Source organism: Chiloscyllium punctatum, chromosome 1 (assembly GCF_047496795.1).
Source record: "Chiloscyllium punctatum isolate Juve2018m chromosome 1, sChiPun1.3, whole genome shotgun sequence".
NCBI classification, from domain to species: domain Eukaryota; kingdom Metazoa; phylum Chordata; class Chondrichthyes; order Orectolobiformes; family Hemiscylliidae; genus Chiloscyllium; species Chiloscyllium punctatum.
In genome coordinates, this window is record NC_092739.1 from 26,718,298 (window position 1) to 27,252,972 (window position 534,675).

Here is a 534,675-nt window from a genome sequence, read left to right on the forward strand (position 1 = left end):
AGTCACCCCTCATCCTTCGCCGTTCCAATGAGAAAAGGCCGAGCACTCTCAACCTATCCTCGTACGACCTATTCTTCATTCCAGGCAACATCCTGGTAAATCTTCCCTGCACCTTCTCCAAAGCTTCCACATCTTTCCTAAAGTGAGGCGACCAGAACGGCACACAGTACTCCAACTGTGGCCTAACCAAAGTCCTGTACAGCTGCAACATCACTTCATGACTCTTGAATTCAATCCCTCTGCTAATGAATGCTAATATACCATAGGCCTTCTTACAAACTCTAGCCACCTGAGAGGCAACTTTCAAAGATCAATGAACATAGACCCCAAGATCCCTCTGCTCCTCCACCTTACTAAGAACCCTACCATTAACCCTGTATTCCGCATTCTTCTTTGTCCTTCCAAAATGAACAACCTCACACTTGACAGGGTTGAACTCAGCCCAGCTCTGCATCATATCTAAGTCCCTCTGCAGCCGACAACAGCCCTCCTCACTATCCACAACTCCACCAATCTTCGTATCATCTGCAAATTTACTGACCCACCCTTCGACTCCCTCATCTAAGTCATTAATAAAAGTTACAAACAGCAGAGGACCCAGAACTGATCCCTGCGGAACTCCACTTGTAACTGGGCTCCAGGCTGAATACTTACCATCTACCACCACTCTCTGACTTCAACCGGTTAGCCAGTTTTCTATCCAACTGGCCAAATTTCCCTCTATCCCATGTCTCCTGACTTTCCCCATAAGCCTACCATGGGGAACCTTATCAAATGCCTTACTAAAATGTATACTACATCCACTGCTCTACCCTCATCCACATGCTTGGTCACCTCCTCAAAGAATTCAATAAGACTTGTAAAGGCAAGACCTACCCCTCACAAATCCGTGCTGGCTGTCCCTAATCGAGCAGTGTCTTTCCAGATACTCATAAATCCTATCCCTCAGTATCCTTTCCATTACTTTGATAGATTAGATTACTTTACAGTGTGGAAACAGGCCCTTCGGCCCAACAAGTCCACACCGACCCGCCGAAGCGCAACCCACCCATACCCCTACATTTACCCCTTACCTAACACTACGGACAATTTAGCATGGCCAATTCACCTGACCTGCACATCTTTGGACTGTGGGAGGAAACCAGTGCACCCGGAGGAAACCCACGCAGACACAGGGAGAATGCCTACCACCGAAGTAAGACTAACTGGCCTGTAATTCCCAGGGTTATCCCTATTCCCTTTTTTGAACAGGGGCACAACATTCGCCACTCTCCAGTCCCCTGGTACCACCCCCGTTGACAGTGAAGACGAAAAGATCATTGCCAACGGTTCTGCAATTTCCTCTCTTGCTTCCCACATAATCCTAGGATATATCCCGTCAGGCCCAGGGGACTTGTCTATTCTCAAGTTGTTCAAAATGTCCAACACATCTTCCTTCCTAACAAGTATCTCTTCTAGCTTACCAATCCGTTTCACACTCTCCTCTTCAACAATACGGTCCCTCTCATTTGTAAATACTGAAGAAAAGTACTCATTCAAGACCTCTCCTATCTCTTCGGACTCAATACACAGTCTCCCACTACTGTCTTTGATCGGACCTACCCTCGTTCTTGTCATTCTCATGTTTCTCACATACGCATAAAATGCCTTGGGGTTATCCTTGATCCTATCCGCCAAAGATTTTTCATGCCCTCTCTTAGCTCTCCTAATCCCTTTCTTCAGCTCCCTTCTGGCTATCCTGTATCCCTCCAATGCTCTTTCTGAACTTTGTTTCCTCAACCTTATGTAAGCCTCCTTCTTCCTCTTTACAAGACATTCAACCTCCCTCGTCAACCAAGGTTCCCTCACATGACCATCTCTTCCCTGCCTGACAGGTACATACATATCAAGAACACGTCATATCTGTTCCTTGAAAAAGTTCCACATTTCCACGACGTCCTTCTGTGACAGCCTATGGTCCCAACTTATGCTCCTCAGATCCTGTCTTACAGCATTGTATTTACCCTTCCCCCAATTGTAAAACCTACCCCGTTGCACGCACCTATCTCTCTCCATAACCAAGGTGAAGGTCACAGAATTGTGGTCACCATCACCAAAATGTTCACCCGCTAAAAAGCCCATCACTTGTCCTGGTTCGTTACCAAGTACCAAATCCAATATGGCCTCCCCTCTGGTCGGACAATCTACATACTGAGTTAGAAAGGCTACCTGGACACACTATACAAACACCGCCCTGTCCAATCTACTTGATCTAAAGAGCTTCCAATCAATATTTGGGAAGTTCAAATCGCCCATGACTACTACCCTGTGGCTTCTACACCTTTCCAAAATCTGTTTCCCAATCTGTTTCTCCACATCTCTGCTGCTTTGGGGGGGCCTATAGTAAACACCCAACAAGGTGACTGCTCCTTTCCTATTTCTGACTTCAGCCCATACTGCCTCCAAAGGCAGATCCCCCTCGAACTGCCTTTCTGCAGCCGTTGTACCATTTCTAATTAGCAACGCCACCCCCCTTCCTTTTTTACCACCCTCCCTAATCCTACTGAAACATCTGTAACCAGGAACCTCCAACAACCATTCCTGTCCCTCTTCTATCCACGTTTCCGTGATGGCCACAATTGTCGAATCTTTCTCTCTCTCTCAACCTGCCTGATGCTCACTCTCTCCATATATGTATATGTGTACCTGCCAATCTCTCACTCTCTCTCTTTACCTGTCTGCCTCTCTCTCCCTCCACACCTAACACTTTCGCTTTCTCTACCTGTCTGCCACCCTCTCTGTTTCTCTCTCTCTCCACCCGCCTGTATCTTTCTCTTGTTCTCAATCTGCCTGCCGCGCTCTCTCTCTCCCTCCACCACACTCTCTCTACCTCCCTGCCATTCATTTTCTCTCTACCTCCCTGCCACACTCTCTCTCTTTCTCTCCCTCCCTCTATCAGTCTGACACATTCTCTCATTTTCTCAAAACATGTCTGCCACTCTCTCTTGCTTCCTTTACTTGCCTGCCTCTCTCTTCTTGACTGCCACACTCTCTCTCTCATCTGACTTCCTGCCTCTCTCTCTCTCTCTCTCTCTCTACATATATATATACTTGCCTTCTCTCCCTCTCTCTCCCTGCTTGCCTCTCTCGCTCTCTACCTGCCTTCCACTCTTCCTCTCTTTCTCGACCTGCCTATCGCTCTGTCTCTCTCTCACTCTCTACCTGCCTGCTATTCTCTCTCGCTTGTCTAACTGCCTGCCTCTATCAGCCAGCCACTCTCTCTCTGTCTCTCTCTCTCTCTCTGTCTTTCTCTCTCTATCTATCTCCTCTCTCTACATGCCTGATACACTCTATCTCTTTTTCTCTCTCTCTACCTGCCTGATACACTTTTTCTCAACCTGCTTGCCAGTCTCTCTCTCTCTCTCTCTCTCTCTCTCTCCTGTATAACTGCTTGCCATTCTATCTCCCTGTCTCTGCCTCTTTCTTTAACTGCCTTACTGCCCTCTCTCTCTCTCTCTCTCTCTCTGTCTCTGTCTCTGTTTTGTTTCTCTATCTTAGTCACTGTTCAATGTGTTGTTAGTCTATCTCTGCACTCAGTTCAGGGTATTGTTTCACCACCTGTACTCTCAGTTTAGCGTGTTGTTTCTGTATTTGTACTCTTACTTCAGTGTTGTTTCTCGAATTGTACTTTCAGTTTACTGTGCTGTTTCTCCATGTGTAAACTCTTTTCAGTGTATTGTTCCTCTCTCTCTATCCTCAGTTCAGTGTGTTGTTTCTCTATCTGTACTCTCAGTTCAATGTATTGTTTTTGTATCTGAACTCTCAGTTTAGTGTGTTTTTTCACTGCACACAGTTCAGTATGTTGGTTCTGTTTCTGTACTCTCAGTTCATTGTGCTGTTTTTCTATCTGAAAATGCACTTCACTGTGTTGTTTCTCCATTTTTACTCACACTTCAGTGTTTTGGTTCTCTATCTTAGTCTCAGTTCAATTTGTTGTTTCTTTATCTGTTCTCATACTTCAGTGTGTTGTTTCTCTATCTCTAAATCAGTTGAGTGCACTGTTTCTCTATCCGCACTCTCATTTCAGTGTGTTGTTTTTCTATCTATTCTCGCAGTTTAGTGTGTTGTTTCTCTGTCTGTACTCTCAGTTCAAAGCATTGTTTCTCTGTCTGTATTCTCAGTGCAATGTTTTGTTTCTGTACTTGCATTGCTGTGTGCTGTTTCTCCATCTGTACTCTCAGTTCAGTGTTCTGTTTCTCGATCTGTATTCGTGGTTCAATGTGTTCTTCCTCTATCATTACACACTTTCCTACCTGTACTCTTAATTCAGTGTGTTGTTCTCTCAGTTCAGTATTTTGTTTCTGTATCTGGACTAGCAGTTCAGCATGTTGCTTTTCTATCTGTGCTCTCAGTTCATGGTGTTGCTTCTGTATCTGTACTCTGGGTTTGCTGAGTTGTTTCTCTATCTCTACTCTCAGTTCAGGGTGCTGTTCCTCTATGTGTACTCACAGTTCAGTGTTTTCTTTCTATTCCTGTACTCTCAGATCAGTGTGTTGTTTCTCTATCTGTACTCTCAGCTCAGTGTGTTGCTTCATTATGTGTATTCTCAGTTGAGCGTACTGTTTCTCTATCTGGACTCGCAGATCAGTGTGTTGTTTCTCCATTTGTAATCTCAGTTCAGTGTGTTGTTTCAACATCTCTACTGTGAATTCACTGTTTTTTCTCAATCTGTTCTCACAATTCGGTGTGTTGTTTCTCTATCTGTACTTGCATTGCTGTGTGCTGTTTTTCTATCTGCACTCTCATCAGAATGTATTGTTTCTCTATCTGTACTCAATAACCTAAGTACTCAATAATTCTGTTGGCTCTCTCTGGTAATCTAACAGATCATCCCAATTTAACAATGCTGTTCCAAATGCTTCCAACAATCTCCATAAACACCCCTCAGCACAAAAGGAAAAATCAAACACAGTTTCTTACAGGATGGGAGTCAGAGAGAGACTCCCTCTCTGAGAGTACCAGCCTGGACCTGCTTTTTTGGTTCCAGCAGCTTTTTCCATATGACTGCTTAAAACCAAACCAGAGAAAAGCTGGGCTGAGAGAACTGGCCACTCCCTTTTTCATGATACAAGTTTTTTTTTGAAACTTGAAAGACCTTTTGAAGTCTGTGTCATTCATTCTCTCTTTCTTGCTCTTTTTTCACTCTTTTTTCTCGATCTTTTTTTCTCACTTTTTTCTTGCTCTTTTTTCTCGCTCTTTATTCTTGCTCTTTTCTTCTTGCTCTTTTTTTCTCACACGCTCTCTCTCTCTCTCTCTCTCTCTGTTACTCTATATCTCTGTATTCACAGTTCAGAGTGCTGGCTGCCCTGGTGTCTCTCTTATCCCAAATCTGTGTGTTATCTGTCTCTCACTATATCCAATTCTCTGTGTTGCTATTCTATCTCTGTTTATTCTCAAAATACAGTGTGTTGGCTCTCTCTGTCTCCAGGACCAGTTAATAGTGTTGTCACACACTCTGTCCCTCTCGATCCATAGTTCTGTGAATTGTTACTCTGCTTTTCTCAATTCTGAGTACACTGCCTTGTCACACTGTCTAACTAATACCAGTTCAGAGCATTATCACTCTGCCTTCCGCTGTGCCTATGTTCAGTGTGTTGTCTGCTTGTCTGTCTCTATTCCCAGTTCATTGTGTTGCCATTGTGTTTCTCTCCACTACTGGTTCATTCTGTTTTCTCTGTCTTACGCTTGTCTCAGTTTTTGATCCCCCTGTTTTTCTTATCTGTAGTTGAATGTGTTGTCTGTCTAATCTATTTATTCACAGTTTAGTGCATTGTCGCTCTGTGTCTCTCCATTCTTAATTCATTCTGTTGTGTCTCTGTCTGTCTCTATTCTGTATACAGTGTGTTGTCCCTCTGAATCCATTCCCTATTCAGTGTGTTCTCAGTGTTACCAAATCAGTGTCTTGTCACACTCTGTCTCTCTCTTGGCTGTTCAGTGTTTGTCAGTGTGATACTCTGTATTCCCTATTCAGTGTGCAGTCATAATTTGTCAATCTTCCCAGCTCAGAGTGTTGACTCTCTCTCTTTTATCCAAGTTCAGTTTGTTGATACTCGGTTCCACTCTATTCCTGGTTCAGTGTATTTGCAATCTACGTGTCTCTCTCTGTTCATGGTTCTCAGTGTTGTCATTATGCCTCTCACTATTTCTGGTTCTTTGTGTCATGTTGTTCTCAGTTCAGTGTTGATTCTCTATATGTACTCGCAATGCAGTGTGTGGTTTCTCTACCTGTACTCGCAGTTCACTCTCTGCCTGCCACTTTCTCTCTCTCTCTCTCTCTCTCTCTCTCTCCTCCTTGCCTACTCTCTCTATCTATCTCTAGATATATGTATATGTCTGCCTGCCACTCTCTGTCTCTCTGTCTCTGTCTCTCTCTCTCTCCCTGCCTGCCTCTCTCTTCCTCCCTCTCTGCCTGCCATGCTCACTCACTCTCTCTCTCTACCTGTCTGCCACTCTCTCTCTTTCTCTCTTTACCTGCCTGCATCTCTCTCTCACTATCTATCTATCTGCCACACTTTCTCTCTATCTCTAATTCTTTCTCTCTGTGTTCCTCTCTCTCTATCTGCCTGCCACACTCTCTCTCTCTACTTGCTTGCGCTCTCCTCTCTCTCCTTCCCTCTACCTATCTGCCACTCTCTCTCTCTCTCTCTAAACATGCCTACCAATCTCTCTCACTCTCTCTCTCCCTTGTTTTATTTGCCTGCTTCTCTCTCACTCACTCTCCGTACCTGACTGCCACTCACTCTCACTCTCTCTCTTTCTCTCTCATGTCTGACTGCCTGCCTTTCTCCCGCGTGCTCTCTCTGCCTGTATGCCACCTCTCTCTGTCTACCTGACTGCCACTCTCTCACTCTCTCCATACATGCCTGCCCTTTCTCTGCCTCCCTCACACTATACATGCCTACCGCTCTCGATCGCGCTCCCTGCCTGATACTCTCTCTATATATACAGAGGAACCTCAATTATCCGAATATCGGATTATCCGAAGGGAATCCCAAGGTCCCGATAGAAACATTATGTCAAAGAGCTGTTTCAACCCAGATCGCGTCTTTTGTTTACAGATACAATGATTAGAAACAAACTCAGCTCACAGAAATACTGCCAAGAACAGTCTTGGACAGTCCAGGCACTGTCTCCAAATGACTGACCTCCCACTCTCCCTCTCTTCCCCCACACTTTCCCTGCCTGACTGTCTATGTATCTCTCTCTCTCTTTCTTCCCCTCACCAACTGCCTGCCTCTCTCTCTCTCTCTCTATTTTTCTCTCTCTCGCTCTCTCTCTCTGCCTGCCCTCTCTATAAATGCCTGCCTCTCTCTCTCTCTACCTGCCTGCCATGCTGTCTCTCTATCTCTTTCTCTGTACGTGCGTACCCCTTTCTTTCTCTCTCTGACTACCTGCTTGCCACTTTCTCTCTCTCTACCTGCCTACCACACTCTCTCTTTCTACTTGCCTACTCTCTCACCTACCTGATACTCACTGTCTCTATATATGTACATGTATGCCTGCCAATCTCTCACGCTCTCATTCACTCTCTTTGCCTGCCCTGCCCTCCCCTCTCCCTCCCTCTCCACCTGCCACTCTCACTCTCTCTGTCTCTCTCTACCTGTCTGCCACTCTCTCTGTTTCTTTCTACCTGCCTGCATCTCTCTCTTTTTATCTGCCTGCCACTCTCTCCCTCTATCTGCCTGACTGCCTCTCACTTTCTCTCTCTCCCCCGCCTGCCATTGTCTCTCTCTTTCTCTCTACATGCTTGCCTCTCCCTCTGTCTCTGTCTCTCTCTCTCTCTCTCTCTTTCTCTCCTTCCCTCTCTCTCTATTTCTCTCTCTCTTTACCTGCTGGCCTCTCGCTGCTGGGCTCTCTACCTGCCTGCCACACTCTCTCGTCTAACTGCCTACCCCTCTCTCTCCCAATCTACTTCCTTTTTTTCTCTCTCCACCTGCATGCCACTCTTTATCTCTCTCTCTCTGAATCTACCTGACTCCCCCTCACTCCTCTTCTGTATCTGCCTGCACCTTACTCTCACTCTCTCTCTACCGTGTGAATGCCATCTCTCTCTCTCTTCCAGCCTTCCCTCTTTCTTTCTCCTCCCTATTTCTCTCTACCTCCCTGCCAATCTCTCTCCCTCTGTCTACCTGCCTGCCTCTCTCTGTCTCTCTACTCTGCACCCACCAGCCTGCCCCCCTCTCTCTTTCTCTATCTACATGACTGCCTCTCGCTCTCTCTCGCTCTCTCAGTCTGTCTGCCACTCTCTCTCGCTCTCTACCAGTCTGCCACTCTCTCTTTACATGCCTACCTCTCTCTCTCTACCTGCCTGCCACTCTCTCACTCTATCTCTTTCTCTCTACTTGCCTACCTCTCTCACTTTCACTTTCTTTCTCTCTGCCTGCCACTGTCTTTTCCTACCTGCCTGCCATCGCTCTCTCTCTCTCTACCTGTCTGCCACTGCCTCTCTCTCTACGTGCATACCTCTCTCTTTCTCTCTCTCTCTACCTGCCTGATACTCTCTCAATATATATGTATATGTGCCTGCCAATCTTTCCTGCTGCCCTCTCTCTCTCTCTCTCCCTAAATGCTTGCTACTCTCACTCGCTCTCTGTATGTCTGTGTCTCTACCTGCCCGCATATCTGTACTCTCAGTTCCGTGTGTTGTTTCTCTATCTCGACTCTCAGTACAGCGTATTGTTTTTGTATCTCTACTCTCAGTTTATTGTGTTGTTTCTCTATCTGTAGTCCCGGTTCAGTTTGTTGTATCTGTATCTGCACTCTCTGATCAGCGTGTTGTTTCTCTTTCTATATTCACTATTCAGTGTATTGTGTCTCGATCGGTACTGTCAGTTCAATGTGTTGTTAATCTATCTGTACTCTCATTTTCGTGTGTTGCTTGTCTACTGGACTCGCAGCTCAGTGTGTTGTTTCACTGTCTCTGCTCTCAGGTTATGTGGATTTGGGGAAGTGTCTGGTTTAGGGCGGTTATATTGACAGGGAGAAGTGTCAGGGTTTGGTGTGGTGAGATAGATAGGGCGAAGTGTCAGGGTTAGGAGAGGGTGCAGAAGTAGGGAGAAGTGTCAGGGTTAGTTTGGTCTGGGGTTTAGAAAACACTCACTTGTATATGGGCGGCACGGTGGCACAGTGGTTAGCACTGCTGCCTCACAGCTCCAGAGACACGGGCAACTCTCTGTGTGGAGTTTGCACATTCTCCCCTTGTCTGCATGGGTTTCCTCCGGGCGCTCCGGTTTCCTCCCACACTCCAAAGATGTGCAGGTCAGGTGAATTGGCCATGCTAAATTGCCCGTAGTTAGGTAGATGTAGGGGTATGGGTGGGTTGTGCTTCGGCGGGGCAGTGTGGACTTGTTGGGCCGAAGGGCCTGTTTCCACACTGTAAGTAATCTAATCTAGTTAAGTTTATACAGTTCGGGAGAAGTGTCAGTCTTAGGAGAGATTATACATATATCAGGAGAAGTGTCTGAATTATGACAGGTTCTGTAGATAGGAAGGACTGTCAGGGCTAGGACAGGTTATCTGGAAGGATAGCAGTGTCAGCACTAGGGCAGCTAACAAAGATAGGCCATTTAAATTGCCAACAACAGAAAGGCTGGGAGCTTGAACCATGGGCTTGTCAGGAAAGTTGAGTCACTGATTTAAAACTTTAAAAGCTTACCTCGAGTGTCAGCAACGGCAGCACCTTCGAGAGCAGAGGTTTCTGGGAAAGGAGGGACTTTTTCTTCCCCTCAGCTATACAAGTGAGTGTTTTCTAAACCCCAGACCAAACCATTGTAGGGCCTCCCACCTATCCATCTCTTCTAACCTGAGACACCAGGGACACATCAGACAAGCTTGAAGTGAGGGACACAATTGGTGTCCCGTCCAAGTACATCTGCAGGAAATGCACCAACTCTTACTCCTCCAAGAACACGTTAGGGAACTGGAACAGGAGCTGGATGAACTTCGGATCATTCGGGAGGCAGAGTCTGTGATAGATAAGAGATACAGGAAAGTAGTTATTCCTAAGCATGAAGAAAGCTGGGTAACTTAGAAGGGGGGAGAAAACAGTCAGTGTAGGAATCCCCTGTGGTTGTTCCCCTGAAAAACAAGTATACCATTTTGGATACTGTTGGAGGGGAAATCTTACCAGGGCATGCACTGCAGCGCAGGTCTCTGGCACAGAATCTATCCCTGTTGCACAGAAGGTAAAGGGGGAAGGGAGGACAGTGTTAGTCATTGGGGAATCAATAGTTAAAGGGTAAAATAGAAGGTTTGGTGTGTTGCCTCCCAGGTGCCAGGGTCCGTGATGTCTTGGATCATGTCTTTGGGGTGCTGAAGGGAGAGGGTGACCAGCCCCAAGACGTGGTCCACATAGATACCAATGACATAGGTAGAAAGAGGTTGTAAGGCAGAATTTCAGGGAGCTAGGGTGGAAGCTGAGAGCGAGAACAAATAGAGTTGTTATCTCTGGATTGTTACCCATCCCACGTGATAGTGAGGCAAAAGAACAGGGAGAGATATCAGCTGAACACATGGCTGCAGGGATGGTGCAGGAGGGAGGGTTTCAGGTTTACAGATAATTGGGGTTCATTCTGGGGAAGGTCGGACCTCTACAAACAGGACAGTCTCCACTTGAACCAGAGGGGTACTAATATCCGGGGTGGGAAATTTGATAGTGCTATTCGGGTAGGTTTAAAGTAGCTCAGCAAGAGAGTGGGAACCTGTGTTGTAGTTCCAGTACACAGATGGATGAGAGAAGGAGGACATGGACAGGATTTCATGGTCACAGGCATGTGCTGACAGACAGCAAGCTGGTTTGAAGTGCATCTACTTCAACGCCAGGAGTATCCGGAATAAGGTAGGTGAGCTTGCAGCATGGATAGGTACCTGGAACTTCGATGTTGTGGCCATTACTGAGACATGGATAGAGCAAGGTCAGGAATGGATGTTGCATGTTCCAGGGTTTAGATCTTTCATTAAGATCAGGGACGGTGTTAAAAAAAGGGGGAGGCATGGCTTTGTTAGTCAGGGCAGTATAACAGTGGCTGAACAAACATTTGATGAGGACTCCTCTGCTGAGGTGGTATGGGCTGAGGTTAGAAACAGGAGAGGAGATGTCACACTGCTAGGATTTTGTATAGGACTCTGCAAAGTTTCAGGAATGTGGAGGGGAGATGACTGGCAAATTGATTCTGGGCAGGAATGAAAGGAACAGGGTGGTCATTATGGAGGACTTTAACTTCCACAACATTGACTGGAAATGCTATAACTCAAGAACATCGGACGGATCAATTTTTGTCCAATGTGTGCAGGAGGATTTCCTGACACAGTATACCAAAGGGCTGACACAAGGGGAGGCCACACTGGATCTGGTGCTTGGTAATGAACCAGGCCAGGTGTTTATTTAGTGGTCGGTGAGCACTTTGGTGAGAGTGACCATAATTTGGTTACCATAATTAGCGATAGAAAGGGATAGGTACGTGCCACATAAGAATTATAGATGGGTAAGGATAATTATAATGCAATTAGGCAAGACTTAGGAGGCATAGAATGGGGCAGCAAAATGCAGAGGATGGGGACAATCGAAATGTGGAGCTGGTTTAATGAACAGATATTGCATGTGCTTGATAGGTATATCACTGTCAGGCAAGAAGTGATAAGGTAAGGGAACCATGGTTTACTGAAGACATTGTATGTCTTGTTAAGCGGAACAGGGAGGCTTATGTGACATTGAGGTGACATGGTTCAGATGAGGTGATGGAGAGTTACAGATTAGCTCGGAAATATTTAAAGAGACAGTTAAGAAGAGCAAGGAGGGGATGTGAGCAGTCTTTAGTAGGTAGAATAAAGGAGCACCCTAAAGCTTTCTATAGATATATGAGGAATAAAAGGACGATGAGGGTAGGAAATGGGCCTGTCAAAGACAGAGGTGGGAAGTTGTGTGTGGACCCTGTGGAGATGGGAGAGGTGCTAAATATTTCTCATCTGTTTTCACTCAGGAAAAGGAGAATATTGTAGAGGAGAGGACTGAGATATGAGCTATTAGACTTGAAAGGATTGAGGTTAGTAAGGAGGAGATGTTATCCGTTCTAGAAAGTGTGAAAGTAGGTAAGTCCCCTGGGCTGGATGGGATTTTTCTGAGAACTCTCTGAGAATCTAGGAAGGAGATGGCCGAACCTTTGGCCTTGATCTTTCAATTGTCATTGTCTACAGATTTAGTACCAGAGGACTGGAGTATTGCGAAAGCTGTGCCCTTGTTCAAGAAGGACAGTAGAGATGACCCAGATAATTATAGAACAGTGAGCCTTATGTCTGTTGTAGGAAAGGTTTTGGAAAGGATTATAAGAGATAGGATTTATAATCATCTAGCAAGCAACAATTTGATTGGAAATAGTGAACATGGATTCGTCAAGGACATGTCGTGTCTCACAAACCTCATTGAGTTTTTTGAGAAGTTGACCAAACATGTGGATGAAGGTAGGGCAGTTGATGTGGTGTATGTGGTCTTCAGCAAAGCCTTTGATAAGGTTCCACATGGTAGACTACTGGAGAAAATGCAGAGGCATGGGATTGAAGGTGATTTAGCAGTTTGGATTAGAAACGGGCTTTCTGTAAGAAGGTAGCGAGTCATGGTTGATGGAAAATATTCAGCCTGGAGTCTGGGTACTAGTGGTGTGCCAAAAGAATCTGTTTTGCGACCATTGCTGTTTGTCATTTTTATAAACAACTTGGATGTCAACATAAGTGGATGGGTTAGTAAGTTTGCAGATGGTATTAAAGTTGGTGGAGTGATGGACAGTGTGGAAGTATGTTGCACGTTGCAGAGGGACTTGGACAAACTGCAGAAATGGGCTGAGAGGTGGCAAATAGAGTTCAATGCAGATAAATGTGAGGTGATTTGAAAAGAATAACATGAAGGCAGAATGCAGGGTCAATGGAAAGATTATTGGCAGTGTGGATGTGTGGAGGGATCTTGGTATCCATGTACATAGGTCACTGAAAGTTGCCACCCAGGTTGATAGTGCTGTTAAGAAGGCATACAATGTGTTAGGTTTTATTGGTAGAGGGATTGAGTTCAGGAGCCCTGATGTCATGCTAGTGAGGCCTCACTTGGAATATTGTGTACAGTTCTGGTCATCCCATTAGAGGTAGGATTTGGAAGCATTGGAAAAGATACAGAGGAGATTTTCCAGGAAGTTGCCTAGTCTGGAGTGAAGATCTTATGAGGAAAGGCTAAGGGATTTGATTCTGTTCTCATTGGAGAGGAGAAGGCTAAGAGGGGATTTAATAGAGATATACAAGATGATCAGAGGATTAGATAGGGTGGACAGTGATAGCCTTTTTCCGAGGATGATGACACTTGCTTGTATGAGGGGGCATAGCGGCAAATTGAGGGGTGATAGATTTAAGACAAATGTTAGAGGCAGGTTCTTCACTCAGAGAGTTGTAAGGGTGCGGAATGCCCTGCCTACCAATGTAGTTAACTCAGACATATTAGGGGCATTTAAGCAGCCCTTGGATCAGCATATGGATGATAATGGGATAGTGTAGGGGGATGGGCTTAGATTTGTTCACTGTTCGGCGCAACATTGAGGACCAAAGGACTGTATTGCTCTGTAGGGAGATGTTGCAGCATTACGAGTGATTATACAGATTGGGAGAAGTGTCACGGTTCAGAGAAGTTAGATCCATATGGAAAGTTGTCAGGGCTGGGACAGGTTATATGGATAGATAGAAGTGTCCGAGCTAGGACAGGTTATATAGCTAGGGAAAGGTATCAGTGATGGGAGAGATCATATAGATTGGGAGAAGTGTCAGGGTTCGAAGAGGTTATGTAGATATTGACAAGTGTGAGTCTTAGGAGAGGTTATATAGGTGGATAGACATGTCAGGGCCCAGACAGGTAATATAGACAGGGACAAGTGTCAGTCTTGGGAGAGGATATATAAATGGGGAGTTATGTCAGGTTATGACAGGCTATATAGATAGGGAGAAGTATCAGGTTTAGGAGAGGTTACATAGATAGGGAGAAGTCTCTGGGTAGGACAGGTTGTATTGATAGGGACAAGTGTCAGGGCGAGGACAAGTTACATAGATAAGGAGAACTGTCAGGCCAGGAGAGGTTCTATAGATAGGGAGAAGCATCAGCGTTAGGAACATTTATGCAGATAGGAAGAGGTTTTAGTGCTGGGACAGTTTATATAGATAGGGTGAAGTGTTAGGCTTAGGAGAGTTTTCATAGATAAGGAGAAGAGTTAGGGTTAGGAGAGGTTATATCGGTAGGGCGGTGCGGTGGCTCAATGGTTAGCACTGCAACCTCACAGCACCAGGGACCCGGATTCGATTCCAGCCTGGAGTGACTATCTGTATGGAGTTTGCACATTCTCCCATGTCTGTGTGGGTTTCCTCCGGGTGCTCCAACTTCCTTCCACAGTCCAAAGAAATGCAAGTCAGGTGAATTGGCCATGTTATATTGCCCATAGTGTCAGAGGGAAATGGGTGAGTTACTCTTCAGAGGGTTGGTATGAACTTGTTGGGCCGAAGGGCCTGCTTCCTCACTGTAGGGAATCGAATCTAATCAGGTGTCAGGAATAAGAGTGATAAGGGGATATTTCAGAGTTAGGAGAGGTTATATATATCATGAGAAGTGTCAGGGCTGAGAGAGGTTAGATAGATAGGGACAAATGTTAGGACTAGCAGACATTCTATAGATAGGGGAGAGGTGTCACTGTTAGGAAAGGTTACATAGATATGGAGAGGTATCAGGGCAAGGACAGGTTATACAGACAGGGAGAAGTGTCAAGTTTAGGACAGGTTACATAGATTGTGAGAAGTGCCAGGGCAAGAAAAGATTATATAGCAGCCCTTGGATTAGGCTGAACAAGTGTCAGGCTGAAAAGAGCTTATATAGATAGGGAGAAGTGTCAAGGTTAGGACAGGTTATATAGATCAGCTGAAGTGTCAAGACTATGACAGATAATATAGATAGAGAGAAGTGTCAGGACTAGGGCAGGTTAAATGGATAAGGAGATGTGTGTGGGTTCGGACGATTGGATAGATAAGTAGAGGTGTCAGCATTAGGTGAGGCTATATAGATAGGCATAAGTGTCAGGGTTAGGACAGCTTACATATACATAAGGAGAAGTGTCAGGGCAAAGACAGGTTATAAAGATAGGGAGATGTGCCAGGGTTAGGAGAGGTTTTACAGATAGTGAGAATCATCAAGGCTAGGATGGGTTATATAGATAAGTAAAAGGCTTGGTCAGGCTATATAGTAAGGGAGAGGTATCAGGGTTAGGACAGGTTATCTCAATAGGAAAAAGTGTCAGGGTTAGGAGAGGTTATGTAGATAGGGTCAAGTGTCAGTCTCAGGAGAGGATGTATAGATATAAAGTAGTGTCAGGGTTAGGACAGGCTATATAGATAGGGAGGAATGTCAGGGCTTTGACAGGTTATATACACAGGGAGAAGACTAGGAGTGGTTATGCAGAGAGGGAGTTGTGTCAGGGTTAAGCCAGGCTATAAAGATAGGGTGAAATGTCAGGGGTAGGATAGGTTATATAGATAGAGAGAAGCGTCAGGGTTAGGAGAGGTTATATAGATAAGGAGAGATGTCAGTGTTATTAGAGTGAAAAAGATCAGGAGAAGTGTCCGTTTATGTAGATAGGGAAAAGTGTAAGGGTTAGGACAGGTTATAGGGATTGGGATAAGTGTCAGGGTTAGGACAGATTATACAGATCAGGAGACATGTCTGACTTTGGACAGATTATATAGATAGGGTATAGGAGAGGTTTTATAGGTAGGGAGAAGTGTTGGCTTCAGCATGGGTTATGTAGATACGTGAACTGTCAGGGATAGGCAAGGTTATATAGAAAAGGAGAAATGTCAGGAGGGGCTATGTAGATTGGAAGAAGTGTCAGGGATAGGACAGGTTATTTAGATAGGGAGAAGCATCCAAGTTTGGACACATTATACAGATAGGGACAAGTGTCCGGGCAAAGACAGGTGACATAGATAGGGGCAGGTGTCAGGATTAGGAGAGCTAATGTAGGTAGAAAAATGTTAGGGTTAGGTCAGGTTATATAGACAAGGAGAAGTGTCAGTTCTCAGAGAGGTTATAATAATAGGGAAATGTGTCAGGTTTAGGACAGACTATACAGATGGGCAGACGTGTCAGGGTCAAGAGAGATTATATAGGTAGCAAGAAGTCTCAGGGTTACTTGAGGTTACATCTAACTAGCTATATAACCTGCCCTAATTCTGACAATTCTCTCCATCTGTATAACCTGTTCTAGGGCTGATACCTTTACCACTACCTCCATCCACCTATTGCACTCTCAGCTACCTTCTCCCTAGCCCCACCTCCCCTCCCATTTATCTCTCCACCTCCCGCTGCTCCCAGCCTTGTTCCCGATGAAGGGCTCCTACCTGAAACATTGATTTTCCTGCTCCTCGAATTCTGCCTGACCTGCTGTGCTTTTCCAGCACCACAGTCTTGACTCTGATCTCCAGCATTTGCAGTCCTCACTTTCTCCTAGACAGGGAAAAGTGTCAGCTTGAAGACAAGTTGTGTAGATAGGGAGAAGTGTCAGGGTTCTGAGAGGTTATATCGAAAAGGAGAAGTGTCAGGGCTCAGACAGGTTATAAATGGAGTGAGCAGTCTCAGTCCGCGAAGGGGTTGTTTAAAAAAGGAGTTGTGTTAGGGTTAGGACAGGCTATATAGATAGAGACAACTGTAAGGGTTTGGAGAGGTTACATAAATAGAGAGACATATCAGGGATAGGACGGGTTTATATGGATAGGGAAAAGTGTCAGGGTTAGGACAGGTTATGCGGAGAGGGAGACATGTCTGGGTTAAGAAGGGTTATATAGAGAAGGAAAAGTGTCAGGGTTAAGAGAGATTATATAGATTGGGAGAGGTGCCAAGGATAGGACAGGTTATTTGGATAGGGACAAGTGTCAGGCCGAGGACAGGTTATATGGATAAGGAGGATTGTCAGGGTTAGGACAGCTTATATAGGTCGTGAGATGTGGCAAAGTTATGACTGATTATATAAATAGGGAGAAGTGTCAGGGCTCAAAGAGGTCAGGCCTAAAACAGGGTATATAGATAGGGAGACATGTCATGTATACAACGGGTTCTATGGATAGAAATAATTGTCAGGGCGATGACAGGTTATATAGTTAGGTAGCAGCGTTGGGTCTAGGACAATTTATAAAGATACAGAGAATTGTAAGGGCTACAACGGGTTATCTCGATAGGGAGAGGTGTCAGGGTTTGGAGAGGTTACATACATAGTGAGAAGTGTCAGGGCCAGGACAGGTTATATAGATAGGCAGAGGTGTCAGTGTTAGGAGAGATTATACAGTTAGGGTGAAGAGTTAGGGTTAGGACAGGTTATATCGATAGGAAGAAGTGTCAGGTTAGGAGATGTTATAGAGATAAGGAGAAGTGTCAGGATTTAAAAGAACTTATATAGATAGGGACAATTGTCAGGGCTAGGACAGGTTATATTGACAAGAAGTGTCAATTCTCAGAGGTTTTATAGATAGCTAAACGTGTCAGGGTTAGGACAGGCTATATAGATAGGATGACATGTCAGGGTCAGGCAAGGTTATATAATCAGAGAGAAGTGTCAAGGCAAGGAGAGGTTTTATAGACTTGGACAAGCGTCAGTGCTAGAACAGTTATATAGAAAGGGAGAATTGTCAGGGTTAGGACAGGTTATTTAGATAGTTATTCTGGATTAGTGGTGCTGGAAGAGCACAGCAGTTCAGGCAGCATCCGAGGAGCAGTAAAATCGATGTTTCGGGCAAAAGCCCTTCATCAGAAATAAAGGCAGAGAGCCTGAAGGGTGGAGAGATAAGCTAGAGGGGGGTGGGGGTGGGGAGAAAGTAGCAAGAATCTCAAGGTGTCCCTCTCCCAGAGGTTATGAAGATACGGAGAAATGTCAGAGTTTGGACAGGCTATATAGATAGGGAGAATTTTCAGGGCGAGGACATGTTTTACAGATAGGGAGAGGTGTCAGGGTTAAGAGATATTACATACATAGGGAGAAGTGTCAGGGCTAGGACAGGATGTACAGATAGGGAGAGATGTCATAGGTTAGGAGAGGTTACATAGATATGGAGAAGTGTCAGGGCAAGGACAGGTTATATAGATCGGGGGAAGAGTTAGGGTGAGGAGAGGTTATATAGATAGGGAGTGGAATCAGTGTTTTGAGAGGTTATTTGGTGGGATGTGTCCATTCCAGGATGGGTTGCATGGATAGGAAGAAGTGTCAGGGCTAGGATAGGTTATATAGATATGGAGAGGTGTCAGGTATATGGAGAGGTGTCAGGGCAAGGACAGGTTATATAAATATGGAAAAGTGCTCAGGTTACGTACATAGGGAGAAGTTCTGTGGATAGGAAAAATTGTCAGGGTTAGGACAGGTTTTATATTTGTAGGGAGAAGTGTCAGAGTTGCAACAGGTTCTGTAGATGGGAAGAATTGTCAAGACTAGGGTAGCAGTTTCAGGACCAGGACAGGTTATAAAGATACGGAGATGTGCCAGGGTTAGGAGAGGTTGCATAGATTGGGAGAAGTGTCAGTGTTAGGACAAGTTATACACATAGAAAGAAGTGTCAGGGCAAGGACAGGTTTTATGTATAGGGAGATGTGCCAGGGAGAGGTTCTATAGATTGGTAAAAGTGTCAGGCTTAGGACAGGTAATGTGGGTAGGGGAAGTGTCAGCATTAGGACAGGTTATAAAGATAGGGTCATGTGTCAGGGTTAGGAGAATATACATAGATTGGAGGAAGTGTCACTGTTAGTTGAGGTTATATAGTTAGGGACTTCTCCCTAACTATATAACCTCAACTAACAGTGACACTTCCTCCAGTCTTCAGAGAGGCTATATATACGCAGGGAGAATTGTCAGGGTTAGGACTGGTTATGTAGATAGAAGTGCCAGGGATAGTTGAGGTCATATAAATAGGACAAAGTCTCAGGGTTACGAAAGATAAAAAAGAGCGGAGAAGTGGGAGAAGGTAGGAGATAGAGTTTGGACAGGTTTTATGGACATTGAGAGGAATCAGGAGTAGAAGAGTTTATGTAGATAGGAAGAGGGGTTAGGTTTAGTACAGGTTATATAGATAGGGAGAAGTGGCAGGGGTAGGAGAGGCTATCTTGATATGGACAAGTGTCAGGCTGTTAAGAGACAGAGACAGAGAAGTGTCAGGATTAGTACAGATTACATAGATAGGGAGAGGTGTAAGGGCTAGGACAGTTTATATAGATATGGAGAGTTGTCAGGGTTATGAGAGGTGATATAGGCAGGGAGAATTGTCAGGGTTAGGACAGTCTATGCAGACAGGGTGAAGTGCCAGGGGTTGGAGAGGTTATATTGATAGGAAGAAGTGTCAGGGATAGGAGAGTTTATTAGTTAGGGAGAGGTGTCAGCATTTGAGTGGTTACATAGATTGGGAGAAATGTCAGCGTTAGGAGAGATTATATAGATAGGAAGAGGTGTCAGGTTTAGCAGAGGTTACGTAGATAAGGAGACATAACAGAGATAGGTGAGGTTATATAGATAGAGAGGACTGTCAGGGAAAAACAGGTTTTATAGATAGGGTGAAGTCTCATGTATACGAGAGGGTGAAGTGTTAGGGTTCAGACAGGTTATGTAGATAGGGAGATGTGTCAGAGTTAGGACAGGTTATGTAGATAGGAATGAAGTGGGAGATGGCACGGAGCAGGGTGACAAGAGGCACATGGACACACAAGATGGCTGCTGAGCTGTAAATTGGCCACTTGACATACAAGATGGCCACTGGACCACAATATGGAGAGAGACAGCAGATCAAACACAGATACTGCCTAGGGCCGCCAGATTGCTAGTACAATGCACTCACAACCTAGTTGATTAGTTTAAGGTGGGTGGGGAGTGAATACACGAGTAGCATATACAGCCCGTTGAGGTATCTGGGTCCAGCCAACACCTTTGATAGTAATGCTAACTGTTTGAGGCAGACTCGATACAAAGTACTCATAGCCAGGGCTGGAGTAATCTTCCTTCTCAGGAAGAACAATTAGCACTCATTACTGCAGTAAGGGACTTCCGCGCAGATGTTGAAATTGACAAGATCTGCACTGAAACTGATTATGACTGCGCTGAAATTAACAAAGGCTGCACTGGAGCTGACAATGACTGCACCGAAACCGTCAACGATTCTGCAATGTTTACAACAAACAGACTATGTTACAAAGACCATAACCTTATCACTGACCTATTATATTACAAATGTATAAAAGTATCTTGACATGTGCTCCAGCTTGAGAGAGGATTTGCAGCATGCCATTGTGCTGTTGGTGTCTCTCTCTCTCCCCGGAGCTCTGGCATTTCATTTTACAATAAACTCTGTTGTTGAACCGTAACTCTGACTCCAAGGCTGGTGATTTTCCCCTCAACAATTGGCATAGTCAACAGGATTCTTATTACTGTCGCCCTTGTCGAAGGCCATGATCGGGGAGCCGGTGTAAGAGCTGATTTGTACCTACAAACGGGAAGAGTCAGACCGGGTCAAAAACACAGTTTAAGAGGTATATTGATTGTAAAGTCTAACTTGCCACAGTACTAAGTTAAAAGGTTAAATGCATGTCTGTGGAGAATAAGTATTAACAGTTGTAAGAATTTGCTGCTCGTGCTGAAACAGCCAGAAGACAAGGTCAAAAACCCGGTCTCAAAAATCCTGTCCTTATCTGATTGTTAAGATGGGTAGCCATCTCCTTTTTTCTAATGAAAACAAACCTAACCTACTCAACCTCTCTTCATAGCTAGCACCTTCCATACCAGGCAACATCCTCATAAATCTTCTCTGCACCCTCTCCAAAATGTTCACATCCTTTTGGTAATGTGGCGCCCAGAACTGTACACAGTATTCTAAATGCGGCCGAACCAATGTCTTGTACAATTTTAACATGATCTGCCAGCTCTTATACTCAATATCCCATCCAATGAAGGTAAGCATACCATATGCCTTCTTGACCACTCTGTGCAGCAACCTTCAGGGTACAATGGACCTGCACTCCAGATCTGTCTGCTCATCAACCTTTCCCAAGTCTCTTCCATTCATTGTATAATTCGCTCTAATTCACCTCACATTTGTCTGGACTGAACTCTATCTGCCACTTTTCTGCCCAACTCTCTAGTCTATCTCCTGTATTCTTTGACAGTCCCTTATGCTTTCCGCTACTCCATAAATCTTCGTGTCAAACTTGCTGATCATACCAACAGTGTCCTCTTCCAGATCATTTATGTATATCACAAATAACACCATATGACTTTACTTTCTCTATTAGTTTACCATGGGGAACCTTATCAAATGCCTTACTAAAGTTCATGTACATGACATCAACAGCCTTTCCTTCATCTATCACCTTAGTCACTTCCTCAAAGAACTCTATTAAGTTGGTAAGGGATGATCTCCCCTGCAAAAAAATCACGTTGCCTATCACTGATAAGCCCATTCTTTTCTAAATATAAATAGATCCTATCCCTCAGCAACTTTCCGACCACTGATGTCAGGCTCACTGGTCTGTACTTACCCGAAATATCCCTACCACCCTTCTTGTACAGCAACCTTCTCGTCCTCCGGCACCTCACCTGTGTTTAAGGATGCCACAAAGATTTCTGTCAGGGCCCCAGCTATTTCTTCTCTCGCCTCCCGCAGCAACCTGGGATAGATCCCATCCAGTCCTGGGGATTTGTCCACCTCTAGCCTACCCAACATATCTTCCCTACTTATGTCAACATGATCCAGAGTAATCAAACTTTTATCTCTAATCTCAACATTCAATTTGTTCCTTTCCTCAGTGAACACTGATACTAAGTAATCATTCAGAATCTCACCCACTTTCTCAGATTCGACACACAACCTTCCTTCATTATCCTTTAGTGGACCAATCCTTTCTCTCGTTACCCACTAGCTTCTTATATGTGAATAAAATGCTTTGGGCTTCTCCTTAATTCTGCTTGCTAAAGCTATTTCATGACCCCTTTTAGCCAGCTTGATTCCTCGTTTAAGACTGGTCTTACTCTTCTGATATTCCTCCAGGGCCCATTCTGTTCTTAGCTGCCTAGACCTTATGTATCCTTCCCTTTTCCTCTTGGCTAGTCGTACGATTTATTCTGTCATCCACGGTTCACAAACCTTGCCTTTTCTATCTTTTGCCTTCAACGGGACATGTCTGTCCTGCACTATCTTTGAAAGCCTCCCACATATCAAATGTGGACTTCCCTTCAAATAGTTGTGTCCAATCCACATTTCCCAGCTCCTGCCTAATTTTGATATAATTGGCCTTGGCCCAGTTTAGTACTCTTCCCTTAGGACAACTCTCATCTTTGTCTACGAGTATTTTAAAACTTACAGAATTGTGGTTACTGTTCCAAAAGAAATCTCCCACCGCAACTTCTACCACCTGGCCTGGCTCATTCCCCAATACCAGGTCCAAAATAGCCCCTTCCCTCATCGGACTATTCACATACTGCTTTAGAAAACTCTCCTGGACGCTTCTTACAAATTCTATCCCATCCAGACCTCTGACGCCAAGTGAATCCCAGTCAATGTTGGGAAAATTAAAATCTCCCATCACCATTACCCTATTGCCTCTATATCTTTCCATAATCTGTTTATCTATTTGTTGTTCTACCTCACGCTCACTGTTGGGAGGCCTGTAATACAGCCCAAACAATGTAACTGCACCCTTCTTATTTCTCAGCTCCACCCATAGTGCCTCATGACCCAAGCCCTCCATAGTGTCCTCCTTTAGCACAGCCATGATATCATCCCTGATATCATTGCAACTCCACCCCCCCCTTTTACTTCCCTCCCTATCCTGTCTGAAGCATCTATGTCCTGGAACATTTAGTTGCCGGTAATACCCTTCTTTCAACCAAGTCTCTGTAATTGCAAAAACATCATACTCCCAGGCACCAATCCAAACCCTAAGCTCATCTGCCTTACATACTATATTCCTTGCATTAAAGTACTTCAGGCCATCAGTTCTCTTGCGGTCATCTGCTCTCTGCCAACTCTTCCCCTTATTAATGCTATCCTCATGATTCTTACAGTCTCCAGTTTCTACCTCGCTGTCTACTTGTCTTCTCTTCTGGTTCCCAGCCCCCTGCCACACTAGTTTAAAACCTCCCCAACAGCAGTAGCAAAAACTCCCCCAAGGACATTGAACTAATGTCTGGTTCAGATGTAGACTATCCATTTTGTAATAGTCCCACCTTCCCCAGAACCAGTCCCATTGTCCAACAAATCTGAACTCCCCCCCCCCCGCCCCCTCCTACACCATCCCTCAAGCCACATGTTCATCCCGCCTATTTTTTCATTTTTATGCTGGATAGCATGTGGCACTGATAGTAATCCTGAGATCACTACTTTTGGAGTCCTCCTCTTTAACTTCTCTCCTAGCTCCCTGAATTCTGCTTTCAGGACCTCATCTCGTTCTTTTATCATTGGTGCCTATATGCACCAAGACAACTGGCTGTTCACCCTCTCCTTTTAGAATGCTCAACAGCCAATCAGTGACATCCCTGACCAGAGTACCCGGGAGGCAACATACTCTCTGGAGTCCTGTTTTCGGCCACAGAACTGCCTACCTACTCCACTTACAATAGAATCCCCTATGACTATGGCCCTATGAGTCTTTTGCCCGCCCGTCTGTAGAGCAGTGCCCACCACGGTGCCCTCCCCTGGTGAGCCATCTTCTCAAATGGTATCCTCCTGTTTTTGGAAGGAGATGATTACAGGGGACACATGAACTGCCTTCCTACTCTTTTTCTGCCTTTTAGTCACCCATTCACTGTCTCCCTCAGCAATTCTAATCTGTGGTGTGACCAGTTCATTAAACGTGCTATCCACAACCTCCTCAGCATCACAGCTGGTCCACAGTGAGTCCATCCACAGCTCCAGAATCGTCATGCGGTCAAACAAGAGTTGCAGCTGGACACATTTCTTGCAAGTGTAAGAGTCAGGAATGTCAGCCACATTTCTGAGCTCCCACATCAAACAAGAGGCACATGCCACGTGCCTGAGGTCCCCTGCCATTGTAACGTTAGCTTTATATCAACTAACTACAACCAAACAATGCACTTAAATATATGAAGAAAAAGAAACAATAAAGACCTTACCTTCCAGTCTTTTTTTCTGGTTGGCGGAGGGGCGGGCTGGGGGGGGTGGATACAGGAGGGAAATACTACATGTGTAATATCACCGATTTACCCGCTGCCCAAAAATATATCCCAGCACCCTCCTGGTCACCACACCATAGGGAGGATACTGCAGGTTCCCTTATTGAGAAATACAAGGCAGATAGACAAGGGTTGACAGAGCAAGTGAAGAAAAGTGGTTGGGATCCATCCCAGATATTAGCACAACTGAAACGGAATAAAACTAAAAAGATAGGGGTAATGTTAGTGTACCAATTCGCAGGCCAAATTGAACAAGTGAGTGCATCCATGAGTAGGTGGAGAAAAGACCAGGAACAAGGTAAAGAGCTGGACGATAGAATACAAAAGTTGGAGCAGGAGTTAAAAAGGGTGCACAAAAATTCAGCCATGGATTCGCTTCCTCCTTAAGAGACCATCCTGCAGAGACCAATAGCTCCCTTTGTTGGACGAACCGTGCAAGAGTGTAACTGAGCATCTGTTACTAGAGAAGAAACAGACTTAACAGCCCAAAGTGAATTATAAACCCTTCACCCCAGTGGAAAGGCAACAAATTATGGCCTCCCTGGGCAGATTACAGCCCAGGAGTGCAAACACCAGGTTCTGGGAAGAGCTGGATGGTGTATTGGTAGGGCACCAAGTACACCTGAGAGACATACACTAGTTGGTCTGGACTGCTTGCCCAATGGACAAGTGGAGACCCGATGCCACCCCAAGACTTTAGGGAGGACAGTGAACACATGCTGTTACCCTTACAGCTGAAATAGATGTCCAGCAAGCCCCCTTCGCCAATTTTAAAAATGAAATTGAAAGGTTGCTAGGAAATGTTCCCATGAACTGGAGCAAGATCATGACCACTAAGCAATTTAAGGGAGAAGGAGCCTTTGAGTATGGGAATGATTATTTAGGTTCGATCAGGAATGCTTAGGGCAAGTGAACCCAGATCGAGGAGGGGACTGGGCATTCATCCAAGCTTTTAGAGATGGCCCACAAAGTTGTCCTGAAAATGGGAGTAATGTCCTTGGATTATGATGATTTAGTTGAGTGAGCTGGTAGGGTGCAGGAGGCAGACGCTCCTGCAATAAAGGCAAGTCCTGACCAAGCAGTCTACTGGAATAGAGGCGAGAGGAGAATAAAACTATCCTGCCACAAGCGTGGCTGACAGGGACACTTTGCTCGAGAATGTAGGCCCCAAGAACAGGGAATAGAGCAAGGAACAATGTTAAATACTGCAGCCACTGCAACAGAATAGGACACATTGAAGCAGTGTGCTGGGAAAAGTATGGGACACCCCCAAACATCACCTGGAACACCATGGAACTGTGGGGGGTCCCAAGGTCAGCAGAGGTGACAACCAGATTTCCCCATTCATGAGGGTAAGGAGAGGGGAGAATTTACGTGCTCATGGTTGTAGGAGAGGGAGGCAATGTGAAATTTTAGTAGATGCAGGAGCGGCCGTATATATTACAAACTTACCCTTACTCCACACAAATACCACTTAACTGGGGTAGGAGGGAACAAAACACCAGCTTACCTCAGCGAAACTACATACATATATATCCCATGAAATTCTATGTATGACAAAATAATGAGGGCACCATAATGGGCAATGATCTCATGAGAAAATATAATGTTCTAATCGACTGTGCAAAAGGGAAATTGATTTGGCCCAGACAGGACGGTCGAAAGACTGAGATTAGGAAACTTGCAAGTCATCTTGAAACCATTAAAGTGGCTACAGTCACCAGAAGGGACTGGAACCTCAAAAAGGGGGGGATTTGGAGCCATCTGCACCTCCATCCCCGGAGCATGGGCAGAAACAAAGTTAGATACAGGTCCAGTTAACATCGACCCCATAAGGGTTCCTGGACCGGAGCATAAACCCCATTGGCAATACCCAATAAAACCCGAAGCAGAAAAAGCATTTGTGGAGATAGTACAAGAACTAGTGACACAGGGAATCCTGAAAGAAACCACAAGTACAACTACTTCCCCAACGTGGCCAGTGGGAACTACAGGTTCACTATTGATTTTACAGGTCTAAATAAGGTCACTCCCAAATTGGACCCCATTGTAGCAAACCCCTCCACCATTTTAAATGGCTTTGCCCCCCACACAAAAGATTTTTACTGTTTTGGACATAGCCAACGGGTTCTGGTCTATCCCGTTACAGCCTGGGTTCCAGAATAAATTCAGTTTTACAGTAAAGGACAGGCAGTACACATGGACTCGCCTGCCACAAGGGTTCCACAACAGCCTCACTATTTTTCACAGGGCGATGAGTGACATTCTGAAGAGGGTACCGGAGGGTAGCACTGCCATCCAATATGTAGGTGAAATCCTAAATGCCTCTGAGTCCAGGTCAGGACAATAGGAAGCTTTATGTCTACTATAACAGGAATTGGTAACAGTAGGATTAAAAGTTAGCCCCACAAAGTCACAAAGTCTTATACCTGGGATACTTTATATCACAGGGACTCAAAGAAATGCCCACTGACTGTAAAAAAAGCAATCTAACAGATGCCACAACCTGCCACTGTCAGGGGAATCAGAAATGTCTTGGGGCTATTTGATTACAGTCTGAGATTTATATGTGAGTTTGCTAAATTGGCTGATCTGATCCAGAGATTAATTAAAGGAGGCAAACCCACCTTGGAACCTGTAACTTGGCAGCCAGAGCCAGGAGGAGGCATACAGTTAGCTTAAAACTCAACTCATATTGGCTCCTGGGCTAGGGCTGCCAGATCCCAGCAAAGATGTTCATATCCACTGTAATAATGAGGGAGGATTTTACTCCACAGTGGTCACCTAAGACCACGGTACCAGGAGAAGATCCATAGAGTACTACTCAACTACAGAAGGATCAGTAGTCACCGGGTTGACCAGGTGCATAGCAGCCTTAGACTGTGCTGCTTGGGCCGTTCGGATTAACGAGCCCATAGTAATGACAGGGAATGTCATCCTCCACATTAACACACCCTATTAGAGATGCTAAAGACAGGGAAACTGAAGGCTGTCTCCAATATGAGAAGGGCAAAGTGGGAGGCAGTTCTTTTACCCCTCAAGTCAGTCTGTGGGAATTGTTAGGGATACGGGAGCAAACTCAGGGAAACCACAGCACTGTGGGGATATAGATGGGGATGAAGACAGGGGGAGAGTAAAGGTTTCCTTCCCCCCCACCCCAGACACAGCCGAGAAGACCATGTTTGTGGACGGGTCACAAAAACATGTAGCTGTGTCGCCCGAACAGGATGGGCTGTGGTGAATGATAAGTTAGAAACCGTTATGTCCAGAAAGATTGATGGAAGCCAGTCCGCACAGGCAGCAGAACTGATAGTACTCACCAAAGCACTTGAACAAGCAAAAGGTAAAATTGTTAATATGTATATGCTTTCAGTGTAGTCCATGACAACATTGTGGCATGGGATAGAAGAGGGTTCACCAACACAGTAGGAACTCCCATCAGACATCAATTAAGAATTCAGACACTATTGCGTGCCAGTGAACAGCCAAAAGAGGCTGCATAATAAAAATAAAAGCCCATCAAAAGGAGCCAGCAAAAGAGAGTCCAAGTTGGCTGAAATTCAAAGGAAACCAGGCAGCAGACTGAGCACTTCAGAAAACCCGAGAACAAGAAGCCGAACGAGGCTGCAGTAGCCACTATTGAATGATATCCAAATTCAGCAGCTACAGGAGGACACCGTGCAGGAAGAGAGAGAAAAATGGGAACTGCAGGGGGCATTCAAAGGAGAGGATGGTGTCTGGAAGCGAGCAGACAAGGTGGTAACACCAGTGTGTATACAGAACACATTCCTTGAATTGCACCATGGGCTCTCCAATACTGGTAGAGAAGCCATGATAGCAAGTCTAGGGAGAAAGTGGTGGTGAAAGGAATGGGAAGAGGTGTGCCCAAGTACTGCCGCAGATGCATGTTTTGTGCACAATGTAACTAAGGAGACCCATAAAGGTTAGGATGGGACACCAGCCCAAACCAAGGGGACCCTGGGAACACCTTCAGATAGATTTTACAGGGCCACTACCACCTTCCCATGGGAAAACGTACTGCCTGGTCATCATAGACCAATTCATTCGGTGGGTAAAGGCATTCCCGAACAAAAGCTGCACTGTGACCACTGGAGCCGAGGTGGAGGGGGTACCCCTCCAGATTGACTCCAACCAAGGGACACATTGTACAGGCAAGGTCATGAAGACTGTTGGCCAATTACTTGGCATTAGACAAAAATTTTATATTTCCTATCACCCCCAGAGCTCAGAGATTGTAGAGAGAACAAATAGAATGCTTAAAAATACTTTAGCTAAGGCTATGCAAACCTCAGGCAGAACATGGTCTGAAGTGTTGCCAACCATATTAATGAAATTAAGAACCACCATCAAAAAGGCAAATGGGCTGACACCATATGAATTATTGACCGGGCAAGCATTGCAATTGCCAGTGACAATAATCACAGGCAGCACCAATGTGGGTCCACTAAAAGACAAATTTTGTCGGTTTGTGATAGAAGTAAGCGTCCAATTGAAAAGAATGCGGAAATCTGTAAGTGGTAAACAGAACAAAAAGGACAAGGCAGGGGAACTCTGAATCTTCCCTGAGGTCCCCAGCAGCAGGAAGTCATGTCCTGGTGTGAGCGCTGCCTGACAAACCAGCCTTTGCCCCAAAATGAAATGGGCCATATGACATGGCCTACGACCCACCCTCCCATTCTGGCACTTTCCCCTGCCACCGCAGGAACTGTAAAACCTGTGCCCACACCTCCTCCCTCACCTCTATCCAAGGCCCTAAAGGAGCCTTCCACATCCATCAAAGTTTAACCTGCACATCCACCAATATCATTTATTGTATCCGTTGCTCCCGATGTGGTCTCCTCTACATTGGGGAGACTGGGCGCCTCCGAGCAGAGCGTTTTAGGGAACATCTCCGAGACACCCGCAACCAATCAACCAAACCGCCCCGTGGCCCAACATTTCAACTCCCCCTCCCACTCTGCCGAGGACATGGAGATCCTGGGCCTCCTTCACCGCCGCTCCCTCACCACCAGACGCCTGGAGGAAGAACGCCTCATCTTCCGCCTCGGAACACTTCAACCCCAGGGCATCAATGTGGACTTCAACAGCTTCCTCATTTCCCCTTCCCCCACCTCATCCTAGTTTCAAACTTCCAGCTCAGTTACTGTCTCCTTGATTTGTCCGACCTGCCTATCTTCTTTTCCACCTATCCACTCCACCCTCTCCTCCTTGACCTATCACCTTCATCTCCTCCCCCACTCACCCATTGTACTCTATGCTACTCTCTCCCCACCCCCACCCTCCTCTAGCTTATCTCTCCATGCTTCAGGCTCACTGCCTTTATTCCTGATGAAGGGCTTTTGCCCGAAACGTCGATTTCGCTGCTCGTTGGATGCTGCCTGAACTGCTGTGCTCTTCCAGCACCACTAATCCAGTATTTGGTTTTCAGCATCTGCAGTCATTGTTTTTACCTTAATAAGTGGGGACACCTGTGCCTGCATAGATATTAAAGGAAAAAGCACATGGAAGCACTAGACCCAACTAAAATCGTTTAAAGACACCTATGACCAAACTAATGTCATTGACCATTCCCTAGGTGCAGACAAGATGGTCATCTTGGGGGGAGCACCGAAAACACAACAGAACAAACCACACAGAAGCACAACTGCACTTTCTGACGAACACACAGACTTTGACTGATAACTTTATTTAACTGCAAAAATGTATGCACCTGTATGTATATTACTGTGTTTAAGTGTTACGACTATCAGGAGCATGTCAGGATTTGAAGATAACCTCTTCTATAAAACCCAACTAAGTTTGCATGGGAACTGAACTGTCTGCTACCCACCAGTGCAATCAGTAGAATCTCTATTTGTGTGGGTGTGGACTCCTCGTGACCTATATAGACACTTCGAAAGCACTGTGTAAGGGGCAGATAGGAAAATACAAAAGGGGACGCCAGGGTAGATGTGTGCAGCTGGGCAGGATCACCAGCACGTGGGTCCGGGCCCCCCAGCCTAGGGAAGTGAAGACCCATTTAAAACCCAGTAATTACCCACTCTGCTTCACAGGGCAGGGATGAGGATGCGTTTATGCTCTGGTTCCCAAAAATGACTCATGCATCCAGACACAGTGCACTTATCAGTATTGTACAGTCACCAGGTGACAGTTAAACTGCACCTGCAGCCCAGAATATCAATTCTCCTGCTCCTCAAAGCCTCTCACAGCCTGACCTGCTGTGCTTTTCCAGCACCACACTCTCGACCTAATCTCCAGCAACTGCAGTCCTCACTTTCACCGAGAGGATCCGATTATTGCAGAAATAAGTCACCATGAGATGGGAAGTGTTCTGCTGTAGTCTGGGGAAAGGTCTCCTGGAGCTGTCTGAGACACAAAGGCCATGTTAACAGAGGTAATTATACCCTTACCTGCCTTTGTCACAGTTTGTGGATTTGTGCCAGGAGCTAGAAAGTTCTTCTGGGTGGACTTTGCTCACACCGTTGCACAGGACAAAAGGCCAAAGGGAAGGGAGATCAGGAGAAAGCAAACAGTGCTGTCATTGTTGTTGATGAATATTGGCATGTGCTCAGAATGGGCACAAAGTACCTTCAATTGTCCAAAAGACAATGTCAGATATGGTCATGGCTTTCCCAGGTGGTGGTGACTTATCTATACATGCCTCAGCAACACTCAGTGGCTTTGGAAGGTTTCCCTTGGCCATCGTCAGAATTACTGTGGCCCAAAACTTCTCTCCAAGAGACTTATTCCTCAGCTCAATTGGACACTGGGAGAGTTTTCCAGGCTGCGACACTTCAATACATGGATGTAGGTTTGCTCGCTGAGCTGAAAGGTTCATTTTCAGATGTTTCGTTACTCTACTAGGTAACATCTTCAGTGGACCTCATGCGAAGCAATACTGAAAAATCCTGCTTTCTAGTTATATGTTTTGGGTTGGTGATGTCATTTCCTGTGGTGAAGTCACTTTCTGTTCCTCTTCTCAGGGGGTGGTTGATGGAGTCTAACTCAATGTGTTTGTTGACAGATTTCCGGTTGGAATGCCATGTTTCTAGGAATTCTCATGCGTGTCTTTGCTTGGCTTGTCCTAGGATGGATGTGTTGTCCCAGTCGAAGTGGTGTCTTTCCTCGTCTGTATTAGTGAGAGAGGGTCATGTCTTTTTGTGGCTAGTTGTTGCCTAGTAGGGTAATGAAACATCTGGAAATGAACCTTTCAGCTCAGTGAGCAAACCTATATCCAAAATCTCAACCTGAGCTACAAATCTTCTCAAAACTTGTTAACTTAAATATATACATGAGATAATTAATGGTCTGCTCTGAAGAGTCAAAAAGCTAGGTTCATAACTGATCATGAGGTTCAGACTGCAAGAGTGTGATTCATACAATTACCACAGGTAGAGGGAATAATCAATTACACCCATGTGGCTTTTAGAGCTTCCTAGGAACAAAGAAGAATATGAACAAGAAATTGCAGCATGGGGTAACATGACTATACAGAAATGTGACAAGGCTGTCAGAGACAATCTCATGTTCATTTGTTTTGCCCAGAATGAAGTACCTGCACAACCAGCAGTATTGTGTGTACAAACCACATACAGATCTGGATTGAGGCTGACACCAATGACCTCCTCACTGACAGATACTCTGTTTGGGCTCAACCGTAGTGATGCAGCTCCTGACCAGGTTTTGGTCAAAATATGTAAAAAATTAAATTCCAAAGGTGTGCAACTTGGAACTTAGCAAAGAATCATGGGGAGAAGTTCAATGTTAGGGTCAGGAATGGGTTATTAAGTCACCTGTTCTGGTCAGGTGCATTGGTTTGGCACATTCAATCCTGAGCATGTTTGACATTCTTTGCTCTCACTCGTTTAGGTTCTATAAAGGTGCAGCAGATAGTTTCCTTGTGAGGATATCTCAGTAACTCTTCAACAGAATGATAGACTTTCACTGATGTCACCATTAGCTGACAAACAAAATGTGCCCGGATGTAATTCCCAGCTATTGCACTGCCGCTGCAATGCGCATATCCTGCCTCTAGAGGGGGGTGCACCATCGTTCTCTGCACTTCCGACAAGCCACCTGAAGAGGGCGAGCAGGGCAGCATCTGTAATACGGCAGGTCACTGTCGTAAGATCCCGGTGTTTTGAGGTAGTGTCGCTGAAAACTTCGGCGGCATGAGGCGGGTGAATGGAAATTTGAAATGTAGTAGGCGTTTTCGAAGTTTGTGAAGGTAAAATACATATTTAAGATACAATACAAAAACACGGCTTTCGTGCGGGACACAATAAGCGAGTTAAGTTTGGGTTTTTAAAAAATATTTCATTTTGTCCCTTGCAGCAGGGCCGAGTGCACGTGGCTGAAGGAGGAGCGCGTGCTCCGAGTAACGTTCGAGCTCTGGGCCAGGGTTCGGTGAGTGAATGGAGCCGCGCGCGGCCCGGGGACAATGGGACAGGACACGGGGACAGGGCCCGGGGACAATGGGACAGGGCCCGGGGGCACGGGGACAGGACACGGGGACAGGGCCCGGGGACACGGGGACAGGGCCCGGGGACACGGGGACAGGGCCCGGGGACAATGGGACAGGGCCCGGGGACACGGGGACAGGGGGACAGGGCCCGGGGGCACGGGGACAGGGGGACAGGGCCCGGGGGCACGGGGACAGGGCCCGGGGACACGGCCGCTGCTAAGAAGGCACATCCAGGAACCGGATTGATTTTTCTTTTTCGACCTTAATTTTTTTTAATAATCATGACATTTAGAATTGGGTGACGGTTCTCTGCAGTCCGTTCATTTCCTAGTGCCGGTGATCATCTAAAATTGCTGGAGTTATAGCAACGAGAAGAGGTCCCCGAATTAGTTTAGGGCGTGAAGGAATGGTTCAGAACCAAGGAGGCCTGAACAATTCAGGTTTAGAAGACAGGAAGAGCTTCCCGAGCAGATAGGGCAAAGCTATGAATTTAGGAATGAACGGCTGTTTGCTCCTCTCTTAAAATTCTAACGTACATTTTTAAAACTACTTATGGGTTCCAATTCTCTTGCACTGTTCTGAGAGTCGTTCCCAAAGGTTGCTCAAGTATCCCTTTCTTAGACATATGAATGGATTTGAAATTAACAGCATAGAATGTTCTAACCCCAAAACAAAAATGAACTGGAATACTCAATAGTTAGCAAGGGAAAAGTTGGAAAAAGTGCAAAGGTTCAAAGGCTTAACTCTCATGTGATTGTTTTGCCACGCTTTATGAACGATCTTGTTCATTCTGAAAGAGTGGCCAGGAAAAGAAATGAGGTTTAGACAGATAATACAAGGAGGATGCAATTTAGCTGTCACTTTAGAGCAATCAGAGGGTTTGGAAAAGTATAAACACAGTGGGTCTGAAAGGATCAGAGTTAATGTTTCAGACCTATGACTATTTGAATGTTTCTCTGAGGAAACGACTAGAGAAATTCAAAGATATTTTCGGGAGATTTAGCCTTCAGGTTGGGAAAGCATCACGTTGAACAGACTTAGAGAAAATAAATGTCGAATGGAAATAGCAATTAAGAAGGGTAGGTAGGTCAAGTATATTTTGAAGGTTACAGGCACAGTCTGAGAAAAAGGGAATCATGAACAGTGACCATGTAGGAGCCAGAACTGAATCTCTAGAAGATGTAGAAATCCAAAGCAAGATCTTGTGCTACAAGGTCAGTAAACAACAAGGGATTACATCTAATTGACAGCAGGAACAAAAAAAAATCAGTCTGTATATCTACCCATTGAATTTTGGGCAAGGTCTAAATCAAACAAAAACATAGACCAATTAAAGGAAAGAAACCTCAAAAAGTAGCTTTAATTTTAACAAAATCAAGTCCAAATGACCACCTTTGACTTGATTATGTTTTGTACAAATCAGTAGCTTGTTCCACAGACCTATTATTTCCTTGGCAAGTATTTATCTTTTGTCATTTGAGCCAGATCATGGCTTGTATAATTTCAAAGTTAAAAATCGCCCCAGATTATCGTCCAACAGGTTTAATTGGAAGCACTAGCTTTCGGAGTGCTGCTCCTTCAGGTGGTTGTGGAGTACACAATTTATAGCCAAGGTTTACAGTATCATGTAACTGAAATCATACATTGAAAAATACCTTGATTGTTTGTTTAGTCTCTTATCTGTTAGAATGGCCATGTTAGTTTCACTTCTTTCATATGTAAATCACAAAGCTTTTTTTAAAAGTTACATTTTTAGATTAACCTGAAAGAAGTGACACTAATAGATGAGAGGCTTAACAAACAAGGTATTTTTCAATGTATAATTTCAGTTACATCACACTGTAAACTTTTGCTATAAATTCTGAACTCCACAACCACCTGATGAAGGAGCAGTGTTCCAAAAGCTAGTGCTTCCAATTAAACCTGTTGGGCTATAACCCGATTTTTAACTTTTCCAACACCGGCATCTCCAAATCATGTGCAATTTCAAATTGTGATCCCGTTCTGAAAAGAAAGAAATTTGAGTGACTTAAGTCCTCTTCAAGTAATTGTTCTTTGTTAATATAGAATTTGAGTATTAGTGAAAAAAGACACATTTAAAGTTTGTCATCTGGCATACATTGGTATTTCTTGTGAATTGTGCTCTTTGCTCTTCACACTAACACACTATACTGTGAGAAGAGAATGCTGATTAATTGACAAATGGACTCTGCTTGTAGGCAGGTTTGCTAGTATTGGTCATGGTGTAATCCTAAAAAATGGGCCAGAGAATATTACTTTCTGTCTGCAAGGAACCAAGCACCTTAGAGTTTTTAGAACATGGAAGTGTACCACACCAAGTCCAAATGACAATTGTGAATTGGTTTCACTGTAATTTTTAATCACATTTGGGAAAGCAAAGTCAAATTTGCAGGATCACAGCAAATAATTGGTTAGTGTGTAAGCATGGACGGGAAAGGAACGGTCAGGTCTTTGCTTGTTGAGAATAGCTAGAATAATATGCTGTTTGACACAATCCTCCAGTTTTTGGGACAAATGCCCTACATACTTACCATTACACTAGCACTGAAATTGATATGCCACCCTATAAAATAGGCAGCACATTGTTTGGCTAGATGGCACTGCTGCTGTCGCTACTGCATAATAGCAGAGAGCAGTAGCTAGCTTAATCTGAGACACCTCACCCAGGATAAAAGTGACTGCCTTCGGGCTGTTGATGAGTTTCTGTGATACATCACAAGAAATGACATGATCACAGTCACTTTGATCCTGCAGAATGGCTTTGACACATCTTATTTCATCAGGAAGCTTACTCAGTGAATAATGGCTCGGGTCCGACTTATGAGGTTGTTGATGAATCTTCTCACAGCTGGATGTTTAGGAGTCGTGATGTGTACGTTGACCAGTGAAAGTAGGTTTGTGGTAGACAATAACTGGCTGATTTCTCAACTCCCATTAAAGAAGGAAAGGTGATTTGAAATCTCTGTCTAAGAGGTCATTTTGAATGCAGGATGGAAACCATTGGGAGGTGTAAGGCAATTCTTGCATGCAGCTGTGGATTGGGAAAATGGTGGCATAGGAGTAATGTCACAGTGTTAATAATACAGAAACCCAAACTAATGCACTGGACACATGGGATCAAATCTGACTCTTGCAGCTGGTAGAATTTAAATTCATCAATATATCTGAAATTTGAAAGCTGGTATCAGTTTTGGTGACCATGAAACCATTGATTATATAAAACATCATCTGGTTCACTAATGGGGACGGAAATCTGCCATCCTTATCCAGTCTAGCTTACAAGTGACTTCAGACCCAGAGCAATGTGGTTGAGACATAACTGCCCTCTGCAGAGACCGAGCAAGCCTGAGTTCAGGGGCAGTTAGGTAAGAACAATAAAGGTTAGTCTTGCCAGCATTGCCCACATCCTGTGAAAAACTAAAGGAAAGAATTCAAATAAATCAAACATGTCATCAACATATCAGAAAAATGCAAGGGATTGGAGATTAGGTATCGTTCATTCGAACACATGTTTTTCATGGAACCCAGCAAAGTCAGTTGAGAGAGAGTTGGGTCTAGCAGGGATCTCGTGGCAACCTGTCAATTTGGGGCATATGTGGTGTCTTTAAAACTGAACTCAACTGAGCCTGTTGATGCTGTGACCAATCCCAAGTCAGCCTACCTGTTTTAAATGATGCTTGGTAATGTCCCTCATCATCTAACCATTGAATTATCAATGATAATGTCCCTTTTAGTCAGAGTCACAAAGTGTAAAATATTGTTCTCCCTTACATTGATATATCTTACTAATTGTCCTGATGGGTACAAGTTGGAAAACTCTGATAAGTTGTATGAGAGGCACGTGTAAGATTGAGACATTCTGTGAGATAGTGAGGTGCTGGAGATCAGAGTCGAGAATGCTGGAAAGGCACAGCAGGTCAGGCACCATCCAAGGAGCAGGAGAATTGATGTTCCTGATGAAGGACTTATGCCCGAACCGTCGATTTTGCTGCTCCTCTGATGCTTCCTGACCTGCTGTGCTTTTCCAGTACCACACTCTAGATTCTGAGATGGTGAGTTTGTAATGATTTCCAGTGGATATCTGTGTGAGTGTAATTGAAACTGTGCAAGTGCATGTCTGAGTTAATATTCAGTTGATAGGGTTGAATCAGTTAATTATATAATAAATTAAGGTATGTGGGGTTTCTACAACCCATGCAGTGTGCATCTTGCTCCATCCTCCTCCATGTGCAGGATGTGTTGTTACCTGAAGTGGTTCACATTCCAGATTTTGAAGCTTCAGTAGCAGCTGCCATTGCTGTGGTGTGACCAGAGGTTTAGAGTTGTGTGATGACCCATTTCTGACTTGTGCATTCTGCAGCCTGAGGGTTTTTGAGAGGAGAAGAAATGGGTGCCTGAATAGGAGAAAGGACAGAAATTATTTGAGAATGGAACCAGATATAAGCGGTTTCACTTGTATGGATAGATAAGCAAATGGAGTTGTTCTCCTTGACGGAGAACGTGGAGAGGAGGTTTGATAGACATATTCAAAAGCATGAAGAGCCTGGAATTGTGTTCCTACTAGTGTAAGTGTCAAGAGTGAGAGGACATTGGCAAAAGAATCAATCACCATAAATTAATGGTGACATGTGGCAAAACTCTACACAGCAAGTGGTTGTGATCTGGAATGTATCACTTGAGAGTCTGCTGGTGACAGATTCAACCTTGGCTTTCAAAAGGGAATTAGATACTCATTTGAAAGGAGAGAATTTGCAGGGCTGCCAGAACGTTGCACGAGTGGAACTAACTAACCAACCATCAGCCAAATCCTCAGGGGCCTCTAACTGAGAACAATTGGGTATTGCCTTGAGTCTTGAGTTTCTCACAGATCTTCATATTATCTACAAACCTTCAGATTGTTCCCCATAACAACTGCTGTACATCTAGATGAATAGTAGAAATAATAAATTGTAATTACCCTCACCTTGTTGAGTCAGTATTGACTCGTTTCCAACTAATCTCCAAAATGAAATCCCACCTATAACATCCGACCCCCAAAGCATTTTTCAAGACAGTTTTCATTCCGTTTTCATGCTTACTGAGGCTTTGAATTGCATTAGAAACATTTTCTCTGGTTCTTCAAATTACAAAAAGTATTTGGAGTCCAGAAAATGCAATGAGCTTATCCCAACCAATACCTTTGACTTCTTCAAGCAGTGGCGGCTCAGTGGTTAGCACTACTTCCTCACAGTGCCAGGGACCCAGGTTCGATTCCGCAATCAGGCAAACTGTCTGTGGAGTTTACATGTTCTCCCCTTGTCTTGCGTGGGTTTCCACTGCGTGCTCCAGTTTCCTCCCACTGTGCAGATTAGGTGGATTGGCCATAAGAGATTGCCCCATAGTGTCCAGACATATGCAGCTTAGGTGGATTACACATGGAGGATGCAGGGTAACAGGGATAGGAGTCTGGGTGAGATGCTCTGTGGACAGTTGGTATGAACTCGATGGGCTGACTGGCCTGCTTCCACACTGTAGGGATTCTGAGTACAAATGTGAGGACTTGCTTTGATCGCAATTGCATTGTCTGAAAGGATGGTGGAAGAATATTTAACAGGTTTCGCAAGGCAATTAGTTAAGTAAAGGGGAAGAATTTACAAGGTTATTACAAAAGGTAGTGAAAATTAAGTTTTCTAATTAGATGCAAGAGCCAGCGTAACAATAAGGCAGCTCAGTGGTTAGCACTGCTGCCTCACCACAGTCCCAGGTTCGATTCCAGCCTTGGGCAACTATCTGTGTGGAGTTTGCCTGTTCTCCCAGTGTCTGCGTGGGTTTCCTCCTAGTGCTCCGGTTTCCTCCCACGGTCCAAAGATGTGCAGGTTAGAAGAATTGGCCATGCTGAATTGCCCGTAGTGTTTGGTGCATTAGTCAGAGGGAAATAGGTCTGGGTGGGTTACTCTTCGGAGGGTCAGTGTGGACTTGTTGGGCCGACGGGCCTGTTTCCACACTGTGGGGAATCTAATCTAAGTTTTCCTGATATTTAGTTCTCTGCTTAAGGGATCATATAGCATCCTTAGTGGTTCCTTCAGGTATCTTTCCAATCCTTGGGAGGTTTTCTTCAAAGTTTGGAACTACATTGGCTGCCATGTAATGTAAAGAAACAATCCAATGCGAGCTGTTAGAGATGCAGAATGTAAAGACACAGACACTGCCCCCATCACTGTCAAGACTTTCAGGTAGATATCATCTGGACTAGCTTTGATAATGTTAAAAAATCTATTTAAAGAATTTGCTGGCTGCTGTGTGAATGAAGAAGAAATGGAAACAGTCACAGGATTAGCAAGGGCCAAGAAAATTGCTTTCTGAATCCAGAAACAAGAGACATTGTTTAAGAGCAGCAGTCCATGGAGGCAGCTGAACCTAATTTTTACAGTCTTGCTAAAAGTCCAGAAGCTCTCGCGTGATGTTTGTGTACAGGAGTTGTGGAGAGGTTTAAGACAATACATGGAGGTGAGGAGTCATTGTTTTTCACATTGCATTTTCTGGAAGTAATTAAGTCATGTTTGGTTCTTGATTGGGTTGCAGCCCTGAATGTATTCTTAAAATACATCATTAAGCACATGCATTGTCTTCATCACTTTCTGTCCCGGATAATAGCCCATTTTGCAGTGTTGATTAACTGAATTTCCACACTATATGACTGACCCTATTCCTTCAATAATTGAGCAGTTAGTTTCTGATTTGAAGCTGCAACAATGTGAATCATCCACTTATCTCTTTGCAACGTGTTCATGGTGAATTGTGACTGCTCAGAGAAATGAACTGATGCTCATGCAACTATGAAAACTTAAATCTGTTTTTTCCTTTCAGAGATTTTGGTTGTGATGTCTTTTCGAGGAGGTTTTGGTAGAGGAGGACGAGGAGGTGGCTTTGGTGGAGGAAGAGGAGGGCGAGGAGGTGGAGGATTTCGCGGCGGAGGGCGAGGAGGCTACAATACAGGATATGATCAGGGACCTCCTGATAGAGTGGTTGGTAAGACGATTACAATCGCTTTAAAACACCCCCATTCTTAACCACAGGATCATTGCTATTCACATAAATATTGGAAATATTTCTGCGGCTCAATCATTAGTTTGCATCTTGTAGATTGTACTGCTGCTACTGAGTTTGGTGGTGGATGGAATGGATACTTGTGGATGTGGTACTGATTAAGCAGGCTGCTTTGTCCTGGGTGGTGTCAGTCTACTTGAGCATTGTTGGGACTGCACCTATCTAGCCAGCTGGGGAGTAGTCAATCATACTCATGACTTTAGATTGGGGAGTCAGGAGGTGAGTTACTTGGCTGCAATATTCCTAGCCCCTGACATGCTCCTGTAGTTACTTTCTGCTAAGTTCAGTTGAGTGTTTGATCAATGATAACTTCCAGGATGTTGATTGTGGGGGATTCGATGATCGTAATGTCAGTGAATGTCAAGGGGTAGTGGTTAGATTGTCTCTTATTGGCATTTGTGTGGTAAGCATGTTTGCAGACAGAAAGTTATATAAGGATTCCAATTTCTGTGATAAAGCAGAACTGAATGCTCATTGGTGAAGGAATTCAGTCGGCACGGTGGTTCAGTGGTTAGCACTGCTGCACAGCGTTAGGGACCCAGGTCAATTCCAGTCTCAGGCGACTGTCTGTGTGGAGTTTGTACATTCTCCCGTGTTTCTGTGTGGGTTTCCTCCGGGTGCTCCGGTTTCCTCCCACAGTCCAAAGATGTGCAGGTTAGGTGAATTGGTCATGCTAAATTGCTCATAGAGTTAGGTGCATTAGTTAGTCAGGGGGAATAGGTCTTCAGAGTGTTGGTGTGGAAAGGCGTGTCTCCACACTGTATGGAATCTAATCAAATCTATTTGTCAAGAATACTGACTGGTTGTGCTCAAATGTGAAATGATCTACAGCACTGCACGTGCAGACCTTACTTACTATTGCACATTGCCACCATGAGTAAGTGTGTATTTTCCATGTGTGCTGTGTACCCTTTACGCAGCTTCATACACAGTTAATGAAGTGGGGTGACGGTGTAGGTGCAATTCACCCTATTTGCTTGAAGGCACACATTGTGCATATCATGATGCTGTTGACCCACGTGAGTTGGTCGGATGCCAGCTTTGATCAACTCGTGTAGGCAGCAATTTTGCAGCTCAGTCTAATGCAAGGTAGGCCCTGTACTGGAGTTATTCAAAGCACACTCACCATGGAACTAAGACACTTTGTTGTGCTGCTGCAAAATTCATGGAACCATTGTGGTGAGTGGCTGGAACAATTTGGAGGTTTCTAGCTGATAGCAGAAAGGGAGGAAGTAACATTGCCTTGCAACGATCACCCTCCTGTCACTGTGGTACAATTTTATGAATGTGGTAGCAGTAGGAAGCCATTCAGCCTCTTGAGCTGGCTCTGTCATTTCAAACCGATCATAGCTGATCATTCACCTCAATGACACTTTACAACATTATCTCTATGTCACTTGATGTCCTTAGTATCCAGAAATCTATTGTTTTTGGTTATGGAGATTTAACAGTTTTTTGGGACACAGAATTCCAAAAAACTGTTACCCCCTGACCCCCCCCCCCAGACATTCCTATTGATCTCCATCTTAATGGTGTGCAGTTCTACGTATATCCACGTAAATGTGACATAAATTTTGATGTGTTGGTTTAATGAGATTATACATGTCTAATATTTGCTTTCTTTTAAATGTAGAATTGGGACATTTCATACATCCTTGTGAAGACGAAATTGTTTGCAAATGCACCTCTGAAGAAAATAAAGTCCCGTATTTCAATGCACCAGTCTATTTGGAAAACAAAGAACAAATTGGAAAAGTTGATGAAATATTTGGGCAGCTCAGAGATTTTGTATCCTTTCATGAGTTAGTGTTGTGAAAGAATTTTAACTAATATGTTTGCAAAGTTGATTGCAATGTAATGTTATGATGTTGCATTTGAGGGTATTGTACCAGCTAGCATTTTCTTTGAAACCAAAGGAAAGTCACTGCACAGAACAAGGCTGGCAACCCAATATTTCTGTATGAGAAGAATAAACTCGCTACCAATTTTAATCCTACTTTCCGGTGCCTGATTCAAAGCCTTGCAGGGTACAGTGCTTCAGATGCAGATCCAGATTTTGAAATAGTTGAGGATTTCCACTTCAATTACCAAACTGGGTAATGCATTCCAGGCACCCACCACCGTTTGGCAGAGCAAGTATTTCCTTGTGTCTTTTACCAATCATCTTAAATCTGTGCCCCTTGGTAACTGACTTCTCCACTGTCTGAGGGAAACCGGTCTCCCTGGCCACACTGTCCAAGCTCCTTATTTTGTGGACCTCAATTAACTTACCCTTCAGCTGCTTCTGTTCAAAGGAAAATAACCCCAGTCTATCCAATCTCTGCTCATTGCTGTAGTTTTCAAGACCTGACAATATTCTTGGAAATCTCCTCTGTGCTGTCTTGTAGCATTATCATGTCCTTCATGTCATGCAGTAGTCAGAATTATGCACAAAATTCCAGTTGTCTAACCACTGTTTTGTGTAGGTTCAGCATTATATCCCTAGTTCTGTATTCATTACCTCATCGGATGAAGGAAAGAATATCTTCTTGACCACTTATCTACTTATCTGCCAGGGACCTCCTGACCACTATTCTTATCAACCCCTCCTATTTCTTTGTATATTCCTTTACTTTATTTGCCCTCTCCAACAAATGCATCTCTTGCAATTCTCTGGATTGAATTCCATTTATCATTTTACTGCCCACTGAACCAAACCATTGCTATCTCCCAGCAGTCACTACTTCACTACAGCTACTGGCCAGTTTATACCTGGCAAATTTCCAAATCATGTGCCTCACATTTAAGTCTAAATCAATAGTACATACCATAATATGGGAACTCAAAACTGAGCCCTGTGGAACACCCCTAGAAGCCATTTTCCTTTTGCAAAAACATCTGTTGATTATTGCCCTTTGTTTCCTGTCACTAAGCCAACTTTGGATCCAATTTGTCACCTCATCATGCAAAACACATGCACACACACGCATCACCTTCGCATTCCATGGGTTTAATTTTTCTGATCAGTAGGACCTTATCAGGTGCCATCATAAAATCTGTCAAGAAGTTCTGGGCTAGGGAATGCTTTCGCATAGCCCTTCATTGCAATGTGGATAAGTACTCTACCAGGATCTGCAAATGTAGTCTCAAGATTAAGATGAACAAAACAGTTAAAAATGTTCAGTGCTTGTCAAGGAAAATCAGTAAAATTTAATGTTTTCCATAGTGAAATGTGTTAATGCAATTTGTGCACCAGAACCTGTGCTCTCTAACACTTTCATACTCTCTTAGATGTTTTGAGGTGATTTTGGGGGAGAACAGGACTTCAATCAGATGGGCTGAGGAGTGGCAAGTGGAGTTTAATTTAGATAAATGAGGTGCTGTATTTTGGAAAGGCACATCAAGTGGATCTTACATCAAATGGTAAGGTCCTGGGGCATGTTGCTGAACCTTGGAGTGCAGGTTCATAATTCCTTGAAACTGTATTCGCAGATAGGGTAGTGAAGAAGTCGTTTGGTACCCTTGCCTTTATTGGTCAGAGCATTGAGTATAGGAGTTGGGGGGTCATGTTGCGGCTGTTCAGGGCATTGGTTAGGTCACTATTGTTTGCACTTCTGGTATCCCTGCTAGAGGAAGGATTTTGTGAAACTTAAAAGGGTTCAGAAAAAATTCACAAGAATGTTGCCAGGGCTGAAGGGTTTGAGGTCTTGGAAGAGGCTGAATAGACTGGGGTTATTCTCTCTGGAGTGTCAGAGGCTGAGGGGTGACCATATAGAAATCATGAGGGACATGGATCGGGTAAATCAGCATGGTCTTCCACCCAGAGTAGGGGGAAGGGTCCAAAACTTAAGGGCATAGGTTTAAGGTGAGAGGGAAAAGATTTGAAAAGGGCATGAGGAGCAACCTTTTTGCACTGAGGGTGATGCATGCATGGAATGAGCTGCCAGAGGAGGTGGATACATGATTAGAAAGGATTTAGAGGGATATGTAGCAAATGGGGCGAGCTAAATTTTGGATGAGCTCGTCTGAAGGGTCTGTTTCCATGCTGTACATATCTCTGGGTAAGTATGCATATCCCCATTTCCTTCTGGTCAGCTTTCATTTCTCCTCTGCTGCTTTAGAAGGGTGTGTGAGTAAATGTCAGATATTCACCAATATGAGATATGAAAGGGAAAAATTATAAGGAGGTTTATTCCTGAGCTGGCTTAGACCTGATTGCTTACTCGATGTACATCTTAAGGAAGGGCATAGAGGATCTGATGAAAATTTAAATTAAAAGACGTATTGATTGCTTCAAAAAAATTGTAGCACGTTCATTTATAATTACTCACAAGTTTACAGCTTGTTGCTATTGTATATACATTGTGATATCTAATTTTCCTTAACTGACATTAATAGTACTTTTCAGTTAAATTATCAGATAACATGAAAGCTGCTTCTTTTAAGAAACTACAGAAGGTAGGTTTTCTTGTAAAGATTAACAACTAAGGAAAGTTGTAGTTACTCTCCTTTGAAAATTGAGAATTTAGGGGAGAGTAATTTGTAGATCCCATCAAAAGAATTGAGGACCTCAGTTAACAGCCTATTTCTTCAGTTGTGATTGAAATTTGTATTTGCACAAATCAGTCACAAATTCCATCTAGCAATATTGGTTTTTGGATGCTTCTGCAAATATGGGAATGTCACGTGAAAGCGATTAAGTTGTCAAATGTAAGAGTGACATTTTATTATTGGTTTGTCTTCTCCTTGAAACAGTTTCTGAGAGATGCATTTGAAATGGGCCTTTTTGTGCAGACTTTAGTTGTTTCTGTCTTTCCCTACAGTTCTACATCGATCCAGCTAAGCTACTCCCTCTTCAGCGATTCTTACCTCGGCCACCTGGTGAGAGAGGCCGAGGGAATGGAGGTCGTGGAGGAGCCCGAGGGGGGCGGGGCGGTGGATTTGGAGGACGGGGCGGTGGATTTGGAGGAAGAGGCGGTGGATTTGGAGGAAGAGGCGGTATGATGTCAACCATTCACTGAACATTTGTCGATACTGTAATTAATACTGATTGCCCTGGAAAGAGGTAGAATGTTGTACTGGGTGAAGCAGGCAGAGATTTGTGATAACCAAATGTGAAGGAAGAAAGTAGAGCCATCTTTACCTAGTGTTGATTTACTCAGTGTATCATTATAGGTATGATATGCTTAAATCCTAACCCAACCCCACCCCCGTTAGTGTCACTTTGCTCTTTTATTTTTATCTAATCTACTGTGTTGTGTTACGACACACCTCAGTGGCTATCAGTGAGGTGGGACCTGAACCTGGACCTCCTGGCTCAGAGGTAGGGAACCACAAAACCCTGAACTGTGTTCAAGGAAGCATACAATTTATGCCAGTCAGTTGTATACACTTAACTGAATTGATACATTCAGGGCCATCTGATGTGAACTGTATATCAAGGTGTTGTTTTGTAACCGAAACAAAAGTGATACCTGAATAATACTTTTCCCCCAATAATCAGTTGATACTTTATTATTGTGAGTGAGCCTTACCTTGCTTTTAATACAGTATGCTATAATGTGGATATGAAGCTGAATTTGCAATGAAAGAGAACACTGAAGAGGTTGATCACATATCATAGAGTTTCTTACTTAGGTTTTGTGATATTTTTTCTGCCTGCGATCAGCAATGGGATTTTAAATGAAGTTGATTTCAACCTATGCTTCCGTAGTCCTCAGGAAATTTCCATGACATTAGAATTGCATGAATAAAAATTACACCACAGAACAAAGCGATTTAGCCGATCATCTCCATGCTGGCTGTGAAAGAGCTATTTAGTCTAATCCCACCATTTCACATCAATTCATGTTTTTTTGTATGTGCAAGGCATATTGAGGTTGTTGCACAATTTCCATTTTCACTTACCTATAGCATTCTGATATGAACTTAATAGGCTGAATAACCATCTGTACTGTTGTAAGAAGCTGCCAATCATCATTGCTGTAAATTAGGGAGTGCCTTTTTGTGTGTTTATTGTAACATTGGTTCTGTCATTAACATGTAAATCTAAGTCTATTATTTTAATACCTGTAAGTTTAAATGGTCATTGGAAAAACATATGGATGAGAATGGAATAGTGTAGGTTGGATGGGCTTCAGATTTGTTTCACAGGTCAGCGCAACATCGAGGGCTGAAGGGCCTGTACTGTGCTGTAATGTTCTATATTCTAAATTGGCAAATTTAATATTATGGCTGTGCTACCTTGAAATGCAAATCAAGAGCCAAAGAATCAAGTGCATCATTCTGTCCTTTAGTACTTTGAAAATAGATTTTATTGGAGCTGCTTGAAGGTGCATGAACTTGCTAGAGTAATAAATAGCTTGAAAATCTGGGCTAAGTGGAATTGTAGAAACACCTTTTATAATGTGAATCCCCTGTGGCATTGATAATGATTCGTGCTGAAATTTGTAATTCAACATGGTCCTACACAGTGCTGCTCTCACTTCTGCTCATGTTCAGTCAAACAGAAGGAACTTTCGTTTGTTAAAATTGCTTGGATATTATTTTGTTTCCTGAAAAAAGGATACTGAAATTTAGTGTATTTGTACCAGTAAAATTTTATGGACTTAAATTATTAAAATAATTTGAGCTAGTGGACATGATAGTTGGAATCAAACAGCAGTTGGTGGTAGATTACATTTTTAAATTTATCCTTTCATTTTTGCTTCATATCCAGGTGGTTTCAGGGGAGGGAGAGGAGGAGGTGGTTTCAGAGGAGGCAGAGGTGGTGGAGGGCGTGGCTTCAGAGGTAAGTGAAAAGTGCTAGCAAATGTCAAAAATGTTGCTTATTAACTTCAATATCTTGTAATCTCCTTTGTCTCTCCAACACCAAATCATGACTCATTTTGGTGATGTTGGATGTTCAATTCAGATAGTACACTGAAGGATTCAAGGATCAGCACTGGAATTTGACACTGATCATACTGAACAATTAGCTTATTTGTAGGAATGTTCCTACTTTCTCATATATAGGCATATGCTGTAGCATTCTGTGCAAGTAAAACTTAAAAGAATTATGTTTAAATGTTCAGAGTCCTTTAAAACAGTTGTGATCTGTTTTAAAGTACTTCAGATGTTTGAAATCAGGATGTTATTTTTCCCATCTTAACAGTAGCAACTGATAGACAGCTGAGTCAGAAATTAATGCCCCGTTCGCATTCTTTCCATTATTAGCTCTGTGTCCTAATCTCCCTTAGGCATTTATCCAGTTTTCTTCATAAAGAAATTTATCCTCTTGCACATCATTCCTGTTGTCTATTTTAAATTTCTGAATTACTGTCAGTATTTCCCTTTGGTGTAGGAGTCAAACTGAATGGTCACTCAGTTCAGAATTCAGTGCACTTTTAGAAATTCATAGAACATTACAGCGCAGTACAGGTCCTTCGACCTGTTGTGCCGCCCTGTCATACTAATCTGAAGCCCATCCCACCTACACTATTCCATGTACGCCCATTTGCCTGTCCAATGACGACTTAAATGCACTTAAACTTGGCGAATCTACTACCGATGCAGGCAAAGCATTCCATACCCTTACGACTCTCAGTAACGAAACTATCTCTGACATCTGTCTTATACCTATCTCCCCTCACTTTAAAGTTGTGTCCCCTCGTGTTTGCCGTCCCCATACTTGGAAAAAGGCTCTCCCTGTCCACCCTATCTAACCCTGTGATTATCTTGTATGTCTCTATTAAGTCACCTCTCAACCTCCTTCTCTCTAACGAGAACAGCCTCAAGGCCCTCAGCCTTTCCTCGTAAGACATTCCTTCCATACCAGGCAACATCCTCGTAAATCTCCTCTGCACCCTTTCCAAAGCTTCCACATCCTTCTTATAATGCAGTGACCAGAACTGTGCACAATACTCCCAAGTGTGGCCGTTCCAGAGCTTTGTACAGCTGCAGCATAACCTCCTGGTTCCAGAACTCAATCCCTCTATGAATAAAGGCCAAAACACTGTATGCCTTCTTAATAACCCTGTCAATCTGGGTGGCAACTTTCAGGGATCTGTGTACATGGACACCGAGATCACTCTGTTCATCTGCACTCCCAAGAATCCTACCATTAGCCCAGTACTTTGCATTCCGATTACTCCGTCCAAAGTGTATCACCTCACACTTGTCCGCATTAAACTCCATTTGCCACCCCTCGGCCCAGCTCTGCATCCTATCTATGTCTCTCTGCAACCTACTACATCCTTTGTCACTATCCACAACTCCACCGACCTTAGTGTCGTCCGCAAATTTACTAACCCACCCTTCTAAGCCCTCATCCAGGTCATTTATAAAAATGACGAACAGCAGTGGACCCAACACTGACCCTTGCGGTATGCCGCTAGTACCTGGACACCAAGGTGAACGTGTTCCATCAAGTACAACCATCTGTTTTCTTTCAGCAAGCCAAAATTCGACCAATATTCACCTATTACTGATCCATTTATAACTTCTCAAATTATGCAGGTCTTTCAATAGCTTTATTTACCATTTGGATACAGAACTGGCTCAAAGGTACAAAACAGGGGGTGGTAATGGACGGTTGTTTTTCAGCCTGGAGGCCTGTGACCAGTGGAGTGCCACAAGGATCAGTGCTTGGTCCACTACTTTTTGCCATTTATATAAATGATTTGGATGTGAGCATAAGAGGTATAGTTAGTAAGTTTCAAACAACACCAAAATTGGAGGTGTAGTGGACAGCGAAGGTTACCTCAGATTATCACGGGATCTTGATCAGATGGGCCAATGGGCTGAGAATTGGCAGATAGAGATGAATTTGGATAAACATGAGGTGCTGCATTTTGGGAAAGCAAATCATAGCAGGACTTTAACACTTAACGATAAGGTCCTAAGAAGTGTTGCAGAACAAAGAGACCTTTGAGTTCATAGCTCCTTGAAAGTGGAATCGCAGATAGATAAGGTAGTAAAGAAGGCGTTTGGTATGCTTTCCTTTATTGGTCAGAGCATTGAGTACAGGAGTTGGGAGGCCATGTTGCAGTTGTACAGGACATTGGTTAGGCCACTTTTGGAATATTGTGTGCAATTCTGGTTTCCTTCCTATCAGAAGGATGTTGTGAAACTTAAAAGGGTTCAGAAAAGGTTTACAAGGGTGTTGCCAGGGTTGGAAGATCTGATCTATGGGGAGAGGTTGAATAGGCTGGGGCTGGTTTCCCTGGAGCGTTGGAGGCTGAGGGGTGACCTTATAGAGGTTTACAAAATAGTGAGGGGCATGGATAGGGTAAATAAACAAAAGTCTCTTCCCTGGGACTGGGGAATACAGGACTCTAGAGGGTCTAGGGTGAGAGGGGAAAGATCTAAAAGAGACCTAAGGGCAATTCTTTCACACTGAGAGTGGTACGTGTATGGAATGAGCTGGCAGAGGAAGTGGTGGAGGCTGGTACAATTGTAACATTTATGGGTATATGAATTGGAAGGGTTTGGAGGGATATGGGCTAAGTACTGGCAGGTGAGACTAGATTGAGTTGGGATATTGGGTCGGCATGGACGAGTTGGACCGAAGGGTCTGTTTCTGTGCTATATACATCTCTATGATTTTACCTATCCTTGCATTTTCAGGGGATTATATTGTGAATGTCCCACTTGCTAATCAGGTCTCATTGTTCATCTATGGCCTTCTATAGCATTCCGTTGCATGTATGCTCCAATTTCTTTGAGTTGTTACCATAGTAAATGAATTTGCACTCTTAATTGTATTTGATACGTGCCCATGTACAGTAGTCTACTAGTCTATCCATCTCTGAATCTTTTGCAGTTCTCTGCTGTTTGCCATATCTCTGACCAAATCAATTACGTATGCCCAGAGCAAAAGCAAATCTAGCACTGCTCACGTGCAACACCTCCACACCTTTGATCAGTATTTCTGATACACTTTTTATATTTTCCAGACTTTCTCCTCTTTTTATACGCCTGTGATTTTAATTTGACCTTCTGTGAGACATCTTTCTCAAATGCCAAGTGAAAATCCATTTGCTGCATTGTCTTTATTTATCCAGTCAGTTCTTGCATAGAAGTTTAAGTTACAGAATTATATTTCCCCTCACCTCTCCACCACTATCTCCTCCCCTGTCTGTTATTTTCTGGAATATATTGGTTGAATATTGGAAGTCAACCCTAAACCTATCTGCACACTCCTCTTCCCTTAATGGGTATTGTTGCAGCTGTACAATATGTTCCATTCTGTTCATAGCTTGTCATGATTTACTTTGTTACTGTTGTTTCTGATTCACATGCTATCATTTTCTCCAACAGGTGGAAGAGGAAGGTGAAATTGCAAATGTTTGAAGATTGAGCAGCAACCTCCAAGTTTATTGCTTTGTTCCTTATTTTACCAGATGTGAGCTGCATCAAGTTGGAAGTTTTTTATCTTTTTAAAAAAATGTGATCTATTGCATGCAGGATGTTTTTGTATTATTTGCATTGTAATTAATCACAGTTGTATATTTAAAATAAATGCATTTGAGGGTCCAGTGTGCCACTCAGAATTTGTTTGTACAGTGATAGAAAAATCAATATTCTGATAAATTAGTTCTGAACACATTTGCGCACAAGAATGCGAAGGATGTAAGTTGCATTGTACAAACATAATACAATGATATACTGATTATGATAGGTCCACAAAATAGTACAGCATGAGATGATGTTCCAATGTGATATTTGTTTTAAAAATAAATGTTTTTACAAAAAGGTGTGAGCATATAAATTATATCTGAAAATCAACCAAGTGCAATGATGTACTTATCAGTTGGGCTGTTTTTGTTTTTAAAATTAAATAATACGATGTGGGTATTGCTGGCGAGACCAGCATTTATTGCCCAACCCTAATTACTCTTGAGAAGGTGGTGGTGAGCTGTATTTTTGAGCTGCTGCTGCTACTGTCCATTTGGTGCAGGTAGATCCATAAAGCTGTTTTGACCCAGCGACAGTGAGGGAACACTTATTATATTTCCAAGACAGGATGGTGAGTTTTCATAAAACCTCTGTGTTTTTTCAGTCTGTGGTGGCTGACAGGATCCCCTGTAAGATTTGATGCTTTTTTTTGGGTACCTTTAAAAACAAATTTTCATCTATTCAAATCAAGATAATTCTGAACTACTTTTATGTATAGTAGCAAATTTCATGTTGGCGCATTAACTGCAGGACTGCTTTATTTGGCACCAGTTGAATCCAAAATGAAACTGAAAGAATGCTTTTTACAACTGGTGCCATTTAAGTCTGGATAGGGTTTTTTTTTAACGTATCTTATGGTATATTTGGATCCATGGTATCAAACCTGGGCACTAAACTGATTCGCAAATTTTTGAAAACTTAGGGTAGGAAAGAAGTTCTGGGAGGTGATGGACTCTGTATTGAATTTAGAATTTGCAGATCTACCTTTTTTATTATTGTTCTTGTAATTTTGGAGCTTTGCTACCATTTTTATCCTGATTTATTTTCACTCTGGTGACACATCACTCCGGAGCTGAATTTCAACTCTCCCTTCCTTCTCTAAATTCTTGTTGTGTATGCTTTTGTGAGAAAAAAACAAAGTTAAACCTAACTTGATCATTAGTTTTAACTCCTGGGTCTACCTCCTTAAAATCTCATTCCAGTTTTCAAAATCAATGTAGCCTAAATTCACATAAATTAGTAAATTATGAAAAAGACAAACAAACACATTAGTAACAAATGCATCTGCAGATGCTGACAATGGATGCCTTTTTATTTAACTGAAGAGGAAGAAATTACAATATTTGAGGATAAAGGTTTTTCTGAAGTAATGACAGGGTCTAACTAATCAAGAGTTTCTTGGGAATTCACAATAACTCCTTTTAATTGAAACCAATCAAACTGAGTTCTTTAGAAATGGACTGTTTTAATTGCAAAAAATGGATTTATTTTATGTCCCAGAAAAAAATGGTAATCAGGTTTTCTGGATTTAAAATATCTTGAGTCATTCATAAAGCATGGAAACAGACCTTGCAGTCCAACTTGTTCATGTCAACCTTGTTCCCAAACTAAAATCGGATTCACCTGGCCATATCCGTCCAAACCATTCCTCTTCACAAACTTATCCAAATGTCTTTTAAATGTTAGAACTGAACCAGCATCCTCTACCTTCACTGGCAGTTCATTTCACAGATGAAGCAGTTTAAAAACCATTTTACCCTTATCCTTTTTAAATCTTTCTCCTCTCACCATAAACATTTTCCCCCTCATTTTGAATATCTTACTTTGCAAACTCAAATGAGCTGTCAGTCAATATGGCAACTGAACCAGTCATGTGGCTTTATTTCAAAAATTGTTAATTCAGTCTCTGTCTTAAAGTGGTAAAAATTCATGCATTTTTATCAGAATTTGGTAATGGGATATTATTTTGTCATTTCAATGATTGCCAGTAAGTTAAAAATTTACACAAAAAGCATCTTCACCTTTTGAAGTGGAAAATTCAACACTGAAAAAGATTCAAGAGAATGGGAGTAGACTGCCAAATGTGATATGTTCTTTCCTGCTATTCATAGTTTTTGTTTGATCATTATCACGTGCTGTATTATTGTGGCTGGGATGGCAGTATGCTGAAGTCCATGACCCTGGATTGGAGAATTCAGTAGATAGTTGGGTAGGAAAAAGCAGATACTTCGACATATAGTCAATGTATACAATTATGCAAATATACTACTTGATATCAAAAAAGGTAGATAAATTTGTACAATATGCAGTGGACTCCTTTCTAACCCAATACTGTGATAAGGAATGAACTGTAGTAAGGAAATTAAAGTAGGAAAACATCAAGGACTAATGACTGTAATTATATTTTGAGATCAGATAATCACAAGAGTTGGCCCGAGAATAGAAATTTTGCAATGTCTAATTCTCCTGACTCCTCAGATGTGTGTGTTAGAATATTTACCTGGATGAGTGCAACTGCCAAAGATGAATTCAAGAAGTTTACTGTCATCCAGAAAACTTGTTGGTATCCCATCCACTAGTTTAAACATTCCCTGCACTGCCAGTGCACCTGGGCTCATATGCTATTGACAAGAGGCATTGCTGCAGCTCATAGCAACAATATGGGCACACAAGGCAATGAACTAGCAGTGAGAAGCATATGAAATAATATGCAGTGAGAAGCCATTAAAATATATTCCACTATAAAGAACACGCATTGATGAGGTAACATGAATGAATAAAATACCAAGGGAAAAACTGAAGGTAAAAAATGGATGACACAAAGTACTTTGACACTATTATCAGAATTTGACAAGGAGGAAAAAGAAAGGTTCAAGGAAAATATGGCAAATTTATTGAAACTACAAAATTGTCAAGGAAGAAAAGCCAAAATAGTAAAATATTGTATGAGCACATAAACAAAAGGATATGCTGGGATGGGAATAGGCCCATTAAGTGATTGCATAATTTAAAATCTAAGACGGTGAAAACGAGTTAGCTAAATACGAAATAATTTGGGACGCCATCCTGCAGCTGTATGGGTCATTGGTGAGGCCACTTTTAGAATACTGTATAATTCTTGTCATTGTTCTATAGGAAGGAGGTTGTTAATCTTGGCGGGGGGCTGAAAAGATTTACAAAGATGTTGCCAGGGTCAGAAGGTTTGAGTTATTGGTAAAGGCTGGACAGGCTGGGGCTTTTCTCCCCGGAACTTTGGAGGCTGAGGGGTGACCATTTAAAAGTTTATAAAATCATGGGGTTCACGGATAGGGTGAATAGCCAAGGTCCTTTTTCTTGCGGGTGTCCAAAATTAGAGGACATAAGTTAAAGGTGAGAGGGGGAAGATTTAAAAAGGACCAGGGGATAACTTTTTCACATAGAGAATGGTGTACATATGGTGTGAGGCAGGTCTGATTACAAAGTCATCTGGATGGGTATATGAATGCAAAGGGTTTAGAGGGATGTGGGCCGAATGCTCTCAAATGGGACTAGGTCAAACTGGAATGTCTGGTTGGCACGGACGAGTTGGACCGAAGACTATGTGATTAGAGACTAGCAAATTAGATTAGATTACATTACATTACAGTGTGGAAATAGGCCCTTCGGCCTAACAAGTCCACACTGACCCGCCGAAGCGCAACCCACCCATACCCCTACATTTACCCCTTACCTAACACTTCGGGCAATTTAGCATGGCCAATTCACCTGACGTGCACATCTTTTGGACTGTGGGAGGAAACCGGAGCACCCGGAGGAAACCCACGCAGACACGGGGAGAATGTGCAAACTCCACACAGTCAGTCGCCTGAGGCGGGAATTGAGCCCGGGTCTCCGGCGCTGTGAGGCAGCAGTGCTAACCACTGTGCCACCATGCCGCCCACTGCCACCGTGATGCCCACCAAATGTTGCATCCTTATTCAAACAAAATGTGAAGATAATTCCAGCAATGGGTGGAGGCTGGTACAATTACAACATTTAAAAGGCATCTGGATGGGTATATGAATAGAAAGGGTTTAGAGGGATATGGACCAAGTGCTTGCAAATGGGACTAGATTAGTTAGGATATCTAGTCAGCATGGACAAGTTGGACCGAAGAGTCTGTTTCCATGCTGTACATTATGACATATTAGTCAGTGATGGGGAAAACTGCGAGAAACAATAATTTGGAACAAAATTAATCATTACTTCTGGAAATGCAAGTTCATTAAGAAAATCCAGCATGAATATTTCAAGGAAAAATCAGGTTTAACAAACATTCTACAGGTTTTTGATTGGGTAAGAAAGTGTTGATGAGGACAATGCTGTTGAAGTGATGTATTTGGATTCTAAAAGAGGTTTAATGCAATGCCCTAAAACAGATTTGTCAGCAAGGTTATGCCTCATAGAATAGAAATGTGGATACAAAATTACTGCGTGACAGGAAACTAAAAGTAGTGGCTGAAATAAATATTTCCCAGTTTGTTAAAATATATATCATTGACTTCCCCAGGGGTCAGTGTTGGCACCCTTTCTCTGATATATATTAATGACATAGACCTTGATATACTGGACACAATTTTCAAATGGAGGATACAGAACGTGGACACATTATGAACAATAGGAGGATAATGTTGAACTTCAAAAGGACATAGACAATGTCGGGAGGGTAGTATACAGCAAATGGCAGAACCCTTCGAAGCAATACCATACAGAGTGATCTAGGTGTACAGGTCCACACTACCATCCATCAAAGACATCTCAGAAATGACTATCAGACTATTCTGACCTCTTGGCATCATGGTAGCCCACAAACCTAAGAACACACTGAAACTGCTAGTGACGAACCTAATGGACCCAATACCAACAACCCAGTTCAGGCAGCATCCAAGTAGCTTCAAAATCGACGTTTATTTATTCCTGATGAAGGACTTTTGCCCGAAACATCGATTTCGAAGCTACTTGGATGCTGCCTGAACTGCTGTGCTCTTCCAGCACCACTAATCCAGAATCTGGTTTCCAGCATCTGCAGTTATTGTTTTTACCCCAATACCAACAACCAGCCAATCAAATGTCATTTACAAAATACCCTGCAAAGACTGCAACAAACACTACAATGGACACACAGGCAGAAAACTAACCACCAAAAGACATGGCCAGTTATCACTAGTATCCTTACAGATGAAGAAGAACGCCACTTCGACTGGGATAACACTAAGACAAGCTAAACAGAGGCAAGCATGGGAATTCCTGGAGGCTTAGCATTCAAACTAGAACTCCATTAATAAACACATCAATTTGGACCCCATTTACCAACCTCTGAGGAAAAGAACCTGAAATTATATCAACCACCTTAATAGACCAAGACACATAATTAGAAAGTGGGACAGAACACCAATGCTTCACTGAAGGTTCACCTAGCATGGTGATGAAACATCTGAGAACAAACCTACCAGCTCAGTGAGCAAACTTACAACCTAAACCTCAACCTGAGCTACAAGTCTTCTCAAAAAGCTGCAGATCCTTGAAAGTGCCAACACAAGTGGATACGGTGATGATGAAGGCATGTGGCATGCTTGCCTTCATCAGCTAAGGCAAGTCATGTTGCAGCTGTGTAGAACTTTAGTCAGGACGCATTTGAAATATTGCATATTGTTCTGGTTAGCACACTGCTAAAAAGATGTGGAGGCTTTGGAGATGGTACAGAAAAGATTTTCCAGGATATTGCTTGATTTTAACTATGAACAGTAGCATCCGATCATTGCTATAATTAATGTTAAGACCCACTTGGACTTCTGTGTGTAGTTTTGGTGTTGTTTCCCAAAGAAGAACATCCTTGCATTAGAGGCAGTGCAGTACCAGTTCACGCGATATTCCTGGAATGAGATGATTGACCTATGAAGAGGGGTTCAGTAGATTAGGTATATATTCCCTGGATTTTAGATGAATGAGAAATCATATCATTGAAACATAAAAAAATAAGGGACTTCTCAAAACAACTGCTGAACTAAGGGTTTCCCATTTGGCAAATCTCAAACCACAAGCGCAGTTTCACTTTATGGAATCTGCCATTTAGGACTGAGATAAAGAGAAATTTATTTCGTCAACAGATTGTGAAAATTTATAATTCTCTATCCAAGAGAATACCCAATTACTGGCTACATTTAAGACAGGTTGTTGGATTTTTGGGCTTTCATGAAATTAAGGGACATAATGTTACTGCAGCAAAGTAGATTTGAGGTAGGACAGCCTTGAAAGTCAAAGGGTTTGCTCTTGTTTCAATTTCTCCTGTTTTTATGGAGGGGTAAGAGGAATAAAAATAAAAAACAGAGAAGTTCTGCTATACTTATGTTGAATACTGATTTGGCACACTTAAGAGTATTGTATACAGTACTTTTACTTTGGTGCAGATAAAGAATGTCACTTTGCTGAATTATGCCTCTCAGTAAAGGATGGTTGACTAAACCCCCAACTCCTGAAATAATTATGGTGAGATTTGTCATAAAACTATTTCGAAATTATGCAAGTTTCAATCAAGGAGACACAAAAAGAATGTTTCCACTTGCAAGGAAGGGCAAAACTAGGGGCTATGAACATAAATAGACACCCAAATATCATACAAGAAATTCTGAATAAGATTTCAATCTGGGGAGTGGTGAGATTTTGCAAGGAGATAACATAGGAAGTAGCTGAGGCAAATAGTATGATTACATTTAAGATGAAATTAGGTAATCATTTGAAGGAGAAGCAATAAGTGAGTTATGTTGATTGACTTGGATGTAAATGGATGGAAAGAGGCTTGAAATGGAGCACAAATGCCAGCATGGAGCAATTGGGCAGATTGGCCTGTATGCTATGTAATAATAGATTATTCTGTGGAAAAGCTAAGTGGCAGCTTTAGTGGCAGGAATGGACAAATGAAAGTGATTGAAATATGAGAGAAACCCAGAGTAGCCTAAATTAAGTAGGGCCAGGTGCTCTTACTTGGTTCGTAATTACTTTTATACAATTGTTTTTCACAAATAAAGCTTCTAAATGTTCTTTGTAGAATGAGCTCACAATTTCTTGAAAATGGATGTGGATAAGCAAGATGAAATGATTTCTGTGACTCTTCTGCTTTAAACTTCTTTTTCCAAAACCCGAATGAACCTTTGGAAGTTCAGCATGAAGGTACCTCAAACATGTTCCAACTCAGGACGGGTGCTGGAAGTACAATTTATTTATTGTAAGCAGAAAAGTGCACGGACCTCCATGTGACTTTAATCTCATTCAAGTAATTCTTTGCAAAGTACCAGATCAGTGGAGCTCATTGTTCGTGTAACAAGGAGTTTGAGTTCCAGATTTTAAACTCCTTTCACTGGTTGATCCAAAAAAAACTTTCAGCAGCTTTTGTGGTTTGGAGACAAACCTTTGTGCCCAATTTTACCTTTGTATAGATAAAAACAGAACCTCTGTCAGTTTATTTTTGGAATTGTTAAGTATCTCTTAACTACTGTAATGGAAGATGATTTAGAAACTCTCTTTGGGAATGCTACTTTCAATTCCACCAGAGATTCAACTGAAATGGAATCCAAATCTGTCTTCTCTCAGAGGGAGCATAACATTGTTGCAACTTATTTGATAACTGCAGGTACTTGATCGTTAAAAGCACGTATGAATAGTGTGATGGTTAAAATATTGGAATGTTATGTGTTATGATGAAAAAAAGTCTACAAATAATGTTTATGAAGGTGTAATGATGAAACTTAATTAGCCAAACTCATTTTTTTCTTCATAAAAATGGATTGTGTCATTGAATAAGAAATATTTCACAAATTTATGAAATATATGGTTCACTAACTTTTAATATTGGCAATGAGTTGAAGTTTGATAGAACTTTGATAGAATTCTGATTTCCCTTTTCCCTGTTTAGAATAATTAAGGCTTGATATCGTTGTTGGCAAACTACTGCTGCACAAGTCTTAAAATGTACTGTTTGCTTTGATGACAATGGACACATTAATGAGAAACGTAACATTGTGTTTCATTGCAGGAGTGTTAAGTCTACTCAGCAACATAATAGTGTTAATAATGTTTGTTAAGTTCAAGGAGTTCCGCACAGCTACCAATGCAATTATTGCAAACTTGGCTTTCACTGACATTGGGGTGAGTGCCATTGGTTACCCAATGTCAACTGCTTCAGACCTGCATGGCAGCTGGAAGTTTGGCTATGCGGGCTGTCAGGTCAGTAAACTGTAAATTGTTAAAATAGGACAGGAAAAATAATTTTCAATTGTATTTGTGAAATGCATTCATTATGGTAATTTCCTCACTGCAGTATTGTTTGGCAACAATATCTTCTTTATCCATTTCTAGTCCTCCACCTGCCAAGAACAAGGGCAAAACTTTCACCTTCTGTGAGTTATTAAAGAAACAATATTAGACTAAAGGGTCATTTGCCTGTGGATTTGTCTTTCCTAGGAAGTAGTGGAAGCTGTGTTATTGAATTCATACAAGGCAGATAAATCTAACAAATCAGATAAATTATGATTAACAAGGGAGCCAAAGGTTATTGTGTTATGTTTTGTCACAGATGTGCAGTATATACCTTTAAGGGACATACTTACGATGTCATCTCCATATCATGTCATATGACCTAATGGTAAAAACTGAACCTGTCCTCTTGCTGTGTAAAACACTGAGCAAAATGTGCTACAGTACATCCCAACTGCTTACTTTGACCTCAGAAACACGAATGCCTGTGATTGTAGTAGATGTTTTGCAAACACCAGGAGTTGTAATAAAATTTCATTAAATTGTTCAGTATTCTGTGACCTAAATTTCATATTTATGTTATGGCAGTTAACATAGGCATCACATCACAAGAGTTGAAGACCGTCAGTTATCTTAATATTTCACATGAAGGGTGATAGAGGGATTAGACAGGAAAATGGAGTTGAGTTGCCATTCAGATCAATCTTGTCGATTGGTGGAGCAGGCTCAAAAGACTGAATGGCCCAAGGCCTATTTTCCGATGGTTCAAATGTCCATTACAAGCCTGCTGATCTGTTCTTAACATTCATTTGGAAATTGGACAGATTATATGACAAGCAACCAATCCGATGTTACCATGCTTTATTCTCCAATTAATGTTGAACCATTGAAAATTTAATGGAATAACTGATTATAATTGTTTTCTTGTATAAAGTTAGCTGCCATAATATATTCTATCTTTTAGCTATTAAAAATATAGAAAATATATATCACCGTATTTTTAACTTTACTGAAAGCATAATTGTGTATTCACAACATTGGGTCAGATAGCCAACCATGCAGTCACATATCTGCCATTTTGTTCATTTCTGCCCCTCCCTCTTTTTGTGCCCCTGCAATGACTTAAAGCAGAGGTGTTGTGGTGCAGAAGGGGGCCACTTGGCCCATCATGCTTGCACCAACTGTCCAAATCAACATAAACCTTTGCGTCTCTATCTTTTCCCATTATACTGAAGGGTTAGCTTTGCTTTTGTTTGCTCTTATCTGCTGAGTATTCCAGCATTTTCTATTTTTATTTCATTACCAACAAGGATTTTACTTTTGCGTTTCAATTCCACTGATGTCTTATACCCAAATTTTAAAAGTTTTTACTATACAACATATGGAAATGGTTAAATGAACAAAATTGACAATGAGAAAGATGGCATTGATTCTTATCTCTGATCACTAGGCATTTCATGTAAAATGGAGTACTTAGAAGCATGTTGGAAGATTTCCTTACTTTCTATTATGAGCAGAGTGTGTTCAATTGCCTTCTAAAGTAGAGGAATAGGAAAAAAATTAAAATGGTAAAAGGTAAAATTTAACCCTTCATGTGAAATGCTGAGTTAGCTGAAGGTCTTCAACTCTTGTGATGTGATACCGATATTAGCTCCTATAACATAATTATGAGATTTAGGTCACAGAATACTGAACAATTTGGCGGCACGGTGGCTCAGTGGTTAGCACTGCTGCCTCACAGCACCTGGGTTCGATTCCCGCCTGTTTGTGTGGAGTTTGCACATTCTCCCCGTGTCTGCGTGGGTTTCTTCCGGTGCTCCCGTTTCCTCCCACAATCCAAAAGATGTGCAGGTCAGGTGAATTGGCCATGCTAAAATTGCCCACAGTGTTAGGTGCATTAGTCAGGGGTAAATATAGGGTAGGGGAATGGGTTTGGGTGGGTTTCTCTTCAGAGGGGCGGTGTGGACTTGTTGGGCTGAAGGGCCTGTTTCCACACTGTAGAAAATCTAATCTAATTCAATGAACTTTTATTACAACTCCAGGTACAAACGTACACTACAATCACAGGCATTTGTGTGTCTGAGATCAAGGTAAGCAGTTGAGATGTACTGTAGCACATTTCCCTCAGTGTGTTACACTGCAAAGAGATAGCTTTGGTAAGGTTGTTACCATTAGGTAATTTTTACCATTAAGTAAAATCACCAATTATCTTCATTGGATTGTATGTATTTCCCTATTTGTTTTAATTGGTGGTTGGTTTTTTTTTTCAGGCTTATGCAGCTTTAAATATCTTTTTTGGGATGTCAAGTATTGGGTTACTTACTGTAGTCGCTATTGACCGATACCTGATGATTAGTAAGCCTGATTTAGGTAAGACTATTGTGATAGTGAACTCCTTAATCTGAGTCAATATCCTGGAACTCCTTGCCGAACAGCACCATGAGATTGCCGACATCATGTCTAACCATCTTGTCAAGGGCAGTTAAGAATACTCAATAAGTTATTTTCATATCCAGTACTTTTTTTTGTAATAATTAAAAAGTTGCTTTTGAATGTCAATGCAAACACAGCCTGTATATTAATAATGAACCATCAGCATATAACTCTATTAGATAAAGCTCTAACCCCATAATAAAACATGCTCTACACACACATGCAAACAGACAAAAGAAACTTTAGTGTTATGGGTAGAGGGAAATGTTGTTCAATGGTCCCTATCCACAGGAATTGCTGAGATGATCCTTTTGGCTTGGGAGGGCGCATTGCTGTTATCTCTCTTCTCCAGGTGCTTTTCATTTGCTTGCAGGAGGCTCAGGCCAACTGTTTCACAACTTATAAAATTGCTTATAAAAAGCAACCACATACAGCAACTGGTGAGGGTCAATAAACTGGCTTTCTTCAAACTTTAGGTACTTTATATTGGAGCCCAAATGACATCACTTCCTTTCTACAAGTGCAAAGATTTCTGATCATACCCTTCACACCCTAACGAATCATAGTATCCCTACAGTTTGGAAACAGGCCATTCAGCCCAACAAGTCCACACTGACCATCTGAAGTGCAACCCACCTAGATCTATTCCCCTACCCTATTACTCTACACTTACCCCTGACTAATGCACCTGACCTACGCACCCCTGAACACAATGGGCTAGTTTAGCATGCATATGTTTGGATTGTGGGAGGAAACCAGAGCATCCAGAGGAAACCCACGCAGACATGAGGGGAATGTGCAAACTCCACACAGACAGTCATCTGAGGTGGGAATTGAACCCTGGTCCTTGGCGCTGTGAGGCAGCAGTGTGCCGCCCCCCAAAGCTTTTCAGCTATCTGCAATCACATAATTGTTGCAGGAAAAAAAGCCCTTGTCATTGATAAGTGAGGACCAGTTCACAGGCCAGTTGCTTTTGGCCAAATCACCCTTGGTCCACATCCCCTGGTTCCAACCCAGCTGCAATAATCTCCTAAAGCTATTTGAATATGCAACAGTGTAAACTGCTCTTACAATGAGAATTAGATAAACTGCTTTCAAAAAGTGCAGCAATCCTTCGAAGTCCTTGCTTTTAAAATGGCTTTTGCCATTTCAGTCCAGAATCAAAATTAAAAGACATGGTTTACACATTGCAGAAATGGATAATTTCATGGTCTAACTTCTTCCCTATGATCGATGTTAATCTGTTGAGCATGTTTTCTGTAAATTGTTTTGAACAGCTAAGTCACATTTCCTATTTTCAAATTGAATGAAACCTTCATTTAGGAATTTAGGAAAGTTGAAATAAAAGAAATGGCTTGTAAGATAGTTGATGCATTTAAGATATTAAAATGAAGTCTATCACTGAATGGGAATTTGTCATCCCACAACTCCAACAATTTGCTAAGGATCAATTCCCCAATGTTGCTGATGTTGCTGTTTCTTTCTCTATAGTGAAGGCCAATACAAAATACCCATTCAATTAATCTGGCCTCTTCTTATTTGCCATAATTAACCTCTAAACTCACTTTCTATAAGAATTACTCACTTTGTTAACCATTTGTTTTAGAATTCTATAGCAGCTTTTCATTTTTATTTTACTAGCTAGTTTTCTCTGACACTCTGCTTTTCCCCACTTAGTACTATTTTAGTCATCTTTTTTCATATTTTGTTCAATCTTCTCAATAGCCACCTATCTTACCACAACTGTATTACTGAATAGTCAAGTTCTGAAGAAGTGTATTTCTGGACTCAAAAATTAACTCCAGAGATACCGTCAGACCTGCTGAGTCTTTTCAGATTCTGTGGTTGCTTTCAACAATTGTCTTCTTGCCTTGATGATTCTGTTATCTGTATTCAAGCTGTTTCTTCATTCTGACTTCTGGAATTTTCGTCATCCTTTCTACTATGTTAATACCATTATTTCCTTTTGATGTTTTCAGCTCTGTCAAGAAATTCTCTAAATGGAGCAAACCTAAATATAAGTTCATATGATACCATTTCTCCAAACCAGTACAGTTGACCACAAGCGAACTGATGTAGAACATCTTCAGACTTGACTATTTCATGCACTCCTGGCAGGCCTATCATCTTGATGTGAAACACAATTCTCTGTCCTTGTTCTAAAATTCACCCAACATTCCTTTCCTTACCGACCTACATTGATTTCTAATTAAAAAGCTTTGAATTTAAAATTCTCTTCCTTGTTTTCAAATCCATCCACAGTTTCACCTATAGTCCTATAGTCTTATTCAGCCTGATAACTGAGGTATCTATATGTCTGACATATCTATCAAAAGAATTCTGGTCTCTTGAACTTGATTGACTTTAATTACTCAAGCACAGGTAGCCATGTCTTGAGCTGCCAAGGCCTTAAAGCTCAAGAATTCCCAAAGCTATTTTTTAATGTCTCCCTTTGCTCTTTTAACTGCCCCTTAAATCCTAGCTCTTACGTAAATTTCTGGTCATCTCTCCGAAGATTACTTTATGTAAGTTGGTGTCCAATTCTGCACCATAACACTCCTGGTAAGAACTTTGGATGATTTTAATACATAACTTCCTTTTAAATTATGTTTTATAATTCATTGTATTTTTCAGAATAATAAAAGTGTGGTAAATCAGAAAATCACGAACAAGTAATTTCTTCAATGCTTTTTCTTAGTGTAGTTTATTAATAGTGCATACTTTGATCCCATAATCTATGATGGGCATGCAGTCATCTAGTATTACAATGGTAGTTTCCTTTCTTCATAATTTACTTCATACAAACTTACACTCCTAACAACCGCTTCTACTGTCTTCTGAAGAAAAACATTTGCAAAAAACATATGTAATGCAACCTTTACTTCTCTTGAGTGAAAAGGTACCTAAGCCACTTTAGGCAAGGATTTCCTTTATGTACTCAGTGTCATAAAATCAAATACTTCATTAACTATGTTGACATTTTTATTACAATTAACAGTGAGAAAATGTTTAGCAGATTTGTTTTATTCAAAGTAAATGTAAATTCAAATGACTTGACTTGTAGCATAATCTTGCAATTCAGATAAACTATTGTTTATTGTTTTGTTTTGTTTTGCAGAGAGTTGAGCTATATGTAGATGTGCAGTCAGCTAAAGTGGTCCATTAATCAATAAATATCTCCAACAGGAAGAAAGATGACCAATGTTACCTATACAACTATGATCACTGTTGCCTGGGTGAATGGTCTCTTCTGGGCTCTGATGCCAATAATGGGTTGGGCGAGTTATGCCCCAGATCCAACAGGAGCTACATGTACCATCAATTGGAGGAACAATGACTCGTAAGTTTTCTTCTGTTATGTTTTCTTTACATTTGTTTCAATTACAACTTTGAATTTACAAATCAGAATTAAACTCCTTGTTAATTGTTTCACTTTTTAAAATCCTAAAATAAATTCTCAAGGTCAGAAATTGAAAATCAAGTCATAAATGCAATATGTAATGGGAAATATCACTGGGGTTTTTGATTTAAATTTTCTTTGACAATTAAAAATGAAATGATATAGTTTTCCTCATCCCATTTCCTTCCGTCTCACCTTTGATGCTCAGATATATTTCTGTTGATTACAAAAGAGAGTAAGTATGACAAATCCACACTCTTGCACTGTGAGTGCAATTGTTGAAGGAAAATCATGGACAGCAACTTCCAGATTTGTGTGTGAAGACTGTTGAGTATTTCAGAAGTTACAGTCTGATTCAGTAACAAGTAGAAGCATTGTTAACCTCACTGTTATCTCACCAAACGTGATCTATTTAGTTACTGATAAATTTTATTCTAGAATTAATTTCTATAATCAAATGAGCTGATAGCACTGCTTTTGAGTGTGCGGATAAAATGTTAAGTATGTAAAATAACATTGAATATACTGGAATAGTGAGGCCTCCACTTCCTCTGTCTGTCACCTCCTCTTATGTTGAGTGCCCTTTTTGTCACTGTAAAGCATGCATCCGCATATTCAGCATTTCTTTCTGTGTTCCTGTTCTTGATCTTCTTACCCAGATCTTCAGTTTGAACTTTCATCACAGATATGAGATCATGTTTGATATTGATTTTCAATTTCTGCATTGTCCTTAAATTTCAGAAATAGTTGAATTCAGACCTGTGGATTTATGCACCAATCTGCAGAAATGGAGTTACATAGGTAGCTTACAAAGTGAAGCTTAAACATCTACCCAAAGACGTTGCACCTTCAACTAAGCATTGAGAATTGGTCTGATTCATTGCATGTCTTTGTTTGCAGGTTGTTTGTTTCCTATACAATAACAGTCATTGCAGTTAATTTTGTGGTACCACTGTCGATCATGGTCTTCTGCTATTACAATGTATCAAAAACTGTGAAAAGGTTTATGCACCACGATGTTCTAGAAAATTTAACCTTGGATTGGTCAGATCAACTTGATGTAACAAAAGTAAGACCTTTTCTCCTTCCAAGTTAACTTACAATGTCTCTGGAGACAACAAAATGCACAGTAGTTAAAACTAATGGAGACCTAAGTCTGTTTTTTTTATCAGGATTCTTAAGCTTCCTTTGAAACTATTATAATCCCCATTCTTAAAAGTCCCATCCTCAATTCTCTATACCAACATCTCTTTCCTCCTGCCTTAGGGAAGATGTGTTAAACTTGAAAGTATTCAGAAAAGATTTACAAGGATGTTACCAGGATTGGAGGGTTTGAGCTATAGGAGGAGGATCAATAGCCTGGGGTCATTTTCCCTGAGCTTCAGAAGCTGAGGGATGGCCTTATTGACACTTATAGAATCACGAGGAGCATGGATAGGGTAAATAGGCAAGATCTTTCCTCCAGGGTGGTGGAGTCCAAAACTAGAGGGCATAGATTTCAGGTGAGAGGGGAAAGGTGAGAAGGAACCTAAGGGACAACTTTTTCATACAAGGGTGATGCATGTGTGGAATGAGCTGCCAGAGGAAGTGGTAGAGGCTGGTACAATTAAAACATTTAAAAGGCTCCTAGACTCTAAGCTATGTTTGATGTATCACAATGGGCACAAGCATAATTATTACTATGACTAAAATAAATATCATTTGTTTTTCGTTTTTATCATAGATGTCTGTTGTGATGATTGCGATGTTCCTAGTGGCTTGGTCTCCTTACTCCATTGTGTGCTTATGGTCTTCTTTTGGTGACCCAAAATTCATTCCACCTGCAATGGCAATTGTAGCTCCACTTTTTGCCAAGTCTTCCACTTTCTATAATCCTTGCATTTATGTCATTGCAAATAAGAAGTAAGTGTTTATTCCCTCAGAGAATGAGCATTTTTTTTGCAAATTTCTTTCCCAAATTATATTCATGCACATTTTTTCCTTCATTTCAGGTTTCGGAGGGCTATAATTGCAATGGTATGCTGCCAGACTCAACAGGATTTAACCATCAGTCACACTCTGCCTATGACCACCTCTCAGGCACCTTTAACAGAATTAAATTCTTTCATTTAAATTGGCTGTATTGTAATCTACTTATTATTTTAATGCATCTTTATTTCATTTTCCAACTGGAAAATGTTTTCTCAATGTTTTCATTTTTTGACTTGACTTTAAACTGTTTTCTGAATCCTGCATCTAATCAAAGATATTCCCTTGATCTAATTTCTCCCAAAAATGCTGAAGTCTTTTATCAATTGCCTCACTATGCTTTTTCAAAAGAGGAAAATTCCATCATAGCAAATCATGTTACATGACACACTCCTCCCATAACAACTGGCTTCGTAGAGCTCACATAATTATTTTCATTTACCAGTGACCAAAACTGAAAGGAACAATGTTAACCCCGCCTTCCTTTAGGCGTGGTTTGCTATTTTCACAGCATGAGTGGGAAATCAAATGTTGCTTTTCTTTCAGGTCACTAATGGAAAGAAGAGCTGAGCCTAACCAGATATTTTTACTTCATTTTTTATTGCTAAACCAGAGGAAGCAGTGAATGCTTCTCAGTATCTCTAAGATGATTTCAATATTCCCCGTTCATACTCCAAGCTTCCTGTTGACACCAGTTCACCCACAGCAATTATGTAATCATTTCAAATTCAGTCCCAGCCTTAAGTGGCTTTAATAGTCTACCAATTTTTGACTTGACTTTTGTACTACATATGATTTTGAATCCAGGTAGATAACATTCACAACAACATTGGGCTTTAGTTATCAACTACTGGCAGCTGATGGTTGAGGTAGAATGCCACCAATACTTTTGGGATGCTGAATCTAAGTGCCAGTTTACTTACTACTGATAGAAGACTACTAGAGAGTCTTAATAAGAAATGATAATGTGTTACGTAATTAAGTATCATGGCATTATGGCAATTGGTACAATGAACATTGACTAATTAGAGATAGTTACAACAATCAGGAGTTAAGTACACCTTTCCAGTCTCTGTTGGAACCCTAGCCAAAACGAAATGTTTCTCTGCAGAAAGACTGCATGATAACATCAATTGGGTGGAAAGTAATGCACCATCTCCATGAATTTCCAAAGAACCATTATCTTTTTTGAATACCTCCCCAAACTGCATCATTTTCGTGAGCATTTATATGTCCACGTATATGTCTACTTTTTCATGTACAACTGCGTTGTCTTTCCCCACCTAGGTCTCTGATTCCACAAATTTAGACAGTGGAGAATGTGATTTTTTTTCAGACTTGGAGGATTAATAAGTCTTTGGCTTTATGGTTGTTGATTTTGACTGTGTTTGGTAACAAACCACTAGTTTTCTGGTGTTCGTCTTTGAGTTCATTCCAATCAAGTCCTACTGAATTATTGTTCTGTAATGAGAAAGGGTCCCTGTGTTCACCACCTTCAGCTGTATGGACTGTTTATGTTTGTTGCTGTTTTTCTATCCCATTTGACAACTGTACCATTCTTGTTTCACCCTGTTGTCCTAGGCCAATGTGTGGCAGCCATCTTGCCTGGTGACTTTTAATATAATGAGGGGTCTGCTGCTCATCATAAAACTTACCTTTTTCTACAAATATATTTATAGTCCCAGCTGTGGGACTCAACTATGGGGTAAACCACTCTGATAGGACAAGAATGTAAGTCTTCAGTTTTCTCCCTGTTAGTTGTTCTGACAATGATAAACCACAGTGTAGTGGGATGGACCAGTAAGTTAACAAGGCTGTATTAAAGACAGCACTTTTCTTCAAAGGAGATTTGATTATCAGGACCACATGCTTAGCTTCTCCATTCAGGTATTGATATGCCAGCGAATGGATTATAGGTTAAAATCCAGAAGTGGCTGCAAACTGGCCGATAAATAACTGTAGCTAGGTTGCCATGTGTAGCAAACACCTGTGCAAGACCCTGACAACTGCATCAGTGGGCAGTTCATGACTTTATTATCCCTACCCACTGGGAAAAATAAGTAACAATATTGAGGCAAGACCACTTGTCAGACACAAGTGGTCATTTCCCAGTCATTCTTATGTTGTGTTGGGAAAAATAATGGAGGTCAGTGGCTGTTGCTGCTCTGTCCTGTGTCTAGGCAGGTTTCACAGTCAGCTATGAAGTTCTCAGCTGTCTTTGAAATCCTTGACCACATCTAAACCCTGACTGTACATGTGGTAAAGCTCAAATGTCCCTGGTAAACTTTATCCAGGATCTTATGAAGCTTAAATAAGAAATGGTTTGACAAATACCAGCAAGCTGTCTTTATTTATGAACTGCTACTGATGTTTAAAATTGGTCTTCATGGCCACTCAACTGGGCCTTTGATCTGACCAGTCTTCAATCAATCCTGATGAATGGCAACAGATTCTTGGTCCTTCTTTTGATCCTGAGCAATTTGATTGAGTTGTTTCAGGTTACTGGCTATTTGATTGCTATGGCTATTTGAATGCTTCATCACTCATTCTCGAGCTGCAGACAGTCACAGTCACAGAGAACATGTCCACAGTTTTTTTAGCTTCCCCTGCACCCATTGGGATTGATGGGTGAACCTCATAAAGCAGAGTTAGAACGTTTATATCAGCAATAGCTTTAGGTCAATAGGCTTTAGCCTTCATTCCTTCAGCTTCAGGGACACATGCTGCATTTTCAAGTTTAAAATTAACAAGATGTCCACTGACATAAATAAACTCTGTGAAAATCAAATCAGTTGGATCCTTTTATTTCCCTGCAGGAATGGCATGCAAATGTAGCATTCTTTTGTCATGAGTGAGCATTGTCTATGTCTGTGAGGTTCTACTGTTCCATAGCATTGACACTGACTCTTAGTATCTGGTATTTGACCTATTGAATATAATAATATTTTAACATTTTCAACTTCAAACTTAGTATTTAATATTGAAGCAATTCTAAATTAGAAATGTTAAGAATTATTTTCTCTAAGATGTCTAATCCTGTGTTCTATTTTGTCCAACTGTCATATTAAGTTTTTTTTTAGAAGTGATTTCTCTATCAATTTCTTCTTAATCTGATTATTTACTTGAATTACCTTAAAACTGTCTTAAATCTGTCGTAACTCAATTCTGTTTGTAACCAGCTGGCTTCAGGCTTGTATTCTTGTATGAAATGAATGCTGTTTAAATTTTGTTGTTTTAAAGTTGCTTGAAACTTCTAAACTGTATTATAACAGTACTGCATGATATACTTGCAATAAAACCTTATAATGAGATAGCAAGCAATACTGTATTGTGTTACTTTTTTCAACTTTCAAATTCTGCTAACTGCTAATGTTGTATCTCTGCACTGCTTATAGAGTGTTCTCCAATTTTATTTAAACTACCTAGGTTCTGTTTAATTTTTCCTGCTGCAGTATAGAACTTCAAACTGCAAGGGTGATTTCTAAGATCCTCCCAATGGCTGTGCAGATGCACAGGAGGAAACATTGTTTCCTACTTTCTGGGGATTTCCCACTTTCTACAGCCAAGAAGAATGTTTCCCCAATTCTTCTTGGCTAAAATGCTTGCTCTTCTCCCTTTTGAGACCTAAAACGTATTCTCTTACAAAACTTTTAAAATGATATTCTATAATTGTGGCCTTAATAAATGTTCCTCCCAAAATTAAATTCTGGCTATTCTAATCTTACAAAATATTTCAAAATATTGCCAAATTCTTTTCACTTTCTTCCTCTGTTGACTGTTCCTTCAATCTTTTCTAAATATGGTCATTTGTATCCTTAAATAAATTATACAACCTTTCTGACACAAACAGCATAATTATATTTAATTAATTAAACCAGTTTCAGAAAGACCACAAAATTAATTCAAGGCTACTAAAGACCATATTTAGAAAAACAATGAAGAAATAGTCAACAGAAGAAGGAAGTTAGAAGAATTTTAATATTTTATAAGATCAGGATAATCAGAATTTAGTTTTGACAGAATCATTGGAGAATAAATTATTTTTCTGGCCCTTGTTCCTTTCAGTAGTACCTCATGGATTGCAGAATTAATTGGTTTGCAAGTTGAATACTCACTTTTTATTCCCTTTCCATCTTTGCCTGGTTTTAGGCCATTTCAATACATTTTTATTGCTTTCCCTCAAGAGAATCTAACTTTACATCTGTAGGTGACAATTACTCCAACAGAGCCATCCTTTCCATGGTTTCAATTTTCCACATCCAGGGAAAGGGAAGTACCTGCTCTCTGTGTGTGAATCCAATTCACGATGCTGGTGACCCAAGCACTCAGTTGTAAACAGTAGCCTGTACATATGTGGAGATAGAGCATGAGTCCATACTTTTTAGTTACAAGATGATGGCAGAATAAAATGCTCCAGCAGAGCTCATCTACTCTGCCCACTTTTCTTCTTTTCTTCTTAGGGTGGCTCAGTGGTTAGTACTGTTGTTTCACAGCGCCAGGGACCCAGGTTTGATTCCAGCCTCGGGTGACTAACTGTGTGGAGTTTGCACATTCTCTCTGTCTACGTGGGTTTTCTCTGGGTGTTCTGGTTTCCTCCCACAATCCAAAAGTCTGCAGGTCAGATGAATTGGCCATGTTAAGTTGCTCACAGCGTTAGGTGCATTAGTCAGAGGGAAATGGGTCTGGGTGGATTACTCTTCGGAGGGTCAGTGTGGACTTGTTGGGCCAAATGGCCTGTTTCTACACTGTGGGGAATCTAATCTAATCTTCTATTTTTCTTCGTCCTGGTGTATTTTTTTTCTTCTTCTTCCCTTTCTTCTTTTCTTCCCTTCAACTCCTGGACTTTGACAATGACTCCTGGCCTCCAGCAACCTCCAGCAAGGAGTGACGATCCCTGGCCTCCAGTGAACAATTATTCCCAGTCTCTGGCAACAAAGCCTGGTCAGGTGCAGTGGCTTCTTGTAGCAGCCTCCTGGCCTGGACCAGCGGCATCCTGGCATGGTATGGCATCCTCCTGGCCTAGTGGTGCAGCCTCTCACAGTGGCGTCCTAGCAGCGGTGATGTGGAGCTAGGGTTTGGAGCAGACTGGAAGCTAAGTACCAGCGTGGTCTGCTGTACTGAACTCTTTTCTGTAATGCTGGGCATTTTATTTATGTAACAAATCTTTTAACCTGTTCCGAGGTACTTTTGCATCTAGGTCAGCGTGTCACTTGGCAACATATATAATTTTTCACAATATGCATTGCATATATGTGACAATAATGGCTATTCTGTTCTAGAAAGCAATGAAGGCAATGCATAATTAAGATTAACTTTCACATCATATTTAAGACTTCAACATATTTGAAGTATTTAAGAATTCAAGGAGAGAAGTATAGAAAGAGATGGCTCAGTGGTTAGCACTGCTGCCTCACAGCACCAGGGTCCCAGGTTTGATTCCAGCCTCGAGCGACTGTCTGTGTGGAGTTTGCACGTTCTCCCAGTGTCTGTGTGGGTTTCCTGCAGGTGCTCCGGTTTCCTCCACAGTCCAAAGATGTGCAGGTCAGGTGAATTGACTATGCTAAACTGCCCATAGTACTAGGTGCATTAGTCAAAGGGAAATGGGTCTGGGTGGGTTACTCTTCGGAGGGTCGGTGTGGACTGGTTGGGCTGAAGGGCCTGTTTCCACACTGTAGGGAATCTAATCTAATCAGGTAACCTTGATCAGAGGATAATATCTTAAAACTTGTGCTCGGCCCTTTAGAATGTGAAAATAGGAATCCATTTTTCATAAGGAATAGTGCAAATTTGGAACTCCTCCAAAACATTGCAGTTACATAGAACATAGAACACCACAGCGCAGTACAGGCCCTTTGGCCCTCGATGTTGCGCCGATCCAAGCCCACCTAACCTACACTAGCCCACTATCCTCCATATGCCTATCCAATGCCTGTTTAAATGCCCATAAAGAGGGAGAGTCCACCACTGCTACTGGCAGGGCATTCCATGAACTCACGACTCGCTGAGTAAAGAATCTACCCCTAACATCTGTCCTATACCTACCACCCCTTAATTTAAAGCTATGCCCCCTCGTAATAGCTGACTCCATACGTGGAAAAAGGTTCTCACTGTCAACCCTATCAAAACCCCTAAACATCTTGTACACCTCTATCAAGTCACCCCTAAACCTTCTTTTCTCCAATGAAAACAGCCCCAAGTGCCTCAGCCTTTCCTCATACGATCTTCCTACCATACCAGGCAACATCCTGGTAAACCTCCTCTGTACCCGTTCCAGTGCCTCCACATCCTTCCTATAGTATGGCGACCAAAACTGCACACAATACTCAGGATGCGGCCGCACCAGAGTCTTATACAACTGCAACATGACCTCAGGACTCTGGAACTCAATTCCTCTACCAATAAAAGCCAGTATGCCTTCTTCACCGCACTATTTACCTGGGTGGCAACTTTCAGCGATCTGTGTACATGGACACCAAGATCCCTCTGCTCATCCACACTACCAAGTATCCAACCATTAGCCCAGTACCCCATCTTTTTGTTATTCATACCAAAGTGAATCACCTCACACTTACCCACATTGAACTCCATTTGCCACCTTTCTGCCCAGCTCTGCAGCTTATCTATATCCTGCTGTAACCTGACACATCCTTCCTCACTGTCAACAACTCCACCGATTTTCGTATCATCCGCAAACTTGCTCACCCAACCTTCTAGCCCCTCCTCCAGGTCATTTATAAAAATGACAAACAGCAGTGGTCCCAAAACAGATCCTTACGGAACACCGCTAGTAACTGCACTCCAAGATGAACCTTTACCATCAACTACTACCCTTTGTCTTCTTCCAGCCAGCCAATTCCTAATCCAAACCTCCAACTCACCCTCAATGCCATACCTCCGTATTTTTTGCAGTAGCCTACCATGGGGAACCTTATCAAACACCTTACTAAAATCCATATACACCACATCTACCACTTTACCCTCGTCCACCTCCTTAGTCACCTTCTCAAAGAATTCAATAAGGTTTGTGAGGCACGACCTGCCCTTCACAAAACCATGCTGACTATCCTTGATCACATTATTCCTATCCAGATGTTCATAAATCCTATCCTTTACAATTCTCTCTAAGACTTTGCCCACAACAGAAGTGAGACTCACCGGCCTATAGTTACTAGGGTTATCCCTACTCCCCTTCTTGAACATTTGCTATCCTCCAGTCTTCTGGCACTATTCCTGTAGACAACAAGGACATAAAAATCAAGGCCAATGGATCTGCAATCTCCTCCCTTGCTTCCCAGAGAACCCTAGGATAAATGCCATCAGGCCCAGGGACTTACCTATTTTCACCCTTTCCAGAATTTCCAACACCTCTTCCCTACATACCTCAAAGCCATCCATTCTAATTAATTGTGACTCAGTATTCACATCGGCAACAATGTCCTGTTCCTGAGTGAATACTGATGAAAAGTATTCATTCAGTGTCTCCCCAATCTCTTCAGCCTCCACACGCAACTTCCCACTACTATCCTTGACTGGACCTATTCCTACCCTAGTCATTCTTTTATTCCTGACATACCTATAGAAAGCCTTTGGGTTTTCCCTCATCCTACCAACTAAGGACTTTTCGTGTCCCCTCCTTGCTGCTCTTAGCTCTCTCTTCAGATCCTTCCTGGCTACCTTATAACTCTCAATCGCCCCAATTGAACCTTTACGCCTCATCTTTACATAGGCTGCCCTCTTCCCTTTAACAAGGGATTCCAATTCCTTATTAAACCACGGCTCCCTCACACGACCCTTTCCTCCCTGTCTGACAGGTACATATTTATCAAGGACACTTAATATTGCTCCTTGAACAAGCTCCACGTATCAATTGCACCCTTGCCTTGAAGCCTATTTTTCCAATCCACGCACCCTAAGTCATGCCTCACCGCATCATAATTTCTCTGCCCCCAGCTATAACTCTTGCCCTGCAGTGCACACTTATCCCCACTGCATCACTAGAGTAAAAGTCACCGAATTGTGGTCACTGTCCCCAAAGTGCTCACCTACCTCCAATTCTAACACCTGGCCTGGTTCGTTATCCAGAACCAAATCCAGTATGGCCTCACCTCTTGTTGGCCTGTCTAAATATTGTGTCAGGAAACCCTCCTGCACACATTGGACAAACACCGACCCATCTACCGAACTCGAGCTATAGCTTTCCCAGTCAATATCAGGAAAGTTTAGGTCCCCCATAACAACCAACCTATTACTTTCACTCTTCTCCTGAATCATCCTCGCAATCCTTTCTTCTACATCTCTAGGACTATTAGGAGGCCTGTAGAAAACTCCTTAACGGGGTGACCTCATCTTTCCTATTCCTAACCTCAGCCCAAACAACCTCAGATGGCAAGTCCTTTCCACCGCTGTAATACTATCTTTGACAAGCAATGCCACACCTACTAAAACATTTAAACCCTGGAACCTACAATGCCACATCCCTACTAAAACATTTAAACCCTGGAACCTGCAACAGCCAATCCTGTCCCTGTTCTACCCATGTCTCCGTAATAGCCACTAATTTGTTCCTCAAATAAAAATGTTGAAGTGAGATTTTTACTTGTTGAAGTTATTCTAAAAGTGGGAGAAACATAAACCCAACTGCTTAGCTGAACAATTTTCTGTTTATTTATAATTTGAGACAGTAGGTCTGGTTTGGACATGGATTCATCACCATCCAATTTCAATAGCCAAGGGCTTGTCAGAGAGACAATGTGTTAAGAATACACCTTATTAGTGTGTAAAACATCCAGTAACTTGTCAGTTTCAGGATGAGAGGTCCTGATATATTGATTGTGCTGAGACAGCAATGTCCTAGCTTTGAGGCAATAGTGCTAGTAAGAGAAAGTGAGGACTGCAGATGCTGGAGATCAGAGCTGAAAATGTGTTGCTGGAAAAGCGCAGCAGGTCAGGCAGCATCAAAGGAGCAGGAGAATCGACGTTTCAGGCATAAGAGCCCTTCTTTAAAAAACAGTGCTAGTAGTTTGTGACAAGAGAAGAAGTTGTGAACTGCTACCAGTTGCTTGATAATTTATGTCATTCCTTCAATCACCTTGGAGCTCACCATCAATCTCCTTGTAGCTGCTACTTACTGACTCCACAAGCAACAGTGATTTGTGAAAGGTATGTATACTTGAAACCTGGGCAGCAGACAGTTTTATTCGCCTATTATGTGGCATATGCAAAATAATTCAAAACTACATATTTCCTGTATATAATTTCGTGGCAAATATTCTTTTAATTTTTTTAAAAAATACTCTCCATGCTGCCACTTCATATCATTAAACTCCATCAATGTTTTTGAGACAAGGAGATGGACATTTGGTACTGTCATTGCCTCAAGGCTGGCTTACTCCCAGTCCAGTTTGGTGTGTTTTGATAAGATGGCTGATAGTCCAATGATTCTGCCAATGTTGGCAGGTAGTGTTTGGAGGGCTAGACAGAGAAGATGCTTGGAGATTTGCATGCTCATCCCAGCATCTGGATTCATCTCTGCTGGTTTCCTTGATGTGTTTGGCACTTTCCCAAATAAAGCATCTTAATTTTGGCGGGTGACAAGTTAAGGACTCCCATGTTTTGCCTGTCCAGGAATGCTTTCAGGACATCCCTAAAGCACTGACATGAAACATGCATCATGAGATACTTTGTTATTGAATCTCTCCCAGCCTCCACTGTATCACATAAAGATCTTCTCCTTCATTCTACCTGCCCCTTCTACTCTTCCGTTGCATTAAAAACTTGTCTTTCTCTCAATGAGGGGTGAATCTTTGGAATTCTTTACTGCAGAAGCTGGGTCATAAAGTATATTCAAGACTGAGATATATTTGTAATTAGTAAGAGAAGCAGGGTAAGGCAGGAAAGTGGAGTTGAGAATTATCAGAACAACCATGATGACATTGAATGGTGGAGCATGGAACATTCTCTCTCAAGAAGATGACATTTGTCCTCCTCAGCATTCTGTCAGCGGCATTGTTGCTGCCACATTGGTTTTGACCAAAGCCAGGCCTTTTGGTCATCTTCCAAAACCATCTGCAGTCTCCCTCATTGAAAGTCAGCAGGCTCTCACCAGTCATGCTGTGGCCTCTGAGGTTCATTAAGTACGACCACTAGGATAGGCAGGACTCACAGATGACATTATTAGTACTAGAAATTATTTTACTCATAAATTTGTATAAATTAATTAAATAAGTAGAGATAGCTGGACAGGTGATATGCTGTAGCTATATGATGTGGTAGCAGGCTGATCTCATTGTGAATGGCAGTGACCACATCTGCAGCAAGTGTTGATTATTGAAAGAACTCCAGGTCTGGAATTTGAGCTTCAAACATTCAGGACATCCGGGATGTGGAGAGCTACCTGGACGCTTTGTTTCAGGAGGTAGTCACACTCAGTAGATTAAGTAATTCAAATTCAGTTAGTGATCAGGGACTGTAATGAGGCAGGTAGAGGGATTCTGAGTTCAGGAGTGGAGGAGCCTCAGCTCTTGTCCAACAGGTATGAGATTTTTCTCCCTGGATAGATGAGGAAAAGGACTATGGACAGGATGAGCCAGCTGACCGTAGCACCATGGTGCAGAAGGCCATTCAAGAGCGGGGAGCAAAAAGACAAGTAGTTGTCGTAGGGGATTCTATAATTAAGGGGAACAGATAGTATCCTTTGCGAGCTAGATCGGAAGTGTCGCATGATGTGTTGCCTGCCCAGTGCCAGGATGCAGGATATCTCTGACCAGCTTGAAAGGATATTGGAGTGAGAGGGAGAAGATCCAGTTGTTGTGGTCCACTTTGGGGATAACAACATAGGCAAGGCTAGGAAGGAAGTCCTGTTTGGGGATTATCAAGCAATAGGAAGGAAATTGAAGGAAAGGTCCTCAAGGGTCATAATCTCTGGATTACTGTTTGAGCCACATGCTAATTGGCATAGGGATAAGAAAATTAGGGAAGTAAACATGTGACTAAGAGATTGGTGTAGGAAAGAGAGATGGGTCATTAGCATCAGTTTTGGAAGTGGGGTTGGGGGCGTGGTGATCTATATTGATGGGATGGTCCACATCTGAACCAATCTGGAACCAGTGTTCTGGCGAAAAGGATAAATAGGGTTGTTTCTTGGACTTTAAACTTGTGAGTCGGGGGAAGGGAAAGGGAAAGTAACAGGGAGTATGGAGCCAGGTAGAATGATAAGCAGCAGGTTAGCATGTGTGCAGGGGTTAAGTTCAAGGTAGACGATGAATGAAGCAAAAACAAAGGATAACTTAGGACATATTGCTAGTGATGTTGGAAATCATGAGGATAAGGAAATTAGCATTAAGGCGCTCTACCTGAATGCTATTTGTAACAAAGTAGATGAATTAACAGCACAGATCATTGTGAATGATTATGACGTGGTAGGCATCACAGAGACATGGTTGCAGGGGGTTCAGGACTGGCAGTTAAACATCGAATGAATTACAACTTATCGAAAAGACAGGGAGGTGGGCAGAGGGTCGGGGTTGCCTTGGTAGTTAAGAATGAAAGTAAATCAATGGCATTGAATGATACAGGGTCAGATGATGTGGAGTGTGTGTGGGTGGACGTGAGGAACTACAAAGGCAAAAAAAAAACCATAATGGGAGTTATGTACAGACCTCCTAAGAGTGGTCAGGACCAGGGGAGCAAGATGTACCAGGAAATGTCATAGATAGGGCATATCAGAAAGGCAAGGTCACAGTGATCATGGGGGACTTCAATATGCAAGTGGACTGGGTGAATAATGTTGCTGGTGGATCCAAAGAAAGGGAATTCATGGAATGCTTACAGGATGGTTTTTGGAACAGCTTGTCATGGAGCCCACAAGGGAGCAGACTATTCTGGTCTTAGTGCTATGTAATGAACCAGACTTTATAAAATAACTTAAAGTATGGAAACACTTAGGAGGCAGCAATCATTATATGGTAGAGTTCAGTCTGCAGATTGAAAGAGAGAAAGCAAAATTAGATGTAATGTTGTTATAATTAAATAAAAGTAATTACACGGGCATTTGAGAGGAACTTAGATTAGATTAGATTAGATTACTTACAGTGTGGAAACAGGCCCTTCGGCCCAACAAGTCCACACCGCCCCGCCGAAGCGTAACCCACCCATACCCCTACATCTACATTTACCCCTTACCTAACACTATGGGCAATTTAGCATGGCCAATTCACCTGGCCTGCACATCTTTGGACTGTGGGAGGAAACCAGAGCACCCGGAGGAAACCCACGCAGACACGGGGAGAACGTGCAAACTCCACACAGTCACTCGCCTGAGGCGGGAATTGAACCCGGGTCTCAGGCGCTGTGAGGCAGCAGTGCTAACCACTGTGCCACCGTGCCGAACTGATGAAAATCAACTCGAAGCAGAGCCTAGCAGGGAAGACTACAAGGAACAACAATGGCAGGAGTTTCTGAATGTAACTCAGGTCACAGTACAGATGTTCATCCCAAAGAAAAGAGAGATTATCCAGGTGGGGGTGGTGGGGGGTGGAGGGAGGGGGTTGGAATTAGACAACCATGGATAACAAAAGAAATCAGGAAAACTTTCAATGATAGAGCCTATAAAGTGGCTAAGAGCACTGGGAATTCAGAAGTTTGGGAAGACTACAAAAACAAACAGGGCATAACAAAGAGAGAAATGAGGAAAGAGAGGATCAAATATGAAGGATATTTCATAGCCAGTATTACTGGAAATGATAGTAAAAGTTTTTCAATACATAAGAAACAAATGAGAGGCAAAAGTAAACATTGGGCCACTCCAAATTGATGCAGGAAGGCTACGCTGGGAGACAAGGAAATAACTAAAGAACTTAACAAGTACTTTGTGTCAGTCTTCACAGTGGAAGACAGGAGTAATATCCCAACAATTAAGGAGAGGCTAGGGGCAGAGTTAAGTTTGGTAGCCTTTACAAAAGAGAAAATGCTAGAAAAGCTAAAAGGTCTCCTGGCCCCCTGAGGAAATAGCGGAGATTAGAACATAGAACATAGAACATAGAAAAATACAGCGCAGTACAGGCCCTTTGGCCCTCGATGTTCCGCCGACCGAAGCCTACCTAACCTACACTAGCCCAATAACCTCCATATGCTTATCCAATGCCCGCTTGAATGACCATAAAGAGGGAGAGTACACCACTGATACTGGCAGGGCATTCCATGAACTCACAACCTGCTGAGTAAAGAATCTACCTCTAACATCTCTCCTATACCAACCTCCCCTTAATGTAAAGCTGTGTCCCCTAGTAACAGCTGACTCCATACGCGGAAAAAGGTTCTCACTGTCAACCCTATCTAAACCCCTAATCATCTTGTACACCTCTATCAAATCTCCCCTAAACCTTCTTTTCTCCAATGAGAAAAGTCCCAAGTGCCTCAGCCTTTCCTCATACGATCTTCCTACCATACCAGGCAACATCCTGGTAAACCTCCTCTGCACCCGTTCCAGTGCCTCCACATCCTTCCTATAGTATGGTGACTAAAACTGTACACAATACTCCAGATAAGGCCGCATCAGAGTCTTATACAACTGCAACATGACCTCAGGACTCCGGAACTCAATTCCTCTACCAATAAAGCCCAGTATGCCATATACCTTCTTCACAGCACTATTTACCTGGATTAGATTCCCTACAGTATGGAAATCGGCCCTACAGCCTAACCAGTCCATAATGACCCATTTCCCCCTGACTAATGCACCTAACACCATGGGCAATTTAGATTAGATTAGATTAGATTACTTACAGTGTGGAAACAGGCCCTTCGGCCCAACAAGTCCACACCGACCCTCCGAAGAGCAACCCACCTCGACCCATTCCCCTACATCAAAAACTACGGGCAATTTAGCATGGCCAATTCACCTAACCTGCACATTTTTGGACTGTGGGAGGAAACCAGAGCACTGAGGAAACCCACACAAACATGACGATAATGTGCAAGCCCAAGGCTGCAATCGAACCTGGGACCCTGGTGCTATGAGGCAGCAGTGCTAACCACTGAGCCACCGTGCCACACCACTGGAGTCACTGGAGTCAGGGAAAGTCTCAGATGATTGGCAAATCACTGTTGTAACTTCCTTGTTCAAGAAGGATCAAGACAAAAGATGGAAAATTATAGGCCGATTAGCCTAACCTTTGTTGTTAGTAAAAATCTAGCATCCATCCCACTCCGGCCTATCACCCAAATTAGAACAAGTCAGCATGGATTTAGTATGGGGAGGTCATGCCTGACAAACCTGTTAGAATTCTTTGAAGAGGTAACAAGTAGGTTAGACCAGGGAAATCCAGTAGATGTTATCTATCATGGTAGGCTACTGCAGAAAATACAGAGATATGGCATTGAGGTTGAGTTGGAGGTTTGGATTAGGAATTGGCTGGCTGGAAGAAGACAGAGGGTAGTAGTTGATGGCAAAGGTTCATCTTGAAGTGCCGTCACTAGCGGTGTTCCGCAAGGATCTGTTTTGGGACCATTGCTGTTTGTCATTTTTATAAATGACCTGGAGGAAGGGTTAGAAGGTTGGGTGAGCAAGTTTGTGGATGATACGAAAGTCGGAGGAGTTGTAGACAGTGAGGAAGGATATGGCAGGTTACAGCGGGATATAGAGAAGCTGCAGAGCTGGGCAGAAAGGTGGCAAATGGAGTTCAATGTAGCTAAGTGTGAGGTGATTCACTTTGGTAAGAGTAATAAAAAGATGGATTACTGGGCTAATGGTAGACTACTTGGTAGTGTGGAAGAGCAGAGGGATCTTGGTGTCCATGTACACAGATCTCTGAAAGTTGCCACCCAGGTAAATAGTGCAGTGAAGAAGGCATATGGCGTACTGGCTTTTATTGGTAGAGGAATTGAGTTCCGGAGTCCTGAGGTCATGCTGCAGTTGTATAAGACTCTGGTGCGGCCGCATCTGGAATATTGTGTGCAGTTTTGGTCACCATACTATAGGAAGGATGTGGAGGCACTGGAACGGGTGCAGAGGAAGTTTACCAGGATGTTGCCTGGTATGGTAGGAAGATCCTATGAGGAAAGGCTGAGGCACTTGGGGTTGTTTTCATTGGAGAAAAGAAGGTTTAGGGGTGACTTGATAGAGGTGTACAAGATGATTAGGGGGTTAGATAGGGTTGACAGTGAGAACCTTTTTCCACGTATGGAGTCAGCGATTACAAGGGGTCATAGCTTTAAATTAAGGGGGGGTAGATATAGGACTGATGTTAGGGGTAGGTTCTTCACTCAGCGAGTCGTAAGTTCATGGAATGCCCTGCCAGTAGCAGTAGCAGACTCTCCCTCTTTATGGGTATTTAAGCGGGCATTGGATAGGTATATGGAGGATAGTGGGTTAGTGTAGGTTAGGTGGGCTTTGATCGGCGCAACATCGAGGGCCGAAGGGCCTGTACTGCGCTGTATTCTTCTATGTTCTATGTTCTATGTTCTATCTAGACTTCCAAGAGGCCTTTGATAAGATGCCTCACGGGAGGCTGTTGAGTAAGGTGTGCAAGGTGAGCTACTGGCATGAATTGAGGATTGGCTGTCTGACAGAAAGCAGAGAGTGGAGATAAAAGGTTCTTTTTCAGAATGGCAACCGATAACAAGGGGTGTCCCGCAGGGTTCAGTGTTGGGGCCACAGCTGTTCACTTTATATATTAATGATCTGGATGAAGAAACTGGGGACATTCTGGTGAATTTTGTCAATGATATGAAGTTAGGTGGACAGGCAGTAGATTCCCTACAGTATGGAAATAGTCCCTTGGCCCAACATGTCCACACCGACCCTCGGAAGAGTAACCCACCCAGACCCATTCCCCTATATTTACCGCTAACTAATGCAGCTAACAGTATGGGCAATTTAGCATGGCTAATTCACCTGACCTGCACATCTTTGGATTGTGGGAGGAAACCGGAGTACCCAGAGGAAATCCATGCAGGCATGGGGACAATGTGCAAACTCCATATAGACAGTCACCCGAGGCTGGAATCAAACCTGGGTCCCTGGTGCTGAAAGGCAGCAGTGTTAACCACTGAGCCACTGTGCTGCCCTCAGGTCGTTCTGAGAAGGTGGGGAGGCTGCAGAAAGATTTAGACAGTTGAGGAGAGTGGTCCAGGAAATGGCTGATGAAATTTGACCTGAGCAAATGCGAGGTCTTGCACTTTGGAAAAAAGAATACAGGCATGGACTATTTTCTAGCTGAAAATGTGTTGCTGGAAAAGCGCAGCAGGTCAGGCAGCATTCAAGGAACAGGAGAATCGACGTTTCGGGCATAAGCCCTTCTTCAGGAATGAGGAAAGTGTGTCCAGCAGGCTAAGATAAAAGGTAGGGAGGAGGGACTTGGGGGAGGGACGTTGGAAATGCGTTAGGTGGAAGGAGGTCAAGGTGAGGGTGATAGGCCGGAGTGGGATGGGGGCGGAGAGGTCAGGAAGAAGATTGCAGGTTAGGAAGGCGGTGCTGAGTTCGAGGGATTTGACTGAGACAAGGTGGGGGGAGGGGAAATGAGGAAACTGGAGAAATCTGAATTCATCCCTTATGGTTAGAAGGTTCCTAGGCAGAATATGAGGCGCTCTTCCTCCAACCGTCGTGTTGCTATGGTCTGGCGATGGAGGAGTCCAAGGACCTGTATGTCCTTGGTGGAGTGGGAGGGGGAGTTGAAGTTTTGAGCTATGGGGTGATTGGGTTGGTTGGTCCAGGTGTCCCAGAGGTGTTCTCTGAAACGTTCTGCAAGTAGGCGGCCTGTCTCCCCAATATCGAGGAGGCCACATCGAGTGCAGCGGATGCAATAGATGATGTGTGTGGAGGTGCAGGTGAATTTGTGGTGGATATGGAAGTGTCCCTTGGGTCCTTGGAGGGAAGTAAGGGGGGAGGTGTGGGCGCAAGTTTTGCATTTCTTGCGGTTGCAGGGGAAGGTGCCGGGAGTGGAGGTTGGGTTGGTGGGGGTTGTGGACCTGACGAGGGAGTCACGGAGAGAGTGATCTTTTCGGAATGCTGATAGGGGAGGGAAGGGAAGTATATCCCTGGTGGTGGGGTCCGTTTGGAGGTGGCGGAAATGACGGCGGATGATATGCTGTATATGGATGTTGGTGGGGTGGTAGGTGAGGACCAGTGGGGTTCTGTCCTGGTGGCGGTTGGAGGGGCGGGGCTCAAGGGCGGAGAAGCGGGAAGTGGAAGAGATGCGGTGGAGGGCATCGTCGACCACGTCTGGGGGGAAATTGCGGTCCTTGAAGAAGGAGGCCATCATCTGGGTTGTACGGTTTTGAAACTGGTCCTCCTGGGAGCAGATGCGGCGGAGACGAAGCATAAAACCAAAGTACAAAGGGACCTGAGAGTTCTAGTCCAGGATTCTCTAAAGGTTAATTTGCAGGTTGGGTCCGTGATTAAGCAAGTGAATATAATGTTGTCACTTATCTCAAGTGGGTTGGAATATAAAAACAGCGATGTGCTTCTGAGACTTTATAGAGCTATAGTTAGGCCCCGTTTAGAAAATTGTGTCCAATTTTGGGCCCCACACTTCAGGAAGGACATACTGGCATTGGAGTATGTCCAGCAGAGATTCACATGATGATCCCTAGAATGATAGGCCTAACATACGATGAAAGGCTGAAGATCCTGGGATTGTATTCATTAGAGTTTAGAAGGTTGGAGATCTAATAGAAACTTACAATGTAGTGTATGGCTTAGAAGGGGTGGGCACTGGGAAGTTGTTTCAGTTAGGTGGGGAGACTAGGACCTGTGGGCACAACCTTAAAATTAGAGGGAGTCAATTTAGAACAGAAATGAGGAGACATTTCTTCAGTCAGAGAGTGGTGGGCCTGTGGAATACATTGCCATAGTGCACGGTGGAGGCAGCTAAATGTCTTCAAGGCAGAAATTGTTAAATTCTTGATCTTGCAAGGAATTAAGAGCTACTGGGAATATGTGGGTAAGTGGAGCTGAAATGCCCATCAGCCATGATTAAATGGCGAAGTGCACTAGATGGGCTAAACGGCCTTACTTCCACTCCTATGTCTTATAGTCTTATGGTTTTATTGTGACAAAACTGCTGATTATTGGACAGTGGCAGAGGGAAAGAAAGGTATCAGAACTTTTAAATGAATGGGGATTTAGAATTAGGTTTAGAACTGGGGTCACATTTGGATGAATTCTTCAAGGATAACAGACAGATAATAGCTGTCTAACTTGTCTCCTGCCCCCTTCTTCTTTAACACCTTTATCTTAGTGCTCTTCAGCTTTCACGTGCTCCTCATCCCCTTCCACTTGCTGTATAGCAAAAACCAAGACCTGAACCATCACAATTGTGGGATTGTGCACATCACAAAGTATGACACTCCCCTGGTGGAATGTTATATATCTCCTTCAAAATGGTCGAGGCAAAAGGAGTGTCAGCCATAAGACATCTTGTAGATGTCCTGACACAATCACAGAAAGCACTTGGAGAATGTTAGTAACATCAGAAAAATAAATCAATTTAACATCTAACCTTTAAATAGTTGATGCTCCCTTTAAATAGCACTGGTGCAACTGCTACTGAAAGTGTGTTCTGTTGTGCAAGGTTAAGCAAGGCTATTTATTGAAGCTTCAAGATTCAAAGTAGCATTGCTGGCGTTTGCTCTGCAGATTTTCAGCAGACATTTCCCCAGTACTTGCTAATGTACTTCAATATGACATTGATCGTGATTCACTCCCCAAGTGTTTGTGAATGCCAAAGGCATCCATTTGGAGCCCTAACACCTGTCATAACAAAAAGAATACCCAACCTCTCAGCCAATCTATTTCAGTAGATACAAGATGTAGGAGCAGATGTTGGCCATTCAACCGATCAAGTCTGCCTCCACATTTATTGAGATCATGGCTGATCTGATCATCTTAATTCCACTTTACTAGTTTTCCCCATAACCCTTGATTTCCTGAATGATTAAAAATCTGTCTATTTTAGTCTTGCATATACTTGATGACCCAGTCTCTACAGTGCTTAGCAGTTGTGATGATATTGTGCCGTTCAGAGAGATTTGTTCTCTCCTCTTTCTCTTGCAGAGAGGTGTTGCTGCAGTGGTAATGAAGTGTCTGTGAGTAAACAACTTGGAGCTCACTGAGCTTTGTTTTAAAATTAAACAAAGCAGCATGTGTGGGCGGAGTCAGACTCACACAGACCCAGGATTTTGGTTTTGCTTTCCTTTGGGTTTGGAGTTATCTGTTGAATCTGAAAGATCCAGGTCTCTCCCTCTGCTGCAACAATAAAAGCTAGAGTTCTCTTTCAGCTGCTGGATTGTTTCATTCAGTGTTCTGTTCTCTTCAGTTGGAAAAGAGATAGCATGTGAGAAGAAGCTGTTTTGCTGAATTTGCCTTTGCCAAGAGTTTCCTTTGGGAAACTGCTATATTGGAACAGTTGATGATTAGTAGTTAGAACATAGAACTGTACAGCACAGGAACAGGCCCTTTGGCCCACGATGGTTGGTGCCAAACATGACGCCAAGTTAAACTAATCTCTTCTGCCTGCCGTTGGTCCATGGCCCTTCTTCCTTACTTATTCACGTGCTAATGTAAAAGCCTCTTAAACACTCCTATTGTATCTGCCTCCACCATTACCCCTGGCAGCAAGTTCCAGACTCCTACCACTCTCTGTGTAAAAAATGTACACTCCATGTACACTTCGAAAGCACCAGGTATATTATTTTATTAAGTTTCTCAATAGTGTTAAAGTTATGCTAATTCTCTTTTTTTGTTTGTATTTTATCTGTTTTGTAAGAATGTGTTTTGCTTGAAATCTAGTGGTGGACAAATTGAATCAAATGTGGAATTCAGCGCCTGACACTTGCCTTTAAATAAAATAGAAAGTTAGAGCCTAGTTTTGAGAGGGATTTGAGAGGGTTTGGTCTGGTCCATAAGAGCGGTAAAGAATTCCACAGATTCAATACCCTCTGAAAGTAGACATTCCTCCTCATCACTATCTTAAATGTGTAACCCCTTGTTCTGAGGTTATGCCCTCTGGTTTTACACTCTCCACCTCCCCCCCCCCCCCACCCCCCACCCCGTCCCAAAGGAAATCAACTTAGTAATCTTGTTTATATCAGATGGTCACATCTGACTGTATTGACTTTACATACTTTGAGAAAGGCATCAAATGCAGTGTTGAGCATTTTAAATTATATTGACAATTACTGACTTATGTTTATAAATAGCTGATATTCAGTACTATTTACATTTCAGTCAGAAAACAAAGAGTGGAAGTTAAAAGATTGTTTCTCATTTCACAAGTATATTTCCCATCCACCATCTCTGGCCTTAGGATGCTAAACTGGTGCCAGGCAATGGGTAGTTTAACACCATGGACTTTTTGAAAGTGGGTGAATCTGATAAAACTCGTTTTATATAGCAATCTTTACAGAATGTTTGGAGGAACCATTTATCTCATCGGCTTGATTTTAATTTGTAAAAAAGCAATAATTGTCAGATACGACAATTTTTCTAAAATTCATCTAGTACGAGTTGGACCAAAGGGACTGTTTCCATGCTGTACATCTCTATGACTCTATATGAAACTTCAAAGATTTAACCATCATTATCAATGAAATTCTCTTCTTATTGTTAGTTTTTGTTTTATTGAAGATTAGTTGTATCCTTTGGTGTTCATTTTTTAAAAAATACACTCTCATTTTGACCTACTTGTGTATTATCTATTACATCAGAAATCCAATCCATGTTCCTACTTAATTTGTTTTGTATATATGCTCTGATATTGTTCAGTAAGCTTCACTGTGAAATGGAGGCCAAGAAGACAGATTCAAAGAGTACTTTAATCAGTTCAATCACTGACTTAGAAGTGGATCTTCCTCAGTCACGCACCATAATTAGTAGCAAGCTGCTTGGGCTAAACCATTTTCCATTTATTTCAGGGAAACGTTCATTCTACATTTGTTCTGTAGTTAGAATCGATGAATTCACAGTGACTATATTTCTTTTTTTATTTTATGTAAATTCAGAATTTAGTGATTTTCTCACAGTGTTCCACCTTAAACTATAATTCACAAATTGTTGGACAACCAGTCAAAATTTCCAGTTTAACTATCATTTAAAAACAAAATTTAAATCTGATGTGCTACTAAGTCCTAGTAACAAAAGTATAAAAAGAATCTACTATATATAACCAGCTCTTTGTTTCCCTGTTAAATAACCTCACTAAGTACATCTGACTGAAAACTAAGCTCTTCCCAGGGATACCTGAAGGTTACATGACCTATAAAGCTCAGCTAATCTCATCTAATCCTCTGTATCCAAACTGGTTCCTCCATGTTCTGAAATAGAAGCTATATAGAAATAGGGACTCTCAGCTTTATTTGTGCCTAGTTTTGTTGACTTTGAACAATGCATCTGATTGCTGTCTTTTGCTTGCTAGCCACAATTCTCACAAAAGTATCTTCCTTCTGTCCTTCTCAGTGCATGTGCATTTTCCACAGTAGAAGTGATGGCACTGCAACCAGGTAAGTCAATTAAAAATAGTCAGGTGGATATAATAATTCTACAGCTAAACAATGCTCTATGAAAAGCAAGTGAGTGTACTCAGTTTTGAATCCAGTTACTTTTTCAAACACTGCTAGAATGCACCCTCAAAAGCCATTTGTTTAAAATTCATTCGAGCAATCTCTATGCAGTTTATACTATTGATGTTGTTCAAGTGTGAGGATAAAATGTGTTTCCATTCAGCAACAGTGTTTAAGAATATAAACTATATGTTAAGATTGGCCTACATTGTAGAATTTAGTATTGAATAGCATAATGCCAAGAAGACAGAAGTACATTTTAAAATCTGAGTTGAAAAGGTACAAAGTGCATTTGACTATTTCAATCTACACTGCAGCAAGAACATTTGACTAAATGAGGAATGTGTATATCTCTCAGACCTGTAAATTATATTGGACATAATGTTTCATGAGTTAGACTATCCATACTAAAATGTTATCATTTATATTTCATATTTCTAATGTCCCATAATGCACTGTATTCAGATCCCACATTCAGATTATATATTCTGATCAAAGAATTCAGATGTTGTCATAAACCATGATGTAAAGAATCTGAAGATAAATTACAAATATGTTTATATTTAAATTTTCTATTACTTCATTTTTTAAGATAAATAATGAGGAACATTTAACATGCAGCATGATAAGACATAGGCTTAACTTCATAAAATATGTTATCCACTGAAAATGAATTTTGGAAGTATGGATGTATGCTCTAAGTGATTTTCCCATTTAGTAAAATAGGTGCAGCAAACATTATTGGGATTGCAGGCTCTGGAAGGGATATATGTTTCAGAGGTCTTGATTTGTGCTTCTCACATCACTTTTGGAATTTCAGCCTTGGTTCTACTTCCACATCCTGTTTTCCTGATGGCAACCACAGTCTCAGGGAATGTGGCGTGGAAATATGACTTCTCTCCATTTCCTGCATAGAGCTCCTTACAAACTTTCTCACCAGGATCATTTTCTGGATCTGACATAAGTTCCGTAGATCCTTCTGTTTATTGACATCAGAACTGATTGCCTCAATGATAAAATCAATAATTTAAATCTGCTCAGAACCATTTGGAGAAATAAGAGGACTGCTGGCACAGAGCATGTCTTTTTTTTCTTTAGACTTTTAAAATTTGTTGATGGGATGAGTGCATTGCTCTCCACTATTTCTTGCTTACTCCTAACCATACTTAAGAAAGTAGTGTGTAGCCCATTCTTGAACTGTTACTGTTCAAAATTCATACATAATGTGTGTTGTTAATTTTGCTTTAAGCAAATGTTGGTCAGTTCTTTCCCTACATCTGACCCCTTTACTTCTTTTCAGTATCTCTCAAATTATAAAATAATGTTTTATTTTCTTATTTGTAGAGAAATGCAGAAATGAGTGTAAGACAATGGCTAAACCTTAAGTTACACTGTGTTTTGGGCTGTTGAGCTATGTTGAGCTCCCTTTTACTCAAATCAGCAAAATTCCTAATTTATAATTCATGAGTGAAGGAGGGCTGACTTTACCCAAAAACATTCTTTCTCGTAGCAGAAGTAATATAATACAAAATCATCTGGATATTTAAATAACAGATTTGGATTATTGATTTTATCATTGAGGCGAAGACAGTTCTGATATTAATAAACAGAAAGATCCACATCAGAACTTACATCAGATCCAGAAACTGATAAATGCATAATATACTAATTTTTTAGATTAGATTCCCTACAGTGTGGAGAATCTCATCTAAAGAAGTACTATATATTATACATTTATTGGTTGCATTTATTATACTAATGTCCAGATTAAAGTTGTTTCTCTATAATAGATTATGGTGGTGTTAACTGGTCAGTTAGGTAACATGAGGGACATTCTATGAAAATAAAACTACGAAGTAAACTGAACATTTTCCTTTTTTTCAGGTCTGTATTATGTGATGACCCAGATATGTCTGAGATCCCAGTCAATATTCCAGTGGATACAGTTAAATTTCGCGTTGAAAAAACTGTTGTCCAACAACTTCCACGTGAAGCATTTTATTACCTTGTGGACTTAAGATATCTCTGGTTGACATATAATGCCATCAACACCATAGACCCTCAAAGCTTTTATAATTTAAAAGAACTCCATGAATTGCGCCTTGATGGAAACATGCTGTCTACCTTTCCTTGGGATTCACTGCAGGAAATGCCAAATCTTCGAATTCTTGACTTGCACAATAACAGACTGTCAACTATTTCTGCTAATGCGGCTCGATATCTTAGAAATATAACCAATTTAGATATATCTAGTAACAAGCTCACTACACTGCCGTCTGACTTGTTAGATATCTGGCCTGCTCACTCAAGGTATCACATGTTTGAAAAAGATCCAATGCAGAGAGTAATTCTAGGTAAGTGCTAATCATTACCTTCTGTAAAAGGCAGGAACAAAGACAATACCAACTTCTACTTGTGTTGCATTTTTTACATTGTAAGGCAACAAGTTGCTCCATAACAATATGCAAATAAGCATGAAGATTTTATAATTGATGTATGAGGTTAGAAAGCCAATGGTAGTAAATGCTTGGGTAAGAGATCAACAGGATTAAGCACAGCAAGGGTTGTGAGTGATGGACTTCTGGAAGACATGGAATACAACAATAATTAAAGTTAACTTATAATACCAGTCTTAATGAGCTGAGTAAACAGAAATTAGCAGAGGCTCAGAAAGGAGCATCTTACCTGGCCACATTCCTTGTCAGTTAAAAATGCTGTCCTATGTGGTTGATTAATGACATACTGTACATAACTTTTCTAAGCATTCTACAGCATTTCAAGGGAAAAACTATTCTGTTCTAACTTGAATTATTGAGCGATGCACAATTAGACAGCAAGAAAACCTCCAAAATCATCTTTCAATATGGGATTGGGCCTCAATTTAAAAATTCACTTTTGACAATGCTTACTCCTGTGTTGAAATATCACCTTAGTTTATAAAGTGTAATCATTTATATCTTGATGCATTGGATTGGCTGAATGCAGCAAATATTGAATTAGTGGGCAATTAAAAATCAGTTGGCCTAATTTTCCTTCTGACAAAAAATAAAAAATCGTTAAAGACATAAAGATTGAGATGGTCTCTAGGGTGAATAATATAACAGATTTACCACCTTCTGAATGAAGAGATTCCTCCTCATGTCGTTCTCAGGTGGCTTTCCTGTTGCCAGTGAATAGAATATATTTGGATTTTCAAAAAGCATGTGGTAATATGTCACACATATAATATGTAATATTACATCAACTTGAACTCAATGGATTGTGATAGAATATGAATATGGATCGAGGATTAGCAGTTGGTAACTAGTGGAGTACCACGAGGATCAATTCTTAGACCTCAGCCTTTTACAGTCTAAATTATGACATAAAGTAAGGGATTGGGTGAGTAGTACTGCATACAATTTTGCTGATAATACAAAGTTAGCTGGGAAAGTACACAGTGAAGAGAGTGCAATGTGATTGAAAAGGGACAAGCTGATATATGGGCAAGAACATGGCTGATGGAATACATTATAGCAAAGTTTGACGTTGTCATGTTTAAAAGGAATTATAAAAGACAATATTTCTGAATATTAAAAACTGGAAACTGTTTGCATTCAGAAGGACCTGGGTGTATGTAAGCCCCATGAGGTTAATTAGGAAAGGAAATAGTATGTCAACTTTTGTTATGAAGGATTGGGGTACAAGAATAAAACAAATCTTATCCAAATGTAGATAGGATGAATGAGGCCATGCCTGGAATATTGTCCACTGTTTTAGCCTCCTAATCTGAGGAAGGAGCTACGGGTCCTAGAGGGAGTGCAATAAAGCTCACAGAATGTTTACCGGGACAAGGTTTTACCCAATTGGAGAGATTGAGCACTTAATGGCAAGGTTCCTGTGGAGTGGTGCCGAAAAAAGAGACCTGAGAGTGCAGGTTCATAGTTCCTTGAAAGCAGAGTTGCAGGTGGACAAGACAGTGAAGAACGCATTTGAAACTCTAGCCTTTATTGGTCAGTGCATTGAGTAAAGGATTTCATGTTGTGGCTATATAGGACATTGGTTTGGCCACTTTTGGAATATTGTGTTCAATTTTGGTTTCCCTGCTATAGAGAAGATGTTGTGAATCTTGAAAAGGTTCAGAAAAGTTTTTTTTATTGTTCATTCTCGGGACGAGGGTATCGCTGGCTAGGTCAACATTTGTTGCTCATTCCAGATGGTAGTTAAGAGTCAACACAGTGCTGTGGTTCTGAAGTCACATGCAATCCAGACCAGGTAAGGATGTAGTTTCTTTCCCTAAAAGGCATTAGTGAACCAAGGATGTTGCCAGGTTTGGAGGGCTTGAACTGTAGGGAGAGGCTGAATAGGCTGGAGCTGTTTTCCCTGGAGCATCGGAAGCTGAGGTTTATAAAATCATGAGGGGCATAGATAGAGTAAATGGACAAGGTCTTTTCCCCAGGATAGTGAGTCCAAAATTGGAGGGTGCAGGTTTAAGGTGAGAGGAAAGATTTAAAAGGGACTTAGGGGGCACCTGTTTCACATGGTGGGTAGCGCATGTGTAAGATGAGCTGTCAGAGAAAGTGGCAGAGGTGGGTACAATTACAACATTTAAAAGGAATCTGGATGGGTACATAAATAGGATGGGTTTTGAGGGATATGGTCCAAATGCTGGTAAATGGAACTGGATTAATTTAGGATATCTGGTTGGCATGAATGAGTTGAAATGAACAGTAAGTTTGTGTCTTGTACATCTCTATGATTCTATGATTCCACAACAGGCCTACTTTCCCTGTAGATTTGAACAATTAAAGGTGATTGAACCAAAACATCTGGATTGATTAAGGAACTTGACTGGGCAATGGGGAGAAGGTGTTTCTCCTGGTTGAAGAATCTAGATGTGGAATCTCAGACATAGAATAAGGAGTCAACTATTTAGGATCAAGTTGAAGAGAAATTTCTTGTCTCAAAGCATTGCCAAATTTTAGAACTTTTACCTTAGAAAGCTGTGGATGCTTGACTTTTGAGTATATTTATGTTAGAGGTCAGTTGAGTTTTGAGTTTTAAGGCAATTTTGAGATGTGCGATGATTGGCAGAGCATGTTCAAAGGGCCTACTCTTCCATCAATGTCTTATCCTTTTATGTCTTTACATGAAATATTGAAATGAACATTTGAAGTAATTATTTTCTGAAATTTCAATGGGGTCTGTTTTGAATTTCTGCCACAATTCAGTGCAAGATGGATAGATATCCTGGAAAAGCAACATAAACAGAGACACAAAGAGTAGAACCTCATAGGGTTCGGATCCTTGTGCTGTATGGCAAGATTTGTGGCAGATTTGGACGAGGAGTACAGTGAGGCCTATCTTGATATGGACAGTATCTCACTTCACCTTTTATGCATTTGACAAGTGGTGTAGTGAGGTTCTCTCGAGGTAGTAGTATGTTGCCAGTTAAGGGAGATGGTTGCTTCATTAATTTCCAGCTTCCTTTCTCAGCAAATGTGCCAAGCAAGCTAGACAGTGAGAAAACTTTACACGGAGGTCAAAGAATTCAGTTCGCCAATGGCTCTTGAAGGATCTGTACATTATACCCAACCAAAGACAATTTCAGAGCATGATAACCAGGAACTAGTTATACATTCCCTCCATCCATGGACAGTGGCATATGTTTTTTGACAACCCATCATGGCCATCATGATGCCTTTCTGATACACTCTTGCAGAGAGACAAACAACAGGTAGAATGTCAAACAAGCATCATTTACAAAAAAAACTGCCAGGATATACAGTGCATCATCATCATCAATGCCTCAATAAGTTTGCTTTTTCTTCTCCCACCCAATACATCTTAGCATAGACCCTGGTTCTGCAGCTGGCATTGAGGGAGCTTGTTTAGCACTGAAGCCAGTTGACGCTGGAGATTTGGTCAGGCGATCCTATGGGTGCTGGTGTCTGAACAGGTCAAGCATGTTAACCTTCTTGCCAGGTGCAAATTGACACTCAGTGTGAACGTCCAACTGTTGAAGGTGCAGGTGCATAGTCACATCTGGAGTGTTCTGCGTGGAGACCTCTGAGGGGGCTGTGTGTGCTTCCTCCTCAGACCTGGTACCTGTGGGGATCACACAACTTGTTTGTTCAGCAGGATTCAAGTCCCTAGACACCATGCCTTCAATCCTGAGGACCAGAAGCTGGGCCAGTGGAGTGCAAGTCTGTATGTCTCTCTGGCAATCATCCAGGAAGAAGACTCCTCTCCTTTGCACCATCCACTTTACAAGGATCTCCAGGTCACTCGTAGAGAATCACAGGGCTATCTTGCCCTTCTCTGATGTCTTCTTCAAATATCCTTGAGTGAACAGGACAGCCTTTAGGATTCCAGAGCTTATTCTGATATAAAGCGGCCTTTTACAAATTGCAGGGATGCAAGGGAACTGGTCTTTTGGATATCTGCCGCATAGTGAGCTGTTGTTGGCACAGTATGTTGGCAAGCAAGGGCTAGAGTTGGACATGAGAGACACCATCGGAGCATGGTAGGTAGTTAATGAGGTGTGTTTGGTAAGATGCATTAAGAACGCCCACTGGGCCTCATGGCGAAATGCCATCCAAAATAAGTATGAGGAAAAGTTGCATTTGAAAGATGGTCATTTGGAGTGATTTAATGTTGGGTCCCTTCTAGAATGGTTAGCTCCGCTGCCTCTCAGTCAGATGGTTTTGAATTCAATTTATATTGCACTATGTGAGCTCAAGCTTGCTCTGAAAGAGGACTACTTCCAGAATTTAGGATGAGATGTTAAACTGAGGCTACATTAATAATAAAAAATCTCATGGCAACATATTCCTAATGTCTTGTCCAATATTTATCCCTTAACCAAAATTCCCAAACAGGTTTTTAGTCTCTTTCACAATAATAACGGCAGTAAACTCACTGTGTGCAATAGGCCAGTTAACCTGACATTAGTGGAGGGTAATTGTTGGAGGGATTCTGAGGGACAAGATCTACATACATTTGGAAAGGCAAGGACTATTAGAGATAGTCAACATGGCTTTGTGCTTAGGAAAGCATGTCCTACTGACTTGACTGAATTTTTTGAAGAAATGACAAAAAAGGTTGAGGAAGACAGAGCGGTAAGGCGTTTGACAAAGTTCTGCAGATAGTCTGGTTACCAAGTATAGATTATATTGGATCTGGGGAGAGCTAGCCATTTGGATACAAAATTGGCTTGAAGGAGGCAGAGGGTGGTGGTTGCTTTTCACACTTGGAGGCCCATGACCAGGAATGTGCCACAAGGATCGGTGCTGTGTCTACTGCTTTTCATCGTTTTTATAAATGAGCTCAATGTGATATGGTTAGTACGCCTGCTGATGACACCAAAATAGATGATGTAGTGGAGCACAAAGAAGGTTATCTCAATGAACAACAGGACCTTGACCATATGGGCCAATGGACCGAGGAGTGGCAGGTGTAAAATTAATTTTGAAAGATGCAAGGTGTTGCATTTTGGTAAGGTAAACCAGGGCAGCACTTATACACTTAGATTAGATTACTTACAGTGTGGAAACAGGCCCTTCGGCCCAACAAGTCCACACCGACCCGCCGAAGCGTAACCCACCCATACCCCTACATCTACATCTACATCTACCCCTTACCTAACAATTTAGCATGGCCAATTCACCTGACCTGCACATCTTTGGACTGTGGGAGGAAACCGGAGCACCCGGAGGAAACCCACGCAGACACGGGGAGAACGTGCAAACTCCACACAGTCAGTCGCCTGAGGCGGGAATTGAACCCGGGTCTCCGGCGCTGTGAGGCAGCAGTGCTAACCACTGTGCCACCGTGCCGCCCACTTAATGGGAAGGTCCTGAGGAGTGTTGTCAAACAAATAGTCCTGGGGTTCAGGTGCATAGTTCGTTGAAATGGAGTCACTGGTAGACAGGGTGGTAAAAAGGCATTTGGTATGCTTGTTTTCATTGGTCAATGCATTGAGTATAAGAGTTGGGAGGTCATGTTGCGGCTGTACAGGACATGGGTGAGGCTACTTTTACAAAACTGTATATAATTCTGGTTTCCTTACCATGGGAAGAATGTTGCTAAACTTGAAAGGGGACAGAAAAGATTTACAAGCATGTTGCTGGGCTTGGAGGATTTGAGCTATAGGGAGAAGCTGAATAGACTAGGGCTGTTTTCCATGGATAGGGTAATCAGACAAAATCTTTTCCCTGGGGTGGGGAGTCCAGAACTAGAGGCCATAGGTTTAGGGTAAGAGAGGAAAGATATAAAAGGGACCTAAGGGGCAACTTTTTCACACAGAGGGTAGTGCGTGTGTGGAATGAGCTGCAGAGGAAGTAGTGGAGGCTGGTACAATTGCAACCATTAAGAGGTATCTGAATGGGTATATGAATAGGAAGGGTTTAGAGGAATATGGGCCAAGTGTTGGCAAATGGAACTAGATTAGGTTGGGATATCTGGTCGGCATGGACAAGTTGGACCAAAGGGTCTGTTTCCATGCTGTACATCTCTATGACTCTATGACCTTATGGAAATTTATAAAATTATGAGAGGCATGGATAGTGCGAATAGCCAAGGCCTTTTCTCCAGGGGAGGGGAGTCCAAAATTATAAGGTGCAGGTTTAAGGTGAGAGGTAAAGATTTAAAAGGGATCTGAGGGCCAACATTTTCAGAAGCTGGTATGTGTATGGAACAAGCTGCTAGAGAAAATAGTAGAGGCAGATACAATTACAATATTTAAAAGGCATCTGAATATGTGCATGAATAGGAAGGGTTTGGAGCGATATGAGTCAAATGCTGTCAAATCGGACTAAGTCAGTTTAGGATATCTGTTTGATGCAGATGATTGAGACCAAATTACACAAGCCAATACATTTCAAACAAATTTCATTTACAGTGAAGCACTTTGGGGTTTTTGGAGTCATGAAATACCATATATAAATATGAGTTTATTATAGAATAGAATCCCTACAGTGTGGACACAGGTCCTTCAGCCCAACAAGTCCACACTGACCCCTCTGAAGAGTAACTCACCTAGACCCATTCCCCTATATTTAGCCCTGACTAATGCACCTGACCTAGACATCCCCAAACACTAAAGGCAATTTAGCATGGCCAATTCACCTAACCTGCCCATCTTTGGATTGTGGGAGGAAACCGGTGCACCCAGAGGAAACTCCACACAGTCACTTGACAGCTGGAATTGAACCCAGGTCCCTGGCGCTGTGCAACAATTGAGCCGCAATAGTATTGTTTCTTTTAAATTGGAGTTCAGTTGAATAATTATTGAAGCTAATCCTGAAGTGCTTCAGCTCTTTTCTGCTGCACCCACTACTTGCTTTTAGGCTACTTTTTTTTAATTTCAAAAATATACTTTATTCATAAAATATTTTGATCATCTGTACAATTGGTGGTGCTATTCATAGGCACACCTTGCATTTCTTTACATATAGAGATCTGAATTAATCAATTGTATATACAGATCTATACATTTACCATCCATATATTTAGCTGAGGCTTCAGCGGAGCCCACTTACTGAGTGGGCGCCCTGTTCTTCTTTGTCAAACAGATGTTACATGGTGGTCTTTCCCCACCGCACCTTGGCGGCAGCTGCCCCAAACTTCAGCGCTTCTCTCAACATGTAGTCCTGGACCTTGGAATGTGCCAGTCCGCAACACTCAGTCGGGGTCAGCTCCTTCAGTTGGAAGATCAATAGGTTTTGGACAGACCAAAGAGCATCTTTGACCGAGTTGATGATCCTCCAGGCACAGTTGATGTTCGTCTCGGTGTGCATCCCAGGGAACAGACCGTAGAGCACGGAGTCCCGCATCACAGAGCTACCCAGGACGAACCTCGACAAACCCCACTGCATTCCTCTCCAGACTTCCTTTGCATAGGCACGTTCCAGAAGGTGCGTGACAGTCTTGCCCCCTCCACAGCTGCTTCGAGGACAGTGTGTGGTGCAGCAGAAAGTCAGGGCGTGCATAAAGGATCTCACAGGCAGAGCCCTTCTCACCACCAGCCAAGCCATGTCTTGGTGCTTGTTGGAAAGTTCTGGCGATGAGGGTCTGCCTCTTTCGAAAAGCTGGGAACATGATAGCTTGGGGCATTGCACATCTCTACCCAGCCCCTGATCACCTGTGACTGATCCACTTGCAAGTTCAACTGGTGGTGACACTTTACATAAATTCCTAGTAAAAGAGATTCATTGGAGCTTCCTGTTACCTAATTTGCAAATCAGTTTGTTGAGTATTGCTAAATGGAAGTAAGAAATTGAAGGGTATGTTTTGTTTTGCACTTATCAGAACTAGGCAAAAGTTGTGAGGCATTTACAAATTTCTTTTACGGACATAAAGCAGGGTCTTGAGGTTTTTTTTGTGTATTGTGGCAGATTTTCCATTGGCCAGACAGTCCTTATTCCTGTATAGGTGGGAGTCATGCATGGGGACCCTGCAGAATCCCCATGTAGTAGATTCCAAAAGGACTAAAAGGTAAATTGAAAATTCCACTGGGCATTTCCTCTGTACCAGGGAAGTCTTTAAAAGTTTCCATAAAAATTGAAGATTTCACATAGAGTCATAGAGTCATGGAGATGTACAGCATGGAAACAAACCCTTCGGTCCAACCTGTCCATGCCGACCAGATATCCCAACCCAATGTAGTCCCACCTGCCAGCACCCGGCCCATATCCCTCCAAACCTTCCTATTCATATACCTGTCCAAATGCCTTTTAAATGTTGCAATTGTATTAGCCTCCACCACTTCCTCTGGCAGCTCATTCCATACACGTATCACCCTCTGCATGAAAAGGTTGCCTCTTAGGTCTCTTTTATATCTTTCCCATCTCACCCTAAACCTATGCCATCTAGTTCTGGACTCCCTGACCCCAGGGAAAAGACTTTGCCTATTTACCCTATCCATGCTGCTCATAATTTTGTAAAACTCTATAAGGTCACCCCTCAGCCTCCGCGCTCCAGGGAAAACAGCCCCAGCCTGTTCAGCCTCTCCCTCCAGCTCAAATCCTCCAACCTTGGCAACATCCTTGTAAACCTTTTCTGAACCCTTTCAAGTTTCACAACATCTTTCTGATAGAAAGGGGACCAGAATTGCATGCAATATTCCAACAGTGGCCTAACCAATGTCCTGTACAGCCGCAACATGAACTCCCAACTCCTGTACTCAATACTCTGACCAATAAAGGAAAGCATACCAAATACCTTCTTCACTATCCTATCTACCTGCGACTCCACTTTAAAGGAGCTATGAACTTGCATTCCAAGGTCTCTTTGTTCAGCAACACTCCCTCGGACCTTACCATTAAGTGTATAAGTCCTGCTAAGATTTGCTTTGCCGAAATGCAGCACTTCGCATTTATCTGAATTAAACTCCATCCGCCACTTCTCAACCCATTGGCCCATTTGGTCAAGATCCTGTTGTCCTCTTCGCTGTTCACCACACCTCCAATTTTGGTGTCATCTGCAAACTTACTAACTGTACCTCTTATGCTCGCATCCAAATCATTTATGTAAATGACAAAAAGTAGAGTACCCAGCACCGATCCTTGTAGCACTCCACTGGTCACAGGCCTGCAGTCTGAAAAACAACCCTCCACCACCACACTCTGTCTTCTACCTTTGAGCCAGTTCTGTATCCAAATGGGTAGTTCTCTCTGTATTCCATGAGATCTAATCTTGCCAATCAGTTTCCCATGGGGAACCTTGTTGAATGCCCTACTGAAGTCCATATAGATCACATCTACTGCTCTGCCCTCATCAATCCTCTTTGTTACTTCCTCAAAAAACTCAATCAAGTTTGTGAGACATGATTTCCCATGCCCAAAGCCATGTTGACTATCCCTAATCAGTCCTTGCCTTTCCAAATACATGTACATGTATTTGGAACTATAAAATACATAGTTGAATGCCTGAGTAATATTTAAACCAATTCCACTCTTATCTCACAGCCTGTCAACTACATTCCCTCCACCACTGGACCAATCACATGGCTAGAACCTGACCTGATACCAGCAGCCTATCAGGATCTGACACTCCCCCACCCAGAGTCGAAACCTCTGCCCTGACATTGAATCTCCACCTCACCATGGGGATCTGGCAATCCCACCCCCTAGAAGTTGACATCTCTACCTTGAAATCTAACAACTAACTCCCCCCATCCCCTTCACTGAAATGTACCTTGATACCCTATTTCCTGCTGCCTGACCCCCTCCCCAGAATTGACTTGATTCATGAGCCCTCCCACTACCACCAGCAGTGAACCCACTCCCCCAAATCCCCTGCATCCAGCCTGACCAACACCCCTGTTGCCACACCCTGCCCCACATTCCCCTCATCTCACTTGACACGGCCACCTATTCACCTCCCCAGACCAAGGATTGCCATCTTCCCCATTGAACCCATTCCCCTCCCCTCCCGATCCCACCTGAAGCCCAGTCCAAAAGTGGGGTGCGATTTACCTTCCTCTATGCTATGAAAAATCTGACAGAAATCTGTCACAAATCTGCAAATCTGCAAATCACAAATCTCAATGGAGTCCAAAGTGGAAACTGTTCAAAAAAGGATGGAACTGAGTGGCACTCTGTATGAAATTGCCACTCCTGGGAAATTAGGCCCACAGCTGTTAGCATGTGCATGATTCATTTCCAGTGCAACTTCCCAGATTATTTAATAAATGATTTCCAAAAGCAGACTGCCATCTAATGGTGGATAGACCTTTTGAATACCAAAGGCTGGTTGAGTATTATTATCAAGCTGGCTGACTCGAGTGGTCAAACAGGCACAGAGTTTGACACAGTCCTCCAATTATTGAGACTTATGGCCTACATACTGGCATCAGAAATTCATGCATCACATTCCTCATTTGTACAGTAGACAAAATGCCTACTTGGATGGATGACAACATCCTGTTGGTGGAGAAAACCATTCATGAATTTACTGTATGATAGCAGTGTGAATTCACCTGTAGTTCAAATGTTTGAGACAGTTGACTTTTCAGGGATAATTTGAGGTGGACGAACCACCACTCAGTGGCAGGAGTGCTGGATGTAGGCCTTTTTTCACATTTGAGCTTTGATCAAGTTATCCATTTTCACTCAGGATAGTTTTGATAATCCCTATTGGGTGGCACAGTGGTTAGCACTGGGTTCAATTCCCGCCTCGGGCAACTGTCTGGGTGGAGTTTGCATATTGTCCCTGTGTCTGCGTGGATTTCCTCCGGGTGGTCCGGATTCCTCCCACCGTCCAAAGATGTGCAGGTTAGGTGAATTAACCATGCTAAATTGCCCGTAGTGTTAGGTGAAGGGGTAAATGTAGGGGAATGGGTCTGGGTGGGTTGCTCTTCACAGTATGTGTGGATGGTGTTAGGGGAAAGCCTTAACATTCAGTTGTTTTAATTTCACTCCCAGTAGAGGGAGCCGCTTCCTGTTCTATCAAGGCAGCATTTGTGGGGGCTGCTTTCCAACTGAAGTTGGAAAATTGAGTGTCAGTCCCTGGGAAGTGCCATGTTGTCAAACATTCCTTACCCTCAGAAATGAAAGCCATATCATCCCTCTGTACTTAAATAAAGTATTTTATCCTTCATGGATTCAGGCCATGAATTCTACATTGTAAACACCATTGACAACTGGGTTCGTTATTTGTAACAATCATCAAAGACCCTCAGGTCAATGTGGGATTGAGAACATGGCAACTCAGGGCATTGAACACCCCTTACCTTAGGTCTGAACTTCCTCACTGTGTTGCTGCAGGTGGAAGCTTTGCTCCTTTTGAAACCTTATAGATTTTTCAGTGTAAACCAAGATCTGGCCTATTTGAGCAAAAATCACACGACACCAGGTTATAATCCACAGGTTTATTTGAAAACACTAGCTTTCGGAGTGTTGCTCCTTCATCAGGTGTCATGTGATTTTTGACCTTGTCTAACCCAGTCCAAATATACAGAAGATCTCTTCCCCCTCAGCTCTCTGTGACAAGAAGTTCCAAAGATTCTCAACCCTGTAAGAGAAGAAATTCCCCCTCAACTCAGTTTTAAGTTGTCATCTCTATTCTGAGACTATGCCCTCCGGTCCTAAACTCTCCTTGAGGGGGATATATCCTCTCAGCATTTATCCTGTCAAGCCTCTTAAGAATCCTATATGTTTCAATAGATCTTGTCTTATTCTTCTAAATTTCCCGTGAATAGAGTCCCAACCTGTTTAACCATTGCTCATAAGACAATCAATTCATACTGGGGATCAGTCTAGTGAACCTTCTCTGAACTACTGCTAATGAAATGGTATCTGTCCTTAAATAAGGGGTCCAAAACTACTCCAGATAAGTGGTCCAGATGACATCTCATCAGCGTCCTGTAAGGTTGCAGTCAGAATTCCCTACTCTTATGCTCTAAATCCCTTGGAATAAGGGCTAACATTCTTTTCACTTTCCTAATTACCTGCTGCATTTGTGTGCTTGCTCTTTGTGCTTCCTGGTCCTTTGCAACTTTCTGCAGTTTTTCTCCATTTAAATAATTTTATGTTCTTTTGTTTCCCATTCCAAATTTCACAAGGCTACGGGGAGAGTGCGGGTAATCGGAATTGAAACGCCCATCAGCCATGATTAAATGGCGGAGTGGACTCGATGTGCCAATTGGCCTTGCTTCTACTCCTATGTCTTATGGTCTTATGATCTTAAAATGAACATTTCTGTCTGCCAACTTCTTGCCCACTTACTCAATCTATCAATACCTCTCTGTAAACTGTTGACAGGGCAACCTCAATTATCTGAACGACACGGATGGGGAGTATTGGATAATTGAATGTTGGGATAACCAAATGTTCAGATAATACAATTTACCCAAGCATTGGGATCTTGACATCTTGTTCAGATATTCTGAAATTCAGATGATTCAACATTTGGAAAATCAAGGTTGCCCTTTCGCAACCTGCCTTTCCTCTCATTTCTAGTGCAATCAGAATTTGGCTTCAGTACATTCACTTCCTTCCCCCAAGTCATTATATTGTAAGCAGTTATGTTCTCAGTCAAAAGTGTGGTGCTGGAAAACACAGCAGCTCAGGCAACATCCGAGGAGCAGGAGAATCGACATTGTGGGCGTAAGCCCTTCATCAGGAATCTTCCCAGTTATGTTCCCAGCATTGATCCCTGTGGAACCCACTGGTTAAAACAAGGACTGCAGATGTTGAAAACCGGAGTCTAGATTAGAGTGGTGCTGAAAAAGCACAGCAGGTCAGGCGGCATCCGAGGAGCAGGAAAATCGATGTTTCGGGCAAAAGCCCTTCATCAGGAATAGAGCTATTCATCTATTCCTGATGAAGTGCTTTTGCCCGAAACGTCGATTTTCCTGCTCCTCAGATGCTGCCTGACCTGCTGTGCTTTTCCAGCACCACCCCTCTCCTTTCTATCCAGTCTGGTTGAGACTTCCTTAAAAAGCTCTAAGAACTAAGACAGACAAGATTTTCCTTTGTGAAGCCATACTGACTCTGCTTGATTCACTTATGATTTTTCAAATAATCTGTTTCCTTAATGATTGATTCATAGAACATTGAACATAGAACATAGAACAGTCTCTTAAATGTCCCCAATGAACTTGCTTCCACAACTGCTGCTGGCAATGCATTCCATGCTCTCACAACTCTCTGTGTAAAGAACCCGCCTCTGACATCCCCTCTATACTTTCCTCCAACCAGCTTAAAACTATGACCCCTTATGTTAGTCATTTCTGCCCTGGGAAATAGTCTCAGGCTATCAACTCTATCTATGCCTCTCATTATCTCGTATACCTCAATACTTTCCCAACAATAGTTGCCTGTATTTTGCTTCCCCGTATTTTTGAATTGGGGTGTCATTTTGCCAGTTTTCCAATCCTCTGGTACTTCTCCGGAATCCAAAGATTTTTTAGAAAGTTACAACCCATGCATCCACTATCTTTGTACTCACCTCTTTTAGGATTCTCAGATGCAAGCAAGGGGTTTCAGCTGCTTTTTACCCCACTTGTTTGTCTAATACTACATTTCCAGTGATGGTGATGGCACTTAATTCCTCCCCCATGTGCTTTAGTATTAACGGGATGTTCAAACTATCTTCCACATTAAGGACATTCAGTTCTTCGAACCTGTGCTGCTACTCAAATCGATAATGGATGACTTCTACCTCAAAGCCATTTTCCTGCATGATCAATTTTAATGGAAATCTTTCAATCTTTATCTTTAATATATTTTAAGATTGATACTCCGCAGTCTCTGGAGAAGTGAATTTCAAAGAGTCACCACGCTCAGTGAAGAAATTTATCTTCATCTCAGTCTTAATTGATCTATCGTTTAGACTGACATTTCCCCCAGTTGTAGACCCCACAAAGGGGAAGCATCCTTTTTATTACTCTGCTGAGCACTGTAAGAATTATATATGCTTCAATGTGATCACCTCTCATTCTTCCAAATTCCAAAGAATGCATGTTCCAGTCACCTTGATCGTTCCTGAGAGGTCAATACCACCATCTCAGAAATCTTTCTGGTGAACATTCCATTATTCCTCATAAAACCAGTAACCCCTTCCTTTGGTAAGGAGAGCAAAGCTTTACACAATATGCCAGGTGCAGTCTCTCTCAGCTTCTATGCAGTTGCAGAAAGGTACCTTTACTCCTGTTCTCAAATCTTCTTGCAATGCTATTTATATATGCTATTTTCCATCTTAACTGCTTTCTGCATCAGCATGTTTGCCTTCAAACATCCAGGTCCCTTTGGACATCAACATTACCCTCTTTAAGAAAAACTCTGCACGGTGCCTAACAATTTGAGCATGACTCTCGAAGTTCTGCCATTAAGTCAGTCGCAGTCTGCGTCATTATCCTATCATATTCTCTGACTGGTTTTTCTTTAAAAAATTCATGTCAACTCTATCACTATTTTTAAAGTATTCATTTATTAAATCCTGTTGAATAGATTCCCACATTTCCACGACTACTCATGTCAGGTAACAGAGTGACTAATTTCCATTTTCTCTTTTCATTCTTTCTTAACTAGGGGTTGCGTTTGCTTCTTTCTTCAATAGTGCAGTTAGATTTGTTAAAATAATATTGTTAGATGGTCTTGTACAGAGTCATTGAGATTAAATATGTGCAACAGCCAACACAACAAGTTCACTTTTTAATTGGGTAGTCTGAAATCTCTAGAAAGCTAGGGAATAAACATAGAAATTAAGAATCTTTAACTAAAGACTTTATTTTAGTTACAAGCCTTGGCTTAGGTAAATATTTTTGAAAACGTTTCATACAACAAAGATGTTACAGAGTTTCAAATACTTTCATTTTTTTTTAAAAGGTCTTAAATATTTTTCTCTTCATTAGGTTTTCAAGACAACCCATGGTTCTGTGACTGCAGGATATCAAAGTTGATTGAGCTTTGTAAGTCAGAAGAAACATCAGTTATTCTCATGGATCCTTACCTGACATGTAGTGAACCTGAAAATATTGCAGGAGTTGTCTTCCAGAGAGTTGAGCTTGAACAGTGCCTCAAACCATCAGTCATGGCTTCAGCAACCAAACTTACATCACCAGCTGGAAGTAATGTCTTGCTCCGCTGTGACTCAAAAGGATATCCAACCCCATCGCTTGTCTGGCTCAGGGGGAATGGCTTACCGGTTAACCATACAGGTAATTCATGCAACAACAACTTAGATTCATGTAGTGCCTTTATCATAATGAACTATCACATCGTGTTTAACAGCAAGCAACATTTGTCACTAAACAGTATATTAGGTCAGGTGACCCAAAGTATGTTTAAAGAGGTGGGATTTAAGGACTATCTTAAGGGGACATAGAGTGAGGTAGAGGGAGGTGGGGAATGAATTTTGTAGAGGATGTTCCAGGGCTTAAGATCTGGGCATATGAAGGCATGGCACCAATTTTGACCAATAAAAATCTGGGATGCTTAGAAGATGAGAATCAAAAAGGTACAGAGATTTTGTAGGGTTTACAACTGGAGGGGGTTACAGGGCAAGAGACAGACAGGCTCATGGAGAGAATTATAAATATGGATGAGTGCTTTAAACTGAGGCTTTGATGGATCAGGAACAATCAGCAGCAGTTAAGCATAGTGATGATAAGTAACTGGGACTGGATTCTGAGTTAGGATATTACCAGCAAAGTTTTGGAGGATCTCAGAGTTACAGAGGCTGGAAAATTGGAGGTCAGCTAGGAGAACTTTGGAATGGTCAAGTCAAAGGTAGGAAACATATGGGTGAGGGATTCAGTAGTGGATGAGTTGAGACAGTGGTCGAGACAGACGATGCTCTGTAAATGGAAGTAAACAATTGTGACGAACACATAGATATGCGTTTGGATGCTCATTTCAATGTGAAATAGGATGCTGAAGTTCTGGTTCAATGACTAGGGTGTGTGATGGAATCTGTGATGAGGACAGAAGAAAATGATATAGATCTTCATGTTAATTATTTGGAAGAAACGTCTGCTTTTCAGGGATTGCATGTTGGACAATGTGCCTGGCAAATCAGTGACAGTTAGGAAAGTGATTTTGAGATAGAATGGGAATCATCAACACACACATGGAATCAGACACAATTTCAGATCATGGCAACAGCTTGTAGATAAGGACAAAGAACAAAGAATAATACAACACAAGACAGGCCCTTCAGCCCAACAAGACTGTGTTGACACATGATGCCTTTGCTTCTACATGGTCCATATCCCTCTATTCCCTGCCTATTCATAAACCTACCACTTAAACATTGCTATTGTATCCACCTCCACTACCTCCTCTGACAGCATATTCCAGGAACATAGAGTCATAGAGTCATAGAGATGTTCAGCACGGAAACAGACCTTTGGTCCAACTCGTTCATGCCGACCACATATCCCAACCTAATTTAGTCCCCCTTGCCAGCACTTGGCCTATATCCCTCCAAACCCCTCCTATTCATATATCCATCCAGATGCCTTTTAAATGCTGCCATTATACTAGCCTCCACCGCTTCCTCTGGCAGCTCACTCCATGCATGTACCACCCTCTGCATGAAAATATTGCCCCTTATGACTCTTTTATATCTTTCCCCTCTCACCCTAAACCCATGCCCTCTAGTTCTGGACTCCCTCACCCCAGGGAAAAAACTTTGTCAATGTATCCTTTTCCATGCCCCTCATGATTTTGTAAACCCCTATAAGGTCACCCCTCAGCCTCCAACGCTCCAGGCAAAACAGCCTCAGCCTAATCAACCTCTCCTTATAGTTCAAATCCTCCAGCCCTGGCAATATCCTTGTAAATCTTTTCTGAACCCTTTCAAGTTTCACAACATCTTTCTACTAGGAAGGAGACCAGAATTGCACGCAATATTCCAACTGTGGCCTAACCAATGTCCTGTACAGCTGCAACATGACCTCCCAACTCCTGTACTCAATACTCTGACCAATAAAGGAAAGCATACCAAATGCCTTCTTCACCTGCGACTCCACTTTGAAGGAGTGATAAACCTGCACTCCAAGGTCTCTTTGTTCAGCAACACTCCCGAGGACCTTACCATTAACTGTATTAGTCCTGCTAAGATTTGCTTTCCCAAAATGCAGCACCTCACATTTATCTAAATTAAACTCCATCTGCCACTTCTCAGCCCTTTGGCCCATCTGGCCCAGATCCTGTTGTAATCTGAGATAACCTTCTTCGCTGTCCACTACACCTCCAATTTTGGTGTCATCTGCAAACTTACTAACTATACCTCTTATACTCACATCCAACTTACCACCCTCTGTGTAAAAAATGTACCTCTCACATCCACTTTAAACTTGCAGACTTTTACCTGAAATTTATGTTGTTGAGTAATTGATATTTCTATCCTGGGATAAAGATTGCTACAATCCATTCTATCCATGCCTCTCATAACTTTGTAAAACTTTATCAAGTTGCCCCTCAGCCTCTGATATTCAAGTGATAAAAAACCCAACATTCATCTGATCTCTCCTCATAGCTAATACTGTCTGAAACAAGGCAACGTCCTGATAAACCTTTTGTGTTCTTTCGCCAAAGCCTCCACATCCGTCTGGTAAGCAGAACTGCACACATTATTCCAAATGTGGCTTAACTGAAGTTCTATACAGCTATTATATGACTTGCCAATTTTGATATTCTATGCCCCTACCAATGAAGGTGGGCATGCCATATGCCTTCTTGACCAACTTGGGTTGGCACTTTCAGGGAACATCTAGATCCGTCTGTATGTGATTGCTTCTAAGTGTTCTGCCATTTACTGTATACTTCCCTCCTGCATTAGATCTTCCAAAATGCATCAGCTTGCATTTATCCAGATTAAATTTCACCTGCAATTTCTCTGCACAAGTTTCTAACCTGTCTATATCTTGCTGTATCCTTTGGCGATTCTCCTCACTTTCCCCGCTCCCCCAATCTTTGTGTTGTTGGATGTGACTTGATCTTCTGTATCAACCTGCCATGAGGGACCCTTGCTGAAGTCCACATAGACAACATCTTTTCCCACCAATCCTCTCTGTCACTTTCTCAAAGAACTCAATCAAGTTTGTGAGGCATGACCTTCCCTATACAAAACCATGCCACCCATCACTGATAAGTCCATATTTTTCCAAGTTTGAGTAAATCCTGTCCCAAAGAATGTTCCTCAATAATTCCACTGACATAAGGCTTAGCCACCTGTGATTTCTGGATTAGAACTGTTGTGCTTCTTAGCAAAGGAACAACACTGACTATTCTCCAATTCTCTAGAAGTACTCCCATATCTAAAGAGGATACAAAGATTTCATACAAAGCAATTTCCTCCTTCACCCCCCTCACTATTCTGGGATAGATCCCATCAGGTACTGGGGACTTGTCTATATTAAAATATTTCAAAACATGCATTTCAAAACATTCAGTATCACCTCCTCTATGATATCCGATATGATATTGCCATGCCCTAGAATATCAACATATCCCTCTCTTGATTCACCATCCAGCATGTCCTTCTCCTTTGTGAATACTGATGCAGATATTCTCTAAGGACTTCACCTTCTTCCTTTACATTCATGCATAAATTGCCTCCTTTGTTCTTGAATGGACCAAATAATCAGATGATCAATAGGAGTAGGTCAAGGATAGATCCTTGGTTACTCTAGAGATAGTAATGCATGACGAGACCCTTGATGTCACGAAGTATTGGAGGGGACCTGAGTGTAATTGTACAGTGTAATTGTCTCATAGATATGTACAGCATGGAAACAGACCCTTCGGTCCAATCCGTCCATGTCGACCAGATAGCCAAATCCAATCTAGTCCCACCTGCCAGCACCTGGCCCATATCCCTCTAAACACTTCCTATTCATATGCCCATCCAAGTGCCTCTTAAATGTTGCAATTGTACCAGCCTTCACCACTTCCTCTGGCATTCCATACACGTACCACCCTCTGTGTGAAAAAGTTGCCCCTTAGGTCTCTTTTTAATCTTTCCCATCTCATCCTAAACCTATGCCCTCTAGTTCTGGACTCCCTGACCCCAGGGAAAAGACTTTGCCTATTTACCCTATCCATGCCCCTCATAATTTTGTAAATCTCTATAAGGCCACCCCTCAGCCTCCGACGCTTCAGGGAAAACAGCCCCAGCCTGTTTAGCCTTTCCCTATAGCTCAAATCCTCCAACCCTGACAACATCCTTGTAAATCTTTTCTGAACCCTTGCAAGTTTCACAACATCTTTCCGATAGGAAGGAGACCAGAATTGCATGCAATATTCCAACAGTGGCCTAACCAATGTCTTGTACAGCTGCAATATGACCTCCCGACTCCTGTACTCAATACTCTGACCAATAAAGGAAAGCATACCAAATACCTTCTTCACTATCCTATCTACCTGCGACTCCACTTTCAAGGAGCTATGAACCTGCATTCCAAGGTCTCTTTGTTCAGCAACACTCCCTAGGATCTTACCATTAAGTGTATAAGTCCTGCTAAGATTTGCTTTCCCAAAATGTAGCACCTCACATTTATCTGAATTAAACTCCATCTGCCACTTCTCAACCCACTGGCCCATCTAAATTCTTCTGCTTGTCATCTTGATAGCCAGAGGTTGCTAATTTGGCAAGATTAAAACATTCAAGGATGTTGGCTAAGAAAATGAGGTTAACGATAGGGTAGAATTTTAAAGTATACATGCCAAAATAACCAACAACTTCACTTTATGAACCGCTTTAGCAGATTAATATGTTTCGCAGATTTGTACTCAGAGAACAGATGGCACTGAATGAAAGAAGAGGGACGGTTTCGAAACACTTGGCCAAAAAGGAAAGAGCTGAAAAGACTATCTTAAATATGAAGAAAGAAATGGAGAGGCAGAGGAATTTAGGTGGGAAATTCTGGAGCACAGGTTTTAGGCTGAAGGCACCATTTCCAATGGTGAGTTGAAGGAAGAAGTCAGCGGGTAGAGGTGAGGAGAGGATTATTGCACAACACATCAGATCTAAGTTTATAGAGGCAGATTGTTCTGGATTTCCATCTGTTAATGTGTCGAAGCACTGAAAGGAAGCCAGGCACTTCCAAAATTCAAAGATCACACAGAAAGTCAACCACAGATTCACACATCAATTCATGACTGATTCAAAACATTTCAGAGGATGCATTAGACTAATTCTTCTGCCTGCCCTCTTGATGCCTGGTTGTAAATATCTTAGAGAGATTAAAAGATTAAAATAAAATTAGAAACATAACAAGATTGAAGTCTAAAACTATCAGTAAAATAAAAGTAATTAATTAATGTCCTTCCTTTTGTGATGAAGTTTTATTTGGATCATGCTTGAATAAAATCATCAGCTGGTTTCTGTGTTGGCTGTAAAACGTACTTTGTGACCAGTCTTTGAAGATGCCCATATTTAACTCTCAATGATCAAAGATAGATAACAGGTAAATTTATTTCATCACAATGAGAAATAATATTACAAGCTAAGAAAGCTAGATAAGTCAGACAAACTATTTATGGTTTTACTTTTTAATATAGTTCATGTAATGTATATTGAATTAATATATCACAATAAATTTAGCCCTTATAGCTCATAGATTAATTATTGTGACTAAATAACTGTAGGTCATGTAGGAGTAGAAGTATGCTATTCCTCCCATCGAGTCTGTTCCACCATTCAATGGGATCATGGTACATCCAATAATCCTCAACTCCATTTTTTGACATTATCCCCATAACCCTTGATTCCTTTATTGATTATGAATTTGTCAATCTCCGCCTTGAATATACTTAATAACCCAACCTCTACAGCTCCAGCATCTGCGGAAACAAATTCCACGAATTCACTGCCTGCTGGGAGAGAAAATTCCTTATCTGATCTTCATTTGAATCTATAGAACCTCACTTATTAACACTTTTAAGGGACTAAAATGTTCTGAAGTGATTTGTTGGATTGTTGTCAAATGACCTTTTCAATTTGAGCCATTGAAGAAACCATTAGGAATGGTGAAATGCTTGATCAAATGCAAAAGGTTTTAAGAAGTATTTTAAAGGAGAAAAGAGAGGGGTGGGGTTGGAGAATTCTAGCATTTATCATTCAAACTATTGAAGCCATGACTTCAAAGGATGAGGTAAAGAAAATAGAAGTTGCGTAAGAGTCCAAAATGAGAATGATTTGAATGTTGGTGGAAACGTTTAACGATATCAGGTCATGTCGTTCAAAAATATTGGGTCAACACGAAATAAATTGGGGAGAATTACCATGCCATTTTAAAGCATGTAATCTAAAAGAAAATATAGCGTGTGTGCAGTTGTTCTAAGGAGTTAATGGACAATGGACAACAGCAAATTCTTTAAGCCAAAGGGAAAAAATAAAATTTGACAGGCTATAAAATTTGCTAATATCCATTTTGCACGTTCTTCTCAGATCAATTTTAAGAACCTAAGAACTAGGGGCAGGAGTACGCATCTAAGCCCTGCTCTTCCATTCAATAAGATCCTGCTGATCTTATCTGGGCCTCAATTCTATTTCCTGCCTGCTCTCCATGATCCTTCAACCCATTGCTAAAAATTGAAGTCCTCCCCAAATTTACTTAGTATTTCGGCATCCACCCTACCTAGAGTACTGAATTCCACCAATTCACAACACTTTCAGAGTTTAGCTTCCTTATTCAATTCCGTGGAGAGAGTGTGAAGGATCCTGCGGTGAGGTGGGACCATCAGTTCTGGTGGTTGGGGTTATGGCTGTCAGGTTGTGGGGGAAGTTGTATCAGGGTCCAGTGGGTGTAAGGGATCTGGGGAGGGAGGGTGCAGTTGGGGTAAATGTTTCGAGCTGCAAAGGGGGCAGGGTTAGCTTAATAGTTACCCAAGAGTTTATTAGGTTTGTAATTATCTTGCCTTTCCTGGGTTACTTTTAACTGCAACAGAACCTTGAAATTCTCTAATTTAAATTGATATTTTTTAAGTTTCCAGCCACAGGGTATTTGCCCATCAGAGCCTTCAATTCACCAGCCAATTTCATCAGAGTCAGCTCTGGCTGGTCTTGCTCTATGCTACAAAAATAAGTATCAGGTCTTTGGAGAATCTGGGCCACACTGAGAATCTGAAAGTCCACATAATGTGCTGGTTTCCAGAGAAAGATTTTAAAAATCACCGGAGTTGTTACTTTGCAGCATAGAGCTTGAAGGGTGCTGGAAAAAAAATGGTGCTGAAACTTTTTCTTTTGTCCCAAGCTAATCTGGCAAAAAATTAAAAAAATCACATCAATTGACACTGTGGGAGAGAAGTTTAGTTATCATTGTGGCCATGGAGAAAGCAGCAAAGAACAAGAGGTTCCCCAAACTTTTCCATGATTCAAAACAGAAAAAAAAAGAGACTTGAACACATTCCTTTTGAATTCTGGTGAAAAGAGAGGTAAAACGTTTCATCTGTAATTCATCAGGATTTATGCAAGAATACCAAATTTCAATTGATAACAGTAATTTATACAACAGGGAAGAAAGGTGCTGATCGAATGCAAGTTGGCAGTTCAAAATTTGGCTCATTCATGCTGTCTAGAAGCAAAATCCATTCAGAGATATGGACCTATTCTCTGCAAACTCAACCCTTGCACATTCTGTGAACCACCAGGGGAGCATAGAGAGCCTATAGGCCTGTTGCTGTCACCATGGCAATGTCTTAGCCAATCAGAACTGGTTTGTATGGACAATAGGTCCCAATGACTGGCTGAGATTCTCATTATCGGCAAAGTACAGAGTATTCAACCAACCTGCATGTATTCTATGTGACATATATCCATATACAGGAACCTGTTCTCTGCTAACAAAAGATCAAACCTTGTACATTTTCAATTACCCGGAAACTTGCAGGGGTTACAGTTCTTCATCCTTTCCTCTATGTCAATGCCTTAACTAATCAGAATCAATTTGACAATCAACCAGCAGTCTTTTCTCCTGACACATCATGTGTTGTGATCATTTGAAAGTGGTATTTCTACATTCATCTTGATTGGTGCAAGCTGAAATGCGCCGGCAACATTTTCACCAGTACTTCTGGATTTGTGAGGTAGCTAGACATTGTATCTATTGTGATACATCAATAGTTCTTCCCGAGTGCTTTCTTCTTGTGACCCAAGATCAGCTGTTTCTGGAGGCAGGACTTTCAGAGGAATGTGAGTATTTTTATTAAAGCTCACTTTACCTAGTTATGTCTTTGTGTTGGGTTTGAGGTGGTCCAGATATTGGGGGAAAGGTATTGCAGTTAGACAGAACAACAATTAATTCTGGAAAATGCTGCTCCAGGACACATATGAAATTAGGAAATATGTCAGATTAGGTTTTTGGAGTGACATATTTCATAAAATGATACTAAATAAAATTTGAACCTTACAGTATGAGAATCAAACTGTTCCACACCACTTCTTTGCCTCTTGCTAGACCTAGATGCTGTCATAACTGTAACAATATTTTGGCTTCAGGTTATCTGCAAATTATTTCAATCTGTGACACTTTGGAATTATATTTTAAATTCAGTCAGTTAAATACTAACATTCCAGCCTAAGGCAAACCTCACTATTGTTTTTTGTTTAATAATGAATGAGAATAATCCAGTTTTAGATCAGTTGCATTTAACTGAAAGTATTAAAATCCCTTGATTGAGAAGCCTCTTTAGTTTTTTTCATTGTTCTTATTATTCAGTACTAATTAATGTTCTGCTACTCTCAAATATTTTTTGTTTCAGTTGTCCAAGAATCACCAGCAGATGGAATCCGATGGTCAATAATAAGTTTGACAGGAATTTCCTATAAGGATGCTGGTGAATACAGATGTAAAGCAAAAAATCTAGCTGGAACATCGGTAGTCTCTATTACTCTCACTGTTATAGGAACCATTACGACAGCTTCTCCTCAGAGACAGAGCCTTTTGAAGAAGTCGGGTACAGAACAAAAGATTTCAACTCCAGCAAATATGCAACAGAAAATGGAAAGTTTGACAACTGATGCGCTCTTCTCTGTCTCCACCACATTATCAACTAAGGAAAAACTTCTTCCTGTTGATGAAGCCATGCCTGTGGCAGATGAAAGAAAGCTCACCAAGTTGCAAGTCGAGAAACAACCAGTCAAAATAATTCAACAAGTCAATGAGAACAAGAAAAAAAACCTACCATTAAATACAACTGCAACACCAGAAGAAAATGTTATCATTAAAAATCTGAGAGTTATCAATGAGACAGATCAGAAAGTCTCTGTCAGCTGGAAAATATCAAATTACAGAAGTGACACTGCCTTAAATGTACTCTACTCAAAGTATGGTGAGAAAGATGTCCAGAAGATCAATGTGGACCCTAGCAAAAACAAAATATCACTAGGCGGATTGATGCCAAACACAAAATATACAGCATGCATATGTCCGAAAGGGATCCAACCTAAGAAAGAGCAATGTGTCATTTTCTTGACAGAAGGAGAATCCAACACAAGTAGCCATCAAACCCTATGGATTATTATTGGTGTTCTCCTAGGATGTATTATTGGAGCTGGATTCCTTTTGGTGTTGTCTTATGAGCTAGTCAAAGTTCGTCGCAAGCGGAGAAAAACAGCAGAGCAGGAGCTACTCAAAGATTCTTATGTGAACTTTGAAACACTGTCACTCAGAACTCAGCCAGTAAGGAGAGGGAATGATTTGTGGTCACAGCGTGATTCTGAATCCCAAAGGCTACTGTTGTGGTCAAGATCGAGCATAGACTCACAAATCACCTTCAAAAGTGACAGCTCTAGGTCTGAGTATCTTTGCTGATTTGTGCAGTGCATTGACTGTCGTGTACTACAGAAGTACATTTGCCTGATATCTGCGTGTTTTTCATTGTCAGTTGACATGTGCTTGTGCAGTGATGAACACAGATTTGTATATTATTGTTTTTCAAACTGTATTCAAAACACTAATTCTTATTTCATATTGAACACTTCATAAGCTACATCTTTATAATAAAATTACTTGTGTCTGTTGTGACCATCATCTACATTGTGAGCATCAAGAATGTATGCCAGAAAGATCTACAGACAAGAACTGCCCTTCACAGTGGCATTGTAGGAAAAATTGCCTCAGATATGGCCAACAGGGATAAGTTGATGTCCTGATTTGCTAAAAAGGGACCTGGAGTCCTAAAAGTCCTAAAAGTGGAAAGGATGATAGTGTCCTTTCCTCAGGACCCACAGAGGATTCTGTGGCATCAGATATCAGATCTAAAGTTGCCACATGGGTCAGTGCAATTTCCACAGTTCAGAGGAGCATCTAGCAGTGCAGGAAGCCCCTTTGCCCACACCAAGCAACCAGTTGGTGAGGTTCACTCCTTACCATTTCAACTGAAAATGGAATAATTGTAGCACAGGTGGCAGGGTAGGAAGTTCAAGATGGGTTGTTCCAAACCTACAATTCGTTGGAGTAAGGTAAACAATTACAGCAAAATCCTGCCCCCTCACTATACACTTTGCTCCACCAAGCCCGTGGGTTGGAGGCTGGAAGATTGTAGTCTTTGTTTTAAAACTAATGGGACTTGATTTGGACTATGGGGTTGGGTTGAGTGGGGAGAGGGCATTTTGAGCTTAAAATTATGTAAATTTCTTGCGTTTATCTCAGAATCCCTGTAATGAAGCAGAAAGTCCAAATTATTATGATGTTCAAGACCACATTTACTCTCTAATGAGAGGAGCAATGAGGGAGCAATGCAATACTTGATAATGTTGGGACATGAGTGGTCTCAAAATCTTCTCCCACTAAAGCATGGATTCTCCCCTTGGAGAGGATGAACAGACAAATATTGGGCAGCCCATTGTCTTAGCTCTGTCTGCCCTTCAATAGGATGTTTCCTCCAGGAATGAGACAAAGTGAAGAATTGAGAGAGATGAACACTGCTAGTATAGCTTTTAGAGTTGGAGCAGGTTGGGGAAAGCTGGTGAGATGTCCTGAGTGAATGAATCGGCAGCACAGAGGGTGTTGGAGGGAGTGGGATGGGTGAGAGTGAGTGATACAAGAGTGAGGGTGGTAAACCACTATATTTGATGGAAAATGAATACAGTGGCAGAGTTATAGCGAGAGGTAGCAGAGAGAAGATGGTGACACTTATTGCCGTGGAGAGCAAAAGGTTTATAATCTTCTTCCTGAACTGCTGGGTAGCTCTCTGGGCTATGGAAATTGCATTAACCAACGTGGCAACTTGAGACCTGGTATCTGATGCCATGAAATCCTCTGGCAGTCCTGAGGAAAGGGGACTGTTATCCTTTCCACCAACCCATCTTTCTCGATCTACAGATCCCTGTTGGCAAATTGGGGCATCAACTTGTCCCTGTTGGCCATATCTGAAGCAATTCTTCTCACACTGCCACTGTGAAGGGTAACTCTTGTCGAGCAATGACTGACCTTGTGCACAACTGGATTTTAAATATGGTACCAGCGGCAGAAATCCTGGAACAAACTGTCAGTAGCAAGTATATCTACATGATGCACGTGATAGCACAGGAGCGGCAGCATAGCGGTGAGGTGTGTATGTAATGAAATGTGCAGCAGAGAAAATACCTGACAAACCTCACTAGAGCTGATAAGAGAATGCAATGCCCTGACATTCATATGTAACCAATATTTAGTAAAGATAAAAAGCAACATTCTTCCCAGCTGCCGGTCAAATTCCAGTGGCAGCGCTCTCCATTGCCTTTCAATCTCCTAATGCGTGAAATCCAGCTCATGAAAATAGCAGGTACAGTGAAAAGCATGACGATATTCTCTGGCTTCCTTTGTGCAAATCTAGAGAGCATTGACTGATAATGTTGAATCTAGTAGATACTATGTATCTAGTAGAGTTGTCATGGTCCCATATGGGGACTGCTCTCTCATTAGAGAGAGAGAAAGAGAGAGATAACTGGTAGTGGTTTAACCTGAGGGTCACCATGCATTAGATGAGAGGAGAGGTTGTGAAGGGAGGTCCTTCATGGTAACATCGGCTGGCATGGAATTAAACAAACACTGCAACATCACACTTCCCATGTGTGATAAGCCTGACTGGAAAGAATCTTTATTTATTATTGAGCACCAAAATAGACTACTGCTCTTGATGTACATAGGCTTGTCCCAGTTTGCGACAGTCAGTTCTGCAGATCCATCCATAGGGGACCAGCCATGCCTTGAAGTGTTTAGTTTAGGCCTCTGGGTCTGTATTGATCCAGAGGCTCTCTTAGATCACTTCAGGATGCTTCCCCATGACTTCATATAGATCATCAATACCCATTTTAAAGTTCAGTTACCAATCCAGATGGATTATCAATAACCATTCCTTCCAAAGGTTGGCACCTGGCCCTTGCATGACCATTAAGGTTAGTCGGAGTACCTATTGCCCATGTTGAACTCGGGCAACAGTGGTCCCAGTAACACATAAGGGCCCCCCAGTGCATGTGGCCAATTTAGCTTTAGTGCCTCACTGGCTTAAATGCAAGATGAGGTGACATGGTGGCTCAGTGGCTAGCACTGCTGCCTCAGCACCAAGAATCTAGATTTAATTACAGTCTTGAGTGACTGTCTGTGTAGAGTTTGCATGTTCTCCCCATATCAACATAGGTTTCTTCTGAGCACTCTGTTTTCGGCCAACAGTTTAGATGGATTGGCCATGCTAAATTACCCTGTTGTGTCTAGGGATGTATAGGCTAGGTGGATTAGCCAGGGAAATGCAGGGTTGTGGGGGTAGAGTGTGTGGCTGAGTGTGTGTGGAATGCTCTTCTGAGGGTTAATGCAGACTTGATGGGTTGAATGGCCTTTTTCAGCACTGTATGGATTCTATGAAATGTCGCACCAGACTTTCCTAATGGTTGCTCCCGACAATAAATACAGTGATACCCATGTCTACTTCCATGCCAAGGGTGTGGCTATGCCACATTGGGAAGAGTGACGTAATTTAGTTTTACCAATTCCTCATCCTCAGGCTGATTTATTTGCAATGCCCTTTCTTGAGATGGCTTTGCCCTTTGGCCTGGGCTGCAAATGTTTCGCCTGTTTCGTTAGCCTTGTCTGGGATGAACTCTATGACCACAAATACAGCATGGATGCTCTTGTTCATTGCTGTGTTGTGGAGAAGCTTCTAGATTCTGTAACATTGCAACCTCTGACTCCAATCACCCTTCCCAGGCAACAAGTGGGACCTTGATTATTATCCACTGAGGACTTGCCACAATGCTTTGGGGGTCATCCAAGGTTGAGGCTGGTACCATCTATGAACCACTGAAGCTCCCAAGTCCCTTTCTTCCCTGTTTCTTGGGAAAGGACCAGTTTTTTGGCTTGCTTCAGTCAGTCGCTTCCTTTGTGTCTCAATATTATTAATTTCACAAACTAAATGATCCCTTAACATTGCTCGAAGTGCTGACCTGTAATCACAGTATTCTACCAGTTTCCTCAGTCAAGAATTCAGTAACTGATTTCCCAGGAAATTTATTTGCCATGTTAAACCTGCAATTCTGCAATATAACAGATGGTTTGGAGTCATAGTGTGCCACTACCATTTCTATCAGTCCCTCAAAAGATTTTGAATGCTGGGCTGCTGTTTAGTTAAACACTTTATGATGCTGAAATTCAGACCCCCACAAGTGGTCAGAGAATGATTTTTTGTCAGTGGTCCATTTCTTCCTGTTTGCCTGAAAAAATGTATTGAACTCTTTCAGCATACTGGGGTGAAACCTCTACACCCACATCATGAAATTCCAGTTTCCTAAACAGTGGCATTTTTAACATTTTCCTGTCATAGTCTTACTGGTTTTGTTGAAAGACAAGGCTGTCTGAAATGTTTCTCCATTCACATTGCCAATGTAATAACTCAGGAAGCACACCTGGAAAGGTGATTCCCAAATTAGAGCTACCACTTATGGCAACAATCTGGGACAGACAGTTCTGCAGCGGAATGGGACTATTTGGCGCCACCCTTTTGGTGCCGATCATTTGGTCCTGCCATTTTGACTATAAACTGTTTTGGCACTCATTACTTTGGCGCTGAGCAGTTTTGGCGCCAATATATATAGATAACCATCGTGTGAAAATTTTGGTTTGTCTCTCTTGCTTGGAATGTTTTCAGCCATTTCTGGTATGGGCTCTACAAGAAAATAGAAAGAAAATTGTATTTCAGCTTTCCAATGTGAAGACAGATGGGCTTAAGTAACATCAAGGCAGTAGATGACTATTAACAATTGTTAAATGAGAAAGTGATTACAAAACGAGATTTGAATCTACAGCGGGTCATTACAGCTTTGACCATCAACTCTTGCTAGCTGAGAAAATTACATCGGGTCATTAGTCATCCTCTCTTCTTTAACCAAACAAGACTTTTTTTAAAATTATGAATTGGCGCCAAAACAGCTCAGCGCCAAAGTAATGAGCGCCAAAACAAGTTTAGAGCCAAAATGGTGGAGCCAAATGATCGGCGCCAAATGGGAAGCGCCAAAACATACCCGACCCATTCTGCACTACCTCCACTACCAATGCTCAGCGGTATACCACCAGGTGTACTGTAGAAATTCAACAAACCTCCTAAGAATGCACCTTCCACACTCATGACCACTTCCACCTCAAAGGACAAGAGCAGTAGATGGAAACACCACCATCTGCAAGATTTAGGGTGTAGGTTTGCTCGCTGAGCTGTAGGTTTGATATCCAGACGTTTCATTACCTGGCTAGGTAATATCATCAGGGCTTCACTTGGAGGTCGCCACTGATGATGTTACCTAGCCAGGTAATGAAACGTCTGGATATCAAACCTACAGCTCAGCGAGCAAACCTACACCCTAAACCTCAACCTGAGCTACAAACCTTCACAAACCTTGCATCTGCAAGATTCCCCCCAAACCACTGTTTTGGAAAGGTATTGCTGCTCCTTCAGTGTAATTGAAATAAAACCCTGGAATTCCCTCCCTAACAACATTGTGGGTCTACCTATAGCACATAGACTGAAGCGATTGAAGAAAGCAGCTCACCACCGCCTTAAGATCTACTAGAGTTAGACAATAAATGTTAGCCCAGTCAAAAATGCCTGCATTCCAGGAATGAATAAAAAGTAATAATTATAGTGCATACTTGTAGTAAGTGTAACAATTATTGCTGCTAGCAATGTGATCAAGCTTCTTCGGTATTGTCTGAATTGTACTCATCCAGGCAAGTAGGATGGTTTCCATCACACTCCTGTCTTGTGCCTTGTGGGTGGTGGACAAGCTTTGGACAGTCAGGGGATGAGTTACTCCCTGGAGTATTCTTCACCTCCGACCTGCTCGTATGGATACTATATTCACTATATCTACATGGCTAGTCCAGTCTAGTTTCTGGTCAATGGTAACTCCCAACATGTTGATAGTGGGAGATTCCATGATGGCAATGCCAATGAATGTCAAGGGGTTCGATTGCCTCTTCATAAAAATGATCATTGCCTAAAACATTTGCGTAGAGTGAATGTTATTTGCCACTTTTCGGCCCAAACCTGAATATTGTCCAGATCTGACTGCAGATAGACATAGATTGCTCAGTATCTGAGGTGTCATGAATGGTGCTGAACATTGTGCAATCATTAGTGACAATCTCCACTTCTGACCTTATGATGGAGGGAAGGTCATTGACAAAGCAGTTGAAGATGGTTGGGCCTCGGACACTATTCTGAGGAACTCTTGCAGAGATGTCCTGGAGCTGGGATGAATGACCTCCAATAACTATTAGAATCTTCTTTTCTGATTCCAACAACTATATTTTTTAATATATTGTGGATTACACTCCTGTTTACTCTGCTTATAATTATAGAGATTCTGAAAACAGATAATGGCCTGTTTTAAAAACCAAAAAACATCCACCTATGAATGTAATCATTAAAATCTGTAATCTTGAAAAATGGATATTCACATTACCTTCTTTAAAAATGAAGTGAACAATCCTTCAGACTGCAAACAAATATTATTTATATTTGTTAAAAACAGTTTTGATAACAGATTTATCAGATAAATGAGGTTAGAATGGGTTACTTTATTTATTATTGTGCGACGAGCTGAGTTGAACTTTTGGAGAACCATATGGACATACCAAGTGAATAGCACTTATTCTGTGCTATAACCATTCTATGATTCTATAACAATGATGTGTGAACATGTTGAGATTGTAGATGATTTACTGCAGCATTTTGTATTTGTCATTTAATCAGTAGCATCAGAAGTTAGTCATGTTGCTCACTAGATAAATGCTTATAAATTGCTTGTATCATATTATTGCATAGTTTCTCTCTGAGTAACAGGTCCATATGAATAGAGTCATAGAGTCATAGTGATGTACAGCATGGAAACAGACCCTTTGGTCCAACCCGTCCATTCCAACCAGATATCCCAACCCAATTTAGTCCCACCTGCCAGCACCCAGCCCATATCCCTCCAAACCCTTCCTATTCATATACCTATCCAAATGCCTCCACCACTTCCTCTGGCAGCTCATTCCATACACGTACCACCTTCTGCGTGATAAAGTTGCCCCTTAGGTCTCTTTTATATCTTTCCCCTCTCATCCTAAACCTATACCCTCTAGTTCTGGACTCCCCGACCCCAGGGAAAAGACTTTGCCTATTTATCCTATCCATGCCCCTCATAATTTTGTAAACCTCTATAAGGTCATCCCTCAGCCTCTGACCTATTCAACCTCTCCCTGTAGCTCAGATCCTCCAACCCTGGCAACATCCCTGTAATTCTTTTCTGAACCCTTTCAAGTTTCACAACATCTTTCCGATAGGAAGGAAGAATTGCACGCAAAATTCCAACAGTGACCTAACCAATGTCCTATACAGCCGCAACATGACCTCCCAACTCTTGTACTCAATGCTCTGACCAATAAAGGAAAGCATACCAAAAGCCTTCTTCACTATCCTATCTACCTGCAACTCCACTTTCAGCTATGAACCTGCACTCCTAGGTCTCTTTGTTCAGCAACACTCCCTAGGACCAGTGTATAAGTCCTGCTAAGATTTGCTTTCCCAAAATGCAGCACCTCGCATTTTTCTGAATCAAACTCCATCTGCCACTCCTCAGCCCATTGGCCCATCTGGTCCAGATTCTGTTGTAATCTGAGATAACCCTCTTCACTGTCCACTACACCTCCAATTTTGGTGTCAACTGCAAACTAACTGTACCTCTTATGCTCGCATCCAAATCATTTATGTAAATGACAAAAAGTAGAGGACCCAGCACCGATCCTTGTGGCACCCCACTGGTCACAGGCCTCCAGTCTGAAAAACAACCCTCCACCACCACCCTCTGCCTTCTACCTTTGAGCCAGTTCTGTATCCAAATGGCTAGTTCTCCCTGTATTCCATGAGATCTAACCTTGCTAATCAGTCTCCCATGGGGAACCTTGTCGAACGCCTTACTGAAGTCCATATAGATCACATCTACTGCTCCACCCTCATCAATCTTCTTTGTTACTTCATCAAAAAACTCAATCAAGTTTGTGAGACATGATTTCCCATGCACAAAGCCATGTTGACTTTCCCGAATCAGTCCTTGCCTTTCCAAATACATGTACATCCTGTCCCTCAGGATTCCCTCCAACAACTTGCCCACCACCGAGGTCAGGCTCACTGGTCTATAGTTTCCTGGCTTGTCCTTACCACCCTTCTTAAACAGTGGCACCATGTTTGCCAACCTCCAATCTTCCGGCACCTCACCTGTGACTATCGATGATACAAATATCTCAGCAAGAGGCCCAGCAATCACTTCTCTAGCTTCCCACAGAGTTCTCAAATAGAAAAAAGTTGGACGACAGCTATCTAGTAGTGACTCACATTGGAATAATATTTTATTCACATAGACATAGAGGTATGCAGACACACTCATACTTTTAAACTGAGTTACATAAGTTTGTGTGTATCAGAACAAAGCAAATCCACGTAAGGGATGAAGTATGATAAACAAAAGGACAACTAAATTTTGAGATGGATGATATTTCAAGGGGTGTGCCTGATGTCTCCTTGTTTTGAATGTTGGTTCAAGTTTAAAGTTACGATTATTTTTAATCGGAATTATATTCAGTCACACGTTTCAACTAGTACTCCATCTCAACTGCATCAGGGGTGTTCACAGAGTGGTCTATGAACTGTGAGTTTGTAAAGCTCATAAAACACAAGTAAAAGATTGGTTTATGAAAATATTACTGAAAATTATCAAATAAAAAGGTGGATACAGAGGTAAAACAGAGAAACAAATGATCAAAAGCAAGTGCAGATAAAATATACTTAGAAAGGTAAATCATAATGTCAATACTGTCATTGAAGATGACCTTTTCAAAATCTTAGACATGATATATCACAGAAAGGGGCCATTTGGCTTAAATGTTCATGTGACCTAAAGACACACAAACGACCTTTCCAATCCCACCTTCCTGCATATGGTCCATAGTGCTGAAGCTTACTGTACTTAAGGTACAGATTCAGGAGCTAATTCCAGACACCCCCCACCCTCTGCATAAAGAAGTTTTTCCTCATGTCTCCTCTAATCATTCTGCCACTCACCTTGAATCTGTGCCTCCTGATTTTTGGACTCTCTGGCAATGAGGAACAGGTTCTTCCTGTTCACTCTGTCTGTACCCCTCACAATTTTGCACACCTCAACCATATCATTCCCTCAGCCATCTCTGTTACAAAGAAAGCAACTTCAAGCTCTCCAATTTGTCCTTGCCGTTGCAATTCTCCAGGCCCTGGCGACATTCTACTAAATCTTCTCTGTATTCTCTCCAGAGCATTATGTCCTTCTTGTTCTGTAGTGACCAGAACTGCACATCACACTCCAGCTGTGATCTCATATGTTCATCTTATATGTTCATCATTAAATCCCTGCTTTTGTATTCTGTACATCTTCTAATGGAGGCAAGTATTCCATATGCCTTCTTTACAGCCTTATCTACTTGTAATCTATTTGTGCACTTGCACATCAAGATCTCTCACTTCATCTGCACCTTTCAGTATATTTCCATTCCCTTTGTATTCCCTTTTACTTTTTGACCTTCCTAAATGCATTATCTCACACTTATCAGAGTTGAACTCCATCTGCCACTTGCCTGCTCATTCCACCAACCCATCTATATCATTCTGGAACTTACTGATCCTCAACACTGTCTGTACCCCTCAGAGTTCTACTAAATCTTCTCTGTATTCTCTCCAGAGCATTATGTCCTTCTTGTTCTGTCTGTACCCCTCACTGTATGGCTGATTTTTGTGTAATCCGCGAACTTTCCAATCATGCTGTTCACGTTCATGTTCTGATCATTAATGTATACAACTAACAGCAGGGGTCCTAACACCTAGCCCTGTGGAACACAAATATAATGCATTTTAACAACTTTTCAAATAAACTATCAAGAAGAGAAAGTGAACAGTGATAGGATCAATACATAAGGAGCCCAACAAGGGTGGAAGCACTGCTCGATTTGGTAATAAAAATGAAGCAAAAGATGTACATTTGATAGATCAACTGTGGGAGTAGTGATCATAATATAATAACTGCAGAGATATTGGATGAAAGACAAAAATGGTATAAAGATCAAAGTAATTGACAGGCTACAACGAGAGAATCAGTTTGAAACTATAGAAGTAAAATGGAGAAAATATTGATAAATCATAGAATAGCGATGCGTGATATTTAGCGAAAATCAATAGAGTTAAGGAAAAAAATTAAATTAATTAATGACAGGTAAATTTGGACTAGAAATGCTAACTCTGTTCTTTCTACAGATGCTGCCAGACCTGCTGTGCTTCTCTAGAACTCTCTGTTTTTGTTTCAGATCTCCAGTACCCACTTTTCTTTGTGTTTATTTGGTTGGAATTTAATGATTCCTGCTGAAGACAGCTTTATAGTGGAAAAGGCAATTGAATTGCATAGGAATGGGAGAATCCAAATTCCAACAGCGGAAAATAATGGTGAAATTAAGAGGCTGGCAGGAATGCAGCAAGGCGGTAAAGCCTAAGAATGGTTCAAAGCCAATTACTGACAGGATTGTTGAGCAATCAGTTAAGAGACACTTACATGTTACTGACAGCTATCAAATGCACATTTTGAAATTATGTGCAAAGAACCAGGCTGTCTGATGCCCAGTGAAAACTGTTGAAGCAAAACATTTCTCTAAGTTAGAAAACTGTGCTCTTTGTAAAAGCTTTACACACAGGTTTGGAAGGAATTCACAGAGTGCCAGTCTAAGAGGCATAGAACAGGCTGAAGGGAATACATTGATCTTTTAAATCCAGCATTAGCAGCCAATGCAAGGCAAAAGCAGAATGCAAACTTGTTGGATATCTGAGAGGTGAAAGGGTAGCACTGAGAGAGGCGGCACCATAACCGAGAGGCAAAATAACCTCTCTCTCGATATGTAATTGAACAAGTCCCACGTGTGATTTTGCCAATTTAGCCAATCACTGTGTGACTGCCTTTCCAGCTGCTTCCCTTTTGCTTGGGAATCTCTCCGACACTTGGGTCTAAAGGTAGGACTTGTCTCGGTTACATTTCCTCCATTTTATCTGTCCTTATGTTAGAAGATGAACAATGCATTTTGGAAACAGTAGGCACAAATGTTTACCAAAAGTAACAGAGTTAAAGAAATTGATCTTAGCAAAGAAACAGTATTTGAGAAAGAAATGGGGCTAAAAACAACCAATCTTGCAGACATAATGGATGGTCACAATGATAGTGGATGCACTGGTTTTAATCCACCAGAATTCCTTCTAGAATATTCCTTTTAGTTCAGACAATACTAAGTATAAGTCTGGTTTTAAGAAAGAAGGGAGTGAACAATCAAACATCTACAGTAGGGAAAATCCTGGGATCTATTATTCGGGATGTGATAACAGGACACCTAGAAATTCATAAGTCTGGACAAAGTCAACATCAATTTTTGGAAGGGGAAATTACGCTTGACAAATCTGTTAGAGTTTGTTGAAATTGTAATCAGCACAGTAGATAAGGAGAAAACAGTGGATTTTCAAGACATATTTGATAAGAAACCACATAAAAAGTTGTTTTCATGAGAGTAGGCCTCATAGGCTTGATGAAACATGTCAGCAGAGTTTGAGGATTGGTCTGAAAGCAAGTAGTAAAAATAAGTGCATAGTTTTTAACTTGGCAAGCTGTAACTAGTCGGGTACCAAGGGATCAGAACTTGAGCCTCATAAACTAATCAGTTCATAAGCTAATGTAGGAAAGGGTCGGTTTTAAAAAAAACAAATGTGAAAGGACTTACTGTACTTTTTCAAGCAAGTTTTTGACATTCTTTGTAAGATTCAATCGGTGGGGAAAGAGGTCAGTTGCAGATGAGCTGGCATCAGGACATGCGTATCTTGTGAGATTTAGCCGGCTATAAGTAGCTGACTGGTTTCTTCAGTGGTTTTTTGATGTTAATGACAAAAGGCTGCCTATATGATTGGCTCCTTTGTACAGTTTGTGTGTGTGAGTGAAGCCTTTGGACCTCCGGAAGTTGGTTGATGCATCTTTCTACAGTTTTTAATTCCCAAGGCCTGAAGAGAACCAGATTATTTTCCCTTACAAATTGCTGTATGTTGTTGCTTTTAATGAATAAGTCAGAGGCTTTATAAGTCGTGAACCAATCACTGCGTGATCTGCAAGTAAGTGGCAGGACCTGGAAAAGAGAGTTTGAAGAACAGGAATCCTAGAAAATAAAAGGATCATCTCAGCAAACTCTGCAGATAAGAGCCATTGAAGTGTTTTCACAGTAATTTCCCATCCTCCCTCAACACCATGCTATTTTGCCTATTTGTGTCTGCCTATGTGTATATATGTGGGGACTGGGGGTGGGGGGGTGTGGGGGGAGGGGGGTTGGTGGAAGGGGAGTGCGGGATGCTATTTATAAGGAGAGAAGGAGGAAAGTGCCACTGCAATTATATGTTGTCTTGGTTTGACTGTATTTGAAGTGCTCTATTTGGTTTTGGTCTTCTTAACTGAGGAAAGATACACTTAGAAGGATTGCAATTAACCTTTATAGGATGGAAGCATTGTCCTGTGAGGAGTGATTGAGTGGAGTAGATCTATATTTTCTGGAATTCTAAAAAATGATAGGCAATTCCATTGAAATTAGGAACAAGGTTGACAGTAAAAGTTGTGCTGAAAATGTGTTGCTGGAAAAGTGCAGCAGGTCAGGCAGCATCCAAGGAGCAGGAGAATCAACGTTTTGGGCATGAGCCCTTCTTCAGGAATGAGCCCTTTTTCAGTAAAAGTTGTGAGCCTGTTAACCACATCCGGGGAGCTCAAAATAAGGCATCGATGGCTTAAGACTGAGATGAGGAGAAATCTAAAGATTCAATTGTAGATATCCAAGATAGTGACTAATAGATGTTTAAATAGTTAGGAAATCATGGGAGACTAGCATAGTGCAAGAAGTTGTGGCTGAGGTGGTAAAACAGCCATGGTCTTAGAGCTGGCACCATGTGATAATGCCTAACCCCTGCTCCTATCTGTCATTTTTCTGTGTTCTCATGGATGTGGAAGTTATAAACTTTTTACAGTCTTTGACATGGTGCCACAGGAGTGGCTCATGAGACAGCTCAGGATGTATGGAGTCAGCATCCATGTAGAAAAGAAATGCTTGAAAGATTACTGAATAGCAGTAAGTTTAGGGTATGAGACAGAAGGTTTATTGATCAGGCAGGAAGTGTGGTGCGTTGTCACTCAAAAATTAATACTGGAATGCCCCCTGTTCACCATTGGCAAAGGTGATTCAGAATCTGAAACTGGGTTGGGATATCTGGTCAGCATGGACGGTTTGGGCTGAAGGGTCTGCTTCCATGCTATACATCTCTATGACTCTATGACTCTACATGGAGGAGAATTTTGAACTGAAACATCTTTAAAATTCAATTGGATCACACTTGGAATATAATGTATCATTCTGCTCTCTGTTATAATACTAGAGGAGGCAAAAGAATATTTAGAAGGTAGGCTAAAATTGAGTTGACGAAAAGGAGGAGTTTATTCCTGGAAAGAGTAAACTTAAAGGAACCATAATCAAACCCTTTCTGCAGTGAGCCTGTGAAATTTATCATCATATGGAATATTTGAAGCAAATGGCATTGATACATTTAAGAGGACTCTTAATTCACACATTTTTAAAACTTCATTCATGGAATGAGGGCGTCACTGGTTAGCGCCAGCATTTATTGCCCATCCCTAATTGCCCAGAGGGCTGTTAAGCATCAACTGCATTGTTGTGGGTCTGGAGTCACATATAGGCTAGACCAGGTAAGATAGTTTCCTTCCCAAAAGGTAATAGTGAACCAGACAGTCTTTTTCTGACAATCGATTCATGGTCATCAATAGACTCTTAATTCCAGATTGTCTATTTAATTCACATTCCACCATTTGCCATGATGGGATTCAAACCCAGGTTCCCAGAACATTACGTGGGCCTCTGGGTTAACAGAGCAGTGATAATATCACACGGATATGAGGGAGAAAGGAATGTGTAAGGGGCAGGAAGGGAAGTGCAATTAGAGTGGGTTGGCATGGGCTTGGTTGAAGGCCTGTTTTCTGTGCTAAGTTCCACATACCTCTGCTGTAACTTAATGGTATCTCATTGGTGCTTTGCATCAGTTGAATGCTGTTATTACATTACCAGTCTCAGTCTTAAATTGATCTCATGGTTTAATTTTGAATATGCGACATATCTATGTCAAAGTTTAAAGAACCAAGGATCCTCAATCTGGAAGCAGCTTTTGGTAGTTAATCTTCACATGGACAGTGAGAATTGGAAGGATGTTTGACCGTTGGGTGTATCACATTTCCATCTTATTTTGTCCTCTTTTAACATCCATATCTGTAACACATCAAATTAGTTCAGTCATAATCAGCAAAAATAACTTTGCCTGATTTCTTTACACCACTAGCCTCAGGACAACAAGTTAGACTATACTCCTCCAAACCACTGAGGCTTAGGTCACCTAATTGAGTTCAGAACAAAGTAATCATGATTTGGAGATGCCGGTGTTGGACTGGGGTGTACAAAGTTAAAAATCACACAACACCAGGTTGTGACAATCACCTGATGAAGGAGTGTCTCTCCGAAAGCTAGTATGCTTCCAATTAAACCTGTTGGACTATAACCTGATGCTGTGTGATTTTTAACTTAGAACAAAGTAAAGTTGCTTCTGGTCTGTACAGTTCACATGTAATATGGGGTTCAAACCTTGAAAGATATTATACACTGGAAGTATGATGTATTCACATACCTTAAAAAATACTTTAAGTAAGTTGGTTATCAGATTACAAACCTTTACTGTGATGCTTGCCTATAAATCTGGCACTCAACTATGTAATACCCCATAAACATGATCAGCCTTTCCACGATGAGAACTATGAATATGCCATTTGCTCAGTCTGCACACAGTCAGAAAATTGATCCTGTGGAGTATCAGTGGCTTAATTCTGCTTTAGTAATTACAATACTTGAAGAGTTAACTGAAAATAATAGCTGTCCCATTGGATGCAATGTCAATCTAACAATTAGCTATTGTGAGTTTACAGTGTTTAAATGGGTTTTGTGTGGGAGGGGATGAGGAATTATTTACTAAAGCTCAACATTTATTGCAGCTTTCTATTAGGTTAATGATTTGATCAGAAAAGTCGACAAAAAATGTTTAAAAATCTTGGAGCAACCTATCAAGAATCATGCTTACTAATAAAATCTATTTAACAGGGTCATGTAAACAGTATGTCGAGTGTAATATAAAATATTATTTGACTTCAATCAGCTTACAAAACTTGACTTTTTTAAATAATGCATAAGCAGCAATAGTGAACTATAATTGACTCTGCCACTGTTTAGAAAAGTTGATATTTACTGTAGGTTTTGAGTGTGACAACCAAAGTATGAATACTTATATTCAACGTGCAAACTACAAACTTGTACAGACAGAGAAAATATGAGTTATGGGTCTCTGCTCTTTGGCTGACTTCTGCTTGGTATTAGTTTGCCCACATCTACATTTGAATGGAGTCTAACTCAACTGTTTAAAAAAAACAGAAAGGGGTGGGGTGAACTGAAATCTCGTGCTGCTACAGGCAGTTAGTGGAGGAGGGGAGCCTTTAGAAATGTATGCAAACAAGCACTTTGGTGAAAGTAGTACACCTCATTTAGCAAAAAAAAAGTACTGAAAAGAGCCCAGAAGCCAACACTGCATTATTGTACTTTGAGTTACTTTAATCCGTAGGTTTAATACTTGCAGGGAAATTTGTAGTGATCAAATGATCCAGATTTTTTAAACATGTCAAATGTATCACAAGGGTGTCAGGCATTTCATACTTTACTTCCAGAAAGCTACAAAACCCTGAAAGGCATTCCGAGGGAGCTGCGTTTTGTAAAAGTATAGAAGTTGATAATATGAAAAAGAGGAATTGTGAAAAAACGCTACAGACCATTTAGTCTATTTCTGGAATCTTCCCATACACTTTTGCCCGGAAGAAATGCTTAGAAAACCACTGAATTATCGTTGCAGTTATCCAGACACTATGGAGATTATGCCACAGTTACCACCTTTGATAGTACTCTTCAGTGTTGTTTTGACAAATCTTTCTGCCTCTGTGGAGTGGAGATATTTTGACGGTTACCGCCGAGCTGATGATAACCTCACATGTGTTGGTAAGTACTCTTTTAAAATTAGACATCTTAGAGCATAAATGGTAAGTCATGATTTAACATCTTATTTATCTTAAAGTTATTTTCACTATGATATGTTTGTATTTATAATTTATTATTGTTTAAATCATAAATAATGTTAGAATTTTAAAAAATTGAACATGTTGCAAGTTGAGATTCAAAGAGACATTAAATTGAACTCTTTGTCCACCAAAGAAATTGCTTAGACAATACATTATGAATTAGTTCAAATTTTCAATATTTCAAAAGCTTTCTAAAACCTTTTTTTAAGTCTTTGTTCTGCAAATTTAAAAGGAACTTTTTTGTGGAAATATGTCTTCTGTTAACGATTAATTTATGATTAATGATTAATTTATAATGAATTAATGATTAAATAGATTTAGCTTGATTACTAAGTGAACAGTCACCCCATAAAACATCCTCTGTCACCATCTCGAAAAAGGACAGGAAAGTTTTCCCTGTTGGCGTCCACGCTAGCATTTATCCAATTTAATAATCATACATTTAGTGTTCACATCCTTCAATGATCTTGTTCTGCCTGTCTCTATAATTCACTCCAACCTTGCAATCCTCCAAGATGTCTGGTTCCCCAATTCTAGTCTCTTCTACACAGCTACCAATGCTGGGATTAGATTAGGTTCCCTACAGTATGGAAAGGATGATTTCCTTTCACCCTACCGTTGATGGCTCCTGTTAATGTCTGGCCACCAATATCAAGAATTTCCTCCCTAAAGTTCTTTGCCACAGGAAAGGAACTTCAATCCATAATCTTCTTGGAGGTAAGCATGCTACCATTGAGCTAAGGTGTAGTTAACGTTATGAACCTTGACATCTCATACCATACCTACATGAAAATCCTGTCTTTAGGGTGAAGCTCTATGCCCTGTTAAGGTGATACCTTCTTTTTTCCATGCCCATATCAAAAGTTGTATCTATAACTGTGTGATCCATATGAAGACTGCATCTGAACTGATCCAGTAAAAATCTCAGTGTTAGTTTAGATGGACCTAATAACTTAAATATTTAATGCCTTGATAAATATTACAGATAGTAGAGGGGCTATTCCTCTTCCAGAAACATTTTGCCAATCAACCTAAAGTATTTCATGTAACTATCTTTATAAACAGTCTGTCATTAAATCTTGGCTGATATGCCAGAGTATAGCTTTTAGGATTTGTAAATGCACATTTGAATGCGACATCCCAGTGAGTCATTCACTCAAGAATATGTTTATCTCATCTAAGCCAGCGCTTTGCGAACTTTTGTAGAAGACTGCTACACTGAAGAGGTGTCAAACTGCTCTACCGCATGAATAGAAAGATCTCCTGGAATTCTCCCAGCATTCTGGACAACATACATCCCTTAACTAACATCACTAAAGCAGCTTATCTCATTCTTATTTCATTGTCTTTTCTTGAACCTTGCTATCTGCAGATTGGCTCTCACATATCCTGCATGAGAAAGTTGACCACACATCTGAAAGAACTTCATTGATTGCAGAGTGCTTTGGGGCGTCCTTAGGTCATGTCCGGGGTTGTATAAATGCATGTCTTTCTGCAACATCCTGTGAAAATGAATTGCAATCATGGACCAATTATACAATATAAATTGACAAATAGAAATTCTTGATCTTCCAGGAATACTGCAGCTCTTCTGATAATGCAGAAATGGGAATATTGCTTTGAAAATTCACTCTGATAGAATTGTACAGAACTGAAACAGCTCGTGCAAAATTGTTCGATGCACAATCCACTCCATCTCAATCTTTCATTCCCATATAAATAAGTGATGCTTTAATGGAGTATAAGTTGCAAATTGGCATTTTGACCAGTAAATTGCAAGTAACACAAATCCAGCTATTTGGTATAACTTAAAACATGCTCATTTTAAATAGTTGAGCTCCTTAGGCTTAACAGGAGCAATTTCTTCAATTTCTTGTATAAACTATATTTTATTCCATAATGTGTAAGCATGAAAGGTGAATGAAAGTTACCAGGTCATTTTCTTCATGGTTAAAAGTCACACAACATCAGGTTATAGTCCAACAGGTTTATTTGGAAGCACTGCTCCTTCATCAGGTGGTTGTGGAGTGTAAGATCATAATACACACGTCTCCAAATCATTTTCTTCATGATAATTCTTTTCAATGGTTGGATGATAACCTGGTGTTGTGTGATTTGTAACTTTTCAATGGTAAAAGGCACTTTCAACCTTAAATTATTAAATAGATTAGATTAGATTACTTACAGCGTGGAAACAGGCCCTTCGGCCCAACAAGTCCATACCGCCCCGCCGAAGCGCAACCCACCCATACCCCTACATTTACCCCTTACCTAACACTACGGGCAATTTAGCATGGCCAATTCACCTGACCTGCACATCTTTGGACTGTGGGAGGAAACCGGAGCACCCGGAGGAAACCCACGCAGACACTGGGAGAATGTGCAAACTCCACACAGTCAGTCGCCTGAGGCGGGAATTGAACCCAGGTCTCTGGTGCTGTGAGGCAGCAGTGCTAACCACTGTGCCACCGTGCTCTAATAGCTTTACTATTAGAATTTCTTTCATAGTTCAATACTTGCTGTACTGCTTTAAATTTATTTTCGAAATAGTAATGGCATCAGAGGGCACATAGCTCCAAAAAGGTCTAAGTCAATGTTGCAAAGACCTTTTAAAATACTTTAAATTGATCATAATTTAAATTTGTTAGGAATCCAGTGCAATACTTTGGAACCTACTCAGCATTTGTACAGTTGTGAGTGCATTTATCAAGAACTATTGTTTATCGTTACCTACCGTTGAAGGACTTATGACAAGTTTTCATGCGAGTGTACAACCATTTTGGAGGATTCTAAAATTGTTGAATTCCAATGGAAAAATCTGAAAATTACATTTAAGAGAACTAACTGGGACAGCTTAATGAATTCCAGCACAAGTTAAAATGATACACATCCTTTATAAACACAAGAGCTTATAGGGCAGTAAAGGACTGAAAAAGGGAGGGATGTGAGTCACAGGGCAAGGTTCCGTGTTATTTGCAGTAAACTGTGAGTAGTCTCATGTATTCAAACTTCAGAGTCGTTAGTTAGCAGAAATCAGTCAATGGCCCTTTCTGTACGTCATGCAGTAATTAGATTTGCAATTCAGTTAACTATATACTATGTTAAATGAAAATTGTACTATTAATGTTTATTATATTATGCACATACCTTGTAAGGTATTATTTAACCTTAACAGTTTTACAGTTTTTAATACAAAATAAATTAGCTCCCCTTTTAATTTGTTGCTTCATTTATTTTCTTTAGAGCAACATTTTCCAAACTCCGTCTTTATCCAAAATTTACTGGAACTTTCTTCTCTTGTTTTGTCCATATGCAAATTACAGCTGGTGGTAGGCTCTATTAACTGGCAACACACAAACAGGACAACACAGACACTCCAAGCAACAATTCTGCCTTCATTGCCAGGCCTTGGGAAACGTCAGCCCACAATCATGGTGTCAGACTTTGAAATGTTAGAATATTAATCACAGCACCACTCAGAGACCCTACTTTGTTATCTAGTGCTAATTCTTTGCTGATTTCAAATGCAAAATCTCCAGGGTGCACTCTAAAGATGTTATTCAGTCACCTCCAAGATTTTCAGTCTTCCATTCAAAGCAGCTTGTTAAATTGCTTTAGATTCTTTTTACTGGCATTCAACTCATTTTACAGTTAAAGCAGTTCTCTTTGAGCAGACTGTTGCTAGGATAAATTAAAGCTGAATATGCTGATTCAAATTCGTTTTCCCATCCATGTAAACTTAAAAACAAATCATTCTTGTTTTGGTTTTTCTAATTTTATATATCATTGATGAATGCTATAATTACACCTGTACCTTTAAAAGCTTGATCTTGTATAAATATTATTTATGAAGGCTTCAGTGCTGGGAATGGAACACTGTTCACTTCAGACACCTAGTGTCAACTTGACACATTCCCATGTCATATGTAATGTAGCCAGACACAGAGTACCAGCTTCTTCCTCTTTGTCCTAACCGTGTATTTCAACTCCAATCTCAGAAGAACACATTTTCTTGTACTGTTGTGGCAAATTCCCCTTTCTAGAAATCTACCTTTATGGTGTCACTGAGCAATGATGGCTAATTTGGTACAAAAGTATAAAGAAGCAGTGTAAGGCTTTATTTTCTAAACAGATTGTTAAAGTTGGAGTTCAATCAGGCTGTTGACAATGAGGAAGGAGGCCTTAAGTTAGAGAAAGATTCAATGGATTTGTCAGAAAGGCAAATTAGTGGCAGATGGAAGATAACCTTGATAAGTATGAGACAATGCAGTTTAGACGAAGTAAGAAGACAAGGGAGTAGCAGTGAATGGCAGGACACCAGGAAGCTCAGAGGAACAGAGAGATCTTGGAGTTCTTGTACACAGCTGGTGGCAGGAGAGCATCTGTAGTTAAAAAGGGATACAGGACACTTGCCTTTATCATCCAAAGCATTAATGATGAGAGCAGAGAGGTTATGTTGGAACTACACAGGACTTTGGTTTGGCCACAGCTGGAGTATTATGTGCAGTTCTGGTCCCTGCTCAATAGAAAGGATGTGATTGCAGTGGAGGGAGTGCACAGGAGTTTCATCAGCATGCCGCCTGGGATGAAACACTTTAACTATGAAAATAGCCTGGGCAAAGTCATGTTGTTTTCTTTGGAGCAAGACTTTGAGGGTTGTGGTGGGGTGGGGGGGCGGGGAGTTGGGGGTGGGGGTGTGGGGGTGGTGGTGGTGGTGTACTTGATAGAGATGTATAATATTATGAGGAACATGGACAAGGTGAAAAGGATTCTGGGTAATCAAAGATGGAGGACAAGAAAAAGTTGTGACTGTAAGAGCTATTCCTTTTTTGAGATATTTTAGGTGTTGGAGATGATTTCTTTGAGTTCTGGGAGCAGTGATTACTATTTTATATACCGGTGCATTGTTTTGGAACTTTGGGGGAACAAAGATCAAAACACAGGCATTTTAAAAAGGTGGAAGACAAAAGCAGAAACCACATGTTCAGAGAAAGAAACACTGGTGTCTGACACAGTTACTGACTTTGTTGTTTGAGATCAAGTATCGCTGGACATTGGAGCGCATCTAGGACTACTCCCGGTGTTATGAACTAGTGAAGGTAAGAATACGAGGATAATGCAGATGAATGCATGGCTGAGTAGCTGGTGCAGGGATAAGGATTGACATTTCTGGATCATTAGAATCTTTTCTGGGGTAGAAGTGACCTGCACAAGAAAGAAGGATTGCACTTAATTGGAAGGGGACTTAAGTACTGGCAGGGAGATTTACGAGAGCTGCAAAAAAAAAAAGCATAGCTTGGGGGTGGGGAGGGGGGCTTATTAGGGCTGGCTTACCCATTCCCATATGAGTCCTCCGGCCAAATGTAAAACCTTTTCTTCCTAATGGTGCTATTCTCACCCTGAGTCTTGGCCTCAGCCTGAGTTGTAAGCCTCCCTCTCTTGCAATGAGGCCAAATAAGTCTGCAATGGGCATTTTGAATCTTATTTTGTTTTATCTCATTCCGGGTTCTGACATCTGCCCATGGTGGATATTGCATGAGGCTTGAAGGGTTTAAGAGCAATGGATGCTGGGTAGTGGGTATCGAAAGGCATGAGTTGGCACTAGGTTTGCAAGGGGTATTATAAAGTGCCATTGGGTGGGTGCTGGAGCTTCGGTTGACATGGAAGGTATGAGGGATCAGGGCTGAGCTGGAGGAATGCTCAGCACAGTAGGAAGTAGTTCAATGTTCTTTTCCATTCCACCAGCATAAGTATCACCACCTTTTCTTCGATATCTCGTATTCACTCTATTTTTGCTACTGTACGCACATTCCACCAAGTTTCATGCTTTGTTATTCTCATTATCATCTGCAAAATCTTATCTCACACGCTGTATTCCACCCTAATCCCTGACACCACCAACCCAGCAAGTCCTCTATGCTGCATACTCAATTGCTGCAGACGCCACCCAATCTGTGCCAATCATAATAGCTGTGCCACTCACTTTCCTTTTCCAAACTATCTGTCCATATCTCATTCCAAGATCAAAACAACTCACAATAGGGCTTGGGGACTCATGATGGTTGGTGGGAAGCCCGTCATTTGGCTCCTCAACCCTTATGATGAAAATATCCTTACTCTGACTATCCCAGGCAAGGTCTGGAATGGTATTGGATCTTGCCCTTGACCTCCTGTGCAGGTCATCCTGCCCAATTAAACACTCTTTGAAGCATTTTGACCACTAAGACAAGATTTCTCACTTTGTGCCTGTGCTAAATGGTGCAGCAAGACAGTTGTAACATGAGCCCAGAATCATTGGCCAAATGAGCAAAGCACAAAAAGGCAAAGCAGGAATGCTGTGAGCATCGAGGTATTCTAAGAGTGAATGAGTTCTATGACAGTGAGCAAAGAGCCCAGAGATGAAGCGTGGTCCAGTCCATGCACTGTGTGTATATCTCTAAGTGTACAGTGTCCTTGCTGCAGCATTACAGTGAGAGTTGCTGGCAAAGCCTGAGGTGCAACATTGAAGTGCTAAAGCATTCTGTATGTGGACTGAAGCAGTGCCATAAGAGTTCTTACCTCTATCCAGTGCCAATGGTCTGCAAATGTGGCCTGTGCCCATGGAAATGCTGGTTTCCAATGTGGATGCCATTCACAACAAGTGAGGAGCTGAATCCACCAGCTACATGCTCTGATTTCCTCGTCAAGATTCCACAGCATCAAGTTAGATTGGCACATTTGGCTGAATATTAATGAGGTGAGTTGTGGCATTAACAAAACTTGACAAGCATTAATCCCCTTCAGTTGGTATCTCGCTGCTTCCTGGAGACAATCTTGCCAGCCTACCAATGACAGCATGCAAGATGGCAGAGACACTCCCCATGTTAATGTTGACTCGCTGGACTTCTCACCTAATTCTGCCACACCCTTTGCTGTAGCCCACATCTCTCAGATTCCTGTCACATGTTGCCTTCTATCCCAAATTTCATAGAATTGAAGGCATTGATGGCTAACATGTTTCTATACTAGGTTGAAGACAGTTGAGTGCTGATTGAGAGGATACCACTTCCACATGACTGTATACCAGTTAGGTAAAAACAATGACTGCAGATGCTGGAAACCAAATTCTGGATTAGTGGTGCTGGAAGAGCACAGCAGTTCAGGCAGCATCCAAGTAGCTTTATGTCTTTCACAATAATGTCTGATCAAGACAAGACCTGACAATGGTAAGCTGCTTGATGAAGTTGCATCATCCAAGAGCTGAGGAGTCTCACTATTCAGTTCTAATTACGGGACAATGAATTCTTACTGTTCCTGTGCTGTACTCTCAAATTTAAGATAAAGAGATGAGTGCAGAGTATAAATTCACTTCTTGCACAAGGATTGTGAAAAATTCACAGACATCCTTTCGGATTTGCAGTCAGGATTGTCAAAACTGCACTTGAAATCATTGCAAAATATTCTGGAAAGTGGGGATGAGATGTTGAGGAGAAGTTCACTATTGCTAACTGTTACATCAGACGCTATCCCTGGAACACTAAACAAAGGTGGAGAAGTTTCTGGGCTCTCGTACACAAGTAGAGTATCACTCTCATGCTTCTGGATTGTTAAAGAATTTTCTTGCAAGTGTCGAATTTCCTGTTTTCTGTGCACCTGGGTCAAGTCAACAGGCACAGCCTGTGTGTAGCTGAAGGAAAAATTGGTGTGAATCTCGCCTCTATCTCCACCCCACCCAGCAAAGCTGAAAATACAGGAATGCACATCACGTTGCAATAGTGACATGTTGTGTTTCGTCATTGTCTTCTTGCTTCACCTGAGGAGTAGTTAAAGTAATATGTTTGCTCTGATCTGGAAGAGTATCATAGGGATCCTCTGCACCAAAGTCGAAAGAATCAAGAACCACAAGATTTGCTTCCTGAAATGATGATGAAACTAAGCCTTACTGTAGCTTGTTTACAGGGAAGCGTCTCCTGGTTAGGAATCTCTGATGCAGAAACATGATTATCTTCGATCACAAGTAAGTGAGATTCATAATGCTGTCAAAGTTCTTGGAAAAGCTGAGAATGTTCATCTCAAAATGTCATCCAATCATCTTTAGATGATAACTCATGTTCCCAGAGAAGTTTGAGTTAAACTGTCATTAAATTGAATGCAATCATTTTGACGTGGTGGTTCCTCACGGTGTGAAATATTGTCAAGGAATGTCATCTACCTTGGTTAAAACACCAGGTGGGTGCTTTAAGAGACATAACTGACCAGATTCAGCAAGGATTTGTTCTGATTCTGTAAAACATGAGTAGTTTTCTTAACAACTTTACCAACATAGGTAAGTGATGTTTCAAAATTTCCTTTGAAAGGATCTGGCCTCCGATATCCTTGATCTTGTAATGGTCAAGTGTATAATGCTATGACTCATTGAATCTAAGTGAAAAATCTGCATTAAAATTCTTGACTTAAAGTTACTGATCAATAGTCCTGGTTCATATCATCGTCATCTGCTGTAGGCTCAACAATATTCACTTTTCCTAACATATATGAAAGCCTCATGTCTTCTTCTTCTTCTTCTTGTTGAAGTTGTTGATTGCTCCTTTATCCTGGAAGTGAATAATGTGACTTACTTGAAAGGGATGATTTGACATTGCAACCCTGCTAAAAATGTTCAAATCTGCCACAACGAAAGTACTGAGACATGGCTTGAACTGAGCCTTGGGTTTGTAGCAAATGATTTCCTGTATTCATTCACTGCACAGGTCCTGCCTAATGTATTGGTTCACTGGTCGGAAGGTCAGGCCTTGCTCTAACTGTAATAATTAGAAACCCTGCCTGAAAATGATCTCTTCTGCAATATTACTTATCCCTCATATAGAAAGTGATGACCTGGAGCTGTTGTTGCTTCAGTCGGAGACCTGAGGCAATTTTGTATCTGCGTCATCCAGACTCCTACAGAAGAGCACATGCTGGTCATTGAGCTTTGTTGAAGAGTGGCAGAAAGGGCAGGGACTGCTGAGCTGGCAAGGCAAGCTGCCACTTCATCCTTTGCTGTATTCCACTTGGGATATGTCTTCAACTACTTCACCTCACTTCAGTCAAACCAGTATTTGGGGAATCTTCTGAAGATCCTCTTGCTTCATGGTTCTTCAGATTCATTGGAGAAAAGTACCATCTACTTTAGACTGCTATCTCCATCATTTTCAGGTCCTATTGTGGGTTCTTCAGGTCTTCCTAAGAGCTCAGGCCAGACTTCTAGTTTACTGCAAAACAATGTTCATTGCTACAGTACATGTAAGACTTGAGCAGCATGCTCTGACTTGTATGAAGTCTAACTTCTGAGCAGAACATTAACACATGAGTTTGCAGTGACATTAGAATTTATTTCAAGGGCTCATCTATATATTCACTACACCCAATCTCAACAGAGGGGACACTTAGGAGGCTAAAATTGACCAAACAATTTCTCAGTGCTCAGTTTCATGCAATACAACAATTCTGACATTAATCAGGGTGTTGAACATTTAAATGCTTATTTTTCCCTGTATTAAGACTAAACATTAGCTACATGAATAATAATAAGGTAATAGTAAGGTAGTTGGAAGAACTTACCTCGGAATGTTCTTTAAATAAGAACTAATGGAAATAATTGACTTAAAGATGCGCAAATGGTGAGACTTTGAAGCAGCAGTGAATGTTTGACATTCCACGTTAGCACAAGAACACTTGCTGCTCTGGTTAAAACTGCTAATAAAGGCACAATTCACTACGCGTCTTTGGTAAAACCTTAAACATACATAAAGAAGTTTAATACATAATTATAATGTTTCTGCTTATTTTGTTAGCTTTACATCCAGGCAACAGACTTAATCAATGCATGTAGCAGGGAATTAGAAACGGAAGTTACACTCAAAACCACTAGGCTTGTGTTATTCCATTGTCTCATTCAAGATACCATTTATCCGATTCGGGCTCAAACTCAAAACTGTCTATTTTCCAAATCAGCATTGATCAATTCTGCTAATGTGCTGCTTCTCAAAGACTTGTTGTCTTTTTATTTAGACACAAAGGCATGAGTAGGCACATACTAAAAATATTTTCTTACAAAAACACATTTACTTCATTACAAAACTGTTGAGTGTACATCAATACAGTTGTTACATGGTTTAAATTTGGAGGATAACTATCATAGAATCCCTACAGTGTGGAAACAGGTTCTTCCTCCCCACCAGTCCACACCAACCCTCTGACAAGTAACCTTCCCAGACCCGTTCCCCCTTCACTAATGCACCTAATCTACACATCCCTGAATATTATGGGTTATTTAGTTTGGCCAATGCACCTAACTTGCACATCTTTGGATTATGAGAGGAAACCAGAACCCAGAGAAAACCCATGCAGACATGGGGAGAATGTGCAAACTCCACACAGAAGCCCGAAGCTAGAATCGAAACCAGGTCCCTGGCACTGTGAGGCAGTAGTACTAAACACTGAGCAACTGTGCCACCCCAATATCAGTTTACTGTGAAGGACTGGATAGAATAGTTACAGAATAGACAAATGAAGAAAAAACGTTACATTACTGCTACACGAGGGGACATAGCTTTTAAGGGGTGATAGATATTGGGCAGATGTCAGAGGTAGTTTCTTGACTCAGCAAGTAGTAGAGGCGTGGAACACACTGCCTGCAACAGTGGTAGACTCGCTTAGCGAGTCATTGGATAGGCACATGAATGAGAATGGAACCGTGTAGGTTAGATGGATTGGTTTCACAAGTTGGTGCAACATCGAGGGCTGAAGGGCCTGTACCGTGCTGTAATGTGCAATCATCACAGTCTCTCTCAAAAGGTTCTCCAGATCAGGCCAGTGTAGGGGTCCTCCAAGTGGTATAACTACTGGCTGTGGCCATGCTCCACACTGAGCTGTTGGTCACTGGCATCCTCACTCCAACTGCTAACATCTCTGTCAACCGCTGATCCTCCTTAAAGGCCAGGACCAGGAGTTTGAAGCCGAGAGAAGGTATAGAGGGAGCAAAAAGAAAAAGATGGAAAAGAATGGGCAGAGAACGGGTGCTCTGGTTGAAGCGTCCCACACTGCCGCCTTCTTACCAGAAAATAAAGTTTCCTTCACCTGTATTACAGAAATGGTAGATTACCAAGCTTGAACATGTGAAAGAATACCTTATAATAGAAATGAAAATAAAGAATTACTATTTTCTTTTAGTCTGCTTGATTGTTCTAGTTCCTAGAATATTTTATGTTTGTATTTATACAATGAATTTTAGTAAAAATTTAACATGTAACCTAGACAGAACCATCGTTATGAAGATGTGGGTGTCCTGTACCTTAAAAAGAGTTAAAAGTAGCAGAATTACCTGACAGCACCAAGTGTTCTGAAAAAGATATAATGTAAACTTTTGGTCCAGTACTAAGGCAGCTGGTTACATGGATATGACAAAACAGATTTGAATTAGGTCAACCAGTTTAAATTATATCACAAAAAATACCAAACTCCAATCAAGTTTGAATTTACTATACTGACAATCTTAAACATGATCTGATGCTTTGGGAGTGTAATACTGGGAAAATTGAACAGTTGGGAGGAGAACTGCCAAGCCACCAGCCTCTACAGACTGCCCAGAGAATGGCTCTCTGAAAGGTACCTTTGTTGATCAGTAACCTATGATACAGAAATCCCTGAGAAGAAGAAAAGAAGACTGAGGAAGATATAAAGAGAAGATTCAACATCTGGCTGGTTTTGAAAATTTGAATTTTTGGAAAATCTTAATCGGGGATTGTATTGGTCTAGTATTGTAGAAAGGAAAATAAAAGATAGGTTGAAGGAAGGAGTTATAAATACCTGTTAGTTAATTATTCTCTGTTATACTTTAAGAAATAAAGTTGTTAATTTTTACTTTTTAAATAGGTCTGCACAGGATAAATCTTTTCTGTATTGCTGGATTAAACTAAGCAGAAAGGTTTACCCCATGGCACCACAAATTCTAGCTGCATTTCCAATCCAATTGCACCAGATGCAATTGATTTATTGATTTAAGACAAATATGAGTAAAAGGAAATCTAAATCTGCTACAATGCTTATTAGAAGCAACCTTACTGATGAGTCACAGCAGTAAATGAATTTTACAGTTGAGCAACACATGAGAAATTTGTTTTCCATTAATTTTTTTTGGCAATGTCAACAATAAAACCACCGTAAACCTCAGAATGTGAAGAGTGACAGCAAAATGAGTCATTAATGTAAGCAGCACTAACAATTATAGTTATAGACATAGACAGCGCCTGCTTCAAGCTTGGTAGTGATTCACTGTATTTGTCTTTACAACTTTCTAGTTTTATAATTATTACTTGATCTGTCTTGTATCTATCGTATTTTTGAAGCTGAAATATGATAACAGTATGTCATCAGGCAGAAATCTATGAGTCAGATGAGGTTAAGAAATGGAGTGGAGATTTAAGGATAAGCCTAGTCCGTGTAAAACGGCTAGAGTACATCTGTTGTGTGAGGGGTCAAATCATAAACTAGAGCTATTGCCTACATTTTCAGTGAACCACGCTAAGTCCAGTATTCTGTGGAATTTAGAATGAAAGGAGAGTTCATTGAGGAATATAAAATACTAAAAGGGATCGACAAAATATGTAGTGTAGATATTTCCTCATGAGAAGCAAGCTAGAATGAGAACTCATAATTTAGGATAAGGTATGGCAGATTTAAATCAGAAGTGAGGAGAAATTACTTTTTCAAATGATTGTGAATCTGTAGAGTGTGGTGGATGCTGGGAAAAAGTGAGGACTGCAGATGCTGGAGAGTCAACATCGAAAAGTCTGGCGCTGGAAAAGCACAGCAGGTCAGGCAGCATCCACAGGACAGGAGAATCAATGTTTCAGGCACAAGCCCTTCATCAGGAATGTGGCGGATGCTGGGACATTGAGTAAATTTAAGGTGGTGATAGATTTTTCAATAATTTAAGATTTATAAAGAAGGAATAAAAAAGTGGATTTGAGGCTAAGACGGGATCAGCCCCAATCACATTGAATGGTGCAGCAGACTCTTGGGGTGAATAGTCTTCACCTGTTCCTCGTTTGTATGTTCTTGACAGATTTGCATGAATTTTGTTTGAGTGATAATTGAACAAAGCCTGCAGATCAATTGATTGTTTCATTGTAAACATCGTGAACTCAGTTCTAAGCTATAATGTTTATGAAGTAGAAAAAAAGACAGATCTTTTGCCACATAAGCTCCTTTACTGCATAGACGTGATAGGTATTTAAATACAGGTATGGTTGTATGGTGGAACAGTTGTAGTTCTTACCAGATGCGTTTTGAAATACATTTGTACAGATGTGCAATATTGGACAACTTTTTAAATGCACATCTCAGCAAGAAGGTCCAGCTATGGGAAGCATGTATTTGTAAAATTAGCCCTTATCCCTGTGTTAGATTGCCTTTACGCATTTTATATTTTATGTACTTAATAGTTCCCTTCTCCCCAAAGGAAAATATCTGTCCAAGTGCCATTCAATCAGTACGTTAAATACAATTACATTTTTCTAAATATCCTCCTTTTCTTAAGAAAAGAAAAAATTGTTTGCACTGTCATTTTCATTTACAAATGATCCAAGTTATGCAAGTTACCAAATATACATAGTCATCAGCAATGATCATGAGTAGAACTGTGTGTTACCTCTGGTATGTTCCACTTCCATCAGTCTCTGCACCCACATTGACTACACAGTCTTTAAATTGTATCAGTCTCCTAATCGCATGTATGTTTATTGTTATTAAATATTTGGCTGCTATCTGCTGATTTCCAAGGTGAGATTTTTTCTCTGGGAAGTGCTATTCCTGTGGTGAGTGTTATTGCCATGGTAACTGTTGTTATTGATTCATTTCTGTTGTTGGGGAATAGTCAACTCTGGGCCTGATGGATGATCTGTTCTCACCGGCTGCGATTACCATGAAGGATTCTCCTTCGCAACATCTCTCCTCTCCTGAGTCATAGTGACTCTCAGGTTAAACCACCACCAGTTGTCTGTCTAATGAGAGAGCAGGCCTATGATCTGCTGCCAAGAGTGTGGTGCTGGAAAAGCACAGCAGATCAGACAGCATCCGAGGAGCAGGAGAGTTGATGTTTCGGCATAAGCACTTCATCAGGAATGAGGCTTGTGGGCAAAAGGGCTGCGAGATAAATGGAGGATGGTGGGGCTGAGGGGAAGGTAGCTGAGAATGCAATAGCTGGATGAAGGTGGGGGAGAAAGTTGGAGAGGAGGGTGGAGAGGATAGATGAGAAAGACGATGGACAGGTCAAGAGGGCAGTGTCGAGTTAGAGTCTTGGGACTTGGATAAGGTGGGGGGAGGGGAAACTGGTGAAATCCACATTAATCCCGAATGGTTGCAGGGTCTCAAGGCAGAAGATGAGGTGTTCTTCCTCCAGGTATCGGGTGGTTAAGTTTTGTCGATGGAGGAGGCCCAGGACCTGCATGGAATGGAAGATGAAATTGAAGTGTTGAGCCACAGGGCGGTGGGGTTGGTTGGTGTGAGTGTCCCAGAGATTTTCTTTGAAATGATCCGCAAGTTGGCATCTAGTCTCCCCAATGTACAGGAGACCACATTGGGTGCAACGGATACAGTAAATGACATTGGTGGAAGTACAGATAACTTTCTGTTGAATGTGGAAGAATCCTTTTGGGGCCTTCAACGGAAGTGAAGGGGGGAGGTGTAGGCGCAAATTTTGTACTTCTTGCGGTGGCAGGGGAAGGTGCCAGAAGTGGATAGTGGGCTGGTGGGGGATGTGGATCTGACAAGGGAGTTGCTGAAAGAATGATCTCTCCAAAATGCTGATAGGGGTTGGAGGGAAGAGTGCTCTTCAAGGTACCTTTAACTATCACTGATCTATGAAACAGAAATCCCAAAGTAGAAGAAAAGAAGACAGAGAGAAGATTTGACAACTGGCTGTTTTGAAATTTGCAAGTGCTGTAGGAAGTAATGAAAGGATAGTCGAAAGGACACATTAGGTTATATAAAAAAAATGAGGCACACAGGTGTAGCAGAGAAAACTTAAATTACAGTTGAAGAAAATTGAGTTAGAAGATTGTGGCACAGTGGCACAGTGGTTAGCACTGCTGCCTCACAGCGCCAGAGACCAGGGTTCAATTCCTACCTCAGGCAACTGTCTGTGTGGAGTTTGCACATTCTCTCCGTGTCTGCGTGGGTTTGCTCCGGTTTCCTCCCACAGTCCAAAAATGTGTAGGTTAGGTGAATTGGCCATGCTAAATTGCCCGTAGTGTTAGGTGAAGGGGTAAACATGGGGGAATGGGTCTGGGTGGGTTGCTCTTCGGAGGGTTGGTGTGGATTTGTTAGGCCGAAGGGCCTGTTTCCTCACTGTAAGTAATTTAATCTAATAAAGAAAGGGCTAAAGAAAGAGGAAAAAGAGAGAGCGAGAAGGTTCTTAGCTGAGCAAAGAGAGAAAGAAGAGAGGGAGAGACAAAGAGAGAATTTAAACTTGAGAAGTTGCGACTTAGTCAGTAAAGTCAAGTTAACAGGATGGAGATTAAAAGAGAAGGTAGTGATGTATACAAATACGTGAAAACTCTGCCACATTTTCATGAGAAAGATGTTGAAGCTTTCTTTATTTCATTTGAAAAATTGGCTAGGCAGCTGGAGTGATCTGAGGATTTATGGGTAATGCTAGTTCAGACTAAACTGGTAGGCAGAGCTAGTGAGGTATTTGTCATCCTGTTAGATAAGGGGTCAAGAGATTATGAAGAGGTTAAACAGGCTATTTTAAGTGCTTATGAATTGGTACCAGAAGCATATAGACAGCAGTTCAGAAATATAAAGAAGAAACCTGATCAGACTTATGTTGGGTTTAAAAGAATTAAACCTAATCGTTTTGATAGATGTGTGCATGCTTTAAAAATAGGTAAGACCTTTTGAAGCTCTGAGAGATTATTCTGCTGGAGGAGTTTAAAAACTCACTTCCAGAGATGGTAAGGATTCAGGTGGAGGAACAAAAAGTTCAGGAAGTGAGAAGGTCAGCAGAATGCTGATGAATGCATGTTGATCCTCAAGACAAGCTTCTGGCTGGAATTTTGTCCTGTGAGGGATAGAAGTTGGGAGAAGGGGAGATCCTATACTATGAAACCAAGAGTACAGAGCACTGATAAGAATTTACCAGAGGATAAAAAAAGCAGCCAAGAGGGTGAAAAGGAGATGAAAGGCCTCAGGTGTTTCCACTGTGGTAAAGTGGGACACGTAAATGAAAGGCACTGTGGAAAAAGATGTGGTAAAAGAAGCTAAGCCAGTCGCATTAGTGAAGGTAGCAAAGGAGACCCCAAGAAGAGCAAGAAGCTGCAGAAGAGTGCAAGACCTAGGCAGGGGCTGGATATGGAGTTAGTACCTCATCTCTATAAAGATTTCGCCTCTGTGGGTAAAGTTTACTCAGAAATAACAGAGGGAGAAGGACAAGAAGTTACAATTTTGAGAGCTACAGGATCTAACCAGTTGTTGATAGTAAAGGATGAACGAACATGTGCTTATTCTGATATGTTACCTGAGAGTGTGGTAATTGGTGGGATAGATGGACAGAAATCTAGCGTTCCCCTATGTAAGGTCAGTTTGGAGTGCAAACTCAAAACTGGGGAAGTTACAATTGGAGTGATTGATGGAGTGTCAATTCCAGGAATTCAGTTTGTTCTTGGGAATGATTTGGCAGGATCCAAGGTGGGAGTGATACCATTTATTGTGGAGAAGCCTAAGGAAGACCAAGAAACTGCGGAGTTAAAACAGAAATATCCTGGCATTTTCCCAGACTGTGTAGTAACCAGATCCCACTATCATAAGTCACAGCACAAAGTGAAAAGTAAAGAGAAAGGTGAAAGAGTTGAGGTTCAGTTAGCGGACACCTTGTTTGACGTAATGGTGCAGGAAAAACCTGAACAGGCAGAGGGTCAGACAGTGTTTAATACAGAACGGCTAAGAGACTTGCAACAGCAAGACAAGACGATAAAAAATATACATGTGGATGCATACTCCAAAAAGGAGGCAGAGAATATTCCAGCGGGTTATTATCTGAAAGATAGAATCCTAAAATGGAAATGGAGACCACAGCAGATTAATACAGAGGAGAAATGGGCCAAAGTGCACGAGATTGTATTGCCAGTAGCATACAGATGGGAGGTGTTAAGGGTTGCACATGAACTACTTGTAGGAGGTCACCTAGGAGTATGAAAGACTCAGACTAAGATACAAAAACACTTTTATTGGCCTGGAATGCACAAGGATGTGGTTAACTTTTGCTGTATATTTCATACATGCCAAATGGTAAGCCACAGGCAGCAATAAAACCAGCACCTTTGTTGCCAATTCCCGTATTTGAAGAACCTTTCAAGTGGGTTATAATTGATTGTGTAAGTCCCCTCCTGTGAACTAAAAGTGTCCACCAGTACTTATTAATCATAATGGATGTGTTGACCAGATGTCCAGAAGCAACTTCATTCTAGAGTATCAAGGTAAAAAGGGTAATTGAGGAGTTAGTAGTTTTCTTCACGTGGTATGGACTACCCAAAGAGATTCAGTTGGACCAAGGGTCAAATTTTACTGCTAGACTGTTTTCAGAGGCTTAGGTATACAGTACTTTAAATCCAGTGCATGTCATTCTGAATCCCAGGAAGCTTTAGAAAGGTGGCATCTGACCTTGAAGGCCATGTTGTGACCATACTATTAGAATTGCCGGAATGATTGGGATAAAGGTGTCCCATTCGTATTGTTTGCCATTACAGATGCCCCAAATTAATCTACTCAGTTCATTCCCTTTGAGTTAATATTTGGGCATGAAGTGAGAGGCCCTTTGGTCCTGTCAATTTTTCTTTAATTAATTTCAAATTCTGAAATCTCACATTTCGATTTTGTATTAGAGGTGAGGGAGAGACTAAATCAAGTAAGTGAGTTAGCTAAACAGCACGTAAAGAGGGCACAGCATGGAACAAAGCAGTTGGCAGATAAAAGCTCTAAGATTCAGACGTTTTCCTCAGGGAATGACGTGTTATACTATTACCAGTGATAGGCGATCCCTTCAAAGTCAGGTTTAGTGGTTCCCTATCAAATTGAGAAAAAGTTGAATCAAGTGAATTATTTAGTAAAGATGCCAGTTAGAAAAAAAGGTATCAAGTATGCCATGCGAACATGTTGAAACTGTATTACACTGGAGAGAAAGAACTGGAGAAACAGATGTTAGTTACTGCCCCGCAGAGTGAGGAATCAAATCCAGATGATATGGATTTTGATGTGCCTCAAAATTGATTAAAAAATGAAGAAGTCCTTGAGGAGTGGGATAAGTTAGTCAGCTATCTGTCCCATGAGCATAGAACACAGTTGAAAGATTTGTTACTGCAGTGTAAGGACATATGTACGAATCAGTTGGGGAGAAGTAATGCTATTATACATGAAGTAGATGTAGGGAATACTGCTCCAAAAAAACAACAACCCTATCGGCTTAATCCTTTCAAAGCCGCACAGGTCCAGAAGTAGGTGGAGACCATGCCCGATGAGGATACCATTGAACCAAGCCAGACCAAGTGGAGTTCATCAATTGTCTTAGTTCCCAAACCGGAGAGGACTCACTGATTCTGTGTGGATTATCAAAAGGTCAAAACCATTACAAAATTGGACTCAAATCCAATCCAAGATTGGAGGACTGTATCAAAAATGTTGGACAAGCCAGTTACATCACCATGTTGAACTTACATCATGGTTATTGGTAGGCACCTTTCACAGAGATGATAAAAAAATTCTGCATTTGTTATCCCAAATGGTCTGTACCAATTTGAAGTGATGCCCTTTTGGAATGCACCCACCACATTCCAAAAACTCATGAACAGAGTTGTGGCTGGGTTAACAAACTGTGAGGTCTATTTGGATGATGTCATGATCTTTAGTAACTCCTGGAAAGATCACACAGTAAGTTGGCAGAGCTGTTTGAACAACTGCAAGAAACAAAACTGATATTAAACTTAAATAAAACTGATTTCACAAAAGCAGATGTGACATTCTTGAAGATTGATGCCACAGAACACAAAGACGAAGGCCATTGAGTAATTTCCATGACCAATCTCGAAGAAAGAGGTGTTTTGATTCTTAGGACTCTGTGAATTCTATTGGAAATTTGTTCCAAACTTCAGCAGTGTAGTGGCACCGTTAACCAATTTGCTGAAGAAGAACACAACGTTTTAGTGGACAGAACAATGCCAGGAGGCATTCGACCATTTGAAAGCAATATTAACCACCAAACCAGTTTTAGCTATGCCAAAATTTTCAAAACCTTTTAAAGTCGCCTTTGATGCTAATGACATAGGGGCTGGAACTGTGTTGTGAAAGTAAGGGGTACTGTACCTTTAAGAGAGTTGAAGGACTTAGCAAGAACACAGAACACTTGAATTTACATTGTAACATTTGGTCCAGCAGTTGCTGTACCTGGGTTGCTATGAGAGAAAAAAAAATCAAATTCAGCCAATCAGTTTAAATTATGTTCTAAGATACTAACCTCCAATCAAGTTCGAATGTAATATTTTGACAATATTAAAACCAATAAAATGATCTGATGCTTTGGGGTATAAGACCAGGAACAATTGAATAGTTGGAGGAGAATTGCCAAGTCACCAACATCTGCAGATTGCCCATAGAATAGCGCTCTTAAAGGTACCTTTATCTATCAATGACCTATGAAACAGAAATCCTTAAGAAGAAGAAAAGAAGATAGAGGAAGGTACAAAGAAGATTCAATAGCTGGCTGGTTTTGAAATTTGAATTTTTGGTAAATCTTAATAGGGGTTTTATCTGTCTAGTATTGTAGAGGGGAAGGTTTAGATAAATGAGTTATAAATAGTTGTTAGTTAATTATTAATTGTTAATTTTTACTTTTACTTTTGGGATAGTTCTTTGCCTCTCGAATTTTCACAGATTACAGCACGGGATGAATATTTTCTGTGTTGAATTTAAATTAGCAGAGGGGTTTACCCCATGCCATAACACCTGTTTCCACACTGTAGGAATTCTATGATTCTATGAAGATAGGAGTGGCCCCAAAAGCTTCTCTGGCAGATCAGGCACATCCATATTATAGAACACCTAATGGCTTGACAGAATTTCATTAACAGTGCGAATAGTGGGTCACATTGCATAATATCATGACAAATGGCACGGTGGAGCCAGTGGCTCAGTGGTTAGCACTGCTGCCTCATAGCACCAGGGACCCACGTTCGATTCCAGCCTTGGGTGACTGTCTGTGTGGAGTTTGCACATTCTCCCCGTGTCTGCGTGGGTTTCCTCCGGGTGCTCCAATTTCCTCCTGCAGGCCAGGTGAATTGGCCATGCTAAATTGCCCGTAGTGTAAGGTGCATTAGTCAGTGGTAAGTGTAGGGGAATGGGTCTGGCTGGGTTAATCTTTGGAGGGTTGGTGTGGACTTGTTGGGCTAAAGGGCCTGTTTCCACGCTGAAGGCAATCTAATCTAATCAAACCCAGATATATGTATGAATCTGACAAAGGGCTGGACTAGTCAAAGTCAATCTAAGTGATTACATCAACAATATACACATTATGATCTATAGAACCTGCCATTGCACATGACTGAAGAGCCATACTCAAGAGGAAATTGCAGTTGAATTTGTCTGGTGACATTAATTCATGGGATGATAGGTGTGATTAGATGGTCAAATATTTATTGCTCATCTCTAGTCGCCCTTGAGAAGGTGTTGGTAAACTACCTTCTTGAATCACTGCAGTCATTTGGTTGAGGTAATAGTTCCATAAACTATTAGGGATGGAGTTCTAGAAATTTAACCCAAAGACAATGAAAGATCAGTGATATATTTCCAAGTCAGAATGGTGTGTGACTTGAAAAGGAACTTGTATGTGGTGGTGTTCCCAAATATCTGCTTCCCTTGTCCTTCTGGAAGGTATTGATCATGGTTTTAGAAGGTGCTGGTTGAGGAGCTTCAGTGAATTTCTGAAGTTCCCATCATTCACTGTTCACCAGAAAAACCCATGAAAGGGCCTCTATGATTGGCCCTCGAGAACATTAGATTAGATTAGATTAGATTACTTACAGTGTGGAAACAGGCCCTTCGGCCCAACAAGTCCACACCGCCCCGCCGAAGCGTACCCACCCATACCCCTACATCTACATCTACATCTACATCTACATCTACATCTAGATCGACATCGACCCCTTACCTAACACTACGGGCAATTTAGCATGGCCAATTCACCTGACCTGCACATCTTTGGACTGTGGGAGGAAACCGGAGCACCCGGAGGAAACCCACGCAGACACGGGGAGAACGTGCAAACTCCACACAGTCAGTCGCCTGAGGCAGGAATTGAACCCGGGTCTCCGGCGCTGTGAGGCAGCAGTGCTAACCACTGTGCCACCGTGCCGCCCACGTGTTGACCAAATGGTTCTGGGACCTGTTGAATTCCAGATCTAAGTAAGTTTTCTATGTAGACTGTGAAGAAACCCTTCCCTTTTGTTACAACTGTGCAAGAGCTACATGTTGAGAGAAATAGTATCTCTATGTGCTCTTTCGACTTTGTCAGCTCACTTACAAATGTACCTCTCAAATACTTGCACAGTCACTATAACACAGTGATCCAGATGTGGTACCAGTGTCTTAATCTGTATTCGTCAAACTCATGCAGTTGAATTCATTTTCAGTGACTCCATATATGCTCAAATGGATAGCATTGTCATCCTCCGTCCAGCTCCTAGAAGTGCCTTTGTTGGTTACCATGATAAGCATGACTTTGATGGAAAGACCACTAAACCCCTACCCATTTCATGTTTCCAATACAAAGATTGCAATATTTGAATCCACAGTTGTAACAAAGAATTTCTTTTCATAACTTAATAAATTCCAACCTTTATTTAAATGTACCACTGAAATTTACCAATCAAACAAGCTCTTTCCTTAAAGTATTTCTTGAGGGGTTTGTCTATGAGTTCAGAATTACTATCTGCTGAAAGCCTATGTTCAGCATGAAAAGTCCTTAGTTGGTAGGATTAAGGAAAACCCAAAGGCTTTCTATACGTATGTCAGGAATAAAAGGATGACTAGGGTAGGTATCGGTCCAGTCAAGGATAGTAGTGGGAAGTTGTGTGTGGAGGCGGAGGAGATTGGTGAGACACTAAATCAATACTTTTCGTCAGTATTCACTCAGGAACAGGACACTGCTGCTGATGTGAATATTGAGTCACAAGTGATTAGAATGGATGGCCTTGAGGTACGTAGGGAAGAGGTCTGGGGAATACTGGAAAGGATGAAAATAGATATGTCCCCTGGGCCTGATGGCATTTATCCTAGGATCCTCTGGGAAGTGGAGATAGCGGAGCCATTGGCCTTGATTTTTATGTCATCGCTGTCTACGGGGATAGTGCCAGAAGATTGGAGGATAGCAAATGTGGTCCCCTTGTTCAAGAAGGGGAGCAGGGATAGCCCGAGTAACTATAGGCCAGTGAGTCTCACTTCTGTTGAGGGCAAAGTCTTAGAGAGAAAGTCTTAGATAGGATTTATGAACATCTGGATAGGAATAATGTAATCAAGGATAGTCAGCATGGTTTTGTGAAGGGCAGGTCGTGCCTCACAAACCTTATTGAATTCTTTGAGAAGGTGACCAAGGAAGTGGACGAGGGTAAAGCAGTAGATGTGGTGTATATGGATTTTAGCAAGGCGTTCGATAAGGTACCCCATGGCAGGCTAATGCAAAAACTACGGAGGTATGGCATTGAGGGTGCATTAGAGGTTTGGATTAGGAATTGGCTGGCTGGAAGGAGACAGAGGGTAGTAGTTGATGGTATCGGTTCATCTTGGAGCGCAGTTACTAGCGGTGTTCCACAAGGATCTGTTTTGGGACCACTGCTGTTTGTCATTTTTATAAATGACCTGGAGGAGGGGCTTGAAGGCTGGGTGAGCAAGTTTGCGGATGACACGAAAGTCGGTGGAGCTGTAGACAGCGGAGAAGGATGTGGCAGGTTACAGCGGGATATCGATAAGTTGCAGAGCTGGGCAGTAAGGTGGCAAATGGAATTCAATGTAGCTAAGTGTGAAGTCATTCACTCTGGTAGGAGTAACAAGAAGATGGATTACTGGGCTAATGGTGGGCTAATGGTAGACTACTTGGTAGTATGGATGAGCAGAGGGATCTTGGTGTCCATATACACAGATCTTTGAAAGTTGCCACCCAGGTAAATAGTGCTGTGAAGAAGGCATATGGTGTACAGGGCTTTATTGGTAGAGGAATTGAGTTCCGGAGTCCTGAGGTCATGTTGCAGTTGTATAAGACTCTGGTGCGGCCTCATCTGGAGTATTGTGTGCAGTTTTGGTCGCCATACTATAGAAAGGATGTGGAGGCATTGGAACGAATGCAGAGGAGGTTTACCAGGATGTTGCCTGGCATGGTAGGAAGATCGTATGAGGAAAGGCTGAGGCGCTTGGGGCTTTTCTCATTGGAGAAAAGAAGGTTTAGGGGAGATTTGATAGAGGTGTACAAGATGATTAGGGGTTTAGATAGGGTTGACAGTGAGAACCTTTTTCTGCATATGGAGTCAGCTGTTACTAGGGGACATAGCTTTAAATTAAGGGGTGGTAGGTATAGGACAGATGTTAGGGGTAGATTTTTTACTCAGCGGGTTGTGAGTTAATGGAATGCCCTGCCAGTAGCAGTGGTGGACTCTCCCTCTTTATGGTCATTTAAGCGGGCATTGGACAAGCATATGGAGGTTATTGGGCTAGTGTAGGTTAGGTAGGCTTCTGTCGGTGCAACATCGAGGGCCAAAGGGCCTGTACTGCGCTGTATTTTTCTATGTTCTATGTTCTATGTTCACTGGGTAATATATACATTGGGATTTATACAGTCCCAATGTCAATCTCATTGACAATTTCATGAATATGGCCCTCCTCATCTGCTCACTGTCAAAGCTTCGTGCTGATTTAGGGCATATCAAAATTATTCTATGTGATAACAGATAACCTGATCGAGTGATGACTTCCATTCATCTGTATATTGCGAAAATGCATGGAAGGGCCCAACTTTGAGCTCTGAGTACTGCTAATAGTGCAGGGGAAAGCATGTCAAAAATTTACACCATCTCATGATGCCACTGTACAGTAAACCTATGACTGGTTTTCTCCAATGACAAGACATTGCTGAAAGCCAGAGTTACGTTTTATTTACTACACAAGTGTTGAATGTGCTATATGAGTTTCAATGCTGGTATAAGCCAATTATGGTGGTCATGCTTGCCAACAACTGGTGAGCCATCTCAAAAAACACGTCCTGTGGACTATTTACAAATTGTGCTCAATCAACCCATGCTTGCAAGCTTCAGAAAAGTATATCTACATTTTGATATGAATATGCTATTGGCAATCATTTATTTGATAATCTGGATTATACTAAGAGAGTGTGCTAAAGCGATACATAGTAATATACAAGACCCTGCTTTATGCTTTTTTTTCATTGAGAAAGGGGTCATTAAGACCACTGACCTCTGCAATATTCCCGATGGTAACACTGTGACCATCTGCCTGCTTTGAGAATTAAGATTGACAGTTAACTGTCCTTGCTGTATTTTCAATTCAATGGTAACTCAACCCATCAGTGCCTTCTTCTCATGCTGTATAAATTAGTGCCCCTTTTTCAAGTCTGATTCTGATTCTGGGGTTACAGTCCTAAAGTGTACAAGACAGGATGCTTGGAATTCTTGTCTCCTTTTGTCAATGTTTAAATTCTAAACTGCCCCTCATTTTAAAAAATGGTATAACCATAGAGAGGACTTGCCTAAGTTTAGAAAACTAGAGGTAGTAGAAACAGTTTGTGTTTAGTTGTGAAATGGTGGAGGCTGGTACAGTTATAACATTTAAAAGGCATCTGGATGGGTATACGAATAAAGAGGATTTAGAGGGATATGGGCCAAATGCTGGCAAATGGGACTAAATTCATTTAAGGTATCTGGTTGGAATGGATATGTTGGACCAAAAGGTCTGTTTCCATGCTGTATATCTCTACAACTCTACGAATGACAAAGGCAAGAATTTATTTTTGGACATGGCATATAGGCTGGTAACTGTAAGCACATGATAGGATTGAATATAAAAGACAGAACAATAGAGCTTTGTCCGAAGCATACATCAATAATCATGGAGGATTTTATTCCACATATACATTGGAAAAGGTAGATGTTAGTTCTATCCTAGAAGAGGAGCTCAGAGAAAATTCTTAGAGCAACATGTTCTGGAGCTGATCAGGGTGCTGGTTATACTTGATCGGGTATTGTGGAAGAGATACCAATATGAAACATTAACTAAAGCTAAACATTTACAATCAGCTACTTTTGCTGGTCAAATATCTTTTCAAATTGTGACAATACTGTGGCTTTAAGAGGTGCATTTTGTTCTGGTTTCTTTTAAGTGAGACATGGACCAGAAGAGCCAAGCAGTCTGTGGTAACATAAGCAGTTTGTAAGGCTGTGGGTGTTTTTTTAAGTTGAAACAATAGAAACAACCTGAATAGGTGTGGCCAGGTCTCATAGGCCTAGATTTCTAGTTTTATTTTAGCTTTTAGGTTCAGTAGAAACCACTGGAGTCTTGAAGAAGTAAAAGGTATTTTTCCCCTCTCTGTTATAAGTAGAAGCTGGGCTTTCTCTTTCTACTGTGGGCATTGCATGTGAGAAAATCTGATTTCTGACTTTGCTTTTTTGCCAAGGAATGGCATATGGGATGTTACTATATTGGAACAGTTAACTAGTAATAGTTACTGTATCTATCATTCTATTAAAATTTCCAATTGAGTTAAGTTAGTCCAAGTTCTTCTTTCTTTTATTGTATTTTAACTGTAGTGTTTGAATAAATTGTGATTTGCTTAACATCGAGTCGACTTGCATCTAAAATAAGACAAGTTAGGGTTTGGGCTACCTTCCTAATATATTTTGGGGTATGGTCCGGTCCATAACAATGCATATACATTGGCTCCAGCTCACCTTCTCTGGCTCTTGAACAAACACCAGTGGAAACAATTAATATGAAATGACTTGTGTTCAAATGGGACAGTAGGTCTTTCCACAATCCTTGGTTTTAAAAACCGATCTTGTGTCATTTCATCCACAGTCAAAAATACAAGAAAATAAAAAGATCTGGTTTATGCAATAATATCAGGCTTTAAGAAAAAGCATAAGACTGTGCAAAGTTGGGTGGCAGACAAGTAGATTTAACAGAATATTCATAAAAGAAGCATCACTATAATACTGACGAAAGGATCATCAAGGAGGGAAAAGTCAGTGTATAAAAGAAAGCTAATTAGAATTAGAAAAGCAGGTATTTAATGTTTCCATAAATACATAAAGGAAAGTGACTTAGCAAAGTGTGTATTGGTCCTAATGAAAATGAGTTTGGGGAATTCAAAATGGAAAATAATGAGGATGGCAGCTGAATTTGACAGGTATTTTACATCAGGGTTCACTGTAAAGGATACATGTAACATCCTAGAAATAGATGTAAATCAGAAAATGCAAGAGATGAAGAAACACAGCAAAACTACAATCACCAGGGAAGTGATACCAAGTAAGTTGTTGGAGCTATTCCTTGGGTCCTGATGGACTTTATTCTTCGGTCTTTAAAGAAATGTCTAGTGAGATGGCTGACGCGTCAGTTCTACTTTTTCAAATTTCCCTCGATTCATGAAAACTCCATTAAATTGGAAAATAACAAATATAACTTCTTTGTTCAAACATGAAGGGAAGACAGAAAGCATGCAGAGTCAATATGTTATTCTTATCGACTTCTTTGCTTTTCCAGGGTCTACTGTTGCTCCATTTTAAAGAAGTCCCTGACTATTTCTGAAATAAATCTATTTAGTCTGTAAATTAATTGATTAATTTAATGTATAAATTTGGTCTGTACCAATGATGCTAGTTTATAACAACTAAAATGGGTTTGTATGTTTCTGATGGATTATTTAAGAAAGAAAAATGAGGGATATGAGGATGTTGATTGGGAAATTAATTTCTACCAGCAATCCAAAACATACTACAGGTGCATAATCCTTTATCCAAAATTCCAAAATCCAAAAAGCTTGAAAATTGAAAAGTTTTTCATGGAGTGCGGAGTATATTTTAGCATGCGAATAGGTGACACAACTCCATACCCACTCGAAACACATGTGATGTGGCGGCGTGGCTCAGTACTGGCAGGTGTAAATTGTGTCTCGGCACTCGTACTATTCATATGTGTGTCCGCTGTTAGGTAATTTTTTTATTTCACTGTGAAAATGTCATTTATTCTGAAATCCAAAAATTTCTGAATTCCAGAAAACAGCTGGCTCAAAGGATTTTGGGTAAAGGAATAGCAAATATTTTGATTTGTATTAGCAAATTGGCAGCTGACCTTCACCATTCCGAGCTCAGCTGAAGCTAGGTTATGATATATTGCCAGCTATTTCACCAGATCTGATCAAATCTGATTTATTTTCCATTGACATTCACAGAACTTTGGTTCAAACATTTCCTGTGACTTTCCTAGTGTCACTACCATTTTCATTTAAGTTTATGTTTAGTTAAATTAAGAACTATTGGCAATATTTCCACAGGCAATGGAAAGAAACAACTGAAAGAGTAGAAGGTCAGCTGTTGATTTGCAAGGTAGATTTTCGACTGCTGGCAACTTTCTCTCTGATATCCCTCAGCCACTATTTGAAAATGATCCTGCAAAAACATCGAATGCATAAAGTAGTCATCATCAACCAGTGCTTTGCCAACTATAGCAACAAATAAGATCAGAATACATTAATCACTTAGAAAATGAGCCAATAGCCTCCTAAGCTATTTCCAAATGCCTTCCCAATTTAAATTACTGTGAACAAAATATATTTTAATATTTTTCGTTGAATGATGATCATGAAGCTGCTAACACATATCGTGTTGTAAAGCACGATTTGTTGACAAACCATGTAAATCTCAGACAAAACAATCTATTCCTAACAATGAATAAGATGATACTGCTGTATAAGTGAGTCAGAGGAATAATAATTTATCAGAGTCACAGCAAATATCTTTCAGACATTGATGAATGTTTTTAAAATGGACTGGGAACTTGGGCTCAAACCTGTACCAACATGTCAGGGTCATACACCTGCTCCTGTCTGTGTGGTTACACATTACAGGACAAAAAATGATCTTGTCATCCAGACTGTAAGTTGCCAATGAGCTGCTTTTCATGTTGACTCTCGTAAGAACGATAATAATTCAAGTCAGGTGACAAATGATACTAGAAAATGTAATTGAATACTTGAATGCTACTTTGCTATCAGATTAAAATTTACATCTACTTCCCTCAGTTCTAAGTCAAATAACAAATGTTCCATTTAATAAAGTTCTGGGTTAAATATTTCTGTGAACAGTCATCCTACTGTTTCTGACCTTGAGACAATGGCAAAATTTTAATACCACTGCTTTTTGATTTATCTTCTTTCTGCCTAATACTTAAAGAAAGAATTGCTCATGTAACGGGGAAGTACATGATAATGGGAATTGATATTAACATTCTAGTTTTTATATGTTGTTTCCATTGCTGTAAACACTAAGATCATTTGGAAGCTGGTCTTCTCCCTATTATTACTATTGATATCTTAAACATATTTCAACAAAATGGTGAAGTTGTCAGTATTCTCAAAGCTGGCCAAATTATCCTTTGGGAAAACAAATTATTAATTTTCAATGAAATGGGTAGTGTGGAGAGATGCATTAAGTGTAGAAATCAATATCACCCATTTTATGTCATCAGAAAATCTCACTCTAAGGGACCCTTGTAAAATATTACAAGGATGAACTTTGCTTCTATTGATGAATAGGGAATAGGGGTTGAAAAATCATGACCTGCATCCATTTTCTATGCATTTCAATTACGATTATAAAGTTAAGGTATGTAGACCAACAGTTGCATTACCATTGTTTGTCTGGAGTACCACTTTTTGAGGAGGTGGGCCTCCAGAATTAAATAACCAATTAAAATTTCTCATTTAAACTTGAACAAAAATGTTGATGTAGCATTTTGAGAGAACAGTTTCCATTGCAGTCGACAAAGGAGCTGTATGTTGTAAACTGAGTAGAAAGAAGGTTGTTGGCAAAAGTCCAGGCCAGCTGTTAAATTCTTGAGAAAAATGTAACTCAGTCCAGTTCAACATTCTAATGTTATTTACGTAAATGAAGTCTACATATTCTATAAAGGCTGACTATCTCCTGCTCTGTGCAAACAGAAAATCCAGGAATATGTGAAGATTGTTAGCATCTACTGAATGGTGCACATGTTTTTCACTAGGAGGTCTTCTGGTCATCAGCAATCTGCCTCTTGGTGGAGTGGAAGCCCTTTCAGTTGAAAAAATGCTACTAATCTATGATTAATAAGTCTATTGTTGTCTTACTTGAGAGGTGTTTGAACAATTTTGAAAACCAGTGAAAAACAGATCTATCTCAAAAACTTCAATGATTATTTGAAAGGAAAATATTGCAAGTAAAAAAAGACAATATTCTCTATTACTAGTAAATATGCTAAATGTGCATTGAAATGTCATAGGTTTAATACCCTATTGTCGATTCTGGGACTTTATTATATTTATATTACACTTGCATCTCCTTAGCTAACTATTCTGTTGTCCCTGATCAGTGTCATTGCACCACTTGCTAGTAACTTTTAATTTCATTCTGTAACCAATATGTAAGAGTGGCAAAGAAGTTGTCTAAATATTGTTCCTCTCACCAGAAAGCAGATTTCTCTCCACCAAATACCTGTCTCTGCAAGCTATAAACATACATGGGAAACTCACTGTGCCAGTGTCCTTACTTCTTGTACAGAAGCTTCAGGTTCAAGGCCTCTTGGCCAACGAAGGTGTGTCATGATATGTCCAAGCAAGTTGCTTATCTATGAATCTTGCTGATACATTGGCAGATGAGTTGTAGATTCCTGATCCACTAAAACTATGGAAGCTCCAGCACAATAGCCACTCCATACTAAAAGATCCAACGCTCACGTTCCCACTGTCATTCTTGTTATCAGTCACTTTGTATTTGTGAGTAATACTTGATGACAACTAAACCTCTGAATATCAAATTTTGTTTATATTAAGCTAATATCTTAGAAACATAGAAAATAGGAGCAGGAATAAGCCATTAATCCAAGTAAGCCTGCTCCATCATTTGACATTATCATGGCTAATCCTATTTCTCACCACCATACTCCTGCTGTCTCCCCATTTCTCTTGACACCTTTAGCTTCAGGAAAACATGTTCTTAGTCTCCAAAACCTTCTGTGGTAGAAAATTCCACTGATTCACCACCCTCTGAGTGAAAAGATTTCTCCTCATCTCAGTCTTCAATAGACTACTGCATATCTTAAGGCTGTGACCACTTGTTCTGGATATCTTGTTTAGCAGAAGCATCATCCCTGTACCCAGTTATCTGGGCCTGTTAAAAATGTATATGTTTCAATAGATTAGGGAGGTGACAACCTAGTTGTATTATCACTGCACTGTTAAATTGGAGACCCAGGTAATATTCTAGGGAATGGGTTCAAATCCTGTCACAGCAGCTGGTGGAATTTGGGCACAACTTAAAACAAAATCTGGACTTCACCATCTAATGATGAACATGAATCAATTGTCAATCTGTGTCTATGTGCTTCTCTCTCACTTCACCTGAAGAAGAGGATATGCTCTGAAAGCTTGTGATTTCTCATAAACCTGCAGGACTATAACCTGGTGTTGTGTAACTTCTGACTCTGAGATATATTACATAGTTGTAGCACTAGATTAAAGGTAAAGTTTGGTTTAATTCTGCCTGCTGTCCCTGATTACACTGTTGTAGTAACAGTTAATGAAAATCTATGGAGGTCATACTTAAAAATAAATATTCATGGATTTCTGAGAAATCCTTACAAGTTTTGAGACCTCTTTTTGTTTTTCTTTTAATTGTGTTCATACTGCAGCTTTCACATAGTTGCAGAATAGCTTTCATTTCAAAGTAAAAAGATGGAGTTCAGCAATATAAATGAACGAGGCTAAAGACTGCAGGGCGGGGGGGTGAGGGTAGAGATGAGGAGAACTTCTTTTGGACAACAACTAGTTATGATCGAATATGCTTTACCTGACAGGATGGTGGAGGCAGATCCACCAAGAAAACCTTCTTGGTTTCATAATTCAAATGCTCTTCTGATGAAAGTAATCTTTCATGACATGCATATCTGATTAAAATTGATGTCTCTCTCTCTTGTTTATACCGATGAGTTTGGACAAATTGTCTAACAGTGATAGCAAATTACACTGATAGCTAGAAAGTAGCTTTACAAGTCTAGCTGAAAATGTGTGGGGAAATTTTCTGAATGCTGAGCACAAATGGTTTTAAGAAGTGGAGTCACTAAGACCGTGCAAATGTGCTATGACTAGCCTGGGAGATGGAGAGGTGCACAGATATGAGTGTAGATCTTGTGAAGAGATTAGATTAGATTAGATTACTTAGTGTGGAAACAGGCCCTTCGGCCCAACAAGTCCACACCGCCCCGCCGAAGCGTAACCCACCCATACCCCTACATCTACATTTACCCCTTACCTAACACTATGGGCAATTTAGCATGGCCAATTCACCTGGCCTGCACATCTTTGGACTGTGGGAGGAAACCGGAGCACCCGGAGGAAACCCACGCAGACACGGGGAGAACGTGCAAACTCCACACAGTCAGTCGTCTGAGGCGGGAATTGAACCCGGGTCTCAGGCACTGTGAGGCAGCAGTGCTAACCACTGTGCCACCGTGCCGCCCTAAGATCTTCCTAAGGCAATAGTAGAATTCTGTTACTGTGTACTGTTAAGATCCCCATACTGTCTGATACTTTCTGAAAGAAGAAATTTGAATTCCCGGTGGTCAACTTAATGGGATTGCGCAGTAAGATTTCATTTTTAAAGTTTTTGTTTTAACAGCAAAACCCAAACTAAAAGCAACAGAGGAATATAGGAATAAAGTTATTCAGCCTGCACTGCTATTTAGTTCATGACAACTTTGAGATAACTTGTATTCAAAACTACAAAATGATTCCTCATTTAACATGACTGCAAATCTCTCTCAATGGTCATTCTCAGTTCCTTACGTGAACACTTCATTCTCCCAGAACTAATCCAAAGTGATACTTAATTCCTTTGTTTCGTTTAGTCAGATAACTTCTACTCCTTGAACTGACTTTCACGATGCTGATTATTCTGGAGATTCCCTCAACTGTCCAGGTTTAGGTAAATCTTCCAGCTTCTTTTAAACCCCATGATCCTTGTCTCTTCAATTAGAGCCTAAGCTTTTATCCTCATTCTTACATGGTGATCTATAGAAACATTTTACGTCTCCCTCTCTATCTCAATCTACATCTCTCACAGATTCTTGAAGACCAAACCTCTCCTTGGAGTTCAGTGATATTTTTAGAAAAATCTGTTAAGACCACGAAAGGTGGAGTGAAAGAGCTCCCCCTCTTTTCTACCCTCTTGGTTGACCACAGCAAATATTTTAAATTCAGTTATATCACACTTTAATCAAAACATACTATTAGTCAAAATTAAGGAAACAAATACAACTTTTCTTGAACAAATTAAAAGGAATTTTATTGCATCCAAACTCCTGCAAGGCAAAAAGTATAATCAACAATGCAAACGCAAGTAAGTATACAGCTTAAAAAGTGCAATGGGAAGGCAAAGAGTATGCAGTTTTATAAATTCTTTGAGTCCTTAAGTTGTCACAGTTGAACCTGAGGAAGGGTCACTGAACCCGAAACATTATCTCTGATTTTTCTTCACAAATACTGCCATTTGAGCTTTTCCAGCAACTTCTGTTTTTGTTTTTGATTTACAGCATCTGCAGTTACTGAGACCATGGATGTTTAGTTGATATTCTGCATCTTCAGCATTAGTAAAATTTGTAGACTTGTTGAATTTGTTTTGTCATTATCACTAACTTTCAAAACAGAATGAGGATAGTCTTCCAGTTCTTTTAAAAATCAATTTTCTTTCCTTCATTTCCTATGGCTCTGACAAGTAACTGCTGAAATATGTTTCAGTTTTGCCTTCCTAAATCGGGCTTCATTGTTGTTCCAAACTGGATAGTTGCAGTTAACTCTTTTATGTTCAATATGTGCAACTACTTAAACAAGTTAAAATGGAAGATGGGAGTTTCTTGATGCCTGACTGTGTAAACTAGTATTTAATGCTTTTAGGTAAAATGATAATTTCAGTTCAGATGATTTTATTTATTCCATATGTTTTCTTGAACTTGCCTCAATCTATGGTCGGATGATCATTGCAGCTATTTTAGGTCCATGTTGCTTCCTTTATAAATCCATTTTAGTCCATAAAGGGTCTATATAAAACCAGACAATATAAGTTAAATTGATAATCCATATTTTGTTACTATCGTGACAAGCCTGTAACAGTTTCCAATGAATCATTCTTGTCTCAAATCCATCCCCATGGCAACGTAATGAATATCGACCTTTCATCCAGGCAGAAATGCTAATTAGCTATCCTTTAGACTCCCAAATGCTTCTATCTTGAATCTATATAGAAACATCAAGGTGTAATCATCTGGAAAATCTGACATTCCGAGCACTTTCCTGAGACTTTGGAGACTAGCAGCATTAACGCAGGTTTAGATTAGATTAGATTAGATTACTTAGTGTGGAAACAGGCCCTTCAGCCCAACAAGTCCACACCGACCCGCCGAAGCGCAACCACCCAGACCCATTCCCCCTATATTTACCTCTGCATCTAACACTACAGGCAATTTAGCATGGCCAATTCACCTAACCTGCACATTTTTGGACTGTGGGAGGAAACCGGAGCACCTGGAGGAAACCCACGCAGAATGTGCAAACTCCACACAGTCAGTTGCCTAAGGTGGGAATTGAACCCGGAGCTCTGGCGCTGTGAGGCAGCAGTGCTAACCACTGTGCCACCGTGCCGCCATGAAAGGTATTCCTTTCATGGTTTACAAATATGAACACCTTTCATCATTTTGCCAGTAAAATAAATTCCGCCCTTCTTTAATCTTTGGCATTAACTATCCGGGCTTCTTATCAGCAAAATATGTTACATGGCCCTCTTAATCTTTCCATTTTACCTAAACTTCAAGACACAGTCCTGAAACATAACAGCCTTATCAAATCTTGTAATTGAAACACCCATAAGGTACTGATCTCTGTAATAGTTCCTAAGCAGTTGGTTAGTAACTTGAGCAGAATGTATGTCTTGTGCATCGGTCTGTTTTCCTGGTCCCTTTCCAATGAAATAGAGGTTGCAAATCAGTATTATTAGTTATAGGTTTCACATCCGTAATGTAATTGCTTTGCAATATGGGACATATTTCCTTATATCCCAGTTATAGCAGTGATAGTCTACCTTAATGAATCTCTTCAGTATAGTACGTTGCAGAAGACACACCAAAGGGCCATTCCAAACAATGTGGTGAATAATGAGAAATTGTGTACCAATCCATATTCTTAGTAATCCAAAATGTTTGCTGCTAGCATTAGTAATAATTCCTAGGCACTGTTGTGCCTCTGCTCAGATTCAGATCATACACTTATGTTTTTGATTTATTTAAGCTCCACCACCATACCTCATCTTCAGCCATGGCAATGCAATATTCAAGATTGACATCGAGGGAACTAACCACCAGAAACTCGTGACCAATTCTGGGATATCAGTCCTGTTGGACTTCCACTACATGAAAGGAAGAATTTATTGGGCATCTGTGGAGAAAGGGCTGATACAACGGGCATTAATAAATGGCACAAAAAGAGAGGTAGGTGCATAAAACTGGAAGCTTGGCTCTCTGAGCTTTATTCTTGTAAACTCTAGTCAGGTACTCATATAGTCAGCCGGTGAAAGTTGAGGCAATTTCACTGAATGAAATTAAATTAAAGTATGAACTTAGACTAATGTTTATTAGACCGGTCAGAAATAATTTCAGTAAATGAAAATGATATGAAAGAAAAGGCTTGACAATGAAATGAATAATTCAGTCCATTTTCAAGATGGCACACATTGTATAAAAATCTGGAAAATTCAGCACCCAAAACAAATTCATTCCTCCAAGGAATGATTTTGTTTTGAAACTTGATACTACAGATGGAGTACTGGGCTAATGGTCGGATACTTGGTAGTGTGGAAGAGCAGAGGGATCTTGGTGTCCATGTACACAGATCTCTGAAAGTTGCCACCCAGGTAAATAGTGCAGTGAAGAAGGCATATGGCGTACTGGCTTTTATTGGTAAAGGAATTGAGTTCCGGAGTCCTGAGGTCATGCTGCAGTTGTATAAGACTCTGGTGCGGCCACATCTGGAATATTGTGTGCAGTTTTGGTCGCCATACTATAGGAAGGATGTGGAGGCACTGGAACGGGTGCAGAGGAAGTTTACCAGGATGTTGCCTGGTATGGTAGGAAGATCCTATGAGGAAAGGCTGAGGCACTTGGGGTTGTTTTCATTGGAGAAAAGAAGGTTTAGGGGTGACTTGATAGAGGTGTACAAGATGATTAGGGGGTTAGATAGGGTTGACAGTGAGAACCTTTTTCCACGTATGCAGTCAGCTATTACAAGGGGGCATAGCTTTAAATTAAGGGGGGGTAGATATAGGACTGATGTTAGGGGTAGGTTCTTCACTCAGCGAGTCGTAAGTTCATGGAATGCCTTGCCAGTAGCAGTGGTGGACTCTCCCTCTTTATGGGTATTTAAGCAGGCATTGGATAGGTATATGGAGGATAGTGGGTTAGTGTAGGTTAGATGGGCTTTGATCGGCGCAACATCGAGGGCTGAAGGGCCTGTACTGCGCTGTATTCTTCTATGTTCTATGTACTGTTTAATGTGAGTGACTACCATGCATCAATTTAGCATTTCAGAAAAGTGCAGATGTGCAGGGAGCTCACAGCATTGGGGATGTCATTTCAGTGTTGTTGCTGGCTCAGTGCACCTTGTCTACTGCCTTTGCATGGTAGATTAAACCCTTCTCATATCAAACAGCCCAGATTTGATGCAAAAAGTTTTTCAACAAGCTTTTGGCACAAGCCTCCAGAATTTAGCTCGGATTTGTTCCTTTATTTTGAATGGATTCATTTAGAACATGAGTACTGGATGAGTGTAGAAGTTTGATTATAAGTTTGACTTGTGTATTTTGAACAGGTTTTAATGAGATGATGTTTTGATATTTTCGACAATCTTATTACTGTGATGAATTTTGTTTGAGGTCTTTTATTTTACACACCTTTGGAGCATCGTTGTTTTTAAATTGACTCAAACTGCTGAATTTGATGCTTAAGGTGACATAAGCTGAAATAAAGCGTTGCAAAGAGATTAGCATGCACCGATGCACATTTGCAGAACGCAACACGTTTCACTCCCAAATAGCAAGCCTCAACTTGCTCTAGGACAGCCAAGAATAGGCTGCCAGATCTCTGCCATTCAACAGCAAAATCACATGCAGTTAACTTGTAACTGTCAGGCAATGCAACCATAGATGGGCCCTGATGCTGGGAATGAGTCTGTTATGAGCAGCTCTCACTAACAAGGTTACACAATTTATTTCAGGTTCCATAACCGATTCTGTGTCTAGGGATAGATTGTAATAATTTCACTCTTGTCTGGGGATTTGAACACACAGACGAAAGAGATGGATAAGAAATTGTGACTTTGAACCCAATTTTTACAAGAAAAAACTGACAAAGACTTTCTTGACTTTGTATTACTACAATATAGAAATGCCGCGCTCAGTGCTATTGCATTCCAAGCAGAAATATGGGAGGTCAATCTTGAGGATTTAAAAGATCTGATCCTCAGAGAGTTAAAGGATTTAGCAAGGCACTTAGAATTAGAATTTTGGTCATAAGCCAGGAATCCCAAAATTTTAAAAGTGGTTCACCCAGGTTCAGGGGGAGATTAACTTAATGGGGAAATGTCAACTAATAGAACCTAGTTACAGTAGCTGCAGCTCCTTCATTGTATTCATTGGTGAATCAGTCAGCTCCAAAAGACACTGCATTGATTAGTGACAATTAATACAGTGACCACAGCTGACTCCTCCTCAATATCCTGGCTGGAAGATTGCACAGATAAAGGCTATAAATCAATCTACGTTACCAAGTTAAATTTACTCAAGGAATATGGGCAAGTCCCCTGGATTGTCTGCATGAAGAAAACTTCCACCTTTGTAAATCTGGTTGGGTTATCCCAGTATTAAGAATGCCATTTTGACTCCAAGATACCCCGGCTACCTTGAAGGAGAACTGTTGCTGGTGTTTTTGAATCTGTAGTCTGTACTGTTTGTCCTGTTCGGGTCCGAACTCTGCTGGTTTAAAGGTGGTCCGGAGTCCGTGTGGGATGAGTTGGTTACGGAGGCAGGCACTGAGGAAGCGAATGTGGCTGTGGTAGCGAGTTTGTTTTACAACATTGTTGAAGAGCTTCAGGGCAGAGGAAATGACCTGGGAGTTGCAGTGGGAGAGGGACTCCCTGAGATTCTTGTAGAGAGAGGAGGAAAACTTCTTCAAGGCAGGCATCCTTGCAAGATGATTCGCAGTAGGGTTAAAATCAGCGAGGTAAAAACAATGACTGCAGATGCTGGAAACCAGATTCTGGATTAGTGATGCTGGAAGAGCACAGCAGTTCAGGCAGCATCCAAGTAGCTTCGAAATCGACGTTTCAGGCAAAAGCCCTTCGCTTCAGGCTCACTGCCTTTATTCCTGATGAAGGGCTTTTGCCCGAAACGTCGATTTCGAAGCTACTTGGATGCTGCCTGAACTGCTGTGCTCTTCCAGCACCACTAATCCAGAATCTGGTTTCCAGCATCTGCAGTCATTGTTTTTACCCCGGCTACCTTCCAAGGGAAGGTTAATTGCAGAGTGTACCTACATAACCTCTTGTATACAAGTGACATTTAGAGAGAGTGGAAGCCCTATACCAGAAAGTACAGTCCTGCTGGACAGTCTCATAAAGAGTGGGTTCATTCCGGCACAGGAGAGTGAAACTGTACAAGTAGATGATTAAGGATGAAAACTGCAGTCCAGGACTACAAAGTACAAGCAGTAGCACAGATCTCCATCCTCACAACAGGAAATCAAGAGGGTTCTTGGGATGCATAGATTCTACTGAAAGTTCATCCAAAACTTTAATCTGACAGATCTACAACAGAAAGAAATGAAAGTAATATGGACTGAAAAAGGACAAAGTGCTTTTGAAAAGCGACAAGCTTTTTTCACAAGCCAGCCTATTTTTGCTACTCTGAACACTAATCAAGCACTTAAAGAAACTATTGTTATAGTGGCATGGGGTCACACAGAAAGACTAATCTGGAATAAAGAGACCAATCTTGTACACTAAACAAATGTTAAAAAAAATTCTCCATTGTAGGGAAGGAAATCCATGACTTCTTATTGGTTCTCAACTACTTTGAGATAAAGGTCTGACCTAGATACAGAGGGACCACAGACAATATCAACCACAATGCATTAATCCTTGCAGATAGGTTCTGCTGGAGTTTGTTCCTTCAATCATATAACTTAAATATGACAATCGTTGCCAAGAATCAGATGTGATTGCAGCTGCTCTGTGTAGAATCTACAGAGAATCTGTTAGAATTGAAGAGATATAATTGACCAATCCTAGGGGAATGGATGTGTATGTGCAACAGGCTGTTGTTTCAGTTTAAGTTTTCCTCTTTCTTTTAATGAAATGAGAATCAATCTCATTTCATTCATCATGCACCGGAATATAATTACCACACATGATTTTCAAAAGAAGAACTGATACAGACAAAATGACTGTTTAGTGGCGATCTAGAGAGAAATTCTGCAATGTCACACCCGTAAAGAGTCAGGAAATGGAAAAAGTAACTGGAGGCTGACTACCCAAACTCCTCTCAGCAGACAGCGAACTCCCCAGAGATCTTTGTATTTTACCCTTTCAGAATATAATAAAAACAGGGTAAAAGTTAGTTGTCTCTGTGTGTTTATGGTCTGATATCCTTGTCTGGGGACTAGTAGATTAATAGGATCTTTATAGTGTGGAAGTAGGCCATTCAACCCACCAAGTCCACACTGATCATCCTAAGAGCATCCCAACTCCATCCCTGTAACTCCACTTTTCCCGTAGCTAATCCATCTATCCTACACATACCTAGAAACTATGGGCAACTTAGTATGGCCAGTCCACCTAACCTGCACATCCTTGAGCTGTGGGAGGAAATCAGGATACCAAAGGAAACCCACACAGACACAGGGTGAATGTGCAAACACCATGCAGACAGTCACCTGAGGCTGGAATTAAACCCAGGCCTGTGGCACTATGAGGTAGCAGTACTAACCACTAAGCCACTATTCCATCCAAATGAAGTTCACCTATACAATGATGACGGCCATAAACTACCATGCCGAGCAGGTAAAGGGAGAAAGACTCTCTCTCACAGAGTGCTGAACTCAATTAGCGAGTCAGTCAAAAAGGAACCAGCATCACAGAAGAAACCTTTCATTCTAAATGTTATAAAAAAAAGCCAGCCTCAGCCAAAAGGAATCAGGGCAAAGGAATATCAACCTATAATGCCAAAAATCTTGAATTGATGTTTCAACAATGTGGGGGGTGATGGATTTTCAGGGGAACGTAGCACGAACAGCCAAATTTCGTGACAAATAGCCAAATATTGAGACTGGCTCTAATGCAATGAGGGGTATGGCGGGTTCCAAGAAATCAATTGTGTTAGGCGATTCTCTAGTCCAAGGTACAGATAAACGTTTCTGTGGCCAGCACAGAAAAAGCAGAATGGTGTGTTGCTTCCCTGGTGCCAGGATCAAGGATGTCTCAGAGAGGGTGCAGAATGTTCTCACGAGGGAGAGTGGCCAGCAAGAGGTCGTTGTCCACATTGGAACCAACGATATAGGAAGGGAAAAGGTTGAGATTCTGAAGGGAGATTACAGAGAGTTAGGCAGAAATTTAAAAAGGAGGTCCTTGAGAGTAGTAATATCTGGATTACTTCCCAGTGCTACGAGCTAGTGAGGGCAGGAATAGGAGGATAGAGCAGATGAATGCATGGCTGAGGAGCTGGTGTATGGGAGAAGGATACACATTTTTGGATCATTGGAATCTCTCTTGGGGTAGAAGTGACCTGTACAAGAAGGAAGGATTGCACCTAAATTTGTAGGGGACTAATATACTGGCAGGGAGATTTGCTAGAGCTGCTCAGGAGGATTTAAACTAGTAAGGTGGGGGGGTGGGACCCAGGGTGATAGTGAGGAAAGAGATCAATCTGAGACGGGTACAGTTGAGAACAGAAGCGAGTCAACCAGTCAGGGCAGGCAGACACAAGGTACGACTAATAAATTAAGCTGCATTTATTTCAATGCAAGGGGCCTAACAGGGAAGGCAGATGAACTCAGGGCATGGTTAGGAACATGAGACTAGGATATCATAGCAATTACACAAACATGGATCAGGGATGGGCAGGACTGGCAGCTTAATGTTCCAGGATACAAATGCTACAGGAAGGATAGAAAGGGAGGCAAGAGAGGAGGGGGAGCGGCATTTTAAATAAGAGATAGCACTACAGCTGTGCTGAGGGAGGATATTCCCAGAAATACGTTATTTGGGTGGAACTGAGAAATAAGAAAGAGATGATAACCTTATTGGGATTATATTATAGACCCCCTAGTAGTCAGAGGCAAATTGAGAAACAAACTTGTAAGGAGATCTCAGCTATCTGTAAGAATAATAGGGTGGTTATGGTAGGGGATTTTAACTTTCCAAACATAGACTAGGACTGCCATAGTGTTAAGGGTTTAGATGAAGAGGAATTTGTTAAGTGTGTACAAGACAATTTTCTGATTCAGTATGTGGATGTACCTACAAGAGAAGGTGCAAAACATGACCTACTCTTGGGAAATAAGGCAGGGCAGGTGACTGAGGTGTCAGTGGGGGAGTACTTTGGGGCCAGCGACCATAATTCTATTAGATTTAAAATAGTGATGGAAAAGGATAGACCAGATCTAAAAGTTGAAGTTCTAAATTGGAGAAAGGCCAATTTTGACGGTATTAGGCAAGAACCTTTGAAAGCTGATGGAGGCAGATGTTCGCAGGTAAAGGGACGGCTGGAAAATGGGAAGCTTTCAGAATTTAGATAACAAGAATCAAGAGAAAGTATATTCCTGTCAGGGTGAAAGGAGAGGCTGGTAGGTACAGGGAATGCTGGATGACTAAAGAAATTGAGGGTTTGATTAATAAAAAGAAGGAAGCATATGTAAGGTATAGACAGGATAAGAGTGAATCCTTAGAAGAGTATAAAGGAAGTAGGAGTATACTTAAGAGGGAAATCAGAAAGGTAAAAAGGGGACATGAGATAGCTTTGGCAAATAGAATTAAGGAGAATCCAAAGAGATTTTACAAATACATTGAGGACAAAAGGGTAACTAAGGTGGGAATAGGGCGTCTCAAAGTTCAGCAAGGCGGCCTTTGTGTGGAGCTGCAGAAAATGAGAGAGATACAAAATGAGTTTTTTGCATCAGTATTTACTGTGGAAAAGGATATGGAAGATATAGACTGTAAGGAAATAGATGGTGACATCTTGCAAAATGTCCAGATTACAGAGGAGAAAATGCTGGATGTCTTGAAATGGGTAAAAGTGGATAAATCCTAGGACCTGATCAGGTGTACCCTAGAACTCTGTGGGAAGCTGGAGAAGTGATTGCTGGGCCTCTTGCTGAGATATTTGTATCATTGATAGTCACAGGTGAGGTGCCGGAAGACTGGAGGTTGGCTAACTTGGTGCCACTGTTTAAGAAGGGTGGTAAGGACAAGCCAGGGAACTATAGACCAGTGAGCCTGACGTCGCTGGTGGGCAAGTTGTTGGAGGGAATCCTGAGAGACAGGATGTACATGTATTTGGAAAGGCAAGGACAGATTAGGGATAGTCAACATGGCTTTGTGTGTGGGAAATCATGTCTCACAAACTTGATTGAGATTTTTGATGAAGTAACAAAGAGGAATGATGAGAGCAGAGCACTATATGTGATCTACATGGACTTCAGTAAGGTGTTCGACAAAGTTCCCCATTTGGATAAAGAACTGGCTCAAAGGAAGGAGACAGAGGGTGGTGGTGGAGGGTTGTTTTTCAGACTGGAGGCCTGTGACCAGTGGAGTGCCACAAGGATTGGTGCTGGGTCCTCTACTTTTTGTCATTTATATAAATGATTTGGATGTGAGAATAAGAGGTACAGTTAGTAAGTTTGCAGATGACATCAAAATTGGAGGTGTAGTGGACAGCGAAGAGGGTTACCTCAGATTACAACAGGATCTGGACCAGATGGGCCAATGGGCTGAGAATTAGCAGATGGAGGTAAACACAATGACTGTAGATGCTGGAAACCAGATTCTGGATTATTGGTGCTGGAAGAGCACAGCAGTTCAGGCAGCATCCAAGGAGCTTTGAAATCGACGTTTCGGGCAAAAGCCCTTCATCAGGAATAAAGGCAGTGAGCCTGAAGTGTGGAGAGATAAGCGAGAGGAGGGTGGGGGTGGGGAGAAAGTAGCATAGAGTACAATGGGTGAGTGGGGGAGGGGATGAAGGTGATAGGTCAGGGAGGAGAGGGTGGAGTGGATAGGTGGAAAAGGAGATAGGCAGGTAGGACAAGTCCGGATAAGTCATAGGGACATTGCTGAGCTGGAAGTTTGGAACTAGGGTGAGGTGGGGGAAGGGGAAATGAGGAAACTGTTGAAGTCCACATTGATGCCCTGGGGTTGAAGTGTTCCGAGGTGGAAGATGAGGCGAAGTCTGGTGGTGAAGGAGGCCCAGGACCTCCATGTCCTCGGCAGAGTGGCAGAGGGAGTTGAAATGTTGGGCCACGGGGCGGTTTGGTTGATTGGTGCGGGTGTCCCGGAGATGTTCCCTAAAGAGCTCTGCTAGGAGGCGCCCAGTCTCCCCAATGTAGAGGAGACCGCATCGGGAGCAACGGATACAATAAATGATATTAGTGGATGTGCAAGTAAAACTTTGATGGATGTGGAAGGCTCCTTTAGGGCCTTGGATAGAGGTGAAGGAGGAGGTGTGGGTGCAGGTTTTACAATTCCTGCGGTGGCAGGGGAAAGTGCCAGGATGGGAGGGTGAGTTGTAGGGGGGCATGGACCTGACCAGGTAGTCACGGAGGGAACGGACTTTGAGGAAGGCGGAAAGGGGTGGGGAGGGAAATATATTCCTGGTGGTGGGGTCTGTTTGGAGGTGGCGGAAATGTCGGCGGATGATTTGGTTTATGCGAAGGTTGGGAGGGTGGAAGTTGAGCACCAGGGCGTTCTGTCCTTGTTACGGTTGGAGGGGTGGGATCTGAGGGCGGAGGTGTGGGATGTGGACGAGATGCGTTGGAGGGCATCTTTAACCACGTGGGAAGGGAAATTGCGGTCTCTAAAGAAGGAGGCCATCTGGTGTGTTCCGTGGTGGAACTGGTCCTCCTGGAAGCAGATACGGCAGAGGCGGAGGAATTGGGAATATGAGATGGCATTTTTGCAAGAGGTAGCGTGGAAGGGGTGTAATCCAGGTAGCTGTGGGAGTTGGTGGGTTTGTAAAAAATGTCAGTGTCAAGTCGGTCGTCATTAATGGAGATGGAGAGGTCCAGGAAGGGGAGGGAGGTGTCAGAGATGGTCCAGGTAAATTTAAGGTCAGGGTGGAATGTGTTGGTGAAGTTGATGAATTGCTCAACCTCCTCGCGAGAGCACAAAGTGGCACCAATGCAGTCATCAATGTAGCGGAGGAAGAGGTGGGGAGTGGTGCCGGTGTAATTACGGAAGATCAACTGCTCTACGTAGCCAAAAAAGAGACAGGCATAGCTGGGGCCCAGACGTGTGCCCATGGCTACCCCTTTGGTCTGGAGGAAGTGGGAGGATTCAAAGGAGAAATTGTTAAGGGTGAGGACCAGTTCGGCCAGGCCAGGGTGGTCAGGCTTGTGGATCTTCCAAACTTCCAGCTCATCACTGTCCCCATGACTTGTCCGGACTTGTCCTACCTGCCATTTCCTTTTCCACCTATCCACTCCACCATCTCCTCCCTGACCTATCACCTTTATCCCCTCCCCCACTCACCCATTGTACTCTATGCTACTTTCTCCCCACCCCCACCCTCCTCTAGCTTATCTCTCCACACTTCAGGCTCACTGCCTTTATTCCTGATGAAGGGCTTTTGCCCGGAACATCGATTTCGAAGCTCCTTGGATGCTGCCTGAACTGCTGTGCTCTGCCAGCACCACTAATCCAGAAAGTGGCAGATGGAGTTTAATTCAGATAAATGCAAGGTGCTGCATTTTAGGAAAGCAAATCTTAGCAGGACATATACACTTAATGGTAAGGCCCTTGGTGGTGTTGCTGAACAAAGAAACCTTGGAGTGCAGGTTCATTGCTCTTTTAAAGTGGAGTCATCGGTAGATAGGATAATGAAGAAGGCATTTGGTATGCTTTCCTTTATCGGTCAGAGTATTGAATACAGGAGTTGGGAGGTCATGTTGCGGCTGAAAAGGACATTGGTTCTATAGAGGTTTAGAAAATTATGAGGGACGTGGATAATGTAAATAGGCAAAGTCTTTTCCCTGGGGTCGGGCATAGGTTTAGGGTGAGAGAGGAAAGACAAAAAAGAGACCTACGGGGCAACGTTTTCATGCAGAGTCGTACGTGTATGGAATGAGTTGCCAGAGGAAGTGGTGGAAGTTGGTACAATTGCAACATGACTCTATGAACTACCGACATTAAGGGGACTAGTGACATCCACTGTAATGGCTGTAATGTTCAACTATCTTCACAAACAACTCTGAGACTGGTATATTTTCTTCTTGTTTTTACATTTTACCTTTTTGGGTTCACTTAGAGTCATAGAGATGTACAGCACGGAAACAGACTCTTCGGTCCAATCCGTCCATTCCAACTAGATATCCCAACCCAATCTAGTCCCACCTGCCAGCACCCGGCCCATATCCCTCCAAACCCTTCCTATTTATACCCATCCAAGTGCCTCTTAAATGTTGCAATTGTACCAGCCTCCACCACTTCCTCTGGCAGCTCATTCCATATATGTACCACTCTCTGCGTGAAAAAGTTGCCCCTTAGGTTCCTTTTATATCTTTCCCCTCTCCCCCTAAACCTATGCCCTCTAGTTCTGGACTTGCCCACCCCAGGGAAAAGATTTTGTCTATTTATCCTAACCATGCTGCTCATAATTTTGTAAATCTCTATAAGGTCACCCCACAGCCTCCGATGCTCCAGGGAAAACAGCCCCAGCCTGTTCATCCTCTTCCCATGGCTCATATCCTCCAACCCTGGCAACCTCCTTGTAAATCTTTTCTGAACCCTTTCAAGTTTCACAATATATTTCCGTTAGGAAGGAGACCAGAATTGCACTCATTATTTTTGTTTCAAATCTGTGTTGCATTTACATTTCTTCTTGCAGTTCATAGTCAAGAATAGTCTTTTCCTTAATTCAATAAAACCTGTTTGACTCCTTTTAAAACACAAGTTCATTTGGGTCTGGTAGAAAGATGGACACAAGGGGAAAGGATCCTTTTTATAATTAACTTGATTGCACACAACTGAGAGGGCTGCTGAATTTCAAAAGGGAGCTAGTTCACCCCTCCTTACCTGAGAGTTGAATGGTTTGAAGGATCCAATCTGGTGACAACTGGGGGAGCCTCACCAACAGACTGCTTGTAAGAACTGGCTCTGTCATATCAATTGATATGCTTCTTACACATGAAAATACATGTGCATACAATACAATACATAGTCAGTATAGACAGCACTTTCACTTCTTTTGCTATCACATAACACAATATGACCATCCAGTGTGTTCACATATTACTGTATTTCCTCCTGGGTGGCTTACTGATGATTGCTCAGTCTGATACCTACACTGGCTAACACATCAGAATTATTTGTTGCATTTTGATGTGTGCACTCATGTGAGTGTGGCAAGATTTACAATTCTTAATACCAGATTGAATATCTGGTCTACTAGAATATGGTTATGTATAGTAGGTGACAAAACAGCTGTACATATAATAGTACAACAATAATTGTGAACCAGGTTGATGAGCAGGCTTTCATAACTCAATCTTTTTGGTCAACTTTCTGATAAGTACCACACTAATGTAGCTTCGTTTGGCAGGTTTCTTATTATGTATCCTTTTGATTTGATTTATTTTTGTTTCAAATATCTACGTTTAGTGAAAAGTTTTGTTTTGTGTGCAGTACAGACAGATCATGCTGTGCAAAGTGCATAGGAGTAATAGAACAGAGCAAGGAATACAATATCGCGGCTGCAGGGAAGGTGCACAAGGAGCAAGATCAACATTAAAGTTGAAATTTGAGAGGTCTATACAGAAGTGTAATAAAAGTGGGAAAGAAGCTATTCTTTAGCCTGTTGGTATGAGTGTTTAAGATTTTATATCTTCTGCCTGATGGAAGAGGTTAGAAGACATTATAACTAGGGTGGGAGGGGCCTTTGATTAGGTTGGCACATCCCGAGTTCTGCAAATATTTTGCCAAGGTTTAAGGATGTCAGTTACCTTCTGTTAGGGAAGCACCATGCTGTGTTGTGGGAATGATGCACTTACTACTTAAGTAGGTAACTGTCTCACATTTTCCACCTTCAGCAACATATCATAAGTAATCAAACATGTCCTCAGAATTTGATATTGCTCCCCCATTTTGTCTAAAGATTCCACTTTGTGTAGTCCACTCCACTCAACTTCAATCAAATTTCAGCTTTAATGGTTTTTGGTTTGTCATTTCCAAATTTATGCTATTTTTTCTCATACATTACCCCTCCCTCCCACTCTCCTAACATTACTGCCACCCTCACAGGTAAAAAGTCTTATGCACTTTTAAAAAAAGAATATTTTTTTGCCCATTGCATATGAATCAATGATACCTCTTTAACTGTTTCTAACTGTCTGAGAAGGTACTGAATTATACTTACAACCTGCATCTGGGCTTGGGTGAACCCAAGGCATATGTTTGTCAATTAGGTTATGTCACAGTTTATATACATTGTCAGGAGGGGTGATAAAGAAGTAAAATTGGAAGTTTTAAATTTTTTTTTAAATTGAACTGAGCTATAGAAAATAATAGAAAGAAACAGAACTAAAAAAAAGAGAAACTAATATTATGTAGATTTTTTTCTAATGAAGGTACAATAGTTAAGAGTTTGAGATTCAGATTTTGAATATACTCATGCTGTTCCTAGATGGATAACTTTAGCAGTTTACGCTATAGATAAGGTATGTGTTTTTAACTGTCTGTTGATACAGATGAAAAATGTGGGATACATTTGTTTGAATTTCTGATATATGCTCATAGTATTCAAGTCACCACACAGGGAGCTTAAATCTATTCTTATATTATTCCACAAAATTGAGAAAAATCCATTTTAAGAGGAGACTATGGGTGAATTTTTATCATCAGTGAAAGTAAGAAATGAATTCTAAGGGATCATCACTTGGTATAAAAGAGATGAATGTGTTGAAAAGTGCAAGTTGAGATTGGTCTGATCTGTTTTGTTCTTTTTTTTACTGAAGGTGATTTTATTCCCACTAGGTCTACCCTGTCCTTACAGCAAACAAGAAAGTTCAACAAAATTCGAATATAATTCCTAAAATACCATCATAGAGCAGGCCACACCAACAGGAATGCAGTCAATTGCAATTTTATAGCAAAAATCATTTTGCTGCACATATGTGATATTTAATGTAACTTCCAGATTGATGCTAATGCTGAATTAATGTCCAAGTCTCCACTGAAGGTAGTTTCCCAATGTAAAAAACAATTGGTTAATAATATATTACTTGGCTTAGACTCCAAAAAAAGATGCATTCCTTTCATACAACCTGTTTTACTTTATTTTCTAAGAAATCATCAAAGGATAATGAGCCTTTTTTTTGCATCACAGAATATTCGGGCTGTAGGGAAAGGTCTTTCGGGATTTGTTGTGGATTGGTTGCACGACACCATCATTTGGACCAATCAAAGGAAAGGAACCATTGAAATGTCAAACTTAAATGGGAAGAATTCCAAGAAACTGCTGGAAGAACTGACTTTTCCCACTGCTGTAGCAGTTGATCCAGAAAATGGGTAGGCTTCTGGTTAAACTTTTCTGTTATCCAGAATTTCCAAATATGTAATGTACAGAAAATCAGATGAAGCTCTGTTGCAGGAAGCATCATGTAGATCATTCATCCTGTTAGAAGGAAGCATTTCCAGAAAAGGTTTGAAATAAATTTAAGAGATAAGAGACACACATTTTGTGAATCTCTCCCGGTGAGACCATGAGACTATATTGGATGGGACTTTTCCCTCTCACCATTACCCGCATGCTGAATCCCTGTAGAAAATCCACTTACTCAGCATTACAGATATCCATGTCTTCACTGCCAGTGTCCTGAGTGATAATCTCCCAGGCTGAAGAGTCTCCCAGCATGTGAATGGCTGGCAGCTTCTCTGGCATGCAGGACATCTGTGTTGAGGCTTGTGTCAATCATAGAAGTCCACTGGTCAACTCTTCCGAGGCTGTATGGGTTTGTTGAGTGAGGGTGAATTTAATCGTCTCCTGCTACATCGAATGCAGAGATTACTAAATTCAGCCCCGTGAAGCTGAGATTATCTTGTATATGTTTGCATGTATGAAACCTTTGGGTAGTATACCATCTTAGCTTTGATAAGAAAAGAGGTGAAATATTATCAGATGTATGTAGGAATATGAAGTAATCAGATCAGCCATGATCTTATTGAACGGTAGAGCAGAATTGAGCTCCTCAATTCTGCTACTTTATTCTACAACCTGATGTTGTGTGATTTTTAACTATATTTTCATAAGCATATTTCAATGTTAATGCCTGAGGTTTGGTTTGAAACCAGCTGAGAGTGCTGGTGTAAAAACCTCCTCTCATTCTCTCTCTCACACAATCCGCCAATGGGAAGGAACCTAAAGGAAGTGAATTTTGGCAGTTCCATGTCAGTGATTGGCAATCTAATTTCGAAAGGATAATTAACATTAGAAATGTAAATGTTATCCAATACAACAAAAAGGAAGCATTGTCGTCCTTTTATTCCATATTACGCATGTCCTGGTTTATAACTTCATTCAGGCACTGAGAAGTTCTATTCCTTTTCTTTTTTATTCACTGCAGTTTTCTTTGGTATGACCTGCTCTTGTAGCTAATGTATTTATGTGGCTAGTCTAATTGCTGATAGGGGAGATTCACTGATGATGATGTAATTGAAGGGTGATGTTTAGTTTGTCTCTTATTGGAGATGGCCATTTCCTGACATACGTGATGTTCATGTTACTTGCCACTTGTCAGCCCAAGTCTGGATATTGTCCAGGTCTTGCTGCATTTGACTATGGACAGCTCCAGTATTTGAGAAGTTGGGAATGGTGCTGAACATTCAGTGAACATTTCATCTTCTGACCCCACGATAACATCAAGGGACTCTAGCTAAATAAGAGTCTATGGGAATCAGGGGCAAACTTCTCCACTGGCTGGAATCAGACCAGGCATGGTTGGTAGAGTTCTGCCTTCTCAGTTCCAGGCTATCTTTAAGGAATTCCTCAGGGTAGAGGCTTTGACCCAACCAATGTCAGTTGCTTCAACAATGATGTTGGTGGCACAGTGGTTACCACTGCTACCTCAGCTCCAGAGACCCAGGTTGATTCTAGCCTCGGGTCACTGTCTGTGTGGAATTTGCACATTCTCCCCATGTCTGTATGGGTTTCCTCCAGGTGCTCCGGTTTCCTCCCACATTCCAAAAATGTGCAGCTTAGGTCGATTGGCCATACTGATCATAGAGTGCAGGGTGGGTGAGTTGGCCATAGGTAATGCAGGGGTAGAGGTGGGATGCTCTTCAGATGGTCAGTGTGGACTCGATGAGCCAAATGGCATGTTTCCACATTGTAGGGATTCTATGAAACCTTCTTTCCATTCCAAAGTCAGAAGTGCAGAAGTTCACCAATGATTGCACAATATTCAGGAACATTCGCGACTCCTCAATACTGAAGTGGTACATGTTCGAATGCAGTATGACATGGACAATATCAGTCTTGGCTGACAAGTGCCACCACAGGGTGCCAGACAAAGATCACCTGCAAGAAGACAGAATCCAATAAATGACCCTTTGACATTCAATAACATCATCACCATCATGCAATTCCCCTCCTGGTAAATAAATTCACCGTAGTCCCTGAGAACCATAAGGCTGCTCACAAGGAAAATCGACTGGTTTTGGTTCATCCTGAGCGTCACGAGGCCTCAGAAGTGTGGCCTTTATGGTGACCTCAACGAGTGAGGAAATTGAACCTCACTGTTGGCATCACTGTATCATAAACTTGCAGTCCAGCCCCCTCATCTAACTGACTTCCTCTTCAGCATTATTATTGGCCAGAGTGAACCATTTGGTTACAAGAACTGGTCAGATTCTCAGGATCCTGTAGTCAGTAACTTATCTCCCGGCTCCCCAAAGCCTGTCTGCCATCTATAAGGCTTAAGTCAGGAGTGCGATGGAATATTCCCCACTTGCCTGGATGAGTTCAGCTCCAACAGCATGTAAGAGGTATTGCACGATCCAGGACCAAGCAGCCCACCTGAATGACACCACATCTACAAAAATCCACTCCCTCCACCATCAATGATCAGTAGCAGCAGTGTGTAATACTTATAAAATGCACTACAAACATTCATCAAGGCACCTTCTAAACACCATAACCACTATCATTCAGAAAGGCAGGGACAGCAGATACAGAGAATACCACCACCTTCAAGTTTCGTTCCAAGCCACTCACCATTCTAACATGAAAATATATCCTATTCCTTTAGTATTATTGAGTCAAAATCTTTGAAATCCCTGCCCAATGGCATTGTGGGTATACCTAAATCAAATAAATTGCAGTAGTTGAAGAAGGCAGCTCACCATCATTTTCTCAAGTCCAAGCAGGGTTTGGGCAATAAATCCTGGCCAGCCATAACTCTTCATAACTTATGTTCCTGCCTATCTTTGTGTCATAAGCAATTTGAATAACCATACCTTTGATTTGTATATCCAAGTCATGTGTATAAGTTATAAAGGGTTGAGGCTCCAGCACTGGTAGCACATCTTGCCAACCAGACATTACCATTCCTGAAGAAGGGCTGATGCCCGAAACGTCGATTCTCCTGTTCCTTGGATGCTGCCTGACCTGCTCCGCTTTTCCAGCAACACATTTTCAGCAGTTACCAATTTATGCCTTCTTTCTATTTCCTGTTACCTAGCTTATCTGTTATCCAAGTCAATATGTTAATCTCATGACATAGGCTTTTATTTTCCTCAATAATCCTTGATGTGACACTTTATCAAATGCCTTTTGAAAATATCAGTACAGCATACCATTCATTCCCTGTAATCCACAGTTCATGTAACTTCTTCAAACATCTTTAATAAATTGATTTATAGATGATTTTCCTTTCACAAAACCATGTTGATTCTGCCTGATTGTCTTGAATTTGTCTAAGTTGTCTATTGTAACATCTTTAACAATAGTTGCTAATGTTCTTCCTGCGACATGATGTTAAGCTAACTGGTGTATAGCTTCCTGCTTTCTGTCTCCGTCCCTTTATGAATGATGGAATTCTGTTAGCTACTTGCCTATCTGTCAGACAGGCTATTAAAGCAAAAGTACATTAGCTTCAGAAATTTTATCCTTCTTCATCTTGTCCAAATTCAGTCCTCCAAGCCTGCATCAACACATTATGCTCTTCCATACTAAACTTGCCTTCACTTACAGGATTTGTATCCCTCTATTCCCTTCCTATTCATATATTCATCCAGGTGCTTCTTGAATGCTTCTAATTGTGTCCGCTTCCACCACCTCCTCTGGAAGTGCATTCCAGGCATTCACCACTCTTTGTGTGAAAAACGTGCCTCGCATATCTCTTTTAAACTTCTGTCCCTGCACCAGCACCTTGAACCTGTGATCAATTGTGCAGAATCCACAATTCAATTCTGGAGTGAAAACCAAAACTTCTTTTGAGTTATTGCATGGATGGTCTCAGTTTATAGCCAAGCTTCATTGTATATTATTCACTGTAACTTTGTGTTCTGTATTCTTTGCCAACACCAAGTGTTTACTCTATTATATTGCATACTATATTTTCAGCTAACCTTGCATACATTCAATCCCCAGAGAAAACAACATTATTGTGATAATTGATCCAAACTATGTAATCATGTTCCAAGGTATATGTTTTGGGCTACAGAAGGCTCTGTTCCAAGTGTTCATCGTGCAACACTAGACGCTACTGGAGTTGTCACCATTTTCAAGACCATGGACAAAGTGAAGAGTTTATCTCTGGATCTTATTGACAAGCGACTCTTCTGGGTTCAAAGTGATGTTGGGAACATGTCTAGCAGCTTTGGCTCATGTGATTACAATGGCGACTCAGCTTACATCATAAAACAATCAATGCAGTAAGTGGCAATGTGAAAAGTTCTAAATCAACAAATCCTTGCATATAGTCAAATGAATTTTAGTTATGTGCATTTCACTAAATAGTTTCTTCATCATACTCTTTGATGTGAAATTATGTTGCCTGCATTTTCATTACTACATTAACTTTTTTTTTTAAGATTAGATTAGATTACTTACAATGTGGAAACAGGCCCTTCGGCTCAACAAGTCCACACCGACCCTCTGAAGAGCAACCCACCTAGACCCTTTCCCCTACATTTACCCCTTCACCTAACACTACAGGCAATTTAGCATGGCCACTTCACTTAACCTGCATGTTTTTGGACTGTGGGAGGGAACCGGAGCACCCGGAGGAAACTCACGCAGACACGGGGAAAATGTACAAACTCCACATAGACAATTGCCTGAGGCAGGAATTGAACCCGGGTCTCTAGCACTGTGAGGCAGCAGTGCGAGCCACTGTGCCACCCACTCACTTATTCAAACTGGTTCATTTAGATTAGAAAGTATGCATTGCTTACCTAATAGCATCAAACAAATCATTATTGTCAAACTACATAGATTGAAATTATTTCCTGTGAACTTGTGGCAAATTCTGAGGAAATACTGCTGTGCTAGTGTCTGCATCTGCTGTTTTAACAACAGATGTAAGGGAAAGACTCATGATATAGTTAAAATTATCCAAACATTCTGAAATTGTGACAGTTACGGTTAGTTATGACTTCTTTTACAAATGTATACACATATAGATAGATCAACATGACTATATGTACAGTTCAAATTCTTAAACTTTAGCTGTGAATCCATACACTGGCACTTTAAAATAATCTCTTGTGCTTATCGTTTACATCACATCTGTCACCTAATATTGTGTTAATCATTTGGGCTTGTCAATTCTTCTTCATTATTAATTAAGTTGATATTTTCCTTCTCTCCAATTATTTTCATGACTGACCAGCCATTTCATATAAGTGTCTCTCATAAATTCCAATTCAACTCATCACATTTCATCAGTAAAGAGATTTTGCATATCATATTCCCAGAAACAAGATGTTATTGCTACGATAGTTTATCTCTACTCTAGAATATTACATTCCTAAAATTGACATCAATCACATGATTAGTATATAAGTACCAATTTGTATCTGTTGAAAATACTGTGTGCTCATATTCCCCTTCAAAAATGTACACTCCAGTGAAACATTGAGGATTGGCTGCATTGCTGGATGTATCTTGCTTTGAATAAGTTATAAACCACGGTAGCCAATTTGTAAATAGCACAACCCTGTAAACAGCTATATGGCAATGACCAGCTCATTTGTTATACAAATATTGATTGAGGGATGACTATAATCCAGGACACCAGAGAGAACAGCTCTGTTTTGCTGCAAATATAGCATGATATTTTGATTATTTTGTATGGACCATTACAATAGTTTACAAAATGTAAAAATGTGTTGCTACCTAAGGGAGTAAGAAAGGATGTCATTTGAGTATCTGCATTGGCTTTTCAATGAACATCATGACTTAGTACCATTCCTTTGCCTTTTCATATTGCTTCTCTTCAAATAATGATCTAATAACCTCTTAAACACATCAACTGAACTTGCCTCCACCACACACCCAGGCAGTCCATTCCATCCCCAATCTACTCATTGTGTGAGAAGGATTTTTTTCATGTTATCTTTGTTATGTTCGCAAATCACTTTAAAACAGTATCACTAGTTCTTGAGCTGCATTCTTAATTTTGCATTTCTACTCCATTAAAAGTGAACCTTCGTGTTCCATTGGCTTTTTTGGCTTTACTGACCTATAATGCTCCTTTTAGTGATTTATATATCTATATCTCTAGATCCCTTTTGTTTCCTTATCCCACTTAGGTAATTATTTGCACTGATCTCTGTTTCTTTCTATCATATGTATTTTGTGACCATTGTCTATATTGCAATTCATTTGATTATTACATGGAACATAGAATTGTACAGCACAGGAACAGGCCCTTCAGTCCACAATGTTGTACCAAACATGATGCCAAATTAAATTAGTCGCTCTGCCTGTCCTTGATCCATATCCCTCCATTCCTTGCATACTCATGTGCTTATTCAACAGTGTCTTAAACACTCCTATCATATTTGTGTCCACTACCAGCCCTGGCAACGTTTTCCACACTCCTACCACTCTCTGTGTAAAAAACCTGCCCCATACATCTCCATTGATCTTTCCTGCTGTCACCTTAAATGCATGCCTCTTAGTTTTAGAGACTTTGACTCTGGGGAAAAAAGATTCTGACTCCACCCTATCTATGCATCTCATAATATCATAGACTTTGACCAAGACTCCCTTCAGCCTCCACCAGTCAGGAGAAAATAATTTGAGTTATTCTAGTCTCTCCTTATAGTTCATACCCTCTAATCCAGAGACCATCCTGGTAAACATCTTCTGCACTCTCTCCAAAGCATCCACATCCTTCCATATTGTGACAATCAGAATTGAATGCAATACATTGAGTGTGGTCTAATCAAAGTCTTATAAAGCTGCAACATATAAAGCTGACTCTTGTACTCAATTCCCTGAACAATAAAGGCAAACATTCAATGTGCTTCCTTTACCATCCTATTTACTTGCATGGTCACTTTCAGGGAGCTATAGACTTGAACCTCCAGATCCCTCTGTACATCAATGCTATACATCAATTGATTATCATTCTGTAAGTTTATGAATGTTGTCCTGTCTTTTATCTCTGTCCTCCTCTGTATCCATTGCATCCACAATTTAATTTTGTCTACAAATTTTCAAATTGCAATTGTAAAGATATTGAGTAAGATATATCGAACAACACATCACTGCTAAATATTTTCCAGTGTTGTTGACAAGTGTCTGATTAGATTCCTTCAGCCAATAAAATCACTATGCTCTATTGAGGATCAACATCCCTGATCTTCCTCAGTAGTGCCTACCTCTCCCAGTAGGGGTGCTAAGGATCCATAGATTAATGTCTAATCGTTGGGCCCTAAAGATATGGGATTGCACCCACATCATTAATAGAGAGCAAGAGGGGAGGCACCCAATGGGAAGGTGGTCAGTTAGGTATCCATCTCTTTGATCTTATGGTTTCATCATTGGCATTTGGGTTAGCCTTGTCACAACATCAAGTCACAAAAACCTGTGGAAATATCTAGCCAATTACATCAACTACATTGTCCTTTATCAACCTCTTCTGTTACTCCTTCCAAGAATTCTATAAGATCAAGATTGACCTCCCTTTATAGTCATTTATGTATTTGACTAAAAATCCCATTATTCTTCCAACCATGATATTAAAATGTAATATTTCTTAAACTCCTTTTATAAAATATAGGAATCACAGTGATTAATAATTTTTAAAGGAGACAATTGTATCTTTTGGAATAAAATGCATTTTGTGAATGAGGAGGTGTAATAATTTGATCTAGTTTATGAGAATGAATTGGCACTTTGTGACATCTCAGAAGAAAAGTAAAGCACAATATTTGTTGCTGATTAGCTGTCTTTATTTCTATCTGAACAGTCACCAGCCATTTGGAATATCCATCTTTGCTGACAATATATACTATGCAGATTGGAAAACCGGCACTATTCGTCGAGTGAACAAGTACACTGGAAAAGATATTGTGACCATCAGCCTAAAACCATCCTTTTTACCTCCAGCCGATGTCAAAATAGTGCATCCATTCCACCAACTGACAGCAGAATCAGGCTCACTGTCAGCAGGTACAAATCTTGACTAACAATTTTTCTCTAATGGATATATTTTAGTGTATTCAGAATATTCTACACCACTGCAGTTATAGTATAGATATTAATTTCTGAATAATCATCTGAACCAAGTACAACTTGGCATAGGGAAACATAGATTAATGGTTTGAGTATGTGACTGAATGAATGGGACAGGAAGAAGGTGCACAATTCATAGATCACAGGAGTCCATACTGGTGAAAAACGTTTGCTCTATTGGGCTCAAATAAAGATAGGTGGGTTTAATCTGGTGACAATTACTGAGATGTGGAAGTAGTTGTGATTTTTATGGGGAAGGGATGTAGTTTCAGGTGATGGTGGTTTGTTAAATCCTCTGAAAATGACATTAGGTCAGAATTCTGAGATCACCATACCCACTTCCTGGTTTCAACGAGTATATTTAGAGGTGAACTGCGAAGTAAAGCATTTAAGTGCTCAAATAGGCAGTTAAGTCCTACTTTAATCATTTGAACCAAACATTCTAAATTTAAAAGGAACTAGATTTACTTCCCAAGGTGTGAGGAGAATTGAGTCGCTAAAACACATATATTGTGGGGTACACTTCTGCACTGAAATTGACAGTCTGAGAACCTGTTGATCAATGAAACGGAAGAGTTCCAGCCATGGTCAGGTAAGTGGCTATTACTTACAGCATGCTTCCTCAGTCAGAGTATTCACAGATTGACAGGTTGTTAGAGCTGCCCCATGACAGTACAACAAAATGACCAATGACAGCCCCAACAAGCTTTGCAGTACATGTTTAATAGGAACAAGAGACTGTGGGAAGGGCTCAGCACTTAAAACAATAGCCGAATGTTTATTATAGTAAGATCGAATGAGCAGCATTCTTACTATCCAACAGATCCAACTATCCAACATTTCATACCAATCAGTTATTTCTTGTAAGTCTTTTTTCTAAAAAAAACAGTTGTAATATTACAAATAGGGTTCAACTAAAATTCTTCACGATAATCATAGATATAGATTCAGAAAGATGTATATTAATCACTTAAATACTCAAAAAAAGTTTTAAAACTAACAGAGAAGAGCCTCTCTATCCCTTATTAAGGACAAAAGCTATGAGGGTTAGAATGGTAAGAAATCTTAAAGAAGACTCTGTTACAGTCCTATATAAAATAGCAGATGCAGACACCATAGTTGAGAGATAAGAGGTCATAAGCAACCATGGAAAGTTCAGTTTCCCACACACTAAAATGAGCTCATTCGGATCATAGCAATAAGATTAATAATTGAATGATGTACTGGGAACCCAATCATAGTTGAACAACCCAGCACTAATTAACAAATAGTATATATGGGGAGAGAGTATGTGCCGCAATGTATACAAAATACGTATAAAAGATGTTTTACTTGAAGTTGAAATTAGAGTGCCATTGACTTTTCTTCCAATCTGTGCTGCAGATTAGGAGGGTAGTTGAACTCTTGCATCAAGGTTAGATTTGGGAGAAGTCTTTGGCCTCACCTTGTATTGTACCGGTGGAATACATGAATAAAATTGTCATGTGCCTCCAGCTCTGCTGTCTCCCAATCTTATCTCTGGAAAGATTTGCTCCAACACAGGTGATCACCAACTTATTAGAAGATGCTTCCGCAATTTTGCACTTTATCATGCACTTTATCACTGTTCCCACCCTTCACCACAGATTAGAAACATATCCACCTTGCACCTTTGACAAGGAATAACTGGAGCAACACCAAGACAAGCTGCCTATCACCCGCACCTTAACCTCCTTCCACCTATCACATTTCCAATGCCCCTCCCCCAAGTCCCTCCTCCCTACCTTTTATCTTCGCCTGCTTGGCACACTCTCCTCATTCCTGAAGAAGGGCTCATGCCCGAAACATCGATTCTCCTGCCCCTTGGATGCTGCCTGACCTGCTGCGCTTTTCCAGCAACACATTTTCAGTTCTGATCTCCAGCATCTGCAGTCCTCACTGTCTCCTAGTTTTTTCTTCATCCCCAAGCCAGAGGAAATGGACATATGAACATGCTTCACTGAGGAGAGATCCTCAACAGAAACTATAAGCAGACTATTTGTTATTGTTCAGGAGCATTAGAGGGTGAAATGTCAATGTGCTACCCCTGTGAATTGTAAAATAACATGAAGCTGCAAATATGAGAAACCATGCCAAAACTGATGAATGACAAAACAAAGCATGAATAGCATACAATGGTTCATGAATTTCATGTGCTGGATCAATGGTGCTGGAGTTGAAGTACAATTAATCTACCAGGACGCTGTTGATGTTCTCCATCATAGACATAGTTAGACTGTGGAGAGAAACCAGAGTAAACGTCGAGTGAGCTTTCCTCAGTTCTGTTTTCTCCCCATAAATGCTGCCAGACCTTCTGAGCTTTTCTAGCAATTCTGTTTTTAACCCTCTTCTTCCAGTCAGTCCTTAATTTCTTGTTTGATCTCCTTGTGACCACATCGACATAATGGCCATAAAATCAGACCTATTAACCTCTATTTGTGCCACTAATTCATTTATTACATTCTAAATGCTACATAATTTTGGTAAAGAGCCATGAATTTTGCCTTGTTCCCCCTTTGATGCTATTTGCTGCTTTTTTTTTGAATGCTTGAACACTCTGAAGCAGCATCCAAGAAAGTAGAATTGTATTCAAGTATAATGGTAGCCTGTAATAAAACACTCTGCTGGTTTCAGCAGGGAAAGCCATACCCTGAGTGAATGAAAAACACTATCAAGCCAGGAAATCAACTGTGGTTAGATGAGGAATGAGGAAAGCATGTTTTTATTACTAAGTTGTGACCGAACACTGGTCCGATTCAGTGGAATCCGTGAGATATCAAGCTCAGAAACTTCGCCTCAGAAACTTCAATTCATGGCTTACCATTTAACTATCCAGAATGTTTCACCAAAATGAGCAGTGTCAAAGGAACTGTCTTCCTCACTATCCTAACTACCTGCGACTCGACTTTCAAGGAGCTATGAACCTGCATTCCAAAGTCTTCAACTTATTATCATAGAGTCATAAAGTCATAGAGATGTACAGCATGGAAACAAGACCTTTAGGTCCAACCCGTCCATGCCGACCAGATATCCCAACCCAATCTAGTCCCACCTGCCAGTACTCGGCCTATATCCCTCCAAACCCTTCTTATTCATATACCCATCCAAATGTCTCTTTAATGTTGCAATTGTACCGGCCTCCACCACTTCCTCTGGCAGCTCATTCCATCCACATACCACCCTCTGTGTGAAAAAGTTGCCCCACTTACCCTAAACCTATGCCCTCTAGTTCTGGACAACCCCTCCCCAGGGAAAAGACTTTGCCTATTTACCCTATCCATGCCCCTCATAATTTTTTAAACCTCTATTAGGTCACCCCTCAGCCTCCGATGCTCCAGGGAAAACAGCCCCAGCCTCTTCAGCCTCTCCCTATAGCTCAAATCCTCCAGCCCTGGTGCCATCCTTGTAAATCTTTTTTGAACCCTTTCACGTTTCACAACATCCCTCCAACAGAAGGGAGGCCAGAATTGCACACAATATTCCAATGTCCTGTATAGCCACAACATGACCTCCCAACTCCTGTACTCAATACTCTGACCAATAAAGGAAAGCATACCAAACGCCTTCTTCACTATCATACCTACCTGCGACTCAACTTTCAAGGAGCTATGAACATGCACTCCAAAGTCTCTTTGTTCAGCAACACTCCCTCGGACACATTAAGTGTATAAATCCTGCTAAGATTTGCTTTCCCAAAAGGCAGCACCTCACATTTATCTGAATTAAACTCCATCTGCCACTTCTCAGCCCATTGGCCCATCTGGTCCAGATCCTGTTGTAATCTGAGGTAACCCTCTTCGCTGTCCACTACACCTCCAATTTTGGTGTCATCTGCAAACTTACTAACTGTACCTCTTATGCTCGCATCCAAATCATTTATGTAAATGACAAAAAGTAGAGGACCCAGCAACAATCCTTGTGGCACTCCACTGGTCACAGGCCTCCAGTCTGAAAAACAACCCTCCACCACCATCCTCTGTCTTCTACCTTTGAGCTAGTTCTGTATCCAAATGACTAATTCTCCTGTATTCCATGAGATCTAACCTTGCTAATCAGTCTCCCATGAGGAACCTTGTTGTACGCCTTATTGAAGTCCATATAGATCACATCTACCGCTCTGCCCTCATCAATCCTCTTTCTTACTTCCTCAAAAAACTCAATCAAGTTTGTGAGACATGTTTCCCATGCACAAAGCCATGTTGACTATCCCTAATCAGTCCTTGACTTTCCAAGTACATGTACATCCTGTCCCTCAGAATTCCCTCCAACAACCTGCCCACCACCGAGATCAGGCTCACTGGTCTATAGTTCCCTGGCTTGTTCTTACCACCTTTCTTAAACAGTGGCACCACGTTTGCCAACCTCCAATCTTCTGGCACCTCACCTGTGACTATCGATGATACAAATATCTCAGCAAGAGGCCCAGCAATAACTTCTCTAGCTTCCAACAGAGATCTAGGGTACACTTGATCAGGTCCTGGGAATTTATCCACTTTTATGTGTTTCAAGACATCCAGCACTTCCTCCTCTGTAATATGGACATTTTGCAAGATGTCATCATCTATTTCCCTACATTCTTTATCTTCCATATTCTTTTCCACACAGTAAGTACTGATGCAAAATACTCATTTAGTTATCTCCCCCATTTTCTACGGCTCCATACAAAGGCCACCTTGCTGATCTTTGAGAGGAATCTTCACACATTTCTAATTTTACTTTAAAGTCTTCAGCACTTGGAGAATTATTGAGGCAAAAAGTATACCTTTGAAATGGTGTGGGGATCAGCAGGACTTCTTTGAAGCTTCAGTAAAGTCACTTTCAATTCATTATAAAACTTGTAATTTTATAGCACTCCTCATGAGATCTTTCTGGACAATTGATTGGGAAGGTATTTCAGGAAAGTTAAACACATAATTTTTTGTCCATTTATCACAAGTCCAATGGTCTAGCTGAATGTATTATTTGCACAATCAAAAACCTAATCCTCAAATGTAGCCAGGCCCAAGCAAGATCTACACATTCTAATGTCACACTTGAGAGCAATATTTCAGAGTGCAACCATTCCATCACCAGTGGGGTGCATGTTTGACTCACATTTATGGAGTCATATTCAAAGTGCTCATTTTGAAACTTGAGGGCAGCTTGTAAAACTGCAACAGTTAATGACAATTGAGCTTAAAATAAAAATATGGATGCAAAATTTTGAAGATTACACAGGGAATGACAATTTTGTTTTCACGATCCCACAGGAAGCAGATGGCACTGAGCCAATGTAACAAAATGTGATCTGAACTGGTCCATACACACACAAGTTAACACAATAGTGAGATGGAACTGAGGATAGATCAGGTCTGTTCTAGTTTCCCAATGATCTCTCAGTCCTGTTGTACCATACAAGGTCCAGAACACAGAAAGAAACAAGAGGCAAAGTCACCATAAATGTGAACTAGGTGTGTCAGTAAATTACATAATGAAGCTTCTTAGGTTTGCATTATTGTAATGAGATAAACCTCTGTGTGTGTGTGTGTGTGTGTGTGCGTGTGATCGCAACTCTTCTTGAAAGTCAGCTTCATGTTTATAATCTGTAATGTCTGCTTCATAACTGATACTGTGATTTACTTCTTCAAATAAACTAGCTATATCATCAGTCTCTGATGAGGATTTGATTATTAGTTTATTATTATGAGCATGACAATGGCCATTTAGATGCTCCTCTATGCACAGTGGCATGACTGGCTGGACAGGAGGCCAGGGTTGGGGGTGGTGGGGGGGTGTGGTTTGGGGAGGGCGTGTGTGTGATGTTCCTGCCAATATAGCAACTAGCTATGGCCTTGATTGAGGATGGACCCAGGTACAAATGAGTGACATGGGTATGAGTGTGGAAGAAGAGGTTTACTCAGGAAAGTAATTGCATTCAAAGTAGGTAGTTAGCTGTAGGCTTTCCTGATTCTGAATCTCTTGATTCATTGCTGAGTGTCTTTAATGAGGGACCTCGACCTCCTGGAAGCACCCAAGCAAACACGAAGTATATTTGTCGTGTTCCCACCATGATGACCTGGAGGAGGGGCTTGAAGGCTGGGTGAGCAAGTTTGCGGATGACACGAAAGTCGGTGGAGTTGTGGACAGCAAAGAAGGATGTGGCAGGTTACAGCGGGATATAGATAAGTTGCAGAGCTGGGCAGTAAGGTGGCAAATGGAATTCAATGTTGCTAAGTGTGAAGTCATTCACTTTGGTAGGAGTAACAAGAAGATGGATTACTGGGCTAATGGCAGACTACTTGGTAGTGTGGATGAGCAGAGGGATCTTGGTGTCTATGTACACAGATCTTTGAAAGTTGCCACCCAGGTAAATAGTGCTGTGAAGAAGGCATATGGCGTACTGGGCTTTACTGGTAGAGGAATTGAGTTCCGGAGTCCTGAGGTCATGTTGCAGTTGTATAAGACTCTGGTGTGGCCTCATCTGGAGTATTGTGTGCAGTTTTGGTCGCCATATTATAGGAAGGATGTGGAGGCATTGGAACGAGTGCAGAGGAGGTTTACCAGGATGTTGCCTGGCATGGTAGGAAGATCGTATGAGGAAAGGCTGAGGCACTTGGGGCTTTTCTCATTGGAGAAAAAAAGGTTTAGGGGAGATTTGATAGAGGTGTACAAGATGATTAGGGGTTTAGATAGGGTTGACAGTGAGAACCTTTTTCCGCTAATGAAGTCAGCTATTACTAGGGGACACAGCTTTAAATTAAGGGGTGGTAGGTATAGGACAGATGTTAGGGGTAGATTTTTTACTCAGCGGGTTGTGAGTTCATGGAATGCCCTGCCAGTAGCAGTGGTGGACTCTCCCTCTTTATGGTCATTCAAGCGGGCATTGGACAAGCATATGGAGGTTATTGGGCTAGTGTAGGTTAGGTAGGTGCAACATCGAGGGCCGAAGGGCCTGTACTGCGCTGTATTTTTCTATGTTCTATGTTCTATGTTCTATGAGTTCTCTACCTGTTAGTGAGTTAACGCAAGTGAACTGGGCTGTCCATGAATTGTCAGGGTGGACGTGGAATAGTAGTAGTAATCTTCCTGACCCATCACCGACTCCCAGGAGCGCCAAATGCACCATAGGGTTGGATAGAGGCTTCCATCAACTGAGACAGATAGCTTGGTACAAACTTATGAAGAATGCAGGTAATCATAGGTAATCACAGTCATAGAGTCATAAAAATGTTGATTCCTTGTCTACAATGATCCAGTTATGAATGAGAATTGCTAGATCATACAGTTTGAATTTTCATGCATTTACATTAAAAGGTAGATTCCTCAAGCAGTCTGTGTCCACATTTTTTCCAGCCAGTGCGTCTTGCAGTGCTTCTTCCAGCCAATAGCACCAATGGGAAAGGCAGGTAAATAACCAACCTAGTACATCACAAATTTAAGAACTTCTGTAGCATTGTCTGAGAGTGGCAAAATTGTGCATTGGTAAATAGATTTTATAATAATTATTAAGTTTAAGATAAAGTTCTATTCCACAAACCTTAATTTGCAAACTGTAATATCATTCATAGATAGAGGAAAAACAGTTTTGAATAATTTGGAGGCTTGCAACACTTTCTGGATAAGCTACCCTGATGGGCAAGATGCACTTCTGGAAATTCATCCCTAAGATCTCAATTCCCATTACCTTGACATTATGAAAAGGAGAATTTGAAAACTGTACCTTTAACATTGTTGCTTTCCTGCTTCTGTTATCTATTTCTGCAGAAAGAGACAATGGAAACATCTGCAAAAAAGACTTGGAAGAAAATCACTGTGAGTGTAAAGATGGCTATGTTCTGAGTGATGATCAGAATTCCTGTGAAGGTAAACTTTGCACAATGAGCTGGCAATTTTCTGAAATTGAACATGATTCCTTGCAACTTTGGTATTGTGCTTGATGCAAAGATGAACTTTGGACCATTTATCTACTTTATTACTGAGACTATCTTCTTCTACCTTTGTAACCACATCTGACTCTGACCTTGCCTCAGCTCATGTGCTGCTGAAACTATCATCTATGACATAGTTACCTCCGAACTTCACTATTCCAATTCACTTTTGGCCAATCTCCTATCTTCAACCCTTCATTGACTTTTGATAATCCAAATCTCTGCTGTCTGTACCTTCTGTCACACTGTGGACAGAATCTTGTTGTAGCAGTGTGGATCTGATCTGCTAGTTAAAGACGACATGAGACAGCTCTGTCTCTGATCTTTGCCATCACTTGCACAGTGCTTGTTTATGTTTCTTTGCCTACTGGTAAGAAGTATCAAGCTCTTGCAGTTTCTGGTATTGTTACTTTAAAGGCTCTGAATGATTTACACTTACATTGCATTGCAACAACTTTGACTCCTTTTAACATAATGTACAGCAATGAATGAATTGCTTTTTTAAAACATACGCCATTGTCACTGGAGAGTTCTTGGTTCTACATAGTGTATTGTGGGCTAATGAACCTGGAAGTGCCATAGCTTGGCATTGAAGAATGAAGGACCGTGAGGCATAGCTTAGCATCAGAAGATGAAGAAAACTCTGAAATGACTTTTCAAAATGGTCCCTCATGCAGAATATGGTTCAGAAAACCTCTGAGATGTCTGAGCCAAGACTTTGTCAAAAGGCCAACCTGACTCCATGAAAGTTATGGAGCAAAAGGATATTCTTATTGCTACTATAGAGCCAATGAGGTCAGGAGTGCAAGTGCAGGCTTGCAACCTCAACCAGCTCAAACCCTTAAAGGCCTTGCTAAAAATTGAAAAGCCTGGAAATAGATTTGGGAATCAGGATGCATCCTCCATTTTTAAAAGGTTCCTAAATCATTCTGACGTGGCAGAATTCCAGGTTCCTATGTTGTCTTCATGTACAAGTATGTTAATGTTCTTTGTTGTGTATGTGTTTTATATGAAATTTGAGTAAATTATTTCATATAAAAACCATTACTGATACAAATGTAATGTTTGTATTTCTATGTTCGTACACACACATGAATGGAATGTTTGCATTTATAAGATATGCATTTGAAATAGTAGGGAGAAATTTTGCTTCAATGCTCCAAATGTTGGAAGCATATATCTGATCATTCTAACATGTCCAAATATATTTCAATCACTATTTTTTACTGGGTTATATAATTTGCTGGGAAAGGATGCGCTAAGAATATCAAAGCGGGACATCTCCCATTATATTTCCTCATTTATCTGTCTAACATGACTAAACAGACCACATTTTCATGTTAGATGCTTCTATTAGTTGTAGGGAGGTTAATTGTTTGTATGAAGATGTAAAATCTGCAGTTAGGGGAAAAATGCTTTAAATTTAGAATTTGTTCTCTGCAATGGTAACATTATTTAGAACATATCTGTCAAAAAGTATATATCTGTGTAATATATATATATAGTGTAAAATATATTTAACACATCTCGCCCACCGAAGGCACCAAAAGCCAACACAGGCATTTTTGATTTAGATCATTTTAAATATGCCTGTAATTATATTTTGCTTGGATGTTTTAAATGGTACAAATCACTTGCATGAAGCAAGATTTCAATGACAGGTCAAGATGGTTTTTCTTCACTAACTGTATTTAAGGCTGAGGTGAAACAACAGTGTGGAATGAGAGAGAGTTCAGATGATGAGGCCTACTGCCATATTATTGCCCAACCTGGGATCATACAGTACAATGATATCATTTGGCTTGTCTTCTCTATGAAAAAACTGTTCAATTACATTCATTATTTCCTTATCACCTGCTACACTGTAATACTTTTATTAGTTCCAAATACAATATGCAACTTCTCCTTCCTCTGATGTATATATCTCTGTATATTCAGATGTCAATGAATGTGCATTTTGGAACCATGGCTGCACTCTAGGCTGTGAGAACTTTCCAGGGTCTTATCGCTGCTACTGTCCAGAAGGCTTTATATTGCTGCCTGATATGAAAACCTGTCATGGTAAGGTTTCATGCAAGTATTTTCATGAAAATCTAAGAATAGTAGGGGCAGGAATATTCAATCCATTGACTCTTGTATCTCCTGTAACCTTTGAAGAATTTCAACCAATGTCATTTTCTTTAAGTGAATCTCTGCATTGTCCATGGATTCCAGAACTTCCAATGAATAAGACAGGTATTATTTACACTGCTGAGTGCCCCAACGCTGCAAGGTCTGTAACTGTTCAAGAAGGCAGCTCACATTTTCCAGAGGAATGAGGGATTAGCAAAAGCGTTGTCCTGGCCAGCAACATACACATTCTGTGACAGACTCTTTATTGACATTGAAGAACTTACTTGTATTGGAATAAAGATAAAATACTACTCATACTGGCTTCCTGAAATAAAAACAGAAAGTGCTGGAGAGTCTCAACAGGTCTGGCAGCATCTGTGGGGAGAGAAATGGAATTAACATTTCAAGTCTGTTTTGACTTCTTTGGAATTCTTCAAAACTTGCCCCTTTTCTAGTGCTTACATCCATGGCTAATTTGCCTCCCATTTTTTCCTTGGATCTGACCATCATCAATGAAGTATTTTGGACTGTTTTGTTACATTAAAGACACTTAAAAATATTGTTGGTGATTGTAGAATCATAAAGATGTAGAGCATAGCAACAGACCCTTCAGTCCAACTTGTCCTTGCCGACCGGATATCCTAAATTAATTTAGTTCTATTTGCCAGCACTTGGCCCAAATCCCTCTAAACCTTTCCTATTCATACACCCATCCAGATGCCTTTTAAATGTTGTAATTATACCAGCTTCCAACACTTCCTCTTGCATTCCATACACAGACCACTCTCTGTCTGGCAAGATTTCCCCTTAGGTCTCTTTTAAATCTTTCCTTTTTCACCCTAATCCTATGCCCTCCAGTTCTGGATTCCCCCACCTCAGAGAAAAGACCTTATCTAATTACCTTGTCGATGCTGCTTATGATTTTATAAAATGCTATAAGGTACTCCTCAGTCTCTGACACTCCAGGGAAAACAGTCCCAGCCTATTTAGCCTTTCCTTACAGCTCAAAACTCCAACCCTGACAACATCCTTGTAAATCTTTTCTGAACCCTTTCAAGTTTCACAACATCCTTGCTATAGGAGAGAGACCAGAATTGCATGCAATATTCCAGTAGTCACCTAACCAATGTCCTGGTCAGCTGCAACATGACCTCCTAACTCCTATACTCAGTGCTCTGACCAATAAATGAAAGCATGCCTTCATCACTATCTTATATAACTGACACTCCACTTCCAAGGAACTATGAACCTTCACACCAAAGTCTCTTTGTTCAGCAATACTCCCCAGGACCTTACCATAAGTGTATAAGCCTGATTTGCTATTCCGAAATACAGTACCTCACATTTACTTAAATTCAACTCCATCTGCCTATGGCTTGTAAGTGAACACATTATTAACAAGTATTAATACTTCTGGCGAAATATTATTAGTGGTGTGTATTTAAAAGATCATAAGACCATTTTAGATCATTGGATAATTCAGCCCATTGAGTCTCCTTCAGTATTTGATATGGTTGATATGTTTCTCAACGCCATTCTCATGTTTTCTCCGGTAAACCTTTGATCCGCTTACTAATCAAGAAACTACCTATCTCTGTCTTAAATGCATTCAATGACTTGGCCTCCACAGCCTTCTGTTGAAATTAGTTCTAGAGATTCATCAGACTTTGGTTGAAGAAATTACTCCTCATCTCAGTTCTGAAGAATCATCCCTTCAGTGAGATTGTGCTCTCTGGTCCTAGTCGCTCATACCATTGGAAACATCTCCACATCTACTCTATCCAGGCTCCTCAGTGATCAATAATTGATAATGAGATTCCCCCATCCTCCCAAACTGCATCAGTACAAACCCAAAGTCCTCAACAACTCCTCATATGACACGCTGTTCATTCCCAAGATCATTCTTACAAGCCTCTCCAAGACTAGAACATATTTCTGTAGATATAGAACCAACTTGGATTGTAAAGTAGGTTCAGTGGGATTTGGTGGAACTTTGTCTGCACAGCAACTTCATTTAAAAGCAGACAATAAAATGGCTTCCTGACATGTATCATGTGTTGTTCACAAGTTCAAATGCCTTTTCAAATAAGATGGCTGGTTAGGTCGATTATACATCCTGTGTTGTGGATTTCACACCTTGAGAGTTTTAGACAGCCAATTTGAAAGACCCTGTTAGTCAGTGTTTTGTAGTCAGTTTAAAAAGTAGTTTGAATTTCATAATATCCTGAGAAATGACACTTTGTACTTAGCATCTACTGCTCACCACTGAAGTCAAGTTCACTGGGTGCTAATCTATTCATTCAAAGGCAAGTGTTCAACTCCTCATATCTGTGCAGAGTAGAATAAAATCCCGACAGCATGGAAAAAGGCCCCTCGGCCCACCAAGTCCACACCAACCCTCTGAAGAGTATCCCACCCTTCCCTTCTATTCTACAGTTACCCATGACTAATGCACTAAACCTACATATCCCTGAACACTATGGGCAATCTGTAAGAATAATAGGATAGTTATCGTAGGAGATTTTAACTTTCCAAACATCGACTGGGACTGCCACAGTGTTAAAAGTTTAGATGGAGAGGAATGTCTTAAGTGCATACAAGACAATTTTCTGATTCAGTATGTGGATATACCTACTAGAGAAGGTGACAAACTTGACCTAATCTTGGAAAATAAGACAGGGCAGGTGACTGAGGTGTCGGTAGGGGAGCACTTTGGGGCCAGCGACCATAATTCTATTCGTTTTAAAATAGTGATGGAAAAGGATAGACCAGATCAAAAAGTTGAAGTTCGAAATTGGAGAAAGGTCAATTTTGACGGTATTAGGCAAGAACTTTCGAAAGCTGATTGGAGGCAGATATTCGCAGGATGACTGGACAATGGGAAGCCTTCAGAAATGGGATAACAAGAATCCAGAGAAAGCATACTCCTGACAGGGTGAAAGGAAAGGCTGGATAGGGACTGCTGGATAACTAAAGAAATTGAGGGTTTGGTTAAGAAAAAGAAGGAAGCATATGTCAGGTATAGACAGGATAGATCGAGTGAATCCTTAGAAGAGTATAAAGGAAGTAGGAGTTTACTTAAAAGGGAAATCAGGAGGACAAAAAGGGGACATGAGATAGTTTTGGCAAATACAATTAAAGAGAATCCAAAGGGTTTTACAAATATATTAAGGACAAAAGGGTAACTAGGGAGAGAATAGGGCTCCTCAAAGATCAGCAAGGTGGCCTTTGTGTGGAGCTATAGAAAATGGGGGAGATACTAAATGAATATTTTGCATCAGTATTTACTGTGGAAAAGAATATGGAAGATATAGAATGTAGGGAAATAGGTGGTGACATCTAGACTGGTGAGCCTGACCTTAGTGGTGGGCAAGTTGTTGGAGAGAATCCTGAGGGACAGGATGTACATGTATTTGGAAAGTTTGATTAGGGATAGTCAACATGACTTTGTGTGTGGAAAATCATGTCTCACAAACTTGATTGAGTTTTTTGTAGAAGTAACAAAGAGGATTGATGAGGGCAGAGCAGTTGATGTGATCTATATGGACTTCAGTAATGCGCTCAACAAGGTTCCCCATGGGAGACTGACAAGCAAGATTAGATCTCATGGAATACAGGGAGAACTAGCCATTTGGATACAGAACTGGCTCAAAGATAGAAGACAGAGAGAGGATGGTGGTGGAGGGTTGTTTTTCAGACTGCAGGCCTGTGACCAGTGGAGTGCCACAAGGATCATTGCAGGGTCCTCTACTTTTTGTCATTTACAGAAATGATTTGGATGTGAGCACATGAGGTATAGTTAGTAAGTTTGCAGATGACACAAAAATTGGAGGTGTAGTGGCCAGCGAAGAGGGTTATCTCAGATTACAACAGGATGGGCTGAGAAGTAGCAGATAGAGTTTAATTCAGATAAATGTGAGGTGCTGCACTTTGGGAAAGCAAATCTTAGCAGGATTTATACACTTAATGGTAAGGTCCTAGGGAGTGTTGCTGAACAAAGAGACCTTGGAGTGCAGGTTCATAGCTCCTTGAAAGTCAAGTCGCAGGCAGATAGGATAGTGAAGAAGGCATTTGGTATGCTTTCCTTTATTGGTCAGAGTATTGAGTACAGGAGTTGGGAGGTCATGTTGCAGCTGTACAGGACATTGGTTAGGCCACTGTTGGAATATTGCGTGCAATTCCAGTCTTCTTCCTATCGGAAAGATGTTGTGAAACTTGAAAGGTTTCAGAAAAGATTTACAAGGATGTTGCCAGTGTTGGAGGATTTGAGCTACAGGGAGAGGCTGAACAGGCTGGGGCTGTTTTCCCTGGAGCGTCGGAGGCTGAGGGGTGACCTTATAGAGGTTTACAAAATTATGAGGGACATGGATAGGATAAATAGACAAAATCTTTTCCCTGGGTTGGGGGAGTCCAGAACTAGTGGGCATAGGTTTAGGGTGAGAGGGGAGAGATATAAAAGAAACCTAAGGGGCAACTTTTTCATGTAGAGGGTGGTACATGTATGGAATGATGTGGTGGAGGCTGGTACAATTGCAACATTTAAGAGGCATTTGGATGGTTTTGGAGAGGTGGGGTGCAGATTGGGTTGGAATATTTGGTCAGCATGGACAGTTTGTTTCCATGCTGTACATCTCAATGACTCTATAATTTAGCATGGCCAATTCACCTAAATTCATATCTTTGGATTGTGAGAGGAAGCTGGAACACCCAGAGGAAACCCATGCAAATACAGGGAAACTCCACACTGACAATCACCTGCGGCAGGAATTGAACCTGGGTCCGTGGCGCAGTGAGACAGCAGTGCTAACCACTGAGTCACTGTGCTGCCCCAAATAATAATGGTCCCTTTTGCACCAGCATGGGGCTGTGTTGGTGGGAACAGTTTCTGATCTGACAATCTGCTAGTGAACAATTAGGTCACAATATAATGGGAGAGGGTGAATTTCAGCTTTGCAAAAATATTACACGTGCAAGCTGACCCACTAACTTTATGGTTTCAGAAGAAACCACTGGCCTTCCATGTTTGGTCTCAGAAATTCTACTTTTACATGAGTACATGTGGAATTTAGCTGTTTCAACCTATTGACAGTCTATACATTGAACTAATCACTAAATGATCAGCAAATTAATAAATAACAAGTCATAATTATTGTAAATATACTGCTTGAGTGCAATATATTGTTGTTTGATGTATGCAGATATGTAAGAATGACAGTAAGTTATAATGGAGAAATTGGTGAGGATATTTAACTCATTTCAAGTTATGTAAAGTAACATTATTTAAATAAAATAAATGATAAAACACAAACTGCCTTAACACATGGAAGAATCTGAGATTTGTTTAATACAGAATTGCAGTTACAGTAATAGGAGTGGGCCATGCCATGGAGTCATAGAGACATACAGCAAGGAAACAGACAATTCTTTTTTAAACATTGCTTAAACATTCTCTTTTAAACAGGTATTCACCAGCTCCTCTGGAAACTCATTCCATACATGAACAATAATGCGTAAAAAACAATTGTCCCTCATATATTTTTAAAACTTTCTCCTCTCACCTTAAAAATATGTCCTTGAGTTTCCCATTCTAAGGAAAGAAACTTACCATTTATCTATCCATACTCATTATGATTTCATAAACCTCTATAATGTCACCCCTCAAATGCCTACACTCTAGTGAAAGAAATCCCAGACTGTCCAGCCTCTCCTTGTAACTCAAATCCTCCATTCATGGAAACATCCTGATAAATCTCTTCTGAACCCTAGCCAGCTTAATAATATCCTTCCGATAACAGGGTGACCAGAACTGCACTCTCTGGAAGAGGCCTCACCAACATCCTGTACAACAACAACAAAATGTGCCAACTCTTATACTCAAAAAACTGAGCAACGGAGGCAAGCATGCTAAGCACCTACTTAACCACCCTATCTATATATGATGCAAACGTCAATGAATTTGTACCTGACCCCCAGGTCTATCTGTTCTACAACATGTACACTTGGTCTTTACTTTGCACAACTCAGGGTTGATCCATACCAAACCTTCATTGAATATTTCCTCCAAATCAATTATTACCCTTTTGAAGCAAAAATCAACAGTCTCTTTCTAGAAACAAAAACAGGCACTAAAAATGGAATAAAAATGTTCCAATGCTCTCATACTGCATGAAGAATTGCTTTGAATGTACTCAAGAATATTCAATGTCCCCAGTAGAATTGGAGGTGACCAGCAAGGAGATGGTTCCTTGCCTGTCACCCAGCATCACACAATTGTAATACATTATATTTTATAAAGACAACAATAATGATCATATGTGTTATCACTGTAGTCCTACCAGACCATAGGAGCTGCTCTCTTATTAGACAGAAGTGACTGGTGGTGATTTAACCTGAGGGCCACCAGACCTCAGGCAAGGGAAGGGGCTGAGAAGGAGAGTCCTTCATGGTAACCTCAAACCAGTGATGGGGAATTGAACCCAGGCTGTTAACATTATACTACTCTGTAAACCAACAATCCTGCCAACTGAGCTAAATCAATTCCCCGATACTAATTTATTTGCTACACTATTGTTCTTTATTCACCAATGCTAATTTATTTGCTACTTTATTGTTCTTTATTCATCAGATCCTATCCCTTGTTTGGAAAATTACACTGAATGTAGCCATGATTGCATCCAAACATCCAAAGGACCAATCTGTGTCTGTCGACCAGGATCTGTTTTAGGATCTGATGGAAAAACATGTTCAGGTACAACACGTGAAGGCAAAATGTTTTAAAAATGTTTCAATGAAGTGAAGTGGAAAAAAATCTTTGTGTTGATCAATAGGTAATAACACTGTTAAGGCCTAAAACACACAAGATTGATGTGAAATATTTCACAGTAACTTCTGCAAAATTGATCAAAATATATATTTTTATCCTTGGAACTTGCAGAGTTTGGATGAATTAAGTTCATGTGCAAGTGATGAATCAGACTACACATCAGAACGAGTTTTCTTGAAGTATTAAGTAGTAAGCTAATGAGGTGAACAAAATCAGAATGAGAAATTTATTTGTCAGAAATAGAAGAGGTGTAAACTGTGAGAATCACAGATCCACTTTGCTTAAATCACCAAGAAACACACACCAAAGCATTTATGGAGCCTCCATCATATTCCCATATCAAACCTGGGAATGCTAATAAACCAAAGTAAAGATTGTCCAATTCTTCTTTGGAAAGAATTCTGAGGGATAGGAATTGTGACTATTTGGCAAAGCATAGGGCCTCTGCTCTTTGTAGTTTTTATAAATGACAACATAGACAGGATGCAGAGCTGGACTGAGAAATGGCAGATGGAGTTCAACCTGGATAAATGCGAAGTGATGCATTTTGGAAGGTCAAACTCAAATGCTGAATATAAGATTAAAGACAGGATTCTTGGCAGTGTGGAGGAACAGAGGATCCCTCAAAGTTGCCACCCAAGTGGATAAGACTGTTAATAAAGCATATGGTGTTTTGGCTTTAATTAACAGGGGGATCGAGTTTAAGAGCCGCGAGGTTTTGCTGCAGTTCTACAAGTCCCTGGTGACACCACACTTGGAATATTGTGTCCATTTCTGGTCGCCCTACTATAGGAAAGATACAGAGGCTTTGAAAAAGGTGCAAAGAAGGTTTACCAGGATGCTACCTGAACTGGAGGGCTTGCCTTATGAAGAAAAGTTGAATAAGCTCGAACATTTCTCTCTGGAGAGAAGACCTGATCGAGGTGTACAAAATAATGAGAGGAATAGATAGAGTCATTAGCCAGAGACTTTTCCCCAGGGCAGGATTGACTGGTACGAGAAGTCATAGTTTGAAGATATAAAGGAGACATCAGAGGTAGGTTCTTTACACAGAGAATTGTGAACGCATGGAATGCATTGCCAGCTGTGGTAGTGGAAGCAGAGTCCTTGGGGACATTTAAGCGACTGCTGTACATGCACATGGATAGCAGTGAGTTGAGGGGTGTGTAGGTTAAGTTACTATATTTTACATTAGGATTAAATCTCAGCACAACATCGTGGGCTAAAGGGCCTGTTCTGTGCTGTACTTTTCGATGTTCTATGTTCTTAATCAATGAGCAATAAACAACTCCAGGCAGGTTTTTAAATGTTTTATATGGATAATTCTGGCTATTGCAAGAATGAAACCAGACCACCTGAAACCTGAATGAACAGAGCAAGCAACTTGAAAACTCTAGCCAAAAGATTGAAGGATTTGGAATTCACAGAATGAGAACTGAAAAGGTAATGTTTGTTAGAATAGGTGATTTCAATGCAAGATGGAGGAAAATAGAGAAAAGTCAAGAAAATATAGATTAAGACAAGGAAAAAGAGACAGAGAGGAAAACTTTCAGATTATATTCTAAATATTGCATTTTAAAATTCACAAAAAGTAGTGAACAGATGAAGGAATGTAACTCTATGTTTATGAGAGTTGAGTTTCCATGCCAGATAGTTGATTTGATAACAATCAACACTTATCACACCATTAAAACACTTCTGAGATTAAAGGGGCAAGACTTAACTTATAATGTAATGGTAATAGTTATAGTAATTTATTGTTACATGTATTTATGAAAATACTGTACAAAATGTGCAAGTTGCCATAAGCTGGCACAATTTTAATGAGATAAATAATTTTAAAAATGCAAAGTTAGCACAAATTTTATGTTTTGCTCCATCCACGGCTTCTTGATTTCCTAAGTGGCTATGGGATGCCACCACAGTCTGCAGCGGCCAAACCATTCCCAGACTCTGCAACACCAAGGAGAAAACATGTTGAAGCAAATTGTGCTGCCATTGAACAGACCTCTGTCAAAGCCTCATCGCTGCCGATTCTCCAACTGCTGCCACAGCCAAGAGATTGTCCCAAATGGATTCTGGGTAATCCAAGATGGAGGACAGGGAGAATTTCTGGCTGAAACAGCTACTCCTTTTTTGAGGTATTTTAGGTGTTGGTGGTGATTTCCTCAAATTTCAGGAGCAGCACTTATGTTTTATATGCTGTTGCATTGTTTTGGAACTTTGGGGGAGAAAATCTCTTTTAAACAGGAGAGGAATAGACAAAGGAAGCACATGGTGAGATCAGTGCAGGAGAGAGAGAGAAAGAGAGAGACAGAGACAGAGAGAGAGCGCGAGAGAGAGAGAGAGAGAGAGAAAAACCCACACTGCTAACTGACACAGCAATGTACCTGCGCAGTTACTGCCTTTGCTGTTTGAATTCATATATCACTGGACATCAGAGTGCATCTGGGAAAATTAACAAACATTGAAATTCCCAACTAATCTCGGAGGAGCCTTTTTGGGACAGGTCACTGCACAGAAACAGATAAGTGAATATTTTTAAGTGTGGCCTTACAAAACGTCTGCAATATCGAGTAGAGTGAGTTCTTTCTTGGTTATATGTTTTATTGAGATATGTCTCTTGATTAAACTTAAAAATATAAGCCAAAAGTAATTAAGTTAGCCTGGAGCAGTGTTTTGTAGAGGGATAAGACAGTGCTATTTTCTGGTTCTGTAGATTGGAAGAAGCAAAAATGGCCTTTAGTAGAGTGATATGCTCTTCTTGTTGGATGTAGATGTTTAGGGAGAGTATACGGGTTACTGAAGATTATATCTTCAATAAATGCTATTGGTTATGAATCCTATTAGATCAAATGGATCAGTTGGAGAGATAGTTAGAGGCAATGAGGAAATTACAGGAGCAAGGGGATATGATGGATATTAGTTATAGGAAGGGAAAAAGTTGCAGATACAGTCACATAGATGGGTTAACTCCAGGAAAGGTAAGAGAGGTAGGCAGGTCATGCACGAGTCTTCTGTGGCTATCTGTGCTGTTTTGGAAAATGTAGGCGGTGATGGATTCTAAGGGGAATGTAGCCCAAACAGCCAAATTTCTGGTATTGAGACTGACTCTAATGCAATGTATGTTGAGTTCCAAGAGATCACTTTTGTTAGGGGACTCTCTAGTCCCAGGCACAGACAGACCTTTCTGTGGCCAGCAACGAAAACTCAAAATGGTGTGTTGCCGTTCTGGTGCCAGGAACAAGAATGTCTCAGAGACGGTGCAGAATGTTCTCAAGGGGGCAAGGGACCAGCAGGAGGTCATTGTACATATTGGAACCAATGACATAGGAAGGGAAAAGGCTGAGATTTTGAATCGAGAATGTAGAGAGTTAGGCAGGAATTTTAAAAAGGAGATCCTTGAGAGTAGTAATATCGGGATTACTCCTGGTGCTGTGAGCAAGTGTGGGTAGGAATAGGAGGATAGAGCAGATGAATGCATAGCTGAGGAGCTGAAACCGGGGAGAAGGATTCGCATTTTTGGATTATTGGAATCTGTTTTGGAGTAGAAGTAACTTGTACAAGATGGATTGCACCCAGATTGGAAGGCAGATTTGCTAGAGCTATTCACGAGGATTTAAACTAGTAAGATGGGGCGTGGGACCAGGGATATAGTGAGGAAAGAGATCAATCTGAGACTGGTATAGTTGAGAAAAGAAACGAGTCAAACAGTCAGGGCAGGCAGGGACAAAGCAGAGAACAAGGTAGGACTGATAAATTAAACTGCATTAATTTCAATGCAAGAGGACTAACAAGGAAGGCAGATGAACACAGGCATAGTTAGGAGCATGGGACTGGGATATCATAGCAATTACAGAAATATGGCTCAGGGATGGACAGGGCTGGGAGCTTAATGTTCCAGGATACAAATGCTACAGGAAGGACAGAAAGGGAGGCAAGAGAGGAAGGAGAGTCGTGTTTTTGATAAGCAATAGCATTACAGCTGTACTGAAGGAGGATATTCCCGGAAATACATCCAGGGAAGTTATTTGTGTGGAACTGAGAAATAAGAAAGGGATGACCACCTTATTGGGACTGTATTACAGACCGCCTAATAGTCAGAGGGAAATTGAGAAACAAATTTGTGAGGACATCTCAGTTATCTGGAAGAATAATAGGGTGGTTATGGTAGTGATTGGAGGCAGATGTTCGCAGGTAAAGGGATGGCTGGAAAATGGGAAGCCTTCAGAAATGAGATAATAACAATCCAGAGAAAGTATATTCCTGTCAGGGTGAAGGGAAGGCTGGTAGGTATAGGGAATCTGGATGACTAAATAAATTGAGGGTTTGGTTAAGAAAAAGAAGGAAGTATATGTCCGGGACAGACAAGATAGATCGAATGGTGGGTGGCATGGTGGTTCAGTGGTTAGCACTACAGCCTCACAGCAGCAGGGTCCTGGATTCGATTCCCGCCTGTCTGTGTGGAGTTTGCACATTCTCCCTGTGTCTGCGTGGGTTTCCTCCTGGTGGTCCGGTTTCCTCCCACAATCCAAAGATGTGCAGGTCAGGTGAATTGGCCATGCTAAATTGCTCATAGTGTTAGGTGTATTAGTCACGGGTAAATATAGGGTAGGGGAATGGGTTTGGGTGGGTTTCTCTTTGGAGGGGCGGTGTGGATTTGTTGGGCCGAAGGGGCTGTTTCCACACTGTAGAGAATCGAAACTAATCTAATCTTTAGAAGAGTATTAAGTCAGTAGGTGTATACATAAGAGGGAAATCAGGAGGGCAAAAAGGGGAATGAGATAGCTTTGGCAAATAGAGCTAAGGAGAATCCAAAGGGTTTTTACAAATACATTAAAGACAAAAGGGTAACTAGGGAGAGAATAGGACCCCTTATAGGCGGTCTTTGTGTGGAGCCGCAGGAGATGGGAGAGATACTAAACAAATATTTTGTATCAGTGTTTACTGTGGAAAAGGATGTGGAAGATACTGAATGTAGGGAAATAGACATCTTAAGAAATGTCCACATTACAGAGAAGGAAGTGCTAGATGTCTTGAAATGCATAAAAGTAAATAACTCCCCAGGACCTGATCAGGTGCACTCTCAAACTCTGTGGGAAGCTAGGGAAGTGATTGCTGGGCCCCTTGCTGAGATATTTGTACCATCGATCGTCACAGGTGAGGTGCCGAAAGACTGAAGGTTGACTAACTTGGTGCTACTGTTTAAGAAGGGTGGTAAGGACAAGCCAGGGAAATATAGAGCAGTGAGTTTGACATCGGTGGTGGGCAAGTTGTTGGAGGGAATCCTGAGGGACAGGACGTACATGTATTTGGAAAGGCAAGGACGGATTAGGGATAGTCAACATGGCTTTGTGCATGGGAAATCATGTCTCACAAACTTGACTGAGATTTTTGAAGAAGTAATGAAGAGGATTCATGAGGGCAGAACAGTGGACTTGATCTGTATGGACTTCATTAAGGTGTTCGACAAGGTTCCCCATGGGAGACTGGTGAGCAAGGTTAGACCTCATGGAATACGGGAAGAACATTTGGATACAGAACTGGCTCCAAAGTAAATATAGAGGATGGTGGTGAAGGGTTGTTTTTTAGATTGGAGGTCTGTGACCAGTGGAGTGCCACAAGGATCAGAGCTGGGTCCACTACATTTATATAAATTATTTGGATGTAGGCGTAAGTGGTATAGTTAGTAAGTTTGCAGATGAAATCAAAATTGGAGGCAGCAAAGCAGTTCACCTCAAATTACGATGGGATCTTGATCAGATGGGCCAATGGGCTGAGAAGTGGCAGATGGAGTTTAATTTAGATAAATGAGGGGTGCTGTTATTTTGGGAAAGCAAATCTTAGCAGGACTTATACACTTAATGGTAAGGTCCTAAGGAGTGTTACTGAACAAAGAGACCTTGGAGTGCGAGTTCATAGCTCCTTGAAGTGGAGTTGCAGGTTGATAGCAGTAATGAAGAAGGTGTTTGGTATGCATTCCTCTATTGGTCAGAGTGTTGAGTACAGGAGTTAGGAGGCTATGTTGTGGCTGTATAGGACATGGGTTAGGCCACTTTTGAAATATTGTGTGCAATTCTGGTCTCCTTCCATTCGAAAGGATGTTGTGAAACGTGAAAGGGTTCAGAAAAGATTTACAAGGATGTTGCTTGGGTTGGAGGATTTGAGCTATAGGGAGAGGTTGAGTGGGCTGGGGCTGTTTTCCCTAGAGCATTGGAGGCTGAGGGGTGACCTTATAGAGGTTTATAAAATCATGAGGGGCGTGGATAGGATAAATAGACAAAGTCTCTTCCCTGGGGCGGGGGAGAGCAGAACTAGAGGGCATAGGTTTAGAGTAAGAGGGGACAGATATAAAAGAGACCTAAGGGGCAATGTTTTCACACAGAGGATGGTGCATTCATGGAATGAGCTGCCAGAGGAAGTTGTGGAGGCTGGTACAATTGCAACATTTAAAAGGCATCTAGCTGGGTACGTAAATAGGAAGGGTTTGGACTGATATGGGCTGGGTGCTGGCAGGTGGGACTGAATCTGGTTGGCATGGATGAGTTGAGCCGAAGGTTCCATTTCCGTGCTATACATCTCTGTGACTCTATAACTCTCAAGGGCTGAGCACATTGTCAATTTCCAAGAACTGTTTGACCAGTTCAATAAATTAACTCCTGAGGATGGAAGAATCATTCACTCTGCTGCTATTGCAGATGCCACCAAAACACCAGAAGAAAAAAATGGACCTCAATTCATCAACATTGGAACAGTTGTTCAAGACTCTGACTATGAGGAATGGATCAGATCTGCCGTTCACCTGCACCGAGGAGACTTTCTCCACCACCACAGCCGCAGAAAGAAGAAAAAATGAATTTGATTCAAAAGTTAAGTGAAGAAAAATAAAATAAAAGAAAAAGGATGCAGTCGTTCATGCAAGAGGGAATGGACAGGCCAGGAGTCCGAACACCTCTTCAAAGATGGATGATGTGTTTAATTCATGAGTACGACACAAATACTACAATCACATGCCATTTAATGAATTTCAATTGCAAGGCTTCTGTTTTCACAAAGCTACTGATACTGGAACACGTCTTGGATAGCAATAGTTGAGTTTCCATAAATAAACAGTGCATTTGTCCTCAACTTAAGGCACAGCAGTATTTGCACATAAGTAATAATGGTGAATATCATTATTATTTCCATTATTTCAGTGGAAAAGTATATGCCAATATCATCTTTAATCTTCCGCACGTTTATAATCTAGTAGATTGTTCAAAAAGGCTCTCCAAAAAACAATCTAATTTCCATTTGGTGTTGATTAGTATGTCAAATACTGACATAAATGAAGGATTCTAAATGGAATTAAATGAACCACTGGCACAATAAAGAGTTTTAGAGGAGTATCTACGGGTTTCAAACAGTAAAATTAAGTATAAAATGGAGAAATAAGAGTTTAATAAAGAAATAGGCTAAACAAATTACAATAATATTTTCCATCTAGATTATTTCTATTGAATTTGATGTTAAATGCTCTGGGAACATGAATCGTTCTTCTTAAGTCTCCCTGCAAATAGTCATATTATTGACAACCAGAGGAAACTGGGGCTGATAACATCAGTAATTTGAAGAGGGAGCTTGAAAGGCATTTGACAAAGACAAAAATAACAGGGGAATTGCAGGTAGTGAAATGTGCTTTTAAACTCTGATCATTTTCAATTCTGGTATATTTCTGTACATAAAATTAATACTTTTCAGAATCATTAAGCCACTCATTTTCAATTGAGGTAACTAATGATTTTCCGGAGTTGTGATAAATTTGTTGTAATGGCACTCCAATGTTATTAACTAACTTTATTTAGGCTTTATCATGAGAGGATTTGAGAAAAGGAGGAGTGAAGTTGTACTGAAGTTTGGTTAGACTGCACCTGGAGTAACATGCAGTTCTGCAGTTCTGGACTCCTTGTCTCACGACTGATATTACCATCGAGTAAGTGCAGCAAAGGTTCACCAGACTTATTCCTGGGACGATAGGTCTGTCCGATGATGAGAGATTCTAAAGAATATAGGCAAGCTGTGCCTATATTCTCAAGAGATTTGAAGAATGAGATGTAATCTGGTTGAAAGCTGCAAATTACTTAAAAGGATAGACAGGGTAAATGCTTCCCCCCATTGGAGAGTTTAGAACCAGGGAAAATAAGGGGCAAATCACTTAGATCTGAGGGGAGTTTTCTTTTATCAGAGGATTGAGACCCTTTGGAATTGTCTCCCACAGAGGGCTGTGGAAGTTCAGTCTTTGAGTATGTTTCAGGTAGAGAATGATAGATTTCTGATTACCAATAGCACACAGGGTTATGAGGGTGGGATGATTAAAAGTCATTGAAGTGAATGAATAGCCACGATTGTATTGAAAAGTGGAACAGACTCAATGGACTGAATGCCCTGCTTGTGTTCCTATGTTCCATTAGTCAACATGTTAAAAAATATGAAATGTTAATTGTTATAATTTGGAGATGCCGGTATTGGACAGCGATGTACAAAGTTAAAAATCACACAACATCAGGTTATAATTCAACAAGTTTATTTGGAAGCACTAGCTGTTGTGTGATTTTTAACTTAATTGTTGTAATTGTACTAAATATTTGACTAAAGGGATTTTTGGTGCAGAGTTGGTTTCTGCTGCAGGGAAAATATCTACTTGTTGGACTGCATTATTGTATCATTGTATAGGAACTCTTGAAGTATCCTTTCTACTTGTGAAAGGAAATTTTATTTCAGGTTGAAACTATTTTAATGATATGAATCTGTATTAAGCATCTGTATAAGAATCTGTATAAATCAGAAATACCTTTTCTAAAGGGCAACCAATTGACAGAACAAAAGCAGACAAGGAATTAATAGTGGGCATTGTTAAGTTATGAGTGATTCCATGACCCAACTCATTTTTTTTTCAGGTTGCACTGCACCAGATAATGGTGGCTGCAGCCAGATTTGTGTACTGCAGAATCCAGTATCCTGGAAATGTGAATGTCTGCCTGGTTATCAGCTACAACTTGATGGGCAGCACTGCATTGCTTCAGGTCAATATTAATTCCTAATGTTGAGAGTTTTAGTAAATCATGAATTCTAAATTAACATGAATGGGGAAGGACTTTGGTCAAGTACTTACAATTCAAAATGCTCTCTCAAGCACTACTTAACAGAAACTAATTGATCTGTAGAAATATAAAATTTACAAATTGGAATCCTGGCCGGCCAACTGGCAGGAGCTGGAGGCCAAAGTCTCGGCTCGCCTAGGCCGCTGGACAGGACTGCTCCGAGTGCTATCTTACAGGAGCAGAGTGCTGGTCATAAACCAGCTGGTGGCCGCCATGCTGTGGTACCGGCTGGTCACTTTGGTCCCTCCTCCTGGCTTTGTCGCTGACATCCAGAGAACGTTGGTCGACTTCTTCTGGGACAAAAAGATGCACTGGGTCGCTGTGCAGATTCTGAGCCTCCCTATTGAGGAGGGCGGTCAGTCGCTGGTGTGCGTCCGCACCCAGGTCGCGACGTTCCGCCTTCAGACCTTGCGGCGATACCTTTACGTCGAGCCTCCTCCTAGGTGGTGCGCCCTGGCGACGTATTTTTTCCGCCAGGTGCGTAACCTCAACTACGACACGCAGCTCTTGTTCGTCAACCGCGACGGTTTGGAGGTCGCCCTCAAGACGCTGCCTGTCTTTTACCAGGACCTGATCACTGTTTGGAACATGGTCGAATCGCGTCGTGCCTACCCTCCGGCTGGAGTAGCGGCTGTTGTCAGGGAGCCATTGCTCAGGAATCCGCAACTCCGTACTCGCAGGTTCGAGTTGCTGTCGGAGGGGAGGGCCATGGCGGCGAGGGTGACCAGGGTCGGGGACGTGCTGGGTGCCGGGGGCCTGGGCTGGATGCTGCCGCAGGACATAGCGAGGAGGGCAGTGGTAGACGTCCGGTACGTGGCCACCGCCATCCGACGCCTTAAAACGGCGGTGCTCGGACCCGACGTAGTGCACCAGTTGGAGGACGCTCAGGTGTGCGGTGGGATCCTGTCTGCGCTCACCCCAGCCCTGACAGAATTTTACATTGGCCCCAAGGTCCCGTACTTCCCGCGGGAGCCTGTGCCCCACAACCTGAGCCGCCTCCGGAATTTTAATTTTGTCTCATTCAAGGATGTGAAAAGAAGGGACCTGTATCAACTGCTGCTGCACACCGTCCACCTCTTCTCCCTCATCCACCGTCCGGACATGCCTTGGCGTGCCCATTTGCCACCGGGCGGTGGGGATCCCCAGTGGAGGGCTGTCTACGTGGGAGTCCTCCCCCTTTCTCTCGGGGATCTGGGGTGGAGTGTGCTGCACGCAGCGGTCCCCTGCAACCGCAGATTGCGGTGGTTCACGGACTCCCAGCCCAACTGCTTGTTCTGTGGCGCTGTGGAGTCCGTGGACCATGTATATATTGGGTGATTGGGTGTGGGCGTTTGCACTCCCTTCTTGATTTTCTTAAAAACCTTCTCCTCTGTTTCTGGCTACACTTCAGTCCCACGCTCCTGATCTTCGGGCACCCGGTACGGAGGAGGGAGGGCAGGTCCGAAGACCTCCTCGTGGATCTGCTCCTGGGCCTGGCCAAACTGGCCATCAACAGGTCCAGGCAGCGGGCCGTGGAGGGGGTCGTTAGGGCCGACTGCCTGCCCCTCTTCGGGGGTTACGTTGGGGCCAGGGTGTCCTTGGAGAAGGAGCACGCGGTGTCCACCAACACCCTGGAGTCGATCAGGGAGAGGTGGGCGCCGCAGGGAGTGGAGTGCATCATTTCTCCCTCCAACTCTATTTTGATTTAGTCCCTACCCTCCCCTTCACTGTTTTTGATCACACAGCATTGCCCTTTGATGTGAAGGGCAGTGCTTGTCACTGGCCACTTGGGTGTTTTCCTATTTTCCTGGTGGGGGAAATTGAATAAAGATTCGTGCACTTTGTGTCTTTCACTGTGTCTCACACCTGCGCGCACACACCATGGGTGCTGGGGATAAAAAAGCACTACAGCAGTTAGGCGGTAGTGTGGGGGGGTAAAAAAAAGGAAAAGAAAAGAAAGAAGAAAAAATATAAATAAAATTTACAAATTTACAATCAGAATGTGGACTTTGTTCATTAGGCGCACACAGTAAAAAACAGACTAAATAAACTTCAAATGAGGAAGAGATTTGTAAAATGATCTATTCTTTCTCTTGTCTTCTGTCAAGCTTGTCTATTACATGAGATTTGGTATCATTTCAACTGTATTTTGCTAAGCAACGAAATTACACTGTGGCCACCTAACTCTGCTCTCCCTCCACACTCCGCTCCACATCACCCTTCCCCTAGCGGGTTAAAAGTCTAAATGGTTAATTTTTCTTGCGTAACATCTTACGGTCTGCTTTTCTTTCAAAATTTCTTTCTTCTCCCTTCCCCCACTTCCAAGAAGAAAATCTACTTTCAAATCCTCTGCCCTTGCAACCTACCACTCAATCTTGAATCTTTGTTCTTCAGCGAAAACCCTTTAAGTTCTTGTCCATCTTTCCCAAAAGTTTGTGTTAACATACTTCCAGTTAGATTTGTCTCCCTGCTGTGGTGTCAAGATCACAATTTGTAACTGTTACTGTTAATGCATTGTTCTTCCTCATCTCTCTTGACCTCTGGTCCTCAGGTTTTTAAACCACAATTGTTAATAGTTTTTTTTAACCAAATGGGAACATTTATGAAAACTGCAGGCAAAACGCTGATGGTCTCTGAGCCTGGATGTTTATGCTCCCTATTATAATTTGGGCTGGAGACCTTTGCTTTACATATATTTTTTGGATCTGATAGTGGACACAGTGGCACGGTGGCTCAGTGGCTAGCACTGCTACCTCACAGCACCAGGGACCCAGGTTCGATTCTGGCCTTGGGCAACTGTCTGTGTGGAGTTTGCACATTCTCCCTGTGTCTGTGTGGGTTTTCTCCGGGTGCTGCGGTTTCCTCCCACAGTCCTAAGATGTGCCGGTCAGGTGAATTGGCCATTCTAAATTGCCCATAGTGTTAGGTGCATTAGTCAGGGGAGAAATGGGTCTGGGTGGGTTACTCTTCAGAGGGTCGGTATGGACTTATTGGGCTGAAGGGCCTGTTTCCACACTGTAGGGAATCTAATCTAAAAAACTTTCTTTTTGAACTTATACAGAAAATAATGCTAATTTGTATTCACCAGGTCCTAGACCATTTTTGTTATTTGCAAATAGCCAGGACATAAGGCGCATAAACTTTGATGGAACAGATTACCATATTGTTCTGGAAAGACAGATGGGAAGAGTCTTTGCGCTTGATTATGACCCTGTGCAAAATAAGGTAAGCAGGATTATAAACCTGTTCATAGATGGCTCCTGAATATGTACACGCATAATTAATTTTTCAATTCAAGTTTCAATCAATACCTTAATTTTTCATTAATATTCTACGCACAGAAGTTTAGAAACTTTTGTTGGCAATGATATCTTACATCATTGAGGTGACATTTACTTGTCTGCAGAGCAATTAGCCCATGTAAAATCAACGGCTGTTAAACAGATGAACCTTTTTTTAAGCAACAAATAATCAAGCTATGAAATGTCCCACAAATGGTAGGGTTTACTCAGAAATAATTTGCATTTACTGACATTATCCTTTAACAGTGAAGTTTGATCCCTTGCTTTTTGTGATATTATCCTCACCTCTATCACAAAATTGAACTATTTAATGTCGACTTAGTTGATGTCAGTGGCGGGGTGGGGGGGGCAGGGTTAATGGGGGGGGTTTGGCTGTGAAGACACTATTTGGCTTAGTACAGAGAGAAACTCTGGCATCATCTGTAGTAGGCGAGAGAGACTTATCATTCAAAGTGAAGGAGAAACAGAGATTTGAAATGAATGCAAATTAATGCAAATGAATGTGAGAGGGCAAAAATGGATCCTCTTGGCTAAGAACACAGTGAGCAAGACAAGCCTGTGACATGAGTGTGGAGGACTGGTGGTTGGGACAGGGTGGGGTAGGTGTGCTGGGCTGAGGGATGGAACAAAAGGGAAATGGAGAACTGACATCATGGGCTCAAACTCTGAAGTTATGGAATACAATATTGAATTCTAGAGGCTGTAAACCTCACCTGCACCATCTCTGACTTTTCCCTTCCCTTCCTTGATGTCTTGGCTTCAATTTCTGGGCATAGGCTGTTTCATCAATATCTGTTAAAAATCTACCAGCCCCCACAGTTACCTCGACCACATTAGCTCACACTTTGCTTCCTGCAAGGATTTCATCTCAGTCTCCCAGTTCCTCCATCTCCAACACATCAGTTCCTATGCTGCTACCTTCCACTGGGATGCCTCTGGCATATTCTCCTTTTTTCTCAACCGAGGATCCCATTTCCAACATCTCATTTCCCATTCCCTCCCCAACTCCTATCCCAACACCAGGGAGAAGCTATTCTCACTTGTAAATGAAAAAAAAAGAGATTTAAAGGTATGCACAAACAAAGCAAGGACAATATAAGAAAAAGTGTTATCACGCAGTGAGTAGTTAGGGTATGCATTGCACTGCCTAAAAATTTGCTAGCTGTAGGTTCAATTGAGGCATTCAAGAAGGCATTGGATGTTTATTTGGGTAGAAGTGATGTGCAAGAGATTGGCACGAGATAATAATGCAAACACATTGGACTTTATGGCCTCTTTCTGAGCTGTATCAGATTTTTTGAATAACAGTGAAAGTGAATACATAGTTGCAAAAATGCAGACTTTATCAAAGTCTGGCAGCATCTGTGACAGAAGAACAAAGTTAATATTTTAAGTCCAATAAGAATCTCCATTGAAATTGAAGAGGCCTGGAAAAGTGATAGATACGTGTTGAGGGAAAAGAAGGAAGGAGGAGCAATGGAACAGATAGGAACAGTGCATTGAGCAAAACGGAACAAAGAGCTAATAATAGACATAGATCAAAAGCAGGTGCATGTTAATGTCATAAAATAGGTCAGATTTGCTGAGAGAAAACCCATGCAAACAAGAGACTGGGAGTGGGGAGGGGAGTAATCAAAATGAAGTACAGAGTTCATAGTCTGAAGTTTTATAAATCTATTTTGGGTCCTGAAGGGTATAAAGTGACTCAGCAGAAAAGGGGATGCTGTTGCTCCAGTTTGCAGTGTGCCTTGTTGCATTACTATAGCAGGCCGAGCACAGAAATGCTGGCATGAGAGGAACATGGTAACATGGCAAGTGGACTCAGCAGAGTTGTTCAGCAAAACAGAATGTATTTAGTGATGCTAATGTAGAGGAGAGCACATGTTTGCTGTAGAATAGATTGAAAGAAGTACAAATAACACTCTTCTTCAAGAAGTTGTGCTTGAGGTCTTGATCAGTGAGAAGGTAAGGAAGCAACTGTTACACCATCTGTAATTGCATTGGGAGGGTGCCATGTGGGGGATGAAGAGGTGGAGCGGACCAGGATGAGAATGGTTCCTGTGGAATGCTGTCAAGGGAGGGAGGGGCAAGATGTGGTATCCCTCTGGAGACGATGGAAATGGTGAAGGATGATCTTTTGAGTGTGGTGCTGTGGAAAAGGAAGAGAGCACAGGGCTAACCCTACCATTGTTCTAGAAGGGAGGAATGGAGTGAGGTAAGAAGAGCGGGAAGTAGATCAGACACAGCTGACAACACAGAGCGGAGAGAATCCTTGAAGAAGGAAACTGAAAGACATGTTGGAATTCTCTGTGTAGAAGGTGGCAATGATAAGTTTCTCAAACACTTTGTGTTTTCATTGCAGAATTCCAGCTTTCACAGCAATTTGATGTTATGCAGATTACGTATAATAATTGAAAATTGACACCCATATGCCCTTGAAATGTTTTCTCTTCCTTGCCCTCCAACTACATCTATTTGCAGGTCTGACCTTGGCAGGTGGAGTGAAGAGAGACAGACTTTGGTGACTTTGAAGACTTGGTCAGTTGTCGCGTGGTGGCTATTAGCCTCGAGGTGAAGTCTGCAGTAAAATAGACTCCTCTACAGTCTGCAATAGACTCCTCCTCTATTCCATTGTCCGCCATGTTTTCCAGGGATCCCTTTTAATCCTGAGCCTCTCCTGTGTGCAGTGCTGGCAGCAGCCACTGTTTCCAGTAGTGATGAGAAATGGACTTTCTGTTCGGATGTCTTTTGCCAGGGGTGGATTTCTGCCCCTGGATCCTCAATCCAAGGAAAGACCTGAGACTGGCCACCTCCATACCTGATGGGCACTTAATTCCATCAGGCCTTCCCCTTGCAACTGACAGGTGTTCCCCACCAGTTTTCCACCAGATTGCTATCCTCTTCACTAAAGCAACTCAACCTCAATCCCACAGAAACATCCACCTTAATATTAATTCTCCCCTTCACTTGTGATGACAAGCATGAGAGAATGTATATAGGAGTGGTTAGAGTTACATTTGCACAATGTATCCCCAGTACTGTGTGCATGCTTGCCAACATTTTTATAGGAGTCAATGTTTAGAGGCATGCCAGTATCCCACCATGGAGTGACAGAATATCCCATGGGATCTGGAAATGCATGAGAACAAAGTAGGAGTGAATTGATGGCACCATAGTTAAATGTTTGTGTCATTGCTCACTTTGAATCAGTAGGATTAAAGGCCTCAATCCAAGGACCCCTCTGAGAGGGGTCTCCCTAACCCCCAATCTCCAGAGTAACCACTCCAGACATTAACCCCCTTCCTCTTCGCCATTGATTCCTGATCTGTTTCCCCCACATTCATCATATCCACAACTAACCTCTTTTTCTCTTCTTGATCAAGGCTTGTCTACCCCTTTCCAAATTTCAAGAATCAGTCTCAAGAACCTTACCTGCAGCATCCTGCCATTGGAATTTCTTCCCAGTCATTGGTTTAGTTGTCAATTTCCAGATAGGAAACAGAACTAAAAACTGCTAAGGAGGTCCTATCATCAATTTCAACAGGACCTCAATTACTCCAGAGTTGCCAAGCTATTTATCCATTTCCAGCCAGATCTCATTTTTCCCAGGAAAAGGCAAGGTCCTTGTCACTTTGACTTGATTTCCTTTTTTCCTCCTTAGGCACTCACTATATCAAAATCTGATGGATTTTGACGATATTGTATTCGTCATCTCTGAGCTTAACTGAACTTCAAAATCGACATTCAGTCTACCATTAACACCTGCAAACAGCTCTGGAAAGTAAACTCTTTCAATCAGTGTCTCAGCCCCATTGTCTCTTAAACCTTCATCCATATCCTCGTCACTCCCGGGTTTGATTATTTCAGATGCATTCTGCACTCTTCTCCATCCTAGTACTTAATCAGTTCACCCCATCCCAAAGTAATTTGTTTCCATGATCACTCCTCACCTCCACACACTGACATGTCATTATTGTCATTTTCTTAACCCTCTGTAAACAAATCACCATTCCACTATATTCAAACGCTTTGCTGTTTGAAATTGAATAAATTTTTCTTTCTGTTTTGATGCACAGGAGCAGGGCTGATTGCCACCATGTCCATTTACTCTGCATTCATTTTAGTTTATAGCCCCAAAAGCACGGTGGGTCAGTGGTAGGCACCGCTGTCTCACAGTACCAGAAACCCGGGTTTGATTCCAGTTACAGGTGACTATCTCTATGGAGTTTGCACATTCTCCCCATGTCTGCATGGGTTTCCTCTGTATGCTCTGGTTTTCCCCCACAATCCAAAGATGTGCAGATTGGGTGAATTGACCATCCCAAATTGCCCATAGTGTTCAGGGATGTGTAGGTGAGGTAAATTAGTCATGGGAAATGTAGGGAAATGGATCTGGGTGGGATCCTCTTCAGAGGGTTGGTGTGGACTTGTCGGGCCAAATGGCCTGTTTCCACACTGGAGGGATTCTATGATTCGAATAAAAGGCCTTTAGGATTGTTTTCAATGGTGCCAGTAATGTCAAGTATTTTTTCTGTTGTTCTAACAATATGAATGCAATACTCTTGGTACCTTGCTTTTTCAAAGGTACAGGTCATTCTGCTATAATGTGCTTTTCTTTAATGCAAATTCACTACAATGCAATTGATAAATTGGGGATACTATTTCTATAGAGTGAACTTTTAAAACAAATTTTGGTTATAACATGATTCCAGGCTCACTACTTTAAATGATACCGCGATTTTCTTATAACATAGGATTGCACGAGAATGAAACTACTGCATTACAGCAGAACTGACTGTATTCTGATGCTAGGTAAGGGCTTTTTGCCCAAAACGTCGATTTTACTGCTCCTCGGATACTGCCTGAACTGCTGTGCTCTTCCAGCACCACTGATCCAGCATTCTGAAGTAGACAATGGTACCAAATGAATAGTAAATATAATTAAAAATAGCTCGCATATGAAGTTACAGGGACACAGCCTATGAAGTCCTATCCATTGAAATGAATTTGCAGAACTTCAATGTGTCTAGGACTGAACTCCCTGTGAACATTGTACCTGATGAGAATTAGTCATAACGTATCACTGACCCTGTCAATTTGAGTTTGCATCACTACAAAGAATACTGCAAGCTCGGTCAGGAATTATTTACTCCTTTGTAAATGATATTTTTAGTCAGTTATTGTTATTTTCACGGTGGCTCTCTCATATTTCACAATGTATATTTTTCTGCATTCAGGTTCTGAGAGGTGTTGTTGGGGCAGTCAGGAGACTTTGAACGGTTCAGGCCTGTACTTGCTAGAATTTAGAAGAATGAGAGGAGATCTAGTTGAGGTTAAAGGGGATTGACAAAGCAGACAGAGAGTGGATAGTTCCCATTGTGAGGCAATACAGAATGAGAGGTTATAGTTTTAGGATAAGGGGTGGCAAATTTAAAGGAGAGATGAAGAGGAATTACTTCCGTCAAAGAATCATGAATCTATACAATTTATACCCCAGAGTACGGTGGATGCCAGGACACTGAGTAAATTTAAGAAGATCGGCAGATTTTTAATTAGCAGCATGTCAAAGGGTTGTAGGTAGCAGGTGGGAAAGTGGGGTTGGAGACCAAGACGAAAAAGTCATGATGGTATTAAATGGCAAAAACAGACGGAAGGGAGTGAATTGCTTACCCCTGCTCCTATTCCTTATATTCTTATTGGGAGCCTTACTTTGTACATAACTACGGGAGGTTTATCTCTGGAGCATCTCATTCAAAAACTGAGTGTCCAAAAGAAGTATTTATCTTCCAGCCACTATATGCAGCTTGAAACAAATGCAACTTATCTAAAAGAACTGTAGGATGCTGTGAATGGCTCATGCAAGGTATTGACTGGTGCAGGATACAATGAGCTGAACGGGCTCTTTTCATGTTGTCAAAAACTCTATAACAGTATTTCTATACAAGCATTCGATAATTTAACATATAAAAGACTGATCTGGGTTTTTTAAACATCTTTTTAATGATTTTCTGTTATTTCCTTTGTAGATTTATTTTGCTCACACAGGCCTGAAGTGGATTGAAAGAGCTAATCTGGATGGTTCTGAGCGTGAGGAACTTATTAGCAATAATCTGGATTTGCCTGAAGGACTAGCTGTTGACTGGATTAACCGTAAACTATACTGGACTGACAGAGGGTATGTCCGGCGTTAGACTGATAATTCTTGAGGTTTACCTTAATTTTAAATGCTGGATCAAAATCTGTATTTAGCTTAACATCTGTCAGTGCTCCTTAAGTTACCCATTAGCAAGTAGCTTTAAGCATCATGAAATAGGATTTGGAAATAATCAAATGGTAAACTCAGTTCAATCTAAGGTCGAGAGGTGATTGTATTCCAAAACTCAGCAATGACTGCTGCTCATTTTTCAAACATATTTACGGTAATTGGTTTTTAGAGTTAGAATCCCTGCAGTGTGGAAACAGGCCCTTCAGCCCAACAAGTCCACTCTGACCCTCCAAAGAGTAACCCACCCAGACTCATTCCCCTACCATATTACTCTACATTTACCCTGACTAATGCACCTAACCTACACATCCCTGGACACTATGGACAATTTAGCATGGCCAATTCATCTAACCTGCACATCTTTGGACTGTGGGAGGAAACCAGAGCACACGGAGCAAACCCATGCAGAAACGGGAAGAATGTCTAAACTCCACACAGATTGTCGTCCGAGGGTGGAATTGAACCTGGGTCCCTGAGGCAACAGTGGTAACCACCAAGCCACCGTGCCCTCCCGCCCAGGAGAGAAACTAAGATAGTTTATCATCTACACAAATTCAACAGGTCAACACCAACCCCCATCCAGTATCAGTTATTTTCTCTTTATGGAGTTTTTAAATCAACTTGTTTAGATAACAAATGATAACTTTGGGGTAAGTCAGACCTAAACCCAGGCCTTTTGGCTTAAAAGTCAGGGACACTACCACTGTGCCACAATGCCTATATTAACCATGCACCAATGTGGCTCACTTGCAGTGGAATAGCTCAACATGACTGTGTTGTGCTGGTGTCATATCTTTGTGTTTTACCACTTAAAGGAAGGGACTCATAGCTGCAACACGTGTCATATTTTTACACGTTTGGCCAGATCTTGCAGTCTCTGGACTTTCAGAGACCGGACAAATGATCCAAGACACACCTCAGGCTGCCACAGAACTCCCAGCACTTCTTTAGTTTATAACAGACCTTCAGTCTCTCCAGGTTCACGGTCTCACCAGTTAAATTCATGGTGAATGGCAAGAAAATTAAAATTAAATTTGGATATATGGGTAGATGTGTCTGTTCCTTCAGATTCAATGTCAAAAATTCTCAGGCCGTCTTCTATTCAACTTTAAAATCAGAGCAAAAACATCAATGCATTGCTACACTTTGATATAATGGAAGAGAGATCGCAGAAATATTGCATGTCATCCTTAATATTGTTATTTTTCTGTATTGCATGAAGATACTTGTGTGGCTTTGAATATTTCTCATTCAGCAGTCACGGAAGTCATTGAGGTTGGTGTGTGTGCCAGGAATCACTTTCCATCCGTGGGACTACAGGAAGATTCCTCAAAAGGGAGGTTTCAAATGCCAGGAGGAAAAGCATTAAGACAAAGATGACCATCCCAAGAGGGCATTCTAGATTTCTATTGCCGCTCATAGAGACAGTGAATGAACATTTGACTCATCTTGATGATTTGGTGGAGGCAAATATCTTAGATCCTCCTATATTAAGGCGGTATTGAGTTTGAATTCAATTTATTGTTGTCACATGAATTGCAATACAGTGAAAAGTGTTGTTTTGTGTGCTATATGTGTAGATCATACCTCACAAAGTACACCAGGATAGCAGAACAAAGCGAAGAAAACCACCGCAGAGAGAGAGAAATCATTACTAACATTCGAGAGGTCCATTCAAATGTCTGATAACAGCGAGGAAGAAACTGTTCTTGAATCCGTTTGTGCATATTTTTAGACTTTTATATCTTCTGCTTAATGGAAGAGAGTAGAAACACTGTGGGAGGGGTCTTTGATTATGTTGGTTGCTTTCCTGAGGCACCAGGAAATGTAGATGGAGTTGGATGGAAGGCTGGTTTGTGTGATGGACTGGGCTGTGTTCATGACTCTCTGTAGTTTCTTGCGGTCTTGGAAAGAGCAGTTGCCATGCCACACTGTGATGCATCCAGATAGGATGCAGCCTATGGTGCATCTGTAAAGATTGGGAGGAGTCTTTCTGGACAAGCTAAATGTCCTGAGCCTACTGAGTAAGTAGAGGTGTTAGAGGTACTTTCTTGACTGTCGCTGAGAGTGAACCAGGACAGATTGTTGGTGATCGTTACTCATAGGAATTTGATGCTATCAACCATCACCACATCAGCACCATTGATGCAGACAGGGGCGTGTCCTCCTCCCTGCTTCCTGATGTCAATGACAAGCTCCTTCATTTTGCTGATGTTGGTGGAGAGATTCGCCTGGATGGAGTCCCCTGCCAAGTGCTGACATCCAGTGCAGAACTGCTGGCAGGAGTATTTGCATATTTCTTGAGGTCTCAGGAATTCCCAGACACTGAAGTTTCAGGCACCTTTCATTGCAGAATTGAATATACTCAATGCATATTTACCATCATGCATAATGAACATCATTATGAACTTGAAACATTCAGAGATAAACTTCAAATCCTGGAAACAACCGTTGAAGTGATAGTTACAGGAACATAGGAACAAGAGTTGGCTATTCAGCCCCTCAAACCTGTTGCAGCATTCAATGAGATCATGGCCCAACTCCATACACCTGCCTTTGGCCCACCTCCTTTAAAAACTTTGCTTAACAAAAATCTATCTATCTCAGATTTAAAAACAAATGATCCATATTCCACAGCAGTTTGTGATGGACAGCTCTAAACCTCTAACACCTTTTGTGTGTAGAAGTACTTCCTAATATCTATCCTGAACAGTCTGTCTCCAATGTATCCTATATTTCCAGATTCCCCAACTAGTGGAAATATGTTTCTAGCCTGTCTTTTCCTCTCAATATCTTGAAGACTTTAATCAGATCACCCCTTAACCTTCTAAATTCTAGTGAAAACAGGCATCATTTGTAAAATCTCTCCTCATAACTTAATTTCTGAAGACCAGGTATAATCAGGTCAACAACTGTAAGATGTTAATAAAAAGCCATCCAAGGAAAAGGTTATGCTTAAGTCTAAGGGCGGCACGGTGGCTCAGTGGTTAGCACTGCTGCCTCATAGCACCAGGGCAGCTTCGGGCAACTGTATGTGTGGTGTTTGCACATTCTCTCTGTGTCTACGTGGCATTCCTCCGGGTGCTCCTGTTTCCTCTCACAATCCAAAGATGTGCAGGTCAGGTGAATTGGCCATGCTAAATTGCCCATAGTGTTAGGTGCATTAGTTAGGGGTAAATATAGGGGAGGGGAATGGGTCTGGGTGAGTTACTCTTCAGAGAGTTGGTGTGGGGGTTGGGCCGAAGGGCCTGTTTCCATACTGTAGGTAATCTAATCTAATCAAATCGTGTCAAAAGTTCAACAGTTAGAAATGATGAATTGGCATAAGTAGCAATTGGAATCTACAATTGAATTGCATCTGCAAGTCATGGACTCACTCATTCAAGGGCTCTTCTAATAAACAGGACCAACATGACTAGTGTCCAACACCTAACCATCACTCTGATGTCCCACTGAGATACTTCCTGACCTGAACATACTAGCACCCAATCTGGCAATCCACTGATAGTTAGCTGCCACCCCATAAACTAACTACCCTACCCAACCTCCTGTTCTACTGACTTGTCACCATGTCCAGCTGTCAGCTGTTGCCCTCCACCTACCATCCTGTATACGTGCTACCTACCTGCTTGTTCATACGTCATCCACCCTACCCACATACAAGTTCACCCTACCCACCCTACCCACTCACTCATTCAGTCACTAATGAACTGAGAAGTTGTTCAAATGTCCCAAATCTTTTCAATTAATGAAATAGCATTTATCCTAACACAACTGTCAGTGTCATAAACAGAGACCAAGGTTGTCCTCCTCACCCTCAATAACTCAAATCTACAAGGATGCAAAAGAATTTCCAACATGCTTCACAATTCTAAATAAGCTAGTATAAGGAGACTTGACCAAAAATGTGGAGCTCAGCTGTGGTATAGAAATGAAGCTGAGCAAAACTCTGAACTAAAACTCATATTACAATGCTGTGACACTTCTAAAATGTAAAATTTCTTCCTCACAGTATAATTGGTAATTTTGTTTCCAGCGAAAGCAAAATACACCCAATGCTGGAAATCTGAAATAAAAAAAGCACTAGAAATACTCAGTAGGTTAAGCAATATTTGTGGAGAGAAAAATAAAATTTAACTGTCTTATTTCTCTCTTGAGGTGCTGCCTGACCTGCTGAATATTTCTAGCATTTTCTATTGTTATTTTATTATTGTTTTCATAACAGCCACACCCAAAAGAATATAATTTACTTGAGAGTTTACAATGAAGTATCCATGTCCTGAATTTAATACAACAGTGTTATCTGCTCACACTTACTGAATTTTCAAGGGAACAAAAGATCTAAGTATGCAAAGCCAAGTTTATCCTAGCTATTACAAGTAAAGCACTGTTATAAGGATATCACAGAGAAAAACATGGATTTTATGGTAGTAACTAATCGCATTTCTCCTCTGATATTGATAGCTGTGTGTACAATTAAACATGGAGGCCCAGATGTTGGTGTCATCCTAGAATTACTTAAAAATAATGGGCAGATCTGACTTTACTCCTGGTAAACAAAAGTTCATACCGATTTGAAAACCCAAATTAACAAAGAGCTGTTCCGATTTCTTGCAACATCCCATAAACACACCCTTAGCAAAAAAATAGGTAAATTCAGACACAGTTCTTATAAGAGAGAAATGCCAGAGAGAGGGAGGATCAGCCTGGAGCTGTTTCTTTAGGTCTCCAGCTAAAACTAACCCAAACCTACAATAAACCCTGAACTTGGAGAACTGGCCACTCCCCCTTCATTTTGCATGTGCTTTCAAAAAAAAACCTGAGAGCCTTTTCTGATTGTTGACTTAGGCAGCATCTGTTAGCCATTATTAAAGTAACCCGTTCAAACATTTCAGCACCTCTGCCTTTACAAACCCTCTCAAAAAAGACCCAAGGACAGAATAAACTTGTTAAAGGAGCAGCATTTTCACAAAATACCCACTGAAACATTGATCGAAGAGATTATAAAAAGATCAATTTATTATAAGCACTTGAAGATGTCAATCAAGCAAAGTGAACCATTTTCTTCAGCTTATAAAACTGAATCTCTCACTGAGAAAGCTCTCTTCTGAGTCTGTACTCTCAGCAGTAATAGTTGGGTGAGGACATTCTTTGAGTATGCAGATAGAAGAATCCCATACCTAGCTGATTTAAAGTCTGAGATTCATCACAAATAGACTTACTTCAGTCAAGATTCCCAGATAATCATACTTATACATTATATATATATTATATATATTATATAATTGTCTTCAAAAAGTGCACACACAATAAGCTTTGAAGAGACGCCCCTAAATTCCTATGGACAGACAGCCTTGGAAAGTAAGGAAAGGCCTTTATACTGCGAGAGGGAGAATTGAATTACAGAAAATCTGCAGCCATTGGAATGTGTATTGAATAAGATGCATTGTAAAAGCCCAAGGATAAGTTAGGGATCTTTAATGAACAGTGAGATCATAGGAATACATGTGATTGTCCGTAAATCTGCCCATCATTGACTATGCAGTCACACGATTAGCCTGATCAATTAGTGACATTGTTGGTTTGTAATTATCAAAGGCAAGCAGGAAATGTATAAAAGTTTGTCTTTCCTTTGTTCAGGAAGATGCTTTTTGACCCCAGATGTAACTTCAATAAACTCTTTGATCCTGGAAGTGGACTCTGGGTGTCAAGTAATTGATTTAGTCATTTCACCCTAACAGTGGGAAAAATGGAATCACCATTTGCAGACAATATTAAATGAAGGAAAACTAATTTAGTTGCTGAACAAGTATAACTAATCAGGAATTACTAGTTATATTGCATGTTACAAGCTACCACAAAATAAGATGAAATTACCAGAAATGTGCAGTGTATTAGTATGTAATGATGTTCTGTGAGTCTTGGATTAGAGGAAGTTTGTCAGCTATTGGCCCATGTACTGTAGTTATCTACCAGATACTTATATTTGCTTCTTTATGGAAAGGATATCCTTAAATATGAGATTATTCCCTAATATGAGAAATTGTATCTGTATGACTGGAATCGAAGGATGAATATTCAAAATAGCTTTAACATAGACTCTCCTTTTTTCAGGTTATCACACATTGAGAGGAGTAAACTCGATGGCATGCACAGAGAAGTGATCATTAATGAAGGTGTCAATACACCAAGAGGAATTGTTATTCATCCATTGGCAAAGTAAGAATGTGAAAATATAAAATGGCAAAGCAGTCATTGTGATGCTGAAGCAATAGCATAGTTTGAAATTAGATTGCATCAAATGTCTTGATAAGAATATGGAATCTTAAAATATCAAATTACAGGATCTCAAAGAATCTCATTAATGTCACTTTTTGAAGATTGGTACCTCTTTTCTATATTATTCCTATATCTAAATCAGTTAGTCCAACAATACTGTGGTAAAACACACTGAAGGATAATTGAGCTCACCACACAAGTGGACAATGGAAATATAACCCTCTGTTCAATGACATTGCCAGTCTCAGATTTGACAAAAAAATTCGAAATGCTCAATCGGTATCTTTCAGTGAAATTTCAACCCATTCAAGAGGTGGCAGACAACATGCAGTAAACAGCTGGAAACAAATAAAGATAAAATCAAAGAGGTGGCGTAGTAATGAAATCAGCTAGAAAACATAAACAGGTCTAACTTCTTGTGAGAGTTATTCATCTGTAGGCAGGGCTGATCTAACAAATATCCAGATTATCCAGATGGAAATGCGAGGGGAGGGAGTATAACATTATAGTAATCATCTCAAAAATGGTGCTATCATGACTGGTATCATGCATTGGAAGAGATTTTCTGTCTTATTTGCAAGGTTTGCGAAGGTTTGTAGCTCAGGTTGAGGTTTAGGGTTTAGGGTGTAGGTTTGCTCACTGAGCTGTAGGTTTGATATCCAGACGTTTCATTACCTGGCTAGGTAACACAGTGGCGACCTCCAAGTGAAGCGAAGCTGTTGTCTCCTGCTTTCAATTTATAGCTTTCTCCTGGATGGGGTTCCTGGGGTTTGTAGTGATGTCATTTCCTGTTCGTTTTCTGAGGGGTTGATAGATGGCATTTAGATCTATGTCCTTGTTAATGGCATTGTGGTTGGAGTGTCAGGCCTCTAGGAGTTCTCTGGCATGTCTTTGCTTAGCCTATCCCAGGATAGATGTGTTGTCCCAGTCGAAATGGTGTTTTTTTTCATCCGTGTGTAGGGCTACGAGGGAGAGAGGGTCGTGTCTTTTTGTGTCTAGCTGGTGTTCATGTATCCTGGTGGCTAACTTTCTTCCTGTTTATCCTACATAGTGTTTGTGGCAGTCCTTGCATGGAACTTTGTAGATGACGTTGGTTTTGTTCATGGGTTGTACTGGGTCTTTTAAGTTTGTTAGTTTTTGCTTGAGAGCGTTAGTGGGTTTGTGTGCTACTAGGATTCTGAGGGGTCTCAGTAGTCTGGCTGTCATTTCTGAAACCTATTTGATATATGGTAAGGTGGTTCGGCTTTCTGGCTGTATTTTGTCTGCTTGTCGTGGTTTGTTCTTGAGGAATCTGCGTGCTATGTTTTTTGAGTATCCGTTCTTCTTGAATATGTCGTATAGGTGGTTCTCCTCTGTTTTTCGAAGTTCGTCTGTGCTGCAGTGTACTGCTCATTGGAATAGTGTTCTGATACAGCTTCGTTTGTGTGTGTTGGGATGGTTGCTGGTGTAGTTGAGTATTTGGTCAGTGTTTGTCGGTTTTCTGTATACGCAGGTTTGTAGTTCTCCCTTGTCCTTTCTTTCTACTGTGATGTCCAGGAATGCGAGTTTGTTGTCAGTTTCTTCCTCCTTGGTGAACTTTATGCCTGTGAGGGTGTTGTTGATGATGTTAAGTGTCTCTTCTATCTTGTTTCGTTTTGTGATGACAAAGGTGTCATCTACATAGCGAACCCAGATTTTTGGTTTGATGATTGGTAGGGCTGTTTGTTCTAGCCTTTGCATTACCGCTTCTGCTGTGAATCCTGATAGCGGAGATCCCATGGGTGTGCCGTTGGTTTGTTTGTAGATTATATTGTTGAAAGTGAAGTGGGTGGTGAGGCACAGACCCACTAGCTTCATGATGTTTTCATTGGTAATGTGATTGATGGTGGTTGGTGTGTGTGTGATGGTCTGTTCTAAAAGTGTGGTAAGTGTTTCCTTTGCTAGGTCGATGTTGATGGAGGTGAACAGTGCTGTTACGTCGAATGAGATCATTGCTTCGTCTTCCTCTATTCTGGTGTTTTTAATATTGTGTTGGCGCTAGACCCGACCCCACAATTAGGAAACAAAATTACACATCTCCTTAGAAAATTACACAATTCTGGACAATTAAACAAGGCGGAATTCCAGAAAATGAAACCCGATGGGACCAACACTCCACGATTCTACAGACTACCAAAAGTCCATAAACCAGGAGCCCCCTCAGACCCATAGTCTCACTACCTGGAACACCAACTTACAGACTGGCCAAAGAACTACACGCAAGACTGAAGTACCTAGTAGAAGAGTCACTCCACCCAGGAATTCCTAAAACTCATCAAAAACACCAAAATAGAGGAAGACGAAGCAATGATCTCATTTGATGTAACAGCACTGTTCACCTCCATCAACATCGACCTAGCAAAGGAAACACCTGCCACACTTTTAGAACAGACCATCACACACACACCAACCACCATCAATCACATTACCAATGAAAACATCATGAAGCTAGTGGATCTGTGCCTCACCACCCACTTCACTTTCAACAATATAATCTACAAACAAACCAACGGCACACCCATGGGATCTCCGCTATCAGGATTCACAGCAGAAGCGGTAATGCAAAGGCTAGAACAAACAGCCCTGCCAATCATCAAACCAAAAATCTGGGTTCGCTATGTAGATGACACCTTTGTCATCACAAACGAAACAAGATAGAAGAGACACTTAACATCATCAACAACACCCTCACAGGCATAAAGTTCACCAAGGAGGAAGAAACTGACAACAAACTCGCATTCCTGGACATCACAGTAGAAAGAAAGGACAAGGGAGAACTACAAACCTGCGTATACAGAAAACCGACAAACACTGACCAAATACTCAACTACACCAGCAACCATCCCAACACACACAAACGAAGCTGTATCAGAACACTATTCCAATGAGCAGTACACTGCAGCACAGACGAACTTCGAAAAACAGAGGAGAACCACCTATACGACATATTCAAGAAGAACGGATTCTCAAAAAACATAGCACGCAGATTCCTCAAGAACAAACCACGACAAGCAGACAAAATACAGCCAGAAAGCCGAACCACCTTACCATATATCAAATAGGTTTCAGAAATGACAGCCAGACTACTGAGACCCCTCAGTATCCTAGTAGCACACAAACCCACTAACGCTCTCAAACAAAAACTAACAAACTTAAAAGACCCAGTACAACCCATGAACAAAACCAACGTCATCTACAAAGTTCCATGCAAGGACTGCCACAAACACTATGTAGGATAAACAGGAAGAAAGTTAGCCACCAGGATACATGAACACCAGCTAGACACAAAAAGACACGACCCTCTCTCCCTCGTAGCCCTACACACGGATGAAAAAAAACACCATTTCGACTGGGACAACACATCTATCCTTGGACAGGCTAAGCAAAGACATGCCAGAGAGTTCCTAGAGGCCTGGCACTCCAACCACAACACCATAAACAAGCACATAGATCTAGATGCCATCTATCAACCCCTCAGAAAACGAACAGGAAATGACATCACTACAAACCCCAGGAACCCCATCCAGGAGAAAGCTATAAATAGAAAGCAGGAGACAACAGCTTCGCTTCACTTGGAGGTCGCCACTGTGTTACCTAGCCAGGTAATGAAACATCTGGATATCAAACCTACAGCTCAGCGAGCAAACCTACACCCTAAACCCCCTTTCTGTCTTATTGCCATGCAATTCAGGGGCATTAGTCAGATAGTCAAGAATTGCCTGAGCAGTCTGTGGGATAAGTAATCCAGAACCTTCAGCTCATGTTTTGGGGAGATGGGTTTAATTTCATCACAGGTGGTGAAATTTAAAATTCAATAAATTTGAAATAAAGAGTTGGCCTAAGGGTCAACTATTTTAAAAACTTACCTGGTTGACAAATGATCTTTACGAAATGAAATCTACTGTCCTTACCTATTTTATATGTGACTCCAGGCCCACATCAATGCGGTTGACTTCTAACTTCCCTCTGGTCAATGCTGATCGAGCCAACAACTCATCAAATTAATGAATTTGTAAAAAATTATCTGGGAGGCATTTAACTGGCTACAAAGTATGCAGTCACAATTTTCAATATGAAGAGTTATTCATCTTAATCAGGTTGTGTGGAAGTGATACCAATTGTGTTATATAGGAGTCTAATTGAAAAGCAACTTGAGCCACCCTCTTGACATGTACAGCACAGAAACCGGTTTAAGAACACAGAGTATTAGGCACGGGAGATCTTTCAATCACTTATTAGGACATAGTATGTGGTATGAGAAGTCGCTTTCTTCTTGTCTGCACGTTTGGTAGGTTCTGTTCTCTTAGAATGTGCTGCTAATTGAAGTATGAAAAGTAATAAGCACAATATTGTATGGCAGCAATATTTTATAATGTGAAACTTTTTAAAGCTAGTTTAAATAAACTAATTTTGTGTTATAATGTTTTGATAGGTTATGTGTACATGAATTAGTCATTAAAATTCAAATTATTCACTAACTGGCAGCAAATAAATAGTCCTGTTAGCTAATCTATTTGTTGATCACTGCATATAATTCACTAGAAAAAAAGACCAATAAGAACATTTGGAAGATCCACACTACTGAGGCAATAAGTCCCTTTAAATTTTTTGACCTAAATGTTTAGCACCTTGGTAATGCGGGAAGATTATGAACTCAAAGGTATTCTTGATATATAGAGTTTGTTATGCTGAAATTATGTCCGATGAGTTATTTTGTTGGGATCTAACATTTGAATATATCTGTCTTAATGGTTGGTAGGTACACTTATAACATACGAATAAAATAAAATCATAGTTTGTTGTGTGTTATTTCATTTAATAAAGGAGGCTATTCTGGACTGACTGGGGAGATGAACCTAGAATAGAAAGCTCTTCCCTGGAAGGTGATGGTCGTTTGGTGATAGTTAGCACTAATCTCATGTGGCCCAGTGGAATAGCCATAGACTACCTAACAGACAAGCTGTACTGGTGCGATATCAAACGATCTGTTATTGAGATGTCAGATATAGATGGATCCAACCGTCGGATACTTGCACTGAATGAAGTAGGTGAGGTTCCTTTTTTAACAAAACTAAGTATTTTCCCATCCACAACAAAAAGCAAACAGCTTTTAAAGAAATGACATGAATGTTCTCCCCACCCTTTAGGACGTCCTTTCGATGTGGCAGTATTTGAAGACCATGTTTGGTTTACAGACTGGAGCAAACCTTCCCTGATGAGGATGGATAAGTCAACAGGTCGTAACAGAGTGCGACTCCGAGGTGGAATGATTCAACCTTCATCTATAGCTGTAGTCCATCCAATAGCCAAACCAGGTAAATTCATTTAGCATTAATAGGTGGGATGGTGCTAAACAACACATTCGAAACAATCTTTTTGAGAAATATTTGCACCTAAAATTATCCAAGATGACACTGGCAATTTTAACCAACTCCCCCCCCGCCCCCGCACCCCGACAGGATTGGGTATAATCCAGTTTTGAACCCAGCCCACTTTTGCCCTGAGTAATACTAAATGGCTTGATAAACCAGCATTATGCCTTATCCTTTGAGTTATGTGATATGACTTAAGGAAGCGGTCCTTGGAATAATGGATATGTTCGTGGTCATCTTTCAAGATACTGCAGAGTCTGGAATAGTTCCTCTGGTTTGGAGGGTAGGTAGTATAATCCTACTATATAAAAATGGAGCTGGAGAGAAAACAAGGAATTATAGAACAGTTTGCCTGACATCAGTAGCATGGAAAGTGCTAGACTCCATTATAAAAGATTTAGAAGTAGAACACTTGGAATAAAAGAGTCAGTATGGATTTACTAAATGGAAATCATGTTTGCAAAATTTACGGGGAATTTTTAAGGATGCAGCAAATAAGAGTTAATATGCAGGAGCCAGAGAACTTGGTTTACCTGGACCTTCAGAAGACTTTTGATAAAGTTCCACTCAATAAGAGATTAGTATGCAATATTAAAGTGCATGGATTTGGGGGTAATGTACTGACATAGATAAAGTCAAAAAGTGTGGTGCTAGAAAAAGCACAGCCAGTAGGCAGCATCCGAGGAGCAGGAGAGTCGACATTTCAAGCATAAGCACTTTATCAGGAATGTAGGTGTACCCAAGGGGGCTGAAAGATAAATGGGATGAGGTGGGGCTGGGGGTGGGGGGAGGTATCTGTGAATGTGATATGTAGATGGTGTAAAGTCAGAGCAGAGGTTGGAACTGATAGGTGGGAAAGAAAGAAAGTTGGAAGGTTGAATCTGGGATAAGGTGGGGGGAGAGGAGATGAGGAAACTGGTGAAATCGACATTGATCCTGTGCAGTTGGAAGGTCCCAAGGCGGAAGATTAGGCTTTCTTCTTCCAGGCGTCAGGGGGCTAGAATTTGGAGGTGGAGGAGGCCTAGGACCTGCATCTCCTTGGCACCCCACCCAGTCTTAGCCCCCTTGGGCCCCCCATATTCCTGATGAAGACCTTATGCTCGAAACATTGACATTTGGATGCTGCCTGACCGGCTGTGATTTTCCAGCACCACACTCTTTGATTCTGATCTCCTGCATCTACAGTCCTCACTTTCTCCTCCTGACATAGATAAAGTACTATTTGGGATAGTGCAGAGATCAGAGCTTTCATTAATAAATATTAATATGAAGGAACTAACAGTAATATCCCCAAGTTTGCAGATGCCATAAAGTGAACTGTGTGGAGATGCTTCAATGTGATTTGGATAAGTTGACTGAGTGGCCAAATGCATGGCAGCTGTAGTATAATGTCGATAAATATGACATTAACTACTTTGGTAGGGAAAACAAGAAGGCAGATTATAATCTGAATGGCAATAGATTGGGAAAGGATGAGGTACAATAAGACTTGGAATTAGAACATTAGAACAATACAGCGCAGAACAGGCCCTTCGGCCCTCGATGTTGCACTGACCTGTGAACTATTCTCAGCTCGTCCCCCTCCACTATCCCAAAATCATCCAGGTGCTTATCTAAGGATTGTTTAAATCTCCCTAATGTGGCTGAATTGACTACCTTAGCAGGTAGGGCATTCCACGCCCTTAGCACTCTCTGCATAAAGAACTTGCCTCTGACATCTGTCTTAAATCTATCACCCCTCAATTTGTAGTTATGCCCTCTCATAAAAGCTGACGTCATTATCCTAGGAAAAAGACTTTCACTGTCTACCCTATCTAATCCTCTGATCATCTTGTATGTCTCTATCAAATCCCCCCTTAGCCTTCTTCTTTCCAATGAGAACAGACCCAAGTCCCTCAGCCTTTCCTCATAAGACCTTCCCTCCAGACCAGGCAACATCCTGGTAAATCTCCTCTGCACCTTTTCCAATGCTTCCACATCCTTCCAGAAATATGGCGACCAGAACTGTACACAATATTCCAAGTGTGGCTGCACTAGTGTTTTGTATAGTTGCACCATGATATTGCAGTTCTGGAACTCAATCCCTCTACCAATGAAACCTAACACATCGTATGCCTTCTTAATAGCACTACCCACCTGGGTGGCAACTTTCAGGGATCTGTGCACATGGACTCCAAGATCCTTCTGCACATCCACACTACCAAGAATCTTTCCATTGACCCAGTACTCTGCCTTCCTGTTATTCTTCCTAAAGTGCATCATCTCACATTTAGCTGCATTGAACTCCATTTGCCATCTCTCAATCCAATTCTGCAGTTTATCCAAATCCCCCTGCAACCTGTAACATTCTTCCAAACTGTCCACTACTCCACTGACTTTAGTGTTGTCTGCAAATTTGCTAATCCATCCACCTATGCCTGTGTCTAAGTCATTTATAAAAATGACAAACAGCAGTGGTCCCAAAACAGATCGTTGTGGCACACCACTAGTAATTGGACTCCAGGCTGAATATTTTCCATCAAACACCACTCGCTGCCTTCTTTCAGAAAGCCAGTTTCTAATCCAAACTGCTAAATCACCCTCAACTCCATGCCTCTGCATTTTTTCCATCAGCCTGCCATGTGGAACTTTATCAAAGGCTTTACTGATATCCTGCACACCAGTCACTGGAAGTAAAAGTGCAGGTGCAGCAGATGGTCAAGATGGCAAATAATATGCTCGACTTCAGTGTGAGAGGATTTGAGTACAGAAGCAGGGATGTCTTGCTGTAATTTTACAGGGCCTTGCTGAGACCACAACTGGAGCATTATGAGCAGTTTTGGTCTCTTTATCTGAGGAAGGGTGTTCTAGTTAGGAATCAAGATTAGAGTGGTGTTGGAAAAGCACAGCAAGTCAGGCAGGAAAATCGACGTTTCAGGCAAAAGCCCTTCATCAGGAATGAGGCAGAGAAACTCGGAGGTGGAGAGATAAATGGGAGGGTGGGGCTGTGGGGAAGGTAGCTGAGAGTGCGATGGGTGGATGGAGGCGGAGGTGAAGGTGATAGATCAGAGAAGAAGGTGGGAGCAGGAAGATTGACAGATGAGACAGGTCATGAGAACAGTGTTGAGTTGGAAGGTTAAAACTGGGGCAAGGTGAGGGGAGGGGAAATGAGGAAACTTGTGAAGTCCATATTGATGCCATTGAGTTGAAGGGCCTCTAGGCACAAGATGAGGCATTCTACCTCCAGGTGGCGGATGATTAGGAAGTGGTGGTGGAGGAGGCCCAGGACCTGCTTGTCCTCAGCAGAGTGGGAGGGGGAGTTGAAATATTCAGCCACGGGGCGTTGGGGTTGATTGGTGCAGTTGTCCCAGAGATGGTCTCTGAAGCACTCTGCGAGTAGGCGTCCAGTCTCCCCAGTATAGAAGAGACTGCATCGGGAGTAACGGATACATGTGTGGAAGTGCAAGTAAAACTTCAATGGATGTGGAAGGCTCCTTTGGAGACTTGGACAGAGGTGAAGGGGGAGGTGTGGGTGCAGGATTTGCAATTCCTGCAGGGGAAAGTGGGTTATTGGGGGGGGGGGGGGGAGAGGGGAGGGGAGCGGGGCTGTGGACCTGACCAGGTGATCACAGAGGGAAAAGCCTTTATGGAAAGTGAATAGGGGTGGGGAGGGATATATAACTCTGGTGGTGGGGTCTGTTTGTAGGTGGCAGAGATGATGTGATGTATATGAAGGTTGGTGGGGTGGAAGGTGAGGACCAGGGGGCTTCCATCCTTGTTGCGGGTAGAAGGTTGGGGTTTGAGGGCAGAGGTGCGGGACATGGATGAGCTGCGCTGGAGGGCATCATCAATCATGTAGGAGGGGAGTTAGGAGTCCAATGAAGGTGTAGGTTCTCCTCTCAGCTACTTACCATACTGACTTGAAAATATATCGCCGTTCCTTCACTTTCACTGAGTCAAATTCCTGGAATCCCCTCCCGAATAGAATGTGTTTCAATCTACACACATAGACTGCAGCAGTTCAAGAAGGCAGCTCACCACCACCTTCTCAAAGGCAACTAGGAACGGATAATAAACGCTCACCAGCTAGCAATGCTCATATCCTACAAATGAATATAAATATTCATTTATAGGATATAGCCATGATGAGAAAACTAGTTCTGTACTGCCCATATTCTAAAACTGTAACAACAAAAATTGTTGGAAATGAGAATGGAAGGGAATTCCTTGTTCTACTCTTGTTGCCATATTTAAAGGACACTAAAGGTGAAAATTCAGGGTTAATGTACGAAATCTCCATGTTTCTTGTGTTACACATCACGCTACCAATACTCATCCTGTACAGAAAATGGATTGAACATTGTATTCAGGGAAAAGTTCTGCAAATATTTTGATAATTTCTACTCAATGGTAGTGATGAGTTCGTTGTTTGGTGTTTCTTGATCATGACTATGTTTTCTTCTGCTGATTTTCTCTTGACAACTTCTCAAGTTCTCTTGCTTGACATACAAAAATGAAAGGCAGCTCAAGTGAAAAGCTACTGCAATTTATTTTCTTTTGCTAGTTATGCAGATACATTGTGAAACCTTAATCAAATCAAATTTATTGTGAACTTTAAACTAAATTATTGCTTTCAACACAGTGAATATTATTACACCATTACTGTCAATAATACTCAAAAACATAATACATTTATAAATCCAAAGCTAACAAAGTTAAAGAAAACTCTCAAATAAAAGCAAAATTCTGTGGTTGCTGGAAATCTGAAATAGAAACAGAAAATTCTGGAGGAACTCAACAGATCTGGCAGCATTTGTGGAAAGAAAAGCAGAGTTAATGTTTCAAGTCCAGTATGACTCTTCTTTGGAATTTGACAGTTTCAAGAATGAGTAATAGGATTTGAAACATTAACACTGTTTCTCTTTCCACAAATGCAGTTAAATCTGTTCAGTTTCTCCAGCACTTTCTGTTTATTTTAAAGGAAACCTAATAGTGATAATAACAAAGAACACTGCTGGTAATGTGTACCGTGCAGATGTATGCCAGGGTTTCACTTTGCTTTTTTGAAAACACCTTCCAAACCCATGATCTCTACCAGTTAGTAGAACAAGGGCAGCGACTGTTTAGGAACACAAGCTGCACATTCCCCTCCAAGTCACCCACCATCCTGATTTGGAACCACACTGCCTTTCCTTCACAGTTGCTGAGTCAGGGTCCTGGAATTCCTTTCTTCACAACAGCACTGTGTGTGTTCCAACAACTCCAAAGACTGCTGAGACTCAAGAAGGCAGCTCACCATCACCTTGACATGGTTAAGAATGGGTAGTAAATGCTGGGCAAGCAGTGATGCTCCCATCCTGTGAATGACTTAAAGAAATACAGAAAGCAATCAGATATATAAACCAGATCTAGCCAAAAATGAACAACATCGAACCCTCAACTCATTACACTTGTTTACAGATTGTCTCTGGACATGTGTAGTAGATATTTCTGTCAGCCAACTATTCATACAGCTAGTGCCCTCTAACTGGCATATGAGGCTATATGAAAAAAGGTCTCATGAACCCAACATAGCTGCTAATGAATAACATGATTTGTGAACCAGGAAGCATCAATTCAAAGATGGAATTCACTCCCAAGTAATGTATAGAATACAGAGTATTTAACAGGAGAGAATAAAATATCGTACTAACAACGAAGACAAAGTAGATATAAAGAAATTAAACAAATCTCCAAAAATAATCAAAATCTGAAGGAATTGAACTCCACAATTGTTTTGCAAGAGTTTTTGCAAAGTCCTATAAATTAGATTTTATTTGTGTCAATTCAAGAAATTTCAGAAGCAAACCAGAAAGAAAATAACAACATGCCAAGTACAGTCCTGAGCAGACTGAAGCTTTGAACATATATTGAATTGAATTGAATTTATTGTCAGTTGTACAGAGGCACAGTGAAAAGCTTTGTCTTGTGAGCAATACAGGCAGATCACATAGTTACGTAGCATAGATAAGTAATTAATAGGTAAATAGCAGCAGAAACAAAAACAAGCAAATATTAAAAGTTTATGATTTCCTTCAGTATTCTAACAGTAAGGTAGAAACAGTTTCAAACCAGCTGGTGCATGTGTTCAGGCTTCTGTACCTTCTCCTCGATGGTAGAGGTTTTGGAAAACATTGCCAGGGTGACAGAGGGCCTGGTAGATGGATTCTATAGATGGGAGGTTGGCCTTTGTGATTGTCCAGGTCTAGTTCACCACTCTCTGTAACTGTTGCTGATCTTGAATGGTACAGTTGCCATACCAGATAGTGATACATCCAGACGGAATGCTCTCAATGGCGCACCTATAAATGTTGGCAAGGTTATTCACTGTCATGCCAAATTTCCTCAGCTGCCTGAGGAAGGAGAGATGTTGATGGACCTTTGTAACCGGTGCAACCACATGAAGAGTCCAAGAAAGTTTCTTGTGGTTGACCTCCCATCTCACTCTCCACTCATTCCACCTCTGTGCTGTTAATGTGTGTGTGTGTGTGTGTGTGTGTCGGGGGTGGGGGTGGGGCATGAGTAACATCCCGCCAAAAGTCAATAATGAGTTCCTTGGTTTTGCCGGCATTGAGAGCTAGGTTCTTCTCAGTGCACCATTTTTTCAGGTCTTCCACCTCCCATCTGTGGTCTGTTTAGTTGCAATTTGAGATTCGACCGACTATGGTGGTGTCATCAGCGAACTTGTAAATGGCATTAGTCTGGTATTTGGCGATGCAATCATGGGTATGCAGTGAGTACAGTGGGGGGCTGAGTACACACCCCTGGGGGACTCCAGTGTTGAGTGTTAGTGAGGATGAAATATTGTCCCCAGTCTTCACTGATTGTGGCCTGATTGGGGTCAGGAAACTGAGGATCCAGTTGCAGAGAGTGGGGCTTAGTCTGAGATCACTAAGTTTAGTAATCAGTCTCGAGGGGATAATAGTCTTGAAGACTGAACTGTAGTCAATGAGTAGGATTCTTATGTAGCTGTTCTTGATGTCAAGATATTCTAGGGAGGAGTGAAGGGCAAGTGATATGGCATCTGACATGGATCTGTTGGTCCGATAGACAAATTGAAGTGGGTCAAGAGTAGTGGGGAGGGTGGAGTTGATTAACGCCATGACCAGCCTTTCAATGCACTTCATGACCACCAAAGTAAGGGCCACTGGATGGTAATAGTAATATGAGCGTAATAAAGCTGGCTTAGTGGACAATGCACCAAAAAGCAAGGCAATGCATAATAACGATAGTTACCAGTGCAGCACTGACGGGTAGAGGCGTCCTCTAGATAGATCAGAGATATGCCATGAGGGTTCACAGAGGTTACCATATATTGGAGGCCAATATACATTGTGTGTGTGTGTGTGTGTGTGTGTGTGTGTGTGTGTGTGTGTGTGTGTGTGAGAGATATATACTTGGTGAGTTGTGCCAACATGGAAGATGTTTGGAGCAAGCTGCGAGTTGAACACACTGTGTTCCCACCAAGAACTCACTCTGGTTTTCATGTTGCATTTTCCTGATGATGAGTTTCTGTGGAAAGTTTGATAAGATTGCAACCTGTGGTGCGTTGGACTGTTAAAAAGGCACTTAACAAGGAATAATTATCATTAATTGGGAACTCACCGTTCCCTATCGATAATCTTGCCATGTTGCTTGAGAAAAGTGCAGAAGATACAAACATGATGATCTTGATGTTGAGACAGGCCACACTGAACATCATTCAGAATTTGATCAGATTCCACCCATATATATAACAGACATTGTCACAGAAACTTTGAGGCAGATATTAGGAGTCACTCCTTTGAGATCCTAAGCTCTTTCTTCCCATTTGTCCCCATTATAGAGGTTAGTGCTTTATGGCATTCCTCTGTATTAATTCTTTCAGATCAATATACAACATGATTGCCGAGCCCAGACACAAAGCTTATTCATCATTGTCAATATTTTGTATGTGTAATTTTAATCATATTCACTTACACCCATCTCTCCCATGAGCTGAGGATTTTATTATTCTCCTGAACATGTTTTCTTCGGAGTTGGAAGACTGGCCATCCTGACAGTCTGAAGTGTGTATGCCTCTTTAAACTGAAAGGTCTCTAATCTCTTGAATTTACTTCATTAAGAATATTTTCCCTGCTGAAACTGAAAATTCTCGTCTTGATGAGTCCTGAATCATTGGACGTTGGTCGTCCCCTAACAGTGGTGATTTCCATAGTGTTGCGGGCATGACATCTTCAATCTATATCAATATTATCCTCAATCCAGATGTAAACTTTTTACTTCAACTTCATAATTGTCTTTGATGCTTTAATTCACCTTCACAGATTGCACTATTTGTGAAACCAACCTGGTTACTTCCTCAGTTCTGCTTTTTAAGGATTGCTGCTGTTGAATGGATTTTGTTCAATAATGGACTTTTGTTAATTTTAGATTGATTTGTGATTCAGCAAGGCAAATAATGTGGCCTAAAATGTTTGTTAGAGAGTTCTAGAATTTGTTTTTCTTTTAATACTAAATAAAACACCATAGTTGTGAGAGAGCGAGAGAGAGACTTTTAGTTTTGATTTTGACTTTTAGTAGGGCAGCTCTGTGAAATCATTGGAACAGGCTGGCTGTGGAAAGTAGTGTTCCTGTCACAGGAATGCTATATACAATACAAAGAATCATAGAATCTCTACAGTGTGGAAGCAGGCCATTTGGCCCATCGAATCTACACCAACCCTACGAAGAGCATCCCACCCAGACTCACCCCCTAACCTATCCCTGTAACCCTGCATTTCCTATAGTTAATCCACATAGCCTGCATATTCCTGGACTATGGCCAATCCACCTAACCTGCACATCTTTGGACTGTGGAAGAAAACCGCAACATCCAGAGGAAACCCATACTGACACAGGGAGAACATGCAAACTGCGCAGAGACAGTCACCTGAGGTTGGTTACCTGACAGGTCCCTGGTGCTGTGAGGTAGTAGTGAGCCACCATGCCACCCTAGATATATGCATATAGTGAATGAGATTATCTTGACGAAGAGTTAGTGTTAGTCCCAAACCAGAAGTATTGGAATTAAAAATGTGAAGCGGTTACTTAAAGCTGAGTTCAGGTGTATGGTTGTTCTGGGAAGAAGCTATCTGCAGTTCATCAATTTAAAAGTTGAAGTCACAATTGACTTAAATTTACTGAGGCGTTTAGTACAGGAACCCTGATGTAAATATTATACGATCGGTGTTTTGTGAACTTTAGGGTTGTGTCTTGTGTACTTTGCAAAGCTGTTTTGTTTTCAATTTATAAAGCAATGTTTTTGGACTAGTAGGGTTATACTTTTACTGTGTGTTTAAAAATCTTTGCATTTGTATTTTAAGGAGATGGTTTTGTTTATTTCTATTTTAAATTCATTTCTTTTGTAATAAACTTCTGACTTATAGGTAAAACAAAACGGTGACATTCTGTGCTTATGTTTCAGTGAGAGACCAGTTGGTTAAATCCAAACAAAAATTTAATCTATCAAGCCAGGTTTCTTTGAGACCTGACTTTGTGATAACATCAACTGGGATCTCAACAATCGTCTGTATCACAGTTACTGAGGATTCTTCCTGGCACCATTATGAAGTCAAATATTCCACTTGAATTTGCCTCTTTGAGTCAACTCACATCTAACATTATACTTGAATCTGTCACAATTATTTGTTCACCAAGCCATGTCTCACTGTCAGTTACAGATTTATCAATTGGATCAAGTGATATTTGCTATTTGTTTGCTATTGTAAAGCTTGCTTTTCTTCCTAAACTTTACTGGATCTTGCAGTTGAAGGACTGTGGACTGCCATGGAAAATATCCAGTTTAGTCACATATTCCCAAATTTTGGATAGTATAAAATAAATTTCATATACCAATAAAATTAATTGCAATGGATTCTGTTTGTTTGTTTAGATTCTGCCATCTTGTAACATGACAAGTGCTATGACTCCTGGACCATGTAGTTGTGCTGTTATCAGCTGTAGACACTGTTTTCTGAATCATGACTCTGATAATCTAAATCCGCCAGTGTCTAACTTCAAATTTGTAAGATGACCATTGACATAAATATCAGCTCACCAAAATGTAAGGTCTGGATCATCTGTCTCCCTTAGAACAGTTGACAATAGAGGAAAAGACTAAAAATGTTTCTGTTATTGACTTCTTGACATAGGTAGCGATTTGATTCCTTGCTTTTCTGAAGCTGCTTCCCTGTTCTGTGCATTTCCTAAATATTATCTTTTTTGTGTTGCAGTTAAAGCTTTTACTAGCTGGGCAGCGTCTATTCCTGTGAGGTTTATTTGTTCCACAATGCTGACAAGAAGTTTAAATGTCTAGTGTTGTCCTAATTGGAGTAATGATTGCTCACGTATGTTGTATGTTGCTTTGTACCTTAAGAATTGAATGAATTCTGTTAAAATTGATTAGGGCGGCACGGTGGCTCAGTGGTTAGCACAGCTGCCTCACAGCACCAGGGTCCCAGGTTTGATTCCAGCCTCGAGCAACTGTCTGTGTGGAGTTTGCACATTCTCCCTGTGTCTGCGTGGATTTCCTCAGGGTGCTCTGGTTTCCTCCCACAGTCCAAAGATCCAGGTTAGGTGAATTGGCCGTGCTAAACTGTCCAGAGTGCTAGGTGCATTAGTCAGAGAGAAATGGGTCTGGGTGGATTACTCTTTGGAGGGTTGGTGTGGACTAGTTGGGCCAAAGAACCTGCTTCTGCACTGTAGGGAATCTAATCTAAAAAAAATTTTTCTTCTTAGGATTGATCCATTTGCTTCTAGATCTCTACTTCACTGATCATTTGAAGAGCTTTTTGTAGAATCAAGTGGGCTTTGGTTTGTAGTAAGTCACAGTGGTAATATCATGACAAGTACTCCAGAATCTCAGGTTAACGTTCTGCATTTGAGTCCGACCAGAATTTGGTCAGTTAATCAGGTCAGTAGTTGTTAGATCAGCACTAGAAGCTAAAGTTTCCATTGAAATAAAAAGGCAGGGATTTCACAGAATCCCAGAATTGCTACAACACAGAAAGAGGCCATTCGGCCCATCATATCTGCACTGACTGTCCATTTAGTGCCATTTCCCCAAGCTTTTTCAAATAACTCTGCACTTTCTTCCTTTTCAGTTAACAGTTTAATTCTTTTAGCCTCCACCAAAATCTCAGACAGTGCATTTCAGACCTTAGCCATTCTGTGTGAAGGTGTTTCTTTTTCTCATACTCCTTTTGCTTATTCTACTTTCAATCTGTGATCTCTCATTCTCAATCCTTTCATCAGCAGGAATGATTTCTCCCTATTTGCTCTCTCTAGAGTGTGATTGATTTTGAATGCTCCTATCAAATGGCCTGTCAGCCTTCTTTCTCCACGGAAAACATCCTAACTTCATCAATCTATCTTCGTAACTGGGGTTGCTGGTCCCTGAAATCACTCCATACATCTTTTCTGCACTTTTCTCATACCTTTGTAAAAGATGTGATGCGCAGAACTCTAGATCATACTTGAATTGAGGCTGAACTGTTGTCCTATACAAGTTCACGATAACCTCCTTGCTCTTGTACCCTAAACTCATATTGATTGTTCTCTCAACATATCCTGCCAGCTTCAGTACTTATGCCAATATCCAAAGAAGTCAAGATCAGGTTCATGAATGCAGATTGAATAAACATGTTAAGCAAATCAATAATCGGACTTCTATTTTGTTAACAGGGTCCAGAAAAATGTCATCCCACAAGATAAATTTGTTACTAGCCACAACATTACAAAAGAAGAATATCTCACCCACTGAACTGAGTTCCTCTGTCACCAATGTCAATGAGGATGAGATTACTGCTGAACTCCAACCAAGATCCACTCTTGTGGCAGAGATAATGGTATCAGGTAACTGCTGCTTTTGGAACTGCAGTTGGAGTTTAACCAATACATAATGCAGACCAAACTTACTGATACTTAGGTAGTTTTGAGGCAGCAGTGCCAAAAGCAAAAATTTCAGCTTCCACACTAATTGTTATTTACAGCTATTGAAACAATATAGAAGTATTACTGATTTTCTAAACTATTCACGTGAATGTAATGGATTAAAGACATATTGAATTTATTTTATAGCCTGGAAAGTGGTTATCTGTTTTACCAGTGATGTTGGTTATGTTGTTACATGAACTATAAAGAAATGTATTTAAAATTGTAGTTAATATGAAAATGAACTCTTAAAATTTAAACACTCAAGATTCTATTTGTGCATCAAAAATGTATTGTAAACTCTGATAATTACATATTGTTACAAATGGAGTATGGAGACCACAAAGATAGGAATAGGTGAGGGGGTCATCCTTTCACAGAGTGAAAGTTTAAGTTCACTCTGCCCCACTCCACAACCACAGCATTTAGTTTGCTTTCAAAAAGGTCCAGAATGTTTGCCTATGTAGTGCAACTGAGTTCAAAATTGTGGGTTAAAGCTCCATGACTTGAGTTACATAATCTATATTGACACACAGTACAGTTCTCACAGAATGCTCACTGTCAGAGGTGACATCCTTCAGATGAAGCAATTAATCAATGCTCTCTCTGCCCAGTCAAGTCAACATAAATGAACCAGAGCACAATTCAAACAGCAGTCTTCCTTAACATCAAAGCTTCTGAGCTTCATTCGTTACTGTTTCTGGGCTCTTGTGATATGCAGTTGGTTGAAGCACATGCCCACGTACCAACATTCAATCCATTTCAAAAGAAATCAATTGGCTACAAAGAGTTTTGAGACACTGTAAAGATACAATAAGGTGCTATAAAAGTTAAGTCCCATTTTCCCATAAGCATATGCAGAAAATTTTTCAGGCCTTACATGAAGACCTTCCCTTATACCACTTGTCTTTGTCTTATAGCCATGATCTAACTTGAAACAGTCTTGTAGATCAACCATGTCTTACACGTGACATTTTAGATTCTGTTTTGAGATCCCTTCTGATTTCCTTTTTTCCTTTTGATGCTGAACTTTTCTAAAATTTCCACATAATTCAGTGACACATGCAGGGGTAAAGCCAATAGGGACTCCTGTTAATAACTCCTGTTATTTGTTTATTATTTCTGCTAATTCTGTTTGATTTTCTTGATCAAGATCAAGATGACTGTGGTTTACTGGAATGTGATCTCAATGCTCAATGTGTTGCCCCAGGAGGAATTAGTAGATGCCAGTGTTTGGAAGGATTTACTGGCAATGGCACAGTCTGCAGTGGTGAGAAGTTAATTTAAAATCTCCTTGTTTGTGTGTTTTAATTCTGAATAAAGCAGATTTCTTCTGGGCACATAGATTTTGCTTTCCCTGAAATACATGGAATAAAACTAGTTCATCAATCAAAGAGTGAATTTTCAAATGATTTCCAAACAGCAATGTCCCAGTTATGTAACTAGGTAATACGTGTGCATTCAATTTATTTTGCCAACTTAGCATCATTCTTTGGTCAATTTTGCCTGGTAATCTGCTTGCTGGCACTCAAGATTAATTATATTTTTAATGTATGATAAAGACAGATGGCACAATCAGATCTTTGCCAATGTCAAAAGCCAGGTTCAAATTATTTAATAAGTTCCTTGGCAGTCTACCGGTCAACAATTTCATCCATTCTCTTCTTACTTTGTATGCATGGCCGTTGACATTCAATGACAATTGCTGAATTCCCTACATCTTGGGGGTTGATCAGAAACTGAACTGGACTAACTTTTCACAAACTATTGCTGGAAAAGCAGGTCAGAGGCTAGGAATTCTGCAGTGAGCTCCTGACTCCTCAGAGCCTGACTACTATCTATCAGGCCCATGTCAAAAGTTAAATGGGATGTTCTTCACTTACCTGGATGCGTGTAGCTCCAAGACCATTCATGAGACTGAACACCATGCAGGTCAGAGCAGCCAACAGTTGGCATTACATCCTTATGGATGCTCGCTCCCTCCACGACTGTACAGTAGCAGCATCTACAAGATGCACTGCAGATATTCACCAAGGCTCTTTTGATAGCACCTTCCAAACTCTCGACTTCTAACATCTAAAAGGACAAGAGTATGAGATACATAGAAGCACCATGATCTGCTAATTACCCTCCAATCCACACATCATCTTCACTTGGAACTATATCACCATTTCTTCACCACTGCTCCCAGCACCATGGTATCTCTACATCTCAAGGAATGAAAGCTTTTAAGAAGGTAGCTTACCATCACCTTCTCCAGGATAATTAGGGAAAGACAATGAATGTTGGCCTATTCAGTGATGCCCCTATCCCATGAAAGAGTTTAAAAAATACATACATACATACAATACATACATAAAGTACAGAAGGTAGGACTTTGGACCTAGAGCTTTGGGCTTTGATTTTGGACTATTGAAGAGTATTTGATAAAGATGGTTTGTTGAGAATAAACAATAACTTCATTATTATTGTAATGCAATGACTAGTATTACAGAAGGCAACTAAGCTGATGCCCAGTCTTAAATGTTCAAGACTTTTTTATGTTTCAACAATTTGTTTGTAATAGTAACTCCAGTCCATGTCTCTAATACATGCTATTTTCTTGCAGATATTGACGAATGTGCCACTGGTGCTTCCCTTTGCAGCAGACACCTTGCAGATTGCATTAACATAGAGGGCAGCTACGTCTGTAAATGCCATCCTGGTTATAGTGGTGATGGACTGCTCTGTCATGGTGAGAAGTCCTGTTTGCATTTTTTGTTATGCTAATTTCCCTTAATCATCTGGACGAAAGAACTAAGTTTGTAGAAGACACAAAGATAGGTAGATAGTTGGAAGGACAGGTAGTGTTGATGAAGTGGGGAGGCTGCAGTAGGACTTGGACAGGCAAGGAGAGTGGGCAAAGATGTGGCAGTTGGAATACAATATGGGAAAGTGTGAGGTTATGTATTTTGGTCGGAAGAATTGAGGCAAAGACTACTTTCTAAAGGGAATTGAATTGAACTGAACTAATTCAATTCAGTTAATCCTGAACTGAATTAAGAGTTCAGGATTCTCTTAAAATTAACCTTCAGGTTCAGTTGGCAGTTGGGAAGGCAACTGCAATGTTACATTCATTTCCAGATGGCTAGAAAACAAAAGTAGAGATGTACTGCTGAGGCAGTATAAGGTTCTGGTCAGACAGCATTTGGAATATCATGAGCAGTTTTGGGCCTTCTATCCAAAGGAGGTGGTGCTGGCATTGGAGGGGGCTTCAGAAGAGGTTTACAAGAATGATCACAGGGATGATGGGCTTGTTGTCTGAGGAAAGGTTGAGGACTCTGGGCCGGTACTTGGTGGAGTTTAGAAGGATAAGAGGGATCTCATTGAAACTTACAGAATGCTGAAAGGCCTGCAAAGGGTGGATGTGGAGAAGATGTTCCCATTAGTAGGAGAGACTCAGACCTGAGGGCACAGTCTCAGAGTGAAGAAATGACCCTTTAAAACTGAGATGAGGAGGAATTTCTTCAGCCAGAGGGTAGCAAATCTTTGAAATGCATCATCACAGAGAGCTGTGGTGGCCAAGTCATTGAGTGTATTTAAGACAGAGGCGGGGAAGGAATGATAGGTTCTTGATTAGTAAGGGGATCAAGTGTTTTGGGTAGAAGACAGGAGAATGGGGCTGATAAACAAAACGGTCATGATTGATTCTACTCTGCCATTCAATGTGCTGAGTGACTTAATTCTGCTCCTTGTGGTCTGATGAACAGTGGTACTATTGTGATACATGACGCCAACCTCTTGACATTGTTGACTTAATGTTTATCTTCAACTTTATTGCTTGCATTTTAGAATTCTTTTCTGGTCTCTAAGATGTAAGATGTAAGACCATTGACTCTGCTCCACCATTCAATGTGATCCTGATTGATCTCAGAATCCTCAATTCCACCTTGCCTTTTCCCCCATTACCCTTAATTCCTTACTTATTCAAAATCTGTCCATTTCAGTCCTGAATATACTTAATGACACAGCCTCAACCACCTACTGATAAAGAATTCCACAGATCCCCTACCCTCTGAGAGAAGAAATGGCTCCTTATTGCTGCCTTAACTAAGTGTCCCCCTACGCTGAGATTATGTCACTCTTCCACAAGAGGAACCAATCTTTCTGCACTGATCCTATCAAATTCTCTAGTAATCGTACATTTTTCAGTAAGTTCTCCTTTCATTTGTCTGAATTCCAATGAGTACATACCCAACCTACTCAACCTTCTCAAAAGAAATTTGCCCCATACCCATAATGTGACTTCTTCAATATATGCCTCATTTGAAATAGAAAATAGATAATTATTCCCCAGGTTTCTGGTGAATTCAGCATGTGATATCTGTTATTACATTTGCAGATATTGATGAATGCAAAACTGGGATGCATAATTGTGATGAAAATGCTGTGCGCACTAGCACAGATGGCAACTACATCTGTACATGTAACAAAGGCCTTTTGGGGACAGGTTATAGCTGTAGAAGTAAGTGTACAAACTTCATTAGTTGACTGTATGAACAATGGCAGCAATGGCGCCAATGGTGGGGGTTGGTACCAGGACCAATAGTTTAGTTGCCATGTCCTCAGCTGTGTACCTACTAGCCATCTATCTACCCCTGCCTCCTCCATGATTTTAAAGATGGCTGGGGAGGTATCAGATGAATTATCCACACATGGCACTTGAATAGGCAAGTAAGAACCAACGAAGGGTCGCGTGCTGCTGTCCCTCCAATAATATGACTGGCAGGAGAGGCCTACATCTGTCACTCAGGTTTTTCAATCCTGCAGGTTGCTGTTCACTAAAAAAGGAGGCAGGTGTCTCTTTTACACTCCTCCTATGCCAATCAGACAATCCCCTTCCACAGTTTTGTATCTCCACTTTCACACTTGGTCCCCCACCCAGCCCTTTTCCAACATTTCCCACACGCTGTACTAGTGCTTGTTACCCATGGGACAGGTGAGATCTCACACTTACCTGAATGTCTGCGACCATTGACAAATGCCCTGTCCTACCGGCAGTATTGCCAATGGACACATCACATTGCTGGCGCTGTTGGCATGCAAGGCTTTCAACCATTGATTCACTAGCAGCTCAGTAGGTAGGATGGCCTCCTGGCGGTGAACAGAGATTGCACCTCATGCTGATTAAAGAGCCATTGCCCAAAAAAATGAAAACATTGCTCGCTAGCTAAGTGGAGGACGAATCAATCCCAAATCTTTATTCTTTGCAGGAGGTAAGGTGTGGCAAGGAGACTTCTCTCCCTCTGACCTCTGTATAAACCTAACAGCATAAAGTGGCAATTCTACTCTTGAACTGAAAAATATGTTGCTGGAAAAGTGCAGCAGGTCAGGCAGCATCCAAGAAGCAGGAGAATCGACGTTTCGGGCATAAGCCTTCTTAAGCGCTTTCCAGCAACACATTTTTTCAGCTCTGATCTCCAGCACCTGCAGTCCTCACTTTCTCCTAGTCGAATTCTACTCTTGATATTGGCACTAGCTAGGTGTTTGCTTGTGTGAAATTGTATGGGTCTGGAATTTCATTGCAGCTGCTCCTGCTGGACTCCTGCCACTTTGCTGGCAGTTCAGCAGAAATTCCTGTATGTACATAATTAAGACTTCCACCATACCACATGGAAGAATCAATCTCAGCAACTAAGTTATTCCATGAAATTCCTAGTAATTCTAACTTCTGAACATTTCCTTGCTACTGGAGAGGGAGATTGTAATGACATTTTATGTCTCATCAAATTCTTCAACTGTTCAAATGTAACCGTATGGATAAGTTTATTGACGTGAAGTATTTTTATTGCTGATTAAGTTGCATGCACAAAGCCCACTCCGTCAACTAGTTGGTGGGTTAGTAGATACATGGCAACTCCGTCTCACCAAGTCACATATCAACTCTATTTAAACATGTATTTACATCATGGTCTCTGGATTGAAAAAAATTAAACTTTCTAACAGAACTGTGGAAGCATCTTCAGCAAATTTAGCAGATGAATAAAATGGCACCTACAACTTCATAATGATAGCTAGGGATGGGCAATATATGTCCGTATTCCCAGACACAATGTTAAAAGACCAGAGTACCTCATTCCCTCCCCCCCATCAATCGTAAGCTCTGCAGCATGAACTATGCAAAGTATAAAATGTCTACAATTCTCTCAGGTGTGATTGGCTCAGCCTTCCCCACTGATGGCTTGATGGAAGTAACTGTCAGGAGCACTATTTTTGAAACAACCACATACAAGCAAAATAATAACGTTGTGACTTGTCCACTTTCGCATGAGGATTTCTGTCTGAATGGAGGAGTTTGTTTCCACATCCCTGAGATAACAGTGTTTGCATGCAAGTAAGTGAAGTCAACGACGTGTGTTTCACATACAAGCATTGATTACAAAATTGTCTTCTAAGTAGTCAAAAACTGAAGAAACCACTAGAAATATAATTTGCACCATCAGGCAACAGTCAGCTGCTACAACTGGACTTAATGTTAATGGTAAAGAAAAAATAACAGCTTTTACAATTTTAGGCTGTCCTGAAGTGCCTCACAACTTTTGAAGTGCAGTTATTTTCATAATGAGATTATTGGAGGCATTGAATGGCATTACCAACAGTGAAACAACCACTATCAACATCCTGGGGGTTACCATTGACCAGAAACTAAACTGGACTACCCATACTGTTTAGCAAAGCAATTCAAGGCTGGGAACTCTGAGAAGAGTAACTCACCTGCTGACTCCCCAGCACCTATCTGACCATTTTACAAGGAACAAAATAGAAATGCAAAAGAATGCTCCCCAGTTTCCTGGATGAGTACAACATTCAAGAAACTTGAGACCATCCAAGGTGAAACATACAACTTAATGGACAGTGCATCCACTACTTTCAGCATTAACTCTTTCCAGCATTAATGCTGACTTAGTAGCAATGTGCACCATCTACAAGGTTTTCACTGCAGTTGCTCACCAAGAGTCCCTCAACAACACCTCCCAAACCCAATCTAGAAGGGTAAGGGTCAATAGATACGTGGGAACAATACCACGTGCAAGTTCCCCTCCAAGCTACTCACCATTCTGACTGCATGATATCACACTGCCTTCATAGTCACTAGCTCAAAGCCCTTTCTTACAGCACTGTAAATGTGCCTATAATCCAAGAACTATAGCAGAAGACAGCTCACCAACAAATTCTCCAGGACAATTAGAGATAGGCAATAAATATTGGCCTATCCAACAATGTTCACATGACATCAATTTGTTGATGTATTTGTAAATTCTATGCCTAGTTACCATTCGCCAGATCACTAACCTGCATTATTGACTTTTCCTTTATCACTAATTTTATAAATCTCTTCTCATGTAACTGTATCAACACTATTTTGTTTAATGTCCTCTCTAGTCATTCAGATGGTATGGTCTCATTGTGGTTCAGACATTCTAACTGCATGGCTCCCTCTCTTTCCCAAGTATTAGTGCTAGTGTCCTATCAGTTAAAACCCATCTCATCCACACTATTCTCCTAATTACTCATGAATTAAAGGCACTGAACCGATCTAGCATATGAAGGGCTTTTGCCTGAACTGTCAATTCTACTGCACATCAGATGCTGCCTGACCTGCTGTGCTTTTTCAGTACCACACTCTTGACTCTGATCTCCAGCATCTGCAGTCCTCACTTTATCCTATCTACTCTATGCTAATTTTCTTGTGGCTCAGATAACAAAAGAAGTCCAGAGATTTTAACTGTTCTGGTTCTATTTTTTAATTTAACCCCCGGTTACTTCATGAGAGTTAGAACATAGAACATAGAACAATACAGCACAGAACAGGCCCTTCGGCCCACGATGTTGTGCCGAACTTCTATCCTAGATTAAGCACCCATCCATGTACCTATCCAAATGCCGCTTAAAGGTCGCCAATGAATCTGACTCTACCACTCCCACGGGCAGCGCATTCCATGCCCCCACCACTCTCTGGGTGAAGAACCCACCCCTGACATCTCCCCTATACCTTCCACCCTTCACCTTAAATTTATGTCCCCTTGTAACACTCTGTTGTACCCGGGGAAAAAGTTTCTGACTGTCTACTCTATCTATTCCTCTGATCATCTTATAAACCTCTATCAAGTCACCCCTCATCCTTCGCCGTTCCAACGAGAAAAGGCCGAGAACTCTCAACCTATCCTCGTATGACCTACTCTCCATTCCAGGCAACATCCTGGTAAATCTTCTCTGCACCCTCTCCAAAGCTTCCACATCTTTCCTAAAGTGAGGCGACCAGAACTGCACACAGTACTCCAAATGTGGCCTAACCAAAGTCCTGTACAGCTGCAACATCACCTCACGACTCTTGAATTCAATCCCTCTGCTAATGAACGATAATACTCCATAGGCCTTCTTACAAACTCTATCCACCTGAGTGGCAACCTTCAAAGATCTATGTACATAGACCCCAAGATCCCTCTGTTCCTCCACCTGACCAAGAACCCTACCATTAACCCTGTATTCCGCATTCTTATTTGTTCTTCCAAAATGGACAACTTCACACTTGGCAGGGTTGAACTCCATCTGCCACTCCTCAGCCCAGCTCTGCATCATATCTAAGTCCCTCTGCAGCCGACAACAGCCCTCCTCACTGTCCACAACTCCACCTATCTTTGTATCATCTGCAAATTTACTGACCCACCCTTCGACTCCCTCATCTAAGTCATTAATAAAAATTACAAACAGCAGAGGGCCCAGAACTGATCCCTGCGGAACTCCACTTGTAACTGGACTCCATGCTGAATATTTACCATCTACCACCACTCTCTGACTTCGACCGGTTAGCCAGTTTTCTATCCAATTGGCCAAATTTCCCTCTATCCCATGCCTCCTGAGTTATAGAGTCATGCAGCACAAACCCTTTGGTCCAACTCATCCACGCCAACCAGGTTTCCCAAACTGAACTAGTCCCATTTGCCTGCATTTGGTCCATATCCCTCTAAACCTTTCCTATTCATGTACCTGTCCAAATAGTCTTTTAAATGTTGTAACTGTACCTGCATCTACCTCTTCCTCTGTGGGAAAAAATTGCCCTTTGCGTCCCTTTTAAATCTTGACCGTCTCACCTTAAAACTACATCCTCTAGTTTTGAATTTGCCTACCCTTGGGAAAAGACCCTTGCCAATCACTTTATCTATGCCCCACATGACTTTATAAATCTCTGTAAGGTCACCCCTTAACCTCCTATGTTCCAGGGAAAAAACATCCTAGCCTCTTTTTACATCTCAAAACTTCTGGTCCCAGTAAATCCTTATAAATCTTTTCAGCATCCATTCCAATTTAATAACATTCTTCCTATAGCAGGGTGACCAGAACTGTATGTGGTACTCTAAAAGTGGCCTCACCAATGTCCTGTACAGATGCAACATGACTTCCCAAGTCCAATATTCAATGCACTGACCAATGAAGGCAAGTGTACCAATATAAACCTTTCCTAATGTTATCTATGCTGTTGTAGCCCAAGACAATTGGACCTTTCCCTTCGCACTCCTCATCCACTTGATAGCTTTTTCTATTTTTCATTGCTACATTTTTAAAAATATCGAAAAGTGCACCTTCATATTGAAACTCATAACTGCTGCTGACAGCTCCTTTGAAACGGGAGCTTCTATGATTAGCCTTTCTGCTTTGGAAGCCAGTCTGCAAACTAAAGGGGTAGCCCAGACACAATCCTGACTAGTAACAGCTTCAACAACCTCAAGCCCCCTCATTGTCAGATTCAGGAACGAGGACCATCCCTGACCTTTGACACCCTGTCCCAAAGTTTAAAAAAAATTAATCAGGCCAGTGTTTGAGAAACAGTCTGATTGTGGGTAATGCTGACTGTGAGTATTCATGTAAAAACAGTAAATACAGGCATAGCAACGGATTCCATGAAAATCAGAAGAGATGTGCAGTAGCCAAATTAGCTTGGCTGTGTTAACCTATTAGCCAAGTTCAAAATTACCCTAACTGATTCCATATTTTCTTGGTAGTTCACATGCACAATTGCAGGAAAAGCAGAGGAACCCAGTGAAAAGCAGTGAGCTAGACCATAGATTCAAGATTCAGCCCGTTCCTTCAGTGAAATTGATGAAAGTTTATTTTCTTAAAAATTCAAATGCACCAGAGGGCAGTGTTGTCACATGAAATGTATTTTGGCAGTTGGTACAGGATAATAGCACAAAGTCTCAAACTGAAATGATTAGATACAGGAAAAGGGAATGCTGGAGGTACTCAGTATGTCAGGCAGCCTGACATCCTGTGGTATGTAGGATTTGTCTAAAGTGAAGTCCTGAACTCTCTAAAAAAAGAGAGGGTAAAATAGGACATTTTTTTTATTCTGGTCATTTACACCATTCTTCCAAGGGGGTTGAGGGGGTATAGGGAGGGATAGGGATGTGAAACAAAGGGTGCAGGGCATTGTTCTGTGAATCGCCCTGCCAATATCATAGAATCCCTACAGTGTAGAAGCAATCCATTCAATCCATCAAGTCTATGCTAGCCCTCCAAAGAGCATCCCACCCAGATCCATCCCCCTCCCATATCCCTATAACCCACATTTCCTATGCCAAATCTTACCTACACATCTCTGGACACTATGGGACAATTTAGCATGGTCAATCCACCTAACCTACACATCTTTAGACTGTTGGAGGAAACTATGGCACCCAGAGGAAACCCATGCAAACATGGGGAGAATGTGCAAACTTCACATAGACATTCGCCCAAGAGTGGAATGAACAGTCCCTGGCACTGTGAGGCAGCAGTGCTATCCACTGAGCCACTGTACTGCCCATCACTCTGTTCACCTGCTAGGGAGGGCTTAAGTCAAAGGGAAGAATGCAAGCATGGGCTGGAAGTGCCTACAGTAGGATTGTGGCATGGAGAATGTCATGTCTGATTCTCCAGGCTGCATATTCAGGCTATAAAATAAAAATAATCCTTTCTCGTGGAACCCTTTTAGGGACTGTTGGTTAAGACTGCTGTGGACCTGGAAAAGCTTAACAGTTCAGGTTTTGTTCAATTTGGGGATTGGGAACTTTAAACAGACACCAGGACGTTTTGTAGCACAATCAAGAGGCCTAATTTTGTTTCAGTCAGCCACACTAGCCATTCTGCCCACTTCCAGGAAGATGATCTAACTGTTTTGAATTGGTTTTTCTAACCCTGATTTCTTTGGCAGAAGTGTGAGGTCCAGCAATTCGCATCACATTGACATTGCATGTACTATGTCCTTTACTGGGAATACAATTATAGTTTTAAAACGAAGAACTGCAGACGCTGAAGATCTGACATAAAAAGCTGGAGAAACAGCAGGTCTAGCAGAATCTGTGAAGAGGTTGGGACTGGAGGGTTATAGTGCTAAAGGGAGAGGCTGGAGTAGCTGGGACCTTTTTTCCTGGAGCATAGGAAGTCTAGAAAGACCTTACAGAGGTTTATAAAATTATGAGGTGGCATGGATAGGGTGAATAATCAAGGTTTTTTCCTTTCGTCCAAAACTAGAGGGCATAGGTTTAAGGTGAGAGGAGAAAGATTTAAAAAGGACCTAAGGGGTAACTTTTTCATGAAGAGGGTGGTGTGTGTGTGTGAATGAGCTGTTAGTGGAAGTGGAGGAGGCTGGAACAATTACAACATTTTGCTGGCAAATGGAACTAGGTCAGCATGGTCAGGTTGGAATAAAGGGTCTGCTTCATGCTATATGGCTCTATAATTCTATGGCCTGTGACCCTTCTTCAGAATGCGTTTATCTTTCTGTACAACCGAAGGGTCCGTTTCTGTGCTGTGTATCTCTATGACTCTAATTATAGTGTTGCCCTGTCATAAAATGTTTGGCCATTTTAATAGCTGTCTCAAAGGCTACGTCGGGGAGCGATGTGAGTACAGCGACTTACAATGGTGGGAACTGCATCGTGTTGAGGAAGAGAAGAGACGTAATGTGCTTATAGCTGTATGCACAGTTGTGTTAATCTGTCTGCTGTCAATGGGAGCTTGTGTTATACATTGCTACAGGTGAGTCCAACCAGATCATGTTTAATAATCCACAGCAACTGTTTTATAAAGAAATGCATTCCAGTGAATGTTTTTAAAGTAGGATTCAAAACACATCGAACAATTAATTTTAGTTTTTTTTAAGGAGTGATTTCTGATTAAATCCAACATGGTAATATGATTGTACAATAATCTGATGACAAAGCAAAAAAATTTAAGGACCTGAAATTCTTGAAGAGTTACTGTCTCGCAAGGCAGTTGTTGCCCTGATGTTTTAGAATATTGTTTGGATATATCCCATGTTCAGAACAACAGCTTGTGCTAACATAGCACTTTTAATGTAACAAAACTTCATAAGATGCTTAGCAGAATGCTTCTCAAGCAAAACTCGATGCCAAGTCTATTAGAGCAGATGACCAGAGCTTAATCAAAGGGATGGTTTTTAAGGAGCAACTTGAAGGAAGAAGCAGAAAAGGAGAGTATAGGAGTTGGGACGTCATGCTGAGGTTGTACAGGAAGTTGATGAGGCCTCTTCTGGAGTAGTGTGTGTGGTTCTGGATGTCCTGCTACAGAAAGGTTATCATTAATCTGGACAGTGCTCAGAAAAGATTTACCAGGACGTTGTCAGGAATCGAGGGTTTGAGATATAAAAATAGATTGGATAGGCTGGGACTTTTTGCACCGGAGTGTGGGAGATTAAGAAATTAGGGTCTTTTCCCTAGGGTGGGGGAGTTCAAATCTAGGGGGCATTTGTCTAATTGAGAGTAGGAAGATTTAAAGAGGACATGAGGGTTCACTTTTTTGTAGATAGCAAGTAGTTAGTGTGTGGAATGAACTGCCAGAGAAAATGGTGCATACAGGTACAGTTTCAACATTTAAAAAACAATTTGATAAGTACATGAATAGGAAAGGTTTGGAGGGATATGATCCAAGAGCAGGTAAGTGGGACTAGTTTAGTTTAAGTTGGTGTGGACTAGTTAGTCCAAAAGATCTGTTTCCATGCTGTATGACTCTATGACCGAATGAGAGAGATTTAGGAAGGGAATTCTAAAAAATAGAATCCAGGAAGCTAAAGGCTCTCCCATCAGCTTTCCCATTTATAACTGAAGTTCCTGATTCCTGGGAACGTTGCTATCAGTCTTTCCTGCACTCTTTCTTATGCCTTCTCTGCCTTCCCATAGTGTGGACATGTACTCCAGTTGAGGCTTTATAAAAGTTTCTCATAATTTGCTTTTCCACTCTATGCTTATGTTTATAAGGACAAACATTTTAAACTATTCTTAACCTACCTTATCACCCTCAACAATTTGTGCACAGATACCCCCAGGTTCACCTGCTGCTATACCTCCTTTAATGTTTTTGCCCCAGTTTGTCTCACCATTTTCTCCAATCAGAATGTATCACTTCACAATTCTCAGCATTAAATTTAATCAGCTGCATACTTTTCCATTCCACCAGTCTGTCTATGTCCTTTTGAAGTTGATTGCCATCCTCCTCAACATACAAATTGTGTGCCATTTGCAAATTTTACTATTGTGCCCTGTAGACCCAAGTCTAGGCCATTAGTGCACATTAAGAAAAGCAGAGATCATTATAGTGACCATAGGAAATTCTGTATTCCTTCCTCCAGTCTAAAAAACAATTGTTTACAACTAATGTTTCCTGTTGCTCAGCCAATTTCATACCTATGTTATTACAATCCTTTTATTACATGTGCTTCAGTTTTCTTGATAAGCCTATCAAATGACATTTTATCTCTCTGGATCCTATACACCACATAATCACATAACTCTAATCTACCTTACCTGTCAATTAATCAAGAAATTCAATCCATTTCATTAAATCTGAAAAACAAATAGATGCTGATTGCCTGTAGTTGCTGGGCTTATCCTTACACCATTTTTCAAACAAGGGAATAATATTTGCATTTCTTTAGTCCCCTTGGCACCATCCCTGTATCTAACAAGTATAAGGACATCAACAGGAATGCTCTAACATTCAATATGATTCTGGTTTGGCTTGGGCTGTCTTTGGCTTCAACAACACTTTCCCACCACTCCCCATATCCTTTGATTCCCCAAAGCCTAAAATCCTGTCTCTTCCAGTTTCAAATATATTCAACAATGGTGCATGGATGATCCTCTATGGTAGAGAATTCCAAAATCACACAACCCACATGTACCTTTATTTCAGTCCTTAAATGATAGGTTCCTTATCCCAAAACTGTGTCTCCATCTTCTAGATTCCCAATCTGGAGGAAATAATGTGTCAATATCTACTCTGTCAAGCCCTTCATAATACTAAATGTTTCAATTACATCGTCTAAATTCCAGCAAATATAAACCAAATTGACTCAACATCTCGTCATACAACTCACTTATCCGTGGGACCAAGATAAATGAACCTTTGCTGGACTGAGTCCGAAGCTAGCTGATGACTAGTTACTCCAAAACTTACACCCTTATGTCTCCCTGTATCCTCCAATGGGTCCCATCCAATCCTGATGGCAGTATCATTATCCTTTGTAACGATTCCATTTTCCAATTGTTAGCCCACCCAGTGTTTCAACTATGTTTCATCATAATTTTGGCTGCATCTTCTACCTTGATAAAGATAGTTGTGAAGTACACATGAATTATGACTTTGCATCTAGTTGCAAATGTAGGTGCAAAGTAAATAGCTCAATGTGTTGCCTATCTGTTCGTAAATGCTAAACAGAAATGCCACAACAGTTTGGACTACAGATTAGGCAATAATACAGTGGAATTTCCCTAAGTATCAGCTGCCATTGTTCTCTGGCCAGCACGGTGTCTCAGAGGGAGTAACTAGATTGTAATGAATGGTTTATTCGTATTTGTATTCACTTGTATTTGTTGACATGTTGTTCCACAGACAGAAATGGTATTGAGACTGTGCAAGTTTGAAGCTCACACAAAGTGACTAACATTGCCCAACTGCAGGACTGCTTCATAGAGTTATAAAAAAAAGCTTTGTTCCAGTGCTTCCTAGTTTCACTCTTAAATGGGCTGCAGCAAATATTAAAATTGTGACATTTCATTCTTGGTACTTTACTAGCACTGAGAAAATCATAGATGGGATATCGTGCTCTCCGTCGTAGTTCAAAGGCCCATGAATGGCCTCCATGTCTTGTTGCCAATTGAAGTGGCCATCCGTGCCCTTAAGTGGTCAGTTAGTGTGCAGTTAAGGACCTCAACCTGCTACTGTTGGTGGACGTAAGACTGCTCGCCACACAGCAACAAACAACCCCACGTGGTCATGTTTGCAGCTTTCTGGCAGCAGGTGGAGGGAGTGAGGGGGCAGACAGGGAAACTGTGAGGAATTCCCTCACTTAAATGCACTCTGCCTGAAGAAGGAACCCATCATTCAGAGGTGAGGGGCCAGCCAAGAGTAACCTCTTCCACCTAAGGCACCATATTAGATGTGAACATGGCTCACCAATGACCCTCACTCAACTGTGGCCTGGAATCAGCATTGAAGTTTGGTGTCGGATAGATGTTGTACTGTGTCCAACCAACACTCTCCTGTGACACTGTTGTTCAATACAGCTGCTGGCCTCTGCTCGTCTTGTAGCCCTTGACAGTCTGAGCTTTCACCCCTCCCCTAACCCTCCGCACCTGGTTCTCGATCCTGGGGAAAGCCCAACCCTTCCAGTTGAGTACTTGAGTGGCACTTCATGCAGCATGCTTCCCTAAAGGAGGCAACAAGGGGGTTATCATTGGCTCACCAGCCAGGAGGTGAGACCCCAGTTGCCTCCATTAAATGACACTTGCATTTTTGCAACCTGAATCCTTTCAACGTTTCTTTTAAAAACTTGATCAGATTGTCATTAATCTTAACTGGAGCTTCAATGATGTATTTAATAGGCACCAGAAACATTTGAAGAAAAGGCAATACAGTGAAGAAATGAGTGATACCAGTAGCAGCAGCATCGACAGTGTAACTGAGACATTGGAAAGCAATGAGCCACAGGTAATTTGGTAATTTCATGAAGCTAAAAATTCATATATGTACATGTTTAAACTCCCAGTAAGTGATACTAGTGAGTGATGCATCCAACAAGGAGAATAATTTGGAAACTAATTTCTGGTCTAAAAACATTAGCTTGCTCTCTCTCCACAGATGTTGCGTGACCTGCTGTGATTTCCAGTACTTTTTATTTTCTGAACAACTAACTAACTTTGTTATTCTTCATAGTAGTTCTTGTTTACTGAAAGCTAAGGATATGACTTTAAATTTAATATTAATGATAATAAATTGCCAACATATAAGAAACACTGATAATGTGAACATATTTTATAACTTTGATAGTAATTACAGAATTGAAGAAACAGGCTTCAAATAAAGTGAGCAGAAATGTTTAAATCCAACATTAGATATGTGAATACATTCCAAATGGTCAATTTTGTTTATTTTTAAATTGTTTCAGACTGGAGGCCTGTGACCAGTGATTTGCCACAAGAATTGGTGCTGGGTCCACAGCTTTTCGTCATTTATGTAAATGACTTGGATGTGAACATAGGAGGTACAGTTAGTAAGTTTGCAGATGACACCAAATCGGAGGTGTAGTGAACAGCAAAGAAGATTACTCCAGTGTAAATGCGATCTTGATCAGATGGGCCAATGCACTGAGGAGTGGCAGATGGAGTTTAATTTAGATAAATGTGAGGTGCTACATTTTGGAAAGGCAAATCAGAGCAGTGTTATATACTTATACACTTAATGGTAAGGTCTTGGGCAGTGTTGTTGAACGATGAGACCTTGGAGTGCAGGTTCATAGTTCCTTGAAAGTGGAGTCGCAGGTAGATAGGGTAGTGAAGGAGGAGTTTGGTATGCTTGCCTTTATTGGTTAGAGCATTGAGTACAGGAGCTGGGAAGTCATGTTGTGGCTGGTTAGGTTACTTTTGGAATATTATGTGCAATTCTGATCTCCATCTTATCAGGAGAATGTTGTGAAACTTGAAACAGTTCAGAAAGGATTTACAAGGATGTTGCCAGGATTGGAGAATTTGATCTATAGGGAAAGGCTGAATAGGCTGGGGCTGTTTTCCCTAGAGCATTCAAGGCTGAGGGGTGACCTTATAGATGTTTATAAAATCATGAAGGGCATGGGTAAGTAAATAGCCGAGGTATTTTCCCTGGGGTGGGAGTGTTCAAAACAGAGGGCATAGGTTTAGGGTGCAAAGAGAAAAATTTATAAGGGACCTAAGGGGCAACCTTTTCATGCAGAGGTTGGTGCATGTGTGGAATGAGCTGCCAGAGGAAGTGTTGGAGGCCAGTACAATTTAAAAGGCATCAGGATAGGTCAGTAAATAGGAAGGGTTTAAAGGGAGTTGGACCAAATGCTGGCAAATGGGACTAGATTAGGTTTGGATATCTGGTCGGCATGGATGAGTTGGACTGAAGGGTCTGTTTCCGTGCTGTACATCTCTGACTCTATGACTCTATATCCATTTAAAAGATCACGTGCTTCATGATTATAAGGAAAGGGGAAACAACATTCTGAGGCACAGTATTGGCAAAGGGCAGCAACACATTATGATCAACCTTATGGGAAATCAGAAAAGCTTTACAAATAGTTCTCCATACACAGCCTCGGGAGGCCCAGCTCGCAAATTCCATCTGCTGTTAAATCTGAACCATGAAGTGAAACTATTCCTGGTTGTAGAGCTGGGTAAACACCAGCATTTCTCCAGAACCCACATTCCACTGTCACTTACATGCTGGTTTGGCATTCGCCCCAATAATGTGCAGAAACAGTGATTCTGTCACACTTCTGGCAAAGTTATAATGGTAGAGTGGACATAACTCTGAGGAAACTCTCAAACTGCAATAGGACAAACTGGTCACTCTCTTTGGAGGAAATTGGCTGATGAAACTAATTACCATATTTATTCCTCATTTTCTTGAGCTCACTTTATCCCTAAAGAAAAGCCGATACTTTCTACTCACTAACTCTTTGTGATTAACCCTCTAGTTCACAACTGTTGTGCCTCCAGTGTATGGTTTCCCTCTCACACCGGACAATGTAGCGCCTTCAAATCCCAGTCAAGATAAAGGATAGCTACCTGATGAGCTGTGAGCATCATATTAAGCTGTGGTGAGACCATATGATAATAAAATATAGGAACAGAATTAGGTTATTTAGCCAACTGAGTCTGCTCCATCACTTGATCATTGCTGATATGTTTCTCAACCCCATGTCTTCTCCCTTCCACCCTTAATCCTATAACTAATCAAGAACCTAAAGACACTCCACAAGACCTCCACAGCTTTTTGTGGCAATAGTTTCCACAGATACACCACATTCTGGCTGAAAAAATTTCCCCTTCAGAAATTCAGTTCTGAAGGATCATTGTGTATACTTCAATGCCAGAAGTATAAGAAATAAGGTAGGTGAACTTGCAGCGTGGGTTGGTACCTGGGACTTGGATGTTGTGGCCATTACAGAGACGTGGGTAGAACAGGGACAGGAATGGCTATTGCAGGTTCCAGGGTTTAAATGTTTTAGTAGGGTCAGAGGTGGGGGTAAAAGAGGGGGAGGTGTGGCATTGCTTGTCAAGGATAGTATTACAGTGGTGGAAAGGATGATGGAGGAAGACTTGCTATCTGAGGTAGTTTGGGCTGAGGTTAGAAATAGGAAAGGTGAGGTCACCCTGTTAGGAGTTTTCTACTGGCCTCCTAATAGTCTGAGAGATGTAGAGGAAAGTATTGCAAGGATGATTCAGGAGAAGAGTGAAAGTAATAGGGTGGTTGTTATGGGGGACTTTAACTTCCCAGATATTGACTGGGAAAGCTACAGCTCAAGTTCGTTAGATGGGTCAGTGTATTGGGTATCCTTGATAAGTATGTACCAGTCAGGCAGAGAGGAAAGGGTCTTGTGAGGGAGCCGTGGTTTAATAAGGAATTGGAATCCCTTGTAAAAGGGAAGAGGGTGGCCTATGTAAAGATGAGGTGTGAAGGTTCAGTGGGGGCGATTGAGGGTTATAAGGTAGCCAGGAAGGATCTGAAGAGAGAGCTAAGAGCAGCGAGAAGGGGACATGAAAAGTCCTTGGTTGGTAGGATTAGGGAAAACCCTAAGGCTTTCTATAGGTATGTCAGGAATAAAAGGATGACTAGGGTAGGTATCGATCCAGTCAAGGATAGTAGTGGGAAGTTGTGCTTGGAGGCAGAGGAGATTGGAGAAACACTAAATCAATACTTTTCGTCAGTATTCACTCAGGAACAGGACGTTGTTTTTGATGTGAATATTGAGTCACAAGTGATTAGAATGGATGGCTTTGAGGTATGTAGGGAAGAGGTCCGGGGAATACTGGAAAGGGTGAAAATAGATAAGTCCCCTGGGCCTGATGGCATTTATCCTAGGATCCTCTGGGAAGCTAGGGAGGAGATAGCGGAGCTATTGGCCTTGATTTTTATGTCGTGGTTGTCTACAGGAATAGTGCCAGAGGACTGGAGGATAGCGAATGTGGTCCCCTTGTTCAAGAAGGGGAGTAGAGACAGCCTTAGTAACTATAGGCCAGTGAGTCTCACTTCTGTTGTGGGCAAAGTCTTAGAGAGAATTGTAAGGGATAGGATTTATGAACATCTGGATAGGAATAATGTGATCAAGGATAGTCAGCATGGTTTTGTGAAGGGCAGGTCGTGCCTGACAAACCTTAATGAGTTCTTTGAGAAGGTGACTTAGGAAGTGGACGAGGGTAAAGCAGTAGATGTGGTGTATATGGATTTTAGTAAGGCATTCGATAAGGTACCCCATGGTAGGCTACTGCAAAAATTACAGAGGTATGGCATTGAGGGTGCATTAGAGGAATTGGCTGGCTGGAAGGAGACAGAGGGTCGTAGTTGATGGTAATGGTTCATCTTGGAGCGCAGTTACTAGCGGTGTTCCACAAGGATCTGTTTTGGGACCATTGCTGTTTGTCATTTTTATAAATGACCTGGAGGAGGGGCTTGAATGCTGGGTGAGCAAGTTTGCGGATGATACGAAAGTCGGGGGAGTGTTGGACAGCAAAGAAGGATGTGGCAGGTTTCAACGGGATATAGATAAGTTGCAGAGCTGGGCAGAAAGGTGGCAAATGGAGTTCAATGTAGCTAAGTGTGAAGTCATTCACTTTGGTAGGAGTAACAAGAAGATGGATTACTGGGCTAATGGTAGGCTACTTGGTAGTGTGGATGAGCAGAGGGATCTTGGTGTCCATGACAGATCGCTGAAAGTTGCCACCCAGGTAAATAGTGCTGTGAAGAAGGCATATGGCGTACTGGGCTTTACTGGTAGAGGAATTGAGGTCCGGAGTCCTGAGGTCATGTTGCAGTTGTATAAGACTCTGGTGCGGCCTTATCTGGAGTATTGTGTACAGTTTTGGTCGCCATACTATAGGAAGGATGTGGAGGCACTGGAACGGGTGCAGAGGAGGTTTACCAGGATGTTGCCTGGCATGGTAGGAAGATCGTATGAGGAAAGGCTGAGGCACTTGGGGCTGTTCTCATTGGAGAAAAGAAGGTTTAGGGGCGATTTGATAGAGGTGTACAAGATGATTAGGGGTTTAGATAGGGTTGACAGTGAGAACTTTTTTCCGCGTATGGAGTCAGCTGTTACTAGGGGACACAGCTTTAAATTAAGGGGAGGTTGGTATAGGACAGATGTTAGGGGTAGATTCTTTACTCAGCGGGTTGTGAGTTCATGGAATGCCCTGCCCGTATCAGTGGTGGACTCTCCCTCTTTATGGTCATTCAAGCGGGCATTGGATAAGCATATGGAGGTTATTGGGCTAGTGTAGTTTAGGTAGGCTTTGGTCGGCACAACATCGAGGGCCGAAGGGCCTGTACTGTGCTGTATTTTTCTATGTTCTATGTTCTATATCACCCCTTCACTCTGAAGACTCCTTTGGGTCCTAAGCTCTCCTATTAATGAAAACATCTTCTCCAGCTCCACTCTATCCAGACTTCTCATTCGTCTGTAAGTTTCAATGAGATCTCTCCCTCAGCCTTCTAAATTCTATCAACTATGGTCCCTGAGTCCTCATCTGCTCATCATCTGGCAAGCCCTTCATTCCCAGGATCATTCTTGTAAAGTTCCTCTGGACCCCTTCCAAAGCCATCACATTCTTCCTTAGATATGGGGCCCAAAACTGTTTGTGATATTCCAAATGCAGACTGGCCAGAGTGTTATACAGCCTCAGAAAGACATCTCTGCTCTTGTACTGTGGCTTTCTTGAAATGCATTTTAACATTACATTTGTCTTCCTAAGTGCCAACTAAACCTGCATGTTAACCTTAAAGGAATCCTCAAGCAGGACTTGCAAGTCTCTTTGTACTTCAGATTTCTGAAGTCTTTCTCTGTTTATATGATAGTCTTTGCCACTATTATTCCTATCAAAGTGCATAATCTCAAGTCTCCCATATTATAATCCATCTGCCACTTCTTTGCCCACTCTCTTAGCCTGTCCAAGTCCTCTCCACTTCCTCAACACTACCTGTCCTTCCACCTATCTTTGCTTCCTCTTACACCAGTGTTAGCTGGGAAAAACATGAAGTAGTTTAATTTCCCTTTTGGGATACATCAAAAGCCATTTCACTACTCCTCAGTGAACAAGGAATGTATTAGAATGATATTTGAATGCTTCAACCAAATCAAGGTTTAGCTAACTTCTTTTTTAAACAACAATTGTTATTGTATTAGTTTTTAAACTTTCGTGGAGATCTCTTAGGAGCAGAAGCAGGCCATTCAGCCCATCGAGTCTGCTCTGCCATTCAGTGGGATCGTGACTGATCTGATAATCCTCATCTGTCTTGAAATCATATCTGTGACCCATTTTACTGGCTCTTCCATGAATTAGCCGCTGCATGTCCTATATCAATTGTTTGATTATTTTAAAAGCTTGGACTGCATTCAATCTACAAAATGGGTGACTAACATAACTGTATAATTGACAGTTTTCTTAACTAGTATTATGCAATAAAGTCCAAGACCTTTTGTTCTCATGCCAGTTATTATGGTTGTGGTTCAGATTACACAAGTATTTGATCCAGTTGCTTAGATCCTGATGTTTTTGCAACAAAACAAATGCTGTTGTATATTCTTACTCTTTCATTTATGAACTGGAAAACTGACCTTAGATTTTTTTATAATCCAAACAAGATGAGACTTGCACACGATAATGCCAATGCTTCACCAGACAAACCTCGTTCAACTGAAATGCAGCAACAATTCTTTGTTGCTTAGAATGTACGAATAAGTACATTTTAAGTACATTTAAAGAGGAAGGAGATTCTTTGGGCAATATTGCAATTGGCAAATGTTGACCTATCTCCTCAGTGGCCCAACAGTGTTTTCCTTTTTAGTTTTATTTTGCATATCTTCATTTAAAAGGATGATGACATACTGCAGTTTAAGGAGGAGAAAGTCAGTACTGCAGATGCTGGAGATTTAGTCGGGAGTGTGGTGCAGGAAAAGCACAGCAAGTCAGGCAGCATCAAAGGAACAGGAAAATTGACGCTTCGGACAAAATCCCATCATTAGGAATGAGGCTTGTGGGCCAAGGGGTTGGTGAGATAAATAGGAGGTAGATAGGGCTGGGGTAAGTAAGCTGAGAGTGCGATAGGTAGACGAAGGTAGGGGTAATGGTGATAGGTTGGAGAGGAGGATAGACCGGATAGGTGGGAAGGACAGGTTATGAGAGTGGTGCTGAGTTGGAAGATTAGAATTGGGATAAAGTGGGATGAGGGGAAATGAGGAAACTGGTGGGGAGGCGTGGGTGCAGGCACAGGTTTTCCAATTCCCACAATAGCAGGGAAAGGTGCCGGGAGGGGAGGGTAAGTTGGAACTGACAAGACAGTCGCGGAGGGAATGGTCTTTACGAAATGCAGATGGGGTGGCGAGGGAAATATATTTCTGGTGGTGGGGTCCATTTGTAGGTGGCAGAAATGGCAGAGGATGATGCGCTGTATAAGGAGATTGGTGGGGCAGAGGTGAAGCTGGGGGGTGGTGGGGTGAGGGGGGAGGTGTTCTGTCCTTGTGCTGTTGGAAGGATGGGGTTTGACGGCAGAAGTGCGGGAATGGATGAGATGTGCTCGAGGGCATTATTGGCCACATGAGAGGGGAAATGGCGGTCTTTGAAGAAGGAGGCCATCTGGTGTGTTCTGTTGTGGAACTGGTCCTCCTGGGAGAAAATCCAGCAGAGATGGAGGAATTGGGAATAAGTGATAGTGTTTTTACAGGAGGCAGGTGGGCAGACATGTAGTCCAGGTAGCTGTGGGAGTCAGTGGGTTTGTAGAAGATATCCATGTTGAGTTTCTCACCGTTGATTGAGATGGAGAAGTCCAGGAAGGGGAGGGAGGTGTCCAAGATGGTCCACGTGAACTTAAGGTCAGGTGGAATGTGTTGGTGAAGTTGATGAACTGTTCAACTTCCTTATTACAGTTAAAGTCATAGTACATCAGCCACAGATCATCTCATTTCTTCCCTCCCATATAAACAGGGAGGGAAACATTTGATTGTATTTCAAATTTGGTAGAGTGTGAAATTAATGGGAATGCTGGCTGGGGTTCCTGCTCATACACTGAACATCTGCAGTCCCAATACAGGTCAGGGCAGGGGGAAAGTTTCAGGTTGAAATTGGGATGAATTTCTGAAGTTTTTCCCAATAGAAGAGAGGATCTCCCCCACCCAACCCTAGTTGATGGTCAAGCCCAAGCTCAGCAGGCAACTCTCCAGTACCTGCAGTGTTAAACTAGTTCTTTTTTTTAAATTGAAATCTAACCCCTTCACCTGGGGTCAGATGACTGGAACCTCATGTCTTCCCTCCCAGAGTGGCAACGTCATCTCTGGTGGTGGGTCTGCCATAATTTTGGAGCTGCAGTCCTCTTATTTGGCCAGGAGCCTTAAGGAAATACCATCTTTCCTTTCATTGAGCGGTGGCTACATAGATGGCTACCTCTTGGAATTTTTCCCGGAGGTGTTCTAGCAGTCAAAACAGGGGATGGACCCAGATATTGACCCATTCTTGACCAAGGACAGATGAGTTAGGTGGTTTGGCCATGCTAAATTGCCCATAATATTCAGGATGTGCAGGCTAGTGGATTAACCAAGGGAAATTCAGGGTTATAGGGATAGGGTAGTGGTGTGTTTCTGGGTGGACACTCTTCAGTGTGGACTTCATAGGCTGAGTAGCCTGTTCCCATAATGTAAGGTTCTTTGATTCTATGAGTTCCCTTATAAGATTCAAAATAAATTACTTTATAAAATATGTGAAGGGAAACTATCATTCTGCAGATTCTGTGAATTTTGCTTGATGATGTTATCTCCACATATCTGTCTGCCCAATACACTGAAGTAAATAATTACAGACCTTCACACAGCAGTGCTGTAAGTAATGATCAATAAAGTAAGTAACACAACAGACAAAACTTTTACAGGACGTGGAGGCTGTCCCCATAAATGATTGTCCATGCACCACCATTGTATGCTGTCTTCAGGAGATTTCTTACTTTCAGAGATCATTAGTAGGTAAATAGAACATAGGGCCATACAGGCCCTTCATCTCTCAATCTTGTGCTGACCTGTGACACCAATTTGAAGCCCATCTAATCTACACTACTCCATTCTCGTCCATTTGCCTATCCAATGACCAATTAAATGCCCATAAAGTTGCACACTACTATTGCAGGCAGTGTGTTCCTTGCCCCCATTATTCTCTGAGTAAAGAAACTACCTTTGACATCTGTCCTATGTCTATCACCCTTCAATTTAAAGCTAAGTCCCCTTGTGCGAGCCATCATCATTCGAGGAAAAAGGCTTTCGCTGCCCAACCTTTGATTATCTTATATGTCTCAATTAAGTTGCCTCTCAACTTTCTTTCTCTAACGAAAACAGCCTCAAATCCCTCAGCCTTTCCTCAAAAGAGCTTCCCTCCATACCAGACAACATCCTGGTAAATCTCCTCTGAACCATTTCCAATGCTTCCACATCCTTCCTGTAATGCAGTGACCAGAACTGGATGCAATACTCCAAGTGTGGCGCACTAGTGTTTTTTACCGCTGCAGCATGACCTCATGGTTCTGAAATTCAATGCCTCTACTAATAAAAGCTAACACACCGTATGCCTTCTTAACAACCCTATCAACCTGGGGGGCAACTTTCAAAGATCTACCTACATTGACACCAAGGTCTCTCTGCGAAGAATCTTACCATTAGCCCAGTACTCTGAATTCCTGTTACCCCTTCCAAAGTGAATCACCTCACACTTTTCCACATTAAACTCCATTTGCCACCTCTCAGCCTAACTCTGCAGCTTGTCAATGTCTTTCAGTAACCTACAACATCCTTTGTCAGTATCCACAACTCTACCAACCTTATGGGCAGCACGGTGGCACAGTGGTTAGCACTGCTGCCTCACAGCGACAGAGACCCAGGTTCAATTCCCGCCTCAGGCGACTGACTGTGTGGAGTTTGCACATTCTCCCAATGTCTGCGTGGGTTTCCTCCCACAGTTCAAAAATGTGCAGGTTAGGTGAATTGGCCATGCTAAATTGCCTGTAGTGTTAGGTGAAAGGGTAAATGTAGGGGAATGGGTCTGGGTGGGTTGCGCTTCAGCGGGTCGGTGTGGACTTGTTGGGCCGAAGGGCCTGTTTCCACACTGTAAGTAATCTAATCTTAGTGTTGTCAACAAATTCACTAACCCATCCTTCTCTGCCCTCATCCAGGTCATTTATAAAAATGACAAATAGCAGTGGACCTAAACCAGATCCTTGCCGTACCCCACTAGTAACTGAACTCCGGGATGAATATTTTCCATCAACCATCACCCTGTCTTCTTTCAGCTAGCCAATTTCTGATCCAAACCTCTAAGTCACCCTCAATCCCATGCCTCTGTATGTTGTGTAATAGCTTACCATGGGGAACCTTATCAAACACCTTACTGAAATCTATATTCATTACATCAACTGCTTTACCCTCATCCACCTGTTTGGTCACCTTCTCAAAGAACTCAATAAAGGTTTGTGAGGCATTCACAAAGCTGTGTTGACTAGATGATTACAAATCCTACCTCTTCTAACCCTTTTCAACACTTTACCCACAACTGAAGTAAGGCTCACTGGGCAAAATTACCAGAGTTGTTTCTACTCCCATTCTTGAACAAGGGAACAACATTTGCTATCTACCAGTCTTCTAGCACTATTATTGTCGGCAATGACGACATAAAGATCAAAGTCAAAGGCTCTGCAATCTCGTCCCTGGCTCCCCAGAGAATCCTAGGATAAACCCCATCAGACCCAGTGGACTTATCTATTTTTACACTTTCCAGAGTTGCTAAGACCTCCTCCTTGTAAACCTCAATCTTATCTAGTATAGTAGCCTGTATCGCAGCCTCTCCGCGACAACCTTGTCTTTTTCTAATGTAAATACTGACGAAAAATATTCATTTAGCGCTTCCCGTATCTCATCTGACTCCACGCACAACTTCCCACTATTGTCCTTGATTGGGCCTAATCTTACTCTATTATGACTCTATTCATTCTTTTATTCCTGATATAGCTTTAGAAAGCCTTAGGGATTTCCTTGATCCTATTCACCAATGACTTCTCTTGTTGCCTCCTGGCCCTTCTTAACTCTCTCTTTAGGTCTTCCCTGGCTAACTTGTAACTCTCAAGCACCCCAACTGATCTATCACATCTCATTACATAAGCCTTTGTCTTCCTCTTGACCCAGGTTACATGCATTTCAGTCACTTAAGTAGCTGAAGATTAGCCAGCACAGAACATAGCAGCATTTGTTGCAGTCACTTGGCCAAACATCAAACCTTTGCCACATTGACTGTGAAATTGTAATTGTAATTAATCGAGTACACTGTAATCAACCCTCACTGGCAAAAAAGCCTGTACTTGCAAAGCATTAACTAAATGCCAACATCTTTCATTGTCCTCAGCTACAAAGCTCAAATCCCAATAAGATGATGTTCACACCCTTCAGTGAAGTGATTTGAAGAATACCCATGAATTTGTAACACATATTTCTGTCTTTTTTTTAACTGGAATAAAAAATATTGTCAGACATAATTATCTTACAACACCATGTGAATCATCACTTCCCTTTCTTCTGTACTTTCTTTCATTCGCCAGTATAATGTCAACCAGATTTTCTTCATGGAATCTGGTCAAATAAAGCAGTAACATTTTTGTGGTACCCCATTACACCATGAATTAATGTGTTGTGGCCAACAGTATGACATGACACATCATTCAGTGGGATGTAAAAGGGTTCTGCAGCACAAATTCAATTCACAATCATTGTATCTTTTAAGTGCTAGTTTATGGATTCAATATGAGGTTGATTTTTGCAAAGTACTGCAACGCATCCATTATTGGGTTACCAGATTTGCATTCAGTTAACTAAACATTGTTAAAAATAACGCAGATTGCATTTTGCATAACAAAATGGATTGGAGAAGACTGACTTTGATTTAGAGTGATAGAGTCATAGAGATGTACAGCATGGAAACAGACCCTTCGGTCCAACCCGTCCATGCCGACCAGATATCCCAACCCAATCGAGTCCCACCTGCCAGCACCCGGCCCATATCCCTTCAAACCCTTCCTATTCATATACCTATCCAAATGCCTTTTAAATGTTGCAATTGTACCAGCCTCCACCACTTTCTCTGGCAGCTCATTCCATACACATACCACCCTCTGCGTGAAAAGGTTGCCCCTTAGGTCTTTTTTTATATCTTTCCCCTCTCACCCTAAACCTATGCCCTCTAGTTCTGGACACCCCACCCCAGGGAAAAGACTTTGTCTACTTATCCTATCCATGCCCCTCATAATTTTGTAAACCTCTGATTTACAAAACCTTAGCCTCTGATGCTCCAGGGAAAACAGTCCCAGCCTGTTCAGCTTCTCCTTATAGCTCATATCCTCCAACCCTGGCAACACCCTTGTAAATCCTTTCTGAACCCTTTCAAGATTCACAACATCTTTCCGATAGGAAGGAGACCAGAATTGCACGCAATATTCCAAAAGCAGCCTAACCAATGTCCTGTGCAGCCGCAACATGACCTCCCAGCTCCTGTACTCAATGCTCTGACCAATAAAGGAAAGCATACCAAACGCCTTCTTCACTATCCTATCTACCTGCGACTCCACTTTCAAGGAGCTATGAACCTGTACGCCAAGATCTCTGTTCAGCAACACTCCCTAGGACCTTAGGGAGTGTATAAGTGTATAAGTCCTGCTAAGATTTGCTTTCCCAAAATGCAGCACCTCACATTTATCTGAATTAAACTCCATCTGCCACTTCTCAGCCCGTTGGCCCATCTGATCAAGATCCCGTTGTCATCTGAGGTAACCTTCTTCGCTATCTACCACACATCCAATTTTGGTGTCATCTGCAAACTTACTAACCATACGCCTTACGCTCGCATCCAAATCATTTATATAAACGACAAAAAGTAGAGGACCCAGCACCGATCCTTGCCCTCTGTGGTAAAGAATTCCTCAGATTTCTACCCTCTGAGAGATGAAATTCTTTCTCATCTCTTTCTTAACTGGGTGACCCCATATTCTGAGAGTATGCCTTCTGGTCCTAGACTCTCCCACAAAGGGGAAATACCTGTCTGTATTTACCCTGTCAAGCCCCTAAGAATTGTATTTGTTTCCTCTCATTTTTCTAAACTCCAATGAGTAAGCGCATCAACCTGTTCTCAATAAGAAACATGCAAACCAGGAGCAGGGGTAGGCTATTTGGTTTTTTAAGCCCACTTCACTATTCTATATGATCATGGCTGATCTTTTTTTTTCATTGCCATATGCCTGATTTCTCCGCATACCAGTTGATGCCTTCAATATATAAAACAACTAAGTCTTTATTTAACATATTCAGTGACTGGCTCCCACAGCCCTCTGTGACTGAGACTCCAAAGGTTCTCTACCCTTTGAGAGAAGAAATTTTTTGTCATCTTAGTCCTAAATTGCCTAACCCATATCTCGATACTGTGTCCCCGGTCCAAAGCCAGTCAAAACATCCTCCCTACATTTAGTCAGTCAGAATTTCATATGTTTCAATCAGATCCCCTCTCATGTCTCTAAACTCCAGAGAATACAAGTCCAGTTGAACCAATAGAGTCATAGAGCAGTGGAGATGTACAGCATGGAAACAGACCCTTCGGTCCAACTTGTGCATGCCAACCAGATATCCCAACCCAATCTAGTCCCACCTGCAGGAACCTGGCATATCCCTCCAAACCCTTCCTATTCATACACCCATCCAAATGCCTTTTAAGTGTTGCAGTTGTACTAGTCCCACCACTTCCTCTGGCAGCTCATTCCATGTGTGAAAATGTTGCCCTTAGGTCTCTTATATCTTTCCCCTCTCACTCTAAACCTATGCCCTCTAGTTCTGGACTTCCCCACCCCAGGGAAAAGGCTTTGTCTAATTATCCTATCCATGCCCCTCATGATTTCATAAACCTCTATTAGGTCACCCCTCAGCCTCCGAAGCACCAGGGAAAATAGCCCTAGCCTATTCAACCTCTCACGATAGCTCAAATCCTCCAACCCTGGTAACATCCTTGTGAATCTTTTCTGAGCCGTTTCAAGTTTCACAACATCTTTCTGATAGGAATGAGATCAGATTTGCACACAATATTCCAACAGTGTCCTACCAAATGCCTTCTTCACTACCCTATCTACCTGTGACTCCACTTTCAAGGAGCTATGAACCTGCACTCCAAGGTCTGTTTGTTCAGCAACACCCCCTCCCTAGGACCTGACCATTAACTGTATAAGTCCTGCTAAGATTTGCTTTCCCAAAATGCAGCACCTCACATTTATCTAAATTAAACGCCATCTGCCACTTCTCAGCCCATTGGCCCATCTGATCAAGATCCCGTTGTATTCTGAGGTAACCTTCTTCACTGTCCACTACACCTCCAATTTTGGCATCATCTGCAAACTTATTAACTAGACCTCTTATGCTCACATCCAAATAATTTATGTAAATAGTGAAAAGTAGTGGACCCAGCACCGATCCTTGTGGCACTCCACTGGTCACAGGCCTTTAGTCTGTAAAACAACCCTCCACCACCACCCTCTGTCTTCTACCTTTGAGCCAATCCTGTATCCTTGTATTCCATGAGATCTAACCTTGCTAACCAGTCTCCAAAGGGGAGCATTGTCAAATGCCTTACTGAAGTCCATATAGATCACATCTGCCCTCATCAATCCTCTTTGTTACTTCTTCAAAAAACTCAATCAAGTTTGTGAGACATGATTTCCCATAGAAATTCCTCATGCGACATTCCTGCCATCCCCAGTGTCTGAACCTCTGCTGCACTCTCTCTACATTAAGGATATAATTTCTTAGGCAGGGAGACCAATGTGCCAGATGCACTCTCACCAAGGCTTTGTATAACTGAAGTAAGGCATTCCTACTTCAGAACTTAAATCTTATTGCAATTATGGTCAATATATCAATTGCCAACTTAATTACTTGCTGCACCTGCCATCTAACTGGTGCACGAGGACACCCAGATCCACACTTCCCAATAAATCACCATTTCAATAATTCTCTATGTTTCACATCGAAATTTATATTTTCATATTTAGCCATGTTATACTGCATCATCTTTGTGTTTGTCCATTCTCCGAAGTTATCATGAATTCTCACTGCACCCTCCCCACAATTCACAATCCTGCCCAGTTTCGTACTAACTTGCAAATGTTGCGTTTTGTTCCCTGATCAAAGTCATGTATATATAGAACATAGAACATTGCAGCGCAGTACAGGCCCTTCGGCCCTCGATGTTGTGCGGACCTGTGGAACCAATCTGAAGCCCATCTACCCTACACTATTCCATTCTCGTCCATATGCCTAATCAATGACCATTTACATGCCCTTAAAGTTGGTGAGTCTACTAATGTTGCAGGCAGTGCATTCTATCCCCTCTACTACTCTGAGTAAATAAACTACCTCATACATCAGTCCTATATCTATCATTTCTCAATTTAAAGCTATGTCCCCTCGTGCTAGCCATCACCATCTGAGGAAAAAGGCTCTCACTGTCCAACCTATCTAACCCTCTGATTATCTTATATGTCTCAATTAAGTTACCTCTCAACCTTCTTCTTTCTAATGAAAACAGCCTCAAGTCCCTCAGCCTTCCCTCCATATCAGGTAACATCCTAGTAAATCTCCTCTGAAACCTCTCCAAAGCTTCCACATCCTTTTTATAATGTGGTGACCAGAACTGTATGCAATACTCCAAATGTGGCCCCACCAGAGTTTTGTATATCTGCAACATAATCTCATGGTTCCAAAACTCAATCCCTCTACCAGTACAAGCTAACACCAAGATCTCTCTGCTCTTCTACACTACCAAGAATCTTACCATTAGCCCAGTACTCTGCATTCCTGTTACTCCTTCCAAAGTGAATCACCTCACACTTTTTCACATTACTCCATTTGCCATCTCTCAGCTCAGCTCTGCAGCTTATAACCTATAAATCTGTAACCTATAAATCCTCATCACTGTCCACAACTCTACCGACCACAAATTTATAAAAAATGACAAATAGCAGTGAAACCTTCCGTACCCCACTAGTAACAGAACTCCAGGATGAATATTTCCCATCAACCATCACCCTCTGCTGGCCAATTTCTGATCCAAACTGTTAAATCGCCCTCAATCCCATACGTCCATATTTTGTGCAATAACCTACAGCTGGGAACCTTATCAATCGCCTTACTGAAATCCATATACACCACATCAACCACTTTACCCTCCTTCTCCTTCGTCTCCTTCTCAAAGAACTCAATAAAGTTTGTGAGGCACTACCTATGCTTCACAAAACCATGTTGACTATCCCTAATCAACTTCTGCCTTTCTCGATGATTATAAATCCTCTCTCTTATAACTCTTCCCAACACTTTACCCACAAACAAAGTAAAGCCCACAGGTCTATAATTTACAGGGTTGTCTCTACTCCCCTTCTTGAACAAGGGAACAATATTTACTATCCTCCAGTCTTCTGGCACTATTCCTGTAGATAATGATGATATAAAGATCAAAGCCAAAGGTTCTGCAATCTCTTCCCTGGCTTTCCAGAGAATCCTAGGATAAATCCCATCTAGCCCAGTAGACTTATCTATTTTTACATTTTCCAGAGTTGGTAACACTTCCTCCTTATGCACTTCAATCCCATTTATTAGTAATCTGTATCTCAGAATTCTCTTTGACTACATTGTCTTTCTCTAGTGTGAATACTGACAAAAAATATTCATTTAGCACTTCCCCTATCTCATCTGACTCCACACACAACTATGCTTGATTGGCCCTAATCTTACTTTTATTCCTGATATACCTATAGAACGCCTTAGGGTTTTTCTTGATCCTATCCGCCAATGACCTCTCATGTCCCCTCCTGGCTCTTCTTAGCTCTTTCTTTAGGTCTTTATTGGCTAACTTGTAACTCTCAAGTGGCCTAACTGAGCCATCACATCTCATCCTAACATAAGCCGCCTTCTTCCTCTTGACAAGAGATTCAATTTCCTTAGTAAATCACAGATCCTGCGCTCGACAACCTCCTCCCTACCTGACCAGTACATACTTATCAAGGACCCACAGTAGCTGGTCTTTGAATAAGATCCACATTGCAATTGTGCCCATCCCCTGCAGTTACCTTTCCCCATCCTATGCATCCTAAATCTCAATTTCCTTCGAAATAACACTCTATGGCTTTTCAAATTACCTGCTAATTTTGGATGCTAGCTCTTTGTGATTTGTGCACAAATCCCTCTGTACTGTAGCTTTCAGTAGTCTTTCTCCATTTAAGTAACATTCGACTTCTGTATTCTTCCTGCCAGAGTAAATAACCTCACATTGTCCCCCATTATATTCCAAATGCCAGGTTTTTGCCAGCTCATTTAATCTGTCTATATCACTCCATAAACTCTTTGTATCATTCTCACCAGTCGCTTTCACACTTAATTTTGTGTCATCTGCAAACTTGGCAATGGCACATTCATTTCCCTCACCTAGGCCATTAGTACATATCTTACACAGGCTACCAACAGATTAAAAAGTCTCAAAAAGGAAATAAATCTGTACAGAGAACCTGGTATTGGAAACAACAAACAGGAAATTCTGCCCTGTCGACCCAGCAAAGTCCTCCTTACTAATATCTGGGGGCTGTGGCAAAATTGGGAGAGCTATCAAAAACTAGTTGAGCAACAGCCTGATAGAGTCATACAATCAGAATTATACCTAACCGTCAATACCTCCAAAAATCACTATCACCATCCCTGAATATGTCTTTTCTCAATGGCAGGGCAGACCCAGCAGATATGGCAACACAGTGGTATACAGTTGGGTGGGAGTTGCCCTGGGAGTCCTCAGCATCAATTCTGGATGCCATGAAATCTCATGGCTTCCAGTCAAACATAGGCAAAGAAACATGTTGTTGACTACCAGATAACAGTGATACTGGTTGATTAATTGGTACTCCCCTGTATTAAATACCAGTTTAAGGAAACTCAGAGTGTCAAGGGTGCAGAATGTACTCAGAGTGGGGAATTTCAATGTCTACCACCAAGTGTGGCTTTGCAGCCTCTCTATTGACAAAGCTGACTGAGTCCTAAAGGATATAGCTGTGAGATTGGGTCTGTGACAGTTGGTGAGGAAACCAACAATAGGTAAAAATATACTTGACTTCATTCTCACCAATCTGCCTGTTGCATGTCCATGACTGTATCAATAAGAATGACCATTGCATTGTCCTTGTGGAAACTAGGTTCCATCTTCTCATTGAGAATACCTTCCATTATGTTGTGTATGACTGCCAAATGGGATGGATTTTGAACAGATCTAGCAACACAAGAATCAACATCTAAGAATTCCTGTGGACCATCCACAGCAGAATTCCACTCAAAAACACTCATGGCCCAGGATATCATTTAGCCAAGGTTCAACCCTCATTCAATGAAGAGTGCGAAGGGTACGGCAGGAGCAGCACAAGTACCTAAAAATGAGATTTCAACTTGGTGAAGCCACCAAACAGGACTACTTGCATGCCAAACAGCAGAAGAAGCAACTGACAGACAGAGCTAAGCAATCCAACAACCAATGGATCAGATCTAAGTTCTGCAGTCCTGCCACATCCAGTCATGAATGATGGTGGACAATTAAACAATTCACTGGAGGAGGCGGCTCCAGAAACATCTCCATTCTTGATGATGGAGTCCAGCACAAATGATAAAGCTGAAGCACTAGCAACAGTCTTCAGCCAGAAGTGCTGAAGTAGATGTTCTATCTTAACCTCCTCCAGTGGATTTGGAAGGTGCAGTCGAAGGAGCTTTTGTGAATTTCTGCAATGCATGTTATAAAAAGTACACAGCTGCTATTTAGTGAGCATCACAGGTAAGTAAGTCTTTAGCCAATTTGATTCACTCCACGTGATACTAAGAAATGGCTGAAACCATTACATATTGCAAAGGCAATTGGCCCTGACAACATTCTGGAAGTAGCATCAAAAGATTTGTAATTCATAACTTGCCACACTCCTATCGAAATGGAACCAGTACAGCTGCAACACTGACATCTTACCAACAATGTGGAAAATTACCCATAAGCCCTGCACACAAAAATCCAGACAAATCTAACCCTGCTAATTATCACGCCATCAATCTACTCTTAATCATAAGTAAAGCAATGGAAGGTATCAGCAACAGTGCTATCAAGCAACACCAGCTCACTGACACCAAGCTTTTGTTCCATCTGGATGACTCAGCTTCTGATCTCAGTACATTCTCATTCAATGGTTGGTAAAAGAGCTGATTTCCAGAGGTGAGAGTGACAGCCCTGGGCATCTAGGCCACATTTGACCACATGCAGCATCAAGGATCCCCAAGATTAAATAGGGACCATGGGAAAATGTTTTACTGGTTGGAGTCATACTTGTCACATAGAAAGGTAATTGTGGTTGCTGGACATCGGTCATCTCAGCTCCAGGATATCTCCACAGAAGTTCCTCAGGATAATGTCCTAAACCTAAGCATATTCAGCTGCTCTATCAATGACCTCTCTTCATCATAAGGTTAGAAGTTGAGACTGCACTGATGACTGCACAATGTTCAGCTCCATTTGTGACTCCTCAGTTACTGAGGCTGTCCAAGCCCAAATTCAGCAACATCTAGAAAATATCTAGGTTTGGACTGACAAGCAGTAAGTAACGTTCCCACAGCATAAATGTCAGAAAATGACCATCTCCAATAAGAGAGAATCCAGCAATTTTACCTTGACTTCAATGGTGTCCCATCACTGAATCCCTCTCTGAGGGTTATGATTGACCAGAAACTCAACTGGACTCACCACATTAACGTGGTGGCTACAAGAGCAGGTCAGAGGCCAGTAATACTATGTAGGTAAATCACCTCCTGACTCCCCAAAGCCTGCCCACCATGTGAAAGGCTCAAGTCAAGGTGCGATGGAATACTCCACACTTGCCTGGATGAGTGCAGCTCCATAAACACTGAAGAAGCTTGACATCATCCAAGATTAAAAAACCTACTTGACTGGCACCATATCTACAATTCTCACTCCCACCAACACTCTCACTCAGTAGCAGCAGTGTGTACTTTTTAATAAGTAATAATAATTCACAAAAGCTCCTTCGACTGCACCTTCCAAATCCACAAACACTGCCATTGAGAAAGTCAAAGGCAGCAGATACATGGTTCCTGCAAATTCCATCCATACCATTCACCATCCTGACTTGGAAATATGTTACTGTTTCTTTAGTATCACTGGATCAAAATCCGGAACTTCTTCCAAGACAATATTGTGACTGCAGCTGTACCAAACGAACAATGGTTTAAGAAAGGGCCTCAACACAATATCTTCTCAAGGGCAAGTAGGAAAACTACTAAATGCTGGCCCAGCCAGTAAAGCCTCATTTTCTGAATGAATAAAAATAAAGTACACCCTCTGCTTTGTCAGAGTAGCTGAGGTACTGATTATTTAGTGGCTTGTCCATTGTCCTGTGAGATGTGCCGAATATAATTACTCACCAGCAACACTCTGAAGGAACACTGAATCTGTGGTACATTTCAGAGTGCCTGAAAATCTGTGCATCCTGGGTGATTGAGAACCCTGCAATATCTGCAAAAGCATATGATCACTTCACTGCTTTGACAATAAGACATATAATTGAATTAAATTATTTTTATGGTTACATGTACTCAAATGAGTACAGTGAAAAGATTACAAGTCACCACTTATGCCGTCATCTTAGGTATAAGATACCTAGATACATATACTTAAGTATTTGGTCTAAAGTAGAAGAAGTAATAATAAAATATCTAACATAAGAATGAAAAGGAAAACCAAAATATAAAAGTACACAGTTTAGATTCCCCTCCACCTGGGAACCACCTCCAGTTTACACCAGAGACTCACCTCACCACAACGGCAGCTTGTCCAGGGACTCACCTGTAAACACGAGATTGTGGAGCCTCAGAAAGTTACAAATAGTACCTGCTCCAGCCTCAAAGGAGCAGACACAGAAAAATTTCCAACTGCTGACAATGACATTCACACATGCTTTGAAGTTTTAGCAGGTCGCAAAGCTATGACATTTGACACATTTTACGATTGAACACATTATTGAGGTCCAGGTAGGAGAATTGCTCCCTGAACACAGTGCACGGGTATGGCTTTCTGCTCCTTCCCCTAGCTGGTTCCTTGCTCTGTTTTCCCTTTGCTCATTCTCTCTTTCATTTCTCTTTTCTCCAAGAGGGTTGGAGTGGAGGTAGTGGTGGAGGGGGATTGGGATGTCTACACCTGCATTCATTTCCGGGAGCAAAGGATTTGTGTGGAATCCTTGAAGTCAACACATTGTCCTTCGGCATTTATCACACTGCTCCCTGCAGAAACCAGTGAGTCTAAACAATTCTGGAAGGCACGAAACATTCTGCAAATGCAGAAACAACCAGTAAAATCTAACAAGTAAACTGGAAATAGTTGGTTATCCCCTTCAAGAGCACTGCAAGATAGTGGAAGTCTGATGCTGAACATGAATATAAGGTTAAGGGATGGTGTTAGTTGGTGAGGTGAAGGCCAGAATTGCAGCATTGGCCTGAATCCATGATTATCTGCTGATTGAAATCATAACCCTCTGCATACTTCTGGCAGATATTCCATACCTCCACAAATTTTTACTCAGTGTTACATCATATGTATGTGCCTCAAACCTGGGAGGCAAAAACACACTTAAGGAGCTGCATAGAGGATTGACTGAGTCAGATCTTGTGGCCACAGTACAAACCTATCATTTCTGAAGAATTTCATCACATTGCATATAATTTGGTTTGACCATATTTAAAATCATTTTAAAGTGATTATAGATTCATTTTATTTGTAATCGAAACAAATATCATGATTTTTAATGTATCATTTTATTAACAAAAGGAAAAATGAATTTGAAAGCAGTTCAAAGAAGTTTCACAAAGCAGATTCCTAGGCTGAAGGGAAGATATTAGGTCTTAGATTCAGTGGGATTTGGGAGAATCAGAGAAGACTTTATCGAAATATAAGATTTTGAGGAGTTTCACACATAGATACTAAGAGACTGTTTCTCCTTATGGGGAATCTAGAACTAAGGGAAATAGTTAAAAACTGTAGGGTCCCCCATTAAAGATGGAGATGAGAAGGAATTTCCTCTCTCAGAGGGTCATTAATCTTTCTTACTCTTTCAGGTAAAGCTGTAGAGGCTGAGTCATTCCAATATTCATGACTAAGCGAGACAGATTTACAAGGGAATCAAAGTGGGTAGCACGGTGGCACAGTGGTTAGCACTGTTGCCTCACAGCGCCAGAGACCCGGGTTCAATTCCCGCCTCAGGCGACTGACTGTGTGGAGTTTGCACATTCTCCCCGTGTCTGCGTGGGTTTCCTCCGGGTGCTCTGGTTTCCTCCCACAGTCCAAAGATGTGCAGGTTAGGTGAATTGGCTATGCTAAATTGCCCATAGTGTTAGGTAAGGGGTAGATGTAGGGGTATGGGTGGGTTGCGCTTCGGTGGGTCGGTGTGGACTTGTTGGGCCGAAGGGCCTGTTTCCACACTGTAAGTAATCTAATCTAATCTAATCCAATTATGCAGGGCAGGAACTAAAGCAGAGTTAATCAGATCAGCCAGGATCTCATTGAATACTGGGATGGGTATGAGAGACCAAATGGTCTACTGCTCCTCTTATTACTTATGTTCTTGATACTTTGCTTCCAATATGACACAAAGATCAGTGCAGGAACATGTACAATCGATATCATTGACTTAGATATTTTACAGGAAAAGGTAAACATTTTCCAGAGGGTCATAGTGTGGTAAAATGTTCATAGTTGCAGAATTTGATAGAAAGAAAAGAAAAGCAGTATGTTATAGAGATTGCAGGATTCTGAAGTACTGTGTGCCTTGTTTTTGAATCACATAAAATTAATGTGCAGGTACAGCAAGTGGTCAGGAAGAGAAATAGAATATTGGTTTATTGGAAGGGGAATGGAAAATGCAATAAGTATGTTTTACTGCTACTCCACAGGGCCTTGTTGAGAGCATCTCGAGTTCCTTATGCACTTCTGGCCTCTTTATCTGAAACAGTTCAAATAAGTTTCAGTTGAATTATTCCTGAGATGAAGGACTTATTTTATGAAGAAAATTTGAACAGGTTCATCCTATACCTTTTAGAGATTAGAAGAATGAGTAGTTGTCATATTGAAACATATACAATCCCGAGGTGACGTGGAAGGTCGATGTTGGACAGTTGTTTCTGTATGTGTGGGAGAGAAGATTGAGAGGCACAGCTGAAAAGTAAGAGGTCTCCTTTCTAAATGGAAATGAGGAGAATTATTTTCTTTCACTGCATTGTTAAGCTATGGAATTCTCTTACCAAGGAGGCAATGGAGGCTAGATAATTGAAGTTATTCAAAGCTGAGTTGGAGCGAGTTAGAAAGGTTATGGGGAACAGTCATGAAAAAAGAGTTGAGTCCACAACCAGATCAGTCATGATCTTTCTGAATGTTGAAGCAGGTTCAAAGGTCTACTCAAGCTCCTCAACCAGGCTGATTGCAGGAAAGGCAGGACTGACGTGTGAGGAGAGGTTGACTAGGTTAGGATTGCTTGCGCTGGAATTCAGATGAGTGAGGGGAGGATCTTATGGATACTTGTAAAATTCAAACATGATTAGACAGGATAGATGCAGGGAGGATGTTCCCAATGTGGATGTGTCCAGAACCAGGGGTCACAGTCTAGGGATTCAAGGTGGACCATTTAGGACAGAGATGAGGAGACATTTCTTCAACCAAAGATTGGTGAGCCTGTAGAATTCATTACCACAGAACGTAGTTGAGGCCAAAACATTGAATGTATTCAAGAGGCGGCTAGATCACTTGGGGTGAATGAATCAAAGGTTATGGGGGAGAAAGCAGGATTAGGCTATTAAGTTAGACAATCGGCCATGGTCATGATGAATGGTAGAGCAGGTTTAAAGGGCTGAATGGTCTCCTCCTGCTTCTATTTTCTCTGTTTCTATGTTTCAACCTTATGTTAGGGTTAGGGTGAGGATTAGGGTTCCTACTTTTGAATACTAGTACATGTGTTCATCATCAATGTGTAAGCCAGGTGATATGTCACAGCATGATGATTAGTTAGTTATATTTGAAGATTGCACTTTATAATAACCTTTATTTATGATGATTTGGAGGTGCCGGTGTTGGACTGGGGTGTACAAAGTTAAAAATCTCACAACATCATGTTATAGTCCAACAGGTTTAATTGGAAGCACTAGCTTTCTGATGAAGGAGCAGCGCTGTTGGACTATAACTTGGTGTTGTGATTTTTAACTTTATTTATGATAATAATAATTTATATACAGTCCTGTGTTGATAGGTGCCATTCAGTATGACTCTAACTGTATTTAACCTTACTCTTTGACTTTAGAACATGCCTCCATTGCCTTGTGTAATGAGGTTGCTGGATGTCAGTTAAAAGAGCCACTAATATATAACCAAATGAGGCTGTCTACAACCCTGCATTGAAGCCCTTCAACTAAGTCTCAGCTCCCAGAAGAGGACAATCCAATTTACCTTGACATTCTGATCTCTCCAAGCTAATAGGCTGAGACCATTCATCTGTTTAAGAATTAACCAATTCAGCTGTCAAATCTTCATAGAAACAGTGAATAAGCTTGTTGATTGTGTTCATTTCTATCAAATTAAAACCATTAAACACCTCCTTTATAGGCTGCTTCAGTCTCTCTGATGTACCATCCTGAATTCATTAATCAATTGATAAATTAGTTTACTCATCAGTTTTGCACTTTATTGGTACAGTGTATTTATTCCTGCAAGTTACCTGTAATATTGCACTTTCTCAATGTCCCTCGACTGAAACTCTCATGTCTAATATTCAGACTATTTTTGGGAACAAAATGGGTGAACAGAATAATCCAAATAAGATATATTGCAAATAGTTGGGAATAATATAAAGCAAGATTGGTGGACTTCAGGTTATGACAGTATTTGCAAAGACTGCTACCTCAATTAAAGTTCATCAGATATTGTAACTTGGATTGGTATTTAGAGTACAATGGGTTAAGTTTCCATCCTAAATAAGTAGACTATTCACTTCTTGTAAAGTCTATTGGATTTACATTCCATTGATTTGAAGGGAATGGAAATTGTTGTGGTTTTAAATCGAGTGGGTGACCCTCACCAACAGATTACCCATATCCTTATGGAGACCAGTATGTAGCCCATTGTCAATACAAAAACACTGGATGACTTTTCGTAAGACTAACCTTTCACCTTAAAAATATACCCCTAGTCTTGAAATCCCCCTTCCTCGGGAAAAGAAAACTACAATTAATCCTATCTACACCCCTCATTATTTTATAAACTTAGCGAGTTTTAAGATGATTCATAGCTCAGGATGAGAATCTGGATGTAAGTTTGCTCTCAGAGCTGGAAGATTCATTTTCAAATGTTTCGTCAGCATACTAAGTAACATCATCAGTGAGCCTTCATTGAAGCTTCACCAGAGGCTCTCTGACGATGTTACCTAGTATGCTGATGAAACATTTGAAAATTAACCTTCCAGCTCAGTGAGCAAACTTACATCCAGATTTTATAAACTTGTCCTTAAATACTCTGTATCTTCTTTGTACTCCTAAACTGTTTGGTGTTCAGATTCTATTTCCAAGCTGAAAAAGTACATAGAATTCTTTTGTTTATGATGAAAAATGTCCTCCCAGTTTGCCGTAACTAACAAGGTCATCATCTGATATAACAATATTGGAGTTATCGTAAGTCATTGCATCTTCATCAATTCGCCTACAACAGAACCAGGTGAAGCAAATTCCAATTGCATTGAGCTTTGGAAGTCATAGATCCCCAAGCCACACGTTCCTTAAAAGCGTGTTACATTTGCCATGGTGTCTCAAATTACTTTGATTCTTTAAAAATGTTAATGTAAAAACAACAATTCTTTTTCACAGAAATCTGGCAGTACCACAGTTCAGAGCCATGTATGAGCAGCTTTTCATTTGCCCTTATCTTCATCCAAAAGAATAGAACTCGGTTTTAATGTTTTTTTGCATTGGTAACTTGACATATTCTCTGGAGATATTCAGACATCAATTATGTCTAGTTCATCATGGACTAGATGCTAAGTACAGCTCTTGAAAATGTCTTAATGTTAATGTCAGCATCAGCTTGTCTTTATTACAGCAGTGTGAAATTTTTCATTTCCTCCAGTAGCCATAAGTCTTCTCGAAATGATTGTCAATTCGGCTCCATTCTCTGCTGTGAGCTATGTCAACAAGTAAAGGGTTTCAGTGTCCAAATTCAGAAAGACCTTGATTCCATCTTATCGACAAAATAAGAAATCATCTATCTAAATTGTTGCAGCAATCTTAAATTTTCAAAGCAAAAAATATATTATCCAAATATTGTCCAGCTTATACATGTGACAAATTTCCCAGCACATGCACTTTATTTTTATATTCTAGACAGAATGGATTGGTTAAGGATGAATAAATTGGATGATCTCTGTTGCGATTCATTTCAAAGTTGCACTGTCTATACACTTGTTGTCTGCTGGTTATTCCAGTAATGAAGCTGTAACAGTCTTTCTGTAGATCTGTGCTACAACTGATGTTGCTATATATGTAAATCAGCCATTTAACAAGGCATCTTCCAAGCATAATATTTAGCTACTGGATGCCTTCCAAGTAATAAGTTGGCATGAAATAGAAGACATTAACCTTTGAATGTAACACGAAGAAAACTACCATTGTGTTCTTCGTTGCTTCTATAATTTTGTAAACATTGCTGACACATCAGTACAAGTTGTCTTACAATATTATGCATTTATTCTTCCTGCACACATACATTCTATTGAACAATCAGATGTGCAGGTCTGGAAGTAGCACAAATGGCATTATAAAGGTAGACTTTATAGTGTTTTACTCTGTAATTGAAACTTCATCCATTGGAGTTCATATCAGAATTTTGGGCACAAAGACCATAGAGGCATAAAGCTGTCTTCAGCAGCAAACCATCAAGGAGAGCTGAATTGTTCAGGAATGGAAATACTTCTCTTCCTGCTCGTACTCCTTTGCAAGCAAACCTCAGAGAGTTATTCTGTGAACAGCAGGAATATCACACAACCAATTCATATGACCAATATGATTACAAAAGGCAATTGTAATCATATAGAAACATCACATGGCTTGCTGAAGACTTTGCCTATCCTTTAAAATGGATTAAAAGATCTAATAGGTTCAATTTCAGAAGTTTGTTCTCAATTCCAGTGTTGGATGACTGGCTGTGTGGAGTTTGCACATTCTCACCACGTCTGCATGGGCTTACTCTGGGTGCTTCGGTTTCCTCCCAGACTCCAGAGGTGTGCAGGTTAGGTGGATTGGTTATGTTAAATTGTCTATACTGCTAGTGAGGTGGGTTAGCCATGGGAAATGTGGGGTTATGGGGTTAGGGTGGGGGTCTGGGTGGGATGGTCTTCAGAGGATTGGTGCAGAATCGATGGGCTGAATTGTCCCTTTCTCACTGTAAGGATTCTATGATTCCATGATTCTACCCGATTTGGTGAGGACGCTGAGCTAGTTTGGAATTTTATTTTTCAGAGGTTCGATGGGAAGTGTGGAATTTCCTTCTGAAGTTCACAGAGATTAAAAATCTACCTTGGTGTTTTAAGAGTAGCGTGCACATTCTCACTGCATTCTGCTCACCAATCACCCTTATCAATATCCCAAATGAAGCAAAAGATGAAAGTGGACAATTTGAGGATGGCCCTCTTCCTATGTGGCTGTAAGATGAACTCTATTACAATCTTTCCAATTTTCCATTCCTCTTGAGGTGGGGGGGGGGGGGGGGGAAGGGTGGTCAGGTGTGGCTGTGGGTGGTTTTCCCTGTGGCACCTTCTCATAGCTGAGTTGAATGAGTCTTTCACTGCTTTGCAAGGTGTCACTACATTGCCACCTCAGTGAGACGTTGAGGTAATATTCTTGTGATAACCAATAAAGTCATTCAGCAATCACTTCTAAATTTGAAAGTTGGGGTACAAATCTGGCAAATTCTGCATGAAAAAGGAATTTTAATTGGTATTTTAGTTACTATAATTGTACCATTAAAATTGCAGGATTTGTTTTTGATGACCTAAGGGGCAATGTTTTCACAGAGGGTGGTGCATGTATGGAATTAGCTGCCAGAGGAAGTGGTGGAGGCTGGTACAATAATAACATTTAAAAGGTATGTGGATGGGTATAGGAATAGGATGGGTTGAGAAAGATATGGGCCAAATCCCCGAAAACAAATGATGGATAAGGCACCCACTAGTCTGCCCATCCTTAGGTGTAATTAAGGCCCTTCAGTAGACAATTAATGGCTATTAAGAATCTCAATCTATCCCGACTACCATAATACAATGGACAGTGGATAATGGGGAGAATGAAATGGTGATTTATTTCACCAAAGGCCAGGGAAGAAGGGCTATATAGATTCTTCAGTGTATCCTGTGCACATTTTCCCCTTAAAGGTGTGCCTTCTTTCCCCACTTTGTGTTTTCCCAGCTCACTTTTTAAATAAGACTTAATAAAGAATCAGAAGAGCTTATGGAGTATGCTGCAACATAACTGCAACCTCAGTAGTCATATGAGTGTGTCTCTCAGAGAAGGAACTAAAGCAGCTCAAAGCAAAGAACTGCACAATGGTACTAGAACTCCAGCTTCTATTATTCACCAACTAATCCAATCACCCCCTGCCCAGGGTGCCTGATCCCTCTCTGCTCTGGGATCCATATTGTCTTCTTCCTGGGGTCTCACAGCAGCACCCACTACTGAGTTCTGTTGTTGCTGGGGCTACAAGAGCCAACTATCCATCAAATTGGTCAGAAGCTCTCAGGAATGGGGTTTTCTCAGGTAGTTAAGGACACACAGCATCATTCTTCTGAGGGATTGCCTTCCTTAAAGTGTTTGTTTTGCAACTGACCTTTTTAAACTCTAGCCTTATCCCATTTTAGAAAAATACAAATGCCTTCTTGTGGAAAATAAAGAATGAAATGAAACTTCCAGCATTGAATTTGTTAAAAAGATAAATTAACACATATTAGTACACATATTCTGAATATAAAGATATTGCAGTATAATTCTGATCACCTTACATTAGTTGTTTAGCCCTATCCACATTTTTAACTAAAACAGTTGAAAGTGCCAGTGAATATTCAATTCAAATACCTTTTAAATAATAGATAATAAAAACACAATCATTATTGGAGGAGGAAATAGAGAGCTAACCTGATATGAACATTTGAGAGAGTGGTTCTGTCAGGTATTGAGAGCTTACAGAGAGCTATTTGCTTGTTCAGCATTAGGAACATTAAATCAAATTAGGCTCTTTCTGGTCTGTTGAATAGTAAATGTGCATTATTATAGTGCTCTTTCCTGTAAGTGTGGCTTTATAGTGGCTTTGGTTCAGCTGTTCAGACTTTAGGTGGATTAACCTTTATCCCTCACTTCAAGAGAATAGGCCGTGCATGGCTTGGCTCGCTGCAAAAGCTCATATGATTACTGATTTCTCAAACACTAGTAGTTGACCCTAAGTGATGGTTTTCTTTCTTTCCCTCCTCAATCTTTGCAGATGATGTACTAAACAGGCCATTAGCTGCCCACTCAAAGGCTTTGTCTCAATCCTCCGGGTCATGCTCTGGTCTTCTTGGCACCAAGCTTTCAGTGCATTTTGTTTGATGAACCAGATTTGGATAAAATAGAAGGAAGTAAATGAGTCCTGGAGGTATTTCCACATATGGTAGCAACCATCCTGCCTGTCCTTCTACACGTCGTTAGCCAAACATTATACACTGAGTATATCTGTTTCTGTGCAAATCTTTTCACATCTGAGAGATTCCAATTTGAGACTATCTGTTGGCAGTTTACAGGCTAAGTTTTGAAATAGTTAGGTTACATAATATTGTCTTCTTCCTTCATTTTAGCAATGGGCTTGAAATCCAGATTTCTTATATAAAAAAAATGTATCAATGAGGTTATCCATTCATATATTGATAGTCTGCACACTGACCAAGACATTGCAAGCTGACATAAAAGCATCAGTATTGGTGTGCATCCTTATGTCGCGAACTTAATTGAAACCTGCAAAACTCATCTATTTCCCATTAGTACGTGAAGGAAGGCAACTCCCCTTTCCATTCTGGGGAGCAATTGAATTCAAAGGTAAACTATTGGCTCAGTTGAAGGGACTACTAGATTTAAATGACATTTTCTAATTGGGAAAATGGATCTTTAAAAATGTGGTCCCATTTGTCTACCATCAGGAGTTATCAGGAGGAAATGCGTAAATCAAGAAATTACATTTTAATGTGCAGTAACTTTTCAGTCTCACAAATCACTCCATTCTCCAGCAAAAAAAAGAGATAAAGATTATCTTATGAGTTATAGAAGTCTATTTGTATTATTTCTTTCATGAAGAAATTCATATAAATATATATTGCTGAGATGAACATTATAACCATTACAATAAGCCTGTAATCTTGTTTTATACTGAGGGGCTGATATTTCTAATCATACTTTTCCAATTTGTCTGCAAAAATCAATGAGCAGTTAAAACAACATTTTAAAACTAATATTGTGCCATTTAGAGCGCAGATGGGTTTCTGACTTTTGCTGAATTACTGTTCAGCAGGAAGGTTAAGTTAGCAATCACACAGCTGACCTCTTTCTCTACCACTGGGCCATGCGATCAAGAAAATAATAAAAAACACGCAGCCACTATGGTTTCAACTCTCACACGATGAGGTGCAGTGAGTTACAATCCTGCTGGGAGTTCAGCAAACGTCAAGCCTGGTCAAACAAAGATCGAGAAAAAAATCAACTTCAGGTCAAGCCACCACAGTAATGTTCACTCAGCACCAAAAATCCGAATAACTACTCTCAAAAAAATCCAAGTATAAATGTTATATTGTATATTAGTAATTATGATTACTATCATTAGAAAAGCAATACCAATCAATTTTATGTTGGTTTGTGTGTGGTGCTGAATGAACACTTCAAATAATTTAACTTTCTTTCTTTGAATGAAAAAAAAGTGTGCAAGGTCAAGCTAAGCTCATATCAAATGCTTGGTTCTGACCCAGTGTGATAGTGGATTAACCTTTCCTCACTTCCAATAAAATAATACAGGATGGGGCCAAACTACAAGAAAATTTTTTCTTGTTTTCTGTGACTTGTATGCTGAGGTCTTTGCCATGAGGTGCCGCTGTTTGGCTGCAGAATCCTACATTATGGTTCAAAGGCAGCATGAATTGTGTGAAATAGCTGTACAAATCATGATTCTCACAGACCACGGGTACTCATGCTCACGATTAGTCAATCCATTCCACCATTTTGTGAATATTTGGAACAGAGCTGAAGAGGTTCGGGCACAACCTGACTTGACTTGATTTATTGTTGTCACATGTACCTACATACACTGAAAAGCTTTGTTTTGCGAGCAGTACAGGTAGACCAGAGCAAACAAGGCATACAGATCACAGATTGCTTAGGCAGAGCAAGGTGCAACGGTTATAAGAAATGTGAGAATAAGACATGCTGTAGAGAGCTCACAAAGTTTCGCCCAGTCTTGGCACAATCTTGAATGAAAGCTTGCAGCAAAGGGATTGGCAAAGTAATTGTGAATGGACTTTAGAAAAATACGGGCTGAAAATATAATGGAAATTTGTAAAGCAAAGCTTGTTAGTGCTAAAAGAGTGTGGTGCTGGAAAAGCACAGCAGGTCAGGCAACATCCAAGGAGCAGGAGAATCGATGTTAAGCCCTTCATCAGGAAGGAGGCAGGCATCTTGCTGGACAGCAGTGAGCCATGCCAATCTCACACTGACACTTGCAGTTTTGGCAGCAAACTCATGGCATGTGTGGCAAGGTCTGAAAGTCTGAGGTGAGTAGTCCTTATTGAGGTCCATGGAGACACCTGTCAGCTGGGGAGAGTACTGGCTGAGTAAGACTCAGACAGCAGTATACAGTAGAGTATCAATGGGAATGAGGTCTTGCTGGAGGAAGGGTTCATCACAGGCAACAATACCCTGGCTTTAAAGTGCAGATGATCCCATTTGTTATGGTCATTCTGTATGCCAGTGGCTGGGGGTACAGGGGTAAAAGTAGATGGGTGAGGAAAGGAGGAGACGTGCAAAGCTTAGTGCATCCTATAAACTACAATATCAGATAGGGGAACTCAATGTTTGACAACTTACCCACACATAGAGGCAAAGACTGGACACATGCCCAAAACGTTTCCACTGTCACCTTCTATCATGCTAGAAATTTAAATCACACAACGTGAAAGAAAATAGCTGTAATCACACTCAGAGTGGGAGGGGGTGAGTGGCTCATTCCGTGAGGGAGATGGCTACAGGATACGATGAGGTCAGACTGTATTAAGGGCAAGATATCACACACAGGTCCACAAAGTGTATAGACACAGGCCCACACAGTGTCTAGGACACAGGCCCACACCGACCTGTAATGTCCCTAATCCCTAGCCGCCCTGATGTATTTGTTCCTTATGTGCTATACACCTTGCTCCTTATGTGCCCCACACATTGCTGACCACTTCCCTTAGTACCAACACATTGTTTGACAACTTACCCACACGTAGAGGCAAAGACTGGACACGTGCCCAAAACGTTTCCACTGTCACCTTCTATCATGCTAGAAATTTAAATCACACAACGTGAAAGAAAATAGCTGTAATCACACTCAGAGTGGGAGGGGGTAAGTGGCTCATTCCGTGAGCATTCCGTAAAACATCAGGGACAGATGCTGCCAGACCTCAAGCCATCCCCTGTGTTTATCTCAGATTTCCAGCATCCACAGTAATTTACCTTCATTCGAATGTGTATTTTATTCTACTGAAGAGAAGGTCCTTGATATTTTTGCAGCCCGGCTGACCGTGCCTCCAGACCTGGGTGGTAACCTCAGGAGCAGTCTGCCAAGGGAGGCACCTTCTCCAGGAGAAAGACACACTTCCTCCGGTCCACCTTGTCCACCAGGGCTTCCAGCTTGCTGTTGGAAAGTTGTGGCATCAGGTTTCCCCTTTTCACACATCCTTGGAAAGACTGTCTTTTGAAGAGAAGAGCTGGGAACCTTTGGAACACCACTGCTTTCCCGGGTGCACAGCAACTTTTTAAAGATGGCATGGCATCAGGGTTACTGGTGCTCCAGTGGGCATCCGATGAGTGATGAGTTTTTCCAAGAACAGCAATTACTAGAATGGGGCTAGAATTAGACAACAGGGTTGCCACAGAGGCAAGGTAGTTAATGTGCAAGTTTGGTAATAAAGAGTGTGTGGTCTTGCAGAAAGAACTCGACAAAACTGACACTTAGCCAAACAGTTTAAAAAGCCAGCCTTTTGGTTATAATAAAGTTTCTTTGTCAAGGTCACATATGGCAGACTGATCAGAAGTTTAAAATCCCATGAGATCCAAAGACAAGTGATAAGTTGGATATGAACTTGCAGGAGTGGTTTTCAGAAGCAACAGGTCATGCTCAATGGTAATTGTGTCAGGAAGTCTGTTCCCAGTGGAGTTTCGTAGGATTCACTACTGGGTCCCTCGCTTCTCGTGGTATATGTCATTGATTGAGAATCTCATGACAGAGATAGTTCATAGCTGCAGACCGCAGGAAGATATCAATGGATCAAGCAGAAAAACTGCTATCAGAACTGGGGAGGAGAAGCAAGGTGAGAGAAGTCACAATAAATGAGAAGGTACTGAAAGGTGTAGTGGAGCAGAAAGACCATGGAGTATATGTCTACACATCCCTGAAGATATCAATACAGATAGGCAAAGTGATCAAGACCAACAGAACACTTTCTTTTTTTGGTCTAGACCTAGAGAGCAAGAAAAGGGGTTTGTGTTGGAAATGTATAAAACATTAGTTAGTCACAGCCAGACTACTGCATGCAGTTCTGGTCACCACATTAAAGGAAACCTATGATGACACTAGAGAGGGTGTAGAAGAGACTTACAAGGATGTTGTCAATAATTTTAGCTGTAAAAAGAGAATTGACAGGTGAGAGATATCTTCTTTGGACTGGAGGAGACTAAGGGGAGATTCAACTGAGTATAAAATTAGTTAAGGCAATTGTCCTCAATGTCTCTATAATACGTATGATCCAAAGAGAGAGAAAGAGAAACAAATCAATTACATAGCTTGAGAGACATCATACCACTACAAGCATGGGGCAAGACCAGGAGACAGGCCTACCACAGGCAGTATTGGGATTCAACCCACACCCCATACTGCTGGCATCATTCTACAACACTGGCTTTCCAGCCCACTGAGCCAACAAACCCTTCAACATGAAATTATGACGGTTCTCAATAGAGTGAAAAGGAAGGAATTGTTTCAAAAATGAAAGGGTCAACAACTTGGGGAAATACTTCAGATAAATGGTAGAAAGATTAGAGAGTTGAGGAAAATTCCTTTTCACCAGTGGGTTGGGGACAGTCTTTTGGAATTCACTGTATAAGAGTGTGGTAGAGATGGAAACTCTCACCACTCTTGGATATGCAGTAGAGATGCCGTAGGCCAAAGTACTGTGGCTGACAAGCTCCTTTTCTCACACAATGGACTGAATTCCCTCCCCTATGCTGTAAATCTTTCTAGGTTTCCAGCTGTGGGCTACAAGAGACCATAAGCCAATAGCGTTTGTGGTGGACAGCGTTTCAAATCAAATATGGCCTGGCTGGAAGTGGCAGAAACAATCAGTTACAGCAGTATGCCCTCATGCACACAGCTTTATGAGATGGTGTCATGTTGGTCTTGATAACGTATTGAAGGTGTTCGCTTCTGTGTGGGGTTGTCTGTGCCATAATGGTCAGACTGATTCTAATCTAAATTTACAGAATCTTTCATGGATTCATGCAGATTTTAAGCAAAGTAAAATGTAATTCTGCAAGTATAAATTCACCCCACAAACTTGTGTGCGCGCTGTTGGTGGCGGGGGGTGAAGAGAGAGAGAAAAAGAGTGTCATTCTAAAAGGTGAGAGATTTAACAAACAATTCAGGTCTTTTTCAATATGTAATTTCAGTTACATCACACTGTAAACTTTTGTGATAAATTCTGTGTTTTCCAATCTTATTCTCCACAACCACCTCATGAAGGTGCAACACTCCGAAAGTGAGTGCTTCCAGATAAACCTGTTGGAGTATAACCTACTGTTGTGTGATTTTTAGACTTTCCCAACAAGTTTCATGCACATCACTCCTCAGGAAAACGAATCATGTTACTCTATGCATTCTTCTCTCGTACATCCTCAGCTGAGCATAAAGCTAATACACATTGTTGTTTCATACCAATCCTCATGATCGTTCCTCACAGGCGAAGTTCAGAAAAGATGTACAAGGGTGGAGGATTTGATCTATAGGGAGAGGCTGAGAAGGCTGGAGCATCAGAGACCAAGGGGTGACCTTACACAGGCTTATAAAATCATGAGGGGTATGGATATGGTAAATAGCCAAGGTCTTTTCCCTGTGGTGGAAGAGTCCAGAACTAGAGGGCATAGATTTAGGGTGAGATGGGAAAAATTTTAAAAGGGACCTCAGGGCAACTTTTTCATGCAGAGGGTGGGGCATGTATGGAATGAGCTGTCAGAGGAAGTATTGGAGGCCGGTACAATTACAACATTTAAAAGGCATCTGGATAGGTATATGAATAGGAAGGGTTTAGAGGGATATGGGCCCAAGTGCTGGCAAATGGGACTAGATTAGGTTAGGATATCTGGCCTGCGTGAATAACTTGGACTGAAGGTTCTGTGCTGTACATCTCTGACTCTAAGTGTCATCATTCCCTCCTCTCCACACAATCTATTTTTCTTACTCATAACTCTTCCCCGCAGGAGGAAAAGGCACAGAACTCCAGTGAAAGATAGAGAATCACTGAGGGTTAAAACAATTAGACATAGGAGCAAGAGGCTATTCATCCCATTCAGTCTGCTCCACCATTCAGTGAGATCATTTCTGTTCTGACAATTATCAACTCCACTTTCCTGCCTTTTCTCCAGAATCCTCTATTCCCTTACTGATTACAAATCTGTGTCTCTCAGCCTTGAGTATACTTGATGACCCTCTGCAGTAAAGAATTGCACATACTCAGTACCAGCTGAGAAGAAATCAGTCTTCATCTTTGTTTTAAATGTGTATGCCCCTTATTCTGAGATTATGTTCTTTGTCCTAGACCCTTACACAAGGGAAAACAGCTTTCTGTATCTGTCAAGTCCCCTAAGAATCTTTTTCAATGTATTTCAATAAGATGGTCTCTCAGTCTTCAAAACTCCAATGAGTCCAAGTCCAACTTACTTAACATCTCCTCATAAGACAGTCACTCCATACTCAAGATCAGCCTTGCGAATCTTCGATAAGGGGCCCAAAATTGTTTACGGCATTCCAACTGTGGTCTGACTGGTACCTTGTATAGTTTTAGTAAAACCATCCTATTTTTATTTTTCATTCCCTTTGAAATGAAGGTCATTTGCCTTCCCTATTACCTGCTGAACGTTTACGCTAATGCTTTGTGATTTATCTTGTTATGGATCAGACCAGACACCCCTCAATATATTTTAAGATGGTAATCTGGACCGTAACTACTACTTATTTTAAAGTAGATGTGAAGAAGTACCATGTTCCAGATGCAATACAAATAATCAAACTACTCAATATTAAGCAAAACACAATTGATTTAAACACTATAGTTAAAATTCAAACAAAAATAAGAGGAATTTAGAATAACTTACCTACTGGAAAACTTAACCAAATAATATATACAGTACCTATTAATAATCAAGTGTTCCAAGATAGTACCATCCCATAAACGCACCCCTTAGAATAAAGGCAAATTCGGACACAGATTCAAACATGCAGTTCTCTGATCCAGGAGAGAAAAAAAATCAAGAGAAAATTCAGAATAGCAGCCAGGAAATATTCACCAAAGCTTCCAAATTGTTTGAGACCCAAAGGCCTCTGCTTAAAACTAAACATAAAAATTAAAACAGAACTATACAGCCTGCTCTGAGTGTGCTGGCCACACCCAAGCTGCTTCCATTGTTCCAACTTTCAAAAAGTCCCAAAGCCTCACAAATTGTTTACTTTTCGTTACAAAAAGCTCAGCACGATTGCCTTATGACGTTTCTTTAAAAAAAGGACAAAATAACCTCCTAAAGTGACAGCTTCATGAAATGTACATTGACTTCCATATCACTCTGTGCTGTGGCTTTCTGTAGTCTTTTTCCATTTAAATAGCATTCAGCTCCTCTATTCTTCCTGCCAAAGTGCATAACCTCACATTCTTCCACATTATATTCCATCTATCAACTTTTTCTTGCTCATTTAATCAGTCTACATCCTTCTGTAGACTCTTTACATTATCCATATCACTGGCTTTCCCACTTATCTTTTGATCATCTGCAAACTTGGCTATAATACTTTCCTCTTCCAAGTCAGTATTTAATATTGTAAATAATGAAGGCCCCAGCACGGATTCCCATGACATTTCATTAGTTACAGGTTCCTTCCTGAAAATGAACCCCTTATTTCAACTCTGTCTTTTATGAATTAGTCAATTTTCTCTAATATATCACCATCAGCACCATTGGCTCTCATCATGTTAATTAGGCTTACGTGCAGTGCCTTATCATGTGCCTTCTGAAAATCAAAGTATATTGCATCCACAGCCATCCCTTTTTCTATCCTATTTGTTACCTCAAAAATTCTAATAAATTTGTCAGGCATAATTTTCCCTTCATGAAGGCATGCTAGCTTTGCTTGTGTTTCTCATACACTTATATTGTATTTCTAAATAAACTTCTTTATAATAGACATTAACATTTTCCCAATCAGATTTCTTCCCACAATCCAAAATTGTGCACAATAGGTGAATTAACCATGCTAAATTGCCCATAATGTTCAGGGATGGGGAGGTTGGGGTTAAATGTAGAGGAATGAGTTTGAGTGGGTCAGAGGGTCGGTGTGGACTTGTAGGGCTGACAGTTCTGTTTCCATGCTGTAGGGATCCTATGATTAACAGACATTAAGCTAACTAGCTTACACTTATCTTTTTATTGTCTCCTTCCCTTTTTAAATATGGGTATTAAATTAGCAGTTTTCAAATTCTCTAGGTCTTTTCCAAACTCTAAGGATTCTTGGAAGATTACTATCAGTGCATCTACTAGCTCTTTAGCTGCTTCCTTTAGTATCCTAGGATACATCCCATTAGGTCTAGAAGAGTTATTAGTCTTCCGCCCCATTAGTTTCCCTACACTATTTCTCTAGTTAATAGTTATTGAATTTATGTCCTGCACCCACCCCTCCACTTTTGCTCTTTGATTATTTCATAATTTTGGAATGCCATTAGAATATTCTACTGTGAAGACTGATGCAAATTATTATTCAATTCCTCTGCCATTCCCTAGCTCCCCCTTGTTATTTCTCCAGCCTCATTCTCTAAAAGGCTCAAGTTAACTTTGGCCTCTCTCTTCGTTTTTATATATTTAACAAAGCTCTTGCTTTTCATCTTGATATTACTTACAGGTTTACCCTCAGAGTTTATCTTCGCCCTCTTAATTTTCTCACTTTCACTTAGTTTTTAAAACTTTCCTAAACTTCGGCTTTACCACTAATCTTTGTGACATTGTATGTTTTTCTTTCAATTTGACATTTTACATAACTTCCCTGGTTATTCAGTTGGTATATCTCCTTCCTAGAATTCTTCTTTCTCATTCAGCTATATTTTTATTGTTAGCCATGAACCATTTTTTCTAAATGTTAGCAACTGTCTTTGCCACTAAATTCCTTTTTCCAGCCCACTCCACGTAGCTCTGCTCTCAATTCTTATTAAACTAAACACAGTTGCTTCAGAGCCTTGGACTTTGCTAATTTCTTGCGTTGTTTATCAAACCAGTCTCATTACATATCACCAGATCCAAAATACCCTGATCCCCAGTTGGATCCACAATATATTTTTCTGGGAAACTGTTCCAGATACACTGAATTCTTCCTCATAGTATTTTCTGCTAGTCTGACTATCTTAATCTGCATGAAGATTAAAGTTATCCGTTCTGCCTTGTTTACAAGCCCTCATTATCTTTTGATTATTCTCTATAGATAATGGAGGTGGGCTATAGTCAACTAATATCTTTGTCCCTTATTATTTCTTATCTCCACGCATATGGATACTATATCATCTAATCCAGAAAAATCACAATTCTTGCTGTCGCATTTAGTCCATCCATATTAAAAATGCTGCACTACCATTAATTTCTGCCTATCCTACTGGATAGCAGGCTAAGGAGTCCTCCCCTCCTGTTCTATGACAGACATGTCAATAGACAGACATGTAGAGGCTAGCTTGTAATTAAGGAGAGTATCAAGTAGTTACTCATTCAACTTTTCAGCACAGTCTAGCCCAGTATTGCTAGAACATTTGGAATTTGCTGTGTGCGCATGTGCACATATACAACTACACACATGCAGCTATGCGGACTGTGTATAAGAGACAGAGTCTTGGACTCGCACAGGAAGAGCCACAAAAGACAGAATCAAAATAACAGGGATTCACTGGACATCAGAGTCAGCACTCTGGCAACATGTTCTCGAGAAAGAGCACGTTTAAGATCTCCATAAGCAGCAAGACATCAAGGTGTGCAGCAATCCTAGTTCTAGTAATCTGGTTACAGCTAATGGCACCAATATTCAGAATAGAGTTGTTGTTAATGGTGGTAAATAGAATGGGAGTCCTCTGACTAGCAGGCTGGCAAGTTGATTGCTTAAACACAAAATTATGATATTCAATATCGGCTGATTCCTGGCTTTATTGCCCAGTGTATTGTTTGGCATTAAAACAAATTATTACAGTAAAATGTAGCAAAATACTAATTCAAACCGGTTTCAAAAGATTTAGAAGTTGCATTTACAGCAGTAAAATCTGAAGAAATTCCAAATATTGTTCAAATAGCTACACACCATCACCATTGGTTCTAGATGTTGAATCTTAGACTGAAGCTATTTTCTTATTCTGTACAGTTTTAACAGTAGTCAGGAGCTCTGCATGAAAGCAGAAGTCAGGCAGTCCTTCAATTTGAATTTTTTTCAGATTAGGAATCAAGACTGTGACATGACATTGTACAACAACATTCATGATCATGTAGGAACTGGTGGGGAAGGGAAGAATATGAATAGGAAAGGCTTAGAGGGATATGGGCCAAGTGCTGGCAAATGGGATTAGAATAGAAGGGGATATCTGGTTGACATCAACGGGTTGGACCGAAGGGTCTGTTTCTATGCTCTACATTGCTATGACTCCATGACTCTAACATCAGACAAGCACTCACATACAAGAGCAGCAGTTGGTTTTTAATCCCTTCACAGGAAACACACGAGTTTTTTGTCCAGACTTTCTTTCACCTCACATTATGCCCACAGTCTGGGGATGTAACTTACATGGGAATAGTTCACAGTTTAGCATTGTCTCTCTTCCTCTGAAGTCACTGTCTGAAATTCCTTGACATTCTTTCAGGTTTGACATCTCAAAATCTCTCTTGAAGGTGGGTGTAATCCACACAACCACTGAATTACATCCTCAGCCAGCTCTGCCTTACATATACTTTTTAAAAGAAATAACAAGTTGCCTTACTTTCAAAATGTCAATATGTCTCTAAGTAATTTGGGGCCATGATCCCTAGTAATGAAAAGTAAAACTTCATCATAATCTGTTACACTCTTATTTCAGGGAAAAAAAAATACATGGGGAAATTGCAAGGCAGCTTTTCTCTGTTTATATTTATGACTTAAATATTGGCCTGAGTGGAATACGCAGTATAAAACCTGCCAGTCCTGTGGCTTCTGACAATGATTGTACATTTTGGATAATGCAGAATGAAATATGATTATTTCTTATTCTAATATATTTGCAAATAACTGTGAAGTTTGAGTTTAGCAGGAATGTTTAGATATTTTAGAAATGAGAGGTAATACTAAAATGTTATCAAAATATTCAGGCATATTCAAAATAAATAATTTTAAAACCATATCACCTGTCCATTTTCAGTTTACTATGTCAATAGAATTCATTGGTTTTTCCATATTGTCTCAATGCTGGTGATGCATATTTCCCATAGGATTTTCCAATTTACGTGTACAGCCTGTGGTTCTGTAGTTCCATGCTCTGGCCAACAGATGACAGTTTAGAGCAGATTAATGAATCTGAAAATTGTGAAGTGTTGTGATTTTCAGAGACCTACAAACTAAACTGCAAGTGACTGATATGACTTTGCCTGTGGCTTTTCCTATGCAAAAGGAGACTAGAACAGTCATCCACAGGACTCGCCTGTCAATTATTTATAAACAACTTTTGTACAAATGCAAATTAAAACTGCTTTAAAACCCTAAGCTCACTTAAATTAAAAAAGGAGACCAAACAGACGTATTATATGAATATTAAATCAGAAACTGAGTTTGTAATAACCCATATCAACGAACAACCCACTTCAACAGTCAAAATGTAAGAAATTTGGTCAATTTTCACTTTTGTTCCTATTCTGTGCAATAAACATAACATATTATAATTCTGACTTGCCTTTGGTAATATTTATGTAATTTCAATAAATTAGGACAGAAAATGTATCATTGTGATTGCGAACAAGAATCAAAATAACAAAACTGCTATTCTAAATACGTAATTTGGAGCAAGTCTCATTCATCATTTATTATAGACTCAGAGGTGTACAGCACAGAAACAAACCCTTTGGTCCAACTCGTCTTTGCCGACCAGATAGCCCTAATTAATCTAGCCCTATTTGCCAACATTCGGCCCATATCCATCCAAATCCTTTCTATTCATGTACCTATTCAGATGCCTTTTAAATGTTGTTATTGTATCAACTTCCACCACTTCCTCTGGCAACTCATTCCATACATGCACCACCCTCTGCAAGAAATGGTTGCCCCTTGGGTCCTATTTAAATCTTTCTCCTTTCATATTAAACCTAAGCCCTCAAGTTTTAGATTCTTGGACCCTGTAAAGACCTTGGCTATTCATCCTATCCATGCCCCTCATGATTTTATAAACCTCAGCCTCCAATGATCTAGAGAAAATAGCCCCAATCTATTTAGCCCCTTCCTATGGCACTCATATTCTGGAATTGAAAACAGTTTGGAAATCGTTTACCTATCATGTACAACTGAGCTTATCTTAAATGCTTTACATGCTTGCTACCATTTGTTTGGTCTCCTTTTTTAATTAAGTTTTATTTTCAGAGTTCCTCAAATGACTGTGTGCGTCAGTACTTTTAAAGAATCACGATTAAAAGTTCTGTTCGATCATTTAATGAATGCGGCTAATGGTTTTCAGTGAAGAGCTGATTTCATTGGCACATAACTAAAATGAGTTTATCGCCATTTTGCAAGTGAATATTCAAAAGCAGCTGTAGTCATATTAATAGAATAGATCCCACATTTTTTTTAAATGTGAGGTTGTAAGTTATAGCCATTCTTGACACTATTTCTGATGAGTTTGTTGGAGTGACAGGTGAAAACAGAGTTATGATTATACATAATACATTGCACGATCACAATGGATGGGGATGCATTTTATATTGACTCAAAGCTTTGGGACATGAATTCCCCAATTTGAAAAATTCTGCTCAAGTTATATATCCCCACTCTCATCCTATTTATGAATTATTAGCTGGCAGACTCCACAATGATCCAATCACTAGCATTCTCAATGGTCTCCATCTCCAAAAAATCCAGTATATCAAATATTTGCTTTTGAACATCTGTGTCAGGTATGCAAGCAACACACAAAAGACATTATTCCATACTTCCAAGAATTGAGAACCTTTATGCTCTGGGAGCCACTTAAGGTCCAGTGAGTAGGAGTGACATTAATGAAACTGTTAAGATTTTGGGAAAACCTACTAGCTTCCAGACTAAGTTGGCTTGAGTCATAAAATACTAGATTTATTAGACTCAATTTTATAGCTCACCAATTTAAAATCTAGGTTATTAATTCAGCATCACCGAATTATCATGTTCGCCCAATCAAGTTCAATGACAAACTAACCATTTGCCTTTAAATATAATAAAGCCTGACCACAAAAAGTCAAGCAGTAATATATTAAATGCCAGTGACTGTAACTCTGGTCAAAGGGACAGGTACTTAAAACAAGCAAGTGATATGAATTGCAGCTAAATGATCTGGTTATACATTGCAGACTTGGTGGCATGAGGATATCATTTGGCAAAGTCAGAAGACCAGAAGTGAATTTGCTGTAAACAGAGAACAATTGAAAGAGCTGATGCAACACTGCTCTCACTGCATTAGTTCTGCCATAAGTTGTTGTGCATCTTAATTCAGAGTTGATATTCCCTCCAGCTCTCCGTCTAATTATGGAAATTTCTTGCCGTCAGCAAAGAGAGCTCTTGGCATTCTCTCACTGCAGATCAGACAAAAACATGACAGCCTGTTATTGGGCTCTGGAGTCTAATTATTAAGGAAGGCAATAGGTGTATATTTCTCCAGTATTTGGACCCACATTTGAGCAATTTTGTTCATGGAATGTAACAAACATTCTTTTTAAATAAGTTTCCTATTTCATCGCATATAACAGTTACATCTCCTGCAGAATTTGAGAAAATCTTTCAGACCAGTCAGCAAAGGATTTATTGGTACTGCAGTTCATTTGAATAACATCTAGTAAAATTGCTGTGATCTTTAACAATGAAGACACAATTCCTTTGTATTGGTAGTAAACTGCACGAGAGACATGCAGACATTTTGTGAAAAGTACAAAATATCGATTAACCAGCCTAAAAGATTGGAGCAAAGGGAAGATTTGCAATGTATAGTAGTGAAATCTTGCCATCCTTTAAGGTTTTCTTACACTGGGACTAAAATGGATTCCATACTCCGTATTGTCACCTTGTTGACCATTCACATGACTTTGCTGAGAATATGGTCTATTGGACGATGGAAGATGGGCTAGGCACTTGGCAGATTCTGGATTAGTGCTGCTCCACTCCACCCTCCTCCCTGACCTATCACCTTCATTCCCTCCCCCACTCACCAATTGTACTCTATGCTACTTTCTCCCCACCCATACCCTCCTCTAGCTTATTTTTCCACCCTTTATTCCGGATGAAGGGCTTTTGCCCGAAATGTCGATTTTACTGCTCCTTGGATGCTGCCTGAACTGCTGTGCTCTTCCAGCACCACTAATCCAGAATATGGTTTCCAGCATCTGCAGTCATTGTTTTTACCTAGGCACTTGGCAGGCCCAACTTGGAGGATGCACGATGGAAGATGAGGGTTGCTGCAGTAGTCTGGAAAACAGGACTCTAGGTATGAGGAAATCTACATAATATTTGTGACCACAACTGCCAAGTATCACTGGGGATGGCAACATCCATTACAGGATCTGGAGATTGTCCTCAGGAGGTCACCTTTCTTCTTGGTCTGATTCATGCGCCTCTGAATCTATGCTGAACTATAGCCATGCCCAGTATTTGCTAAATTGAATACAAATGGAAACTTCCCAGAATTACTGTCTTAACATTAACTGTACTTAACTGTCTTTACATTAAATGATATTAAATATTCTCTAGTGCATCTTATTACAATTCTCTTGTGTGAGGTGTGTTCGTGATTTTAAAAGAAGCTTGGCTGTAATAGATGTTTGTGGCCAAAAACTGAGCACCATTTGCTTCAGATTCTCCTTTTGATTTTATTTTTATATCTTATATATTTTTTCATGCAAACTTGCATTAAACTCAAACATTTCAACATTAAAATTATTTGACATGTTTTATGTGAAGAAATTGTCATAATTTAGTGGCTGTGCAGATGTTATCTGTGACTTTTTAAAAAAATTCATACCTCCAAAATCATCACTAGTATGAATGGCTCCACAGTAACAGCAAAAGTAGTGTTCTCTCAGTTCAAATATTTAAAACAAGTGAATATATATGGATGGAAATACAGTACATCTTCATTATCAAAGGACATATCTTTATTCATCATCCCAATAAACATTCATTAGGTTACTCTTCACAGATCACTTATATTTGACTTTTTGCCAATGATGTGTTACAGTAAATTAAAAATGACAGATATATCAATGAGATCCAAAGGGGGCTAATTCATGAAAATAAATTGCCAGATGCATCTGAAAAGTTAGATTTTTTTTGGAATCTACTACTAAATAACAATGTTCTGACAATCATGTTTACTCACATAATTTACTTTTTATACCTAATTTGTGTCCATTATATTCTTACTCCCATCTGTTCATTAGTGCAATCTGAATTTATTAAAACTAAAGTGATCATTCACTTGATTAGTGTGTAATTTCAGCTATTCAACAGGCTCAATTAGTTCACCTAATACACAACCACAGATTTCTATGAATCCAAGCAAACCAGTGGAAATATCAAACCACGGCATAAAGCTTTCAAGTACTACAGCCAAAATGTCAACAGCAACCTAATTTAATATCCAGTCCATCATAAGTGCTAATATAATTCCGTCCCCCAAAAAAGGCACAAGGATTGTGATTAACTTGAATGCATTAAATAAAAAGCAGTATTAAATCAACTTCACGCTGTGTACCACTTTGAATTGTTTCAGCCAACATGAAGCAACCACTATTAATTGTTTGCTTGAGAAAGGTGTCATGTTGAGTGGTTAGTTCCATTCAAAGCTAGCCTACAATCCTTAAAAGGGAAATACTTTGACAATCATTTTAGTGCACTTGCAGATGACACCAAAATTAGTTGTGTCGTGGACAGCAAAAAAGGTTACCTTAAAGTGCAACAGAATCTTGATCAGATGGGCCAGGGGCTGAGGAGGAGTGCAGGTGAAGTTGAGTTTAGATAAATGCGAGGTGTTGCATTTGGTAAGGCAAACTTTATACATTTAACGGGAGGGTCCTGGGGAGTGTTGCCGAACAGAGACCTCAGGGTGCAGGTGCATAGTTCCTTGAAAGTGGAGTTGCAGGAGGACAGGGTGGTGAAGGCAGCATTTGGTAAGCTTGTCTTCATTGGTCAGTTTACTGAGTATAAGAGTTGGCATATCATGTTGCAATGTACAGAACATAGGTGAGGCCACATTTAGAATACTGCATTCAATCCTGGTAACCCTGCTTTCAAGAAGATGTTGTTAAACTTGAAAGACTTCAGAAAAGATTTACGCTGCTGAATTGGAACTTGCCTTGAAGTAGTACATGCTTCCGTCCTGCTATCTTATATTTTATTTCCAAAAGGTGAAGGAAAAGTCACCATACTCTTCCCAGATCATAGGGCTGCTGTCTCACTAGACAGAGATGACTGATGGTGGTTTAACTGAAGGGTCACCATACCTCAGACAAGGGAAAAAGGTTCAGAAGGAGAATCCTTCATGGTACCCTTAGCAGGTATTGGAATTGAACTCAACCTGCATTGCTAACCAGCCAAATGTGATCAACCAACTATTATTTTCTTTCTATTGGTCAAACAAAAAAAATCTGAATCAACCAACTGACAATGGAAAATAGGAGCTGAACAGGTTTCAAATGTATCATATTAAACCTATGATGGGCTGAAGGACCACCTTCTGTACTATAACACTTGCATGTATCTGTGAAATTGTAACATTTAAATAACATGGTGACATACTGGAGCTTAAAATTGCCAAACGTTTATTATGAAATGCATTTACTAAGAACTAATACAGCTTAATCAATTGTTCTACAGGATTCTAATTCATCTGGTTGGAATAAATATTTCACAAGTAGAATATTGCATCTAGTATTTCATCAAAAAGATAAAATTGAAGCTACATTGTCACCTTTACTGTTTGGTGAATCTTTGGCTTTTGAGGTTATTTTCAGAGAACCTTCTGAGATAATATAGTGATGTTTTTGAAAGGTTGCATTTCTGCAACATGACTGCAAGCATCTGGTCTCACAGGAAAGCAATTGTTTTTAATCCCTTATGCACGTGACTGATTATTAAAAAATCCTTTCAACATCTCTGTTATAATACTTTGCAAGCTAAATATATGGATTTCATCTTTGAACAAATAATTCCAATGGTTTGCAATGTTGGAAATACACTTGTTCTGCACAGCTAAATCGATCTCAAAATTCTCTCAGAATCAAAATGCAAATTCAGGCGTGCCTCTAGGTTTCCTTTTCAAATGAAGCCCAGAAGATAAATCTCGAAATGGTCAAAGAGGGGCAATGGATGCAGTTCATTTTAACTATAATTTTTAACAGCTCTGATAATTTTAAGCTTAGTCAGTATTTTGTAATTCATACATGCCTTTACATACACCTACTTTAATTCTCACCTTAAAACGTGGAAAATACGGACCTTTGAGATATACAATAATAGATGCACTTTGCAATCTAGCACTTATCTGATACTACACCATTGGTGTATCATCTCAGTGCAAGGCAGATATAAAACAAGTTTTAGCAGGACTTAACACTTAATGGTAAGGTCCGAGGGAGTGTTGCTGAACAAAGAGACCTTGGAGTGCAGGTTCATAGCTCCTTCAAAGTGGAGTCACAAGTAGATAGGATAGTGAAGGCGGTGTTTGGTATGCTTGCTTCTATTGGTCAAAGCATTGAGTTATAATATTTGGGAGGTCATGTTGCAGCTGTACAGGACATTGGTTGGGACACTTGTGAAATCTTGTATATGATTCTGGTCTTCCTCCTATCAGAAGGGTGTTGTGAAACTTGAGCAGGTACAGACCAAATATCCCAACCCAATCTGGTCCCACCCGCCAGCATCTGGCCCACATCCCACCAAACCTTTCCTATTTATATACCTGTCCAAATGCCTTTTGGAAGTTGCAATTGTACCAGCCTCTACTGCTTCCTCTGGCACCCATTCCACACATTCATCACCCTCTGCACAAAAATGTTGCGCCTTAGGTCTCTTTTATATCTTTCCCATCTCACCCTAAACCTATGCCCTCTAGTTCTGGACTCCCCCACCCCAGGGATGAGACCTAGTTTATTTACCCTATCCATGCCACTCATGATTTTATAAACCTCTATAAGGTCACTCCTTAGCTTACAACGCTCCAGGAAAACAGCCCTAGCCTATTCAACCTCTCCCTATAGCTCAAATTCCAACCCTGGCAACATCCTTGTAAATCTTTTCTGAACCCTTTCAAGTTTCACAACATCCTTCCAATAGGACCAGAATTACATGCAATATTCCAAAAGTAGTCTAACCAATATACTGTACAGCCGTAACATGACCTCCCAACTTTTGTAAAAACAAATTAGAGGAAACCTTCAAGACCATCAATAATACCCTTACTGGCATAAAGTTAAAAATCACTCAACACCAGGTTATAGTCCAACAGGTTTAATTGGAAGCACACTAGCTTCCAATTAAACCTGTTGGACTATAACCTGGTGTTGTGTGATTTTTAACTTTGTATACCCCAGTCCAACACCAGCATCTCCAGCATAAAATTCACTAATATGGAGGAAAACAACAAACTGCCATTCCGAGATGTTGCAGTAAAGTGAACAGCCAATGGTAAAATTCAAACCAGTGTGTACAGGAAAACACCACATACGGTCGAAATACTGAACTACAGAAGCAATCATCCCAATATCTATCAACAAAGCTGCATTAGAACATTATTTCAATGAGCCAATACAGAGGAACTATGCAGAGCAGAGGAAAATCCCCTATTCAGTATATTCAAAAAGAATGGATACCCAATGAACACAGTTTGCCGATTTCTGAGGAACAAACCCAACAAAGCAGACAAAACACATCCAGAAACCCTAGCCACTCTCCCCTACATCAAAGATATCTTGGAAATGACTGTCAGACTACGCAGACCCTTGCCATCATGGTAGCCCACTAACCAACCAACACATTAAAACAGCAGCTAATGAACTTGAAAGACCCCATACATACAAGCAAAACTGATGCAGTCTACAAAATACCTTGTTAGAACTGTAACAAACACTACATTGGACAAACAGGCAGAAAACTAACCACCAGGATACATGAACATCAACTAGTCACTAGTCTCACTAGAGTCCACATACAGATGAGGAAGGACATCACTTCGACTGGGACAACACATCCATCCTAGGACAAGCCAAACAAACAGAGACACGCACAAGAATTCCTAGAAGCATGGCATTCCAACCGAAACTCTAGCAACACACACATTGACTTGGATCCCCTCTATCACTCCCTGAGAAAAAGATCAGGAAATGATATCACCAACCCAAGGAAACCCAAACATATAAATAGAAAGCAGCCACCAACACTTCATTAGGAGGCTCACTGAAGATGTTACCTACTATGGTGACGAAACGTCTGAAAACAAACCTTGCAGCTCAGGAAGCAAACTACATCCGGTATTAAGAAAGGACTCTGAAGAGTCATCTAAACTTGAAAAATTAGGTTGCTGTCTCTTCTCCATGGATGCTGTCTGACTCACTGTGATTTCCAGCATTTTTTCTTTTCAAGCATTCTCTCCATCTGCAAGTTCAACATGGCAATTAGGGCAATCGGGGTCAGCAATAAAAACGGATCTTGCTTCCAATACTCCCATCCTATAAATGAAATAAGCTAAGTAAAGTTGCATTTCCTGCCAATCACACTATATCAAAAACAGAGGTCTCAGTAAGGGTAACTGTTCAAAAGAACTACAAGAAAAATTGGAGTTCAAAATCACACAACACCAGGTTATAGTCCAACAGGTTTAATTGTAAGCACTAGCTTTCGGAGCGCCGCTCCTTCATCAGGTGGTTGTGGACGACACAACTGTAAGACACAGAATTTATAGCAAAAGTTTACAGTGAGATGTAACTGAAATTATCTTGATTGTTTGTTGAGTCTTTCACTCCTTTCATGTGTAAATCACAAAACTTTTTTTTAAAAAGTTACATTCTCAGGTTAACTCTAACAATTGGTGTCAGGCAGCCAATATGTTGAAGGTGTAAGCCCAGTGTTCCCTGTCTGTGCCATAATGTTTAGGCTGATTCTAATCTGAGTTAACAGAGTCTTACATGGATTCATGCAGTTTTTGAGCAAAGTACAAATTCACCCCACAAATGTATATGTCTATGAATGCCTGTGGGTTTTTGTGTGCGCGCACATGTGTGTGTATGTGTATCTGTCTGGGGTGGGGGATTGAGAGCGAGAGAGACAGTGTATATGTGTGTGTGTATGAGAGTGTACAGTGTCTAAGTCTGTGAGAGGGTGTATGAGGGAGTATGGCAGTGTGTGTCTCTGTAGGTGTGTGTGCGTGTGTGTACGCGCGCACGTGATAAGTGGTCTAGGTCCAGTTGAGGCTCTCCCTATGGGTATGGAACTTAGCTATCATCCTCTACTCGGCCACATTTTGCTGCTGCCTGCCCCGAAGTCCGCCTTGGAGGATGGCCTATGCTGTCAGACACCTGGAAGTACTCAGGGGTGCCCTCATAAGAACGGGGTACGATGCTCAACTCATCGACCATCAGTTCCGACATGCCACAGCAAGGAACGGTAATGACCTCCTCAGGAGACAGACATGCTGCAACTGACAGGGTACACTTCGTTGTCCAGTACTTCCCAGAAGCTGAAAAACTACACCATGTTCTTCATGACCTGCAACATATTATCAATGAGGATGAGCACCTTGTCAAGACCTTCCCCACACCTCCACTGCTTGCCTTTAAACAACTGCCAAAACTCAAACAGATCATTGTTCGTAGCAAGTTGCCCGGCTTTCAGGACAACTCTGTACAACCCTGTTATGGTAGGCGCTGCAAGACTGTCAGAGTGTGGACACGTGGGGACACCGCCCACAATGTACATGGCAGGTACTCATGTGACTCAGCCAACGTTGTCTATCTTATACGTTGCAGGTAAGGATGCCCTGAGGCATGGTACATTGGGGAAAGTGAGCTAAGGCTATGGCAACGGATGAATGGGCACAGCACAACAATCAACAGACAGGAGGGTTCCCTCCCAGTTGGGGAACACTTCAGCAGTCCGGGACATTCGACCTCAGACCTTTGGGTGACCATCCTCCAAGGCGGACTTCGGGACAGGCAGCAGCAAAAAGTAACCGAGCAGAGGATGATAGCTAAGTTCCACACCCATAGGGATGGCCTCAACCTTGGGTTCATGTCACACTACAGGTGACCACCATTGCAGTACACACACACACACACACACACACACACACACACACACACACACACACACACACACACAGGCCCTCACAGACTTGGACCACCTTACACTGACGACAGACACAGACAGACACAGACAGACACAGACAGACACTCACTTGTGGGCTGAATTTGTACTTAGAGTTACATTGTACTTTGCTCAAAAACTGTGAACGCATCCATGTAAGACTCTGTTAATTCACTATTTAGATTAGAATCAGTCTAAACATTATGGCACAGACAGGGAACACAGCAGGGCTAACACCTTCAACATATTATCTGGCTGACACCAATTGTTACAGTTAACCTGAGAATGTAACATTTTAAAAAACATTTTGTGGTTTACATATGGAAAGTAATGAAACTATCATAGTATTCTAACAGATGAAAGACTCAAAAACAATCAAGGTATTTTTCAATGTATAATCTCAGTGACATCACATTGTAAACTTTTGCTATAAATTGTCTTACAATTGTGTGCTCCACAACTACCTGATGAAGGAGTGGCGCTCTGAAAGCTAGTGCTTCCAATGAAACCTGTTGGACTATAACTTGGTGTTGTGCGATTTTAAACTTTGTACACCCCAGTCCAACAACAGCATCTCCAAATCATGAGAAATATTGGAATAAGACAATGGAAACAGATAATTTCCTTATTTGTGTGAAAATCTGATGGTATTTTGAACTGTTTGCAGAAAGTTGAAATAAACTCTAACTTGAGATTGATGTGTCAGTTTTATGACACCTCAATCACTAATCTTGTGTGGATGAAGAGGAGATTTGGGCATTTCTCACCCAAAATTCTTCAATCTTTTAAACTAGTAAATGATTTGTGTCCAGATTAAATTGTTCCTGAATAATTTAAGAAGTTTAAAGCCCACACGTGCACAGCCAGGGTATATTACCATATAATGATGATCACAGAGGAATACTTTTCAATTTTACATTCTCCAATCACAGGTAATTATGTAAGTTGTGCTATCCAAAGGGGCCACAACTAATTTAGCAAGTCCAGGGTTTGAAACAGCATTAATTTGAGGAAGTGCGACTCAATTACATAGTGGAAAAAATCTGAACTAGCCAAACAAATTTCTTAGTAAGACATGCAAGCACAGAGATGTTTTAAGTTAAGAACCTTAATTATTTTTGCAATCATTTGCTGAAATTTTAGACTTTTTAATGAATTATTTTAAAATCCCAAAGCTTTATCAAAACAACAGGTGCAATTACTTAGCTCAAACTACTTTTAATAATCTTGGTAGGATATATAATTAATCTTGAATTAAAAGAAGTAAAGCTGCCAGAAACACTTTAGAAATATTTATTATTAGGTGTTACAGCATTGTCAGTTGATAATTCACAGCAGGGTACATTACTTTGGCTCTGAATCAATTGTTTTACCAAAAAACACAGCTCAAATTTGGAAAGCTTGTATGCCTGATAAATGCCGTTGTGAAGATTTTTACTTTAAAATTATGAAAATCATCATGTCTTAGTTTGTATATTAAAGGTTAAATAATCTCTCTCAAAGCTTCACTGCCCCAGAATGTATTTACATTGAATCATTTAACCATAAGACCACAGTATCAAAAAATACAAGTAAAAATATCTGTAAAAGTATCCCAGGCTTGTTTATATAAAGATCTTCGTAAAACCCAAATTCTATAATGTTAACATAGATGGTCCCATCAGCCTTTTTTGATTAATTAAATTTCTTAAATGCTTAAATTTCTAAAACAAACTGTTTTAGATTGTTGTAGTAGTATGCAAATACCCACAGCTCTCAAATTTTATAAACTTAAAGAGTAAAGATGAAATAGCAAAGAAAGAGCAGAAACATCATTACTTAAAATTAGAATTTCTGAAATAATGGCAAAGAAATGCAAACAACTAAGTAAACAATTTAGTTTGAGTGAAACTGAATGCACTCTGGGAAGGTCCAGGAGTAATTTGGGAAAGAACCAATGTACTTGAGCAATTTTAAGTGCCTCAGAATAGAAAATAAATAGAGAAACTGAAAACCAAGAAAAAAAGCCTTGGTTCTTACATAGGCTTACTCTCAATTGACAAGTGAGTGAGGCAGATTTATTAATTTACCATATGTAATTAACAAATGCACACTGAAACCATTCCATATGATGTTAGTATTTTCATTAATACATTTGCATGAAACTCTTTGTCCTCCATTTTACATTTAAGATTAAAATAAGTTAACACCCATAGATGCAAGAATTTCAATGAACATACTAACAAGGTTGCTAATATCAAATAGTTTCATTTCAATATTCAGGAAAGAAATAAGGGAAAAATAAAATTGTAACTGATTTTTTTTCCTGCAAATGTACATCTAAAATGTGATAATGTTTTGATTTTAGTTAAATCTGCTATTTCTATTAGGAATAATAACATTATAATTCAAATAGTAGCTTTTAAAAGACCATACAAAATACAAATGCAAATGCTCTCCAACATTGCATATTCAAAAGAAAAGGGGTATTTCTAAAGGCAGAACACTTTTTTTAATGATCAGAGACACCATGGGTCAGGAAGATGCTCGTAATCTTATCAGTGCAGAATCTTTCATATTTGAATAACGTAAAAAAAATATTTTTTTTTAAAACCATTAATTTTTTTAAGCTTTTGGTTCTTCTAGCTGCCCTTGAGATTCAATACTAATTGGCATAAACCATTAAGCTCATTTTTGTACCTCAGTTGATCCATGTTTTTAAAAAAGTCAGATCACTAACCCCCGTACTGACATTTAACAACTGATACAGTCCATATATGCATCACATCACCTTTTAGCACACCTAAAGGAGTGTCTGTCTTACTATTTGAAAATTCTAAGGATGATCTCACTGAGGTGTCATGAGCTCAAATGGATTAAACCAACCTAATGAACACAGGCTGCCATTTTGAAGTACTCAATATATGTCACTGTGCCTGTGACTGATGCCCCTGAGCTGTGGCCTTAAACCATCCAGTTCTAGTTGGCCTTCAGTGCTTTCCTGGTACTGTTGCTCAAATAGGCCCCATGGAAAAACTGGCAGAAGAGGACAAAGTAGCTGAGGTACATGAGGGAGGACCAGATAATGTTGTGCATGTGTGATGGGCACTGACCCTGCTGCATCCATTCATACACCAAATAGTTAACAACGCAGCCCAGTACCATCTGGGTGATCTGTGTCATGGTGATGAACATAGCAAACTTGCGTGAGACTCTGAAGCCAGCTGCCCGCAAAGCATAATAGGAGTACATGACAGCATGCACACCATAGTTCATTGTCATAAACCACCCTCCTCCAGCCACCATGTCTTTGTACGAGTACCAAGAATAAAGCAGTACGGTAATATGGTGGTACCAGTGTAGGAAAATGAGCTTCTGCTTCCGCAATATAATGAAGAACGTATCCCCTAAAAAAACAGAAACACTTTCGTAAATAAAGCTAATTTCATTGTGTAAACCTCGTTTCTATTTGTAAGAAGTTATGCTGTGCTAATTAAAGTACATTAATAATACTTGCTTCCGGAACACGTTATTTATCTTTTAGTTTATTTAAATGGGTTAGAATTCACTATTAACCACCAAGGTTGACTGTTTCAAGCAGCTTAAGAATTGATTACTTATTATTTGTTCAGTACAACACCCAATCCTTCAAAGTCCTATTTTCGCAGAAATACAATAACTGAAGATAGTCTTTTTAATTAAAAGTACTAACATGGCATTTTAAAAACATTTTTTAAAGTAACTGCCTATTACAGTTGTTGGATAGAACAGAACTCAACTATTGCTGTCTTGCACTCATCAGGACAATTCACAACAACACCAATTTAAGGTGAAAATTACATTTTATACTGTATGACAGGAGAATGCAAGTGGACTCTAATTGGTAGAGGTGCTGCTATGGAAAATTCATCAGCCAATGATGATTAAGAGTTAACTCCCAAACTGTGTTTAAATGTTAAACCAGGTAGGTTGATTCTGATTGGTCAATGCGTTGCCCTAAGAAATGAATCAGCGAATAGCTATCACCTGTTTTACTGTTTTGAAATTATACCTCGTATCCAACATACTCCTTGATGCATTTAGTCTTTAGAAATATATTTTTTTCTTAAATATATTCAGTGACTTATCCTCCACTATCTTATGTGCTAGAGAATTCAATAGTTTTACCATTGAGTTTAAAAATTTTGCATCTCAGTCCTAAATGATGTATCTTGTATGTAAAGACCATGCATCCTTGTTTTAGACTCCCACCCAAAAAGAACATCCTCTCTGCACCAGTTTACTCAGCTCTTAAAATTATTCTTGCTTCAATGTGAATTACTCTCATTCTTCTAAACTCCACTGAATATAGGTCTAGTCAATCCGACCTCTCCTCATACAGCAAACCTGCCATCCCAGGAATCAGCTTGATGAACTCACTTTATGGCAAGCATATCTTTTCTTAGGCAAGATCAAAACTGCACATTATCTCCAGGTGTGGTTTTACCAAAACCCTGAACAGTATTTTTGCTCCTATACTTGAAGCTCCTTTCAATGAAGGAAAAGATATCATTTGTCTGGCAGTGTGATATTGACACAAGGCAAGCTTCATCACATTGGAGTCAACCCTGTCCTAGGCCAAGATATCAAGACAAGGCTAGAACTTTGCACCATCCTTAGCCAGGGGGCCAAAGCAACTGATTTATTTAGGGTGGCACAGTGGTTAACACTGCTGCCTCACAGCGCCAGAGACCCGGGTTCAATTCCCGCCTCAGGCGACTGCCTGTGTGGAGTTTGCACATTCCCCCAGTGACTGTGTGGGTTTCCTCCAGGTGCTCCGGTTTCCTCCCACAGTCCAAAGATATGCAGGTTAGGTGAATTGGCCATGCTAAATTGCCCGTAGTGTTAGGTCAAGCGGTAAACGTAGGGGGGTGAGTTGTGCTTTGGTGGGTCGGTGTGGACTTGTTGGGCCAAAGAGCCTGTTTCCACACTAAGTAATCTAATCTAATCTCAGCATCAACATGTAGTCCCCAGCACCACAGATATCAATAGATAAGCACATAGTATGCAGCAAAGGTTCTGGACACCTACAAAAACCCAGGGATAATTCTGAGGAGGGGTGTTCCAGACTTAGCTGTGTTCCAGTCTGTCTGTAACGATGGCAGCTGCGTGACAAGATGAAAAATGGCCTCAGAACAAGAGTCATGAAACATTAAACCCATCTAACCAATGCCCAGTCAAACTGAAGACGACATCATTGAAAGTGTTATCACCACAAACTATATCAAGCTCCTCACTGAAAGTGAGGCAGTATGGAGGTTGGGGGTGAGCCCTTGTTGGTTGCAAGCATGCCCCAGTGGTGAGGAGGGGAAATGCATGGGAACATAAGGGGGCAAATAAGTAAGCATGTATGACAGCGAAGGGGGTGGGGATGCAACACCTGCTAGTGTGGTGTGTAGACGTAGACAACAGCAATGGTAGCTGAAAGAAAAAGGTGGATTTACAAAAAATTCCAAAAGACAAAAATTTCAAAAAGTTTTCAGCAAAGCTTTAAAGTCTAAAGCATGCATTACCTTCACTTGTCAGAATGAACCTCTGCAAAGCTAACACAAATCCAAAAGGAAGGAAAGCTTAGGCTACTATCGTTTAGATTTCAGTGGCTGTATATGGATACAACTGGAAAGAGATTATACCCCCAACACTTACATCCAAATCATGTGTGGAGTTTACATGTTCTCCCTGTATCTGCATGGATTTCCTCTGGATGCTCTGGTTTCTTTCCACAATCCAAAGATGTGCAGGTTAGGTAAATTGACCACGCTAAATTGCCCAGTGTTGAGAGACGTGTAGGTTAGGTGCATTAGTCATGGGTACACGTGGAGTAATAGGGGAATGGGGCAGAGTGAGATACTCTTCAGAGGGTCAGTGTGGAGTGCTGGGCTGAAGGGCCTGTCTCCACATTGTAGGGATTCCATGGAATTTGTTCCTATTAGAACCTAGGTTATTTTCTCAAGCAACTCTGTGATAGCAGCTAATGGGTCTGTAGTTACCTGGGTGCATCTTAAAAAATTATTTTACTGGATGCAAATTACATTAGCATTCTACAGATGAGCCACTAAAAATAAGGACTAGGGCAACAAGTAGCAGCTTTAACAAGAGCCATTTTTAAAATTCAGTCTGCTTGGCCAGCCAATAAGCTTGAGGTTTTTACCGGTTGGCCTAAGCACCTGGCATTGATTTACTTTCACTGCGGTTAAAAGCGATGTTTCAGATTTCCTAAAGAATTATCATTCATAAAGTTTAATGAAGATTTGGACAAATGTGGGAAACAAATCAATTGTTGAATCAAAAAAGGTTTTGAGACGATTTCTAACCAGTAGAAATTTTTGTTTTTGTTTCTGACTTCTAGCATCCACAAGTCTTTGGTAACTTTGTTTAGAATGTCAGAACTTTTTTTAAGTAATGGAAATAGTCATTTCAGTTACATGAAGAATCAGAGAACTGTCAAAAACCGCAAAGTACTGTGCCTTTGGAGGATGTTAAGGACTGGTTAGGAAGGCCTCACTGCGTATGGCAGAAATATTATAGAGTACATAACCCCTGGGGTTGAGATGTGGGCTGGAGTAAAATTTGGCACCAATTCATGACCACTTAAGAGTCTCCCCCTTACATCATTGGGATTTCAACCTCAGTGAAAGTAAGTCAGTGCTAGATGCTTAGGCCACCAGTAAAACCTCTCAAGCCTCGTGGCTGGCTAAGCAGACTGAATTTTAAAAATGGGTCTTCTTGTTAAGGTTCTTTTTTTAGTAGCTCATTGCAATCTGCAGAATGCTAATCTCATCTTTTAAAAGAAAATGATAAGATACACCCAGATAACTACCAACCCATTAGCTGCTTAAGATGTTCGAGGAAATCATCCAGGTTCCAATAACAATGAATAACTTGGATTCAAGTGTCAGGGGTACAGTCTGTAGACCAGATACGATCTAAGTGTTAAGACTACACAATGTTTGCCTGCCTCAGGTTAATTTTGATTGAGATTAACTGATAAAATCAGCAGGATTCAACATTTTAACATGCTTCACAGAAAGTGGTAAATAATTTTTTTAAAAATTTGGACAACTAGCTGTAAAGATACATGGGCAATGATAGCTGGAACAAAGAGGTACACTCAGGGAACAATGGATTACAAGAAATGCACCTTTGTATAAGACTTCAGTCAGGCCTCTTGGAATATTGTGTCAGAGTTTGCTTTCCTCACATAAGGAGTGATGTCAAAGCTTTGGAAAGGTACCAGAAGGCCCACTGGGCTAATTTCCAACAGAAAGCATCAACATAGGCTTAAGGAATTGGAACTCCACATTAGAGAGAAAAAAAGTATTTTGAAGGTAATAAGTTGTGTTCTAGTTCATAGTTTATTTAATTTAGGGAGGGCCAGGGGTCATAATTTTAGATTATGCAAGTCCAAATATAAGGTAGGTGTCAGGAAATGTTTTATTTTCCCTAAGAATGGGTAACCTTTGTGCACAGTTTATCTCCTGCAGTGGGAGCTGGTTTGATGAAAGCCTTTAAGTGAAAATTGAACTTCTTACTGGGTTGGGCTAGCCATCACCTCTTAAAAGTAAAAACTTTACACTAATGATTGCTGAAATTAGTCTTAATGGGCTGAAGAGGAATCTTCCGGAATATGTGACCTCAAATTGGCCCTAAGTTTATGTCTGATTTCTTGATTTGGCAAAGATATCACATTGCTTTGCCTGAGGGGCAAGAATTGTGATACACGAGGCTTTGCAGTTGTGTTCAGACAAGTTTGACCTGGGCTCTTAGCCTGTAATTGTTTATTAGTGTGTTCACATCATAGGAGAATAAAAATATTCTGGAAGCTCAAAGATGACACAAAATCCAAGTAGTGTGAACTATGGAGGTGAATAGGGATAGGCTTCAAGAGAATCCAGCCTGGCTGGTGGAATGGGTAGACACATGGCAGATAAAATTTATCCAAATAAACTTCATGACTTTGTGCCATTCATTTCCTTAACTCATAACATTGCACACAGGATGATTATTTCAATAAAAACAGTAAAAGCTTCAAAGGAATCTGCCTCAACACACTTCCAGGAAATGCATTGCAGACCTGGACTATTCATTGCTGTAATAAAAATCTTTCTCACATCACATTTGTTTCTCCTGTTCTGTTCTCTATACTTGTCCTACGACCCTCAATGAGCTGTTCACAAACACCAAGGTACCTCCTGCCCCTACACCTCCCTATTGTACCTTACATTTTTCAGCATTGAAACTTCTCTGATACCTATCCATCCATCAGCAACATGTTTATGTCCTTTTCAAATTCTACAGGCAAGGGTCTGAGTAACAACCACGAGGGAGTTCCACAATGAACTGTCCTCCAGCCAGAAGACTATCCATTTACCATTACTGTTTTTATCACTCAGCCAATTTCACATCCACTTTCCTATTGTCCCTTTTCTATTATGCGCTTTAACTTTCCCATAAGTCTTGTGTGTGGCACTGTATTAAATGCTTTCTGGAAGCTCATATACATAACAGCAGCATTACACTTATTTAACCTTTGTCACCTCTTCAAAACACTATGTTATTTAGACACAGTGTCCATTTTAGACATCCATGCTACCTCTTCTTAACCAGCCCACCTTTTTCCATATGACTACTAATTTTATTCCACAGAATTGCATCTAGAAGCTTCCCCACCAAAGTTAAAGCACCCCATGATAAATTATGTTATGATATCTACTCATCTCTGTAATTTTGCTGCAGATTCTTTCCTCTACATCGTTCCTAATTGTCAGCAACAGACTACGCAAAGCAATACATTTTCACCCCTTTTCTTCCTTAGCTTTAGCCAATTTGATTATGTCCTTGAACACTCAATCTTTTGCAATCTCTCAATGCAGAACTTAACTGATACTGCCCCCCACCACCTCCCCATTTCTTCCTTTTCTATATTTTCCAAAACCCTGTATTTTTAAAAATATTAACCTATTTTTCGAAACAAACTGTGCAGAGATGATATTACACACCTTCTGGAGGAGATGGGACTTGAACCAGAGAGTGCCTCAGTCCCGGGATGGGGGTACTATCACTATCACAGGAGGGTCCAAAAAAAATAGAAGATCCCTGTAGCTAGGAATGTTTAACACCCAGCCTTGCCCGTTTTTGAGTCGTGACATGTTATGGCCATGATATTACATTTCACCATGGCAATATGCACATGTATTTACTATACACCAAGCATTCACATACACGCACAGTAACCATGATTTAGAATTCATTACTTACTCCGTCTTTCCGACTTAAACTTAATACTTTCTATCTGTCTCAAATCCTTTATAAATGCTGGTATTCTTCTGATTTTTCTCCTGGTTCCCACAACCCTGCTAAGGTATGTTAAAGCCCTATTAACAGGGTAAGAAAGTCTACCCAAAAGGAACCAGTCCCAGCTCTCTATAGATGTTAATCATTCAGCTTCTGCAGATACCATCTTCCCTCGAGCCAGTCCCAGTGTTCCAAGAATCAAAAGCTCACCACCCTGTACCATCTTACCAGCCACATATTCATCTCCCTTCTTCTTTATTTCTGTGCAAGTGACACAAGAGATAAATACATTTGAGGTCCTAATTGCTAATTTACTATATAAGTTTGTAAATTCCGATTCCCACCCAAGCAGTTGGTTTCATTTGGACTAAAAGCTCAAGCTGTTCATCCTCCCCAATGCAAATGCCCTGCAGCAAATGTCAGTACTACCACTGGACACTCCTGTGGTACAGTGATCGTACCCCTACACCAGGATGAAGGCACTCAGGTTCAAGTCCCATCTGCTCTAGATTGATTTGAAAAATAGGTTAATATTTTTTAAAAATACAGGGTTTTGGAAAATATACCATCCTGAAATCACATGTTTTCCACAGAAATACCCATTTGCTCTCTAATTAGTGAATCTACTATCACTATTGCTCTTCCCACCTGCTTCTTCCCCCAGCACAGCCAATTCATTTGTGCCACAAACACAGTCCTGACTGCACTCCCTTGAGGAACCAACATTCTCGCCCGCTTCAAAAACAGAAAACCAATCTGAGAGCTGTGCCCAGGACTGTCTGCTTCTCTTAGACTGCCATTCTAATTCGGTATCCAAGCCTTTGAGCTGTGGTGCAAACACCTCTTTGTATGTGCTGTCCATATAACTGTCAGCCTCATGAATATACCAGTTACTTCAACTGCCACTCAGGCTTTCAAACTTCAAATTTCTGAAGCTGTCCGGCTTGCTGCAAATTGTCATCGAGAATACCGGTAGGGTCCATGATTTCTCATTTATTACAGGCAAGATAAACAGTGTGTTGCAAGTAGAGGATTTTACTTCCGTAATATTAACTGGAGTAGCAATAGAATGAAAGGTTTGAGAAAGTGGAATTCTTATAACGCATCTCGGAGAGTTTTTGTTTAAGTCAGCATGCAGAAGGCCCTACAAGGGATGGGATGTCCTGGACTTAAACCACTTTCTTTGTTTCAATACCTCAAATTTAGTATCAGTGGAAGAGTAGTTTGTAGACAGCCATCATAATACCATTAGATTCAAAATTGTTATGGAAAAGGACAAGGATGGGCCTGAAATCAAAGATCTAAATTGGAAAAGGGCAGATTTTAATAAGATCAGATATAATTCGGCCAGAGTGAAATGGAAACACAGACTTTTAGGTAAAACTGTGTCACAGCAGAGTGGGGTTGCATTCAAGAAGTAAACAGGGAGAGTACGGGGTCAACATACTTCAGTAAGACAAAAGGTAGATCAACAAATCCTGTAAATCTCCTGTGTGGAGATCAAGGGATACATGGAATTGTACAAGGAGAGAAAGGCTGGCCAATGGCACCTCCCAAGGGCTCAAAATATCAGAAATCGCTAGGGGTACAGAATATGCAAGGGGAAACTTGCTATTCACAGATGAAATAGCAGGGTTGTTAGCAATAAATTTCAATTCCTCCCTGGACACAGGAGGTGTGCCAGAGCGCAACACAACCAATGTGGCACCATAATTCAAGAAGGTAGCAACAGATAAACCAGCAAACTACAGGCCAGTCAGTCCAAACTCACTAATGAGGAAACTATTAGAAATAATTTGAAAGGACAGAATGAATCTGCAGTTGGAGAGGCAAGGATTAACCAAGAATAGTCAGCATGGTTTTGTTAAAGGTAGGTCACATCTGACTAACTTGATTGAATTTTTTGGATAGGTAACAGGGCATTGAGATGAGGGCAGTGCATTCAATGTAGTCTACTTGGACATCTCCGCATGGGAGAAGTAACAAAAGTAAAAGCCCATGGAACCAAAGGAAATATGGCAAATTGGATACAGGATTGGCTGAGTAATAGATAGCAGAGGCCAACAGTTTTTATAACTTGAAGCCTGTGTCCAGGGAGCTCTCCACTAGGGAGCAATATTGGGGCTCTTGCTGTTTGTGGTATACATAAGCAATTTGTACTTGAGTGTAGGAGAGTGATCAGTATGTTTGCAAATGAAACCAAAAAATTGGTGGGTGATAAATAGTAATGAGGATGGCAGGTCAGGTGGGCTGATCAGTGACAAATTGAAATAAATCCAAGTGTGAGTCGACGCACTTGAGCAGGAAAAACAAGGCAAGGGAATACATAGAGTCAGAGACGTCCCGCAGTCCAAAGATGTGCAATTCAGGTGAATTGCCTACGCTAAATTGCCCATAGTGATAGGTGCACAAGTATGGAATGGGTCTAGGTGGGTTGCTCCTTGGAGGGTCGGTGTGGACTTGTTGGGCCGAAGGGCCTGTTTCCACACTGTAGGGAATCTAATCTAATCTAAACATAACCGAATTGTGGTCACCATCATTTAAGTGCTCACCCACCTCCAAATCGAACACCTAGCCAGGGACATGACTCAGTACCAAATCTAATGTAGCGCGCCCCTTGTTGGCCTGTCTACATAATGTGTCAGATAACCCTCCTGCACATAATGGACAAAAACTGACCCATCTAAAATACTTGAACTATAGTATTCCCAGTCAATATTTGAGAAGTTGAAGTCCCTCATAGCTACCCTGTCACTCTCACTCCTTATAGGGGATTACCTTTGCTATCCTATCCTCTACATCCCTGGAACTTCTTGGAGCCCAAAAGAACACAGGACCAACAGGATAACCTCTCCTTTCCTGTTTCTAATCTCAGCCCATACCACCTCAGTAGACGAGTCCTCAAACGTCCTTTCTGCAACCGTAATACTGTCCTTGACTAACAGTGCCACACCACCCCCTCTTTTACCTTTTTCTCTGTTCTTACTGAAACATCTCAATCCCAGAACCTGCAATAACCATTCTTGTTCCTGCTCTACTCATACTGGCCACAACATTGAAATTCCAGGTACCAACCCATGCTGCAAGTTTGCCCACCTTATTACAGATGCTCCTGCGTTGAAGTAAACACACTTCAAACCAACTTCTTGCTTGCCGGTTCCTTCTTACAATCTTGAAATCTTAGTTCTGACTTCACTACTCTCAACCTCCCATATACTCGAACTACAGTGCTGAATGAGTTTAAATCCACCCAAAGTGCATGAGAAAATTTCCTCACCAGAATATTGGTAGACCTCTGGTTCAGGTAAAGACCATCCGGTTTGTAGAGGTCCCACCTACCCCAGAAAGAGACCCAGTTATCCAGGAATCCAAAACCCTCCCTCCTGCACCTTCCCTGTAGCCATATGTTCAACTCCTCTCTTCCCCTATTTTTCACCTCGCGAGCACGTGGCATGGAAATAAACCAGAGACAATAACTCTTTGTTCTAGCTCTAAGATTCCACCTAGCTCCCTGAATTTCTAGCTTAAATCCTCATCTCTCTTCCTGCTTATGTCATTGGTGCCTATGTGGACCACAACTTGAGGCTGCACCCCCTCCCCCGTAAGGATCCTGAAAACACGATCCGAGACATGATGAACCCTGGCACCTGGGAGGCAACCATGCCAACTGTCAGTCTCTCTCATTCCCACAGAACCTCCTATCTGTCCCCATAACTATGGAGTCCCCAATCACTAATGCTCTGTTGTTCTTCCCCCTTCATTTCTGAGCAACAGGAACAGACTCGGTGCCAGAGACCTGTGCCCCATTGCTTACCTCTGGTAAGTCGTCCCTCCAACAGTATCCAAAACAGCATACTTGTTGTTCAGGGGAACGGCCACTGCCTGCAGGTTCCCTTTCAGTCCTCTGACGGAAACCCATCTACCTTCTTCTTTTATCCGAGGTGTGACTACCTCCCTGTAACTCTTCTCAATAACCCTCTCCATCTCCTGAATGATCCGAAGTTCATCCACTCCAGTTCCCTAACGCAGTTTTTGAGGAGCTGGAATTGGGCGCAGTTCTCACAGATGCAGTCAGCAGGGACATTACTGGTAACCTTTACATTCTGCAGGAGGAACATTCAACAGCCCTAACCGCCATTCCCACTATGGGAATCAGGCAACATTGGCTGAGTAAAACGACCATTATGGAGGAAAAATAATCCCAGACCTAGATAGAGTTCCAGGTCTGGTCAAGGGAACAATTCACAGAGAAAAATATCGGATTGATGGTAATATTATTCCCATCTCTTGTTCATTCAAGAGTGTTTGCCAGCTTCTCCCATCCTTCTGGCACTGTCTTATACCTACTTGTTGTTCTCTTCTCTCAATTCCCCCTCACGAGTTCCTTCCTCCACCAATCTTGTGCCTTTATTCTCCACCCCTTGCCCCAACTCTCACCTGCCCTCTAAGTTTGCTTTACTTGTAAGCTACATAAGATCCTCATTTCCCACGTGCAATACCAGTGCAGAGTGACTAATAAATGAGTAAATTCAGAATGATTCACAATCATTATGTTTCAATTCAAACTCTGATTTTTTTTTTGCCTGCAAACAGTAGTACAAGAATTTCCTCACTAGAAATGTTTCTGAATTGCTTATTTAAGTGTCATAAAATTACTCTGTATTATGAGAAATCGGAGTCTGATATGCGGGAGGGATCCACTTATGATGCTTCCACCTATGACCTGTCTGATGCTTACAGTCCCAAAACAAGCGCCAGAAGGGATACATAGCAATCATGAATTAGGGTGTGGGATCTTGATCTTGCATTGCATCAAGGATATTATTTTTGAAGCAATTTAAATCACTGCTTCAAAGTGCAAACTTTTATCAGCAGTTTTCTTATGCTACAGGAATTTTTTTTGGCAGTCTAATTAATAGCCTGGTGATCGAAGTATGGCAAAGCAGATATAAGTATTGAAATTTCAACATAAATTGCTTACAGCACTCAACAGGACTAGAAAATACTAGGCTGAGATAGGTTGAGCAGTCGCATTAATACAATAAATGATGTAGCAAACTTGATGTGGTATGCAATGGCTATCATCCAGAAGCAGGATTAAAATTAAATAATCAAGGAGAAAGTGAGGACTGCAGATGCTGGAGATCAGAGCTGAAAATGTGTTGCTGGAAAAGCGCAGGTCAGGCAGCACCCAGGGAGGAGAATCGACGTTTCGGGCCCTTCCTGAAGAAGGGCTCATGCCTGAAACGTCAATTCTCCTGCTCTTTGGATGCTGCCTGACCTGCTGCGCTTTTCCAGCAACACATTTTCAGCTAAAATTAAATAATGTCCATTTTGGCTGACCCATAGCAAATTCTTTTCTTCATTGTTTTAATTTTTCTATGATCAATGAAAGAGTGTCTTGAATACATAGAGACCATGGAATAATTTTAAACTTGTTCACGAGTTGGTGATAATATTTTCGTAAGGTAAGAATTTCTCTATATAAATATTCTAAAACACTTAGCAAAAGCATAAAACTGTTTTCCATACTTACCTAGCTCAGGTGCCTTGCTCAACACAAATGCATATGCCCAGAATTTGCTGATCGGTCCATTGTAGAAGCCTTGGTCACAAACAGATTGCTTCAAGCCACTGGTTGTCAGGATATACACCATATATGCTCCAGTACGGACAGCACCAATAATACTTCGAGGAAAGAAAGGACAATAAAAGGATATGGCAAAATATTACTATAATGACAATATTTACGTAAAGCAACCACATTTTTCCTCAAATTATGCAAATCACTCTTCATCAACATTACAACAGGAGAAAAATTATGCAGTTATATTTTACAGTTTTTGCATAATAAAACTGTATTTTCACTTAGGTTGGTCTTGTGCAAAATGTTTTCCACAAAATATGAAATTAAGCAAGAGGCAATAATGCACACCAATTAGCTTCCTTGAATGAAGATACTCTGAAATCTGGTACATTTGAAATTCACACACAAGATGGATTGCTCAAAAGTCAACTCATTCATGTGACCTTTATTTCAATTTTCTATTCTTGCAGGTTCTGATAATAAGGTTTTTCTACATATTTTTCTGGACATCTGAAAACATCTTTATACTTTCAAAATACAAGTCAAAACTTGCTGTTTCTGGAGTCCAAAAGCTCACTAATAATGTGATTGATCGATTCTTTAAAACTCTTGATTCTTGAAATTCTATGATGTGTTAATCTGCAGTTAATGTCCAGATTTTTGCTTTATATTTCAAAATAAAGTTCATTCATTTCATTATGAATGTCAAGCAGTAACACATGCAATCACATTTATGACTAGCATTTGAACACCAAAGGAACAAAATATCTTTGTGTTTGATGCACTTTGCTCAACAACTCAGAACAATTTGTTCAGAAAATTGCCAGCTTTATAGGTCCTGTGCTACTAAACATGCCCCATTGTTGGGTGACATCAAATACAAGTTTTCAGCCTCCTGGTTTTTACACCTGGAATGCTCCGATGTGAGAAAAATTCCGCAGACTGAAATCCAAAATAAATTTTCACGAAGGAAACTGATGCTCGCCAATCATACATGAATGGTTCTCACACTCGTTATTTATTTCTTTCCAAATGGAATAAACAAACCCAATATCTAAACCTAAAGAGTATATAATACGCATACAAAAGTATTGCGTACAATGATCATTTTAACAACCATAACGAACTACTAAATAGTTACAGATGTCAATGCATAAAAGTGTGCCAACATTGTATAGTATGATATATTTGAATATTTAAGAAGTTTCTCTTTTAAACAAGACAGTGAACTCACCTCACAACCATCACCATGACTTGGAACTGTGGGTCTACCTGGCAATCCTCATGCTGCCTCAGCACTCTGCCTCATGTACTTTTGTCATACATGACGCAGCCATAACACTCATACTATCCTGTAAAAATGGAAAGGCTGCACTCTGCTCCTGTGGCATCAATCCCCAACTTGAAACAAACCTGTATCCGACTTTTATTCAATGACTGCATGGCCTCAGCAGCAGTCGACAGTGTTGAGGGACGGCAACGAGCAGTGGAACTGGTCAGTACCTGTGGAAGTTTTATGGAGGAAGGCTGACCTTTGTGAGGCAAAGGCTTCAGAGAGAAATACAGATGAAGGATTCCTTAATCAATTTGTGAACCACCTGCTCATTGAAAGTAAATATTCTACTGTCCTATTTTAGTCTCAAGTTATTTTAATATTTGTAAAGACCTGATGCCATGGGAATAAAGAAGCCTACTTCACGATCATTGCACTCCCATGTGCTTAAATCTCACGTTACATCCTGGACCCATAGAAAGCCTCCATGAACTTTGGGTTCAAGAACTATGGTGTTGAGTGCCCAGTCTGCAGCACCACAGCTCACCACCATCCTAGAGTTACAGATTGGCATAGACTTCATTGTCAGTCAATTCATTCATGTGACCTTTATTTAACTTTAATATTCTTGCAGGTTCTAATAGTAAGGCTTTTCTAAGCATGTTTCTGGACATCTGAGAAGATTTTTTTATAGTCCCTAAATACAAGTCAAAACTTGCTGTTTCTCGAGTCGAAATGCTCAATAAAAATATGGCAAACCTCACAGATTCTTGAAATTCTATATGACGTTATATTGATCCTTCTTCAGAAGTGATTGCAGTTTGGAAAAGGTTGGCATATATTAAGATGGAATGGGATGGGATGATGGGGAGGGGTGTGGGAAAACGATAGGTGGATAAGGAACAGAGAGAAAACCAGTTGAGCAGACAAAAGAATGGTAAAACTTGGAAGAATTAATAGATACCTAATAGGGACCATTAATGGGTTGTTTGTGGTAGCAACCCATATGATGACAAGGCCTGGTGAATGGTGGTTCAGATAAAGGACATGGGAGAAGGGGCTCAGGCCCGAAAATTATTGAACTCTATACAGTCCAGAAGGTTGCAGGGCCCCCAGGCAGAAAATGACATGTTTTTCTTCCAGCTTACACTGAAGCACTGTAATAAGCCAGAGAGGAAAAACATTGGTCAGGGACCACGGTGGTGTGTTGAATGGCAAGCAACAGGAAGCTCAGGGTCATTTTAGCAGACACAACATTGGTATTCTGCAAAGCAGTCTGCACTTCATCTCCCCAATGTAGAAGAAACTTTATTGTCATCAAATACAGAAGACTCGATTGAGTGAAGTGCAAGTAATTTGTTGCTTCACCTGAATGTTGTGTCAGAGGCTGTGGATAGTGAGGTTGGGGGAGCAGGGAGAAGGTAGAGGAGTAAACACACAGGTATTGCATGGGAAGTTGCAACGGGGATGTATTTGATGTAAGAGGAGTGGACCAACGTTTCTCCGAAGGAACAGTCCCTGCAGAAGGCTGACAAGGGAGGGAGGGAATGCCACCTAGTGACAAAAATGACAAGTAATGATCCTCTGGATGTGGATGCTGGTGGAAAGATAGGTGAGGATGAGAGGGACCCTCTCGCTGTTTTGGGAGGAAAGAGATGGGGTGAGGGCTGAAGTGCAGGAGATGAGCTGGACATGGCTGAGGACCCTGTTGACCGCAGTAGTGGGGAAATCCTCAGTTGAGGTGGTGGTGAACATTCTGGAGGCACCCTTGAAGTTAGCATTATCAGAACAGATGCAATAGAGAACTGGGAGAATGGAATAGAGGTAACTGTGGGAGTCAGTGTGATTTTTTAGTGGATATCGGTGTCCAGTCTATCCCCAGAAATGGGAATAGAGATGTCAAGGAAAGAGAGGGAGGAGTCAGAAATGGACCAGGTAAAGGTGTGAGCAGGGTGGAAATTGGAAGCGAAATGGGTGGATTTTTCCAATTCGTGGGGGGGGGGGGGGGGGGGGGTGCGGAGGAGAGAAGAGGTGCGGAGGAGAGGAGAAGAGGTGGGGAGGAAGAGGGCAAGAAAAGTTCCACGTACCCCACAATGACACAGGCATAACTGCATAACCCATGCAGGTACCTACAGCCAATTCTTTGATCTGAAGAATGTGAGAGGGGTTAAAGGAGAACTTGTTCAAAGTGAGGATGAGCTTGGTCAGGCAGAGGAGAGTGGTGGAGGATGGGGATGGTTCAGGCCTTTTTTTAAAACAGGAAAAAGGAAAAAGAGTCCTGAGACCATCCTGATGAGGGATGGACATGTAAAGAAATTGCACATCAGTGGTAAAGAGGAGTCGGCTGGAGCCCACAAACTGGAAATTCTGAAAGTTATGTAAAGCAGGCAGAAAAATTGCAGATAGAATTGGGGACTGGACAAGGGGTCGAAAAAAAGAAATGAGTCGAGGTAGGAAGAGAGGTGGTCTGTGGAGCAGGATCAGGCAGAAACAATGGGTCTGCCCAGGCAGTCCTTCTTGTGAATTTTGAAGAGTAGGTAGAAGTGAGCTATATAGGGTTAGGGTTGAGGGTTCTAAGAGCTTCTACTTGTTGGAACAGGCTCAAGGGGCTGAATGGTCTACTCCTGCTCTTGCATTCAATGCATCATCTTAACCAGTTTGTTTGCTTTCATTTGTTTTGATAGCACCCTCCTGATGAAAACACAAAATCAAACTGTATCACAATAACTGGCAAAATATTAATCAATAAGTTCATATCTAGTCCCATGAGGCTTCTGCAAAAACAAAGTGAGTTTTGTATGTATAGCTAAGATAATTAAATATAAAACAGAAACACAATCCTTTCCTTTATGGAAGACTTTAGTCTAGTTGCATCTCAAATATGGTGTCCAGATTCATGGGGAAAGTGAAGCTCTCCAAACAGTCAGTCAGTCTGCACAACTGACAACTAAGAGGCATTAAACTAGGTGTCAGAGTAGGCTTTGAGTGTTAGGGAGTTATACTTTGAGATGATGATGTGTGTACATCAAGATGGGATGAGACTAGCCTGATGGACCAGTTATCCTTTCCTGATGTTTCTGGGTATCTATTAATTATCCCCAGTAGCAACAATGCTAACAGCATTGCGCAATTTTCCTATCAACATGGCTGCAGAATTTATTCTGGATCTTCTGATCCAGCCTATGAAAGAAACGTGCAGTGCAGAATCCCCCAGGGAACATAATCAAAAGTAGAGTAGGGTTATGAAGGGGACTATTTAGTTGGACATTTTAAAGTGAAGATTTGTGTGGTCATTACAGTTGGATGATTGTGGTAAAAATTAAGTGATTGGGGTATAGTCAGTTTCAGGTCAGGATACAGCATCAGCTATGGAGTTACCTGGACTTTATTCTGGGGCAAATATCCAGGTACAGTGGAACAGTCCAAAAACTCTGTTTCTTGAGCAGCCGTTCACAGAGGATCCCAGGTAGCTGATGAATTACACATCAGAGGTTTAAACTTCCAGGCAATGTCCAACTGCATCTGTGCATCAGAGATCTGCAAGGTCTCTGATGCACACAGGCATGCATCTTCAGTTGCATTTGTGATCACTGACCTTTGGACCTATATGTACCTATAACACCTCACCCCCACCCCAAAATATTATATAATGTGTTTGGTTTATAAAGGATCCATTGAAACCCAGGAGGCACGCTGCAGACATTTTGGTTGAAACCCCATTCCCCCATATTGCAAAGCAGTCACCAAGAACAATAGGAACACCTCTGCCTGCAAATCTGTGAGATGCTAAAGAGAAACAGGAACTGTATTATAAATAAAGCTTGTCCATTGCGAAGCGGATACTGAGTCAATAAACCTGACCCAAATGTCAAGCCATACTCTTATTTTTAGAGGAGTATCTCAAAAATATAGGATGAGAGAAATTGATGGTTTAAGTGATGGTCTAAACTATTTATTGCGTTGTAGTGCCTGCTAATGTAAGCAATGCAGATTCTAGCTAAAGTGTTCATAACAGCAAAATAAACTGCTTACCCCAGCAGTCTGTTTTGAGAGACACATCAGCTGGGATTCTAGAAGCAAGGTAACAGCATATTACTGTACAGTGGTATTCTTACAATATAGTATATTTACAAATATAAATTGGTGGCACTTAATAATAATACTTTGTCATATTCACATACGTAGAATTTATCACAACCAATTAGACATTGATGGCCAAGTAATCAACAAATGTATTATTTACAGCACTTGATTTTTAGGTTTGAAACATTTGGATTTGCTTGTGCATGTTTCATCTGCCACACAAGTTTTCTAAGTCATCAGATTATTTATTATTAATTTGAATTATAAGTTTGAATCCTAATACAGCATACAAATAAGTTTTTCAAAATTTTCAGGCAAAATACAAGAACAATTAACAGGAAGAAAACAGCTTTGATAAATAAACTAACATGCAAATGGGAGGTTGACAAGACATGAGAAAGCATTGTCCATTACATTCCTTCGCTCATTTTGACAAAGATAATGGTTCATTTTGAAACAGATTTATTGCGTCTCAAAAACCTGATTCAATGGAGTACAAACCACACTGATTTTTATAAAAAGTTGAACCGTGAAGGAACTCCTAGTCTGAATTCTGAAGTACATGCCAATTTGCTTCATTTCAGATCAAACTTTGTCATCTTAATAACAAACACATGTACCTAAATACCTGACAGGCAACAAATAGACATTCTGAAGGGCTAAATAATAGACACAAACAGGCACATGTGCCAGTAAAATCTATTTGTCCAGATTGGTGTATTTGTTTAAAAAAAATTAAATTAATCAAGGTAACAGCTAAATTTGAAAGAGCAAAAGATTAATGATGTTTTCATTTCCTTTAATAAAAGTGGTTCAATACAGATGGACATGGAAAATCAAAACACCAAGAATAAAAGTACAGATAATTGACTCCAATCGCAAAGACATGGATCATTTAGGAAAAGAAAATAACTAGACTACAGTTTCATTAGTTCTAAGAAAATGGAAATGATTCCATACACATCTCTGCACTTCAAAGGAATGTCAAACATAATGGTTAGGATGGAAAGTTAGGGTGTTTTTTTAAAATATACTTTCATGGGATTTATTGCTCATCTTTAACTACCTTTGAACTGAGTGGCTTGCTAGGCAATTCCAGAGGGCAACTAAGAATCAACAATATGATTGTAGATTTTGGGTCACATATCCAAAGTTTTTATATACTAATATTTTAGCTCAGTTCCAGTTACTACTAATTTGAAGCTGTGGCTTGAACCAGTGACCCCAGTACAATAGCCTGGGCCTCTGGATTACTAGTCAAGTAACATCACCACTATGCCAACATCGCCCTGGTACTCCACTAATAAGATGAATGAGAAATCATCATACAAAACATGATGCGGAGGTACTGGTGTTGGACTGGGTGGACAAGGTCAGAAATTACACAACATCAGGTTATAGTCCAACAAGTTTATTTAAAATCACAAGCTTTGAAGCACTGCTCCTTTGTCAATGAAGTGATGCCTGCATCAATATGCACATTATGTCAAAAGATTAATTGGCTGGTGACCAAATCTTCTGCCCACTTATTATTAACAAATCATTTATTGCTTTGCAACTTCTAAGCTTGCACATTGCAGAGGGCTCAACTTATACAGAGGATTATAAAATACTAAGGAAACACAATTCATAATCAATGAGATTTCAGTAGTAGTAATTGTTGGTACTTGACCAACCAAGCATACCATTTGAAAATAATATTTCAGTGGCTCATATGAAGAATTACTGGTTAAGTCTTATTTCTTGGGTCACAAGACTGAGGAAGAGAATGGAGGTTGTGGCGAGCATTAAACCTTTGACTGCTGATAGGAGTAAGATTTTGATTAATACGCTCAGTTTCATGAAGACAAAAGGAATTTGTACGTGCATGATACCTTTTCCATTAAAAAAAAGCCATTACATAGCCAATCGCTGCTGAATTCCCATTGCAACACCTTGGTCAATTATAATTCCACTGCCTGGTCTGAGAATTGAGACTGACACTTAACTATCAGAATCTCCACGGCAATGATGGCTCAAACAATCAGCATCCTCTTATTCTGCACTAAATGGCATCCATTTTTCAAGTGTGTTTCTTGTGTCCTAGTTTTAATGAGTAGAGACAAAATAATTCAACTTCTTCGATTGTTTTAAGCAAAGTTTAATTTCTGTACTACCAAACATTTTTGCATAAAAATAATAATCAAAACAAGCCATTTAGCCCAGTTTATAGTGAAGTTTATCTTTCACAAAACAGTAGTTCTAATCTAAGAGTCATGGAGATGTACACCCTGAAACAGACCATTCAGTCCAACTCGTCCAAGCCAACTAGATATCTTAAATTAATCTAGTCCCACTTGGTAGCACTTGACACATATCCTTCTAAGTGATTCCTATTCATTTACTTACCCTTTTAAATATTGTAATTGTACCCAACTCCATTTCCTCTGGCAGCTCATTCCACACACTTACCACCCTCTGCGTGGTAAAGTTGCCCCTAGGGTCCCTCTTTAATCTTATCCCTCTCACCTTAAACCTATGTCCTCTAGTTTTGGACTTCCCTCCTCTGGGGAAAAGACCTTGGCTGTTCACACTAGCCATGCCCCTCGTGATTTTATAAACCTCTATAAAAGGTCACCTCTCAGCCTCCAGTACTCCAAGGCGAACAGCCCTAGGCTATCAGCCTGTCCATATAACTCAAGCTCTCCAACTCTGGTAACATCCTTGAAATGGTTCAGAAAAGATTTACAAGTTTCACAACTTCTTTCCTATAGCAGGGAGACCAGAATTGTATGCAGTATTACTAAAGTGATTGAACCAATATCCTGCACAGTCACAACATGACCTTCAAAGTCCTATACTCAATCTAGAACGGTTAGTTCTAATGGTGGTAAAAGGGGAATTTTATTTATATTTGGATGAGAGGTGGGCATCACTGGCATGGTCAACATTTTTTCTTAGATTCCCTACAGTGTGAAAACAGGCTCTTCAGCCCAACAAGTCCACACTGACCCTCTGAAGAGCAACCGTCCCAGACCTATTCCCCTACATTTACTCCTGACCAATGCACCTAACACTACAGGCAATTTAGCATGGCCAGTTCACCTAATCTGCACATCTTTGGACTCTGGGAGGAAACCCACACAGACATGGAGAGAATGTGCAAACTCCACACAGACAGTTGCCCGAGGTGGGAATTGAACCTGGGTCCCTGGCGCTGAGGCAGCAGTGCTAACCACTGACCAACCGTGCGGCATTTCCTAATCACTGTCAATGTAGGGGTTGCTTGGAGAGTCAATGGTATTGCTGTAGGTCTAGAGTCACACATAGATCAAATCAGGTAAGGATAGCAGATTTCCTTCTCAAACAAATAGGGCATTGATGAACCAGATAGGCTTTTTTGCCAATTTTAATTTCATTGTCACCATTAATGGGACTGGTTTTCAATTCTATTGTTTATTCATTGAATATAAATTCCACCAGCATTATGGTGGGACTAAAAGGTAAGGACCACGCCTTTCTACTTTTGCTGTTTGAAAAACTTGGGACTGAAATGATAAAGAACTATTATTTTTAAAACAATGTGCTTAAAAGAGTGACTGCAGTTTTGAAAACAAGTCACAAGACTCATGGCAGGCAAAACTCACTATAAACTGAAGAAAACCCTGCAATGGTCGCTGCAAGCTGTGACTCTATAGGTTTTCAAGAAAACTAAGTTTCTGTAACTGCTCCAGAAATAACAAAGCTCAATTTCTATCCTGTTACCCTACTGAACCCATAAGAAATTGGAACACTAGGAGGCCATTCGGCTCCTCAAACCTGTTCCATTCAGTAAGATCAAAGCTGAAATAGTAACACTGGGAAAATACAAAAACAATTTGCTTTAATGTAGCACCTTAAACTAATGTTATTTCCTTATTCCAACAGAATGACAGTTTCTTACAGCTAATAGTTCACTGCGTTGACTAAATGCAGAAGAGCTTTTCTTTATTACTCATGTAGTCTTGAACCTAAACAAGGAATCACACTGTCACAAGGAGTAGTGTACAGCAGAACTATTTTTTCTGAACTTCCATTGGTATAACATACCATATAGTTTTCTTAGAAATATATTCTATAAATTGAGTTGTACATTAAAAAGAGATCTCCATAGTCAAATCAGGCCTTTAAATTGGTCAGATCACTTGAAATTGACTTTTCTTATTGTTCTTTATGATTCAGACTCCAAATATTTCAAAGGAAAAAGACTTTCAGACAATAGTTCAGAAAGCCTTTCAAATCTTAGGTATTGAAAAAAAGCTCAAAATATAAAGGGCAGAAATTTAAAAATTGTTCATACCAAGGTGGCTTTCCCACTAAGCCACAACTGGTCAATAATTGGAGGTGGGGTCAGAAAACTGAGGTTAGGCAAAAGCGAGGACTGCAGATGCTGGAAACCAGGGTTTAGATCAGAGTGGTGCTGAAAAAGCGCAGCAGGTCAGGCAGCAAAAGCCCTTCATCAGGATGCTGCCTGACCTGCTGTGCTTTTCCAGCACCACTCTGATCTAAACACAGATAACGGAGGTTCCCAAGTCAGCAATTAAAGGCCACGTCCTTCCCAGCCTTGATTATGAAGTTACCATGAGTTGTTCAGGGACAGGGTGGATACCTAGGATGGAACCCTGCTCAGACCTGAAGAGTAAAGTGGGACGCCTCCCTTTCTACATCAGAAATCCTCACAGAGCCTTGCCCCTGAGGTGTTTCTTCCTTCTTCTGGCCTCTCCATCAAAAGCTCCAGCTAACCTGGGCTGCCTCTCTATGATGAGAGGCACACCATCAACTTTTGGAGACCAGGCTGTTACCTGAATGAGGAGCAGAAGATCCAGTGCCAAGAAATTAATGATCTTCAGTGTGCTAAATGGCTGTGGGATTACTGTGATTGCAAGATGGTGGGGCAAGAAACCTGCATTTAAAAAATCATGCCCAAATCCTTAGTACCAAAAGTGGATATAGGAAATTTTCACTAACTTATCATATATCATTCATGTTGAAGGATGATAATGGAGACTTAATACAGCCACAACCAAAAGGTACTTATGAGAATGTGTATAAGGCATGAGCAGGTGCGGAAAGAGTTAAGTTTAGGGTTGCGGGACAAAGGCATGACTTCGACCAGGTAAGAACTTGCAGAAAACAATGAGGTTCTGGAGGTAGTGGTTTAATGAGGTGCAGAACATCTATTGTGTAATGCCAGATGGCTTAATCTTTACAGCTAATGCTCGCTGATTGTAATCATCACCCAATCAATATAGATGCTACCTTATTTGGATGCTGCTCCCTGTAAGTGACTATATAATTCTTTAAGAACCTACTGTTCGAGAGATGACTGAGAACCCATGTCTTTGTGTACACAGATGGTCGCGCTCTCTCTCTCTCTCTCCGGGACTTGGAATAAAAATGAAAAAAGTAGAGCCATTCTGTGTCTCTGAGCACTCGCTGCCAGTACTGCCATTAATCTTACTGCCAGTACTTAACACACAGCATACAATGATTATAACAATAAAAATGACTAGTCTATGCAATAGATAGAATCTGCAGGATCCTCCCATGTGGAAAAAGAAGTTCACTAGTAAATTTCATAAATCCACAGACCTTAGTGACCACTGCACCCCCTCCAAGGGGAGTAGAAACGAGCCAGTTATCCAAAATCTCCTTCAGTAAAATCCAACTTGAAAGCAAAATTCCGTCTGACCTTCTGATTCACTCCACAGAGAAATCTGAATCCTGGCATTGCACAATGGATGTTCTTCACTTGGTTAAACCACTACCCTTGCCTACAGCACCTCATGGTTTACTGCAAGTTCTTATCTGGTCAAAGTCGCACCAGCTGAACCTTTGTCCCGTAACCCTAAATGTAACTCTTTCCCTATCTGCTCATACCTTAACACACTTTCTCACTTAGGAAAACATCTCCAAACAAACCTGTAGTCTCAGATCACGGTCAACCACTGCTCAAGATGAGGCTGTTTTATGCTCACCTCACACACACCACACAGCCTGTATGCTTTGTTCTGACTACGAAGGAAGACTGGAGTAGGTTGTAGTCAAACAGCAGTCAAGGGAGACAAATAAACTCTTGAGGCTTCAGGCAATTGCTGTTCTTTATCTACATGGAATTTGTCACAAGTTATTGTTAACAATGTTTCAATTTGCTGCAACTATGATTGGTGCTTTTCAGTTCTGCTGCACTCTTGCATGGCAGAATGCCCTTTTATTTGATTAGATTACTTACAGTATGGAAACAGGCCCCTTGGCCCAACAAGTCCACACTGACCCTCCAAAGAGCAATTCCCCCTACACCTAACACTACGGGCAATTTAGTATGGCCAATTCACTTAACCTGCACATTTTTGGACTGTGGGAGGGAACCGGAGCACCCGGAGGAAACCCACGCAGACATGGGGAGAATGTGCAAACTCCACACAGACAGTTGTCAGAGGCGGGAATGGAACCCGGGTCTCTGGCGCTACGAAACAACAGTGCTAACCACTGTGCCACCGTACCGTCCATTGCTCAATAACGAATAGCGATGGTATTTGGATTTCTCAAATTACTCTGTTCCTTCATCCTCCACTGACTGATGCAGGAAACAGAGTAGCACTGTGGCTCAATGGTTAGCACTGCTGCCTCAAAGCACCAGGGACCCGGGTTTGATTCCCTCTCGGGCGACTGTCTGTGTGGAGTTTGCACATTCGCCCAGTGTCTGCATGGGTTTTCTCCAGGTGCTTTGGTTTCCTCCCTCAATCCAAACATGTGCGAGTCAGGTAAATTGCCTAAACTGCATTAGTCAAGGGTAAATATAGGGTAGGGGAATAGGTCTGGGTGGGTTACTCTTCAGAGGGTCAGTGTGGACTTGTTGGGCTAAAGGGTCAGTGTCCACACTGTAGGGAATCCAGTCTAATCTCGAAACATGATGTAACCAGTTCCTAGCAGTATGTTCTGTGAATCTGAGAAAATTATTTCGGTGATGAACATGTTATGTAAAATACTTGAAGGTCAGTGATTTTGAACATTAGATTTAAATATAAAAGCTATAAATATTTCATGAAATTAAACAAATGTTTGTGCACACATGCTGATGTACATATGGAGGTGCTTTAAGTGATTTCCATGCAAATGGTTTATTGCATTGTTAAATGGGACAAAATGAAAGCCTAGCTGGAATACTCTAATCGAGATGTAAAATTCCAGCTTGTACCATAACTTCTTGGGGTCATGGATCCTGAATCCATTTGATCTTTTCATAATCAAGAAGAAACAACGAATTAGTTCCTCATGTTACCATGAGAATGCTGTAGCAAAGCTCAAAATTTCTCTTCGAGTGTTACAAATATACAGCGTGGAAATAGACTTTCCGGTCATACCCATGCACGCCGACCAGGTATCCTAAATTAATCCAGTCCCATTTGCTAGCACTGGGCCAATAACCCTCTAAACCCTTCTGTACATATACCCATCCAGGTGCCTTTTGAGTGTTAAAGCCTCCACCACTTTCTCTGGCAGCTCATTCCATTCATGCAGAGGGTAGTGTATCTAAAAGTTGCCCCTCAGGTCCTTTTAAATCTTTCCCCTCCCATCCTAAACCTAGATCCTCTAGTTCTGGACTCCCCCATCCTAGGGAAAAGACTTTGTTTATTTACCCTATCAATGTATCTCATAATTTTATAAACCTCTAAGGTCACCCCTCAGTCTCTGATGCTCCAGGGAAAACAGCCGCAGCCTATTCAGCCTCTCCCTATAGCTCAAACCCTCCAATCCTGGCAACATCCTTGTTAATCTTTTCTGAACCCTTTCAAGTTTCACCACATCCTTCCTACAACAGGGAGACCAGAATTGCACACTATTCCAAAAGTGGCCTAACCAATGTCCTATACAGTCACAACAATGACTTCCCAATTCCTGTACTCAGTGCACTGACCAATAAAGAAAAGCATACCAATCACCAACTTTTTCCATCCTATCTACCTGCAACTCTACTTTCAAAGAAACTGCACTTCAGCAACATTCCCCAGGATCTTACCATAAAGTGTATACATCCTGTCCTGATTTGAGTTTTCAAAATGCATCACCTCACATTTATCTAAATTAAACTCCATCTGCCATTCTGATCAAGCTCCTGCTGTACTGAGGTAACCTTTTTCACTATCCACTACGTGTCCAATTTTGGTGTAATCTGCAAACTACTTAACTGTATCTACAGTCACATCCAAATTATTTATATAAATGACAAAAAGGAGATGGACCCAGAACTGACCCGTGTCGCATACCATTGGTCACAAACTTCCAGTCCGAAAAGCAATCCTCCACTGCCACCCTCTTTTCTACCTTCGAGCCAGTTCTGTTCTCACTGTATTCCACGTGATCTAACCTTGCTAACTAGTCTACCATGAGGAACCTCGTCAAATGTCCATACTGATCACGTCCACATAGATCATGTCCACCGCTCTGCCGTCAATCTTCTTTTGTTGCTTCTTTAAAAAACTCAATCAAGTTAGTGAGACCTGATTTCTCAAACACAAAGCCACGCTGACTATCCTGAAAATCAGTCCTTGCATCATAAACCCTATCCCTCAGGGTTCCTTCCAACAACTTGCCCACCAATGTCAGACTCCCTAGCTTTTCCTTACCATGTTTCTTAAATAGTGGCACCACATTAGCCAACCTCCAGTCTTTCAGCACGTTACCCATGACTATCGACGATACAAGTATCTCAGCAAGGGACCAGGCAATCACTTTCTTTGCTTCTCAGAGTTCTAGCGTACATTTGATCAGATCCTGGGGATTTATCCACCTTTATGCGTTTTAAGACATCCAGCACCACCACCTCTGCAATAAGGACATTTTTCAAGATGCTGCCATCGCTTGTAATGCTTTTCTTACAAAAGCAGTTTTCAAAAGTTTGCGGAGATCGTTTATCATTTATGACTATAAAGTCATGGAGTCCTACAACATGTAGGGAGGCTCTTTGACAGTCCATAAACCTAGATTAGAGTGATGCTGGAAAAGCACTGCAAGTCAAGCAGCAGTGGAGCAGGAAAATCGACGTTTCGGGCAAAAGCCCTTCATCATTCCTATGAAGGGCTTTTGCCCAAAATGTCGATTTTCCTGCTCCTCAGATGCTGCCTGACCTGCTGTACTTTTCCAGTACCACCTTAATCTAGACTCTGGTTTCTAGCACCTGCAGTCCTTGTTTTTACCTCTCTGAACAATCCATGCCGACCAAAATGTCCATCCACTCTAACCCCACTTCCCTGCACTTGGCCCATATCCTTCTAAACCTTTCCTATCCATGTATCTGCCCAAATGCCTTTTCAATGTTGTTAATGCACTCACCTCAACCACTTCCACTGGCAGATCATTCTATGTGCATACCACCTTCAGTGTAAAAAGTTGCCACTCAGGTTCATTTTACTCCTTCTCCTCTAATCCCAAACTGATGCCCTCTAGTCTCAATTCCCCAACCCTAGGAATAAGACTGAATGCATTCACCATATCCAAGCCTCTCATGACCTTATACACTTCCCTCAATCTCCTATGCTCGAAAGAATAAAGTCCTAGCTTGTCCAACGCCTTCCTATAACTCATACAGTTGAGTCCAGGAAATATCCTTGTAAATTTCTTCTGCACTCTTTCAGTTTAATACCACCCTTCCTATAGCAAGGTGACCAAAACTGAGCGCAATATTCCAAATGCAGCCAGACCAAAGTCCTGTACAACTACAACATAAAGCTTCTCAACTTCTATATTCAATGCCCTGACTGATGAAGGCCAGTGTGCCAAAAGTCTTTTTCATTGCCCTGTCTACCTGTGACTCCACATTCAGAGAACCATGCACCTGAACTGCAAGGTCCCTCCTGTTCCACCACACAAGGCCCCACCATTCACCATGAAACTCCTATCTTGATTTGACTTTCCAAAATGCAAGACTTTACACTCACTTTAAACTCCATTTGCCATTTCTTGGCCCACTTCCCCAGCTGATAAACTCCTGCTACAACTTCTGATACCACCTGTTTTGGTGTCATCTGCAAACTTTCTAATCATGTCTTGTATATTCTCATTTAAACCATTGATATAGATAACAGATAGCAATGGGCCAGCACCGACCTCTGAGGCACACCAATTAAACCAATTGTGTATCCAAAGGAGATTGTGTATAAGGTATGAGCAGGTACAGAAAGAGTTGTTTTGGATTGCATGACAAAGGCTCAGCTAGCATGACTTTGACCAGATAAGAACTTGCAGTAAACAAGGAAGTGCTGGAGGCAAAGGTAGTTGTTTAAAGAGGTAAAGAACATCCACTGTATCATGTCAGTTAACAAGATGACAGCATCTATTGTGTAATGCCAGATGGCTTAATTTTTACTGTTGATGCTCGCCGATAGTAATGGTCACCTAATCAATATAGATATTGCTGTATTCGGATGCTGTTCCCTGTAAGTGACTACATAATTCCTCAAGAATCTGTTGTTCGAGAGAAGACAAAGAAATCATGTCTCTGTGCACATGGGCAATCGTTCGCTCTCTCCAGAACCGGAAATATGATGAAGGCAAAGCCATATTGTGTCTCAGTGTTTGCTTCAACTGATATGGGGATAGGGAAACAGGACGGCAATTTGAGAGCTCCGCCTGGATTCCACATAATCTTACCTTCCAGAGCAGCCTATGTAGAACCTGATCAAAGGCCTTACTGAAATCCATATATACTATGCCTACAGCCCTGCCTTCATCAACCTTCCTAGCCACTTCAAAGAACTCTTAACAAATTTGTCACGTATGATCGCCCAAGCACAAAGCCATGCTGACTACTCCTAATCAAACACTGTTTTTCCAAATGCATGTATATCTTATCTCTCAGAATCTTCTCAAGTAACTGGCTAACTGGTGTACAGCTTTTTCTTTGCAGCCTTTCTTGAATAAGGTACAACATTCACTACCCTCTAGTCTTCCGGGACCTCGCCGGTGGCTAATGATGATGCATAAATGATGCTAAAGCCCCTGCAACTACTTCTCTAGCCTCTTGCAGTGTTCTTGGATATATCTGGTCAGAACCAGATTTATCCACCTTCACACCTTCTAATATGTCCAACACCTCCCTCTAAACTTGATATGGACTGTCCCCAAGACATGACCACTAACTTCTCCAAGTCTTCATATCTTTGTCCACTGTAAACACAGAGGAGAAATATTCACTGAGGACTTCCTGTGGTTCTAGACATACATGTCCACTTTGGTCATTGAGGGGCCCTATTCTCTCTCCAATTATTCCTTTCCCTTTAATATAAGAATCTCTTTGGAATCAGTGGGGATATATTGTGCCAGAAGTTGCTGAAGGTTGCCTTGCAGAGTGCTCCAAGTGTTGAAAATTTCCTTCAACTCAAAAGATATGGACACTTGAAATTGTTTCATTATTAATTGCCACTTCAAGCAATGAGGGGAACACAGTATCTGAGACTATGGTGATCAATGGGACCAATGAACTGTCTCTTTAATCGATTAAATCAAAAAGATCGAGAAAGAAACTGAACAACGATAAAAGAAATAGGGTGAATTTGCAACAAACTAGTAAAAGAATAGAAATGAGGAGAGAAACAGATTATATTAAGAATGAGAAAAATACCTCTAATAAAAATTTTACAATATGCAAAAATGAGATTCCATTTCCCGGAGTCAGAAAGGTTGAGTGGGACTGCAGTCCTAACTCAACAGCAGGAAGCTTAAATTTACACTCATGCAGCCCACCTAGCAATTTTTTTGGAATTCACCAGGAAATTGATAGTGCAATTCATATTTGCAAGTTTAGTAACATAAATTGACCAATAATTTGTTATTCACACCATTCCTTTTATCTATTTGTAATTTGCTAGATTTTCTTTCATTTTCCAGTAATGCATATTACACCTTTAGAGGCACTTGCAAGCAAATTCTAGATCAATAATTGGAAGTTAGTGATCAACAGACAACAGCTATTAATGTCTTAAATCTTTTCAGAAAAAAAAAGAGAGAAAACTATAAATAACTATAAAACATAACTATAAATAAGCTAGCATAATGATTGATACTTCAATGGCAAGGACCTGGGAATTTACACAATGTAGGAACAGTAGGGAGGCCATGGGAGCACTGTCCACCAAATACAACATGACATATCAAAACAGCCTTTTGCATTTATTTTCCAGAACCAGTGAACAAGGTAGCGATTCCTGTGGTTTGGGGAATGTAGTAGTATAGGCACTTTTATAAATGTAACACTGCAAAGTTTATCAAAAACATTAAAATCACTATTTTCTTCATAGAAAATTATCAAAGAAAACAGAATAATAGAACAATCAAAAGTGATTTGAAAGAATGTATACACAGAGGTGGCACAGTGGCTCAGTGGTTAGCACTGCTGCCTCTCAGCATCAGGGACCCATTCTCCCTGTGTCTGTGTGGGTTTCCTCCAGATGCTCTGGTTTCCTCCCACTGTCCAAAGATGTGCAAGTTAGGTGAATTGGCCAAGCTAAATTGCCCTTAGTGTTCAGGGCTGTGTAGGTGAGATGCATTAATCAGAGGAAAATGTAGGGTAATGCGCCTGTGTGGGAAACTCTTCGGGGGGTAGGTGTGGGTTTGTTGGGCGGTAGGCCTGTTTCCACACGGTAGGGATTCTAATTCTAAAGATTCAGTTATAAGCAATAGGAAGAGTCAGGGCAGAATAATAGCTCTTAAGTACACTTGATTGCCAACTGTACTAATCTGCCTTTTGCATCTCCCTTCCCACATTTAACTGACTTATACTGATATACTTCCTTGTCACCCTGAGTATATGCAGCTTTGCAAATACGGTCAGTGTCATACAGCATGGCAACAAACCCTTCAGCCTAACCAGTCGAGGTCAACCACCTGCCTGCACTTGGCCCACATCCCTCAAAACATTTCCTATTCATGTACTTATCCAAATGTCTTTCAAACGTTGTAACTGTACTCTGTTTCAAGATGTTGCTCCTCAAGTACTTTTTAAACTGTAGCTCCTCTCAATTTAAAAAGATGCCCCCTAATTTTCAACTCCCCACCTAGAGGGAAAAAAACCCTTGTCATCCACCTTATTTTATGCCCCTCACGATTTTATAAACCTCAAAACGATCACCCTCAACCTCTTACACTCCAGTGAAGAAATCCCAGCCTATTTTTATATCTCAAACCCTCCATTCCCAGCAACATCCCGGTAAACGTTTTCTGAACTCTTGCTAATTTTATTTCATCTTTCCTATTACAGTAGGGTGACCAGAACTGTACACAACACTTCAAAAGTGGCCTCACCTATGTCCTGTTCAACCTCAATATGATGTCCCAACTACTAGACTCAAAGTTCTGGGCAATGAAGGCAAGCGTGCTAAACACGTTAACTACCTTCTAAGGTGATGCAAACTTCAAAGAATTACGTAACGGAACCCCTAGGTCTCCACAACACAACCCAGGGCCTTACCATTAATCGTATAAGTTCTGTTTTTGTTTGTATTACAAAAATGCAACACCTCACATTTTCCAAATTAAACTCTTTATGCCAAACCTCAGCAGAATCCTTTACTGCAAAGGTGTGTCCAGGCTGAGTCATTAAGTATGTTCAAGGCCAAGATAGAAAGATTTGGGGAAATGTAGATTTTAGATTATAAGGAATCCTTTATTTTATTTAATAGTCTAGCAATGCTATCACTAGACCATCATCTCCCCTCTGTTTCAACACCACTATCTTGATACCCTCAGCTGGCATTCATCTGCACTCGTGGAGGTGGTGGCTTTCCAATACCAAACGAGTGGAATTACTTCACTTACGAGTTAGCTGATTAACATGGGGACCATCGCAGACAATCCCTGCACCCTGCTTGCAGGACACCCTCATGTACCCACTCACTGCACTGACTGTGAGCAGTCAGAGCCCTGGCTAATTCCTTCCTTCCTTCCTCTCCACTCCCTCTCAAGCCTGCAGTCACAGAGATCAATTTTAGGGCCTGTCACCACATACCACCACAAGACAGGGACCTTCCGAGTCAATAGTTGTGCATAGGAATTTCTCACTCTTTGGTTTAGACACAGATGGAATAGTTCAAGCATCTAAAGCAATATCTCCTTTGTTTTAACTGGAACTTCAACTATTGGCCTGGGGGGTTTGTTAGCATTGAAACTTAAATGGCATTTGGATGCTCTTTCAAAGCGATTATGAGGAAATAAAAATAAACTGATATACCAATGTCAAAATGGGATCTGTTATATGATATCATTTAGAGAATGAACAGCACTCTTCAATAACTGCTTCTGTTTTTGCATTCCTAATATAGAAGAATTGTATCATACGCATGTAGATCAAAATAGGAAGACTACACAGCCTACTTGGCTTCTCACCCATTAAAATAAATTGGTAAAAATTAAATAACAGGTGCATTATGTTCTGCTCCCAAAATTCCACTAAATGATAATTTATGCCAAATATAACAGTCAGTAATTACCCCTATTGGTTAATAATGATTACTGGGGATCAGCGTAAGTAGTAATTATTCATTGTGCTACGAGTTCAATATAACATCAACATGTAGCATTGAATCTTTTTAAAAGCAGTGTTTGAAAACTGCTGCAAACAAAGCAAACCACTTTGGAGATCAGGAATGGCAATCTGAATCAATAAACTCCGAAGTGTGAAAAAGCAAAGTAAATAAAAACTGAAAGGTTTTCTAAAATAATACTACTACTAGTGGCATAGTACTTAGTTTAAAATAGAAATAGTTATACATCTATTAAATAAAGTTTGATATTTTCAGAAGGTCACAAGATTTTGCTGTCACTCATCTCTTATCTAAAGTTGCAAGACAGAAGCAACATTTTTTGAGCAACTCGAAAAAGTGAAACATTTTTTCCCAGATTCTCAATAGATTCTGGAAAGGTTATATCAGACTGGAAAGTAGACAATATCTCCTATGTTCAAGGGTAGGAGGCAGAAGATCAGAAACTATAGGCCAATTTGCTTGACATCTGTTATGGGGAACATGTTAGAATCAATCATTAGTAAAGTTAGAGGTCGGCACTTAATCTTAAGGTATTTGGGAAGAAGGATGGTCTTGAGAAGGGGAAGTCATGCTTCACAAATTTATTGGAGTGCTTTGTAGGAGTAACAAGTGCTGTGGATAAAGAGCAGCCCATAAGTGGACTGTACTTGAATTTCAGAAAACATTTAACAAGATGCCATGTCAATTGTTATTGCAAAACGTGTAGGGGTTGACATATCAGTGTAGACAGAAGATTACCTGGCTAGCAGAAAACTGTTCACATAAGAGAGCCTTTTTCCGATTGGCAAGATGTGACAAGAAAAGTCCTCAGGAGTCTAACGTTGGGCCTCAGCTTTCCATGATTTATATCAATGATTTAGATGAGGGGAAAGAAAGCATGGTAAGTAAATTTGCAGAGGTAGGAAATTATGTTGCGAAGTGTACATAAGGTGGTTGCAGACTGATATAGATAGGTTGAATGAATGGGCAAAAATCTGATGTATGGCATATAATGTGAAAAAATGTGAAGCAGTAAGATTAAAAAAAAAGCAGACTTACAACAGAGAACGCTTACAAAATTCTGAGAAGCAGAATGATCTAGGTATAATAGTCACAAAAAACTAGTATGCAAGTACAGCAAAGAATCAAGAACGCCAATGGAATTATTGCAAGGCAGCGAACATAAAAGAATGTTATCCTTCAGTTATGCAGGGCATAGGAGAAAATGCAACTCCAGCACTGTGTGCCATTTTCTTATTTAGAGGATGTAAATGCATTGAAAGGACTTGAGTGGAGGATTATCAGATATCTAGAAAGAATTGGCTGTTATGGAGAAAAGGTTAGAACATAGAACAGTACAGCACAGAACAGGCTCTTCAGCCCATGATGTTGTGCCGAACAGATTCCTTTTGTTTCCATTGCAGTTTAGAAGAGCTGAGGGGCGATTTGATTGAAGTTTTGACAAGATGAATATAGATGGAGAGACAAGAATATTTCCCTTTGTAGGAGAGTATAGGGGAGCACCACTTTAAAATTAGGAGTTGACCTTTTAGGATAAAGTAGTAGCTTTTCTCTTAAGAAGTGTTGATTGTGCAACTTTGAAACCCTTGGCCTCAGAAGGCATTGGAGGTGCCTTCACCTCCTATATTCAAAATTTTGAATATTTTCTAAGGCATAGATAAATTCTTGTTAGGCAAGGGAATCAGGATTTATCAGGTTTGATGGGATGTGGAAGTTGAAGCAAACCAACCAGTCAGACATGATCTTATTGATGGCGCAACAGGCATGAAAGGTCAACTGGCCTACTTCTGCCCCTAACTTTTTATGTTCTGAAATGCACAATTAATCCTCTGGCCACGCAAGCTATACATTTTGAGACGTCTGTTTTGGGACAAAGATCACTCCAAATGTTTAAATTCTAATAATAAATAGCGAGAACGTAGCACTTATTATAGCCAAAATTTCAATAAATTTAAGAATCTCTTTCCTGCTGCATTTTCCCCATATTTGGTTTTTATTTCAGATTGCCAACATCTGCAGCATTTTTGTTCGTATTTAAGTTCACAAAGACGAGGTCCTGAACAAGAATGTTCAATATACAACGCAGAGAGCAATACCCTTGATTCAAATGCATTGAAAATTGAGGAAAAAGTAGCTCACTGCCATCTAAAGCTATTTCATAAGAAAAAGGTGAGATCACTTAAAAAGAACCATAACGATATGTCAGTTAAATTAATTGATATTGTGATAAGTAAAACTTTGGGTCTCTTCATTAATAAGGCAAGTAATCTTGTTATTTTTACAGAATACTATAAAACAAAGTATTGCAAACATCATTGCAAAATCAAAGTGGCAAAAAGTGTTTTCAACAGATGACAGTCAATACAAAATAACAAAGCAGATAACAATACCAATATATTGTTGTATACAATGAAAAGCAATTAAGACTAGAATTGGTACTGCTTTATGACAACTGGACAAATGAATTTAAAGATTATTAAAATTCTCATTCATGCATACAATATCAATAGGAAATGCCTCTCAACATCATTAAACAAGAGGAAAGAAGGTGACTCTTACCTGAAGAGTGCAAGGCTCAGTGACCACACCACCAAGGGTTTCCTCAACTCAAACTTTGCCCGCTGTTTCATCAAGTGACGACCACCAAATATAAATGCTGCGTACAGAGCTGAATACAAGAAAGACTTTTTCCTAAAAATAGCACAAACATTAGCTGTTAGTGCACTTACTTGAAACAGGTTGAAACAGCAGAGCTTAAGCATCCTTTGACTATAAATACCAATATACCCTCAAAAGATCCCTGACTTAAAACAAACTGTACATGCCTCATTACTCAACTTAGTGCAAAAAAGGCAATTACAAAGTTGCATTGTACTGAGGACAGATTGCAATCTTCACTAGCCAAAGTAAAAATTGCTGTCACCTGTGAACTTTTTTTTAAAACACGCAATATAAATGAATGATATGTCATTGTCTACATGTAAAAATGTACTGGACACTGTTAGGCTACCAATCTGTAGATACTTGATAAGCCCACATCTTCACAGAATGAAACCTTAACCCTGCCATCTTAAGGTGAGGTGGCAACTACCTTCACCTCCACACTGCACTTGCTAATTGCTCTGAAGGAAAAAGGTGGTCATGCTTCATGCAGTGAATGACAGTCAGCTTCTTAGTTTAGGAAACCCGAAATTTCATATTCCCTTCTTAGTATACTTCCCAGTCAACCCCAGTGCCTTTGATCTTCTCCAAATTCCAAACCAACTCATTTATTTGACTGTTCATCTTCAGACTTCATCCCAAATCTGAGAAATATCAAATTAATCATGCCACAGTAAAGCATTGTTTTCTTTGATACCCTTCCTTCACCTCATCAGAGGCAGGGTGACTGCTCATGACTCAACCTCGCACAATACCCCTTTCCACCCCATGTCTATTATCTCTCTCCAACCCCCCCATATGTTGCGATACCTCCTTAATAATTATTAACCCCTTGTATCCAAATATGTTGCCTCTACACAATCGATTTCCAGCTTTCCTCTCAAAGCAGTGGCCCCTGATAATCCCTCCTTGGCATACAAATGCATGCAGACCTGTTGTCACTCATTAGCAAGATTCTAATTTTGCCAGTCAGAAATTGATTAGAAAAATCAGACAACTTGCTCTTGTCATCAAGAATCTGATTATTGTCAATCTCATCCTATTTTTCCAACTTTCTGACCAGGGCTCAGATCGTTCAGGGTCTGGAAAGATCCTATTCTTGGCGCAAGTCATGCGACAAGTAACAGAGTTTGATATAAGCTCCGATTCAGAAGGACAGTTTTGAAATTTACGATACTGGAGATTTTTAGCAGGATAGTGGTACATGAATATCATGACTAGAACATAGAACATAGAACAATACAGCACAGAACAGGCCCTTCGGCCCACGATGTTGTGCCGAACTTCTATCCTAGATTAAGCACCCATCCATGTACCTATCCAAATGCCGCTTAAAGGTCGCCAATGAATCTGACTCTACCACTCCCACGGGCAGCGCATTCCATGCCCCCACCACTCTCTGGGTGAAGAACCCACCCCTGACATCTCCCCTATACCTTCCACCCTTCACCTTAAATTTATGTCCCCTTGTAACACTCTGTTGTACCCGGGGAAAAAGTTTCTGACTGTCTACTCTATCTATTCCTCTGATCATCTTATAAACCTCTATCAAGTCACCCCTCATCCTTCGCCGTTCCAACGAGAAAAGGCCGAGAACTCTCAACCTATCCTCGTATGACCTACTCTCCATTCCAGGCAACATCCTGGTAAATCTTCTCTGCACCCTCTCCAAAGCTTCCACATCTTTCCTAAAGTGAGGCGACCAGAACTGCACACAGTACTCCAAATGTGGCCTAACCAAAGTCCTGTACAGCTGCAACATCACCTCACGACTCTTGAATTCAATCCCTCTGCTAATGAACGATAATACTCCATAGGCCTTCTTACAAACTCTATCCACCTGAGTGGCAACCTTCAAAGATCTATGTACATAGACCCCAAGATCCCTCTGTTCCTCCACCTGACCAAGAACCCTACCATTAACCCTGTATTCCGCATTCTTATTTGTTCTTCCAAAATGGACAACTTCACACTTGGCAGGGTTGAACTCCATCTGCCACTCCTCAGCCCAGCTCTGCATCATATCTAAGTCCCTCTGCAGCCGACAACAGCCCTCCTCACTGTCCACAACTCCACCTATCTTTGTATCATCTGCAAATTTACTGACCCACCCTTCGACTCCCTCATCTAAGTCATTAATAAAAATTACAAACAGCAGAGGGCCCAGAACTGATCCCTGCGGAACTCCACTTGTAACTGGACTCCATGCTGAATATTTACCATCTACCACCACTCTCTGACTTCGACCGGTTAGCCAGTTTTCTATCCAATTGGCCAAATTTCCCTCTATCCCATGCCTCCTGACTTTCCGCATAAGCCTACCATGGGGAACCTTATCAAATGCCTTACTAAAATCCATGTACACTACATCCACTGCTCTACCCTCATCCACATGCTTGGTCACCTCCTCGAAGAATTCAATAAGACTTGTAAGGCAAGACCTACCCTTCACAAATCCGTGCTGGCTGTCCCTAATCAAGCAGTGCCGTTCCAGATACTCGTAAATCCTATCCCTCAGTACCCTTTCCATTACTTTGCCTACCACAGAAGTAAGACTAACTGGCCTGTAATTCCCGGGGTTATCCCTATTCCCTTTTTTGAACAGGGGCACAACATTCGCTACTCTCCAGTCCCCTGGTACCACCCCCGTTGCCAGTGAAGACGAGAAGATCATTGCCAACGGTACTGCAATTTCCTCTCTTGCTTCCCACATAATCCTAGGATATATCCCGTCAGGCCCGGGGGACTTGTCTATCCTCAAGTTGTTCAAAATGTCCAACACATCTTCCTTCCTAACAGATATCTCTTCTAGCTTATCAGTCCGTTTCACACTCTCCTCTTCAACAATACAGTCCCTCTCGTTCGTAAATACTGAAGAGAAGTACTTGTTCAAGACCTCTCCTATCTCTTCCGACTCAATACACAGTCTCCCACCACTGTCCTTGATCGGACCTACCCTCGTTCTCGTCATTCTCAGGTTTCTCACATACGCATAGAATGCCTTGGGGTTATCCTTGATCCTATCCGCCAGGGATTTTTCATGCCCTCTCTTAGCTCTCCTAATCCCTTTCTTCAGGTCCCTTCTGGCTATCCTGTATCCCTCCACTGCTCTGTCTGAACCTTGTTTCCTCAACCTTATGTAAGCCTCCTTCTTCCTCTTTACTAGACATTCAACCTCCCTCGTCAACCAAGGCTCCCTCACACGACCATTTCTTTCCTGCCTGATCGGTACATACATATCAAGGACACGTCGTATCTGCTCCTTGAAAAAGTCCCACATTTCCACCACATCCTTCCCTGACAGCCTATGCTCCCAACGTATGCTCCTCAAATCCTGTCTTACAGCATCGTAATTTCCCTTCCCCCAATTGTAAAAACTTCCTTGTTGTGTGCACCTATCCCTCTCCATAACCAAGGTGAAAGTGACAGAATTGTGGTCGCCATCACCAAAATGTTCACCCACTAACAAGCCCACCACTTGTCCCGGTTCGTTACCGAGTACCAAATCCAATATGGCCTCCCCTCTGGTTGGACAATCTACATACTGCGTTAGAAAAGCTTCCTGGACACACTGCACAAACACCGCCCCATCCAATCTACTTGATCTAAAGAGCTTCCAATCAATATTTGGGAAGTTGAAGTCGCCCATGACTACGACCCTGTGGCTTCTGCACCTTTCCAAAATCTGTTTCCCAATCTGTTTCTCCACATCTTTGCTGCTATTGGGGGGCCTATAATAAACACCCAACAAGGTGACTGCACCTTTCCTATTTCTGACTTCAGCCCATACTACCTCCAGAGGCAGATCGCCCTCAAACTTCCTTTCTGCAGCCGTTATACCATTTCTAATTAGCAATGCCACCCCCCCTCCTTTTTTACCACCCTCCCTAATCTTACTGAAACATCTGTAACCAGGAACCTCCAACAGCCATTCCTGTCCCTCATCTATCCATGTTTCCGTGATGGCTACAACATCGTAGTCCCAGGTACCGATCCATGCCTTAAGTTCACCCACCTTATTTCTGATACTCCTTGCATTGAAGTATACGCACTTGAGCCCATCTCTGTGTCCGTAAGTAGTCCCTGTCAGTGCTACCTTCTCCACAGCCTCCCTACAGTCTTGGACATCCTGACACACAGCTAGCTTACTTGCTGGACTACTAGTCGCTGTAGCTGAGCATAAATAACCTGGGGATGTATGTTCAAAGCCTCCGTGGGAAGTTGCAAAACCTAACAATCTGGCAGTATTATCCAACTATATATAGATTACATTATTTATCTGTAACTCCATTATTCAGTAGATTTTAATACAATTAGCAGGCTTTATTCAAAATCACATTGTCGTACATACACAATGATTAAACACCTTTTAAAAAAAATAGCAAAATTACTGGAGACCATTAGGTATGCTGGATCAGTCATCCTTTCAAGCGACAATTTACCTGTATTTTTTCATCCAAAGGCAAATGCCTCAGATACTCAAAGCTTAGTATCTGAGATGTAGGCAGATATACAAAAACAACGTAGCATTGAATCCCCCGGTATTTTAATTAATATAGGAATACACACAAGGAGCTGCTGTCGTCACTGGTATATGGTTTAATGTTTCAAACTTTGTGCTCCATTTATCAATAATCATAAATTTCAAACAAAAGTCGATCATAGTCAACTCAATGGAACTGATGCAGTTTCCTTGCCGATAAATTGCACATTGCACCACTTTACAAAAATTGTCGAGTTTAAGACTCTGTTTACATTGGAAACAAATTAGTACAAATTATAAAATTTTCATACTTTTCTAAAAAAGATACTTACACAACATATTAATTTAAAAGCATTATTCTAAAGGTTGTCATTGTGGTACAAGGAGTTTTATTGTTTTAAAATCTGAAAGCTACAATGTCAGGGCGAAATATTCAGAGGAACATTGCCGTAAGAACTATTTCTGAGACATTTCTATCGCACTTCCTAAAATTGACACAAACAGTCTTCGGTACATGCATACCAGGGAACAGGCCTGAAGGGTGCTAGCTAGATTATTGAAGCTGGAGTTTTAGATTGGTGCGTGTGTGTGTGTGTGTGTTTTTGTGGTGGGGTGCTACTGGAGGGGAGGTTTTAGAAACATAGAAAATAGGAGAAGGAGTACGCTATTCAGCTCTTTGAGACTGCTCCACCATTCAATATCATCACAGCTGATCATCCAACTCAATAACCTGTTTCCGCTTGCTCCCCATTTCCTTTGATCCCTTTAGCCCTAATTACTACATTATGGCTAACTCCTTTGTGAAAACATTCAATATTTTGCCATTAATCAATTTTTTCTGGGTGAAGAAATTTCCCATCTCAGCCCTATGTGGTCTACCTGTCCTTAAACGGTGACATGGAAAATCAGTTAGCTTAGTTAGCTAGATGGCTCATTTGTAAAGCAGAGCAATGCAAACAATTTCCACACTGGCTGAGGTTACCAAGAAGGACTCTCCTTCTCAAATTCTCCCTTACCTGAAGCATGGTAACCCTCTGGTTAAACCACCACTAGTTCTCTATCTGTCTCTCCACTTGAACTATGATCCTTGGTTCTGAGCTTTCCAGTCATCAGAAACATCCTTCTTGCATTTATCCTGTCTAGTCCTGCTAGGGGCTCTCTAGGTTTCTAGGAGATTCCCCACTCTTTTCTCTAGGCTCCAGTGAATATGTAGTCTTAAAAATGAATTGGGTCTTTCTTTGTACATCAGTCCAACCATGCATCAGTCTGGTAAACATTCATTGCACTCCTTGCAATACTAGACTATTTCCCTCAGAAAGGGAGGCCTAAACTGTACAAAATACTCTGGGCTTCCTCCGGGTGTTCCGGTTTCCTCCCACAATCCAAGGATGTGCAGGTTAGGTGAATTGGCCATGCTAAATTGCCCGCAGTGTTAGGTGTAGGGGAATGGGTCTGGGTGGGTTGCTATTCGCAGGGTTGGTGTGGACTTGTTGGGCTGAAGGGCATGTTTCCACACTGTAGGGAATCTAATCTAATCTAATGTGGTCTCACTCAGGCCCAGTACAATGGCAAGATATCCTTGCTGCTGTTCTCAAACCCTCATTATGAAGGTCAACATACCATGTGCTTTCTTCATCACCTGTTGCTCTTGTGTGCTTACTTTCAGTGACTGGTGTCCAACGACAGCCAGGTCTTAGTGCACCTCCCACTTTCCTAATCTAATCACCATTCAGATAATAATCTGCCTTCCTGATTTTGCTCCCAAGGTGGAAAACCTCACCTTTATCTCCATTACAATGCATTGCAATATCTGCCATGCATTGCTCAATGGGTCCGAATCACACAGAAGCAGCACTGCATCATTCCTCTCACCCAGCTTTTTGTCACCTGCAGATATTACACTTAGTTCACTTGTCTAAATCATCACTAAATATTGTGAATAGATTAGATTCCCTACAGTGTGGAAACAGGCCCTTCGGCCCAACCAGTCCATACCGACCCTCCGAAGAGTAACCCACCCAGACCCATTTCCCTCTGACTAATGGACCTATCACAAGGGACAATTTAATATGGCCAATTCACTTGATCTGCACATCTTTGGACTGTGGGAGGAAACCGAAGCACCAGGAGGAAGCCCATGCAGACACGGGGAGAAAGTGCAAACCACACAGACAGTCACCAGAGGCTGGAATTGAACCTTGGACCCTGGTGCTATGAGGCTGGGGCAAAAGCACGGAATCCTGTAGTACCCCACTAGTCACCATATAGAATCAAAGAGATGTACAACAGACCCTTTGGTCCAACCCATTCATGCTGACCAGATATTCCAACCCAATCTAGTCCCACCTGCCAGCACCCGGCTCATGCCCCTCCAAACCCTTCCTATTCATATACCCATCCAAATGCCTCTTAAATGTTGTAATTGTACCAGCCTCCACCACTTCCTCTGGCAGCTCATTCCATACACGTACCACCCCCGGTGTAAAAACATTGTCCCTAGGTCTCTTTTACATCTTTCCCCTCAAACCCTAAACCTATGCCTTCGACTTTTGGACTCCCCGACCCCAGGGAAAAGACTTTGCCTATTTACCCTATCCATGCCCCTCAATTTTGAAGGTCACCCATTAGACACTCCTGGGAAAATGGCCCCAGCCTGTTCAGCCTCTCCCTATAGCTCAAATCTTCCAACCCAGCAACATCCCTGTAAATCTTTTCTGAACCCTTTCAAGTTTCACAACATCTTTCCGATAGGAAGGAGACCAGAATTGCATGCGATATTCCAGCGGTGGAGTAACCATTGTCCTGTACAGCTGCAACATGACCTCCCAACTCCCGTACTCAATACTCTGACCAATAAAAAGAAAGCATACCAAACACCTTCTTCACTATCTTATCTACCCGTGACTCCATTTTCAAGGAGCTATGAACCTGCACTCCAAGGTCTCTTTGTTCAGCAGCACTCCCTAGGACCTTACCATTAAGTATATAAGATATGCTAAGATTTGCTTTCCCAAAATGCAGCGCCTCGCATTTATCTGAATTAAACTCCATCTGCCACTTCTCTGCCCATTGGCCCATCTGGTTAAGATTATGTTGTAATCTGAGGTAACCCTCTTCGCTGTTCACTATACCTCCAATTTTGTGTCATCTGCAAACTTACTAACTGTACCTCGTTCATCACTTGTCAGTTTCCCATCTGCCAACTAGTTCGCTGTCCATGTCAGTACACTACCACAATCTCATACACCTTTAACTTTACATCCTAAACTCTTATGTGGGACCTTACTGAAAGCCTTTTGAAAGTCCAAGAAAACCACATCTACTGGCTTCCCCCTCATTCACCTCTACTAGGTAAATTCTCAAAAACAATTCCAGTAAATTTGTAAAACTTGATTTCCCTTTAATAAAGCAATGCTCACTCTGTTTAATCTTGTCATGATTTTATAAGTGTTCTGCTTTAATATTTTTTATAATGGGGTCTAGTTCTTTACCAGACTAAGCAGCCTATAATTTTATTTTCTTGCAAGCTCCTGTTTTAATTTGAGAAATTACATTAGTTGCCCTTCAATCCATAAGAACTGTTCTAGAGTTTACAGAATTTTGGAAGATGGCCACCATCTCTAGGACCACTTCCTTAAGTACTTTAGAATTATCGAGCCCTGGGGAATTTAATCAACCTTGAATCCTACCAAGTTCCCCAATACAATTTCGCTACTTCAGTTTCTCATTCTCACTCGACCGCATGGTCCCCTACATGTTTGGGATGTTATTTGCGTCGTCCTTTGTGAAGACAGATTAAACACATAGGTTCTGTTTCCTATTCTAATTTCCCATGTTTGTGACTGTAGGGGACGTACATTTGCCTTCAAAAATCTTCTCTTCATATACCTATGGAAGCTTGTACGGTCAGAATGTATGTTTCTCCCCTAAGCATACTCTATCGTCCCCCCTTGCAATCAATCCCTTTGTCCTGCTTTGCTGAAATCTAAACCACTTCCAATCCTCAAATCTGTTTCCTTTTTGTTTGGCAAATCACCATGCCACTTCCTTGGATCTATTACTATCCTTTACTTTCCATGCTAGTCATGACCAGGCCACCTTTCCTGTTTTACTTTTGAGCCAGGTAGGAATGACAATTGTTGCTGTTCCTCCATACGCTATTTAAATGTTTTCCATTGTCTACCCACATCACCCCTTTAAGCAATGTTGCTCAATTTACCAGACTAGCTGACACCTCATTCTATTGCACCTCCCGTTAACTAAATTTAGGACCCTATTCTCAGAATTAATTATACCACTTTAATGAAGAATTCTATTAATTTATCACTTCTCAAGGAGCCTCCCACAGCCAATTTGTTGTGTCATACGAAAGAATAACTGGTCTACAAATGGCCAGTTCTGTCATTGGTTCCTTAATGTAGTGATCCACAAAACCACCTTTGCATACTCCAGGAATTCTTCTACAGCATTGTTAAATTTAGATTTTCGCCATCTATATGCAAATTAAAAGGCACACACTTGTATCTTTATCGTGAGTGTCTTCAATTTCCTGTTTAATGGCTTTCCCAATATTACCACTATATTTTGGGTGAGTTTCCGCGTATGGAGTCAGCTATTACAAGGGGGCATAGCTTTAAATTAAGGGGGGGTAGATATAGGACTGATGTTCGGGGTAGGTTCTTCACTCAGCGAGTCGTAAGATCATGGAATGCCCTGCCAGTAGCAGTAGTGGACTCTCCCTCTTTATGGGTATTTAAGCGGGCATTGGATAGGTATATGGAGGATAGTGGGTTAGTGTAGGTTAGGTGGGCTTTGATCGGCGCAACATCGAGGGCCGAAGGGCCTGTACTGCGCTGTATTGTTCTATGTTCTATGTTCTATGAGTTGATGCACATGCACACTCTCCATTACGATTTATTGCCGCTTGGTTTTTCGACGATCTACCCATACGGATTACACCTCCACCAAACTAATATTCACTGCTGTGTTGAATGTCCTTATTAACCATCAATGGTACCTCATTTCCTTTTTCTTTTTGTTAGTCCTTCCTAAAAAGTGGATATTCAGTTCCTATCCCTGGTCACCCTGCAGCCACATCTCCACATCCCAATATTGTACCTTTTTATATCATTTCTGCAATTAATTTATCCACTTTATTGCAAATTCTCATTGCACTAAAACACGTGATTGAAAGGTTCATCCTTTCATCATTTGTAATCCTGTTTGCATTATTTTACGCTGTGTCCCTGTTCGATTCCTATCCTTGAATTCTCTGCCTATCATTTTTCTTATTTCTTCTTATTCTGGCTTTTGTTTTTGCCCTTGCTTCCCTCTCTTCTGTCTCCCTGTATAGGTTACCATCCACTGCTGTTTTAGTTTAAACCCTTCTCATCCACATGAGCAGATATTCTCACCTAGGACATCAGTTCCGGGTCCTGCCCAAATGCTACCTGCGCCCCCATATTTAGCACCCCTCCATTTCTAGTTACTAATCTGGATTTATCCTCCCCAGTATAAACTGCCTAAATCCCTCAACTACCCACAGTCATCCACCTCTTCATCTCTGCCCAGACTCTTATTCTTATCCCTGATCAGATTCCCGTAAACTCTCCAACACATGTAAGCAAGAAAATCACAATACCAGTGATATAACTTCAACAAGCTGTACTTATTCTAACCAATGAATTGGTTTTGATTGTACACCTTAAAACTTAATTTAACATTCACTGCAAATATTTGCTCAGTGGGAGGTAGCCATTTACCTCAGGGATAAAGGAGTGTACAAATAAATACCATTATTAGCAGTTAATGGCTGTCAAGCCTACATGTTACAAAGTGACCTTCAACAAATCATGACCAGAAACAAAGGAAATATAGTGCTAACAATATTTCTCAGTGTCTTTCCATTCAATAGAGAGATGGAAAGATCTATATCAAAGGGCCTTTTTTTTATATACGAAAATTATTTTGTAAATTCTAGATCAATTTTATCTAACACCCTTTATAACCATAGAAAGTCCCAAAGCTGTTGAAACTTACAAAATCTAGCAGCCAGCTTTCATGTTGGGGCACAGTGGTTAGCATTGCGGCCTCACAGCACCAGGGATCCAGGTTTGACTCCAGCATGGGTGACAGTCTGTGTGGAGTTTGTGTGTTTGCCATGCTTGTGTGTTGCTGCCACATGCTCCAGTTTCCCCCCATAGGCCAATGAAGTAACAAAGATGTACAGGTTAGCTGGATTGATTATGCTAAATTGCTCCATAGTGTCCAGGGATATGCAGACAAGATGGATTAGCCATGGTAAATGCAGTCATGGGGATAGGATGGGGGCTGTGTCTGAGTGGGATGCTCGTCAGAGGATTAGTGCAGACTTGATGGGCCAAATGGCCTCTTTTCACAATGTAGGGATTCCATAACTCATTGAAACTTAGAAGAACGAGGGACAACCTTACTGTTTCTTATTGAAACTGATTCCTCAGGGGCTTGACAGGGCAGGTGTGGAGAGCTTGTGGGAGAGTCTAGAACCAGAGGCCATAATCTAAGAATAACAGGTTGCCCAGTTAAGAAACAGTTGATGAAGAATTTTCTCTCTCAGATGGTAGTGAAGCTGTGGAATTCTTTACTGCAGAGGACTGTAGAGGTTAGTTCATTAAGTATATTAAAGGCTGAGATAGATTTTTAAATCAGTAAGGGAATCAAGGGTAATGCAGAAAAGGCTGAAAAGTGGTGTTGAAGATTATCACATCAGCCATAATCTGATTGAATTGTGAGGGAATATCGCTAAGCTGAATAGCCTGCTTCTGGTTGTATAATTTAAATGATCTAATAAAACAAAATATAAACTGAAGTATTTTTATATAGATTTTCAGAACTTCATTTAGTAATCACTTAAATGTAGTACAGAATATGTGAAATGTTAAACAATTGCAATAATACTTAACACAGTTCTTCAAATTATAAATTTCTTTGTAAATTTTCCATTTGTTTCAAAAATTTGGGAATCAGATAATCACATAAGAATTTGTAAAAGGCTTGTTGATTTTGTTGGGGGTTACCTGGGATATAAATCTCTTTTTAAACTCTGCACAAAGATTGTGCCTTTACCATGGAAGAGATACACCAAGTAATCTTTCACTTGGTCTAATTTGTTCTTTAATTTCTGTAATGTGGAAAAAACAGCATAAGAATTAGGGGCAGGAATATGCCATCTGGTAAATGATGGCTCATTATCTGTGACCACCAATTATGGGAGTCCTTGTATTGCAAAAGATGTGCACAGTTTTTCTATCATCGCTAGCATGTTTGACAATTCTTTGCACATCCAACCACTTTGAATGGGCACTTACAATGAATAAGATTGAGTACTTGAAAGGATCTATGTAGTTGATGTGTAATCAATGTGCACCATTCCCGTGGATGTGGAGGAGCTGCTGGTAGTAACTTTTGCCCTAGTTGGCACCCTAAGCAGAATCCCACCAACATAGCTGACTGTATCCAAACCAGGCCACCAGACAAATTCTTGCCAACATCTTCATTTTGAAGAGCCGTGGATGAACTCAGTGGAGTTGACAGTGTATCTAGCGGTGACCTTTGCTCGGGACAATCACTCTGCTTCTAATAATAATATGCCGTCATCTACTGTGATCTGGTCACTTCAGGTCTAAAAAGGTTTGAATTTGCATTGTGACCGTGCTTTGGTTTCCCCATCACCAACCAACTGTTTCGGTTTTGCCAGGAGCAGGGAACTTTGAGCCTAAAGTCTGCTATTGTCAGCTATTACTGGAAGTGTGTCCAGAAAATTTAAAACTATTACAGACTCTTCCAGTGGTGGTACTGCTGGTACTGGATCCACCATCCAAATTTGCTCTCCCGGATGGTGTTCCAACTTGCAATTAGTATCAGAGCCTACCGTTGAATCCAGCCTGAATCGATGGGTGGCAGAGTCTTGTCCCGAGTAGGCATGGTAAGGGTTTGTGGTCAGTTATTATTACAAACCAACATCTGTAAAAACGTATTAGTGGAACTTCTTGACCCTAAATATGATGGCCAAACCTTCCTTCTCTATCTGGGTATATTTACATTCTGCATTAGCTGAAGTCCTGGATGCATATGCCATTCAGTGCTCCTCTCCATTAGGCTACGAGCTAATACTACCCCAATGCCACACAGAGAGGCATCGCAGGTCTTGCTTCGAATCAGTACACAAAACAGGACGATAACTGTTTCTTCACTTCCCTGAAAGCTGTGGCTTGGCTATGCGACTATTTACAAAGCTGACCTCATTGAGAAGTTGATGCAAAAGCTGCCAGGATGGAGGCCAGGTTATGTCAGAACTTTTCATAATTCACCAGCCCAAGGTAAGACCTAAGCTCCAGTAAAGATATGGGAGCTGTGGCACTTTTGATCACTCTCATGTTATCCTCCAATGTGTGTAACCCATTCTTGTCGGCTGTAGCCCAATTAACTCTAGGTGCTTGGAACATATATTTCTCCCTTAGGCGTACACCTGCTTGAGAGAAACACATCCAAGGGCTATGTCCAAGTTCTCTAAGTGCTCCTTATTGGTCTTCCCTGTTATTAGCAGGTCATCCAGATAAATGACAACCTAGGATAGACCTAACAAAACATTCTCCATCGTCTACTGAAAAATGGCAGAGGTTGACAATACCCCAAATGACAGTCTCATATTTGTACAAACCCTTATGGGTATGAATTGTAGAATACTTCTGCGAATCCTCTTGTGAATACAATTGCAAATATGCATGGCTCATGCCGAGCTTTGTGAAGGACAGCCCAACTGCCAGCTTTGCACATAAATCCTCTGTACAAGGGATTAGGTATTTATCCAGCTGCATAGAGTGGTTTTCCCATTGAGCTTTACAATCAGTACGACTGGTGGTGCCCATTCTGTAAACTGGAATAGTTTGCTGATTCATTCACTTTCCAGCCTTCTGATTGTTGTCTCTACTTTTACCCAAAAAGCAAATGGCACTAGGTAAGCCTTGCTGAATTGTAGAATTGCTTTTCTGGTCAACATGCAAGGTGAACTTGACTCCTCTGATAGTCCCTACACATTCCTGAGGGAATGTGTAGGGACTATCCATATATTTAATTCACTCAGGCAGCCATTTTCTAATTGAAAAATGTTCAGTCAATCTAGCTGAATCTTTCTCAACCAATTTCACCCCATCAAACACGGGCCCGAGCTTTTACTACAATCACTGGTAACTGAACCAGCTGTTCTCTTAAGAGATGGGAACCAAAGTTGACCCTTAATCTGTAAAAGGTTCCCCAGTATAGGTTCTCAGTCTACTGAGGTCTTGCGCAAACCTAAAGATTTTGTTAAAGACTGGTTTTCTGACTGAAATGACTGCACCGGTATCAACCTCTATTGGAACAGAGTGACCATTTAACCGCACATTTATTTTGTGTGGTTCTGATTTGATTGTTGCTAAGCAACTTAACTTCTCCAATCCAGATGTACGTGGACTTTCCAGAGTGTGCTTCCTCCTAGATACCGGCCTATGAGTTCTCTTACTTAATTTAGGCCTAGTATGACACTTCTGCTGTTGAGTCCTCATAGTGGCTTGCTGGCCCAGATCCCAAAGAAAATTTTAACAGTTTAGTCAAGGCTTAGCTTTGTTTTGAGGTTTTACTGCGAGTTGACAGAGTCATTCAGTTAAGGATACATGCTGAGTTTAGCTATTTAATTGTCTCTGCTCAAGTGGTGTTCTCCAAGCTCAGTCAGACTGGTGAGGGTGCCCACTTCCATCGGAATAGCGTGCAACAAGTATGTTCCACTTGCCACATTTTCCAATGATAAAGGTAGCTATCGTGCATGTTTGAAGTCCAGTTGGGCTGTTCCATAATTAATTTCACATACCTAATGATGTCTCAGCATCTCATTAAGGGTTAAACCAAAGTCACATACTTCTGCCAGTCACTGTAACCTAGTCCCGATACGGATTCCCTTGGATCTCGAATTGACAAGTAAAAATGACAATATCTCAGAATTAAAAGTGGCTTGGGGTGCAATATTCCTTAACTAAATCAGTCAATTCTTGAAAGGTTTTAGTCTCATGTCTCAGGTAAAGTTAAGCTCCTAATAACCAAAAAAGCTGCGGGTCCACAAGCTATCAGGGGAATTATGCACTGCTTTTCACCTGTCCTAATGTCATATGCCGAGAAAAAAATAATGCATTCTTTCCCCACACTGGGCCCAGTCTTTGACAGCAGGGTCAAACACAAGCATCTCAAATAATGGCATGATGCCAGAAATGCTTACCCTAATCAAAGGATTTCTTCAGGGGCATGTTTTACTCTTGTTGCCAACGGAATAACTCCAGAGAGGCTAGTATTCCATTACCACGTCATCCTTTATTTACAGGTGATAAGTCCTTAACATTGAGAGCTGGTTCTGAGGGAGCTGAACAAAATGTCAGAATGTCCATCAGTCCTCTTTATCTGTCAGTCAGATTAACAGCCTCAATCAGGGAACTCATTCTCAGGTCCACCTGGCTGACCTTATTACAAATCACTAATCAATATTATTGTCTCTAATATAGCAGAGGTGATAAATTAGACACAGTTGGCAATTTGTTCTTAATCTGTTTTAGAAGTGCCAATTTGTCATTTTGTGGCACCCAACAGTTTGTATTTCAAAAGACAGCACTTCAGGTAAAAAAATGATTGCTGATTCCTGACCTAAGCTGACACTACAGGATCCATTCACTAATGGAGGAGACATATTTTAAAAGACAGATTAAATAGAAGCACTGCCTTCCCATCTGGCAGACAAAAAAAACATTGCATTATTTGAAGTTAAAGAGATTATCCTATGCTTTGTTCAATATTCAGCCATCAGGCAACTTTAAAATAAATTGTTCATCTACTCAGGTAGGGCAGTGCTTTACCTAAACCCCACTGCGTTCCCATCAGTAGAATTCAAAAGTGGAGCAGGAAAATCCATACTTGTCCTTCCTACCCAACTGCCAATGGAGGCCTTAAGTGGCCAACCAAAGCCCACACGAAAGATTCAACTTACCACCGCTTAAGATTAATCCAGCTGCAAACGGGCTCGTCATCATTTGACATGCCAGGCAGGTCAACTTGTCCATGAAGTACCTGATTGAGGACCTGCACATGCAGCCTGGGGGAAAAGGGTGGGCAGGGGTCATCCATTGACATCCACCAACACCTCCCACCTCATCTTGGCTTCCAAAATTATCTTTTCGCATGACCCTTACTCCAGAAACTATCCACATACCCTGCCCAAAATTCACTTGTCTGTTAATTTCTGTGCAATCCTGGGTGGTTATCCCAACAGCAGCCACGGCCTATTCCATGGTGTTACAGAGCCTCTGATCGGCTGGCAGTTCTCAGGACAGAACATATGCCTTCAGGTAAAGGCCCTCGGTGGCCTGGTCAATGCCTGATTGGCATTAGATTCACTGGCCTTCCCTGGAAAAGGCAGCATTGATCTTTCTAGCTGACTAAGAAGAACACTGCTGCTTCTACAAGACACTGCTCCCTTTTTTAGATGGAGTCTGTATAGTGCATTTAACTCAAACATTTGCAACATGCAGTAAAGTCCAGTTATTCTTGATCTTAGAGTGTTTCATAAACCTATTCAGCTCTACTGGTCCTGTAAAATATAGTTAAGAGCAACAAAAGCAAAACGTGTTTGAAAAACAGTGGGCAGTCAGCATCTGTGAAAATAACTGACAAGTTCATATTTCAACTCTAACTTTAATTGAAAATGCAGCTTTCACATCAACTGAAAAGGTTCATTTGTCAGCTTTTCTCACCACTGAATTTAAACTCAGTATGTGTGATCATTACTGTTGTGATTTTAAAATTCAACTATATACCATTTGCTTTCAGTTTTAAGCAGTTCAAACTGTCAGCAAACAGGTGAAGAGAAGAAGCTAGAAACACATGTTGAAAGCCACATCAAACTATGCACATTTGTCAGAACATAAGGAACTGTATCAATAGATTAATGTAACTGATTGCCAATGTCAGAGAAGAATGTCGCAGGGTTCATCATCCATTTTGTAGACTGAACCTATGTTGGAAGCATCTTGTTCAACATTTTATCCCTGTTGCAGAGCACTCAGTTACCAATTAAGGAAGATTAATGCTCACTAAATGCCTTATTAACAGCCCAAGTGACCTCATCAATATTCAAATTCCTAATTTATCATGCGCACCAAACAAACCAGAAGTCAAGAAATCTCAATGTGGAAATCAGAACAGGTATCTGATAACTTAAGCTTACCACTGATTGTAAATAGTTTCCATATTGCTTAGCCTCAAACAAGCTCAGTGCATGATTCACGAGCACCAACCCCACACATCTTGTACATAGACAATGGATCTGACTATTACCAACCCCTCACAACCATCATGTCACCTCTGATATATTTGTAGGCTGCTTAGGAAGCACTGAGTTGCTTTGCAGGACATACCAGCAACAAACATGGAAAGAATGCTGCAAGGACAGCTTGCATACAGAGGCAGGCACCCAGCTCACAGACTGAACCATGCCAAGTCTCTCAGCTGCTCACTTGCTCACTCACTTAGCACGTACCTGAATGGTCACAGCATCGATGCTTTGCCTTACCTGGTCATGTCAATTGGCACAATCGCACAAACAAGTACCTTGCCCTGCTGGTCAGAATCTTCAGTCAATGGAACAGACATCTTGCAATATGCCACATCAATCTCACACTGCTACCACGTGCCACAGCAAGCAGCCATGTCTCAAAGTCTTAGGGAAATAGTCCTCAAAGTCAATGGAGACACCTGTCAATCAAGGAATTCTGGGACAGTAAGTCAAGAGTAACCAAACCAAAGGATCAGTCACAGTCAGTCCTCCTGTCGGGGAGTTCTTGGTCAGATGGTGCATGTTTCCTGGAAGTGGGTCACTGACAGTCCTGTGATGGCAAAGCATCCAATAAGGTGAATGCAGTCATGGAAATGTACAGCCACCAGTCAGGGGTTCGTGAATTGCTCATTCATGTTAAGTTGCTCAACACAGCGGGCTCTCTTCTTACTCATCTCGACTGTCCATAGAAACGAAGGTGAAAAAGGGGTGTGGGGTGACAAAGGCGATCACTGATTTATCAAAGTCTGGGATTGAAAGATTCAGTTGGGAGAGATAGGATATCTGTGTAGGGGGTTGACAAAACATGGGGAGGACACAGTAAAGCATGGATTAGAGAGGGATCACACTCAATGGGGATTTGTCCAGTCAAGATGGTCAGTATGTGCTCATGATGAAAAACTATGGCTACTCCAGGCTTCAATGAACAGAAATGACAGTCAATCCATCAACATGGAAGGTCAGTGGCTGATAGATGAAAATTTGATTGCCTCTACCCCTGCCACAGATCACCTGCTTCTGAAACAAACAAACAAACATACATACATTCTTTTACTTTCAAACTCAACTATTACAAATGATTTCCTAGTTAGTTTCCCCAATTTCCACCCAGCATAAACCTCAGCTCATTCAAAATTCTTATTAATAGCCAAATTTGCATCAAATCCCTTTCGGCAATCAATCTTGTGCTGGCTGATCTAAACTGGCTCCCTGTCTGCCAATGCTTCAATTTTAAAATTCATAACTCAATTTATCTCCACATAGTTGTCACTTTCTCATGCCCTTCAAAATCTCAGTATTCCTCTAATTCTCACCTCTTCTCATTCTCCCAATACTATTAGCAGCTATACTTTGAACATCCTGGTCCTGAACTCTAGAATTCCCTCCCTTAAGTTTATCACATACTTTAAAAAGTTGTTAAAAACTTCAACACTTGGGTAAGCCATTAAAGACATGGAGCCACGGTTCAGTTAGTAGTACTCTTGCTGCTGACTGAAGTTAGTGAGTTCAAGTCACAATCCAGCAAATCAGTACTAAAACCTAGATTGCCACTCTTATACAGCTTTAAGAGAATGCCGCAGTGCTGAAGGTATCTTCCTTCAGATGTTAAGCAAGGCCTAAGTGTGCAAAAAAGATCCATGGCACCATTTTGAGGACTTTGTGGTCCAGGCTAATATTTCTCTCTTAAACCAATATTTTTAAATCTAATTATCTGATCATTCCCATATTGCTATTTGAGAGACCTTTAATTTGTGCAAGCATTGTCCTGCTCGCTTCTCACCACTTCTCTCTCCCAAGATTACAACAGGATCTTGATCAGATGGGTCAATGGGCTGAGAAGGGGCAGATGGAGTTTAATTCAGATAAATGCAAGGTGCCGCATTTTGGAAAAGCAAATCTTAGCAGGGCTTATACACTTAAATGGCAAGGTCCTAGGGAGTGTTGCTGAACAAAAAGGAGACCTTGCAGTGCAGGTTCATAGCTCCTTGAAAGTGGAGTCACAGGTAGATAGGATAGTGAAGGCGGCGTTTGGTATGCTTTTCTTTATTGGAAAGAGTATTGAGTACAGGAGTTGGGAGGTCATGTTGCGGCTGTACAGGATATTGATTAGGCGACTGTTGGAATATTGCGTGCAATTCTGGTCTCCTTCCTATCGGAAAGATGTTGTGAAACTTGAAAGGGTTCAGAGAAGATCTAAAAGGATGTTGCCAGGCTTGGAGGATTTGAGTTATAGGGAGAGGCTGAACAGGCTGGGGCCGTTTTCCCTGGAGCATCGGAGGCTGAGGGGTGATGTTATAGAGGTTTACAAAACGATGAGTGGCATGGATAGGGTAAATAGACAAAGTCTTTTCCCTGGGGTGGGGGAGTCCAGAACTAGAGGGCATAGGTTTAGGGTGAGAGGGGAAAGATATAAAAAGAGACCTCAGAGACAACTTTGTCACGCAGAGGGTGGTAGGTATAAGGAATGAGGTGCCATAGGAAATGGTGGAGGCTGGTACAATTAGAACATTTAAAAGGCATTTGGATGGTGCATGAATAGGAAGGGTTTGGAGGGATAGGGACCTGTGCTGGCAAGTGGGACTAGATTGGGTTGGGATATCAGGTTGGCATGGACGGGTTGGACCGAAGGGTTTGTTTCCCTGCTGTACTCTATAACTCTATGCTGCTCACTACTTCCCTGGCCAATCTCACTACGCTACATTTCAACTCTCCCTAATGTCAGCAGACTGGGATCTTTCAAGAAAGAAACTCTTGCAGGATGGAGAGAACCTGTGAATAGCAACAACAATGAGCATTACAGATTTCTATTAACATTTTGCTAAGTAATTTTTTTCATATTCTTTGTTGTCATTCTCTATATAGAACTTCGCTTTTGTATCATTATTTACTATTCTGGTTATATGATGCAGAGTCCATTTCCATTGATGCACTTCAATTCCAATATAGCAAATCAACATACAAATATTATTGCTGTGTATTTAATTAACTTCAATTTCAATCACTTACAGTGAACTCCATTTGCATGTTGGATTAGATCCTTGACCTGACCATCAATTCCACAAGTACTTTCTATTTATAGATTTAGTTAACCTCTTCCATACTTGAAAAACTAGGCAAGACAACTAAACAAGATATATATTTAAAAAAATACATTTTTTGTCAAAATTTTGTTGACTTTTACCCATGATCAACTATTACTCTAACATAAACACAAATGAACTTTGGCAAAATGACTAAACAAAAGTGCAGCTTATTTACTGGAAGAGGGTCATTTCCATGTATTGCTCAATATGAATGTCAACTGTTGACTACATATTAACTATTTTTATGCACTCTGCCAGGCTGATAATCTACTTTTAATAGAGTGGAGGGCAGGAATCACTTTTAGATCAAATCGATGCCAGCAAATGCAGTGCCTGACCACATACCCCAATAGAAGACACTTCAAAACTTAACAACTCTTAAAAAGAAAACCGGTTCAAAATTCCAAAGGGGTCACAAAAAAGGTACATGAATTTTGGGATTGAGAAGTCCGTCTCCATGGTAATTTCTCTCAATGCTCTATGATGCTTTGATTTTTGTTGACATTATGTCGCAGCTGTAAGCCACAAATTGTTATCAAAATAAAACTATTTTTCTAATAAATCTGCTCTGAGACATTCTATATCTCTGGAAAATATTGGACTTCAACCTAGGCCTCCTGGCCCAAAGGCAGGGTACTACCACTGCACCATAAGAGGCCACTTAAAGAACTGTACATATCGGTAGCATCCACAACAAACAGGTGTGGTGTGACACATTTGCAGAGTAGGCTGTTGTGCTGATCATCATCTTGGGTCAATATCTAATTTACATCTAATTTATGCCCAAAATGAGCTAATCATATTAGCATATTTGTCCTGTACATTAACCATTCATTAGACGCCACAGAGTAGCTTACAGATCACAAAGATAGCTTTTTCTAATGTTTAGGATGTATGTCAAGGCTAAGTAGCATCCTCTACTTTTCTGCAATAGCAAAACTTACTGCATTATTTAAATTGCAATTGCATAAAATTACACAAAATCCTTAATCTTAATAAACCTCTACTTAGTGGCATCTCTGAAAACACAACACAGCAAAGTACACACTAAGCTTCATAACACAGTTAGCCTGGTTGACGTTTAAACAATAAGACACTGACAGTTCTCTGGGATTTCATTAAAGAAATTCTTATACTTACTCCAACTTTCAGAATGGAAAGACATACAAAGATTTCTCTACAATAGAAGGTAAGTGAGGGCACACTGCTGAACAACTCAATTATATTTTTCAGAATGAGAAAAAGGAGTTCGAGGAATGTCCTTAGAATTTGAAAATAGGTCTGAAATTTATCGAAGATCTAATTTTCCAAATATTTACTCTACATTTGCAAAGGACTTCTTAAAAATTAACACTGTAAATTGGAGGAAAGACATTTTGAATCATCCGCATCCATGAACACCAACTAGCACGAAACGACACGACCAGCTATCCTTAGTAGCCACACACGCAGATGACAAGCAACATGAGTTCGACTGGGACAACACTATTATCGCAGGACAAGCCAAACAGAGAACAGCCAGGGAATTCCCAGAGGCATGGCACTCATCCACAGATTCAATTAATAAGCACATCGACCTGGACCCAATATACCGACCACTGCAACGGACAGCTGGAACTGACAACCGGAAGTGGCAGAGACAAACCACTATAAATGCCGGAGGAAACGTCACAGAGGCACTTTACAGGAGGCTCCCAAGCACTGAGGATGTCACCGAGACAGGGGACAAAATGTCTGCAACACAAATTCCCAGCTCGGCAAACAGAACCACAACAATCCTAGTAGGTTTCCCCCTCCCTTGATGTCTTAATCAGACACTAAATGCCTCTGGGAGGTCCTCCCTCCCTTCATGGCTATTAATACCTGTGCTGACAGGATGCTGTTATATAGTGGGATTAATGAGCAGGAGGCAGTGAGATAAATATAATCACGTCGAAAAGAAACACAAATGTGGAGTAAGTTTAACTGCACTATTATCGCCACCCCACCCAAAACAGACAGTAGAAAGTTAAAACAAAGAAACAAAAAAAAAAGCTAATCACCTTCAATTCTTTATTTAAAACTTCTGTAGACCACATTTCCTGGTACTTTGTAAACCTGACCAATGACCTCTGGGAACTGAATTACTATGCATCTTTGTTGCATTAAGCTTAGGCCAAATCTAGCATTCAGGCCACCAAGCTAGTAAATAGGAATTGCTAGTTTATATAACAATGAAAAACAAATAGAAAAATAAACAAACAAACACACAGTCGGCACAAGCAACAGACTGAATGGCTTCATCTGTCCTGTGAAATTCTTTGGTTTTAGCATCATACCCTATTATTTTATCAAACAGGTATATTGAATTTGGTCAAGTGTGGGGTGTTGGAAAAGCACTGCAGGTCAGACAGCCCTTTGCACAAAACATTACTTAGATTACTTACATGGATTTTCCTGTTCCTCGACTGCTGCCTGACCTGCTGTACTTTTCCAGAGTCTCTATTCTAACCTCCAGGATTGGCAGTCCTCCTTATTGAATTTGGTGTCAGAAGTTGGCTTTTTTAAAATCCATAGGAGAAAGTGAGGACTGCAGATGCTGGAGTACCAGAGTTGCAAAATGTGGTGCTGGAAAAACACAGCAGGCCAGGCAGCATCCGAGGAGCAGGAGAATCGACGTTTCGGGCATAAGCCCTTCTTCCATTCCTGAAAGTAGGGCTTATGTCAGAAACGTCGATTCTCCTGCTCCTCGGCTGCCTGACGCTGCCTGGCCTGCTGTGTTTTCCCAGCACCACATTTTTCAACTCTTTAAAATCCGTGCTGACTATATTTAAATGGCCAAGTTTTCTACAGACAAGAGTTGATGTTATCCCTTAATATAACTGCAGCTACAATGTCATTTCAACCGAACAGCAAGTTTCAAGATTATTCCACACTAGTAAACTACTTATATCTACTTAGGGGAGATAAAGATCTAGTGCCGTTACCACTAGAGTCATAGAAATGTACAGCACAGAAACAGACCCTTCGGTCCAACTTGTCCATGCTAACCAGATATTCAAAACTAATCTTGTCCCATTTGCCAGCATTTGCCTCCATTTCCATCCAGAGGGACTTTAGATATTGCATTTATAGCAGCCTCTATTCACTTCCTCTGCCAGCACATTCCATACACACAGCACAATCCCTTTCAATTCTTTACCCCCTCAACCTAAACCTATGCCTTCTGGCTCTGGACTCACCCCACCCCAGGGAAAGGACTTTGTCTAATCACCCTATCCATGCCCCTAACAATTGTATAAATCTCTATAAGTCATCCCTTGGCCTCTGATGCTCCAGGGAAAAAGCAGTCCCAACCTAGTCAGCCTCTCCCTATACAGAGGAACCGCGATTATCCAAATACCAATTATCAGAAAATCTGATTATCCGAAGGTCTCAATGGAAACATTACATCAAAGGCGTGTTTCCAACAGTGGTCGCGTCTTTTATTTACAGTGATTAAACAGGTACTGTCTCCAAATTAACGACTGCCCGCCCTCTCCTTGGAGTTCTACACTGGGCTGTACCCTAAACCCCCCTTCCCCACATAATCCCATTAATATTGTCTTGTACAAGGCAAAGGAGGAATCTGTCAAAATGTTGCAGTAAAAAGGTGGGTGTGTGTGGGTGTGCGTGCGCGGGGGGGATGTGCGTGCTCGGGGGTGTGTGCGCACGGGGGGCGGGGTAGGCGTGTGCGGGGTGCATCCTGCATGCTGTTTCGAGACTTACCCCACAAAGGCAACTTCAGTAACAGCACCTTGCTATTGGCGCAGAGTCTGGCTGCGCAGGAGGGTGGGGGGGGGGGGGGGGGGGGGCAGTGTTGGACAGGGTTTGGGGCAGGGGGAGGGGTTGGGGGCAGGGAAGATGTTGTATAGGTTGGGGCGGTGAGGGGTGTTTGGGACAGGGGGAGGTATTGCACAGATTCAGGGGCGGAGGGGCGGTGTTGGATGGCGTCGGCGGCAGGGGAGGACTGTGTTGGAGGCGGGGCCTCACACGCTGAACAGGCAGCAGACTTTAAAAACTCTGAGCCCCAGAGGACAGGCATTTAATCGATTAACCGAATAATTGATTATCCAAACGAAATAGTGCCTGCCCATCACATTTGGATAATTGAGGTTCTCCTGTAGATCAAAAGCCTGGCAAGATCCTTCTAAATCTTTTCTGAACCCTTTCAAGTTTCACAACATCCTTTCTATAGGAGGGAGACCAGAATTGCACATAATATTCCAAAAGTGGCCGAACCACTCCCCTATACCGCCAGGATATTACCTCCCAACTCCTGTACTCGATGCTGTGACCAATAAAGAAAAGCATACCAAATCGCCTTCTTCATTCTATCTACCTGCAACTCCACTTTCAAAGGAGCTATGAACCTGCATTCCAGGATATCTTTGTTCAGCAACACTCCCCAGGACCTTACCATTAAGTGTATAAGTCCCGCTTTGATTTGCTTTTCCAAAATGCAACACCTCACATTTACCAAATTAAACCCCTTGGCCCATCTGATCAAGGTCCCATTATATTCCGAGGTAACCTTTGCTGTACACTACACCTTCAATTTTGGTGTCATCTGCAAACTTGCTAGCTTACGTCCCATGTTCATACCCAAATAATTTATACAAATTATGAAAAGCAGTGGACCCATCACAGATTCTTGTTGCACACCACTGGCCACATGCCTCCTGTCTGAAAAGCAACCCTCCACCACCACCCTGTCTTCTACATTCAAGACAGTTCCATATCCAAATTGTTAGTTCTCCCTGTATTTCATGAGACCTAACCTCGCTATACAGTCTACCAAGAGGAACCTTGTCGAAATGAACCTTACTGAAGTCCACATAGATCATGTCCACCATTCTGCCCTCAATCCTCTTCGTTACTTCTTCAAAAAACTCAAATCAAGTTAGTGAGACATGATTTCCGATGCACAAAGCCATGTTGACTTTCCCTAATCAGTCCTTGCCTTTCCAAATACATGTAAATCCTGTCCCTTAGGATTCCGTCCAACAAATTGCCCACCACCAACATCAGGCTCACCAGTCTATAGTTCCCTGGCCATTCCTTACTGAGATGCTAAAGGGTTAACCTAATCATACTCTGTAAATGCTACCGTTTTAAGGAATAACCTAATCACATTCCGGATTATTTCCAGAAACACATCACTTTACATTGTTTTTGGTGGCATGTGACAATGGGGGAACAGCACGGGATTGTGTTTTGTGTGCATGACTGACAGTGATGTATAGCCCTGTTTAAATGGAGGATGGATCCCTTGATCACAGACCCTGGCTTGACATGCTCCACAAGCATTGCAAAGTCTGTTAAGTGATTCTCCAAAAGCTTGTACTTGCTGAAATAAATTGTGGCTGTTCACAGAAGTTGGCATATTGCAGTTGCATCAAGCATGTAAGAATCTAAGGAGGGAACCTAACACTTAGCACTTTTCTTAAATAGACTGTTAATCCCAAGGACCCAGGTTTGTATTCTACCGTGGCAAATTGTGGAATTTGAATTAGATAATAAAACAAAGTAGATTGGAGTTTAACGATGACCATTAAACCATTGTTTATTGGCAGGAAAAATCCATCTGGTTCATGAATTCCCTTTAGAGAGAGAAATCTGCCATCTGGACCAGCCTACATGTGACTTCAAACCCATAAAAATGTAGGAATTAGGAATGGGCAATAAATGCTGTCCTAATTTGCAACACCCTCATCTTGTGAATGAATAAAAAAGAAACTAATCTACACAATCAATGAGGTTGATGTTCTAGAAATTTTGGAAAATATGATGATTGATAAGTCCCTAGGGCCAGACCAGATTTATCCTAGGCTGCTCCAGGAAGCGAGAAAGGAGATTGCTAAGCCGCTGGCGAGGATATTTCCCTCCTCACTCTCCACAGGAGGATTGGAAGGAGGCAAATGTTGTTCTACTTTTCAAGAAGGGTAATAGGGAAATCCCTGGCAATTACAGACCAGTCAGTCTTACGTCTGTGGTCAGCAAAGTTGTGGAAAGAATTCTGAGGGATAGGATTTATGACTATTTGGCGAAGAACAGCGTGATTAAAGGCAGTCAGCATGGCTTTGAGAGGGCCAGGTCATGCCTCACAAATCGTATTGAGTTCTTTGAGGTGGTGTCAAGACAGGTCGATGACAGTAGAGCAGTGGATTTGGAGTATATGGATTTCAGCAAGGCATTTGATAGGGTTCCCCATGGTAGGTTCATTCATAAAGTCAGGAAGTATGGGATACAGGGAGACTTGGCTATCTGGATTCAGAATTGGCTGGCTGACAGAAGGCAGAGAGTGGTTGTAGATGGGAAGTATTCTGCCTGGAGGACAGTGTTGAGTGGGGTACCACAGGGCTCTGTTCCTGAGCATCTGCTCTTTGTAGTTTTTATAAATGACTTGAATGAGGATGTTGAGGGTTGGGTTAGTAAATTTGCAGATGACACAAAGGTTGGAGGTGTCGTCAATAGTATAGAGGGCTACTGCAGGCTGCAGCGCGACACTGACAGGATGCAGAGCTGGGCTGAGAAATGGCAGGTGGAGTTCAATCTGGATAAATGCCAAATGATGCATTTTGGAAGGTCGAACTCGAATGCTGCATATAGGATTAAAGACAGGATTCTTGGCAGAGGGGAGGAACAGAGGGATCTGGGTGTGCAAATACGTAGATCCCTCAAAGTTGGCACCCAAGTGGATAGGGTTGTTAAGAAAGCATATGGTGTTTTGGCTTTCATTAACAGGGGTATCGGGTTTAAGAGCCACAAGGTTTTGCTGCAGCACTACAAGTCCCTGGTGAGACCACACTTGGAATATTGTGTCCAGTTCTAGTCGCCCTACTATAGGAAAGATACAGAGGCTTTGGAGAGGGTGCAAAGAAGGTTTCCCAGGATGTGCCTGGACTGGAGGGCTTGCCTTATGAAGAAAGGTTGAATAAGCTCAGACTTTTCTCTCTGGAAAGGAGACCTGATCGATGTATACAAAATAATGAGAGGAATAGCCAGAGACTTTTCCCGAGGGCAAGATTGACTGGTACGAGAAGTCATTGTTTGAAGATATTAGGAGGAAGGTATAAAGGAGACATCAGAGGTAGATTCTTTACGCAAAGAGTTGTGGAGGCACGAAATGTATTGCCAGTTGAGGTGGTGGAAACGAAGTCATTGGGGACATTTAAGTGACTGCTAGACATGCAGATGGATAGCGGTGAGTTGAGGAGTGCGTAGGTTAAGTTACTATATTTTACATTAGGATTAAGTCTCAGAACAACATTGTGGGCCTAAGGGCCTGTTCTGTGCTGTACTTTTCTATGTTCTAATCACTATTTTCTCCCCTTTCAAAAATAGCCTGATGTTTGCAATGCTTACATGTACGTCAAAAACCTTTCAATTTTAAGCAAGACCAAGACTGCATTAGAAATCTCGGTCATCATCTAAGCTGACTCTGTAGAGAAAGATTCAAGTTATCCTTCACAGCATTATTCTACCTCTGATGTTTCACACTGGAGGACTAATTTCTGAAATAACAAGGCCTCAACAATCAATGGAAAATAGTACACAAGTTATTGTATAGAATCCCAGCATTGAGGCCACACACAAGGAATTTGGGGGGGGGGGGGGGGGGGGGGGGGGGGGAGAAAGAAAAATAACAGCTCTTTAGACCTTCGGTGTTAACTAAAACACCGAAACTAAAATTTAAAGGCAGTGGTCAGGAGTTCAATGGCAACCTTTTTAAACTTGCAACTACTTTAAAGATTTCCAAATTGCAGATAGTGTAGCTTATGACTTTTAAAAAAGATAGAGTGGAATAACCGTGCAGAAGCTACACACTCCCTTCAGAAAAAGAACTGGAGATTCAGGCGGCAATTTTAACCAAGCACTACTTGGTTGTGGCCAATATTGCATCTGCCAGAGCATAAATGCAAGATACATTGCACTAGATTACCAGACCTGGTGACCATTATTGAGGATGGATCAGCTAGTAAGAAACCACATTATTAGCCTGGATGACTTAGTTTTGCTCACTGTAAACTCATTGAAATAAAACCACGAATGAAAAAAGAATAATAATGCCACAGAAAGTCAAGTCTGCCAGTGGCAGCACTATGGAATATGAATTAATTGAGATGTGTTTCTTAATGTGTTTCTTAACAGTGCGATTAACTTTCCCTATCAAATTTCTCTCATCTTTTGACTGTATTGAGACACTACTCTTCAATCATCTGGCATCTTCAGTTTGTCACCTGTGCAAGTATTATCTTTAAAAGAGACACCATGGTGACTAAGAGGTAATGCACAGGTATGCCACAGCCAATTCTCAGTTGTAAATTTACATTCCCCAGTTAGGCACCATCATCTTTCTTGCTCAGGACAGCAATGCTAATTGAGGTCCATCAAGTCACATTTACCAACCCAACCACTACTGCAGAGAACCTGGGAATTGTCCTGGATGGTTTGGTATTCAACAAAATTTTCTTCTGTACAATTCAAGTAAGACTGCTAAATACAGACCTTAGCTTCAAACATACATTGGACATGACTTGTTAAAATTATAAATCCTCAAATGTTCAATGGCTTCCTTATTGCTTAAGTGTTTATAACCACGAGATCGAAAGATACTAATTAAAAATAGGTCAGATACACAGCACCACTGAGTGATGAAAAACCACCCAAAATGATCTGCAGGGAGGAGAATACATCATTCCTTGACTGAATTTTTTTATGGCATAATCTTTCACTGTCCTATTCTTTGTGCAGTAAGAAGTTGACTTTGCACTGGATTGGCATTGAAACTGTATCTTTCAATCTCGTGCTTATAAACACTTAAGAAATACGTTGACTTTCCATTAGCAATTTTTTGGTGGGGTGGCTGCTTTTGGAGAGAGATGGGAATAGTCAGCTGGCAACTTAATATTGCTTCCCTTGATTTACAGGTTTTAAAATAACGTAATGTGGGGCTCATGATCTATGTTACAAACTACCAGTTGTTGTTGTGTATCCTTTATTTAGAAGCCACTTATTTCTGACATTCTTCTTCAAATGAATGATACCAGCCGGTCACTCCAAACTTGAAATTAACAACAGAAAATATTTCATCTTTCATTGTAGTGCATTGGCTCAGAATAAAAATGACTTAAAACATCACAAGGAATTTGTTCATTCCTCAAACCAATCACCCTTTCAACTTGTCAAAAGAACGCCATTTCTGTGCTGTAAGCACACGTTCACACTCAAGCCTAGACAGACAGTCAAAACATATTTCATGCTGGGGTATTATATAAAAACATATTATATTCAATCATGATGTCAAACAGTTACTGTCTGTGCCTATGTGTCTATAAAAATGCACTATGAAAACGTGCAGGAGGGGAAGAGAAGGCAGGGGGCACAGAGACAGGCACAAAGCTAGGTGGAGATCTGCAAACAACCTTCACATACACAAAGTTAGGATATAGTCCAACAGCGCTGCTTCATCAGATGGCTGTGGAGGATTTCTTCTGTGCAATTCAAGTAAGACAGCTAAATAAAGACTGTAGTTTCAAACACACACTGGACATGACTTGTTAAAATTATAAATCCTTAAGTGTTCAATGGCTTCCTTATTGCTTAAGTGTTTATAAGCACAAGATCGAAAGATACAGTTTTAATGCCAATCCTGTGCAAAGTCAACTTCTTACTGCACAAAGAATAGGACAGTGATGGACTAGGTCGTAAAAATTTCAATTTTAAACCAGAACTTGAAAGAAATTTCTGGGAACTGCATATGAAAGAACTGAAACTAACAGTCATTCTAAACGATAAAAGACCTAATCTAAATCGAATGTTTCCTTGCTGTATATCTCCATGACTTTATTCCAAGACATCATAATCCTGTTGCTATAAATCCTGTGTCTTATCATTCTCCTCCACAACGACCTGATGAAGAAACAGCGCTTCGAAAGCTAGTGCCTCCGAATAAACCTGCTGGGACTATAACCTGGTGTTGTGTGATTTTTAACTTGGCTAAAGTGAGTACTGCAGGTGATGAGAGTCGAGAGTGTGGTTGCTGCAAAAGCACAGCAGGTTAGGCAGCAACCAAGGAGCAGGAGTTTCATAACCTGGCTAGGTAACATCATCAATGGCAACCTTCAAGTAAAGCGAAGCTGTTGTCTCCTGCTTTCTATTTATAGGTTTGTCCTGGATGGGGTTCCTGGGGTTTGTGGTGATGTCATTTCCTGTGCGTTTTCTGAGGGGTTGATAGATGGCATCTAGATCTATATGTTTGTTTATGGCGTTGTGGAGTACCAGGCCTCTAGGAATTCTCTGGCATGTCTTTGCTTAGTCTGTCCCAGGATAGATATGTTGTCCCAGTCGAAATGGTGGTTTTTTTCCTCAGTGTGTAGGGCTACGAGGGAGAGAGGGTCGTGTCTTTTTGTGGCTAGCAGACCAAACACAGTCAGAAACCCTAACCACCTTACAATACATCAAAGAAGTTTCAGAAATGACAGCCAAACTACTAAGACCCCTCTGAATCCTAGTAGCACACAAACCCACTAACGCTCTCAAACAAAAACTAACAAACTTAAAAGACCCAGTACAACCCATGGACAAAACCAACGTCGTCTACAAAATTCCATGCAAGGGCTGCCACAAACACTACGTAGGACAAACAGGAAGAAAGTTAGCCACCAGGATACACAAACACCAGCTAGCCACAAAAAGACACAACCCTCTCTCCCTTGTAGCCCTACACACAGACAACACATCTATCCTGGGACTGGCTAAGCAAAGACATGCCAGAGAATTCCTAGAGGCCTGGCACTCCAACCACAACGCCATAAACAAGCACATAGATCTAGATATCATCTATCAACCCCTCAGAAAACAAACAGGAAATGACTTCACCACAAACCCCAGGAACCCCATCCAGTACAAACATATAAATAGAAAGCAGGAGACAACAGCTTCGCTCCACTTGGAGGTCACCACTGATGATGTTACCCAGCCAGGTAATGAAACATCTGGATATCAAACCTACAGCTCAGCGAGCAAACCTACACCCTAAACCTCAACCTGAGCTACAAACCTTTACAAACCTTGCAAAACAGATGGGAAGGAAGATGGTTAGGTAGGACAGGTCAGGAGGGCAGTGCAGAGTTGGAAGGTTGGATCTGGGCAAAGGTTGGGGGAGGGGAAAATGAAGACATTGGTGAAGTCCACATTGATGCCATGGAGTTGAAGGATCCCAAGGCGGAAAAGGAGGCCTTCTTCCTCCAGGCATCGGGCGGTTAGGGCATGGTGATGGTGGAGCCCCAGGACCTGCATCACTTTGGCAGAGTGGGAGGGGGAGTTTAAGTGTTCGGCCACTGGGCGGTAGGGTTGGTTGGTGCAGAGAAGTGCTGTGACGTGCTCTGTGAGTAGGCATCCTGTCTCCCCAATGTAGAGGAGACTGCATCTGGAGCAACAGATACAGTAAATGGATGTGTGGAGGTGCCAGTGAAATTTTGATGGATGTGGAAGGCTCCTTTGGGTGCAGGTGTTGCAATTCCTGTGGTGATAGGTGGGGGGGGGGGGCACGTGGACCTGACAAGGGGTTGCAGAGGGAATGGTCTTTACGGAAAGCAGATGGGGTGGGGAGGGAATGTAAGTGGCAGAAATAGTGGAGGATGATGCAACTTATACGGAGGCTGATGCGGTGGAAGCTGAGGAGCGGGGGTTCTGTCCTTGTTGCGGCTGGAGGGGTAACGTTCGAGGGCAGAGGTGCGGGAAGTGGATGAAATGCGCTGGAGGACATTAACCACCACATGGGAGGAGAAATTGCAGTCTTTAAAGAAGGAAGCCATCTTGTGTGTTCCGTTTATAGGTGGCGGAAATGGTGGAGGATGATTTTCCATTGTAGGTAGCAGAAATGGCCGAGGATGGACCAGTTCCACGAGAGAATCTGCTCCCAGGAGGATCAGCTCCACCGCAGAACACACCAGATGGCCTCGTTCTTTAAAGGCCACAGTTTTCCCTCCCACATGGTTGATGATGCCCTTCCCGCACCTCCGCCCTCAAACCCCACCCCTCCAACCGCAACAAGGACAGAACCCCCCCGCAGTCCTCATCTTCCACCCCACCAACCTCCATATACATCACATCATCCTCCGCCATTTCTACCACCGACAAATGGATCCCAGAAATAATTTACCTCCCCACCCATATCCACTTTCTGTAAAGACCATTCCTTCTATAACTCCGTAGTCAGGTCTACGCATCTCACCAGCCCACCTTCCCTACCACGACAGGAATTGCAAAACCTGCGCACAAACTTGACCCCACCCTGCCATCTCCACCAAAGGCCCTAAAGGAGCCTTTCACATCCAAAGCTTCATCTGCACTGCCACACATCATTTACTGTATCCGTTGCTCCAATGTGGTCTCCTCTATATTGGACAGACAGGGCGCCTACTCACAGAGCACTTCAGAGAACAACTCAAAGACACCCGCATCAACCAACCCTACTGCCCCATTCCAACCCCATGGCATCAATGTGGATTTCACCAGTTTGTTCTTTTCCCCTCTCTCCACCTTATCCCAGATCCAACCTTCCAACTCCACACCGCCCTAGTGACCTGTCCATTTTCCTTCTCACCTATCCACTCCATCTCTGACCTATCACCGTTACCCCCACCTATATATACCTATCAAACTCTCAGCTACCTTCTGCCCGGTCCCACCCACCCCCTCCCATTTATCTCACCACTCCCTCTGTTCACATCCTCATTACTGATCAAAGACTTTTGCCCGAAACGTCAATTCTCTTGCTCTTCAGATTCACCTGCTGATTTTTAACTTTGTCTACCCCCAATTCAACACCTGCACCTCCGAATCATGACTTCAGATATATTGTTGTTACTATTTGTAAATTGTAGACCTAATCCTTATCACAGCAATTGTGTTACAAACACAATGTCAAAGCGGACTGCTGCTTAATTGCTTCAGTCAATACTGTACTATACAGTGAAGGGCAGCAAGAAGGTTAAATATAAAAGGTAAACTCACAATATGGCATTAAGTTGCAAGTTTGTGCAAGAAACCAGTTTGATGGGCTGAATCGCTTTTTCTCATTCATGGTTTCTTAACAGAAAATCGAATAGAAGTCCACAAAAAAGTAACAATCTATTCTCCAATAGAGAAATAAAAGTGCATCACGTTGACAATAATACTGACATAATCACAGTACAAATGAAAGTCACAGTATGTCAAGGTCATATAACATAACTAAGACTACTGGCACAAGTACAGAAACTACATAAGTACCATATAAAACAAATATTAAACCGATACCAATGAGTTACTCTAAGATTGTAATCTGAGTCAGGATTCAGCTGACTTAGAGTCATAGGAAACAGAACCTTTGGTCCAACCCGTCCATTCCAACCAGATATCCCAACCCAAACTAGTGCATGAATGCCTTCTAAATGTTGCAATTGTATTAGCCTCTACCACTTCCTCTAGCAGCTCATTCCATACTCTTACCACCCTCTGTATGGAAAATTTGCCCCTTAGATCTCTTATATCTTTCCCCTCTCACCCTAAATCTATACGCTCTAGTTCTGGGCTCCCCTACCCCAGGGAAAAGACTTTGTCTATTTATCCTATCTACGCCCCTCAATTTTGTAAACCTCTATAAGGACACCCCTCAGCCTCTGACGGTCCAGGGAGAAAAGCCCCAGCCTATTCAAACTCTCCCTAAAGCTCAAATCCTCCAACCCTGGCAACATCCTTTTCGATCTTTTCTGAACCCTTTCATGTTTCACAACATCTTTCCGATAGGAAGAAGACCAGAATTGCATGTAATATTCCAACAGTGGCGTAACCAATGTCCTGTACAGCCGCAACATGACCTCCCAACTCGTGTACTCAATACTCTGACTAATAAGAGAAAGCATACCAAAGACTGCCTTCACTATCCTATCTACCTGCGACTACACTTTCAAGGAGCTATGAACCTGCACTCCAAGGTCTCTTTGTTCAGTAACACCCCCGCAGACCTTACCATTAAGTGTATAAGATTGGCTTTCCCAAAATGCAGCACCTCACATTTATCTAAATTAAACTACCTGCCACTCTTTAGCCCACTAGCCCATCTGATCAAGATCTGGTTTTAATTTGAGGTCACCTTCTTTGCTGTCCACTACACCTCCAATTTTGGTATTATTGGAAACTTACTAACTATACCTGGATAAATGCAAGGTGATGCATTTTGGAAGGTCAAATTTGAAAGCTGAGTACAGGATTAAGGATAAGATTCTTGGCAGTGTGGAGGAACAGAGGGATCTTGGTGTGCAGGTACATAGATCCCTTAAAATGGCCACCCAAAGTGGATAGGGTTGTTAAGAAAGCATATGGTGTTTTGGCTTTCATTAACAGGGGGATTGAGTTTAAGAGTCGTGAGATCTTGTTGCAGCTCTATAAAACTTTGGTTAGACCGCACTACATCCAGTTCTGGTCGCCCTATTATAGGAAAGATGTGGATGCTTTGGAGAGGGTTCAGAGGAGGTTTACCAAGATGCTGCCTGGACTGGAGGACTTATCTTATGAAGAGAGGTTGACTGAGCTCGGACTTTTTTCATTGGAGAAAAGGAGGAGGAGAAGGGACCTAACGGAGGTATACAAGATAGTGAGAGGCATAGATAGAGTCAATAGCCAGAGACTATTTCCCAGGGCAGAAATGACTAACACGAGGAATCATAGTTTTAAGCTGGTTGGAGGAGAGTATAGAGGGGATATCAGAGGTGGGTTCTTTACACAGAGTTGAGAGAGCATGGAATGCGTTGCCAGCACCAGTTGTGGAAGCAAGGTCATTGGGGACATTTAAGAGACTGCTGGACAATGCATATGGTCAACAGAAATTTGAGGGTGCATACATGAGGATCAGTGGTCAGCACAACATTGTGGGCTGAAGGGCATGTTCTGTGCTGTACTGTTCTATGTTCTATGTTCTATACCTCTTATGCTCACATCCAAATCATTTATATAAAATGAAGAAAAAGTAGTGGACCCGGTACCAATCCTTGTGGCACTCCACTGGTCACAGACCTCCGGTCTTAAAAACAACCCTCCACTATCACCCTCTGTCTTCTACCTTTTGAGCCAGTTCTGTATCCAAATGGCTAGTTCTCCCTGTATTCCCTGAGATCTAACCAGCCTCTCATGGGGAACCTTGTCAAACACCTTACTGAAGTCCATACAGAACATATCCACTACTCTGCCCTCATCAATCCTCATTGTTACTTCTTCAGGAAACTCAGTCAAGTTTGTGAGACATGAATTCCCATGCACAAAGCAATGCTGACTATCCCTAATCAGTCCTTGTCTTTCCATATGCATGTAAATCCTGTCCCACAGGATTCCTTCCAACAACTTGCTCACCATTGACATCAGGCTCACTGGTCTACAGTTCCCTGGCTTGTCTTTACCACCCTTCCTAAACAGTGGCACCACGTTAGCCAACCTCCAGTCTTCTGGCACCTCACCTGTGACTATCGACGATACAAATATTTCAGCAAGGGGTCCAGCAATCACTTCCCTAGTTTCCCATAGAGTTTGAGGGTACACTTGATCAGGACCTGGGGATTTATCCACTTATATGCGTTTCATGACATCCAGCACTTCCTCCTCTGTAATATGGACTTTTTTGGAGATGTCACCATCTATTTCCCTACATTCTATATTTTCCATGTCCTTTTCCACAGTAAACACTAATGCAAAATACTCGTTTAGTATCTCTCCCATCTCCTGTGGCTCCACACAAAGGCTGCCTTGCTGATCTTTGGGGGGGGGGGCCCTATTCTCTCCCGAGTTACCCTTTTGTCCTTAATGTATTTGTAAAAAAACCCTTTGGAATCCCCTTAACCCTATTTGCCAAAGTTAACTCGTGTCCCCTTTTTGTCCTCCTGATTTCCCTCTTACTGCTTTCATACTCTAAGGATTCACTCGATTTATCTGTTTATATCTGACATATGCTTCCTTCTTTTTCTGAACTAAACCCTCGCTTTCTTTAGTCATCCAGCATTCCTTACACTGACCAACCTTTCCTTTCACCCTGACAGGAATATACGGTGTCTACACTCTTGTTATCTCATTTCTGAACGCTTTCCATTTTCCAGCCGTCCCTTTTCCTGCGAACATCTGCCCCCAATCATCTTTTGAAACTTCTCACCTAATACTGTCAAAATGAGCCTTCCTCCAATTTAGAACTTCAACTTTTGGATCTGGTCTATCCTTTTCCATCACTATTTTAAAACTAATAGAATTATGGTTGTTGGCCACAAAGTGCTCGCCCCCACTGACATTTCGCTCAGCTGCACTGCCTTATGTTCCAACAGTAGGTCAAGTTTTGCACCGTCTCCAGTAGCTATATCCCCATGTTGAATCAGAAAGTTTTCTTGTGCTTGCTTAACAAATTCCTCTTCAGCTAAACCCTTAACACTATGGCAGTCCTAGTCTATGTTTGGAAAGTTAAAATCCACGACCATTACCACTCTATTATTCTTATAGATAACTAACATCTCCTTACAAATGGTCAGTCAATTTCCTGTTGACTATTAGGAGGTCTACAATACAATCTCAATAAGGTGATCATCCCTTTCGTATTTCTCAGTTCTACCCAAGTAACTTCCCTGGACGTATTTCCAAGAATATCCTCCTTCAGTACAGCTGTAATGAAAAACATCACTTAGCCTTCTCTCTTTCTGTCTTTCCTGTAGCATTTGTATCCTGGAACATTAAACTGCCAGTCCTGTCATTCCCTGAGCCACGTTTCTGCAATTGCTATGATATCCCAGTCCCATGTTCTTAACCATGCGCCAAGTTCATCTGCCTTCCCTGGTAGGCCTCTTGCATTGAAATACATGCAGTTTATCAGTCCTACCTTGTTCTCTGCTTTGTCCCTGCCTGCCTTGACTGCTTGACTCACTTCTGTTCTCAACTGTACCAATCTCAGATTGATCTCTTTCCTCATTATCTCCCTGGCTCCCACCCTCACCTTAATAGTCTAAATCCTCCTGAGCAGCTCTAGCAAATCTTCCTGGCAGTATGTCAGTCCCCTTCCAATTCAGGTGCAATTCATCCTTGTACAGGTCACTTCTACCCCACAAGAGATTGCAACAATCTAAAAATGTAAATCCTTCTCCCATACACCAGCTCCTCAGCCATCCATTCATCTGCTCTATCTTCTTATTCCTATCCTCACTCACTCGCAGCACCGGGAGTAATCCAGATAATACTACTCTCGAGGATCTCATTTTTAAATTCCTGTCTAACTCTCTCTATTCTCCCCTCAGAATCTCATCATCTTCCCTTCCTATGTCATTGGTTCGAATGTGTACAATGACCTCCTGCTAGTCCCTCTCCCCCTTGAGAATATTCTGCAACCTCTCTTGAGGCATCCTTGATCCTGACACCAGCAATGCAACACATCATTCTCCTTTCTTGCTACTGGCCACAGAAATGTCTCTCTGTACCTCGGACTAGATAGTCCCCTAACACAATTGATTGCTTGGAACCTGACGTACCCCTCATTGCATGACAACCGTCTCAATGCCAGAAACTTGGCTAGTTGTGCTGCATTCCCCTCAGAATCTATCAATCACTCCCTACATTTTCCAAAACAGCATACTTGTTTGAAATCAGAATAGCCAGAAGACTCCTGCACTAACTGCCTACCTCTCTTAGCTTTCCTGAAGTTAATCCATCTATGTGACTGTACCTGCACCTGCAACATTTCTCCTTTCCTGTAACTGCCATCCATTACATCCCCTTGCTCTTGTAAATTCCTCATTAAGTCTGTCTCTATAACAGATCCATTCGATCTTATAGGATTTGTAACCAACAGCAATTATTTCATATCTAATCCTCAGAAACACAAACTCTCCCTAAACTCCCACATCTGACAAAAAGAGCATATCACTCTACCAAAGACCATTTTTGATTCTTTCAATCTACTGACCCAGAAAATAGCACTGTCTTTTTCCTCTGCAAGGCACTGCTCCAGGCTAACAATACTTATGGCTTATATTTTTAAGTTTACTAAAGAGACTTATCTCAATAAAACATATAATCAAGAAAGAACCCACTCTATTCACTACTGCAGACTTGATGGAGGTCACACTTAAAGAAATTCACTTACCTGTTTCTGTCCTGTGACCTCTCCCAAAAGTATTCCTCCAAGATAAGCTGTGAATTTCACCGTTTGTTAATTTTCCCAGATGCACTCCGATGTCCAGCAATATATGAATTCAAACAGCAAAGACAGTAACTGCGCAGGTTCATTGATGTGTCAGTTTCTATCTCTCGCTCCTGCACTGACCTCACAATGTGCTTCCTTTGTCTGTTCCTCTCCCTTTTAAAACTGCTGTTGTTTTGACTTTTGTTTTCTCCTAGCTGAAACCTTCCAGACCTGGCAACATTCTGTAAATCTTTTCTGAATCCTTGCAAGTTTAACAACATCCTTCCTATAGGACGGATACCAGAATTGCACACAGTATTCCAAAAGTGGTGTAACCAATGTCCTATACAGCCACATGACCTCCCAACTCCTATATTCGATGCTCTCACCAATAAAGGCAATCATACCAAATGCCTTCTTCACTATCCTATCTACCTGCGACTCCACTTTCAAGGAACTCTGAATCAAGGTCTCCTGGTTAAACAGCACTCCGCAGGACCTTTCTTTTAAATGTATAAATCCTGTCCTGATTTGACTTTCCAAAATGTGAGGTACTGCATTTATCTAAATTCAACTCCATCTGCCACTCCTCGGCCCATTGTTGTAGTTTGAGGTAATCTTTGTCCACTACACCTCCAATTTTGGTGTTATCTGCAAACTTATTAACCATGCTTATGTTCACATCCAAATCATTTATATAAATGACAAAATACAGTGGACACGGGACTGATCCTTGTGGTACACCAGTAGCCACATGTCTCAAGCATGAAAAGCAACCCTCCCGTCACCACCCTTTATCTTCTACCTTTGAGATAGCTCTGTATCCAAATGGCTAGTCGTCTCTGTATTCCATGTAGTCTAACCTTGCTAACCAGATTACCATAAGGAATGTCTTACAGAAGTCCATACAGATCATGTCTACTGCTCTGTACTCATCAATCCTCTTTTGTCATTTCAAAAAACTAAATCAAGTTATTGAGATCTGATTTCCACACACAAAGCCATGTCGACTATCCCTAATCAGTCCTTCTCTTTCCAAGTACACAGGCATCCTGTCCTTCACGATAGCCTCCAACAGTTTGCCTACCACTGATCTCAGGCTCACCGATCTATAATTCCCTTTTCCTAATCAACCTTTTGGAATAGTGCCATCACATTAGCCCACCTCCAGTTTTCTGGCACCTCACCTGTGACAATTGATGATAAAAAATATCTCCGTAAAGGGCCCAGCAATCACTTCCTTTGCTTCCCACAGAGTTGCAGGGTAAAACTGATTAAATTCTGGGAATTTATCCACCTTTATGTGTTTTAAGACATTAAAGACCACATATGTGCTATGGACATTTTTCAAGATGTCACCAACTCTTTCCCCACATTCCATATCCTTCTCCACAGGAATCACTGATGCAAAATATCCATTTAGTATCTTCCTCCAACCTCCTGCAGGTTCCACACATAGATCAGCAAGGCTGCCTATGAGGGCCCTGTTTTTCTCCTAGTTACCCTTTTGTCATTAATGCACTTATAAAATCTCTTTGGATTCTCCTTAACCCTATTTGCCAAAGCTATCTTGTGTCCCTTTTGTGCCCTCCTAATTTTCCTCAAGTATATTCCTTACTGCCTTTATACTCTTGAGGATTCACTCAATCTCCACTGACACATGATTCCTTCTTTTTGTTGACTAAAAACTCAATTTCTCTAGTCATCCTGCATTTCCTACACTTACCAGCCTTGATTTTCACCCTAACAGGAACATACTGTTTCTGGAATCTCATTATCTATCACATTTTTGAGGGCTTCCCTCTTTACAGCTGTCCCTTTACCTGCGAACATCCACCCTGAATCAACGTTTGAAAGTTCTTGTCTAATATCAAAATTGGCCATCGTTCAATTTAGCAGTTTAACTTTTAGATCAGTTCTATCCTTTTCCATCACTATTTTAAAACTAAGAGAATTACGGTCGCTTGCCACAAAGTGCTCCCCCACTGACACCTATCTTGCCCTATTTCCCAAGAATAGATCAAGTCTGCACCATCTGTAGTGAATGCATCTTCTCAGTACATCCAGATACTGAATCAAAAATTGTCTCGTACACATAAATTCCTCTGCATCTAAACCCTCAACTCTATGGCAATTCCAATCTATGTTTGGAAAGTTAAAATCCCCGACCATAATCACCCTATTATTCTTACAGATAACTGAAATATTCTTACGAATTAGTTTCTCAAATTTCCCATTGACTGTTGTGGGTCTATAGTGCAATCCCAATAAAGAGATGAGATTACCTACAGCATGGAAACAAGTCCACACTGACCTTCCGATGAGTAACCCACCCAGACTCATTTCCCACTGACTAATGCATCTAACAATATGGATGGTTTAGAATGGCCAATTCACCTAACCTGCACATCTTTGGACTGTGAGAGGAAACCGGAGCACCCAGAGGAAACCCGCGCAGACACGGGAAGAACGTGCAAACTCGATGTTGGAATCGAACCGGAGTCGCTGGTGCTGAGAGGCAGCAGTGCTAACTACTGAGCCACCATGCTGCACAATGGTGATCATCCCTTTCTTATTTCTCAGTTCCATCCGAATAACGTCCCTAGATGTATTCCTAAGAAATCCTCCTTTAGTACAGCCGTAATGCTATCCCTTATCAAAAATGCCACTACCCATCCTTTGTTGCCCCCTTTCTATCCTTCCTATAGCATTTCTATGCTGGAAGATTAAGCTGCCAGTCCTGTCCATCCCTGACCCACATCTCTAAATATTATGATATCACAGTCCCATCTTCCCAATCTTGCCCGGAGTTCATCCGCCTGCCGTGAAGTAAATGCATTTTAATTTACAGTCCTACCTTGTTCTTTGCTTTGTTCCTGCAAACCTTGATTATTTAGACTTGCTCCTTGTCCCAACAGTACCAGTCTCAGAATGATCTCTTTCTTTATTGTCTCCCTGCCCTGCAATCACCTCCCACTCCACTACACCTTGCTGGTTTACATCCTCCTGAGCGGCGTGAGCAAATCTCCCTGCCAGTATATTAGTCCCCTTCCAATTCAAGTGCAATCTATCCTTGTACAAGTCACTTCTACCCCAGAAGAGATTGCAATGATCCAAGAATGTGACCCCTTCTCCCCTGCACCAGCTCCTCAGCAAGGCACTAATCTGCTTTATCCTCCTATTCCTACCCTCACTAGCTTGTAGCACCTGGAGTAATCCAGCTATTACCATGCTTGAGGACTTCTTTTTTAAATTCCTGCCTAACTCACTATATTCTCCCTTCAGAATCTTGTCCTTTTCCCTTCCTGTGTGATTAGTTCCAATGCGTACAATGACCTACTACCAATCCCTCACCCCTTTGAGAATATTCTGCTGTCTTTAAAATTTACATTATAATTACATCATGAAATATGATGAATACTACAGTTCATTTGAAAGTATTTGTTTTGTGAATAGCTTTTTTAAAATATGACTGCATAACAGCAGAGGCATTTCAGATGAATGTGTTGAATATTTATATCATGGTCTAGTTTGAGTTTTTTTAAGTATGGGAAGAATTTCATCTGAGTTGTTCATCTCTTCCATAAAGAGCAGTAGATGCTGGGTCATTGCATATATCCAATGCTGAACTAGTCAGATTTTTGCCATCTAGGTTCGTTCAGTACATTCACATCACTTGTATGACCCTTTGATCTTTTACTTATAAATTGTGTCCAATATATTCTCTCACTAGCACCTAAAAAAGCAGTATGGCTCTAAAAGCTTATGCTTTCAAATAAACCTGTTGATAACCTGGTGTCATGTGATTTTTGATTGACAGGGGAGTTGACGGTTCCAGGAGAAGGCTGAAGAGTACAGCTGAGGACTTAATCAGAGACGCCATTTCCTTAATGGAGCAGGCTCAGTGGTTTAATGGTGAATTGCTGCTTTACAATCTCATTTACTGATTTGTTTAATGATATAATGCAACGATCAAACTCTTCAAGCCTTCAGTATGGATGTTGCATCTCTAGCCAATACATTGTTGTAGTTGGTGATTTCTGTCATACTTACGATTAGTATTTATAAACAAAATTAACTTCCATCCCAAACCAAGGGATGTTGGACTGCACTGAGGGGGGAAAAAAATCTTTTTATGGAGAAGAGAGCTGTAAGGAGCCAGTGGCAAGAAAATTCAACAGATGGGTGAGAAGAGGCAGCAAAGGAACAAAAAAAGAAACACCTAAGAATAGTACATAATCTGAGACACAGGCTCCTGTAACAGATCTTCAGTCTTCCTAAACTCTCATGTCTTAACTGTCAAGTAGCTTAAAGTGTTCTAAGCTCAGTGTCAAGCATATGATCTCCAAATTTCAGAAATGGAAATACACAATCTGAGGGTGACAACTGCAAGACCTTGATTTAAAAAAAAATAATGTTGGATTTGTATTGATAACATTGCTACCTAGGAACAATACAATATTACACCAAGTAGTTTGTTACAAATATTTTAGTAATGTTTAGATTTTTGGGAACATTTAACTATTAAATCATGGTTAAGAAAGTTGCAAAATTGTACATAATTTCTATTACTGTATTCTAGTGCTTAAAATGCATTAGCTTGATACAAGATTGATCTCTTAATAGAGATTATGGGTACATATAGAAATTGTGCAGAACTTTAGTGTGCTGCTGGCTATTGAAACTTCTGGTGTAGTCAATACAACCTATGCAGTAATCACTTTTCTTTAGATTGATAGTTAGTCCAACTTCATGACAAACTAGTGAATAGCTTTTACAAAGCTCATTTAAGCTCTATTTCACTCTGTGACAAACATAGCATCATCTGTGAAAATTGTATAAATTTAAAAATTAAACAATTTTACCTTTTGCACTTGGTTGTGCAATTCGAGAGATTTCCACCTATCGTTTTTTTTTAAATGGACTAATACAGTGCAGCGTTAGATGAGAAAAGAATAATCGACCAATAAGAAAATACTACATGTACAAAAGAGTGTTGTGCCAAATACATTTGCATTTGATAGCACTACTGACTTCAAAACTGAAGTTTTTATTACCCTCATACTAGATTGCAAGGTCCTCATTGTTGAAAGATTAAATCAAACCAAGGAGAAGTTAGAGAGATCAATTCTCTGTCTTCACTGGGTAGTGCCCTATCTGATCAGGTCAGAAGCCTTTGTAGAATCTATAAAAGAAGAAACATATGGTTTATGATAATTACATCAGATAAGCTCATTTCAAGATTCTGATTTGGTTAAGGATTGACATTTATATTGCTAAGCAGAGGTAAAATCACTGATTTAACGAGTACTTGATGTAAATTATGGTTGTGGGTGCTGTCTGGACAACATGACACAGGAACAGAAAGCATGCTTGGTATGTCATCAAAAACAGAAAATTTATGTTTATGGATTCTGTGGAATCCATTTGCAGAGCTGAAAGTGTTGTGGAGTCCAATTTGAAATTCAATGCTATGGGAGTGGTGGCAAGCACAGTGAAAAAATGCCATCAGGATATTGAATTGAGTTTCAAATCAGAACTATAATTCTGAAGGGCTCAGCAGTTGGAATTGTACTAACACTGATGAAGTACAAAGAAATAAATGGAATGCTGAAGCTAAGCACAGTACTTGGGTAAATTGATTGGACAAAAAGGATTAAGTTAGCTTGTGCCAGCTTAAGTTTAATTTTAAAAGGCCATTTCAAAGAACGCTGATAAATAACAGTAGGTAAGCCTAAAAGAATGTAGAGCTTGAAACAAACTGGAACAAAGACCAGTAATTTTAAAAATCTTTCAAACTGTAGCATGACAAAGTTACTTATTTTTCCCTTGGTGTAGCACCTAATGGGAAAATTGCATATGCGCTGAACAAATGTTTTTGATATACTATTTCACTGATAGTGGGACAATAATACTGAATTCTTACAGAGGAGGACTGCAATAAGCTTCAACAAGGCATTAAAAAAAACTTGGAAAATGGCAAGTGAATTTTAACACAAATAGTAAGGAAGAAAAGGAAGGTTTATGGAGGGAAAAACAAAAATCAACCTGTCCAGACATGTTATGACACAGCTCCATGTTGGCTGGAACTTGAACCCTGCACCTTCTGTCGCAGGGGTAGTGACATTGACACTGCCACAAAAACCCCAGTAAGAAAGTCATGTATTATAAGAGGGGGAGAAAATGAATTTCAGTGGTCGAAGGGAGAGAAGGATTCTGCGAGGACAAAAAGACGACAGGTTACATAAAGTGATGGAGGCTAGAAGTTCACTGTCACTTAAAGCCAAGCATTAGAATTTCTTTATAGAAATGCAAAGTAGAGAAGTTTTAGCACATTGACACTTGGGAGTAAATGCTGGATACATTTCCAATCAGCATAATATAAAAGTGGTGAAGAAACTCTGGAGAGCATGAAAAACATTTTACAGGGATAACACCAGAATTTTGGGTAGGACTTATTTGAAAAGGATAAGTAATGCTCTCCACTGGCCAGACAGACATTACTGTAACAACTTGTACTTGTGATTTGCAGGAGCTGGTGTTGGACTGAGGTGTACAAAGTTTAAAATCACACACCAAGTTATAGTCCAACAGGTTTATGTGGAAACACTAGATTTTGGAGTGCTGATCCTACATCACAACCACCTGATGAAGGAGCAGCACTTCGAAAGCTAGTGTTGTGTGATTTTAAAAACTTGTACTTGAGTAACAACTTCAAAACCAGCTAGATAAATAAAAAAGTGTGCTTGATCCTTCCCCTCTTTAAATATTCACTACTACTGCACCAAGGCTGCAATGTGTAGCATCCACAAGGTGCGATGCAGCAAATCACCAAGACATCTTGGATAAAACCTTCCAAACCCACTGCGTTTATCCTGTAAAATAGCTTAACAGTAGACACAGAACATGTTCCGAACTTGGATTGGATAAGCATTACTGTAACGTTGCATCAATAGGTGAAAATCCAAGATGGGCCAATGGGCTGGAGTTAATTCAGATAAATGTGAGGTGCTGCATTTTGGGAAAGCAAATCTTAGCAAGACTCATACACTTAATGGTAAGGTGTTGTTGAAAAAGAGAACTTGGAGTGCAGGTTTATAGCTCCTTGAAAGTGGACTCGCAGGTGGATAGGACAGTGAAGGTGGTGTTTGATATGCTTTACTTTGTTGGTCAGAGTATTGAGTACAGGAGTTAGGAGGTCATGCTGTGGCTGTTGGACATTGGTTAGGCCACTTTTGGAATATTGCGTGCAATTCTGGTCTCCTTCCTATCAGAAGGATGTTGTGAAACTTGAAACGGTTCAGAAAAGATTTACAAGGATGTTGCCAGGATTGGAGAATTTGAGCTACTGAACGAGGCTGAACAGGCTGGGGATGTTTTCCCTGGAACGTCGAAGGCTGAGGGATGACCTTATAGAGGTTTACAAAATCATGAGGGGCATGGATAGGATAAATAGACAAAGTCTTTTCCCTGGGATGGGGGAGTCCAGAACTAGAGGGCATATGTTTAGAGTGAAAGGGGAAAGGTATAAAAGAGACCCAAGGCGCAACTTTTTCACGCAGATGGTGGTATGTGTATGGAATGAGCTGTCAAAGGAAGGTACAATTGCAATATTTAAAAGGCACCTGGATGGATATATGAATAGGAAGGTTTGGAGGGATATGGGCCAGGTGCTGGCAGGTGGGACTAGATTGGGTTGGGATATCTGGTCGGCATGGACAGGTTGGACCGAAGGGTCTGTTTCCGTGCTGTAAATCTCCATGACTCTATAACTCCTTTTTTAATATCTTTGCCACACTGACAGGAGTGATTCAGGAAGACAGTTGACCATCATATTTACCAGAGAAATTCGGAATGGGCAATAGATGTTGGGCCTAGCTAGCCTAATCTCAAGAATGAAATTTTAAAAACACGGTTGTACTTTCAACTGAATTTTTGAATAGAGGAAGTAGTCCAGAAATGATTAAGTACAGTAATTTTAATATAAGGGAGCAAAGAGAAACTAGCCTCTTAGAGATCTAAAGCAATTGGTAGATTAACTAGGAGAGATGAACATATTGCTTTTGTTTATCCAGCCAGTGGTGGAAGCAGTTCAGTAGTAAATTCAAACTGAATTTGTTTTTGAAAAAGAAAACTGATGGTATGAACAAAAAAAAAATCAGAGGAGCAAGACAAATTGGACAGCTGGCACAATTACGAACATTTGGATGGCTTCTTTCCATGCTGTCTGACTCTGGTCCCAAACCAGTAAAGGAAGCTCTAACGTATTCCAAATGCTATACTTCATGTCATTGATAATGAAAAGCCAAGATCATCCCTACGCCTCCACTTCTTGCCTTCAATCAACCGTCAAACCTTAAACAGACCATAGTTTACAGCAAACTACCTAGCCTTCCGGACATCAACCACAAAACCACACAACCCTGCCGTGGCAACCTCTGCAAGACATGTCAGATCATTGGGAACACCAACCACCACGTAGATGGCAGATAGTCATGTGTCTTGGCCAGTGTTGCCTACCTCATACGCTGCAGGCAAGTTTGCCCCAAGGCATGGTATATTCTTGCGATCATGCAGTTGCTGTGACACTAGATGAATGGACACTGTGCAATAATCGCCAGACAGAGATATTCTCTCCCAGTCATAGACATAGAGATGTACAGCATAGAAAAAGATCCTTTGGCCCAAGTCATCCATGCTGACCAGATATCCTAACCTAATCTCCTAGATTCCCATTTGTCAGCACATGGCCCATATCCCTCTAAACCCTTCCTATTCATATACCCATCCACATGCTTTTTAAATGATGTAATTGTATCAGCTTCCACCACTTCCTCTGGCAGCTCATTCTATCCACGCACCACCCTCTGTCTTAGCTCACTTTTTAAATTTTTATCCTTTCATCCTATACCTAAACCATCTAGTTCTGGACTCTCTCTCTCTCCACCTCAGGGAAACAACCTTGTCTATATATCTTATCCATGCCCCTCATGCTTTTATAAAACTCTATAAGGTTACCCCTCAGCTTCCGAAGCTCCAGGGAAAACAGCCACAGCCTATTCAGCCTTTCCCTATAACTCAAATCTGCCAACCCTGGTCAAATACTTGGAAATTTCTTCTGAACCCTGTCAAGAACCCTTTGTGAACCCTTTCACAACATCCTTCCTATAGGAGGGAGACTAGAATTGCGCACAGTATTCCAAAAGTGGCCTAACCAACATCCTGTATAGCCAGAACACAACCTCCCAACTCCTATACTCAACATTCTGACCAATAATTGGAAGCATACCAAATGCCTATCCTATCTCCCTGCTACTCTACTTTCAAGGACCTCTGAACTCTTTATTCAGCAATACTCCGAAGGACCTTACCATTAAGGTATGTAAATCATGCTCTGATTTGTGGTTTCAAAATGCTGCACCTTACATTTATCTAAATTCAACTCCATCTGCCTCTCCTTGGCACATTTGACCCGTCTGATCAAAATCCCAGAGGTAACCTTCTTTACTGTCCACTACACCTCCAATTCAGGTGCCATCTACAAACTTACTAACTTTACCTCTTATGCTCACATCCAAATTATTCATACAAATGACAAAAAGCTGGTCTCCTTCCTATTGGAAAGATGCTGTGAAACTTGGAAGGGTTCAGAAAAAATTTACAAGGATGTTGCCAGGGTTGGAGGATTTAAGCTATAGGGAGTGGCTGAACAGGCTGGGGCTGTTTTCCCTGGAGCGTGAGGGGCGTCATGAGGGGCATGAATAGGATAAATAGGCAAAGTATGTTGGGGGAGTCCAGAACTAGAGGGCATATGTTTAGGTTGAAAGGGGAAAGGCATAAAAGAGACCTAAGGGGCAACTTTTTCACGCAGTGGGTGGTACATGTATGGAACGAGCTGCCAGAGGAAGTAGTGGGGGCTAGTACAATTGCAAAATTTAAGAGGCATTTGGATAGGTATATGGATAGGAAGGGTTTTGAGGGATATGGGCCGGGTGCTGGCAGGTGGGACTAGATTGGGTTGGGATATCTGGTCGGCATAGGCAGGTTGGACCGAAGGGTCTGTTTCCATGCTGTACATCTCTAGGACTCTAGTGATGTCAGGATCACTGGCCTGTAGTTCTCTGGCTTTTCCTTACCACCTTTCTTAAACAGTAACATCACGTTAGCCAACCCTCCAGTCTTCTGGCACCTCACCTGTGACGATTGATGACACAAATATAAGGGCCCAACAATCACTTCATTAGCTTCCCACAGAGTTCCAAGGTACATCTGATCAAGTCCTGGGGATTTATCCACTTTGACTTTTAAGACATCCAGCACCCCCACCTCTGTCATATATTTGTCAAGGTGTCACCATCTATTTCCCCACATTGTATACCTTGCATGTCCTTCTCCGCAGTAAACACCAGTACAAAACACTCATTTAATACTTCGCCCCTCTTCTGCAATTCCACACACAGGCTGTCTTGCTGATCTTTGAGGGGCCCTATTCTCTCCCTGGTTATCCTTTTTCTTTAATGTATTTGTAAAATGCTTTTGGATTCTCCTTAACCATATTTACCAAAGCTATCCTTTTTGCCCTCCTGATTTCCCTCAACAATATTCCTACTGCTTTTATACTCTGAGAAGTCACACGATCTCTGCTGTCTATACCTGACACATGCTTCTTTTTTCTTGACCTCAATTTCTCTAGTCATCCAGCATTTCCTACACCTACCAGCCTTGCCTTTCACCTTTACAGGAATGTACTGTTTCTGGACTCATTATCTCACTTTTGAAGGCTTCCCATTTTCTTGCCATCCCTTTACCTGCAAACATCTGTCCCCAACTTCTGAAAGTTCTTGACTAATTTCATCAAAATTGGCCTTCTTTCAATTTAGAAGTTTAACTTTTAGATCCGGTCTATGCTTTTTCATCCTTTTAAAACCAGTAGAATTATGGTTGCTTGCCACAAAGTGCACTGACACCTCAGTCACCTGCCCTGCCTTATTTCCCAACAGTAGGTCAAGTTTGCACCATCTGTAGTGAATGCATCTTCTCGTACATCCATATACGGAATCAAAAAATTTTCTTGCACATACAAATTCCTCTCCATTTAAACCCTTAACACTATGGCAATCCCAGTCTATGTTTGGAAAGTTAAAATCCCTGACCATAATCACCCTATTATTCTTACAGATAACTGAAATTTTTTAATGAATTTGTTTCTCAATTTCCCACTAACTGTTGTGGGTCTACAGTACAATCCCAATAAAGTGATCATCCCTTTCTTATTTCTCAGTTCCACCCGAATAATCTCCCTGGATGTATTCCCAAGAATATCCTCCCTAAGTACAGCCGTAATGCTATACCTTATCAAAAATTCCCCCTCCCTCTCTCTGTTGCTCCCCTTTCTATCCTTCCTATAGGATTTCTATCTTGGAACATTAAGCTGCCAGTCCTGTCCATCTCTGAGCCATGTCTCTGTAATTGTTAGGATATCCCAGCCCCATATTCCTAACCATGCCCTGAGTTCATCTGCCTTCCGTGTTAGGCCTCTTGCATTGAAGTATATGCATTTTAATATAGCAGTCCTGCTTTGTTCCTGACTGCCTTACTTGCCCCTTTTCATGATTGTAGCAGTCTCAGAATGATGTCTTTCCTTACAATTTCCCTGGGTCCTACTCACACCCCACCTGAGTTTACATCCTCCTGAGCAGCATTAGCAAATCTCCCTGCCAGTATATTAGTCCCCTTCCAATGCAGGTGCAATCTGTCCTTCTTGTACAGGTCACTTCTACCCCAGAAGAGATTGCAATGATCCAAAAAATGTGAACCCTTCTCCCCTGCATCAGCTCCTCGGCCATGCATTCATCTGCTCGATCCTCCTATTCCTAACCATTAGCTCATGGCACGGAGAGTAATCCAACTATTAATACAGTTGAGGACCTGCTTCTTTAATTCTTGCCTAACTTACTACATTTTCCCTTCCTATGTTGTTAGTTCCAATGTGTACAACCACTCCTGCTGGTCCCTCTCCACTATGAGCACATTCTTCACCCTGTACGAGATAACCTTCATCCTGGGACCAGGGAACCAACACACCTTTCTGATTTTTCGCTGCTAGCTGCAGAAACATCAAATCTGTACCTCTAACTCGAGAGTCCCCCTTATCATAATGTACCCCTGAGTAGTTTAGAGTCAGTCTTGGTACCAAAAACTAGGCTGCTCCTGTTACATTGCTCTGATAGTCCAACACTCCCTACATTTTCCAAAACAGCATTCTTGTTTGAGATGGGGATAGCCATAGTAGACTCCTGTACTACCTGCCTACCTCTCCTACCATTCCTGGAGTTAACCCATCTACCTGACTGTATCAGTGACTTTTCTCCCTTCCTATAATTGCTATTTATCATACCCCCTAGATCCTGTAAATGCCTTATTGCTTCTAACTGCTGCTCCAACTGATCTATGCGATCTCTTAGGATTTGCAACCAAAGACATGTCCTACAGACACAATCATCAATAACATAGAAACTCTCCCTAATCTGCCACATCCTACAGGAAGAGCACGTCACTCTACTAAAGGCCACCTTCGCTCCTTCCCAATTTAAAGACCCAGAAAATAGCATCGTCTTATTGCTTTAGAAAAATATTGCTTCAGGCTAACTTAATACTTATGACTTACATTTTTAAATTAAAAAAATAAAGAGACAGAGCTCATTAAAACATAATCAAGAAAGAATCCACTCTACTTACTATTGTAGATTTTCAGCAAGGTTACATTTTATTAGATTAGATTCCCCCAAAGGCCCTTCAGCCCAACAAGTCCACACTGACCCTCTGAAGAGTAACCCAACCAGACCCATTCCCCTCCCTTACATTTACCTCTGACTAATGCAGCTAACACTCTGGGCAATTTGACATGGCCAATTCACCTGACCTGCATAACTTTGGACTGTGGGAGGAAACCAGAGCACCCAGAGGAAACCCATACAGACACAGGAAGAATATGCAAACTCCACACAGATAAGAATCAAACCAGAGTCCCTGGTGCTGTGAGGTAGCAGTGCTAACCACTGAGCCATTGTACCACCCTTAAAAAGTATGCACCTGTGCCATGAGCTCTCCCACACAGGTGCCTCCAAGGTCAGCTGCGAATTTCGCTGATTAATTTTTCCTGGATGAACTCCGATGTCCAGAAATAGCTGAACTCAAACAGCAAAGGCAGTATTTGTGCACATTCACTGCTGTGTCAGACAGCAGCATTGGTTTCTTTCTGACTATGTGGTCACCTCCTTTGGCTACCTTCCTCCTTTTTAAAGTGCCATTGTTTGGATCTTCTTTCCCTCAAAGTTCCAAAACAATGTAACAGCTTTTCAAGATTAATTGCTGCTCCTGGAATAACCTCCAACACCTAAAATACCCCAAAAAAGGACCAGTTCTCTCAGTCACAATTTTCTCCTGTTATCCATCTTGGATTACCAGAGAACAATTCACCAGTCATTCAGCTTTTGGTCTTTGGATGAGTGTCCTCCAAAGCAGCCTTCAAGATACACAACAACACACAATCGCTGAGCAGAAACTAATAGCCAAGTTCCATACCCGTGAAGCTGGCCTCAACTGTGATCTTACATTCATGTTGCGCTACTTTTGACCCCACTACACTTTTATATCAGTAAAATCTTCTGAACTGTCCCACTTTGACACCACCACCTTGTTAAAACGTTATGATTTCTCTACCATTTTGGAGGGGGAGGGGGGTGGGAGAGTAAACAGGTCTGCTGGCATCTGTGAAGAAAATCATTTAACATTTTGGGTCCGGTGATTCTTTCTCTGGCTTTTCTTCACCAGAGGCTGCCAGACCTAATGGGCATTTCCAGCAGCTCCTGTTTTTTGTTCCATGTTATTCCAGTCATTTGTTTTGTCTCTAGCACCGCGTTTTATTATTAATTTTTTTCTAATTATCTCTCTGCCTCATTCAAGTATAGGCCATTCCTTCGGTTATTATTTGGCCATTGACACTTTACTCGTACCGAGTAACACCCTTGGTCACCTGCAGAGGCCTACAGGCCATTCTTCTATAACACTCGTTTCGTTAACACGAATTCACTATAATGCAGTTGATGAACTGGGGACACTGTTTCTTAAGTGCAAAATTTTAAAGCGTGAATTGGTTATAATGTGATTCTGGCCCCATTAGTTTAAATGGTGCTGCCACTAAGCGATTTTTAAAAAGTTTTAACAAGGGATTGCACGAGAATGGAACTACCGCATTAAATCAGAACTATTATTCAACACTCCACTTCACATCATTTGTATAATCTTTTGATCTCTCTCCCCACAAGTTGTGTTGTGTGCTTCCCTTTCACTTCACCTGACGAAGGAGCTATGCTCTGAAAGCTTGTGATTTCAAATAAGCCTGTTTGACTATAAACTGGCATAGTGTGATTTCTGACTTTGTCCACCCCAGTCCAACATGAGCACCTCCACATTATACTAATAAATGATCAAGAAATTGCTTTTCAAAGTTTTACTCAAAATTAATAAACAATCCTTGATTCTGCATGGAAATGTTACAGAAGGTGCTATCAATTCTTCTTGTTTAGCTCCTGCTTTATGATAATGTATTTCAGAAGATGATTGTTTCTTTGAAGTGTTTGAGAAACATCTATTATTTTTAATTCCACTCTTCTGCCATCTCCACAGGAATCTACTAGAAGCAATGGCAACTGCAGCAAGTAGCAGTTGAGTTCATATTATCAAAAAAATCCTTGTTTAACAGTCTAACAACATTTGGTTGATAAATGAGTGCCTGTTAACCTTCATTTTAGTTTAGTGAGTTTGCTACTTCAATGACTGTGATATTGTACTGCACAATTAAGAAACTTGCAGGGCGAGTCACTACTATCAGCCTGCCTCTTCCTCCCAAACCATGTTCCTGTCCTTTTATGGAAACAGAATTTGTGCTAAATTTGTGCAGAATTTGTAGAGATTCCTTCAAAACATATGAAGTAGGAGAAAGACAAGGTGGTTTGGCCTTTCGAGCCTATTCTGCTGTTCACTTTGATTGTGCCTGATCTTCTGCCTTAACTCACTTTGCTGCACTATTCCCAACTCACTAATTTAATGATTCAAGTATCCACAGCCTACAGGGATAAAGAGCTTTAAGACTCTGCAATTTTTTGAATAAAGAAATTTCTCATCTCAACCCTTAATCTTTGAATTCTTACTTTGACACTGCATCCTTTTGTTCACTCTTATGAAAGGCATTTGAGCATCTACCATGTCAGTCCTTTAAAAATTGTATATCTTTTCAATACAATCTCTACTCATTCTTCTACATATTGTAGGCCACATCTACTCAATCTCTCCTCCCAGTTGTATGCATCTTTACTGCTGTCTAACTTTGTGACTTGGAGGCAAGAACATATCTCTCTGAATACCAATAATTCCCAGACTTGCGACTTTTTAAAAATTTTATTTTCTTTCTAATGAGTAAATCTTTACATTTTTTCCATGCTATATTACAACCACCATTTTCTTGCCAACTGATTTTCAATTTTTTATATTTCTTTCTCAAGTTGTCCTCCACTTATTTTCCTTGACTTTAGAAGCATTGTAATGATTTTTCTCAAAGATATCCAAATACTCTACTTATGCTGGGTCCTCCCTTATCTCCTCTTTCCTAATTATATGAACTTTAAAAGGCAGTTATGTTTTAAAATATCATCTTAAAATTCTGTTCAGCTCAAGACAATATCATTTGGCTGTCATGAGGGAAGAAATTCAAACCTGTTGAAATATTCATTAACATTTTTCACTCCTAATGTTCATGATGCTGTGCAGACCTCCAAAGTCCATGTATGACAAAGTCAATGCATCCGAATGTCATTTGGTATGTGCTGCCCTTTGAATGGCTTCACAGCTATACACCATAAAGGGAATATTGCGACAGCTATCTTTTCAGGTGTGTGTGTGTGTGTGTGTGTGTGTGTGTGTGTGTGTGTGTGTGTGTGTGTGTGTGTGTGTGTGTGTGTGTGTGTGAGAGAGAGTTGGCTTTCTGTTTGAAGGAGACAAAACGATGGCAACTTTGGAAATTTAAGGAACAAGGAGTTGCAAGGTGGGCCTTGCTGGTGGCAATCACATCAGGAGAGCTGGGTGAGTGGAATGGTTTTTGAAGAGCTCTTAAGTATTGGCATAATGTAACAGTGAACAGTAAAATGGCAACAATTTTGGACTTGTTCTGGTGCAACCTATTTGCCAGGAGTACTCCACGCAGTGAAAGGAGTTGTAAGACATATACCAGTTATAGTATTCAGTTAATGTGAATGTACATTTTCTTTATTTTGATGTATTAGTTGCATGTTAACTAATGCTTGCTTGGTGTAGATTTCAATTGTTTGAATAAAAGTCTTTTGAAATGTGAAATCTTGTACTTTGTTTCGTTGTCCTTTTTGGGGAATGTTTTAAAAAAAATTAGTCTCTATGGGAATCACAGTGAAAACCTACAATATATTTAGGAAATGCGCTTTGTTATCATGAATAAGTGCTGATTCTGCCAAATAATATTCTGATTTTCGAAGTGTTATCTTTCCTAATGACCGGAGAAATGGATATTTTCTATTACTGATATCAAGTTAATTGACAAATCATTCTTTGCAGCTGCAACTAATTTCTGTAGCTTACAATTTTGGTTTCCCCATTTTATGTCTTACTTTAGGAACAATGTCAATGTTTAGATTAGATTAGATTACTTACTGTGTGGAAACAGGCCCTTCGGCCCAACAAGTCCACACCAACCTGCCGAAGCGTAACCCACCCAGACCCATTCCCCTACATTTACCCCTTCACCCAACACTACGGGCAATTTAGCATGGCCAATTCGCCTAACCTGCACATTTTTTGGATTGTGGGAGGAAACCGGAGCACCTGGAGGAAACCCACGCAGACACGGGGAGAATGTGCAAACTCCACACAGTCTCCTGAGGCGGGAATTGAACCCGGGTCTCTGGCGTTGTGAGGCAACAGTGCTAACCCCTGTGCGGCAACAGTGCTAACCCCTGTGCCACCATGCCGCCCACAAAGAAATCAGAATATTATTTGGCAGAATCAGCACTTATTCATGATAACAAAGCGCATTTCCTAAATATATTGTAGGTTTTCACTGTGATTCCCATAGAGACTAATTTTTTTTAAAACATTCCCCAAAAAGGACAACGAAACAAAGTACAAGATTTCACATTTCTAAGATGATAGGCTTGGTAGTAAGAGGTATAAAAAAGTGAAACTGGGATTCTTTTCTTCGAAAGATGAAACCTAGGAACTGCTTGAAATTGAGGCCTTTGCTAGACCCAGGTGGACAATCTTTCTAGCTTATTTTGCAAATAGATGGCATAAATGTAAGGTAATCATTACAAAAGCAGCGATGGTATTCAGAATTTTGCAGAAGTTTGTTAGAACATGGACTATTTTAACTGAAAAATGTGGTGGAAAGGAATACATAATATCTTTAGAAGAGGAAGCAGCTAAATATTTTGGAGTGAAAGTGGTATAAGGAAAAGGCAGGGAAATGGTAATAAAGTACGATTCTGAAGTTGCCTCTGTGGCTAGCAGTGAGAAAGTAGAATGCTGGTTGCCTTCCTGCTGCCAGGATCATGGATGTCTCAGAGAGGGTGCAGAAATTTCTCAATGGGGAAGAGGGACCAGCAGGAGGTCATTATACTCATTGGTACCAATGACATAGGAAGGTAAAAGGACGAGATTCTGAGGGAAGAATAGAGAGCGAGTTAAGCAGGAATTTTAAAATGAGATCCTCAAGAGTAGTAATATCTGGATTACTCGTGGTGCTGCGAGTGAGTGAGGATAGGAATAAGACGACAGAGCAGATGATGGCGGAGGAGCTGGTGTATGGGAGAAGGATTTACATTTTTGGATCATTGCAATCTCTTTTGGGGTAGAAGTGACCTGTACAAGAAGGACGAATCACACCTGAATTGGAAGGGGCAAATATACTGCCAGGGAGATTTACTAGAGCTGCTCAGAAGGATTTAGACTATTAAGGTGGGGGTGGGACCCAGGGAGATAATGAGGAAAGAGATCAATCTGAGATTGGTACAGTTGAGAACAGAAGTGAGTCAAGCAGTCAAGGCTGGCAGGGACAAAGCAGAGAACAAGGTAGGACTGATAAACTGCATGTTTGCCAAGGAAGGCAGATGAACTCAGGGCATGGTTACAAACATGGGACTGAGATATCATAGCAATTGCAGAAACGTGGCTTAGGGTTGGGCAGGACTGGCAGTTTAATGTTCCAGGATATAAATGCTACAGGAAGGACAAAAAGAGAGGCGAGAGAGGAGGCAGAGTGATGTTTTTGATAAGGGATAGCATTACAGCTGTACTGAAGGAGGATATTCCCCGAAATACATCCAGGGAAGTTACTTGAGTGGAACTGAGAAATCCGAAAGGGATGATCACCTTATTGAGATTGTATTATAGACCTCCTAATAGTCAATAGGAAATTGACTGACTACTTGTAAGAATAATAGGGTGGTAATGGTCGTGGATTTTAACTTTCCAAACATAGACTAGGACTGTCATAGTGTTAAGGGTTTAGAAGAAGAGGAATTTGTTAAGCAAGCACAAGAAAATTTTCTGATTCAACATGGGGATATAGCTACTGGAGAAGGTGCAAAACTTGACCTACTGTTGGGAAATTAGGCAGGGTAAGTGACTGAAATGTCAGAGAAGGAGCACTTTGTGGCCAGCGACCAGAACTCTACTAGTTTTAAAATAGTAATGGAAAAGGATAGACCAGATCTAAAAGTTGAAGTTCTAAATTGGAGAAAGGCTCATTTTGACAGTATTAGGCAAGAAGTTTCAAAAGATGATTGGGGGCAGATGTTCGCAGGAAAAGGGATGGCTAGAAAATGAGATAACAAGAGTGTAGACACCTTATATTCCTGTCAGGGTGAAAGGAAAGGTTGGTCGTTGAATGGAATGCTGGGTGACTAAAGAAAGCGAGGGTTTAGTTCAGAAAAAGGAAGCATATGTCAGGTATAAACAGGATAAATCGAGTGAATCCTTAGAGTATGAAAGCAGTAGGAGTATACGGAAGAGGGAAATCAGGAGGGCAAAAAGGGGACATGAGATAGCTTCGGCAAATAGGGTTAAGGGGAATCCAAAGAGTTTTTACAAATACATTAAGGACAAAAGGGTAACTCGGGAGAGGACAGGGCCCCTCAAAGATCAGCAAGGCAGCCTTTGTGTGGAGCCGCAGGAGATGGGAGAGATACTAAACGAGTATTTTGCATCAGTGTTTATTGTGGAAAAGGATGTGGAAGATATAGAATGTAGGGAAATAGATGGTGACATCTCCAAAAAAGTCCATATTACAGAGGAGGAAGTGCTGGATGTCATGAAATGCATATAAGTGGATAAATTCCCAGGTCCTGATCAAGTGTACCCTCAAACTCTATGGGAAACTAGAGAAGTGATTGCTGGACCCCTTGCTGAGATATTTGTATCATCGATAGTCACAGGTGAGGTGCCAGAAGACTGGAGGTTTGCTAACGTGGTGCCACTGTTTAGGAAGGGTGGTAAGGACAAGCCAAAGAACTGTAGACCAGTGAGCCTGACATCGGTGGTGGGCAAGTTGTTGGAGGGAAGCCCGAGTGACAGGATTTACATGCATATGTAAAGGCAAGGACTGATTAGGGATAGTCAACATTGCTTTGTGCATGGGAATTCATGTCTCACAAACTTGACTGAGTTTCCTGAAGAAGTAACAATGAGGATTGATGAGGGCAGAGAGGTGGACATGTTTTATATGGACCTCAGTAAGGCATGCAACAAGGTTCCCCGTGAGAAGCTGGTCAGATCTCAGGGAATACAGGGAGTACTAGCCATTTGGATATAGAACTGGCTCAAAGGTAGAAGACAATTATGGGCGGCACGTTGGCACAGTGGTTAGCACTGCTGCCTCACAGTGCTAGAGACCCAGGTTCAATACCCGCCTCAGGCGACTGACTGTGTGGAGTTTGCACATTCTCCCTGTGTCTGCGTGGGTTTCCTCCGGGTGCTCTGGTTTCCTCCCACAGTCCAAAAATGTGCAGGTTAGGTGAATTGGCCACGCTAAATTGCCCGTAGTGTTAGAAGCAGGGGTAAATGTAGGGGAATGGGTATGGGTGGGTGCGCTTCGGCGGGTCGGTGTGGACTTGTTGGGCCGAAGGGCCTGTTTCTACACTGTAAGTAATCTAATCTAATCTAGAAGGTGGTGATGGAGGGTTGTTTTTCAAACTGGAGGCCTGTGACCAGTGGAGTGCCACAAGGATCGGCGCTGGGTCCACTACTTCTCTTCATTTATATAAATGATTCGGATGAGAGCATAAAAAGGTACAGTTAGTAAGTTTCAGATATCACCAAAATGGGAGATGTAGTGGACAGAGAAGGAGGTGACCTCAGACTAAAACGGGATCTTGATCAGATGGGCCAATGGGCTAAGGAGTGGCAGATGGAGTTTAATTTAGATAAATGTGAGGTGCTGCATTTTGGGAAAGCAAATCTTAGCAGGACTTATACACTTAATGGTAAGGTCCTAGGGAGTGTTGCTGAAGAAAGAGACCTTGGAGTGCAGGTTCATAGCTCCTTGAAAGTGCAGTTGAAGGTAGATAGGATATTGAAGGCAGTGTTTGGTATGCTTTCCTTTATTGGTCAGAGTATTGAGTACAGGAGTTGGGAGGTCATGTTGCAGCTGTACAGGACAATGGTTACTCCACCGCTGGAATATCACATGCAATTCTGGTCTCCTTCCTATCGGAAAGATGTTGTGAAACTTGAAAGGGTTCAGAAAAGATTTACAAGGATGTTGCCAGGGTTGGAGGATTTGAGCTATAGGGAGAGGTTGAATAGGCTTTTCTCCATGGCTACCTGGATGCTGCCTGAACTGCTGTGCTCTTCCAGCACCACTAATCCAGAATCTGGTTTCCAGCATCTGCAGTTATTGTTTTTACCTCTTTTTTTTCTCCATGGACTGTCAGAGGCTGAGGAGTGACTTTATAGAGGTTTACGAAATTATGAGGGGTATGGATAGGATAAATAGACAAAGTCTTTTCCCTGGGGTGGGGGAGTCCAGAACTAGAGGGCATAGGTTTAAGGTGAGTGGCAAAGATATAAAAGAGATCTAAGGAGCAACTTTTTCACGCAGAGAGTGGTATGTGTATGGAATGAGCTGCCAGAGGAAGTGGTGGAGGCTGGTACAATTGCAACATTTAAAAGGCATTTGGATAGGTATATGAATAGGAAGGTTTGAAGGGATATGGGCCGGGTGCTGGCAGGTGGGACTAGATTGGGTTGGGATATCTGGTCGGCATGGACGGGTTGGACCGAAGGGTCTGTTTCCGTGATGTACATCTCTATGACTCTATGACTCTCACTTCCCTGGAGGGGAAGACAGAGGGGTGACCTTACAGAGGTTTATAAAATCATGAGGGGCATGGATAGGGTAAAACAGACAAAGGTCTTTTCCCTGGGGTGGTGAGTCCAGAACTAGCAGGCATAGGTTTGGGGCGAGAGGGGAAAAATTTAAAAGGGACCTAAAGGGACATTTTCTTGCAGAGGTGGTGGAATGAGCTGCCAGAAGAAATGGTGAAGGTTGGTACAATTACAGCATTTAAAGGGCGTTTGGATGGGTAATATCAATAGGAAGGATTTAGAGGGATATGGGACTGGCAAACGGGACTGGATTAGGTTAGGATATCGTTCAGCATGGACTAGTTGGACTGAAGGGTCTGTTTCCCTGCTGTACATCTTTATGACTCTATGGGCTTCGTATCATTTTGGTACCTTACCAAGGTCAGTATTTTTAAACAGGAAAGAATGGAGCAGTCTACAATGGTATGCAAATCCGGCCACCAATATCAAACCACTTCTAGTCTACACACACAGTCAAGGAGTTCAGGAATAAGCTTCGTCCCTCAAACTTGTTCCACTTACACAAACCAACCTTCAAAATGGAAAACTAAGTTGCAGTCACCATCTGCACAATTACAACAGCATCACAAACAGAAGTACAAAATCAAAATACTGCAGATGTTAGAATTCTGATTAAAGCTCCAATAAAAGGCCATCAATTTGAAATGCTAGCTCTGCTTCTCTCCACTGATGCTGCCCGATTTAGTTTCTTCCATGCTTGTTTTTATATATGCCATTTAAACTGTTTTAAATGGAAGGATTATCTTGGGCAGCGGTTTGCACCTCTTTAGCATAATTATTCTGTCAATAAGTCTCTTCAGACAGCCCCATTTTTAGATACTGAGTCTGAGGAACTCCTGTAGTCACTGCTCTCAAATATTGGGCTGCTGTAATGTACAACTGACCAGGACTCTCACATTTGATGATAATATACAGCCTTTAAAAAGCTTCAATATTCTAAGACACTTCACTAAAGCACTACGAAGTAAAATTTAACAAACCTAAAATATAATAGAAAAATGACAGAGTTAAAAGAGACAGATTTTTAAGGAAGGTTCTGCCGACTGTCATTTCAACACAGTCACCACTCATGCAGTAACAGGAGTTGAATAAATACTTCATAACTGTCTTTTACAATGAAGACTGATAAAACATTCCAAAATTACTAAACAATCAATGGGCAAAAAAGGAGAGGAAATAAATCTAATAACTATCAGAGCAGAGAAAATGCTCGTCATCAGATGGATCAGTTTTTGTCCAGTACATGCAGGAGGTTTCCTGACACAGTATGGCAAAGGGCTGACAAGAGAGGAGGCCACACGGTGCTTGGTAATGAACCAGGCCAGGTGTTTGATTTTGTGGTAGGTGAGCACTTTGAAGAGAGTGACCATAATTCAGTTACGTTTAGTTTAGCGATGGAAAGGGACAGGTACATGCCACAGGACAAGAGTTATCAATGGGGCAAGGGCAATTATAATGTGATTAGGCAAGATTTAGAATGCACAGAATGGGGTAGCAAAATGCAGGGGATGGGGACAATCGAAATGTGGAGCTGGTTTAAGGAACAGATATTGTGTGCCCTCAATAGGTACGCCCCTGAGGAAAGGAAGGAAGTGATAAAGTAAGGGTACCGTGGTTTACTACAGAAATTGCATCTCTTGTTAAGTAGAAGAAGGAGGCATATGTGACAATGTGATGACATGGTTCAGATAAGGAGATGGAGAGTTACAGATTAGCCAGGAAGGATTTAAAGAGAGAGTTAAGAAGAGCAAAGAAAGGACATGAGCAGTCTTTAGCAGGTAGAATAAAGGAGAACCCTAAAGCTTTCTATGTGTATGTGAGTAATAAAAGGATGACTAGGGTAGGAATACAGCCAAAGATAGAATTGGGAAGTTGTGTGTGGACCCTGTGAAGATCAGAGAGGTGCTAAATGAATATTTCTCATCGGTTTTCACTCAGGAAAAGGAGAATAGTGTAGAGAAGCAGAATGAGATACAACATATTAGACGAGAAAGAATCGAGGTTAGTAATGAAGAGGTGATATCAATTCTCAAAGGAGTGAAAGTAGACAAATCCGCTGGGCCAGATGGGATTTGTCAGAGGATTCTCTGGGAAGCTAGGGAAGTGATGTTGGAGCCTTTGGCTTTGATCATTGAGTTGTCTTTGTCTACAGGTTTAGGACAGGAGGATTGCAAATTTTGTGCCCTTGTTCAAGAAGGGCTGTAGAAATGACCCAGGTAGTTACAGACCAATGAGCCTTACGTCTGTTGTAGGAAAAGCTTTGGAAAGGATTATGAGAGATAGGATTTATAATCATCTAGCAAGCAACAATATTAATGCAGATAGTCAACATGGTTTCGTCAAGGGCAGGTCTTGTCTCACAAACCACATTAAGTTTTTTGAGAAGGCGACCAACCATGTAGGGCAGTTGATGTGGTGTACATGGACTTCAATAAAGCGTTTGATAAGGTTTCACATGGTAGGCGGTTGAGAAAATGCAGAGGCATGGGATTGAGGGTGATTTAGCAGTTTGGATCACATACTTGCTTTGCGTAAGGCAGCAGCGAGTGGTGGTTGATGGACAATATTCAGCCTGGAGTCCAGTTACTCATGGTGTGCCACAAGGATCTGTTTTGGGATGACTGCTGTTGGTTATTTATAAAAAGGAGTTAGACACAGGCACAGATGGATGGGTTAGTAAGTTTGCAGATGACACTAAATTCGGTGGAACATTTATGGCACAGCGAAAGTGTCCTTACCTCTAAATCAGGATGCCCAGATTCAAGTACCAATTGCTCCAAAAGGTGTATAACAAAGATTTTGAACAGGTTAATTCAAAAATACAAGGAGTCCCCAATTTAAAAACATCTGGCTAACAAACGCAATCCTACACAAGAATGCAAGCTTAAAGACCCAACATATGAACATTTCCTGTAATTACGAATAGCTGTTTTGTATTACTCTGTGCTGTGCGCTGACTTACATACAGATCAACTTGTGAATGAACTCCAGAATGGGTACTGCCTGCAAAAAATATTTCAACTTACTTCTCAGTCTTGTTCCTTTAAGGTAAGTATTATATCTTAGAGCTTCTAGTGCAAGCTTCCTTTTCTACCTTGTCCAGTGGACAACTCCATGCCTAAACCCAAAAGATATTTTTCGATGACAGGGTGATCATATCGAAGGTCAAATGTACCTCAATCAAACAAATGCATTACCAGATGCTGACAGATAACAATGAGGGCAAACCCGATGTTTGAAGCATTCTTGTGTACCCTGTCCAAATGTACATTCTTCCAACTGGAAGCCCCAAGAACACCAATCTCATTGGAAGGAAGGAGGCAAGGAGGGGATTTGATAGAGACATACAAAATGATCATGGGATTAGATAGAGTTGACTGTGAGACTCTTTTTCCTCGGATGATGATGTTAGCTTGTACGAGGGGACATAGCTACAAATTGAAGGGTGTTAGATTTAAGACAGATGTCAGAGGCAAGTTCTTAACTCAAGAGTGGTAAGGACGTGGAATGCCCTGCCTGCAAATGTAGATAACTCAGCCACATTAGGGAGATTTAAACAATCCTTGGATAAGCATGTGGATGATGATGGAATAGTGTAGGGGGGTGGGCTTAGATTAGTTCACAGGTTGATGCAACAAGGGCTGAAAGGCCTGTTCTGCGCTGTATTGTTCCATGTTCTATGAAACTAATGGAGACTAAAGACTAACAGGTCCCCTGGGCAAGATAGGATGTGTCCTGTGATATTAAAAGGAAGTAGCTATATAGTCAGTGAATGCACTAGTAGTAATCCTCCAGAATCACTGGATTCTGAAAAGGTCCCAGAGGACTGGAAATCTGTCAAAATGTAACAATAGACCAAATGCTTAATGTTTGTTATTTGGAAAATGTTTGATTCTATTAGAAAGGATTAATAGCAGAGATTAATATGTCAGCAGAGTCAGCATGGCTGCATGAAGCAGAAATCATACCTGACAAATTTACTGGAATTCTTTGAAGATGTAACAAGCTAAAGTGGAAGCAGTGGATGCAATTGCGACTTTCAGATGGTGTTTGATAAGGTACCGTATATTTTTACTTAACTGCCGATAGAAAAAGAAACAGATGGATCAGGGTGGGGGGCATTTTCAGGATGGCAACTTGGGACTAGTGGAGAGCCACAGGGACAGTGCTGGTATCACAATTATCAACCATACTAACTGAGGAAAGTTAATGCACAAAGTCAGCTTTCCATTCTTGTGCAATCTTGTATTATGAGAAAATCACATAATAGCAGCACCATTTAAACTAATGGGGCTGGAATCACTTTATAACAAATACACACTTTAGAAGTTTGCACTTTAGAAACAGCGCCCCCAATTTGTCAATTGCATTATAGCGATTTTGCATTAACGAAATGTGCGTTATAACAGAACGACCCGCATGATCAAGTTTGCATAAGACAAAAAAATTGGTGGGAGGGCAAATAGTGAGGATGACAGAGTCCACAGAGGGATATAGACACGTTAAACAGGTGGGCAAACATTTGGCACATGAAATATATATGTGGGGAAAATGTGAGGTTATACATCTTGGCAGGAAGGATACAGGCGCTGAATATTATTTAAATGGTGAAAGATTGCATAAAGTTACACAGGGACTTTTGGGAGTCTTCCTGCATGAATCACAAAACAATAGCGCAACAAAAAATGAAATTGTAGTTAATGTTAGCTCCAAATGTGTGAAGTTTACAAAAAATATTTCCACAGTACTAACAGGTTTTAACAGACTTGATCATGATCAGTGACATTAGACTGCACAGTCCAGATCTCAACCGGTATATTACATCAGCCACTATGTATTACACCTTTCATGATCTTAGCAAGATTTACCAATCAGACACTGGGGCAAATGTGAACTCAGTTCACCATTTGGTTTTCCTTATCAAAGTATAAAATACACCAAGTACATTGGTCATATGGTAAAACGTAAAGTAAAAAATCCAACAGTTTAAAAGTCTTGTATATCACATACACTTCCTGTAATCTTTTGCCTTATTGCTTGCACTTTATCAACAACCACCCTATTGTTTAGTAAGCAGGGGTCTACTTTCAAGGAGCATTCAAAGTCAATGCAATAACTATGCTGCCCACCCAGTCATTACAGCAAGATCCAAAGGTGAGTTGCGGTCAACTTTTCAATTTGCTTATTGGGTAATCAAAAATTGGCTAGCTCCTGTTTTGAACCAGTTGATAAATCTGGTTAGAGAGAATGGTCCTGAATACCTTCCTCCAGGGCCCACGTAAAAATATCTTCTAGAGCCTTTTTCTGACCATCTGCATTGATCACTTCAAGGACCATTATTGATGGCGATTGAACAGCTTGTACAAGTGGACTCCAAAATTATGATCAGGATAGAACTCTGAATTACACAGTTGAGCAGTCTCATTCAATACTGGCATCCCGTTTGCAAGCCCTTCTGAAATTTCATCAGTCTGGCATAGGGTATTAATTGCATACACAAGGCTTTCCTCTAGAATTTTCAGTGGTTGACCACTTAAGTTTTCAGGCAGGGTGGCAGCAGGAAATCCCTCACCCACTACTAAGCATGGTCTGGTTCTTGTTATTGTCATAGGAAATTCACTCAGTCATGTGCAAGGCCAGTTTAATTGCTGTATGCAAACACAGTCTGTAGTCGTTCAAGAATTTAACTACTATTTGGGCCATGAACTTTGCAGGGCAGAATGTGCTTATCAGTTTCTGGTTAAGTTCACAGCACTCAAAACTATTTTGCATGTATAACAGCTAGGATGGCAACTGACACCTATGGATAGTTTTCTGAATTCAGTTTGCCACAGACTCACTTTTGTAGGGCAGCACTCATTTATCATGATTCAATTTCTCTACAATGAAAGAAAAATACCAAAACCATAATCATAAATTTTCCAGATCAGTTTACAATTTTACTCTAGTTATATACGTATATACACATACATTTGGATGCAGCTAATCTGTCAGAAATTAGTTTAAATAGATACTTCTCAGTCCATTTAGTACTGAAACAGTTAACGTGCAAGCGAGTTAAACCGTGTGGAGTCAACATGTAGGACTTTTTTATGAACGTAACTGCATGACATCTAACTGCCGGAATGAGACAAGCCTCCAGTGATGTAATCTCATGCAGATCAGCTTGGAGCAGTCACTACAGCGCTCCTGCCTTTTGATTGGCTAGTTTTCTGTCAGAAGACATCATAAGATGATCAGTATTGGTCAGTTGATCTCGGTTAAATAGGGTAACACTAGGTACTTATAGCTGAGACAAGTTATAAAATTAAAGGCTGCAAAACAAAATAATCTAGAACTCTGCTTCCATATGGCATTTCTCCCCTCTAATAAGTGACTAAATTTATTTGTATTTTAGTCAATCATTTATGTTAGTCATGCTTCACCCTGAAGAGCTTTGCCCAAAATACATACTTGAACGCTTTCGTTTAAATCTGATTTAATCTAAGTAATACCAGTCTTTTACACGCTAAGTCGACAACTACTAGTTTATCCTCAAAAATACTGCTCCAAATTATTAGAAAACATGTTCTGTCATTAATTTCATGGAGAATACTCCACATTCTTACATATACTGTAAACTACAGACAAACACATAACTATGTAGAAAACTAAAGCAATTACAATGCTCACTTCAATTGAAACAACCTGAGATTCTTTAATGTTGTTCCAAGGTGATTCAAGGAATTATAACCAGACAGAATGTAGCACCAGGTCAAAGGAAGAGATTTTAGGACAAGTTAAAAATGGTTTAGTTATAACAACATGAGGATGAAAGACTTAACAGCAATCTAGTTTGTTCAATATATTGCATCAGTTGTATGATGCTACGATCTTTTGCTATAAATTCTGTATCCTATGATTCCGCCCCACTAGCTACCAAATAAACATGTTGCATTATAACCCGGCATTGTGTGATTTTTAAACTTTGTCCACTCCAGTTCAAAGCTGGCACCTCCACATTAAGGAATTTAGTGATCAGGAAGGGGCAAAACCTTGGAGAGATTTCAAGACATGGGCAAGAATGAGACAGTAGGAATAAGAACAAATGTGAATTAATGACTAGAAAAGTATGCTTATATCCTATTCTAGTTGCGAATCTCAAAAAAACTATGGTTTGTTTTAAAGCTGCAGTTTTTATTTCTCTTTATACTTCCAAACAAAACTCCAGTAATGTTCTTGACCAATGATGAATGATTCAAAAACGAAAGCACCCTTCCACTTGAAACCAGAATCTGAGGTGTTTCTCAAGAACAAAAGATCTCCTCGAATACACTGCAACTAAAGTTTCGGGCACAACACAGCAACAACAGATTTGTAATGTACTCAATGAATGTGACAAGAGCAGGAAGACACAAGTGTAAAGTAATGGAGGTGCTGGGGTGCAAAAGGAATCAATTTGCTTACAGGAGCTAAAAACAAATCATGGTAATATTATTCCCCCTTTATTAGTGTAATCATGTTTTCGACACTAGAGCATCAGTTGTTTACAGAAAACGACTTATTGCAAGTTAACATCAAGGTACAAAGGAAACAGAAAAAAAAACTTATCAAGGTATAAACCATAAGATTGTACTTCTTCGAGTGACATTTAATTTCACCATCCTGTTTGCTTTAAATCAGAAACATTTTTTTAAAAAAACTACACCCTTGGGATTTGTATTGCAGCAAAAATAATGCTAACTCCCATAAACAAAAAAAAGCTGATCCATCATATCAGATAACAATATTTTTTAAACAGCCCCACTGCATTTTATGTTGACTTAAGTCTATGCTTCATGTCAAAATCATTCCAATTCTTCACTACACTGTTAGCACTACCTTCCTACAACTCACAAGGCCAAGTATTTACTATAAGCAGTGGTATCTGCTGGTTGAAGGTGGTTATGAAAGTATGATTTTATTTTGCTTGCAAATCAAAGTTCAGAGACAAAATATTTTTCTTAATCTAAGCACTAAATGTAGGTTTAGACGAATGATGGTTAATGTTGTGTGATGCAAAAAAATGTATTATTAATGAATGGTCATGTATTAATATTTTGATGCACTGTGATTAGTTACTAAGTAATCCACTGAAATTATTGAAAGCCATTTCATATATTATTCAGCTATATCATCCCATTTTGATTAATCATTATGATTTGTCTCCAAGTGTATATTCATAAATCAATGTACTTTCCCAAATATTTTTGTCCAAAATTAGGACAGCCCATTTTAAAAACTGTTTGAAGTAACCACATGCTGAATTTAAAGTGTGCGAAGAATAGTATTCCAGTTCTGAAACAATACGCTTCATTTTCCTCAAATGTGATTTCCTCTTTTTCTCTCCACAGATGTTACCAGACAGAACAGTCTTCTGATTTTTATTTGCTTCAGTTTTGCATGAATGATTATACAAATAAATAAACATATATTTTAAGTTCCAGCAGATGTACAACTGTACATGAAAGTGGACACAATCATGCTCATGCCCAGACATGACACTAGAATACCAGTTTTTCAAGAAAAAAAAACTCTTAACGCTTTTGACAGGCTGAAATTTTACTTCATTATAATTCCTGCCGCCTAAGCTAGTGCCATCCTTTACTCGGGACTGGGAATGAGGTTAGTTTAAAATGGATCAATCACGAAATGGCTTTCTGGGGACAAAAGAATAAAAGGGTACAAGAAATACTGAAGCAAAGCATCTCTAGCTCAAAGCAGTGTGTGGATCTATTACTCTAAATGTAATGTTCCACACACATTCGTTGGATACAAATACTAGACCAACACCTGTCAGCAAGACAAGAAAAGTCCATCTTCCCGGGAGGATGGTTAGCTATCTCAAATGATTAAGCGTCGGGGGCATGTGTTAACTACAAGGTCGCAGCTTTGATTTAGTTCTTTTACCACTGTTCATGCATACTGTAAACGGATTTGACCTACCAGCAGGTAGGGGGCGGGCGGTTAGCGCAGGACTCTCTACACGTGTTCCAATATCTGTTCAAGGATTTCCTTCAGATTTATAGCCAGACAAGAAAGGATCCCTCAGGTTTTGGGCTAAACGACTTAAAGGAAGGGACAGCCGGGGGGGGGGCTTCTTTTCGAAAAATGTTTTACACGCTCCCCACCGGAGACTCCCATTCCAAGACAAAAGACAGTCCGTAATGCCCGGTGGTTTTAACCCAGAAACAAACCTCCTGACTGTGGGCGCAAAAGGAGCAGGAATAAAGCAACGAAATAATCGCCCGAGGAGCAGGCGGTTGAATTGGGGTCGAGAGAAGTGTTTACAGGAGACTTCCCCCCACCCCCCCCCAAACCCATCCCTTCGGGGATACCAGGAGGAGGGTGGCAGCATTTAAACCAACACGTTTTCGCTTTGTTTAGAAAATATACTTCGACAGGGATATGGGGCGCGAACACAAATGTGAGGAAGGGGAAACAGTGAAGAAACGAACGTTTTTTTTCCCCTTTTCTTCCACCCCCCCGGAAGTCCTTCTGGGAAGCATCACTCACCAATTTTCTTGCATCCATTGAATAGCTTCCCTCTCATTGAACTGCCTCTCGAATTCATATTCCTGCAGCGCCAGCACTGACATACTTCCAGTGTTTGAGCTCAGTTCGCCGTTCTCTCCGGTGACTGAGGAACTTGTCCCTGTCTCTTTTGGGTTTGATTGACGGCCCGCCTGGACATTGCACGCGCGCTCCCAACGGCCGCCCCGTCTCGCCTCGCCTTCGCCCCGCCCCCGGCGCTCTCCCCGTACCGCCCGCCTCCTGGCCCCGCCCCACACCGCCTGTCACTGAAGCTCTGGCTCGGGCTCCGCGTGGTCCTAGCTGCCGCCGGACTATTCGTTTCCCCTCAGGTAAAGTCGCTTATACCCACACTGTGACGGCAGGGACTCAATCTTCGAAAGAGAGATGACTGCTGGTGGTTGTTTAACCCCGAAGGTCACAAGATTATGGACAACATTGGTTACCTCAGCCTCTGCATTGCAAACCAGCCGTCTGGCCAACTCAGTTTTAACCGACCGACTGCTGCACCAGTACCCCTATCCCTGAGCCAGCAAGTCTGGATTCAAGTCCCACCTGCTCCACCATGCAAAGTTTGAGTTATAAAGATGGGCTGGAACTTTTTTACCTGGAGCGTAGGAAGTTAAGAGGTCACCTGATAGAAGTTCATGAAATAATGAGATCTATAGATAGAGTTGATGGGTGGTTGTATTTTCCCCAAGGTGGGGAATTTCAAGATTTAAGGTGACAGGCGAGAGATTTAAAAAAGACATGAGGTAGTTTTTTTTACATAGGAGGTGTTTTGAGTGTGGAATGAACCTCCTAGTGAAATGGTGGATGTGGGTAAGACTACAACATTTAAAATACATTTGGATGCATATATGAATAGGAAAGGTTTGGAGGGATATAGGCCAGGAGTAGGAGATGGGACTAGTTTAGGATTATGTTTGGCATGGACTGGTTAGACCGAAGAGTCTGTTTCCATGCTGTATGACTCTGAGTGTGCAATAACCCCTCTGAACAGATTATCAGTAACTCCTAATCGACCACCAACAGCACACCAAATGCAAACAAAGATGGATTTCTCCTCTGGCCCCACCCCCACCAAGATTTTAATGTTCTTTTACCTAAATTACTTAAGCAAAATATTGCAGATGCTGAAACTCTGAAATAATAACTAAGTATGACACTTGAGCAGCTGGTTTTGCTTAAATGACTTTCCTTTTAAAAGTACTACCTAGTTGTTTTCTTTTCTCCACCTCACTTTTTTTCTTGAATTTAAAAATACAATGAATAGTCACAAACTTTCTGCTATGTACTTCATTTGAAGGATTGGATTTTTTTTACTCAGAGTGGACAGAACCACTGTCTTTTTTTTCTTTTCTTTCTTTTCTTTTTTTCCTTTTTACCCCCACACTACCGTCTAACTGTGGTAGTGCTTTTTTTTCCCCAGCACCCGTGTTGTGTGTGTGCAGGTGTGAGACACAGTGAAAGACACAAGGTGCACGAATCTTTATTCAAATTTCCACCATCAGGAAGAAAGGAAACACCCGAGTGGCCTGTGACAAGCGGTGTCCTTCACATCAAAGGGCAATGCTGTGTGATAGGATCGGGATTATATTTTTTTGTGCAGCTGTGGGACACAGTGAGAGACACAAGGTGCACAAATCTTTATTCAATTTCCACCACCAGGAAGATAGGAAAAACACCCGAGTGGCCAGTGACAAGAAGTAACCCCGGAAGAGGGGCAGGCAGTCGGCCCTAACGACCCCCTCCACGGCCCGCTGCCTGGACCTGTTGATGGCCAGTTTGGCCAGGCCCAGGAGCAGACCCACGAGGAGGTCTTCGGACCTGCCCTCCCTCCTCCGTACCAGGTGCCCGAAGATCAGGAGCGTGGGACTGAAGTGCAGCCAAAAGCAGAGGAGAAGGTTTTTGAGAAAATCAAAAAGGGAGTGCAAACGCCCACACCCAATATAGACATGGTCCACAGACTCCACAGCGCCACAGAACAAGCAGTTGGGCTGGGAGTCCGTGAACCACCGCAATCTGCGGTTGCAGGGGATTGGGATTATATTTGTTTTTTTGTTTATTTTTTTTCTTTCTTTTTTGTTTTATTTTCTCCCCACACTACCGCCTAACTGCGGTAGTGCATTTTTTCCCCAACACCCATGGTGTGTGTGTGCAGGTGTGAGACACAGTGAAAGACACAAAGTGCACGAATTTTTATTCAATTCCCACCACCAGGAAGATAGGAAAAACACCCGAGTGGCTAGTGACAAGCACTGCCCTTCACATCAAAGGGCAATGCTGTGTGAGCAAAACAGTGGAGGGGAGGGTAGGGACTAAATCAAAATAGAGTTGGACGGGGAAATAATACACTCCAACCCCTGCGGCGCCCACCTCTCCCTGAACAACTCCAGGGTGTTGGTGGACACCGCGTGCAAACGCCCACACCCAATATAGACATGGTCCACGGACTCCACAGCGCCACAGAACAAGCAGTTGGGCTGGGAGTCTGTGAACCACCGCAATCTGCGGTTGCAGGGGATTGGGATTATATTTTTTTTTCTTTTGAAGGAAGGAAACACTCGAGTGGCCAGTCACAACTCCAGGGTGTTGGTAGACACCGCGTGCTCCTTCTCCAAGGACACCCGGACTACACTGTTGTTTATTTTTTTTTCCCCGGTTTCCCCTGTTTATTTTTTTCTCTCTCTCTTTTTGTTTCTTTTTTAAACCCCCACACTACCGCCTAAGTGCGGTAGTGCTTATTTTTTCCCCAGCACCCATGGTGTGTGTGTGTGCAGGTGTAAAACACAGTGAAAAGACACAAAGTGCACGAATCTTTATTCAATTTCCACCACCAGGAAGATATGAAAAACACCCAAGTGGCCAGTGACAAGCATTGCCCTTCAAACCAAAAGGGCAATGCTGTGTGATCAAAACAGTGAAGGGGAGGGTAAGGACTAAATCAAAATAGAGTTGGACGGGGAAATAATACACTCCACTCCCTGCGGCGCCCACCTCTCCCTGAACAACTCCAGGGTGTTGGTGGACACAGCGTGCTCCTTCTCCAAGGACACCCGGGCTCTAACGTAACCCCGAAAGAGGGGCAGGCAGTCGGCCCTAACGACCCCCTCCATGGCCCGCTGCCTGGACCTGTTGATGGCCAGTTTGGCCAGGCCCAGGAGCAGACCCACGAGGAGGTCTTTGGACCTGCCCTCCCTCCTGCGTACCGGGTGCCCGAAGATCAGGAGCGTGGGACTGAAGTGCAGCCAGAAACAGAGGAGAAGGTTTTTAAGAAAATCAAAAAGGGAGTGCAAACGCCCACACCCAATATATACATGGTCCACGGACTCCACAGCACCACAGAACAAGCAGTTGGGCTGGGAGTCTGTGAACCACCGCAATCTGCGGTTGCAGGGGATTGGGATTATATGTTGTTTTTTCTTTTTTTTTCTTTTTTTTAAGATGGTCCAATCTCTCCAGAAGGGAAGGAAACACTCGAGTGGCCAGTCACAACTCCAGGGTGTCAGTGGACACCCGCGTGCTCCTTCTCCAAGGACACCCGGGCAACCCTCTTGTTTATATATTTTTCCCTTAACCCCCACACTACCACCTAAGTGCGGTAGTGCTTATTTTTATCCCCTGCACCCATGGTGTGTGTGTGCAGGTGTGAGACACAGTGAAAGACACAAAGTGTACGAATCTTTATTCAATTTCCACCACCAGGAAGACAGGAAAGACACCCGAGTGGCCAGTGACAAGCACTGCCCTTCAAACCACAGGGCAATGCTGTGTGAGCAAAACAGTGAAGGGGAGGGTAGGGACTAAATCAAAATAGAGTTAGAGGGAGAAATGATGCACTCCACTCCCTGCGGCGCCCACCTCTCCCTGAACGACTCCAGGGTGTTGCTGGACACCGCGTGCTCCTTCTCCAAGGACACCCGGGCTCTAACGTAACCCCGGAAGAGGGGCAGGCAGTCGGCCCTAACGACCCCCTCCACGGCCCGCTGCCTGGACCTGTTGATGGCCAGTTTGGCCAGGCCCGGGAGCAGACCCACGAGGAGGTCTTCGGACCTGCCCTCCCTCCTCCGTACCGGGTGCCCGAAGACCAGGAGCGTGGGACTGAAGTGCAGCCAGAAACAGAGGAGAAGGTTTTTGAGGAAATCAAAAAGGGAGTGCAAACGCCCACACCCAATGTATACATGGTCCACGGACTCCACAGCGCCACAGAACAAGCAGTTGGGCTGGGAGTCTGTGAACCACCGCAATCTGCGGTTGCAGGGGATTGGGATTATTTTTTTTATTTTTTTTTTCTCTTTTTTTTCTTTTATTTTCTTTTTTCTTTTCTTTTTTTTTAGTGCTTATTTTTTCCCCAGCACCCATGGTGTGTGTGTGCAGGTGTGAGACACAGTGAAAGACACAAAGTGTACGAATCTTTATTCAATTTCCACCACCAGGAAGATAGGAAAAACACCCGCGTGGCCAGTGACAAGCACTGCCCTTCAAACCACAGGGCAATGCTGTGTGATCAAAACAGTGAAGGGGAGGGTAGGGACTAAATCAAAATAGAGTTGGAGGGGGAAATGAGGCACTCCACTCCCTGCGGCGCCCACCTCTCCCTGAACGACTCCAGGGCGTCGGTGGACACCGCGTGCTCCTTCTCCAAGGACACCCGGGCTCTAACGTAACCCCGGAAGAGGGGCAGGCAGTCGGCCCTAACGACCCCCTCCACGGCCCGCTGCCTGGACCTGTTGATGGCCAGTTTGGCCAGGCCCAGGAGCAGACCCACGAGGAGGTCCTCGGACCTGCCCTCCCTCCTCTGTACCGGGTGCCCGAAGATCAGGAGCGTGGGACTGAAGTGCAGCCAGAAACAGAGGAGAAGGTTTTTGAGGAAATCAAAAAGGGAGTGCAAACGCCCACACCCAATGTATACATGGTCCACGGACTCCACAGCGCCACAGAACAAGCAGTTGGGCTGGGAGTCTGTGAACCACCGCAATCTGCGGTTGCAGGGGATTGGGATTATATTCCCCAGTGGGCTCAAGCTGTTGATCGTTTTCAAAATTGATTGAGGTTGATTGGTTCTTTTTGAGCGTGGTGGTGCTCCAGGGGATTTGGGGATTAAGCAGGGAGGTAGAGTTCAAATCAAAGATCAGCCTATTATTGAATGGAGCGGAGGCTGTGGGCCCAAAGGCCTTTTCTGCTCTTAGTATTACATTCTTATTACTTATATGATATTAGTGTTCAGATTTAAATTTAATTAGAATAATAACATTGATATTTATGATGGTTTTATATATAGTGACACAGAGCTATTTTTCCACAAGCCTGTCTGACAGCAAACAATCCTCATGAGAATGCATACTTGAAGACAAATACACATATAGAATGCCTTCCATTGTCTCAGGAAATCCCAGAAAATTTGACATTCACTTGTGTACTTTTGAAGTGTAATCATTGCTGTAAAAGTTAGAAATAATCTAGCTAACTTGTGTGCAGCAAGGTCTCACAAAAAGCATTATTTTAATCAGTTAATCATTTCTTAACATTGACTGAAGGATAAATATTGGCCAAAATATGTTCTTCAGTTCTTCCAGGAAATAATGTACTGTGATCTAGAGGCTATAGATTTAGAAAGCAGTACTGCAGCACATAGCTTGTCAACTCTGGTTGGCTCTGTCCCCGGGTGATTTGGCGACAAGACCTCTTGTCAGCAACCTCCCGAGCTACCAGTCATTGGTCACTTGGCAGACCTATCTTCACATTTCACCATCCATCCGATTAGATTAGATTACTTATAGTGTGGAAACAGGCGCTGGCGCTGTGAGGCAGCAGTGCTAACCATTGTGCCACCATGCCACCCACTTATCTAGTCAATCAGAAAGCAAGCATTAGCTGAGTCATTTCAGCAGCAATCTTAATAGTTTTATAACCAATAAAGAGGTGTGGTGAAAATAAAATGAAAACATACTTTTTAGCTTTTTTTCAAGTCTTCAAGAGGTTAAATAATTTCATGGGTGGCCAAAAAAAAGTGCAATCTGATTGCAATTGGATCAAAACAAAGCAGTTGAAAGTTATATCCCTATAAGGAGATTAAGCATTTAAATCATTGTATCCTCCCTAGTCTCAGGCTTTTATTTTAAGAAACTTTTTTAAAAATATGGATTCTTTGCCTTCACAATAGTCCCAACACCCTCTCTGCCCAATTAGTGTTGTTGGAGCTGCACTCATCTGAGCAAGTATTCCATCACACTCATGACCTGCACCTTATAGGTGGTGGACAGACTTTGTGGTACCAGGAGGTGAGGAGAATCCTGGTCTTAGACAAAGGCAATCTATTTACAAACATTTCTTATTTATTTGGCACAGCGGCTCATTGGTTAGCACTGCTGCCCCACAGCGCCAGGGACTAGGGTTCAATTCCAGTCTCAGGCAACTGTCTGTGTGAAGTTTGTACATTTTCACCGTGTCTGTGTGGGTTTCCTCCAGGTGCTCTGGTTTCCTCCCACAATCCAAAATGTGCAGGTTAGGTGAATTGGCCATGCTAAATTGCCCATAGTGTTCAGGGATGTTAGGTTAGGTACATTGGTCGGGGTTAATGTAGAATAATGTGGAATGGGTTTGGGTGGCATAATCTTCGGAGGGCCGGTGTGGACTTGTTGGACCAAAGGGCCTGTTTCCATGTTGTAGGGATTCAATGATTCCATCCACTATCCACAATTACAATCCATGAATCTGCTTTCTCTGAAGCCACTTTCTTAATGTTGGGATGTAGCCTCTTAATTCCAATAACTTTTCTCAAGTAATAATTGTTTTTAAACCTCCTCCCTTTTGCACCTAATTTGTGACTATTCTTGGGAAGCTTTTTGTGTCATCTACTTTGCCTTTCCCAAACTAAGCTAGCTTCCATAATGACTTCCATCAATTGGTCAAGCCAAAATCCACCTCCCTTTTAAGAGTTATCATCTTACTTTAACTAGCATAGACTAGCTTGGACTTCCTAGCCTATCATGGCTTTGGATTTGGCTGTATTGCTAGAATTATAGAGTCATAGAGATGTACAGCATGGAAACAGACCCTTCGGTCCAACCTGTCTATGCCGACCAGATATCCCAACCCAATCAAGTCCCACCTGCCAGCACCCAGCCCATATCCCTCCAAACCCTTCCTATTCATATACCCATCCAAATGCCTCTTAAATGTTGCAATTGTACCAGCCTCCACCACTTCCTCTGGCAGTTCATTCCATACCCATACCACCCTCTGTGTGAAAAAGTTGCCCCATAGGTCTCTTTTATACCTTTCCCCCTTACCCAAAACCTATGCCCTCTAGTTCTGGACTCCCCGGCCCCAGGGAAAAGACTTTGCCTGTTTACCCTATCCATGCCCCTCATAATTTTGTAAACTCCTCAGCCTCCGACACTCCAGGGAAAATAGCCCCAGCCTGTTCAGCCTCTCCCTATAGCTCAAATCCTCCAACCCTGAGTTGGTGGTGCATTTGGTAGGGCATTCACTTACTTTATGATCTCCCTTTCTAAAAATAAAATACTGGTGTAACTCAGTAGCTCTGGCAACATCTAGTGAAACAGTTAATGCTTCAACTTCAATATGACTTTTCTTCGGAACTCCCTAATCTATGTGCCTGTGTTTGGATACTGTCCGATTGTCTTGCCCCCTTGAATTTTAAAAATACTTGTTACTCTAACTTCACCAAGAACACAAACACATCCCTTTGTCATCTTCACCCTCTAACTCCCTGTTCTCCAGTGCACTGAATTTAAAATGCTTAAAGGATTTATAGAATCCTTTAAAAGCCTTACTCAATTCTATTATTTTCTTCAAAGCTACATCTGATTCAATATCCTGTAATGCTTTCCTGTGCATTTTCACTCCCTCATTTGTAAAAGAGCCTTCAGCCACCTCAGCCCTACTTTTGTAACTCTGTTAAAAAAATCTTAATTCTGTTAATTCACACCCTGCATTTAAAAAGCCCTGTAAAGCCTATCTTTTTAATTATCTCTTTTAGTTATTGTTCTAAACCCCTTGACTACCATTATCATTTATATGAAACACCTTGCAAAGCCTTATTATTTTAAGTGCTAAAAGTTGTTAATTTGCTTTTGAAGGTCAATTCTTGATGGTAACAATTATAATCTAAGTTACAGCATAAGTCCACTGTTATCACATCAATGACTTTTTCATTGTGCAACACTTTCCGTACTATCTTAAGTCTTGGGATACATTTTATCATAGTACAATGCTCACAAGGAGGAATCTTGCCTTTTTTGGTTAAGTGCCAATATCAGTTGCTTCAAGCTTTTCAGGAGGCTTTTTCACTGAAGTTTTGCAAGATTTCTTGCCATATCTTGTCAAGATCTATTTCCATTTTATCATGTGTAATTCCCAGAATAACCTGCCACTGAGTGTATGTCCATTGAAAGACTAGCATTCCTTGAGTTCATGCCATTTTTAAAAGGCCACTGTTCATCCAGGCAAGCATTGACAATCCAGCATTGCCCTTCACCTGTAACGTAATGCTACAGCAACCACAAAGTAATACTGCTCACAGCACATAATCAGCTGACACTCACTTGCAGATACAACCCACATTCTCTTACCCTTGTTGCTGTTTAGCCACCAGAACCCAGTTTACTCTCATTAGTTATATCCCACCTAAACACCCTCACTGTCAATGCTACAACTTCCTCCAATGCTTCTTGCTGTGCACTAGAGGAACATTGCCTAAAGGCAAGCAATTGAACAATTCAAAACAGGAGCTTTTATTTATTTACAGTTCATAAAATTGGACAGAAACAAAACAAGTCGAGGTTGCAGTTCAGCCCAGCAGTGTAGGTTAAATTCTGGCAGCAAGACAAATGATTAATCTACAGTCCATGATGGTGTGCTGCACCCAGCTCTCATCGATTGGAACCAGGTATCAATTAGTTCCTGTCTGGCTATAATGGAGAACACCCTGGCTGGGCTATAATGGAGACCACCCACCAGATTAGCCCAAGCAGCAGAACTGTGTGTTTGGCAGCTCTGTACTCTGCTCTACCATGGTCCTAGCCACACCGCATGCACCAATGTGGTGAAGTTGCTGCAGGTGTCGAGTAATCAATATATTACCTATGTCAAAGTCAGAGGGGAATAGACCTCACCAAAGTCCATGAAGGCACCAGTCAGTCAGAGGGTCCTGGCATAGTAACTCTGAAGATCCAGGGGACTGGCCACAATGAGGCATCTCGGCGAAAGTGAGTAATGCAGATGCTGGAGATTAGAGCCAAGGGTGTGGTGCTGGAAAAACACAGCCGGTCAGGAAGCATTCAAGGAGCAGGAAAATTGACATTTTGGGCAAAAGCCCTTCATCAGGAATGAGGCATCTGTTTGGGGTGTTCTCAGTCAAAGGCTCTATGTCTCTGCAATGTGGGCGTGTGGGTATGGTCAGTCTTGTAGTACGATAATGGCCAAACCATAGGGTAGGACTAATGTTATCAGGGAGATGCATAGTCATCAGTCGGGGGATCTGGGCAGGTTTCCCATTCAGAATTATCTGGTTAGGTCACTCAAAAATGTGGGCCACAATCACTCCTTTGTTTTCATCTACAGACCACATGCCAGGATCTGATGGGGTAACCACCTCTGCCAATTCTTTGGGAAGAGGACTTCTCTTCTTCGTGCAAGCATCCATGTTTTGGAATGCCAGTGCCTATCAGTGTACAGTGGCCTTTTAAATATGATGTGGGTGTCAAGGATGCCAGACTTTCAGTGGATATCCACTGAGTAGTGAGTTGGTTTGGGAATGGCACATTGTGCATTGGGCTGGAATCAGCTATCAGGGAGTCTGTAGAGGGGGTGTCAGTAGTTAATGAGGGTTTGGTAGAATATGGCAAGAAAACCCATTTAAGCTTTGTGGTGATTAGTCCTTAAAATCTTAATGCAGCTCACACATAGCCAAAAAAAAACTTAAGATTCAGCCTCTGGTACTTTGCAGAAACAGATGTGATATATTGTGAATGAATGTGAAGCAATCCACTTTATCAGAAGTAACACAATGAGATGATATAATCAAAATAGTATTATTTTGAAATGAGCTCATAAGCAGAGGGACCTTGTGGCGTATTTAAACAATGCAACTAGATAAGTTGTTTAAGAAAACGGATGACTTAGTTTTGTAAATAAGGGCAATGAAAACAAACATAAAGATCGGGTCTTGCAAATCTTTGTTTCAGTCTCAGTTGGGAGGTTGTGAACATTCTTGGGTGTCAGGCGTTAAGAAGAATTTCAAGGCCTTTGAGAAAATAGAGAGAAAGTAGGTAAAGTGAACACCCAACAACATGGTAATGGAATATAATGTAAGGAAATGTAAATTTGGAAAAGTAGTAAAATTACTTATATATATTTAACAAAACATAAAGTGCTGGAGAAACTCAGCAGACCTGGCAGTGTCTATGGAGAGAAAAACAGAATCATAAAATCCCTACAGTGTGGAATCAGGCCATTCAGCCCATCCTGACCCTCCAAAGAGCATCCCATCTAGATGCACCCCCTTACTTTATTCCTGTAACCTTGCATTTCCTATGGCTAATTCACCGAGCCTGCACATTTAGCATAGCCACTCCACCTAAACTGTGTGTCTTTGGATTGTGTTAGGAAACCCACGTTGACATGGAGAGAATGTACAAACTCCACATAGACAGGCGCCTGAGGTAGGATCAAACCCAACTGCTGTGAGGCAGCAGTGCTAGCCATTGTGCCGCCTCCATTTTGAAACAGTGACCCTGCTTTAGGTCCATTGACCAGTGATTTCATCCAGTTTTGACAAAGAGTTACTGGACTCAATGTTAACTCTGTTTATCTCTCCACAGGGACTCAAATATGTTTGAAGAAGTACAGTATTACTTATTGTGCAGGTTCTTGATGAGACCACATCTGGAGTACCACGTACAGGTGTAGTTTCCTTCATCTAAAGAAGAGCATACTAGTGTTAGAGTGAGTACAATACAGATTAGCTAGACTGATTCCTGGAATGAGCTTCCTATGACGAAGGCTAGAGAAGACTAGGTTTATCTTCCCTGCAGTCCAGAAGAGTGAATGGTAATTTCATTAAAACATGTCTCAGTGCCTCACAGCGCCTGAGACCCGGGTTCAATTCCCGCCTCAGGAGTTTGCACGTTCTCCCCGTGTCTGTGTGGGTTTCCTCCGGGTGCTCCAGATGCTCCGGGTGCTCCGGTTTCCTCCCACAGTCCAAAGATGTGCAGGCCAGGTGAATTGGCTATGCTAAATTGCCCATAGTGTTAGGTAAGGGGTAAATGTAGATGTGGGGGTATGGGTGGATTGCGCTTCGGCGGGGCGGTGTGGACTTGTTGGGCCGAAGGGCCTGTTTCCACACTGTAAGTAATCTAATCTAATCTAATCTAATCTAATCTAATCTAATGTTAAATTCCTTAAGAATTTTATAATATTTATGGTTGCAGCAAGTTTCTCTAGTCTGGGGAGTGTAGAACTAAAGGTCACAGTCTCAGAAAAAGGCTATGACCATTTAAGGTTGTGATAAGGAAAGAATTCTTCATGCAGTGTGCTGTAGATCTTTATAACTCTTATCCCAAAGAGTTGAGGATAATCAGTCATTGAGCATATTGTGGACTGAGATCAGTGAATCTTTGGAGAAAGTGAGGACTGCAGCTGCTGGAGAGTCAAAGTCAAAAGGTGGCACTGGAGAAGCACAGAAGGTCAGTCAGCATCTGAGGAGCAGGAGAGTCAACGTTTCAGGCATAAGCTCTTCATCAGTGAATCTTCGCATACGATGGGAATCGAGAGATGTGGTGATGGTGTGGGAAGCTGGAATTGATGTAGAAGATCAGCCATGATCACAATGAATTGTGGAACAGGGTTACAGATCCAAATAATCTGCTGTTTTTCTCACCACAGATGCTATTATGTACCAGTTTGATATCAGAGACCTGATATTTTGCTTTTGTGAAGAGATTGGAAAGATTAGATTTGTTCTCTAATAGTACAGATGGTCAAACGAAGACTCCATAGCAGAATTCAAAAGTACTAAGGGTTTTGATAGTGCAATTATAAAAAAAATTGTTTTATCTGGGAAGTAGAGTGCTAACAAGAGGAATAGGACTCACTGATTGCCAAGTTCTGTTGACAGAATACAAAGCTGGAGCTGACCCAGCTTCAACAGGCAGAGGATGTCTGAGGTGCTGTCTTGCTGGCTATGGCCAGCTAAAATGTTGCTGCAAAGAATGTCACCCAACTGAGAACAGCATCTGGTCCCCCAGAGTGTTCCCAAACAAAACTGTCTGATCTTGGTAGTGTCACTGCTCACAATGGCCACTGATCAGGCTGCAAATGGAGGGTGAAGATCCCTCAGTATTGCGGTTCAATTGAAGAGGGGTGAGTGTATTTGGAGGAAACTCAAGGCTCTGGCAATGCCAGCGATAGGAAGTAGTCCTTGATTGACAACTTAATTATCTCCATTGTTTCCAATGCTGGCCACATGGCATGGTGACTGGAAGATGCTGGGCTTCAATTCTGTATAAAACGTTTATATAAATGTACAAATGGATTCAAGAACAGATTCCCAACGTTATCAGACTTTTGAATGGACCTCTTTAATGTTAATGTTGATCTCTCTTTCTGTCTCTCTCTACACTTTTCTGGCAGCTGTAACATTGTACACTGCATTCTGTTCTGTTACCCTGATCTGCCTGTAAAGCACATCAGACAACAATTTTCACTGTATCCTATCACATGTGATAGGAATAAATCAAATCAAATCAAATTCACAATGCATTCCCTTGCCACATTCCCTGCCTATTTAGCTCATGGATTTAAAATGATTTGCAAAAAGCTAGACAGGAAATGAGGGGGACAAAAACAGATTTTAAAATCTAGAATTAGATTCCATAGGAACTTTTATCACACAATTGTATATGTACTTGAAGAGGGCTAATTTGCTATTATGAGGAAAAAGCTGGGGTGTTGTATTAAATTGGCCAGTTCTGTTAAAGAATTAGCACAGGTACGACAGGCAAAATGGCATGCTGTTCTTAGCTTCTAGCATGTTAATATGATAGAGCTGTGTATTTGCAGTCTCTTTATTTTGCACTTGCAGACATTGGCACATCATGAAGCTGGCAAACAGCTTATCAAGATCTCTCTATGACAAGATTCCCATGCTAAGTGCAGGATGGGGCACAGATGGATCGCATGCTGCCAGGACATAACAACAAACAAGAGGGCCAAGCAATACGTGCCTGACCTTTCCAGTGGACACAACAGCTTTTGAGACATATGGCAGCTACACTTGACTTTTCTCTTTTTTTCTACCAGGAAACTCTGCCAGCAGATGCACTGGAGTTGCCACATTCATCGCCTCACACAGAAAATAGTGTTCTCGGTCTTGGACAGATGGAGCACTTGGCAGGCATGCTGCTTCTATTACTGTTCAGTGTGAGAGAGAACTGGGAAAACTGGTATATATTTATACATGAATGTAAATCTATCTGCTTCCTGCATTATTTCATTGATTAAGGTGGTTTGACACATCAGGAGGTTAAAAACAAACTTTCTCTAGGGTTGTGCCCACTCCATTCTTCTATGGCTGTTCAACATTAATTTTCTTAACATTACTATCTTAATCACTGCTTCCATACCATGAAGAAAATTGAAATAAAAAATATACCTATTCATATTCGGTTTTGTTGTTATTGCATTCTTCAAAGTTTATCTACTCATTGGTAGTACAGAGCAACAAGTCAATGGAGATTCTATAAATGTCACTACCCATGAAAGAATGGATAGCATTCAAAATATTAACAGCTATTTGTTTGGAGTATGTGGAATTTGTCAAGGCTGTCCGTGGGGGTGGGGGTGGGAGTGGGGGTGGGGGGTGGGAGGGAGGGGAGAGCACATGGTGAGAGTACTGGATGGGCTTCATGTGCTTCTGAATTGATATCAGTCTCGAATGAAAAATTTGTTTGCATGGATTAGGAATGTGAAAAATTGTTTTATTTGATACACAAATTTGAAATGAAATGACAACAGATTTGTGTCTGAAACCAAAGTATGTGTGAGGAGAACAATAATAGTTTTGTTTGAAAATGCCAGTCTTTCCTCTCAAATGGACATAAAAGAAAGAGCAGAGAGGATTTTCAGATGTCATGGTTAACAATCATTTCTTAATCAACAATTAAAGCAGATAATCTGATCATGAATTCAATTGGACTTTGTGGAAACTTGCTAAGTACAAATTATCTATTATCAATCAAAGTAGTTAAATCACCATGCTCAGACATTTTCTTGGACATTTCCAGAGCACTTGGGATTTGAATCCCTTGATTCAGAGGTATGCCACAAGAGTCATAACCTGTGCAGGTTGATTTAGAAAATATCTGTGCAGATTGGATGCTGTACTTCCTACATTGCAATGATGCCTATACTTCAAAAGGAATTCAGTAGCTTTAAAGTGATTTTGGATAACCTGTGATAATTATAATCTGAATAAGAACACAGATCTGAGGGGTCTTGTGGCAGATACCCTACATTTGAACAAAGAGGCCCAAGTTCTAGTCTCACCTGCTCTGAATGTCTTATGATGCACCTTGGAACAGATTGTCTGTCTGTCCGTCCGTCCATCCTGGAAGAGCACAGCAGTTCAGGCAGCATCCAACCTGACTGAACGAACAAAAAATATTGAGGATACTGATCTTTCTTTAGATCATTTGCTTGTATATGTTGAAAACAAGCTGGGCGGCACGGTGGCACAGTGGTTAGCACTGCTGCCTCACAGCGCCAGAGATCCGGGTTCAATTCCCGCCTCAGGCGACTGACTGTGTGGAGTTTGCACGTTCTCCCCGTGTCTGCGTGGGTTTCCTCCGGGTGCTCCGGTTTCCTCCCACACTCCAAAGATATGCAGGCAAGGTGAATTGGCCATGCTAAATTGCCCGTAGTGTTAGGTAAGGGGTAGATGTAGATGTAGATGTAGGGGTATGGGTGGGTTACGCTTCGGCGGGGCGGTGTGGACTTGTTGGGCCGAAGGGCCTGTTTCCACACTGTAAGTAATCTAATCTAATCTAGATCTGAATATGTTAGAATATTTGGCTTTTCTTTACTCTGACATCTAGATCTTTGAATATGACATCTAGAAGTCTGCTTTATATTCTGAACCCAGGCTGGCATTGGTTTAAACATTTTACTCTTTTATTAACATTAATTTTACCATACTCTTCTGAAAGAACAGCAAACGCAAAACAGAAGGCAGGACTGCATTGAACAGTCAACAAATGTGTTTATAGGAGAAAACAGCCACAATAGGAATTAGAGAAAAGTTAGAGCCAGTGGTTACAAGTTTGTAGGATGAATAAAAGACCAAAGACATAGGGTTTGAACAGGAATTAGTTAGAGAGGTGCTTTGAAGAAAATGGAAACAATCCTTGAAGGAAGGAAGCCATGGATGAGTTTTAGGAGTAATGGAACTACGAGCAATTGTTCATAACCTCTCAAGGAGTCTGTCCAAGCATCAGAAAGACCATTATCCAAGGAAATAGTGCATCATTGCAGAACATGATTACTAGTGTTCAGGAGTTCACTTTACTGTTCCACTGCCATGCACAAGTTCTTTCAGAAATTGAAGGTTAAAACTAATGAATATTAGCTGGAAAGATGGTTTAGGAGATTTAGATTCCTGGGGCTGGCTTGACTGACTTATTTATTGTCACGTGTATTGAAGTACAATGAAAAGCTTTGTTTTCCCTGCAGTATAGGCAGATCATTGAAAGGAAGAATGTCCAGATGAAAAGGATATAGAGGCATAAAGGTTACATTGCTTATTGAAGTTAGAGAGTCCATGCATCAGTCTAGTAACTGCCAGAAAGAAGCTATTCCTGAACCTGCTGGTGGGTGTGTTGAGGCTTCTGTATTTTCTGCCTGATGAAAAAGGTTGTAGGAGATAATTTCTGGGGTGCAGCGGGTCTTTGATGGCAGCCTTTCCACGACAGTGAGCTATGTAGATGGAGTCCAGGGATGGGTTTCCTTGATGCTCTGGGCTGTGTGCACAACCTTCTGTAGCTTCGTGCGGTCCTCACAGGGCAGTTGTCACACCAGGTCATGCTACACCAGGTCGTTACACACCTGGACAGTATACATCTAGGGGAAATGATCCATGGATGGGTTGCATATGAACAGAGCTGGGACTGAGTTCTTTGTGGAGCATTTTGCTAGTCCTGTTGGGAAGCCTTTTAACTAACTTGGCAGGAATGTGGAAGCTAAGGGAGAATATTGAGGAAGAATACCAGGGTTCACCATTTAATAAATGAGGTCGGAGTAAAGGAGAAAATAATGAAGGCAAAATCAGGCTTACTATGTTTGTGAATGTATGGCATATAATAAATAAGATCCAATTAAGATACCAGTTACCATGTAATAGAGACCTTTGCACTGCTAAAGAAAAAAAAGTCTCAAAGGATTCAAGGACAGAATCAATTTCGCTATAACACAGGAACAAAAAGCACTTACATTGCTCAGTGTAGTCTACACACCACCCAAATATTGAGAAAGTGAAAATGATTTAAAGGAACAAATCCTTGGGGAACTTAGAGAGATGTCGACCAAATGAGTAGTTAAAAGTGGGGAATTTAACTATCAAATGTAGACTCTGATTAGAGCATTATAAGATTACAAACAGCATGGAAACAGTCCACACCAACCCGCCAAAGCCTAACCCACCCAGACCCATTCCCCTACATTTACCCCTTCACCTAAACACTACGGGTAATTTAGCCTGGCCAATTCACATAACCTGCATGTTTTTGGATTGTGGGAGGAAACTGGAGCACCCGGAGGAAACCCATGCAGACACTGGGAGAATGTGCAAACTCCACACTGAGAGTTGCCTGAGGCAGGAATTGAACCTGGGTCTCTAGTGCTGTGAGGCAGCAGTGCTAACCACCGTGCTGCCCGTGTGTTCCTAAATTGTATTAGGGTGAATTTCCACAGCCATTTGTGTCCAGTCTAACAAGAAAAGTGGTCACTGTATCCTAAGGTTTAAGATGATGGTAAGCAATGACAATGGTCAGTCCAGAGTTAGAAAAATCTCTTGGTAAAGAGTCAACTTCAGTGAGGCAAGACCTGAGCTGGACTGGAAGGACTGAAACAAAAGATTATTGGAGGGGAATCTGAAAATGAGCGAAGAGGTACCTTCAAAGAGGAGATGATTTGGGTACAGTTAATGCATATTATTTCAAAAGGAAAAGGTTGGACAAACATATGAAGGCACTCTGCTTCGCAAAGGAAGTAAAAATTTAAGATAAATAAGAAAAGGTGTTCTTGTGACAACTACTGGTAAAATGTAGAATTGAGAACCAAGAAAAATACAGAAGCTTCTGAGTGAAGGTGGAGAAGTAAATCAGAGAAGGAAAGAAGAATTCTTGAAAAGGTTTGCAACCAACAGAAAAAGGAATCCCAGCATCCTCCAAGGGCCTATCAATAATAACAGTGAAAGGAGGAGTAGGGATGAGAATGGGGATTTATATTTGGAGATAGGAGCATGGCATTAAGTGAATAATTTTCAACTGGCTTTATTAAGGAAAGCGGTGTTACACAAGCCCTGGTGACATGAGAAGAATTTCTCTCACTAGAAGGATTCAAAACCAATAAGACCAAAGTGTTAGATAGACTGTTGGTACTTGAATTTAGCAAGGCACAGGCATGAGATGCATCTGAGGGCATTGAAGGAAGTGAAAGTGGAAATGGAAAGGACATTGCCGCTAATCTTTGAAGTTAAAAATCGCACAACACCAAGTTTTACTCCAAGCTTTCGGATTCCTGGTATGGCAGAATCATCGGACACAGAATTTATATTAAAAGATCAAAGTATCATGTGATGTATTGAACAAACCTAGGTTCCTGTTAAGTATTTAAACACTTTAGAATGGGGTTGCAGGTTTCTATTGATTATTATGTAAATCCTAGAATTTCTTTCAAGTCACAGTCCTGAAATAACTTAAAGTTTTATAAAAGAAAGAGGTGACATCTCAGCTCTGACAATGCATTAGAGAAATGGGATTAGATTCTGTCTGTATCCCACCTTTGAGTCTGTCACATGGACTGGCTGCCCACAGATCGTCCGCTTTTTGAATGTTCAAAAAATTTTGTTCACCCCAGTCCAACACCAGCACTTCTACATCATAATCTTTGAGTCATCCCTTGACCCAGAGGAGGTGCCACAAGAGATATCACTGCCTTGTTCAACAATAGGTTGTAAGGATAAACCCAGCAATTATAGACCAGTCAGTATAACTCTGATGAAAAAGCTCCGAGAAACAGTTCTTCAGGATAGATTTACAAGTTACATTGGAAAAGGTGAGTTGATTAGAAAGATTCAGTATGGATTTCCAAAAGGAAAATTGTGTTGAATTAACTTAGTGGAGTTTTTTTTAAAAGAGGTAACAGGAAGAATTGATGAAGGTAATACTGTTGTTGTGATGTATGTGAAATTCCAGATGATGATCAATGTCTTGTACCACAACACCCTGGTGAGAAAAATTAGATCTCATGGAATAAAAAGGACAGTAAGCAATATGGATAAAAGATTGGCTGCCCAATTGAAACAGTAGCTGTTTTGGACTGGAGAAATGTTTGTAGTGGTCAAGGTTCAGCAATTGGATGCTTGATTTCAAGATCTAGAAAATTAACATATTTTGTGATGTGCAGGGAGTTTCAAATTCTGCAGATGAAACAAAACATGAGAGATTCACCACCTGCCCCCACCCCCTTCATCGTCCCTCCTTGCGTTCTTGTCCCTACACCCCTTTGACCATTTTTCAGCCTCACACCATTTCTGTTTACCTCCTTTTATATAACTGCTATTGTCTCCAATTTTATACCCTTCGTATCAGGCTTTACAAATTGTCATGCTGTTGTTGAGGCCAGAGGGAACTTCCTGTCCCAACCAATGTTCTACAAAATCCTCCATTCAATCTTGAATTGCCAATTTTGACTCTAATCATTCTCTCAGGGAACCAGTGCAATGAATCCCATTCACAGACTTGGGATTCCCACTTTCACCATGACACCACCAGCTGGTCCCTGATAAAGCCATTGACCAATGATGCTCAAGGCTCCAAGACTGACTGTGGTATACTCGTGGTCTGGGAGAAAGTGAGTACTACAGATGCTGGAGAGCCGGAGTCAAAACGTGTGGTGCTGGAAAAGCACAGTAGGTCAGGCCGCATCTGAGGAGCAGGACAACTGATATTTTGGCATAAGCCCTTCATTGATGGTGGACTACTCGATCCCACTATTGACTGGTGAGCTGCTGGCACATAATGTAGGTATGACTTTGCCATTGGCCTAGCACAGTGTTCAGCCCCTTGACTGTTCATTCTTGCAAACCATGAGAAACTGTCTGCCTCTCCCTCAGCAATACAAAGCAATGCATGCCACAGAGGCTAGCACCCTAGGACTGATTTGCCTATGTGCTGAAGAGCAATGAAAGGCAGAGGCTAACTGAATGAGCACTAAAAAAGCAAGCTAAGGTCCAAAAGCGTCATCCTATGTGGATGCTTTAGATGCATGTTTGTCCCTGTCTACAAAGTGAAACATGTTAGTCTGTCTTGACTGAGTTCCAAAGTGAAGTCCCGAAGGACTGAAGTTGAGTCTGAGGTAATTCAAAAGCAGCTATGATGATACTGTGAGACCAATAGTTTGTTGATTCGATTGAAGAGGATGGTATCCGTGCTGCATACAGGAAAATATTAGTGACAATTGAGAGTCGTGTGAAGGTCCAGAGAAATGAGTGACAAGCTACAGCCCTCCAGTAACTACTTTAAAGTTCTTGGCAGAAATTGGTATTGTCTAGCTTCTCAGAGGTGAGAGCTGCCTAGAAATACAGTGAGTTTAGCTAATAATGAGGTACAAATATATGGCAATAACACGGTCATTGCACATAAGTGAAATCTAGAACTTGCTGTTTAAACACGGTGGCTCAGTGGTTAGCACTGCTGCCTCACAGTGCCAGTGTGCAGCTTTCAGTTCTCTCAGTGCCTCTATAAAATTAGTACTTCCCTGTGAGTGGAGAGAGCAAGTTAGTTCACCTTTTATGGTGTGGAAACTTCATTGCACCACAACAAACTAAATTTTCTTTTTGACTGTCAAATTTTCATTATTGTGAAATTGATCTTTGTCACATACTGGCAAGTCCAGATACGGAGGCCAAATACCAGGAGGCACCCCTCATTTTGGTGAACAGTATGGCCCAGGGCTGCATATCACAAGTGGCAGTTCCATGGAGACAGTTATCAAAGGCATGGGCATTCTAGCTCAAAAGCAATTGCATAAGATTGGGGTAAGCTATGCCCTGGCAACTAAGCCCCGGTGATAAGCATTAGGAGATGTCATTAAGCGATGCTACAACTAACAAACACTAAGATATCACTTGGCTAGTGGTGAGAAGAACATTACCTGGTGAGATCCCGTTTGTACATTCAGTCTGTCTGTACTATCATACACTGTCCTCTGTGGCTGCAAGGGGTGTAGAAAATGTCACAGATCTCCTGCTGGAATGCTCCTTTGCAAAGTAAGTCTGGAGGAAAGATGCAGTGGTTTTTGTTGAGGTACATCTTGAGCAGCTCCATGACACAGGTCCCTTTGCTCTATGGTCTGTTTCCCAGGACGCGGATCAAGACAAACATCGACTGCTACTGGAGGACCATCAATTATTTGGTCTGCCTGAAACTTGGTTTTCCAGAGAAATTAGTTCACTCCAACCTACTGTTTCAGACTGGCACATAACAAGGTCCAAGACTACGTGCTGATGGAGGCACTAAAGCGTGGGGCAGCTGCTGCCAAGACGCAGTGGGGTAAGACCACCATCTGATGGCTTTCTGCCAAAGCTAAACAGAGGTCTGTTCGATTATCAGACTGTTCTGAGTGCCACAACTGTGTTTAAGTATAACCTTGTACAATTAAGGAATGCCTTTGGCTTTGTTTGCTGGATAGAGTTCAACTCCAATGTTTGCTTGTTTCTTCATATGCAACTGTTCAGAACTGAACTGCAATTACGACTTTTTTCATGAATAAAGTGTGTTTTTTGAAATTAAAATAAGTATAACATTGTTTCAAAATTAATGTAAATAATAAAATTTTTAAAAAGTAAGAAATGCCTTTGGCCTTTGCAACTGCAGGGAATGTCAATTCCAAGGTTTGCTTTTCTTTGATATGCAAAGTCAACTGAACTAAACTGCTGTGATGACGATGAATGTACGTAGAGTCTTTTTTATGTATAAAGTATATTTTGAAATTTAAAGAAAAAGGCACTTTTGGCCAAAGTACAATGGGAGTCTGTTCAGTTATTGGACCCTCCCGGTGCTTCAAATACAGTAGTGCCTCGACATACGAACGACCCCGTTCACTAACAAATCTGTTTACGAACAGGATTGTACATAAAACTTTGCTTCAATGTACATAAGAAATTCAAGGTACGAACGCAGGTATGAACGCAAAAAGCCCGTGTGCAACCACGTAGTTGCATTGTTCTGCTTTGCTATGCGCTTGTTGAACACAAAAGCTCTCGGGCCCCGTGTGATCTCACTCAGTTCGTCTTTGGCGCACACGCCAGTGAACAGCAGTCCAAGCATTCTTACGCTATCCGAACAATGGGAAAAATTGATTCAGTTCACGAACTTTTCGGTTCGCAAACCAGGTCCCAGAACAGATTAAGTTCGTAAGTCAAGGCACTACTGTATATGTAAATAGTATCCAGTGTAAGTAAGAAATCCCTTGGTTGGTTTGTTCTCCATCTGTGAAAACTGTACAGAATGGAGCTGTTCTGGTGCCTATGTATTTGTATAAAGAGTATTTTACGAATAAAGCATATTTTGAAATTAAAATAAATTGCTTGCATCCTTTTGTGAACTATTGAGGAGCCCCTGCTTGGGGCAGGCAGTGCTGTTTGAGGATATAGTGTCTCCCAGATCCTACCCACTGGAAGGGTACTGAGTCTTCCTACATCATGGCGGGACATTCTGGTATGAGTAAAAGGTCAGAAAGTGGCTCTTCAGTAGCCACTTTAGTGGTTAAATAGCTTCCAGGTGGATAGTCAAGCTTCCAAGTTTCCCTGTGATGGCAATGGCATTGGGAAGGCTTCGGATACCCCTGCCAATGCATGCCCCCCACAATTTTACCAGCTCTCTCTCACCTCTTGGCTTATTGCCAATAGACCAGGAAAATTCAACATGCAGTTTTTTTTCTGATTTGTGAGTTTCAAGAGTTAGCCCTCAAGGAGAGCTGAAAAGTAGATTTTAGAAATCTTTACACTGCTCTGCACTACTAGAACCAGCGTTGCTACATTTTATTTTTAATTCTCAGCAAATAATTCCTTTCGTAAAGAATGCAGCCTCACCCAATCTGAACTCACCAATAGCCCGATTGAAAAAATGTGTTCAGCCCTTTCAACAAATCACACTGCCATCACATTCTTTTCGGATAACTGAAAAACCTGAAAGGCAGGTTCCTCCTCTCCTCTCCTATCAAAATGATTCTAGCTGATCCCTGTGTGGTTTTTCCAGTTGCATATGAGGTCCAATGCTTCAGAAACACCAAACTGAAATGGGATCTGTCCTGAACATTGTGGCATTCCCTGTATTGAGTTTGGTAGTGGCGATTCATTACATTCTCATTATTATGGTTGATCAATCCAACTTTTTGCTGAATCCATCACTAAGAATGTGAGCATGAGAGGGGTGACTACCCAAGGCAGTGGAGGCCTGCAGGTCAGTCTCCCTGTAGGTGAGAAAAAAAAACATTGCTGTTTTCTGCTCCGATCCACTGTCAGTGCACAGTCTCATGGTTATCTGTCACCAGTTCAAACTAGTATTGGAAGCCAAGGTAAATCGAGGCAAGAGTGAGGCCCAGTGCTTCAGGAACTGGGCTGACTGATCCTTTTATTCCCCTTCACTGTCAGGACAGATTATCTAAAGGTGCTGGAACTATGGTTCGGAGGGACACGGGCATGTGCAAAGTCTTGGGAGGAGCGCATCGCCAAGGTGAGGCAAAACTGGCCTTGTGGGAGCACTGCTGTCATTCCATTGCAGATAAAAACCTGGTTATCAGGTGTGAGGTACTCTTAGTTGTTGTATGCGGTGCAGGTCTGGCCCATTCCCTGAGCCTACACCCAAGCCACCTTTACTTCATCTGCCCACAGGGATTCCAAGTTCTACATGAAGGTGGAAAAGACATATTCAACACCACTGTCATCTTGATGGCCACCTTTGTGTGTGCTGCATCAAGCTGTGTGTAGATCTTCGGTACACAAACACCAAGTGTCACTACATGCTGAGGTTCTACCTGTCCCTGTTGTTACGGAGGATGGGACTGGCCTCATTGCCACGGAACGCTCCAAGTAGTTGAACCATTTTGTATTACCTGTCCTTCGATGTCATGTGCTTCCCTGATCAGACTGTCATGTGCTTCCCTGATCAGACTGTCAAAGTCAACTGGTAGAATGCCTCATCACCAGAACTTTCCACCAAGCACCAAGACATTACTTGGTTGGTGGTGAGAAGGGCACTACCCGTCAGATTCTTCATGTACACTCAGTCTCTATGCTTCACCTCACATGGCAACTGCAGCAACCCTCCTATCCCCGCTTCTGGAATGTGCCTTTGCAAAGAAGTTCTGAAGAGACGTGCAGTTGTTTTTGTCAAGGTTCATTCTGAGCAACTCCGTAATGCAGAGCTCTGTTCCCAATGGGCTGTTATGTGGGACACACACTAAGTCAAACATCGACTGCACTGAAGGGCCATCAACTTGGTGAAAGATGTTCTTGGGTGCCTGAAACTTGCAGACTGGTACATTTCAAGGTCCAGGATTGCGAGCTGATGGTAAAGCTTGGCGTAGCTGTCGCCAAGGCGCAGTGACCTGTAAGGTCTTTCCACCAAAGTGTAACGAGGGTCTGTTCTGTTATCAGACCCTCTTATTGCCTCAATATCTGTAAATATGGTCTGCATGTGTAAGAAATGCTTTTGCATTTTGCAGCTGTGGGTGATGTCAAATTCCAATGTTTGCTTTTCTTGATACGCAAAGATAAAGGAAAAAGACAGATGGGTGACAGTTAGGGTACCGAAAGGGAACCGGCAGGCAGTGCAGGGATCCCCTGTGGCCATTCCCCTCAACAATAAGTATACCGTTTTGGATACTGTTGGGAGGGATGACTTACCGGGGGAAAGCAGTGGAGCACCTGCTGCTCAGAAGGGAAGGGAGAAGAGGAGCAGAGCAGTAGTCATTGGGGACTCAATAGTTAGGGGGACAGATAGGACGTTCTGTGGGGACGAGAGAGACTCGCAGTTGGTGTGTTGCCTCCTGGGTGCCAGGGTCCGTGATGTCTCTGATCGTGTTTTTGGGATCCTTCGGGGGGAGGGAGAGCAGCCCCAAGTCGTGGTCCACGTTGGCACCAACGACATAGGTCGGAAGAGAGATGGGGACTTGAGGCAGAAATTCCGGGAGCTAGGATGGAAGCTTAGAGCTAGGACAAACAGAGTTGTTTTCTTTGGTTTGCTGCCCGTGCCACGTGCTAGTGAGGTGAGGAATAGGGAGAGAGAGGAGTTGAACAAGTGGCTACAGGGATGGTGCAGGAGGGAGGGTTTTGGGTTTTTGGATAATTGGAGCTCCTTCTGGGGTAGGTGGCACCTCTACAAGCAGGATGGTCTTCATCTAAAACAGAGGGGTACCAATATCCTGGGTGGGCAATTCACTAAAGCTTTTAAGGTGGATTTAAACTAATACAGCAGGGGATTGGGAACCAAAATTGTAGGACAGGTAGAGAAGAGGATGAGAGTTGGGAGTTCCAAAATCTGACACTGGCAAGCGAGAACCTGGTTTGAAGTGTGTGTACTTCAATGCGAGGAGCATCCGAAATAAAGTGGGTGAACTGGCAGCGTGGGTTGGTACCTGGGACATCGATGTTGTGGCCATTATGGAGACATGGATAGAGCAGGGACGGGAATGGCTGTTGCAGGTTCCGGGATTCAGATGTTTCAGTAAGAACAGAAAAGATGGTAAAAGAGGGGGAGGTGTGGCTTTGTTGATCAGGGACAATATTACAGTTGTAGAAAGGATGTTTGGGGACTCGTTAACTGAGGTAGTATGGGCTGAGGTTAGAAACAGGAAAAGAGAATTCACCATGCTGGGAGTTTTCTATAGGCTTCTAAATAGTCCCAGAGATGTAGAGGAAAGGATAGCAAAGATGATTCTTGATAGGAGTGAGAGAGGCAGGATAGTTGTCACGGGGGACTTCAACTATCCAAATATTGACTGGGATCACTACAGTATGATTACTATAGATGGGTCAGTTTTTGTCCGGTGTGTGCAGGAGGGCTTCCTGAAACAGTATGTAGACAGGCCTACAAGGAGCGAAGCCACTTTAGATTTAGTACTGGGTAACGAGCCTGGCCAGGTGTTAGATTTGGAAGTAGGTGAGCACTTTGGAGACAGTGATCACAATTCTGTCAGGTTTACTTTAGTGATGGAAAGAGATGGGTGTACTCCACCGAGCAAGAGTTACAGCTGGGGGAAGGGAAATTACGATGCAATTAGGAAAGATTTAGGAAGCGTAGAATGGGGAAGGAAACTGCAGGGGATGAGCACATTAAAAATGTGGAGGTTATTCAAGGAAAAGCTCCTGTGTATCCTAGATGAGTATGTACCTGTCAGGCAGGGAGGAAGATATAGAACGCGTGAGCCGTTGTCTACTAAGGAAATGGTCAAGAAGAAGAAGAAGGCTTATGTTAGGACAAAATATGAAAACTCAGGGCGCTTGAGCGTTACAAGGAAGTCAGGATAGACCTAAAAAGAGAGCTCAGAAGAGCCAGGAGGAGACATGAGAAGTTGTTGGCGTATAGGATCAGGGTTAACCCTAAGGCTTTCCATAGGTATGTCAGGAATAAAAGAATGACGAGAGTTAAATTAGAGCCAATCAAGGATAATAGTGAGATGTTGTGTGTGGAGTCAGAGGAGATAGGGGAAGCACTAAATAAATATTTTTCGACAGTGTTCACTATAGAAAATGAAAATATTGGCGAGGAAGATACAGAGATACTTGCATCTAGACTAGAAGAGATTGAGGTTCACAAGGAACAGGTATTAGAAATACTGCAAAGTGTGAAAATAGACAAGTCCCCTGGGCCGGATGGGATCTATCCTAGGATCCTCTTGGAAGCAAGGGAAGAGATTGCTGAGCCTTTCGCATTGATCTTCAAATCATCATTGTCTACAGGAATAGTGCCTGAGGACTGGAGGATAGCAAATATGGTTTCCTTGTTCAAAAAGGGTAGTAGAGACAACCCTGGTAATCACAGACTAGTGAGTCTCACTTCAGTTGTTGGTAAAGTGTTGGAAAAGGTTATAAGAGATAGGATTTATAACCATCTAGAAAAGAATAATCTGATCAGGGACAGTCAGCACGGTTTTGTGAAGAGTAGGTCATGCCTAACGAATCTTATTGACTTTTTTGACAAAGTGACCAAACAGATAGATGAGAGTAAACTGGTTGATGTGGTGTATATGGATTTCAGCAAGGCATTCGATAAGATTCCCCACAGTAGGCTAAATGCAGAGGAATGGGATTATGGTAGACATAGCAGTTTGGCTCAGTAATTGGCTTGCTGAAAGAAAACAGAGGGTTGTAGTTGATGGAACATGTTCATCTTGGTGTCCAGTTACTAGCAGCATACTGCAAGGGTCGGTGTTGGGTCCACTGCTGTTCGTCATTTTTATAATGACCTGGATGAGGACTTAGAAGGGTGGGTTAGTAAATTTGTGGACGACACTAAGGTCGGTGGAGTTGTGGATAGTGACGAAGGATGTAGTAGGTTGCAGAGAGACATAGATAGGATGCAGAGCTGGGCTGAGAGGTGGCAAATGGAGTTTAATGTGGACAAGTGTGAGGTGATACACTTTGGACGGAGTAATCGGAATGCAAAGTACTGGGCTAATGGTAAGATTCTTGGGAGTGCAGTTGAGCAGAGAGATCTCGGTGTCCAGGTACACAGATCCCTGAAAGTTGCTACCCAGATTGACAGTACTCCACCACATCTCCTCCACTTCGTGCTCCTCCGGCCTTGAGCCCCGCCCCTCCAACCGCCACCAGGACAGAACCCCACTGGTCCTCACCTACCACCATATATAGCACATCATCCGCTGTCATTTCCGCCACCTCCAAACAGACCCCACCACCAGGGATATATTTCCCTCCCCTCCCCTATCAGCATTCCGAAAAGACCAGTCCCTCCGTGACTCCTTCGTCAGGTCCACACCCCCCACCAACCTAACCTCCACTCCCGGCACCTTCCCCTCAACCGCAAGAAATGCAAAACTTGCGCCCACACCTCCCCCCTTACTTCCCTCCAAGGCCCCAAGGGATACTTCCATATCCGCCACAAATTCACCTGCACCTCCACACACATCATTTATTGCATCCGTTGCATCCGATGTGGCCTCCTCTATATTGGGGAGACAGGCCGCCTACTTGCGAACGTTTCAGAGAACACCTCTGGGACACCCGGATCAACCAACCCAACCACCCCGTGGCTCAACACTTCAACTCTCCCTCCCACTCCTCCATTGCCAGACCATAGCAACACGACGGTTGGTGGAAGAGCGGCTCATCTTCCGCCTAGGAACCCTCCAACCACAAGGGATGAACTCAGATTTCTCCAGTTTCCTCATTTCCCCTCCCCCCACCTTGTCTCAGTCAAATCCCTCGAACTCAGCACCGCCTTCCTAACCTGCAATCTTCTTCCTGACCTCTCTGCCCCCACCCCACTCCAGCCTATCACCCTCACCTTGACCTCCTTCCACTTATTGCATTTCCAACGCCCCTCCCCAAGTCCCTCCTCCCTACCTTTTATCTTAGCCTGCTGGACACGCTTTCCTCATTCCTGAAGAAGGGCTTATGCCCGAAACGTCGATTCTCCTGTTCCTTGGATGCTGCCTGACCTGCTGCGCCTTTCTAGCAACACATTTTCAGGGTTATTAAGAAGGCATACAGTGTTTTGGCCTTTATTAATAGAGGGATTGAGTTCTTGAACCAGGAGGTTATGCTGCAGCTGTACAAAGCTCTGATACGGCCACACTTGGAGTATTGTGTACAATTCTGGTTATAAAAAGGATGTGGAAGCTTTGGAAAGGGTGCACAGGAGATTACTAGGATGTTGCCTGGTATGGAAGGAATGTCTTACAAGGAAAGGCTGAGGGCCTTGAGGCTGTTCTCATTAGAGAGAAGAAGGTTGAGAGGTGACTTAATAGAGACATACAAGATAATCAGAGGGTTAGATACGGTGGACAGGGAGAGCCTTTTTCCAAGTATGGGGACGGCAAACACAAGGGGACACAACTTTAAAGTGAGGGGAGATAGGTATAAGACAGATGTCAGAGGTAGTTTCTTTACTCAGAGAGTAGTAAGGGTATGGATTGCTTTGCCTGCAACAGTAGTAGAGTCTCCAAGTTTAAGTGCATTTAAATCGTCATTGGACAGGCTTATGGACGTACATAGAATAGTGTAGGTGGGATGGGCTTCAGATTAGTATGACAGGATGGCGCAACATCGAGGGCCGAAGGGCCTGTACTGCGCTGCAATGTTCTATGTTCTATGTTCCCAACTGCTTTAAAACCTGTGGATTTACATAAATATAATCTTTTGATGACTAAAATATAGTTTTGCAATAAAAACAATTAATCCCAGGCAGGACAGCCTTATTCCCATCCAGCTGCTCACGCCCAGTGAAAGTCCTTATTCTAGCTGCCATGGGCTTGAACTGAGTGGAAACACATGGGAGCACGACAAACAAATCTGTGCAGGCATCCAGGGAGGGTCCCTCCTTCAAAGCCACTTAGAGCCTGATCAAGGGACTCAGTTTCAGGAAGGGGCCATCACTGACACCCAGATGCTGTCTTTGTGGACAATTTCAATGACTCCCCGTATACCCCCCCCCTCCTTACTCACTTCTGGCCTGGCATCCAGTAAGCATAGACCCCAGGGAAGAGTAATCTTGCCAGTAGCTATCAGCTGTCCTGTGGCACAGCAGTTCAAGTGAGCTGCCAGCCTCAGATTGACCAACAGTTGTTGGCAGGCAAAACCTTCACCCTGGAGTCCTTGATCATGGAGATGCTTCCGCCATTGGCCTGATGGAACAAGATATGATGATCCTTCCCTAAAAGAGGAAGCCCAGGATTCTTCCTGGCTCTCCCGATAGTGACCATGACTCCAACACGCACACAAGATTCCAGCCTTCATTTGTAGGCATGATGGGGAGGTGCCAGTGTTGGACTGGGGTGGACTCTCTGAAAGACTTAACAGCAATCTAGGTTTGTTCAATATATCATTTCAGTTGCATGATGGTGTGGTCTTTTGCTATAAATACTGAGTCTTATGATCCTGCTCCACAGCTACTTGATGAAGGAGGAGCACATGAAAATCAGTACTTGTTGAACTATAACCCAGTGTTGTGTGATTTTTACATTTGTAGAGACTGTTAAGATCTTTGTCACATGATAGTAAGCTTTTGTGTTGTTGCCTCTAACTACACAATTCATACCACGACCATTCAAATAGGTGATCTTGCACAGCTTCCATTCCTAAAGGCTTTTTTAGGAGTTAGGTTTCTATGGGAAATAGACTTCTGATAAGAAACTTGCAGAACTCGAATCACTGTGTTGTTGAAATTGGAGCTGTTACCTAAAACCCTTCAAGCATCGAAGATGTACAAGATTTTCTGTTTTTTATGGCAGTTGTGCAACTTTCTTATCAGAAGCATTATATCTAATGGCAACCTAAAGCTGAATACAGATCTATCAAACCAAGAGGAGATACAGAACAGAAACAGGCCTTTTGACAATTGCTGGTGTTTATGGTTCCCATTCACCTCCTCTCACCTTTCTTCTCTTAATCCTTTCAAATTTCCTATTGGATTCTCCCATGTGTTTACCTAGTATTTCCCCTTTAAGAATTTAAGCTTTAACCCTGAATTAATTTATAAGGTAGTGAGTTCATAGAACATAGAACAATACAGCACAGAACAGGCCCTTCGGCCCACGATGTTGTGCCGAACTTCTATCCTAGATTAAGCACCCATCCATGTACCTATCTAAATGCCGCTTAAAGGTCGCCAATGAATCTGACTCTACCACTCCCACGGGCAGCGCATTCCATGCCCCCACCACTCTCTGGGTGAAGAACCCACCCCTGACATCTCCCCTATACCTTCCACCCTTCACCTTAAATTTATGTCCCCTTGTAACACTCTGTTGTACCCGGGGAAAAAGTTTCTGACTGTCTACTCTATCTATTCCTCTGATCATCTTATAAACCTCTATCAAGTCACCCCTCATCCTTCGCCGTTCCAACGAGAAAAGGCCGAGAACTCTCAACCTATCCTCGTACGACCTACTCTCCATTCCAGGCAACATCCTGGTAAATCTTCTCTGCACCCTCTCCAAAGCTTCCACATCTTTCCTAAAGTGAGGCGACCAGAACTGCACACAGTACTCCAAATGTGGCCTAACCAAAGTCCTGTACAGCTGCAACATCACCTCACGACTCTTGAATTCAATCCCTCTGCTAATGAACGATAATACTCCATAGGCCTTCTTACAAGCTCTATCCACCTGAGTGGCAACCTTCAAAGATCTATGTACATAGACCCCAAGATCCCTCTGTTCCTCCACCTGACCAAGAACCCTACCATTAACCCTGTATTCCGCATTCTTATTTGTTCTTCCAAAATGGACAACTTCACACTTGGCAGGGTTGAACTCCATCTGCCACTCCTCAGCCCAGCTCTGCATCATATCTAAGTCCCTCTGCAGCCGACAACAGCCCTCCTCACTGTCCACAACTCCAGCTATCTTTGTATCATCTGCAAATTTACTGACCCACCCTTCGACTCCCTCATCTAAGTCATTAATAAAAATTACAAACAGCAGAGGACCCAGAACTGATCCCTGCGGAACTCCACTTGTAACTGGACTCCATGCTGAATATTTACCATCTACTACCACTCTCTGACTTCGACCGGTTAGCCAGTTTTCTATCCAATTGGCCAAATTTCCCTCTATCCCATGCCTCCTGACTTTCCGCATAAGCCTACCATGGGGAACCTTATCAAATGCCTTACTAAAATCCATGTACAAGTTCATATTGCAACCAGTCTCCATAAAGGGACGATTCTGCTAAATTCCATATTGGATTTATTATGAATCTCCACTGAATAGAAGAAGGTTATTTTAGCGCTTTATCCCTGTGCAGATCTTTCAGCTTTCCAACAAACCTCGCACATCTAACTTTATCCCTATGATCCTGTAAATTAATCCCTAGGCCCTAACCCTTTCCAATGCCCCTCTCCCCAACTTCCCATGTTCTATATTATATTCTATTTCATATTTGCATCATATATAATCTTACACTTATGGCTTCTAGATTTGTTCAAACCCTACCCTCACCTTCACCCTCACTTGTGAGTATGGTTTCTCTACTATAAGACATATATTTTTTCTCGCAACCTTGATAGTATCTATACCCTACAGTACAATATTCCAGTGTGGTTTAGGTTCTGTGCAGGTTTAACAATCTCCTCTCTTAATACATTCTTACTACATGCCTCCAAAAATGAACTTGATTGCTTTGCATCTTGTTTAATAGTCTCAATGGTTAGCCTACATTGCAATTTTTAGTTATTTCTGTACCCTTATCCCTGCAATACTTTGTTGCTTTGCAAAATGTAATCTCCAAAGAATATGTGACCCCATTATCTTTCCAAAGAAAATGCACTATCTTACCGTATGAATATTCATTGCCAATTATACACACATTTGCAAGTTTATTTGTGACTTAGTACCATTAATTTCCTCCAATTTTCTGTCATCTACAAAGCTTGAAAGTGTACTTGAGATAACTGAATTCAAATTGTTCATATAAATAAAGTATAGTGGCCCTGGCACCAATCCTTGTGGAACATCCAAACTCAACTGTTGGCAATCTGCATTATTACATTGAACCCCTACTTTCTGTTTCCTGGAGCCAGTTTGTAACTCATTCTGCTCCTTAGCTATTGCTTCCATAGGCCCATGGTCTCATCTCTACTGTACTCTTGTATTCCACTTGTTTGCAGTTGCTGTTACTGTTACACAAAGTTGGCTAGGTGTGACCTTTTCTTTGAAATTCACCCTGGCTACTTTTTATTGTATTTTTGATTTATACCGGCTGAATCTGACTTTTTTTTGGCTGAACTGAAGTTGCAATGAGCCTTTTGGAGGGTTTCCAGCTGTGAAGCCTAGTGAGGTCTCTCTTAATATCTAACCAAACCCGCCTCACTCAATAACAACCCCACCTCTATGCCTTCCCATATATCCAATTCCAATCCCAACTTTCCGAGAACAACTCATCACTTGGCAGTAATCCATGGAAAGACTGGCATCCCTTGCATATCTGTGACATCTTTGAAAGGCGGCCATGCATATGGACAAGCATTTTCAAGATGGCATTGCCCTTCACCAGCAATCAGTTATGGCACAGAAGGCATGAAGCCACACAGCCCATGACTCCCATCTACCTCGACTGACACTCTCTGACACTATTACAGGCGGCACGGTGGCTCTGTGGTTAGCAGGTTGTGGTATAAATTGTGTAGTTACAGGCAACAACATGGGAGGTTACTATCATGTGACAAAGATCTTAACAGTCTCTACAAATGTAAAAATCACACAACACCAGGTTATAGTTCAACAAGTACTTATTTTCATGTGCTCCTCCTTCATCAAGTAGCTGTGGAGCAGGATCATAAGACTCAGTATTTATAGCAAAAGACCACACCATCATGCAACTGAAATGATATATTGAACAAACCTAGATTGCTGTTAAGTCTTTCAGAGAGTCCACCCCAGTCCAACACTGGCACCTCCCCATCATGCCTACAAATGAAGGCTAGAATCTTGTGTGCGTGTTGGAGTCATGGTCACTATCGGGAGAGCCAGGAAGAATCCTGGGCTTCCTCTTTTAGGGAAGGATCATCATGTCTTGTTCCATCAGGCACTTGACAGGCCCATGGTGGAAGCTTTTTCATGATCAAGGACTCCAGGGTGAAGGTTTTGCCTGCCAACAACTGCTGGTCAATCTGAGGTGAGCAGCAAGTCCAAGACTGAGATGTTGGTCAGAGAACGTGGTAGTGTGTTGAAATGGCAGGCAACTTGATTTGGAGGTAAGGGCATAGGTGTAAATTTCATAGGCTATCCCATCATCCACACTTCCTGTAGCTTGGAAGAAGGGCAACAGGAAGACACCCATTCCAAACGTGGCAGATAAGTCATCAAACTGACACCTTTCTCACCTCACAGGAGGCAGGTAATCAGGAAAATGGTAGGTTGAGGCTCTTAAACGGCCAGACATTGACCACTTAAGTGTCTTAATTTCTGCCAAGTCAAGAAGGCACACATGGACTTTCTCAACACACAGTTAATGGCAGAGGTAGCAAGAAGGAGATGTGTTTCTCTCCAGGACCAACTTGTCCAATTATTTCTTCTGCTGACTCTCTCATCGCCTCCAGGGAAGGGACTATCCTACACCTTGTTTTCAAGGTTGCGAGTCAGTCGATTTTAAAGTACTGATCTCCTTTGTCTCACCTGGCTGTGATATCATTGTTCTCACCTGATATGATTCCTCAACTTGTTCACATTGCATGTGCATGACCTTTCACATGAGATGGAATGTAGATTGGGCATAGAATTTTTTGTACATTCCTTTTAGGCACTCAAAGTATCTGGCTAATATGGTCCTTTTTCCATTTTAATATTACCTCTCACTCTTTCTCTCACTAAAATATCACAATTCTGTCTGACTCACACCCCTCATATCCTGTGCAATCTGTCTCCCTACCTCAAATTTCTCTCCTATTTTGCTGTCTGTGTAGAACTTTCATCTTCGGGGCCATTAAACAGCTGTCCATTGTACAATGTCCTTCACACTTCAATTAATCTTGAAGGCCGGGTGCATAGTGGTGGCTGGCCCCACATTCTTGCTTTACATCCACACTCAGCAAAACTTTCAGCCTCTTTCTCACAATCTGACCTAATGTGAGGCATAACCGTGTCAATAGGAAGTCAACATAGAAAATAGAACATAGAACAGTACAGCACAGAACAGGCCCTTCAGCCCACGATGTTGTGCCGACCACTGATCCTCATGTATGCACCCTCAAATTTCTGTGACCATATGTATGTCGAGGAGTCTCTTAAATGTCCCCAATGACCCTGCCTCCACAACTGCTGCTGGCAACGCATTCCATGCTCTCACAACTCTCTGTGTAAAGAACCCGCCTCTGACATCCCCTCTATACTTTCCTCCAACCAGCTTAAAACTATGACCCCTCGTGTTAGTCATTTCTGCCCTGGGAAATAGTCTCTGGCTATCGACTCTATCTATGCCTCTCATTACCTTGTATACCTCAATTAAGTCCCCTCTTCTCCTCCTTTTCCCCAATGAAAAATGTCCGAACTCAGTCAACCTCTCCTTATAAGATAAGCCCTCCAGTCCAGGCAGCATCCTAGTAAGCCTCTTTTGAACCCGCTCCAAAGCATCCACATCTTTCTTATAATAGGGCGACCAGAACTGGATGCAGTATTCCAAGTGCGGTCTAACCAAAGTTTTATAGAGCTGCAACAAGATCTCATGACTCGTAAACTCAATACCCCTGTTAATGAAAGCCAAAACACCATATGCTTTCTTAACAACCCTGTCCACCTGGGTAGCCATTTTAAGGGATCTATGTATCTGCACCCCAAGATCCCTCTGTTCCTCCACACTACCAAGAATCCTATCCTTAATCCTGTACTCAGCTTTCAAATTCAACCTTCCAAAATGCATCACCTCGCATTTATCCAGGTTGAACTCCATCTGCCACCTCTCAGCCCATCTCTGCATCCTGTCAATGTCCCGCTGTAGCCTACAACAGCCCTCTATACTGTCAACGACACCTCCAACCTTTGTGTTATCTGCAAACTTGTTGACCCATCCTTCAATCCCCTCATCCAAGTCATTAATAAAAATTACAAACAATAGAGGCCCAAGGACAGAGCCCTGTGGAACACCACTCACCACAGACTTCCAGGCAGAATATTTTCCTTCTACTACCACTCGCTGTCTTCTGTTGGCCAGCCAATTCTGTATCCAGACAGCTATGTTCCCCTGAATCCCATTCCTCCTGACCTTCTGAATGAGCTTACCATGGGGAACCTTATCAAATGCCTTGCTAAAGTCCATATACACCACATCCACAGCTCGACCCTCATCAAATTTTCTAGTCACATCCTCAAAGAACTCGATAAGGTTTGTGAGGCATGACCTGCCCCTCACAAAGCCATGTTGACTGCATTTAATAGTGGCACAGTCAGGTAGTGCAAAACAAAGAGCTCCTTTTCAGTATTTTGCAAGACCTTAAGATAAACCAAATATATTTTTTTTGGAAAAGCATGCAGAATGACATGGCATATCTGTCATAGTAAGTAGAAAATACAGCCCATGTTCCATGCCACAAAGTCCCCAAATGGTCTTCAGCTTATAGAAAAAACAAGTGCACCAATAACTGGATTTTGGTAAACCACCACTTCCTGGTATTTAATTTGTTTATCAAATGAGGTTAAAACTATGTTGCCTTTGTTTCTATTTTTCAAATGATCAGAAACTTCCACTTTTATTCCATTAATCATTGCAGGACTGTATAATGGTGGGGGAATGGGGGAGGGGAAAGTCAGGGGTGGGGAGAGCATGTGCATAGATCATATTCAAAACTCCAGTACAGAAACTACAAAAGAAAAATCAACTTGAGGAATAAAGACTACCACTCAGACATAGGGATAGATTTCACCTAAGCACAACATATTCTTTTTGTCAATGACAATTTCAGTCAATATATCTTGGGTTCGTTCCTCGGTGTCTATGAGAAGGTGAATGCCCTACCAGCACTGAAATCAGACACTGAAGTAAAACTGAGTGAGGGTTTCCTGGAGAACTACTGTTAAATATCTTTTAATGGTCCTCAATAAAACAAGAGAAAGAATATTTGGAGGAGATTTATGATTGTTATAGAGGCAGTGCCATCATGCTAGTGAAAATAGTGATCGGCAGTGAAGACTGTTTCAGATGCCCTGCGGACTTGCCCTTTTTTGTAAACTTAAACTTTTCCTTCAGACATTTAATCCTTCACACAGAGCACTGAGTGGCTGTGCGGGAACGTGATAGTTTATTATAACAAAGGAATGTTTAGCAACCACACCCTGAGGCTGCAAACAGGCCTTATGTCCAACTATAACAAATACTACCTGGCCCTAGGCATGCAGGTGTGTTCACAAGCCTCAATAAAATGCAGCAATTGTTCTTTGTTGCTGGACAAAAAGTTGGGAGGGAGAGAAAATTAAGGATCCAACAGAGAACCAGCGCTGCCTGCTGATAATTTGTTTCACCATAACTGAGGCCTTCACAGGCGCTGACTGAAAAGATTTCACAATTGTCAAATAAAATATAGATTATATATATAGAGGGTGGGGCACATTCCTCTGTGTTAAAAATTATGTAAACTTGCTTTATTCACAGCAACCTTCTTCTTTAGCAAATCCTGGGCATTGTTTCCTCTTCAATTCATTAAGTTCTGAGATGGCTGTTTGTTCTGCTGACTCTACCAAATGCAGAAAAACTGCAGAAAGGTTAAAATAGATGAGGCCTGGTGAGCTTTATGTACTCCCTCCATAAGGAAATTAAAGTAAATAAGAATAATGGAGAAAATGTACAGGAGAAATTCAGGGAATTAAAATCCAACAAATCCCAAAGCCCTGTAGGCCAACTACCTACAAAAGGTAGTTGTGGAGATAATAAAGATACTACCTACAATTTTCCAAAATTCCTTATATTCTGGAATAGTCCCAGCAGAATAGAATTCACAAATGTAACATAACTATTCAAGAAAGAAAGGACAGACAATGAATGACAGTGCAGCTCACTTTTAATAATTAAGAAAATGCAGGAATCTATTCCTAAGTGGTGTAAACCTTGAGGGTTATGGAAAGATGTGTCATGCTGTTGAAGGTTTCATGTAGTATGAATTGTTGTTCCTTTTGCAACTTGTTTTTTCTATTCTATCCTGATGAATGCAAAATAAAATGTTTCAATAGCGTGCTTCTTAATTTGAGCAATAATATGAATGAAGTTTTAACAATGCACTTACAAAACATAGTACGATTAATATGTCAACAAAAAGGAAATCTGTTTGCCAAAATTATTCAAGTTTTTTGAGGATGGAAATGGTTGAGTAGATGAAGGGAAGAAATAGATAAAGCATAGCTGAATTTTCAAAAGACATTAGTTAATATGCCATGGAAAGTTAATCCAGAAGATAAGGGTTCCTGGAGTTAGGGATGTGATATGCGCATGGGGAGAGGATTGGTTAATAGACAGAAAGCAGAAGGGAAGGGGCATTTTTAGACTGTCTGACTGTGATTAGCGGAGAGAGGAAAATGATTGGCAGCAGATAAACTATTTACAATCTATATTACTGATTTAGACGAAGAGGCTAAGAGCAATGAGAAAGTGAGGACTGCAGATGCTGGAAAAGCACAGCAAGTCAGGCAGCATCTGAGGAGCAGGAGAATCGACGTTTTGGGTAAAAGCCCTTCATCAAGAATGAAGTTGTGAGCCAAGGGGGTGGAGAGATAAATGTGAGTGAAGTGAGGGTGGGGGAAGGTAGCTGACAATGCAATAGGTAGACTAAGGTAGGGGTAATGGTGATAGGTCAGAGAGGAGGGTGGAGTGGATATGTGAGAAGGAAGATGGACAGGTGGGACAGGTCATGTGAGCAGTGCTGAATTAGAAGGTTGGATCTGGGAGAAGGAGGGGAAATGAGCAAACTAGTGAAATCCACATTAATCCCGTTTGGTTTGATGGTCCCTAGGCAGATGGTCCTCTAGACGTCGGGTGGTTAGGGTTTGGAGATGGAGGAGGCCCAGGACCTGCATGTTCTTGGCCAAGTGGGAGGGGGAGTTGAAATGTTTGGCCATGGGGTGGCAGGGTTGGTTGGTACAGGTGTCCAAGAGATCAGAAAACATCGATTCTCCTGATGCTCGGAAGCTGTCTGATCTGCTGTGCTTTTCCACACTCTCGTATCTAATTTTGCTGCTGATACAGAGGTAGGTGGGAATGAAAACTGTGAGGAGTTTATAGTAAAGCTGAAAACAGCTATTTCCACTATGAAGTGGGGGGAGGGGAACAAGACGGCAGATGGAGTAGAATATTGGGGAGAATAAAATTATTCTCTTCATCGTGAGAATAGAAAGCAGAATATTTTGGAAAGGTATGGAATTTGTAAATGCTGAAGGTGACAGAAACTTTGGTGTGTTAATACAAGGAAGACAGAAGGCTAAGATGTAGGTTCAGCAAGTAATTGGAAAGGCAAGTGACATGTTGGCCTTTTTGCAAGGGATTGAAGTACAGAAATAAAGGAGTCTTGTGAGAATCACACAGGGTTTTGGTGAGACCATACTCGGAATACAGGGCAAATATTTGCATTGAAGATGAAGGTTCATTTGTTTGATCCCTAGGACAGCTCTTTTATCCTATGATGAACAGCTGAGTAAAATGGGGCCTATCCTCTCTGGGCTTTCGAAGAATCTTTAGAAGGTGATCTACAAGATTCTAAAGGAATGTGACATTCTAGTGACTGAAACTTTGCTTTCCCAGAATCTAGAATACAGGCATGGTCTCAAGATAAATGGTAATTATTTAGGACTGAGATTAGGAGAAATCGCTTTAGGGTTATAAATCTTTGGAATTCTTTACCTCAGAGGAAAATGGATGATTCATCATTGAAAACATTTAAAGCTGGTATAAATTTCTGCTCCCTTTGGAAATCAAGAGACAAATGGACTGGGTGAAAATGTGGAGTTCAAGCTGTGGTTGTCCTGAACAGTGGAGCAAGATTGAGAAAAGGTAGAAGAATGGCTCATTCAGACATTCAGAGAGCTGGTGCAGACATGATGCACTACAAACATTCTGTGTGGTGTATTCCAACTTCTTTTCTCTTGTAAACATGCATACCTTGAATGGATAAAGAAAAAAAAATTCTCCTCTGTTGGCTTTAAGAAAATTAAAAAAAAGTTGTCAATTTGCAGATTCTTTTAAAAAGTAGGCTAGTGAGTCTTGCTGTTTCAGCAACTGAGGAAGAGCAACCCCAAGTAGAAACTTCCCAGCCACAAATTTTAGATTTTTATAAATTCCATAAAAATGAATCATCCCTAATGGGCAGCACGGTGGCACAGTGGTTAGCACCGCTGCCTCACAGCGCCAGAGACTTGGATTCAAATCCCGCCTCAGGTGACTGTCTGTGTGGAGTTTGCACATTCTCCCTGTGTCTGCGTGGGTTTCCTCCCACAATCCAAAAATGTGCAGGTTAGGTGAATTGGCCATGCTAAATTACTCGTAGTTTTAAGTGTAGGGGAATGGGTCTGGGTGAGTTGCGCTTTGGCAGGTTGGTGTGGACTTGTTGGGCTGAAGGGCCTGTTTCCAAACTGTAAGTAATCTTATGAAATACAGGTACATGATTGAGGAACTTTCAATTGTCAGCAAAATTCAGCTGTCAATGCTGAGACATGACCTCCAGTTTGCCTTTGGTGTGTTGTAGCATCTTGACTATAAAATAGCAACATTTACTGGGATTTTAAGGAGTTACAGTGGCTTTGCACATTGGCCAGAAAGTCATCTTCAACACCATTTTACAGTAATGAAGTCAATGGTTGCATTTTTAAATCCTCACGCAATGAACAGTTTGGGGTTAATACATAAAGACGTTCAGCTCCTTTAAGAGATGACTTATCTCCATGAGCTGCTGGCCAAAGAAAGGGTTCTTCAGTTCTCACAGTGCCTCTGGTGTTGGTGGCCATTACTGTGATTGTAGTGGACCTGGAGATGCACAACTCCTCAGAACTAAAGTAAGCTTGTACACCTCAGCTAGAGTCATAATTTGGTCTTGAAGGCAGGTAAACTGTCTCTATTTGTGCTAGAGTTTGCAAAAAATGATAAAAAGACTGAAGTAAAGGCTCCAAATCTGAATGTGCACAGTGTTTGTAACAAAATGGATGACTTGCCAACTCAAATAGTGATAAATACAACAGGAAGAAATAATGTGGCAGTTGACTACTTTCCCCCTTTCAACCAAAAGCTACCCTTTGCAGATTTTTTTCTGTTTTGCTCTTCCAAGTAAATACAAAAAGGGATTAAAAACTGACTGCAACCCTCATTCTTTGTGTGCTAATGAAAGAAGGCATAACGGTTGAAGAAGGTATTTTGGCCTGGATTTTCAGATGAACACTGTGAATACCCCTGTATTGTAGGTAAAAGGATGCCTTAACAAGCCTGTGAAAAGGAAACAGGAAAAAAGGATTACAGCTATTATAATACGCTTGAGAAAGTGCATTGATTCTCAGGCTTTACAACTCTAGAGGTGGCCATAAAAGCTAATGATCTAATCAAAGCATGCAAAATCCTCAATTTGCCTATCTGTTGAATTCAAGGGAGCAGATAACACTGGCCAGGTTCCTGTACTTGACAAGAACTACTGTTTATTGGATGTAAATAAATTCTAATCACAAGTAAAAAGCTGTGAACTCCCAATACATGGCTCAACTGGTTAAAATTTTAACCACTTTTAAAACGCCCACACACATACAGACAGATACAACAAATATAAAAAAAATGATTTTAATGGGCAGAGGGAACAAAACTTGGAGCCACAATTTGAAAGCACCAGTTCACTTGCTAGGACTTCCTGTTCTTCAATTCCCTTTGTCCAGGTTCCTTCATTTCTTTGCAGAAGGCACAAGCAATTGGTCAACTAGCTACAACATCTCCCAGTTACTAGTTAAAGGAAACAACTCAAAGTAACTGATGGGAGAAAATAAGTGACGTTTTTCAAGCTTCATTGTTGAGAGGGGGACACACAACCTCCCCTCCCAGCTGTCTGAAGTCCTCCCACTTTATCATTTGTAACCTCAAGCTGTTCAACTACTTAGGAACAAACCAAAGAGTTGCTGTCATGCTGATGACCTTTAGCATCCATGACGATTCACAATTGCACAAACCAATCAGTTATTCTATTTCTGGCCGAATCTCATTCTGCGCACACCCATTGCTGACAGTCTTTCAACTAACAGCTGCCTGGACTGCTTGAACAAAGTAACAGGATGAACAGCACACAGAGTTCCAGAAACTTGTTTTTAAAACAGTCCTTTTTGCATTTCAGTTCTGAATCAGATATATCAAAATGAAAATGGTGCAGCGGTCTTTACACTATTATCCGGCATTCACAAATATCACAAAATTGACTTCAACTATAGATGGAAAAGCGCAGCAGATCAGGCAGCATCCAAGGAACAGGAGAATCGACGTTTCGGGCATCAGCCCTTCTTCAGGAATGAGGAAAGTGTGTCCAGCAGGCTAAGATAAAAGGTAGGGCGGAGGGACGTTGGGAATGCAATAGGTGGAGGGAGGTCAAGGTGAGGGTGATAGGCCGGAGTGGGGTGGGGGCGGAGAGGTCAGGAAGAAGATTGCAGGTTAGGAAGGCGGTGCTGAGTTCGAGGGATTTGACTGAGACAAGTGGCCTTCAGCCGCTATTACATCTGGGAGATTGATTGTGTCTTTCCCAGTGAAGACAGATCCAAAGTACCTATTCAACTCTTCTGCCATTTCATTGTATCCCATAATAAATTCACCCGTTTCTGTCTTCAAGGGTCCAATTTTAGTCTTAACCTTTTTTTTTCTTTTTACATACCTAAAAAAGCTTTTACTATCCTCCTTTATATTTTTGGAGGGTTTGCCTTTGTACTGCATCTTTTCTCCGTGTATTGCCTTTTTAATTATCCTCTGTTGCTCTTTTAAAGTTTCCTAGTCCTCCGGCTTCCTGCTAATCTTTGCTATGTTATATTTCTTCTCTTTTATCTTTATATAGTCCTTAACATCCCTCGTCAGCCATGGCCGCCCCTGCCTCCCCTTAGGATCTTACTTCCTCTTTGGAATGAACTGATCCTACACCTTCTGCATTATATCCAGAAATACCTGCCATTGTTGGTCCACTGCCATCCCTGCTAGGGAATTGAACCATTGAACTTTGGTCAGCTCTTCCCTCATAGCTCCATAGTTCCCTTTGTTCAACTGCAATACTCACACTTCCAATTCTCCATTTTCCCTCTCAAATTGCAGATTAAAACTTATCATATTATGGTCACTACCTCCTTTACTTTGAGGTCCTTGATCAAATATGGTTTGATGCACAACACCAGATCCAGAATTGCCTTCTCCCTGGTAGGGTCCAGTATAAGCTGTTCTAAGAATCCATCTCAGAGGCACTCCATAAACTCCCTTTCTTGGGGTCCAGTACCATCCTGATTCTCCCATTCTACCTGCATGTTGAAATCCCTCATAACAACTGTAGTAATACCTTTGCAACAGGCCAATTTCAACTCCTTATTCAACTTACACTCTACATCCAGACTACTGTTTGGGGGCCTGTAGATAACTCCAATTAGGGTCTTCCTACCCTTAGAATTTCTCATCTCTATCCATACTGACTCTACATCTCCTGATTCCATATCCCCCCTCGCAAGAGACTGAATATCAACAACAGGGCCACCCCATCCCCTCTGCCCATCAGTCTGTCCTTTCAATAGCACATATAGCCTTTTATATTCATTTCCCAGGCCCTGTCCACTTGAAGCCACGTCTCAGTTATCCCCACAATATCGTACCTGCCAATTTCCAACTGAGCCTCAAGCTCGTCCACCTTATTTCTTATGCTTTGTGCATTCATATACAATATTTTTAATTTGTTACTCCCTTCACACATCCTATCAATTCCTATTTCACTTGACCATACTGTGTGATCCCTTCTTGAGTTTTTTGCTCCATTGATTCTGTTGTCTTTCTTAACTTCTCTTATTCTCACTTTCCCTTTAACTTCTTTCTTGAATTTCCAGTTTGTCCCTTCCCCCCCCCCACTACTTAGTTTAAACACACCTGGGGAGTGTTGCTGAACAAAGAGACCTTGGAGTGCAGGTTCATAGCTCCTTGAAAGTGGAGTTGCAGGTAGATAGGATAGGATAGTGAAGAAGGCGTTTGGTATGCTTTCCTTTATAGAACATAGAACATAGAACAATACAGCACAGAACAGGTCCTTCGACCCATGATATTGTGCCGAACATTTGTCCTAGCTTAAGCACCTATCCATGTACCTATCTAATTGCCGCTTAAAGGTCACCAATGATTCTGACTCTGCCGCTCCCACAGGCAGCGCATTCCATGCCCCCACCACTCTCTGGGTAAAGAAGCTACCCCTGACATCCCCCTATACTTCCACCCTTCACCTTAAATTTATGTCCCCTTATAACACTCTGTTGTACCCGGGGAAAAAGTCTCTGACTGTCTACTCTATCTATTCCCCTGATCATCTTATAAACCTCTATCAAGTCACCCCTCATCCTTTGCTGTTCCAATGAGAAAAGGCCTAGCACTCTCAACCTATCCTCGTACGACTTATTCTCCGTTCCAGGCAACATCCTGGTAAATCTCCTCTGCACCCTCTCCAAAGCTTCCACATCTTTCCTAAAATGAGGCGACTAGAACTGCTCACAGTACTCCAAATGTGGCCTTACCAAGGTCCTATACAGCTGCAACACCACCTCACGACTCTTAAATTCAATCCCTCTGCTAATGAACGCTAATACACCATAGGCCTTCTTACAAGCTCTATCCACCTGAGTGGCAACTTTCAAAGATCTATGAACATAGACACCAAGATCCCTCTGCTCCTCCACCTTACTAAGAACCCTACCGTTAACCCTGTATTCCACATTCTTATTTGTCCTTCCAAAATGGACAACCTCACACTTGACAAGGTTGAACTCCATCTGCCACTCCTCAGCCCAGCTCTGCATCATATCTAAGTCCCTTTGCAGCCGACAACAGCCCTCCTCACTATCCACAACTCCACCAATCTTCGTATCATCTGCAAATTTACTGACCCACCCTTTGACTCCTTCTTCCAAGTCATTAATAAAAGTTACAAACAGCAGAGGACCCAGAACTGATCCCTGCGGAACTCCACTTGTAACTGGGCTCCAGGCTGAATATTTACCATCTACCACCACTCTCTGACTTTGACCGGTTAGCCAGTTCTCTATCCAACTGGCCAAATTTCCCTCTATCCCATGCCTCCTGACTTTCCACATAAGCCTACCATGGGGAACCTTATCAAATGCCTTACTAAAATCCATGTACACTGCATCCACTGCTCTACCCTCATCCACATGCTTGGTCACCTCCTCAAACAATTCAATAAGACTTGTAAGGCAAGACCTACCCCTCACAAATCCATGCTGGCTGTCCCTAATCAAGCAGTGTCTTTCCAGATACTCATAAATCCTATCCCTCAGTACGCTTTCCATTACTTTTCCTAACACTAACTGGCCTGTAAGACTAACTGGCCTGTAATTCCCGGGGTTATCCCTATTCCCTTTTTTGAACAGGGGCACAACATTCGCCACTCTCCAGTCCCCTGGCACCACCCTCATTGACAGTGAAGATGAAAAGATTATTGCCAACGGTTCTGCAATTTCCTCTCTTGCTTCCCACGTAATCCTAGGATATATCCCATCAGGCCCAGGGGACTTGTCTATCCTCAAGTTTTTCAAAATGCCCAAAATGCCCCTCAGATCCTGTCTTGCAGCATCGTATTTACCCTTCCCCCAATTGTAAAACCTGCCCTGTTGCACGCATCTATCTATCTCCATAACCAAGGTGAAAGTCACAGAATTGTGGTCACCATCACCAAAATGCTCACCCACTAACATCACGTGTCCCGGTTCGTTACCAAATACTAAAACCAATATGGCCTCCTCTCTGGTCGGGCAATCTAAATACTGAGTTAGAAAAGCTTCCTGGACACACTGCACAAACACTGCACAAACACAAACACTGGACAGAGTATTGAGTACAGGAGTTGGGAGGTCATGTAAAGGACATTGGTTAGGCCACTGTTGGAATATTGCATGCAATTCTGGTCTCCTTCCTATCGGAAAGATGTTGTGAAACTTAGAAAGGTTCAGAAAAGATTTACAAGAGTGTTGCCAGGGTTGAAGGATTAGAACTATAGGGAGAGGCTGAACAGGTTGGGGCTGTTTTCCCTGGAGCGTCGGAGGCTGAGGGGTGACCTTATAGAGGTTTACAAAATTATGAGGGGCATGGATAGAGTGAATAGACAAAGTCTTTTCCCTGGGGTTGGGGAGTTCAGAACTAGAGGGCATAAGTTTAGGGTGATGGGGAAAGATATAAAATAAACCTAACGGGCAACTTTTTCACACAGAGGGTGGTACGTGTATGGAATGAGCTGCCAGAGGAAGTGGTAGAGGCTGGTACAATTGCAACATTTAAGAGGCATTTGGCTGGGTATATGAATAGGAAGGGTTTGGAGGGATATGGGCCAGGTGTCGGCAGGTGGGACTAGATTGGGTTGGGATATCTGGTTGGCATGGACGGGTTGGACCAAAGGGTCTGTTTCCATACTGTACATCTCTATGACTCTTTGGCTCTAATTAAAATAATTGCATCAGAAGCAGTGCAAAAAAGTTTTGCTTGACTGTGCCTCGGATGAGGAGAAAGTGAGGACTGCAGATGGTGGAGATCAGAGTGGAGACTGTAGTGCTGGAAAAGCACAACAGATCAGGCAGCATCCAAGGTGCAGGAGAATCAACATTTCAGGCATAAGCTGAGCAGGAAAATCAATGTTTCAGGCTTCAGAATGATGTCTCTGTTGCTTGGATGACAGTTTTATCTTATGAGGAAAGGATTGTGTTTGCATTCTTTAGAGTTAAGAAGAATGAAAGATAATTTTATGGAGTTCTTAATGGCCTTAATTGAATGGATGCTGAAAGGATAACTTCCCTTGTAGGAGAGATTAGAGCTCGGGGCCAGAGTATAAAAGGAAGTGGCTTCTGATTAAAGGCAGAAAGGAGCAGACTTTTCTTCTCTCTCTCAGAAACTGTCTAATTATTTTCCCTTAAAAATGGTGGAGGAATGTTTTTCAGGCAGAGATAGACAGATTCTTGAGTAACAAAGGAATTAAAGGTTATCTGTGATAGGCAGAAATGTGAAGTTGAAATCACAATCAGGATATCCAATCCCTCTACACCTCTATCCGCCATGACCAGGGCCTCCAAGCCCTCAGTTTCTTCCTCTCCCGATATCCCCAACAGTACCCTTCCACTGACACTCTCATTCGTTTGGCTGAACTAGTCCTCACCCTTAACAATTTCTCCTTCGAATCCTCCCACTTCCTCCAGACCAAAGGCGTAGCCATGGGCACAGCTATGCCTGTCTCTTTGTTGGTTACGTAGAACAGTCCATCATCTGTAGTTACACCGGCACCACTCCCCACCTCTTCCTCCGCTACATTGATGACTGCATCGCTGCCACCTCGTGCTCCTGCGAGGAGGTTGAGCTGTTCATCAACTTCACCAACACATTCCACCCCGACCTTAAATTCACCTGGATCATCTCTGACACCTCCCTCCCCTTCCTGGACCTCTCCATCTCCATTAATGATGACTGACTTGACACTGACATTTTTTACAAACCCACAGCTACCTGGATTACATCTCTTCCCACCCTGCCTCCTACAAAAATGCCATCCCGTATTCCCAATTCCTCCGCCTCCACCATATCTGCTTCCAGGAAGACCAGTTCCACCACAGAACACACCAGATGGCCTCCTTCTTTAGAGATCGCAAGTTCCCTTCTCACGTGGTTGAAGATGCCCTCCAACGCACCTTATCCACATCCCACACCTCTGCCCTCAAACCCCATCCCTCCAACCATAACAAGAACAGAACGCCCCTGGTCCTCACTTTTCACACTACCAACCTTTGCATTAACCACGTCATCCGCCAACATTTCCACCACCTACTACCAGGGATATAGTTCCCTCCCCACCCCTTTCCGCTTTTCGCAAAGACCGTTCCCTCTGTGACTACCTGGTCAGGTCCACGCCCCCCAACAAACTACCCTCCCGTCCTGGCACCCTCCCCGCCACTGCAGGAATTGCAAAATGTGTGCCCACATCACCTCCCTCACCACCATCCAAGGCCCCAAAGGACCCTTCCACATCCATCAAAGTTTCACCTGTACATCCACCAATATCACTTATTGTATCCGTTGCTCCCAATGCAGTCTCCTCTACATTGGGGAGACTGGACGCCACCTCGCAGAGTGCTTCATGGTACATCTTTGGGATACTGCAACAATCAACCCCACCGCCCTGTGGCCCAACACTTCAACTCCCCCTCCCACTCTGCTGAGGACATGCAGGTCCTGGCCTCCTCCACTTCCGCTCCCTACCACCTGATACCTGGAGGAAGGACGCCTCATCTTCCATCTCGGAACACTTCAACCCCAGGGCATCAATGTGGACTTCACCTGTTTCCTCATTTCCCCTTCCCCCACCTTACCTCAGTTCCAACCTTCCAGCTCAGCACTGTCCCCATGACCTGTCCTACCTGCCAATCTCCCTCCCCACCTATCCGCTCCACTCTCCCCTCTGACCTATCACCTCCATCCCCACCCCCATTCACCTAATGTACTCTTTGCTACCTTCTCCCCAGCTCCCCCCCACCCATTTATCTCTCCACCATGGAGGCTTCCTGCCTCTATTCCTGATGAAGGGCTTTTGCCCGAAACGTCGATTTTCCTTCTCCTCAGATGCTGCCTGACCTGCTGTGCATTTCCAGCACCACTTTGATCTAACTTGAGTTATAGCCTATGAGCCATATATTATTCCTCCCATTCTTCATATCTTCAAACATGTTGCAATCCCAGTAACCCCTATGATCCTTCCTTCACCTTCCTATCTTCACTTCCTTCAGGTCCTTTACATCACCATCAATATGCCTGCCTTATCTCAAGAGCTCATGGGCCCTTGAGGCACCTATGCTCTTGCTAGACTTGCATCCTTCCCAAATCAAGGTGAGAGAGACCATGACTCATCTGAAACCCACTAACTTTGAGAGTGAGCTGTCCCCTCCAATACAGTACCTTATCTCACCTTAGTGTATCTAGTTGTCTTCAACTCTGATTATTCCCTCAGCCATTGAATACATTGTTGCCAACTCCTAAATTTGAGATTTCCACAGCTTTGCCTTTGCCAGATCTCTGAGAAAGCACCTGGAGAATTGTTAAATTGCCATTGAAGTTCCTAGTTTTCCAAAGGCAAGTGGTTGTAAGACTGTGTGGGGAACAGGATGAGAGAAGGAGTGTTTTGCAGAAAGTCCGAATAACGTCAAATGGGTTTTAATGCATGAAATGAGCAGAAGCAGCTCAATGGCACAGGTTAAATATCCATTATCTGTTCGTCCAAAAACTGAAAAGACATAAAATCTGAAGATCTTTTCAGAAGGAGACCCAATTGCACATGCTGAAACATTTTGGTTCCTTGAAAATCAAACTTCATTTGGCCCACACGGACCTTGATGTGAGGATTCTTATCAGTCAAAACATAAAGTTTTGTTTTTCAAAGGGCTGAATTCTATACATCTACAGTCCATTCATCAGGAACCTTTTGGGGAAAAAAAATACTTTTATGTCCATTTTGGGTGACACAAAGTTTATTTCTAAAGGGCCCACAGACAAGAACAGACTATAGTGGACCAGAAAGCCAAAACCATCCTTTATCTGAAAACCAGTTGGTTCCAAGGTTTCCAGATAGAGGATACTGACCTGTAATAGATTTACAAATGTCAATTTTGAAAGAATTTATTGTTGGGTTTTTGTTCCCAATTCCCTCTGCTCTCTGCACAAGCATAGCCTTGATTTCAAAATTCTCTTCTTTTGTTCAGGTTCCTCTATGGCTTTGTCTGTCTTTATCTCTGGAATTGACACCAGCATACAACCATCTGTGATAACAATGTTTATATATTTTGACCTTTTCTGCATCCTTCATTTTAATCTCTCCACTCTCAGTGACCTTGCCTGTAATTATCTCTGCTCCAAGCTCTGGAATCACTTTCTAAGGTTCTATACTAACCTATCTTACCATTATTCTTAAGGATCCTCCTTAAGATTTGTCTCTTTTCTCCAGCTTTTTTGTCCTGGTATCTCTTTACATAACTCAGTGCCATATTTTATTTCACTATAAGCTTATGAAACACTTTGGACTTTTCATTTTGTTGAAGTGTATAAAAATATAATGTATCTGGAAATACAATTCTGCAAATGCAAATTCACAGACACACACACACAAATCTATAGGTTGAATTTGTATTTTCAGAATTATATTTGCAGATACATTCTATTTTGCTCAAAAAGCAGACAATCTGTGGGCAGTCAATGCAGACAGTCAATAGATATAACATTTTACAAATTTCTACTTTGGAAATAGAACCAGTCTGATTCAAGATTGGGATACAGACAGACTCTAACGTCACACTTTTAATGCATTGTCTGAGCTGAGATGTCACTTTTTTCAAAAAGCCTTAAGTTATCTTGAGAAAATAAGTTCTGGGATTTACATATAATGAATCAAAATCTGCAACCCATTCTAAAAAATTAAAGACTTAACAGCAATCTATGTCTGTTCAATATATTGTTTCAGTTGCATGACACTGTAATCTTTTGCTATAAATTCTGTGTCTTATAATCCTTCTCCACAACTACCTGATGAAGGAGCAGCGTTCCGCAAGCTAGTCCTTCCAAATAAACCTGTTGGACTATAACCTGGTGTTGTGTGATTTTTAACTGTATCTGACTTGAGACTTTAACTTTGTTTTTCTCTCCACAGATGCTGCCAGACTTGCATGCTAAGGTTGTCCAGCACTTTCTGTTTTTTATTTCATTTTCCAGCATCTACTGTGATTCTAATTTGCACTAAATTTTAAATCTTGGTTGGTCTACACTTGGAATAAGATGCACATTTTCTGTTCTCCTCATTATCAGAAGGATACTGGGAGATGCTTTTTGAACATTTACCTGCTGGGAAAACTCCATTTTGAGGCTTGAAAATTGCCGTGAGCCCTCAGCAAGAACTGAGAGAATGAGAGCCTAGTGAGTTTTGAGAATGAGAGCCTGTAACTTTGTTAGTGCTTCACAACAGCTGTTACAGCCTTGGATCTCACAACATCAAACTTTTAGTTTGCGATTCCATTTGGGGTCCACTTTAGGAAGAGTTGATTTTGGTGGCATTGGGGAAAGTACTCAATAGATTCAGCAGGATACCACAAGAACTGAGGAGATGGATATTGTTGTGATTTGAACCAGGCTGGGTGGGTGTCCTTGACTATGAGATCCTTGACTGGGGTTATTAACCTGTTCCAATCAGGGAGCTCTGGCTGAAAGATATAAACAGGAGGTTCAGAAAGTCTCCTCATTCTCCTGGCTTTGAGCTGGCTGGTCACAGGCCATGTGCAGTACACATGTAAGTAAAGGGAGACTTGGTGACAGGATACTGGTTTCTGTGCAGTCGTTTCAGATATATTTATCAGGAGTGGCTGCATAGGCTGGGGGTTGTTTCTTGAGAATACAAAAGGCTACAGAATAACTTTACTGAGCTCTTTCTGATTATCAAAGTAGACAGAGAGCAAAAAATGTGTACCTGTGTCCAGACCCAGTGGACTCAGTGGTCATAAATCTATAGCAATCACTAATAAATGCAATAGGAAATTGAGGGGAAGCATTTTTTTCAAAAACAAGTGGGAAGAATATAAAAAGCACTATTATAAGGAGTGAAGAGCATAGATACATTGAAAGACCAAACAAACACAAGGGAGAAAGAACTGCAAGTGTATGCCAACAGTGCTATAAAGAAGGGTGGAAGGAGGCTTGTGTGGAGTATAAATTTTGACATAAACCAGTTGGACTTCTTTCTATGATATAGATTCAATTTAGTTATTTTTAATTTATCACCCTGCCCACTCTCAATCACTCCCCTGCCTGCAGCTCCTTTTGAACATTCATTTCCTAACTTGTGGCTTAAAGTACTCACTTTGGTGAGCCAGGTGGACATTTGGTGGACATTTCTCAGTTACTGTTTCAGAGTATTGGATTGTTTGACTGTATTGCTCGAAGGAGGCAACACTATTTAGATTCCCTACAGTGGAGAAACAGGCCCTTCGGCCCAACAAGTCCACACCAACCCTCCAAAGAGTAACCCACCCAGACTCATTTCCCTCTGACTAATGCACCTAACACTATGGGCAATTTCACATGGCCAATTTACCTGCCCTATACATCTTTTGGACTGTGGGAGGAAACCGGAGCACCCGGAAGAAACCCACGCAGACATAGGAGAATGTGCAAATTCCACACAGACAGTTGCCCGAGACTGGAATCGAACCTGGGACCCTGGTGCTGTGAGGCAGCAGTGCTAACCACAGAGCCACCCATAAAATAGCTTGCTGATTCCTGTGTGCCCTGTGGACTTGTAGGCAGTTACCAGAATATTTACCCCACAGAATGCTTGCCAACTAATGTATTCTTTAACAAGCATAAATCAGTGAGAAAACATTAACTCACGACTTAAAGATTAATACTGTAATTATATTTAAGCCTCAAGATGACTGATGTTATTTCTCAAAAAAAACATAGTGCTAAAATATCCTGAAAATGAGTGCAAGGATTGTAAAGAGTGATTATTCCTGTTCCCCTTAGATAATGAAAGCACCATGCAAACTTTGTGGTGTCTGTAATTTTAAATAATAGTGACATACTAACCAATGGTATTCATGCTGTTGAATGATTGTTCACTTCTGAAGGGGACCCAGGTTTGTTTGAAGCTAACATAATTTAAAGCGAGTCTGCACATCTCAAAGGAAAAGTCAATTCTGCCTCCAGCAGGTACTGTAGTTCATTGTAGAAGACTGACCTACAACATTAGCTACACAGCACAGAGTGGGCACCCAGGTTTTCTGACTCAGTAATCGATGAAGGATAAGTGATGTCCTGCAGTCACAGGGAGAAAAAGAGAGCCTCCGAACAATTATTTAGAAAGTAATGATAACAGACAACTGTAGAGGTCAATGTGACCAGTCCAGCCCTAAAGAGCTAACTGCAATGACAAATCAAGTTTAATGATTTCTTACGAGTGATCTAAGTTAGTAAAATTAATTTCAAATGCTATATCTTTATAAATGAACAACAAGCCTCTCTCATTGCACAATGCATTGCATCACCTTCACACACCCACCAATATTTGCCATCAGGGATGATGCATGACTCACATTCATAGCTTCACCTCACCCTTATACATTTAAGATTGCTGCAAGTCTCACACCCAAACTCGGCAGCTTGCCCAGACTGGCAATTATTCAACAATGATAGCCACGTCACCGAAACACATTGCTGGACACCATGGCAAAGTACCACAAGCATCTGACAGGGACAGGCACACTGTATGTTTTATCCCAGCGAAGAAAAATCTTGACAAACAGTGGAGAAGCATAGAGTCATACATGAAAACAAACCCTTCAGGTCCAAACAGTCCAAGCCTAACATGTTCCTAAACTAAACTCATCTCACTTGCCTGCATTTGGCCCCTCCAAACCTTTCCTATTTATGCACCTACCCAAATGTCTTTTCAATGTTGTAGCTGTATCTGCATCCACCACTTCCTCTGGCAGTTCATTTAACACATGCACCACTTTCTGTGTAAAAAAAAAAGTTGCCCCTCATGTTCTTTTAAAAAATTGCTCCGCTCACCTTAAAAATACACTCTCTAGGTTTGAACTCTCCCACCCTAGGGAAAAGATCCTTGCTGCTCACCTTATTTATGGCCCTCAAGATTTTATAAAGCTCTATAAGGTCACCTGCAACCTCCTACATTCCAGTGAAAAAAAGTCCCAGCCTATTCAGCCCAGTGTAATGGAATATTACCCACTCGCCTGAATGGATGCAGTGCCTAAGAAGCTTGACACCATCCAAAGCTACTGATTGGCACCATTTCCATTTCCACAACTACTGATGCTCAGAAGCAACAATATGTGCCATGTACAAGATCCACTGCAGAAATCCGCAGGTCAGGCAGCATCCAAGGAGCAGGAGAATCGATGTTTCGGGCATGATTCTCCTCCTCCTTTGATGCTGCCTGACCTGCTGCGCTTTTCCAGCAACACATTTTCATCTCTGATCTCCATCATCTGCAGTCCTCACTTTCTCCACTGCAAAAATCCACCAAAGCTCCTTAGACAGCACCTTCCAAATCCAAGACCATTCCATCTAGAAGGACAAGGGTAGCAGACACATGGGAACACCATCAATGAACCACCAAGTTGCTCTATAAGCCACTCACTATCCTGACTTGGAAATGTATCACCAATATTTCACTGTCACTGGGTCAAAATCTAGAAATCTCTCTGCAATGGCATTGTGGATGTACTTACAGCACAGGGACTGCAGTGGTTCAAGAAGGCAGCTTACTGTCATCTATTTTAATTCTTCTTCCCACATCCCACAATCTCTTTTGATTTACCAGTTCTAAATAAAGTATTCATCATTCTTTTCCCAACCTCTCGTCCTCATCCCTGGCTCTCTCAAACCCCACACCTCTCTGTTTGCCATGGCTACAGTCTTTTTGCCCTTTCTGTTTCAGATAATCAAGAACTGCAACTTGGCATGGCAATGGTGGAAGTAAAAGAGTTAGAAGAGCAAGAACAGAGTGATGAGAAAGAAACACCACTAATCACTTCAGACTTGGAGCCAGCAGGTCAAACAGTGTTGCATAGATGTTTTTTTTGAGCATAAAACGAGACACATTAACAGTAGAAGAAAGTGATTTAGCTCCTCGAGCCTGCTCTACTATTCAATCAGATCAGAGAATCATAACATCCCTACAGTGCTGGAAGAGGCCTTTCATCCCATCGAGTCCTCGTCGACCCACCAAAGATCATTCCACCCAGACCCACCTTCCTACCCTATCCCTGGAACCGTGCATTTCCCATGGCCAACCAACCTAATCGACACATCCCTGGAAACTATGGGCAATTTAATATGGCCAATCCACCTAGCCTCCACATTTTTCGACATCATTGGACAAAATTGGAGCACCCAGAGGAAATCCACGCAGACACAGTGAGAGCATGCAAACTCTACATAGACTGTTGCCCAAGGCTGGAATCAAACCTGGGTCCGTAATCATGGCTGATCTGATACTCCATTTCTTTGCTTATCCCCAGTAAGTTTCCAACCTTTTGCTTATCAAGAATCTCTCTAAGTTTACCTTTAAAATATTCAAAGATTCTGTTTCTGTTGCCTTTCGATCTAACATGTTTCAATTAAGTTGGTTCCTATTCTTCTAAACTCCAGCAGATACAAGCCTAGCATTACAAACCTTCTCTGAACTGTTTCAAACACATTTACATCTTTTCATAAATTAGACTAATATTATGCATATTAAGTCAGATATAACTGAAGTATAACCTCCCTAGTTTTGTGCTCTATTCCTCTTGCAATAAGTTGTCACATTTTAATAGCTTTCCTATTTACTTGCTGTATATACACACTAACCTTTTGTGATTCCAGCAGATTACCATGCCAGCTGAAGAGTCATCAAGGAGAAATGACTGGGCAAAGTGGGTAAAAAGCTGATGTGACACAGAAGGAATAATAAGCATTACCTCAGGTTCTTAATACATCTGTCAATATTATGAGACCCATTTTAAATTAGGGCATATTCTACTGTTGGTGGCAGGATATGAGGTGTAATGTGTCATCTACAAAATGGGTACATCTTCAGACACAAATTCAGGTCAATCTGAAAAAGGCGAACTCCAGGTCAGACAATTTGTTTACAACTTTAGACTTCAACAAGTGTCTTTGGATTTAAGAGCTAATGACTTGTTCAACTTACTGTATATTCCAAGAATAAATACAACAATGTTTCAACCAGTAACATAATGATTACAAAGTTCAGGGGAGTACAAACTATCCAGAACATGTAGGAGAATTGCTTTATTCATTGGAGGTTTTCATCTAATGGGAAAATCAGAATGTATCAGCACAGTTATTTACAGAGTCCTTGACCTTGATTGTTTTATTTATGGTTACATTGTTTGCAGCTTGTCTTTTGTTGTATACGGAATCTGACCCCTGTATTCACCAGTTGAATCACTTTAAATAAAATCAGCACATTTGAAAATGGAGTTATGCTCTTCAAATATTTCTTAATTTTACTCTGCCTGGTAACACCAATGTAGTGCACTCCACTTCTTTGATTACACTGTTTGAAGGCTCACTGCTGGGTGCATAACTAATTCACGGTTCCCATTCATCCAGTGTTTCGCAATCTTTGCAGTTTTATTACCATGCTTTGCTCAGTTTTCAGAATATTATCTGTGGCCATTTATCAATATAGAGTTCAAGAATTTTAGAAATTCATACAGCAATGATGACAAGGGACCAATTCACTGCAACAGTCCAAACTTCTAGATTGACACAGTTCCACAGGGCGGAAGGCTTCATAACATCTCCTGTCAACAGGTTCCAGCATCCATGAGGTCCTATTGTGTACAGGCTGGAAGATTGCTGAAAGGCATCTTAATAGGTCATATTCTTGTTATTATGACTGCCCATTGGCCAGCAATAGATGTCCCTCAAGCTGCAGCCCATTTCCTTACTCACCATTCACATTGTTCACTTATGTTAGTGTGCCTGAGCTTAATCCTGCTTCTCCTATTTGGCATGTCTTTATCATGTTCAATATCTGCCTTAGAGGACTCAATCCCAATGTTACTAAATGCAATTCAGAGCAATGTCTGGCAGAAATGATGCTGCATGTAGTGTCTCAATCTGCTATCGTAGACATTGTTCGTACATACCAGAGAAGACCTGGAACCCAAGGTACTGTAATCAAATTAACAAAACGTTTTAAGAATTATTTTGCAATTTAGTGTAGTTAAACTAGAGCTTATCCCATTGGAAACACACACCAATGGTTCAAGTACACCAATGTATTCCCAGGAGGTTCCAAGTATGCAGTCAGAGTGTTGGATTAGATTTCCCTTCCAAACAGGTAACAAGTTCCAGTGAACGTGGGCTGTAATTAAGAGGGAAGTGAGTTGGGAACCTTTCTGCTGATCTTTCCAAATTGTCTGTCCAAAGATTTACCTCCGCACCTATTGGTATTGGACTGTGGGCCCTGAGTCTTTGACCTTCTCCATGTGAATGACATTAATTGGCAGCGATGTGGTGCCACTATGTGTTACAATAAATTTGTTTCAATTGTCCTTGGTCTACTTCTTAAAAGCACCTTATTTGAAGAGGTTTTGAGCCTTAGTGACATTAAAGATTTGAGGCTCTTGTAGGCATGGTTATAAGAAATGTTTTCTTTTTAGATGTATTTAAATATGTTTAAAGCTTTTAAACGCATGCTTCATATTTTGTCAAGTCGCTTTTTAAAAAAATGTATTCCAAGCTTCTTTTTAATGGTTTATTTTACAGTTTTGAAAACATAGCCTGGACATTGGAAACTAAATTAAGGGTATTGGCTCCCTTTAAGCAATCTTCATTTTTCATCATCAGTGAAGAGAAAGATTAGGAAAATTCACTACACATAGAGCAGCCTAAGCAATTATTGTAAGTGAACTCTGGACCTACCCACAGGCATCCATGCCTGAATAATCAGAAAGTAGTGACCTAGTAGCATTATCGCCAGATGAGTAATCCAGAAACCTAACTGATGTCCTGGGAAGCTGGGCTCAAATCCCACCATGGCAGATGATGGAATTTGAATTTAGTAAAAAAAATCGGAAATTCAGAATCTACTGTTGACCATGAAACTATTCTTGGTTGTCGGCTCACTAATGTTCTTCAGGTAAGGAAATCTGCCATCCTCACCTGGTCTGGTCTACGTGGACTCTAGATCCATACAGGGTGGTTGACTCTCAATTGCCCTCTGAAATGGCCTAACAAACCTTTCAGTTGTCTGATCACTACAAAGTCATTTCAAGGGCAATGCGTGATGGGCAATAAATGCTGAAGGGCCAGTGACACCCACATCCCACAAAAGAATGAAAACAAGTTGCATGCATACTATCCCCCTCCAACCTACCAACTCCCCCTCCCAGCAATTTGTCAGAGTGCTCATAAAGCAATAGTTGGTTTGTGTATGACTCATACAGGAGCGTTTCAGGTAAGTATATGCCATCCATTGCTAAATGGGACCTGATAACCGTGTTGGCATATGGCAACAAACTCAACACTGTCACTTACTGATATGCACCTCTCCTGTGCAGCTATCATTATTCATGTTTGAAGATCAGTCTGTTATTACATCAAACAAGTATCTGCCTTGCCCAGAGCAGTTGGTTACTGCATCCCACAGATTTGTACCCAACTCGCCTAGACAGGTCTGTTATTGTATCACACAAACTTGTACCCAACTCACCAAGGTCTGTCTGTTACCGTATCAGATTCTTCTTTTACTATATCACAGTGATACAACCCCCTTCTTATACCTCATCATTCAGTTTCTGCAACACACAAGTACTTCCCCACTTGTCCCATGTCGTTCTGCTGATATCCCTCACAGTAACAAAAGGTTTCAATGAGAAAGGAGATCTGACAACTTGCTCACTGTTTAACAGCATTGAGTCTCCCCTTGGTGCATTTTATTTTTCCTGCTGTGAGGTAGGAAGCTCTGAAATGACTGTCTAATGATTTAGGAATTGAAGCCCTTTTGCCCTGGACCTTTTATCCTTTGAGAAGGACACATGAAACCATCTCAACGTTTGTAAGGTATTGCTTAGATATGCTTCACAAGAAACAGCTACCATTGTTAGTCTTCTACACTGGGCAGCACAGTGGTTAGCACTGCTGTCTCACAGCATCAAGCAGCCAGGTCTAATTGCACCCACAGGTGACTGTCAGTGTGTGGAGCTGCACATTCTCCCCATGTCTGCATGGGGTTCCTCCGGGTGCTCCAGTTCCTTCCCAGAGTCCCAAGATATGCACATTAGGTGGATTAACCATGGCAAATATGGGGTTACAGGGATAGGATGGGGGCTGGGTTTGGGCAAGATGCTATTCAGAGGGTTGGTGCATCTCAATGGGCTGAATGGCCTCTTTCCAAACTGTAGGGATTTTATGAAAAGAATATTTGCAGGAAGAAGAGTTAGTTATAGATATTGGACCGTGAAAACACAGAATGGTTACAGCACAAAAGGCCATTCAATCCATTGTAACCACATTGACTCTGTACAACGAAAGCAAAATAATGCAGATGCTGAAACAAACACAGAAAAAGCTGGAGAGAGTTCTGAAAAAATTCATACCAGTCTCAAAATAACTCTGTTTCTCTCATCAGAGATGTCACTAGATCTGTTGCCTTACACCAGCATTCTGTGCTTGTACAACATTCCATTCTTAACATCATGATCTAGCCAAGTGGATATAGAAAGGATGCTTGTTCTTTTGGGTCAATCCAGAATTAAGATGCACTGTTTCAAAATTAGTCAATTTCAGGACAGAGATGAGGATAAATATTTTCTTTCAGAGGGTTGTGCCTTAGAGGAATATTACCTTAGAGGAGAAACACTGCAGAAAGGTAGATCACAGAGGGATTTGGAAGTCCTTGCGTATGAACTTCAAAACGCTAACCCACAAATTCAGCAGGTAATAGGGAAGACAAGTAGAATATTGAACTTTATGTCAAAGAGAATGAAGTATAAAAGTAAGGAGATTTGCTAAAGCTATACAAAGCTCTCATCAGGCCAATGCTGGAGTATTGGTTTTGGTCCCCTTATTTAAGGAAAGATATATTGGTGTTAGAGCCTGATACTGGGAATCAGGGGACTGACTTATGACAGGTTGAGTTGCTCCTGTCTGTACTAATTGGAGTTTAGAAGAATGAAAGGTGATGTAGTTGAAACATGGACGGTTCTTGGGAGATTGACAGAATATGTGCAGAAAGGTGGCTTCCCCTTCGGGGAGAATCTAGGACCAAAGAGTAAAATAGCAAAAGATGTTACACCCGTTTAATACAGAGGTGAGGAGGAATTTCTTCTCTCGGAAGGTAATGATTTTGTGGAATTTTTCTCCACAGAGAACTGTAGAGGCTGGTTACTCCTATCCAATACACCTTGATTCTCTTACTGACCTCAGACCTGAATATACAGCAAATATTTTATTAACTAGTACTTATAGGACTAGGAGTGTACCAGTTGATCAAATATTCAAGTTGAGCACGGATTCAAAGTAAAAACACACACTAAGTAATAAAGCAGTATATATATCACTGTTATATTTTATTTACAGCATAAATTTCTTAATAATAACCCAAATAGAACTTGCCGTCAGAAAGTCTCGAACCCTCTACTGATTTGTCAGTTATCGCGGAGATTGCAATAATACAATAAACTTCCAGTATTTCTGTTGATTTACCAAGAGTGCTGGTTAAAACAAAGGCTTCTGTTTATTCAAGTCTAAGATAGGCACATTTTTAATCAGTTAGAGGTGCAAGAGAAAGGGGCACGAAGGTGTGATTGAGGATGATCAGATCAGTCATAGAGTCATAGAGTCAAAGAGATGTACAGCATGGAAACAGTCCATGCCGACCAGATATCCCAACCCAATCTAGTCCCACCTGCCAGCACCCGGCCCGTATCCCTCCAAACCCTTCTTATTCGTATACCTAGCCAAATGCCTCTTAAATGTTGCAATTGTACCAGCCTCCACCACTTCTCTGGCAGCTCATTCCATACACGTACCACCTTCTGTGTGAAAATGTTGCCCCATAGGTCTATTTTATATCTTTCCCTGTCACCCTAAACCTATGCCCTCTAGTTCTGGACTCCCCAACCCCAGGGGAAAGTCTTTGTCTATTTACCCTATCCATGCCCCTCATAATTTTGTAAACCTCTATACGGTCACTCCTTAGGCTCCGACGCTCCAGGGAAAACAGCCCCAGCCTGTTCAGCCTCTCCCTATAGCTCAAATCCTCCAAACCTGGCAACATCCTTGTAAATCTTTTCTGAACCCTTCCAAGTTTCACAACATCTTTCTGATAGGAAGGAGAGCAGAATTGCATGCAATATTCCAAAACAGTTGCCTAACCAATGTCCTGCAAATCTGCAACATGACCTCCCAACTCCTGTACTCAATAGTCTGACCGATAAAGGAAGGCATGCCAAATGCTGTCTTCACTATCCTATCTACCTGTGACTCCATTTTCAAGGAGCTATGAACCTGCACTCCAAGGTCTCTTTGTTCAGCAGCACTCCCTAGGAACTTATCATTAAGTGTATAAGTCCTGCTAATATTTGCTTTCCCAAAATGTAGTACCTCGCATTTATCTGAATTAAACTCCATCTGCCACTTCTCAGCCCATTGGCCCATCTGATCAAGATCCTGTTGTAATCTGAGGTAACCCTCTTCGCTGGCCACTATACCTCCAATTTTGGTGTCATCTGCAAATTTACTAACTATATCTCTTATGCTTGCATCCAAATCATTTATGTAAATGACAAAAAGTAGAGGACCCAGCACTGATCCTTGTAGCACTCCACTGGTCACAGGCCTCCAGTCCGAAAAACAACCCTCCACCACCACCCTCTGTCTTCTACCTTTGAGCCAGTTCTGTATCCAAATGGCTACTTCTCCCTGTATTCCGTGAGATCTAACCTTGCTAATCAGTCTCCCATGGGGAACCTTGTCGACTGCCTTACTGAAGTCCATATAGATCACATCTACCACTCTGCCCTCATCAATCCTCTTTGTTACTTCCTCAAAAAACTCAATCAAGTTTGTGAGACATGATTTCCCACTCACAAAGTCATGTTGACTATCTCTAATCAATCCTTATCTTTCCAAATACATGTACATCCTGTCCCTCAGGATTCCCTGCAATAACTTGCCCACACCAACGTCTATAATTCCCTGGCTTGTCCTTACCACCCTTCTTAAACAGTGGCACCATGTTAGCCAACCTTCAGTCTTCCGGCACCTCACCTGTGACTATTGATGATACAAATATCTCAGCAAAAGGCCCAGCACTTCACTTCTCTAGCTTCCCACAGACTCCTAGGGTACACCTGATCAGGTCCTGGGGATTTATCCACCTTTACCCATTTCAAAACATTTCAAAACATCCAGCACTTCCTCCTCTGCAAGATGTCACCATCTATTTCCCTACAGCCTATATCTTCCATATCCTTTTCCACAGTAAACACTGATGCAAAACACTCGTTTAGTATCTGCCCCATCTCCTGCAGCTCCACACAAAGGCCACTTTGCTGATCTTTGAGGAGCCCTATTCTCTCCCCAGTTATGCTTTTGTCCTTAATGTATTTGTAAAAACCCTTTGGATTCTCCTTAATTCAATTTGTCAAAGCTAGCTCATGTCCCTTTTTTGCCCTCTTGATTTCCTTCTTAAGTATACTCCTACTTCCTTTATACTCTTCTAAGGATTCACTCAATCTATCCTGTCTGTACCTTACATATGCTTCCTTCTTTTTCTTAACCGAATCTTCAATTTCTTTAGTCATCCAGCATTCCCTATACCTACCAGTCTTTCCTTTCACCCTAACAGGAGTATACTTTCTCTAGATTCTTGTTATCTCATTTCTGAAGGCTTCCCATTTCCAGCTGTCCCTTTACCTGCGAACATCTGCCCCCAATCAGCTTTCAAAAGTTCTTGCCTAATACCGTCAAAATTGGCTTTTCTCCAATTTAGAACTTCAACTTTTGGGATCCAAGATGGCGGCGACCCAGCAAGTGCTCCTCCGAAGACTTGGGCAAAGTGGGTCACCCACCCCCACCACACTCACCAAATCATTTAAAATAACTGTTTAATTTAATTAGTTGCTCAGTGTTGAATTTAAACAATTTAATCTTCAGCAAAAATGACTAAAGGGAAGGGAGCCCGCAGCTCTCAGCAAGCAGGAACCCCTCCCCCACCCTCTCCAGCTGCAGCAGAGATGTCCACAGCCGCCCCGGGGGAATTACCTACGGTGGCAAGCCTCGTGGAAATCATCTCTAAACACGATATGAAGATCGACGCTTTCATTGAAGAATCCCGAAGTCGATGGGACTCACTCACAGATAAAAGATGAATCTGGACAATATATTCTGATTAAAGCCCTTTTAAATGGAGAAGAATATGGGATTTAAAATTTGTACTGCCCCCCGGCACACCCCTTTAAATTTACAACGGAAGCCTTCTCAAAATTGATGGCTCTTGGTGCCCGTCATACAATTATAGGGGGAGACTTTAATTATATTATGGATCCGGAAACAGATAGGATTCCCAAGAGTACTGCAGGAGTATCTCCCAGATCTAGACAATTGGTGGATCTGAACAAAGAATTAGGATTAGTAGATGTACGGAGATGTCTTCATCCACAGGGCAGAGATTTTTCTTTTTACTCCAAACCACATAAATGCCATACCAGAATTGATATGTTTTTTGCCCCCTTGATTTTTTAAAATTCCATATCATCCTGTAAAATAGGTAGTATAGCAACTTCCGACCATGCTGCTGTATATATGGAAACCAAGGTGAGGAATATTGGGACATCCACCTCGGCATTGACGTATGGACCCCTTCCTAATGAAAGACAGTAAATTTATAAAGTACTTTGCTCAAGAATTTAAAACTTTTTTAGAAATTAATTTAGCTATGGCTAGCAACCCATCAATGATGTGGGAGACCATCAAAGTTTACGCGTGAGGTTTGATCATCTCCTACTCAGCGACCCAGAAAAAATTAAAGGGAGAACAACAGTGTCTGCTCGAAGCTCGCTTAAAAGCAGCTGAAACTGCATACGCTGATAGACCTTCTATTATTAAATTGCAAAGGATTATGGCCCTTAGGACAGCTCTAAACACCACGCTTACCCAAACGGCTAAACGGGAAATATTTGCAAAACAAAGGTTATATGAATTTGGCGACAAACCGGGTAGATACTTAGCATTTCTCGCAAAGAAAGAAAAGGCCCCTCAAACTATCACGCCGATCAAGGAAAGTATGGGCATTTTGACTCATGATCATAAAAAGATTAATGCAATCTTTAGAAAATTTTATTCTGATTTATATAAATCGCAGGATTGTGAAGACAGGACTAGGAGGATGCAATCATTTTTTAAAAAATTTGACCTTTCCGGGCCTAACTCCGGAACAGGTATCAGTCTTAAATGCTCCTCTAACAGTCCAAGAAATACTTGACACAATCAGGCAACTTCAGAGCGGTAAGGCACCTGGTCCAGATGGTTTTCAAGCTGAATTCTATAAAGAATTTACAGAAATATTGGCTGGTCCACTTATGGACATGTATAACTATGCATATAATCAGGCTGTCTCCCGCCTTCGCTGAAAGAGGTAAATATCTCTCTTATCCTTAAAAAAGGAAAGGATCCAGAAGATTGCATGTCATACTGACCAATATTCTTGCTAAATGTAGATTTTTAAATCCTTTCTAAAAGTTAGCATTGAGACTAGAAAGGGTACTGCCATATATCATAAAGGAGGATCAGACAGGGTTTATTAAGGGTTTATTATTGGATCATCCAATAAGATTAGAAGGGTTTTGAATGCGATTCAAGCCTGCCATCAGGGAAAGATACCAGGAGTAGTAGTTTCATTAGATGCGGAAAAGGCATTTGATAGGGTTGAATGGTCATATTTGTTTTACACATTGGAAAGGTTTGGCATTGGAAAGGTGTTTACCAAATGGGTCTCAACATTGTATAGTGATCCCAAAGCAGTTGTGGTTACCAATGGATTAGGTTTGGATAGCTCAGTGTGGGTAGGGGCTGCCGTCAGGGATGTCCTCTCTCGCCATTGTTATTTACGCCAATAATTGAGCCACTAGCAGAAGCTATACGGACTGATCCTAATATAACGGCCCCGAGGATTGGTACAGGTAAACATAAAATTATCCTGTATGCAGATGATGTTCTTCTATTCCTCAGTAATCCTCTGATGTCCATACCTCGCTTAATCCAAGTTATTAATACATTTAGTGCATTCTCAGGCTATAAAATTAATTTCTCAAAATCGGAGGCTATGCCAATGGGTGGCCTTGCTATGATACGCCACTTAGTGGATGGATCCCATTTTCTCTTTTGTTGGTCCCTGGAGGGTTTCTTATATTTAGGCATTTTTATTACCCCAGTATTTGGTCAGTTATACAAGGCTAACTTTGTGCATTCACTGGAAAGGATAAGCCAGGACCTCCAGCGATGGGGAGACCTTCCAATTTCCTGGCTGGGTAGAATAGCACTAATTAAAATGAATGTCCTGCCCCATCTCCTATACCCTATGAGAATGCTTCCGGTGATGCTGCCTAGGCTGGCACTGTGTAAATTATATGGCTAGTTGGGTTCCTTTATCTGGAATCATAGACGACCCCTCATTAAGCTGAAGAAGCTACAGCTTCCACAGGTAAGGGGAGGATTGGACTTCCCAGATTTTAGGAAATATCAGTTAAGTTCCTTATTAAGTTACAAAGCTGATTGGGTCTTGTTTGATCCACAATCAATCTGGCTGGACATCGAGGCTTCTCAAGTAAAATTCAGACAAGGGGAAAATCATTACGGATTACTGTAAAAACCCTATAATACTAAATACAATTAAAGCTCGGAATATAATGCGGCAAAATGAGGGCAACTCACATAAAACATCCCCCTAGGCACCGATAGTGGGAGCATGGGGATTCCAACCGGGGCTTACAGGCGCCACTTTTAAACTCTGGAGATCTAGGGGTATCTCATGTCTAGGGGACCTATTTAAAGATGGGGTCTTGATGTCTTTTGAACAGCTGCGTCAGAAATTCGGATTACCAAATGGAGACCTCTATTGATACGTCCAAATTCGAGACTATATACAAAAGAAGACTACGTTATTAGATAGTCTTTATAAATCAGATAGAGAATGTAGAGTACTACGACCAATGGGGGTACCCTCCATCAGTACCATTTATCATGTACGACATGATGAAGTATCGGGAGATATGGACAATCTGCTTAAAACATGGGATCAGGAATTGGGACTAGAAATCTCTATAGAAACGTGGAATGACATTTGGGAAAACGCCAGAAGAATCACCATCTGTAACAGAACTCAGGCTATCCAGCTGAAGATACTTCATAGGGCCCATATAGCACCAGATCGATTGGCAAAATTTAAGGCAGGGCATCTCCAATGTGTCCCAAATGTAAAATAGAGATGGGCACTCTTGTACATTTTCTATGGACCTGTCATAAGATCCGTAGATACTGGACTAAAGTAGCAACTGCCCTGACAGAAATTTTAGGAATGGAAATTAAAGTGGACCCCGTATCTCTCCTTTTGGGCTTTTCGAACCTATCCTCCCTGGACATGCATGGGAAGAGACTATTTTCTATTCTCTCTTTCAGTGCAAGGAAAAATATTATGGTAAACTGGGTGGCTGAGGGCCCGCCTGGAATTTCAAATTGGCACAGATTAATTATGGAATGTATTCCCCTTGACTTCCTTACAAATACGGTGCACCGAAAGACCAAATTATTTTATAAAATATGGCAGCTCTTCTTGAATTATATGAATACAGATATTTTGGCTATCCTAACAAGGGCTTTTATTTAATTGAGATTACGAACCTGGCTGGTCCGGGGCCCCTTGGGAGAGGAATCCCGCACGAATACGGGTTTTGTTACATTTGATGTTAACACATTCCGAGCATGTGTCTCACTACCCAATTTCTATGTTATCCGCTGTTGTTTTTTTTTTCTCTTTCTCTTATTTGAATAATGTAAGAGACTTAAATATACACTCTGGTTAGTTGTAGGTTAGATTAGTAGTTAGTTGAGTTTTGTTTATTTTTCTCGGTATTTTTCTTTTGTTAAATTTTGGTTATTATATAATTCAAGATTTAATTGTATATCAATGTTTGTACTTGAGAGTTTTGTTTATTTTTGTAAACTTGTAAAAATGTTAAATTTCTAATAAAAATATCTATATAAAAAAGGAACTTCAACTTTTAGATCTGGTCTATCCTTTTCCATCACTATTTTAAATCTAATAGACTTATGGTCGTTGGCCCCAAAGTGCTCCCCCACTGTCACCTGCCCTGCCTTATTTCCCAAGAGTAGGTCAAGTTTTGCACCATCTCTAGTCGGTACATCCACATGTCGAATCAGAAAATTTTCTTGTACATACTTAACAATTTCCTCTCAATCTAAACCCTTAACACTATGGCAGTCCCAGTCTATATTTGGAAAGTTAAAATCCCCTACCATAACCACCCTATTATTCTTACAGATCTCCTTACAAGTTTGTTTCTCAATTTTCCTCTGACTATTAGAGGATCTGTAATACAATCCCAATAAGGTTATCATCCCTTTCTTATTTCTCCATTATCTTATTGATTGGCAAAGCAGACCCCATGGGCTGAATAGCCTGCTTCTGTTCCTACATCTAATGGTTTTATTGCAGCTTTGAAACTGGCTACCTTAGGAGGCAATAGAGGTGACGTCACTGAATATTTTAAAGGCAGAGGTGAATATATTCCTTTTAGACAAGGAAATAAAGGGTTATTGGAGCAGGTGTGAACATTGAATTTGAAATGCAAACAAATCAGCCATCATCTTACAGAATGATAGAGCAGACTAATGTGCACCAACTCTACATATTTTGACCTTAGTTGCTCTGAAGAAGCTAATGAACCCATTCTTGACATTACCTTTATCAAGTTAACCTTCAGCATTCCTCTCACGCACTCCCTCAGGGCTAAAACATGGATCCTCTTTTGCAGACAGCAAACCTCAGTTGAAGAATGTTTAAACTACTGGATTTTATTCCTGAAGCAGTCTCTGACATTGTACTGAGCCACGTTGTTACAATTGGCCTGAATTTTCTCCTTCCACAGAGGCAAATTCTCACAGAGAGATATTGTGTTTGGAATCCACATTGTAATTGAGTAACATTTGACGAAATTCCACATGGGGTACTGTTAAACTGAATGGCAGAAGTTTTAATTCTGCAATTCTGAGGAAAATCTCACCTGATATTATTCTTTATAGGAAAATGCTGCCGTGCACGTTAAAATTAAAATGATATGTTAGGTAGAATGTATTGCAGAGTTGAGATGGAGTATAAAAGCTCGAAAGCAGCATGAAAAGACAATTATGAGGAAGGATACAAATTTTGTGGTGTGAATACAAGAGCTGCGTGAAAATGGATTTCATAAAATGCTCAATGGGACAATATCACTAATCTATAATGCAACATCTGCTACTTAAACTCTAATAAAGACACTTGGTCGAAAGCTGACTTTCAGTTGAAGCTGATTTGCAATATTTCATATGGAGATTAGGCTGGGCATTATGTGTGCTGCATTTTTTACCAATTTTATTTCAGTGTTGGTACATTATAATTACATTTATGTTTATAGTAACAGGAGTCTGTCTGTTCATGAGTGTTTTGGAGTGGTAGAAAAGTGGTACACAAAGTCCCAATCGTTTACTCACTGCTTCCCTCTGATGGTTAAAGTTGAGTTACTTTGTGCTGAATCATGAGCCAAGAGTGCAGTTGTTATAGTTTTCTTAAAAAGCATCTACACAATGCCTTTTCAATGCGCAATGAGTTCCATTACATTACTTTTTTTCTTTTCTCTGTTTGTTTCTGACCCAATTTATTTCTCATTTCTGAGTTTTCTTCTTCCTCACTATCTTATTTACATTGGTTTCTTTTGTGTGACCTCCTTTCTCTTTCTCTTGCTTGTCAGCCTTTCTGTTAGTTCCTAGTTGCTGATAGAAGGCAAACTGGGATGGGGAAGAATTGGAGACTAATCACAAATAAGGGTAAATGAGTAGGAACAACCGTGAACATAAACCATCTCAAAGAGTTCTGAAACACTCGGAGCATAAACAACCTGTATGGAACTATCCAAATGAGTTACAGAGGGACTTAAAGATTACATAGAATGGGAAGGCTAGGGTGGTAATTAGCGGAACAACTCAGGTACAATAACATTAAAAATTCAATAACTAAATGGACAGACACTTGCTTTTGAAGTCCAGATTACGAATCTTAGGTACTTTGTTCCTTCATAGATATTAGAAAAAAGAATATCTTTGAGAAGACCAGAAAAGATTATGGAATTGGTGAAAAGCATGCCTATTTATATGGCAGTCAGAATACAGAAGGGCTGGGAGTCCTAAAAAGGAAGCTTGAGAATGTTGGAAGAAGCTTCTAGGCACACAGCTAATGTTTCACTTAGTTTATTATTTGTTAATGGGATGTTCATAGAATCATAGAGTAATAGAGATGTACAGCATGGAAGCAGACCCTTTGGTCCAACACATCCTTGCTGACTAGATATCCTAAATAGATCTAGACCCAATTGACAGCATTTGGTCCATGTCTCTCCAAACCCTTTCTATTCTTTTCCCTTTTAAATAGTGAAATTGTACCACTTCCTCTGTCAGTTCATTCAATACATGAACCATCCTCTGCATGAAGAAGTTGCCCTTAGGTCCCTTTTAAATATTTCCCTTCTCACCTTAAACCTGTGCTCTCTAGTTTTGGATTCCTTTACCCTGGAGAAAAGACCTTGATTATTTATCCTATCTATGCCCCTCACAATTTTATAAGCCTCTGACCCTCCAGGGGAAATAGCTACAGCCTATTTAGCCTCTCCCTATAACTCAAACCGAGATTAGAGTGGTGCTGGAAAAGCACAGCAGGTCAGGCAGCATCTGAGGAGCAGGAAAATCGATGTTTCGGGCAAAAGCCCTTCATCAGGAATAGAGGCAGGGTGCCTGCAGGGTGGAGAGATAAATGAGAGGGGGGTGGGAGTGGGGAGAAAATAGCATTGAGTACAATAGGTGAATGGGGGTGGCGATGGGGGTGATAGGTCAGAGAGGAGGATGGGGGAAGGTAGCAAAGAGTACAATGGGTGAATGGGGGTGGGGATGAAGGTGATAGGTCAGTGAGGAGGGTGGTGTGGATAGGTGGAAAGGAAGATAGGCAGGTAGGACAGGTCATGAGGGCAGTGCTGAGCTGGAAGGCTGGAGCTGGGGTGAGGTGGGGGAAGGGGAAATGAGGAAACTGGTGAAATCCACATTGATGCCCTGGGGTTGAAGTGTTCCGAGGTGGAAGATGATGCGTTCTTCCTCCAGGCGTCGGGTGGTAAGGGAGCGACGGTGAAGGAGGCCCAGGACCTTCACATCCTCGGCAGAGTGGGAGGGGGAGTTGAAATTTTGGGCCACAGTGTGGTGAGGTTGATTGGTGCTACTTTCTCCCCACTCCCACTCTCCTCTCATTTATCTCTCCACTCTGCAGGCATCCTGTCTCTCTTCCTGATGAAGGGCTTTTGCCTGAAACATCAATGTTCCTGCTCCTCGGATGCTGCCTGACCTGCTGTGCTTTTCCAGCACCTCTCTAATCTAGCTTCTGGTTTCCAGCATCTGCAGTCCTTGTTTTTACCTATAACTCAAACCTCCAACCCTGACAATGTCCTTGCAACAAGGATTCTGGGTAATCCAAGGTGGAGGATGGGACAAATTTGTAGCTGTAACAGCTGCTCCTTTTTGAGGTATTTTAGGTGTTGGAAGTGATTTCCTCAAATTCCAGGAGCAGCGATTATTGTTTTATATGCTGTTGCAATTATTTTGGAACTTCGGAGAAAAAAAAGTCAAAATAGCGGCACTTTTGAAGGGAGAAAGACAGTCAAAAGCAGTGAGCACATGGTCTGTAAGGGAGAGAGAGAAAGAAACCTACACGCTAACTGACACAGCAGTGAACCTGCGCAGTTACTGCCTTTGCTGTCTGAATTCATGTATTGTTGGACATCAGTGTGTGTCTAGGAAAACTTAACAAACAGCAAAACTCACAATTGATCTTGGAGGAACATGTTTGGGAGAGGTCACAGAACAACAGCAGATCAGTGAATAATTTTAGCTATAGCCTTGCTGTAAATCTACAATAATGCGTAGAGTAGGTTCTTTCTTGATTATATATTTTTATTGGGATCTGTCTCTTGATTAAATTTTAAAAATATAAGCGATATGTATTAAGTTAGCCTGGAGCAGTATTTGTAGAGCAATTTTTTGGGTCTGTAGATTGGAAGGAACAAAATGGCCTTTAGTAGAGTGATATGTTCTGCTTGTTAGATGTGGGAGTTTTGAGAGGGATTACTGAGGATTATATCTGCAACAAATGTTATTGGTTATGAATCCTATCAGATCAAATGGATCAGTTCGAGGCAAAGAGGAATTTATAAGATCTAAGGGTGTGTGATGGATGGCAGTTATAGGAAGGAAGATGGCTATCTCCATCTCAAACAAGTATGCTGTTTTGGAAAATGTAGGGGGTGATGGACATTCAGGGGAATGTAGCACGAACAGCCAAAATTCTGGTATCAAGGCAGGCTCTAATGTAATGAGGTATGCCGGGTTCCAATTGATCAATTGTGTTAGAGGACTCTCTAGTCAGAGGCACAGACAGACATTTCTGCAACCAGCAGCGAAAAATCAAAATAATGTGTTGCTTAACTGGTCCTTTTGAAAATGTAACAAAGAGGATTGATGAGGGCAGTGCGCTGGACGTGATCTATATGGATGTCAATAAGACATTTGACAAGGTTCCCCATGAGAGACTGGTTAGCAAGGTTAGATCTCATGGAATACAGGGAGAACTAGCCATTTGGATACAGAACTGGCTCAAAGGTAGAAGGTGATGATGGGGGGTTGTTTTTCAGACTGGAGGCCTGTGATCAGTGGTGCACCACAAGGATTGGTGCTGGGTCCACGACTGTTCGACATTTATATAAACGATTTAGATATGAACATAGATGTTAAGTTTGCAGATGACATCAAAATTGAAGAGTATTGGAAAGTGAAGAAGGTTACCTCAGATTACAACAGGATCTTGATCAGATGGGCTAAGGGGCTGAGGACTGCCAGATGGAGTTTAATTTAGGTAAATGCGAGGTGCTGCATTTTGGGAAAGGAAATCTTAGCAGGACTTAAACACTCAATGGTAAGGTCCTAGAGAGTGTTGCTGAACAAAGAGACCTTGGAGTGCAGGTTCATAGCTCCTTGAAAATGGAGTCACAGGTAGATAGGATAGTGAAGACAGCATTTGGCATGCCTTCCTTTATCGGTCAGACTATTGAGTACAGGAGTTGGGAGCTCATGTTGCAGCTGTACAGGATGTTTGTTAGGCCACATTTGGAATATTGCATGCAAATCCAGTCTCCTTCCTACTGGAAGGATATTGTGAAACTTGGAAGGGTTCAGAAAAGATTTACAAGGATGTTGCTAGGGTTAGAGGATTTGAGCCATAGGGAGAGGCTGCATAGGCTGAGGCTGTTCTTCCTGGAAATCATGAGGGGCATGGATAGGATAAATAGACAAAGTCTTTTCTCTGGGTTGGAGGAGTCCAGAACTAGAGGGCATAGGTTTAGTATGAGAGGGAAAAGATATATAAGGAATCAAAGAGGCAATGTTTCCACACAGAGGGTGCTATGCGTATGGAACAAGCTGCCAGAGGAAGTGGTGGAGGTTGGTACAATTGCAACATTTAAAAAGGCATCTGGATGGGTATATGAATAGGAAGGGTTTGGAGGGATATGGGTCAAGTGATGGCAAAAGAGACTAGATTAGGTTGGGATATCTAGTAGGCCTGAAGTTGGACTGAAGGGTCTGTTTCTCTGCTATACATCTTTATGACTCTATGGCAATGTCCTTCCTATAGCAGGGAGACCAGAATTGCACATAGTATTCCAAAAGTGGCATATTCAATGTCCTGTACAACCACAACATGACCTCTCAATTCCTATGCTCAATGCACTGGTCAATAAAGGCAACAAATGCCTTCTTCACTATCCTATCAACCCATGACTCTACTTTCAAGGAACTATGAACCTGCACTCCAAGATCTCTGTTCAGCAACACTTCATAGGACCTTACCATTAAGTGTATAATTCCTGCTCTGATTTGCCTTTCCAAAATGCCCATCTGATTAAGCTTCCGTTGTTCTCTGAGGAAGCTTTCTTCACAGTGCACTACACCTCTAATTGTGGTGTCATCTGCAAGCTTACAAACCATACCTTCTATGTTCACATCCAAATCATTTATATAAATAACAAAAAGTAGTGGATCCTCCACCAATTCTTGTGTTGCAAACCACTGGTCACAGGCCTCATGTTTGAAAAGCAACTCTCCACCACTACTCTCTGTCCTCTACCTTTTAGCCAGTTCTGTTTCCAAGTGGCTAGTTTTCCGTCTATTCCATGTGATCAAACTTTGCTAACCAGCCTACCATGAGAAACCTTGTCAAACGCTTTACTAAACTTCATATAGTAAGTCACCATTTTTTTATATACTGATAAAACCTTAAATTATCTTGGGACAGTGACTTGAAAGAAATTCTGGGATTTACATATCAATCAATCGGAACCTGCATCCCTATTCTAAATGATTAAAGACTTCTAGGTTTGTCTAATACATCGCATCAGTTGTATGACACTTTGATCTTTTACTATATATTCTGTGTCCTATGTACCTTGCCCCACTAGCTGCCTGACAAAGGAGCAGCCCTTCAAAAGCTTTTACTTCCAAAATAACCTGTTCGACTCTAACCTAGTGTTGTGTGATTTTTTTAAACCAAGTCCATATAGATCACATCCACCACTCTATCCTCATCAAACCTCTTTAAAGCTTCTTCAAAAATTAAATAAAGTTAGTGAGACACAATTTCCCACACATGAAGCCATGTTGACTATCCCTAAACTATCCTTGCATTTCAAAGTACATGTAAATCCTGTCCCTCAGGAGTTCCTTGAACAACTTGTCCACCACCAATTTCAGGCTCACTGGTCTATAGTTCCCTGGGTTTTATGGCGCATTGCAAAATGCTCAGAGGTCAGATAAGAGTCAACCATATTGTTGTGAGTAGGTTTGAGTAGGTTAGGACAGCAGTTTTCTTTCCCTAGAAGACTGTAGTGAACCAAAGGAATTTATTTTACAACAATCAACAGTGGTGCTGTTAGCCATCTCTCTCTTCAAGATATGTATTGAATTTAAATGTTACTACTTGCTGTGGTGGGATTGGAACACAGACATTATTGCCATTTCATTGGTATTAATATTTTGCCTACCAAATTCTAGAAAATGGAAGAATAGGACTATTAGAAAACTTAACATAGAGCAGAATGGGAGCTTGGGGGGTTCTATTTCATGAGTCATTGAAATCTGTTTTGGATTTTTCACAAGGGTAGGTGACTGTTGACGCAAAGATAGTGATGAACCACAAAACCAATACCTTTATATATAAGGTTAAAAAACTCAAAACACTAGGTTATAATCTAAGAGGTTTGTTTGGAAGTACTAGCATTCAGAGTATTGCTCCTTCATAGGTTGGGCAGGATCATAACATACAGAATTTATAGCAAAAGATCACAGTGTCATGCAATTAAAATGATACATTAAAGAAACCTCGATTGGTGTTATGTCTTTCATCTTTTAGAATGGGTTGCAGGTTTCAGTTCATTAATATGTAAATCACAGAACTTCTTTTAAGTCACATTCTTGAGATAAATTAAAAGAAATTCTAGTGTTTACATATTAATGAACTGAAGCCTGCAACCCATTTGAAAAGATGAAAGACTTAACAGCAATCTCGATTTAGGTGGAGGTGGGTACTGCAGATGCTGGAGATTAGAGTCAAGATTAGAGTCATCAGGAAGGGGTTTTGCCTGAAATGTTGATTTTCCTGTTCCTTGGGTGCTGCCTGACCTGCTGTATTTTTCCAGCACCACTCTAATCTTGGCAGCAATCTACATTTGTTCAATATATCATTTTAGTTGCACGACACTGTGATCTGTTGTTCCCCTTTGAAGACAATATTGGGCGTAATATAAAAGCCAACTTTCTACTCAAACACATTGGCTTCCTACCTGGGACAATATGTTAAATCAATCACAATGAACTTGGACTCTACAAACTAAAATCATAAGCCTACTAAGCATTTCAAAGTAAAACTTTGCAAGAGTAACAGAATTAACACTTAATAAATTCACACTTAATTAACACAAAATAAATTCTTGGCTTAAAACTGGTTATCATAGGACACAAGAACAGAACAGTGACAATCTCAGACTGAAGGCTACATTTACAAAGTATACAATGCACATAGTTCATGAGAAACAATGGAGGGATTAAAATAAAAACTTTGCTCCCACAGTATAGAGGGCATGTGGAACAATTACCTAGAACAACCAGGTAGTTGTCATTACTAGACTGGAGCTAGACTGATATAGTTAATAAGTGTGATGATGGGATAATAAAGACTTCTTTACAATAGGATAGCATCCAAAAGTGAGAGAGAGAGATCCTTAATGGATAAGTCATGCATGGGTTTTGAATGAAGGGCTTTTGGAATGAATAATATTCATACTCTGGATTTTTCTTAGCTTCTTAAGATGTAAGACTAAGGGACTAATAAGGAAGAAGATATGGTTTTAACCTGAAGAGTAACAAATAAAGAAGAATAGAATTGCAACATCTGGTTAAAATCAGCAGGGTTTTTGTCAAGTCCCAGTTGAAGTGAATACAGTTGGGTTTTCAATTGCTCAGAGGGCAGTTAAGGGTCAATTACATTGCTGTGGGTGTAGAGTCACACATAGATCAGACCAGGTAAGGACAGCAGATTTCTTTTCCTAATGGATATAAGAATACCAGATGGGTTTTGTTTTACAACAATCAACAATGCTTAAATGGTCACCATTGGGTTAAAGTCTTATTCCATATTTTTATTGATTTCAAACCTACCATGTGGGATTTGAACCAAGAACATTAACCTGGAGCTCTGGATTACTAGTGCAATGATATTATCACTGCAACCCTAGACTCTCTTGTTTATGTGAACTTCCATGCAGATTGTGTGATGAGGGCAAAGTGGATTCTGTCAGGATGCATAAAGCAAAATTGTATTGTCATCCCAAACAAAAAGATGGCGGCTCTGGTGTGGGAGGGAGTGTTCGGGATCCTGAACACATCAGCTCCAGGCCAGTCACATCTTTTTCTCTCTCAGTTTTCATCTTCTTCTTTCTCTTTTTTCCTTCTGACATGGTGGGGAAAGCTGAAGCGGTGCTCAGTGGGTCTTGACCTCTGGGGGTCTCTGCAACAAGGACTCCTGACTATGGTAGACCTGAAGCGTGGACTCTTGATGTAGTCATCCTCCCTGGAGTAGGGACTCCTAAAGACCTGGGACACCTTGCAAGAGCCCTGGAGCTGTATTTGAAAACCCCACATATATAGGATATGTAATTCTTTGTTATTCTTTTTCTAACTCAAAATGACACCGAATTGTGGCAATAAAACACTTTTCACAGTATCTCTCCAGATATACATTACAATAAATAAATAGCTAAATATCTAAACTAACACAACTCCTGCATGGCTTCAGCAATACCAGTTGCAACATACTCAGTGAAGACCGCAGCAATAATATCAAGCACTTCGCAGAATCACAGGCTGACAGAATTATTGTGGTGCAGAAAGATGCCTTCAACTCCTTGTGTCTGTACCAGCTCTCTGAGTATTTTGACCTATAATCAATCACCTGCCTCTACCCCTAACTCTGCACATTGCTTCTATTTCACTAATTACCTAATATCTTCTTGAAAGTCTCAGCTGAGTCGGCCTCCACTACATTTCCAGACAGGGCATTCCAGTCCTTAACTATTCACTCTGGGAAAATGCTGCTTCTCACCTCTCATTTGCTTCTTTTGCAAAGCACTTCAAACTTGTGTCACCTTGTTTTCCATCCTCTTAGAAGTGGGAACAGTTTTGTCCCAATTTACTCTATTCAGGCTCGTGGCAATCTTTTTTTTCTCCACTCTAGGGCTATCCAGCTCTCCAAATATTTTGTACCCTCTGGGTATTCCTCTATCCTGTTCTTTCTTGGTTACCGTACTCCTGCCAAATTATGTCAAAGCTCGCACAGCAGCACCGGCAAAATGTCCCACAAGGAAGCCTGTCCCATCCTATCTAGTAGGCTTCATCTTTCAAAGAGCCAGTCCCAGTGTTCCAGGAATCTAAAGGCCTCCCTCCAGCTACATATTTAACTAACTTATCCTTCTGCTTCTGAACTTACTTGCACTTGGCACTGGAAGTAATTTGGAGATTATCACATTTGAATCCTTGTTTGACAAAATTCTACATCACTCCTTACATTTGGATTGCAGGACCACATTCCACTTCCTACCTGGGTCATTAATTCCAACATGAACCTCAGCATCTGGCTGTTCTTGTTTCCCCAGAAGAATATCCTGTTTGACATTCTTTATCCAGGCATCAAGCCCATTGAAGGCTGCAGAAAGTGGCAGTCAGTTCTCCTAACAAATGAATGTCCTTTCTGTATTCACTTGCCTTCCTTGCCTCCTTTAACAGCTGGGCTACCTATGGTCGATGTGACTTCACTCTTTCTTCACTCCACAGGCTGTCACCTTACCCAGCATCTAGTTAATGGGAAGGACGTCTGGAGAGTCTTGCAAGAAGCATAATCGATGTTAGACAGCATCTTGAATGCTAGAAACAAAAACAGAAATGCCTGGGAAAGCTCAGCAGATCTGGCAGCATCTGTGCAGAGAAATCAAAGTAAATGTTTCGGGTCTGGTGACCTTTCCTCAGAACTGATGGCAGAACGTCATCAAGGTGGGCAAGCCTGGAAGAGATGCGGCAGTGGGTTAAATACTGAAAACGAAAGGTGCTGGCAAACCTGATGAGCTTTTCCAACTATTTCTGTCTTTTGTTTCCTGATTTACAACATTTGTAGTTCTTTTTTTCTTGAATGCTAGTTTTTGCTGATGGGGGAGTGATGGGACTGTGATACATTTATCAATGTGTCAAGTTGTTGGTGCAGTTAGTGGGATATGGCATTTGAAGATATATTAACAGACTCATTCAGTATCTTACCCATCTCCTGTGGTTCCAGACGTAGGCAGCCTTGCTGATCTTTAAGGGGCCCAATTCTTTTCTTAATTATCCTTTTGTCCTTAATACAATTGGCGAACCCCTTTGGATTCTCCTTAACCCTATTTGCAAAAGCTATTTCATGTCCCCTTTTTGCTCTCCTGATTTTCCTCTTTTGCATACTCCTACTGCCTTTTTACACTTCTAGGGATTAACTCGTTCCCTGCTGTCTATACCTGGTATATACTTCCTTCCTTTTCTTGACCAAAACCTTTCCTTTCACCCTAACAGGAATATACTGTCTCTGGACTCTTGTTATTTCACTTTTGAAGGCTTCCCATTTTCCAGCCATCCCTTTACTTGCGAACATCCCCACCTCCCATTAACTTTTGAAAGTTCTTGCCTAACACGGTTAAAATTGGCCTTCCTCCAATTTAGAGTTTTAACTTTTAGATCTGGTCTATTTTTTTCCATTACTATTTTAAAACTAATAGAATTATGGTTACTGGGCCCAAAATGCTCCTCCACTGACACCTAAGTCACCTGCCCTGCCTTATTTCCCAAGAGTAGGTCAAGTTTTGTACCTTCTCTGGTAGGAACATGCACAAACTGAATCAGACATCCTTCTGTGCACACATAATAAATTTCTTTCCATCCAAACCATTAACACAAGGGCAATCCCAGCCTATATTTGGAAAATGAAAATCCCCTACTGTAACCCATGCTATTACTCTCACAGATAACTGAGATCTCCTTATAAATTTGTTTTTCAATTCCCTGCTGACTTTTGGGGGAAGGATCAAATTGAAGTGATACATTAAGGACAAAAGGGCAACATAGGAGAGAATAGGCCCCTCAAAGATCAGTAAGGCAGCCTATGTGTGGAACCACAGGAAATGGAGGAGCTATTCAATGGGTATTTTGCATCAGTATTTGGAGCGGAGAAGGACATGGAAGATATAGAACATGAAGAAATAAATAGCGCCATCTTAAAAAATGTCCACATTACAGAGAAGGAGGTGCTGGATGTCTTAAAGGTGGATAAATGCCCAGGAAAGGATTGTGTGTAACCTAGAATGTCGTAGGAAGCAGGGAAGTTATTGCTGGACCCCTTGGTGAGATATTTGTATAATCGATAGTCACAGGTGAGTTGCTGGAAGCCTGGAGGTTGGCTAACGTGGTGCCACTATTTAAGAAAGATGGTAAGGACAAGTCAGGGAATTATAGACCGGTGAGCCTGACGACACTGATGGACAAGTTGTTGGAGGGAATCCTGAGGGACAGGATTTACATGTATTTGGAAAGGCAAGGACTGATTAAGGATTGTCAACATGGCTTTGTGCGTGGGAAATCATGTCTCACTAACTTGATTGAGTTTTTGAAGAAGTAACAAAGAGGATCATGAGGGCAGAGTGGTGGATGTGATCTGTATGGACTTCAGTAAGGCATTCAACAAGGTTCCTCGTGGTTGACCGACTAGCAAGGTTAGATCACATGGAATACAGGGAGAACTAGCCATATGGAGACAGAAATGGCTTGAAGGTAGGAGACAGAGAGTGGTGGTAGAGGGCTGCCTTTCAGACTGGAGGCTTGAGACCACCGATGTGCTGCAAGGTCCAGTGCTAGGTCCACTGCTTTTTGTCATTTATATAAATGATTTGGAAGTGAACATAGGAGGTATAGTTAGTAAGTTTGCAGATGACATCAAAATTCGAAGTGTAGTGGACAACGAAGAATGTTACATCACTGTACATCAGGATCTTGACCAGATGGGCCAATGGACTGCGGAGTGGCAGATGGAGTTTAGTTTAGATAAATGTGAGGTGCTGCATTTTGGAAAGGCAAATTAGGGAAGGACTTATGCACTAAATGGTAAGTCTTGGGGAGTGTTGCTGAACAAAGAGACCTTGGAGTGCAGGTTCATAGTTCCTTGAAAGTGGAGTTACAGATAGATAGGATAGTGAAGAAGGCATTTATTACGCTTTCCTTTATTGGTCAGTGCATTGAAGATAAGAGTTGGGAGGTCATGTTGCGGCTGTACAGGACATTGATTAGTCCACTTTAGGAGAATTGCATGCAATCCCTCTTTTGGGAAAGATGTTGTGAAACTTGAAAGGGTTCCGGCAATATTTACAAAGATATTACCAGGGTTGGAGGTGTTGAGCTATAGGGAGAGGCTGAAGACAGAGTGGCATGAATGAGTTGGACCAAAGGGTCTCTTTCCTGGCTATGTACCTCCGTGATTCTATGTAATGTGAAATAATAATCTTGATTTACCTTTCCTTTGCCTTAATTATGATACAGATCATCTTTCAGATATTCATTTACCTCGGCTATATGGTTCATGTTTCCGCAGAAACCTGTCATCTGATACTGGGTATCTGCCTTGTGGTGCTTACTTGTATTACCTTCAAGATATGAATGTCTCCTTTTGTTTATCAGTGACCAGACCTGAATAAAGTTGTTTGGTTTGATCGTTGTATACAACACTTCACACTGACCACAACTTCTCGAAGTTATGTTCTGCTATTTCGATTTGCCATGCAGATTCAGCTTCAGTGATTACAGTTCTGCATTATTCAGGTGCATATGGGGGAACTTTGAGTGTTCAAGGGCAATATCAACTTTGCTGCCCATTATTTAATTTCACCAATTTAAATTCCTATTGTAGTACATGGAAATGAAAACCAAAGAATTGTGCAATAATTGAATGCCTTAACATTATTCAATATACGATGTTGCTAAAGTCAAGATACCCCCCAGTGAATGTTGAGTCCACTAAGAGTTCTTAGTCTTTTCGTTTCTTCCTTAGCTTGTTCTGGCCGTTGATAAACCTGGTTATAGTTTTAACGAGTTTGCCCGTTAAATTGTTATTTCCTCAAAGCAGTCTGGGAAGATTATCTTCCTAAATCCATGTTGACTGGTGTTTAATGGAAAATTACTGTATAAGGAAGGTCTTGAGATGTGGCAAATAGAGCCACTGGACAGAATTTTCCCAGGCCCTGAATGATATTGGCTATGTCGAGAAATGTGGAAGAATGTCATGAGACTTTAAGTGATGTCTTTCTCAGTCGCAGGAGTAATAAGTTGCACTTTCTGACAAAATTTCAGAAGCCAAGATGAGATTCTGTTGAGTGACTGACGAGAGGGATTGTCAACACTATTGACAGGAAATATCACTCATTTTCATTGTAATTATTATATAATCTCTCCTCATTAATATAAGGCTTCTGTCCTCCCACCTTGCAGATAGAAGCTAGATACTACAAATTCCCAACATGAAAGTCAGAGCGGGTATTGGGTGGTTCCAGCTCAATGCTTATACCTCCAGACCTCCATCTGGCACTGAGCTTCTCAGGACACACTCCATGGGCAGCAGCCATATGCACACACATTCATAGAAACTGCCATCCGGCATGTGCCAGCCTCTCTACTCCATGAAGGTAGATCTCTGCAGAAGTTCCTCAGGGTAGTGTCCCAGGCCAAACCACCTTCAGCTGTTTCATCAATGACCTTCCCTCCATCAGAAGGTCAGAAATTGGGATGTTTGCTGATGATTGCACAATATTCAGTGCCAGTCAGTACTCCTCAGATACTGAAGCAGTTCATGTTCAAATGCAACAAGTTCTGGAAAATATCCAGGCTTGGGCTAACAAGTGGCTAGTGACATTTGCCCCACAGAAATGCCAGGCTATGACCATCACCAATAAGAGACAACCTAACCACTGCCCTTTGACATTCAATAGTGTTACCATTACTGAAATACCCCACTATCAACTATCAACATCCAGGGGGTTATTACTGAGCCACATAAACACAGCAGCTACAAAAGCAGGTCAGAGGCTAGGAATACTGAAACAAGTAGCTTATCTACTAACTCCCAAAGCCTGTCCATTATCTACAAGACACGTGTCAGGAGTGCAATGGAATATCTCCACATGCCTGGATGGGTGCAGGTCCAACAATTCTCAAGAAGCTTGACACCATCCAGGACAAAGCAGTCTGCTTGATTGGCACTGCATCTACAAATATCCATTCTCTCCTCCACTGACACTCGGTAACAGCCGCATGTACTATCTACAAGATGCACTGCAGAAATTCACGAAAGATCCTCAGACAGCACCTTCCAAACCCATGGCTACTTTCATCTAGAAGGAGAAGGGCAGCAGATAACACCACACTCTGCAAATTCCCCTTCAAGCCATTGTCCATCCTGACTTGGAAATGTATCACTGTTCCTTAATTGTTGCTGGGTTAAGATCCTGGAATTCCCTCCCTGGTGGCATTGTGGGTCAACCCACAACAGGTTGCCTGCAGCAGTTCAAAAAGGGAGCTCACCGCCACCTTTTCAAGGGCAACTAGGAACGGATAATAAATGCCGGCCAGGTAGTGATGCCCACATCAATTAATAAAAAAACTCTCCGATCTACTTACAGTGCTCTTCTGCACTTGAATGGTGCATGTTGGAGAACACTGACAACTAACATTGAAATGCTGTGTAAGGACATTTTGCTGTGACACTCAGCTTACAGATAGTACTGGGCTGTATCCCAGTGCTGCTTGATTACTGTCTTAGTGCTCCTATCTGGATGCTCACAGAGTCCCTGCCTTACTGTTTGATGCTTTACCCCATCAGCTTCAAGTTAAATGATTCCAGGAGTTATCTGTTGTCTTGCTGCTTCGTGCAGAGATTGAGGCAGGCAGCTTGTCATGCTGATCAGGAGCCATCATTCAGAGAGGGGGATGTTTTGCTGAGTGACCGAGTGTTATGTCAATCTCACACTGATTGTGCATGCTGGCAGCTTACACGTCAAACACATTAATTGTGCTTCAACCAAATGGCCTTGTCTCAATATCAAAGGAGGAGTCAGTGATGCATGGGAAGACTTGAGATATGGTGAAGAGGTAGGAATAGGACGTCACCACCATTGTGACTTTGATGGGGAGGGATTGTGCAACGTGACCATAGAATAACCAAATTATCAGGTGGTGAAGCTGAGAGTTGGAGTCAAAGTTTGATGTTGTGTGTTAGAACATCTGAGGGTTCAGGAGAGATGGGCTGTCCAGGGAGTGGTCAGTAGACAAGTACATTGGTGGGGGTTGGAGGGAGGACTGGGGAGGTGATTAAGGGTGCGGGGATATCTAATGCCCAGACCGAACCTGGTACTTATGATGCCTAGTTTGACCTGTGTTGCTTTCCATGATCTGTTGATTATTAAGTATGATCAATGAATAGAAAATGGCTGTGACCACACATGGAGTGAGCGGAGCCAATGTTGGTTTGCTGACCGAAAAAACAGCCTTCATTTCTGAGCAATGGGCAGCCCTTCAAGGGACAGTCTCTCATGCCCATGTAGAGTGTATGTTGAAATCATTTGCAGTCATATCATTGTGGATGTGAAATGCATGCAATGTCCAAGTTTGTGGGGTGCAAATGCTGGTCATAAGCAATGCTAGCCATGTCATTAACCCTTGCATATTGAACATAGGCATCTCTGTGAAATGAAAGTAATCACAGGCACTTGAGGACCACAACACACCCAGCTTATGCAAGATCTCCAAGGGTATGTAAGGGAACTGAATAGATTCCCTCTCAACCTGTACTGTAAGATTTAAGATTCCCTTATATGAATGATGTCTACTGTTGGTGATGTGAGGCTGTGAGGAGAAGAAATCCATTCTTATGTAACACATACACTATCCTCCTACCTCTTTGTTACGTGATTAGTGGTTGTATTCATCAAAATACAATCCATAGTCAAGATGAGTCATTCCATGACCTTCCTTGCTGGCATGATCCATGTCCATCTGTACGGAGAGTAAGGACTGTGTCTTGTTATTTTATGCTTGTAAGAATCTGGGGACTGAAATTAGAAATAGCTGTTTTAAAAATCAACGTTTGAAAGAGTGGCTAAAGTTTTGAAAGGAAGTAGTCTCGCACTCATTGAAGGTATCATATAAGCAACTGATTGAAAAAGCAGTGATTGCAGAATTGAAAGCAGTTTGCAGCCAAGAGGATACAAAGAACAAAGAAAATTTACAGCCCAGGAACAGGCCCTTCGGTCCTTCAAGCCTGAGCCGATCCAAATCTACAGACAATTCCTAAGCATCTGTATCCCTCTGCTCTCCACCTACTATGCATCTGTCCAGATGCATCTTAAATGAATCTACCATGCCTGCCTCTACCACCTCTGCTGGCAACGCGTTCCAGACACCCACCACCAGACCAAAAAATGTGTAGGTTAGGTGAATTGGCCATGCTAAATTGCCCCTAGTGTTAGGTGTAGGGGAATCGGTCTGGGTGGGTTGCTCATCGAAGGGTCGGTGTGGACTTGTTGGGCCGAAGGGCCTGTTTCCACACTGTAAGTAATCTAATCTAATCTAAACCACCCTCTGTCTGAAGTACTTGCCGTGTGTATCCCCCTTAAACTTTCCACCGCTCACCTTGAAACCGTGACCTCTCGTTATTGAATCCTTCACCCTGGGATAAAGCTTGTCTCTATTCACCCTGTTTATACCCTTGATGATTTTGTAAAACTCAATTAGGTCCCTCCTCAACCTCCTATTTTATAATGAAAACAAACCTAACCTACTCAACCTCTCTTCATAGCTAGCACCTTCCATACCAGGCAACATCTTCGAAACTTTCTCTTCACTCTGTGCAAAGTGTCCACATCCCTTTGGTAATGTGACGACCAGAACTGTACACAGTATTCTAAATGCGGCCGAACCAATGTCTTGTATAATTTTAACATGACTTGCCAGCTCTTATACTCAATACCCCATCCAATGAAGGCAAGTATGCCTTTTTGACCACTCTATCCACCTGTGCAACAACCTTCAGGGTACAATGGTCCTGCACTTCCAGATCTCTCTGCCCATCAACTTTTCCCAAGGCTCTTCCGTTCATTGTATAATTCGCTCTATAATTAGACTTGCCTAAATGCATCACCTCAGATTTGTCTGGATTGAAATCCATGTGCCACTTTTCTGCCCAACTCTCCAGTTTATCTATATCCTCCTGTATTTTTTGACAGTCCCTTATGCTTTCTGCTACTCCACCAATCTTTGTGTCATCTGCAAACTTGCTGATCATACCAACAGTGCCCTCTTCCAGATCATTTATGTACATTACAAACAACAGTGGCCCCAGTACTGACCCCTGTGGAACACCACTGGTCACCTTTCTCCATTTCGAGAAACTCCCTTCAACTACTACTCTCTGTCTCTTGTTGCTCAACCAGTTCTTTATCCACCTATCTAGAACACCCCGCACACCATATGACTTCACTTTCTCCATTAGTCTACCATGGGGAACCTTATCAAAAGCCTTACTAACGCCCATGTATATGACACCAACAGCCCTTCCTTCATCTATTAACTTGGTCACTTCCTCAAAGAACTCTACTAAATTAGTACGGCATGATCTCCCCCGCACAAAACCATGTTGCCTATCACTGATAAGCCCATTCTTTTCTAAATATAAATAGATCCTCTCCCTCAGTACCCTTCCACCACCGACGTCAGGTTCACTGGTCTATAGTTATCCGGAATATCCCTACTACCCTTCTTGTACAGGGGGACAACATGAGCAACCTTTCAGTCCTCTGGCCCCTCACCTGTATTTAAGGATGCCACAAAGATTCATGTCAGGGCCCCAGCTATCTACCTGCGACTCTACTTTCAAGGAGCTTTGAACCTGCATTCCAAGGTCTCTTTGTTCAGCAACACTCTCTAGGACCTTACCAGTGAATTCAGAGATGGCACGGGGTAGGGTAACACTAGGCACATGGACACACAAGATGGCCACTGAGCCATAAATGGGTCATTTGACACACAAGATGGCCGCCAGAACACAGTATGGAGAGACACAGCAGAGCAAACACAGATGCTGCCTGGGGCCACAAGGATGCCGGTATAATGCACTACAACATGGTTGATTAGTTTAAGGCAGGTGGGGGAGAGAATACACATGAGTAGTGTACACTGTCCGCCGAAGTGTCTTGGTCCAGCCAACACCTTTGATAGAAATGCTAACAATTTGATACGGACTCAGTACAGAGTGCTAATACCCAGGGATGTAGAAATTGTCCTTCTCAGGAAGAGCAACTAGCACCCATTACTACAGTAATGGACTTCCGCGCAGACGTTGAAATTGACAATTACCGAGCTGAAATGAACAAAGGCTGCGCTGGAACTGACAATGACTGCAATGAAACTGTCAACGATTCTGCAATGTTTACAATTATGCTACCTCATCACTGACCTATTATATTACAAAATGTATAAAAGTATCTTGTCATGTACTCCGGGTTGAGAGAGAACTTGCAGCCGAGCACTGTGCTGTTGGTGTCTCTCTCTCTCCCTGGAGCTCTGGTATTTCCTTGTACAATAAACTCTGTCTCTGAGGCTGGTGATTTTCCCCACAACAATTGGCGCTGCAAGCAGGGCTGTTATTACAGGTGCCCTGGTCAAAGGCCGCGATCGGGGAGCCAGGGTGAGAACCAATTTGTACCTGCAAACTGGAAGAGTCAGACCGAGCCAATGACACAGTTTAAAAGGTATACCAATTGTAATGTCTAATTTGCTACAGTACTGAGTTAAAAAGTTAAATGCATTTTTATGGAGAATAAACATTAATTGTATTAACTGTTGTAAGAATCTGCTGCTTGTGCTGAAACAGCCAGAGGACAGAATAGTTTCCAACATCTCTCCACCCTTCAGGCTCTCTGCCCTTATTCCTGATGAAGGGCTTTTGCCCGAAATGTCGATTTTACTGCTAAACCTCAGATGCTGCCTGAACTGCTGTGCTCTTCCAGCACCACTAATCCAGAATCTGGTTTCCAGCATCTGCAGTCATTGTTTTTACATAGTTTCCTGTATCTGCAGTCTTTGTTTTTACCTAGTTGATTTTAACCCTACTGCAAATCTCTTGCAAGGATGCCTGCCTTAAAGAAGCTTTCCTCCTCTCTCTACAAGAATCTCAGTGAAGTCTCTCTCTCACTGCAACCCCCAGATCACCTCCATCCCCGCCCCATTCACCTATTGTACTCTATGCTACTTTCTCCCCACCCCCCACCCCATCCCCCTCTCATTTATCTCTCCACTCTACAGGCACCCTGCCTCTATTCCTGATGAGGGGTTTTGCCCGAAACGTCTATTTTCTGACTCCTCGGATGCTGCCTGACCTGCTGTGCTTTTCCAGCACCACTCTAATGTAGACTCTGGTTTCCAGCATCTGCAATCCTTGTTTTTACCTAGCAGGCAAGGTAGTGCCTGCCTCAAAAACCCTGCCCTAAACCGATTGTTAAGAGGGGTAGCCCCACCTTCCCCACCACCCCACCCCCCCACACCACACACACACACGCGCGCGCACATGAAGGTTGGGATTTGAAGTGGGAATTGACCCGCCAAGGGCACTAGGAGCTGTGAAACACAAGTGGCAAAGTCAGGTAACATTGGACTCTGTGGAGACGAACAATGTAGAGTCCAGTTAGAGTTTAAGTTAAAAGTTGGGTGCTGTTTGTATTTGCAATTTCCAATGTGGTGAGGAAGAGGAGCTGATCACTCTGATCAAGAGCCAAACCTCAGGGGAGCGCATGTTACAAAGGTCGGGAGCATGGACATTGTGAGTAACCGTGATACCTTGTCAGTCCATAGCATAGTGACAGAGCTTGAAAGTGGCAGTGACTGGGATGGTAGGGAGTCCCACTGGTAGAGAGCAAAACAGGCCAGCCGGCCTATCGGGAGGTGTAAAGTCAGTAGAGGTGGCTGGGAGGGTAGAGGAGTCCTGGTAGAGAGCCAATCCTATTGCACCAGCATTCCCAGCCAACTGGTGGGTACCAACTAGTAGCGGTGGCCAGTAGGGGAGAGAAGTCCCACCAGCCTTGCTAGGAGGCTGCTATGTCTGTACGAATCACGCAAGAGAAGGAACAGATTTACATCCCAAAGCGAATTATAAACCCTTCACCCCAGGGGAGAGGCAGCAAATTATGGCCTCCCTGGGCAGATTACAGCCCCGGAGCACAAATACCACGTTTTGGGAAAAGCTGGATAATGTATGGGTAGGGAACCAAATACAGCTGAGGGACATACACCAGCTGGTCCAGAAAGCTTGCCCAGCGGACAAGTGGAGATAGGTAGCTGGTGGACCCGATGCTGCAGCAGCCCGAGACTTTAGGGGAGGACGGTGGACAGATGCTGACACCCTTACAGCTGAGATAGATGCCCACAAGCCCCCTTCACCAATTTTAAAGGGAAATCCAAAGGTTGCTAGGAAATCTTCCCATGAACTGGATCAAGATCATGACCACTAAGCAATTTAAAGGAGAAGGAGCCTCTGAGTATGGGAACGATTATTTAGTGTTTATCGGGAATGCTCAGGGCAAACGAACCCAGATCGGTGAGGGGGCGGGGATACTGGGCATTCATCCAAGCTTTTAAAGATGGGCTCTCTATCGCCCACCAAGCCGTCCTGAAAATGTGAGTGATAATACCCCAGGATTATGATGATCTAGTTGAGTGAGCAAAAAGGGTGCAAGAGGCAGAAGCTCCTGCAATAAAGGCAACATCAGACCAAGCAGTCTACTGGAATGGAGGCGAGAGAGTAGAATAAAACTATCCTGCCACAAGTGTGGCTGACAGGGACACTTTGCTCGAGAATGTAGGGTCCCACGAGGAGGGAATAGAGCAGGGAACAATGTAGAATACTGCAGCCACTGCAACAGAATAGGACACATAGAAGCTGGGAAAAGCATGGGGCACCCCCAAACACCACCCAGAACACCACTCAAAGTCAGCAGAGCTGACAACCAGCTGCCCCCATTTGTGAGGGTAAGGGAGAGGGGAGAATTTACATGCCTGCAGTAATAGGGGGAGGAAATGTGAAATGCTAGTAGACACAGGAACGACGGTATCTATCATGAACTTACCCTTACCCCACACAAATAAAATGAATCACTTAACCGTGTGGGCGGCACGGTGGCACAGTGGTTAGCACTGCTGCCTCACCAGCACCAGAGACCAGGGTTCAGTTCCCGCCTCAGGCGACTGACTGTGTGGAGTTTGCACGTTCTCCCCGTGTCTGCGTGGGTTTCCTCCGGGTGCTCCGGTTTCCTCCCACAGTCCAAAGGTGTGCAGGTCAGGTGGATTGGCCATGCTAAATTGCCCATAGTGTTAGGTAAGGGGTAGATGTAGGGAAATGGGTGGGTTGCGCTTCGGTGGGGCGGTATGGACTTGTTGGGCCGAAGGGCCTGTTTCCACACTGTAAGTAATCTAATCTAATCAAAAAACCAGCTTACCTAAGTGAAACTACCTCCGTAGAAATAAAGTATAAACCCACTTGAAATTCTATGTATGCCAAAATAATGAGGGCACCATAATGGGCAATGATCTCATGAGAAAATATAATGTTCTAATCGATTGTGTGAAAGGGAAATTGATTTGGTCCAGACAAGATGGTTGAAAGACCAAGATTGGGAAATTTACAAGTCACCTTGAAACTATTAAAGTGGCTACAGTCACCAGAAGGGACTGGAACCTTGAAAAAGGTGGATTCGGAGCCATCTGCACCTCCATCCCCGGAGCATGGGCAGAAACAAAGTTAGATCCAGTTAACATCGACCCCATAAGGGTTCCTGGACCGGAGCATAAACCCCACTGGCAATACCCAATAAAACCCGAAGCAGAAAAAGCATTTGTGGAGATAGTACAAGAACTAGTGAAACAGGGAATCCTGAAAGAAACCACAAGTACAACTACTTCCCCAACGTGGCCAGTAATAAGGGTTGATGGGAGCTACAGGCTCGTCACTGATTATACAGGAGTAAGTAAGGTCACTTCCAAATTGCACCCCATTGTAGCAGACCCCTCCGCCATTTTAAACAGATTGGCCCCCGAACACAAGGTTTTTACTGTTTTAGGTCGGGGGGGGGGGGGGGGAATGGAACAGATACATGGGAATGGTGATGGACAGGTCAAGAGGGCGGTGCCAAGTTGGAGGCTTGGGACTGGGATAATATGGGGGGAGAGGAAATAAGGAAACTTCGGCTTGTGGTAGGTCTCTTGGTGGTTCTCAGCTGGTCACTCAGCGATTTGTTGGTTGGACTCTCGGTGGCTCCTGGCAGTGTCTTGGCTCGATGTGCGATTGGATCCTGTCTGGGCATGTTCCTGAGGCACCAGGAGAGATCAAAGAGGTGGCAGTTTCAGCAGCAGTGATGGTATCTATGATGGCGGCTTCAAGAACAGACAGCTTATTCCTTCATTTTCCTATTTTTCTACAATTTTACGAAATAAGGCTTATTTTTTAAACTCTTGTTTCTTTTACTACTTTGTACTTAAGCTTTTCTTGTAGCTAGGTACTTTAGAACCTAAGATGGCACCATGTGTGGACACATTATACACTTTTCACTGTACTCCTTTACTTCTGTACTTCAGTATGTGTGACAATAAAATCTAAAATCTAAGTCTAAATCTAAAGAAACCAGAACTAATCAAAATAAAGCCCGGTCAAATGTAACCTTTTTTTTAAGGTCGATGCCAGCATGGCCATTTCAGTGACCACAGAACAAGTCGTAAAACAAACTTCACTCTGGACTCCAAACCTTACGTTTGCATAAGACAAAATGGCCTCCAGTCATCATCGAAGTGTTTTGGCCTCAGCTTAGTGGAAATCAATTGTGATATTTGCTGCGAGGGCTCAGAGGGAAATTAAGGTAGCAAGTTTAAGATACAGTGAGAAAACATAAGAGAAAAGAAATTGTCCATCGTGTTAGCCAGAGGGAAATGGGTTTGGGTGGGTTACTCTTTGGAGGGTCAGTGTGGACTTGTTGGGCCAAGTGGCCTGTTTCCACACTGTAGCTAATCTAATCTAATCTAATCTAATCTAATCTAAAAGACCTCAGTAGACTGAGAACCTAGACCGGGGAACCTTTATAGATCAAGTGTACAACTTTGGTTCTGGTCTCATATGTGAAGCAGCTGGTTCAGTTACCACTTATTGTTGTAAAAGGCTTGGGCCTAAGCTTGATTGGGTGACATTGGTTGAGAAAGATTCACTGAGATCGGCTCAAAACTTTTTGATTAGAAATTGGGAAGCCCCAATTAAGTACCTGGAAGTTTTTCAGGAAGGTCCAGGGACTATTAAAGGAGCTAAGGCCACCTTGCAAGTTGACCAGGAAGCATTTCCACGATTCTGCAAGGCCCATCCAATGCTACTTGCTTTATGGGCAAAAGTAGAGGCAGAAATCAAGAGGCTGGAGAGCAAAGGAATCCCCAAACCAGTCCAGTTCAAGGAATGGACAGCACTGCTCATACCGATTGTGAAGCCCAATGCGTCAGTCCGCCTTTGTAGGAATTTTAAACAAATCGTAAACTACCTTTTGCATATGAATAAATTTCCAAAATTATACACAAAAGTGATGGGGGGGGGGGGGGGGGTGGTGGTGGTGGTGGTGGTGGGGGTGGGGGGGTATGGCGCTGTCCTTCACAAAACTGGACATGAGCTGTGCTTGCTGGCAATTGTGGTTATATGAGGATTCGCAGAAGTATGCTTCAATTCATATCCATAAGGGCTTGTACCAACATACAAGACTTGCCTTCAGGAGTGGACCAAACCCCTGAGAGTTAACTGCACCTGTACAATGTACTGTGTTCCTGTGAGTGGGCCTGCTTTTCCAAGGCTGGGCCAGGACTCTATGGAGACTGAACACCTGTGTGCTGTGGGGTGTGCATTTGCTGCCTTTGGGAGTGGACTCCATTCCTGGGAATGGACTCTATATTTTGAAGACTCTATTTGGACTGTGTACCAGAAATGACTTTTTTTATTTTGGCAATTAACTGTATTGTGGTTGTTGGGTCTATCACTTGCACTGTCTTGCATGTCCCTGGGACTGGTAGGCCTTACTATGAGCTGGGAGGCTCATGGGTCGTCCTGAAAGCTGTCACCGAGAGCCGGAGGGGGGGGGGTAGGCCACCCTGTGAACCTGAATGTTGGTAGGTTGTCCTGAAAGCTGGAGGGTGGGTAGTTACCCTGATGCCAGTCAGCCTGAGATCTAGATGGTGGGCAGGCTGTTCTGAGCGCTGTCATCCTGAGAAGGGGTAATCGGGACAGGCTGTCCTAGAGGTGGTCGAAAATGTCAGTGCAGCAGAGAACCAGAAGGTGTGTAGGGGCAGGCTGAGATCCAGAAGGTTTGTAGGCTACCCGGCACGCTGTCATTCCTGGGGAGGGGGGCGGGCTGTCCTAGAGGTGGCCGAAAGGTGCTGAGGATGGTTAGTGAAGGTGGGTAGGCCGTCCTGACTGCTGTCACCCTGGGCAGGTATTGGGGCAAGCTGCCCTAGAGGTGGTTGAAAGGTGTCAGGGCGGACTGAACTGGAAGGGGCATGGGGTGGACAGAGCCAGAAGGAGCATAGGGGTAGGCTACCTTAGTAAGTGGAAGGTGAAGGGATGGGGGCTTGCTGGGTCTGTATTGTATACACTTTTTTAATGTAACTGGATTGGATTTTTATGAACAAATGTCATTGATGTCTTTTCATGTTTGAAACTGGGATTTGAGGTTTATCCTCATTTCCCTGAAAACTGGTTGAATGGTAGGGTTTGGGGCCTGGCTTTGCTGCTCCTCTCCCTTGTAAAATTGCTGTTGTATACAGCTGTAAATGTTAACTGTTTTTCTGTAACCTCTTCTATAAGTGCTTAATTTAATAAAATGAAAAAAATAAATAGGAGTGGCAGGAGGCATGGGTACTAATCAGCCACTGGACAGTCTTTTGGGAGCCACTTGGCTGTTTCTTCAGTTTCCACCACCAGGAAGAAAGGAAAGATTTGTGCACCTTGTGTCTTTCACTGTCTCACACCTGCACACACCCAACATGGGTGCTGGGGGAAAAATAAGCACTACCGCAGTTAGATGGTCGTGTGGGGATTTACAAAAAAACAGGAGTGGCAAAGGTTCTGCTCCTTCTGAGAGGTGACTCTGGGGCTGCTGTGTCAATGTCAAGATCTCTCCATGTGTAAATAAAGGATGATTTGGTGATGCCATACTGGCTTCTATGGAGTTATTTAAAGGATAGCTTGTGACCAGCAAAAAAAAAGGAGTGTCAGAGTCTCCTGAGGGAGCTAGACCAGGGTCAAGGACTCTTCCCTTGATTGTTTCAAGAGAAGGGGGACTGATTCTGGGACGGGATGGCATACAGTCAGTGCAGACGGAAGTGAATTGAGGTCTGGGCCTGCTTCTGCTGCAGCTTGGGCCTTGCCTACAGAGCCTCACCCAGGTCAAGGGAGTGTCACTGCTGCATGGCGCCCACTCCTACTGCTTATCTCTGGGACCCCACCCAGACCTGCCTCTAATGTGACGGCCTGCCTCGCTGCTGCCTGGGACTTGCCTTCGGACCCTCCCAGGACCTCCACTACTGTGACCTGAGGCCTGCCTCCACCTGTTGCTGCCACTACCTGAGGCCCCACCTGGACTTAACAACACAGCTGGTTCCTGGGGCCTACCAACATTCAGGAGCACAGCAGGGCGAGTCTCAAAATTGCAGGCCCCAGCCGCACCTATGCCAGGGTAGCCACTGCCTTAGGCTCGGCTGCTCCAATACCGGCTGCAACCCCGACCCCCTTTAGGCACCTAATTAAATGCCTGGGGATCAAGGCCTATCCCCACTCTAACATGACCGAGGCCTGCAGTGAGGCCATGGCTAGTGTGGTCAGCCCACTGGCCATCGTCGCTGCAGCCAGGATGTATGGGAAGGCCGTATTTTTCTTCAAGGCTGAGCAGGTGGTCCACCTGGCCGTGGAGAGGGGGCTCACTGTGGGCAGGACACATCTGCCCGTCAACCCTTTGGAGGTTACGGCCCAGAGGGTTGTGATTTCCAACATCCCGTCCTTCATTGCCAGTGAGCTCCTTCTTCCCCACCTCAAAACCTTAGGGGAGATCCGGGTGGATGTCCATCTGCTCCTGCTTGGTCTCGAGGACCCTGCCTCCAGCATATTTACTCCTTCTGACGCCAGGTGTTCATTTGCCTGGCCCGGGAGGAGGTCACAGAGGGCTCGTTTACCCTCCTCCACGAGGGCGTGGCCTACCACGGCTTCTGGACAGTGAATGGCGTGCAGTGTCACCTGTGCTGCAAGGTGGGGCACATAAGAAAAAACTGCCCCACCCAGAAGGCTGCCCAGCCCACACCAACAGCTGAGGATGGCACTGCCACACCACTCTCCATTTCTCCCAAAGTCAGCACCACAAGCCCCGGAAGCGGGGGGCAAAGCCAGAGGCTTCCAATGCCTCAGCCTCTGGCAGGGAGGGGGAGGTGAGTGTCCAGCTGGATAGAAGGCCCTAAAAAAGACCCAATGAGCCAGGCCTGCCCACGTGGAGACCACCCTGTCACCTTCTCCCACAACAAACCCACGGCCTGCCCCACCCTGGCACAACAATGTGGCTGTGCCAGCGTCACCCTGGTGCAGGGACCCTGACCCCCACCTCCCCCTCCCCAAACCCATACCTGATCCCAGCCCTGCCGCACACCGACCCCACACCCAACCTGTGCCCTGTTATAGAAATCCCTGGGGCTACAACACTCCCTGGGGGTCCCTGAGCTCAAGCTCCACCCTGGCACTAACCTGGGGGAAACCACCTGATAAACTGGGGTGGGGCAGGAAATGACATGGCTGGATCCTCCCCGCCCGGGCCATGCCTCCCTGCATTCCCCCAGCCAATAGTATTCTGGGAGAAGCTGGGGTGAGGGACCTCTGGCCCCATGACCACCAAGGCAGGTGGGAAGGGGAAGGCCCATAAATTCCCCTGTGCCTCCCAGGGGAAGAGGCGCTGGCCCTTGGAGGGGAGAGACATTCCAGTAGCGCACCAGCAGCGCTATCCCTCTTCAGGGGATGAGCCTACGGTGTCTCTTGCCTATCCCGCACCGCGGCCTGACCTGCCTGAACCCCCAGGGGCTGCAGCAGGACCTTCTGCTGCTGTAATTCCACCAGCCCCTGAGGCTGACTTTAAAAACCACATGGGCTGCGGTGCAGGTGACAGCGGCGAACTGGGTCATCGAGCAGACTGTATTTCTTTGGGGCCTTGGCCCTGGGGGAGGACCTTTTTTCCCGAGGAGCCGGGTGTCCCGGTGTCGGGAGAGGATTGGGCCCCAAGCCTCTGCTGCCCGACGACCCGAACTCTGGGCATTCCTAGAAGGGATGCACTGAGGAATTTACTGCTGGTGACCCTGGGGGTGGGGTTGCCAGGGGTTTGAGGCCAGTTGGCGGTGCTGGACCAGCTCCCATTCTCTTGATGGGGGAGGGGTCAGTGACTGAGGGAGACCTCCCGGAGGAGGGTTCGGGATCAACGGCGGACACTGGAGACGACGCAGACATTTTCGATTCCCAGGTGCCCCCCACTGATATCCCCCTCAAGGAGCACCGGGAGTTTGTCGAAGAAGCTCTGAGACACCGGGACTGAGCCCAACTAGCGCTCGACCGCTGGAGCTCCTTCGAGAAGGTTTACTAGTCGGCCCATGCTGCTTGCCAGGTGCCTGGGCTCGACGTGAATGAGCGAAAGCGAGTCAGGAACTTCCTGGGGGCACTCCTGGTGAGGGTGAGGGACCTCTGTGCCCTTCCCTCATCCTCCCAGTAAATGTGTATATAGTTTTTTAACTGTACCGGTGGTGGTTGCACAACGCTTCAGACGAGAAGCCAACCCCAACATCAACGGCAGCAGGGAGTCATAGCGCAGATTCCAGACCCTCTCGGTCCTTCGGGACGGGAGGTATGCGGTGTGCTTCCTGCAAGAAACCCACACTACCCCGGGAGATGAAGCCATCTGGTTACTGGAGTGGCGAGGGGGGGGGTCTACATGAGTCACCTCACCCGCAGATCTGGCGGGGTGGCTATCCTGTTGGCTCCGCATTTTCAGCCGGAGATCTTGGGGGTCAGGGAGCCCATGCCAGGCCGTTTGCTTCACCTGGTGGTTCGGCTGGGGGGGCGCGGTGCTTCACTTGGTGAATGTCTACGCTCCCCTGGCCGGGCCAAGGCAAGCGAGCTTCTTCGAAGAAGTGTCCGCTCATCTCTCCTCCATTGACGAGAGCCAGTGTGTCGTCTTCAGGGGAGATTTTAACTGCGTCCTCGAGGGCAGGGACCACGGCGGTGTCCGCACTGGCTGGGCGTCGGGGAAGAGGTTGGGGGACTTGGTCAAGTCCTTTGACCTGGTGGACGTCTGGCGGAATCTCCATCCCGACTCCATCGCCTTCACCTTCGTGAGGCCTGGGGTCGGAGTGTCCAGAATCGACCGCCTGTACGTTTCGCGGGCGTACGCCTCCTGTTTTCCGAAGGCCTCCACGCGGCAGGTGTCGTGCACGGGCCATCACCTGGTGTGGGCAGAACTCCTTCCGTTCAGCGCTAGGCTTGGCTCCGCGTACTGGCACTTTAACAACCTGCTGCTGGAGGACGAGCGGTTCCGGGACTCGTTTCGTCGTTTCTGGGCCGGCTGGAGAAGGAAGCGGGGAAGCTTCCCCTCCCTGAGGCTATGGTGGGACGTGGGCAAAGCTCACATCCACGTTTTCTGTCAGGAGTACGCGAGGGGGTCGACAAAGAGGTAGAAATCCAGGATCGGGGAGTTGGAGAGGGAGATGCTTGACCTGGAGTCACGCCTCGGTCAGCTCGACGCGGACTCGGCCTTGCGCGGGGTGTACGAAGAGGGCCGCGCTCCAGGACCTGCAGCTCGTCGGGGCTTGAGGTGCGTAATTGAGGTCACGGATCCAGCTCCTCCAGGACCTGGACCGCGGCTCCCCCATCTACACGCTGGAAAAAAGGCGTGGCACCCGTCAGCTCCTTGTGCTGCTGGCCGAGGACGGGTCCCTCGTCTTGGATCCGGAGGGCGTCAGGGCCCACGTCCGAAATTATTACACGGCTCTGTTCTCTCCGGATCCGTCCAGCAAGGATGCTCGCAGAGGTCTGTGGGAGGACCTGCCGCAGCTCAGCCCGGAGGACACCGGAAGGCTCGCGCTCCCGTCACTTTAGAGGAGCTGACCAGCGCTCTCGAGGGGCTTGACGGGCTGACTGTGGAGTTCTTCAGGGCGTCCTAGGACATCCTGGGGAGTGACTATGCACAGGTCCTGGGGGAGTGTCTAAATGCCAGAGTGCTGCCCCTTTCTTGGCGCAGGGCAGTCATCATCCTGCTGCCAAAGAAGGGGGACCTTTTTGTTTTTTGAAGAACTGGCGTCTGGTCTCCCTCTTCAGCACGGACTACAAAGTCTTCACCAGGGTATTGTCTTCTTGCCTGGCTTCCGTGCTGGCCCACATGATTCACCCGGACCAGTCCTACACGGTCCTGGGCCGGAGGTTACACAACATCCTGATCTATTTCTGTCGACTGGCTGGTCTACTGAGCACCTTCATGTCTCTCGACCGGGAGAAGGCGTTCAACAGGGTTGATCACGAGTACCTGTTCAGGACTCTGCGGGCTTTGGGTTTGGGATGCAGTTCGTTGCCCGGATCCAACTTTTGTACGCCGCCGCAGAGTGTCTGGTTAAAGTTAACGAGTCCCTGACAGCGGCCCTTCGCTTCAGGAGAGGGGTACGTCAAGGCTGCTTCCTGTCCGGCCAGCTGTATTCCCTGTGCGTGGAGCCTTTCCTGTGCCTCTTGCAGAGGAGGTTGTAGGGGCTGGATCTGCGTGGCGTGGGCACGGGTGTGGTCCTCTCTGCCTACGCCACTGACGTACTCCTCACTTTCACCGACCCCGGCTGACCTGGGGAGGATGCGCGAGTACCAGGCCATGTACACAGCAGCGTCTTCTGCCAGGATCAACTGGGCCAACTGATCCGGACTACTGTTCAGTCTGTGGCGGGTGGACTCTCTGCCGGAGGAGTTATGGGGGTTCAGCTGGAGTACCAACCATCTCCTCTACCTGGGGGTCTACCCCAGCCCGGCTGAGGAATCCTGGCCGGCCAACTGGCAGCGGGAGACATCCAGTACGTGGCCACCGCCATCCGAAGTGTTAAAATGGCGGTGCTCGGACCTGACATAGTGCTCCACTTGGAGGATGCTCAGGTTTGCAGTGGGATTCCGTCAGTGTTCACCCCTGCCCGGATGGAATTTCATATTGGCCCCAAGGTCCCGTACTTCCCGCGGGAACCTGTGCCACCTCTGGAATTTTAATTTTGTCACCTTTTAAGGACATATAAAAAGGCAGGCCCTGTACTGACTGCTGCTGCACACTATCCACCTCTTCTCCTTCATCCACCGTCCGGACACCCCTTGGCATGCCCATTTGCCACTGGGCCGTGGGGATCCCCAGTGGAGGGCTCTCTACACAGGAGTCCTCCCCCTTTTTCTCTCAGGGATCTGGGGTGGAGGGCGCTGCACGCAGCAGACCCCTGCAACTGCAGATTGTGGTGGTTCACGGACTCCCAGCCCAACTGCTTGTTCTGTGGCGCTGTGGAGTCCGTGAACCATGTGTACATTGGGTGTGAGCGTTTGCATTCCCTTTTTTGACTTTCTTAAAAACCTCCTCCTCTTCTTTTGGTTGCACTTCAGTCCAACTCTCCTGATCTTCGGCCACCCGGTACGCAGGAGGGAGGGCAGCTCTGAAGACCTCCTTGTGGGTCTGCTCCTGGGCCTGTCCAAACTGGCCATAAACAGGTCCAGGCAGCGGGCCATGGAGGGGGTCGTTGGTGCCGCCTGCCTGCCCATCTTCCGGGGTTACATTAGAGCCCGGGTGTCTCTGCAGAAGGAGCACACGGTGTTGACCAACACCCTGGAGTTGTTCAGGGAGAGGTGGGCGCCACAGGGAGTGGAGTGCATTATTTCCCCCTCCAACTCTATTTTGATTTAATCCCTGCCTTCCCCTTCACTGTTTGATCACACAGCATTGCCCTTTGATGTGAAGAGCACTGCTTGTCACTGGCCACTCAGGAGTTTTCTTTCTTCCTGGTGGTGGAAACTGAATAAAGATTCATGCACTTTGTGTCTTTTACTGTGTCTCATACCTGCAGACTCCGTAGAGTTATTTCAGGCATCTTTTATTTAATAATAACATGATTTCAACCATTGGGCAATTGTCCTCATGATTTTCCATCACCTACCACAAGAGGGTGATCTAGTCATTGTTTTTCTGGCTTGTTCTTCATAACATATCTCCATAGATTTAAACAAAATATTTTCGTTATTAAAGTTATACCATTGTTCCTTTTTGTCTTAGGGCTCACGTAGGTCACAGCACTAAATAAGACTGTTTATCTCTGTGTGTCATTGCCAGGATGATTCAAAACTAATCCCATTTCCAGCTCTCTCCCCATTGTCCTGCACCTTCCTCTGACCCTCCCCTTTTCCCTTTGATGATTCAGTAGACTTCGGCTTCCACTGCTCCTTGCGCCAAAACATTCCATGTTTCCACAATTCACCATCTAGAGTTTTTGTGACAATTTTAAAGCAAAATCCCTTTGAGGTTGTCTCCTAATTAATTTTTCCCCATGTAGACCTATTCTGTAATCTGACACAAGCACGATGCGGTCATTAATACAGTCTCATTTCATGTACTCATTCAGAGCAGGGACTTTGGCGGTCGGCTAGATGTCCAATGCGTGGCAACAGTTGAGAGGCTTGGATCGGGACTTTGACGGAGATTGAGCCCAACAGGGAAACAGCATGTCCGATGTGGTGGTGAGGGAGGTCTCCTGGCATCAGTGGTGTTGGCAAGAGCTGGCAGCTGAGGTGTCTGGAGAGTGGGCCAAAATGGAGGAAATTGAGCCCTTAAAGGGAGTGTGAGGTCAACATGGGTGGGTACTTAAGAAAGATTATTTAACTTTTAACTTTATTTCTTTATTTTTCTACTTAATACCAACAAGGACTGTAGTGTTTTAATTTTAACTTTGTTATTGTTGTTTTTGTACTTTGTACCTAAGGTTTTGTACCTGGGTACCTTTATACCTAAGATGGCACTGGAATTGGTGACATTGTACACTTTTCACTGTACAGCCAGTCCTACTATAAGGTGTGTTTCTTCAAACGAATTGACTACAACGTGATTGAAGAATTTAGACTGTTATTTGGAGAACATGACCCTTCCCTACCTGTATTGGCTACAACCATGATTCCGGCCTCATTCGTTTAAATGGTGCAGCTACTGCGCGATTTTCTTACAATGTGAGATCACACAAGAACGGAACTCTCACATTGTATGAAAACCGACAGTACTCCTGTACTTGCTGTATTTGAGTACATGTGACAATAAAACCAATTCAATGGGCCACATTTATTGTATGTTTGGAATTCTGACCATTGTGAATACCTTTTTAAATCCTACACCTGAAATGTAATTACAATCCCTCACAAAGCAATTTATTTATTTTAAATTTATCTCTTGATTTGATATCCTCATCTTTTGGGATATTTGTCAATTTTTTGCCATCCTTCCAAATAGGGAACATCAGGAGTTCTCAATTGAATCTCTCTCTGTTTATTTTTCAGGAGAAGGAGAGAAACAAAACTATGATGTCAGGCAGGACTAGAGACACATGGAAACAACTCAGAGGCAGTGTTACAAATGGAATCTATCAACAGCAAATCACATCCGACACTTGTCATAGTAGGAGTAGCTGGGAAGACTTCAAACTATACAATTGAATCTTCTTTCACCAGAGTCATGACAATGTGGCATAGATATACCCACAGTGCTGTTAGGGAGTGAGTTCCAGTGATCCAAGCAACATAGATCCAAGTCAGGATAGTCAAGACTTAGGTAACTGCTGCACTTGTCATTCTAGGAAGTAGAGGTTGTGGTCTTAGAAGATGCTACTGAAATGACTGACTGAGTTGCTGGAGTCCACCTTGTAGATGGTACTCACTGCTACCACCATGTGTCAGCAAAAGATGGATGGGAATCAAACAAGCTTGTCCTGGATGGAATTGAGCTCTTTGTGTATTGGTCTAGCTGCACTCACCCAAGTAAGTTCCATCACATTTCCGGACTTCAACCTTGTAATTGGTAGATGGACTTTGAAGAGGCAGGAGGTGAGAATTTCAAATCTCCGACATGCTCATTTAGCCACTATTTATTTAGCTGGTCCAATCCAGTTTCTGGTCAATGCTAATGACCTTCATGTTACAAGTGGGGATTACTGTGAAGGTAATGCCACTGAAGGTAAATGGGAGAACTGTTGATTCTATTTGATTTGGCATGGTCCTTGCCTGGCACTTGTGTGCCACAACTATTACTTGCCACTGATTAGGCCAAGCCTGAGTCTTGACTGTGGCTTTCTGCACATGGGCTTACAAATGGCACAGAGCAAACATCAGCAAACATCTCCAATTATGATCAGGAAAAGGTCGTTAGTCAGGAAAGTTTCTAACAGGGAATAAAGAAATTATTACTTTGAGTAGAATATTCTTGGGGTCTGAGTGATGTAGGTTATGATGAGGTGTGTGGAGAGAATTGGCCACTAAGTGTGGTGTGGCCGAGCTTGAAATTGAGATCATCTTGATTCATCTTTTATACTTTCCACATGCAGTGTGGTGAGATTCTTACGAGGCAGTGGCAAGGTACAATTGATGGTCATTATTGATTGTTGAACACCTTGTTAAAGTCACAGCTTGCCTCATTGATATTCAAGTTGCCACCTTACCAAACTCACCAAATAAACTAGACACCAGCAATACTCAACAACAAAAGCACAGTGTGAACCTGGTGAATTCAGCCTGACACTTGCTGCAGACCACCTCCATCTTGGACATTTGGCAGTAATGCCATATGGTGGGATCTGGTGTCTGCTAACATATGAAAATTATCATGGTACTTCCTGGCAGGCACAGATGTACAGAGCAGGGCACAGCAGCGAGCATTGGAAAGGCTGCAACCGGGATACTTTCCACACACAGCCAAACTGAGACAGCAATCTAAGACTTTGCAGGCTATTGACATGTGCTGTAAGGCAAACATACTGCACATTCATTCAACCATTCAGCCATATCAGAAAATGGTGAATGCAAGTCCTCAGTAAAGTCAAGGGGGTTGTCGCTGACCATCAGTCACGGGCACAATCTGTGCATTGCCCAGGGGCTTGACCATGCTCAGGTCCATTTCAGCCTCTCAAGATCTAAAGATATATCCTACTACAGTTCAGGATGTGTTCAACGGTCAATTCTGGAGGCTCAACACAAAATGTCAGGGGAATCACATATTGTTTGTCAGGGAGTTGTGAATGCAGTAGTCAGAGGTCTAGTCAGTCATGTCTAGGGCCTGATCATTGACGTTAGTTACACATATATGGACCTGGTACCCATCCATGGACATTACTGAAGGATTTTGAGGTTTGGTTTGGGACAATGAGTGGGGTGGAATCAATGATCGAAGGGGTTGGAGAGTTAAGTCTAAAGGTGGGAAGCAGAGGAATTTTTAGTCGTGGGGATAAGGGTAGTGATGGTGAGAATCTCAAATTGTACAGGGATAATTTGGAACAGCATCAGATAGAGTAAGGAAGCCTAATGGGATGCTATAGACTCTGATCACCAGCACGACCTCCACAGGAGGAACCTAAAGGAGTGGGGCGGACATCAGTAAGGTGCAGTGTTTGGCTTCAGGTAGTGGGAAGGATGGTACTAGTTGAAGTTCAATGTTGGCGGCACAGCGGTTAGCACTGCTGCCTCACAGCGCTAGAGACCCGGGTTCAATTCCCGACTCAGGTGACTGACTGTGTGGAGTTTGCACATTCTCCCCGTGTCTGCGTGGGTTTCCTCCGGGTGCTCCGGTTTCCTCCCACAGTCCAAAGATGTGCACGTCAGGTGAATTGGCCATGCTAAATTGCCCGTAGTGTTAGGTAAAGGGGTAAATGTACAGGAATGGGTGGGTTACGCTTCGGCGGGTCAGTGTGGACTTGTTGGGCCGAAGGGCCTGTTTCCACACTGTAAGTAATCTAATCCACATTGAGGGTGCTAAGTCGAAATAGGTCACCTGGTGCCATGAGGTAATAAGAAACATGGAGGTACTGATGATACATGATGACCAGATGGGGGGGTTGAGCCAGATATCCCTTTCCCTTCTCTTTAAGTGCAGTGCTCCAAGAAATGAGCTGGAACAGTACCCAGTGTTGGCAGAGTGAGTATCCGTTTGATGGGGAGAAGTGTGGGATTTATGTTTGCTGGACACTAGGACATTGTAACAAAAATGAAGCAGCCATTTGCAAAGTGCAGCCACAATTGATTTGCAGTAGGGTATCACCATTACATGTACATTCAGTTTGAGGGTGCTTAGGGGTCAGATGCTGGTCAAAGATGACTTGCTACATCCCATTGGAGGTTACACATTGAACCTGGGCTCTCAATAATGTGGACATTAGCAGCAATGATGGTATAAAAGGCTAGTACTGCCTGAAGGCAAATGACTATTAGCACAATTTCCCAGGGTCCTGTGTGAACTATTAAAGATGAAATCCTCACTGACCACATGAGTATAATGATTGCCTGTGCTGAATGCAGTATCAGGGTTTGATGTTTAATGTGGATGTAGGGTTGGCAGGGTGATGTCCATGTTCACTGACATGTTGTGGTCAGTGTGGCACCTTCAGTGTGTTACTGCATATGCTGAGGCACAACATGATCTCTGTTATCCCCATGGCTCAATGTATGGTGAGGCATGTTCAGTGCTTATGTGCAGGGTATGCCATTGATGACTGTTCAGAAAAACGAACTTTCTCTCTTCTGTGCCCAGTTCAGGTATGTTCCACGGAGAGTGATGGACCTTGTTCCTGGTGGCATGTTGGTCACTGGGGCTACCTACTTAAGAAGGTGAAGATGAATGCAGAACAGACTGCAAACCCAGGAGCAGTATCAGACTAGCCCAGAGGATAAGAAGCCACAGTGCAGAGAGACGTTGCAGCTATGGAGACCCTTAGTGAGGTTGTGTTGGTGCACAAGAAGCCTGGAGTTTTCTGCCCAAGATTCCAATTTCTGTTCATGAGCAAGGTGTATTGTCAATGAAGACCGTATATGTGCCATGATGCAGTTACTGAACTGTGCCAGATGCTGGAATGAGATCTGAGGAGTGCAGAAATGGGAGGTCATCTTCCCCTCCTAGTGAAGGAAGGTCACTGCCTTGTTCAACATCTGTGTTACTGGCTTATTCCAGGGAGCAAGGGGGGGGGGGGGGGGGGGGGTGGAACCTGTATGGGATCTCTCAGTCATGCATCGACAGGTGCATCAGGGACAATGACTGATACTATCTGTGCAATATTGCACCGGGGGGGTTCTTCCCTTGTTACGGTTAGAGGCGCTTTAGGGAACATCTCAGGGACACCCGCACCAATCAACCACACCGCCCTGTGGCCCAATGTTTCAACTCCCCCTCCCACTCTGCCGAGGACATGGAGGTCCTGGGCCTCCTTCACCGCCGCTCCCTCACCACCCGACGTCTGGAGGAAGAACCCTCATCTTCCGCCTTGGAACATTTCAACCCCAGGGCATCAATGTGGACTTCAACAGTTTCCTCATTTCCCCCTCCCCCAGTTCCAGACTTCGAGCTCAGCACTATCCCCATGACTTGTCCTACCTGCCTATCTTCTTTTCCACCTATCCACTCCACCCTCCCCCCGTCCCCAACCTATCACCTTCATCCCCTCCCCCACTCACCTATTGTACTCTATGCTACTTTCTCCCCACCCCCACCCTCCTCTCATTTATCTCTCCAGGTGCTTTGCCTGTATTCCTGATGAAGGGCTTTTGCCCAAAACGTCGATTTTACTGCTCCTCGGATGCTGCCTGAACTGCTGTGCTTTTCCAGCACCACTCTACTCCAGAATCTGGTTTCCAGCATCTGCAGTCATTGTTTTTACCTCGTTGATTTTAACCCTACTGCGAATCCTCTTGCAAGGATGCCTGCCTTGAAGAAGTTTTCCTCCTCTCTCTACAAGAATATCAGGGAGTCCTTCTCCCACTGCAACTTCCAGGTCATTTCTTCTGCCTGGAAGCTCTTCAACCATGTCCTGAAACAAACTTGCTACTACAGCATCTTCCGCCTTGGAACACTTCAACCCCAGGGCATCAATGTGGACTTTAACAGTTTCCTCATTTCCCCTTCCCCCACCTCACCCCATTTCCAAACTTCCAGCTCAGCACTGTCCCCATGACTTGTCCTACCTGCCTATCTTCTTTTCCACCTATCCACTCCACCCCCCCGACCTATTACCTTCCTCCCCTCCCCCACTCACCTATTATACTCTGTGTTACTTTCTCCCCATCCCCATCCTCCTCTCATTTATCTCTCCACCCTTCAGGTTCTCTGCCTGTATTCCTGATGAAGGGCTTTTGCCCAAAACGTCGATTTTACTGCTCCTCAGATGCTGCCTGAACTGCTGTACTTTTCCAGCACCGTTCTAATCTAGACTCTGGTATCCAGCATCTGCAGTCATTGTTTTTACCCTGTCCTGGGGATGAGGTGATTTGATCTGTCATCTCCCCTTGTGCTAGCTATGAATCCAGTCAGTACAGTTTCCCCGCCATATTTATACTGACTCAAGTTTTGTTCGGGTTTCTTGATGCCACACTTGGTGAATTCCTGTTTTGATTTCAAGGATAGTCGTTCTCACCTCACATATACAGTCGAGTTGTTTTGACTGTGCTTGGACCATGAATGGCCCTGGCAGATCCCAAACTGATTAATGTAAATTCCTTTTGCAAGTGCAGCTTAATAACATTCTCGAAACTTTCTGTCAGCACTTTGTTTGTGACCAAGAGAAGACTAATGGGCAGTGAATTGAGCAGGTTGGATTTGACCTTTCTTTTGTTGACTGAACATACCTTTCCACATTTCTGGGTAACTGCCTGTGTTGTATTGGAACAGCTTGGCTAGGAACATGGCTAATTCTGGAGCACATGTCTACAGTACTATTGCCATAATGCTGTTTAGTGCACTGCCATCCTTACCTTGAGTTATTTCTTGATTTCATATTGAGTGAATCAAATCAGCAGAAGACTGGAAACAGTGATGCTGAGGATGTTTGGGGGAGGTTGAGAAAGATCTTTCAATTTCCACTTCTGGCTCAAGATGGTTGCAAATGCTTTTACCTTATCTTTTGCGTTAATGGCATGGGCTCCCATATCACTGAGGGTATGGATATTGGTGGAGCCTCTTTGTCCTGTTCATGGTTTGATTATTTATCGCCATTCATGTGTGAATTTGGCAGGTTCTGATTGCATATTTGTGGGTTTGCTTGGCTATGTTCATTGCATGCTGATTTCATTATAAATAGTATTGTGTTGTAGCTTCATGAGGTTGACGTGTCACATTTGGTGCTGCTCCTATTGTGCCTTCCTGAACTCTTCTTTGAATCAGGGTCATTTCCTTGTATTGATGGTACTGACAGTGAAGGTAAAATTGGGCTGGGAGGTTGCAGATTGCATGAATTTAATTTTGCTGCAGCAAATAGCCCATAATGGCTCATGGATGCCCAGTTTTGCTAAATCTGTTCTGAATCAATCTCACTTAGCATGATAGTAGTGCCAAACAACATGAAAGAGGGTATACTCAGTGCAAAAGCAGGGCTTTGTCTCCAAATGACCTCAGTGCTGGTCACTCCTACTAATACTGTCACAGACAGATGCTTTTCTGATGAATAGATTTGTGAGGATGAGGTTAATTGAGATTCTCTCCACTTGTTGGTTCTATGTGCCATGGACATAGTCCACAAAGGTACGTCAAATCATATCTCTATTTTTAAAATTTGTTTAGTGGATGTGGGCTTTGCTGGTTGGGCTAACGTATTTCCCGTTCCTGAGGAGGTGGTGGTAAGTTGCTTTCTTAAACTACTGCAGTCAGTTTGGTGTGGGCACACCCACTGAGCATTGGTGATGGAAGGGGTAGATGCTTGTGGATATGGTGGCAATCAAGTGGGCTGCTTTGTCCTGGATGGTGTCAAACTTGAGTGCTATTAGAGCTGCACCCATCAGGAAAATGAGGAGTATTCCAAAAAACTCCTGACTTGTGGCTTACAGATGCTGGACAGAATTTGTGGAGTCAGGAGTTGATTTACTCAATGCTTCCTAGCTTCTTAGGAAGTATGTAGTCACAATATTTGTATGGCTAGCCCAGTTCATTTTCTAGTCAATGGTAACCCTCCCATGGAGGAATTCAGTGGTGGTAATGCATGATCAAAGGGCAATGGCTACATTCTCCTGTTGGAGATAGTCAATGCCTGATATTTGAGTGGTGTGAATGTTACTTGCCACTTGTCAACCTAGGTCTGGATGTGCAGGTCTTGTCACATTTGGACATGAACTGCTTCAGGTTTTGGGGAGTCTGAAATGGTGCTGAATATTGTGCAGTCAGTGAACATCTCCTTTTCTGAAGAATGGAAGGTAGTTAATAAAGCAACTGAAGATGGTTGGGCCTGGGACCAACCTGAGGAACTTGTGTAGTATCCATACCTCTGAGCCAAGAGACCTATGCTATGTTCAAATTCTATTTGCTCTAGAGATGGGTAGTAACTGGGTTGATTTGAAAATATCTTAATCTGAGGAGTTCCTGCAGAGAGGCCCCTTGATGCCATTTTTGGTCAACTGTTACCTTGATGTCAAGAGTTGTCATTCTCTCCTCACCTCCAGAATTAAGCTCCTTTTGTACATTTTTGAAGTAAGGCTCAAATTACATCAGGAGCTGAGTGGAACATAAGAACTTGAACTTTGCTGACTGGGTTATTGCTGAACAAGTGCTATTTGAAAACACAGTTGAGGTCACATTCCATCGCTTTACTTATGATCAAGAGTAGACTCTTATGGCAGTTCCGAACTGCATTGAATACCTTCTTTCTTGTGTGTTCAGGCCACAGTTGTTCAATTTTCCAAAGGGAAATTCCAAAGGAAAAAGCCAGTGTTGTGGTTTTTTGTTTATTGCCTCTGTGGAAAGTATTCTTGTTAAAGAAACATTGCATACTTTGTATGAACTGAGAAATGGCTGTATTGAGTGAGTTCAGCAGCCAATGCTGCTGATAAAGAAACACCTTTGACACTCTACTAATGTAGTTCATTCAAATCAATCCAGCGATAGTGAAAACATCAGAACTAGAGTAATGCTTTAAAACACGTGTGTTTGTTTATCTTTTTTGTATTTCAATAATTAAAAAGTTACTTAGCAATGTATTTGAAGTGACTATAAGACATTTATGTGTAGGGAACACTCCATAGAGAGAGGCTGGAGCCATTTTCGGAGGCTAAGGGGTGACTTTATAGAGGTTTATAAAATCTGGAGCACTATTGATACGCTGAGGTCTTTTCCCCAGGGTCAGGGAATCCAAAACTATTGAACATAGGTTTAGGGTGAGAGGGGAAAGATTTAAAAGGGACCTGAGGAGCACCTTTTTTCATGCGGAGGGTGGTGCATGTATGGACTGAGCTGCCAGTGGAAATGCTAGAGGCTGGTACAGTTACAAGAAGGGTTTAGATGGGCCAAATGCTGGAAAATGGGACTAGATTAATGTAGGATATCTGGTCGGCATGGACTAGTTGTACCGATGGGTCTGTTTCCATTCTGTACAGCTTCATGACTCTATTCAAAATGAATCCATAATTTTTAATTTACACATGCTAGGATGCTCCATGAACACTAAAAGCTAATTGTATCAGAAGTAAAATAAGGAAGATATTGTTGAGAGTGGATTGACCTAAAATATTGTCCATTCACCTTCCAGAGACAAGGTACAAATTCAGCTCAAGATAATGGACTGAAATCTTCCTTCCTTATGCATTCAAGATCAAAGTGGATGATCTTTCCACTGCACAGACTGCCTATAATTCAGCCACTAATTGTCAATAAGTTAGTTAAAGCTCTCAGACATGTCTTATGTGGGTGCAATGTTGAGGGAAACACTCATGATCAATTGTTGGTGTTCCCAAGTAATTGAAGCAATGTAGATATAGCGACCATTTTTTCTGCTTTGCTGATATAAAGTTAACAATAATCTCCTCAGAGTTACAAATTACAAGCATGAAAAGCCACTCATTCTGGATGAAGTTACAGAAATAAATTAATTCTGCAATAGCAATTAATGCTTTACATGTCAAAGGTACAACACAGAGTACTATGTGGCATATTTCCAAAATTTAAAAAATGAATGAAGAGTTTCCCCAATAACATGAAAGATTTTACAGCAACATGTACCACGAAGTCAAAAGAAATGAAAAGATATAGCTTTCTACATAACATGCGGTGCTTCAGAGATGCAATGCAATATAAAACAGGAGAAAAATACATTTTTACAGCTGTCATTCTAAAGAAAAACTTAGAATTGCAGCTCAATATTTCAATTGGTAAAAATAACCTTTAGAAGAACAAATATTAGAAGAAGCTAATTTTGTCCATCCAGTGTTTAACATTTCATTAGTGGAGAGTTGAGACAGCTGTAGAAATACCAGATACTAATGCTGCTGAGTGAGATATAATTTGACCTCAGGAAAACCTTTGCAATATTTAGACTTTTAAATGAAACATTCTCTAAATTATGAGATATACAACATTTTCTGCAATGAAATGACCTTCAATACGATATTCAAAATATCATAAAACTAGTCACATTTCAAAATGGCAAGGTTATTGATGCAAGGACAGTGTTTCCTGGATGAAGGCAGCTTGATAGTGGATTTCCAAAACAAATTATATGAATTAAAGAGGAAGACAGGTTGTGAGATTTTAACCCTGGAAGAGCACACTGGCCTAGAAACTTAATTAAACAGAAAAACATTGTAATGGGTGAGGTTTGATACCACTTTGGAAGCCCTGGTTTGGGAGTAGACAAGAGAAGGGGCCCAGAAACCTATTCTGCTGTTACTGTGACGTGATTACCAAGGAGGTCAACAGCAGGAACTTATAGCCCTCAGGATATGAAACTAGTCAGGAAAGATACAAAGAACAATAAAAATTCCCGAAATAAGAATCTTGTCTCTCACTTCAATCACTCTCTTCTCTTACCTGCAACGTCTTGCCACTCACAACCCTCCCTCCACACTCCTATAGTGACTGCACCATGCTCCATTCTATCTCTTTTCCTACTAGTCACATAATCTGCATATCCTATTGTCAGAAAATTAGAATCTGATTATAAATATCCCACTGTTTCCTCATGTAATGTGCAGAAATTTCATGGATCTGTGCCCTGAAACTTGACAGAAACTTAACACAATAGAAATCCAGTCATGTGAAGCCGTAGTGGGATGCATTCAGCTGCCCACTTGCTATCACAGTTGCTCCAGACTATGGAATGTGTAGGGGTCCCTTATCTATGTCCAAACTCCTTCAGTGCCTGCTTCCAATCCTTGAACCAGACTGCTGTAAATATAATGTTTTAGGAGCTTTCTATGATAGCTTCATCCTTCTGCCGTAGGGATAGTTTCATTTGATTCTTTTGTTTTCTTTAACTGGTCATGCAAATCATTTATTACAAATCATTTATTGTCACATGTATTCAGTATAAAATACAGTGAAAATTGTGTACCATCGCCGTACATAGATGCCATTCACTTAGAATAATAGAAAAAAAACTTAAAGGGAGAGTCCAACTTTTCCTTCTCCACTGCTACAGTCACGCTCTGGGCTTCCCAGCCCACGCCCTACCGCTGCCAGGGGCTTACTCCATGTGGAAGTGAGAGTCCTACTCCAGGTTTCACAGGCTGGCTGACTGATTCTGTCACCACACTGCCTCTGAAGGTGCTGCCACTGCTTAGGAACATGCTTAATCTAAGTTCCTTAAAAGCAAGTTGGTTATATGTGCCTAACCTAAACATAGAGACCTAAGGGGCAACATTTTCATGCAGAAGGTGTGTGGAATGAGCTGCCAGAGGGAGTGGTGGAGGCTAGTACGATTGCAATATTTAAAAGGCATTCGGATGGGCTTATGAATAGGAAGGGTTTGGAGAGAGATGGGCTGGGTGCTGGCAGGTAGGACTAGATTGGGTTGGGATATCTGGTCGACATGGACGGGTTGGACTGAAGGGTCTGTTTCCATGCTGTACATCTCTATGACTGTGTAATTTATATGCTTTATCCACTACGACTGTCAATTTAACAAGCCATAAGTTCTTCAACTTTTCTCTTCTTCCTTTTTTTAAACTGCAGGGCTATATTTGCTACCTTAAAATCCTTGGAAACTTTTCTGAATTAAAGGAAATTAAATCATCCAAATTTAATGCAACCACTATTTGAATTTATACCTTTTAAAATCCCAAGGTGCAGATGATCAGATCCAGGTAATTTGTTGTCAGTTAATTCCAATGATTTTACTGGTGCCATTTTGTTATTTATATTGATTTGTTTACATTCCTCATTCTTGCAAGACCTTTGGTTCTCTATTCATTCTGGATTTTTATGTCAAGGCAAGACATAATCCCTTGACATAAATGTGCAGCTTAGGTGAATTGGCCATGCTAAATTGCCCGTAGTGTTAGGTGAAGGGGTAAATGTAGGGGAATGGGTATGGGTGGGTGCGCTTCGGCGGGTCGGTGTGGACTTGTTGGGCTGTAGGGTCTGTTTCCACACTGTAAGTAATCTAATCTAATAATTTTATTCCTGATGAAGGGCTTTTGCCCGAAATGTCGATTTCAAAGCTACTTGGATGCTGCCTGAACTGCTGTGCTCTTCCAGCACCACTAATCCAGAATCTAATATTCCTAAGTCTATTTTTATTCATGTCTTCTTATCTACAGACCTATAAAAACACTTCAGTCTGTTTATATGTCTCCTCCGTGTCTATTCACATATTCTGTTTTCTTCTCATTCCTTGATCCTCTTTTGCTGAGTTGCAAATTCATCCATAATCCACAGATTTATTCCTTTTTGGCAACATTATAAGCCTCTTCCTTTATCACAGTACTACCTTGGACACTTGTTAGCTCGTGTTGGGCCACTTTTTGAGCAGGTTGTTCTTTACCTAAATATATATTTGTTTAAATCCCAGTCATTGCCTATCTATTATCACACATTTCATACCATTTCCCAATATTTTTTAACCAACTGATCTCTCATACTTTATAACTGACTGTTTAGATGCAAGATCAGAGCGTGGTGTTGTCCAGTTCCAGAGGAAGCGGGTTATGTGGGTGAAGTTAAAACATCAGAATCTCAGTGTCGAGTTAAATTTTCGTGATACCATTTTCTCCCACTCTCCCACCACGTGGCATGTCCACCTTCTCACCAGGATGTGTCCTCAGCTTATCTGCATGTATCAATATCTCATTAAAATCACAACACACTGGGTTTAAGGTCACATTCCCACTCAAATTTTCCCCGATCGAGAAGCTTGATGCTTCAGATACCCAACCACACAAATCACGCCTGTACTTGGTGAGCTTCACTTCTTCCCAGATTTGGAGTGAGAATTTGCTGCTTTATCCTGATGGCAGTACAAGTGGTTTTTCTATAATTCTGTATTTGCGTACCAGCGAAACCTCACTTAATAGAAAATCGCTTAATAGAAATAATGGGGCCTGTGTGAAAAGTGGGGTCTGGGGCAGACCTGCAAAATATAACACTTATGATTGCTCAATAATCACCCAAAAGTCTAACACAAAGTGTAGCACAGCCTGAATGAAGTTTGAAATCATATTTATTAATGAAACAAAAGTAAATTTAACTCCACTGCTTTCTGTACAGAACGCTGCTCTGTTGGCAGCTGACATCGGTGCATGCACAGAGCAGTATGGAAATTTCGGCATGGACATCGGTGCATGCATAGAATGAAGCACGCGAATCGATCCCTGCTGGAATTGTGCTATTGCCAACACAGGTAATCATTCTAGAATATACTGTTCCCTAATTCATCTGAAACGATATAGCCAAATCATGCTGCTGAAACACACGTTATCCCAGAACTGCTTGTATGGCTTTAAATGAGGATTGTGGCCACTTATGCTGTAAGGTCTCAATGCAGGAAGGCAGGCTGACAGCCTGGGTCATCTTGAAGGCCACTGGCTAACAGCAAATAGCAAATACTAATGGCTGAGGGACAACATACTGTGCAAAAGGCAAGCAGGACAAATGTGAGTGAAGGACATGGGACAGTCAGAACAGAAAGAGAGGAACAATAAGAGTTCTCCTCTCACTCTGGGTGCTATAACCAATCCAGGGCTGTGCTACAGTCAGTCCCTGGGGCTAGGGGAATGTGCTCCAGTCAGTCTGAGTGTGACATGGGCTTTGTCCAGAGCATCATCTTTGCTGTGGCTGACTCTTATTTGGAAAACAGTCTGGGTGCATTTTGCACCAAAAGAAATGGTCTCAATGAAAGACAGCAGTTGAATATGATAGGATGGAACTTGGGAGCTGAGGTTGGGACTACATACATCTGCTGAGACTGCAGTCCAAGGTAGGTCCGAGTGCAATTGGCTTTGATCAGGAAAGAGGTGAGATCAGGAAAAAGAAACAATGACAAGGAGCTCCAGGGTCAAAGTGGAACATCAATGGTCATTAGTGGCCAGCACGGTGGCACAGTGGAACAGTGGTTAGCACTGCTGCTTCACAGCGCCAGAGTCCCAGGTTCAATTCCCACCTCAGGCAACTCTCTGTGTGGAGTTTGCACATTCTCCCCGTGTCTGCGTGGGTTTGCTCCGGTTTCCTCCCACAGTCCAAAAAATGTGCAGGTTAGGTGAATTGGCCAAGTTAAATTGCCCGTAGCGTTAGATGAAGGGGTAAATGTAGGAGAACGGGGCTGGGTGGTTTGTGCTTCGGCGGGTTGGTGTGGACTTGTTGGGCCGAAGGGCCTGTTTCCACACCGTAAGTAATCTAATCTAATTCACAGAAGAGAGGAGGGTTGAGGGTCAGAGGTGGAACAGAAATACAGGGGATTTGGTGAGTGACAGGAAGACTTGACAAAGCTGTGTCAAATACAGAATCAAAATAATTGTGCATTCTCTTTTGAAACACAAAATGGGAGGGGATTCATTGGGAATGTACAGTGGAAGCTTGGATTTTCTGGCCAATTGAAGAGGCAACCCAGTAATCACTAGTGGAAAAAGTGGATAGAGAATCATATTCATCTGTCTTCAAATGCCATATAAGCAGCATCATAACAGATCCCAAGGCCTCATATTCCCAATTTACCCACCTTACCCTTATTCCAGAAAAGGCGGGCTGGTGAGATGAACAGCAGGAGGAATGGAAGGTCTCCTCTGAGGAAGAAGCCTAAAACTGAGGGTGCCAAATATACAGTGTGCGTAAATGTGAGGATATGCATTTCGGTAGGAAGAGTAGAGGAGCTGAATATTACTGAAATAGACTACTGAAAGCCACAGAACAGAATGATTTGTGTGTCTTCATTTATGAATCACAAAAAGCTAATATCCAAGTTCAGTGGTCAAATGGAAAGTTGTCCTTATTTCAATGGAGTATAAAAGTAGAGAGGCTTTGCTAAAACTATACAAGTCACTCATTAGACCATAGCTGGAGGTCTGTGAACAGTTTTGGGGCCTTTATTGAAGGAATGATAAATTGGCATTTAGGCAGTCCAGAAAAAATTCACTGGGCTGATTCCCGGAATTGTCGTTTGAAGAGATATTGATCAGGTTGGGCCTCTACTTATTTGAATTTAGAAAAATAAAAGGTGTCATTATTGAAACATATAAAATTCTTAGGGGATTTGACAGACTATATTGAGAAAGGTTGTTTTCCTTTGTGGGAGAGTCTTGGACGAGATGGCTTATTGTCAGGATAAGGGGTTACATATTTAATGCAGAGAGATGAAGCTTCTTCTCTCAGAGGCTGATGAATCTGAGAAATTCTTTACCACAGAGTACATTCAAGGCTGAGATAGATTTTTAATCAATAAAGGAATCAAGTTTTATGGGGAAAAGGCAGGAAAGTGGATTTGTGGGTTATCAGATCAACCTTAGTCTGAATGGTGGAGCAGACTTGATTTTTACTCCTATTTTTGTTCCCTCAAACTTTCTTACTAACTGTGTGGGCCTCTGCAGCTTGGAGTGAATGTTGCTCCCGTGCCTTTTGGGCGGCACGGTGGCACAATGGTTAGCACTGCTGCCTCACAGCACCAGAGACCCGGGTTCAATTCCCGCCTCAGGCACTGACTGTGTGGAGTTTGCACATTCTCCCCGTGTCTGCGTGGGTTTCCTCTGGGTGCTCCGGTTTCCTCCCACAGTCCAAAAATGTGCAGGTTAGGTGAATTGGCTATGCTAAATTACCCATAGTGTTAGGTGTAGGGGAATTGGTGTGGGTGGGTGCGCTTCGGCGGGTCGGTGTGGACTTGTTGGGCCAAAAGGCCTGTTTCCATGCTGTAAGTAATCTAATCTAATCTTATGGTCTGAAGTCAGCTTTGGTCAATTTCTTGTTGATATGGTCTCCAGTGTAATGGTCTCTCCTCCGAGCTTTACCACATTCACTTCTCCTCCAGCCTGTTCATCATCATCTTCCAGACATTTCTCTGAATTTACTTATGAGTGAAAAAGCAGGTTGTTATTTTGTTTTCAGAAAGTTGTATTGTACAAAGAATTGATGACATAGAGACACAGAAGTCGACCAGAAGCCTCAGAA

The 534,675-nt window shown here is 41.8% G+C and overlaps 5 protein-coding genes and 1 long non-coding RNA gene across 12 annotated transcripts; 5 read left to right on the forward strand and 1 right to left on the reverse strand.

The window, feature by feature from the left end:
- The first annotated feature begins 32,352 nt into the window (after positions 1-32,352).
- gar1 (GAR1 homolog, ribonucleoprotein) lies at positions 32,353-50,567 on the forward strand. Of its 2 annotated transcripts, XM_072581671.1 has the most exons (8): positions 32,353-32,508; positions 32,616-32,687; positions 39,613-39,774; positions 41,486-41,640; positions 44,230-44,289; positions 44,655-44,829; positions 46,550-46,621; positions 50,131-50,567. In XM_072581671.1, the coding sequence occupies exons 3-8, from the start codon at positions 39,627-39,629 to the stop codon at positions 50,145-50,147; spliced, it is 627 nt and encodes a 208-aa protein (XP_072437772.1). In that variant the 5' UTR covers positions 32,353-32,508; positions 32,616-32,687; positions 39,613-39,626; the 3' UTR covers positions 50,148-50,567. The 2 variants fall into 2 exon arrangements, with proteins under 2 accessions (XP_072437772.1, XP_072437819.1); XM_072581718.1 differs by lacking the exon at positions 32,616-32,687 and having other exon boundaries at positions 32,371-32,508.
- Positions 50,568-57,607: 7,040 nt separating this feature from the next.
- On the forward strand, positions 57,608-69,641 carry rrh (retinal pigment epithelium-derived rhodopsin homolog). Its single transcript, XM_072581851.1, has 7 exons — positions 57,608-57,913; positions 58,316-58,506; positions 60,807-60,906; positions 64,156-64,309; positions 65,270-65,438; positions 66,093-66,271; positions 66,361-69,641. The coding sequence occupies exons 1-7, from the start codon at positions 57,781-57,783 to the stop codon at positions 66,479-66,481; spliced, it is 1,047 nt and encodes a 348-aa protein (XP_072437952.1). The 5' UTR covers positions 57,608-57,780; the 3' UTR covers positions 66,482-69,641.
- Positions 69,642-87,649: 18,008 nt separating this feature from the next.
- Positions 87,650-115,348, forward strand: LOC140482133 (leucine-rich repeat, immunoglobulin-like domain and transmembrane domain-containing protein 3). Of its 2 annotated transcripts, none has more exons than XM_072579155.1 (4): positions 87,650-87,832; positions 89,777-90,246; positions 105,231-105,536; positions 114,088-115,348. In XM_072579155.1, exons 1-4 carry the CDS (start codon positions 87,717-87,719, stop codon positions 115,137-115,139), a joined length of 1,944 nt encoding a protein of 647 aa, XP_072435256.1. In that variant the 5' UTR covers positions 87,650-87,716; the 3' UTR covers positions 115,140-115,348. The 2 variants fall into 2 exon arrangements, with proteins under 2 accessions (XP_072435256.1, XP_072435247.1); XM_072579146.1 differs by having other exon boundaries at positions 114,232-115,348.
- A 15,116-nt stretch (positions 115,349-130,464) lies between these two features.
- egf (epidermal growth factor) lies at positions 130,465-286,987 on the forward strand. Of its 5 annotated transcripts, XR_011962012.1 has the most exons (23): positions 130,465-131,021; positions 165,756-165,955; positions 179,104-179,285; positions 183,420-183,650; positions 187,199-187,401; positions 195,226-195,324; positions 197,328-197,450; positions 204,127-204,249; positions 213,261-213,386; positions 216,532-216,668; positions 222,772-222,920; positions 229,125-229,229; positions 234,132-234,355; positions 234,455-234,622; positions 246,401-246,571; positions 247,803-247,919; positions 249,258-249,383; positions 251,031-251,153; positions 252,839-253,022; positions 258,542-258,706; positions 262,570-262,675; positions 263,133-263,228; positions 286,682-286,987. XR_011962012.1 is itself a non-coding variant. In XM_072581987.1 (22 exons), exons 1-22 carry the CDS (start codon positions 130,847-130,849, stop codon positions 286,727-286,729), a joined length of 3,285 nt encoding a protein of 1,094 aa, XP_072438088.1. In that variant the 5' UTR covers positions 130,465-130,846; the 3' UTR covers positions 286,730-286,987. The 5 variants fall into 5 exon arrangements, 4 of the variants coding, with proteins under 4 accessions (XP_072438088.1, XP_072438403.1, XP_072438223.1 ...); XM_072581987.1 differs by lacking the exon at positions 263,133-263,228; XM_072582302.1 differs by lacking the exons at positions 258,542-258,706; positions 263,133-263,228.
- Positions 286,988-314,804: 27,817 nt separating this feature from the next.
- Positions 314,805-420,379, reverse strand: elovl6 (ELOVL fatty acid elongase 6). The gene is given in 5 exon segments (XM_072582439.1): positions 314,805-316,913; positions 328,376-328,527; positions 350,897-351,028; positions 420,169-420,292; positions 420,295-420,379. Coding segments are annotated over 5 exon segments (888 nt in total). The 5' UTR covers positions 420,347-420,379; the 3' UTR covers positions 314,805-316,485.
- A 41,054-nt stretch (positions 420,380-461,433) lies between these two features.
- LOC140482150 (uncharacterized) lies at positions 461,434-475,383 on the forward strand. The gene is made up of 3 exons (XR_011961671.1): positions 461,434-461,710; positions 473,883-474,464; positions 474,812-475,383. It is a non-coding gene; the product is annotated as an uncharacterized lncRNA (long non-coding RNA).
- Positions 475,384-534,675: the final 59,292 nt, after the last annotated feature.

What these genes read in the sequence shown, in the direction of transcription:
- LOC140482133 (XM_072579155.1), top strand. Translation starts at nt 87,717, where the DNA reads ATGCATCTGATTGCTGTCTTTTGCTTGCTAGCCACAATTCTCACAAAA. An exon ending in AATGCAGAGAGTAATTCTAG is followed by an intron (nt 90,247 to 105,230) that starts GTAAGTGCTAAT and finishes TCTCTTCATTAG; the next exon opens with GTTTTCAAGACAACCCATGG. An exon ending in CTTACCGGTTAACCATACAG is followed by an intron (nt 105,537 to 114,087) that starts GTAATTCATGCA and finishes TTTTTGTTTCAG; the next exon opens with TTGTCCAAGAATCACCAGCA.
- egf (XM_072581987.1), top strand. Translation starts at nt 130,847, where the DNA reads ATGCTTAGAAAACCACTGAATTATCGTTGCAGTTATCCAGACACTATG. An exon ending in CTATACTGGACTGACAGAGG is followed by an intron (nt 222,921 to 229,124) that starts GTATGTCCGGCG and finishes TCCTTTTTTCAG; the next exon opens with GTTATCACACATTGAGAGGA. An exon ending in TGGAAAGCAATGAGCCACAG is followed by an intron (nt 262,676 to 286,681) that starts GTAATTTGGTAA and finishes CTTTGACTTTAG; the next exon opens with AACATGCCTCCATTGCCTTG.
- rrh (XM_072581851.1), top strand. Translation starts at nt 57,781, where the DNA reads ATGGAAGATGATTTAGAAACTCTCTTTGGGAATGCTACTTTCAATTCC. An exon ending in TTGGCTATGCGGGCTGTCAG is followed by an intron (nt 58,507 to 60,806) that starts GTCAGTAAACTG and finishes TTTTTTTTTCAG; the next exon opens with GCTTATGCAGCTTTAAATAT. An exon ending in GATTAGTAAGCCTGATTTAG is followed by an intron (nt 60,907 to 64,155) that starts GTAAGACTATTG and finishes TATCTCCAACAG; the next exon opens with GAAGAAAGATGACCAATGTT.
- gar1 (XM_072581671.1), top strand. Translation starts at nt 39,627, where the DNA reads ATGTCTTTTCGAGGAGGTTTTGGTAGAGGAGGACGAGGAGGTGGCTTT. An exon ending in ACCTCCTGATAGAGTGGTTG is followed by an intron (nt 39,775 to 41,485) that starts GTAAGACGATTA and finishes TTTTAAATGTAG; the next exon opens with AATTGGGACATTTCATACAT. An exon ending in CTTTTAAGAAACTACAGAAG is followed by an intron (nt 44,290 to 44,654) that starts GTAGGTTTTCTT and finishes CTTTCCCTACAG; the next exon opens with TTCTACATCGATCCAGCTAA.